The sequence below is a fragment of the Triturus cristatus genome, chromosome 7 (assembly GCF_964204655.1).
Source record: "Triturus cristatus chromosome 7, aTriCri1.1, whole genome shotgun sequence".
Taxonomy (NCBI): domain Eukaryota; kingdom Metazoa; phylum Chordata; class Amphibia; order Caudata; family Salamandridae; genus Triturus; species Triturus cristatus.
In genome coordinates this window covers 1,216,695,000-1,217,228,126 of record NC_140590.1, presented here as the reverse complement: position 1 = coordinate 1,217,228,126, position 533,127 = coordinate 1,216,695,000, and the positions used below count along the sequence as shown (strand labels likewise).

Sequence of the window (533,127 nt, the reverse complement as noted above, 5' to 3'; positions counted from 1 at the left end):
ACATAAACAGAAACCAGGACCAGCGTCCTGCCCTCCCACCTCCCCGCCACAGCCGCAAACCGCCCCCCTTCATCTACAGTAGTGGAATCAACCTCAAACAGCAGCGAGGCCCTGACAAGTATACCAGCCCCTCTGGATCCCGAGGAGAACCCCGAGTGCGCAACAAATTTGTAGCCCTTCCTATTGAGTGCGTTGCACATGTTACCTATCAAGTGCGTCTCTTGCAAGAGAACTATATCAGGAGAACATCGCTTCAGAAATTGCAGAACAATCCCTCGCTTAATGCGATCCCCTAAGCCATTAACATTCCAACTGAGTATCTTCAAGCCCCTACCCCCCATCCCGGAATGTAAAGAGACCACCACCCCCCCCCCCGAAGAACCGCACTCGAGCTACAGAAGCTTGCATCACTACGCCTCGCAAAACAAAAACCAACAACCACCATCCCAACAATCCCAATCCGCCCCCCACCCTGCACCCCTGCGTAAGCTTGAAAAGCCCCCCCAACTTGCAGTGTGCCTGTCGCCCTATTCTAAAACTAATCTACAAAAAGATCCCCAGAGGAGGAAAAGCTCCCTTCATACCCCCGCTGCCCCCCGGGTTACTACCCTCCCGGAGAAACCGAAAACTGTCAGTCACTGTCCGGGGCAAAGTCAAAATAATCTAGCACCAGAGTCCTCACTCTCGTTCAACACCGCCATCTTCTGCTCCACCAGCATGCTCCCCGCCAGTCCGTCGTTGGGGCAATGTGTCCAGCCATTCTCCGACCATGTCCGGTGATTCAAAAAAGAAGGTCAGGAAGCTCTGCCTTTGCTTCTGCACCGCCTGGGTAAAGTCTGGGTAAAAGCTCACTGTGGTGTTCTGGAAAGCCGTCGGGCCGGACACTCTTGATGCTTGTAGAATGGCGTCACGGTCCCTGAAATTGAAGATCCTGGCGACAATCGGTCTCGGAGGGGCCCCCACCTTGGGCCTCCCACCGGGGACTCTGTGGGCCCGTTCAACAGTAAAGAACTTACTGAGGCCTTTGGGCGCCAGATGGTTTACAACCAAGTCCTCCACGAACAGGTCCACCGACTGTTCCTCCGAGTTTTCCAGGACCCCAATAATGCGCACGTTATTGCGCCATGCCCGGCCTTCGAAGTCCTCCAACCGTCGGGCAAAGAGGTCGTTTGCAGACCTCAAATTGCGGACTTCCCGCTGCAGGTCAGAGACATCACCCAGGAGGCCAGAAATTTTAAGGTCCAAGGATTGAACCCGTTCATTGGTTTTCCCCAGATCTGCCCGAATCAGGTTGACATCGATCGAGATGGTGTCCACTTTGTGTGCCAGGGTCTCGAATTGCCGCCCGATAGAGGCCTGCATCCCCTCGATGGCCCCCATAACATCCTGCAGGGTTGGTTCCGTAGCGGGGGGCAAACCATCCTTCAGGGCTTCCAGTGGCCGACCCGAGCCGCTCGGTGACTCCTTCAGCTGGGCATACCGGTCCATGTTGTTAGTTTGGGTGTACCCTCCCCGCCTGGTACTCTTGGGCTTCTGCTTTTCGGCTTCCGATTTGGCTGACATCGTGATCTGCTGCCAAAAACAGTACCCTTGCCCATCCAGAGAAGACAGTGCAACAAATGGCCAGCACGGCGCACTCCCAGGCCAGGGCGCGATGTAACAGGAAAGTGAAAGCGAAAGTGGTGAGACCGTCCGTCCGATGGCTCGCCCCACACACGGCCGCTGTTGTTCAATTAGTGCTCGGGCACCGTGCCAGCGCGAGCCCCGGGCATCTTCCGGGGAGTAGGCCGCAACCTTCCATGCGGCACAACTTCGGCGTCCGGTGAGTGATTTCAGTCCGGACAGCGACAATCACCTCAGCAACGGTTTGCATCCAATATTCCGGGTGTGAAGGACAGGATTTGTCACAGGATATTTCCCGGAGGGAGCGCGGGTCTCAGGAGCTCTGGGCTCACGCGGCCATCTTGGTCACGCGCTAGGCTCCTCTATTATTGACACTTTTGATGCCCTTATAGTGAGGTGCGGGGTCAATAAATAAGGGATCATTATTAGGACAAAATGGCTCAATTGATAAGTAACCTTACATTTGAAATTGGTATTGTTTAAAATGTTATGAACATTCAAGCTCATCATATGCTCTCTTACAGTGACGTTACTTTGTGAGGTGAGAACGCACATTTGCAAGAATACTTACAGTAGGACACAATGGCCATCAGTGGTGGCTGGCAACATTTGAAAGTGGTAAGGCATAACATTTCCCGACGAGAGCCCTATGGCGAGAGAGTGTAGCGAACGAGGTTGACCGTTATAATGGGGGTTTGTGGAGTTCTTGCCCCAAAGAAAAGTTTGAAAAAAGGGTGAAGAAATGGTGCATTTTTGAGCAAATTTGGCAAAGTAAGAAGTTTAAAAGGCAATTGTGAAATCGTAGTTATGACATCAATAAAGAGATTTCATATTATAATGACCAATGTAGCTGCTTATTCAGCACAACCACAGTTCGCCTCCCTGGTTATTTGCACAAGCTCTTGTTCTACCATTCTCCACACATATAAGGCATGGCATATCATATAGAGTAAATGTGATCTTCATGTGATGGAGCCATGTTGAGCATTCATAACCCAGTGTATAGTCATTTTCCATTAGTGCACTCGACAGTGCTGGTGTGCTTCTGCCAAGCCCAAATTAGCACTCCCTGGCAATCCTTATACCACTCATCAAGTAGCAATGTAGGCCAGTGCCAGACAATGCCCAGGGGTAAAAAAAATAAGAAAGAAGAAGAGCAACAGTATTACAAAGAAAAGGGGACCTGCACGTCGTGAGCCACTGTACAAAAAATAGAGATGGGATTAGAAGGGAAAGGTAGCAGATGTGGATTGAACAGTCGTCAACACAGATTTGTAAGTTCTGTGAACGCGCTGCCTCCGTGTCTGCCACCCCAAAAACTGCATCAAACTCTCCAGGTGGAGATTGTGGTAGGTAGTGCTGAAATTGTTTTGCAGCCATGAAAGAGAAAGCCTACACTGCCAAGAAGTCATTTGTGCCCTACACTGGCAAGAACGTACTCAAGAAAGTCCTTGCATTGGTGACGGCGAGGGCACAGCATGATTTCCCAGTCACACACTTTGCACCCATGTGAATTCAGAACAAGAAACACATATGCTGTCACTACCTAGCTGTGCAAATTGTTGAACATGGGCACTGTGGTTGATCCTGAAAACGAAGCAAAGGCAGAGATAGGATTGGAAGGTGGCTTGGCTGGACAGCTTTAGAATTGAAATTATAAGGCCAAAGTGCTACAGCTGAGTTTTTGAACTGGGTTAAATTCTTCTGTGCCCACGCCATATTACAGACACAGGCGCAGAGGCAAAGAAGCTCTCCTTCTAGACGGCACACTGTGAGCATCCCTCTGGAGGGAACAAAGGGGGTCTTATGGATCCTCCAGACATCCCCTTGCAGGCGGGTGCAGTCACTGACTGCACCCACCTGCAAGGGAATCTTTAATCCTCTATTAAAAGTGCAAGCGCGTTGCTGCCTACACTGTGAAAACACGGAGCTCACTCTGTGTTGTCACATGAATGTGCTGCCACCATGGCAGCTCAAATTCGCAGCTGCCCTCGGGGCAGCGCATTCACCATAATGGGGGACGCAGCACACATTTTAAAAGGTGCTCCGGGTGCAAACAATGACAATGGGTAATACGGCCCCCGTTTACCAGACTTTTTACTAGGAATGGGAGATAAGTCACTGGTCATAAATTGTTCAGGTTTTATTGGTCAGTTCCTAGTGTTTTCAAGAATGTGGAAAACTGAGTATTATCAGACAGTTCAGAACCTTGCGGAGTTAAATCAAATCTGTACAGTAACGAGAGATGTGACTGCTGTGTTTTTTGTTTTTGTTTCCATTTAAAAAGCCCCAAAAGTGTGTTTTCGCGCCTCATGCTAGCTATTGTCTTGATAACAAGTTCACTTTTATCAACTTCTTTGAACTCGCTCTTGGTTCCATTGGCCCCTAGGGTAGGAAAGAGGGTTTGCCTGTATAAGGTACTTGGCATTTACAGCTCCGTTTTTTTCAATCTTGTCTGCAAAGAAATCCGAGAGGTGCCCAATCCTTGTGCTACATTATGTGCAAGTAAAACAAGCATTGGCATAGCCAATAGGTCTCGCCTTTGGGACCTTATAAGTACTTAGTTATGTAGCACAATATCCAAGTACATTGTCTGTTTCGTCATTCATACTACATGGGGGCCTAGGGCCCCGCAACATTACATTGATGATGAGCGGGCTGAACCCACATGTGCAGCCATCTTGCTTGGTGGTTAAAAGGGGGAAGAGTGCTGCTGGTGTCGAAGGCACCCCCTGCGAGCATGCACAGGATGGCCCGAGGGGCAGGTGAAGAGCCCCGGGGGTGAAAGAGAGGAGCGGGAGCCCACCCCGCATCAGGAGCGAATGCCCAGTCATAAGGCATATGGCGAGCCCCAGTGATGCAGAGCGACATGTAATGGGCCAGTCTGCCAAGACGCTGGCCACCACCACAGACAGCGCCTCGAGGTGAAGGCAGGCCCGATTGGCATGCGGACAGAAGGTGAGCCCTAATGGCAAGGCAGAGGGGTGCAGTGAGAAGGGACAGTATGTGGCCCACTGCCATTGATGCGGAAAAATCACGTGGCCCGTAATTAATTCAGAATGCTGATGCCTATGTGTGGGGAGAGAGAAAATACACGCAGAAAAGATTGGGACTTACCCTGGAGAGGCGCAGTGACCCACGGCATCATGAGAGCCGCAGAATTGAGAAACCAGCATCTCTACATGAGGAGAAAACCAGCATAGGGAGTAATCCTCCCCTGGGCGGGTCAGTGCAACACACCAGCCCAAGGGAGACCAATATGTGCAAAAGATGCAGGCTGAGAGAAAGATGCGGCTGCAAACCGAAATGAAAGCATGACAGTGGCATCTAGTGGCCAGTCGGCGCCAATGCACCAGCATAAATAAAACCTCTACAGGGACACAGTGAAGACTGCCATAGGCATGAAGTTAATGCCAAGAGACTGTGCAAAGGAAGCTCACAACTTCACGGAGAAAGATGCTGCACCTTAAAGTTGATGAGGAAAAGTGCAGCTGCTTACACTAAAAGAGCAGAACACCCCAAGACGCTACCTTCCTACGTGGGGAGGAAAGATCACATCATTGGTCAGCGAAGAGAGTGCTGAAAGGAACTGGGAGGGCAAAGGCTGTCAAGGCCGGCGAGGAAAATGCAGTGATGCCTAGTGGCCATAGGTTGTCACTGCAGCAGCAAGGACACAGGAAGCTATGCCACCAGGAAGGAAGAGGTGGTACAGGATAACAGCCTTAAGCAGCAAGGCCCTAGAGAACGTGAGAAAGTGTGCAGCATGCATGTCTGGTGGCGAAAGGACGCCACCGCAAGGGGAAGTAGTGAGTACGCAAGTTGCCCGACGTAGGAGTACCATCCGATGAAGAACGGAGAGCTCAAAGAGAGAAGTTGCACCGAAGATGTACCCCACACACGGACGGTGCGAGCTAGAGCCTGAGAGTGAGCGCCCTGCAAGGAAAAGGGCCCAGGTGGTCACACGACGCTACTCATCCTGTGTAGCAGGCCTGAGAGAGGCTGCAAAGAGAGAGCGCATCCTCGAGAGAGGAGATGACCTGCCAGAGGTAGGCGGAGAGGACCTGCCAGAGGTCGGCTGAGATGACCTGCCAGAGGTCGGCTGAGATGACCTGCCAGAGGTCGGCTGAGATGACCTGCAAGAGGTCGGCTGAAATGACCTGCAAGAGGTCGGCTGAAATGACCTGCAAGAGGTCGGCTGAAATGACCTGCAAGAGGTCGGCTGAAATGACCTGCAAGAGTTTGGGAAGGATAAACTGCAAGAGGTCGGCGAGGATGACCTGCAAGAGGTCAAAGAAGCAGCAACCTGAGAAGAGGTCGGAGGAGAGGTCCGTGAAGAGGACCGAGAAGAGGTCTGACAAGATTGACCTGAAGTTAGAAGTAATGAACAGAAGAAGGCCGCGACAACAGGTCTGGTCACCGAAAGATGAGAATGCATTGTCCTAGGGGTAGGACAGGACCAGGGAGAGCAGTGTGAAGTGCACATCACACGTAGAGGCCTGGTCAGAGAAGAAGTGCAAAACCTGATGGGACTAGACCGTGTCACGAAGCAAAAGAACAAGGAGCAAATTGTGTGGCATGATGCCACTGTGAAGAAACTTCAAGAAGAGAGAAGTGTGCGATCTGACAACTCTCACACCAGAAGGTAAAGGTGACCGAGTGTAAGAACACCTGGCATGGAAAACGGTACCTGAAGAATATCAGGGGCACTTGGAGAAACTAGCTATCCATGAGTCTTCAGAACACCGAGCAAACCTGGTGATGGCAGAAGCGAGCAGGTTGGACCATTTGTGACATCCACCTTTGTGGTCGCAAGGGAGACTGGACAGTGAGGCTGCTCGGACATCCTGCAGAAGAGGATCCAACCACTCCACACCAGACCGTGGTGACCCAGGGGCAAAGGCCTCAGGGGCGCCGGTGAGAGCAGGTCCTGACACGAGAGAGGAGTTTACAGCCACTCTTCCGCAGGTCCCAGGAAGAAGATGATCTTGTGCTTAGTGGCAGGAGTAAACAACTACCCTTCAGGTGGGGCTAGGAACTTGAGGGTGGAACTCGTAGCGCTTCCTCCACACACCTAGAAGGTGGCGTTGGAGCGACACGGCGAAGTACACCCAGCCCAGTGAAATCCTGGTGAAGAGGGCCTATGGAACAGCCAGTGAGAGGGGAACACCTGCGAGAGGGGCATCTTAGTGAGACGGAGTTTGCAACTACTCCACCATTCTTTAGAGAGAAGCATTGCAGTATTTAAGTGGATGCCACAACAATCAGGACTGATAAGTGATTCACCATCAATCCGCCTGCACCGTCACAGAGAACAGTACAGAAAGAGAATCTTTGATGTCTACTTCCACATCATGAGTCCAAGGAGGACCAGTTCCACAGGCAACACTGAACTGTGCCAAGCAGAACTGGTGATCCTAGCTGCATTCGAACCATTGTTTTGTTTCTGTAAGCAGCTGAACAGACTCAGTGGAATTTCCTATTTATTGTTTTATTTTCTCCCACAGGTTGGACTCGGTTGTTCCATTTTGAATAAAGTTTTGGAGGGATGTAGTGACCTGCTGGTCACTGTCCTAGTTTGATGTACCAGCCACTCCCTGTGGGCTGGCTTACACCCTACCCCACGCCCATCCAGCACAGGTGTCACAGGACATGTGACCCCGAGAATAAAAGGGGCCTGGCGGATGTGCCCTGGGCCAGTTCTAGCACCCAAGTCCATTGCCGGTGTCGCCACTCATACTGTATTGGGGCCTAGGGGCCCGCAATGTTACACCCAGCACAGCTTGTCTGCCACTTTTCATACAGGTGTTCATGCATTTGGCATATACATTATTGGAATCGCGTATAGTCTAGACACCTGGATGCTACTCGATTTTTTTTAGTTGACTCAATGCCATTTAAGTTTTTTTTAATATTGTATTACATGGGTGAGGTAAAAATCAAACGCGTTGCCTGGCTGGATGTGGAACGAATGGTCCAACCTCCGCCGTTTCTCCAAATTTCAGTACAACCCTCTAATTAGTTATGAAACCCATTTCTGTAGTGGAGTTTAAAATCTATCATGGAGATGTCAACATTGGTGTATGTGCCCTTTTATAGTACTGCTGCTTTAATTCCTGGACCACAACAGTATTCGGGGAGAGACATCTAATGATTATTACTCCATTGTACATACTCCAATTCATCAGTTTCGGCTATCAACTCACTATCTTCTATTATAAGGTTTACATATATTTTATTATTCAAAATATTTTCAATCGTAGAGGTGCAGTCCACTAATCAAGAATGTCACTATAATGAATTTACAACTAAATTGACATGTATAGCCTAGAGACAGCAGAGAGAGAGAGAGAGACAGCAGAGAGAGAGACAGCAGAGAGAGAGAGACAGCAGAGAGAGAGCAGAGAGACAGCAGAGACAGCAGAGAGAGAGAGAGAGAGAGAGAGACAGCAGAGAGAGAGACTCACTAACTAGTCTGTCCGGGTGTCATTCATACTTCGCTTCCACTCACCACAGCATATGCAATGGGTGAGTCCACTTCAGTCATTGACCCTCTTCACCGTGAGTGATGGCATATTGTTTGCTCACATCCATCAAAAAGTAGCCAACTTAAGTTCTAGGGTTGCTGCACCAACTACTGCTTTTACTTGTGCTTGCCGAGCATATTTTTTAAAATGTACTTTTCTTTCTAAAATGTGGGTGCCACCCTCTAATGAAACATTATTTCCTTGCATTACATTTAATACCTGTTGCATAGGTGTTTTTTAATAAGGATTAAAAAAAAAAGCATTGAGAGTTTACCAAGGCCAGACCTATTGGCTTTGCCAATGCTTGTTCTGACGAAGTTTTAAAATAGCAAGCCTCTCTAGTGTGCCATGAATTTTATCATATTTGTGACGGGAACAACAATAAATAAATACCATACCAATCACTCCAAATGCAAAGAGCTACAATATTGCGATGACACATACTTTATAAAACAAAAAACTTTAAAAAGGGAACAGAAAATAAAATAACCCAAACTGAAAACAAAATAAATTGCAGTTATTTGCAGGTAAAAAATTTAACAAAAAAAAAAGCACAGTTTTGCCAGGTTTGACACTGAACAGAAAGGAGTTAACTTTATGCTAATTCGAACAATGTGTCTAAACTGGTTCAGGAATTCATAGTGAAAAATGCCAGTGGGTATTGAGGTCTGACCCATTCGCCCCATATTCTATGCTATGGTGGGAGAAGCAAAATGAGAATGGCAATTTAAAAGAGAGATAGATGATGCTCGCTCCTCAAAATCCCATCTTTCTATGTGTCATATATAAGCATTTTTGGGAATAGTAATAGGCTGCGAGTCAGCTAAAGGCATCTCAAAGGCCTGAAAAAGAGGAGGCCGAAGATTGCCAAGAAGCATCAAGGTACTGCTTCCAGAAAGAGCTGTTCTTTCTGGTTTCTGCTGGAAAAGTGTGTTTAAAGTCTGTCTTCATATTCTGTCTTAATGTTTGGCCTTTAACCTCCCACACCCACTTTGAGTGAGCCTGAAATTCCATTCACGTTTAATAGCATTTGTGTTGAGGAGTTTAGCAGAGTTGAAAGGTAGCATCATTGGAGATATTTGAAGCAAAACCACATTATGGATTTTAGAGAGCAACTCTAATTGGAAACCAGCTGGTATATCACTGGATTTTCAGAATCTACAACAGAAGGGATTTCTGCAATCGAAGAAAGAAGGTGGCGATAATCCCAACGAATGAGAAATGCTGTTTGAGCGTCTGAAAAATAGTGATGCTTTAAGGCAGGAGAAGATTACTCTGCTCCGACTACCCAAACCAGACGAACTGGCCAACCCCCTCCCCCCAATCACAGTGGAACTTACCCGTAACCGGAGAGTGTTCTTTATGATCAATCATTTACTCCTCAGATCAAGGCAATTCCCAAATGTGCAAGTGACCACTTACTACTAAAAGCATCCTGCCTGCATTTCATTCCACTTAAAAGATCTCCCTGCTGGACTATTACAAGAACCTTTACATTGGCCTCTTGAAAAGAACAATCCCAAAACTCTCTACAGTCCAAAAGTATGTAGCCCATCTACTCCATGAACTGAAACACAATCATATCACACTGGCCCCAAAAGGCGTCCAGTAAAGAAAAGTGGCCATCAGCACACTGCCTCATGCACAAGGCGCTTTATGGTCTCTCTCTCTCTCTCTCAACTATTGCACTTGTTTGTAAAATACTATGCGACTAGAAGCATCAGGTCTGCGACCTTGAACAGATTCTACCTTTTAGGCAACAGATACGGTGGTTGATCGCTTCATAGCCACATCTCTTCCCTGTGAAATTCATTCATTGCAAACGGAGAATGGAAAATGACAGTATCAAATTCAGCAAACCCCCGAAGATCCAACACTGGTCAACCATATAGCCGACTGCTGTCCACAGTTTGGTCCCAAATACTGCCTGGGCAGGAAGATGCTTCCTTTAGCTTGGCTTTCATGGCTTTGGTTCCCTACTAGTCTTGGTCATCTTTTTCGGGGCGTGTTTGATTGTGGGTCTCAAGAGATACTCTCCTCTCGCCAGATGATTATTTGCAAAAGTGCTACCTTGAACTCTACCACTCCCACCACGGCCAGCACTCAAAGGTGATCTGAGGACACCGCAAGCTAGATTGTTGCTCGTTACAAAAAAGACGAAATTGGTAAAAAGTAATTTCAGGGTTTATGTACAAGAAGACTCATTGGATACATGTAATTCACAGTCATAATATATATAAAATAAACAGATAGTAGTCATGGTAGGGTCACAACTAAAAATGAGAAGGTAGAAAGATGGCTTGTGAAATGGTGAGAACAATGGGATAAAAATCCTCCGATTCATTCAGTTTCGTTGCTTGCTGTGTCCATTGCACACCTGGTACCAGTATGTTCTTGCCAATGGGCCTCTCCATGTATATATAATTGGGCAAAGTCTCTGGTACTTTGTCGCGAGTCGGTATTGCTTCACCCCTACCATGGTACAGTCTCAGGGGTGGCGGCATGCTGGTCGACACAGTCCTTCGCTGATACGGTAAATGTTTTGTTTCTTTTCCTACTCTTCCGACGCTTGCAACCTTTTGTGCTGTGGAATGGGCCGACGTGCCAATAAGTACTGAATGTTTTCCTTATAATCATGAACGTTGGCGGCATGCATGATTCCACTCAGCCTTTTCTTGCAAGAAACCTGCAATTTTCTGCAAAGGAAAGAAAAATTGGTGTTATAAATCATCAGTTCCCTCTAGGTCTGTGCCCATACAAAAAAACAAGTATCCCTCCAATACCCCATATGTGGCCACGGTGGCCGGGCACCTGCAAGGTGGGGAAATGTTCAAGGCAACATATGGTGTGTATGGCCCGTCCAAACAGTCCAGCTCTGCTCCAGACGCATAACCACCACAGAACCCCAAGTTGCAGATTTCAAAGAAAAAAGAAAATGTTCCTAACTCAAGGCCATCAAGTTAAAGTGCCACCTCCTTTGAAAAGGTTAACATATCACCTTTAAGTTACTCATTGCTATATACACAAGAGGTACCAATGTGGTTTGCCCAGACAGTTTTAATGTGCGTTAAAATAAAGTAGCAAAATAAACTCCCTGGGAATGCGCCACATTGGGCTGCATAATCGAGGTCAAAAGGTTACCGACACCCTCTTGGGTATAGTAAGAATGGTGACTACCAGAGGTAGAGGCAAGGCACAGGAGAAGTGAGCAGTACTGCACCACTCACATCCCAACTTTATGCCAAAGAGCAAGAGATCATCGTGCAAAGGGACATTTGTTACTGAAGCTGGTTGGGGATTTAACGTGCAAGCAGGCAGTTAGTGTGAGTTAGTGTGGTGTATAAATGCACACTTGCTATGGTATTAGCAGCCTCAAGGCACTATATGTGTGTGTTGAGAAATGATGGAAAAGACCAGTCATGGGGTGCATTGAATAAACCTGCGCTCAGTCTGATGTGCAGCACAAAAGACTGCATGTCCATTCCACAGTAGCAGACATGTGTGGTCATCCTTCTATTACACAACTATTGTCATACCAAGTACTCCCCCCAGCCCTGTGCTTCTAGCTGCCCACGCGGAGCATGCCACTCTCACTGGTAGTCCCTCGCGCAGAACATATCTGGTCAAACCGGTTCAGCAGATGAACAAACTGTGTTATCACTTCAGAACATAAATGAGCCAGTCCCCATGGTAGCCCTTAAAGTTCCTGGTAAGGCAAGGTGGAACAATGCACTTGTTAGAATTTCCACCCTACTCAACAACATGTCAGGTGACTTAGGACAATGGAAAGAGTTATGTGCTACGGTTTCCTGAAGCCTCGAAATTAGATATTTCTGTTGGGCAGAGTGTACTCCCAATCGGGTCAGAACAGTGATGTGTTCCATCCCATCCCCACAACCCTGCAAATCATCACGGTGTATCTGAGAGCCTTACCTGTAGGTAGCAAGTGGTGTTTTTGCTGATCCTTTAGGTAGACCCTTGCCTCTCTTTTGGTGTCCTGCCCTTTCTTGGCTGTGGCGGTGAGGTGGTTGTGCCTTCGAGTAATGTGTGGTGGTGCTTCCTCCTCCTGAAATTTTTGATCATCAAGGATTGGGAGGATTGGAAATGGATCTGCACGTTTCTTGAAGCAGTCAACAGCATGAAGTGCGGGTGAGGGTGTCTGTTGAACTTTCAAAGCACAAAATTCCAGGGTGCAAACATGCCTGCGGGTGGTAATCCCATGTTGACTAAGAACCACGTTGACTAAGAAGGTTTCAAGCAGCTGTAGCTGGCCAAAGTCTCCTATTGTGATGGGAATGGTCATCCTGTTGTCTTATACTGAACACAGTATGGCAGTTTTTGTGCCTGTTGACACATCCCCTGTACTTTGGGATCATGCTAGGAAGCCCCAGTATGCAATGCATGCATTACATACTAGCTGAATGTTGCCTTTCTGGTTGTAGAGCGAAAATGCAAAAAAACTGCATGTTCTCTTCATGGTCATGTACACGTATATGAGCCCAAAGCAGATGAGCCGCACAATATTCTAACGCCGTTTTAGGTCAGCTCCTGGACCATAAATCCATTTATTTAGTAATCTGGACGTTGTAGGAAAGCGAGATGGAGACAAGCGTTAGTATGCACCAGATCCTCCCACGCTGCAGGGCTGGAAAAATGGAATGGATCTATATATGGCGGCTGAAAAAGTCACATATAAAGCCAGAGAGCGCCAGAGGAAGTTTACCAAAATATGAGGTCCCTGGTTAAGCGAATACGTTATTGACATGGGAGACAGCGAAGAGCAGCCCTGACCCTCACAGACCCTGTAATGGGTGACAGATCACGTACCAACATACCATCCGATAGTTGTCTGTTCATTGCATATCTATGGATACGGAAATGTGTTGATGCAAAATATGATCGACTGTGCTTTTACTCCTACATACCTATTGTTTTTGGGCATGTTTACATGCTTGAAGTGTTGATCACAGAAAGTTCCAATAAAAATATTTTTTTTAAAGAAAGACAAAAAAAAAAGCTGCAAGTTACCTGTGTGCACACTAAATAAACAAACTTATTTCTGGTCAGACTAAACAAACTGGATTTCCAGAAAACTATGAATTACGGTTGCCATGTGGATACCACAGCATTTCTCAGACCACAGCTTTCTCGCATTAGTGGGTGTGGTCATATCCTTTTGAAGTTTCGCTTGCGAGATTATATAAAGGGACTGCTTCAGTAATAGATATCTGCATGTTTCTCGCCATCTATTACATCCCTCTTGCATTAGAGGCCATTTTGTATTGTCCTCTAGCCCCTACTGGCATGTGCTCTCCATTGATTATCTCAGATTTCCCTCTAAAAGGAAGGTTAGGTACAAGCCGACACCTTTGTAAACATGGACACTCTCCATCCATCAGAGCAAAACATAAGTTCGGTAACTATTTTGCTCAGAGCAGTCTTTCTGTCTTCATCAGCATGAACTGGCTCAGACTTGAATCTAGGAAATCCTTGCATTTTTGGCAAAAATGCTGCCCCATACCAGCTTGATTGCCTCTTAAGCACTTCATACCGCCTGACCTCACCCCCCAGCTTCTGAAACATACATTGCTTATTGAGTGCAGTCCTGTAGGTCAGTTGTGTAATGATAGCCAGGTCAAGGAATGCAAATTTCAGATTCCATGTATATAATGGTGGACTCTACATTGGATGTTACACCCCTTCAGGGACTCTGAGGTTCTGGCTTTGACCGGTCACATTGAGGTGCTGCCAAGATGTCAACTCGTATCATTTCCAGGCGTAAGACTTTCTCTTTCTAGTCCCTTGAAATCCCCTCAAACTAGGGAAATTCCAGTAGAGTAGATCTTGTCATTAGGAAAAGGTGAAGCTAAAGGGGTTTGAGTTACTTGTTTCATCAGCAAGGAATAGTGGACGAGAAGAGCTCGATGAAGTTTCACTGATGCAACTGCTGGTGTCTGCGCAATCACTGTATGAGGACATAGCACCTTCACTAAGAGACTCATAGCTTGGCTTCTTCAGAGCGGCTTGGGTTCCATTCAAATCACAGTCCGTGTGATTGTCCGCCTTCCAAGGAAAGTCTACAAATTGCATGATTTCCAGAGCATTGCTCCTTTCATTGGGATCGAGAGCCAAGAGCCGTCTAAACATATTAAGGGCTTCTGCAGTGAACCCTTCCCACAGAGGAGGGGGTTCTGCAGCACAGTTGTCCATCCAGTTGACAAATGCATTGTAGGTGCTGTCTTCTGGTACAGCCTCCTCCCAAGGGAAGTATCCAGAGAGCACACAGAACAGGAGCACTCCAAAGGCCCACGCATCCAGGCTCGAGGCAGCATGCAAGGTGTCGCCCTCCCTGGGGCGGCAGAGTTCAGGGGACATGTACGATGAGGTGCCAGACCTGGCTCGAATAGGTGTCCCGATCAAGCAAGTAAGACCAAAGTCATTCACTTTGACACAGCAGCAGTCTTCATCGAACAGGAGGATGTTTTCAGGTTTCACGTCACAGTGCACCAGTCCCTTGCTACCAATGAAGTCCAATGCACTGGCAATCTGCACAGCACAACGTTTGGCCATCGCTTCTGGAATTCCAACCTAAAGATCAGAATTATAAAACAAGTTTAGTAAAGTTTGACATAATGCATAATTCACTCCCAGAGTTCCTTTCCAGAGCCCACATTACATTGTCACTGCATTTGTCAGTGCACATTTTGCACAAGACTAGTTGACGCTCATCGGGCATGGTGCTGCTGTTCCAATTAAAGGTACACACTCTTCCCTCCATGAACACCAGGGGGCACATTTACATGGGTATTGCACCACCAGAGCATACCTTTTTCCGCCGCTTCGGTGGCGTGATGCCCTGCTCCATATTTGCAAGGCGGTGCTAAGCCACTTTTTGTGGCGTAATGCCATCTTGAAAATATGAGCCTCCTCGCCTCAGTTTTCACCAGCAAAGGGATGTGCACTGGGTGTTGCTGTGGGTGTACCCACGCAGCTCCCCTTGTTTTTTTTACACTACCCCAGCTTTACAAGGATCTGTAAATCTGAGGCAGCAACAAAAACTAATGCCTTTGAAAAGGAGACAGAGTGGCACAACAAGGAGAAATACTTTTATTTCTCCTAGTTTTTACCTGCCAACCACCCTTACAGGCACACTGGGTGCAAGCTAGCATAGGCTCGGGGGAGGGGGGGGGGGGGGGTAGGGGGTGCGCTCGAAGTAGGTATCCTAGCGGGCAGAAAGGCACCTTGCACAGGAGTATACCAGAAGGGGCGGTCCTATCCATAGGAGGGACACACCAATGTCCGATTTTATTTGACATAAGGTGTTAAGAGGAAGGGACACTGGCACCCGTCATAATTTCACTCGCAAAAAAGTATTTTGAAGGATTCACAGGAACAATATTGGTTAGGTAAATACAGTGTATTAGCGCCTATGTTAAGACTAGGTAATCCCCCCCTCCCCTTTTAAAATTAAACTGTACAATTGTGGGCTACTGTGCAGAAAGAAAATGTGTTTTAGTGTATATATGAGAATAAATATGGCATGGGGTCTTACGACCCCTAACCCAAAGAAAGAACTTGTTTTGGTTTCTTCTCTGTGACATGGGTTTGTTGGGACGGGAGAGTTTGGGGGTGTTAACCAAGGGACATTGGCCATACCTGGCCATATAGAATTAGGTTATGGTTCTCATGATGGATTCTTGAAATCAGCCAGAAAACTCAGTCTTATTCATAGTCCCGTGCTGGCTGATGCTGATATGTCAATATACGTGACACCTTCTTATTTTTGGTTGACGGTTGAATTTCTCAGAATTGCGAAGCTCACCAGTGGCAGAAGTGGTACACTTCAACCTCAGCATTTTTGGCAGGCACAGAAACGCAAGGGTTTGGACGCCAAAAAGAAGTTCTAGCATAAAAAGCCACCCATCAGGGCTCCGCATCTCATGGTTTCAATTGCTGCACAAGTTACGTAGGTCTATTGTCCCTACCGAGGTGACACCATTGTACAATTCTTCTCATACAGCCATAGCCAACAGCACACATACCCGATCCTCGATCATGTTGAACAGATCCCCAACAGGAGACCACTCCTGGACAAAAACGTAGTGGTCGATAGTCTGGAAAGCCACTCCATAGGAGCCGATGATGTTGGGGTGTGACGAGAGGAAGAAAGATGTGTAGTGCTCCATCAGAAATCTGTCCAACGTTGTATGGCTCTTTTTTAGAAGTTTCAATGCTGTGGTCTTGTCTGCAAGAAATATGGTTGTTAAAATCACACAATTTCTCTTCTTGCATTTCTCATGTAACCCTCTTTGAAGGCCATCAGAGTTTAATATGAGGGATTTGTGCAACACCTACATGGGTTTAAGCAAGAATCGCGTGGTAAACAGTTGTGACCGGAGTCAGTGGAACACATCAGAGGCATCTGCATAGCAAATAACTCAAAATAATTCCACTAAGGCGCTTCCATTTTATATACTATGGCAATTTAACAAGACTGACATTTTCTTCAAACAAGGTCTGTGTTTTTGTCCAACTAAATATGTATCCAAGCTTGATTGACCCTTTCCAACAAGAAATGTGATTTGTTAACAATAAGTTTAATAATTAATCAAGGGAATCAGAGGGTCTACCTGCAGACACAGGAAAACCCAGATGAAGAAGGTTCCGTTACATTATCTTTGAGGGAGCGAAGAAAGACACAGCTGAAGACTGTATGAAGCTACTTTGTTGGAGGTTGTTCAGGAATGGGTGTTTTAGGAGACTACTTTCCACTGTTTGGTGTTTGCTGCCCGCTTTACCTGTTGTCTTGTCTTTCGCCATCAACACAGACCCGAAGCTACCAGACCCAAGCTCTTCGACAACTTGATAATAATCTTCGAGATGAACCTCCTGCAGCCTAGAAGACATCATGGACACCAGCCCTTCTAGGATACACTGTGTTTCAATCACCGTTGGGCTCATGGCTTAATTTACTGGGGTACCTGCAGGCGAACACAATGAAAAAACAAAAGTTACCACAGAGAACAATAGTCAAGTACAAATACATTGAAAACTGGCAGAAACCAAGAAATCACTTGCATCATGGTGACTAGGTGACAGAATGTTACTCTAGTATATACTCATTAGGACATCATGTAGCTTCCTAAAATTTGATTTCCTCTAGACAATCTTCTGGGGTAGAAGCTTAAAACGCATATACATGATGAAAGCTACCTTGTCAATTCCACAACAAAATAACTATTGCTGTGATCGACCTATATTTCAATTAGTATAAAATATTTAGAACAAAAATAAAGACGTGTGTAATACTGTAATCATGAAAAATACTTATACTACTGACAAAAGTTATGTTTGGCACTATCTAGGTTCATAGTGCCAGGGTAGGGTAGCCTTTGGATAGGCTGACCCGGTTTCCAAGGACTGCCTAGTTCTGGGAAAAGGTTTTTATAAGAATATCCGTGAATCACCCAAATATTAATCTTGTGATTTCTTAGATACATATATTACGTAGTTCGATAGCAACTGCTTTTATATGCATTATAATGTTGGTTGGCAGATGGAAGTTTAGTGAATATTGGATTTAGCTGGTGGGCATTTCCTCCAGGAACTGCAGTATTCTCATATTAGGAGAACGGAACCTAAAATGAGTATTAGGATAAAGCAATGCATATGCGGTTGAATTTCAGATGAACAACAAGCAGTTTATCCAGTTGCACTGGAACGTCCTTAAGTAAATAAGATGATGTATTCCTCCCCTCTTTCAAGACCAGCTTTACACGCATGCAGTTGGACATTGAAGGGTGGCTAGTAGGACAGTGGGATGGGTGCATAACACGGAGGACTCCATTGCGAGTCTGGCGGTCCGTGGACCGACAAACTCGCGGGGCGGTCTTCCGACCACCCTATTACAATTAGGGTAGTTAGACCGCCATTGCCCAACCACAGCTGCCAGGGTACCCCCTTTCCCAGAACGTGTTGTGGCGGCCTTGAGGCCACACTATGCTTGGCAGGAACGCAGCGGTCCTGCCAAGCATATTATGAGTTTCCTCTATGCTGCAGTTTTCATGGCGGTTCCTCCTCCATAACCAGCATTTGCAATGCAATAGGTCTCACAGTTACGGGAGTTACAGCTATTGGCATTGTAAATAACAATGCCTTGTATTTATGTTTTTAAAGCAAAAATAAAAGGCATTATTATTTGCAATGTCAATAGCTCAAACAAGCGTAAATGCGAGACCTATTGCATTGCAAATGCTTGTTGTTCAAAAGCCGTCCCTCCAGAGTCTGCATGGTAGTGGTATAGCCAGCAACCATTAATTCGATGTGCTGGTGATCGAAGTGCATGCCCCAAAGTATGTCAGTGTGTGTCTGTTTAAGATTAGGGCTTGCCTTTTACGTGACATGGTGAGACCAGTGCTACTTCGGGTGTACAGTGGAGTGCATGCAGTCATGAAATCTTAGCTGGACCTGCAGAAATGTAAGAGTGGCACCTTCCTCCATATGTACAGGGTGGTGTAGATGTCACTGGATCTCAGAGAGGCCAGTCATTGTGAGTTGTGCAGGCATGTGTTGCAGCGAGTGCAGTGCTGTCATCCTATGGCTATGAGAACAGTGCCTCACGTGTGGTGTGCACGGCAGCCAGGCGGCACAGAACAGTGGTAAAAAACATCTATTGGAAACGTGCTGCTTGAAAAAATGAAAGGCAAAGGAGACACGCTGTGTTACGTTATTATATCTCCTTTGAAAGCACCATGGGGGAATACTTGTGAAATCACGTATGGCTCATGTTAGAGGGCAAAAGTATAATGTGCTCATTTGCACTGTCGGGATTAGCAACATGCCTTGAACAGCAAACAAGACTAATTGCGCGCCGCATTTGAGCTGCAGCAAATAAACGTGACAGGGCTCGCATAGTGTGGAAAGCATGGAGTACAGCGAGACCTCACAGAGGCAGCATACATTGCCAAAATCATATTTTTTTTAAAGCGTTTTTTTGGTGTCAGAAGTTAACTTTAAACTACTCGCTCAATTACAGATCTGCAAGTGGCCCAAAGACAAGCAGTGGAAAGAAAAAAAACAAGACAAGCAGGAAGTGGGATAAGGGAGGGGGTGGCAAATGGCGTGTACATTTGGCGGGCGCTTTGATGTTCGCAGTGGCCGCCCTGCTCACTGAGAACATCAAAGCGCCCGCGAAATGTACACGCAGGCTGCCAAATGGTGCGCGCGCCCGGCGCACATGCACTGTGTGAAAGTGATCACGATCACACATCAAAGCGGCCGTGCGGCCGCGAAAGCGAAAGCAAACGGTGTGCAGGCTGCCAAATGGTGCGCGCGCACGGCACACATGCACTGTATTTGGAGGCCTGAAAGCACTCGTTTGCACTTCCAGATCCCCCATTTACAAAAGCTCTCGCGAGAGCAGCGCTAAAGCGCTGTCTCAGGCGAGACCTAAAAACCGTGGTGGAGAGGAAACAAAGACCTTGTGCCTCTGGACCATGGGGTGCATGCAAAACAGGAGCGCCCCTGTGTTCATGAACCAGTTACGGCGCAGCAAAGACTTTACAGTCCATGCCGTGCAGATCTGTTTTTGGTGTTCCCATTGCAGTGCCCATTGTCTGAGGCACTACCATGGGAACGTCAAAAAATTACCACCAGACATGAGAAACTCTTAATCCGGCAGGCGGCCCTACCACGGGCTAGGCAGTGCGGCGGTAGGGCAGACCTGGTGCCACACCACCAAACTCGTAATCAGGCCCTAAGTGGGAAAAGTACATGAAGGCGACAGCTGAAAAACAACCACTCTTGTATAGTACCTAAACACAAAGAAAAAAGTAGTGCCTACAAAAAAGACAAGCACTGGCAAAGCCAATAGGTCTCGCCTACGGAAGAGTTATAGACCTTGCCAATATGTTTTAGCCATGTTGTGCACTAGCGTGGCAGCTGTTCAGCATGGCTAATAGTCAAGAGTAGGGTGGAATAGAGTGTTGTAGTGTGCTGTAGAGTATCATAGAGTTGGGTGATGTAGGGCATCGGAAAGTGGAATGGCAGACAGCATCGTAGAGTGGAATGGCACATAGCATCGTAGAGTGGAATGGCACAGAGCATCGTAGAGTGGAATGGCACAGAGCATCGTAGAGTGGAATGGCACAGAGCATCGTAGAGTGGAATGGCACAGAGCATCGTAGAGTGGAATGGCACAGAGCATCGTAGAGTGGAATGGCACAGAGCATCGTAGAGTGGAATGGCACAGAGCATTGTAGAGTGGAATGGCACAGAGCATCGTAGAGTGGAATGGCACAGAGCATCGTAGAGTGGAATGGCACAGAGCATCGTAGAGTGGAATGGCGTATTCTGTGTTGTGCATAGCGGAGTAGATTGTCATAGAGTAGAGTGGTGTAAGGCAGAGCAGATAATGTCGTAGAGTGAAGTGGCGTGGAGTAGTGTAGTAAAGTGGAACGGCAGAGTGGTGTAGAGTATTGTAGAATGGAGTGGCATGGAGTAGAGTATCGTAGAGTGGCATAGAGTGCCACAGTAGAGTTGAGCGGAGTAGTGTGTCATAGAATAGAGTGGAGTAAAGTGGCATGGAGTGGTGTAGAGGGAGTTGCAGAGAGAGTCAGAGTGGAGTAGTGTCGTAGAGTATAATGGAGTGGAGTAGAGTTTAATGGAGTCGAGTATCATAAAGGGTAGTGATGTAGAGTAGAGTGGCCTAAAGTAGATTGGCACAAAGTGCGGCAGCATAGAGTGCATTGGTTTTGAGTAAAGTGGAGTAGAGTGCAGAGGTGTGGAGTGGCATGGAGTGCATCAGCATTGAGTGCAGTGGTGCAGGGTGGAGAAGAGTGGCGTAGAGTGCAGAGGCATAGAGTAGATTGTTTGAGTGCAGATGTGTAGAGTGACGTAGGGTGCAGTGTAGGTTAGAGTGACAGAGTGCAGTGTTTAGAGTGGAGTGCTGTAGAGTGCAGTTGCATAGAGTTCAGAAAAAGTGGTGTAGAGTTGAGTGGTGAAGAGTAGAGTGCAGTGTTGCAGAGTAGCGTGGCGTAGAGGTCGGTGGCAGATAAGGCAGTCCCGTAGAATGTAGTGGTGTGGTGAAGAGTACATTGGCATAGTGTCAAGTGGTGTAGAGAGCAATGGCGTAGAGTACAGAGGCGCAGAGTAGAATAAAGTGACGAAGTGCAATGGTGTAGCGTGGGATAGGGTGAAGTAGCGTAGAGTGCAGTGGCAGAGTGCACAGCATGTGACAAGATAAAAACAAGACTTAAGGGCTTGTTAACAGAAATTGAGCGCTGGTGGAAGGATATCATAAGTAGAGTATGGGCCACAGAAGGGACGAACTCAAGCTGACCAGCCTAAAACAAATAAATGCAGCAAACAACGGCTAGCAAATGCGAGTTATAAGCCACAAAGCCAACAGTAAGCAGTGGGCAGAATGCATTACATGGGACGCTTTCCAAATGCCCCCAGAATGTTGTTGGCAAACCAGGCTTCAACTCAATGAGCAGTGGAAGGACACATGTAATGTGTCCTTACTCCAGGGGAGAGAAACACATGAAAAGGAAGGAAGCCTACAGCAGCTGACCAATAAGAAGAAAGCAAGTGAGAATAACTAGGAAGCCAACCAAATGGAAAGCAATGGGCTGCCTCTAGCTCACTGTTAGTCTAGAAAACAATAGGGGCCTGATTCACAATGGTAAGCTTACACAAAAGTGTAAGTTTAAGCTTGTTTTGGAATTTACAAACTCCTATTTAATAGTAAGTTTCCAACTGCAGAGACTGCACAGTCGGGACAGAGAACTCCGCACATAAAAAGATACATTACTCTTTCTAGGTGCGGAGAAGCAGACACTTTGCCTCTCAAAAGACTGTCTTAGGCAAGACGTAAAAAAACAAGCATTTGCAATACAATAAGTCTCGCATTTGCTGGAGTTGCGAGATCTGCTGCATAGTTATCCACGGGACACTTATGAACACATGTTGAGAATACAGCCACCATGCACATGGAGCCAAGGCAGGATTTTTTTTTTAATAAAATAAGCGGTTGCCAGACTAAAAATATAAAGCACGGTGCCCATGCGTATTTAAGTTATGTGCATGACAGCCCGTGAAGCGGGCGCCATGGTACAAAATGAAAGTAGTAGTCCAGAACGCAGGAGTCAACGGATAGAGCGTTGCTGATGCGAAATTTGTAGGGGTGCACCATATTCATTGTTAGTCAGCACCCGCATATAATATAAGAATGTTTAAAGAGTAATAGAAATATATTCGTTGAAATAGAAAAGTAGAAATGTGAACAGGCCTCGAGAGAAGAGAAAAGGCCACCAGTTATTAAGAAATGCATTTGTGTATGTGTAATGTTTAGTTGTAGTAATGTCATGCATTAAGAGACATTAAGTCATGTTAGAAGAATGAAGAAGGTAGTTCTCTTAAGAATGAGACGAATAAATTGAATTAGTAATTGTAGTATGTTTAGTTTGAGGCCTAACCATGTATGTAAAGTGAAGGCCTTCGTTTTATTTTAGCCATGTTATATTAGGACGACAGGATTTTAGCAGAGCTTAAAATTGCAGTGAATTGTGAAACCTCATGATGTTAGGGGGATTTTTCTGTTCATCATTTGGCTGCAGGTACAAGGCCATGTAGCTCGTTAGTTAGAATAAGTCTTTGTTCAAATGGAATGGAGACAGAAGGAGTAGATAGGAAGGGAGTGAATTGGAATGTGAAGTTGCAACTCCTGGTACAGAAAAGGCCTGGGACCCAAGGTTGAATTTATGAAAAGGAAGATGAAAGGATCTTAATGGAAACCTACTGGAGGAAGAATCTGCCCGAAGGGGTGAGCTGAAGGGCGTGTACAGCTTTTTGAGGTTTTGTATTAGGGACAGAGCCCCGTGGGTTGGGCTGACGAGACTTAGGAGAGGGACTGAAAGGAGCACTATAGAACTAGCTCTCATATGGTGAAGACTTCTTAGGAAGTTTCACTGCTGACACCTTTTATGCGATCCTCACCTGGAAGGGAATGTTGAGTAGGGATGTCACCTTAGAGTAGAGTAGGGACAGAAATGATTTGATTCATGACTTTAAATTTTGATATCATGATTGCCATAGGGTACTTGATGCTTTTGGAAGCTGTAATCCTGTTTATCTTTAGCCGTATGCGGATACTTCGTAGACTAGCATTTGTGTTAGTCCCCATTTATCTTTTGTGCCTTGTATTGAGGTGCCTATATATTCAGATGTTTTTGCTGATAATAAAAGGTCAACCTCCCAGATTATGAGTCTTTCTTTCTGAAATGTCAAATTGCGGTAAATACGATTTGATAAATGTGTTTCTTCCCTCTACGCTATTTGGCAAATAAAAAGATCCTGGCGACCTGAGTGGGTTCTTGTAGATAATTGGATAAGAACAAGAATCCGGCGTTCCCACAACCTATGGTAAGCAGCCGACGGGATAACACGCCGGATACCGACTACAGCAGGTATTGCAGACAGTGCATGCGCGTGGACGCTAAAAATGGGTGCTCTACAATTGCAGTTTTGGGTGGCCTGAATCCAAGATGGCCAGAAAATCTCCAAGAATCTTGGACAAGCTGTTTTGGGCATTTAGATTGCAGCTGGTCGACCCGGTAGGCTTCAGTGGTGAGCGTAGCTTAATTTTGAATGACGACCTGAAAGTAATTTCTTTATTCCAAAGGAAGGTGCTACTATTTACCCGTTTCAAGCAGTCTAAACAATTTTGGGCACTAGTGCCATTTTAAGATTTATTTATTTTTAATCTGACCTGAAAAATAGCGTTGCAGTTGCATAGCATGCACATAGAACACTGAATAAATATTTCGGTTAAACAAATGAAGGTAAGTCGGTGTATTGAAGTATCTGGCATTACAATGATCTACTTTGAAATTATTATAAACTCTTAATTAAATAGGTTAAATTCACGTTTGTCCCCGGGTGGCCTGTGATGTAATGTAAAATGTTGCCCTGAAGAGGGGCCTCTGAATCTCCATTGTTATACACGGCATTGGGCTCGATGTGGGTGCACGGGGGAGGGGGGGCGAAGACATGCGCACACCACCTGTTGATGGAGGGGTGGGGTATCATGGCTGATGAGACTAGTTTCCACGTAACTCCAAACACACCTCTTCGGCCAACCTCCAATAACGGTCATAAAACAGGTGGCCCATCCACCCGCCGAGAAGAGAGACCTAGAAACGAATGTTTGACTCATTTTTTTAACAACGTGTTTATCTGTTCGTCTTCTAATACCAAACTAATATAACTTTGCAACTTTTCTTAAAGCAAGCATTAACATTAGCGTATAGCAGTGCAATAGAATATAGTTGCATACAATACACTGTTAAAAAAAAAAAGATTGGAAAAAAATCTACATTGGAACTAACTGGGATTGTGGGAAAGACGCCTATGCCGAAAAGCCTCGGTACACTCACGTGAATCCTCTGACCGCTTAACCGAGTGGAAGTATGAAATGTTAGCAATTGCCTGCTGTCTCCACCCAGTGGATCAAAATGATATTTCAATTTTAAATTACCAGAAATATCACGGTCCAGAATATATATATATATATATATATATATATATATATATATATATATATATATATATATATATATATATATTCACTGAAAAAACCATAGGTTTCAGGGGTGTTCTAGTTAGCTGGACTTTTCACTTCTACAAAACCATTGAAATTCCCCCGTTATAGTTAGTTCAGCTAACTATAACTCGCGCGCCCGCAATGCACTGCTGATGATGTCACATATTACATCACTCATGACATGGTCAGTGACATCACTCATGACACCTATGGTTTTTTCAGTGAATTTGAGGTTTTTTAATTGCTAATTCCTAACTATAACGTGCCTGAAACCTATGGTTTTTTCTGTGAATTTCAAAGGTTTTTTAAATGCTAATTTCTAACTATGCCTACAGAGATAGGACATGTGAAGAAAGAAGAAAAAATGCACAGAAAGAAAAAAAAGAAGAAGTGCAGAAAGAAGCAACAGAAGTCCTCAAAGACGAAGAAAAGTGCAGGAAGAAGGATAACGTGCAGAAAGAACAAAAAGAAGAGCAGAAAGAAGCCTTGTTGCAAAATCATCCTGTACCCTCAACTTTTTCAGACGGATACTGGTGGTAACCGAGTCTGACTAACCAGTCCTAGAGCCAGTGCTATGTTAAAAGACACTTAGAATACAGTGAAAACACCTACATACACTAGGGAACATTATGTGTTGGGGTCCCCCTGTGATTAGCATGACCTCCTCTGTAAGCCCCTAGTATATAATAGGGCAGGGGGATTAAAACTACCTCTTAAAACAGGCCACAGGGCGTTTTTGCACACGTTAACTCAGGCCCCGTCCCCTCCCTTCACCACTGTGTAAACACGCCCTGTGTCCGTTTTTAGTTGGGAGATTAAGTTCATTTGAATCCTGAGGGTCCCTAGGGTCCAACTAGCCCACTAGGTACCTCCAGTAAGTGCCACAGAGCTGCGTTGCAGAGAGGTGTAAAAAGTGGCTCGGCCTGGACCACCTCTCTGCAATGCAGCTCAGTGGCGCTTACTGGAAGCACTTGGTGGGTTAGTTAGCCCCCAGGGGCCCTCAGTATTGAAGGAAAATTATATCCCCAATTTAAAACGTGCCATAGTGCGTGTTTGCACACGTCACCTCAGGCCCCGTCCCCTCCCTTCACCACTGTGTAAACGCGCCCTGTGGCTGTTCTAAGTTGAGAGATTAAGTCCCCTTGAATCCTAAGGGTCCCTAGAGTCAAACTAGATCACTAGGTACCTCCAGTAAGCGCCACAGAGCTGCGTTGCAGAGAGGTGTAAAAAGGGGCTTGGCCTCAGAACACCTGTCTGCAGCGCAGCTCCCTGGTGCATACTGGAGATGCCTGTTGGGCTAGTTGGCCCTCAGGGACCCTCAGTATTGAAGAGGAATTAATTCCCCAACTTAAAACTCGCCAGGGGGCGCGTTTGCAGAGTGCTGCAAGGAGGGGGCGTGGCCTCCGGCACGATGCCAGTCTTTTATTTATTTTAATTTTTTAAGAAGGGGGGCTGTGTGGTTCCCCTTCTTATTCTAATTTATTGGCCCTGATGACCCCATCCCCCAGGGCCTGTCTACTAATTATATTTTTTTGACCCCAATCCCCAGGGCCGGCCACTGTTTTTTATTATTTTTAAAAAAATATATATTTATAGACACACCTAGGACATGCTGGACAAACCATACGTACCTATCACCATGACGATTTGCGTGATATTCATTAAAAGGCGACTATGCATACAATGAATCCACGTGGAATGTATTTACACCACTAGTGAAGCTCTGACATGTCTGATGCCCTACCGTGCCTAATCCCGGTAGACACCCTTGTCGTTTATTTATACAAACATGGGTAGCTATTGACGGGCACATTTAATACACATGCACACCAAGCCATTCAAAGGGGATTCGACAAAAATTCGACCAAAACTATGCAAGAAACCCCCCTCACGGTTAATAAAACACACATCCACTGCCGGATGTGTAATACTTTTTATTTTACTCTCTGGAAAGGGGACGAACATCACTTGAGAGTCACAGCGCGCTCCTGGCAGAGCCCAATGCTGTGTTACACCCACCATTGCCTGCTGAGTGCCACACACCTGTGTGTTGTATTCCACTAGCTAGTGCATATGCTATGACACTCTAGCCCATGTGCACTGTAACACCACCCCGTGAATATGTCATGCCACACTTTTCTTCGCACGGGTTATATTGCCCCATCTAACGTGCCTTCCTCGATGCCTATGTTATAACGCACAGTGCTATGCCATACATATTACAATCTGGGATCCATATCTTTGTCACAGTGCATATGCAACGTTACACTCCCCAGCACATATTTTATATTACAACTTTAGAGACTAGTTAGGTTACACAACACTGCCCTGTGCATATTACACTCCAAGGCGCATATCGCATAGCACGCGCTAGTGCCTGTGCTATCTCGCGCTCTCCAATGAATCTGTCATTGCGCACAATGTATTGCATATTATATTTCACACCCGGTTCATCTTATATCACACTTTTTGGTGCATAGTTTATACCATACACTATATCTAGTTTTCATTTTCAATCGTGCTCTCAGGACTATGTTCTATATAACAATGTGTTCACCTACCCTTTTCACGGGCATTACATTTTGCGATAGGGGGTGGAGGGTCAGGGGGTGTTTCTGCCAAGTTAGCCCCGAGTCACAGTCACAAACGTCCTCTTCTTCCTGAATAAAAGTGAGATTATGCTGCATACTTGTTCATATTTTAAGTAGTTAGCACAGACACACGTTTTAAAAACAATAAAGTTCCCAATACCCGCCTTCTCTGAACAGTTAGCTTGCTGCCCCATCCCCCTCCTCCCTATCCTCTGTTGTGTGAATCCATGGACTAGCCTCCTCCCTCCTGCCATGCATGGTCTGATGTGCTGCCACTGCCCTCAATTTAGTATGATGTACCAGTCCACTCCTCCTGCCCTCCATTGCCCAATTCTATGCCCCATCATTGACCGCCTGCTTAAACTCTGTGCTTAGCTTGCTGCCCCTATTCTCCTTCCCCCTGCCCTCCGATGTCTTTGTGCATGCCCCTGCTCCATCCTTTTTGCCCACCATGTTCCATGGACCTGCCACTCCTATCTACTCTGAGTGTTCTGTTGAGCTGCCACTCCCCTCCCACCTGCCTAGCATGGTCAGATGACTGTAACCTGTCCCTGCCACCTCCACCCTGCCTGTCCACATGCCATGCCCCTATCCTCTTCCTCCTGTCCTACATGGTCCATTGTACTGCCACACCCTTCTGCCCTCCCTGGTCTGTTGTGCTGCAACTGCTCCTCCTGCCTGCCCCGTGCGGTCTGTTGTGAGGCCCCTTCCCCTGAACTTTCTTGTCTGTGCACAGGTCCTGACCCTCCCTTCTATCCTCCATCGTCCTTTGTGCATGCCCCTGCACCCTCCTTCTTGCCCATCATAGCCATTGTGCTACCACTAACCCTCCCACTTGCCATGCATGGTCTTCTGTGCTGCCATGGCCCCTCCCACCTTCCCTGTGTGGTCAGTTAGCTGCCCCTGAACCCCTCCCACCTTCCTCCATGGTCTGTGTGTATGCCATCACAGTCTCAGTGTTGCTCTTCATGGTGTGTCTTGCTTCTAGTGCCCATCCCGCCTGACCTCCATGGCTATCTTGCTGCTCCTGCCCCCTTGCCCCCAGCCCTCTGTTTACATGTGCAGACCCCTACTCCCTCCCTCCCTCCTGGCTTGTATGTTCCATTGTAATGCCCCTGATCCATCCTTCCTGCCCTTTATGGTCTGTTATGCTGCAGCTTTCTCTCCTGTCTGTCCCTTATGGTCTTGCCTCTTGCCCCTCTGTTCTCTGTTGTCCATGTGCATGGTCCTGTCCCCTCCCTCTTGCTTTCTATGGATTGTTGTGCTGCACTCCCGTCCCGCATGCCCTGTGTGGTGTATTGTGCTGCTGCAAACCCTGATGCCTGCCCTGCAGGGTCAGTTTGGTGCACCTCTCCATGTCCCTCCTGTCCTCTGTTATCCAAGTCCATGTCCCTACCCCATTTCCTTCCATGATCCAATGTAGCATACTTGCGACCATTTTGAACTTGGTAAGAGGGAGATTTTGAAAAAAAACTGGGTTATTGATTTTCCCCTTTGAGTTACATTGAAAAAGAGGAGATTGTAGACAGGAGACAGATAGAATAAAGCCCATTTGAGCTTAAAAACATTGGACGTTTCCTGGCTGAATCGGGTCTGTTGCATGTATGGTTGTACTATAATTGCCTCTTCCTTCTGCCCACAATGGTCTATTACATTGCCACAGCCTCTCTTGCAAGTCCTGTATTGTTGGTTTGTTGCCCCTGCCCCCCTTTCCACTGCCCTTCATAGTCTGTTGTGCTGCCACGGCCCTTCCTGCCTGCTCAGTGTGGTTAAATTGTTGCCTTTGCACCCTCCTACCTGCCTTCAATTTTCAGAGTCCGTGCCCCTGGCCTCTGCCTCCCAACAGTATCCTAATGCACAACTAGATTGCTAACATTCTATATTTATTACAAAAGTGTGGAACGCCTGACGTCATCTTGATGTAATCAAAACTGTAATACCTAGAGCATTTCCTTTAGAAATTACATATATGAGAGGGTCTTATTGGCATCAAAATTATGGTTAGTGCTCTAAAAGACTAAAATAAGGACATATTTTCTGAGTTTTCAAATAGCGACAAAGCACTTTTAAATTATTTGTTACCTTTATGTTTTTTTATCCAGTTGACCACTTGATTAAATGTTACACTTAGGGGAGAGGATGTGGTGTTACTTCCAGAACTGCAGACTTTGCAACTGGGGAACCAGGTTGGAGTTTCTGCTTCAGCTCGACATTCTGTGATTCTGGTCAAATCACTTAGTCTCCCCATGTCTACAACCAAAATGAATTTGTTCTTGTGTGATGTAACCAATGCTCATGTAAAGCACTTCAATACCTGACAAGTCTGCACTATATAACACTGCAAAAACACAAAATAATAAGTGTTTTGCACACTTCTGTCATTGGGCTATATTTGGGCTACATCTGGGTGATTTTGGGCTACATTTGGGCTCTTTTGTCTCCGGTGGCCATCTTGGGAGATTTATTTGTTATGAAGTTTCCTAATTTCCTCAGTAGGAAATGCTTTCAGTTTTTTACTTTGATTCCATCATGAAGGTATTCAGATATGTCACACATTTGCCGTAAATTCTGAATGTTAGCACTCTAGTTGCTCATTAGATCACTGTAGTAAAACTACTGTTCACCATGGAAGTCTGCTCCTGGTATTAAAAGTGCATGTTTCAGTCTGCATGTCAGAATTTTTTTAGGAAATAGAAGAGGATTTGAGAAGTCACTCAAAATGTGCCCTCATTTGCTTTCTTCCGCATTAATCATAATTTCTATGGCAAAATGAACCCCCTCATTGTGTTCCTTTTTAAATTAAATGTTTTAAGTGTTACCAGTTTATTCCAATCAAGATGGCTTCAGGTGTGCCATACTTTTGTCATAATGAAGACAGTAAGCGCTCTAGTTGTTTTTAATAACACTCTGGGACATTCTGTCATTGGGCTATACTTGGGCTACATCTGGGTGATATTTGGGCTACATTTGGGCTCTTTTGTCTCTGGTGGCCATCTTGGCAGACTTATTTGTTATGAAGTTTCCTAATTTCCTCATTTACTGCAGTCTCCTCAGTAGGAAATACTTTCAGTTTTTTACTTTGATTCCAAAGGCATTCAGATGTGTCACACATTTGCCATAAATTCAGAATGTTAGCACTCTTTTTGCTCATTAGATCACTGTAGTAAAGCTACTGCTCACCAGGGAAGTCTGCTGCTGGTATTCAAGGTGCATGTTTCAGTCTGCATGTCAGAATTTTTTAATGAAATAGAAGAGGATTTGAGAAGGCACTCAAAATGTGCCCTCATTTTTCTTTCTGCAGCACTAATCATACATTTTATGGAAAAATGAACCCCCTCATTTTGTTCCTTTTTAAATTAAATGTTTTAAGAGTTACCACTTTAATCCAAGCAAGATGGCTTCAGGTGTGCCATACGTTTATCATAAGTAGGACTGTTAGCGCTCTAGTTGTTCTTTGGAACACTCTGGGAAGCTGCAGTAGAACACAAAGGAATCAACTGACAGTCTCTGCCCTTGTTGGATGTACATGTTTTACTGAGAATGTCAGACTTCATTCTCACATGACTGAGAAAGATAATGTGAATTTACAGAAAATAAGCTCTCAGTTTAGCTTATAGATCACCTTCCAAACCTCTGTGGGAGAAGCATGAGAAAATATTTTTCTCTCAATCATGATATCCCAGCAGAAGGCTTTTTCACATGGTGAAATCACCTTAGAACATACCACAATTCCTAAAATGAGTATGGTACCATCAACAAATGATTTATAATGTAACTAAAGTCTTAAAACCTTCTATTAACTGCAATGCTTTTTAATGAGGTGCTATCATGTATATTGGTCCCAAGATGGCTGCCAACACTTCTTGGATGAAGTGCTGACAGCCAATCAGATCTCAGGATGAGATGTGTGGTTAGGCTCCGCCCACATATATATATGATTTTACTTTTGATTTTCTAAGGAACTACTGAACAGATTGACACCAGACCTGCAAAAGGCACATCCCTGACCTGAGGACTACCTCTCTGCCAAATTTCAAATAATTCTGTTCAGCCGTTCGGGCTGTACCTTGGACTAAAGGTCCCTATGGGAAATTGCATGGGGAAAACGTGTTTTGGGACCCCCCTTTTTTCTCAGCCCCCGCTTGACGAATCCCCCCGAGACTTTCAGGGTAGGAGCGGAGCGCCCCACCTATTTTGAAAATTTCGCGAGGATTCGTCAACCGGCGCCAAAGTTATTCCAAATAGAATGTTGGGGATTTCCTATGGAAACACGGTCCTAACTATAACTATCTACTGGCGACCGCCAGTAGATAATATATATATATATATATATTCACTTAAAAAACCATAGGTTTCACACATGTTATAGTTAGCTGGACATTTCACTGGACATTTCACTCGTAAAAAACCATTGAAATTCCCCTGTTATAGTTAGTTCAGATAACTATAACTCACGCGACCGCAATCCACTGCTGATGACGTCACATATTACATCACTCATGACATGGTCAGTGACATCACTCATGACATCACTGATGACATCATCCTTGTGATAGAGTGGCGGTCGCGCGAGTTATAGTTATCTGAACTAACTATAACGGGGGAATATCAATGGTTTTTTACGAGTGAAATGTCCAGCTAACTATAACATGTGTGAAACCTATGGTTTTTTAAGTGAATTTGCAAGGTTTTTTAAATGCTAATTCCTAACTATAACGTGTGTGAAACCTATGGATTTTTAAGTGAATTTGTAAGGTTTTTTAAATGCTAATTTATGTATGTATTATATTTTTTATATATTTATTTTACAATAAACTACCTATGTATATAGTTATAGATTGACTGTATCCTGTAAAATGGAATAGCTCAGCTCTTTTTTTTTTTAATTTGGATGAAGTTGAACAGCATACTTAATATCTTCTATAAACTTATAAACAGTTTAAAATGTTTTTTTTAAGGTTTTTTCATGGTGCGCCCACCGTGCGCGCAAGGTGCGCGCACCCCGCGATTTAAAAAAAAAACAAAAGGCTAGGGACAAAGGCTAGGGGGTCAGGAACTCTCTACCCTGCCCCCTTTTCACGTTCTCCACCTTTCTTTTTCACTGTCACACACAAAATGGTGGCCGACACTTCCTGATTTTGCCCGATTCGAATGTTGACTGACATGTAACCACCAATCAGAATTACGCTCGCGCAAGTTAAGGTGTGCGCACCGTGCGCGCTTATAGATAGTTATGTACTTTTAACTGCAATTTTCTCAGGAACTACTGAACAGATCGACACCATATATCCAAAAGGCACATGCCTGACCTGAGGACTACCTCTTTGCCAAATTTCAATTAATTCTGTTCAGCCGTTCGGGCTGTACCTTCGACTAAAGGTCCTATGGGAAAATGCTATGGGAAAGCGCGTTTTGGGACCCCCCTTTTTTCTCAGCCCCCGCTTGACAAATCACCCTGAGACTTTCAGGGTAGGAGCTGAGCGGAGCGCCCCATTAGTTTTGAAAATTTCGCGAGGATTCGTCAACCGGCGCCAAAATTATTAAAAATAGAATTTTCAGATTTCCTGTGGAAACTCGGTCCCAACTATAACTATCTACTGGCGACCGCCAGTAGATAATATGCATACATATACATGGTATGTACATGAAAGTTTGAAAAAATCTAATACAAGCAAAGCTAAAAAGCCACCTAATTACAAACAGAATTGCTTTTACTTAAACGAGGGCGCGACCTATTGCATTTTCAATGTTCAGATGTGTCACACATTTTCCATAAATTCTGAATGGTAGCACTCTAGTTGCTCATTAGATCACTGTAGTAAAGCTACTGCTCACCAGGGAAGTCTGCTGCTGGTATTGAAAGTGCATGTTTCAGTCTGCATGTCAGAAATTTTTAATGAAATAGAAGAGGATTTGAGAAGTCACTCAAAATGTGCCCTAATTTTTCTTTTTTCCTCACTAATCATAATTTCTATGGCAAAATGAACCTCCTCATTGTGTTCCTTTTAAATTAAACTACTCACTCTCTACTACTCACTCGCTACTACTTTCTACTACTCACTCTCTGCTACTCACTCTCTGCTACTCACTCTCTGCTACTCCACTAATCACTCTCTACTAATCACTCTACTACTCTCTACTACTCCCTCTCTACTACTCCCTCTCTGCTACTCCCTCTCTGCTACTCCCTCTCTGCTACTCCCTCTCTGCTACTCCCTCTCTGCTACTCACTCTCTGCTACTCACTCTCTGCTACTCCACTAATCACTCTCTACTAATCACTCTCTACTAATCACTCTACTACTCTCTACTACTCCCTCTCTGCTACTCCCTCTCTGCTACTCCCTCTCTGCTACTCCCTCTCTGCTACTCACTCTCTGCTACTCACTCTCTGCTACTCACTCTCTGCTACTCACTCTCTGCTACTCACTCTCTGCTACTCACTCTCCGCTACTCACTCTCCGCTACTCACTCTCTAATACTCACTCTCTAATACTCACTCTCTAATACTCACTCTCTAATACTCACTCTCTAATACTCACTCTCTAATACTCTCTAATACTCCCTCTCTACTACTCTCTACTACTCCCTCTCTACTACTGTCTACCACTCTCTACTTCTCACTCTACTACTCACTCTCTGCTACTCTCTCTACTACTCTCTATTACTCATCCTCTACTCTCTACCTCTCTACCTTTCTCTACCTCTCTCTCTCTACTATTCTCTACCTCTACCTCTCTCTACACGCACACATATGCACATATATGCATTTAAATATATGTATGTGTATATATTCAGTGAAAAAACCATAGGTTTCACACATGCTATAGTTAGCTGGAGAATTTACTCATAAAAAACCAATGAAATTCCCCCGTTATAGTTAGTGCAGGCAACTATAACTCACGCGACCGCAATCCTCTGCCGATGCCAATACTGTATTTAGACACTTATTTGCCCATGTCTTCTTCCATTAAATTTTAGCTATACATATATTACAAATATTTTTTTTCATAAAGACACATATGTCATCAGCAGAGGATTGCGGTCGCGTGAGTTATAGTTGCCTGCAATAACTATAACGGGGGAATTTCATTGGTTTTTTTATGAGTAAAATCTCCAGATAACTATAGAATGTGTGAAACCTATGGTTTATTCAGTGAATTTGTACGGTTTTTTAAATGCTATGTTACTTTACGCCGTTCGTGGAGTGCGCGCCCACTTAACGCAGTTCGTTCCGTGCGCGCACGGTGCGCTTCGCGCACCGTGCGTGCACAGTGAGCATGCGGTGCGCTTCGCGCACCCACTTTACACAGTTAGTGCCGTGCACGCATGAGGGCGAGACCTATTGCATTTTCAATGCTTGTTTACTTTGGTTCCATCAAGAAGGCATTCAGATGTGACACATTTGCCATAAATTCTGAATGGTAGCACTCTAGTTCCTCATTAGATCACTGCAGTAAAGCTACTGCTCACCAGGGAATTCTGCTGCTGGTATTCAAAGTGCATGTTTCAGTCTGCATGTCAGAACTTTTTAATGAAATAGAAGAGGATTTGAGAAGTCAAAATGTGCCCTAATTTTTCTTTCTGCAGCACTAATCATAATTTCTATGGCAAAATGAACCCCCTCATTTTGTTCCTTTGCAAATTAAATGTTTTAAGTGTTACCACTTTATTCCAATCAAGATGGCTTCAGGTGTGCCATACTTTTGTCATAAGTAAGACTGTTCGCGCTCTAGTTGTTCTTTAAAACACTCTGGGATTTCTGTCATTGGGCTATACTTGGGCTACATCTCGGTGATATTTGTGCTACATTTGGGCTCTTTTGTCTCAGGTGGCCATCTTGGGAGACTTGTTATGAAGTTTCCTAATTTCCTCATTTACTACAGTCTCCTCAGTAGGCATACTGTCAGTTTTTTACTTTGATTCAATGAAGAAGGCATTCAGATGTGTCATACATTTGCCATAAATTCAGAATGTTAGCACTCTAGTTGCTCATTAGATCACTGTAGTAAAGCTACTGCTCACCTGGGAAGTCTGCTGCTGGTATTGAAAGTGCATGTTTCAGTCTGCATGTCAGAATTCTTTAATGAAATAGAAGAGGATTTGAGAAGTCACTCAAAATGTGTCCTAATTTTTCTTTCTGCAGCACTGATCATACATTCTATGGCAAAATGAACCCTCTCATTTTGTTCCTTTTTAAATTAAATGTTTTAAGAGTTACCACTTTATTCCAATCAAGATGGCTTGAGGTGTGCCATACGTTTATCATAAGTAGGAGTGGTAGCACTCTAGTTGTTCTTTGGAACACTCTGGGAAGCTGCAGTAGAACACAAAGGAATCAACTGACAGTCTCTGCCCTTGTTGGATGTACATGTTTTACTGAGAATGTCAGACTTCATTCTCACATGACTGAGAAAGATAATGTGAATTTACAGAAAATATGCTCTCAGTTTAGCTTATAGATCACCTTCCAAACCTCTGTGGGAAAAGCATGTGAAAATAGTTCTCTCTCAAACATGATTCATGATATCCCAGCAGAAGGCTTTTTCACATGGTAAAATCACCTTAGAACACACCACAATTCCTAAAATGAGTATGCTACCATCAACAAATGATTTATAATGTAACTAAAGTCTTAAAACCTTCTATTAACTGCAATGCTTTTTAATGAGGTGCTATCATGTATATTAGTCCCAAGATGGCTGCCAACACTTCTTGGATGAAGTGCTGACAGCCAATCAGATCTCACAATGAGATGTGTGGTTAGGCTCCGCCCAGATATATATATGATTTTACTTTTGATCTTCTCAGGAACTACTGAACGGATTTACACCATATATGCAAAAGGCACATGCCTGACCTGAGGACTACCTCTTTGCTAAATTTCAAGTAATTCTGTTCAGCCGTTCGGGCTGTACCTTCGACTAAAGGTCCTATGGGAAAATGCATGGGGAAAACGCGTTTTGGGACCCCCCTTTTTTCTCAGCCCCCGCTTGACGAATCACCCCGAGACTTTCAGGGTAGGAGCGGAGCGCCCCATTAGTTTTGAAAATTTCACGAAGATAAGTCAACCGGCGCTAAAGTTATTCAAAATAGAATTTTCAGATTTCCTATGGGAACTCGGTCCTAACTATAACTATCTACTGGCGACCGCCAGTAGATATATATATATATATGCACTGGCCTGCGAAGCCAAAAGGCCTGACTTTAAAACGTTATCGCGTGGAGAGATCATTTTCGCTTGCAGCCAGACACAGGGGCTTATTTACAAGCCAGCTGCGCAGCCGGTGTGTCACTTTTAATATGGGGAAAAGTGACAAACTGACAGCGCAAGGGGCTTGTAAATAAGGCCCTATGGGGCAGATTTACAAGCCCTTTGCGCAACATTTGCGTCACTTTTCCCATGTTAAAAGTGATGCAAGGGGGCTTGTAAATCTGCCCCTAAGTGTAGGTATTTTGGTGGCACACTCCAAAACGCCCAATGGAACTTAGGGGCTTATTTAGAAGCCCCTTGCGCCACTTTTGCGTCATTTTTTAATATGGGAATAGTCAAGTATGGGTGGCGCAAGGGGCTTGTAAATAAGCCCTTTAATGTGGAGAACAGCAGATATCGCACAGTCCACTACCTAAATGCCATGCACGGGATATCCCAACCCACAATGCCCAATGTGCACGTCCCGAACCTGCATCTAGAATTCCAAACTAAAGCATTAGTGCCTGGTTATGCAGAGGTCACCACCCTGGCAGCAGGGCTTGGTATCAAATGATGTTACCAAAAGGTCCCCAGTGTTTCCTTCTCACACACGCTCGAATTTACTGGAAATTACCTTCTCGGTGCCCAGTTCAGGATTTTTTAAAAGATGTTTGTTTAAAGTGTGCACCACATATCCCCACAGACTCATTACCCAACCCTCGGCAATCAGCTCTGGAACCAGACATGCAACGAACACTTCCAATAATTTCTTAATTTGTGCCGGTGGTTGTAGAGCCGGGCCTTAATTTACATCGTCAAGCTTTTCCCCCAGAGAAAGAGATGGAAAGTCAAAAAGGAGAAATAACGAGGTAGAGAAAAAAAAGATAGGAAACGGTGACTGGCACCCCGGTGTCGGGCAAACACCGGCGCTGGGCTCCTTCGAGAAACGTTAGGCCCCTGGGATGATGTATTTATTTGCACAACATTGAGCCCTTGGCCCCACTGCTTGCACGCCAGCTTTTATCGTTTTTCCCATATTAAAAGTGACGCATGGCAGCGCAAGTGGCTTGTACATATGCCCATGAATGTTTTTGAATGGCCTAGTATGATAGTTTATTTTGTTCTCATGGATAGAAAACGACAGTAAAATGTACGCAGCAAAAAAAAATAGATGACTAAAGATGTAAAATAAATACAGTTTCTTTTTATTCTTGTACTCGAGCCCTGCTACTCCATTTTGTTTAAGGGACTACGCACACCAGAATGCGATGGGAAAAAACTGTACTAATGACCTACTTACGCCTGGGTTGGTGAAAATCGAGAACTCAGTTGCTTCATTCAGATACGGTACGAACCCGTGCAGGCGCTGCTGAAGCTTGGGGTGATCCCGTAGACGATGGTGCCCGTTGCTGGAAGTAGCGACAACGTAGAGGCGTCTCTACACTTCCTGCCAAGCACGGCCAGGGGGAGGCATTACATGCTCAAGTTTCCTGGGTCCACACCGGAGGGTCTCATCCAGTCCGTATGTTTTTCTTTACGCTTGTTTTCCCTATAGTGTTATTACATCAGTACTACAAGTTCCAGAATGCAAAGCAAATTTAAGTACACGCGGCGAGTGACTCGTAACTCGCTTTCTCAGCGGAAATGAATTCACCTGGGAAAACAGCCTGAAAAGTAGGGGAACTCTACTAGGGACCAAGGTGGCTTTGGCTCTGCACGCAATACCTATATCGACCTCAGGAGGGCGAACATATTAATTCGAGAACCGCCGAAATTGCTGAACGGACGATACTGAGGTGAAAGCTCCGGTTCACAGCGGTTTTATCGGATGACCGCTTCATAAAATGTAGCATCACATGGGGCATGTCAACTTGGCATCACGAGCCAACATGGCGTGATTAGGCAGTATCGAACAGCTGATGTCCCCTTACAAGACACTGAGACATTCTCAGCAAGCTACTGTAAAGGTTCGGGGGAAAATGCTAGAACTGCGTACACTATATCAGTTTTTATTAGCACACTAGTTTACCCGCAAAAAAAGTTAAAATTAAGAAGTCGGAGGTTTCGGAAACTTTTTCAAGAATTTTAAGAAACAGCACTGTTACAGCAAAACCTTTTAAAGCAGAACTTTTTTGGGGGAAAAAAATCTATAAGTGACATAGTCCAGAGAGCAAACTCACCTGGTGGAGAATCTTCTAGAAGGGAAAACAAATCCGAACGAGCGCCTTCCAGAATGGGCCCCCGCCGGATAGGAGAGCGGCTAGAAAGAGCTCCTTCCGGCGGAGAAGGTAAGCGCACCTAGCTGCGCAGTGAGTAGGGCGGCTTTATGCCTGTAGCACAGGGGCCTGCAGTCTATGCGTCGCCTGTCTCCGCAGGGTGCATGGGACGGGTTGCATAACATACGGGAGAGGGCTGCCCCCTTCAGCGGCGCTGAACCGAACCATTGCGTGAGGGGTTAATGGTGATGAGGCGCTAAAGAGCATCTTTCAGCAATCTCCGATCATTAGCTATCAGCAGGTGGTGAAACCGGTCGACGCCCCCCTTCTCACTGGGGCCGTCCACACCTTTAAAAAGTTTAGCGACTACACATAACTTCGACTAGTTATTGTGTTTATTGTACGCTTTTTGACTTGCCACTACCCCGAAATAGTTAGCTTGTGTTCAGGCTGAGTTTAAACCACGCACGCGATAAAGTCGTCAACCTTTTACCGCAACCCAGTGGTGATTCAGCTCTTTACATGATGTGTCGTCCCCGTTGTCGCCAGGCAGGTCTGCGACCACCACTGCGCAAAATGGTATCGCTAAAAAGCTGGGACTGTCTCTATGCATCGTTACATTCAATACGAAGCTGCAGTGCTGCTCCCAGTGGACTGCAGAGAAGCACACTGACTGGCACGCAGTCATCGAACCCGCGCTTAATTTCAGCCGGTGGGGGGCGGCACTTATTTTACACATCAGACACTTGCATAAGGGGATAACTGCCACAAAGTGAGAATGGTGGAACCTAAAATAGTTAGATGAAGGGTACGTGAGTGTCAGGTAATGGATTCATGACAGATTAAGTGGGCTACAACAGGGGCGTAACAAAGGCAGACTGTCGTCGGGTAATGGTTTAGAGGCGTTAATATTCGGGGCGCCGACGTTCAATTGAGTTGGCTATGGGCATCTGAGCAGAGCTTTGAGCACCTCACAAATTAAGCACAACTTCTAACCATAAACTGTATCCCTGCACTCAATAAAGATGGAGTCGGGAGTTTTTGGTAAATTCTTCCTGTTTGTCTTTGCAAACGATATAGAACACATACACCACAGCGGCCTCACCCTGTCGTGCTTCAGTCGCGGTGCTAGCCTTGAGTCGGGGTGAAGCGCAGCTGCCGCGATCTTTCATAAGTGTGACGCCTTCAGTCCGTGCTGGCGTTTTACCCAACAGCTGCTTGCATTCTGGGACTTGGAGTTTCTATTCTATTGTTGCAAGTAGAGGCCCAAAAATGGCAGCATGCAAAGTGCTGTTGTGTTAAAAACCAGAAGTGCCTGAAGTTAAACGCTCGGTCGAGGCAGGGAGAAACTTTCAGAAGTCGGTGAGGGATCATGGGAGCCGAATTCATAAATGTTTTGGTGGGGTCTGGGTCACGTGACTCAAATCTGAATATACATTGGGATGAATTGCCGGTAGGGCCTAAGTGTGTGGCAGGCTCACCCACTTGTGAACTGTAAGGAATTGACAAAGCTGCTCATTTTAGTGACTGATATCTGCTTCTACCCCCCTCTGCCCACAGAACTCACATACACTGCCCTCCACGTCACTTCCGTTAATCAGTGGTGGAAGGAAATTCTGATCCTGCTCAGTCGCTCTGTCAGGCTATTGTCCAGGCCTCTGAGGTGGGTTGAAGGTAGAGACAGATGGTCTTACTGAATCTAAAGGCCCACATAAGCGCTGCTGACCCCTAGAGCATGTAGTGGCCCCTCACACTGCCATCTAGCGGCAGCGACAGTGTTGTTCAGTGTCATTCCTAGGCGACGCACCTGCACTACAGGACTGAAATGTTCAAGAGTCCCGACACCTAGGGCCTCATGTAGGTAGCCAAATACCGGTCGGTAACGGCCGATTTTCGGTAATTTTACCGTTACCGACCGGTATTTAGGCCATTGGTATGTAGGGGGACAAATTTTGCTTTCGGAATTTACCGAATCGGTAAAATTACCGAATCGGTAAAAATACCGAATCGGTAATGTTACCGACTCGGTAACTTTTCCGAATCGGTAATTTTACCGATTCGGTAAATTCCGAAAGCAAAATCGAGATGTAGGGGGAGTGTGTGTGTGTGTTTAAGAGTCGGTATTTACCACCAACTTATAGTTGGTGGTAAATAATGAATGTATGTGTAAATGCATTTTTACGCACGTAGCAGTGTGCAATGTGGCATACATACATGCCCTTAGGGCATGTATGTGTGCCACATGTGCACACATGGCCGAATCAGGGGTGCAACAGGGTGTCAATGTGACACCCTGCCACCCTTGTATGTGTTCCCCCCATTACCGAATCGGTATTTACCGATTCGGTAATGAGGCATACCTTCCCATCAATGGGAAGGTATGCCTCATTACCGAATCGGTAAATACCGATTCGGTAATTACCGACTAGTAACGATTCGGTAAAAAATACCGACTCATTACCTACATACAAGTTACCACTTCTAAAATACCGATTCGGTATCGTTCGGTATTTTAGAAGTGGTAACTGGTATGCTACCTACATGAGGCCCCTAGTGCTTTAAGTGGGCCAGGTCTCACCGGTGCTGAGCACCGGCAGGTTTTTAAAGGGGACCTCGAAACGTGTCTCTATCGGACTCTGTTTTGTGCCCTGGCACAGGCGGCCCGTTTTTCCCCCCGACTGCCGTGACAGCAGGCACATCGATGTGCGTGTACTCACACTGCTCACTTCTCACTAGTGGAGAAGTTATGGCATGACGTCATGCCAGGTGAGCCTTGTAGGGGAAGGAAAATCCTTTTAAGAGAGTCATTTTCTTTCTGGATTTCCCTTCTCCGTTTGACACTCAAGAGCAGTCACATTGTGTTGATGTCTCCAGGGCTTTACATCTTTACATGGAAGCTTTTTCAATATTATATACAAGCCATAGTTTCTGCTTATTTATCTTATGCAACTAACTACCATTGACAAAGCCAATAATCCTGGCTTGTAGGTATGGTGATACTTGTTGTATCATATATCTGGATGGAATGACAGAAACAGCAAAATACAAGTCGGGCGGCACACTATGGTAAGCACAGATTTTAGGCTTACGTGTTTGTAAGCCACGCCCTTACTTAAATTGGCCACGCCCCTTTGCGAGACCCCCTCGTTTTTTCATCTCCCTTAAAGCCCTGAGCGTGACCCCCTGTACTGACTTGTCCTATCTCTCGTTGTTGCCACTCGACGGATTGCTCTGGCTTCTATAGCCCCTTACAGTGGGATCCCTGAGGGGAGCTGGCGCCATGAACAGCGAGGAAGGGTCCAACCTTCACAAGGGCCACAGGAATACACCCTGGAAGTCCTAGACTGCTGGAACCCAGTCCCTGTGGGAAAGGAGGGAGTTGAGCTTCAGCGTGAATAAACACACACAAGGCCATCTGTGTCTCCCTGGAGCTGCACTGACTCAGGGGAAATTCCACATCCCAGTCTGTCTTGAAACAAGCAACCTCTCTGACATCAACCAACTCAACTCCTTGTCTATAAGGAATCCATGTAGCTCCACGTAGGAGTCAAGTGTTCCCAGGCCTTCCTGGGGACAGGACATGAAACCTCGAGAGTTAAGGTCAGAAAAAATAGTGCACGCCCAGGAGTGAATGAAAACCACCACCGGTACCAGCATTTTGGTGAATGCGTGAGTTGCTGAGTAAAGACCAAACAGTAGGACTCAGTGCTGATGATGATACTTTGGAAGAGCAAAGCAGAGAAATCTCTGATGTTGGGCTCTCACCAGGATGTGAAAGAATGCACAAAGAAGGTTAGGCAGGCCCACAAAGTATTCTGCTCTTCCCAGTAGAGTGTTGTAATGCAAAGCCTCCATTGTGAGCTAGAATGCATCTACCTATTGACCCTCTTCAGCTCTATGGGGGCCCTGAACCCCTACGAACAAGGAGTATGATGGAATGTAAACCTGAAAGATACTCGTAAGCAAGGCATGTCATTTGTAATAATCTGGTGTCTGCTGGCAACAAGCGGAGCGTGCCTATCCAGAGATATGCTGTCAAACTTTCAGAAATTTAGGATAAGAAAAGCAGCTCCATTCTGCATTGACTGCACCTGACCCATCTTGCATCTGGGTAGTTCCACTGTCCACCACCTGAATATCATCAAAAGTGATCTCCGCACTGTTTCGATCCAGCGGACTATTCAGTCGCGCCTGGCTGCAAGTCGAGATACTTTGAGATTCCTGCATCTAAAACTCGAAGTAGAATATTATATAACAGCTTGCTGAGTACAACTGCCTGTAAAGACACTAAGTTAGTTCTACTCTGCACACCACCTCAAGCCATGCAACTCAACCACAGCAGAGAATGCGTCCTGAGAAGCTTCTTCAGGGCAGATGCAGCTGTTGCAGGTAAAGTGCGTTCTCGGAGGAAGGCAATGAGGTCACTTATAGATACAAAGTGAGAGGTCACCAGGAGGGCTGCTCAGAGGGGATATGTGGCGTTACATCAGTCTTCACACCGCAATACCTTTACAACGCAGACATTACAATGCAAGTCATTACAATTACTTGCATTGAACTTAGGAATAGTCTGATATACTATTCCAACTCCAGCCTACGTAACAGTAGGGAAGGTGTTGGAATAGTAAATAATTATTCCTTAGTGTATGGCGCCATCCAGCGCAAGTCGTTGTAACGCCTGCATTGTAAAGTTATTGCGGTGTGAAGACCGCAATGTACCGGCTGTCTCCCGCTCAGAGGTACAGCTGACAAAGTTCTGTGGATTCAGAAAAGCAATCTGCTAGAGCCTCGGAAAACTAGTCAAAAGAAAATAGCATGGCAATCTTGTCATTTAATAATAAACATCGAGAAATTCGTAAAATAGCACAAGACATCGGCATCTAACTAGAAGTACAGTGATTGAGTGCTTGGGAATACCCCTGTGATGAGTGACAGTAAACGACCTCATACAGGGACAAAAAGACACGGAGTAGGTAAAACCCTTTGATACATCAGGTCACTAAAAGCCATCTGGAAATGGTAAAGTGTTTGAAGAAAAGAGCTGGCATCAGGGCAGTGTGGGGCACTCAGTTTAGAAATAAGTTATGATTTTGAAAACGCCTGCTGCAGAGTTACTTGTGTGCCCACCAGTTTTCAGGCTGCAATAAAAATGTCAAGGTAACTCTGGTGATTAATGTTCCTGCTGGAGAGAGATGTAGTTTTGACGAAGTGGCAGTTTTGACTCTTCATAAGGCAGCATAAAGGGTTAATATGCCTGCTGCCACAGAACTGTATTTTATGTAGATTGCTTATAGGTTACTGCTTTGATCCTTTTGCTTGTTGCAGTTCAACACTATTATATCACAGTGGCGTATGAACTGTAATCCAAGAGCTGAATGCAAACTGCATAGTATCAGTTAAAACATTGTTTTATTTCCAGTCTTTCATTATTCTAAAGTTGCTAAAATGGGCTCGTTTGGGTATAAATATTATCTCATTAGTAAAGTCAACCACTGTGGTGCGTTTTAAATCATGTCTCTGCTTTTCTAGACCACACAACTGCCTACTAGTGTGGATGACATGTGACTCCTACATTTTGTAATCTTCATTCTATGTAAAATTTCCTATAGGCTGATTTACACATGTATGATTCGTTGTCTCTGTATAGTGTGTGTGTGAGAGTGATGTAAAGTGCTCCAACACCCTACTCTGGTATGAGTAGCACTATAAATCAAATTAAATGAATGTGATAGAGGAGCTATGGAGAGATGAGGGGCACTGTTGGAGGGTGGTAGTGAGGGAATCCATGGAGAATGTCGTCATGGGGGGGCCACCAAAAAAGATTTTCGCACCGGGCGCCACCAGCGCTAAAGCCGACCCTGTTGAAGAACACATGGTTATAACCTTTACACAATGGCTACTATTGCTGTGGCACCAAAAGGCTTGCACATTTGCTTCTGTTAAAATAACAGAATTTGACAACCAAAAGAAAATTTGCAAATACTTAAAAATTGCATATGTAAATTCTTTGTCAATTTTTCGTTATTGACCTTCAATTGGTCACTTATGTACTACTCTACATAGGGAGTACTGTCTAAACTCCATAAGTAACCATATTAGATCATTTCACCCCAATTAAAAAATCTGATGTACACAGTGATGCATTTTCTTTCTCACGAAGTATGGTCATGTAATCAAAAAGATCTGCTAGTTAAATATCATTGGGGGTGGAGGTGTACATTAAAAGAATCCGCAAAATGAATCTACGTACTTAATTCACAATTTTCAAGGGGCGAAATTCTGGATCAGTTTTAAGATACATTTTGGAAATCCTATAAAATGCCAGAATTCTGGCATTAGTTATCATAATCTGTACTGCATTTACTAATAAGGACCACTGGAGGGAGCCAGATGCCGTTTTTAACCCCATTAGTGTGCACTACCTCTGCAGTGTTCCTGTCGGCCATTGACCAACACTGGGGGTGCATTAAAAGGAACATTTGGTGCTTGCACAAGAGGATTCCCTCCCCCCCCCCCCTTTTTAGGTCGGGCATTAGCGATGACCTGTTGTATCTCTCTGTGGGGCTTTGGCAAACCCACCCATTGCCATTGGCTGTTAACTGCGGCATTCAGAAATGCTGGTTTCTGTTTGGTCTATAACTGCAATTGTCCCTCCTTTGTGTGGCTCCTTCCTCCCATGGCGATTTCACTAATGGTTCCTTTTGGTTGTCCTACAGGAGGAGGCAGTGCCTGTTTTTGTTCATTTAGCTACTTCAGTATCCTCTTTTTCATTATCATTTATTGTAGGTTTTTTAACTTCAGTGAAGTCACAGCCAGTAATTCCAGCATGGTTAAATACCATGTGACATTTCCTGTGATGCCACCAGGGTTAATGGTGAAATTATGTCACTTCCTTTGAAGTCACTGAGGGTCAAGGAGCATGTGCTATCTCTTCCACTGCCCCTCGCATTTTAGTAACTCAATGTATACATTAGATAGAATAACACGGTCATGGATCTTATATGTGCATAGCTTATGTTTTTATTTTTAGATTGCTTTCTTTCAGTTATAATAAAAGAGCAAATTAAAACCATCATGTCAGAAGGCTTTTCTCAGAGAATTGTGATCAAAGTATTAAATACATTTTCCCGGGATTTTTTTACTTTGACTCTTCTTCCACGGTGATGTGTACCCGCAAAAAATGCTACAGCAGCATCAAATTGAGTAGTGTTAGTTCCCTCTAGTGGGCAGAATATGAATCGCTTCTAAAGTGTAGCACAACTATTTGTTGTACAGCACGGTTACTCATAGTACGGCCCGGCAAGCCTTCCTTGGCGGCCCGCGGACCTTGCAGACATCCTACCTGTGTTTTAAAAAAAAATAATTAAATAGCGTTAGCAAACACTGCCGGTTGCAGCAGCCCAGACTCTGCTCTGTGGGGGCCGGGGGATTCCAGTGATTGTCAAAGTGGAGATGCAGGGGCCTAAGAGGTGAAATACAACAAAGCTTTATTAACATGTAAATGGTCTTTTAAAGACCTTTGAAGTATTCGGGTGCAGCTGTGTGTGAGCGCTGGGAAGCTGTCTCAGTGCGGCTGTGTGTGCGCGCTGGGAAGCTGTCTCAGCCCGGGCTGACACACACACGGGGTGAGATAACAGAGGGTGACGGAGGGAGGGAGAGGGAGGGAGACAGAGGTTGACAGTGGGTGACAGAGAGAGGGAGACAGAGTGGCGCAGTCTGGGGAAGACAGAGGGAGGGAGAGGGATGGAGGCAGAGGGAGGGAGAGGAAGGGATACAGAGAGAGACGCAGAGAGGGAGGCAGAGAGGGAGACAGAGGGAGGGAGACAGAGGGTGACAGAGGGCGAGAGACAGAGGGAGGGAGGGAGAGAGACAGAGGGAGAGGGAGGGAGACCGAGAGAGACAGGGAGAGATGGAGGGAGGGAGACGGAGGGAAATGGAGGGAGATGGAGGGAGGGAGACGGAGGGAGAGGGAGGGAGGGAGACAGCGGGAGGGAGACGGAGGGAGGGAGGGACATGGAGATGGAGACGGAGGGAGAGAGAGACAAAGGGGGAGAGGGAGGGGGAGGGAGACATAGGGAGAGAGACAGAGGGAGGAAGAAAGACAGGGAGGGAGATGGAGGGAGGGAGACAGAGGGAGGGAGACGGAGGGAAAGGAGACGGAGGGAAAGGAGACGGAGACAGGGAGGGAGATGGAGACAGGGAGGGAGACGGATGGAGGGAGAGGGAGGGAGACAGAGGGAGAGGGAGGGAGACAGAGGGAGAGGGAGGGAGATGGAGGGAGGGAGACAGATGGAGGGAGATGGAGGGAAAGGAGACGGAGACAGGGAGGGAGATGGAAACAGGGAGGGAGAGAGATGGAGGGAGAGGGAGGGAGACAGAGGGAGAGGGAGGGAGACAGAGGGAGAGGGAGGGAGACAGAGGGAGAGGGAGGGAGACCGAGGGAGAGAGAGAGAGACAGGGAGGGAGACGGGAGGGCGATGGAGGAAGACAGAGGGCGACAGAGGGAGGAGGGCGACAGAGGGAGGGCGACAGAGGGAGGGCGACAGAGGGAGGGGGGAGACAGAGAGGGAGGAGGGAGGAGGGAGACAGAGGGAGGAAGGAGACAGAGGGAGGAAGGAGACAGAGGGAGGAAGGAGACAGAGGGAGGAAGGAGACGGAGGAGGGCGACAGAGGGAGGGCGATGGAGGGAAGGCAACGGAGGGAGAGAGACAGGGGGAGAGAGACAGGGGGAGAGAGAGACAGAGGGAGAGGGCGGGAGAGGGAGGGAGAGGGAGGGGAGGGAGGGAGGGGGGGAGAGCTGAGAGGGAGGGGGAGGTAGGGGGAGGGGGGGAAGGCGAGGGAGGGGGAAAGGGAGAGAGAGAGAGAGAGGTGTGTATGCCGGGTCTGGTGGCTCAATGGACGAAGGCGTCTGCTGCAGGGACATGTGTTCAACCTCATGGTCACAATTATTTTTGCTTTAGCCCTGCCCCTCCCCCTCTGACCCCGCCCCCACCGGTGCGGCTCTCAGCCACAAACCACACTGTAAATTTGGCCCCCGAAAGAAAGTTTGTGAGTACCCATGCTGTACAGGATGAAAAGAAATGGAGACAACTCTGCGTGCTGCTGGCACTAATGCGATAATGAGAACTTTGGGGAAGGAATTTCTATAAAAACATAGCGGCCCAGAACAGGACGCACATCATAGGAAGACGATGCTGTCCTCAGAGGTGAGCAAATTAAAAAATTCATAGAGAACCGAGCCATAGGTTTGTTAGAGCTGTCACCTTTCTCAAAGAAAAATAGCCATTTAATTAAAAAAAATTGCGATTGTGAAAGAGCCAAAAGCTAGTAGGTGAAAAACAATGCGCTTTCTCTTCGAGACATGATGCTGGTTCTACTCTGGGCTTATAGTTGCCCATGGTTTTTCGGTCTCGCTAGAGCCAGCGCATGCACTGCTCTATGCGAGACATTTAGTAGCTGGCTTTTGAAATTGCTGCCAAAGGCCACCAGCGTGCGGTTACGCGCGCGTGCACGCGCCGCCATCTGTCTTTCCTCCGTCGTCACGGGTCATTAAAACGCGGTGCTCTCACTTTCGCCGCGGCGCTCTCACTTTCGCCGCGGCGGGCGCTCGCGCGTGCATGACTTTTGAGGCCGGGCTTGTTTAAATTGTAATAATGAGTTACTCATAGTGTACCAATGTGAGGCTTTAAGCATTGCAATTTGCTTGTAAGAAAATTAATAAAAGTCTTTAAACTTTAATAGCTACCAGTCATGTTCCAAGGAAAGCAGAAAATAAGCATCCATAAAGGCAAGTAACGTATTTCCCGATTCGACTTACTCAGCCGGCAACTGTCACCATTGCAAATGCGACATTTCAGTGTGTCACTTGCTATATAAATATCGGCCACTCCGCCCTGTGAGACCGCAGATCCCCTGCAGTGACACACGTGGCGCCTCCTCCCGTAAATAAATGATGCGTCACGTTATGAGAGCAGCCGCCCGCAGCCCGTCTGCACGCGCACAGCATTGTTTTGGTTCCTAACAGGCGCACGCTCCGCACAGTCAAATATCTCGTGACCTTGGAAGGCATGTGACCTGGACATGATCCTAATCTGCGCCTTTGCCGCCTTGTGGTATTAGATAAAATAATGTCATCGTAATGCACGAAGGAGGTGGGTGTGAGGGGCACAGAGAGCTGATATAGGCACTTACCTGAAGCGTGAAATATAAGAGTTTGCGTCGGTTTACTCCTCTACACTGAAACTGTACATCTTAAAGGGGGACATCTGGTTTTCGAGGTCTACAAAATGGAACAAACTAATGTGTTTCATCTGCTTTGACATTTAATAAACACCTGAGTTTGGCATAATCCCAGCACGCTGCCACTCATTCTAGTCCCAAATAGGCATATTTTACATCTATTGCTGGCAGAGGTGGCTACTGGGAAAGCCCTGTTTACTCATCAAGTGAACTGAAAGTGTTAAACCTCATCATTCGTTGGCAATCAAGCTCGAACCAACCATAATATGTCATTACAAGTTCATGACCGATGAAACATGAGCTCAGCACACACAGCAGAGGGTGTTCTGTGGTGATATAGTGGTGACATTCGCATCACTTAGCAATGAAAACAGGAAGTGGACTATCACGGAACAACACACTCCGTGGTGTGTCTATCTTCACTGCTACAGTTTCCTGCACTCACTGGTCTTTGCTGTGCCGAGGTCACTAAATATGTATTGCTGCATGAGGGTGAAAACACCAGTGTGGTACAGGATTATTTCTAAGACATGCATACAGCTCAGGCAGAGCACCTCAGCCTAATTTTGAGCACCTCCTGGTGTCCCCTCTATTTTTCTTTCTTTACTCACCCTCCTCACCTCCCACTAGACATACGTGGTCTGGAACCATTGGAAGATCTTGACTGTAGAGAGCGTCATCAGACACCTAACTGACACAATGGACAACCCAGGTCTCAGTTTTGATGACGATATGGTAGCAGAGATTTTGAGAGCTCCTTCATTACTAGCAGAAGATGGCAGTGCACCATCAGGGAGCGGAAATGATGACTGGAGGTCGCTCCAAACCCTATGAAAATTACAGATAAAAACAGCCCTACACGGAACCATTATGACAGAATATTTGAGAGCCAACATCGCTCCCAATGGCCTGCTGATAAGTCTGGCACCAAGGATATTCTTGGAAGATATGACGTTCCGTCGCGAATGGTCAAAAATATCCTGGAAATGTACACGTGATTGGCTGATACTGATTATAAATACAGCAAAACGTTTATCAGATGACCTACTTATCCAAATCAATCTGTCTGACAATAGACTGAAGACTGGGATTTCCATTACAGCATTTAAATCAAAACTTTCAGAAATTAATCTGGAAATGAATGAACATAAAGAATATCTAACTAAACAAAAGATTAGTCAGTTGCAAAAAGACGTCAAGCGGTTCGATACCCGTATACCAAAGACGATTATGTGTTCTCCAACATAGACACCTCCTCTGACGACGTAAGCAGACGCAGTTCCGGAAGGTCAGATTCCACTGGGAGTGAATCCAACTATGATACCAGACAACCAAGACCAAGAGGTGGATATAGGCACCAACCACCTCCACCACCCTTGTTCCATGGGTTCCTTATCCACCCTTTCCAGACACCCATGTATCAGGGACCATGGATGGGCCCCCAACCTATATGGAATGGTCCTATGGGACAAAACCCGATACCAATCTACCACCAATATCAGACCCCACCTTTTCTCAACAGAGGGAGGGGCAGAGGAAGAGGCAAAAGAAGAGGAACAACCAAGACCGTCCACTGGCAGGACCCAGAACCAATGGTCCTACGAAGCAAGACCTTAGTGGTTAACCTATCCTCTAGGCCTATAACTGAAGGTGAGAACAGACTGTTGGAAAAAGGTCTAGGATTTGTTCCCACACCTAAGGGAGATGACTTCATTTTGCACCAAGAACTCCACCAGTTTTTCAGAAAAATCCGCCTAAGAGCATTCTTCCAAGACAAACCTCAGGCCCCACCTAGCGGTTCAGGCCTCAAGAACAAATCAAAATTTACCCCCACCTCAGCCATGACCTTAAACGAGGTACTGACATTCGAACAAGCTGTCTTGAAGGAGGTAAACAACATCACCACCAATCGCCCGTTTGACAATCTTTCTAAAGAAGAAAGGTCACTCCTCAGACACTTGACAGAGGATGGAACCATCATATTAAAACCTGCGGACAAAGGAGGGGCCATTGTCATCCAAGATAAGAATGTCTATGATGATGAATGCACACGACAACTATCCAACATCAGGTATTACGAACCCATCGATGAAGACCCTACCATGCGCCTTTCAACCATGATACAACACTTGACATCGGAAGCAGAGGCAGAGGGATGGATCACCAAGGAAGAGGCCCTATTCCTTCTAATCAAGAAGCCACGCACACCGTACTTCTACTGCCTCCCGAAAATTCATAAGGGGATCAACCCCCCACCAGGCAGACCCATCGTGTCCGGGATGGATTCCCTTCTGGAACCCTTGAGTAAATTTTGTGATGTGTTCCTACGCCCCCTGGTGATGAAGACCCCGACGTACCTGAGAGACACCACAGAAGTGCTCAACCTCATAGAACGATTTGACGCACCTTAGTCTATTACCCTGTTGGTCACCTTAGACGTAGAATCACTATATACTAACATTCCCCAAGATGCCACACTGGCTGTCCTTGACAAGGCCCTTCGCAACATCAATCCTTGGCCGTCAGCAACTCCAATCACTTTCATCTGTGATTGTGCGACGATAGCACTAAAAGAAAACTATTTCGCTTTTGAGAACAACCTTTACCATCAAATACAGGGCACCAGCATGGGGAGCACCTTTGCGCAGAGTCTGGCCTGCCTATACATGGCAAACTTTGAAGAAGAGCACATCCTGACGGATACCAACCCATATACCAATAACATCTTATTATGGCGTAGGTACATCGATGACATAATCATCTTCTGGATAGGGGATGAAGAGACATGCCGGACATTCTTTACGTGGATCAATACCTTGAATCCATACCTACAATTTGTGGGCACTTTGTCATCTGAATCCATACCATTCCTTGACCTTCTGATATCCCTGAAAGAAGGTTGCCTGATGACCACCAACTACAAAAAGCTCACAGATAGGAATAGTCTTCTCCTATTCCAAAGTCACCATCCAAAGTCCTTAAGAAACAACTTACCGGTTGGGCAATTCCTCCGCCTACGCCGTAACTGCAACACCATCATGGAAGTCGAGAAAGAGGCGGACACTTTAACAGAGAACTTGATAAAAAGAGAGTATCCAAAAAGAATCGTGAAGCAGGCCCGCAAAAGAGCCAGGAATAATCACAGAGAAGCTCTACTAGAAATCAAAGAAAAAAACACCTCAGATATACTAACATGTGTGACATCCTTCACCCCGAACTCCAATAAGATCCAGAGAATAATCAAGAAACACTGGAAGATCCTTGAGATGGGGGAGTTCCAACCAGGACCGAAACCTCTCTTTGCCTTCAAGAGAACACAGAACCTGAGGGACATGTTAGTTCACACATGCCCCAAGAACATTATCAAAACGCAACCAACACTATGGAATCTACCCCCGGTAGTTGGTCATTACCCATGTGGTTCGTGCACAGTATGTCCACTGACAAGCATCACCAAGGAACTTGATCTAGGACTCTCAAGACCCTGGAAGCAGTTACATCATACCAACTGTAACACAAAAAATTGCGTTTACATGATCACCTGTCCCTGTGGGTCACGATACATTGGCATGACAATGAGACCAGTCAAAACCCGAATTAGGGAACATAAGAGCACGATCCGGTGCAAACGCACAGCCACGAGATTACAAAGTAATTTCTTGGAAATGAATCATTCCCCCGAAAGCTTACGATGGACTATCATCGAATCAAATCCATATTGGTCAGCATCCACATTGTTCAGGCAGGAACAACGATGGGTGTTCAAATTGAGAAGCAATAAAGGGGGACTCAACGAAGATATCCCCTGGGTTGATCTATCCCGATATCTGCATATCATGAGATCACCTTACAGCAGTATTCCACACTAAGCGCAACCAGTTAACTGCATGTACAACCACCTTTATATCTGGTACACTAGCTACATGAAACACCTTTATATCTGGGACACGAGTTACATGAACCATCAGTTCCAAGGCAGGTTTCTCTCGATACGATGCTAGGTGGTTAACTTTACACCTGCGTACTCGGGTACCTAGGTGTCTAGGTACCCTAAGACACCAGTTACATGAACCATTAGTCCCTTTGTAGTCCTCTCTGTATATGAAGCTAGTTGTTTAACTCTTCACCTGCGTCCCCGTGTACCAAGGAGTCCAGGTTACCACCCATACCCCTCTCCTCCTGGTACTCGTTATCAGCATCTCTCCTTTTCTCATTGCGCCCCCGCGTTTTTATTCAGCAGTGAACAAACGTGTATAATTATTGGTTCAGCAATCACTACAATGCCATAGTCGCATTAAGGTACTGGTGACTCTGGGCTGATGGCACATAGGACAGATCCCCAGTAATAGATATCTAGCACACAAGAGTTCGGGATATTGTCCGAACAGCAAGCGTCATTACGTCCACCTCGGACCATGACGCACTTGCATTTCTTTTTCAAGTCACATCGTATATCGATGACGCAGAGTAAATATTAGTTATGACAATAATCACATTATAATATAGGGAAAACCTTATGTTATACTCCACTTCACCACCATGTCTCAGAGGGTATGAAGTTTACCTTTATACCATGCCCCTGTTGTACCTCCCGATACAGCACCTTCTGCCCCCCATCCCGATATTGCTACGTGGTCCGCACACCATTCCAATATGGCCGCGGCAGCCAACAGCCCAGTCTCCTTCTGTCCCACTTTCCGGTCCCCGGGCGCCATTAGAGGACGTCATTGCCCGGAGCCTTTTTCCATCCCGGCAGCACTACTTAACCAGACCGGTGCCTCATAACCAATGTTACCGGCAGTACAGCTGCACGGGTAGGTTACCCCGCGACGTAAGGCAACTTTTCAAGTAAGTACCTTTACCACTGGCTCGGGACGCTCGAGCTATAACCTCGAATCAGGGATCATTTATCGTAGCCCTGTTTCTTACTCTGTTTTTTCGTAGCCTTACTCCGCGGTACTTGCTGACGGAGCCCATCGTCTATTAGGAGAGGGTAGGCATGCGATCTCGTTATCTTTGTTTCACACTTGTTGTATTGCATACCTTTCTGCTCGTCCCGCTACACTTGAACAAGGCACGATAATTATACCATGGCAATTCACTTATCCTCGGTTGCGCAATAGTCACTATAGACCATCGGTCCTTACACCGCCCAGGCACTTTATAGTGATTCGTCCCGCTACACTTTGACGAGGCACGATAGTTATACCATGGCAAGTCTCTAATCCCCGGTTGCGCAGCAGTCACTATAGACCACCGGTCCTTACATCGCCCAGGCACTTTATAGTGACTCAGAACCGCGCTACTCCTCACAGTGGGCACATCCTATGACACCCTACGAATTTGTGCCCACCATGACACCCCCACCTGCACCATTGAACCGTTAGTTTTCAGTGAGTTACGACCACATTTTTTTTATCACATATATTTCTTTTTCTTAAGATGACTGAGGCTGGAACCGACCACTACCACCGTGGGTATCTCCTTTACGCTGGGCAGATTCCTAGCACTATGCTTTTAATACTCCGCATGAACACAATGACACTATCTTGGTTGTTGTTTGTCTCATGCACAAGGCACCTGAGCATACACTGTGCACTAGTGTCTCCCTCTAAGCTACATCTGTACCATATACCTTTGATATGTTACTGTTTTTTTCCCCTTTTCGCCCCCCCCCCCTCCCCGCCCCTCCCACCCCCTTCTTTTTCTCCCCCCTTGTTTTATGTCTCCTTCTAGGCTGTGAACAGGATTGACGTATAAGAACGGATTCTGGACACTAATTGTCAAGCAAACCTGACCTAGGTAACAAATGGGATTACGGGTCGTCTTTTCCCGAATCCCGTTTCTCATCATTTGTTTCTTGGTCCTGACGAAGCGCTCCTGGATCCAATAGGGACCGTCCTATAGTGCGAAACATGTTGACCTTGCTTTAAATCACTTTTGTTATACTACACTACACGGGTTGAGAGAAGTGGGATTCTATTTGGTCTTGTTTCCCCTCTCCAAGCAGCACTACCGTGCATCTCCATCCCCGTGAATTTTTTAGTTTGAACCAGGGACACCTTGATTAAAACATTTAAGGTCCCTGTCTCATTTTAAACCTGCACTCACTAGCACACCCCAACCCACACACCCTCACTCACAAATTCGGCAACTCCTAAAAAGAACTCCGCCAGAGAGCCCCTAACCAAGGGCCCGTGAGGGACTGCAGCGCCACCCCCACGAGGAGCAACTCTGCCCAATGATGATGCTATACATCCGCAAGGGTGTGTGAGGGCACTACGTACCACAAAAAGGAGTATTCTCTCCTCACTCTGCACACTCACTCTACCCTTGGAGACATTCTCCACTATTTACAGCTTACCTGCTTGCTGTAACTCCCCCTCCACTTTGAAGGAACTGAAACCATCCGTTGGAATAAAGTTCTGATATTAAGGCCTGTAAAGAATCCTACTGATGCACCTCACCTCTGACCTTAATGTACTGTTGTACCAGTACTGATGATGTATCTCGGCCTTGGCCTGCAGGACCTAGGGGTATTCACAAAATACGGCCCACCCACTGCTCTACTGGTGGCCTCAACCCTGCTCCTCACAGCCATTCATTTTTCCAGTACTACCATCCTCCCCCAGCATTGCCAATCAACCTCCATTTAACGTGTAGAACAGTATGCTACTCACATAAGACAACTGAAAAAGCAGTGTGGTGCTGAAGCAGTGTGGTGCTGGTGTATGTAACACTACACAGAACGCTGAATTGGTGTTTTTATGTGGGCCGGCCTGCACCACGATACCTGTGGGTGGGGGCTAGGAGCGCAGTGCACCCTAGAAATGTGTCTTCATTCATTCGTTCATTCTAAATAAGATGAGCTCAAAATGGCCCTGATGAAGACCAATAGGAAGGGATTTGTTATAATATAAACACCAGGACCCACCAATACAAAGGGAACAAAATAAATTGCATATTTCACTATTTATTTAGTAATTTATTTATAAAGTGCTAATTTCCCAACCTAGGCATGTAAGCGCTGTGGACCAATAAAGCATAAAAGAGTATAGGAAGGAGGCATTTAAGGAGGCAGTTTGTAAAGGAGCAGTGATTTTCAAGCTTTCCTAAACAAGCATTGGCATAGCCAATAGGTCTCGCTATTGGGACCTTATAAGTGTTTAGTTATGCAGCACAATATCCTTTGTAAAACAACATCAACTGTTGCATGGCTAAGTACTTATAAGGCCCCAAAGGCGACACCTATTGGCTATGCCAATGCTTGTTTAATTTGTTAGTTTGCGTCTCCGTTGCAAAAGCTTCCTTGTATCTGGGTCATCTGTGTTTTTTGTCCCTCTTTTTGGTGTCTTGCTCCTTCCCACGGAGCAGTGGTCTATCACTTGTATCTTTTCACTTTAGTCAATTTCTGTTTGTGTATGCACACTCTTTTTAGGTTGAGCATTAGCGCTGACTGGTTGACTCTCTCTGTCGGGCTTTGGCAAACCCACCCATTGCCAATAGCTGTTAGCTGCGGCATTCTGATCGATTACTGCAATTGTCCCTCCTTTGTGTGGCTCCTTCCTCCCATGGCGATTTCACTAATGGTTCCTTTTGGTTGTCCTGCAGGAGCAGACAGTGCCTGTTTTTGTTCATTTAGCTACTTCATTATCCTCTTTGTCATTATCATTTATTGTAGGTTTTTTTTAACTTCAGTGAAGTCACGGCCAGGAATTCCACTTAAAGACGATGTGAAATTTCTTATGATGCCACCAGGGTTAATAGTGAAATTATGTCACTTCCTGTGATGTCACTGAGGGTCAAGGAGCATGTGGTATCTCTTCCACTGCCCCTCCCCTTTTAGTAACTCAATGTATATATTAGATAAACTATACTGTCCTGGATCTTACATGTGCATAGCTTATGTTTTTATTTTTAGATTGCTTTCTTTCAGTTATAATAAAAGAGCAAATTAAAACCATCACGGTCAGAAGGCTTTTCTCAAAGAATTGTGAACGAAGTATTAAATACATTTCCTGGGGATGTTTTTTACTTTGACTCTTCTTCCACGGTGATGTGTAGAGAAGACAATGCTACAGCAGCATCAAATTAAGTAGCGTTAGTGCCCTCTAGTGGGCAGAATATGAATCGCTTCTAATGTGTAGCACAACTATTTGCTTGTACAGGATGAAAAGAAATGGATACAACTCTGCGTGCTGGCACTAATGCGATAATGAGAACTTGGGGGGGAAGGAATTCGTATGAAAACATAGGGGCCCAGAACAGGACGCACATCATAGGAAGACGATGCTGTCCTCAGAGGTGAGCAAATTAAAAAATTCATAGAGAACCGAGCCATAGGTTTGTTAGAATTGTCCCCTTTCTCAAAGAAAAATATCAGCCATTTGATTACATTTTTTTGCTGTTGTGAAAGCGCCAAAAGCTAGTAGGTGAAAAACAATGAGTCTAAAATCCCCAGAATTATTTTTAGATCCGGTCTAGGCATTGCATGCGCTGTCTCTTCGAGACGTGATGCTGGATCTATTCTGTGGGCTTATAGTTGCCCATAGTTTTTAATTCGTTTGTTCGCGTATCCGTTCCAAAAGCTTGCTTGTATCTGGGTCATCTGTATTTTTTGTCCCTCTTTTTGATGTCTTGCTCCCTCCCACGAAGCAGTGTTCTATTACTTGTATCCTTTCACTTTTGTCAATTTCTGTTTGTGTATGCACACTCTTTTTAGGTCGAGCATTAGCGCTGACCGGTTGTATCTCTCTGCCGGCCAATGGCTGTTAGCTGCGACATTCTGATCGATTACTGAAATTGTCCCTCCTTTGTGTGGCTCCTTTCTACCATGACGATTTCATTAATGTTTTTTTGGTTGTCTCGCAGGAGGAGGCCGTGCCTGTTTAGGTCTCGCCTGAGACAGCGCTTTAGCGCTGCTCTGGCGAGACTTATAGTAAGCACTTTTGGAAGTGCAAACGAGTGCTTTCAGGCCGCCAACTACAGTGCATGTGCTCCGGGCGCGCGCACCATTTGGCAGCCTGAAAGCACTCGTTGTCTTTCACTTTCGCGGCCGCTTTGATGTTTGATCACTTTCACTTTCGCGGCCGCACTTTAACAAGCTCTAAAAGCGTATTTCTTTGGCTACGTTTTAGAGAAGAAAATGTTCTTAAGATTAATTTGTAAAGCCTCAAAATAGTTACATCCCACAAAGAAGTAACTTCTTACACGCAGAATTGTAAATTGTGTTTCTGTTGCTGGTTAGTTGTTCATGAACATGCCTCCGGAAACAAATAGCAAACAATCAAGGGAGTATGTTTGGGAAATATCATTTGTAAGTAATACATGCTTTATAAACACATGAACATGTTTTGTTGGCTGCCATAGCATAGCAGATCTGGCCTGGTCAGAAGTGAGTTTTGATGCATTTAAGGAAGTCCCATTACTTCAAGAGTATTCTTACTGTGTTTCACTTCGGATACCAGGCGCCGCCTGTAGTGTGGAAACGCCTCTATCGCGCCGGTAAAACTTATCCAGAAAGAGCGGTCGTGCTTTTTCACACGAAGAGTGAATATTGACGGACGTGTGTAGAGCTAGGTGGCCCCGCCGTGGGAGCGGGTGCACGTCACGGCGCCTGGAATCCCAGCGCTGCACCTTTCATTGCGTGAAGCCGGACAGAAGAGCTCTGTTCCTTGGCGCACATATTTTGTCTAGCTGCAGGGGAAGCTTTGTCCCGGCTGCTCTGACAATAGACTTGAAAGTAAAGCGCGGTGCCCGGGGGTGGGGGCCCGCGCCCATTGTGGCGCACAATGAGCTCGGCTGCCGCATTCCTGGCCCGCTCAGGGCCGGTGGCTTCCACTGACTGACGGCCTCCGTGGCACAGGCGCTGAGCGCGGCCACGGCTTGTGTAGCCGCAGACGAGCGCCGTTTAGAAATGTTTGTTGCATCCGGTGTTTGTCACCGGGAGGCAACAAAACATGGAAACGCACCAGTTTGGAATATGTCAGCAGCGTGCGCATAAGGCAGGCTCGGTAAAAGCGCGCGGACTGGCACAGCACAGGCGCCTTGCGTAACTTGGCTTCTGTGCTGGAAAGGCTTGCGCGAGGTGTTCACACTGGCAGGCAGTCATGCCCCACGGAGTGCTGTCGTGCTTCCCTGAGGTGACTTGTGGAGAATCCACCACTACTTCCAGGGCCCGCAGGGCCTCCCTCGGACCAGAGGGTTCCCTTCAGGTCAGGGACACCTCCGCTGGCGCGACGGCCTATGTGCGTGTCTGACACCAGTTGAGTGTGTTACTGTGGGTCCATGCACTTCAAGGCTCTCCTCGCAGCAGGGCCACTTTGGTTGCTAACCTCTCAAGCATCCTTTGCATTTTCCCTTTTAAAACACACTTGGGAGCAATTCCAAATGATGTAAACTCTCTCTCTCTCTCTCTCTCTCTCCCCCCTCTCTCTCTCTCTTTCTCTCTCCCACTCTCTTTCTTTCTCTCTCCCACTCTCTTTCTCTCTCTCTCCCCCCTCGCTTCTTCCATGATGACTTTTCTCCATCTTTCTTGCTGTCCCACTGTACTTTGTCTCTCTCCTCCCCTCTCCCTCCCTCTCTCTTTCTTTCACTCTCTCTCTTTCTCTCCCTCTCTCCCTCTCCCTCTCTTTTTCTCTTTCTCTGTCCCCCTCTCTCTTTCTCTCCCTCTGTCTCCCCTCTCTTTCATTCCCTCTCTCATTATGTTTCTCTTTCTCTCTCTCTATTTCTCTCTCCCACTCTAGCTTTCTTTCCCCCCTCTCCCTTTCCCTCTCTCTTTCCCTCTCTCTCTCCCTTTCTCTCTCCCCCTCTATCTCTCTCCCTTTCTCTTTCTCTCTCTTTCGTTCCCTCTCGCTCTACTCTCTCTCCCCCTCTCTCTTTCTTTCTTTCTTTCTCTATCTCTCTCCCCTCTTTCTTTCTCTCCATCTCTTTCTATCCCTCTCACTTTTTCTGTCCCTCTCTCTCTCCCTCTCTCTCTCCCTCCCCCTCTCTCTTTCTTTCGCCCTTTCTCTCTCTCTCACACACACACACACTCTTTTTCCCGAGATCCATATATTTATAACCACATCTTAAACTTATGGTGGTGCGATAGGTGGCACTGCCTCCTTGTGATTGCTCCCTGATGGAAAAAATGCAAAATGTAAAAAATATTCAGTCTCTAATTTGTATTCATGGCTACAAAACCAATGCTTGATTTCCAAAATGTGGTAAACCATACATTGCTAACAACCTTCCTCAAATATGCTTTTTACACAGCATAAAGTGAATATAAACTGCTTTCTTAGCACCACAAAACATATTTTTTTAGGTCTCGCCTAGGCAGCATTAGGGTTAGTAATGCTCATTAAGAAAACATTTATGGTTGTGGTTGAAGCAAAATCAGCTAATAATTTTAAGGATGTTGGATCACCAGCATGTGTCAGATAGCTAAGTTAACAGAAAATACAGAACATGAGTAGATAAACTGGTGGAATAATTTTTGGTTATAAATGGAACGTCGACAGATGAGGCAAGGATGAAAAAGCATGTACCAATGACTGGTAACAACAAGCATTTGCAATGCAATATGTCTCACATTTACGCGAGTTTAAGCTATTAGCATTGTAAATGACAATGCGTTTTATTTATATTTCAAAAACCAAAACATAAATAAAAGGCCTTTTTATTTACAATGCCAATAGCTCATGCTCAGGTAAATGCGAGACCTGTTGCATTGTAAATGCTTGTTTTGTTTTTGGTGCTTCCCCTGAGTAACTCCTCGCCACTCCCCCTCTGACCTTCAAGGTTCCTCCCAGTCGTCTCAACGTCACAGTTCCTGCTGGAAATATATCTCTTTTTGGTTTATCAGCATTCTTGCCATAATTTTAGTGATGATCGTCATGTATTTTTATTTTTAAATGCACAGTTTCACCACTGCTGAGACTCGAACCCGGTTCCCCAGGTCCGAAGCTGGCAGCTCTGGAGGTTACACCTTGGGGTGTCTGTCTCTGTCTCTCTCTCTTTCTCTCCTTCCTGCTGTTTTACTTTTGCTTGTTAATCCTTCTCATTGCCCCTCGCTGTCACTTAATATCCCCGTGCAGCCACCTCCCCCCCCCCCCCCCCCACCACCTCATAATGCAGAGCACTGGAATTTATTAAGAAAGTCGCACAGCAGGCCCGGTAAGTTCTCACCGCCTTCCCTGCACCAGAGCGGACATAGCACCAGCTAAACGATAACATAAAATGGAACAGGATTTGGTGGTAGATTTCCAAATTCCTGTTGTGTGCACAGATCGTAAACATGCAGTAAAAATGCTGCACATCATGGTTTGGTCTGAAGCCCTTAAAGAAATTACCCTGTGCCCCAACCTCCATCATTGCTTGTTATTTTTAATCTTCGGCGCCCCTCGCCGTCACTTTCAATGAGAATTTTTCTGTCTCAGCTCAGTTCCCAATTCATGGACACTGCGCTTTATCTTACACACACGGTAACTTGGTAGCCCCCTCTTCTCCCGCCCCCTTCCCTACTGCTCTCCTCTCCTTCCAGGCCACTCGTCCCTCCCTTGTTGTTCCCCTCTCCTTCAAGGCTTTTCGTCCCTTACTCGTTGCTCCTCTCCCTCCATTTGCACTCCGAATTGTTCGCTCCTCCTCTGAGAAATGCAGATGTGAGTTGGCGCAGACTAGGGTGGCAGCAGTGTTGGCATGTTCCTTGGCAGCACATGTACTGCTGGGGCACTGTGCCCACTCCACCCCTACGGCTGTCAGCCATTCTCAGAGATACGCCCGAGGCACCGCTTGCGGGGAGCTGAGCCTCACTTGGCACAGAAACTCAAGGGTTGCATAAACCCACCCCCATTTTACGTCAAACTACCTACGTTGTATTCATTTAGTTATTTGTCATGATGTGTGGTGTGAATGTTAGGGGTGGGGTTTTAAGTAAAGTCAGGAAATTCGCGCTCGGGCTATTGCGTGTACTAACTAAGGACTTGTATTGGTATGGTGCTGCCAGGTTGGAGGAGTAACCCGATAACCCCCGGGAAGTGTGTGAATCGCAGGATCCACACTGTAAAGTAGGCACAGTCCTGGTCACACGTGTTGAGGATACTTCGTAGTGTTATATTCAGTCTTAAAGCGTAATATAAATGCAATGGTCGACACCAGTGATAGTTCGAAAAAGTCTCTTTATATAGCAGCAACGGCTATGTTGTACAAAACAAACCAGCCAACACATGTTTCGTCACTAGGAGAGGCTCTGTGACTCATCAGGGCTATATTATGATGACAAAAGAGCATGCGCCGGCCCCAGAAACCGGTGATAATTCCAACCCGGTTGGGGGCAGGCAGAAGATTGGAGATACTGCGGATGTAGGCGCTGGATGGCGCGCCGCGTTGAAGATGGAGGGTGGAAATACGATGGTCCATGGGCTAGATAAAAGTTGTGCAGTTTATTCGGAAAGGAAGACTGAGGCGAGTACGCCAAGGCGCTTGCAAGGAGGATGTTGCCCCTGGAGTAAAAGTAGCAGGCGATCCAGTGTCCGGCGGCGTGGCGGGTAGTGAGGTGCCGGGTTCGGCAGTAGGTGGCGGGCGAGAATGCACAATGGTAGAAATGCTCCCTAGTTCAAAGAATGTAGGCCTTGGAAGGCATTCTTGTACACTGGCCAACTTGTATCCACAAACTGGACGGAGTTGAATTTAGCACAGTGAGTGGGGTAAAGGCACATGAAAGACCAGTCTTTCTGAGCATCAAGTGGTCAGGTCTCTTGGCCCACCCACACAAGTGGGGTACAGTTCTTATTGGGAGATGTGTGGGAACTTAGGGTGGTAGGAAATATGTGACTATGCACAGATTCCAGATATCAGATGTTTGATATTCGTCCATGAGGTGACATGGCTATCACAAAGACCAATAAACCATGTTGGCTCGGCTGAAGTCTTGACACAGTGGCCCTGATGTTATTATAAATACACACACATTTCCATGTTCAAATTAGAGGAGCACTTTGCTGTCTCTGTGAGGTCGGTGTCCCAGCTGATTCCTGTTTTCCCTCTGCGAGGAGGGATGTCCAACTTGTGACCAAGACGGAGACCTACACACCTTGTCTTCAGGTAATGAGAAGTTAGATCATCCAGTAGGGGATGTTTGACAGGACACCCACCCTAGGTAACTAGGTTAGGGAGCGCATAGCAGAAGTACACTATAGCCAGTACATATATGCCAACATATAAACACTGTCTTAGCGCAATGGTGTAATTGTTCATTCTGTTCACCGTTATTACATTGCTAATCACTTTATCTGCTTCTGCCTGTTGATCATTGCAGTGCATATATTTTATACAAGAATCACAATGGTTCAATAAATATTAAAAATGCCCCTTTGTGTACGTCTTGTGTATCTTCCTGAGTGAGTACGAGTAACTGAGTGAAAAGGTTCTAGATATGTTACCACAATTCCTGGGGGAGTCGGGGTTGTCATGTTCTGAGGTTGCCCAAGCCATTTGTTACCTACCTAGGGTTAGGGATACGTATGATGGAAGTGTGAGCTAGCAGGTCTTTAGGCCAACATATCCTGAGGGGGTGCATTGAATCAGTTTGGCACCATCCCAGCATTTATGTTGTCCAACAAACAAACAGTTCCTACTGAGAAAGTGGAAACCGTACAACATGGCGCTGCCAATGTTGGTAGATTGGGTTTTTATTTAATGGATCACCGGATTAGTTTTCTCCTGCATACCCATAGACCCCTACACAACTCCTAACTGGAGATGCCTTTGGTGGTCGGGACTATCCTCCTCAGCGGAGTAGGTCAACCCTATATATTGGCTGTAGGTTGATTAAGCTTGAACTTTTTAAATGATCTTTCCCCTTCTGTGTCCTACTCCGAATTCCACACATTATGTCTGAAACAGAAGAACCAGCAGCACTTAACATTGCTGAAAAGTACAGATATGCAGTTACGCAAAAATTACAACAACATGGTCTTGAACTCACGGGTGGAGATGTGGTCTTCGTGATTGAGGCTCACTAAGCATATAGGGCAGACAGAGGTATTCTATGCATGTGCTGCTAAAACCGCTCTTGCAGTTTTTAATAGACTGCAATATTGCTCAATCTAGCATCACAATCTAGGCAACATGTAAGGTGCACATAATAAATCACATGTCCGGTTGCTGGGGTGAGGGACAAAAACAGTTCATGTTTAGAGGCAATACCGTGAGACAACCAGGAAGGATTTTTCGCCTGGTGTATGCAGACAGCAGCCTGACCTGCTCCTCCCGCACAGCCCGATCCCTGCCGGAGGATGGATGCTGAACTTGGGCTTTCTGCAGGGGCTCTCAGATGCTGTCTGGGTCAGACACTGCCTTCCTAGATCCCTTGCAAGAGTGTGGCTTGTTGGACCCAGGGACAGGGAGACTGTGGCATCCATGTTCCTTGGAGCATGTTAAAGTAAAAATAATATAAGAGCCGGACACAGTTTCAATGACCTGAAGAGTGTGTAATAATCACTTGATGCCTGCACACGTTTGCCTGACCTGATCCACCCATGCAGCCCCATTCCTGTCTGCAGGACAGCAATCAATCCCCTTCAAATGCCCGGCCTGCAGGGCCCGAGAACCAGGAGGCTGGGAAACTGTGCGTCCATGTGTCATGGAGTGAAATAAAGTGTAAAAACAAGGTGTGCAGCCGCTGTCCCCTTGCTTCCAACCTCCAGCGGCTCGCTCTACTGGCCCGTGTCTGCAGGTCCGCAATCAAACCTGGGCTAGTTGCAGGGGCAGACAGACATTGCCCCCTCGGCCCCCTACAAGCACACTGCTTGTTGGACCTGAGGTCTGGGAGACTGTTACATGCATGTGTTTGGGAGTGTGAAAAATGTGATAACAAAAGGTGAGCCTGCCACTGCCCCTTCTCTCATACTCCCATAGCTCGCTTGCCAATCCCCGGTGCTGCCCGAATTTCGCAGGCATGAAAAGCACTGTCCCTACTGTGGCTGACCAAGGGACCACCCCCCACCCTCAAGGATGTGACTCGCCAGATGCAGGGTCAGTGAGGAGGCATCCATTTCTCTCCTTCAGCCCCCGTCTGCCCCCTTGCTCTAAGTTGCTCGGGGGCCCGCCCTGTCTGACTGGCCTCCACTGCTGCACTAATTGTAGGCGAGCAGGTCATCTTTGCGGCTGGCCGAGGCCCCTACAGGGGGCCACTAGAGAAGTCAGCACTCTTGTGTCACCTGGGCACCCCACACCCCCTGCCCCCATCAGGGGCAAGGACTGGGACTCTGGGTGGTGTCCCCCCAGCCTGTTCGCAGCGCGCTAGGGGCGTCACTTCCTGGGCGCCAGGACTTGGGGGAGGGTATATATGCCTCCCCCCATCATTTTAGCACCCTCTGTTGCGCGCCCGACATGCCGTCTGTTGTCTCGTAGGCAAACAGGTCATCTTTTACGAGTGTATTCAGAACAAGGGACCGCCGCCCTTTACATTGTATCTGGAGCTGCATCACTCATGTACTCAACGACTCAAGCTTGTGCCCACAGATCGGCTGAAAGGCCTTGAGACCTGACCCCTATGGCTACCTCCTGCCACACCCTCCTCTATTGACATGACTTGCAGGCAACAGGAATAACTGCATCTAAGCCCACTGTGTTCTGCCTCCAGCAGCTCCTCACCACCTCCGGAGCCCCCGATACAGCCAGCAGTGATCTTCAAGTGAACTGTTGCCCCTTGAACCCCCATGCTGCAAATCACATCAATTGGTTTAAAATCCCCCAATCTGAGTCCACTGCTCCACCTACAACTTCCATCCTCATGAAAATCCTCACTCCCTAAGAGCGCCGCCCTTGTTCACTAGCCAATCTCTGCCTTATGCGAGGAATGCTCAGCACAGAGCACATGGCGATCTCTCCTGCCTATGAACAGTGTACCTCCTGCACTGTGTCTCTGGTACCTCTGTTCTGGGGGTTCTCTTTGCGCTTGATATCTCCCTTGCCTCTGAGCTGGGGGCACCCTGCACTGTGTCCCGGTTGTGCCGCTGAACTGGGGATTCTGTTGCGCGTGATGATCTCTCCTGCCTCTAAACTGGGAACTTCTTGCATTGTGTCTCTTTTGTGCCTGATCTGGGATTTCCTTGCATTGTCAACCCCCCTCAAGCGATTAATAAATACTGCCCACAATACCACGATTGCCTACTACCCACACATGGAAGTGTGAGCATATCTACGCCAGAACCTGGTATTGTATGCCCATATTATCATCTTGCGCATATATTGTGTCTTTATTTCTACACTATTATTCTATGCCTACATGAGGACCTTTTTCCCATTTTACATCAATACTGGTATTTTATGTGTATACTGTTATTTTAAGATGATGCTTCCATCTTATGCTATCTATCCTACCTCGTGCATGTAGTAGTGACCCTGCTTTTCACTGTTTACTAGTCCATGCTAACTCTGATATCCTACCTGCGCTGTGGTTCTATATATTGTATATTTGCCCTAGAATACAATGGGCTCTCCTGCAGGCTGGCCTATAAACCATTTCACAACCCCCAGCTCCTAGATACTGTGACCACCAAGAACCCAGAAAGACCAATAGTTCCACCGACACTTTTCGGCATTCAAGGCCCTCATTTTCCTCATAGGGATCCCACCAGATCTTCTTGGCGGTGTCCCCCCCATCATGCCACTACTGAAACAGGCACCTGGAAGCCAACTCTTGACCACTATGCATACCTCTTATTACTTCCCCTACAACCTAACTTTGGCTAGCCCCAGAAACCGCTTCCGAGTATCACATCATGTTCAGGAGCCTACTGCTGGGTCAATGTCCTAAGCAGCACAATTTGGAAAGATACGGCCCCAACTCATACTGCATAAAAGTTCCGCCAAACCTCTTCAAACATACCGCAAAACACTTCAAACACAAAATCCTCAAAGAGCATCTAGAGACATTAATAACAGACATCTTCTACAGTCCAACACATTGAGGCCATAAAACCGACTTCATCTTCTGCACTAAGAAACCCGTCAAATGGAAAGAAAACTTCCTACAACACCTTCACGTAACTTATACTTCTAACGTCCCTTATGGATCTAAACCCTCCATATTCCCATCCCAGAACTTTAGTGGAAAACTGTCCATAACCATTTACAGAAATGGGAACATACTAATACAAGCCTCTGAACAAAACCTATCCATTTTTTATCACCACTTCCCGGCTCTGTTTGCCTCCATGCCATCTGCTCCCATCACCGCCACTCCACCCCCTTCCAGAGAACCCACCCCTGCACCACCACCTCTACTAGCTGAACCCTGTACTCCCAGTGTCCTGCACATTGTCTCCACCTCCTCACAGCCTCTTCCATTGCCAGATGCCCTGAAATTTCACTGGCGCCCCCAGGATTACTTTCTCCTTCTCCATGGCACACCTCTATTGCCCAGCTTGATTCAGCTATTGCACCTGAATCCTCCCAGTCCTCCAACCACAGCAGGCTGGATACTACCCCTAGCCTCCTCTGAGACTCCGATGAGCTCCATCATACTCCACAGACCCAACCGCCTCTCAGCTAATCCCTATAATACCCCTAAAGAACTCAAAATCAACACTATTCTGGATGAAATGTAATCACTACGTAGGTATGCAAAGATTATCCACATCCTGACCCAACCTCACGCATCCATCGCAAGCACTGATCCTGCCACAAATATGCACTCTGAGCCCCTAGCCATCACCCCTAGACAAACTGTCCCCTACACTCATCACCACCTCAAATCTAGATGGACGATGACTGGAATGTCACAGCAGGAAGCCGAAATGCTGAGCAACACATATGAAAATGCTCCAAGCTAACCCGATCACCGCAAGATTCCAGTCACCCATTACACAAGTAGGACCCTGAACACCGCTCGCCCTCCCAGGCCACCTGCTCAACTAACTACTCCTCAACCCAATCAACCTGACCAGAGGTCATCACCTACGCTTTGCTGCATGCTGCTAAACTGTCGATCAGCAGTCAAGCATGCCACTGACATAGTTGAAACTATCCTACAACACAAAATTGACATCTGCTTTCTAAACAAATCTGGCTGTCTGACCACTCTTCCCCTTTCATCGTTCTCCCCCCCCCCTCCTCCCCCCCCAATGGGCTTCTCAATTATTTGTTGCGCCTGCAAGGACCGCATTGACAGTGAATAAGCTATCCCACACAAAAAAGATCTGTGCTTAACTCCCTTTCACAACACCAAATACCCTACTTTTGAATACTTCTGAGTTCAGATCTCCTATAAAAGCTCTATCAAATTTTATGTAATCTATCATCCTCCATGTGAAAAACAACAATTCCTTGAAGACTTAACAAACCTAATAATGCTAAACTCCCTAAAAGGCAGCACAGACATAATTCTAGGAGAACGACACCTTCACCTGAATAAGGCCAAAGACCCTATAGTACAAGCCCTATCCACCCTCTTTGGGCCCTTGCCTGTCGCAGGTACTTGGGCCTCCCACACAAGTGAGGCACCATTTTTATCGGGAGACCTGGGGGAATGCTGGGTGGTGGGAAGTTTGTGAGCGCCTGGTGATGCCACAACTTTCCCACACAAAAATGTGAGAAAAAAGTGGATTTTTCAGCGAAATTTGTGGTTTGCAGGGGATTCTGGGTAGGAGAATGATGGGGGACCCACACAAGCCATACCTCACTGGAAACTGTCTAGTTTCCAGAAATGAGTGGGTTAGGTAGGTTTCCCTAGATGGCCGCCGAGCCCCTGACCAAAAACACATGGGACCCCCCCTTGCAAAACCAGGTTGGTTTGTGATAGGTAATTTTGATGTCACATCAATAGGTTTTGGGCTCTTCCCAGCCGCGGGTACTTGGCCCACCCATACAAGTGAGGTACCATTTCTATTGGGATACTTGGAGAAATGCTGGGGGGTTGGAAATTTGTTGTTACTTTCCACCGTGTGAAAATTTGGGCACAATAATGCAAGGAAAATGTCACAGTCACATTTTGAGGTTTGCAGGACATTGTGGGTAAGATAACTTGTTGGGATCCACAAGAGAGACCTCATTATGCACTCTCATGGGTGTTTAGTTTACGACAAAAACTACAGTTGTTAGGTTATTCTTAAATGAAAAGTACAGCTTGGCAGAGAGACAAAACAGACAAAGATTACTGCACAGCCATCTATTCCTCAAGCACACACACATACTGGTTGGATTTGGCACGAGGGCGAGTGATGGTTCAGTATATAAAATTGTATTAACAAGAGATTTCACAAAAATGAAATGCACTGTCAATAATTGAATGGACAAAAAAATGAACCAGTGACTCACAGCTTGTGAGCTGTAAAGCCACTTCAAGGCACCAACCACTTTACAGGCCATTCACACACCTTTCATATATGTAAATGTAAATGTTGTAGACTTGTAAAGCGCACAGCTACCCCAGCAACGGGGCGTCCCGGCGCTGTAGACCGCTGGGGAACCCTTCCTGGCTATCCCTGTGAGATGGTCCCTTTCTGGGTATCTCCAAGGTGAAACCAGGCATCCCCAGCGTCTGTGGGGGGCCGTTGTAGAGATGAGGCAAGCTTAATGCCCAGAGTTGCCGAGTGTGTTCCTGGTTAGAGTAGGTACCGAGGCGAGAATTATCAAGTCCGTTTTGACCCTGGTCCACAACCCTGCCGCGTCGGGAATTAAACCCTGGTCCCTGGCCGATTCTCTGCTTACGGGTCTGCCTCCTCTAACTAGTGAGCCACACCTCTCCAATATGATACACACAAGACCATTTACACCACCAGGCACAAAACCAACACATTACAACATTCACAAAAAAGGACAAGGTACACCCTGCTTGACAAAAACAGAAAAGACACATTTTTATGCACAACCACCAATTCCTCAAGCACACATACATACTGGTTGGATTTGGCACGAGGGTGAGTGATGGTTCAGTATATACAGCTGTATTAACCAGAGATTTCACAAAAATGAAATGCACTGTTAATTGAAAGGACGAGAAACTGAACCATTGACTCACCTTTCATACGTGTGACATACAAAACCATTCACAATTCCAGCCGCGGGCCCAGCACATAACAACACTCACACCGGAAGACCGCGCCATTCAATGGCCCATCACTTTCACACGCCCACATTCCTGACACAGCAACCACACCAGCTCATGGATTACGTTGAGTGGCGTTTGGCTAGCAGTGTGTGTAGTGTCCAGCAGCGAGTAACTACTCACACACCGGCCAGCCAAGCGCCAGTCCACGCACACCACTCCGCCAGCCAAGCGCCAGTCCATGCACACTGCCAGACAAGCGCCAGTCCACGCACACCACACCGCCAGCCAAGCGCCAGTCCACGCACACCGCCAGCAAAGCACCAGTTCAAACACACCGCCAGCCAAGCGCCAGTACAAACACACTGCCAGCCAAGCGCCAGTCCACGCACACCACACCGTCAGCCATGCACCAGTCCACGCACACCGCCAGCCAAGTGCCAGTCCATGCACACCACACCACCAGCCAAGTGCAAGTCCACACACACCGCCAGCCAAGCGCCGTCCAAACACACCGCCAGCCAAGTGCCAGTACAAACACACCACCAGCCAGGCGCCAGTCCACGCACACCACACTGTCAGCCATGCGCCAGTCCACGCACACCGCCAGCCAAGCACCAGTCCATGCACACCACACTGCCAGCCAAGCACCAGTCCACACACACCGCCAGCCAAGCGCCAGTCCACGCACACCATCAGCGCCAAGCGCCAGTACAAACACACCGCGTGCCAAGTGCCAGTCCATGCACACCGCCAGCCATGCGCCAGTCCACGCACACCACACCGTCAGCCATGCGCCAGTCCACGCACACCACACCGCCAGCCAAGCGCCAGTCCACGCACACCGCCAGCCAAGTGCCAGTACAAACACACCGCCAGCCAAGCACCAGTACAAACGCACTGCCAGCCAAGCGCCAATTCAAACACACCCCAGCCAAGTGCCAGACCACGCACACCACCAGACAAGCGCCACTCCACGCACACCGCCATCACATTTAGGAGTTTTTTTTATATAAATAAGAAAACACAAACAAATTGCAAATAAATACAAATCTACTAACACAAAAACGGAAACTAAATACACTACACAAATGCCAACCTTGAAACTGAACAAAAAATATGAAACAATAGAGGCCAGGCAGTTCACTTTACCACTCATGGATGCTCCCAAAAATAATTTTGCGTGTGGTACATTCTAAAACAAGCAGACATACACAGCCCAGGGTTAGGACACTCGGGGCAGTACATACGAGTCTCCTACCGTATACCTCTTCGTCAACAGACTCTACATCTCCTACTGGGAAAGTCTTTTGAGGGTGTGGGAAGAATGTGATCAGGAAAGTGGCGATCTTTCAATCTAGCTACATCTTCCACCACTCCAACTCTAGGAACACTTGCCTGTTCCACTAAAACAAGGCTGCCTATTACACACTCCTGAAACTTAGCAAAAGTCATATTTGACTCAGGACAAGAATCCTGGAACACAACAAAAGCATTAAAGGTTGCCAAGTGGAAAAGATGGATAGCCAACTTCTTGTACCAAATGTAAGCCTTACGAAGAGCAGCGTATGGTTCCAACCTCTGATCTACTCGGTCAACACCACTCATGTGCCTATTATAGTCCAAAATGCACACAGGTTTGCGTGCTTCAGCAACCTGACCCCAAACAGTCACAGGTGCAATGCTTTCATCATGGATGGTAGTCAGCATGTAGACATCTCTCCTGTCTGAAAACTTCACAGCTAGAAGCTCCTCGCAACGCAACGCACTGTCCCCGCACAAGCTTTTGACAAACAAGTTATTTTGGGAAACCTTTACCGTTAGAGTGGATTGTGCCACAAGCAACAGTGTCCACTTTGGCCAATTCCCTGAACAACCGCACACCAGTGTAGAAGTTATCTACATATCAATGGTGGCCTTTGTTAAAAAATCCTCTACCAAGTTCCCACACAATTTTCTCAGTCACTCCAATAGTGGACGGACAACCAGGGGGGTTAATCCTGGATTCCTTACCGGTGTACACCCTGAAGTTAGAGACATATCCAGTCCTACTGTCACACAGCATATACAGCTTAATTCCCTAGCGTGCCCTCTTACTAGGAATGTATAGCCTAAAAACCAAGCAGCCTTGAACAACACCAAAGACTCATCCACTGCAATTTCTTTCCCTGGAGCATAAATCTCAGAAAATCGATCTACAAAGTGATCAATGACAGGCTGAATCTTAAAAAGATGGTCACAATCAGGGTGATCTTGTGGCAAAGCTAAACCATTATCGGCAAAATGCATCATCCGAAGCAGAAGCAAATACCTATCCCGACTCATGACTGCCGGAAATATAGCAGTTGCCGTCAAGGGACTAGTAGACCAATATGAAGACATTGATGGCTTCCTTAGCAAGCCCATCAAAAAAGTTAAACCCAAGAACTTCTTCATCGCTTCCAGATTTGTGGGAGTCCACCGGGTAGCTCTAGAGTGGGGCTTAAGGCTGGCACTGTTGTCCCTCAAAAACTGTTCAGCATACAAATTAGTCTCCTCAACAATCTCTGCAAAAAAACACATCGTCCATAAAAACTGAACAAAAATGATCGGCAAAAACTTTTCAGTATTCACTCTACACTCTGGAACACCAGTAAAGTCTGGCAATGCCGGCTGCACCATGCCTGGGGCAACCCAAAGGTCAGCACTTTCAACGGAAAGCCTTGCAGCCCCAGGCTGCAGCCCAGATGCCTCTTGCCGCACTATCGGCACTTCAATTTCCTCCTCCAACACAGGCACTTCATCCACACTAAGAGTAGCTTCATCATCGGATGATGCCATGTGGAGAGAACTCACTACCTGAATCTTCCCCTCCCACCTCTGCCTCAGAATGAGAGTCAGTCTCTGGACCATGGTCCGAGGAATAATCAAAAAGCATACCAACAACCTGCTGAGCAGTAATCCTGCAGCTAACCATTATCCTTACTAAGAAAGGAGACTGCACAAACAAGTCAACAACCAACACTGTGCAAAATAAGTAAGTAAAAAAATGTGTGCCTTATCACAAATATCTATATACTCAAAAACTGTACGATTCACTTACAAGAGACAGCTACACTCACCAGCACCTACTCTGCAAAGACACAGCAAAAATCAACAATATCCCACTAGAAAGAAAACAAAAAACAATTACTCAAAAGACAACAAAATACACATCAAGCACAAATGCAAAATGTTTTAGACACTCAAAAAACAGAAGCCAAACATACTGGTATTATTACACAATTTGCAAAAAAAACATTCATGCAGAAAAATAAAACTCGTTTACATCGTACAAAAAAGTCTCTTACCAACCACATGCAACTACACAAACAGCAGAACCACCATTAACGAAACCGCAACCTGCAACAGTCTAAAGAGCAAAAGCCTTGAACTACAACAAAAAGGGAGAAATAAAGCATTCCAATTACAATTCACAAGAAATAAAAACAATTCACATTATAACATGCTATGTCACTACCCAAATGGGGGCAGAAAGGCCAGGGGAGGGGCAGAATACACATAAACAAATATATGTCCCATGGAAGCAACCAATTAATTTATTTTTAAATCACTAGCTCAAGAGGGCTTTTCTGCCCCCCCCCCCCCCCCAGGCCAGAGACGCCAAAAAATATAGGTAAGTCGTAAAAATTATTTAGGCCCATAAGGAAGCGGCCCTTGCCTACGGGGTCGCTTCCATTTAAAATTTAAAACACTCCCTGGTGTCTAGTGGGGTTTTCTGCAGGCCAATTAAACAAACCGATCTGCCCCCGGGGGGGCAGAATATACTTTTTTTAAAAATAGGGCCCCTGGAAGCGACCCTTGCCCAAGGGGTCGCTTCCAATTTTAAAAAAGCAAATTCCCTGGCTCTAGTGGGCTTTTCTGCCCCCCCCCCCCCCCCCGGGCCAGAAGCGCCCAAAAAATCAGGCTATCTGTCCCCAGGGGGGGAAGAATTCAATTTTTAAATAAATTTGAGCCCTGGAAGCGACCCTTGCCCAAGGGGTCGCTTCCATTTCAAAAAAAGATAAATTCCCTGGTGTCTAGTGGGGTTTTCTGCCCTCCCTGGGGGCAGAAAGGCCAAATAAAAAAAACGATCTGCCCCTAGAGGGAGCAGAATATACTTAAAAAATATTTAGGGCCCCTGGAAGCGACCCTTGCCCAAGTAGTCGCTTCTGATTTTTAAACAAAGCAATTCCCCGGCTCTAGTGGGCCTTTCTGCCCCCCCGGTCCAGAATCGGCCAAAAAACGGGGAGGGGGGCAGAAAAGTCTGACTTTGAATAGGAAGCGACCCTTGCCCAAGGGATCGCTTCCTTTGCACACAAAAAGACATCCCTGGTGTTTAGTGGGGGCATTCCTGGTCCACGATCGTGACGCTCTGCGCGATCGTGCACCAGGAATGCTCTGCATTGAGACATCAGGGAAGAGGAAACACTGTTTCCTCTCCCCCGATGCCTCAAGGCATCTAGATTTGGCCCCCCTGCCCCACCGGAGACCAAAACCTACCTGCTCCTCCGTGGACACGCTGGAAACAAATGGTTTTCTGAGCGTCCTGCGCTTCCTGATGACGTCGGCGCGCGCTGTCATGTGGAAGCGTGGGGAGGTCGGGGTGGCCCGCTGCCATCCCTCTCTATGGTGCCAATATCGATACCCCGTCTGCCTTAAGTTGCTTCCGTCGAATCAACTGGACTCACGGGTCTGATAAAGATTTGTAAAGAGATAAGACAGGATATATTGAAGAGAGATCTACATGGAACGATTCTGGCAAATCTAGACATAAACCCTCCTCCATAAGAGCCGAATGAAGGAGTCTGCACTTTGTGAATAAATCCCTCAATCATAAATTCGTTGTAAAAAGGAACCCCAGAAAATGCCGCTGACTGCGGCACCCGCCGGGGGCCAATAGAGGGGTCGGGTCTCTAGTGTCGGCTGGGCACCAGAGTCCCCTCCCCGCCCCCGTTGGGGGCAGGGACTCCGGTGAGTCCCCCCCTCTTCCTCCCTGGGCGTGACGCGAGGGGCGTCACTTCCGGGGGTGGATCGTGGCCCGAGGGGAGGCTATAAAGCCCTCCCCCACCATGAGGCTACCCTCTTCACGGCTGCTTTCTGTTTGGCTTTCTTCGGCACCTTCCGAATTAGTGAGCTGGTGGCAAGGTCCAAAACCGACAATTCAGGGGATGCCTTAGGCATGTTAGATGTGGCCATCACAGACTCCCTGTTGATCCGACTCCGGAGGTCAAAGACTGACCAGGCGGGGCAAGGGATTGACGTGGTCCTCAGGCCCCTCGGGGACCCTAGGTGTTGCCTGGTCCACTGGGTCAGGGAATATCTGGTGTGCCGTCCCCCTGCCCTGGGCTATCTACTGATGCATGTGGACCAGGCCCCCCTGACCAGATATCAAATGGAAAGAATCATCAGGGCCAGTTTGTCCATGGCAAGTTTGGCTCAGCCCGAGAAGAGATATTCCAGCCATTCATTCAGGATCGGGGCTGCCACGGCTGCTTTCAAGGCAGGCTTGGAGCCCGGGAGTGTGAAGAAGGTGGGGCGGTGGGAGTCAGACTGCTATAAACGATACGTTCGCCCGTGATGTATCTTGCCAATTCTTTGTGTGCAGTGGATTTGTAGTGGTTATTGTTTTATTGTGCGTGTATTTACAGAGTTATTAAATGATTAGGAGTGTAAACTGTGTCTCTTGGTTTACTAGGGCTACCGGTTTGGGTGATCGGGCATTCATTTATCTCCAGGGTGGCTCAATGGGCGTCGCACCAGAACTGGATGAGGTGCTTCCCACAGACATAGTTTGAGTGGATGGGTTTCCCTGGCATGAGATGGAGCTGTCTCCGGAACAGACTGGAGCAGAGACTGGTTGCGCAGGGGGCTCCCCCCAAAATCTTAGTGCTTCACCTGGGTGGGAATGACCTCATTGCTTTGGGTAGAAGGCTTCTCCTGCAGGCCATGAAAAGGGACCTATGCGATATCTGCAAGCGCGTAGGACAGTGCGATGTCCTCTGGTCGGAGATGATTCCACGCAGAACATGGCGAGGGGCCGAATCAGTTGAGGCAGTGGAGCATTCCCGGAGGCGTCTCAATGGGGCAATGCGCAAGTTTGCTGACCAGAGGGGCCTAGGTTTCATAAGACATGAGATGATCAAAGAGAATGAGAAAGGTTACTTTGACAAAGATGGGGTTCACTTATCGCCAGTAGGCATGAACCTTTTCCTTTTAGACCTGAGTGAGGGGCTAGAGATGAGAGGTTGCAGGTAGGCTACAGCTGTGGTGGGGGGCCCTGGCGGTGACGGGGGCCACCTCCAGAGCTGTGGCAGAGTTACAGGGCGATCTGGAAGCAGGCCGGAACAAAGGGTACCTCTGCGCGGTGCCAGATCCAAATCCGCGGAGCCTCATGGGAGGGTCCTGGATGCCGAGTCGGCGCCCCGCTAGTCCTTCGGGCGGTTGTGGGCCTGAACAACCAAGGGGGTTGCTATGCGACGCTCCGCCCTGGAAGGGGCGTGAGTAAGAAGTTACCAATGGTCACGTGATCCTGTAAGAGAATCACGGGTAGGGCAGCCGAGGCGGGGTTCGCTCCAGTGCTGCCCGGCTCTTCAGGCGGGCAGGCGGCCCAGTTGGTTGCCTGCCCTTGGATCACCCATAAGATAACCCACCATTACATAACGGTGTATGTAATAAACCTGCGGCATCTGTACCCAATCTAACAAACTGTGTTGTGTGCTTATTATTGGGAAATGTATATATAATTTGGGAGGGGCGTACAGTGGATGCCAATGACAACACTATGCCGCTGACCGCGGCACCCGCAGGGGACCAATAGAGCGGTCGGCGCTCTAGTGTCTGCTGGGCACCAGAGTCCCCTCCCCGCCCCCCCCTTGGGGGCAGGGACTCCGGTGAGTCCCCCCTCTTCCTCCGTGGGCGTGACGCGAGGGGCGTCACTTCCGGGAGTGGCCCGAAGGGAGGATATATAGCCCTCCCCCCACCAGGAGGTCGCCCTCTTTGCCACGCTCGCCGCATCCCTCCCTTCCGCTTACCCGGCATGGTGGTGGCAGGTGGGGGTGGTAGAGAATATTGTAATGTTTTCCTTTTTCGTTGCAGGCGGAGTTACAGGGCGATCTGGACGCAGGCCGGTACAAAGGGTACCTCTGCGCGGCACCATAGGAGGTGCCAGAGCCAAATCTGCGGAGCCTCATGGGAGGGTCCTGGATGCCGCGTCGGCGCCCCGCTAGTCCTTCGGGCGGTTGTGGGCCTGAACAACCGAGGGGTTGCTATGCGACGCTCCGCCCTGGAAGGGGCGTGAGTAAGAAGTTACCAACGGTCACGTGATCCTGTAAGAGAATCACGGGTAGGGCAGCAGAGGCGGGGTTCGCTCCAGTGCTGCCCGGCTCTTCAGGCGGGCAGGCGGCCCAGTTGGTTGCCTACCCTTGGATCGCCCGTAAGATAACCCACCATTACATAACGGTGTATGTAATAAACCTGCGGCATCTGTACCCAATCTAACAAACTGTGTTGTGTGCTTATTATTGGGAAATGTATATATAATTTGGGAGGGGCGTACAGTGGATGCCAATGATGACACTATGCTCTAAACCATAATGGTGGAAGTTTTGAGAAGGTATTTAGCCAATTAAGAAGGCCATGCGGATCCGAAAGGACCTGCAGCCGCTCGCCCATTCCTTGGAGTGAAGATCTTACGGAGTCACCAGGCCACCCGGTCTCACTATAAACACACTGGCGCACCACGGGGAAACACCACATACCGTGTCACCGCTCCTGTCAGGCCTGCAGCAAGTTCGGTTTGTAGGGCGGCCGCGGGAGCCTGGCGCATGTGAGAGTAAAACAGAATGACCGAAGAAGAGCATCCCCAGGCGGCGCCCGAAGGTACAGCCTTTGAGGAGCTGGGGAAAAAGATCAACAACTGCCTGACCCAACTCGAGGTACCTCTTTTCCAGGCAGACCACCGATAATCTAATTAAAAAAATAAATAACCAAGGTTGAACTCGCACCAACCACGTGACCCGAATCCTGTCCGCACTAATCCTCAATTCAGCCACCTCGTGGGAGAGTAATGCAAGATTTTTTCATAATTCCAATGACCCCTCTACTGGAAGCTTTGACTCTTGTTTCGCACACGTGTACGACTTCCACCGCATTGCAATGTTTTGTAAGTTCGTTTAATGCGCTGAAATGGAACATTAGGCTTTTGTGCGGTTGTGTCCATAGGGGAGTGTGAAGAGGCAGCAATGGACGCAAAGGCTTGACTACTACATGCTTATTAAGATTCTGTGCCTCAAAAAAGTGGTAGGTTGTTTTACAATTTAAACCCACCAATTAGCATATTGATAACTGCCACACCCTGTTCAGCGTGACTCGGGCAGATAGAGCCACAACTGGTGTCAAGTTGACCCTGCCAAGTCCATACATGATGTGCAGCTGCAATCCAGGTTTTTTCTATGAATCCTGGGACTTGAAGTCTTGATTGTTCCATTATGAAACAGGACTAAAATACCCCTAACTCAAAGAAAAAACTTGGACTGGAGCAGCACATCATACATGGACTTGGGAAACTTGACAGATATGCTGGGTGAGGTTATTTATCCACAAACAATAATTTAATGTGCAGCCCAGTGCTTGCTTTTTGTAGAAATAGATACTTTTAACACACTACAAAACGAAATACTACACAATGCAATTAGGTTAACTAATATAGTGTGGCATCCCTGGTTGCGTTTCCAATGCTCTACACCCTCACTCTCTCTCCTTGCTCAGGTGAACCTGACAATTATAGCACCTCGTATTCTGTGGCAGAAGCAGCATGAATTAGGCAGAGGTGCAGATAAGGTACAACTTTACATCAGTTCAATACATTGAAAAAACAAGGTTGTCATTAACAGATGTATAGTGTTTGGCCAATAATAAATATGTGTGGACGGTTATCTGTCTTTACTTTCTGTGGGGGGCATAGTGGGGCAGGGGCGGATTCTCCATTAGGGCTCTGGGGCTGCACGCCCCCTTAAATTCCTTCACATTCCTTTACAATTATAAAATAGATCAATTTATTTTGAGATATGATTGTATCTATAAACAAATTGATGTATTTAAGTCTGGGCTGTCTGTGCCAGGCTACCTGTCCCTCCTCGCTCTGAAGCAGGAGACGGAAGGCAGACAGTAAATCAACTTTCTGAGCTGTGACACGCGACGCAGGGCTTACTGTTCTAAAGCCCTGCATAATGAATCAATGCCATTGTAGCCTATGGCAGTATCCAATAGTATAGGCCAGTGACTCTGTCAGCGTCATGCTTTGTGGCATGAGAGTCTCGCTCGTGAGAGCAGCAATCTGCATAGATCCCACCCTTTCCCATTTGTCACACGTAGGAGTGAACGCAAGCACTGTGAAGCACATGTGTTTTGCTGCTTTGTCCCCCGTAATGGCAAGTGCTGAATGCTAATCTTCGGTTATGTATGTCGTTCTGGGACCCCTCGCCACCCTAACTTCCCCGACTGTGACACCCCAGGCCCTGGCTGCCCTTCGCTATTCCTGTTTGAAATGGAGCTGAAGCATTTGTTCCACCGCAAAATGGATCCAAAAGACGAGCAGGCCAGTCTGAGTTTAGCAAGCATTACAGGTCCGCTGCTTGGCACCGTGCTGCAAATCTCCTTTTCTGTCTGTTGCCTGAAAGCGTCTAGCTTAGAGAATCACTTGTTCAAATCAAACGAGCAGTGCTAACCCAGCAGAAAATGTCTGTCTGATTCCCAAAAATGTTTTACGCATGTGCAGAAGGGACCTACGTTTAAAGGGGCCTCCTAGTGAATGATGTCTCCATACATTTCAAAACTCCAGCAGATGTCATCAAACAGAGCAACATACTGTAGTGACTATTGTTGGTGATTGCTACACATGCTCGGCTGGTAAACAGCACTGTGCTTTTTTTCTCTACACTGCACGGCCCCCTGCATATAGCTTACAAAGGGCCTAATGTATTAACAATATTTTTAGTTTTTCACCCTCGCAAATCCTGCTTTGCCCAAAGCTCCAGGCTTTGAAGGAATTAAAAAACAAAACACATGGTTCCAAAATAGCATCGCCAGTGGTGCATTTCATTGCAACACACAATCTCAACATTACGATTTTGTGTGAGCTGCAAGGAAAAGGGGCAGCAAATGGGTTCCCCCTTTTTCTTCAAACATCGAAAGAAATTTATCAATGGTCTGCAGTTGCTCCTGTGGTCAGAAAGGACTGGTCATTTACTGACTGGCCTAATCAGTTAGTTATAACCAAAATAAAGGGAATTCCCTTGATCCAACAATTCCAATGTCCGTGTATAGTAACTAACAATATAATAAAATACTGAATGCTGTATCCAAAACCCTTGAGAGCTTTAAGGGGTCCCTCCCCTTTTTCTCTATTCTAATCAGTTAGTTAGCAACAATGAAGGTTCTTGTTCCCTCGTGAAGTTGATCCAAATATCTGAGTCAAGCGCAAAGTGAGAGATATGTGCTTACAGTAGACGTTGTCTGCTGTTTGACATAAAAATTGGCCCTATCTTAATGCCCGTAACAACATTAATGCCAAAAACATGGATTGATTCACGAACAATGTGTTGAAAAACGTTAAGGCAATGCATGTCAGTGATGTTCCGCTCTCATTTTCAAGTTATACTTAATCTTTCCTTCCTCACTAGTTAGCTATTTAATCGTGTTTCTTTCTGTATTTGTTTTCCATGTGTAGTTTGTGCCATTCCAGGTGTTTCTGATCGTCTTTGAATGAGAGCTCTGACGCTGACCCTGAAGCCAAGGCAAAGTGACTGTCAGTGGGTTAGCCTCATTGCTGAGCACACAGAACAATGGTCATGTATTTCAGTTGTAATTGCAATTTTGTGAACATGTGTGTTAAGGGGCTGCACATATGGCAAAATATTTACAGGGCAAAAGTAAATACATAGCTTAAATGTGAGTGAGTGCAGTGTACGTATGGAAGTAATGAAGTGAGGGAGATTCAAGCAAGTGCATTTGGGGAAGAGTGAAGAAGGGGTGCTAAAGTGGAAAGAGAGGTGGTTAAAGATGTGCAGATGGACGAGATGTGCAGAGAATAAGGACATAAATATCTAACATAAAGCGTACATAAGTAGGAGGCCAAAACTCCTTCCGCAGGCCTCAAAACGATTGAAACTTCAGAAATGAAACATTTTGAAGGTTAATTATTTATAACAAATCCTTGTCGTTACTCATTTATGTTAAACAGCTAACAACCATTGACAAAGCCAATCATCGTTTTAGGTGTAGGTCAGTTGTTGTATTATATATCTGGATGCAATTACATCTCAGAGAGAAACCAAAATACCGGTCGGGTAGCAACACACTATGGGAATCACAGAAATGTATTTTACTTGTTCCCTTTTAGAGAGTCCCCACATTTGTCATCCCACTTAAAGGCCTTTCTTCGTATATTTCTTTAAGACTGATTGCAATCAGCAGTTGTGGGACCTTCCCAAAACCTGGTTAGAGCAATTTCTTCCAAAGTTGATGCCGCATGCAGTGCAAGACACTGGGCAAGCACACACTTTAAAAGGCTGAAGTTGTGTTGTACAATTTGCACATTACAGTAACTGTTGAACATATTAATGCAGTAAAATATAGAGCAGTTTCTAATGTATTTAATATTTCAAAACTATACGTTCCCACTGCTTTATAAGCCTTGCTTTATCACTAAATTAATTTTCTTTAAAATGCACCATTTGCCAATCTTTTTAAAAAGAATTTTTTTGGAGGAGGGTCCAGCCTGGACACCACGTTTGTCCATTAAGCTTGCCCGCGTTGCTCACAACAAAAAAGTCATACCAAACTTTTACGCCCCACTATTTCAAATGTCACCAGCCACCACTGAAAGATAGTAAAGCATATATAGTCCTCAAGCCCACGTTGATCTAGTCTACAATCCATGTTGATTCAATTCAATATTTTATTACAAATACATACTGTTCATTTATAAAGGATTTAAGACTTATTATACACATAAATATAGAGCAATCTACCTACAGATCATAGATGCATAAACCCATTAAAAACTATTTAATACAAAGCAATCTGTATACAGGGACATTATTTCCAATAAAGAGCATTATTTTATAGGTTTGCATGTAATTTAAACCTTCTTTTAGTCAATGTAACAAAACAGCAATAATTAGTTCATTGGGATTCAACAACGTAAAATTGTTAACGACCACACTTACTATTTTTGAGCCTTGCAGCACCTGAAGGATGCGTTGCCTTACCAGATGATAACATGCAAGACATTACCACAAAAAACATGATCTAGCGTTTCTTGGGCTCCATTTGTTCGCTTTTAACTGGAAACCACAACAGATCCACCTTCATTTTCTCCACTTTCCTACTGAAAAGGATGCTAACATATACAAATATACATCCACTCTCTAGATCTGAGAGAATATTTTTCAAGTTTTATTATCATGAAAGATTATTACTAACTAGTAAGAAAGATATGTTATAAAGCATTCAGTGTATAAATACAATATGCATTACAGCAATTAAATCAGAGATGTCCAAAGGAAAGTGACAAATATATGTGGGAATCATTTATAGAGTCCAAGGTTATCCTGAAAGTCAGGCATGGCTTCAGTCATTATGGACAACGGTTGGAAAACACAGTTTGGTGTCATGAGGTGGGGAGAAGACCAGACAAAAGTACTTTTTGGGCATCACAGGGAACTTTACCATGAACTCCTTGGTGCCATGAACAACCTGTGCTACGGATTTATTTGGCAAAATTATATTTGGGAAAAATAACTGTCACATAGCGGAGGATCCGTCCAATCCAGGGGCTGTGCTGATGAACTTGGTTATCTGCAGCTGTGGACAACAATGGTGAACGTTACAAATTTTGCAAGTAGAAAATGAAAGAAGGATGAAAATGCCCCAATTTGTAGCCATATTGAAACAGGGCATCTTTCTTATGTGTACAGAATAGTGCTGAAACTACCATGAACGCTTCAAAAACTAAATACAGCCCTAAAAGGGAAAACCCTATTTTAACAAGCATTTACGCAACACCTATTGGGCGGGTGGGCGGGTGTTAGGGGTGCGAGAAGGCACGAACAACAGGAGTGGGGGGTGGGCAAGAAGGCACGGACAGCAGGACGGGGGCACGGGAGAGAAAATATTGCTAATGAACACGGAGTAAAGGGGCCAGTAGCCGTGGAAGGATACAAATGACGACATGGCCATCATAAGGAGGGACTAGCAGCCTATAAACCAATCGGAAGGCAGTATTTACAAAGGACAAAGACACAAGCCAATGAAAAAGTGGGCGGGGGAGTGGGCGGAGCTTCCCTCACTTAGTCAACTACCACAGATCAACCACAGAGCAGCGCTTGCGCGCTGGCTCAGGGCTCAACCTAAAAACTGACTTATTTAGATCCTAAATTGCCTGATTTAGGATGGCTGCTCGATTTACTTTCAGCTTTTCCGCACAATTTTGCATGACCCATCCTATGGAATAACTGGAGTGGGGGTAAAATGTCGCCTTCTTCTGTCCCTTGTAGCATTCCCCTTATAAAACATGATGACTGGTGATGAGAATAAGGGCTCTTGCCTTTGTGCGCTGAAGAGAACTGCGTTGCGTTGCTGCAGTGCATTGCAGGTGGCCCTTGTCTGATGCTTGTAGCAGAACAAATGTAGCTGGAAGCATGGATGAAAACAATATGCCTACTACCAATTCCTCTGCAAGCATAAAATAAAGCAGTTCATTCAACAGCTTTATGAAGCGCTCATGCATGAAAGGGCTTTAATGCACTTTAGAGATACCTTAGTTGATCAAATTACTCAAAAGCAGGGAACATTTTAAATAGTAGGATATCCAACAGAAGAAATATAGATATTTTTTAAGGAACCTATAAAGAACATTAATGTTCAGATTGACATTTTGGTGTATCAGTGGGGAGTTTTAGGAGAGGAGTATTAGATGAAGAAAACGTGGAAACTATGTGTAGTAAGGATTTTCTGAAAGTGAGAAGTGTGGGTTTTATTTGAATGTCAAAAGGGAAAGCATTTCAGGCGGACATTATGACTCCACTGTTGTGGTACAGTATAATCTGAAAAATGTGCATGAAACCTGGCCCTGGCTGTAGCTATGAACAAAGAGGTCACTTTGTACACAAGAAGCGTTGATATCCCCACAGTGGACACGTCTACTGCTTGCTGGAATCTCTTGGCTAGGCCAGGAGTCACTTAAACTGAGCTCAGTATGGAGACCCAAGACCACAGACCCCCACTTCCATATTCCTGTTGAAGTGCTCCGCTTTGTTGTCTAACAGGTATAGCAGACAACTGCATCAAAAATTCAATTGTAATAATTATAGCTGCTTCATTTGTGTTTATGAAAACCCACAAGGGCATATTCACAAGCCCCTTGCGCAACCGGTTAGTCACTTTTTGTGACGCACTGGCGGCGCGATTTGGTGCTCCATATTTTCAAGGACACGTAAAGCCACTCTGCGTGGCTTTTCATTTCCTTGTAAATACGTCCCCTTCTCACGCAGCACTTTGCGTATAAGGGGTGTTCCAAAGGGTGTTGCTGTGGGTGTTCCCACGCAACACCCATGGATACTGCCGCATTTCCAGATTTACAAGAAATCGTAAACCTAGAAATGCGTCAGCATGCTACGTCTTCCCAGGGGAGGCGTAGGGAGGCGGATCGAGGAGAACTATTTTCATTTCTCCTTGTTTTCTCCTCTTTCTATGAGTGCTACATTCTACAGCACACACAGAAAGAGGAAAACACCTCTTGTAATTGTTTGTGTGCAGGAAGGTGTCCCTTCCTGCACAAAAACAATTATCCTCGCAACACAGGCACCCTTGCACCATGGTGCAAGGGTACCTGCGTTGGCAGCCAATTGTGCACCAGCACAGGGGAGAGCAAAGGGATACGTCATATCGTTGTGGATATGACAAATCCCTTTGCTTCCAAAGTAATGCAGCGCGGCACAGCCAAATGGCTTGTGGCATCGCATTACGTTTGTTTGTTGTAGATAAGGCCCAGAGTCTTTAGAGCTTGAGTGTCCTCAGAGTAACAGACTCATGAGAAGGTAGCACGTTCATGGGATCAGTCATTCGCCAAACAGAAGATCTTTCCAGCCATCCGCTTCAGCTTAGGGTTCCCCCAGATCAAGAGAAAGGACTGTGAGGGGGAGAAAGAAAAAATGACAAAGTAACAGAAAATGATCCAGTAGCTTAAAGAAGAGATTTTTGTAAGAAGGTATGAAACCACTGCCAGGAAGAAGATGAGGTAGATGAAGAAGAGTGAGATGACCGTGGTGGCCACCCTGAAATGTGCCTGTACGTTGGGTTGACTGACACCTGCAGCATTTGCTTCATCCTCCACACACGGCTACCAAGGGATATCAGGATGAATGCGATGGATAGGAGTACGAGGAGAAGTGGCAGACAACACCCGAGAATTCCAGTGGCAGCAGCGTAGGAAGATGTCCACTTGATTGTGCTTTTTGCAGTGGTGGAGTTTGATGTCTGATTGGTAGGTGCAATCAGCAGGACATCTCTGTACGTATTCCAGTATGAGAGTACACTGAGGAAACACGATCTCAATGCAGACCCCAGGATCAGCCAGACTACCATTTTCGAAATCTTGGCCTTTAGACGGAGAAACAATGGGATTCAGTGTTATTGTCTTCACACAGTAGAAGAAACGCAGCCAGGTCGTCAGCCAGAAATTTAAAATGACCATGCATATTACAAAAATGTTCATAACTATATGGATGCTATTTGAGTAGTAAATATCAGTCCATATACGTGAAAGGCTGCTCGTAAGAAACTCACCACACTGAAGACAAATGTTTGAAAGTCCAAGAGTGAGCAGGAAAAGATCCGAGGACTTGAAGCGTGTGCCCTTCATCCAGTCTGAGCCATACACGGCCACAATGAATCCATTGGTGAGGATTCCAAGAAGAGTTTCAGCTGAGGCAACCATTAGGAAAACTGTATTAAGGGAAGTCACCATTGTATGCCCTTAATTTACCTTTTGATGAATTAAAATAGTAGAACTGTTTTTTAGCAGATCTTGTGGCTTAAAGAAAGGAAAACAAAAATGCTCAACTGCTGGTCCATAAATGATTCACTCTCAAATAGGAGGGGGCTTCCATTTTGAAAACACTTTGTTGTATTTCGTTGTTTTTCTGTTGTCAACATGGTAATAACAGATAACAAGTTATGAGTTTTTAGGTCTCGCTGAGACAGCGCAAGCTGTCTCTTTGAGACATTTTGTAAGTGGGTTTTCAAAAGTGCTACCCACATGGTTTTGCTGGCCTAGAGCTTGCGTGCATGATGGCGTGCACGTGCACAGCTGCTCCTCTGTTCCTTGCATTCCCCCCTCCCTTCTCACCCAGCCCTTTGATGCTCTGCTCGCATCTCCCTTCTCCTCCTCTTTTTTCGTCACTTGTATTCAGGCTCCCCGCATTCCCCCCCTCCCTTCTCGCCAAGCCCTTCTTGTTTTTACTGCACTTCAACCTCTGGGTAAACATCACAAATCATTTAACGCGGTGTGTGAGGCGGCAGGAGTGGCTCGCTGCACCGATGCGAAACACAGCTCTTCCCCTACTCTGTGGGCTTTGAATACACCCAGTGATTTTCATTAGTTGTTTTGTCTGTCTTCCAAAATGTTTCGGTGATGAATAGTTTACATATGTCCCGCTTTTTAACTGTTTTGTTCCGGCCATGGAGACTGCTCCTGCTGGATCCTTTCACTATCAGCAATATGTTTAGCTTCAGGCATACTACTTTTTCTTTCTGCTCTCTCCTTGCTGCTAACTTGTTTATATTTCTAGCTTTCCAGACAGCTAAAGCTGTTACCCAGTGATTTTTTTTAACACTGACCATTCGTTTTTGGAACACATTCCACTGCCGATATTCACCCGGCCTGCGCCTGCATCACTTTTGTCACCTCATGTGCCCATCCTTCTGTCCCGTTCCTACATAAAACTGCTGCCCCCTGCAGCAGCATCGTCCCCCCACCCTCTCATCCCTAAAGCTTAGGGCTCAGGGAAAACATTTCTCACATGCCTGGAGCAGTGTGACATCAGTAGTTGGGCAGTTTCGCATTGCTGCAGGGTGCACCAATAAGCTCGCTTTGTTTGTCTGTGTGCTCTCTTTTCTAGCAGAGGCCCTGAGTTACCCCTTTAGTTTTGTAAGCCCTATCCTCTTACGTTTGTTCAACTCAACATTATTTTGCCCCTGTTATTTGTTTGTGTTGTCTTCTATGCCCCCCAACGCCCTGTGTGCTTGCCCTCGGTCTGCTGCACCCCTCTATTTGATTTGCTTCCACTCCCCAGCTCTGATTGTTTCCAGCTGCCATCTGCTGTGCTTGCGCACCACCGCCCCGTGAATCCATAAAGAGCGCACGACCCTGCTCCGCCCCGCAGATGGTTGGTGATCTTTCACAGAAACCTTGACAGTTTCCCCAGGGGAGGTGGTGGCCAGGGGTCTTATGTGTCGCAGTCACCAAGGGAATCACTGCTTTGTGGGAATGTGTACCCCTTGTACTATATAAGGAATGAGCAGTTCCTGGGAATAACGGACTAGGAGGGGGGGAAGAACAGGTCTTTCTTCAAAATGCCCTCACACACCCCAAGGGATGTCATGCTTCATCATTTGGGCATTTGCCCCTCGTCAAGCCGGCGCTGCAATGCCCGACGTGCTCCCGAAACCGGGGCTCTTTATCGGGGATCTTTAGAAGAAGCCGTTTGGGTGCGTGTGGGTGTGAGGGCTGGGTAGTGCACAAAGTATGAAGTGATTAAAATAGGTATAGAGCCGTCCTACTTGATTCAAGTTTTAATTATTGAGGTAGCTCTAGCCTAATTTAAAACTATGTAGAAGGGGGAGGAGCCAGGATGGCGACCGGAGCAGACGCTTGAGCGCCCGGCTCCGTCGGCCCTTGGCCTCGGACTACCATCCTGATTCCTATCCTTGCCGATTTTCGAGGTGCACCGTGTGCGAAGACGTGCTGACCGCGCCGCCGCTTTCCCGGAGTCTTAGCCCGCCCGGATGCCGGAGTTCTTGGTGCCTTTGTTCTCCGCACTGGACCCCTGCTCTGTTGTGGCCTTGGCCGGCCCCCTGGAAGCTCCCCAGTCACCGGACCCGCTGGCGCAAACCTGAGCCCCGCGGTCCCGATCCCGCCTCACACCACGGACTGTCGCCAGATGAGCCGGGGGAGAAACGCCCGGACACCTCCTGCGCCCTGCACCTGACGGGCTGGAGCTATAGGGTAAGCCCCGGTGTGGCGGGTCTCCTGCCCCGCTCTGTGGACCGCGCTGTGGAAGGCTGCATACCCCCTTCTTCTAGTGCCTAGTCGGCGGCAAAGAGAGCCCGAGGGAGGGGAAGCGACTGTTGGCGTTCACCTGTTGCGGCGCAGACCTGATGGGAATTGCCTCCTTGTTACGACCCCCCCTGGCCACTGTACCGTTCAGCGGTAAAACATGGCGTTGAGTACCTGCTCGCTGCTGGGGGTTGATGCTCCGGTCTCGCCCGCTGCCCGCTTCGCCCTCCCTCTACCAGACTCTAGCTCCACAGTGCCGTCCCGGATTGCTGCCGATGTGGGGGCGCAGCTTCCGCTGACATGCGGCTCCGTTCTGGCTGCCCTGCGGGACTTTCGTCTGCAATTGTGTGTTGGCTTGCAAACGCTGAGTGAACGGTTCGACTCCATACTGTCGGCTGCGGGTCGTGAGCGCCCCGTTTGTTATCAACAAGACGTGGGGCTGTCAGTGCTTTTGTCCTCTTGCGGGGATGCAACGACTGTGAATAACCGTGCTACACTGGTGTCTGCATCTGGCTTTCCCGACACCCAGGATCAATCGCTCTGCTGCTCAATTGCGGATGCTTTGTTTTCCTGTTCATCGCTGCCTGCTTTGTTGTTGCCTGCCCCACCGCGCCCGCAAGAGTATCCAGCTGAGCGACACCCGACGTCCTCGAGGAACCGTTCACGGTGGCCTACGGCTTCTTTTATGTGGAACTCCTGTACTTCACAGGCCAGGTCTGGATTCTATATGGTGCACAAGGGGACCTCAATAGATGATCAGCGGCCATTTTGTGACTCTACCTCTCCATCTTCTCCCCAGCGGCCATATTGTCTTTGTCTGCACGGGATGCGGGGCCTTCATGTGGGGGCCGGTCTAATCTTAAGCCCGCGATCGGGCCAGGGCTAGATTGATTTTTACCATCATGGTTTCACGGATGGGCTGGACTGGGACTGGAACTGTTGACATATATGTGTACATTCGTCGCGATTTGTCTGCCTTCATTTAAATTGTGGTGACACGTTATCTTCACACGACTGCTTTTGGGTGTAGTGGGTTTTCAGAGTGTGGAGGCGTGGCTGGCCGGTGGTTCCGGGCGCTCCGAGGTTACGTGGGCTCCTCCCCGCTTTCTTTCTTCTTTGCTTTCTTATTTTCTTTATTCTATTCCTACTTTCTCTCTTGTCTATATTTCGGGTTCATTGGGCGACAGGCACTATGCTGGGGGGGGGGGGGCAGGCCGTAGCCTCCGCATTGGTGTAGGGTGGGGGGGTAATTCACTGTTTCCTTTTAGTTCTATGGGCCTTTTTCTTCTCTGTCTCTGCGCTAGACTTGTTTCGATTCGGGGTCCGGGTGTGGGGTGGATTGAGTGGGGGCGGCTTTGGAGGGGTGCGTATTTACTCCTGTGAATATCCTGTTATCTAACTGCACCGCCTCACTGTCTGAGATTTTCTATGGCTGTTTTAATGATGCTGCTGCTCTCCCGTGTGGTGAAGCCATCTTGCGGACTCGAATCTCCTTGGCTCTATCCTCTACTGACTTTTTTCTCGAAAAAATCATTTTGAAAACCTTAAAATTAACCTCCACTTCTCCTTCCCCTGGTGTCAAGGATCTCTCCAGTGTATATCTCCTGAATCGTTGCTAAGCTTGACCTTTGATGCACAAGGGATGTAATGCTTGACTCAGTGCTTAATCGTATTGTGGCCGGCCGGATGGTTGTAGGCCCGTATTTGTTCTTTTACTATGCACAAATAAAGGTTTTTAAAAAAAAAAAAAAAAAAAACTATGTAGAAGCCTTTGTGTAGGAGTAATGTTCCATAAGGGCTAATCAGAGGTGGACATGGTCAACATGTTTCGTGCCCCAGCTGCCCCATAAGGGGTCAATGGCACTTCGTCAGGACCAATGTCAAAGTGTGTGGTGAGTGCACTGCCGTCTAGCACTATAGAGTCAAATTGCTAGAGACGGTAGGGGTGGTATTAAAGAACTGGTACTGGGGTATAGAAAGACCCCTCGTAACCTAGTCCCGGCTGACGGGGATAAGACCAGAGCACCTCGGTTGCTACGGTATAAGTGTAGGCGGGCAACTTGCTGGTGTCCTACCCTCGCTCTGGGCCCCGTAAAAAAAAAAAAAAAAAAATGTGTACCCCTTGGCCACATGCCGCTCAAAGGGAATGTACTAAGGGGGCCCTTGAGGGGCAGAATGCAATACTCACATGACTGTATTTCTTCGGGGTGAAACATTCTTTTAGTGCTGTGCAGATGAAATGTGTTGTCCGTCTGGTGTCTGCTTACATCTCTGCTGCCATTCCAGGTATTCATCCTTCCGGCCTCACTTCCGATCCTCCATCGGGCATGCATGCCTCTCTCGTGACTTATCTCGGCAGTTTGATGCATGCTTGGCCCTTCACGCCAGTATGCCCTCATGGGCCTTCTATGGACCTTAAGGCAGATGGACTTACAGATCTCCACTGTCCACTTGAACCTGCAGGTCAGCATGCACTATTTAAACCTCAAAGACAGGCTGGTTGCTAGTTCACCACTGTGAGCTTTACCCTTTAAGATTCTGCTAATGGACACTGGGGGCAGGTGGGCTGCCAGCTCACCATTGAGGACTTTAAGCTGTACAACGGCAAGAAAAAATTGAAGAACCTCAAGAACAGGCGGGCTGTCAGCTCACCAGTGTGTACTTGAACTGCACAGGGGAATATAGTGAACATGGCAAAACATGGCCACCTCATGGGTAGGGTATAGGTTCAGCTCATAAAAACGTCCTCTGTAGTCTGTTTACGCTATGCATTAATACCTGGAGGTGTCAAACCTGCATACAGAGTGGATCTAGGCACTGACCACCATCTGTGAGTGGCAGTCAGCCAGGACTTCCAAATTACCAGTCTAAGAAGCACCTGGCTACAGTAAAGACTTAGGTAGCTAAATGGAATTAATAATTGTTACCGTGTTTAGGGTCAGATATGCGATCTCAGAGGGTTTTATCAGTTCCTCAAGGCTCTGAGTCAAAAGAGACCAGTAAGTCTAGTACTATAAAAGTAAATAATGTGATGTGACCATCCAGAAGGGTGAATTTCCCTGCAGTGCTGCTTCCAGTTTGTTTGGGCATTTTATGCTGGGAGTGTGCTCTGTGCCTGAGATTGGGCTGATTGTATTTGCATCAGACAATACTCATTGTTGTTTAACATGTGGAATAACAGCACGATGGGAGAGAGACACTTGTCTTCTGCTTCACCAGAGGGGAAACACCTCTAAAAAGGTGTGGGTATCTAATTATATGTATTTAGGTAACAAACTTCCAATTAGTAACAAGGCCAGGCAGGTTTTGGCCATAATCACAGGGATAGTAGCCTGCAAGGATCAGCTCAACACCACATATTCAAATAAATTTAAATAGAGTGGGGCAGGTTTACGAGCCCCCTGCGCCACCAGTACGTCACTTTTTGTGACGTACTGGAGGAGCATTTCACTTTTCCATATTTACAAGGAGAGGAAAAGCCACCCTGCGTGACTTTTCCTCTCCTTGTAAATATGGCTCCTTCACACGCAGCACTTTGCGTGGAAGGGGCTTTCCATGGGTGTTGCTGTGGGTGTTCCCACGCAACAACACCCATGGAACGAGACACATTACCAGATTTACAAGGAATCGTAAATCTGGAAATGCTTGTCAATGCTACGCCTCCCCTGCTACGCGAGGCGCAACACGGAGAAATGTTTTCATTTCTCCTCGTTTTTTCCTCTTTCAAAGCCTGCTGCATTCTACAGCACGCATTGAAAGAGGAAAATGCCTGTAGGGATTGTTTTTGTGCAGGAAGGTGCCCCTTCCTCCACAAAAACAATCTCCCCATGATGCAGGCATCCTTTCACAATGGTGATTGGGTGCCTGCGCCGGCACATGGGTGCAGTTTGTGCACTAGCGCAGGGGAGAGCACAGGAATGTGACATATTATTGTAAATATGTCACATTCCTGTGCTTCGGAAGTGCTGCAGCATGGCACAGCCAAAGGGCTTGTGTTGCCGCGCTGCGGCACTTCCTTGTAGATCTGCCCCAGTATTTCTTTTAACACAGTTAGTTTCCTTAAAGGAAACAAGTCTGCTTTAAAAAGAGTTTTGTTTTTAAAAAAGTTTATCAAACAGTTAACAGTGGTCCACTGGACCACCGCCTACTCCCCCACCAACTATTTTTCACAATTTCCAATGGAGAAGGTTTCCAAAGAGGACCCCGTCCCTTTCGCAAATGTGTTACCACCCCAACTTGGAAGCCAGTAATTTTTTAATGGTTTGCTAATGGAACTCCGGTTGCAAACTATCGATACACAATGTGGTACCAAATAAGTCAGTGGCGTAACAAAACTTGAGGGCCCCGCCTGCAAGGTACAAGGAGGCCCCTCCTTCTCCGGACTCAACAAGGAGCTCTCAGGCCAGAGCACTTTGCTGAGGGGAACCCCCCTCACGGTGGGGGCAGCGGGGGCCTATGTTACACCACTGCAATAGGCAACTTGAAATGGACGCCTACAACACGCCTCTTCCAAATTGAAAATCGCTGTCAATTTGCCATCCCTAAAAGATTTCAGACTGCTAAAGCACATTTTATACATATACATCTATAAAATCTATTTTGCATTTGAAAGAACTCCTATTTGGGAATCAAAGCATTGGCAACAGCAAAATTGGTTTGTATATCTTGCCATAAGTCTTTAAGAAATGTACTTTAAATTGGAGGTGTGAGCTGAAATTCTTTTCAAAACCCACGAAATTTGCAAAGTTTTGTATAGACCATGGAGATCTTTGCACAGTCGAAACTTTCTGCTGGATACAACTGTTCACCTGTACAGCACACTCGACATGTTAGGCTAGTTTTCACGTTAAAATGTTGTGAAAATTTAAAAATAAATACATACATACATACATAGAAAGTTCAAACACTCAATCTGCAGCGGATACAATTTTGAAACCTGAAATGTCCTGGGGGCATATGTATCAACATCTCCATTTGCGATTCTCAAATAGCGATTTTTTGAGAATCGCTATTTGAGAATTGCAAAACGGGATGTATTTAAAAAAATCGCACAAATTTTGCGATTTCTTAAAATTCCTTAATTGCGATTAGCAAATTGCGAAATCGCAATTAAGGAATACCTTCCCATTCATTCCTATGGGCCAGGAGGCCCATAGCAATGAATGGGAAGTCCTTCTCAATTTGCGAATCGCTATTTGCTAATCGCAAATTGAGAATATTTTCTAAGGTGCAAGGGTGTCATGATGACACCCTGATGCACCCCTGAAATCAGCATGTGTGCACATATGGCGCACATACATGCCCTAAGGGCATGTATGTGCACCACATGGCACTTTGAAATATGCACAAAAGTGCATATTTCAAAGAAATTGCAATTTACCACCAACTTGAAGTTGGTGGTAATTTGCGATTTCTTAAGGAGAAATCGCACAACTTGGGTGCGTGTTACATTGCATTTAAGAAATCGCAATTTGCGATTTCTTAAATGCTTACGCAAACTTAAGAAATCACAAATTTAGCGATTCCTTAAGATTGCAAGGCTGAAATGCCTCATACATCTCCTTTTGCGATTTTGTATTCGCAAACGCTGTTTTTCTGCGATTCGCAGCGTTTGCGAATACAAAATCGTTTGATACATATGCCCCCTAGTCTCTCAAAATCTGCCTCCAGATGTCTCTCTCAGAAGTCCCAAAAATCAAATGCCCTTCTAAAAACTTCAAAAGCTTTTAAAAAAGATACAAGCTAGATCAGTTTTTGTAAATGCCATCTCTCATGAGCTTTGGTTAAATAGGAACCTCTTTTATGTGGTATTTATCCCATAAACAGTGTAAATCGGGAAAATGCAGGCCCGGCCCGATTACCCGCTGGTGCCTTCCTTGTTGCAGCACAGCCTTCAACTAAAAACAAGCATTGGCATAGCCAATAGGTCTCGCCTTTGGGACCTTATAAGTGTTTAGTTATGCAGCACAATATCTTTGGTGCAACAAGATCAACTGTTGCATGGCTAAACACTTATAAGGTCCCAAAGGCGAGACCTATTGGCTATGCCAATGCTTGTTTTTCTTGTCTCTGGTATCTGAGAGATCCCTATGACCGACGTCTGTGGAGTAACTCTCCTTATATTCCATCTGGCTGATCCAGTGACCTGCAGAAGTCACTTAGCTTTGGTTAGATGCAAATCGTAGAAGTTTCTTGTTACTCGAGAGTAGGAAAAGCTTCAAGCAGATCACCTGCTTGTAGGGAAAAGAGCAGCAGGGCTTGGAAGTATAAACAGTAATGCATAATTCATTATCTCATCATTGTAGTGAGTTCATTTCCATTTACTTTCTAATCATCTGCAGTTTTCAAAATGTGAAACATTAATAACAATGCCAGAAAGCACAAATCTCAGATTAACATATTACCCACGAAAATGGGGTCCTTTGATTAATATGTGTCTCTTCGAATTATACTGATACCATGTACAGAAATATTTGAGGGATTTGGCCACATTTTGACTTTCTAGGATAAAGCAAGCAGGTATTCTACAAGTACATCTCTACAGTTTTTTGTACAAGGAGTGCTAATCTTGTTAAAGTTTAAAATACACCTTATTCGTCACATTATTTCAATACGAGTACTGTGGGGATGGGTTGGTAGTGGCTGACAGGGGCAGGACATTAAGTTCCAGGATTCTCCTTGTTCTGGAGGCGGAGCCACAATCTGCTAAGTGCCAGTTGGTTGCATAAATTCATTCCTTCACCATGGCGCGGGACACAGTGGGAGAGGCTGACAGAGGCAGAACTGCAAGCTCCAGGATTCACCATGTTCTGGAGGCGGAGCCACGATCTGCTAAGCGCCAGTCGGGTGCATACATTCACATTTCGTTCACTGCAGTGGGAAATGCATTGGTAGTGGCTGACAGGGGCAGGACTTCAAGCCCCAGGATTCCAGCCCTGCCAAGTACCACGCATTAGGTGATAGACTTCCGGATTTCAGTGTGGTGATCCGCATCAGCGCACTGAAATGCATTTTCATGCATTCATAGCATTTCAGCTGTCCACAGGAGCGCTGCTATTTAGTGCCTTCACTGACTGCCAAAGCTCTTAGCTTGCGGGCAGTCTAGGCTCGCAGCTGGATACAATGTTTTACCTGACACAGCGTCAATCACTGTCACCAGGTCACGAGTCTGGCCCATGATTTAATTAGCCCAATCATCATAGGCGCCTTGGGCGGGCACGCACGGCTGCGTGGCACAGTTTCAGTTCTTTGGCAGCCTGAGCACTTGTAGCCCGCTGCAGCAGCATGCAAAACTCAGCACGGCCGGCGTAATGATTAGGCCGTGGCTGGTGAGCGGTGGTGGTGCGTGACTGCCTCAGCAGCCGCCCTGCAGCCCAGTGCAGCCAAAGCTGAGTTTCCGATGATCTGGACTGCGATCACGGCACTGCCTGGGTCTGTACCAGTGCAGTCGTCAGCTGGCCCACACCGTCAATGGAGTTCACAGCTGTAACAGAGTAAGTGAAGTGTCACTCACTGTTTCTTCTTTGACTCCTTGGCTTCCAACAGGATCTCCGTGAACGAACTCTGTAGGTACCGTGGCAGGCTCAGCACTTAATGCTTGGTTATCACACACATCAAGCCGAGCGCCTCTCTGAGGTCTTCTAACAGTACAGGCGTTCCCATAGCTGCCACGGTTTCAGATTCTTTATGAGTTCATTTTCATAATTTCAGTGTAATTATGAGTGACATTTAGCGAATATGAGTGAAGCTTTCTCGTGAGCAAAATTAAGCAATGAAGACAAGGGAAACATAAATATCACAAATTACATTAATTTGAGCAAGAACAAACTCTGAGAAGATCTTAAAAAGGCTGCAAAGCACCAGGAATGGAAGAGCACTAGGATGTGAGAAAGGCCCTAGCGCGGAGCATGAGCCAGCCTCGCTGACGCTGAACTCAACTTTGCGCAGACAGTGACTGCAATGCAGAGCGCAGCTCAGGCACTGAAACACCTGATGCGTGGTACTTGGCAGGGCTGGTTTTACTCAGACCTCGCAATTCTGAAATTAAATTGCAAGACAATGGTGGTCGGTGGAATCAAAGTTACCAGAAGTCTCCCTAGAGATATTTCTGCTCTTTGAGGATTACAGCCCTCCATCACTCTGCAGTGAGTGTGGCTGCGAGAGACTGAGACGCTGCATGAAGCCACCAATGAATTTTATTCAAATTATCTAGCAGTGACCAGATGTTACTGGTGCAAGTGTCAAAATAGCTGTGTGTGCAAGTAAGAGTGCAGGGTTGAATGCTAGTGCTAGAGCAGATGTCAGTGCTGCTGTGAGAGAGATTAATGATGCCAGTCTAAAAGTGAGTGCATATGAGAGTTAAAGTGCCAGTACAAGTGCTGGTACAAGTGACAGTAAAGGTGTGAGTGAGGTGAGCGTGAGCTTACTGGTGGAAGTTCCAGTTGTGTGAGTGAGGTGCAAATGAGAATGCTTTGCAACTTCCATTGCAGGTACAAGGAAGGTTACTGGTGTATGTTGCAGTGAGGTATGAATGAGGTTGCTGGCATAAGTACACTAGTGGTTTAGTGCCTTCACTGACTGCCAAAGCTCTTAGCTTGTGGGCAGTCTAGGCTCGCAGCAGGATACAATGTTTTACCTGACACAGCGTCAATCACTGTCACCAGGTCACGAGTCTGGCCCATGATTTAATTAGCCCAATCCTCATAGGCGCCTTGGGCGGGCACGCACGGCTGCGTGGCACAGTTTCAGTTCTTTGGCAGCCTGAGCACTTGTAGCCCGCTGCAGCAGCATGCAAAACTCTTGCAACTATGTTGCAGTGAGGTATGAATGAGGTTGCTGGCATAAGTACACTAGTGGTTTTATGAGTGTAGGAGCGAGGGAGTTAAATACACTTACTTATGCACTCACTAACTTGTAAAAAAAAATCCATTCTCTCATCTATTTCCTCACTTATTTGTCCATCCATACATTTTCATTATCTTATTCACCCATTCAAGTGCTCATGCATAGTTATTACTGTGCATTTGCCCGTTCCATGATCCATGCATTCCTCTATTCATCCACTAATCTATCCAAGTAGCACTTATTTACATTCACTCACTTATCAATGCACTCAGCCATTGATTTGTTGATTAAAAAGGCAGACTTATGACCTTTGCAGGTGCATGAATTATTTAACTGTCATTTTGTAAATCATCTCTATCCCCCTTCTTGAGGCTTGTTTTGAAGTGCTTATTGTTCAGTCAAAGATGTGTTGCTACATCTCGCATGTCCTGTTTTGGAAGGGGCGAGCAAGCAAAATATGCAGCACTCCTCATGGTAATTATGTACCAAACTGCACAGACAGGAGAGCAGTGTGATAGATTGAAGAAAGCTGCGGGGGCTCCTGCTTACTATATCAAGCTGGGGAACAGGAGCGGCATATTTGTTATCAGTCCAGCAAAGCAGCTCAAACATTTAAATGAGATGCAATGGAAGTGTCAGTGAGCGCACATTACAGGTATCTTACCTCATCACAAAGTAGCGCTGCAACAACACCTTCCGGTGGAGTTTGGCTATCTATAAAATTGCTCAAGACGTAATGGACCAACCAACCCTCCGCAGCAGGATATTAACCGGAGGCCGGACAAATAAAGGCACCGCCCCCATGCCAAACTAACGTGGGGAGTTCCGACCGATGGAATTCACCCTGTTATGGAGGTGGTGCAACAATCTGCTAAGTGTCAGTCGGGCGCATAAATTCGTCTTTTCTTCACCGCCGCGTGAGACACTCTGAAAGGGACAGTGTAAGGTTTGAGCCTCAGGCCCACATGACGCTCAAGCACTGACACGGACACCGGGATATATGGTGTGGAAACTGGCCACGAGCACGTGCACTCGGGCCCTTTTATTGACGGGGCCACGTCACTCGTGGCACCCGTGATGGATGGGTTTGGGGTGCAGTGTGTCCAGCCCTCGGGGGAGTGGCTGGAAGTACAGCTTCCTGCGGGACACTAGAACGTGTCTCGCAGGACACTACATTCCTCCCCAACTTTATTGAAGGACAAACAAAGTGTCAGTCCAACCTGCGGGGAAGAAACAAACGGTTAATTAAATACCACAGGGTCCATCCGTCTTTCCAGTCAGGTGGCAGGACATCAGACATGGGCTGGTGAACTTGGCTGGCAGCAGGACCTACTTGGCGGACACCCGTAATTTAACCTGAGGGACTCAGGACACGACTGCTGGCTTGGAGACGTCTGCTGCATACCATCAGTTCGCTGACAATGACAAGTCTTGCATGGCTTCCACTTTGCTGACGTCGGTGATCGTCTGTGGTGAGTTCTAACAGTTCCTTTTAGTGGGCTGCGTCGTGACCATGGATGGAGTCTCAAGTGAGATTTCACAGAGGTGTTGCTGGACCGACTGTCCTTGTTGAACTACTTGGCTGTGACCGGTAACTTGTCGGTGGGGCAATGTCTCTCCTCGCTCTCCCGCCTGGGGAGGCCCGTCGTCGGGGTTGCTGCTGGACTGGAAAAAGGCTGCACTGGAGCCGCTGCTTGCGTGCCATCTGGTGGCAGCTGCAGGACCACCGAGGAGCCGTTGCTTGGTCGCACGCACAACCCTCATGGGTGGATGGGTCTTGGTCAAGACTGGCACTCGCTGCCGCGGTTCCGGTGTAGGCCAGGTTCACAGGTGGCTTCTGATCTCGTTTAGTCGGCTTGTGTGGCAACGGTTTCGGACCCCAGTCCATGGGTACTCGGGGTGTGGTGTTTGACGCAGGTGTTGATGGCTGGCGTGGTGATGGTTGCCAGCCATGTGGCGAGTCGGAATGACAGGTGGTGGTGACTTGCTGGTATGGTGCGGATGTCAGGATAGACCTGGGCAGCCATGTGCCATCGCCTTGCCGATGTTGAGTGTTTGTGGCGGCTTTACACGTAGAGTGTGTTGACCCTCTCTTGCCTGGCTTGGGGCCACTGCCGACTCCATCTTGAGGCGGTGTGAGGACGGACACTCGGAGCAGATCTTCACCCGCGGCGTCTGCGGACAGGAGCAGGGATGCCACTTGACTTGGACTGCCGACTCTTGGGGAGTGGGCGTTCACCTGGGGAAGCGTTGCGGAGAGACGCGGTTCGCGACTGCTGCAGCTTACATTCGGTTCACCTGTGAGGCTGTGTCCAGGGACAGCGGTCCGCCTTGGTGGCTGTCGAATGTGTCAGGGTGAGCTCTTGGCTTGCTGTGGGTCTCTGGTCTTCTCCTTTTGCTGGTCTGTTCAGTCTACCTGTGTCTTCCGGTTTTCCAGGGTGACAGGGCTGTCACTCTTCTTTCTTCAAGGACGTTGCGCTTGGACCTCGAGGCAGCGCTGTCAGGGCGCCGGCTTCTGCCTTCGCTCCGGCACGCTCCTTGCTTGCTGGGCGACGTGACGTCCAGTCGTGTGTCGCTGGCATTGGAGAGCCTGTTGCTGTGGTGGCCGGCCACGTGGGGTGTGCGACTCCTCTCTTGCCTGTTGTGGGTCACTGCCGACTCCATCTTGAGGCTGTGTTGAGGAGGACACTGTGTCGCGGACACTGTGTCGCTTTCTGGCCGCTGCGGGTGCGACTCCTCTCTTGCCTGTTGTGGGTCACCGCCGACTCCATCTTGAGGCTGTGTGGAGGAGGACCCTGTGTTGCTTTCGGCCCTCTGCTGGGTTCGCTGGTGCAGTGGGGACATTGTCGCTCTTTGTGCTGCGCTCAGCTGTGTTTATTTGTGGGGACATCTCGTTCTTGGACGCTGTCTTCTGGCACTTGGGGTGCCTGTGGTGTGGTTGGCGGTTGTGCCTGTTCGCAAGTGAGGGTGGGTGATGCAATCTTCTTGCTTGCAGTGGCGCCAGACAGCTATTGGGGTTTACACGCCACGTGCACGGTCTTCACCGACTCCTTGTCGTGATGGCTGCATTCCCAGGGTTCTCGGCGTGGTTGAGCAGCTTTGGCTCTGCGGTGCTCCTGTGGCTACTCTCTGTTGATGAGACAGAGCAGCACTTTGTCTCTGTACCTGTTTGCGAGCTTGGCAAGGATAGTTGCAGGAGGTAGCAAAGTGTCTTGCGGCTTTCACCAGAGGGTGCTGTGTGCGCTTGCTCCGGTTCCGGCTGTTCACTCGGTCTGGCAGGTGAATCAAACAGCAGCTGTCTCGGTGTGGCTGGATGTTTCCATTTTTCTAGTGTCCTGTACTTTCTCGGTGTACAACCGAGGCTTGGGGGTTGCACCTTGCTTTGTGGTGTTGTCACACGTGGTAGCCCCTGCTCCTTGGTGGCTACCACCTCTCCATGCACCTGGAACTGCTGGCTCCTTTCCTCCCGGCGCCTGTCCCCCCTGTCATTGAGGAACTCTACTTGTGGGTTACCTGGGAGAGTCTCTGTAAGTGGTGCGATGTTGCTCCATGACCAGCAGGTGGCAGCGCGGTTCCACCTTTGCTGCTGAGGTCGGTGCTGGGTTGCTGCCCGAACCTGCGTCAGCTTAGTAGATATGAGGCTCTGAGCGGGTGGGGCTGCTTTCCCTCCTATCGGTGTGCTGCGCGGTGCAAATCAGGGGAGCCAGGCAGGTCGCTTCTCCGTTGCGCTTCTTAGTGCTTAGGACGGCCACTGGAGGGTCTGATGCGGTGAAACGGCTTGGTTCTGGGCAAGGTCCGTGTCACTCAGCTCCCTCGCCTGGCCGGGTTGCTGATGCGGTGCGGGATCAGCAGGGGGCTCTGTGCCTGCTTTTCTAGCGCTGTTAGCGGGGAGAGTGACCTTGAGACGTTGCGTTCTGGCTGGTCGTCCACTCGTGGTGGTGGCGGCTGTCTGTGTGTGGCTCTGTGCTTCTTGCAGCTCCTTGCGGGGCTTGTCTATCTCTTCCCGTAGTTTGCAGAGGGGGCAGGCCGTGCTCCTGCCTGTAGGATGCTGGTTTGTGCTGGTGCAGTTTGGGGCACCTTGGGGCTCTTGAGTGTGGCAGCTACTTGGAGACTTTGCTGTCTTCGAGGGTGTCCTTGCTGTTCTCACCTGCAGAGTGCAGAGATCCACTCTATGAGCATTCTCCTCTACCGGCACGTCTGGCTGTGCCTGGTCCAGTCCGTCTCTGATGTCGGTCACAGTGAACAGTCAGTGTGCTGGACCACTCCTTGGATGCGCCGGTGTGGATCCTCCTGCTAGGATCAGTTGGCAATCTCCTCTTGCTGATCCTGCCACTTCCGGCAGGGCAGTGGGGCATCAGGGCCTCTCCTCCGGCCTACTTTGCTGCGTGGCCGCCTGTCGTAGTGGCAGTGCTGGCTGTCTGCTCAGGCTAGGCAGTATGTCCTTCCTTCAATGCGTTACTCGTGGGAGGCCACCAGGTGGCGCTGTGTCCGTTTTCTGAGAGTTGGCCCCTTCATCATTATCACTCTGCTGTTCAGTTGGCTTCCTGAGAGGTATGACGCCTTCCCTCATCTTGTGGGCTAGCTCGCCCACACTTCCAGGTTTCTTCAGGCAGCATGCGGCGCATATTTTGCAGGCCCGGCGAGGGTGCAGGAATTGTGTGTCTTTTTGCTAAAGCGGGCGCCGCAGGTCGAGTACAGGTCCTGGTGCAGTACTGCAGTTGGCCACTAGGTGGCGCAAATCCTTTCCGTGTGGCAGCTTTTCCAGGTTGAATGCCGAGTTGCCTGTGGCGTTATGGAGACGGGCGTGGAGACACTTCGTGTGGAATGATCTGCTGGCGGCAAGGTAGGAGGTCCTGTTCATTTCTTCATGTTTGAGGCAGGTGTGGGAAGCCTGCTGGAGGGCTGCTGATGTAAAAGGAGCTGTGGTTGGAGGCATCCGCCCGACAGTCTTGCACAGTGTGTAGCTGATGGCCCGCTATTGTGTTGCCAGCGGTTCTCGCTGGAAAGCGAAACGAGCACGGAGGGAAGTCTTTAACGCTGGGGCGGCCGGGCAACTTGTTTTCCCCTGCTGCTCACCCCAATGACGTCGCTCAGTGTCTTTCTGCCATTTCAGACCCGGGCTGCAGCCGCTTCCCCTCCATTGTTGGCCGCGCCTACCTTGTGGGCGCCTTTCTTCGCAGCTGTTGGAGTGGATGCGCAACTTCAGCTGACGGGGAGTGGCAGTCGTGCTGTGCTGGGGTTGCCTGGGGGCGACGCTACAGTCTATGTGCTTGCTTCCCCCTTCGGGAATGGCATTGCTTGCCCCGCAGCTTGTTCACAGCCCCCTCTCTCAGTGGGCGACCGGCGCAGCCTGTCCTCTGATGGGTGCCATCTCTTCACCCCCACGGGCCCCATATGCAGGAGAGGGTGCCTCATTTAATGGTGTTGCGGCGCGCCTCCAACCTCGCCGCACTCGCCCTTTCTGGACCGGTTAGCACTACCGCTGCAGGGGTCTTACCGGTGGGCGCCGTCTGGCTCGCTGGGGGGCCAGGAAAAGGGCACTGCCGACATCCGTTGCTGTCGTGTTGGCAGCAGGTGCGGGGTGGCTTATGGTCTGGCCATTACACCCCTCACAACGAGACAGGCAGACGACAGTTCACACGCTTGGTTCGTTCCCTCTCGTCGCCAATGTAAGGTTTGGGCCTCAGGCCCACATGGCGCTCAAGCACTGACACGGACACCGGGATGTATGGTGTGGAAACTGGCCACGAGCACGTGCACTCGGGCCCTTTTATTGACGGGGCCACGTCACTCGTGGCACCCGTGATGGATGGGTGTGGGGTGCAGTGTGTCCAGCCCTCGGGGGAGTGGCTGGAAGTACAGCTTCCTGCGGGACACTAGAACGTGTCTCGCAGGACACTACAGACAGGACTATAAGCCCCCAGAATTCACCCTGTTGTGAAGGCGGAGCCACGATCAGCAAAGTGCCTGTTGGGCACATAAATTAACATTTCCTTTATCGCAGCGCGAGATACGCTAGTAGTGGCTGATAAGGGCAAAACTTCAAGCCTCAGGATTCGCCTTCTTTTGGAGGCGGAGGCACGATCTCCTAAGCACCAGTTGGGTGCATAAATTCAACTTTCCTTAAGGCACAGGACGTGTGCCCGTGCTGTCTACGCCTGTTCGAACCCAGAAGGTGCTGGCTGGGCCACTCCTCTTGGTCCTTGGATTCATCTCTTCTAAGAAGGAAGAATAATTTGTATACATCAACTATGTGCAAGATTAAAGCTAGTAATGCTAAGGGAGGCTCCACGTACGCGGCTCAAACCACCCCCTCTATTACCAACTACCTTTCGTCAGTCATGAGGGCAATCAATACTGAACTGGGTTTGGTGGAAGAACGGATAAACTTAGTACAACGCCAATCGAAGGCTCTGTCACCGGCCATACCAGTTACTGCAACTGCTGGAGAATGTAGCTCCTCTCACAATGTAGTGACCCCTTCTATGAGGATATTTTGCACCTTGCAAAACCCATGTGTTACAAACGACTCCTGGCTGGAAATCATTGAGCCTATTATAGTTAATTCTAATTCCCTCCCCCTCCTTTCCCAAAAGGGAAAGAAAGGAGGCTCATATTAAAACTTCTAAGAAATCTGGCGCGTCCTTAGAGGAGGAGAAACACTGTAAATACTAATCAAGTGGCGAGGGTCCCTTATCATCAGTAATAGATGAAGTAGGCACCTCAAAGGAATCAGGTTCATCTGCTTGTTATGCCTTTCTCCATGATCATTGTACCGTCTTTCTAAATAAGTTGGAAACCTCTAGGACCACCTACCAGGACCATGAATGGAGGCTGCCACACAGCGGACGTGCGCAGCGGCTGCCACCAACACACCCCCAGTTAGACAATGCCTAGCACCAGGACGCCTCTTCCCTCCTACCACTTGACTGTACACCGCCAAGGAACTCCTGAACCCCGGATGCTGAAAAAGCTGCATCCACCAAAGGACCCTTCACCCACCGACACTGCCATTTCTCCAGTGACACAGCCTACGAATGATCCTGCACCACTCCTGCCCACAAGACCAAAAACATCCCGCAACCATTCCATTGTATCCTTCTCAACAACCGCTTACTATGCAAACATGCCACAGAAATATAAGACGCCATCACCACCCTCTCCACGGACGTTGCCTTCATCACGGAAACATTGCGCAACCCCTCCTCGAAAACCGACATCACGACTGCCACTCCCCCAAAGAGCCCTCTGCTCAGCCAAGCTTTCCCTCGCCATGGTACTGCGCATCAAGAAAAACAGAACAGGAGGTCGCTCCTTCCTCGCGGCCAAGGCATGGAACAATCTCCCGCTCCACCTCCGCCAGACACCAACTCTCTCCAAGTTCCTGAAGGGCCTCAAGACCTGGCTCTTCGACGAATCACCATAAGCGTCCGGCACCTAACGCACCCTGATGGGCTATGGTATCTGTTGATTGTCTGCAAGGGCTTAGGAGCTGGCCACTCCCCCTCCCCCCAGCGCCTTGAGACCCTTCCGGGTGAGTAGGTACGCTTTATAAAACCTGATTGATTGACTTAGAAGTCTACAAGATGATACACCGAGATTGCGCCAACAAACAAGGCGGAGGCATCGCCATCATCTTCAAGGAAACCATCAGATGCACCATCACCAATGATGACCCCACGCATCTCATGGAACACCTCAACTTCCAACTATAAACTGACGCGAAGACCATGATTTGAGGCACCTTCACCTACAGACCCCCAGGACCCCGAGCAGCGTTCTGCGACACCATCTCCAACCTTATCTCCCCCCTAGCAATTGATTTTCACCACTACGTCCTACTCAAGGACCTCAACTTCCACATCGACCACCTCAATGATGCCAACTCTATTGCCCTCCTGGAGAACCAGAACAACATCAGCTTAACCCAACTTGTCACCAAACCCACACACAAAGCCAGATACACACTCTACCTCATTTTCACCTCCAGCAACAGAATCAAATTCAGCTACACCACAGAACTGACCTGGACTGACTACACCATCGTACACTTGACCATCACCAATGCCCGGCACACCATCACCATGCGTCAGATCTCCTCCCACCACAGCTGGAGCAGGGTTACTGAAACTCAGTGGTCACAGGCCCTCACTGTGAGAAGTTGGCCTGATATATGATGTCACTAATTCTAGTGTACACCTTGTATCAGTCCAAACAACCCTTATGGTGATTGGTTGTAAAGTCAACCTTATAGACCAGCTATCCTAGTGGTAGCATGGACAAGAGCAGTCTTAGGCTAAACTCTGAATGGTATGTGAAGCCAGCTGTTATACCATATGTAATCCCTTGAATACCAAATGAAAGGACACCACAACAGATATATATAAAAATAGAATGTATTTATTCTAGTCAAACCCTCAGCACTCTTTATGAGATTCGAGGTAAGTACAACACAGTCTTATTTAAGCATACATTAAGTCACACAGGTAAGTAATACAGTTAGGCCCTAGGGGCCACGCAAACCATATACTAAGTAAGTGGTATAAGAACCACTGTCACGAACACAGGATAGGCCTAGGCCTAGGGAATCGCTGGGGCTACACTATACTACCAAAGGTTAGGAAGTGGGAGGCCCACGGGATTCAGGTGCAGAGTGGAAACACTCACGCGTAATGCGTAAAAGTCGATAGAAATGGAAGTTATTAGAAATTAACAGTTTTAGGACACTTCTGGTATAGCTAGGAAGTCGAGACTCGGAAACTAGACCCTTGGATAGTCAATACTCTTGTGAGCACCGAAATGCTCAAGTTACCTAGCCCATGGGCTGCGGGTGCATAGGTGTGAACTTGCGTCGGGTTTCGTCGTTGACTCCTATGGATGCCTGAAGGAAAGTTGCTGACAGGCAGTCAGTGAAGAGTGTCCGGTGGATCCCAAGGATGGAATCAAGAAGGAAGGATACCTGCAAGCAGAAGGGACAGAGTCTAGGTCACCAGCCAGGAGCCGGGAAGGAACCAGGAAGGAACCAGGCGATGTCGTGAAGATGCAGGTGAAGAGGTGAAGCTTGTCGCAGCAGTCACGGGTACCAGGAGGCTTCGAGGACGACCAGGACCAGGAGGTGAGCTGTCCCACGAAGGCTCTTGCTGTCGGCGGCGTCTAAGTCGAGTCAGGACCCAACAAGCCTTGGCAAGCGGAACCCACGCAGGATGGAGGACTTGCTTCTGGTGCAGACCAGGAAGGTTTGGGGTGCTTCTCTTTCACAGAGGAGTGGGTGCCAGTCTGGAGGAGCCGGACCAGCAAGATGAAAACAAAGGTTCGTCGTCGCTGAGGTTTCTAGCCAACGGGCCAGCAACCGGACAACACGTCGAGCAACTCAGGTGCAGAAGGGCCCCACACAGAACACATGAAGTGTGGGGAGCTGGTCTTCTTTGCAGATGGTGCTCGGGATGGGGGCTTCTCAATTCCCCAAGCACAGCCTCGAGGGAGCCTCGGAAGTCGCGCTAGTCAGGTACTAGCCACTTCTCCCAAGTCGCCGGTCCCACGTCCCTCGTCGCCTCCACGGGTCTCAGCTTCGCTGTAGATGTGGATCTGGGTCAGAGGTGTCTGGAAGTCTCGGCGCTGGTCAGTCTCTGCAGTCGTCCCTCGTAGGATCAGTCGCAAAGCAGCGGTCGCTGGATGGTGCCTGGTTGCCCAGGGTGGTCACTCCTTGGCCACAAGGGAGATTTCTTAAGTCTTCTTCCTGAGGTCAAATGTCGAAGGTCCAGAGTTTCTGTACAAGTTGCAGATTCAGGTTAATCTAATTTAGCAGGGCTCAGCTACCTACTGATATACTGGGCTAGTGGGCTGGGCTACCTGCAAGGTCCCTCCTATGGGTGGGACCAGGAAGGGGAATGGCTACACCCCCTTTCCTTTGTCCAGTTTCGCGCCAGAGCTGGGGCTGGAGTGCCCCAGCGCCGGTTTGAACTGGACTATGCATGGGACACCTTGTGTGCCCCAGGCATGTCTCATTCCTTTCAGCCCTCCCTGCCCCAATACACTAAAGTCTGTCTGGGGAGGTGCTAGCACCTCCCCAAGCAGGAAACCTATTGTCTAGGCCTCCCTGGCTGGGAGGGCTCCCAGCTGCAGGAGGTCAGACTCGTGTCTGTGGCAGCGGCATCCATTTTTTGATGCTGAGGCTTTGGTCAGAGTTAAACAGCAAAGTAGGATTTTAACATGTCTCTCCCTCTAGAAGGGGGGAATAATATCCTCATCACCAGAAATGGTATGGGGGTAGTTTTCCAAAGTGTTAGACACCTTACATGACATGTTTTGATAAAGCCAAACCATAGTTACCATAACCGTTTAAGATTATAAGGTACTTTAAGAGTATATGGTAGGCTATATCATAGAACGGCTATAAGGACATGGTTCCGAAAGCTGCAGACAGGGTCAGCTCATGCTAGAGCACCATCTCACATGTTACCAAGCACTCTGCCTCCAGGATTGTTAAGGCCTGCCATAGGAGTGGCTCACAGGTACACATGTGTCTATTTCAAGGGTAGATATAGGTATACTATATCTAAGCAAGGAGTGATTACACAACCTTGCCCCAGCTGAGTGATCAGCCAGTTGTGTCTGATTGGAAGGCCAGACCAGGGGTGGCATAATACATGCTGCCGCCCCTGGGAGGCCTAGGGTACACCTATGCCCTGGGTACCTAGGGTACACTGTACAGGGTCCAATAAGGTGATCCTTACCAATTGGGTATGTACCTAGGGTACATGGAGTCCATTTTAAAGAGTGAGCAGACAGCCTGAGACCCTGAATGGCAGGATCTCAGGCCAACTAAGTCGAAAAACCAGCTAGACACTAGGCAAAAAGTTGGGGGTAACCATAGTTAGATATCCACCTTCCTACACTCACCACCTCCCAACCCAAGGCCTCAACAGACCTCGACCAGGCCGTCCAGAACTTTGCCGCCTGGATCACTAACAGTGCTGAAAGTTGCCCCACTAAAACCTACAAAATCCAACAAGACCGCCAAACATGCCAGCTGGTACAACCCAGAACTCAGGACCACCAAGCGCAACTGCCACCAACTGGAGAAATTATGGCACACCAACGAGACAGAGCAGCTCACAAACCAGCCCTCAGAAACTATCACCAGCACATCAAAGAAGCCAAGAAAGCAGTCATCAATGCCTACATAGACTTCAAGGCCAACCATACAAAGGAACTCTCCAAAATAGTCAAAGAATTCTCCAACCCAACAGCCATAGAGAACACCATGCACCTTTCCCAAGAACTCTGTGACACCCTCTCAGACTACTTCCACAGCTAACATCTTCAATTTCAACATCCAACCTGCCACCCTCAAAACCAACGACCTCAAACAACCAGCGAACCACAACCAAACCATTACCACCTGTTCTCCGCTCACCGCCCTGACCACCTCACCCATCCACTCCGGGGCGCCCACCGGCCCTTGCTCCACCACCTCTACAACCTCGCAACAAATCCAATCCGCACACAACTCACCAGCAACCTCAACAACTCAATCTCCACAGCATCCTTCCCGGACAGATGGAAACACACAGACGTCAGACCCCTCCTAAAGAAAGCCTCCGCCGACCTCCAGCGATCGAAATAATTATTGTCTGCTCTGATCTCCCTGCTCCCCTACTGTCACAACACGATTCCTCAGGATCGCTTTGTAGCCAGAATGTTCCACCTCCAGGCAGCTTCAAGTCTGCATGCTATGACAGCACAGACAATTGAAGTGGCGAGGTGAGAGAAAGGGTGTTGGGGAAGGAACTGCGGGGAGGGAGACCTAAAAGGAAAAGACAACAGATTATTCTTAGTAATTCTACCTACTTCCTTTATTGTGTTATTCCTAAATCTCCTCTCAGATTTTTACCTCAACCTCCTTGGCAGGGGACACTGTGCTAAGTTATTGGTAGGAGATGTTATTGGTATATGCTAATTCCCCTCTACAAGATAATAATATATTTTTATTTATATAACCACTCTAATGACACATCCAATGTAGACATACATCTAATACTTTTCATCCTAACACCTACCACATCATATACTGATATTGGCATAGACCTTGAGGGTAGCACTGGAAAAACAGGATACAGCGATATGTAAGTCACTATCAACGTATGGTATTCCTCGATTATTTTGTTTAATTTTTTAGATTATATGGTCTTTTCTTCCAATAATGATTACAATAGTGCAGGACCTGCCTCACACTGTTAACAAGTAAGTCTTCCAAATATTACGCTCCAATAAATGTTCACCTGTGAGGTTTTTGCGCAAGCTCTCTTACCGCCCGAGATTGGGCCAATCTCAATGTTTTACATGTCACCGCAATTTCAATTTCTGAAGCTAGTCTCTCTCTATGCTGCAGCACGACACCCTTTTGAAATCCATGATAAGCGGTAACCAACGGCTGACCGTATTCGCCGCACCACACTGCTATGTTCCTTTTGTGTTTATCCGGAAGTAGTGAGATCTGGTGTGCACATACAACTCCTGCACCTGCCATTGTTAGGGTGCCAACTGCCCAGCAGATTAGAAACTGTACGAGTGTGGAGAGGTGCACTACCAACGTGTCTTTTCCAATGAGTAAAACTGTCCAATTTCTTTATGTAAGGCAATCCTTTATTTTATCAAACAACCTGAGCTCCAGCCAATGCGTTTCGTTCATTGAAGAATGAACTTCTTCAGGACATAGACACTATAACTCTAGTAGGAGAGCCGCTGTACTTGATTCTCCAACTGGTAATGACTGTGATGATGAAGAGCGCGATATGTAAAAGCATGTACATTACTACACTGACGACCCGGGAAGGAATACACTTCCTGCGCAATACTTAAGGTTCATGCAGACAGGCCCTTATGAAGGAGGCCGCCACAGGATGCACTGGTTCATATACACTCCTGTGGGTCACTAACTTCAGCTTACCAAGGGGGTGAGCAGGGGTTATTTTAGGAGTGTATCCCCCCCTTACCCTGACTAGAAGCAAGGGTCCCTATTTGGACAAAGGAACCTACCTCTGCCAAATAGAGACCCCCATTTCTAACAATGGTGGTCAGCGGTGAGGATATGGACTTGCATTTGGGACTTACATACAGTGATTGGTGTACACTACTAGTAGAGTGCAGACCATTACACAACCACTTACTGTTTTTTTCAGTTTTCTGGTGTCCTCGTGAGAGTTTCTTTTTGATACTGAGACTCTGGTTAGTTGTTGCTAAATGGAACTTGACTTCTGGCACATGTTTATCTACACAATGAAGGAGCTATGTGTGTTCTGCAAGGAAAGGGGGTTGCCTGTGAAGAGAAGGTCCAGGGAGGATCTAGAGGCATCCCTATTTCATAATGAGTTATAATATAATTGTAATATATTCTTTATTGCGATTATAACAACATCTAAGATTAGGTGAAATGTGCGAGCGTTCATTCTAAGAAAAATATATCTTCATTAATAAAATTACTTTTAAAACCAAACTAAATAATAAAACTAGTGCAAATGAGCAGGACGAAATAAATGCCTATTCAATCTGCAATGCTTGACCCCGGAGATCAGTTCCTCTTACTGGCATCCATCCCTTCACCTGATGGCACCAATTACTTTGGTGAGGAATTAAGGCTAAAATGTATCAATTGGCGCCAGTGTCATAAATCTCACGAGCTTACGGTTCAACTGTGGTTCCCCTGGGCTTAGGCTCGCAATTATTGCTTCTCTGCATGTTCGAATGCCTCTTTCCTTGAACACTCTCTTTAACATTGATGAACAAAGCTTGAGCAGTTTAGGAGAAAAGCAGACCAAGTGGATAACATTTTTTTGCTTTGCAAAGTATTCATTCTGTTGGACCGGTGAGTTTCCATGTTGGCCGGCTGTCCAGGGCTGGTGTTTTGACAAAATGCAAGGACATTAGTTGGCGCTTTATGTGTGCCGGACAAAGAATAGCTAAATATGATGCTGTTGTCATGGTGTTCTATTCTTAAATGATATTAAGACCCATTGTGACCAACAAGCACCTCATACTCAAATGAAATTCACTTCTGTTAAGAAAGAATTGTACATCCTTCCTCTTGTTGGTATACAAATGTGTTCTATCACTTGCCATTTTAGCTTCGATTCAGAGTGATTCATTGGGGAGAAATGTGACAGCAGTGGAGCATTCACTTTGTCACAACAAATCCTGCTTTCGTGCTGGATAATATGTTCCTTGATTTTTTGTGTAGTTTGACGGATATAAATCCAGTCGCATGGACACCATATGGCATATATAGCAGTTGTTGTGTTTTGCAATTGGAAAACTTTCTCAAGATATGTGTTATGTGATTGTGTCTGAATAACTTGGTATTGAATGCCTGAAGGCTTACACAGCAGTTGTGTCACCTATGCTGTCCATCAATAGCAGTTATGCCCAACATGGCAGCTGTGGATTTAGGTGTCTAATTTATTGCCTTGACCAGATGGACCCATACATCTTAGCCACTTCTGAATGGGAATAAAGTGTATTTTTTCACGTACCCAGAGATAGTGCCGGTATTCCGTGATGATTTTATAGAAGGCTGGACTGACATAATACATGTATTGGTTCTCTTCTCATGTGGGCTGAGCAATGTCTCACAGGGCCAAAACCAAACTGGTTAGAGAGCATTGGTGTCCAGATGTCTGAGGTGACCACATTCCTGTAGTTTGGTGGAGACTATGAGGGTGGTGACCTTTGGATAGCAAAAGCTTCTTACGTTCAGTCGGGTTTTCGATGAGGCTACTGCCCAGTTTGCCACCATTAGCCATAAAAGGTCGGGTGCAATAGTGGAAGAGAAGTGTTGCTATATTTAAAAGAGAATGTGAGATTGGCATGGCTATTTTTGAGCCAGGGAATGACTGCCTTAAGAACAGTCTCATTGCCTCTCCAAATCATAAAAGGTATCATCAATGCATCGCTTCCATAAGCGGATGCTATCAAATGAGGGATTTGTATTATTTTGTACCACACTGGCCTCAAAATTATCAGCAGAGAAAATGGAAAAGTTTATTGCAAAACATGCCCCCGTTGAAAGTCCTTTGTTTTGTTGATTAAATGGCACCTTATATTAGAAATTATTTTCTGAGAGGGCAACATCTAACTACAAGAACGAGAAACATATCCCGGATAATGTGATCAAATATAAACTCAACAGACAAAATATACAAAGAGATAAAGTTATCAACAGATCATGCTTATGAAACAGAGTCCAAGTTATAATCTTTTATGCTCTGTATCAGATCAAGCTTATGCAAATAGTCTCTTTGCTCCTAAAAGAGCCTAAACGTAAATTTTTGACCCCTCGTTGGATCACATTTTGCTAGTGGTAAAAAAAGTATTATAGCACACTGGCATCTTGAAGAATTTCAAATGTTTTGGAAACGGAACCAAGTATACTTTAGATGACCATCAGCCTGAAAAATGACAGGAAGAAAGAGTAAGGAGTTTCACCATGATTAAGAACTGTTACATATTTTCCACGTCAAACGGGTGGGATAAATTAGGTGGAGCTTGTATTGATTTGACACCCTTGCATGTTCTGAAGTGATTAAAAGGGAAAACACGGGCTCTGCTCTCGGACCAGGAGATGACAAGGAATATTCCACTTGTCTTTGTCTTGGACAGCCACTACTGAAATTACTGAGCTTTCCAAAATAATTGAAATGCATGTACCTAAATGAAGGATTTCCAATTGTTTGGGAATTTGTTGAAGTAGAGCTTCAACTGTGGCAACTGCTATGTTCATATTTTTCAGTGCTTCACGTTGGGGTTTAACTTTTGTAAACCGAGGACCTGTTTTAGAACGGAAATGCGTGGATACATTTCTAAAACAAATACTCAACAAGTTTCAAATCTGACTCCACTCCTTATAAACTAAAATGCACCCATGGCAGCACCAGAGTGGTTACCAATTTTTCACTTCGGGTGATTACAAGTTTCCTCTCCCATGAACTTTATTCTTAAAGTATCCTATATATCCATGATACTAAGTGATCACCATTTGCTGTAAATTGCAATAGTGTTTCAAAGGGTGTTAAAATTCAAGATGCCACTTTCTTATTTGAGGGGTCAAGGACTCAATGCTTTAGTTGAAAGTACTGGTACCCTTTGAATTCCTGAAGCCCAAAATCCTGATTCACCTATTCAAACTCTTTTATCTCCTCTTCAAGTCAAGCTTTCGAGACCTCTTGTATTTAATTTGTATATACTTCTTTGTGCGCTTACAGCCCCGCCCATTGCGTTTCATTGGGATACTTCAGTGTCCTTTAATAATCCTTGCTTGTTAGTGGTCAATCTTTCCTGTTTGTCCCTCCTTTTCATCGGTTGTTCACTCCCATGAAGCAGTGCCACAGTTCTTCTAGCATTCCACTTGTCCCTTTTTAACAACTGTAAAAGGGACTTCTTTTTCCTTTTTCCAAGAGCACTGCACACGAGCGTTTGATTTTCTGTGCTCTGAGGTCCGACTTCCGTTTCTGTTAACAGAGCTGTAATTCTTGTTATCTCCTCACATTTGCTGTGTATTCAAAGACCGAGGATCAAATGTCAGACACTGCCCCTCTTTAATTTTCTGTTTCTGACTTAAAAGTGAGAGGGTTTCCCTCGTCCCCCAAGCCCCTCCCACTATGCTCTTGTTTTCTTATTTTCGCAGACTTGAGTTCTTGTGTAAATTAAGCTATGGCTTCAGCCTATTATTTGTTTTCTCTCTCGCTCTCATTCTACTCCCCCTTTTTTAGGTCGCGCCTGAGCAGCACGTGCGCTTCTCTGCGAGGCATGCTGTATTCGAGTATGTACTTGGAACCCTGCCCACTCTCCACCCATATTTGTCATTGGCTTGTGTCATTGTCTTTCATAAATGCTGGCTTCAGATTCATTAATAGGCTTGTTTGTCTCTCCTTAGTACCGCCCTGTCTTCATTTGTAACCTCCCATGAGGGCTGGCCCTTTTACTTCAGTTGTTACACAGTACGCCTTACTTAGTCTGTAGGCACTATTTCCGGTAATGAGTTTCTCTTACTGCAGGCACAACATGCTTTCCTACAACATTCAGCGCGCCATGCGCGCTTTCACTTTCCAAGCAGCCCGGGACAATGGTGGCCGCTTCATTGAAATCAATAGGTATTGCATTTACAGGAGTTTGAGCTATTGGCATTGTAAATGACAATGCCTTTTCTTTATGTGTTAATTATTAAAACAGAAAAATAAAAGGCATTGTCATTTCCAATGCCAATAGATTAAACTCTCGCAAATGTGAGACCTATTGTATTGCAAATGCTTGTTCTCTCTTAGTGTCTCGACTGTCCCTGGCCGCTGCTCCTTCCGCTCCTGGTGCACCTGTGTGATACCAGATTACAGAACAGGTGCACATTGCTTGGAGGATGGTCTCCTCAGGAGTCAGTAATGTTTCAGCTGGCTGATACCCCGTTGTTAGGGGCCGTGTTCTGCTTGGTAAACGTAGCTCAAGCTCCTGCTACTTCACCGATGAGGGAGGCAGGCGATGGTTTATTATTATTTTACTAGGTTTGACACACATTAATGGAAAAATCATCCAGTGTCTGAATTCATGCACTTATATCTGCATTCAACACGTGCTTAGCAAAGACAACGCTGGGTTGTTTAGAGATGGCTCCATCAATGTAATTTTAACATGCTCTTGTATTGAGCTACAGGTGACAGAGGCCACGTTGTCTCTGTTGCAAAATATATATGAATATCCATATAAATTCATGTGTATGCACTTCAAAAGATATCATGCTTAGATATATCACAGTAACATGAGGCCTGGAGCTCCAAAGGGCTTCCTATCTGACCCTGACCGGACAAACTTCAACAGCTATTCTGTACCCCCTTAAAGGTCACTTTGCTTGTCCGGACTACATGATATAGGGGTCAGCAGCTGTGATGGTGGAGAGGACGGCTCTCATTGTGTTGGACTATACTTGTATTGTCTAGGTGCCACATATGGTGCAGATGCATTTGGTACGGTTGTTGTTGTCTCGATCAACACAACATTTTCTACTGGCAGGCACACAGGTTATAATGGCACCATGTTGTCTAATTGTAATGTCATAATAAGAGGCCCACCTGTTAATTTGTCAAAAGTATTACCTTCAATAGGTTATTCTGATGAGATCCATTCTCCTAGAGACAGATGAGACCCCTAAGTAAATTGGCGTTGAGATTGTAGAAAATGGCACCAAGATTAGACACCATTAGAAAAGGCAGACTATAGGATTGGTAGACTGATGGTTCCTTCAGCAGAAGGATAGACACTAATTACAGAGCAGGGTATGCCATAGCAATAGCAGAAAACAAAGTTGAAAGTGCAGCTCTGCCACTTGAAACATCTACCCAGTAAGATAAGCTGTATGTTGTAACAAAAGCATGAATACGAGTCAAGGGTAAAACTGTTAATATTTACACTGACTCACATTATGCTTTGCAGATTTTATTTGTGGCCAGCTGTGGAAGTATCACAGATTCATAACAGAAACAGGGCACCTTATTAAAAATGGTCCTTTAGTAAGGATCTTGTTTAAAGCAATACTATTATACACCAGGATAGCGGTAATAAAATGTGAAGCCTACACAGGAGCTAATACTAAGTTAGCCAAAGGTGATGCCATCACTGACACAGCATTAAATGAAATCATGTTACAGCCAGTGCAGATGGGACTAATGAATAAAGCATTCCCAAAAATACAGCTCATTCAGAGACAATTATTGCAAGCTAATGAAAAGGAAGCACATTGGTCTGCAACACCAGATGAACATAGAGGGTGGATTGATGATGGATGTGAGCCGAATAATGAAGAGAGTGTGGGGCTACCAGGATGAGATGACTGTGCCCCCACCCAGTATGTTCCTTTCCCTTACAAGACTGGAGCAGGGGCCCTCTGATATTGCACAAGGGAGGATGAATGCTCAGATGTATGTTGCTTCCCAGAGAATGGATTTAAATATTTACTGGTGTGGGTGGATAGATTTTCAAAATGAATAGAGGTGTGTCCCACAGGGAAGAATGATGCAGCAACTGGGGTGCAGTGCTTCAGGAAAGCCAGCTCTCAACGGTTAGGACCCACTAGGGCATAAATAGCGATAGAAGGAGATCACTTAGTGGCTACTTGTATGCTAAAGAGGTTGTTTTGGGGAATAAAGTATAACATGCATACCCCATACCACCCTCCAACTTGAGCCCAGGAGGAGTAAATGAGCTCAAAAATAAAAAAAACTGATTATTAGTAAAGGCAACTGATGGAACAGGCCTGAAATGGCCTGATGCTCTGACTTTAGTACTGCCTGCAATGTGGCAAAGACTTCTAAAGCGATTATGGAGACATGGCCATGGTGAGAAAAATTAAAGCTGTTTCTTTTAGTTAGGTGGACTGGACCACAGACGGTGAACCATAACCATGAATGGATTGAGGGGACAAAATGCAGGGAAGCACCCCAACGCATGAGAGGACGGTTCCAGAAATTGATGATCATCTGTCACCAGAGGACCTGCGCAACACAGGAGTCAAGAAGAGGACAGACCAGACCATTTCTACGATCCATGAGGGCCCATCATAAAGTGTCAGAGGGACGTGTCATAAACTGATGCTGTTGAGTGAAGTACACGACGCAGTCTCGAAGAAAGGTGATGGTCTGCACCTGTAGAAAAATAGACTGAAGAGGACAACGCAGGGCAGGTCTGTGAAACAGCCCCTGAACAAGACGACTGCGGACCAGGAGAAGCAGATGACCGCTCACTGCGTGCCTTTAAATTACTGACACTTGAAGAAAGTGCCCGTGCACTCAGTGACTAAGTGACAATGTAGCTCGATGCATTGCATAGAGCAAACAATATTTGTTGGACACCTAATTATGAGTATGCTGCCAGTATCACGACAGCCTGCTGATATAATAATGATCTCATCAGGATGTATCAATGTGACAATATATGCAATTTATGCAAACCCTGTGTAATACCATTCAAAGATATGTAACTAATGTTTCCTTCATATATATTTTGGCTTTACACTAATGTTGGATAGGTCTATCCAAAAGGGAGGATTGTTACAAAATGTAGATGAATATCCATATAAATTCATGTGTATGCACTTCAAAAGATATCATGCTTAGATATATCACAGTAACATGAGGCCTGGAGCTCCAAAGGGCTTCCTATCTGACCTTGACTGGACAAACTTCAACAGCTATTCTGTACCCCCTTAGAGGTCACTTTGCTTGTAGTGACTACATGATATTTCTTAATCTGGTTGTGCAAGTTGCTTACACAGTGCCGAGCCACCCTTTCTGCTCTGCCCATATAATTGGCATGGTGCAGATCTTGCACATCCATGTTAGCCATATTTGGCTTGGTGCCTTATTCTAGTTCCGCTGACATGGCATTACTAAATGTATATAGCACCCAGAAACCTGTCACTCTGGGAAGAAGCGGTCTGAGAGCCCCTAAGGCAGTAGATCGGACTTCTTCCTTGCTAATTAGCAACAATGCATGCTTTTGGTACCAATAAATACATTTCGCTCCATTTCTGAGCAAACCTGCTATGTCTGGTGAGTTTCATTCATTTGCTCCTGGGAGGGTTCTAGTATTTCCCCATCAGTTTCTCTCAGCGCTTTCGAGTGATAATGGGTCTGTCTGGAGTGTTTCTTTAACATTGCTCTGTCACATGCCACCACAGCAGACGAAGGCCTGTGATGTCAGTGGCGTCTGTCTGGGCCCTAGGGGCGACCGGAGAACACCGCACACAGCAGGCCGCTCAGCGGGTGGCAGCCCACGGCGCAGGCGATGTCCATTTGGGCCTCGGGGGCAACAAGAAACCACTTCCTCAGCAGGTCGCACAGCAGGTGAAGGCCCGCCACGCCAATTACATCTGTCTGGGCCTCCCAGCAGGCTCAGGCCGGGGCCCCGGGATCAACAGGTGATCGCCGCCCCAGCAGGCCGCGTCCCCGATGGGGCCCGCGGCACCGGTGAAATCTATCTGGGCCCGAGGGCAACAAGGGATCACCACGTCCTGCCGCACAGACCAGCAGTGGAGGCCCACGGCACAGGCAACGACGGTCCGGGCCTCAGGGCCAACAGGGGATCGTTGGTACCGGTGAGCTGCACCGTGGAGGAAGGCCCGCAGCGCTGGTCACATCAGGCCATGCCTGGGTAGCAACAAAGAAGGTCCAGGTGCCCCCGGTCCCCCCGCGGCTCCAGCAGGGTTCAGCAGGAGCGTTACAAGCGGCAAGCGGGCACAGTAGAACCCTGCGGAGCGGTGGCACAGCAAACACTATTGGTCTCACCTCGGGAGAGCTGGCAAGCCCAGGGCGACAGCGCCAGTCCTCCACCGTCTCTCTCTGGCTGTATAAAGTACCAAACTCGGGGCCGGCGGGCCCTGCAGGGGGAGTGGTAAATTAATCGTCTCGAGAGATACCTGCCACACTGAGAGCCCCACAGCACAGTCAAGCAGGGCCAGTCATGGACATGTGACCGGCGATGGGCCCAGAATCTTTACGGCAGCGGCCGCCATCTTGAGAATGCTGCACGGTGGGTCTGGGAGGCCGGGGCAGCCCGCCCAGCCCCAAACTCAATGCCCAATGACCCAAAGGAAGCTCTAGAGGCCCCCAGGCATCAAGGTATGTGACGCAAGGTGCCAGGCGGTCCCGATGGCAGTGGATGGCCGAGCGTATGACGGAGGGGTCCGGAGCACACCTAAGGTGCGACCGCCATCTTGACGCTTGTAGCCACACACCAACCTAAATTGTATTTAAGCCAATAATTGTCCTCCTTTTCAAATTACATTGTTGATATGATCTAGTTTCTTCATGGACAATCATCTAACTCTTTGTTTGTCTGCTTCTGTACCTTAATAGTGTATGTCAGTGTATGTTCAAGATGATTAAGGTTTGGTTTATTGGGTACAGTTTCATTTTTAGGGCCAGACAGCATGCTAAGGAAGTAGGTGTTGAAAATGATTGAGGTTTGAAAGGAATTAAACTAACATGGATTGGTGAAAGAGGTTTGAAATGGATGCAGATACTCTGTCTACTTTCCACTGTTAGTAAATGTGACTATCCTGACGTTCTATTTATCTACTGTGGTGGCAATGGTATAGGACACTTAACTGGAGTTAGATTGGAAATTGAGATGAAGGAGACATTTTCCATCTTAATGTCTGTGTTTACGTACATATTTTGTGTTCTCACATAGTTGTCAGAGACAAAAGTGGAAGTGGTATACTGTAAACACTGCTAAGTTTGAAAAGCCTGAAGACATGTGAACAAGGCAGTGTCAGTATTGCTTTGCAATCATAAAATGTCTTCTATTTTTAATTTAAATATAAATATGGCAACGCAGCACTGTATCATCCTGATGGAATACATTTTGCAATTTATGGAAACCATATTTTCATTTCAAACCTAGAAAAGCTGGACAAACATAAGCAATCAATAAATCAGCGTTTGTAAAGTGCGACTACTCACCCGTGCGTGTCTGAAGGTGCTTGGGGGGAGGTAAGGGGGGGCTGCTGATCCCTCTAAGCACTGGGGTTCAGTCGAAGAGCCTAGTCTTGGAATCCTTCCTGAATTGGATCAGCAATAGGGATTGTCTGAGGTGAAGGGGCAGGGTGTCCCAGGGCTTGGCAGCTAGGTGGAAGAAGGATATTCCTCCGGTTCTAGTCTTGTGGATCAGGGGATGGTGGCAAGGGCCAGTTGGGCAGAGTGGAGGTATCTGGTGGGTACGTGGCATGAGAGGCGGTGGTTCAGGCATGCTAGTACTGCGTCATGGTGGGCTTTGTAGGTGTGTGTGAGGAGCTTGAAGGTGATTCAAGGACCAATCTGGCTGTGGTATCACTGAGATGCAGGAAGAGATGCATACTTTCATATGTTTTGTATAAAAAAAAAAACCAAAGGCTCATTTAATAGCCACCCTATAGTAAGTCTAATTTTATTTTGGCATATATATAATTTTTTTTTATTTTAATAAGCACCGCAGTATTTCCTAGAAAATGTTGAAGCTGTACTATGGTACATCGTAAATTAAAAAAAATATATATAAATCACTAAAATACTTTCCCTAATTTTACAGACTTTACTGAATTGCCTCATTCCTTCCTATGCATTTCAAAAAGAGACATTAGTTATATTTCACCTTAAAACACAGAACAAAGAGAAAGTGTATTTTAAATAATATGGCTGCCTTTCTATTCTGCAAAAGCTCTGATTAACCAATAATAATGTTTTTCATCATCACCATGAACTGTGGGATCCCTCGAAGCTACTGCTGTATAAAACGGCCCAATATATCACTAGGTTTTTACCCTTATTACCTAAAAACAACTGAACAATTTCAGATCAAATAACAAAAATGGCCCTTTCCACATCATAATCTACATTCTTGCAAAATTTCATGTAAATCCGTTCAGCCATTTTGCAACAGGTGTTTAAAAAGTCGATGGAAAATGAATTGGTGGAAAAACATATTTGGGGTTCCTCTTTTTTTGTTTGCACCCTGTTAACTAATCACCACAAAATGTTGCATCATCTTACCTGAGAAGTAAAGTACAACTGGTATTCACTTTGTGAACGAGGCAGACTCCTTTCCCTCTCTCAGCAGACAGGCAGACTTCTGGGTGCTTCAGGTTAGATTCAGAGCTCCATCAATTGAAAGTACAGACATCAGCTGATGTCCCTTAACATCTAGGAGACTGGTTGTCAAGCACACGCCAGCTGCGGTTGCATAGCAGTCCCTTGAGTACTCTGTGGTGCACTCCCTTCTCTGGTCAAAAAGGATTAATAACTGGAACAATGTAGGGAGTTGAGGGTCCCACTTTTATACTCAACATCTAGAAAGCCCAATTTAGGATGATTCTTCTCTCGGGGAACTCTAAAGACTGCTCTTCAGACAAAGCTTTTACTTACAGAGATGCGTCTCACAGCAGGTAGCACATGGCCTGTCTCCAACCTAGTGCATCCACAACAGATGTGCAGAGAGGTTTGAGGTTGTCATCAGCCCATATGAAGAAGTAATCCGGGAGAGTCAAAAGGGAGTGGCCTCACCGAGAAACTACCTCCTCTTTGACAACAGACACTGCAGTCCTACCCTCCACATCTACCACCCAGCACAGAAGAGTGCACTGTGCGATTCACCAGCAGCTCCTTGCTAGCAAAATGAATGAGACTTCATTGAATTTCTAAAGGTAGGCCTTTCTCCTAATTTCAGTGTTGGGATCTCCTCCCTCCAGCTACCGGAATGCGGGCAATACACTGTTTGGAAGTACAGCCCTCCTGCTTCAGTGTGTGCTATCCCAGTCCAGGCACATCCAAATTTGAGCCCAATGGCCTAAATTACTCTGACTCACTCATTTACAGAACTTATCACTATGCATGTGTTATACACACACTACTGGTACATATACACACTTAAAGCACACACATGTTAGCACAAGGTTCAGGCATACACATAATAGTGGAAATTTAAACAAGCAGACAGTAGGTTACACTTCCAGTGACCGATAAATAGGTGTGGTCACGCTACTGATCCCTGTTAAAAGTTGTCACCACCACTTAATGCGCTGTACACAAGACTGGCACAGTAGTCACTGCCCAGAGTGAGGGCACACTTTGTGTGCCCCTCCAAGTAACAGAATAGGTCTAGATCACATAATCCGGGAAAGGCATAGGCCTCTGCGCACATGCTTAGAGGGATGCCCAGGCAGGCGTACTCACTGCCCATCATGTAAGTAACAAGGCCGAAAAAGTAGTCCATATCTAAGATTAGCACATTGGATCAGGGTGAGGAATTTTGCTCTTACTCTACTCTAGAATAGCATTCAGTACAGTGTTTGGCTTCTTCCTGAAACACAAAACATTTTGACCCAATTTTATGTCTTCAGTATGTGCTAGCTTTGCATACTAGTAGCATCAACTGGTGTCAGTGGGTTGCTGTCCTGCAGAGTGAAGAATGGGATGGGATGTCACACTACTTTTTGCCCTATATGTACAGCCCTCTCCATAGAGAATAAGTGATATAGATGACAATTAGTGGGACAGATCTAGGACCGAGTAAGCTTTAATAGGTGATACTTGCAGACATGGTTTTATTGCCCATTTATAACCCTTGCGTGTCCATTCTGGCATTACTCAAGGAGCACTGGAGGTTTCCAAAATTGGTTGGTTAAAAAATAAAGAGCTGCAAGTCTGAGGCTCTGAATCTTAAAATTGGTCCTCCACATTTAGTTCACATCAAGAGAAGTTACATAAGACCATTTAATTGGAATACCACTTTACCCCTTATTGTACAGGACTGGACACTGCAGCCCTTGTACCGCTTCCATGCAGCTTCCATGAGTGCCCCCTAGGCACCTCGTCTGGCTAAGGTGCATACCATTCTTAAATATGATAGTGTCTTCTTTCTGTCTGAATTTACATAACCCAAAAGACCCTCAATAAGATGACTGTCTTTGCATTATCTTTGCTCAAAGAGGAAAAAGATTACGCATTGTTCTCAGGTAAAGCTACTTGCATCGAAAACACAAAGGACTGAGCCTACCAAACTTCACTAAGTTCTGTATAGCAGGTTCAACTAGGGCATACGTGGGAATGGCTAAAGACAGATCGATAAAGACAGTCCTATTGTTTTTTAGACCACATGCGAATGATATACACATGATGGACAGCGCATTGGCTGCAAAAGTAGCGGTTCTAATGGAGAGATCCCCAGTGTTGAAAGTGGTAGTAAAGGAGTGGAATTTCAGGAATGGTAATTATGCAACCCTTCTTGCTTACACCCCTACTTGGTAATTAGGATTTCATGCCGAGCCTGGATACAGCACCATTTAAACAGCGGAAAGTTAATAGCTATATCATGATGGGTGACATTAAAAAGCAAGCATTGACAAAGCCAATAGGTCTCGCCCTCATGAACGTTATCTTTGCCAATGCCTTTTGGGGATGCTGTGCAGCATTGGCAAAATGCTGTGCACCATGGCCAAAAGATTTTTTTTTTAAAACTGCATGATGATATGGGCACCATTTTTTAAAATTTACCAATCTGAGGTGGATGGGTAAATAAAAAAGAAATGTAAAAGATATAGCACAAAAGCTGTTTTTTAACTTCTTTGTTTATGTGCAGGAGGGGACTCCTTCCTGTACATAAACAATCACCAAACGTTATTTCCTCTGTGCTGCAGAATTTAGCACACATAGAAAGAGGGAAAACAAGCATTGGCATAGCAATAGGTCTCGCCTTTGGGACCTTATAAGTGTTTAGCCATGCAACGGTTGCATAACTAAATACTTATAAGGGCCCAAAAGCAAGACCTATTGGCTATGCCGATGCTTGTTTAATTATGCCCATGTCCACGAGTGGGAGGCCTGACTACGCCCCTGCTGTGCCCTGCGGCCTGAGCCGTTGCTGCAGGCACCGCCGGTTGTCGTTTGGTGGGTGGAGTGCTCCTGTGAACCGGCCTGAAGGTAAGGAGTGGGGATACGGTGGCATCTGGTCCTGGGGTGTGGGTTCGGCCGTCGATCGGGCAGCAGGCGGGGTGAGGGGGGCCCCCTGGTTGGCGCAGCTCCTCTCTCACCCCTCACCTCCTCCCCCGCTCTTCGCTCCTGGCGTGCCTCCTGAGACTTGCTGTTAGGGAGAGACAACCCCTCCTGCGCGGTGGTTGTGACGGCCCACTCGCTGGGCTTCTCCTCTCTGGCCTGGGGTGTGGGCAGGGGCGCTTTGGCCACCATTTCGGGTGGTGGTGTCCCTCTGAGGGGTATATCCGAGCCAGACACGGAGATCTAATGGCTCCCTGGGGGTTACAGCTGTAGCTACATGAGGCAGGACTTGCATGGCCCTCTAATCCTCTCCTTGGGCCACCAAGACATCCCTGGGGACATCTGCCCACATCGACCCTCCAGTCCTGGACCCGCTGCTATTCTTAGACCTCTTCGTCTGCTCTGGGTTGTTGCCCCGGCGGACCGCTCTGTGGCCCTGGCGGAAGGGGACCCGCATACGGCCCTGGATCGAGACCCTTCTCCTTTCTCCCTCTCCGCCGGCCGCACCTCTCGAGAAGCAGATTGGTCCATGCCAAGTCTTCGCACCGGCTGCTTGCACCTGCCGGCCCCCTGGTCCACCTCCGTTGCTTTGTCGGCTTCCCACTGTGGAGTCCAGTTGTGGGAACTTTGGGAGCCCGCGACTCTCCGGGGCTTACCATGGGCAGAACGGACAGATCGGCCAAGGCTCCTGCCACCCAGACAAAAATGGATCGCTTCACCACCTCGGATGTGGGGGCAACCGGGGGAGTGGCTGAACAAGAGGTCCCGACGCAACAACCTCCACCTGGTGGGCTTCCCGGAGGGAGTGGAGCAGGGGCGCGTGGTGGACTTCCTAGAGAAGTGGTTGAAGTCATGGGTCCCCAGGGGCTCTCTATCTCCTTGGTTCGCGATTGAGCAGGCTCTCCGGTCCTTGGCCCCCAAACTGGCCCCGGGTGCACCCCCCTGCCCGATCATAATGCGGGTTCTTAATTTCAAAGACCGCAACGCCATCTTGTCTGAAGCCCGCAAGCAGCAGCGGCTCCACCATGAAAATTGTGCTATCATGATCTTCCCAGATTACACCCACGAGGTCCAGGGCCAGCGTCGCTTTTTTAGAGGGGTTAAGCAAAAATTGAGGGCACTTAACATTCAGTATCGGCTCCTCTTCCCAGCTCGCCTGCGAGTGGTGTTCGCAAACAAGACATTTTCCTTCGACAACCCGATGGAGTCCTGGACCTGGGCAACGGAGGAGCGCCCTCTTCGGGCTGAGAACCGAACCCTGGGCTTGGGGGGTGCGGAGGGCGGACTTGGCCATCTCACTCCCTTTGCTCCTCAGCCTCAATGTAAGCGATCCGGCAGGCGCCGTGAGCGGAGACAGGCCTGCTCGGATTCCCTGTCTGGCCACTCACAGCAGTCAATCTTGATCGTGGAGGGACCTTCGACTGGGAGGCGCTCTGGCTCCTCCGGCCGCTTGGACGACGGAGGTGCTTCGCCCTGGTCTTCCGCAATTGATCTCCCAGACACAGACCTCTCACGTAGCCCGATGCTCCTGAAGGACCCTGCTTGAGCCAGTCTCTGCCTGCCGGGCCTGGCTCTGCGGCCGGAGACAGTGCTCCAGCTCAGAACAGTTCTTACTTTCCCGATGGTCTCGTAAACATGCATCCGGACAAGAGGCGGGGTCCTCCACGCTTCCCCATTCCCAAGCCTTTTAGTTTGGTTGTTCACTCATTGAAGTTGGGTATTGTTCACATAGGGGGGTCAACAGATGCTTCCGTTCTTGAAGTGTAGGGTGGAGGGTGGGGGCGATGGGGGGGTTTGGGAATTTTTTTTCCCTATGTAGTTTCTTGATGTTTTTTGGTTCAGCTATCACGGAATGACACAAGCTACCTTTGGGAGGTCAGGTTGTGCCCTTGTAGCAAGCGAATGCTCACATCACTGCGGACTCCCACACGCTTCTGCATACCCATTTCAATATACACGTCCTAGACCAGGTAACACTCACCATGACCGATAATACTTCGCCTAGGGCGTCTCTCCACATGCTTTCGTGGAACGTCAGCGGCCTGCTGGACCGGCACAAACGCACGGCGGTCCTAAGATACGCGCAACGTCTCCACATAGATATTCTCATGCTCCAAGAAAAGCACCTCCTAGGTAACTGCTGCCGCTTTATAGCTCAATATAGGTACGATAGAGTATGGCACTCTGGCTTCTCCAGGGGCTCACGAGGGGTGGCCATCCTCCTAAGACGCACCCTGCCCTTTGTCCTCTCCCAAGTGATTCACGATCCTCAAGGTTCGTCTGTGACAGTTTGTGAGTCGCTGGCTGGCTCCCCCCTCACTCTCATGTCTGTATATGCCCCCCCTCGAAGCTCACGTCCACACTTGCACACACTGCTGCCCTGCAGAACAATACGCCCACAGGCAACACGGTTGTTGCGGGCAATTTTAATGCAGTCTTAGCCCCGGCCCTTGACACAACGGGACCTTCCTCCGCTGCCCGAACGGCGCGTGTGAAACAGCGGAAGAACTGGTCCGAATCCCTGGGACTCTGCAATGCATGGTGCACATGGCACCCCTGCAGCACTCAATTCACGCATAGTTCAGCGGCCCACCACACACAAGCGCACATAGATGCGATCTTTGTACCCGCGCCCGACTGTTCTGAGATTCTAGACGTCCGTATTCTGCCCAGAGGCATTTCCGACCACTCTCCAATACTCCTTGGCACAGGGGGCTCCCCCTCCTTTGGCCCGCCAAACATGGAGGATGAACGCTTGGTTTCTCCAAGATAAACACTTTAAAAAAGTGGTGGGGAATGAGCTTAAACAATACTTTGCTACTAAGGGTGGTTCTGTAGCTTCCCTGGGTACCCCATGGGAGGCGGGGAAGGCGACCATACGGGGCGTCGCTAAAGGGCAGCTTAAGATCCAGAGGCAAGCGCAGTTGCGCGAGATCTTGTCCAAGGAAACGCAGGCGCTCCGCTTGGAACAGCTATTATCCATATCAGATGATGCCGCCCAGGCCCGACAGCATGCCCACATTCGGGACGACATTAGACAACTATCCCTGGACGCTGCTAAGCTCCTCTGGAGGTCTTCAGTGGCAAGAGTCTATGGTTTGGGGGAAAATAATGGCACGATCCTGCACTGGTTGGCCACATACCTCAGGGTGAACTGTATTATCCCAGAGGTGGTTGATGAGGCTGGAGCGATGCAACGTGCCCCTGTGGCGATGGCCAACACCTTCGCTGCCTACTACCGGAGGCTATACAGAGCACACACCCCCGAGCTGTCAATCTCAGCTCTCCTTGACCGGGTAGGGTGCATCTCCCTAGGCTAGAAATGGCCGCTCAGAAGGACCTAGATCGCCCCATCTCAGTGAAAGAAATCGAAGAAGAACCCCAGGCCCCGATGGCCTTCCTCAGGATTTTATGCGGCATACCGAGACACCCTAACGCCCCACCTGGCCAGCTTATTTCATGAACCTGTGGAGAGAGGTTCCTTTCCGCCAGAAACGGATATCGCCACCATCATGGTTCTCCCGAAATCCCAGCCTCCCTCTCGTAGATGCGCAGACTACCGTCCCATCTCCCTCCTCAACACCGAAATTAAGCCGCACGCCACCATTCTGGCTCAACGATTGAAATCCTACTTAACCCTGCTGATCCACCCAGACCAATGTGGGTTCATGCCTCAATGTGGGACCCGCCACTGCCTCCGGAGGCTGCAGCTGGCTCTAGCCCACCGCCACTTGCTTACCCCATACTTAGCACTCTTGTCCGTAGATTTTGAAAAAGCATTTGATTCGGTGGACTGGACATATTTACAGGGTGTGCTGGCCGAGATGGGGTTCGGTCCCCAATTCAGATCTCTGGTCTGTGTCCTTTACGCTTGCCAGAGAGCACGAATGCTGGTCAACGGGGTACTATCAGAGGCCTTCCCCATTGCCAGGGGCACTAGGCAGGGTTGCCCCCTTTCCCCTTTGCTATTCGCCCTGGCGATGGAGCCCTTGGCTTCCCTAGTGCGGGCCGAGGACCGCATCCGTGGATGGGAGTGACCCAATACTAATAAGATCACATTATATGCGGATGACGTCCTGGTCTTCCTGGCTGAACCAGCCTCCTCTGGGCCATATTGCCTCTAGATCTTGCATTCTTTTGAGCAGGCCTCAGGTCTGTGGCTAAACCCCGGGAAATCAGTTCTGGTCCCCCTGTATCTCTCTAGGGATTGCTTTGATTGGCAGTCCACCATACCACGTTGGCGACAATCCTTTAAATACTTGGGGATATGGAGTACCCTCCTTCCCAAGCTGGGCTGGTCCCTCAACGTAGCCCCGTTGGTTAAGAAGGCCAAGGAAGACCTCCATAAATGGAAAGATCTACCTTTGAACCCCCTGGGGAGGGTGGCCTTGTTTAAAATGATGATCCCCCCCAGATTTCTTTACGTCCTCCAGAATACCCCCTTCTTTTCTCCCAGGACTTGGTTCCGGGAGCTAGGCAGTCTAACTACCAAGTTTCTCTGGAGCGGAGGACGGGTGCACCTGGCTCTGTCTGCATGCCGGATTCCCTCCTTTGATGGGGGTATGGGGATGACACACTTGTATCTTTATTTTTTGGCGGAACGTCTCCTGGTAGTCCACGACTGGTTCAATGGGGGCTGGTCTGAGCCGGCCTACAGGCTTGAGCTGAGCGACCTAAGTCTAACTGATGATGTATGGGGGGCCCATTCCATCCTGATTGCCTGATGTGACACGCTCCGTGTTATTGGTCTGGCGGGCCTCGTTGCGTCAAACCGGATGGACGTGTAAGCTGACCCAATGTACTCCCCAATGGCATGGGGCCTGGCTCCGGGAGGTTAGCGGACTACAGGGATTTAAAACTTGGGAACTCATTGGCATCTCACAGCTAGGGGATGTATGGGCTAGGGGCCATATGCTGTTCTTCCAGGAGCTCCAAACCCGCTACTCCTTACATTCGCCCCAATTTTATAAATATTTGCAGTTGAGACACGCCCTCCACATGCACATCATGGACGACACGAGGCTCCCCGAATATAGCCCCACTGAGGCCCAGACGATGATGGGAGATTTAGGTAAGGGGGTATCTCCCGCATTTATCGCACTTTAGTTAACAACACCCCCACCTCCTTGGATAAGTTGAGGGATCAATGGGTGGAATTGGTTGGCCCCCTCGATGACGTGGATTGGCGCGATGCCCTTATGGCCCCCAGAACAGTCACTGTCTCTGCCAAACTTAAGCTGATTCAGCTCTACTACCTGCATGCTGCGTATCTCACTCCCCTGCGTCTTTACCGAGCAGGCTTGCGCCCGGATGCGTCATGTGCGAGATGTACTTATGCCCCAGCTGACTTCCTCCACATGGTTTGGTCGTGCCCCCGCTTGGAGCAATTCTGGGGATCTATTGAGGTGGCTCTAACAGAGGTATTGGGCTGGGAGGTTCCTCATGATCCACGTCACTCACTACTGGGGATCAAGGAGGGGCTGGATGGGTCCAGAAATGAAAAGTTATTCTTTAATACAGCCATGATTGTGGCCAAGCGGGACATAGGGGCGGCTTGGAAAAGTCCTGACTCACCTGACCTGGGGAGGTGGCGTAGAGGGGTGGACTGGTGCGCGACCCAGGAGAAACCCCTTTACATGGCCGAGGGATGTGGCAAAAAGTATCGTAGAGTGCGGGAGAAGGGGTTGGGGAATGTGGAGGGTTTTGATTAACCTGGCCCATACCTCGTCGGTGTATGTCTTATGGGGTTCGTGACTGTGGGATGCTTTGCTTATAGGAACGTATTTGAATTAATGATGCCCGTGTATTTGCTGCTTTGTTTTACGTGTTTGAAAACAATAAAATTTGATTATCAAAAAAATACAATTAAGTTACTAATGCAACGCAATATTAACAAAAACCAATATGAGGTAAGAATATAAACTAGTCTGCAGCAATGACATTTAACAAGTTTTAGAAAGGCATTTGAGATACACATTTGTGGTCACATGACAATGAAAATTAATATAAAACTAGATAAGAAATAAAATTAAGACGCAAAGCCTTATGTGTTTGGTTAATAACACAATGTGAGCTATAAAAACAGCCCAATACACCTAAATCTCACCAACAACCATAGAGACTGTTGGAAAGCAACAGAGCTCTATTTCTTGTTCAAAGACATACATACAGACCCTGGTAAATTTTGAGTAGAAGGTACCAATGGTTGTGTAATACATCATAGTAAACCTACTCTTATCAATCATTGCAAACTATGTTGTGACAGGGGGCAGAGCCAGCTTTCATGGTGTAGGCATTGCCCCATACCTCCTACTCGTAAAAGATATACCTAGATGAGAAGGAAGGTTGGAAGGCGGGGAAGAAGGTCCTGTAATGTCAAAAGAAAGGAAACGTCTGTTGTGATGTGGGGGAGATAACCTAGAGGGAAAAAATAACAATATCAGTGACCTAGGATATCCATGTGACACCCCCACCCACCCTAGGTATTGTTAACTATCTGAGGTTGGTGCCGCAATAATAAAAATGGGTATCCTCTATGTGAAGTGGTAAGGAGGTGTTCACTAAGGAATAGAAAGTTAGTAGAAGTTAAAATCCCTCTTCTACATTCACACCACATACTTTCAGCACTTGCACTTAAATTTTATAAAATTAACAGCTTCTCATGGACGTTGGGGCTGGGGTCCATGATAGTTTCTGCTACACCCTAGTTGGAGCTGGGGGGGGGCTAGTTGGCTGGGGATTGCCCTGGTTGCCCATGGAGGTTTTTCAGCCTTGCTGTATCATTTTTGTAGTGGTGGGGCACTTGGTTCCCCCCTCATTTTCCTGCTGAGAGTGGCCTTGGTTCCTTCTGCCTGCATTGCACTCCCACAATACTACTACCATGGTTGTGGCAAACAGAGTTGCGTACCCTGGCATTACTGCTGCTGACTTTGCATACTGAACTTGGTGGAGCCTCACTTTCCCATTACCTGCCCTGGGCATGGGTCGCACTCAGAGATCCAAGGATGATGCCTCAATGTGGGCCCCCAGGAGGGGATCAAGCAGGGTGCTGGTGGCAGGGACACCTCCCACATGGACAACAAACACAATAAGCTCCTGGCCACGATCAATGCTCCAGGGAGCGCCTGAAGGGCAAGATTGACTCTTTTATGATTGAGCTAGGTCTCATTTGTGAGGACTCGAAGAATGAGGTGGGGAGGGTGTCTACCCTGGCGGTGTCAGTATAAGCCTTAGTGCCCAAGGCCCAAACCACAGAATTCCACCTCACGGAGTTAGAGGCACATACTCGGTGACTAACTGCGAGGCTGGACGACAGGTAGGGAGGGCCTGCCATAATCAAAATCAGGGTTGTTGGGCTACCTGAGAGAGTGGAGGGCAACTCCATGCTTAGCTTTCTTGAGGACTCGCTCCAAGAAGTTGTGGCCTCTGAGGGTCTAAGTTCTATGCCCTGGACCAGGCATACAGAGTCCCTGCTTTCCCTCTTAAGCCAGAGGTCTACCCCACCCGTTGGAGGCAGGTCTCCTCCATTTCTGCAATAGGGACCTTCTACATCAGCAGGCCCACAACCATGGCCCCTTCGTTGTGAAAAATTAAAAGGTCTCGCTCTATCCTAACTTTGCCCCCCAGGTTCAAACTCCGCACACTTCGTTCATTGCAATTAAAAGGAGGCTTCATGAGTTAGGGATGGCTTATTCCCTGCTTTACCTGCCCCATCTGAGAGTGCAGGTGGAAAACAAGTCTCACTTTTTCCTGGATCCTGCTGCGGGATGGGACTAGGTGGAAAGCTATGACAAGGGGATGTTGCACCAGAGTCTGCGGCTCCTCATCGGCCAGCAAGCCAGAGGCACAGTTGCTCTTGATGGCAGTGAGTGAATCAGCCTACCAAACAGCAGGCGGCTGATGAACGGACGAGGGCAGTGGAGACGGTGGCCTCCCTAAGATCTGGTGGGAGGCAGGGGGCCCACTTTCAGTTCGGTGAGCTTCATGGTACCAGGACTCAGTAGCAGCCTGTCCCCTGCCAAAGTGGGGGTGGGTGGGTGGGCCAGGCTGGAGGAGGGAAGTGGGACGTGGGAAGGATTCAGGGATTAAAAAAAAAAAAAACTTACCTTAACGCTGCTGCCGTCTTCCGGGTCAGCTCTTTCTGCTTCTGGCTCTGGGCACAGTCTACCAGCCTGCCCTGCGGCAAATCCTGAAGCTGCTCTTGCATGAGAACATCTTCAGGATTGGCCCGTGTGCCGGCAACTTGTGCTCCCAGGCAGACTGGTAGGCTGTGCCTGCTCTCTCCAGCCCCAGCAATGCAGCTGGGGCTGGAGAGAGCTTCACTGCGCATGAGGTGTTTGGTCGGCCTGAGATGGCCGGTCAAACACCTCATACGCAGTGAAGGGAGTGCCCACCAGTATCATCCCGTGGACCCGCCCACAAGACTCATGAGAGTCCTGGGGGCAGATTCAGGGGATTTAGATAAAACAGGTTTAAAATGTGTTTTATTTGCTGGTGGTGGCGGCGGGGCTCCCCGCCCTAATGGAGCGACCGCCACTACTAGGACTAGAGGAGACACTGTGCACATGGCCTGTCCTTGATCACTTTGTTGATCGATTTATAGCTGTGGATGAGTCTTCAGTCCTGTTCAAAAGCCGATTGGTTTTTAAGCAGTACATTCCTAGCAAGAGGGCATGTTATGGAATTAAGATACACGTGCTTTCTGAGAGTAGTACTGGATTTGTCTATAATTTCAGGGTCTACACTCGTAGGGATTCCAGTATTAACCCCTGATGGTCCTTCCACTTTCGGAGTTACAGAGAAAATTGTGTGGGAACTGGGTAGAGGACTTTTTAACAAAGGTCACCATTTATATGTAGATAATTTTTACACTGGTGTGACATTGTTCATGGAATTGTTCAAAGAGGACACTGTTGCTTGTGGCACAATCTGCTCTAACCGTAAAGGACACCCAAAAGAGCTGGTTTGTAAAACAAACTTGCGAAGGGACAGTGCAGTGCCTTGCATAGTGATGAGCTTCTAGCGCTGAAATTTCTGACAGGAGAGATGTCTATATGCTGCCATCCATTATGAAAGTAGTTCACCTGCAACTGTTTGGGTTCAGGTTGCTGAAGCGCGCAAACCTGTGTGCATTTTAGACTACAATAGGCACATGGGTGGTGTAGATCGAGTAGATCTGAGGTTGGAACTTTACACTGCTGTTCGTAAGGTGTACATTTGGTATAAGATGTTGGCTATCTATTTATTCAATTTAGCAAGCTAAAATGCATTTGTTGTATTTAATGATTGCCCTCCAGAGTCAAAGATGACATAGGCAGCCTTGATTTAGTGGAATAGGCAGGAGTACCTAGAGAAGCAGTGGTGGAGGATGTGGCTAGATTGAAAGATCACCACTTTCCTGATCACCTTCCGCCCCCAGCCAAAAAAGGCATTCCAGCTAAAAAATGTAGAGTCTGTGCCGGAGAGGTGTGCGGAAGGAGAGTCGTATGTACTGCCCATATTGTCCTTCTAATCCTGGGCTGTTTGTGCCCACATGTTTTAAATTGTACCACACACAGAGTTTTTGGTTGCAATCGTGAGCATAATAGTAAACAGACTGGTCTGTATCGTTTTATATTATTTTTTGTTCAGATTTCATGGTTAGCATAAGTGTGATGTATTTAGTTAGAGCTGTGGTGCTTGTAGTTATAGTTTTGTGTCTATTGCCAATTGGTTTGTGTTTTTTTTGTTGCATAAAATATGTGATGGCGGAGTGTGTTGACTGGCGCTTGGCTGGTGGTGTGTGTGGACTAGTGCTTGGCTGGCAGTGTGTGTGGACTGGAGCTTGGCTGGCGGTGTGCATGGACTGGCACTTGGCTGGCGGTGTGCGTGGACTGGCACTTGGCTGGTGGTGTGCGTGGACTGGTGCTTGGCTATTGGTGTGCGTGGACTGGCACTTGGCTGGCAGTGTGTGTGGACTGGCTCTTGGCTGGTGGTGTGAGTAGTGACTTGCTGCTGGTCACTACACACAGCTAGACAAACGCCAGTCCACACACTCCATCAGCCAGTGTGGTTGCTGTGTCAGTCATGTGGGCGTATGAAAGTGATGGGCCCTTGAATATAGCTGGCTGTTGATGCGAGTGTTGTAATGTGCTGGGCCCGCTGGCAGTGTAATCGGTCTTGTGTGTGTCACGAATGAAAGGTGTGTGAATGGCCTGAAAAGAAGTTGGTGCCTTGTCGTGTATTTACAGCTCACGAGCTGTGAGTAATTGGTTCAGGTTTTTAACCTTTTAACTATTAACAGTGCATTTCCTTTTTGTGAAATCTCTTAATAAAATTTTACATACTGAACCATCACTCCCCCTTGTGCCCAATCCAACCAGTATGTGTGTGTATAGTTGGTTGTGAAGTAGTAATTGCAATTTCTGGCTTTCTCTGGCAGGGTGTACATTGTCTCTACATTGTCTGTTGATGTGATTGTTGTAATGTGCAGTGCCTGCGGCTGGCAGTGTGAATGGTCTTGTATGCGTCACGTATGAAAGGTGTGTGAATGGCCTGTAAAGAGGTTGGTGCCTTGCTGTGGCTTTACAGCTCACGAGCTGTGAGTCACTGGTTCAGGTTTTTAACCTTTTAACTATTAACAGTGCATTTCCTTTTTGTGAAATCTCTTAATAAAATTTTACATACTGAACCATCACTCCCCCTTCTGCCCAATCCAACCAGTATGTGTGTGTATAGTTGGTTGTGAAGTAGTAATTGCAATTTCTGGTTTTCTCTGGCAGGGTGTACATTGTCTCTACATTGTCTGTTGATGTGATTGTTGTAATGTGCTGTGCCTGCGGCTGGCAGTGTGAATGGTCTTGTATGCGTCACGTATGAAAGGTGTGTGAATGGCCTGTAAAGAGGTTGGTGCCTTGCCGTGGCTTTACAGCTCACGAGCTGTGAGTCATTGGTTCAGGTTTTTAACCTTTAAACTATTAACAGTGTATTTCCTTTTTGTGAAATTTCTTATTAAAATGTTATATACTGAACCATCACTCACCCTCGTGCCAAATAAAACCAGTATGTGTGTGTACTTAATGAATAGTTGGTTCTGAAGTAATATTTGCATTTTCTTGCTTTCTCTGCCAGGGTGTACATTGTCTATAGGGAAAATCTACCAATTCTCAATATTTGCATTGTTTTACTGTGTCATATTCTTCCAGAATCAGAAAGAATCCCCAAATTTCCTACCGCCCAGCTTCCCCCAGGCCTCCTGATAAAATGGCACCTCACTTGTGAGGGTGGGCCAAGTGTCCGCCACCGGGAAGGGCCCAAAACGTATTGTGGAGGCATCAATAATGAGCAATCAAAAAACGCCCTGGTTTTGCAAGGGGGTCTACTGCCTTTTTGGCCAGGGCTCGGCGGCCATAAAGGGAAACCTACCAAACCCATGCATTTCTGAAAACTAAACACCTGGGGAGTACAAGGATGTGTGGTTGTGTGGATTCCCCAATGTTTCCCTACCCAGAATCCTCAGCAAACCTAAAATGTGGCTATCAAAATCACAGGGAGCCTTGCGTTGTGCAGCACACATAGAAACAGCAAAAGGCCATTGATTATTTATGTGCAGGAAGGTGTCCCTTCCAGCACATAAACAATCAACAAAAAAATGAAGTTTAGCAAATTCTATGTGTGCTGCATTAAGTAGCACACATAGAAGTTTCAAAACGCCATTTAAACATTATTTATGCGCAGGAAGGGACAACTCCCTGCACATAAACAATCTTCCCCTAAATGCAGACACCTGTTGGCGCTAGGCAACCCTGCGTTTCAAAAGTGGCGCGGCGTGGCATTAAGCCAAGGAGGCTAACGCCACCACACTCCTCCACTTCTGTAAAAAATATGCCCCTCAGAGAGCATAAAGCAATGCAACTTTATTGAAGGCACTGGACTACAGTCAGCCCATCCTTGTTTAGACATAAACCACAGATAATGAAGTTAGAGAAGTTATCATCTGGATAATAAAGTTAGAGTGTGCCTGTGGCATTTATCTGTAGCATCACACTATCTGGACAACGGAATGAGGTTGCCGTTGAGAAAGAATGCTTTGCCGATGTGTGAACTCTGCAAGGTTCCAAACTTACCAGTTAGGTACCAAGTTTGTGATCCAGACAGATCACAAGCCATTCAAGTGGGCGAGAAGGCCTATTGCGGACATGGTCTTTCTCATTAAAAGACCTTGATATCACAGCGTAGCTAAGAACCAGAGTGAAACATTGAAATGCAGATAGATTTTGTCAGCAGTTTTGATGCTCTGACGACCAGGCATCTTGAATGGAGTAAGGTTCAGCGTAGTCAGATCTGAAGGGTTAACTGATGGGACAGTAATGTCCTGTGCTTGGTGTACCGATGTGTTCCTGTGCCCTTAGTGTCTAGCTACATGTACATCAGATTTCCTGACCTTATGGCCATAACGTCACACTAATCTAAGTGTTTGTGTAGATGCCTAGACCAGTCACTGACTTTTTGAGATCCTGGACCCTTCCTGTGACTTGGAGGGACAATCCAAGCACCTCCAGTGTGGGCCACGGACAACTGTCCCGATATAACACAGAAAGTTGTGGTGACCTCACACCATATTTTTTTTTTTAGCAGAGATCAGTAGTATGACCAGATGTCCTGTGTCACTGGGAGAGGGGCTCACTTGAGTATAGATCCACTATTATGTGTATGCCCATAATCTTGCGCTCAAATCCAATGCATGTGTAGTGGTGCCAAGTTGTGTGCAAGTTGTGCTCTGAAGGCGTGCCAAAGGCAAGCCCGTCTGCACCCGTCCGCGCCTGTTCGCCGTCAGACACCATAACCCCTGTACGTTTTCGAAATATTTTGTTATATGTGATTGGTACTTAAGCCCTGCTCTGCCCAGATATGACAATACTCTGCTACTCAAGCCAGGAACTTAAACTACTAAAACCATCAACAACCTGTGCACCCGAGGGCCTCTTAAAATCCCCGCCATACACTGCTGTTTCAAACTAAGTTACACACACTACTCTTAATAGGTCTACTCCTCTCCCTACATCTCAAACAATGCTAGCAATTCCATTGATACCCTTAAGCAACTAAAAGGGCTTTATTTTAATGCCTGGTCGATTCCGAAGCACGCATTGGAAATATGGAGCCTCTTAGACCTAGAGAAATCAGACATCTGTTTTATTACTGAATCTTGGCTCCATTAACATGCTTCCCCTGATTTGGCAACCGCATTTCCTACAGAATATCATCTAAATAGATTAGATAGAGAAACAAAAAAAGGAGGCGGGATAGCGATAAGAACCAGGGAGGGATTAGGCATCACGACATTAGAAGCTTCAACCACAGAAATGTCCAAAATTGTAATTTTTAAAATCGACACGCAATCAAAAGGAACCTGGAGAGGTGCTCTAGTGTATAGGCCTCCGCACCCAAAAAATTATTTTGTAAACCACCTACTGGAGACGATTGCACCTCATGTATTAGCCTCAGATAACTTTCTCCTAATTGGTGATTTTAACGATCACGCAGAGTTGTTATCTGACCCAGACACCAGTCAACTGGTGACAAACCTGAACACACTGGGACTAGTTCAGATGGTGCTGGGAGCCACGCATTTAGCTCGCCATAATCTCGATCTTTTGTTCACCAACTCAATTAATGTAGGAGTGGAATCCCCCATCCCTCTGCTCTGGTCGCATCATAAGTTGTTAAAATTCTCTCTATCAATAGACACCAAAAAATCTTTTCCCAACAGTGAACTAACATGGAGAAGGCCGTGGCGTAAACTTACGCTAGCTGCTTTTTCAGCTCATTTTAACCCCCCACCACTAGCACACATTGAAAACATTGATCATGAGGAAATGGCAGTTGAGGATGCAATCTCATTGGCATTGAATACCGTAGCATCTTTGTCGAAGGTGAAGGTTAGGCCCAGAGACTCACCATGGTTCACAGAAGCCTTGAAAGCTGCAAAAATGTCCAGTAGGAATGCCGAGTGTAGATAGAAAAAACTAAGACCATAAAAGATCGTCAAAAATATCAGCAGATTCATCAAGGCTATTTAGACAGCATCAGATACACCAAAAAGCTGTATTTCATTGATGGAATCAATAAAGCCGCCAACTCCAACAAGGAGCTTTATAAAATATTAAACGACTTTACTACTCATGCTTCTGTTCAGAACATTAATATACCATCACAAGAATGGGTTGACACTTTATCAACATTCTTCGATGAAAATATCGAATCTATCCATAGATCCTTTCCAGTCCACGGTACAAAAAATCTTGATAATAATTCAACCACTATTCCAGATACCACTACCCCCCTTCTACTAGAATTCACTATGTTTACCTTAGATGAAGTCTAAACTGCTCTGGCAAAGGTCAAATCAGGATCTCCAGTTGATCCATTCTCGCCTCTCTTCTTTCCAACTATTGCTCCTGTGCCTACAGATAAACTAACAGACTTATTTAATATGTCACTAGCCCAAGCAAAGTTCCCGGCTGGATTGAGAGCAGCACAGGTCAAGCCCATCCTAAAAAAAAACTACTGCAGATTCAAAAGAACCTAGTAACTATCGGCCTATCTCATTGCTCCGGTATTTTGTAAAAGTACTCCTTGACCCATCACAGTCAGGGTTCAGGGCATCACACAGTACCGAAACCTCCTTGGTGGAGGTTGTAGACAACATCAGACTTGCCTTAGACAACAGGCAGTCAGCCATGCTCGTTCTGTTAGACCTGTTGGCAGCCTATGACACCATCTCCCACATCATTTTAGAACAACGGCTCTGGGAGGTGGGTGTCAGCGGTAAGGCCTTGGACTTGTTCAGAAATTATCTAATGAATCTGACGACCACAGTACGATGGCAGCCTGGCCTCTTGCTGTCGGTCTGTAAGCACAGGAGTTCCTCAGGGTTCTATCCTGAGTCCTATGCTTTTTAACCTGTATGTGACACCTTTGGCCAGGGTAATCAGGTCCTACTGTTTTGAAGTGGTGTCATACACTGATGACACGCAGCTACTGATTACCCTTGGCCCTGACCCCTCTGACACAAAGGTTTGTTTTAAAAACTGCATGACCCATATTGACAATTAGATGTGTACCAATCACCTACAACTAAACGGTAGTAAAACAGAGGTCATCCTCTTTGGTAAGGCGGAGGAACACTGGTCTAGTGACTGGTGGTCACAGAAGTTGGGCCCATGTCCATCACCCAAATCCGTGGTACGAAATCTCGGAGTGATCATTGACAATAAGCTGTCTATGAAAGGCTATACAAGTCACATAATCAACATTTGTTATAGCATTTTGTGTAACCTACACAAAAATGTTCACTGGATTCCTATCGAATCCAGGAAACTGCTGGTACAGGGACTCATCATGAGCCGTATTGACTATGGTAATGCTCTGTTAGCCTCCATAAACGAGGAGCTCTACTCCATTCTGCAAGTTTTGCAAAACACAGTGGCTAGACTGGTGTTAAACCTTCCAGCTAGGGCACCATCAGTGCCCAGTCTGAAGACCCTCTCATTGGCTCCCGATTAAAAAGCGCTGCCGCTTTAAAATCCTTTGTCTTGTTCATAGGAGTATGTATGGAACTGGGCCAAGTTATCTGGCTAAGAAACTTGGCTGGTACCAACCAAGCAGGATGCTTAGGTCCAACTCCAAATGTCTTCTTACCCCTCGCAGAATCCGCACTATCAGAAGCGGCGGTCAGTCTTTCTCCTTTCTCGCACCTGCATTCTGGAACAAACTGCCATCTCATCTCCTCTCCATCACAGATCATAGGCTTTTCTGCAAAAAAACTAAAAACCTGGTTGTTCGACCATCCATAACTAGCTAATCCGACTGTAAGTCTCCACGGAGTCTTTAGCTAGCGCCATGAGACCCTACGGTGATATGTACGCTTAACAAGTTCCTCTGACTTGACATGACTAAGTCTGAGAAATGAAGACCAATGAGATCTATTTTGGATACCACTGGCTCGGCATAGCACAAGATGGATGGTGAGGACTGTACTCTCACAGAGTGGAAGTATATTGCCTGCATTCCTACAGCTGGTGAGAGGAAATCTAGACACACAAGTGAGAACGGTGAACACAGACCTACGCTTAGAAATGCCACAAAGTCTAATGGCAGGATTAGTCTTCCTGCGCATTGCCATTTTGTGGACAGAGGGGTGGAGGACAAGACAGCAGTCTCTGTTATGAGAGGTAAGGTAGAATCCAGGTGAGGCCTGTCCCTTTTTTCCTGTTGACAATTGCTTCTTCAGGTTGGCTTTGACAGACAGGTGCAAAAACCTCAGAACTCTATCTGCTTCTGCTGTTGGTGTTCAGGTTGAAGATGACTGTAGAGCTACCAGCTGTGAAATTAAGCACGCTACACACAAGCTGATGGGGAGCAATCTAAGGAGTACAATTGAAAGAACCACCCAAACCTGTACAAAAGTTTGAGAAAATGGATTCAATTCCCATGTCTAGAAGTTGTGCTTAAAACAGAATTTTTGATCCAGGAGGAGGCATGGGAGGACCATGAAGATGAATTGCAGAAGATACATTTTTTTTAAAGAAACATTGTGGTCATCTGACACTTTAGGGGCGCATATTTGTTAATTTTTAAACACAATTACCGCCACACAACAAGCAACATACTTTGTGATCCCTGTTGCAAGAAATCCTCCACTAGGGCTTTAGTGAAGGGGAGAGAACTTTAAGATTTAGAAGTAGTAATGCATGCTCATGATCATTGTTATATTCAACAGTAGAAACGTTCCTACTGCCATACAGGACCCCTTTCCTGCTTTTGTTTTTACATTTAAACAAAAATACTTTGGCAGCTTAGCATTTTGCAAAGTCCTGAAGTAAATGTAATGCTCTAAACACTAACTATTTTGCACACCCCTATCTAAAACCATAATACACAGTCTGATATTGTTCATCTGTTTTTCCACCCAAATGTTGACTGTAAAAAATATTGGGCTCTTGCTCAAATGCAGAAGACCACTGAAATTCACCAGTTATGGTTAGTAACACACACACATTCCATAGCTTGCATCTCTCGCCATGCTCAAAATACCAGAACGAGGAAAAGAGCTATTATAACAATACACATGCCAGCACAATTGATGTGGGTTGTGGTGTTAACCATAACTGGTGAATGAATATCCGGGAGTTCTCGCATTTCATCCTGATATATAACTCGGTGCCTTTTTCACTGAATATAGGGGGGCTTTAAACTCCATTTCAGGCTACCCTTTTGAACTATCTGAATAAAGTTCTCAAAAATTTCAGATTCCATTTTGGGATGCCACAGGGTTGCATAAACTTAAGTGAACCTTGATTAAGGATTTTATAGATTACGGGATGATGAGAATTCTTTAAAATATGTGTTATTGAGTTTTTCTTTTTTTAATGTTCATTTAAACAATTGGTAACTTTTCATGACACCAGTGCAAAAGGAAATATGGAGTCTGCAAGATGTGCATATTACAGTTATGACCAAATACGTGACTAATGCATGCAAAATTGCTTGATAATCCACCTGAATGCTTAGAAGACATTTACTCTACATAATATTTGTTACAGGGTAAGTTTTGAGCTCTTGTAATGCGTAATCACTTTGTTAGTGACTCAATGGTACATTGCTACCTGTTCTCCTTGACTTGCTGTCCTCACTTAACCAAGTCCATTATGTTCCTCACAAGTCCTCCAAGTTTTTTTGATAAATGTCTTAAAACAGCCCCTCTGTTACAATCCAACCTGTCTCCTGCCATTCACCAGTCCATATTGCGGGTCCATTCCTCAGTGGCTGGTGGTAATGGGCTGCCTCATCGTAGTGATATATCTCTCCTTAGTAGGGGATCCCCATTGTCGCCGACAGCTTCCTACCAACTTACACCCAGTATTTCTCTATGAAGGGGAAACTCTACAATGTGTGGATAAAAGTACCCTCTTGGCCACAGCCTCAAACACACATTTTGGTATTAGTTCACGCAGTACTGTATAGAGAATTTTCAATTAGACCAAGCGGCACCCAAATCTTGCTGATAACTCTCGGGTGTATGCACACGATTCCTACAATAACTCATTTCGATTGAGCATATGTCTTTTCCATCTGGCTTTGATGCCATCCAGTTATTTTTGTGTGGACCATTAAGGTAGAACATTTCAGCAATACTGTTGTTTTTTGGCTATTCTAGCTTCTAATAGCCATACTTCTTGAGGTGACACGTTTAGCTTTCTCATCAGCCCCTAAATGCAAGAAGTAACAGAATGCTTGAGCTGCTAATACTTAGATGGATGGGTGCTTTGATACCTGAATATGGTTTGCAACTGTGTGAATGGTACTTAATATTTACCAACTGAACTCAGCATAAAAGATGCTCGATTCGTTCAAGAAAACAATGAAACATTACTGTGCACTCCATGGCTCTGCTTAGCCACTGAAGTAAAATACAGATTTCAACAGTATATACGGGTACAATGGGTGCACACTATGAGTTGCAAAACATATATCATAACTGTACTGAAATACATCAGTTAAGATACTTCTGAAAGAATACTGCTATCCAAAAGCTAACTGTGAATGATTATTACTATTACAGTATACACCTTCCAACATAATTTAGGAACGATTAAAGCATTTTGTATAGTGTTATAATGTATTTTCTTTTTTTTTTTAACTCAACTGATGTCTTTAGCAGTTTTTAGATTAATGTGTTGTGGCCTGCTGCGTAATTATCCTCAACATCTACTTGAACTTGTTTTTTTAAATGTTAAAATAATTATATAATCACTTGTTTTTAGGTCTCGCCTGAGACAGAGCATACGCTAGCACATTATTGCTTGCAAGATATTTTATGTACTAAATGGGGTTTGAAGCCAGCCAATTTCTTACCATTTGGCTTCATTGTCACTCTTATTTGCTTCCTTCTAATTGGCAGACACATGCTTATTTCACTTCCTTTTTTTTCGGTTAGTGCATAGACCAAGTACTTCTTCCCCCGCTTTGCTTCTTCCTGTGCTGCTTCTTCCTATCCTTCTGTTGTCTATTGCATCTTCCTTCCCAATTCTAATTTTTTTCTTTAGCCTTGTTGCTTCTCTCTTCTTCCCCGATGCTTCTTCCCTCCCACCTCCCATTGCTGCTTCGTACGTATTGTAGTTGTCCATGTTGCTTCTTCCCCATGACCCTATTGACCCCCTCCCAGGCTGCAACGTGTTTACTTGCACGATTACCTGATTCCTGCCATAAGTTTCCACCAAACAACCACAACTGGCAGAAATTGCTATTTCTTTTGGTAGTCTCAGGTGAGAGGCAAAGAGTTGGATGGGTCTCTGTCTGAATGACTCGAACCACGCGATTTAGTTTATTATGCTAAAAAGTTGGTACTGCAAGGATTTACCTGCAGTAGAAAACTGTCTTTTTGTATGGGGCAGAGCAAGACCCGAATCATTGTCACTTAGACGATAGTGTAGCTATCCAATTCAAAGGGTCTTGTTTTATCAACCTAACTAGGATGAACATCTGCCTGACTGGTATTTGAGCTTGAGAATTGGTGCAGGTTACACAAGGATTTCTGCAGCAGGCACTTAACCAAATAGGCTATTTTACACATCAATAGAGCATCAGGGCTCTACCTGTTCTTACTCACATCTGCTTCAGGTTCACAAAAAATATGTCCGAGATAAATTGATTAGTCTGTAGAGCAGGGTATACAAAACCTCTCCCTTAAATTCCTCTGCAGACTGACCCTTATAACCGTGCAAAAGTTAATGTGCCTACTTCCTACATCTAGTTAATCTTTAGTCTACATCTACGAATCTCAACTGGGCCAACTAAAACTATCATCCTTGTGAGGTTGATTACGAAAATAAGTATTGCTTAAATATTCCCATTTAAGGATCATATAGAAACCTTTTATATGACTGGCCACCTGGAAATCCCATTGGTGAGAATCCAGAAGCGGACAGGCCAAGTAGGAAATTCCATCTTGAAAGATCGGCAGGCAGTCAATGGACACTGCCCAAGCCACCCCCGGTGACATTACTGCTCCAGTCTACAATGTTAATGCTTCAAAGAAGAGCCAAGCTCCCCGCCATGTGGTCTGTGACTGTTTCCTGTAGTGATGATTGCTATCTATATAAGTACAATGCTAAGTTAGCACAACCGCGTTTGATGTTAGAAAGCCATCTTGCCGCTTTTGCTGCTTTTGCACACGACACTGTAGTTACATGTTATTAATTGGGAAATGCTTGCTCGACTGTGCTTCACATGAGAACTGTCTGTTGTTCACATCCCAAGCAGTGAGCAGCGACCTTGGTCTGAACATTGTGTAAAGAAACAGTCTGGGTCGCTAGACAGTGCATGTTGTTGGGTTCAGGTTGATCGGCCCACTATTTAGCCATAACACGCACGCAGCTGCAAATACCTGAAAGTCGGTTGCTTTTAATATTGCAGTGCTGAATGTTTTTCATGACATTTGGAAGAAGAGCTTTCCCAGGAGCAGAGTCTAGCTGATCCTGTGATGTGATCCCATTAAGCTGATCTTTACAGTATGTGGTTCCCCATTCAAGCCTAGAAACCTTTTATTAGTCTAATAATAATAATATTAGTGAAAGGAAGGTGGCTGATATCCACTGTCATTTTAGTATGATTACTCCTTTCATTTTCTATGATATTGTAACTATGCTGATGGTTTTGATCTTAATCATTTGTCTGCTTATGTTAGCCAAAGTACTGCATCTTAGGACACGAGGTTTATAAAATAAACTCTTTAAACTTTTACCGTGTCTCTGTTTATTCTGTTGTGGACTGATATGAGAATAATTACGAACAGGTATTTCTGATTCCCACCATTCCTGAGAATACCCCAACTCGCTTGTTCTGGGTTGTCTATACATTGGGACCGCCAAGCTAAAACTCGGATAATGAATGGGACACTGATGCTGGTCGGATAAGGGGTTCTGAGGTGAGTTTTTGGTACACCACAATTCACTGAGGTCCTGGTTTCCTGTGCATAGTTCTGTGCATAAGCAGAATCCCTGCAACATGGCGCACCTAACGTTTGGTCTATTGATTTGAAACGCCTTAGTAGTGCTTATATTAGTCCACAACACCCTCACTCTGGTTTCCGGTTGACGGGAGTGACGGTTTAACCTACCTGTGTTTCGACTAATAGGTTCATTCAAGCTTGATCATTAAAAAGGTTATTTTTACTGAACCCCAGTGCTACTGTTGATATCGTTGATACTCTTTAGTGTGTCCTAATGGCGGACGAGATAGCCGCGCATAGTCGTGCACCTCTACGCCATCATTTGACTACGTATGGGGTGCCAGATGATGGGATGGCTGTTATTTTTGTGGTGAGCGCTGATGCGTCTTACCCGTATGAGTTGTTTTACTCTTGGGTGACTTTTCCGGCAGTGAATGACGATGATACGTTTCATTCCTTTACTGCCACACAGCTACCTGCGGTCTATACCCCGTATAGGACACAAGAAATTCCAATCTCTGCCTGGCAGCATACCATTTGGTTTAATGGCGCCCTTCCCCATGCGGTTGCACCGGCAAGAATGGGCCCGTTGTCTATTGCAGGGGCCACATGGCCGGTGCTGGCCGGTTTTACGCCTCATCCCTGCTATCTCGCGGTGGCGGTGGCTGAGTTGCGGGTACTACACACAGCCCTGATTACAGTTCATAGGGCTTTAGTGCAGTACGTGTCACGCAACGTACAGGTGGGGGCACCTGCTGTTGCGGGACAACCAACGGACCACCACGTGGTGGTTATTAGCCCTGTTATGGTTAATTCGGTAATGGGCAAGCGCCCCCAAAGTAAGGATGATTTTCCTTATTGGCTTGCTGAGAAATTTGACCACCTGGAGGCGGTTTTTCCGCATACCACACCTGTGGAGAAACACAGGATACTCACCATTAGTTTGCCGAAAGACTTAGTCCCAGATATGGCTGATTGCACAAACTGGGGCAAAGTCTTTGCCGCGACCTACTCGAAGTGCTTCGGCACTCCGTCTATGTCTGTACTACCCTCCGTCATCAAACGTGTTCAAGAGAATCACGGTGCGGAGGCTGCTGTTGAATTAGGAATGAGGCTTGTCGGAGTGTTCGATGTGGTGGCTTCCATGGTAATGGGCAACCTCAGAGGCGATGCCATGCAGTTCCAAGTACTAAATAAGCTGGACAGCGTGGATGAACTCGACAAGCCCAAGGAGTTCGCTAAAATAATTGTGCAAGCCTATAGGCAGGTGGGCCGTAGTGCGTTGGGTGTTAAACCAGCCGTAATAATTCCTGATATAGTACAGTAAACTAAGGTGAGCTCGTCAACTAAAGACGAACGCCCAAATTTTCCTAAACCAAGTTGGCGAGCAAAGAAACAGGGGAAACATCAACAGAAACAGGGGTCTCGTGCTGCCTCGCCCGTGCAGTCGTCCAGCGAACGCACATATGATCTGCGCGATCGATCTCGTATTAAGTCACCTGATAGATTTCAGGTTTCTGAACAATGCTCTCCTCGTTCTTCACAGGAAACATCGGCTTCACAATCCGGTGGCGGAGACCGTGGGAAAGGAAGGGGTGCCCAAAGTCGTGAGCAACCCCGCCAGACTGACGGCAAAGGCAAGCAGGACGAGTCTGCACGTCAACAACCCCCGTTTCAGAAGAAGAAAGTTGCTGCGCTAACAGCGAGGTATGCCACAGATGGTGCGGACGCAGCTTCAGAACCTGAGATGGGCACTAACGCTGCTCGACAGCGCGGCGGAAGTTACAGTAGTGCGACAAGCACTGCGTCCATATCTGGTGGCGACAGCAACTGATACGTTCATAACTGTAGAAACTGCTGACACTAGAGTGGCTCCCCCTGACAGACTATATAATATAGTCCTTTTAATTGAAGGTGACATACAACGCACGATTAAAGGGATTTTTTGGGATAATCTGACCTCTTCATATGATATTCTATTAGCAGAGGCTGATTGGCCCCCGGTTTCGTTTTAGATGCTCCTAGAGGGGAGGAGGTAATCCTCCAGTCCTTCGTGCACACAGTGCCAAAGGACCAAGCTAAAAAGTTCGCCGAGGAGTGGGCTCTGGTGCTTGCACCTGCGCTGTATCGTAATCAGGTAGGCTGGGATAAATTGTCCCCCAGTCATGAAATTCCGTTGCGGTCCACGCCCCAGCCACAACCTCAATATCCCATGCGTCGCGAAGCAAGACCTCACGTCGCGGCTATCCTTGAACAATTGGAATATCAAGGTGTAATTGTAACATGTGTGTCGCCGATGAATAATCCTTTATTCAATGTGACGAAGCCTGACGGGCCCGCCTAGTTTTGGATTACCGGTATTTAAACTCTCATTGCCGGACATGCGCAGTACAGAATACCCACAGTTCGGCTCTCGTTGATAGTCTCGTGAGAAAACGGTTTAAAACCACACTTGACATTTCCAATGGCTTCTATAGCCATAACCTGTCCTCTCTTAGTAGTGAGTGGACGGCATTTACCTCGGGTGGTACACAGAAACATTTCAAAAGATTGCCGATGGGCTATAAAAACAGCCCTGGTGTCTTCGCTGCTCGCGTTGTCTCTCTGTTAGAGAGCATAGACCCTGATGCGTACTCGTATGTGGATGATATTTATCTCACAGATGACGAGTTGGGACCGCATCTCCGTCGCGTTGATCGCATTATTGTTTTTTTTGCATACTTCGTTTACAAATTCAACTTTGCGAAGTCTCACATTGCGGAATATACATTGTTGTTCTTGGGATACGAACTCAACAATGAGGGTCGAGGATTGGCTCCGCACTTCCTAGAGAAATGCGCATGCCTACGTGCCCCTACGACACTGAAGAAATTACAATCTCTGCTGGGCTTTCTGAATTTCGGTCGAACTTACATTCCAGATTATGCCCAGCGTATCAAGCCTCTTTATGCCTTGGTACAACCTACTTTTTCCAAATCATGTTGGCTGTCGGAGCATTCAGCTATATTGCAATCATTGCAAGCTGACCTTCTTGCTTCAAAATACTTACTGACGCGTGATAACCACACTAACTTGGTAATAAGAATTGTGCCAGGCGCAGTGGGTTTCACATACTTAACGTTCAATGAGGGCGACACCGTCCCCATTGCCTACAAATCACACTTGTACACTTCGGCTGAACTGCGATTTTTCGCTGTCGAGAAAGTTCTGGCGGCAGTACAGATTCTGAAAGAGCGAGCGCTATCACAAGGCAAACGCATGTTGGTGGTAACACCATATCCTGCCCTTGAGGCGGTGACGAAAGCAAGTGTACCTAATTCTAAGGCTTTGCATCCAAGGTGGATACAATGGGCCACTTCCTTGACATCGCCTGACGTCACATATATCTTTGACGCAGCACTTCAGACTCAGGAGTTTTTGCAGTATGAATTCGTTCATCCAGCTCCTCTATCTTTGCGCCCGCTCGAGGATTACCATTGTGTCATTTACACTGACGGTTCTGCGCAACCGGCTACTGGATCGAAGCATGCCTATTCAGCACCCTGCGCAATTGTGGTTGGTACTTTCGTGAATGGTGAATTCCAATCCGATGTCGTGCATACGCAGTCATTGGGTGATTGTACCGCACAGTTGGTGGAGCTTCGTGCTCTGGTGCTTGCACTAGAGTTTGCTGATCCGCGAGTCACTACTCTTATAGTAAGTGACTCATTTTATTGTGTCCAATCTTACCACGACAATCTACATTTTTGGTCTCAGAATGACTACCATGATTCCAAAGGTAGCACGATTAAGCATAAAACGCTTTGGGTTCGAGTGGCAGAACTTAAAGAACATCTGTCTCTCGTGAATGTTATTCACACTCTTGGTCACCAACGAGTTGGTGTCCATGCTGTCGGCAACAGCCTAGCTGACGAGGCAGCAAAAACAGCAGTGGCGACATACTTAGTAGAATTTTGTATTCAACAATGTTCCTATCAAATTGAACTCTTTCTCCAACTGCAATACTAGCAATGTGATTTACCTAATATCCTGTCCATGCAACAAAATCTACATCGGCCAGACTACTCAGAAGGTGAAATTGCGCATTGGCCAGCACAGGAGTAGAGTTCGTTGCCAAACTCCAAATGCTCCCTTGGTCGAACATTTCCGGGAAATGGGACACAAAGAAGATGAATTCAAATGGACAGTGATCAAAACAATCAAGCAGCCACCAAGAGGTGGGGACATTACTAAAATCCTGAACAAAGAGGAGTTGAAAATGATCATCCGCACTAATAGTATTAAGGATGGTCTCAATCGGATTGAAGACTGGACCAATCTCATTTAACCACCTCTTGTGCCTGAAATATTGACTTCTCACATTGTCCAGAAAGTTGTTGCTATGCTTTCCTGCCATTATGTATAATATTCGCCTATAAATGTTTCTTTCCCTTGTTCCTTTAATTCTTACAATTTACAATTTATGGTTTAGTCATTGTTCTTCAGAGTGAGTTTAGGCTGTTCTGCCACCATAGACAAGAATTACTACATTCCTTCTCCTTGTACCTCGGACGCCAGTCCGCATCTCAGACAAATTGTTGGTACTTATACTATTTTGCTGATACGATATCAGAGCTCCAATTGAAACAGTGTGTTGTTACTTGCATTGGCATTTGTGGATACACTTTTAGAAATGTAACCGCCCCTTTTAATTTAAATGATCATACAAGCGGTCCCTCCACTACATGGTTTTAAATATTTCGCCTGTACTTTCTTTGTATGTTGCACTCTTTATTGTTGTCCAGCTTACACTTATTTTCTTGCTTCACCGTTTACTGCCATTTCCCACCTTTCAAGACTATAGAGTCTTTTCTTTGTTTCCATATTGCCCACTCCAAGATGGCGCTGCAGTTCCACGCGTCTCTCCACTGCGCACATCCCTGTGTTAAAACCCCGGCATACCCTTGCCTCCCTGTCACCCGGAATCCCTATTTTGAAGGACCTAGGCAGCATTGAGGTAAGCGCTATCCCCGCCACACTTAGTTCGCTACCCCCTCCGTCCTGGCTTCCCACATTGTCTGATATTCCCCCTTGGTTTTTTCCCACCTAGTGCATTGCCACCCTGCCTCATTCCACTGGATATTCACTCCTCGGTCCTGAATCCCCGGCTTGTCCCCGTACAGGTAATACTCAATTCACCGCTCCTTCCATCCATCCGTCACCCCTCCCCGTAGATTTCCTTACTCCGGTTAATTATTTTTCCTTTTATTTCCTAGGTTAACATAAGCATCCCTCAAGCGTATACTATTTATTACGGTCTCACCGTACTTCCTCCTTCCGGACACCAAGTTTATCTGAGTTTATTGGGTGAGCGCGTAATTTTAACGAGTTCTCTGTCCACTAGCCCACACAGGCACGCCGCATGACTCCCGTCCCCGGCCTTCCCCTAGGCTTAAGAAGGCGGTAGATCCTATCACATTCACGGATGTCACATCCCGAGTCCACATCATTATTTTTTACTTATTCTGCACTTGGCACTTTCGGCGCCACCATAATTGTACTAGCCAGTTACGGATCCCATGCATGATTAAAGCCTAACCCATGGTTAATCTAGGCAACCACCGTGTTTGACTGTCCTCCCTGAGCCAAGCATCAAATGGTTCTCGTACGCTGCTCCGCCAACATACCTTCCTCTGCACGGACGTATTCGCTCTACCATTAGATTAAACCACTTTCCGCACATATGTACTAGCATGCAGTCGATCGTCGTACACTGCTCCGCCACCAAACCGTTGCACGGTAGCATTCGCTCCACCATTAGACTAAACCATTATCCGAAAATATGCACAAGCATGCAGTCAATTTTCTGCTATTTTACAGCCGCCTTTATCCTCTCCTGGCCATCGCACGCTCTTTTAGCCTTATATTAAGTAATTGTTCACCCTTTGACGTCCGCAGTTCCACCATTTTTCGGGCATGGAAGCACTCACCCCGGTAACTGTTGAGTTCTTGTTCTCCGACTAGCTGCATGCTCACCTTTCAGCATGCTTACTTAAATCCCAAATACCTTCCCCTTCTCTATATCAACCCTTTCTCCTTACTTTCACAGGCAATTTCTTATACTCAGGCCAGCAAATTATCTTGTCCTGATGATGATCCTAGTATTTCACGACAGGATCGAAACGTCGTCGACCTAAGCAAACAACGTGCACATTAATCCATTGTGTAAAAAAGTGCATTTGTTGTTGTATAAAAAGCTTCTAACATTGGATAATGTACATAAGCTCTGCCCTTCTTGCCTGAAATGCCTTCTTGTTCACTTGTATGTAATTGATCTTTATGTGATGTCAGTTCTCCCTGAAGGATACAGGACTGTGTCCCACAAAAAGTATGTTTTCGTATTTGTGAATATTACATTGAAGAATTAAAAAGGGTTTGTCCGGCTGGATATCCCCCTAATAAAGTAATGATTCTGGACTATATTTATTCTTTCTATATCCTCATTGTTCTAAGGACCATTGTTTCTTTAAAAATACTGTTACCCAAGGTCCTTGATTACCTCGTTTCGGTTCCCTTGTTTTTTCAAATATAATTAGTAGCAGCAGTTACAAGATCCAAAAGTAAGATCGATGATGACATCTTGGCAGCTATTGCTGCTACAGAGAAGGGAACAAAATATCCAAGAGGTTTCCCTTCTCGTTACCATTATCGCTTAAGTCCTGATAACGCCCCAGTAGTGAGGATTAACGACGTTGGTGACAGATTGATTCCCAACGCGGACTGCAGACCATCTATGATATTAGCAGCGCACGAGGGCATGGCGTCCGCGCATGCCGGCGTTGCAGCTACTGTATCTCTGTTACAACAACGTTACTGGTGGTGCGGTTTATATAAACAAGCGCGTGCTTATGTTCTTAATTGTGACATTTGCCAGCAGATAAAACCTTCAACTGCGGCGCGCCCACCACAAACTCACTTGTACATATCTAATAAACCAATGGGTTGTGTTTATTTAGATCATTGCGGTCCATTTACCTCTGATACTGCGGACAAATACATCTTGGTTGCAGTGGATTCGTGCACACGTTTTCTGTGGGTGTGGCCACAAAGGAGTGCCGATGCCCGTACTGTCATCAAGGATCTGCGGGTCTTTGTTGGAAGTTTTGCATGTGGTACCTTTTATTCTGATCAGGGCCCTGCGTTCACCTCGAAGGCGTACAAAGAAGCCATGAGAGATTTGGGGCTCCAAGTCAAATTTTCGTCTCCATACCGACCTGAGGGTAATAGTGTAGTGGAGCGAATGAACCGTGACTTAAAGCAATCTTTGACAGCCAGGGTTTTAGGTACTGGCCGGAACTGGCTAGCCCACTTATATGACGTGCAACGTGCACTTAATAATCTCCCTAGAAGGTCTCTGGGTGGGCGGACCCCATACGTGATGCTCTTTGGCATACGAATGTTTGTCCCGGACCTTGATGGTCTAGACATGGCGGCGTCGGCCACACCCTTTGATGTAGATGATTACTGTGCTGTATTGCAGAATCTTCAAGAAGCCAGAGACAGTCTAGCGAAGGAACACGTACCCTCCACATCTGATGCTGCGCTTCAGATTCCGGTAGTCGGCTGGCTACCTCGAGTTGGTGATCTGGTCCGTGAGAAGGTGGAGAACAAGGAGTTCGGCCCCTCTTATCGTGCACCAGTTCCGGTGCTTGGAATACAGGGTACACGTACAGTCATTTTACCTCCACTTCCTGGTCGTAAGGATAACAGGTACATCTCAATTGACAATGTCAAGCTACAGCGAGTGGCCGATTCTTCTTAGTATGACTTCGGCAGTTTCTTGCCCTTCGATGCTGAGAAATTCGGTTGTGGCCCCAGCTTCTGACTCCTTGCCTGATGTTTCCGTCGAGATGCATACAGTTACTGGTCCTTTATTGCCACCGACACTTGGTGGTCTACCTGAAGATATTGAGTATGCTTATCCTGCGGATGTTCCATTGCCTGTTTTACAATCCACCACAGTTACCCAGTCACAATACTCTTTTGACACCAATTCAATGACTTCCATTGCCCCGTCCAAAGTTTCAATTTTTGTGGCCTGGTTCAAAAGACATTTTTTAATTCCCCCTTGGACTTGCATTTGGCTGGTGCTCATATGTATTTTTTTGTTTATGTCCATTGGCTTTGTGGTAGTGTTTTTTAGACTTATCAATGGACACGACCTAAAAGAAAGATCTACAATTCGACTAATTGATGGAACTTTGGCCCCCCACTCCTCATCACATATCATGAAAAGGGACCAGACTGTTGTGAACATTACAGCCTGGCCTGTACGTGATGGGATCGCTTGGGATGCTGTAAAATTTCAAATTCATGGCCCCACTGAAGTAATCAATGTGCCAAATGTATTTCGTGTTTCTATGGGTGATGTAGTTAAGCAGAACATGCACTCGGATGATTGGGATGTACAAGCTATAGGAGCACTGTTTTCTGATTTGAAATATTATGCTGCATTTGATGCTGAAGATTTGTATTTAGATACTGCTAATTATGATGAGCAATTCTGCGATCAACATTATGGCACGCATTCCCTACACAAAGCAAATCCGTTTAGAAATTTTGTATATTATACACAATGGGAACACTGTCCCGCCCCTAGGCTGGGCAGGTCCACCATGTTAGTGGATAAATTCACATATTTTTCTGATTTCAGTGTGTCGAACCCAGCCTCCTTTTATTTTAAGGTTGCGGCTGAGTCTGCTTCTAAGGTTAGACTGACACACACCAAATTGTTGTATTCCAAGTCCTTTATGGACAAATTGGCAATTGGAGGATATGATCTGTGGAAAGCTACTATCGATCTTATGTCGGTTTGGCGTTCTAAACCGTGGCAGGTACAGGGAACAGAAGCTTTGCATCGTGCCTGCCTCATCCCGAACCACGTTATTTGTAAATTCGTCAATTTTTCAGACCACCTGTTTTGGATTGGCTACTTCTAAAAAATTAAATTCTCCCTCCATTCCGGGTCTAGGTGCTTATACTAATTGGGGTAATCATACGGATCTGTTTCCTTGCAACGTTGCAGTCATACATTTCCAACACATCCTTCAATATTTCTGAATTGAATCCGGAAGGGTGGTTGGTGTGGCAAACGAGCTCAGATTCCTGTCAACATCGGTTTCTGGATTTAGCACCGGGGTATACACAAGTTTGTGTAGACCCCCGTTTTGAATCTTCTCACACTGTAACTACCTACTCAGTAGGGAAGTTATGCCAATCTTGGCTGCAACATTCCACCTTAGCATCTGTTAAACTTCAGGGGGATGGGAGCACACTGCTACCTCCCAGCACAGTTCGCCCCTTTGCAACCTGGTACATGCAGTTCAATTTAAATGCTTACTTGAAATTTTGCAGAGTGTCTCACCAAAGTTGGTGCAGGTTAGTGCTGTTAATCTCTAGACACATGTGTTTCTGGATTTCACCCTTCTTCAGTAGAGATAAAACGAAATTCTCCTGGGGTTTGCTGAGAAAGCTGCCACAATCCTCTCAGGTCTCTGTACCTCTCCCTGGCGCACAGGTGCCTGCCATGAGCTCCTCACCCCAGTGGCTCAAGGGAGCCTTTTTGAAACAGAATGGGGATGGGAGCACACTGCTACCTCCCAGCACAGTTTGCCCCTTTGCATCCTGGTACATGCAGTTCAATTTAAATGCTTACTTGAAATTTTGCAGTGTCTCACCAAAGTTGGTGCAGGTTAGTGCTGTTAATCTCTAAGCACATGTGTTTCTGGATTTCATCCTTCTTCAGTAGAGATAAAACGAAATTCTTCTGGGGTTTGCTGAGAAAGCTGCCACAATCCTCGCAGGTCTCTGTACCTCTCCCTGGCACACAGGCGCCTCCCATGAGCTCCTCAGCCCAGTGGCTCAAGGGAGCCTTTTTGAAACAGAAGGGGGATGGGAGCACACTGCTACCTCCCAGCACAGTTCGCCCCTTTGCATCCTGGTACATGCAGTTCAATTTAAATGCTTACTTGAAATTTTGCAGTGTCTCACCAAAGTTGGTGCAGGTTAGTGCTGTTAATCTCTAGACACACGTGTTTCTGGATTTCATCCTTCTTCAGTAGAGATAAAACAAAATTCTTCTGGGGTTTGCTGAGAAAGCTGCCACAATCCTCTCAGGTCTCTGTACCTCTCCCTGGCGCACAGGTGCCTCCCATGAGCTCCTCAGCCCAGTGGCTCAAGGGAGCCTTTTTGAAACAGAAGGGGGATGGGAGCACACTGCTACCTCCCAGCACAGTTCGCCCCTTTGCATCCTGGTACATGCAGTTCAATTTAAATGCTTACTTGAAATTTTGCAGAGTGTCACACCAAAGTTGGTGCAGGTTAGTGCTGTTAATCTCTAGACACGTGTTTCTGGATTTCATCCTTCTTCAGTAGAGATAAAACGAAATTCTTCTGGGGTTTGCTGAGTAAGCTGCCACAATCCTCTCAGTGTGCTCCCATCCCCCATTTGTTTGAAAAGGCTCCCTTGAGCCACTGAGCTGACGAGCTCTTGGCGATGCACCTGTGCGCCAGAGAGAGGTACTGAGACCTGAGAGACTATGGCAGCCTTTCCAGCAACCGCAGAAGGAATTTCCGTTATTTATCTCTACTGAAGACGGATAATATCCAGAAACACATGTGTCTAGAGATTCACAGCACTAACCTGCACCAACTTTGGTGAACCACTACAGCTAAAATTCAAGTAAGAAATCACTGTGAACTGCATTTACCACAATGCTAAGGGGCGAACTGGGCTGGGAGGTGAGGCAGTGTGCTCCCATCCCCCATTTGTTTGAAAAGGCTCCCTTGAGCCACTGAGCTGACGAGCTCTTGGCGATGCACCTGTGCGCCAGAGAGAGGTACTGAGACCTGAGAGACTATGGCAGCCTTTCCAGCAACCCCAGAAGGAATTTTCGTTTTTTATCTCTACTGAAGACGGATAATATCCAGAAACACATGTGTCTAGAGATTCACAGCACTAACCTGCACCAACTTTGGTGAACCACTTCAGCTAAAATTCAAGTAAGAAATCACTGTGAACTGCATTTACCACAATGCTAAGGGGCGAAATGGGCTGGGAGGTGAGGCAGTGTGCTCCCATCCCCCATTTGTTTGAAAAGGCTCCCTTGAGCCACTGAGCTGACGAGCTCTTGGCGATGCACCTGTGCGCCAGAGAGAGGTACTGAGACCTGAGAGACTATGGCAGCCTTTCCAGCAACCCCAGAAGGAATTTTCGTTTTTTATCTCTACTGAAGACGGATAATATCCAGAAACACATGTGTCTAGAGATTCACAGCACTAACCTGCACCAACTTTGGTGAACCACTACAGCTAAAATTCAAGTAAGAAATCACTGTGAACTGCATTTACCACAATGCTAAGGGGCGAACTGGGCTGGGAGGTGAGGCAGTGTGCTCCCATCCCCCATTTATCTGTTAAACTTCATTTATCACAATTGAACGACAAAATAGATTTGAATGATTTTGTTAAGGGTCCTGCGGTTGGCAGGTCCAAAAGATGGGTATATGCTATTTACAACAAAGTTTGGAAGCTATCACAGATTGAAGCTGCATCCAGATTACGAGCTATTGACCAGGCATATATGGAAAAGGTATTGGCTGTAATAGATAATAGCATTAACACCCTGTCTTCCAGAATTTATACCTTAGATAATATTGTTTCATCTGTGGTTGACATTGTGCAGGATGATTTGTCTGTTTTGTATCATGGTCAGAATCAATTGCGTTCCATTATGCAGTTTGCATGGACATTACAAACGTTAAAGGCTGGGAAAGTCCCTTGGGATTACATGAATACTTCATCTTTGTTCCTCCCTTTTAATTTAACTGCGAAACAACAATTTATGTCCATGAAGGATGCGACATATTCATTGCTGCACATTGAAAAGTTAGAACCTTTACCTTTCTCTGTTGCCGAATTAAACTCCGCTGTGTGGCTTATCCACGGGTTGATAACTTTACCATTCCCCCTGTTTAAGTTCAGTTCATGCATGAAACATTATGCCCTTGGCAGATATGAAAAACTTGGTACTGCCTTCCTGCACGAAGTTTGGTCACTCCCATTCACGTATAGATGTGTGAGAGACGGAAAAGAGGTATTCTTAAAAGGTGAACAGTGCACTTCCACTCCGGATCACTCTGTAGTGTGTAGGCACATTCAATTGCATGGTGCATGTAATGTGCACGCTCCTAATTTAGCTTGCGTCCTGAAAGGGATCCCTGTGCCAGTTATAACACCGTCTTTTTACGCTGCTTGCTAACGATAGTTATTTGCGATTAAATAATGAAGCTTGCTGTGGGAATTCCCTACATAGTGACTGTATCACAGAGAGTAGTCTGCTGTAATAACGTCCTTTTCCCACCCCTGCATGGACGGCTCGATGTATCCATCTGGCCTTCCATTCCAACCTTGAAAGCAGAGTTCAACAAGATGAGCAGAATAAGGGCTCTATTGTCTCAAAAAGAAATTGCGTTGACTTCATCCTGGGAAACATTTGTCCTTCACGTAGGAAACACGCGCACAGAGGTGCAAGCGCTTTTGAATACTGATCTCCCACTTCATTTTGGGGCCCTGATTCAGACTATCTTTAATGCCTCGTCAACAAGTGGCCTGGCTCATTTTTTTTAAAATAGTGGGCTCCGGCCTCGTGACCTCCTTTCAAACTATTTTTGGTGTGATCCCGGCAATTTTCATTCAATTTTTTCCAGTGTCTTCGGAGGTCTCCCTTTGCTAATCGCCCTCGTAGCTGGAGTACTTTTGTTGATCTGCGCAATACGCTATGGATGCACAACTTGCGTCACACGACAGCAGGTCCCGGCTGCTCCATCTTCGTAACCGGATGCTTGAATACTATGGCACTTTACCACTGGTGACCTTAAGCATAGCCTATGGATTGTCCTTCCGGTTTCCCTACTTTACTTGTGTGCAGCCTGTCTTTCATTGCCTAGATTGTCCATTCCAATGGGCTCTGGATTTGTGCCTGTCGAACTCGGTGTCTCCTGCCTCGGATTATGATCGGCTGATGAGCCCCTTAGTGGCTCATGAGTTGGACTGTTCTGGCGTCAGGATTATGGCCTGTGGAGCAGCACATGGAGTCCTTGGGAATTGGGACATCGGAACGGCTGCAGCTGAATTCTTAGCGAGAAGTTGTCTTGAAGAACACACCAGTAGTCCTCGAATGGTGCTGGAGGCTCCGGTTGTCGAGGAACATGTGTGTTCCTTCCCCTTGCTGAACTGGATGGCAGATAATTTTGCAGGACGTTCCAATGATTTCCTCTTGGAAGCTGTTGTAACTTATTGTGCTTATACATTGATGGATTGACTTTTTTGCACCTTCGTTTCGTCATACGTCCTTCAATGATGTTTTTTTTTCTCCTTTAAATGGGTTTTTTCAATCGTTTTTTATTTTTTCTTTGTTTTTTTCTTCAAATTTTTTCACTTACCTTATATGGACTTACAATTTATGCCCTTGGTTCCGTTCTATTGAACTTGAACTCTGCGTTCTTGCAAGTGCGCCCCTACTGGTTAGTGGTCCGATCAAGGGGGGTGTAGGGATGATTGCTATCTATATACGTACAATGCTAAGTTAGCACAACCGCGTTAGAAGTTAGAAAGCCATCTTGCCGCTTTTGCACACGACACTGTAGTTACATGTTATTAATTGAGAAATGCTTGCTCGACTTTGCTTCACATGAGAACTGTCTGTTGTTCACATCCCAAACAGTGAGCAGCGACCTTGGTCTGAACATTGTGTAAAGAAACAGTCTGGGTCGCTAGACGGTGCATGTTGTTGGGTTCAGGTTGATCGGCCCACTATTTAGCCATAACACGCACGCAGCTGCAAATACCTGAAAGTCGGGTGCTTTTAATATTGCAGTGTTGCATGTTTTTCATTACATTTGGAAGAAGAGCTCTCCCAGGAGCAGAGTCTAGCTGATCCTGTGATGTGATCCCACTAAGCTGATCTTTACGGTATGGGGTTCCCCATTCAAGCCTAGAGACCTTTTATTAGTCTAATAATAATATTATTAGTTTATTAGCAAAAGGAAGGTGGCTGATATCCACTGTCATTTTAGTATGATTAGTCCTTTCATTTTCTATGGTATTGTAACTATGCTGATGGTTTTGATCTTAATCATTTGTCTGCTTATGTTAGCCAAAGTACTGCATCTTAGGACACAAGGTTTATAAAATAAACTCTTTAAACTTTACCGTGTCTCTGTTTATTCTGTTGTGGACGGATATGAGAATAATTACGAACAGGTATTTCTGATTCCCACCATTCCTGAAAATACCCTAAGTCGCTTGTTCTGGGTTGTCTATACATTGGGACCGCCGAGCTAAAACTCGGATAACGAATGGGATACTGATGCTGGTCGGATAAGGGGTTCTGAGGTGAGTTTTTGGTACACCACAATTCACTGAGGTCCTGGTTTCCTGTGCATAGTTCTGTGCATAAGCAGAATCCCTGCAACATGGGCATTCTCTTGTTTTCCACCACAGGCCCCCTGAAAAACAAAATTACAGCAACAAGCATTGACAACGCCAATAGGTCTCACCTTGGCTTTGACAATGTCTTTTAGCCAGATTTTATAGCAGCATGGCTAAAAGTTAAGAAGAAAAACTCAATTATGCTACAACGTTTAGCAGTGCTGCACAGCTATGCTGCTTAAAGCTTTTTTTCTAAAATGTAGCCATGCTGCACAGTCATGCTGCTGTACAACATGACATAGGCGACACCTATTGATTTAGCCAATGCTTGTTTAATGTAGAACCTGTCGCATGTTTTCCCATTTCGTAGCACTGCAAGCAACAAGTGTTTCTATTAGTTGACCAAGTGACACCAAATTGATCTGTCTCATAATGATGAAATCCTGAGATGAGCCTGCTGAGAATCAAATAGGTGTCCTGTGGGTTAAACATAGGTCTAGCAACACAGCAGCATTCTATCACTGCTAGTGCTGCAACTTAGGAATAGCCTCAAGCAGGAAATTCGAGGACAAGCAAACTCATTCGCAGAGCATTTCTGTCATAGCGCTGATTTCAACTCCTAAGAACCTTGGAGTGGGAAATGCAGCCTCTTTTGTTATAGTGGAAGTGTTCAGGAATCATTCGTGCATGATAGCAGTTCCCATCTCTACTGACTTCAAACTTGTCTGAAAAGCTGTCCCCAGACCTGAAAGCAGCTCAAGTTAATGGTGCTATTAAGTAAAATTAAACTATTAGGCAGAGCCTGTGGAGCTGCAGGCCCCTGTGAAACATAGGGAAAAATGGCTTGTTTTAAAGTCCTTAGGTGGGCCACGGCTTTTCCTTTGGGTGGGCCTGGCACACCCCTCTAGAACCTAGCCTGGCATAAAAGAGGGACCCAAACCAGCCCACTGGTTTGGGTCCCTCTGTTCCAAGTCTTTTGTGACCCGCTGTGATGACAAATTGAGAAGCCCATATCGACCTGGAAGAAGCAACTGCCAAAAGATGCCATCACAAGGGATTTGCCTGGAGGCTGCAACTGCAAATCAAAAAGGCCAGCAGGGCTGTTGCTGCTGCAAATGGACACTGCCATGCAGGACCACCACAATCACCTCTGCAGTGATTGTCCCGACCAGGCCTGCTGGCAAGCTCTACCCAGGAGAGGAGCTGGAGCTGCTGTAGTGAGGAGCTAGAGCCAATCCTCTCCTGCCGCGCAGAACTGCTGCAGAAGCGAATAGGTAAAATGTAAGACCTAGCCTGTCCCACGACTGCAAACTAAACATGCACACCAAGGCTTTGTGTCAAGAAGTGGTACAGACATTCACCTGAAATTACAAAATGTACCTGTTAAGAGACATTACACCATCTGCACCCATGCCTATTTTTTTGTCTAAAAGCTGTAATGTGTTTTAACTATAGATATGGGGCCTCAATCACAGCGGGTGGAAGGCGATCTAGCACCTTGATAGCTAACACAATGTTGTTTTCAACCTATATATATATATATATATAATGTGCCTGGAACGAGCTTCCAGTGAACATCAGACGCTCCCCCACCCTCCACACCTTCAGGAAGAACCTCAAGACCTTGCTCTTCGACTGAACCGGAGCTCCACCCCCCATGCCTTGAGACCCTCACGGGTGAGTAGCATGCTTTATAAAGCCCCGGATTGATTGATGTGCATTAATTGTGTAGTATTTAGTTCCGTTATGTGATTAAAGTAGGTTGTACATAAAAGGTAAGCACTGGGCTGGATATTATTATTGGGTCTGACATTGAGTTCTAAGCTCTTGCCCCCAACAATACCTCCCTGAGAATCCGGAGCCTACTCGCCCCACCCAACCTTGATAGTTAGGAGCAGAAAGGATTGTACTCGGCACATTTTGGAGAGCCATAGTAGGGCAGACACCAAGCAAATTACCTCAGCTAATATAATGGGGCCTAGTAGCCCAATCTGCGCTGTGGCTGGTCCGTCACCTGCATTCCCTTGTGCATGGCACTTCCAGCGATGTGCATCTCTATCATGCTTCTCACTTGATGACTTAACTCCCTTTTTAACACAAGTGGTGAGATATAGGAGTCACTGCAGTGGTCATGAACACTTCAAACAGCATATTCCCGCTATCTTATCTAAGCACAAACCATGCATGTTGCAGGATGCTAAACAGTGAAGAGCCAAGCCTTCCAGCACACCAGTCTCGCTCGTCCCAGATCAAAGTTTAATATGATTCATCAAATGACTCCACTACTTTCAGCTTAGGCAAAACTCTAAATTCACTTACTAAGGTAGTCTGAAGCATTATAAACTAGTCATACCTGTAGATTTCACATCCCTCTAATGCATTCCATCGGTGCCCTTCCTGACCCAACAGTCTAGCAGAGATGATGCTTCCCCGTGGCAGTAGTGCATATCACTTAAACTGCGTTTGTAGCTTGTCTTTTTCACTTTTTTGTCAGGGATGGCTGCTTGTGTCTTTGAGTAGGGGGATATTACTCTCCCACTTAACCGATGTTGCTGAATCCCTCTGGGTCCAACAGCAAGAACATGTATACAATGTCTCTTAATGCCCCCATAACATCTTGGAAGGTGCAGGTGTTAGCCCATATATCTCACAGTGCCACCCAAGGTGCCTACTAATACCATTTCCTACTGGCCTTTGAAACTACTGCTATTGGGCACTGCTCAGGGGCGTAACACAGGCACCTGCGGTGCGGGGAGGGGAGGGGGAAATCTCCAGGGGGCCCCCTCAGCACAGCACTCTTGCCAGAGAGCTCTTGATTGAGCTCAGAGAGGGCCCCTTCACGTTCCTTGCAGGGAGGCCCATTCAATTTTTGTTATGCCAGTGGCACTGCTGAAACAAAGAATGAGACATCTGCTGGCATGGCTGGAAAATGGACCTCATTGCATTGGCACTTAATTGCAGGCAATAGCGGCTGGCAGGGAACGAGGGTGGAGGAGCAGGGGTGACATAATAAAAAAAAAAAAAATTACCTCTTCCGTCGGCCGTCTCTCCTCGCTTCTACGGCAAGTCCGGGACCCAGGAAGCACCCAGGCTCCCCATAGCCAATCGCAACGCTGCAATGCAGCATTGTGATTGGTCTGAGCGCCATGAATCGGCGCTCACATCGGGACTGGGGGCCTGGACATGTTCTCCACCAGGCTGTGTAATGTAGCCTGATAGGGAACATGCTAAGTGCGCATGACTGTTTGGCTGGTCCCAGACGGCTGGCCAAGCAGTCATGTGCACTTCGTGTGCATAAACCACTCCTCCCCCTGTGCCTCCAGCCCCGCCACACCCTAACCCAGCACCGATCCTTTGAAAAATAAAATGATAATAACTAGTTATTATTGTTTTATTTTTCCTACTCAAAGAGCAATGGGGCGACGCTCCTCCGCCTTAGCGGAGGAGCCGCCCCGAATTGCAGGCCACACCTTTTCAAAGACCCAGTCATACATTGTAGGCACTCATATGGGTGACCCAGCACCATCTTGCCTTTGTTTATTTGTACATGTTGTTGCCTCCGTACGTCCTCCACTCAGGGCCACCCAGTACGAGCACTTCCACACACAATACCAGGCAGGATCCCATGTGTGATTAGGTCCTTCCCTGATGACCTCCGTAGCCACGCCCCCTCGGACTTAACCCGCGCTGATCACGAGCGCCGCGTTTGACTGCATTATGCACAGCTCTTGAGGCACAGCCGGGAGCAGGGCTCTGAAAGCTCATTTTAAAGCTACTTTAGTTAAAAATTGTATTGCACTGTTTTAATCTGCGCCGTATTGAATCCCCTCCTACTCAGCAGAGTGTTTGCTGACGTAGGTTCAACTTTCCTGCAGAAGCGGCGGGATTGGCCGGTTGCTAGGACACGCCCACCTCCGTAGCCACGCCCCCTCACGCCCCCCTGGACCCTCCTTTCTGCCATAAAGCATGTGTCTCCACCGGCAGCACAGCGGACGAGCGCAGCGGGCGCGACGATTGCGCGCCGAAGGCGCGCATAAGGCAAGCTCGTCTGCGCTCGTCCGCGCCGAGGACGGGCCAAGGGCTACCCCCCCTGCTGCTCCAGGCCCACGATCAGCTACCAATTCGGTGAGTCTCACCTACACCTCTGCCGAACTACTTGACCTCAGGCATGTAGCTGACTTTCCTCATGCTCTACCACATCTAAGGTATACCAATCCTACCCTAGACCCATACCAATGTCCTCTATGCAGAAAGGAAACCCTTAAACCCGTAACAATTGTCCCACTATTGGTTCAAGCAGCGCTAATAAATGCCAGATCCCTCCCCAAACATAAGCTAGAAATTGCTGACTTGATTGACACGCATAAACTGGATCTCTTATTCATTACAGAGACATGGGGGGATGAAGCCTCCGGCCCAGACTTCAGAGCTGCCACCCCTATCAACTACAATGTATGCAGACTAGACAGGACTAAAAATAAAAAAGGTGGAGGTATAGCAATAATCTATAAAAACGAGTTTAAGCTCACAACGACGCAATCTAATTGCCCTGAATACGAGGCTTTCTTTTTCACACTAGGCCTCTCGGCCAAGTCATCGTTTAAGGGCATGCTAATCTACCGCCCTCCTGGGTCAAGATCCAAGTTTCTATCCAACTTAGGCAATATGATTGAAGCAGCTGCAGGCTCCCCTCACTTCACCATACTAGGTGATTTTAACTTTCACTTAGAAGCCTTCAACGACCACGATACCACGCAGCTAACTACAGACTTAGCAGCTGCCGGCCTGCTGCAATTGATAAAATCTCCCACGCACCAAGCAGGCCACACACTAGATGGTCTATTCACCAACAGTCCCTTTATAACTGTTACCCAAGTAATCCCCCTGATCTGGACAGACCATGCAGCGATCTGTTTCTCTGTTGAAATTAATCCCACCAAACCTCCTACTACAACCTCCTCTCAATTTTCTTACAGAGATTGGAAAAACATCAATCTAGCTCACTTAACAGAGATGATGCAGGAAGGTCATATCCCCAACGAACAGGATCCCACTATAGCGTCTTTTAATTACTTGACAAACCTAAACACGGCCTGCAACAAACTAGCCCCGATTAAAATTTCCCACCGCAACAGGAAAATACCATCAGCTCAGTGGTTTACAGAGCCCCTTAGGATTCAGAGACAGTATTGCAGGAACCTTGAAAGGCAGTGGCGCCGCCACTATAGCCCTGCAGACAAAATGACCTATAAAAACGCCCTTTCCATCTACAAAAGACTTATAGTTTCTGAAAAAAGTCGCTACTATACGTCACAAATCAACCAGGCGAAAAACTCGGTAGGAGAACTATTTCAGGTGGTTACGACCTTGTCCAACCCCCCCGCTGCGCGCCTAGAAGGCTCTCAGTCTCTATCGGACGCTCTGGCCAGCTTCTTTGAGGAGAAGGTTAGTTCCATTTTCCTTACCTTCTCTCATTCCTCCCCTTCCCCCTCCCCTGTGGCATTTCCCAGCAATACTCCTCCCATCTTTTCATCTTTCGACACCATCAATTAGGAACACATTCAACATCTGGTAGCCAGCACCAAATCTGGATCCCCCCTCGACCCATGCCCCCCTGCTATCCTGAATCTTATCCCAGCAGCAATTTCTCCCGTGTTGTCTACTATCTGTAATGCCATGTTCTCAACAGGCATCTACCCATCGGTTTGGAAGGAGGCTATTATTAAGCCTCTCTTAAAAAAGCCAACTCTGGACCCTCTTCTCCCCGCCAGTTATAGACCTATCGCCTGTCTCCCCTTCCCAGCCAAGATTTTCGAAAAAACAATGAACATCCAGCTTTCGAAATTCATCAATGACAACGATCTACTTGACGACACCCAGTTTGGCTTCAGACAGGGACACGGAACGGAGACAGCACTGCTTAAGGCTGCAGACGAAATCAGAGCAACGATGGACAAGGGTGGAGCCGCGGTCCTAATACTTCTGGACCTCTCCGCTGCATTTGACACGGTCGATCATGTCACTCTGATCGACCGTGTCTCGGCTTTAGGAATAAGAGGCAAGGCCAAAGATCTCATCGCTTCATTCTTGGCCAACCGCCCTCAGACAGTCAAGATGGGTAATTTCACCTCCCAGACCTTTTCCCTCCCATGCGGAGTCCCACAGGGCTCCTCGCTAAGTCCGACGCTTTTTAATATCTATGTATCGGACTTGGCGAGGGTGATAAAATCGCATGGAATTGCCCTTACAACGTACGCCGATGATACTCAACTAGTATTATCGGTGCACAATAATGGAACATCGGTCGCAGCCAACTTCCAAGAGGGAATGAAGGCGATAAGCTCCTGGATGTCATCAAATTGCCTCAAATTAAACTCTGACAAAACTGAGGTGATGACATTCGGGAGCTTGCAGCCGGCATGGTCCCCGCAGTGGTGGCCAACTCAGCTGGGTCCCCCCCCCCAACCGGTAGTCAAGGTCCGCAATTTGGGAGTCATTTTTGACAATAAGTTGACTTTCCTCCATCACGCCAACGCTGTGGTATCAGCTGCCTTTTATACCCTAAAAATAATAAAAAAACTACTTCCTTACTTACCACAGTCCACGGCCAAAACACTTATCAGCACCTTAGTGTTCTCAAGAACCGATTATTGTAACTCCCTTTTTCTGAACGCTCAGGAAAGGGTACTCAATAAACTCCAGACGGTGCAAAACGCCGCGGCCAGAACCCTACTACACATCCCTAAATTCACCTCCACGTCTCCTTACATCAAAGAGCTACACTGGCTCCCTATTAGGAGCCGAATTAAATTTAAGGCTCTGTGTATAGCCTACAAAACTCTGAACAACCCCGGACCACAGTTCCTAAAAAAAGCCCTCTGCCCAGCGGAACAACCTCGGACCTTACGATCGTCCTCAGCCTACTTGTTGAAAGTCCCACGGACAAGAAAGGCCTGCTGGGGAGATAAATGTTTTACTACCGCTACTGCCAAGCTGTGGAATACACTACCACTTCACATCAAAATGGCCCCTACGCTGCTCAAGTTCAGAAAGAGCCTTAAAACATGGCTGTTCTCTGCCTAATTCCCTCCTCATCGCAAGAAGTGTGTTCTGTAATCGATAGCGCCGAGACACCCTTACGGGTAGTTGCGCGCTTTAAAAATTGCATAAAATAAATAAATAAATAAATGGCAAGAATTGCCAGAAGTCCTCAAGTAGGACTTTTAATAGGAAGAATTAAATGAAAAAAAGATCGACATTCTACTTAATGTCGGTCCTGGCTTTACCCCTCTGCTGATGACGGTAGTCTGTTAGTTGTTTGTAAGCAGACTACGCCAGTGAAAGATCCTTAAAACAGTTGAAAGGATCATGCAGGAGGCAGGTTGAAGTGTAGAAGTACAAGTTTATTCCAGAGTAACAAGAAACCCATCCAGGTCCCATCCAGTACAGGTAACAGCTCCAGTCATTTGAACCAATACAACTCTATCACCAGGGATACCAGGACTCAACATGGAACCTCTAGTAACCATTGCACCATGACATCAGCAGAAGGGCCTGCTTCAGCATGCCACATTGTTTCAAATATTTAAGTGGTGATGGAACAAGGACTCGTATAAAAGAAAACTTGCTCGGAAGCAACTACCTCAAATAACTCATGACTTCGTAATAATTGTGTTTGTAAGTACTAATCTGCACCAAAGTTCATACATTTGAATCTAGGGGAAGCTTACCTATGTGTTTTACTAACAAGTAATCTGTGTGTCACTAAAGATGGCCGCTAAACGCGGGATTCTGCATTGCGAATGAGTCTACTGCATCTACGTAGTTTGACGTGCTGTTGCTTGGAGGGAAATCTTTGCAGCTGCTCCTAAAATGGCCGCTTGAAACCCACATGATAATGCGCATGCTTAGCTGAAACTAAACCATGTAAGTTTACTAAGATGCTAATGCGAAAGATTATTCTAAGTAAATGGGAGTAGAATAGAGATAGGTGGTATACAGTGAAACCATTTATTTTTTATTTTAATATTTTCTTTTGACTTCTGTATTAGTTCATATTTGGGCCTCCAAGAGGGACTGAAGCTTGTGTACCATGTGACTAGTTCACATGTGCAGTAACGACAAACCAGGAACCGCAATGCAAAGCCTTGAATGCCATCCAGAAGAAAACAGCAACATGTCCTGGGAACAAGCATGATGTCCTGTGAACAGGAACCACATTTCATACAATGTTTTGTTTAAGCTGTGAATACGGGTGGGAAATAAAGCTTGGGAAGGTAAATTAAGGGGTGGAAACATTGAACAATGAGCTTTAAGAAAGTATTAAAACTTAGCATGGTGAGATGATCATTCTCCCTTGCTTGTCCAATCAGACTTGGGCGTTTCATGAACATTGAAACATTTGGGGGTGGGGGTTACCATTGGAAGAGTATAATTGAGGTAGTTTAGTGAGACACCGCTCATGCTGCAGAGATGCTGAGAGACCGAAATGCTGTCCCAGAATTGAGCAGATCCTAAAGAAGAACCGAACTACAGAACTTAGAACCAAAGCTAAATTAGAAGAACATCGCGGAAGAATCGAGGAGGGAAGTAGGTAAAGAGCTAGAAGATGATCGCGGAAGAATCGATGCGGAAGAGAGTATCAGAGAGGGGTGTGACGCAGGCGTCGGATCTGAAAGAAGTCCCCTATCCTATCCTGAATCCTGTCCTGAATCCTTTGGTCTCCTGACCTGTCCCAGGGGACCCAGTCCTGCTCCCAGGCCAAGGGGTTGGTTTCCACACCATTCTAGGTAAATATAACTCTGTATAGTATGTCATTGTACTGCTCCCTCTGTTTTTCTCCGTTTTAAGTATTTTCATTATTATAACTTAGTCTGAAATCTCTGACTTAATTTGATTTTCCTTCCTTAAAGAAAACGGTGTTCGAGCTGTACTTTGTATTCTACGGTTCACATGAAATTTACTATATAAACATTTAAAACTCTCGAGTCAATGGTTATTTAAAGTATATATTATGATGGCATTACACTTTTACTGCTAACATTTAGGTCCATTGATCAGAGGAAATTATAGACGGACGAAGGATTGGTAAGAATTGGTGAGATAAATTCACCTTGCAGATATCATCACACTAAATTGATCCGAGCGGAGCTTACTAGCATTTGCATGAATGTTTGTGGGCCCAGGTGAGTATGTGAATTGTGTGTATCTCTAGCTGGTAACCGCTCCGCTCAATCAGTTTTTCTGGTAGCAGAGAGGATGGTTAGTTTTAGTTAAGATAGGTGTAAATATTGAGATCTGAATTTTATGTATTAACACACCCGTTTTTGTATCTTGTTATATGCTGCCTGGAAATTCCCAGGAATAGTGAATAGCGGGTGGTAACTGGAAGCCACACTGCAGTGAGGTTACTTGTTTGTTTAAAGTAGCACTGAAAAGCTATGCAGGGCTGACAGTGTTGAGTTAGGGATTAATTTGTATAAAAGTGAGAGTGATTGACAGCAAAGAGTTCGCTGGTGAAACTTTGGTCTTATATCACCTAGAAAGATTAATTCCGAAGGAGTAGCAGGTTCGTCAATGCTTGAGTGAAGAGTAGGCGGAAGATTTTACTCGTAGTGTGTGAAGAGTAAGCAGAATAGTTTTACTCGCAGTAAATGTGAATCGGTTTTCTGATTTTTCAGCAGAAGCGAACAGAGTAGAAAATGTTTTATGTTGTCATTTAATGAATTTTGCATGAAAATTATAAGAAAATAAGTAATTTGTGTTACCTTGTAAAGGAAGGGTCAGTTGCGAGTACTGCACTGACATCACAGAGAGCCGCGTTTGGCTTGGTTGGAACAGCGGGCGTGCGACTGACGCAAAATTTGTAAAGGAGGGGTCAGTAGTAAGGAGTAATACTGACGTCACAGAAAAGTTGCGCTAGTATTGGCTAACGGCATAGCGCGAGACGAAACTTAATTGGTCAGACGAATAGAAGCGGCGCTGGTATTGGTCAATTATTAAAGTAAAAGCGATCATTTGATTAGTTGGAAAATAGAAGCCATAATAATAATTGATAGTGGGTTTTGCATGTGGAGACACAATCCAACTTTAATAGGGAATCGCCCAGACAGAAGGTATTTAGGATTTGCTAGAGACCAATATATAAAAGGACCGACAAAAAAAAGGAAGGAGAAAAGAAGAAAGATCGACAACAAAAATGTAGAGAGAAAAGATGACATTTATGCAGAAAATTAAAAATTATTTTAAAAAGTATAAACCCCTTAAGACTAGGGAGGGAATTCTTATTCCTCCCCCAAAAACGCTCACGTCATACATGTGCTTTATGATTACTTCTCATATCTAGTAATTCCTTTACATGATTTTCCAGTTGAGACATTGTTTTTCTGTTACTATACCTACCCGGTCTCAGCTGGGTTGTAATGACAAACCTTAGATCTCCCCTGGTCCAAGGAATGTACCGTCACTTTCCCAGGGCGAGAATATCAGTTCCAAACTTATAGAATATAACATATACACAGCACTTCCTAAGGTGGGAAAACTTTCAACACTCCCCCAAAGGCAAGGCAAGAAAACAATAATTTGCGCATCACTTGTGAGGAGTAGCGCCAACTTCCTATAACACAATTACCTGCTAGAAGGGAATTCACCCATCCTTCTACAACAGAATACTTGGCCAAGAAGAGTCCACACCTCCTGCTACAAGGAAAAGACGAATTGGTACATCTGGGATGTATTTATTAGTAAATAGCATCACACAGTAAGCCAAATGCACCTAACATAGCAGACTCTAACATATCAATAATATGATTGTACATACAATCAAGGCAAATATATATATCTATATGTAGAAATATATATGTATGGATATAAGAATCAGAAAATAAGAAGGAAAGGAAAGAATTCAGAAAAGAATCAAGAGACAGTTAGTAGCAGAGACACCTCACCTAATGCTCCATCATTTCACCCCGCTTTGCTCAAGGGGAGTCCATTGCTTGAACCGGGCGAAAGCTCAGAGGTGACACCAGCCTCTACTTTTCCATGACAGCACGTCTGCTCCACGGATGAACTTCCACCGAGCCAGTGTAGACTCCCCTTTTTAATACACATTCAAAACACAGCCAAGCTTCTAGCAAGCCACGCCCCCTAGTTCTCATGAGAGCCCGCACCAGCTTGCTTCAAGGTCACAGCAAAGGGTTGATCAGGCCCCTGTTAGGACTAAAAGTCAAACCATGTACATTCCTCTGATAAGAACCAGTTCTCTCTAGTCAGTAAAATGCGAAAAAACAGGGGGAAAGAGCAGACCATGCCCTACCCACTTTGCAGGCACAGAAAATGGCTTCAGAGTTAGTTAAGCCATGCACACAAAGGCCCAAAGCAAGATGGAATTGAAAAGCAAGATGACATGAGACCATGTCAAAGGAGCACCTATAATTCTCATCCACACAACTTACAAGCACCACTGTGCACACAGAAAAGTTTGAAGCAAGGTAAAGTCAGAAGGCAGAATGACATTAGACCACGTCAAAGCCAATAGGTCAAAGTCATAATTCACCTAACCCAAATAACATTATACACTTAATCCCTCAGTATACAATATTGAGCACATGTGTGCACCACCACCACCCACAAAACTGCACCTCAACATCCCATACCTTCTATTCTTGGAAAGACTATTCCACTAAAAGGCAGAACAAACTTAAGTCAGTACAGAATGGTGGTGATTGAGGGTCATCATAGGGTGTCAGACCACAAAAGTGGCTGATTCACTACATGGGTGAACGGGTTTACTCCGGTTTCTGTTTTTCTTCCTCCAACTAATGGAAGGGCACTTCAGGAAAAGGAAAGAACGGAGAAGAATTAATACTGAAAATAACCCAACTGAAAACCCATCCCGAAGCATTAACCATACCAGTGACTATAAGTCCGGTTGTTCCACTGTATGGGGATAAAGTGATCGGCCCCAAACCTCCAGTAATGTCCACACCTGTAATTGAACAAAGAAAGGAGAAAATAATAGTTGATGACCAAGGCAGTGAATGAGAGTCAGTGATATCATTAATGGATTTACCAATAAGAGGACAGATAAATGAAACTCCAAGAAGAATTACACTTAGTTGTTCAAAGGAAGTACAAATAGAAACAGCCACAGGAGCTAAGAGTGCCACAATAGTGTCCCCAGAAGAAATAGAAAGATGGGCACGGGGAATAGACAAGCCAAAACAGCCAATGAAAATCCTAGATATCTACAAATTGAAAGTGGAATTGGAAGAAATGATAGCTGGAAATGGGGGACTAGTCCGACTAAATACTTGCAGTGAAGAAGAATTACTGTTCATTTGCAGGAGTATCACCAGAAATACAAAAGTATTCCATGAGAAATTAACCGATTTAGCCCAAGAAATGGGAATCGAAATAGGGAAATCCAAGGTATTACAGAAACCATACAGAACAGAATTCAGTGATAAAGACTTAGAAAATATGAAAGTGTCCGGAAGAAAATTACAGGTTAAAGAATTAATGAACATCCTGCAAAAGTGGGGTGTCTAGAGCTACATGGATGAGGAAAAAGGAAGAAGCACAGGCAAATAGAACAACCTCTGAATATCTGCTGAAAGAAACAGGAAAGGTTGAAAGACTATGTCCCATGAGAGAGGTACCAGGAGGAGGATATTTACATGTTCCGTGGACAAGACAGGATATTTTGTCATTTACTAATGATTTCCCGAAGCTAAGAGAAAAACATGTTGAATGGTACAGGCAAGTTTAGAGATTTGTGAAGGTTTCAAAGGTTATGCTAAAAGATTTGGATGGTCCGTTTGACATAGTTGTACCTGCAGATTTGTGGACAGAATTTAAAATTACCATTGATTGGCCTAGTGATGAATACCCGAGAGATGAGAAAACAGGAGCTCCTTCAGAAGAGGTAATGAAGAAATATCACCAGTTGATCACTTTCTTGAAAGGGAAAATTCCTCAAAAAGAAACAGATTTGGTAAAAATAGATATAACAACCCAGAATAAAAATAAGTAGATACATACTTATTATGAACGACTGCTGCAAGTGATTAAACAATATAGCTGATTTGAGAGTATCGGAGATAAAGATATGGGACATTTTGTATATCAATTTGTGACAGGATTAAACCCAGAAATTGGAGGCATGATTTGCCAACACATGATGTGTTGGCAAGTAAGGCCAATAGATGATATACTCAAGTACGCAAAGTACAGCGGAGATGAAATTGGCAATAAATGGAAAAAGTTAGAAGAAAAAGTGATGTGGGCCCAAGTAAAACTAGCAGAACAGCAGGAACTCCAATAAAATAGTCAGACAGGTAATCAAGGAAAAGGGCAAGGTCAAGGTGAAGGTGAAAATAACAGGGGAAAACCAAAGGCAAGAATGAGTAGAAGGGAGGTAAAGAAAAAGTTTCCCCGACATGGGCACGGAAAATTGGGGCATTGGAAAAACAAGTGTAAAAATATACAGAATAATAATGGCTCAAATCAAAATTTAAATCCTCAGGCGCAGAATGAGGTGATAATGAGCCAACCGCAGCAGGTTGTTAATCTACAGAGTTAGTTGCCATTTGCCCCTATGCCATATTTTGTGAACCAAGCCAAGTACAGTGCGGACATCGGATTTCAAGGAGGAAGTGGTAAGAAAAATTCTGTAACATCACAATTTCTTTTACAGAATAATTATTTCAGTGATAGCAATCAATGACGGTGCCTGAGGGGGGAGGAAGAGGAGTGCTTACTTGGTGCATCCTTACCGGTAGATCAGTCAGGTCCATATATTGATGGTAAAGTAGAAGGAAAAGATATTACCTTTTTGTTGGACATTGGTGCTACCCGTTCTACTGTGAGAAAAGCAGACATTCCAAACCTACCCCTCTCTGGAGATTCAATCCAAGTAGTGGGCGTTTCCAATAAGCAGATTAGAACCCCTATTACAGAACCCATGGAGGTACGCATTGGCATTTTCAGGCAAATGCACACATTCGTAGTGTGTGACTCCAGTCCTGTAAACTTATTTGGAAGAGATCTACTATGCAAAATTAATTGCACAATATTTTGCACACCGGAAGGTTTAGCAATCCAAACCCCCGATGAAGATGTAGTCTACAAAATCATGTTAGATAAACAAGGCACAGAGGTAGACAAGATGTATTTTTTGATGACAAAAGATGATTTGCCAGATGAGGTCAAATTGACAGTCAATCCAGATGTGTGGGATTTTACAGGAAAAGAGTAGGAGTAATGGCAAATGTAGATCCAGTAAAAGTAACCTTGAAGGAAGGAGCAGTCTATCCTAACACTCGACAATATAAAATGAGTCCCGAAGTTAAAGCTGGTGTAGCAGCAGAAATTGATCGAATGGTGTAACAAGGCATTCTAAAAGAAATAATGAGCAGTCCATGCAATTCACCTATAATTGTCATTAACAAACCCAATGGGAAATATAGGGTGGTTCAAGATTCACGAAAAATCAACAAGATTGTTGTACCATGCTGCCCTGTAGTGCCTAACCCAGCAGTAATTCTGTACCAGATACCATGGAAGGCAGGATGGTTTACTGTAATTGATTTATGTCACGCTTTCTTTTCTATTCCATTGCATCCTGATAGCCAATATTTGTTTTCTTTTAAATTGGAGGATCGTATTTTGTTTGGAAACGTGTTCCACAAGGATATACTGAAACTCCTTCAATTTTCAATCAGATACTGAAAAAGTGCCTAAAAACCTTAGTGTTGCCCAGAGAGTCAGTATTGGTGGATTATATTGATGACTTACTAGTCGCAAGAGATGACTGTTGCTGATTCGATTGCCTTGTTGAACCATTTGGTTGAAGGTGGACATAAAGTATCCCCAGAAAAAGTACAGTTTTGACGAACCGGAGCCAAATATCTTGGACACCAAATAGAACGTGGAGTGAGGAGAGTGACTCCTGAGAGAATAGAAATAATAAGACGGATGAAATTGCCTGAAACCCAGAGAGAAATAAGAATGTTACTTGGAGTTGTGGGATATTGTAGGCAGTGGAATGTAGGGTTTTCCTTGCTAGCCAAACCTTTAATACAAATGACCAAGAAACGAGCAAAAGATCCAATAGAATGGGATGATGAAAGTATGGAAGCATTTGTAAAATTACGAAAATGACTATGTGAAGTTCCAGCCTTAGGTATGCCAGATTACTCGAAAGAATTTGCACTATTTTGTTGTGAAAGGAATAGTTGTGCACTTTCAGTTTTAACTCAGAGACATGGCTTAATGCGACAACCAGTGGCATATTTTCTGCTACTTTGGACCCTGTAGCCTCAGCTTTACCTGGTTGTTTAAAAGCAGTAGCTGCAACCTGTACAAGTCTAGAGCAAAGTGAGTCAATTGTGATGGGACATCCGGTAAAGGTGCAAGTTCCACATTCAGTTGAGATTCTTTTGACAAGAACTCATACTTAATATCTTACCCCTAGTCAGATGACTAAGTATGAAAGAATCATATTAGGTGCTGAGAATGTGACAATAGTCAGGTGTACCATTCTAAACCCAGCTACCTTGTTGCCAGATGTATATGGAGAAGAAGTGAGAGATGAGGTTAAGCACGACTGTCTGGACGTGAGTGAACTTTGCACCAAACCCGTCCAGACATACAAGAAGAAGCCCTGAAGAATGCTGAATATGAGCTGTTTGTAGACGGCTCGTGTATGCGCCATGAGGAGGGAGGACTAAGTGTTGCTTATGCTGTGTGTACATTGGCTGGAATAGTCGAAGCATCCTATTTATCAGGAGTCAAATCTGCACTAGTAGCCGAATTGGTGGCTTTGATTAAAGCATGTAAAATTGGGAAACACTGGAAAGTAACCATTTTTACTGATAGCCAGTACGGTTACGGGGTTGTGCATGATTATGGCCAGCTCGGGATGCAGAGGGATTTCTTGACTTCTTCAGGATCCCCAATCAAAAATGGTAAATTCGTAAAAGAACTGCAGGAAGCAATACAATTGCCAAAAGAAGTGGCAGTGGTCAAGTGTGCCGCATATCAGTCAGGAAATGACTATGTGACAGCTGGTAACAGATATGTTGACCAGGTTGCCCAACGTTGTGCCAAATATAAAATGGAAGTGAACAAGAAAATTGAAACAAGTGGAATCAGTTGCCAACTTATGCTACTCTAAGGATTAGAAACATGGGAAGAAGTAGGACAACTACAAGAGGAAGTAGAATTGAAAGAAAAGGAAGAATGGGTGAAAGAAGGATGCGAAAAAAGGTCAGGTCAGTAATGCCAAACTGTACGCTTTCACAATTTGCTAGAATGTACCACGGTGACACTCACGTAGGCAGGGATGCCATGATCAGACTCTTCAAACAAGATTGATATAACCCAAGGTTTAGGAGTAAAGCAGAGAGTCTATGTCAGAGATGTTTTATTGGTCAACAAATGAATCCAGGTCAAAAGACAGTGGTCAGTACAGGAAAAATTGGAAAAGCCGAAGATCCATTTATAAGGTTACAATTAGATTTCATCCAATTACCACCTTGCAGAGGCTTGAAGTATATACTTGTCATAGTTTGTTTTTTTCTCACGGTGGGTGGAGGCATACCCTACTAGAAAAAATGACAGTATAACAGTTGCCAAATTATTGAGTGAACCGATTCCTTGGTTCGGTTTTCCAGTGACCTTGGATTCAGATAGAGGGTCTCATTTTAATAGTGAAGTAATTTGGCTAATCTGTGAAGCATTTAAAATTGAACAAAAACTGCACTGTGCATACAGCCCAGAGGCTTCTGGAGTGGTAGAACAACTGAATGACACTATAAAAGCAAGACTGGGAAAGGTATGTGCATCCACCCCACTGGACTGGCCTGGTGCCTCATCTCTTGTTCTGATGGGGCTCAGAAGCATTCCTGATAGGAATACAGGATTGAGTCCCCATGAAATACTAATGGGCAGAGCAATGAGACAGGCATGTATACCAGGACACAGACTATTCAATATATCAGATGACTTGGTATTGGAATATTGCAAAGAACTGGCTCACCTAGTGCGCTTTATCTCTCCCCAGGTTGGAGAAGACGGAGTTGCCATGCAGCCAAATCAAGCACATGATCTGAATCCTGGTGATTGGATGGTGGTGAAGGAACACACTTGAGAGTCGTATCTAGCACCTAGGTGGGGAAAACCACATCAGGGTATATTGGTTACAACTACAGCAGTGAAATGTGCAGGCTTGCCTAATTGGATTCATGCAAGCCATACCAAGAGAGTACCAGCACCTGTCACGGAAGGTTCCCAACTGACCCAAGCAGTTGAAGCTGCAGAATGTTGTACAGCTGAAGGATCTAGAATAACAGATCCTGAAATAGCTGATCGAGAACAACCGAGCACAAGTCAGGATGACTGGATACCAGTGGTTGACATACCTGAAGTAATTGTGAGAACAAGAAGCCAAACAAAGTTAGAAAGGCAAGAGAAAAGTGAGGACCAGATAGGTATAGAAGAACAAGCTCAGGAAGGAGAAAATACAATTATTGGAGAACCTGAGCAGGACCAGATAAGGAAAGAACAATCTACTCAGATGGAAGTGGATGAAACAGTTCATGAGTCTGAGGAGGGACAGATAGGTCTAGAAGAACACGTTCAGGCTGCAGAAAAACAAAGTGTAGTAAGACCTGAGCAGGACCAGACAGGAGAAGAAGAAGTTCAGGTAGAAGAAGAAGAAGAGAAAACTGAAATAAAACCTGAACAGGGTCAGGTCAGGGAAGAAGAACACATCCAGGCAGAAAAAGACATTGCAGAAACAAGCCCTGGACAGGGTCAGATAGAAAGGGTTTCTGAAACCGAAAACGATCAATTTGTGCCATAACAATGAAAATAAAAGACCATCGAAATTTACAGTTTTTACGTTGTGCAAAAGCCCTCGCTCCTAGACAATTACGATGGACTCTTTTTTTTGCTGAATTTGATTTTATAATTACTTTTAGGCCTGGGAGTGCCAACAAAAAAGCAGATTCCTTATCTCGCAATGAAGAACAAACTCACTCAAATCCGCAACAGGAAATAAGATCCATATTACCAAACAATCATATAATTGGAGTAACAATGTCTGGACAGTTCTTAAACGAAATCAGAGAAAACATGCCTATGAATAAACTTACATCTTGGAAAGCCTTAGATAAACAGAGAACTATGATAGATGGGCTTCCTTTTCAGGGTCGCTTACTGTACGTACCCACAAAGAAATTACAAAAGCAAGTATTGTTATGGTGTCATGTTCATCCTCTAGCTGGTCATCCTGGCTGTACAAAGACCCTAGAATTGGTAAGCTGGAATTTCTGGTGGCCCAGCTGGAAACCTGATATAATCACCTTTGTAAAGAACTGTGAAACCTGTATAAGAGCGAAAACTGATCATTCACCTAAAAAAGGTTTGTTATTACCCTTACCTACACCAACTCATGTTTGGGAAGACATTTCATTAGACTTCATTACAAACTTACCAAAAGACCACAATAAAATGGCAATTTTAGTTGTTGTGGATCACTTGTCCAAAATGGCACATTTTGTAGCTTGTGAACAAATACCTTCAGCTGCAGGTCTTGTAGAACTGTTATTGAATCATGTTGTATGACTACATGGCTTACCACGTTCCATAACAGACCGTGGTTCACAATTTACTTCCAAATTATGGTCTGAATGGTGCAAGGCTTTACACATTCAACGAAACATGTCCACAAGTTTTCACCCGGAATCAGATGGTCAAACTGAACGGCTAAACCAAATATTAAAACAATACCTTCGTTGTTATTTAGCTCATTCTCAAGATTCCTGGGTGGACTTGTTACGGGAAGCTGAATTCACTTATAATAATGTAATGCATTCATCTACCAAGATGTCACCATTCTTTGCTACACATGGATGGAACCCACAATCCTTGCCTATCTTAGATCAGACCACAACACAAATTCCTCATATAACTACCAAATTGCAACAAATGAAAAAACTAATGTTAACTCTCCGACAAAATGTAACAAAGGCCAAGGCGAAGTACAAAAGATTCGCCGATTAAAAAAAAGACGACCTGGTCCCAATTATTGTCCAGGAGAGAAAGTATGGTTGTCTACGCGAAATTTGCAGTTTTGACAAAGGTATCCGTTTAACCCACGATTCATAGGTCCATTCAAGATTCTTAAACGCATCAACCCAGTATGTTTTAAGCTGCAACTCCCACGATCCAAGCGAATACAGCCAGTATTCCACACGTCATTATTGAAACCAGCAACGACGACTATCCATCCAAAGACCCCTCCTGTGATTATTGGAAATCAGCAGGAATACGAAATAAGGCGGATAAAAGCTTCTAAATGCAGAAAAGGTAAACTTTGGTATTTAATTTCCTGGAAAGGATATGGTCCTGAAGAGGATTCGTGGGAACCGAAGGATGCAATTCATGCCCCACGGCTACTTCGTCTCTTTTATCAATAAAACCCGACAGCACCCCGTTCATGACATGGTGAATCTATTTTTGATGGGGAGGACTGTCACGCTCCTCTAATCTGGACATCCTTTGGTCTTAGCACTTTTCTCTTAACATTGAACTCCTAAGAGTGCTTTATTTTTAAGGAGACTTTTGTGCTTACACGTACTAACATTGTACTACACACTGTATTATGTAAAGGGCTTTATTGTATCGGTTGTTGCCCTTGTTCACCTTTGCTGCCAAAGACATAATCACAAATCTTTTCCTTCCCTGGCAAACACTCTTCGGCGGATCGTTATTTTCATGGAGAAATGCCAGTTTGTATTCTTTTTATATCGTTTCACCATGCTCCATTGTTAATATGCAAATAAACCTCTTCCGATCTCAGGCGCGTTGCTGTTTCTCGCTAAATATTTTTCCTCGGTGGCCGCCATACTTGGTTTTCTCGCTATAAAAGAGGCCGCACCCAGTCGCACCCTGCAGGTTATTCTGGAGCCTTCCGGTTTAGCTATCCTGTCCACGCTGCTGCCTGGCGTCTTCAAAGAGATTCCCGGTTGGTAAGAGAAAGCTCATTTCAGTCATAATCAGTTAAGGAACTTCGCTTGCTTACTTTATAGCCACAGTTCCCGGACATATCGTTCAATATACAGAAAGCACGAACGCTAAAAGCCCAACAACTTTGAGATTGGTTTAAGAAGTGATTACTCAAGATGATGTTATTGCGTATGCAATAAGAACTTAATTTCAAGAACTTCATGGACAAATAGACTTGGTGAAGCGATACTTTCAGAAAACTCATTTGATTTGCTCGGGGCATAATTATTGTTTTACGAACACTTTGCGAGAATATGTGACTTTTGGGTTATATTGGCAACAGTATTAGAACGTGAATGTGATGTTGTGTAATGCAAAGACTATTATATTTTCTTGTTGAATCCAACAAACCGTGAGCTCAATGCAAGTGAACCTAATGCAAAAGGTCAAAGTTGAATCCAAGGTTTCTTGATATATCTCATGAACATTGACTCAAGCCTAAAGCCGCATATAAAGCAGAGACAAGATATATTTGCCTAAAGAACCCAAGATCTATCTGTGAACAACATATAAGTATAAGTACTATTCAAGAACTGAAATAATGGCAGCAGATCCATTTAACTGATTTCTTGTTTTCAGGTAATAATTAATAACTTACTTATAGATTGCATGATACGTTTGTGAGTTCGAGTAAAAATTTTGAAGAAGTACATTCAACAGACATTTTCTTCTGTTCCAGATCTCTCTCCCCGCAGTACCCTCCCTAATTCCTTCCCCCCCCCCCCGCCCCCCCCCCCCCCAATCGGGCCATCTTGATACTCTGCTAATTGTAGAATAGAGAGTCAAGGCTGCCTGGAGGTGGGCCTCTTGAGGGTACTGCTCCTGAGGAACCAGATCCCTGACAATGGAAGAAATTAACAAATAGTATTACAACCATAGGCGGCTGGTTTTCTAATTTCGGTAATAGTCTTATAGGTCAAATAATACTACCAGTATTAGGAATAACACTATTAGTTTTAGCAATAACGACATGGTTCAAGTGTTGCAAGAAAAGAAAGATATACAGTAAACGAAAAGGGAAAGAAGATAAAATTCAATGAGATACAGTTAGAGGAGATGAAAGGAGATCTATACAAAAAGATCTCGAATTTACAGATTAATAACAAAAAAGAAAGAAAAGGATTGAAAAGATTAAAGAAGGAATTGAGATGTGCTAAAGTTGGCATCTGATTTGGTGGTGGGATATTGGCGATGGCATAAAATGCCATCAAAGGGGATTGATGGAGCAAGGACTCGTATAAAAGGAGACTTGCTCGGAAGCAATTCCCTCAAATAACTCATAACACCGTATTAATTGTGTTTGTATATACTAATCTGCACCAAAGTTCGTACATTTGAATCTAGGGGAAGCTTGCCTATGTATTTTACTAACAAGTAATTCCTGTGTCACTAAAGATGGCTGCTAAACGCGGGATTCTGCATTACGCATGCGTCTACTGCATCTACGTAGTATGACGTGCTGTCGCTTGGAGGGAAATCTTTGCAGCTGCGCAGTTGCTCTAAAAATGGCATCATGAAACCCACATGATAATGCGCATGCTTTGCTGAAACTAAACCATGTAAGTTTACTAAAATGCAAATGTGAAAGATTATTACAAGCAAATGGGAGTAGACTAGAGATAGGTGGTATACAGTGAAACCATTTATTTTTGATTTTAAAATTCTTTTCTTTTGACCTATTAGTTAGTATTTGGGCCTTCAAGAGGGACTGAAGCTTGTGTACCATAAGCAAATGGGAGTAGACTAGAGATAGGTGGTATACAGTGAAACCATTTATTTTTTATTTTAAAATTCTTTTCTTTTGACCTATTAGTTCGTATTTGGGCCTTCAAGAGGGACTGAAGCTCGTGTACCATGTGACTAGTTCACATGTGCAGTAACGACAAACCAGGAACCGCGCTGCAAAGCCTTGATGTCCTGGCAACAAGCATGATGTCCTGTGAACAGGAACCAAATTGCATACAATGTATTGATTAAGATGTGACTACGGGTGGGAAATAAAGCTTGGGAAAGTAAATTAAGGGGTGGGAACATTAAACAATAAGCTTTAGAAAATATTAAAACTTAAAATGCTGTGATGATCAACTCCCCTTGCTTGTCCAATCAGAATTAAGCGTTTCATGAACTTGAAACATTTGAGGGTGGTGGTTACCATTAGAAGAGTATAACTGAGGTAGTTTAGTTAGACACCGCTCATGCTGCAGAGATGCTGAGAGACCGAGATGCTGTCCGAGAATTGAGCAGATGCTAAAGAAGAACCGAATTACAGAACTTAGAACCAAAGCTAAATTAGAAAAACATCACGGAAGAATCGAGGAGGAAGAGAGTATCAGATAGGGGTGAGAGGCAGGCGTCGGATCTAGAAGAGGTCACATATCCTGTCCTGAATCCTTTGGTCTCCTGACCTGTATCAGGGGACCCAGTCCTGCTCCTAGGCCAAGGGGTTGGTTTACACACCATTCTAGGTAAATATAACTCTGTGTAGTATATCATTGTACTGCTCCCTCTGTTTTTCTCCTTTTCAGGTACTGTCATTATTATAACTTAGTATGAAATCTCCAACTTAATTTGATTTTCCTTCCTTAAAGAAAACGGTGTTCGAGGTGCACTTTGTATCCTTTGGTTCACATGAAATTTACTATATAAACATTTAAAACTCTCGAGTCAGTGGTTATTTAAAGTATATATTATGATGGTATTACACCTATACTGCCAACAACTAGGTCCATTGATCAGAGGAAATTATATACGGACGAAGGGTTGGTAAGAATGGGTGAGGTAGATTCACCTTGCAGGTATCATCACACTAAATTGATCCGAGCGGAGCTTACAAGCATTTGTATGAATGTTTATGGGCCCAGGTGAATATGTGAATTGTGTGTATCTCTAACTGGTAACCGTTCCGCTCCATCAGTGGTATTCAAAGAATGATATATAATTGATTTTGTATGATCTCGTTGGTTTTAGTATGTATTATCTAATTTTATCTGAAATCTGCTGTATATGGTCGCAAAATGGTTATTTTGGCTGGTACATATTTGGGTACAAGCTTATCAAGACAGAACGAAATTCTCCCTCTAAGAAAACTGTCTACAAAACCATTTTCATGACTAACTTCTAGTGATGCCCATTCCAGATCATATACATGGAAACACGGTTTTCCAAGCACATCGACTCTAGCTTCAAAATTAACAACAAAAGAAAATAAATGATGAGATCAAAGACTAAATAATGTCTTGGTCCTTAGAGAGCGTCTCCTTATAGGGGTCCCCAGATCCATTAGGATGATACTTTCACTGATTATTCTACCACCCTGTTTAGATTCCCACGCACTATTCAAACATCCTTCTTTCGAGAAGTCGACTGTGCACTAAGCTGTTTCTTAAGGAAAGACAGACCGCTGACAATCTCAAGTCAGAAACTCCAATTACCAAAAACCATTAAAGGTGGAAATATCTCAGCCGAAGCATTTCTGTGACTTTTACCTCCAAAATGCCAGTTGGACAGCTTCCTGGATTATTTATGGCACATCACTTAAAAACATCATTCCATACAAATATTTTCAACATCCTTCAACAAGAAAGCAGATTCCATATTCAGTATTTTAAGACAATGGTGGCTGCCTCGAAATAGGGATGGTAGGGCGGGCAGGGGGGTGGAAATGGATTTAAAAAAATAATAATAAAAATAAACGTATCTTTTACTTCGCCATCCCCCCTCCATCCTCTTCAGGTCTGCTACAGCACCGGAAGCACTCAGGCTTCCGAGCTCTCCCAGCCAATCACAACACTGCAGAAGCAGCGTTCTGATTGGTCAAAGCGTCCTGTTTGGATGCACAGGCAGTGCCTGTGGAGGCTGTGCATGTTCTCCACTGCTGTGCGACACAGCCCAATGGAGAGCATCCCAAGTCGCATGACGATTTGGCCGGACAAACTGTCATGTGCACTTTGAGGAGTGCAAACCGCTCCTCACTGCTTGGCGTCACGGAGCACACCCCGCCCCCACCTGGCTCCAAGTGCTGCATAGAAAATTAAAATGAGTATAACGTCCTGTTATTGTCATGTTATTTTTCCGCCTTAGCGAAGGAGCCGCCACTGTTTTAAGATCACCAAAAAATTATCAATAAGTACCACAGATAACAAGTATCTTAAACAAATCTTTTTGATACACAGCAATCTTTAGACTACTACTTTGCATCCATTCTGGAACGCTTGACTGGAGAGTGGCATATACTTTGTAAAGCAGTTATATGTAAATCATTCTATCATCCAATTTAAAACCATCCAAGAATGTGTCAGAGAGAATCAGGATGAATACATTATATCACATACAGTATCTTCTAAACAGTGAGCACACTCCAATTTAAGGCAGAACCCCCCACTTCAAAATCTTCTACTATGCTGCCACATTAAACCAAGATGGCTACCATCCATAAGTACATAATGAGTAATAATAATGCTCCACCTCCCTCTAACCTGCTAGAGTCCAAAACTCACACATCTCTTCCTATCAGAACAAGCCTGAAGCTAAATTGGAGAAGAGCTAGCATCTTCTCCAATTAAGCTTTGATTAAATAATCAACCGTATTAATTTCTTCACAAAGCCCTGTGATCCTCCCAGCAAACTCTTTAAAACTGGTCTCTCAAACAAAGAGTCCTGCTGGTGTTGTTTATAAGGAAATGCCAATATCCAACACATGATCTTCTGCCCAGAACCCTCCAACTCCTGGAATATGATCTCAAGCAATATCATTTCCATCATCCTGCCAAACAGCAATCTTCCTCTCATAGATCTTTGCTTCCTAACCCTGAAATCGGAACCTCTGGCTATGAGTAAAATTAAACTACATAGTCTATTGACAGCTGCAGCACAAAATTACCCCAATCTAGAAGAATCCTGAACCTCCACCGAGACAGAAGAAAATTCTATACCATATGCTAATACCGCCCCAACGCCGTTACAGCGGGAAGAATCAGCGCCTCTACCACAGGATTTGACTTCTCCCACACGTAGGCCAGTCAACGGGAACCTCCATCCAGAAATAAGGGGCTAACTTAGACTGGGTAATTTTGAGAAGTAAAGATATTACAGTCCACTCAATTGTTCCTTGCGATTGGTTGGATCACCATGCCATAACCTTCCTGATACCCACCATAAAAAGAGCAAGACCGCGCAGCCTGTCAAACTTAAAAAGTGGACTCGGGACACCAAAGACCCTAATATTCAGCTACTAGTAGCAAGATGTGAGAAGGATCTAAATCAGTCTAACAACTTGCTGAACGTAACCGAACGCACTGAGCACTACACTAAGTCAATGACGAATATAGTCAGCTCCACCATGCCACTAAAACTGAAAAGAATACCAGAGAAAGATAAAAATCCATGGTTTAATGAGACACTGAAGATAGGCGGAAACTGAGACTTGCAGAAAGAAAATGGAGACAGCACCCATCATCCCCCCAGCTTAAAACTCTCAGAAAAATCAGAAACGAGTACAACAAAAGGGTACTCAAATCCAAAAAGAATCTTTTTTTAGATCGGAACTGGAGAACGCCAAAAACAGACCGCGGAAACTGTTCAAGATGTTAAAGCAACAATCCAATAAGGTGGCCAAATCTGCCCAAGAAACTACTAAAACTCAACTGAGCTGCGAAGAATTCTCAACATTCTTCACTGACAAGGCCAACACGCTAGAAAGAGAGCTCAGGATGGCGGCTGACAACCTCTCCAGCCAACTACCACCACAGAACAATGATACTACAACAAACGATCATGATAGATTGAAAAACAATGCACAATGGGCAACCTTCAAGATATATGAGCAGAATACCATTGACAAAACTCTCTCGGATATCAAACCTAATAATCATTACAATGACCCCCTCCCCTCTAAATGCCTAAAAAGAATCAATCATATCGTTGTCCCATTATGGACAAAAATAATAAATACCTCACTATCTCAAGGGATCCTACCAGAGTGCCTAAAAACAGGCCAAGTCCTCCCCATCATCAAAAAACCTACAGCGGACCCGGCAGAGCCAAATAACTATCGCCCAGTAACCAATATTCCATTACTTGCCAAACTAATTGAGAAATGAGTGCAAAATCAACTCGGCAATCACATTGCCAACTTCAAGCTGCTGGGTGACTGCCAATCCGGATTCAGAATAGGCCACAGTACGAAAACAGCAATCTTACATATAGTGGATGATGTGTTACAGGCCCTAGATCATAATCAAACATGCCTACTAGTCCTTCTTAACCTGTCGTCTGCTTTTGACACGGTAAATCATGAAAAATTGCTAGCTAGGCTTTAAAACAGGATGGGACTATCTGGAAAAGTTCTGAAATGGTTTGAATCCTTCCTTCAGAACAGAACACAAAGATTCCTGGTCAACCAGATATTATCCCCATCATGCCCAAATTCAATTGGAGTCCCTCAAGGATCAACACTATCTCTGTCACTATTCAACCTTTATGTCGAACCCCTTACAGAAATTCTCCGAGACGCAAACATATCTTATCACATGTACGCAGATGACACTCACATCTACATCAAGATCGCATCACTGGAAGACAAAGATAATGAATGAGGCCTTAAAAATGTCATTAAGGAGGAGCGCTAGGTGGCGCCCGACTGTCATGGACGCCTCTCCGTAAGGCCCCCGGCGCCGGTTCCCGCACATCCTTCTGGCTCCTTCCCTGAACTGCCCTGGCCGGCTCTTTCGGGGTGCGGAGACACGTGAAGCTGCCCAGCTGTCTCGAGCCTGCTCCGGGGGCGCCGCGGACATCGCGGGACCCGCCTGGACGTTGCGGGCCCCGACCGGCAGCGAATGGTGGCGGCTGTGGAGCCGCGGCCCGGGCGAGCAGTAAATTGAGCCCGTGGCGCCCACGAGGGGCGCAGGCCGGACCCTGCCAGTAACGAGGAGGCGGCGGCCGCGAGGCTGCCGAGGGCCCTGACGGCGCCGGCGAGGCGTGGCCCTCCTCCCCTAGCATACTGCGGAGACCCAGGGGGAGTATGACGGGACCCCCCCCCGAGAGGACTGCGGTGGCGGAGCGACCGGTGAGTGCGGCTGCGTGGGACTGCCTCGTCGGGGTGGCTGTGGGGCCGGGTGCAGAGAGGAGTCCCCCCCCCCTTCGGGCTGTGCGCCGGCAGCCGGGGGCCCGGGCCCCCAGCCCCCGCCCCTCTCCCTCCTCCTCCTGGCTGTGGCGCTGCATTGGCCCCATTGGCCCGAGGTTGCCGAACGGATTCCGGGTGCAGAGGGGCCCTCTTGGACTCGGGCCGCGCATCGGCGGTCGAGGGGGGGGGGTGTGTCGTCCTCCCCCCCCTCTCCCATCGCTCTGGGCCCCGGACGGCGAGCTCCGAAGTGTGGCAACGTACCTTGGGGCTGAGGGGGGCCCATACTGGTGAGGTGCCCCCTAGGAGAGGTCGCCAGTGCGCAGGAGTCGAGGCCTGGGCGGTTGCAGGCTGTGGTGCACTCGGGGGACACTCCGCGGCCCTGGGACCCTGAACTGCGGTGCTGGACCTCGCCTTGTTGGTGGGAGGCCACGGGCGCGACTGCGGCCGAGGGTCAGACTGGCTGTCCCGCTGGGGGGCCCGCCGGGGCTTGACCGCTGGGGCTGGTGGTGCCCGACCATTTCCCGGCGTGGGAACCCCCAGCTATACCTCCTTCTGCCTCCTTGTCGCCCCGGGCGTTCGTCGACGTCCTGGGGGGGTGTCTCCCACCCGTTGCCCGGCCTAGCGGACCGCCGCCCCCGACATGGGTAAGGACAAGGCCCCCAAGTCTGCGTCCGGGGCCACCCAAACCAGGATGGACAAATTTACGACCTCTGAGAGGGGGTCTGGCCCCACGGGCGAGCTGGCCCCGGCTCCCGCTGCTGACCTCACTACCATCCTGCAGGCCATCAACTCTTCCCGCGCTTCCCTAGAGGGCATGGTGGGGGAGGTCAAGGTGGATGTTGCTCTTCTCCGGCAAGATCTCCGGAACGCCACCACCCGCATCTCAGAGGCCGAATCCAGGATATCCACCGCTGAAGACGACATCCGTCATCTACAGGACCAGGTTCGGGAGCTGACCACCCACTCTAAGGAGCTACACCGCCGGGTCGAAGATGCAGAAAACCGCGCTCGGCGCAGCAACCTGCGCTTAGTGGGATTCCCGGAGGGGGTCGAATCGGGCCGGGCGGATGACTTTATGGAGCGCTGGTTCCGATCCTGGATGCCGGAGGGCAGCCTGTCTGCTTCGTTCGTGGTGGAGAGAGCCATCGCTCCCTGGCCCCCAGGTCCCCTGGTGCGCCCCCCCGGCCATTCATCCTCAAGCTCTTGAACTTCCGAGACAGGGATGCCATTCTCCGCGAGGCCCGGCGCACGGACACCCTCCACTACCAAAACCACAAAATCATGATATTCCCGGACTACACTCGTGAAGTCCAGGAGCTGCGCCGCTCCTACACTGAAGTGAAGCAGAAGATGCGTTCCCTGGGCCTCCAATACCAGCTTCAATTCCCGGCCCGCCTCTGGGTCATCTTCCAGCAAACAACACTGTTCTTCGACACTCCACGAGCGGCCTGGTCCTGGTTGGCAGAGGAGCATCCCCTGCGCCGCTCTGGGCGCGGATCGCCGGCGGGTTTGCAGGGAAGACGGGGGAGGCCTCGGACGTCGAGGACCCGCCGGCGGCATCGCACGTTACCCCGGGAGCGCACGGCGGAGGAGGTGATCACCACGCGCTCTGGGAGACGGCCGCGCCCGGGGTTGAGGGCATCCTCTGCCTCCTCAGCCGCACACGCCAGTCCCGCGGCTGACGGGCGGCGCGCCGTGTCACCCCGGCTGGCAGGCCCTGCAACCCAACCGGCCGAGTTGGTGGACACTTCGGACCTCTCTCGCAGCCCTACTATTTGACTCTCTCTGTTTCTTTGGGGGGGGGGGTGGAGGGTGCCCGGGCGGGAGTTGGAGTGCTCCGCTGTCAGTGTTGCTCTTGGCCAGGGCAGGGGAATCAGGCTTGACTTCAGTTGTATCAGGGGTCCACTAGTGCTCAAGCCCGAGCGTTTTAGCTTGGTGGTTCTTTCGTTTGGTTCGGGCGACAGATGCTTCCTTTTTCGAAGTGTAGGGTGGGGGGTGGGGGTTTGGGGTTGGTTTGGGGTTGTTTCTTCCTCATTGGGAAGGTTTTGTTGGTGAGGGGTGACTCCCTCTTATTTGTTGTGCCTAGGCATCTTGTAACCTTTGATCTGCTCTCCTGCCCGCTGTCCCGCTGTCCCTCCTTTCTAGAAGCGTGCTCAGCCGCGCCTTCACTGGCCCCCTCTTCTGTCCTAGATTATGGCTGACCCACCTGTTCCGAGGGCCGCCATGCGCGTCTTATCCTGGAACGTCAATGGTCTTCTGGACCGTTTTAAACGCATGGCGGTCCTCAAGTATGCGCAACGTGCTGAGATCGATGTGCTCCTCCTCCAGGAGACTCACCTTCTGGGCAACAATTGTCCCTTTCTTGCCCGCTATGGTTATGACAGGGTGTGGCACTCAGGGTTTGCGCGGGGATCCCGAGGGGTAGCTATCCTGCTCCGCAAGTCCTTTCCCTTTGTCCTGACCCAGGTGCACTTGGACCCCCGGGGCATGTTAGTGGCGATATGTGGTACTCTTGAGGGGCGCCCCCTCACCCTGATATCCTTCTATGCGGCTCCATCCATCCTGTCGTCTGCCCTCTCCTACACCGCGGGCCTCCTCCCGACGCTTCCCGCGGGCTCCCTCGTTCTCGGCGGAGACTTTAACGCTGTCCACGCGCCCCACCTGGACTCGACGGGTCCGATATCCCTGGCCCGCGTTGCTCGCGCCAAACAGCTCTCGACCTGGGCTGAATCTCAGGGCCTCTGCGATATTTGGAGGATCTGGCACCCGCAGGCTCGCCGATACACCCACACATCGGCGGCCCATCACTCCCATGCCCGGATCGACCTCATCTTCGTTCCGTCTACTGACTGCGCGGGGGTGCAGGATGTGCGCATTCTCCCGAGGGGCCTTTCGGACCACTCGCCGGTGCTCCTTGCTCTTAGCCCCCCCCCCTTCTCTGCCCGTCCGATGTGGCGTATGAACGCTTGGTTCCTCCACGATAAGGTTTTTCGGAAAGTGGTCGGTGGCGAAATAGTTGATTATTACTCTCACAACGTGGGCTCCGTCCCCTCTCCTGCCGTCCTGTGGGAGGCCGGCAAGGTGACTATTCGGGGGGCCGCTAAGAGCCATCTGCAGCGGCAAAGACGTGCTCAATCCCAGAAACTCGCGGAGTGCGAGTCTCAAGCCTTGGAACTGGAACGCAGCCTGGGGGAGTTGGACGACAACACGCGGTCGCGTCGCTTGGCCTTTCTGCGGGAGGAGATCCGTCTGCACTCCCTGGAGGCAGCAAAGACTTTGTGGCGCTCCTCGGTGGCCCGGGTATATGGCTGGGGCGACAAAAACGGCACCCTCCTCCACCGGCTGGCTACTTACCCCCAGGCAGGTAGGATTATTCCAGCCATCGCGGACTCTGCGGGCGGCCTCCATACAGCCTCGGCGGCGATGGCCCAAGTGTTCGCTGACTATTACTCCCGGCTGTACCGACTCCGGACATCCAGGCTCTCCCTGGAGGAGTTGCTGGAGACGAACGGAGCGGTGCTTGAGCGGCTGCGGCCTGGGGTTTCTGAGACCCTCGACTCACCCATTGAGCTGCAGGAGATTGAGGAAGCGATTGGCCGACTGGCGCCCGGGAAGACCCCGGGACCTGATGGGTTCCCTCAGGAATACTATGCCCACTATCGTGAGATTCTGGCCCCGTGGCTCCGTGACCTGTTTGCAGACGCGGTGGAGACGGGCTCGTTCGGGCCCGAAACGGACACAGCCACCATAGTTGTCCTCCCCAAGACGCAGCCCCCCTCGCATTCCTGCTCGGCCTACCGGCCGATATCCCTTATTAACACCGAACTCAAAATTTATGCCACGGTCCTCGCGCAGCGGTTGCGCCCATATCTTGCCTCCCTGGTCCACCCGGACCAATGTGGATTTATGCCAGACCGGGGGACCAGACACTGTTTGCGGCGCCTGCACCTTGCTCTGGCGCACCGCGGCCGCCTTTCCCCCTATCTGGCCCTCCTGCTGGTCGACTTTGAGAAGGCCTTCGACTCAGTGGGGTGGGCGTACTTGGGTAAGGTCCTGGAGCACATGGGCTTCGGTCCCCAGTTCCGTGCCATGGTGGCGGTCCTGTACACGAGCCCGAGGGCCCGTGTCCTAGTCAACGGGGCTCTATCCCGCCCGTTTCCCATTGGTCGAGGAACGCGCCAGGGGTGTCCGCTCTCACCCCTCCTTTTCGCGCTGGCCATGGAACCCCTGGCGGTATTGATTCGTTCGGATCCCGTTCTCCGCGGGTGGGACTGGCCAGGTATGACCCCCGATAAGATCGCCCTCTATGCGGACAACGTCCTCCTCTATCTCTCTGACCCAGCGACCTCGGAGCCCCGGGTCCGCTGGATTCTCCGTCGATTTGGCCAAGCGTCGGGTCTTCATCTTAACCCTAAGAAATCCGTTTTAGTTCCGCTGCACCCATCAAGGGATTGCTTCGATTGACAATCGGATATTCCCCTCCGGAGACTCTCATTTAAATACCTGGGGATCTGGGTCACCCTCCTTCCGGAACTCTGTTGGGCCCTAAATGTGGCTCCGGTGGTCAACCGGACCAGATCAGATTTGCTCCGGTGGCAGTCACTCCCATTGAATCCGCTGGGGAGAGTCGCCCTCTATAAGATGATGGTCCTCCCGAAGTTTCTATACATGCTACAAAACACTCCGTGCCCCTTTCCACGCCCGTGGTTTCGGGAACTGGATAAGATGGTGATTAAATTTCTCTGGGGCGGCGGCAGGCCCCGGCTGGCTCTCGACCGTTGCAGAGTCCCCTCCTATGACGGCGGCCTGGGCATGACTAACCTATATCTCTACTACCTGGCCACCCAGCTACTGGTGATCCATGACTGGTTCTCGAGTGGATGGAGCGATCCGGCCTATCGCATCGAAGTGCAATGCCTCGGGTTCTCCTCTATCCAAAACATGCTCTATGGGGCAGCGGTCCCCCGGTCGCTCCCCGGCGTCGTGCGGGCCCCTCTCATCGCGTGGCGCGCAGCTTTGAGGCACACCCGGTGGTCGGGGACGAAGACTCAGCTCACACCGCTTTGGCACGGGACATGGCTGCAGGAGGTGGTGGGACTAGCAGGTTTTCGGCAGTGGGACCTTCTAGGGATCTCTAGTCTGGGCGATATATGGCGGGGGAGCCACATGTGTTCCTTCCAGGAGCTTCAGACCCACTTCTTCCTTCAGCCGTCCCAATTCTATAGATACCTTCAGCTGCGCCATGCGGTCCAGGCCCACGTCCCTCTGGATTCCAGGTTGCCCTCTCATAGCCCGCCTGAAGCTCAGGTGATGTTGGGGTGTCTGGGGAAGGGGGGGATATCCCGCATTTACAAATCCCTGATCAACAATACCCCGGTAGACTGGAGCGGCCTAAAACAGCGATGGGAGGTTTGGGTGGGACCCCTGGATGACGCGGACTGGAGGGATGCCCTTATGGCCCCTCGGTCGCTTACCACCTCCGCTAGGCTGCGGCCCATCCAACTCTATTACCTTCACACCGTTTATCTGACTCCGGAACGTCTATATCGTGCGGGCCTCCGTGTGGACGCCTCCTGTGCTCGTTGTGGGGTGGCCCCGGTGGATTTCTTCCATATGGTGTGGTCTTGTTCCCGCCTGGAGGGCTACTGGGCAGCGATTGAGGCAGATCTCGTGGAGGTCCTGGAATGGGAGGTCCCCCACGACCCTAGACTGGCTCTGTTGGGCATCACGGACGGGGTGGATGGATCCCGTAACGATAAATACTTCCTCACTACTGCCCTAATGGTAGCTAAGAGGGATATAGCAGCCGTGTGGTCACAACCGGATCCGCCCAGTAGGGCTACCTGGAGTAGAGGGGTAGATTGGTGTGCGGCCCAAGAGCGGTCGCTATACACTGCCCGGGGCTGCCCTAAAAAATTCCGCAAAATATGGGGGAAATGGCTGGGGGGCTTGTTTTGAGGGGTGGGGCGCAGAGGGCGGGGACGGGGGATGGGGGAGGACAGGGGGGTTATGTTTACACTCGCTTACCAATTGCTTTCCTGATTGCAGTTACTGATGCCATGTTTCACACACTGTTGTATATCATTCTAGATATTGTCCTTCATGCCGAAAACACAATAAAAACTTGTTTATCAAAAAAATGTCATTAAACTGGTTAACTAGCAATCATCTGAAACTAAATGCACAAAAAACTGAATCCCTATTAATATCACCACCTACGAACTCCACAGAAGTGAAGGAATGGACCAAACTGATCACAGCGCTAAACTGCACCCCTTCTCTAGTTGAATCTACTAAATCACTGGGAATCACGCTTGATAAGAACCTAGACATGAAAGCCCACATCAAATCAATCGCAAAAAGTGCCCGGTTTAACCTGAACTATATTAGAAAAGTGAAAACTCATTTCTACGGCGGACCTCAAACTGGCAGTCTAGTCCTTAAGTTATTTCAAGGATTGAATATGGATGTACACCTCTAGCAGGTCTATCAAAAATGTCCACAACACCACTAAAAGCAAACTAAATGTGGCCGCAAGACTCATTACTGGATCTAGAAAATACGACCACATCTCCCCTCACCTGACAGCATTAAACTGGTTACCATAAAAAGCCAGAATTCAACTTAAACTGGCATGTACTAACCACAAAGTGCTCCACTACAAAACACCAAGGTACTTAGCTCAGAAAATTGAGCTTTCAGGGGGAAGCAGACCAGCTAGGAGTGCCAGAGAGCTGTTGCTGAAACCACCCATCTTTCGGAAAAAGAAAACGTATGACATAGCTTTCTCCGGAGCAGCCCCCAGAATCTGGAACTCCCTCCCTCCAAACATTAGAAAAACTCCAAACTCAGCAACATTCAAGAGGGAAGCGAAGATCTTCCTAATGAGCAAGTTCCTTCCTTAGGCTAGACTGATCATCATCAGCATAGTGATTAATACCCAAAGGTCGATCGGGAATTGTTTCTGATGTAGAACTCACGGAAAGCACATCGGAACCATTTGTGTAGAAATACTGTTACACCTTGTTCTTTAATCAGTTCCTAAAAAAACAGTTTTTGCTGAAACTGCTAAGAAAGACATGTACCGGAATATTATATATATTAATGCTGCTATAGCCGCTGTATTGCAAATGTAACTCATGTAACTGTGAAGCGCTCGGATACCCAAGGGTCACGTTCGCGCTATATAAAACTCTATAAATAGATAAATAAAAATAAATGTATATTGTAAAAGAGGAACTCAATCTGTCAGATTCACAGACTTGTAAACAAACTTGCTGAAAATGATATGCAACATGCACCTCTGAAGCCAACATTGTCCCCATTCTGTAACTTCCCAAACAAGACTCTTCTAACAAAAGTGAGAAACAGTACGTCACATCTTGCTGAAGAAATTCAAAAGAAGTCATCTGATATCCAATGAACACTTGCCAATTTAGACTACCCTGATTCCAGTTTCAAGATGTTTCCCCTGACCTATGTTTATCCTATTGGTCTCTTTCATTTTGAACAGTTTTATACACCTGTGTCCTGGTCCCGCCACGCAATTCAATTATCTCTGGACATTTCTCTATGCACATGAGATGCCCACTATTCTGTTGATTCTCTTTGTATATTTTAATAATTTAATGTTAATAGAAGCGATTTCATTTGACCAGCGGCTCCATTAGGGCGAAGGAGAGCCGCCCCCTTCTGCCGCCACCACCCGTAAATAAAACGGGTTTCTAACCCATTTTATTATTGTTTTATTTGAATCCCCCTGTACCCGCCCCCAGGACTCTGACAAGTCTTGGGGGCGGGTCTAGGGGATGATACTGTGGTGGGGAAGTGCTAGTGCACTCCCTTGTCCCTTCCCTGCGTATGAAGTGTTTGGCCGGCTGTTCAGTCCGGCTAAACATCTCATGCATGCAGAAAGCAGGCACATGCTCTCAGTCTGCCTGGGAGCGCAAAATCATAGCGCTCAAGCCAAACCTAATGCTGCTTTTCTGCAGCATCAGGATTGGTCGCAGTGCAGTCTGGGAACCTGTCCCAGAAGCAAGAAGAGCGCGATGGAGCGGACGGCGGCGGCGGCGATCAGGTAAGTTTATTTATTTATTTTTGTGTATCCCCTCCACCTCAAACTCCCTCCTCCTACCCGCCCCGCAACTTTGGCAGGGAATGGGCCGCGACTGCATTTGATGTAAACAAGAAACAAAACATGAAAACTCAAATTTGGGAAAGTGAAACTAATTACAGACTGACATATAGCAATATGCTGGTGGCATACAGGATTTATAGGAGTCCAGTTGAATTATGAAGCCTTCATTTCACTGAAGAGTTCCTCAGTGCCACCTCTACTTCTTGTACCTTTATGCACCAACATTCCAAGCCCCCTCAAAAAAATCAATGTGAACCCTTAGAATTTTCAAAGGAAACATTTTTAATTAGAAATCTATAAATAATGGCTTCCAAGTATTATAATTAATATACATAGTGCAAAAGTTAATGCTAATTAAACAGTTACAAGACACTCAAATGCGTAACTATCACCATATGACATCCCTCCAAGAAATGGAACTATAAAAGGACACATTTGATGCAGATCTCTCCATTCCAATTAAGTAAACTGAATAACTGTTTAAAAGGAATAAATGAAAAATAACATATAAAGAAAAATAGCTGCCTCTAGTCTCAAAATCATGACTCTTATTGATGAAAGCAGGAGGAGTCTAACACTTTTTACAAAGTTGCAGTGGGCATTCCAATACATTCTACAAGCTCCATACGTTTTATATAATGTTTAATCTATTCTCATCTTAAGAAGTTATCTTATCAATAAGGTACTGTCTGGTCATCATTTTTACTGGTGCTAGCAGAAGACAGATGCACCTGCTGCTGGCAAAATGACCGAGAAATTCCACACTTGCATTCTGTCACAGTGTTAACCTCGCACTTTGTAATCTGTTAAAGGGGAATCTATTACAAAAAGAATGTGGTCTATCACAACTGAAGTAAGGGTGTTCTATTATTAGTGAAACCAATTATAATTTTCCAATAAAGTACTCTGAGCATACTATTGGAAAGCATGTTGTTGATGTCTCATGTATGGGGTTACTATTCTAGGTTAAATGTTTACCCTCTACTAGGACAGCACATTATCATACCATATCCCTGTTAGAGACTTGAAAAGTAACAGTCATCATGACATTTCAGACCGAGAAGATCAAGAAAGCAGATTCAGATTAACTAAGGTTTGGCAACCCTATCTTAGTTAAAGAAAGACATTAACACGGACTGATGTATTTTTAATCTATTTACATACTCTGGGTATTATGGAACACAGCATACATTTTGAACAAAATTACGGCTCACAGCACCTCAAGCAATCTAACTGATAAAATCAATAATTTGAAATTTAAGTAGCATCACTGCTAAGAGATTTACACAAATAGTAAATGCAAACAAGACTTTTTGGAATGTATTACAAAACAAGGAATATTCCAGGAGATTAACTGTTTGGAGTGGAAAGTACAACAATTTTACTCTTTACTGGTTAAAGCCTTATTTAAATGTATCGGCTTTTCCCCCAGAGTCCATGCAATGAAATAAAAGTCTGTGTGTCTTCTTTCCAGGTGATATTCATCTAAAGTAGAGAGGACTGTCATGATACCAGGTTACAACTACCAATCCAGCAATCTCTTAGAAGAATGTAGAAGGCCAATAATGCTAGATTCCTCAGGCAACGTATACCAATTCTAATGTAAAAACAAAAATATGTTTGATCACTTGTAATATAGTAAAACAATGGCACTTTTTTCGATCTGTTGAAATTCTATATGTTAAAAAGGTTTCAGCCACATAGCCTAAAAGAACTAGTAACTTTTCTAGAATGATCCACTAAGCAAATACATACACTAAACAATGTAACTTTACTAGGGTGATTTCTTGCTTTTACTTCACACGGAAAACTTCCTTGATGCTTTTTTGTGCTTGCATAATGGTAATTTCTTCCCAGCCAGCTGGAAGATTAGCTGGGAGAGCAGAGTAGAAGTTAGCAAACTTTTTGTTGAACCTCTTAAAAACGAATTTCCAGTAATCAGAGGCTTCAATACTAGCATCAGGCTGAATGCGCCAATCTGGAAAATACACCTGGTAGTCCTTGTAGGGATGCCACTGAAATAGTGTGGTTAGATTTCTGAATGACGAGTTAGAAACCACATCAGAGGAGCATAGGGAAAACACAAGATCACGTGTAGACTCATGCTTGACACCACCTAGCCCCTGGGGGCGGTGCACTGAGGCAAAGTGCTCCTTGTGTTCCTTCCCTCCTGCTTCACAAGGGGCTTTACAAAATGGGCACTGCTTGGCACATCCAAATATTTTTCTAAACAGTTCATCCTGAGGCTTGTAAGGTAGATGGGCAAGCTTTTCCCCAATGTCTGAATTTTTCCGTTCCATGAGGATATGCTCTTGGAGCTCAGTAAGGAAATAACAAATGTCCTCAGAAAACTGATCGATGTTTGCAGTGTTTTGGAACAGAATCACTTCCAGGCTGCCCTTTGGGATTACAAGTTGATTCTGCAATGTTCTGCAAAACACTTGTAAAAATTCTGAGACAGTTTCATGCCGTTTCTCTCTCACAGACTGAATTACTTCTCGAACCCGCTTTGTTATAGTTGAAAGGATACTAGTTTCTAGCATGTTGAAACTGCCCATTTTACTGCAGTAATTTCTGATGTGTTCAAATATATACTGTTTAACAAACCCTTCATAATTACAAATGTATTCCCTGTATCTTTCAAATGAATTGTTTTCCAAAAGATTGTAGAGAAGGTCAAATTGAAAAAATGTCCGGCTGCTGTATTTAAATGAGTGTCCATGATGGAGAATGTCTTCTACAATCTCCAAGCCAAGTCTTCTTTCAATGTAGTTATTTAGAGCTGGTTTCAAGCACTGTTCACAAAAATCCTTAGCCCTCTTCCGACATTCATCCTTTCTCAGATAAAGATCTTTAAAAGTTGAGAAATACTGTGATTTAAAGTTCTCCAGACAGGACTGAGGATCATTTTCTCTGAGAAAATCTTTGTGCATCTTCTGAAAGACTTCGGCGGCACTCCCCAAAATGTGAAGCTTCAGTTCTACTTCAAAATGAGGGGTGGTGGAAAGACTTTGAAAATCGTCACTATGTAGACAGAGGTTGATCATATGCAAAAGCTCCATACAATAAGTACCATCATAGTCCACCTTAGAAATCACTTTACCTTCAACATAACTTCTACATTTGTTAATCAAAGCTTTAGAAAGGTCATCGGCTCTGCGTGAGCATTCATTAGAGAACATTTCTTTCAAACCTCTAACATGGTACCATGGTAAGTCAAAATACTCTGGTTTCATTTGAAAATTCATTTTTGCATAACTGAATAAATTTTGCGCATTCTGGAATACCCGATTTCCAAGACTACCCAGACTGCTTAAGTCCTTCATCAGATGACAATGGATGTCTTGAGAAATTTGACGTTGCTCCATTTTATTGAGCTGTAAGTCAGTTATTGTTTGTGTCCACATGCTTCCAAATTCACTTTCTAACTCCTCATTACTTAACTCACAATTTCGCTCTCGACAGTGTTCTAAAAGGCTGACAACTTTGCCTTCAATCACTTTAATATATTTGGATTGTAAAGTCTCAATCTTGTACTTACTTTTTTGAATGCGAATTGCCTCTTCAAATTTGTTAAACAAGTAACCTTCAAGTTCATTTTTTAAAGATTTAGAACTCCGGATAAAATCTTCTCTGTATTTTTCAATTAGATGGATATTCTGTACCCCACTTTCAAAATATTTCTGCACATAAGACACCAATTTCTGTTCTCCACACTCCAATTCCTGAAAGGCCTCTCTTTTCAGTTTGTTGTAGGTATTTATGTCAAGTTCACTTGATGCTTGATTGTAAATTAATGTTTCTGTCTTGGACACCCATAGATGCATTTCTTTGCGGAAGGCCCATTCCCACTCACTGTACTTAATAGACAGCTGGTTGTAAGCTTCAGCCACAAGGCTATTTCTGAAGCTAAAGATAAAGTTCTCATGTTTAACTGCATTCCACAAGCTCTTCAGCCATTCCATGAAAGCTGTGATATCTTTGTAATTTCTATTGGCTGAACGGGTTTGTATAAATTTAAACAAGTACTTCTTCAACTCAAGAACATTTTCACTGTACCCTCGGTTCACGGGGGCCATTGGTGGAACACCATGCCACAAACCAGGGATATACCAATTGTGTTTATCCGGATCATACTCCATGATATCAGAGAACGCTATCTCCCTGCTCTGTTTCTCCATCTTTGCTGCTACTTTAGTCATTTCGTTCAGCTGTTCCAACAGATGTTTCCTGTCTCTCATGTTTTGCTCATAAGCAGACACATCACTGACGTTCTGGTGCACAAACTGACAATTTGGATTTTGACCAATTTCCTCCATCCTAAGAAAAGCATGGACAACAATTTGCAAGATATCTTTCATTTCAGTGGCATTTTCCATGGCTACATTAACAATTGTAATATCGCTTAGCCCGATAACAATTGTTGCCAGTTCATTGTCATGTGCATAGCTGTCCTCTAGTGTAGCCAGCTCTGGGGCTTTCAAGCCCTCGGTGTCAATGACCAGAATAAAATCACAGCCAAGTGTCTTCTTCAGATTGTCTTTCACTTTAATAAGCAGCATGAAAGCCCCTCGTGTGCATCTCCCACTGCTCACAGAAAACTGGAGGCCAAACATTGTGTTCAGAAGAGTTGATTTGCCCGTGCTCTGCACTCCCAGCACGGTTACAACAATCATTCGACACTGTCCCTTCACTCTGGTGTTCAGCTCGGTCAGGACGTCTGTTATCCACTTTAAGGGAATGTTTGAAGCATCTCCGTCAATCAGCTCAAGGGGAAATCCTTCCAGCAGGAGATCCGCACCAATGCTTGGTAGATGAACGAACTGCCTTTTTCTGCACCTCAAATTGACATGTTTTACAATGGAACATTCGGCCTCATAAAACTGCCCCAACTCGCGCATAAAGTGCTCCAGCCCGAGTGAGCTGGCAGATATTTTTCTATCTAGTTCTGCTAACTGGGAAGGGTCATTTAGAGAACTGGACAACTCCTTATACTCTGCTCTCAGTCGAGAAAGGTTTTTTCTAGCAATGTGGTCCAGATTCAGTTTCATCCACTTCAGGAAATAGTGTTTCTCGACTTTTGAAAGCTGTCCTATTGCAGCAATGAATTTAATCATGCCATCAGTGAGGTCACATTTATTCTGTTGCCTGCGTAGCTCTAATATCTCGTTCCTTAGCTGAGATTTGTAAATCTCCGGCGGGGTGGCCCCTTGACTCCTCAGTCTGCAGCACTCTTTCTCTGCTTTTGCCAGTCTCTTCCAGAGATCCCCCTGTAATCTCATCATTTCCTTTTTGTACTCGACCACATCTTTGATCTCTGCGGTAATTTCTTTGGCATGCTTACTTGCATTCTGGCATTCCACGCGGTACTCGTCTACACAGATTCCCATTTGCCGAGCAATGACAGCCATGCTCTCCATAGTCACAGGGTAGGGGGGGTCTACAACACATCCAAGCATGGTTGACTGTAGCTTCTTTACAAACTCAGCATCGTTCGTGGATTTGCCTTTCATTAGCAGGCTGCATTTGCTAAGCTTCAGTGCAGGGGCCAGTTTATTGAGGACTATTAAGGTGTCATTAGGTCCCTCTGTCAAGTGATGTAGGATGAAGTAGTATTTTGGCTTTGGTTTCTTAAGCGAGAGCAATAATGCATGTTGTTTCTCACTTATGTCCTCAACAAATATAAATACAGCAGATGAAATCTCACATAAGAAGCTGAACTGCAACCAGTGGGATTCAATGTCTCCACGTAGATTTGTAACAGCTACAGGTTCTGGAAAGAGATCCACGTTTTCCCTTCCTCCAGGAAAGTACCATGCTATCTCCACGAGCCCACTTGATATTCTCCTTGCAACATTCCCAGATTCCATGTCTGTGTGGATAAAGTAGTCATGGTGCTGCTGCTGGGGGCTGAGCAACTCATTCAGAATTTTGGATTTTGATAGGCTGCAGCTCCCTAGACGCACAAATGACACAGTGGGCATAGGGGTGAGCACCAGGCTCTCTTCCATAAATCCTTTAATGTCTCTCAGTGAGTGGGGCCTCCATTTTCTCACAATATCCCTCATAGCCCACAACATGAATGTGCAATGGGTTTCATCACAGGGTGGCAGCAATAAGGGAAGAGCAAACTGGCACATAGACATTTTTTGCATAAGTTCCTGCTGCAAAAAGCTGTCAGAGCACAAGAAGAGGACACAGAGGGCATCCAAGGGGTTGATGGAACGGTGGGTGTCTTCAGTGTTAAAACAAAATATTTCTTCATCTGCACTCTGTCCAATGTTCTGCACACAGGCTACTTTATCACTGGTCGTAGGCTTGTAAAGACTTGTGTTTCTTGCTGTAACATTCAAAGCCATGATCCCTCTCAGTACATGCCAGGGTACATCTTCTAAAGTCTCTAGATGTGTGGTATTTAAGCTGTCCTGTCCAATTTCAAGGATATCCCTAAGCGAGAGATTGGCTGTTCTGTAGGCGTCCATTTTCATAAGGGACAGAATCTCCTCAAACGCTTTTCTTCTCCCTGTGAAATACATACAAAATAATATAGGATTATGCTTTAAAAAAATAATCAAGCAGGCATAGCAAACCGTTTACAGTAGACAGACTGTCAATAATCTCCAGTTTTGCCTTTGCAATTATCATGAAGGGAAAAACGGATACAATAAATTAAACACCATTTAGACAAGTTCAGGCGAAGCAAATTGGTCTATTTTATAAGTCAAAATGATTCTTCAATCAGCAGCGTGATTGTGTGGATGGTTGAGTGGGTGGCTGCGATACTGAATCTATGGTTGGATGGCAAGTGAGTTCATGGATAGATGAAGAACTAGAAACCGAGCATATGGATAAGTATAGGGTAAGTGATGTCCTATATGAATGAATGGCTGAATGAGTGAGTGACTCGATACAACTGCTGTTTGAACTGGCCAGTGCATGAATTGATGCAAACGGGTAAACACCAGTCTAACAGGCCTCGGCCTGGGCCAGAAATAGCAACAGTATTAAAGAAATGGCACGAATTCGGTCATGAGCTAGAATTCTATCAGGGCTTGTCAGCCAATATATGGCTATTGCATATTTATATAACATATACCAAGGTTAAGCATAATTAAGCCAAAAGTGTATATTTATTTCAAAAGTTGCTACAATATGTCAAGAATTACCAACATTATGCCATTAATAGCATTGTGCAAAGGTGGGCCCTACTGTGACCAGAATGCCCACAATGAATCCGGAATTTCAATTAATATACGTTATGCATGCTCAGAATTGCACCGGCATCCATTAATGCATGTACAGATTTGCGTCATCACTCATTAATCCTAACTGCATTTTGGTCCTGGGAAGGTGCCTTATGTCATTTACATGAACTTGTGCACGCTTTCCAGTATATACATGTACATGAACGAACACAAGCATGCATGCTGTAAATATCCCTTCGTTTTACCCAAGATGCTGTGACAAACTTGTGGCTATCTTGTTTCTAGAGAGGTGAGTGAAAGGCAGTTTGTTTTTCTAATAAGAGTAGTCTCTGATAGATTGATCATTTTTTTGCATCTAGGCTCCAATCTCAACTTTGGAATATGGCTACCTTACAACACTTTCACTTCCTTTTTTTTCTCTACACTTTCCTGAAACATTTGGGTTTCTGGCCTAGCAACTTGACCTGGAGTGCGCTTCTTGGAATATATAATTTTCGTACCAGTGCGCATAAATCCAAGATTTCTTTCTTCATCGACATTTGCTTATAACTATCATTGTGTCATTTTCATTTTTTTCTCATTGTTGGGTAGTCCAGATAATGTTGTCCCATGGGTTCGGTTCAGTTTAATGTTTCACATCTATTTCTTAGAAAGGCGTATCTGGCCAGCCATTACTTCCATGATGCCGCTCACTAGTCTGACCCGACTTACCGCCAAATCATATAGCATAGCAACATCGCTTATTTTTCCAGAAATAGGTCAAATAAAACTCACACAAAAAAAGTCAAAACTAACAAGGTGGCAATCGCATTTATTTTTAGCTGTGATCATATTTCAACGCCTTAACTAAAGTGAATGGAAATAACTAACAAATACTGGATTCAAGAAAATGTTGGAAAAAAATATTTACTACAAAAATAAGGTCTCGAATGTATATAAACCTATATTACAAACTAAGAACAAAGGATATTTCATAGATCGATAGGGAAAAACACTACAAAAATTAATAGTAATAAATCATGCGCAAGTATATTTCGACGTCAAGACTTCTTCAGAATGCGGTTAATATATTTCGCTCCTGCCACATTCCTTGTCCGAAATATTTAGCAGATGATTATTGAATAACAGATAGGGCCATAACATGTCCAAGTTTGGTACAATTGTAACAGAGAATATTCTCCCATTTGCAAGATAAATCACATTATACTTTAACTCCAGAGGAACGTATCATTTTGTCTTCGAGAGCTAATAGGATCAAGAACAAAGACGTACAGAGATGGGGATTGGGTTATGTCTCTTCTGCAATTGAAGGGCGACATTTGATTGGTCAACAGTTCTATAACTTTGCAATCTTTGCTGTCAGCCTATCACATTTAGATAAGCCCACAGAGCAGTCATTCATAACTGGAGTCCAAAAGGCAAGACAAAGACAGAGAGTGGCTACTTGTGCCACTCCTGCCAAACAATGGAGGGCGGAAGAGGCTGCTATGGGAGAAGCACACACTGGGAAAACGCCTGACGGACTAGCTTTGCTAATTAACCATTTTTGTGTGTTCAACAAGAAACCTCAAAATTTACTTGGTGCATTTTTGCAGACATTAACATGTGTGAAGCATAAAAGAAAAGAAAAAGTGTGCAGTCAACCTGGTAGCGTGTAATGAAATGAAACATTTCACTACACTAGAATGCACAATACAGCATGAAATTATGAGAGGCATTTATTGCTTGAATGTGATAATGAAACTACTTAAAAGATGCCTAATGTGGTGTGTATGTAATTGGGCTATTTTTTGAGAGGGTTAAGTACCTGTCACAAGAAATAATCACTGTAATAATCACTGTATTTGTCAGGATAACCCGCTAAAGTCATTAAACAAACCTGAGCTCAACACCCTGGTAGCTATGCGACACAGCAGACAAGCTCAACTTGGGAAACAATGTGTACAAAGTTTATGCAGTTCTAAAACAGTATTAAAGTCGAAATGGAACTCAATAAAAATCTCAGAGCGAGTTCGAAAAATAAGAGTATAATGTAATACACAACATGACACCAAAATGACAGAAATACAATAAGGGGAACCAAAGATATGAATTTTTAATGTTATAAGTAAATATAGTCTCAGAAGCAGAAAGTGAAAATGATTAAAGGCCACGGTAGCCTGGGACCTAAGGGCAATTTGAAGCTCACCCTTATGGAGCGTGGGTCGGATACACCAACAAGGATCATCCTGGTCAAAAATGTCCCCTTCTGTGTTTAGTCCTTTCAGTCCCAGTCCTGCCCAGGAGTACACTTCTGAAGCTCCCCGGGACCCCTGGAGAGGCACTTTGCCACCCTGTAAGTCTCTGACAGTGTCCATACCAGGTCCAGTTGCCACTGAGCACCTGGGCAGTTGAAGGAAAGACCTCTTGTAGCTTATGTTATCCCTGCAGCTTGAACAGGAGGTCAGCCTTATGACCCTTGGAGTTCACATATTTGTCATGGATATAAGAGGAAGAGCAGGTGTTTTCTGATGGGAACCTAGAGATGCAACATTTATGCCTGTCACAAGCTAGTTGGTGGGGATGACTCCTGCGGTCAGCCTAACGAATTAGGCTAACTTGCATTTTGAAGATGGCTGAAGTCTTCGGCCAACTAAATTTGATCTTTGAGAGGGTGGTGAGTGTACTATGTTAATCCTGATGTTCTCCCACATCTAACACTAAAATACAGTTTTAGGCAGTCCCTGTACCCCCAATAAACCCAGCGACAATGCAGTGGATACACAATTCTTTTTACCTTACTGGTTTCCTCCTTTTAAGTGCACCCTGTGAGAAATTTGGGTGTTGGTTGACTGAGGTAGGAGCCCTGGTCAAGCAACAACCACAATCCTTGTCAGGGTGCAAGCTAAGCCTAAAGTAACCTGTGCTCAACACTGTGGTAGCTTGGCACAGAGCAGTCACGTTTAACTTAGTGGCACATTTTAAAGTATTTGTGCTACACTTCAAACAGTAATAAACTAAAAACGCCACCCGAAATAGATCCCATACCAAGTTAGAAGAACAAAGCTTTCTTTAATAAATATAACAAGACCAAAACAACAAACACCCAATCAGGAAAACCGGAGATATACTATTATAGTGAAAATACCATCAAAAAAGCATAAAACGTCAACTGTGGCTGCCTGGTCTTGCCGAACTGGAACAAAGTAACAAGTTCAGGCTAACCGTGATGGAACGTGGGCCGACACCAGGGACCCAGTTAGGCCCACTGAACGAAGCACCTTAAATCCTAGTTTGCGGAGCAGTTGCGGGGGTCTGCGTCGAAAATGTGTTGCACAGTCGAAGCGATGCATCAGTTTCAAGGTGCAGCATGGCTGCGATGCGAGGGCCTCTGTCGTCATCGGGGATCCCGCTGATGGGGCTTTCGATGCAAAGTCCGGCATAGGTGATGCGGCATACAGTCAAGGTGATGAGTTGGTTCTGAAGAGCTGCGAGGCTGTGCAGAGGATGCGGTGCGCAGTCAAGCTATGTGCTGGTTCCGATGAGTTGCGAGGCTGCGATGCCGCGTCTGGTGTCGCAGTCGAGACTGTCGTTAACGAGGGATGTGAGTGCCTGCGCCGAGGAGGCGTCGCACAGTGGCTGTTCCTAATGGGCTGTGATGCAAGTCTTTGCGACGGGTCCAATCCATGCAGCAGTGGCGGCGATGCAAAATTTCTGCTTGGGTCTGCACCACGCAGCAGAGGATATGCCCTGGTTCCACTGGATCCACGAGGCTGGCAGAGTACCTTAAGCTCACTTCTGGAGGGCCAGGTCTGGGGAGACAATGCTTGGCAGGGTAGACTTATAGATGGCGGAGTCCAGGTGTAAGGTAGTTGGAAAGCTTTGTCCCTGAGGCTTCGGATCAGGAGCCCAGCCAGCTAGCCTTTGGAATCACTCTGGGTTCTGGGATCAAGAGGTGCAGGACCAGTCTTTTTCACATAAGCAAGAGTGCAGCATGTCAGCAGAACAGTCCTTCTTCCTGGCAGAGTATCCACAGGTTAGGAGTGTACTGCAGTTGTGGTCTCTGAAGTCCAGCATATATGTATATATTAAGTTGTGCCTTTGAAGTGGGGAGAAGTTTATAGAGGCTTGCCTTTAAAGTGCACAGGTGCCCTGACTTCCTGGCCCTGGCACCAGACTAACTACAGGGGATATGCATCCCTGTGTGTGGAGACAGAACATGGCCTATTTAAGTGTAAGTAGGCATGGGTCCAGCTGGTACCTCCCATCCTACCAGTAATGGCCCATCTAGTCATTCCTCAGCCCCCTATTGTGTGTGGCTGTCTAGGAGGAATCCACAAAGGCCAACTGTCAACATATGATTGTATGAACATATGATCCGGAGACAGGGTACAGGGACCAAATAGCTAAGGAAGGAAATGCCAACTTCCTAATAGATGCAAAAACAACAATTGATGGACAGAATGCAGAACAATGTCATACATTCACCCCAGTACAGAGATGAGGGCCTAAATCCATCTTTTTTTGCTCACTATGCTATTCCAGTTTGAACCCAGCCATATGCAGATCAGTCTTGACCCTTTGCCCAATGGGAACAGTCCAGCTCAAACTGCCAGGCCAGGTCCTCCCTGGACTGGAAACAAGCATCCTAGGACCGGTTTCGGGGTTTCACCCCTCATCAGCCTGGATAGCTTGACTCCAGTAGCATGGAGAGCACGGGACCCACGTCTGTGCATACCCGTCCCACTCGGGGTGACAAATGCAAAAACAACAATTAATGGACAGAATGCAGAACAATGTCATACATTCACCTCAGTACAGAGATCTGGGCCTAAATCCGTTGTTTGTTTGCTCACCATGCCATTCCAGTTTGAACCCAGCCATATGCAAATCAGTCTTAACCTTGTGCCCAATGGGAACAGTCCAGCCCGAACTGACAGGCCAGGTCCTCCCTGGACTGGAAACAAGTATCCTAGGACCGGTTTCGGGGTTTCACCCCTCATCAGCCAGGATAGTTTGACTCCAGTGGCATGGAGAGCACGAGACTCATGTCTGGGCATACCCGTCCCACCTGGCTTGGCAGTTCGGTCTGGACTGTTCCCATGAGGCACAAGGTCAAGACTGATTTGCATTTGGCTAGGTCCAAACTGGGGTGGCGTTGTGGGCAAAAGAACAATGGATTTAACCCAGATCTCTTGACTTTGGGAGAGTGTTTGAATCCTTCAGCATTCCGTCCATCATTTGTGAACAACCGTTCTGGAGCGTAGACTGTTCTATTGATATATTTAAAATGTATGAGGCGATGCCTGCCATTCAGCGATATTTGCCTAGTTACCTCGCAGCAATGTTGCCATTTCATGTCTCCGAATATTTGCCCCAAGTCCCTCTGCCAGTCCTGCCTTACATTTGAATGTAGTGTCCTCCTGTTTTCTTGTGTGATATTATAAAACCTAGAAACCAGCTTGGCGGGGGAGGAAGCTCGCATGGTGTGAGTGAGGACCCGTACCTCTGGAGGTTCCGGGAGGCTTTCCCCTAATAGTGCCTTCAAAGCATGCTGATAGCGAACCAAAGGTGAAGGAGTATGTCCCTCGGCTAATATATGCTCCCACCTATGAAATTCACCATCCTTAAACAGGTCTCCTACTTCTGTAATGTTTACCCTGTTCAGAGCCTTGGATACTTCCATTTCTTTACCTGTTGGGAGCCAAGTACACCATTCTAGAGGTATCGAAGGCAAGCACATTAACGCGCCTGTCTGTCTATTGAGCAGAGTGCGCCAGGAGTGTACGGTGGGGTTAAGTGAATCCAGTAAGCTGTGCTTTCTAGTGGGCATCTGTGAGAAGTTGGCCTGATGTATGATGTCACTAGTTCTAGTGTACACCTTATATCAGTCCAAATACCCTTATGGTGATTGGTTGTAAAGTCAACCTTATAGACCAGCTATCCTAGTGGTAGCATGGACAAGAGCAGTCTTAGGCTAAACTCTGAATGGCATGTGAAGCCAGCTGTGATACCATATATAATCCCTTGAATACCAAATGAAAGGACACCACAACAGATATATATATAAAATAAAGTGTATTTATTCTAAGAAAACCCTCAGCACTCTTTATGAGATTAGAGGTAAGTACAACACAGTCTTATTAATGCATACAGTAAGTCACACAGGTAAGTAATACAGTTAGGCCCTAGGGGCCACGCAAACCATATACTAAGTAAGTGGTATAAGAACCACTGTCACGGAAATAGAGTAGGCCTAGGCCTAGGGAATCGCTGGGGCTACACTAGACTACCACAGGATAGGAAGTGGGAGGCCCACGGGATTCGTGTGCAGAGTGGAAACACTCACGCGTAATGCGTAAAAGTCACTAGCAATAGTACAGTTTAGAAATAGACAGATTTAGGACACTTCCGGAGTAGCTAGGAAGTTGAGACTTGAAACTTAGACACTAGGATAGTCACTATCCTGATGAGCACCGGAGTACCCAAGTTACCTAGCCCACAGGCTGCGGGTGCATAGGGGTGAAGTTGCGTCGGGTTTCGTCGTCGACTCCTATGGATGCCTGAAGAAAAGATGCTGACAGGCAGTCAGTGAAGAGTGTCCGGTGGATCCCAAGCCTGGGATCAGAAGAGAAGAAACCTGCAAGCAGAAGGGACAGAGTCAAGGTCACTAGCCAGTGACCACGTGGAACCAGGAAGGAACCAGGCGATGTCGTGAAGAGTTGCAGGTGAAGGTGAAGCTTGTCGCTGCAGCCAGGAGGACCAGGAAGCGTCGAGGGCGACCAGGACCAGGAGGCGAGCTGTCCCACGAAGGCTCTTGCTGTCGGCGGCGTCGAAGTTGGACTAGGACTCACCAAGCCTTGGCAAGCGGAACCCACGAAGAACAAAGGACTTGCTTCTGGTGCAGACCAGGAGGGTCTGGGGTGCTTCTTCTTTGCAGAGAAGCGGGAGCCAGTCTGGAGGAGCCAAACCAGCGCAGAAGATTTCAGGGAGCGTCGTCACAAAGGCCACTAGCCAGCGGGCAAGCAACCGGACAACGCGGCAAGCAGGAAAATGCTGAAGGGCCCCACGCAGGACTCGTGGAGTGTGGGGGGCTGATCTTCGGTGCAGATGGTGCTTGGGGTTGGGGCTTCTCAATCCCCGGTGCACAACTTCGAGGGTGCCTCAGAAGCTGCGCTGTAAGTTACTAGCCACTTTTCCCAGGTAGCCGGTCCCACGTCGCTCGTCGCCTCCACGGATCTCAGCTCTGCTGCAGATGTGGATGAGGGTCGGAGAAGTCTGGAAATCAAGGCTCTGGTCGGGCTCTGCAATCGGTTCCTCGTCGAACGTCTCGCAAAGCAAAGGGTAGTCACTTGATGGTGCCTGTTTGCACAGGGTAGCCACTCCTTGGCCACAAGGGAGATTCTTCAGTCTTCTTCTTTCGTCGAATGTCGAAGGTCCAGAGTTTCTGTTCAGTTTTGCAGGTTCAGGATAATCTAAAGTCTTGAGGCCCAACTCCCACTCTTATACTAATCTGGGGGGCTGGGATACCTGCTAGGTCACGCCTTATGGGTGGGACCTGGGAGGGGGTGGTTACACCCACTTCCCTTTGTCCAGTTTCGCGCCAGAGCTGGGGCTGGAGTGCCCCAGCACCGGTTTGAACTGGACTATGCAAGGAACACCTTGTGTGCCCCAGGCATGTCTCATTCCTTTCAGCCCACCCTGCCCCAATACACTAAAGGCTGTCTGGAGAGGTGCTGGCACCTCCCCAAGCAGGAAACCTATTGTCCAAGCCTCCCTGGCTGGGATCACTCCCAGCTGCAGGAGGTCAGACTTGTGTCGTGGCAGCAGCATCCATTTTGTGATGCTGAGGCTTTGGTCAGAGGCTAACAGTGAAGTATGATTTTAACATGTCTTTCCCTCTAGGAGGGGGGAATAATATTCTCATGTCCAGAAATGGCATGGGGGTATTATTCCCGAGTGTTAGACACCTTACACGACATGTTTTGATAAAGCCAAACCATAGTTACCATAACCGTCTAAGATTATAAGGCACTTTAAGAGTATATGGTAGGCTATATCATAGAACAGCTATAAGGACATGGTTCCGAAAGCTGCAGACAGGCTCAGCTCATGCTAGAGCCCCATCTCACATGTTACCAAGCACTCTGCCTCCAGGATTGTCAAGGCCTGCCATAGGAGTGACTGATAGGTACACATGTGTCTATATATAGGGTAGGTATAGGAATACTACACCTAAGCAAGGGGTGCTTACACGACCTTGCCCCAGCTGAGTGATCAGCCAGTTGTGTCATAATGGAAGGCCAGACCAGGGGTGGCATAATACATGCTGCAGCCCCTGGGAGGCCTAGGGTACACCTATGCCCTGGGTACCTAGGGTACACTGTACAGGGTCCAATAAGGTGATCCTTACCAATTGGGAATGTACCTAGGGTACATGGAATCCATTTTACAGAGAGAGCAGACAGCCTGAGACCCTGAATGGCAGGATCTCAGGCCAACTAAGTCGAAAAACCAGCTAGACACTAGGCAAAAAGTTGGGGGTAACCATAGTCAGATATCCACCTTCCTACACAACCCCCCCCCCAAACGAAAGGAGATAAGGCTGGCCTTTACAAGGTAAGCCTCTATTGCCTGAGTGGCCATATAAGGAAGAACCAGCACTGGCATGGTTACCCCCTGTCTCATGGTCCACTAAGCAATCCCTCATCCTAAAGATATCATAGGGTCTCCACCATAGGGAATCTCTACCTTTGGTGTGTCTTTGCAAAGAAAAAGGCTGGTGGTGAGATGGAGTACTGAAGTGAGTGTCCTCAAAGTGAGGCCTCAGCTTCCTCCAATCATCCTCCACCATGGATGCCTTTCTTTCTCTAACTGAGTTGCACTGTGCTCTCAGGGTCAGCCTCTGGCTACCTAAAGCTGGAGGCTGGGTCCCTTTTGTGGGCTTACTGGAGGGACAGGTCAGGTTTGGGGCCCTAAGGTCCCAGGTTTGCCTGTGCCCAACAGAATCCCTCTGGGGGAGGTCCCTAACTACCTGTGAAGGGGATCCCTCAGGAATGTTTTTACCCATCACCTGGCTAGGGCAACTAACCAGGCAATCCTCATTCTTTTGAAGGGGGGGTTCTTGTGGACAGGGGCCCTCTTGGGGTCCACTGGCCTCCCTGACCTCTGCAGCCCTAGGCTGACTGAGGCAGGGTAGAGAGAGGCAGGCTACCTGCACCAGACTGGGTCCCACCTTGGAAGGGGCCACTGACATCAGAGGCTCTGCCAGGCCAGGCCTGGCTACCTCTGGGGCAGTTCCTTCACAAGGGGTGAGGTCAGATCCCTGAGGAGGCTGACCTTTTCCTAATGTCTGGGGGGAGGGAGACTTTTCTTCATCCCCACTACTCTCTGTCTGTGTGGAGTGATCCATTGTTTCAGGCTTCACTACACCTATATCAGTCTGAGTGTGAGACCATTACAGCCTTGCCAACCTTTTCAGGAAGGCACTCAGTTTGGGTTTGAGCTGTGACTGTCACAGCTCTGTCAGTCCCTACAGGGAAGTCTGTCTGTGCCTGGGCTGTGGCTACCACTGCCCTTCCAACCTTTTCAGGGAGGAAAGCTACTTGGACAGGGGCTGTGACTGGCACAACCCCACTACCCTTTTTGGAAAGGCCTACCATTTTGGAATGGGTGTCTTGTTCAACTCCAGCCCAAGCTGAGAGTTCTAAGTCATTCCCCAGCAAGCAGTCCACAGGCAAGGTTGGAGACACTGCCACCCTTTTAGGGCCAGTGACCCCTCCCCAGCTGAGACATACTTCTGCCATGGGATGACTATTTTGTTTGCCATCAATGTTAGTTACCTGGTATGAGAAACCAGGCAAAAGCTGCTCAGAGGGAACTAGCCTATGGGCCACCATAGTGATGCTAGCTCCAGTGTCTCTGTAGGCCTCAGCTTTTCTACCATTGATGTAGGGTTCCTGTCTGTACCTACCCAAAGTGTTGGGACAGGCAGTGAAGTTGGCAAACCCCATGCCACCATCACAGACAAGAGTAGCTGCTGTAGGGGAATTGGCTAAGCCAGGATCCCCCTGTGTTCCCCAAGAAAACCCAACCAAATTTTTGGGGGCACTCCCACCACCTGGGGGATTACTGCTGACAGTAATAGGTGGTGTTACAGGAGTAGTTGGAGGAACAGTTTTGTTTTTAGCCTGTGGACAACTGCTGTCAGTTTTCCAATGCCCAGGTGTTTTACACACATGGCAGTAAGGCTTTTTAACTGTGGAAGAGGAGGGAGCTTGGGACCCACCACCCTGTGTGGAGTTTTGGGGCCCTGAGGAAGATTTCTCTTTTGCTTTATCCCCACCCTTCTCTTGAGGCTTGGTGGTATCTTTCTTTTGGTCACCACCCTGATTTTTAGGCCTAATCCTGGTCCTGACCCATTTATCTGCCCTCTTTCCCAATTCTTGGGGAGAGGTCAAATCTGAGTCTACCAGGTGTTGATGGAGAAGCTGGTTCTGACAATTACTAAGGATCTGCTCCCTCATAATCAAGTTGTACAATCCTGTATAGTCCTGCACCTTGCTGCCAGTTAACCAACCTTCCAAAGCCTTAGTGGCACAATCCACAAAATCAGACCAGTCCTGTGTCTGTGTCTTCTGGGTGTCTCTGAACAACAACCTATATTGCTCAGTGGTTAAGCCAAACCCATCTATCAGAGCACTCTTCAGGACTTTGTAATTGTTTGCATCCTCATCACTGACTGTGAGGAGCTTGTCTCTACCTTTATCAGAAAAGGAGAGCCACAAGATAGCTGCCCACTGACTTTGGGGTACCTGCTGTACTTTGCAGGCCCTCTCCAAAGCAGTCATCCATTTGTGGATGTCATCCCCATTCTGATATGGGGGGACTATCTTGCTTAGGTTTCTATGGTCATAAGACCTATCCCTATCTCTAGGAATGTTGCTGCCACCAGTGGGTTCTGACCCACACAATTTTTGCTCTCTAGCCAGAGCAAGCTTCTCCTTGGCAAGGGCAATTTCTTCCCTCTGAATCCTCAGATTAGCTTCCCTCATTCTGGCTTTATGCTCCTTTCTCTCAGGTGAAGTCATTCCCCTGTGAGAGGAAGCACTAGAGATGCTAGAAACATGGGAGTGGATGGATTCCCTTGAAGGGGATCTGTCCCTCCTGCTTCTCTGTGAAAGCCTACTTGTGGGTCTGTATGGGGGGACCCCATGCAAACTCCCATGTAAACTTAGGTTTGCCTGGCTAAGTCTCCTTACTTGGCCCTGGCTGTCTACCTCCCCATCTGACTCATCTGTGGTGGGTAGACCCCCATCTGCAGCTATGGCACCATCCCTGGCAGCTCTTTCAGCATCATAGGCCTCCAGAAGCTCCACTAGCTGTCTAAGGGTAGGGTTTGCACCCTGTCTTATTCCTCTGGAGGTACACAATTGTCTCATCTCCTGGAATGTGAATGCATCATACCTAGAGGGAACCTGTCTAGGATTCTCCTCTCCTGAGGGAGCATCAGTGTGATCTCCATCCAGGGGCATGATTCTAGTGAGGGTGTGGTGTGTGCACCTACCTACACTAGTTGTATCTACTAAACCTCTCTAGTAGTTGTAGTCAGGGTGTGTTACTCCCTTCAACCTACAACTACTAAGTCCAGTAGGACTTAAGTATAATAAACTATGTTATATGTACCTACACAATATCTGTGTGATCTTTCAATTTAGTATCTCAAGATTACAATGGTATTACAACAGCAAGCTCAGATCCCAACCGCTGCTCACCAATGTGAGAAGTTGGCCTGATGTATGATGTCACTAGTTCTAGTGTACACCTTATATCAGTCCAAATACCCTTATGGTGATTGGTTGTAAAGTCAACCTTATAGACCAGCTATCCTAGTGGTAGCATGGACAAGAGCAGTCTTAGGCTAAACTCTGAATGGCATGTGAAGCCAGCTGTGATACCATATATAATCCCTTGAATACCAAATGAAAGGACACCACAACAGATATATATATAAAATAAAGTGTATTTATTCTAAGAAAACCCTCAGCACTCTTTATGAGATTAGAGGTAAGTACAACACAGTCTTATTAATGCATACAGTAAGTCACACAGGTAAGTAATACAGTTAGGCCCTAGGGGCCACGCAAACCATATACTAAGTAAGTGGTATAAGAACCACTGTCACGGAAATAGAGTAGGCCTAGGCCTAGGGAATCGCTGGGGCTACACTAGACTACCACAGGATAGGAAGTGGGAGGCCCACGGGATTCGTGTGCAGAGTGGAAACACTCACGCGTAATGCGTAAAAGTCACTAGCAATAGTACAGTTTAGAAATAGACAGATTTAGGACACTTCCGGAATAGCTAGGAAGTTGAGACTTGAAACTTAGACACTAGGATAGTCACTATCCTGATGAGCACCGGAGTACCCAAGTTACCTAGCCCACAGGCTGCGGGTGCATAGGGGTGAAGTTGCGTCGGGTTTCGTCGTCGACTCCTATGGATGCCTGAAGAAAAGATGCTGACAGGCAGTCAGTGAAGAGTGTCCGGTGGATCCCAAGCCTGGGATCAGAAGAGAAGAAACCTGCAAGCAGAAGGGACAGAGTCAAGGTCACTAGCCAGTGACCACGTGGAACCAGGAAGGAACCAGGCGATGTCGTGAAGAGTTGCAGGTGAAGGTGAAGCTTGTCGCTGCAGCCAGGAGGACCAGGAAGCGTCGAGGGCGACCAGGACCAGGAGGCGAGCTGTCCCACGAAGGCTCTTGCTGTCGGCGGCGTCGAAGTTGGACTAGGACTCACCAAGCCTTGGCAAGCGGAACCCACGAAGAACAAAGGACTTGCTTCTGGTGCAGACCAGGAGGGTCTGGGGTGCTTCTTCTTTGCAGAGAAGCGGGAGCCAGTCTGGAGGAGCCAAACCAGCGCAGAAGATTTCAGGGAGCGTCGTCACAAAGGCCACTAGCCAGCGGGCAAGCAACCGGACAACGCGGCAAGCAGGAAAATGCTGAAGGGCCCCACGCAGGACTCGTGGAGTGTGGGGGGCTGATCTTCGGTGCAGATGGTGCTTGGGGTTGGGGCTTCTCAATCCCCGGTGCACAACTTCGAGGGTGCCTCAGAAGCTGCGCTGTAAGTTACTAGCCACTTTTCCCAGGTAGCCGGTCCCACGTCGCTCGTCGCCTCCACGGATCTCAGCTCTGCTGCAGATGTGGATGAGGGTCGGAGAAGTCTGGAAATCAAGGCTCTGGTCGGGCTCTGCAATCGGTTCCTCGTCGAACGTCTCGCAAAGCAAAGGGTAGTCACTTGATGGTGCCTGTTTGCACAGGGTAGCCACTCCTTGGCCACAAGGGAGATTCTTCAGTCTTCTTCTTTCGTCGAATGTCGAAGGTCCAGAGTTTCTGTTCAGTTTTGCAGGTTCAGGATAATCTAAAGTCTTGAGGCCCAACTCCCACTCTTATACTAATCTGGGGGGCTGGGATACCTGCTAGGTCACGCCTTATGGGTGGGACCTGGGAGGGGGTGGTTACACCCACTTCCCTTTGTCCAGTTTCGCGCCAGAGCTGGGGCTGGAGTGCCCCAGCACCGGTTTGAACTGGACTATGCAAGGAACACCTTGTGTGCCCCAGGCATGTCTCATTCCTTTCAGCCCACCCTGCCCCAATACACTAAAGGCTGTCTGGAGAGGTGCTGGCACCTCCCCAAGCAGGAAACCTATTGTCCAAGCCTCCCTGGCTGGGATCACTCCCAGCTGCAGGAGGTCAGACTTGTGTCGTGGCAGCAGCATCCATTTTGTGATGCTGAGGCTTTGGTCAGAGGCTAACAGTGAAGTATGATTTTAACATGTCTTTCCCTCTAGGAGGGGGGAATAATATTCTCATGTCCAGAAATGGCATGGGGGTATTATTCCCGAGTGTTAGACACCTTACACGACATGTTTTGATAAAGCCAAACCATAGTTACCATAACCGTCTAAGATTATAAGGCACTTTAAGAGTATATGGTAGGCTATATCATAGAACAGCTATAAGGACATGGTTCCGAAAGCTGCAGACAGGCTCAGCTCATGCTAGAGCCCCATCTCACATGTTACCAAGCACTCTGCCTCCAGGATTGTCAAGGCCTGCCATAGGAGTGACTGATAGGTACACATGTGTCTATATATAGGGTAGGTATAGGAATACTACACCTAAGCAAGGGGTGCTTACACGACCTTGCCCCAGCTGAGTGATCAGCCAGTTGTGTCATAATGGAAGGCCAGACCAGGGGTGGCATAATACATGCTGCAGCCCCTGGGAGGCCTAGGGTACACCTATGCCCTGGGTACCTAGGGTACACTGTACAGGGTCCAATAAGGTGATCCTTACCAATTGGGAATGTACCCAGGGTACATGGAATCCATTTTACAGAGAGAGCAGACAGCCTGAGACCCTGAATGGCAGGATCTCAGGCCAACTAAGTCGAAAAACCAGCTAGACACTAGGCAAAAAGTTGGGGGTAACCATAGTCAGATATCCACCTTCCTACAGCATCTTAAAGAGCACCTGTGGGAGGGTGTCTGGGTCAGCTGCTATTTTCTCTATGTGAATGTGGGGAAGGGACTCTGGGCCGTTTATCCAGGCGTGAGAATGTGAGTACTGAGCTGCTCTATGATATAAATCTAGGTCTGGGGCGTTAAGCCCCCCCCCCCCCCCCCGGAATATGGCAAAGTGAGAGTTTCCCATTTTATCCACCAACTTGTACATCTCCATACACATAAATACAAGGGCTAGAGTGAGGTTCGGCCAAAGTGGAGAACTTACAAGGGAGTTACACACTGGGCGTGGAGTGCGGGAGGGATGAGTGCTTGCACGTTTGCTGTTCATCTTGTACATAAATAAACTGGGTACCCATTTAACATGTACGTCAGACATTCCCATGGTGCTCAGTACCCCATGCCCAGTATTGCTATATGCAGATGATGCAGTTTTATTGTCATGCATGCTCAGAGCTCTGCGATTGTTGGTCCACTCATTTGTAGAATTCATGGGCACCCTTGACTTGGTTACTAATTTTTCAAAATCCTTCGTCATGGTTTGCAGCTTAAAGAGTACCCCATTAACAAGCATTTCAGTAGGTACAAACTGCATCTTCAACACAAACACATTTTCCTATCTGGGGAGGTCTTTAGTTTACTGCGTCTTGGACACCTAACATAGTTGAGCGGCGAACCAAGCTATCTAGGTACGTTAAGTAACATTTTTTTTGTTTTTAACCAGAAATATTCTAAAATGCTTTTGATGCCTTTAGTTAAGTCCAAAAAACGGACACATTGCACTCAGTCATTGCTTTTCTTAAAACAACTTCATGCTTCATGAAACATCCTTTTCTGTAACTTTGTTTTTACGGGCTGCTGTACGTTCAAGACATTCAATGTACCTTGATTAAGCGGTTGATTTTCAACTTTATGAGCTTAGCCCAGAATTATGCACTGTAGTTGTGCTTTAGATGCACATAGCATTTAGGCAGGCTCTTTTTTATATGTTTTTATCTTTTATTTTGACATTTTATATGAATACTGTAATTAATCGTGCATAAGAAAATTTTATGACGGAATCTTGGTCGATATATGTATCATGGATAACCTTGTACTTTTATGGTTCCATGGCAGCTGAATAAAGCTTTGACTAAAAAGGAAGGTTTAGGCCTGCCAAACATTATTTTGACAAGTCGAATTTGCAGTTTTAAAACTGCACATCCATGCTACTGGTGGCAGGCCTACAGTCATGTTTACATTGTTACTGAAGTTGATGGCACAATGGGTGCTGCAGTCCACTTGTGACATTCAACTTACAAACCCTGGGTTTACCTTTGTACCACATACTAGGGACTTATAGGTAAGTTAAACCTGTCAATCAGGTGTATAACAATCTTACCATGTTGAAAGGAGGAGCACAGGCACCTTACCACTGGATACCATGGGTGCAATTCACAGAGTTCTTTCGCCAGCAAAAATAGGGTTCAGTAGAACTATTAAGGATGACCCTGCTGAAAGGGTAAATTTCCAATATGTGTAGTTAAGTAACTGCTTTTAAGGAGAAGTTGTTTGGATAGAAAAGTTGCAGAACTGCTGTGTTTGGGTGGCACGATGAAGGTTCAAAGTCCAAGAAAATTTGTCATTGATGTACATAATGGGGTTCTCGAGCTCTGCAACCAGAGAATTTGATCACTGACAATGGCAGACAACTCTGACATTCATTTTACCTGATGGGTGTAGCACAAGGATAAAGGAAGAGGTTTTCTTTTCAATCCATACAACTTTAAAAGGTATCCTGAATCAAATCTCATTGTAAATGAATGAAGACCATTCCCATCCTAGAGATTTGCATTGTTCCCAACCAAACAAAGTTGGCTAGTGTGAGGGGGTGCCACACCTGGCGTGCCCGATGTCTGGCTCGTCCCACACTTTTCCCCACAATGACCTACCTATCGGGATGGCCGCAACGGGGTGCCAAAGCGGGAAGACGCTGTCATCGTATGTAACTCCTCCCCCGTGTCCTCTGCCCGTACAGCGTCGTGACGCCCATCCCGCCGGAGTGAACGGAGGCGGAGTCGACCCCGGAAGTGGTTCCTCGAGGGAGGAGAAAAAGGCCAGCGAAACCAACGAGGGGCGCGAAGAAGCCGGAAGAAAGGAAGAGTGCAGAGGGAATCGAGACGAGGAAGGAGAAGTCGCCAGAGAACAGGAAGAAGACGAGACGTGGTGCGAGGACTGGTGGTCCCCATCGGAGGTGGCTGAAGAGCGGCCGCAACTCAGGAGAGTTGCGGCGGAGCCGGTGAGTGGTCCGAATCAGGGGAAAAGGGAGCGGGGAAGCGGGTGGTTTAAGGGTGTACAGGAGGGTGGTGGGAGGTTGGTATGAGAAGCAAAAGGGGGGGGGGGTTTCTTTAAACGATGTAGCGTTTTCTTTCTTCTTTCTTTCCCTTTGTCCTCACCCTCGTACTTGACAGGGAAGCGAGATTATCCTATACCCCAGGAGGGTTGTATTTAGTTTCGGCCCCTCACCCCCAGCATATGTGAAAGCGGGGAGTATCTCCGCTCCTACTAAATAGTGGCACTTGTATTCCACCTCCTCTTCTGTTCGCCTGCTACCCCGGTACACGCCCGAAGTTCCTCCTTCACTACCCTCCCTCACACAGAAACAACCCCTCTTCACGTTCACTTCAAAGACACCAACCGGGTGTGGTGACGGTATTGTCTAGAGAGTGGGAAACCAGAACCGACTGACGGCTCCTTTTTTGTTGTTGTTTCCTTTCCTCTTCTGAGCCTCCCGGCAAAGGACCATCCAGCATAAATGCGGCCCACCTGAAACCAGAGGAGATCCAAGAAGAAGATCCCGAATACTAGCCACGGCCCCCCCCAAAATTGTTACCTGGAGAGACATCTTACCTACATTGTATCGAATAAAACAGTCCAACTGGCCCACTATATACAGCCTCCTCGTCTGTTTGTCCGGCCCGCCCTCCCACAAGTGGTGTCAGAAGTGGGATCTGACGGAGACATGGAGGCTGTACTGGCACGAATGGCGGAAAACCAGGCCAGCCTAGGACAAGCCATGGAACGATTCCTCGCGTTAGTGGAAGAAGACCGGGGGAAGTTGCAAAAAGATATCGCCGAACAAGGCCAGTCCCACGATACCGCAATGGGAAGACTCATAGACGTCATAGGACAACAAAGAGGCCCCAGTACCCTGCCCTCCGTAATTCTACAGAAATATGTGGAGGGGGAAGACCCTGAATACTTCTTTAATAATTTCAAACGAATGGCCCGGGCTGCCGCATGGCCAATAGAGAAATGGGGCCAGTACCTGGGACCTTTGCTGTCGGGTGAACTGCAGGCATCATACCTGGCTGCCAATATACTTGGTACGACTCCTTATGCTGTAATAAAACACTGCATAATGGAACGGCTGGGGGTCGACGATGAAACCTATAGAATGAGGCTAAGACAACTCAAAGAGGGACCCCAGGAAACTCCCCGAGCCCTGTATTACCGCTTGAAGGACCTGGCGGACCGATGGCTGAATCCCATCACCGCCACAAAGGAAGAGATAATGTCCAAAGTATACCTGGAACAATACTTATCCTTTCTCCATCCACCTATACAGAGGTGGGTTAGGCAACATGCCCATCTCACGTTGGAGACAGCTGTGGAAATCGCTAGCGCGTATAGCAGAGCACAAGAAGTACAAAAAGGACGTGAAGAGCCCTCCTGGAAAACAAGTACGAGCGGAGGACATCGCCCTTCTCGACCCCCTCCCGTTAGAAAACCCGACCCCGTGACAGTCGTCCCGAGAACCCCGGTGTTTAGAACCCCGGGACCGCCGGGGCTGAGAACCCCCACCCCTGGACCACAATGTTATAACTGCAGGGACATCGGGCACATAGCTCGCTTTTGTCCCCAGAAAGAGGAGCCAATGGAATAGGTCTCACACGGAACTATTGTTGTCTCACTCAGTCTGCACCACGAACCCCGTATCATTGCGAAGTGTCGGTGAACGGCCGTCCCATGACCGCCCTGGCTGACTCGGGCTGCCGGCAAAGTGTGATGCGACCCCAGGATCTGGGACCTGAACCTGGGACCATTAGCGGTATCGTGAACATCCAATGCGTCCATGGAGACGCGAAGACTTATCCCACCACCCAGGTGCGCATACAACACGCCACGGACCCAGTGTCTGACTTAAAAGTTGGTCTCATTCCCCGGTTGCCAGAACAAGTCATATTAGGGAATGACTATTCGCATCTGCCAAGTCTGCTTCTAGAGGCAACCCCCAAAGAAGAGGAATGGTGGGGTAGCGCCCCCTTCGCACCAGATGAGGACCCTGACTGGCCCCCTTCGAAACCTAGAAAAACGAAAACCCAAAGAAGGGCCATCCTGCCGGGGTATACCCTGCTGTACCTGCGGAAAATCCCTGGGAGAGTGATAGACACTTTCAAACAGCCCAGAGGGAGGACCCGTTTCTGCAGGAAGGCTGGAACCAAGCCCTAAGCCAAGAAGACCCACTCCAAGTATGTCCCTATTTGTTTATCAAGAGCGGGCTCCTGTACAGGAAAGCGGAACCCGCTAGTACACCCCAGTTGTTGGTCCCTACCCCGTTTCAGGACAAAGTACTTTACATGGCCCATAGCCACCTGCTGGGTGGCCATTTCGGGAAAGAAAAAACAGAACAGCTAATAACAAGACAGTTCTATTGGCCCGGTATTTATAGGCGGGTAAAAATCTACTGTCGTGAATGCTCCGTTTGCCAAAAACATAGTGGGTATCGACCCCCTAGAGTCCCCTTACATCCCCTTCCCATCATCGAGGAGCCCTTTCATAGAATAGGGATGGATATCATAGGCCCAATGTTACCCTCACGAAGTGGGTGTCGTTATGTGTTGGTCCTCGTGGATTATGCTACCCGTTTCCCCGAGGCCATCGCTTTACGCCATCCTGACGCGTCCAGCTTAGCTAAAGCAATGATACCGATAATCTCCCGTATGGGTTTCCCAAAAGAGATCCTGACAGATCGAGGGACCCCGTTCGTATCGAGACTAATGAAGCAAGTATGCTCTCAGTTAGGTATCAAACAGATACAAACTGCGGTATACCACCCTCAGACGGATGGTCTTGTTGAGCGCTACAACGTGACTCTAAAGATCACCTTAAAAAAACTCCTGGCCCTTGAGTCCAAACGATGGGAGGATATGTTGCCCTTAGCATTATATGCCATCCGATGTCAAACCCAGAAGAGTACAGGGTATTCCCCCTTTGAGCTGCTTTATGGCCACCAACCCCGCTCTCTGCTGGACATGCTCCGTAAGACCTGGGAAGCAGAACCCCAGAGCACTACCCCGCTGACGGAGTACGTCAGCAACATAAAAACCCATTTAGGTCAAATACGAGCCGTAGTGAAGAATAACCTAGAGAAAGCACAGGAATCCCAAAAAGCTCAGTATGATAAAAAAGCCAAAAACCGGTCCTTCTCAGTGGGAGATGCCGTACTATTGATGATGACATCTTCTGACCATAAGTTACTAGGACAAGGTCAGGGTCCTTACATTGTGCTGGAAAAGGTGACGCCTGTCACCTACAGAATAGAGCTCGATAAAAAACGAGGCACCTCCCAAATCTACCACATCAATCTGCTAAAAAAATGGGAAGGACCACTCCCCTCCTTGGTTGGGAATGTAGGGAACCATAACCCCTTGTATGGTCAGTGGATTGACAGTGAATTGCCCTACCACTACAAAAGAAACTTGGTCGAGCTCTTACTACCCTTACAAAACGTGTTTTCCCTGACCCTAGGAAAAACAACAGTGGTAGAACATCCCATTAAAACCATCCCTGGGAGAAGGGTGCGACTTCGGCCCAATCGTATACCAGAGGCCCGAAGGATAACCATCCGGCAGGAAGTCCAACAGATGCTACAAATGGGGATTATAGAACCCTCAGTGAGTGAATGGAACTCCCAAATTGTGCTCGTGCCGAAGCCCGATGGCTCGGTGCGTTTTTGTATTGACTTTCGAGAGGTCAACAAAATTTCAGAGTTTGACACATATCCACTTCCCCGGGTAGACGAAATGATAGAGCGGATTGGGAGGGCCAAGTATATCAGTACACTGGACTTGTGCAAAGGGTACTGGCAGATTCCTCCGAGAGCTCAGGATAGAGAAAAAAACCGCGTTCTCTACACCGGATGGTCTATATCAATTAGTCATGCTGCCCTTTGGGTTACATGGGGCACCAGCGACATTTCAAAGAGCCATGAACCTTATACTACGCCCCCATGAAAGATACGCAGGGGCGTATATAGACGACATTGTCGTTTATAGCGAGTCCTGGGACCAGCATTTGAATCAGCTATATGAAGTGATTCAGGCCCTTGGTAGTCAGGGTCTCAAGATCAATCCAATCAAAAGCCATCTAGCCGCACACAACGTGAAATATCTGGGTTACCTGTTGGGGGAGGGGGTGATACGTCCCCAAAGTAACAAACTGACCGCCATATCACAAATCCCCTTTCCCCGTTCTGCCAAAGCCCTCCGAGCCTTCTTGGGTCTGCTCGGATATTATAGGAGGTTTATACCCCAATTCTCACAGCTAGCATCCCCTCTCACAGACCTCTTACAGAAGAGCGCGAAAACCGAGGAAAGATTAAGGAACCCTAGCCCTGAAGTAATCCAGGCGTTTGAACTACTAAAATCATCCCTAACATCCGACACGGTATTAGCCAGCCCTGATTACACTCTGCCCTTCATCCTGTAGACGGATGCCTCCGATCAAGGATAGGGGGCGGTCCTGTCCCAGAAAAGTGCACAAGGTGAGGAAAGGCCCATTCTGTATACAAGTCGAAAGCTGTTTCCCCGAGAACTAAACTATGCAGTAATAGAAAAAGAAGCCCTGGCCATAATATGGGCCATCGACTCCTTAAAATACTACCTGGAAGGACGAGAATTCACGCTCTACACTGACCATGCACCCTTGGAATGGCTAGCGTGCAACAAAGGAAAAAATGAAAGGGTGTTGCGTTGGTTCTTATCCTTGCAACCCTATAGATTCCACACCAGACATCGTAAGGGGACAGAGAAGGCGAATGCAGACTTCCTTTCCAGGTATCCCTGTGGTTACCCCCCTCTAGTAGGACAGCAAGGGAAAGGGGATGTGAGGGGGTGCCACACCTGGCGTGCCCGATGTCTGGCTCGTCCCACACTTTTCCCCACAATGACCTACCTATCGGGACGGCCGCAATGGGGTGCCAAAACAGGAAGACGCGGTCATCGTATGTAACTCCTCCCCCGTGTCCTCTGCCCGTACAGCGTCGTGACGCCCATCCCGCCGGAGTGAACGGAGGTGGAGTCGACCCCGGAAGTGGTTCCTCGGGGGAGGAGAAAAAAGGCCAGCGAAACCAACGAGGGGCGCGAAGAAGCCGGAAGAAAGGAAGAGTGCCGAGGGAATCGAGACGAGGAAGGAGAAGTCGCCAGAGAACGGGAAGAAGACGAGACGTGGTGCGAGGACTGGTGGTCCGCACCGGAGGTGGCTGAAGAGCGGCCGCAACTCAGGAGAGTTGCGGCGGAGCCGGTGAGTGGTCCGAATCAGGGGAAAAGGGAGCGGGGAAGCGGGTGGTTTAAGGGTGTACAGGAGGGTGGTGGGAGGTTGGTATGAGAAGCAAAAGGGGGGGGTTTCTTTAAACGATGTAGCGTTTTCTTTCTTCTTTCTTTCCCTTTGTCCTCACCCTCGTACTTGACAGGGAAGCAAGATTATCCTATACCCCAGGAGGGTTGTATTTAGTTTCGTCCCCTCACCCCCAGCATATGTGAAGCGGGGAGTATCTCCGCTCCTACTAAATAGTGGCACTTGTATTCCACCTCCTCTTCTGTTCGCCTGCTACCCCGGTACACGCCCGAAGTTCCTCCATCACTACCCTCCCTCACACAGAAACAACCCCTCTTCACGTTCACTTCAAAGACACCAACCAGGTGTGGTGACGGTGACGGTATTGTCTAGAGAGTGGGAAACCAGAACCGACTGACGGCTCCTTTTTTGTTGTTGTTTCCTTTCCTCTTCTGAGCCTCCCGGGAAAGGACCATCCAGCATAAAGGCGGCCCACCTGAAACCAGAGGCGATCCAAGAAGAAGATCCCGAATACTAGCCGCGGTCCCCCCAAAATTGTTACCTGGAGAGACATCTTACCTACATTGTATCGAATAAAACAGTCCAACTGGCCCACTATATACAGCCTCCTCGTCTATTTGTCCGGCCCGCCCTCCCACAGCTAGGTAAATACATCCTTCCAGGGTACGAAGACAGAATATCTGGTAACTTCAGCTTTGCAATTAGAGTAGTATTGTCTGGTGCCATTTTAACCCCTTAACTGCAGAGACCCCCCAACCCCTGAACCCATGTTGACCCGTTTTGATTTGTGAGGAACCCAAAAAGTAAGCCTTAACTTCTTTCCACAAAATGTTTCCAGGCTACGTTTGGTTCCTTTTCCTCAAATGTTGGGCAATCTAAAGGTAGCAAGGGTTTGTGGATTCCAAGATAATCTAATTTATGTTTTTGAAAAGTGGGGAAGAAATGTACTGCTGGTAAGTTTTTTTTTGGCATCAACAAATAGTTTATTTTTCTAAGATCACCCTCTTTGCAGCTTTCAGTAACAGCAGGGTTGTAAAAAAAACAAAAAGTTAGCTGGTGCCAGATGGAGAAGAGAATTTAATAATGGGGTGGGTACTTGGTGGCGTCTTGATCTCTCAATTAAGAGATCACTGCTCACTTTTACAGCATTAATCTGTGGAACTGGTTTGAATCCTGAAGAGGACTTTACTATGAGAAAGCACTGGCGAATGTGCTAAAGTAACGGATTGAAGTGCTTTTTATTTTTATATTACCAGTGGTTTTTCTATACATTACATTATCTATCATCCTCAGTTACTGAATGCTCTCCAATTCCTTCTGTTCTCTCCTGCTTTTCAACTTTTTCTACAAGGCCATTGCTTTGCTTTTTTTTTTACTGAATCCAAGTTTGATTTCTACACTCATTCAAGCGCACCTATCCATTTCAAGATGGCCACCAGCTAAAAGCTCTATTTCGTGTGAAGCACTTTAAAAATTTCTAGATGGCTGCCATTCCTGACAGCTCATCACACCTATAATCAATGCCCCCGTCCCCGGTCTTGCGACTTCCCATCCAGAAGTTTTTAAACACACTGGCTCACAGTCTCACTGTCCATTGGTTTAATTGATAACCTTCTCTCTACTCTGGCTATTTGGTACCTGCCCTCGTTGGCATTAAGACTCCATTGTCTGGTTGTCTCTGAGCCCTCACTCCGGTGATATCCTTTGAGCCTCCGTGCGGCACTGGCTCAGGTACAGACCCAGCAATTATAAGATACTCAGTTCCTTATTCCCCAAAGGTATTATTCCTACCACCCTGGGTGTCTCCAGCAGCTTTTCCATTCATCCAGTTAATCCTAGCTGGTTCGGTCTCTGGTGAGCATTCTTACTTTATAGTCTCTGTTCTTCTGAACTTGCATGCTGTTTCTTTGGGCTGATGTAAATTGTGCAGAGATTTTTTGTTTGCACACTAAAAAACGAGCAAGCAGGTTTCTTTCACTATTGTGTACACTGTCCTGTTATATTTAGGGACCAATGTGTTCATAAAAATGAGACGTACCTGAGGTATACTCCCTTGTTGAATGCCATTTCTGTGGCACTACGTAGAAGAAAAGTTTTACTTCTCTTCATTGTAGCAGTGAAATTTGTTCTTTAATGTGACAAATCCAGGTTTTGCACAGATCTCTGTGTTATGTCTGTTTGCAGGTTGTCCCGCCACCAGTCTTCCTCCTCCTAGTGTCTCAAGGTGCAATACTACTGTTCAAATCTTAAGTAAAGGGACATATTTTCAGTCATTGCCTTTAGTGTGGTGCTAGGCTAAACACCTGACTCTCAACGCTGTGGTCATGTTTGCGTCCTTGACCATTTCTAATTAGTCTATTTTATGATCATTCGCCATCCATGGCAATTATGCTGTTCTTATGATCTAAGTGCAGATTTATACATTTCACTTCCTTTTTACTATCTATCAAAATAGAAAGCTTATGCAATGTGGGTGAAGTTTGAGAGCAATACACCAAAAGTTGAGTTTTAGATATGCAAAAAAGTAATTGATCTACTGTTCAAGACTTACTTTCCATTCACTCAATGCTGTTTATTACGTGTATCGATCACTTTGCTGCTTTTGTGGTAAAAACCATAAATATCCCAAAAATATATATTGCTGTTGCAATATTTAAATGAGTGCCCTAAAGGGGACGAGGACAAGAAAATAGCCAAAATATACTTACATTTTTTGGGGGGGAGGAGGGAGGAGGGAATGCTGTGTGAGAAAGCATTTATTTTTAATCTAAAAATGGCATCAACGAAAGGTTTGTATCAGGAGCAACATTTTCCAATGAATCAGGAACAAGCACAGTTGTATCAAAAAGGAAAATATTACTTACCCTGTAAGCATGTTTGCGGCATGTAATGCTGTAGATTCACATGCCCTGCATACTTCTGCCATCTAGTGTTGTACTCTGACGTGTACAACTTGTTTTGTTAAAAAAAGTCTAGTCACGAGATGTAGTGATTCCTCCCATAGCTGGCAATGCGCATTGGCTTCGACTATTTTGTTCGATTGTTCCCACAGAGCAGGTGAGGATTGAGAAAGAGCATGAGGATGCGTAAAGATGTCCATGTAACATAAAAGATAAAGTAGAGTTAAAGAGGAAAGAGATATATGCAAAAATCGAAGGCTTCCAGTGAGGATGGTTGCACATGTGAATCTAAAGTACTACATGCCATGAACAGATGCTTACAGGGTATGATTTTCTGTGTGTGGCATATGTAACTGTAGATACAAATGCTCTGCATAGAATGTACAGCAGTTCCTCCATAAGGCAGCGCCTAGCCAAAGGACGTTGCAAAACACTGAAATAGTGTATGCAGGACAGCTTGGCCCACTTGGGCTTGCTGTCTTGTTAGGACATCCACACAATAATGTTTGGTGAATATGTGCTATGTGGACCAGATAGCAGCTTTACAAATATCATCCAATGGAATGTTGCCTAAGAAAGCCATTGAGGCTGCTTTTGTTGTGTGAGAAATGTGGCCTTATCAGAGTAGGGAGCTGCCTTTTGGCTTTGGCATAGCGGGTTTGAATACACTCGAGTAGCCAGTGGGCTATTCCTGCTTTTGGAATGGCGCCGCCTTTGTGTGGTTTTGAAAAGGCTACAAATAAATGTTTCACAAAATAGTTTTCTCTTATCAATGTAGTACATGAGGGCACTGATGTATACTGTGGGAAGTGCTCTTTCTGCTACCGAGTATGGATGCTGCAAAACACTGGTAGTTCAAACATTTGGTTAAGGTGGAAAGAAGAGATCATCTTGGGTAGAAATAATGGATTTGTTCAACAGACTGCTCTGCCAGGGTGTACATTAAAACAAGCATTGGCATAGCCAATAGGTCTCGCCTTTGGGACCTTATAAGTATGTAGTTATGCAGCACAATATCATTGGTACAACAGCATCAACTGCTGCATGGCTAAACACTTATAAGGTCCCATGCAGGATTGTTTTTGTGCAGGAAGGGGCACCATCCTGCACAAAAACAATCCCCTTAGGCATATTCCTCTATCTAGGTGTGCTGCAGAATCCATCAGAAAGAGGAAGTAAAGATGACAAATAAAGATATTTCTCCTCGGTATGCCTCACCGGAGAAGAAGTAGCATGTTGGTGCATTCCCAGGTCTGTCAGCAATGGTAAATCTGGTAATGCGCCAAAATCCATGGGAGTTGTGTGGGAACACCCACACAATACCCATATAATGCCTTCCCAGGGTAGAATAGCGCAACGCAGCGATTTGTGCTGTGTTGAGTTTCTCCTGATTTATCAAGCCAGCCAAGGCCAGGACCTTCAGTGGCTTGATAAATTACATTTTAGGGTTGCATCCTTAGTGTTGTCCTCCAATAGCACCTTATTTTGGCACCACTTTGATCCAGAACTCACTAGTTACAGCCTTTTTAAAACTACAGCCTTTTCCCCTCAGCACCGGAGCCAGGCTTCGGGAACTTCTAGTCTAGGGGTCGGTACTGCTGCAGCAGTTCACACCAAACGTTGCTGGCAAGCACCGGGACTTTCTACTAGCTAGTAGTGCAGCAGCGTTTTACATCTTGTGTGTGGAGGCAGGCTTAATGCAGCGCTAGGAGGCTGTCATACAAGCACGTGTTACACCGAGAGCTGGTTCCTTGCTCTACAGGGACCTCTAGGAGCAGCGCGTGGTGTTGGAGCCTTGTACACAGCGCTGGAGCCGGTAAAGGGACCTCTAGGAGAAGCGTGTGGCATACAACCCTGTGTTACACCGAGAGCTGGTTCCTCGCTCTGCAGGGAACTCTAGTCGCGGGCTGTGGTACTGCAGCCTTGAACACTCTGGATTGGTGCCAAACATAATTCTTTTCACCCTTCGTTTATGTCTGGAGCCAGGGCGCCTAGTGACATGATGATGCGACACTGCAGCACTTTAACAACCAGCACTGGTGTCACACTTTGATAACCACCAGTTGGTCATGGCACTCCACCTTTTAAATTCAGTACATTAATAGGCCAGAGGGCTCTGGTGACGGCATGACCACAGTCCGGCACGCCGAGCGCTGAAACCGATCACAGGGACCACTAGGAGCAGCACGTGGTGTTGCAGTCTTTTTTCTTGTCCTCATTTGCCATTACCTCCATCCAGAAAAGAGACGCCAACCGCCAAATATGTGTGCTCGAAAATATTTTAGCGATCTATCCTCCTTATTATCCTTTTCCGGGCAGAGTTTATTTAATAGGCTGGAGAAACCTCTAAAGTGGAAAATGGAGAAGCTCCATTCAATGGTATTCAACCTAACAGACCCGCGAACACGTTCGGAAAAGGCCACTTCCCAAGGTCTTCTGGAGCCTAATTAGCATAATCATAGGACCCGGGGAAAAGAAAAAAAAAAAAAAAAAAAAAAAAACCCCGGTCGTCCTATCTCCAATTTACTAATAGAAATCCCAAAAGGACAGATTTCTTTTACTACACGATTTGGCCAAGTCAGTCTTTGAGATTTCGTACAATTATGTTAACCAGGCTGCGTGTGATGGTGCTTTCGCTTCTACCCAAAATTTACATATTTGTCGTCTTGCCAAAATGATGGAGTAGAAAAGAAAAGACTTTGCGTGTCCAATTACATTTCCCTCCAGTCCAAAAATTATTAACGGAAGAGTAATGTTCAGTGATATACTTAAAATAGAATCCAAAGTAACTTTTACTTCTTCCCAAAACAGCCTGATAGCGGGGCATTCCATAGACATGTGTAAGTCTGTAGCTGCCACCAAATTACACTTATTACATTTCTTCCCTGGAAGAAACTTGGAAAGCCTTAGGGGTGAGAGGTAGGCCCGATGCAGGGTAAACAAATGATTGCGTCTTAACCAAACTGGTTTAACTATTTTATAGAGAAAGGAAAAAGATCTCATCCATAGGTCCTCACACTGAAGGCCCAACTCATTTTCCCATAGCTTGTCTGGCAAGGCAAAGTCCCCCTCTGACTCCTCCACCATACGCCAACACCAGATTGCCACTTCTTTACCCCCTTCTTGCTTTTCTACCAGTTGTTGTTCAAACTGGCTATATTTCCCCAACTGAGGTCCTTTCCTATTTACTACCCGTGCCCAACTATCCAACTGTATGTATTTAAACCTAGAGAAGGCCTTACCCACCTTTTCCCTCAGCACCTCCCAATCTTGTACCCTTCCATCCATCAATAACTCTCCCCCATCTTAGAATCCCAGCGTCTTTTAATGGGATTGATAAGCTATCCTGCATACAGGGTGGGAGCCCCGGGGAATCCCACACCGGGGCGAAATTAGAGTAGTAGTGCAACCTGACTTTTTTTTTTTAATCAAAACCCAGTTTAATATGACTGACTGTAAGGTCTTTCATCTGACTTTTTTTGAAATATTTCATGTCCCCAAACTTAAAAAGAAATCCATCCGGTGGGATATCTACTCCCCCTAACATAGCCCTGAACATGGCCCCCATAGATGATATTACGGGAGTTTTGAGAAGCATCCTAGAATAGGTTAACTGGAATGCCCAAGCATAATCTAACAAATCTGGCAAAGCCAGCCCTCCCTTTTCCCTCCTCCTTCTCAACTTCTTCCAAGCCAACCTCACCGTTTTAAAATTCCAGATGAACGAATGTATTTCTCGTTGACTTTTTTCCAATTTTTTCCGTTCAAAAGACAAGGGAATAGCATTAAAAATGAACGTAAACTTTGGAAGGATGGACATCTTAACTAGATTTGTTCTCCCAAAAATCGAGAGTGGCAGGAACGACCAACATTTCAAGAGTTTTCTACATTCCGTGGCAACTCGGTCTAAATTAGTCTGTGCCAGACTTCCTAATTCTTTGGTAATACGTATTCCCAGGTATCTCATGGATGTTACGACTTTGAACTGTACATTTGGGATATTCCAACACATGATCTCTGTTTTGCTGGCATTAATGTCGTAACCGGAAATTTGCCCAAATTCTCCTGCCTTTTTAATTACCATCGGGAAAGCTCTCTGCGGGTCTGACGTATAGACCAAGATGTCGTCCGCATAAAGCGCTATCCGCTTCTCCAAGTCCCCAAATAGAAAGGGAGGGATGTCCACTTCCTCTCTTAGAACTTGAGCAAACGGCTCTATATAGAGATTAAATAAGAGCGGGGATAGCGGACAGCCCTGTCTAGTACCTCTGGTAATTTTTATCGAAACTGTTAATGTGCCATTGATTAGCAAGCTGGCCATTGGGGCATTATACAATTTCTCAATTGCCCGGCAAAAGACCTCCCCCAACCCAAACCTTCTCATCACCTCCACCAAATAGGGCCAATTGACCCTATTGAAGGCTTTTGTGGCATCTAAGGTCAAGGTAGCCAATGGAATAGAAAATGTTGTTGCGATATCAATCGCCCCCACCAGATCTCGAGTGTGGTCGGCCAGCTGATGTCCTCTTATAAAGCCCCTTTGATCTTGGTGGATTATCGATCTGATTACCTCCCCTAATCTTGATGCCAAAATAGATGTAAATTCTTGTAATCAGTGTTTAGGAGGGAAAATCGGCCTATACGACCCACACTCCAAGAGGTTTTTTCTTGGCTTTGGAATAAGGACAATGGTGGCCTCATTCCATGAGTCAGGGGGATTCACCCCTCTCAAAAAAATGCCGTTGAAAAGGCTCGTCAGTACTGGAATAATGACAGGGCTAATCTCTCTGTATAATTCTACGGGTAGTCCATCCGGACCCGCCGCTTTCCCTTTCTTTAGATGACCTATCGCTTTTCCCACCTCCTCCTCTGAGATCTCCCTCTCTAGGTATACCCTTTGTGATATTTGCAGAGATGGTAAAGCGATATTATTTAACCACCTCTCCCTAGCTTCGGGGTCATCCTTAACCTCTTCCTTATAAATATCTTGAAAATATTCTTGAAATGCCGTCCCGATATCTCGATCCGAAGTCCTAATAGTAGTCTCTCCTCCTCGTTTAATCACTTTAATGTACTTTCTAGCCTGTTCAGCTTTAACTTTCCATGCTAAAACTTTTCCTGCTGCTTCCATAAATTCAAAATGGGAGATTTTGCTCGCCTCCCATCTTTTAGTTAACCTTTCTTGTAGTATAGCTTCAAGCTGACGTCTCAAGTTAGCCTGTGTTTCTGCCACCCCCAAGGATGCCAGGTTGGAGCCCTGCTGCTGATCTAGTTTAGCCAACTCCAACTCTATATTCTGTATTTTCTCCCGGTAAACTTTCCTTCTATAAGTGGCTCTATTAGTTATGCATCCCCTTATATAAGCCTTCATGGCATCCCAAACTATGTTAATGTCTACTGAACTCAAATTTATATCTAGGAAAGCCTTTACTTCTGATAGCAAAAATTCAATCTCCTCCTCTTCTAATAATATCGTGCGGTCAAATGACCAGGAGAATTCTTTCTTATGGGTAGCACCTTGAAGATCAAATATGATGGCCATATGATCTGACAAGTGTGAGGGAAGGTAAGTAAGCCCTTTTAGAGCGTCTTTTAAAATGTAACTAAAAAGGGCATAATCAATTCCTGATTTGTGTTTATATTTGAGGTTCTGAAAAGAAACACCCAACTTATTAGTTGACCTTTCCCTCCATACATCGGCTAAACCGAGGTTTTCCATTATATCCAACAAAGCCAACCTTGCTTTAGATGGAACGAGTGCTCTTGACTTAGACGATTTGTCTAAAAGAGGATTAAGCACAATATTGAAGTCACCGACCCAGATAACTGGGTCCTGTGAGGATATGAGATGGTTTTGAATTACTTTCAAATGGAAAGGGTCATCCTGGTTCGGGCCGTAATATCCTACCAATATTAACGGAATGCCCTCCAATACAATTTTCAAAATTAACCATCTCTCACTGCGGTCTTCCATAGAATCCAAAATTTGAACTTTAATTGCGCAGGTGAATCTCTCAAGTATTGTAAAATTTTATGTCTTCGACCTTTTACACGCAGGCCATTGACATTCCAAGATAAAAACCTAATAGAGGTCATCTGTATAGAATTTTTCATTTTCTATCTTTCTCCCACTCTTTGCCCTAACATTATTTTGCACTATCATAAAGACAGTAGTACCACTGACAAGGATAAACCTATTCTCTGCTAATACGAAAGTTACGAGGCAGACTAAATTTACATTTGTGAGGTCTGACTCCTGAGGACTTTTGTTGCTTTTCCCCTCTTCCCCCTGTACCCCCCTCCCCTACAAACCACCCCCCTCCCCTGGAAAACCCTTCCTTCCTAACTATTGCCAGATGTACGGCAAGGTTTACATCTCCCCCCCCCGTCCTTCTTCTACTCCCCCTCCCTTTTAATTGAAACAATTAAACTATTAGTGATTTGTAAAAAACAATTATTTTGCGGGTCCAGATTCTTCTTTATTCTCTTACTTCAGAGGCTTAAAAAAAACAGAAAGGACAGAGAATGGGAAATTTAACTACGAAATACCCCCACCAAAAATAAAAAAGATGAGTTGGATGGATTAATATGTGTTTATGTTGAGTTTTTTTTTCCTCTTCTTTTTTAATATCTTTTTTTTTATATCCCTTCTTCCCTTTTTTTCTTCTCTTTTTTTCCCTTCTCCCCCTTTTTTCTTTTTTTTCCTTTCCCCTTCTCTTTGTATTTTTTTATTTTTTTAATTCTTTATTGATACTTAAATTTCTTGTCTCCTTATCCAACCAGATGCTTTACCCTATTACTTTAACAGGGAGAAACAACAAAAAACAAGAACAGGAAGGCGGAAAAAAAAAACAGTAGGCTCAGACTTTGTTTTTTTCCTTTCTCCTCTTCAAGATCCCCTTTTTGAACTCTCTCCCATTTTTCCTAAAAACTCGTCTACTTCAATGGGAGATCGAAAATTGTACATCTTATTGTTGTACATAACCCGCAGAAAAGCGGGGAATCGCATTTGAACTGTAGCCCCTACTTCCCATTCTCTGGCCCAGTTCCCATTGCCTATCTAATGTTGTTTTAGAGAGATCTGACCTAATTTCACACAGAAAATCGGGGCCCTTAATAGTCTTTGATTTTAAAGCAAGATTCAGAATTTTTTCTTTCAGAGAGTATGTCAAAAAGTTTACCAGGATCTTGCGTGGTTTGGTTCTCCCAGGGTTGTGGCGAAAGGGGTCGAAATGGATCCGCTGTATATCTCTATCTAGTACCTCTGCTGCTTCGCCCACTTTAAGTGAGTCCCTCAAAAGTGACACCACGAACGCTTTTAAGTTCTCCCCCTCTCTTCCCTCAGGAACTTTCAAAATCCGCAGGTTATTCCTTCGTGAAAAATTCTCAAGTGACTCAACCCTCTCGTTCATGACTTCCCCTTCCATCCGCAATATTTGAATCTTACCCTCAGCAACCTCCAACTTTACTTTTATTGCCCCCATCTCTCCCTCCAGGGACTCCATTCTGTCACACAACGTGTCCACTTTCTTTTCCAGTGTTTCACAGGCTGCTCTTATTTCAGTTTGATTTGCCTTAGTTATAGCAAAGTCACTCCTAATCTCTTCCCTCATAGCTGTCATGGTGATCAAAATAGTTTCCATAGAGTCATTTGACTCCTTTTTCCCCCTCCTGTGGGATGGACTAAGCCACGCCCTATTTACAACACTAAGTTAGCATAATCGAGATCAAAGTTAACAAGCAAGCTTGTTGTTTCTGCTGCGCTGCACATGACACTGTTGTTATGTGTTATTCATTTTGTAAAATGCTGACTCGTCTTTGCCCTACAGAATAACAAACGGTTGTTATACATTCTTAACCGTGAAATGTGCCCTTGGTCTGTACATCATGCAAAGAACGCGTCTGGGTCACTAGAAGGTACAGAGTGTTGTGTTTAGATTGATCGTAGACACTTGTTAGACATATCATGCATACAGCTGCCAATGTTTGAAGGACGAGCGTCTTTAATATTGCAGAACAGTTTGGTTTTTATTCATTCGAACAAGAAGAGCTGATGTAGGCTGTGAGAGCTGATCCTTTGATGTGATTCTACTAAGCTGATCTATACGGTATGGGGTCCCCCCTGTTAGCCTAAGAGACCTTCTAATAGTCCAATAATAATAATGTATTAGATTATAGTGAAAGAAGTGTGGCCATATACCACTGTCATTAATAGTATGATTGCTCCTTTCATTATATATGGTATTGTAATAATGCTCATGATTCTGATCTGTATTGTTAGTCTGCTGGTGTTAGCCAAAGTACTGCATCTTAGGACGCGAGGTTTATAAAATAAACTCTTTAAACTTTACCGTGACTGTATTATTCCGTTGTGGACTAATAAATAAGTACGAACATGTATTTCAGATTCCCACCACTCCTGAGAAATATCTAAGTCGCTTGTTCTGGTTTGTCTATACATTGGGACCACCTAGCTAGATCTAGGTTAACGAATGAGATACTAAGCTAGTCGGATAAGGGGTTCTGAGGAGGATTTTCTGGTACACCACAATTTTCTGAGGTCCTGGTCTCCTGCGCATAGTTCTGTACAAAAGCAGAATCCCTGCAACACTCTCACTTCCATCCTCCGTGTTAGTTACCAACATGAGGCCGACCCCCCCCCTTGTCTTGTACCTGTGGTTGATTTATGTCAATACTATCGGTGAGAATACCGGTAGAAGTGACAATAGAGGCAGAGGTAAAGGTAGACTTGGGGGTAGGAATGGGGGTGGGAAGGACGGGAGGGGGGAGGGGGGCACTGAGCATCCTAAAGTAAGTGCCTGTGAAGCTTGTGGAGGCGAGGGCATTCCGGGGGGGAGAGGCTTATCTCTATTTCCCCCCTTATCTGGGCCACCACATAGCTCAGGCAAATTAATTTCAGCCATATTTACCCTTTTTCTTGGGTTACCAGATTCTTCGGGGTTGATAGCCAAAACCTGGGGAAGTGCTTTGAAAAAGGAGCGAAGGGAGGGAGTAACCCGCACTACACTGCTCGATCCACTCTTGTCCTTTCTTCTTTTACCAGGCTCCTTAGTCAATTGGTCCCCCTTGTCCTTATCCTTCTCACTGGAATAGTCTAAACTCCAAACTCCTTCACCTTGATTTTTAAGTGAGCCGGATATTCTGGGGGGGGTTTTCCACCCCTAATTTTCTCAAGCCTTCTTTGGGGCCCGTTTTTAAACCTCGTCTATTTTTCCCTCTCCCCTGTTCCTTCCCCTTACTTTTTACAGAGGAATCTCCGAGTGTTTTCCATGGTTAATTATCTCTAATGCCTGCTTCCACCTCCCCAGCCTCTCCCCCACCGACACTCTCTTTTTCCAAGTCCGACACCCCTTGAACAGAAGATATAGGGCCACCTACATTTCCTTGGGCATCCACCTTGGCAATCGCGCCCCCCCTTCCCACAGCCCCCACCAAACCTCACAGCAGGAGTCCGCGAGCCGCCGCCCTTCGACCTCTCCTTAGCTCCACGGCTGCTTGTCTCCACTTCGGAAGGCAGGCAGGGAAGAATCTTTCCACCGAAGCCAAACACATCAGGCTCCTGCCACAAAGTCCGCCGGGGGGAGAAACTTCATGAAAACCAATCAAAGTCCTGGCCCAAATACCGGCACCGACCTGCCAGACATCGAATGCTAAGCCCCTTAAAGGTAATTATTATTTTTTTTCCTACATCCCCGTTTATAGGAGACGTTCGAGAGACCGGGCCACTTAAGACTTCAACGCCTCCACTGGAAAAACAGCTAGAAAAACCGAAACAAAACAACTGAAAACGCGCTGTTTTAGGCTGCTTTAGTCTTTGAGGGCCAGAGATCCGGGATTTGAGGTGCAGGGCCCGTACGAAGAAGGTTAGCATACACCCAACCCGCCACTATCGCGAAAAGTACTGGAAACGGTGAGCGGGAGCAGGAGCTCTGGGAGAGGCGTGCGCACCGCGCTAGCCTGCGGCCGCCATGTTTTCCCAATCAGTGGTGTTGCAGTCTTGTACACTAAGCGCTTAAGTTGTCAAAAATGGACTTCTAGGAGCAGCGTGTGGTGTTACAGTCTTATACACTGAGCGCTAAAGCCAGTCACGCGTACCTCTATAAGCAGCGCGTGGTTTTTCAGTCTTTCACACAGTGCAGAAACCGGTGAGGGGACCTCGAGGAGCTGCGTGTGCTGTAGCAGTCTTTTACACTCAGGGCCTTAGTCCAGTATGGGGACCTCTAGGAGCAGCGTGGGGTGTAGCAGTCTTGTACACTGTGCCGAAGCCAGGTATGGGCACCTCTAGGAGCAGCATGTGGTGTAGCAGTCTTGTACACAGCGCTGAAGCCGATGGAGGGGACCTCTAGGAGCAGCGTGTGGCGTTGCAGTCTTGTACACAGCGCCGAAGTTGGGTAAAAGGGACCTCTAGGAGCAGCTTGTGCTGTTGCAGTCTTGTACACTCAGCGCTGAAGCCGGTGAGGGGACCTCTAGGCGCAGCGTGTGGTGTTGTACTCTTGTGCACAGCGCTGGTGTCGGTGAGGAGACCTCTAGGAGCAGCGTGTGGTGTAGCAGTCTTGTACACAGCACCAAAGCCAGTTATGGGGACCTCTAGGAGCAGCGTGTGGTGTAGCAGTCTTGTACACAGCACCAAAGCCAGTTATGAGGACCTCTAGGAGCAGCGTGTGGTGTAGCAGTCTTGTACACAGCGATGAAGCCGATAAGCGGACCTCTAGGCGCAGCGTGTGGTGTTGCAGTCTTGTACCCACCGCCAAAGTGAGTTATGGGGACCTGGAGGAGCAGCGTGTGGTGTTACAGTCTTGTACACTCAGCTCCGGAGATGGGTAAAAGAGACCTCTAGGAGCAGCGTCCGGTGTTACAGTTGCGATCGACACCTATATTAGCAGCGTGTTGTACTGCTGCCTCGTACACTCTTCTCTGGTGCTGGTCTGTGACCTCTAGTAACTACTGATGGAACTGTACCAAAGCGCCTAATTATTGGGCAATAAACAGAACATTAAGAGAGTACAGTCAAATAATGTTAACATGCTTTTCGCCCATCTACTGCTTTCTACAAAACATCTGACGAAAGCTCCAAAATTCATTTTCAACAACAAATTGGAGCATTAATGATCAGCATCTTTGGTGACAAAACAGACGCAAAGACTCATGTGAAAAAAAAAAACAAGATACAATACTAAGATGCAGTCATCATTTAAGACACGTGGTAGGGAAAAACGAACTATTTAAAGGAATTCAAGATTTAATTAACTAGAAGCGCTATGTCGGAAAAAACAAGGGAGAACGGAGAAAGCTATTCCAAAAGGTAAAAGTCTGGTAGAACAAGCGCTCACCAGGCATCCGCCGTTTATTTTTGCATCGCGCTTTCACTTTAAAGTGAAAGCGAGATGCAAAAATAAACACGTAGCGCCCTGTCTGCTTTTTTGTCTGGCCCAATCAAAGAGCCGGACTAGCGCATGCAAGGCAGCGTGACAAAGCTTCTGATAAGAAACTTTGTCACGACAGCCGTAATGCAGGGGAGCCAGTCCGGGTGGGCCGGTCAAAAAAGGAAAAAGGAGGCACCCTGGAAAGCTTATTCCCAATGGCGGCGCACCGTTTAACATAAACGGTGAGGCAAGCTAATGGGAATAAGGGGCGGGGCTTAACGCTTTTCACAGAAACTACTCCTATGCATTAAATCTCGCCGAGCGATCTGCGCATGTGCGCAGCAATGCTAGGCGAGACCAAAAAAGGTTTCTCCAACATGAGCACTTGAATCCTGCTTCCATGTCTAAGGGAATTGATGGCAACTAAGACGGCCACCTTCAAGGATAAAAATTGTAGAAGGCTAGAATGAAGGACTCAAAGGGGGAGGGCCCATGAGCCTGGTAAGGACTACAATGAGATTCCAGGATGGTACTGGGGATATCCTGGAAGGGATAACCTTCCTGAGCCTTTCCATGAAAGCTTTAATAAGAGGGATTCTGAACAGTGAGGAGTGCTCCCTGTTTTGTACCTAGCCACTGCAGTTAAACATAAATTAATGGATGTGTAAGCCAGGCTTGAGAGTTGCAAGGGCACAAGGTGGCAAACACTGTCCTGCACTGCTGGTTTCAATGGGTCAATGTGCACAAGTTACTTACTTGTGTAACGATATACCTGTAAGAGACATCAGTTAGTGATAGATTCCTTACCTTAGAATATCCCCAGGCATCAGACTGGATCTAGAAAGTTTTCGTCAGCAGTACCCGTGCGCGTCGGTAGGCATCGTCGTGTGGCTCCGCGTACGTAGCTGGCATCGTAGTCGCCGAGATGACGTCGTCGGAGCTACTTAGACACGCCCACGGCCGCTGACGTCAGTTCTGTACACAACTTTCCACGCCAGGAACACAGAGCCATGCCAGAGACCGACTACTGGTGCAATAGAACTAGGGCCTGAAAGGGATGACCTGAACCCTAGAGAACAGTTCGCAGAACGGGGAGGATGGGTGGGCCGTAAGGAATCTATCACTAACTAATGTCTCTTACAGATATATCGTTACACAAGTAAGTAACTTGTGCATCTGAAAGAGACACGTTAGTGATAGATTCCTTACCTTAGAATACATCTCCAAGCAATACCAACCTCGGTGGTGGGTCTGCGAAGTGAGATTATACCAGAAAGTCACGGAGAACCGAACTGCCAAAGAAGCCGTCCCTCCGCACTTGACTGTCAAGGCAATAGTGCTTAGTGAAAGTGTGCAGCGAGCCCCAAGTGGCCGCCTGACAGATGTCTTGCAGTGGGACACCGCGTCCCAATGCTGTAGTAGCCGCCGTCGCCCTAGTCAAATGGACGCGCAACCCTATCAGAGGCTCCTTTTTAGCCAAAGAGTAACAGACTTGAATACACAAGACAACCCAGCGGGAGATAGTACTCTTGTGCACAGCCCGGCCTTTCTTGGCGCCCACGTAGCCAACAATGAGCTGGTCATCCACCTGGAACTGTTGTGTGCAGGTGAGATAGAATGAAAGCGCACGTTTTGGGTCCAGATGGTGGAGCCCCTTGAAGGGTGCGGAGGCGGAAAGAAAGTGGGCAGAGTGACAGTTTACCTGAGATGAAAGGCAGCGACTACTTTTGGCAGAAAGGAGGGACGTAGCCGGAAGCACAACCTTGTCCAGATGAATCGCCAGAAAAGGAGGTTCACAGGAAAGAGCCAGGAGCTCACTCACACGCCTAGCAGAGGTGATGGCCACCAGGAAGACAGTTTTCAAAGTTAATAACCGCAAAGGACAGTTATGAAGAGGCTCAAAGGGGGCACACATTAAGTATGTGAGAACCAGGTTCAAGTCCCACAGAGGCATCACAAAAGGAATAGGAGGGAAAAGGTGAGTAATGCCTTTGAGAAATCTATTGACGATAGGGGACCTGAGAAAGGCTGAAAGAGCAGAAAGGTAGCCCTTGATAGTGCCCAGAGCAGAGCCCTGCTGGGCCAAAGAGAGAAGGAACAATATGACCTCAGAAAGAGGGGCAGAAAGGGGATCTACAGCTTTCGCTGTGCACCATGCCACAAATTTGTTCCACCAGCAGGCATATACAGTTTTAGCTGAGGGACGCCTGGCTGCCAGAATCACTTTACAGACTTCAGGAGGAAAGTCAAATGGAATCAACTGTCGCCGCTCAATCTTCACGTAAGTAGGTGGAGGCTGGACAGGTTTGGGTGGAGGACCGTCCCCTGTTGCTGCGACAGAAGATCCTCCCGAAGAAGCAGTTGGATCGGGGTAACCATGCTCATACTGAGTAGCTCGGGATACCAAACGCTTCAAACCCAGTCCGGTGCCACAAGAATGACTTGGGCCCTGTCGCGTATGATCTTCTTCAGCACTCTGGGTAAAAGTGGTATAGGGGAAAAGGCGTACAACAGACCGCAACTCCACTCGCGACGAAAAGCGTCTCCGAGTGAGTGCCGCCTTGGAAACTCCAACGCGCAGAACTGCTGACATTGCGCATTCTCTTCGGTGGCAAGTAGATCTGACCAAGGTTCTCCCCACTGCTGAAAGAGACCTGGTGCCACCTCCAAGTGAAGACGCCACTCGTGATCCAACATGCACCTGCGGCTGAGTTTGTCCGCCCTGGCGTTCAAAGAACCTGCCAAGTGTTGAACCACCAAGGAAATGCCTTGACGTTCCAGCCATGTCAAGAGACGCAGAGCCTCCTGACATAGGGTCCACAACCTCACCCCGCCTTGCTTGTTGCAGTACCACATGGCGGTGGTGTTGTCTGTGAACACCTGCACTACTCTCCCCTTGACAGAGGGAAGGAATGCTTTCAGTGCAAGTAGGATCGACCGGAGCTCCAAAAGGTTGATATGGAGCTTGGACTCCACCGGAGACCAGAGACCTCTGATCTCCGCCTCTCCCATGAGGCCACTCCATCCCAGGAGGGACGCATCCGTCACCACTGTGTGCTCCAGTTGGAGAAGGGAGAGGGATCTGCCGCTGACCCAATGCTGGTTCGTGAGCCACCACTGCAAGTCTTGTGCAGTGCCCTCCGAGATATTGACGTAGCCGGACAGGTTTCCCCGATGCTGCGTCCACTGGAACTTCAGGTTCCACTGCAGAGCCCGCATATGCCATCTGGCATGACTGATCAGCAGGATGCAGGAGGCCATGAGGCCCAGCAGTCTCAGTGTCTGCCTGGGCTGAAAGATCTGAATCATAGCCCGAATGTCCTGGACTCGCTGTTCGGGATAATAAACCCAAAACTGCGCCATGTCCAGAACCGCTCCAATGAAGAGGAGCTTCCGATACGACTTTGGCACGTTGATGGAAAACTCCCGCAAATGCAGGAGGTCGGCCGTAGTCTGGAGGTGGGAGACGACTGCCTGGGGCGAGCCTGCCTTCAACAGCCAGTTGTTGAGATAGGGGAAGACTAAGACACCTGATCTGTGTAGATGAGCTGCAAACACCGCCATCACTTTCGAGAGCGCTGGTAATGCCGAAAGGGGAGCTGGTAAGGCCGAAAGGGCGCACGGTGAACTGAAAGTGCTCGTGGCCTACCGTGAACTGCAGGTAAGGCCGGTGGGCCGGCAGGATGGGTATATGAAAATAAGCATTCTGCAAATCCAACGCTACGATCCAGTCTTGCGGGTCTAGGGCAGACAAGACCTGAGCAAGCATGAGCATCTTGAACTTCTCCTTCCGGAGATGGCGATTTGCGTTCCGGAGGCCTAAGATAGAACGCAGGCCCTTGTCCTTCTTTGGAACCAGGAAGTACTGGGAGAACCACCACAAACTACTTCTGGCGTCGGAACGTGCTCGATGGCCCCCTTGGCCAAGAGGGCCGCAACTTCCTGCTGGAGAAGTGCCAAGTGATCCCCCGACATGTGGTGGTACTGAGGCGGCATGGCTGGAGGAGTAGTCTCGAAGGGGAGGGAGTAGCCCCTTCGGACTATCTGCAGAACCCACCTGTCCGAAGTGATGGCGCGCCAGTGGGGGAGGCGATGGCGAATTCTGCCGCCCACTGGCGTTTGGTGGGCCTGAAACACCGGACTAGAAAGGTTTTGAGGCAGTGGTGGCCGTGGACTGACCTGCCCGCTGGCCCCGTGACCCACTCCGGAGGGCCCCCCGACCGCAGCTGCGCTGAGACTGTGGCTGTGCAGGCCGGCGGCTCTGAAAGGAACGTGTCTGGGTGCCTCAACCCTGACCTCGAAATGCAGACCCCGAGGGAGCGGGCGTGGTGGCAAGACCCAAGGTCTGGGCCGTAGCCCGAGTCTTAAAAGAGTCCCAAAGTGCTATCCGCTTTGTCACCAAAGAGGCGTGTGCCATCAAAGGGCATGTCCAACAAAGTGTTCTCTACATCCCCTGAGAAGGCAGTTGTTCTGAGCCAGGCGTAACGGAATAGCGCCACTGTTGTGGAAATTGCTCTGCCGAGGGAGTCGGCTGTGTCAAGGTCACAATGGATAGTGAATTTTGCAGCATCTCTCCCCTCGGTAATGGCTTGGGAGAGCACCGCCCGAGCTTCCACGGGACAATGAGGCAGCACCTGTGCTACTGTGTCCCACACAGAGTGGGAATAGTGGCTCAACAGGCATGCAGCATTCACCGGCCGCAAACCGGAACTGGGAGAGGTGAAAATCTTTTTCCCAAACTTCAAGTTTTTTAGATTCCTTGTCCGGAGGTGCGTAAGGGAATGCGCTCGGACAGGCAGAGGCCTGGACAACCAGACTCTCAGGCGTCGGGTGTTGCGTGAGAAAACTGGGGTCGCCCGGGGCCAGCCATGGCGTCATGCTACACTCCTTTCCACAGGAACCCCTGTGTTAGGCTTGGTCCAGGTGCTTAACAGAATGTCTGTAAGCGCGTCATTAGAGGGCAGTAGCGGCTCCATCGAGGAGGTCGCTGGCTACAGCTCCTCAGTGAGGACATTGGTCCCGATATGCACAGATGGGAGCTCGAGGTTAAGAGCCTCAGCCGCCCTATGCAACACCACAGAAAAGGACCTAACCTCTTCCATAGCTACGGAAGAAGGGGACAGTGTACCAGGGTGTGGAGAGAAATCAGGAACGCCCGGACCTTCCATATCACCCTCCCACTCCGGTTCATCCTCACATTGAGCTGCGAGAGGGTCCTCAGACCCCTCCCAGTACTCCCCTTCGTCCACCGGCTGTTTAAGAGGCTGGTAAGGACGGGGGGCCCGGGGAAAGAGAATAAACTCCCCACCTGGAATAGGGATCGGAGGATAATAGATCAATCCAGGCTTGACGTAGTCTGGCCCCGGAGGCAACGGCGTTGTGTCTGGCGCCAGAGACGGCGCCGAGGGCGGCGCCAACGGCGCCGCAGTGTATCGTGCCGGCGTAGCCGGGGCCAAAGGTGGCGGCACAGGGGCAGAACCACCCAACGGCTCCACGGGGCCCGAAGGCGTTCCGGAGAGACCCGATGGGGCAAATAAACAGCCATGGCAGACAGGAAAACCTTATTTCTTCCGGAGTTGCGTACGGCCCCGGGAAAGGCGGGTAGGCCGCAGGCAACAACGGAGGCTTCACCGGAGCCGCGAGGGAGTGATCACCCGCCCCCTCCACAGCGTCCTGCGACCATTGAGGGTTAGACGAAGAGCGACGTCGCTTCAACGACTTTTTATGCCGCTTTGATTTAACTGTCCCTGATTCCTGATTAACAATGGTGTTGGCCCTGCGCCCTGCCCCTTGACCTCCCACGGGAGCAGGACCTCAAGCGGCGAGGAACCGATTGCCGGGCCTCCAACAACTTTCAGGAACGCTCCGGCAAAGCCTTCGGCGCCATGGCCCGACAATTGGTGCACGCCTCGGGGTCATGGGTGTGCCCCAGGCAGAAGAGACACACGTCATGCGGGTCCGCCACTGACATGTTCCGACGGCAGCCCAAAGGACTTAAACCCGGGCATCCCTACTGCACCAGAAGTCGAGTACTCAACAAAACAAGAGAAACAAGTCTCAGAAACCAAGTTAAAATATTAACTAGGAGTACTGCTCTCTCTCAGATCTACGCTTGCTGGCACGGAAAAAGAAAGAACTGACGTCAGCGCGCATGGGCGCGTCTAAGTAGCTCCAACGACGTCATCTCGGTGACTACGACGCCAGCAACTTACGTGGAGCCGCACGATGACTCCTACCGACGTGCAGGGGTACTGCTGACGAAAACTTTCCGGATCCAGTCTGACACCAGGGGATATTCTAAGGTAAGGAATCTATCACTAACATGTCTCTTTCAGATGTTTGAGTATACAGTAGTGGACAAACCTGCTTCACTTTGTGGCAGAGTAGGCCATTGTAGTGAGTTGACTGGCCTCCCTGAGGATTACATTGCACTCACAGTGCAAATTTAGGTAACCAAACTCCAGGAACTCAGGAGCCAGATTGTCAGATGGAGTTGCTGGGTGTTGGGATGTCCAAGGCTACCCTGGTATTGTGCAAGTAGGTCTGGCATGCTGGGAAGCTTCTTGTGAGGGAATACTGACAAACTGAAGAGGGTTGTGAACCATGGATGTCTGACCCACTTGGGAGCCACTACTATTAAGGTGAGGGAGATTTGCCGAAGCTTTCGAATCATGTACCGGAGGAGTGGGAGAGGGGGTATGCCTAGGCAAACATCCCTGACCAAGTCATCCACAGTGCATTGCCCATGAACACTGGGTGTGGAAACCTGAAGGCGAAACCTGGGCATTTAGCGTTTTAGCGGCTGTGAACAGATCTATGTTGGGAAACCCACAATGCTGAAAATAAGGGACCAGGAATTCTAGGTGGACTTTCCACTTGTGGACCTGTTGCTGCATCCTGCTGAGCAGATCTGAAAAGTCGTTGTCCGCTCCCAGAAGGAACTCTGCTAGGAGGTGAACCTTGTGGTGTACACCAATCATCCAATGTCCTGCGCCAATGCAACAGCTGTGAGAAGTGCATGCCCTTCTGTTTCTGTGGGTAGTACATGGCCGTCACATTGTCTGTTTTGATCATGAATGTTTTGTGGTGAACGTGGCAGAAGAAAGCTTTGACGGTCAATTGGACTGCCAACCAGATAGTTTATGTGAAAGGTTTGTTGGAGCGGGGTCCACAAATCCTGAACAGTGATGTCCTGTAGATTTGCCCCATAGCCCAAGAGAGAAGCGTCCGTGGTGATAAGGAGAAACTGGTTTATGGCTGCCTTGAGTTCAAGAGCATCCACCTCCTTTTGGATTTGCTGGTGGTGTTTAGGGGAAAGGGAGTGATTATGTGGTGGGATGTTTGGTGGTGTGGCAGTGAGCCGCAGGCAGTAACCGTGCTCTACAATGGCCAGGACTGGATGCAGAGGTCTGTTTCAGCTTTGAGTTTGCTTTCAAAGTAAATCAGTGTTTCAGCTCGAAGGAGTCATTCACAGCTGGCGTCGATCCACCAGAGGGCACTGAGGAAGCTATTGTGTCAAGGCAGGCCGGGACTTAAAAAGCTGCCTCAGTGCCAGATACGAAGCCTTGGATTAGTGTCGGCCATGGCTGAAAGGCAGAGGCAGCCCAGTAGGTGATGCCCCCAAAATGCAGGCTGTGTGTAGTGTTGTACTCACTGCAGTCATCTGATGTTGAGCCGCAGGCGGCTGCAGATCTAATGTCTCGCAGTCCAATGAGAAATCACGCTCTGGGCTGATGTTCTCTGCCTGCTTGGCGTTGATGTCTTCCTCTGCTTCCTTGAAGATGTCAGGGGTATCATTGTTACATAGCTGTACCATGCAACGCCATCCGAGTTTAGCTTTCCGATGATTCCGAATGGTCTTTTTTGACTGGAACGCAAAGTAGGCTTAACAGGATGTCTGATTATGGTCCGGGGACTGACAAAGTTTGCAGACAGCATACTTGTATTCACAAGAGTACTTCGTATAGCACTGTGGACAGTAGCAGAAAGGAGTTCTTTTCCATTATGATTTTAACCTTCGAGTGCAATAGTCGATGAAAGCAGCCTGAGAGGGGCGATGTCCCGTACGGATGTCGACTACATGGTCAATGCGAATCGAAGGAGGAACTATGATGTTGAGAAGAAATGTAGGTGCACTGAAGGATTGTTTGAGGGCTTTAGGGAGCAGAGAACTCGAGAGGCCTAGACAAAGATTGCCACGCGATGTCAACTCAAAGCACAGCAAAGCATGTCTGACCCAGATGGCAGAAGAAAACAATCTGACAATGGAACAAATGATACGCCCATGCGCAACGCCAGCTAATGGAGGAGTCACTACACCTCATGATTTGAAAGACTTCTTTGAACAAAAACAAGTTGTACACGTCGGAGCCCACCACTAGATGGCAGGAGTATGCAATGCTTTACCTATCTACATCTACACAGTTTACAACACATTTTTACCACCGGTTTTTTTGTTCTGTTAAGAGGTAGTCCATTTTTCAAAATTTTTGTGGTTTCAACTAGCTTGCAGTTTGTGGTGGAAGTGTGAAAACTATGGCTGATCCAGAAAAGCTATACATTTCTGAAAAGTAGAGAAAATTCTAAATTCACCAAGGAATAATTTGTGCAATCTCCCAAGGTTTTCCCAACAAAACTAATAGTAGGAATAAAAAAAATAAAAAAATGAAAATGATTAGGAGAAACCAGCTATTTGTGACAACATTTTCATGTGTAGCTTCTTATCAGAATACCCGATTCACAAGAGCAATACACCGTTAGGTCTAACAGCCCATTCAGGTTATGGCAATATAGCGTTTGTAGGGTCTCCAAAGACACACAATACCCAGATTCAACAACTGAGCTGCACCTTACAATTATTCTTCATTGTGTATCAACTATACAGCAATTTATATGGCAAAATGTAAAGAATGAAAAATGTGTATCAAGGAAACATACATTTCGGAAATGTACACATGATACTGAGTTTAGGAACAGTGGTTATTTGTGCACCTCTTAATTTATGGTTACACATATGGTCATGTGATTTGGAGCACATGTTTTAAAAAAATGTCTTCTTTCTTGCACATTGGTTTACATTTGAAAGATACAAATGCAGAGTAATCCAATTGGCATTAACAAGTATTCTACAATTCTTTGTTTCCACACAGCTTCTAACAAATCATACTTTACTTGTTTAATTGGGGCTAAGACAAAAAAATCTCAAACGACACCTGAAGACATATTTCACCCAGCAGAATCCATACTTTTTTACAATGTGGGTAGCTGCGGATTTTGGGCCTTAGCTCTGCCATCACCAAGAGAAACCTACCATACTCAGACATTTCTGAAAACTAGACACTCAGTGGTGTGACTTGAATTAATGAATGAATGAAATCACTTCTAGAGCACACAGCTACTCAAGAGTTTCCTGTCGCTAAACACAGCAAATCAGATACGGAGAAGCTTCACTCGCTAAATAAGTGAGTTTTTAACATTTCCCTGAAGGCAGTCTCATTCGTTGTGTTTCATAATTGTAAGGGGAGTGGATTCCAAATTGAGGCTACTTGAAAGGAGAAACAGCCCCTTGCCTCTTTTTCTAAAGGGGCGTAACAGCCAGACTATGTGGTTCCCACAAGGATTTCCTACTCAGAAGCCTAGCAAGCCTCAAACATTGGCTAAATACACACATTTTCCTCACATTTCTGTAAAGAGAGGTTCTTGAATCTGCGGGGAGCCACAAATTTCCTACCACCCATCATCTAAAAATAGTACCTCACTTGTGCGGATTGGCCTAAGGCCTGTTACAGAATAATGGTCAGCTGACACTCAGAGAAACTTATCAGACCTGCACATTTCTGAAAACTAGACACCTGGTGGAGTCCACAGTGGCATGATTTCTGTGGATCTCATGAGGGTTTCTAACCCAAAACCTTCAAAGTTTGGCTAAAAACATACATTTTCCTCATATGTCTAGGAGGGAATGTTCTGGATTATGTGTGAAGCCACAAATGTCTTACCACCCCCATCAAAATAGCAACTCACTTGTGTGGGTGGGCCTAGCATCCACGACAGGAAAGGACCCAAAACACAATCTGGCGACATTAACATTTCTTTTAAAATGAAAAAATGGCCTGTTTGGCAATGAGGGTAGCTAAATATTTGAGTACAGGCTCGGCGGAATCCAGAGTGGTGTGCCTTGTGTGGAACTCATGACGTTTAAAAAAATATATATATTATTTTCCAACTGAACAATCAGCACAAGGCAAATCTTGTATGATACATCTGGAAAAATCAATCTTAAACAGTTGCAAATATGATCGTCATCAACCATTCCACCTCCCCCCTCCGCCCTTCAATCTGTGTGAATCGGTATATGCCACCAGTGTCTTCCTGTCATGGTTATGTGGTTTTGTTTTGATCTAGGAAACAGTCTTGTTAGAAATGGCAAATGAACTCCAGGGATAATTGCTAGGGAAGTGATGCCCACAGGCCCCCTTGACTAAGTTCCCTATACGAAGTGCGTGGCGGAGTGTTGTGTGTTGTCCCCTATATCAAGCCCGAAGTGTCGTCTCCATGGGTCCCAAATCCTATGGAATTTTTCGGACACCCTCTGCTGCGATATGTGGTCTGCTCGGCCGTCATATATATGTCTATTCCCCTCGTCCACTCCTGGATGGTCGGCCTGTCAGCCACCCCCATCTCCTAGCTAGGTCTCTTTTGTCTAATACCAGCCCCAGGAAAGCAAAAATTAACTGTGTTCTATTGATATCCACCTCACTTGGGATCCCTAGTATCGCAAATCTTGACTCCATCGGCAACGTCATCCCCTGGACCATGCCCAGAATCCGATTACTTGCATCCAATACGGCTGAAGTGTGGGACACGCCCAAACCGTGTGGAAGAAATCACTTTTAGCCATGGTGCAAGCCAGGCAAAGTGGTGATTCTGTCCTTCTCATTTTATGTAGTCTATCCCTATAGTAATATGTTCAGTGTAGTATTTTAAATTGAATGAGCCGAAGCCTTGCCTTTATGGGGACTTCCCTGGGGTGCATTAACGCCGCCTCTCAGTCAATATCTTCCATGGGTCCCACGTCCCCCTCCCATCGTGATCGGAGCCCTAATAGCCCGCACGGGATATTGTTGTTAATGGTTTTATATGTGAAAGAGATCGCCTTACTCGTTAGTTCTTTCTGTAAGAGCCTGCCCTCCAAGGGTGAGTATTCCGGGAGCCGTTTGCTGGGGATATTTTTCACCCGCCGGGCGTGACACAATTGTGCGTATTTAAGGAATTGGGAGTTTTTCAATTTGTGTTCCTGCTTGAACTTTTCCCATGTTTTAAGCTCCACTTTTTCAACTATGTCCTCTATCGTAGAGATTCCGAGGAGATCCCAGGTCTCAAACCCCGTGAGCTTGAACCATGCCCCCTCCCAGAGCGGTGTGTTCCGTGTAATCAGTCTCGTCCAACCCATGATCTTTGTCACCCTTGTCCATGCCAACAGGGTCACTTAAGTCGCCTGCAAGAGACGTGAGCCACCCTTCCCCCAGTAGATGTAATGTAAGTGTGTATGAGGAAGCATTTCCTCTCTCTCAAGGCGGTACGTGGGGTGATCTCTGTGTTTGTGCATCCACTCATTTATGGATATCAAATGGGATGCCCAGTAGTAGGCCTCCATGCCAGGGAATGCGATCCCCCCATTGTAGAGAATGTCTTGAGTGCAATTCTAGGGTGTCCCCCCAGTCACAGTAGTGTTCTAAGTTTACAGGTTATTTCCGTGAAAATGGTTCTGGGTAGGAGATGGTATGAGTTTTGGAGTGTAAAGGAGTTTGGGTAGGGTGATCATTTTAAAGATAGCCGCCCGACCTAACCGGGTGAGGGAGAGGTTTCTCCATTCCTCCACATTCTACCTAGTTGTTTAGGACTGCTCCTAGGTTTTTCTTCCTACACATGTCCGAATTGGGGGTGACGAAAATACCCAGTATTTAAAGCCCTTTTGCGCTACTCTCAATTCTCCTGGCAGGGAGTTTATTTGAGCGCTAGTTGGGCAATAGAGTGTGGATTTGTTCCAGTTAATGTTATAACCCGAGTATCTTCCGTACTCCGTAATCAAATCGCATAGGGCCGTAATGGTCGTTTCGGAGTCTATGATATACATCAAAATGTCATCAGCATAGAGAAATTTTTTCTTCCTCTGTGTCTGTAGGCATGATGTGGAAGGCCCGAATAGAGGGGTGTGTCCTAATGGCGCAGGCCAGCGACTCAAGAGTGAACGCGAAAAGGAGGGGTGAAAGGGGTCAGCCCTGCTGCGTCCCTTTCTTAATGGGGAAGGGCGCCGAGCATCTCCCATTGGAGCGCACCATGGCCATCGGTTGGTTGTACAGGAAAGCCACCCAGTTGCGGAATTTTGGCCCGGGCCCAAATTTAGCCAGAGTGGCACCGAGAAATAACCAATTGACAGCGTCAAACGCTTTTTCCGCGTCTAATGATAAGAACTCCAGCAGGCTTATCCAGTGTCTTACTTTCATAAGACAGTTGTGAGTTCGTCTAAGGTTCAGGCGAGTAGATCTGCCTGGCATAAATCCAGACTGGTCTTCATGTATCAAGTCCGTGATTACTCCCAGGAGACGTGTCGCCAGGATGGTAGCCAGGATTTTAACTTCTGAATTCAGCAGTGAGATGGGTCTATAGGACCCACATTGGTCACATTGCCCTCCTTGTGTATGACCACAATGGTGGCCATCCGCAGGTCCGGTGGGAGAACACCCTCTTTCTGGGCATCTGTGAAAAGTTGGAGGAGGTGGGGACACAGTATATCCGTATAACGCCTGTAAAATTCTGCTGGTAACCCGTTAGTGCCAGGGGTCTTCCCAGGGCGCAGCTTCGCCACTGCTTCTTGAAATTCTATTAATGACAAATCTCTTGAACTTCTGTTAATCCCAATTATGGTTTTTACCCACAATGCCCTGCAAACCTCACACATTACCAAAAAAGATGCATTTTCCTTTCATGTTTTGTGATTCTGTGATGTAAACTTCTGGAATCAACAGGGATCCACAAAATTCCTACTACTGTGGGGTACACTGGATGCAGAGACAGCCTATCTGCCCCCCCCCCCCCCCCCTTAGGGCTGGCAGAAAGACTGTTGGGGTCATTTTGGGGGGACATGGGCCGTCCCACCCCTTTAAAAATAATAATGAACTCCCTGGGTGTCTAGGGAGCCAGGTTAAATCCGCCAGCAACTGAGGAATTCACTGCCCTTGGTACTTGGGCACGACCTCAATGTCCATAATGGTTTTTGAGAACGCTGTGGAGGTCACATCCAGAGCACCCAAGAAGTTAAACTTGGTTTCTCTTTGTGTTCCTGGTTCATTGTGTATCTGCTTTATGGTTCTTCTCAATCATGGTAAGCATGCACATTAGCTTTGTGGGTGGATCGGGCTCTTGATTTGTTGAGGGTCACAAGACAGAACCGTCAGATCTCAGAGTTTTTCCAGGCCTGGTTTTCCATTCATAATAGATCGCTTATTGAAAAGTCCAATGATCTATAATATCAACTGTCGGCTCTTCTACAGTCCATTAAACAGTACTACAGAGCATGCCTTCCAAAGATTTTTAGGCCTGTCTAGCAAGACTATTGCTCTTAAGAATAATAATAAAAAACAAAAATACATACATGGGCTATTTGTCATCCGTCTCCAACCACTGTTGGATTCAACTGTCATTCACTCTTTGCTGCCACCCACCACAGCTTATCCTTCACCTTGAATGACAGCATTCTGCCCTTGAGCAATGTGAACATTTAGCAAGCAAGTACTGGAACATTTAGTAAGGAAGTATTGTACTTCAAGTTCACTTCGGCCAGCTGGGGTTGGTGTCGGACCATGCCCCTCACCTTCTTGTTATTTGGTTGCAGTGCACCTGAAGCAATTACGCATCATCATGTAAGGAAAGGATGTGCTGCCTGTGAAAGGGCAGAGTGCTGTCACTCACAGTAAAGGTACCCACTGGCTGAAGATGGCGGACTCATTGGGCCTTGCTGTATGCTGTGGAAGGAAATTGTGAATGACACAATAACAGACCGATGGATGAGGAAGGCTGGCTGAAAGCTTCTATAAATAAGTATATTACACATATAATGTTAACAAAATAATAAGGTCTTGGCTAACAGTAAAATGAAAGAAAAACTGCACCCTTGCCAAGGCCAGGCCTATTGGCTCTCCCAATGCTGGTTGTTAGACCTGTGAGCCGGAAGGTGGTTTTACCCCAAATGTATTGCCTTCACCCTTTTGGCTTCAGGAACACTGTGCTCTTTATCACTGCTAATCAGTGCTAAAATGCTTGTGCTCATTCCCTAAAAACATGGTAAAAGTGGCTTAAACCTGATTGGCATATTTAATTTACTTTTAAGTCCATAATAAAGTTGTATACCATATACTGAGGGCTTGTAAAGTAAATGTTACCAGTTGGCTTGCAGCATTTATTGTGCCACCAACTTAAGTAGCTTCGTAAAGCATGTACCAGGCTTGCCAATGCAGCTTTAAACTGCCAATTCCATTTGGCAATACAACGATCGTGCCTAGTCTTAAACTCCACTTTTATTGCATATGAGTCACTCCTAAGGTAGGTCATAGGACAGGATATACTATAATTAAAAAGCTGGGCATGTTACTTTCAAGTTTGACATGCCATGGTAGTGAAAAAATCCTAAATTCACATTTAACTGCTGTGAGGTCGACCTCTTAGACAGGCTTCCTTATTAAACTTAATAAGTGCTAACCTTCAATTGTGAGCAAGTAGCGATATCCTGCTTGGTGTCTGAGAAATTGTAATTTAAAATCCTCTTTAATGATAAAGTCTGACCTTCAGTTACAATTTTGAAAATGGCACTTTTAGAAAGCTGCCCTTTTCCTGCCCTACTGGTGCATGCAGCCTGTTCCAGGGTCAAATGACTGGCTGAGGTTGGCGTTTGTATATTCCTCCCGGTCAGCCATTCAATATAGGGATTAGGTGTGCCTGGATGGGCCATCACTCTCAGGAGGGGGAGGGGAGGTGTGCCCTGCCTTCACACAAAAAACTTGACACTAGTGCATTGTGCCAGGCTGGATCCCGGGCAGGGGAGGCAGGAAACTCAAAACACTTCAAAGAAAATTCTCTAGAAACTTCTACTTTAAAGAAGGTACAAATATAAAAACAGGACCCTCAGTCCCACACTTTAGTTCACTTTCTGGGCCTGTGAAGGACGCTCAGAGGACAGCCTCCTGCTATGGCTGGCTGTGAACTTCAGAAGACAGATTGCGGCACCTGAAATTACTGCTCTGCTGCCTGCCTTGAACCCACAGAGGTCTGCCCTGCTACTTGAGCCCTGGTCTATCTCTTGAACCCAGGGCCACCAGAGTGACTCTAAGGGTTAGTTGTCTGTCTTCTTGATCAGAGCCTCGTAGACAGATAAGGCTCCCTCCATTTTGAACCCGCACCTGGACCCAGCCTGAGTGAGTCCTGACCTACCAAATTGCTTTGGTGACTGAGATGAGACCGGGATCAAACTGCTCGTCTATCCACCCAAGTTGCATCACTAGTCACCCTGACTTCACGGCAGCTCCCACTATGTTCTCCTTAGCAGCAGCAAATCCTATTCCGCGAACTTCTACAGAAGGGGTATCCGGCCTCATGGAGCCCGCGTGGGTTACATACTCTAGCCTCGTTCCGCTGGAGATTAGTCTGTAGGAATCCAGTCATATATGTTAGGTCCACCGAAACATGGGAGGCAGTATTTCAAGAGAGAGACGTGTTGGAACACAGTGTTAAGATTTTGGCCAGTGGCTGGACATGCCAGAGGTTTTGGTCACATAAATATGACAAATAAATGGCCTTTTTAATATCACATTTTTTAAATTCATCTCAGACTCAGTATCGCATGAGCACACCACATAGGTTGAATTACCGGGTTTTTAGAACCCAGTGGTGCAGGGGAACACACCCTAAGACTTCGGATTCTTCCTGCTTCAGACCCACAGAAACACAGAGTCTTCTAGGTGAATTCAAAGAACGTCTTTATTGGCTGCAGACCAATCACAGATATCCGAGAAGTACAACACGATGTATGTTCTCAGGAGACTGCTCCCGAACCAAAACCAGTCTTTACTTATATACACAAAATTACGCTTTGGGGGCAACACCGCCCCTGTTTTACAAGTGGCCATTCACATATTTTAGTTTCAAAGGAACAGCAGAGTCATAATGACAATCCCATATTTCAGTTCATTAAGCATGCAGTTATTGCACCCAGCGAGGCTCAGAACCCTCATCAGATAACAGCAGACCCCAATAAAACGGGCACGTCCTGCTCGTAAAACAAGCCATAAAGTAGGAAACAGAGTCAGGTGTGAAATAGCTTAGTCAGAGATCGTGTGCGAACAAGGACTTTATGATGGGTCGAGCCCTGATGCTAATCACATTAGGCCGCGAGAAAAGGAACCGGCCGGACGGGATTGACCTCGGGCAGTGGAGTCAGTTTGCACAGGTCAGAAAGAAGTCAAAGAAGGTGTACGTGTCCTTTTAGGTCTAGGCAGGGCCTTAGTGCGCAGCCTATGTGAGGGCAACCACAAAATGGCTACTGTTCTAAAATGGAACCCAAAGGGTTCAATATGTCGTATCGTATGCACGGTGAATTCATCAGCGAAACATGACAAAAACACTTGTACATACCGCGTTACTCATTTGCGGTTCGCTGATATCAAAACTGGCATGGTGGGACTATGCCACCTACACGGTTCCGAATTTTACAGTACCACAAGGTAAACAACTTATCACCCCTAAGTAAGACTGCCTGACGAACGAACTGTATAACCTCTAAGTGCCACTGCTGACTCCTCTTCTCCCATTTACAGGCTGGGATCAACCTTTCAAAAATCTGAAATTGATCATTTAGGAAGGAGCCAAATTGTCTTGTTATTTCAGGAGGACCGCCCTGTATCGTGCCCAGTCAGCTCATATTTTATAATGCTTCTGTGGACATCGTCTGGCTGAATAGATGGGAATTTCTAGGCTACTGCATCTGTCTAAGCACATCTTCCCCTATCCAGGGATTGGGGATGGTAGGTCGTTTTTCTAGGCCATGGCAATGTTTTTTTTAGCTACAGCCAGACTCAACCATATCAGGGCCGCCTGGTACCTGTTACTGTCGACATCTGTGTTGACATGGAGAAGAGTGAATTTAGGGTCCATCAGTAGTCTTCACCCCAGTATCCACTGCAGGCAAGCCAACACTCCCTCCCAGAAGTATAGTAGCCCCTTACAAGTCCACACTGTGTGCAGAGAACCTCCCCTCTGTTTCACAACTCAAACATTTTGGAGAGATTATCATCACCATTCTCCATAAATCTTCCAGTGTGAAGTGCACTCTATGTAGAAATTTTAGTTGAATTAATCTGAACTGGGAGACAATTGCCACCTCTTGTGGGGAAGGCGAGAGCCTCTCTTCTGACCTCATCCTACACTGTTCGTAGCCGGTCAAAAGTATCTTTTGAAATAACCACCAGAGTCAATTCGTCCAGGAGGATCTCGGTCTCTACATAGGTGTATTGTGGTAGTACACTCAGGGGCGCTACGTAAAACGTGAGAGTGTGGCGAAGATGTAAATACATAATAAACTGACTAAGGGTTAGGTCATATTCCATGCACAGGTCAGTGAAGGATTTCATCACCAGACCTGACATAATGTCTCCCAATAACGTCCCAAGCCTTGAAGCTGCCACCTGTTGCAGTGTGGATGCAAAAACAGCGTTTTTTTTAACTAAACTTTGAGATTTATGGGGTACTCTATGTACGAAAATGTATGGAGATCCAGGCAAGCCACACCCCCTGGCTCCGAAATGCCCGGAGTTGGTAGGGTTTACTGAGGGGCAGCAACCAGATCCAGAGCCCAACTAGTGCAGCCATTTACTATAGCAAGTGAGAGAAAATTGGGATTTATTCTCTGTTGGCATATATTTCAAAGCAATCCCAAACAGAAAACACATTTAGTCTTGCTTGCTATGGTGATTGGGATGCTCTAGGCCCCAGAGAGATGGAAGGACTGCTGGTCCTAATCTCTCCGTGGCAAATCCAGTGGACATTCTACCCCCTGGGGGGTAGAATTCAGGGTAAATCCTGCAGTGTCCCTCACAGGGAAATCTTAGGATGGGCACCCTCTAGCCCTCCTCCCCCCAGACAAAATGTAGCTATGGCATGTAGTTGGCTTTCTGCCCCTACCTAGGGGGCAGATTGGGAGCAAGTACCCGAATCTGTCCCCAAGGGGGCAGAAAGACTGTTGGGGTTGTTAGTAGGTAGGTGCATGCTTCGATGCCTAGAAATATTCCATGCTATAGTGGTCTTAACGTCCTGCAGCAATCCTGTACTGGGGCATTGCTGGGTTGATTCTATCAAGGAAACAGCAAATGGACATGGAAATTACAATGGCAACAGCACTGAAAGACAAGAGGGGCTGAAGACAGCACAAATAATTCCTCTATCCTCTCTCTGTGATCCTTTTTGGGGCTCCTTAACCATAGCAAATTGGAAACACATTTAGTCTTGCTTGCTATGGTGATTGGGATGCTCTAGGCCCCAGAGAGATGGAAGGACTGCTGGTCCTAATCTCTCCGTGGCAAATCCAGTGGACATTCTACCCCCTGGGGGGTAGAATTCATGGTAAATCCTCCAGTGTCCCTCACAGGGAAATCTTAGGATGGGCACCCTCTATCCCTCCTCCCCCCAGACAAAATGTATCTATGGCATGTAGTTGGCTTTCTGCCCCTACCTAGGGGGCAGATTGGGAGCAAGTACCCGAATCTGTCCCCAAGGGGGCAGAAAGACTGTTGGGGTTGTTAGTAGGTAGGTGCATGCTTCGATGCCTAGAAATATTCCATGCTATAGTGGTCTTAACGTCCTGCAGCAAACCTGTACTGGGGCATTGCTGGGTTGATTCTATCAAGGAAACAGCAAATGGACATGGAAATTACAATGACAACAGCACTGAAAGACAAGATGGGGCTGAAGACAGCACAAATAATTCCTCTATCCTCTCTCTGTGATCCTTTTTGGGGCTTCTTAACCATAGCAAATTGGATATCAGGCACCCCAATCTAGGGCAATCCATTCAAATATCAACCTACTCATGACCAGATTTTTCCAAGAGTTTTTGCACATGGCACACACTCAAGTTATAATGCCATTAATGCATCCTCCAGATTAGTGAATACATTCAATGCATAGAGATCCCTGCCAGGAAGGTAGGGATTGATAATATGGCAGATGGTTCTCTGCAAGGGTCTCAGCCAACAGGGCAAGCTGGCGGCCTGCCTGAAAGACGCCTCTAAATAGGTATATGTTGGAATCCATTCAGGGGACACAGGACAAAAATTGGTTAATGAGTCACAACCCTGGGGGTAGGAGGTCTTTTACAACTGATATCCTGGGGCCTGAAAATGGTAGCACAAACTGGGCCCTAAGTGTACCCTTACTGTACTTGACTTTCGAGGTCGCAAAGGTGAGCAGTCACAGGCTTCTCAAGGAGACAGTGTGTGTGGACAGCAGGGACTTAGAAATGGAACAGTCAAATACCAGATACAAAAAATACTGCCCAGGTCACATGCTTTTTGTGTTTAAGAAAAAGAAAACTACTTTAATCGTATACCAAAACAGAATTGTTATTTGCTACATAGTTCTAAGACAGGTACTACAAAGTTCTAAACAGAAATTTTCAACTATAAATCTGGAACAGGTGCAAAGTCACAGTAATCTAATGCAAGCAGCCTTTCTGGTTCCACGATCCATAGGCCAGTCCTTTACATCTCACTACTCATGTTATTAACTGTGCTCCATTTCCCATTGGTTAAATACCATACTGGCGTTTTAGTAGAGGTAGAAAAAGTCAATGTTCAAATTCATGCATCTCAAGTTGCGGGTGGATAGGGTGCTTGGAACATGCAAGCGTGTGCAGTAGTTAATAACCAGAGCTTACAATACCTAATAGTGTGGGCTAGCGGCCTGCCTCATCTGACACTGAAAGTTGATACTTGAGTAGTTTGGCTCTTGGTAGAAGCATTGCAGGTTTGGAAGAACCATAAGGTCTCTCTCAAGAAGGAATTCTCCCGCCATGGTGGGCTTTGGTGTTTGAAAGAAATTCTTGATCTTGTGGCAAAGTCAGCACCAGTTCTCTGGCATCTATCACACGAGAGGTGGTCACACTGGCCCATATATACTGGGTTTCTAATTGCATTGTGAGAGTAATTAGGCTCAGTAGAAGCTATATGGAATTTCGGAGGGAAGGCTGGAAGACCCATCCAGATTTTGGTTGGCTCTGGTTACACTCCTCAGTTCAGCCTCCTTTCTCCAAGCTGCCCCACTCTCCGGGTACAGACTGGGGATCTTTTCTTTGGAAAGTCCCTTCCTTCATCCATTCATTTTTTGTGTGTAATCCTATGGAGGAAAATTAATGAAAATGGTGATCCCGGATGCTCTTTTAAAGTTAATTGCTGCCTTACATTCAGCAACGTGGTGTAGAGTCCACTTGGGGGGGTCAAGGGTTTAACCCATAAGATTCCCACTTCGAATCGCCTGAAGCAGGGTTTCTTATTAGCCCTTCTATTGTTCTACTTATTCAAGTAATCTACATGAGTGCTTCCTAAGATAAAGAATGTCCCCCATAAAATAGCTTCACACGACAAACATCTTAGGTGGATATTCACAAGGACTTATCTCCACATTAACGGATCAAAAGTGGAGATAGATTTAACACCCCATTCACAAGCCGGTGCAAACTGCAGACATCGCAAGTATTCCCACGATAACTGCTCCAAAATTTATCTCCACGGTGGACACCACCAACTTACCCTAATGAGATGCAGAGTAGGCGTTCCCGTGCAAAAACACATGAAAAAACCACAACACCACATTCACAATGAACTGCCAGATCTGCGAAGCTAACCAAAAACAGGTGAGAAGTTGCGGTAGCACCAGGGATTTAACACCTGCCTTTTGCTGGTGCTAAGCAGGACGACTACCTGCAGCATGAAAGGGAGACCAGCTAAGAGCCACACCTGAACACCCACAGATGCCATGGAGACAATGATCATGCAGCTCCGACACCCACGAGGGCCACAACACCCACCGCCACCACCCCCAGCCCCCCCCTCGGACATACACATACCGGCACTGGTTGACGCCGAAGCTAGAAAACGGACCGCCACTGAATAACATAGAAATTGAATATGCTACTTACCAGTATGCATCTGTTCTTGGCATGTAGGGCTGCTGACATTCATATCTGTGCATAGATCGCCGCCTAGTGTTGGGTCCGGATGTTTGCACGTTGTTGTCCTGGAAGAGTCTTCGAAGTATCCTGGGATAGGTGACTCCTCCCCTGGACTACAGTGCGCATGGGCATCCCCTCCATCCTCAGATTGTTTTTCGCCATTGTGGCAGTGATGGAGTAGATACAGAAAGTGATGACCATGCTTACAGTAATTCTGAGAGCTGCAGCTGCTACAGGCGCCGGGGAGGAGGGAGGGCGATATGAATGTCAGCAGCCCTACATGCCAAGAACAGATGCATACTGGTAAGTAGCATATTCAGTTCGAGGCATGTGGGCTGCTGAATTCATATCTGTGCATAGAATATATAGCAGTGCCCTCTTATTAGCGGCGGCTACCAGTGCCAGCTGCAGCGGTCTGAAAAAGAGTTTTGAGAACAGCCTGACCTACAGCTGCCTGCTGTTTTGATTGCACATCTACACAATAGTGTTTGGTAAATGTATGTGTAGTGGACCAGGTGGCTGCTCTACATATATCATGCAAAGGAATGTTTCCCAGGAAAGCCATGGAGGCCCCTAACTTACGTGTTGAGTGGGCTCGTGGGGGAATCGTTAAAGTGCGCTTAGCCTTTTGATAGCAAATTTGAATACATTTAACGATCCATCTGGCTATACCTGCTTTGGAGATAGCGTTACCTCTGTGGTGTGGGGCAAAGGCAACGAAAAGTTGTTTTGTTTTCCTAAAGGGTTTGGTCCTGTCGATATAATACATGAGGGCCCTTTTTACATCTAGTGTATGGAGTGCCCGTTCTGCGACAGTCTGTGGGTTTTGAAAGAAAACCGGCAGTTCAATAGTTTGATTCATGTGGAACTGCGATACCACCTTGCGCATGAATTTGAGGTTGGTACGTAGTACGACCCTGTTGGCGTGAACCTGTATAAATGGCTCTTGGACGGTTAGTGCCTGGAGTTCACTAACTCTTCGTAAAGAAGTTATCGCCACTAGGAAAGCTACTTTCCAGGTAAGGAATTGAATCTCGCATGAGTGTAGAGGTTCAAAGGGTGGACCCATCAGGCGTGTGAGGACCAAGTTGAGGTTCCACATTGGGGCTGGTGGGTGGCTAGGTGGAATGACTCGTTTGAGTCCTTCCAAGAATGATTTGATGGCAGGCACTCTGAATAGAGAGAGGTGCTGCCTGGTTTGTAGACAGGCTGATATTGCGGTCAAATCGACACGTATAGAGGTGTACGCCAGATTGCATCGGTATAGGTGTAATAGGTAACAAATAATGTTTTGGATGGATGCGTCTAGCGGGTTAATGTCATTATTATTGCAATAAAAGACGAACCTTGTCCATTTGGCTGCATAGCAAGCTCTGGTAGTGGGTCTCCTGGCCTCCTTAATGATGTCCATACAGTCAGGTGGCAGGTTTAGGTAGCCAAACTGTAGGACTTCAGGAGCCAGATTGCCAGGTTCAGCTGTTGCGGATCTGGGTGCTGAATCTCTCCATGGTTCTGCGTCAAATGCTCGGGTTTGATCCGCAGCCTTTGATGCGGCACCACGGAAAGTTCGAGAAAGGTGGTGTACCACGGCTGGCGTGCCCACGTTGGAGCAACCAGGACGAGTGTCAGTGAGTGTTGTCTGAGTTTGCGTGCCACCAGCGGTATCAGCGGTGCTGGTGGAAAAGCGTACGCAAATCTGCCGGACCAGTTCATCCATATCGCATTGCCCTGCGACTGCGGATGTGGGAACCTGGCGGCAAAGCTTTGGCATTTTGCGTTTTCGCTTGTGGCGAATAGGTTTATCTCTGGATGACCCCATTGCTGGAAGTACGGTTGGAGTACTGATGGGTGTAACTCCCACTCGTGCATCTGGTGGCTGTGTCTGCTGAGCAGATCCGCCATCTGGTTGTCCTTGCCGGGGAGGTGTTCCGCCATGAGGAATATGTTCCTCTGAATGGCCCACTTCCACATGCTCTGAGCCAGATGAGACAACTGTGGAGAGTGTGTTCCTCCCTGCTTTTGTATGTAGTACATGGCGGTCATGTTGTCCGTCCGGATCAACACGACTTTGTTGCACAAGTGTACTTTGAACGCTTTCATTGCGAGGAAGATTGCCATTAATTCCAGAATGTTGATGTGCATCTTCCTTTGTTGTGTAGTCCATAGTCCCTGCACTGTGTAATTGAGTACATGAGCTCCCCATCCCTGGAGAGACGCGTCCGCTGTCAGTATTATTTGTGGAACAGGCTCTTGGAACGGTCGGCCCTTGCAAAGGTTTTGTGGATTCCACCAATGCAGAGAGTTGTATGCCCGACCGCTCACCAACACTAGGTCTTTCAACTGTCCTTGAGCCTGATTCCACTGACGTGCTAAGCACTCCTGAAGCGGGCGCATAAGTAGTCTCGCATGTGGGACTATGAAAATGCAGGAGGCCATCATGCCTATCAACTGCATGAACACTCGCGCGGGAAGGGAGTGTTGTGGTTTGATCTTGGAAATCAGCATCTGCATGCTGTTGATTGTCAACAAAATTTGGCTGAGCCGTGGCCGCCAGAGTGTCTATAGTTGCACCTAGGTACTGTTGTACGTGTGCAGGTTGAAGATGGGATTTTGGGTAATTTAGTGAGAACCCCAGACTGTGAAGGAGGTGAATGGTGCGGGACATGTGGCTGGCACATTGCTGGGCTGACTTCGCTTGAACGAGCCAGTCGTCCAGGTAAGGGTAGACGTGTATGTGCTGCCTCCGTAGATGCGCCGCCACAGTAGCTAGGCACTTTGTGAACACCCTGGGTGCTGTTGTCACGCCGAAGGGAAGGACTTTGAATTGGTAGTGCTGCCCCTGAACAGTGAACCTGAGGTATTTCTTGTGTGAGGGGTGAATGGGTATGTGGAAATACGCATCTTTGAGGTCCAGTGTGGCCAGGAAGTCTCCCTGCTTGAGCAGCGGGAGGACTTGCTGTAAAGTGAGCATGTGAAAATGCTCGGAAAGAATGTACTGGTTCAGGGGTCTCAGGTCTAATATAGGTCTGAGTGACCCGTCCTTTTTCGGTATTAAAAAGTACAGGGAGTACACCCCTCTACCTTGCTCGTGGACGGGTACGACCTCTATTGCGCCTTTTAGTAGCATACTGTGCACCTCCTGCTGAAAGAGCGTTAAGTGCTCTGAGGACATAGGACGGTTTTTGGGAGGTATTGTGGGTGGCGTTGAGGTTAATTCTAGGCAGTAACCGTATTTGACAATATCTTTGACCCACCTGTCCGTGGTGATGGAGTTCCACGTGGACAGGAACCTTTGTAGCCTTCCCCCGACAGGTGTTAGGTGGTCGGGAGGAAGGGAGAAGGCGTCACTGCTTGTTCTTGGGAGAGGACCTGGTGTTGCCGTAGCCGCGTCCTCTGCCCTTTGTGCTGGAGCCACGATATCCACCCTGGGTGTTTTTATCGTAGGTGCTTTGTGTGTTTCCCTTGTTGTATGTTTGCTGTGACCCCTGTCCTCTACCTGCTCCTCTATTTCCGGGGCGACGAAAGGAGCCGCTCCGAAAGGACTGCGTTTGTAGGGCCCCCATGGACTTGCAGTGTCTGTGTCCTTTTTAATTTTCTCTAGGGTGGTGTCAACCTCCGGCCCGAATAAGTAGTCGGGGTTGACAGGTTGGTTGAGGATGTTATTTTGTACCTCAGGTTTGAATCCGGAGATTCGCAACCAGGCGTGTCTTCGCAACATGACGCTAGTGTTTATGGCTCTGGCAGCTGTATCTGCGGCATCCAGTGCACACTTAATGGATGCATTTGTGAGCAGTTGTCCCTCCCTGATGAGGATCTCTGCACCTTCTTTGAATTGGTCAGGGAGATGTTGTAGTAGTTGTTCTAATGTGTCGTAGTGCGCTCGATCGTAGCGAGCGAGGAGCGCCTGAGTATTGGCAATGCGCCATATGTTAGCTGCCTGGGCGGCAACCCGTTTGCCGGAGGTCTCTAGCACCTTGGACTCTTTGTCCGGGGAAAGAGCATCACCGGTTGTTTGCGAGTGTGCCCTCTTGCGAGCATTCGCAACCACAATGGAATCTAGAGGTAACTGTCCTCTAATGTAAGTCGGGTCCCCAGGCGCCGATCTGTATTTCTTGTCGATCCTGGGGTTTATTACTCTTGCCCTGGTGGGTTCCTTGAAGATGTCCTTTGCTGGTTTGAGGACACCTTTCAACATGGGCAGAGTCTTTATATTCCTTTCTGAGGATGCGAAAGTATCCATGAGAAAGTCGTCCTCGACGGTGTCAGAGTGAAGTTGCACCCCATGATTGGCCGCAGCACGTTCGATTAGAGCGTTGAACGCGGCAGTGTCCTCTGTGGGAGAAGTCTTTGCTCCATAGAGTTGTGGGTCCTGTGCATCCATAGGTGCACCTGAGTCTCCAGGGTCATCCCAAGCTTGATCAGGGTCCTGTTGGCCTACAGGGTCCATCTCTCCGGGGTAGGGGACGTGGTCACCTATGTAGTCCTCCAAAACATCTGTGTCGGAGTGTGTGGGAGAGAAGGACTGTGCATCCTGGTAGGGGGAATGGAGAGGTTCGTAAAGAACTGGTTCTGATGCCACTGGCAGCTTTCTCTTAAGCGGGATCCGGAAGGAGTCCAGAGCTGGCTCAGAAGTGATTCTCCTTTTGTGGAGTATCATCCTGCCGGTGTCGGCGTCGATGAGATGTAATGGAGACGTCTCCGCAGGAGAGCGTTCGGCAGGCGTGATTGTGGTGTGGGTGACCCGTGTCCTGATTTGGAACAGTTTCGGGGCCGTGGATGGCGGCAGGCCAAAAGTAATGTTGGCCGGTGCCGAAGAGGCTGTTGGAGCTTTTATCGGCTCGGAGCCCGACGTGTCCTGGAGGACTGTCTTGTTCTTGGTGCGTTGCGCAGCAACGGGTCGCACCTGGAGCGCCATCGATTCCTTTGCGCCGACCGGTTCTGTAGAGGCGGGCGTGGATTTATTCGGCGCCGATCAGTCGTCGAGTCGAGGGGCGGTAATGGCCGTCGACGTCTTCGATGAGGGCGCCTTTGATGGTGCTGTCGAAGCGATGTGAGACGCAGCAGGCAGTTTGTGTCGGTGCCGGGAGCCGAGTAGGTTTGGTGGCACCGAAGGTCTTTTTGCGTTTGTCGACTCCGACGTCGGCCGCTGCAAGCTCGGCACCGAAGTCTCGTTTGGTGCGCTCGGTGCCGACGGGTTTTGCTGGCGTCGAAGGGGTGGTAGGCCTCGATCCGACCAGCGTCACTTTTGGTTTCGGTTTCAGTTGAACCGATACAGCTTTTGGTTTCGGTTTCGAAGAAGGGAAACCAGCCGGTTTGGGTATTAATGGCTGCCGCTGAATGTCCGAAGCCGGGCCAGAGGGCGGGGCCGAAGAACTGCGGGATAGGTCTTGGGTAAGGCCCGAAGGCGATCCCGCGACCGGAGCCATAGACTGGCGCACTGGGATATCCTCAGTCTGTACGGGTAGGCCTTGCTCGTCACCGGAGCTACTCTCTTCGGCCCCTAAGGCCTCATTGTAGTCTCCTACCTCGGTGTCGTCTTCATCACTGCGAAAGAGGCTTTCCTCGACGTCTTCCGATCCTGAGTCATGTTCGGAAGCGGGACTGGAGGGTAGGTGCTCCACATCTTCGACATTTTCGGTCTCGGCGCTGAAGATGTCGTCTGGGGCCGGTGCCGCCTGCTGCGCTTCGAGTCTCGCTGCTCGACGATTCCGGAGAGTCTTCTTGGATCGGAATCGGGCACAGGCCATACATGTAGATTCGTTGTGATCCGGTGAAAGGTATTTGTTGCACACCGGATGGACGTCGATGTGGGGATATTTCGCATTACATACAGGACACCGCTTGAAAGGTGTCCTCGATTCCATCGTCGATGACGGGTCGATGGTCGGGTAAGATGCGAAAAAAGTTGGTTCTGGAAGTTAGTAAACTAACAAGATACTATCGATACCGATCGGGAACAGTACCGACGCGAACTATAGGCCTTTTGGCCTAGAAAAAGTGTTTCCTAACTTGAGTCAAGATAAGCACATACGAACCCAATGGCGGAAAAAAACAATCTGAGGATGGAGGGGATGCCCATGCGCACTGTAGTCCAGGGGAGGAGTCACCTATCCCAGGATACTTCGAAGACTCTTCCAGGACAACAACGTGCAAACATCCAGACCCAACACTAGGCGGCGATCTATGCACAGATATGAATTCAGCAGCCCACATGCCTCGAACTAGAGAATATCCTTGTGTATTGCATTTCAGGTGAAACTTAACCAGGCTGGAATTGTGGGAATAATAACGTGCCTACCATTAAAGAGCAAGCAGGCATCCCTGACCCAGAACCGGGCTTGTTTTTTGTGACAGACATTCCTACCCATTTCCTCACAGAACCTCTGTGCTGCTGTCAGGGGAAGTCCATTCCCACCAGACCCAAAGCAGAATCCTCCCCTCCTGCCATTTCCCTGCCGCCTGACTTCGAAGATCCACTCTGATGCCAACACTTGATGCAAACTGAATATGAAGTCAGATGGCGGTACGTGGAAAGGTCGCAAGCCTAGAATATTTTTGTAAATAGTGTGGGGCATGTTCTCATGGCAATATCGCCTGGAGTGAAGATGGTACTTTTCTGGCTCTGATGTGCCGATCCCCAGGTATCGCCGGCTAACGCCAGGCTTGATAATACCACGCTAACATAGCAATGAAATTCAGGGTTAGGCGGTGTTAACTTTTCTGGTAATGACTGACGTTGGTGATAGTTATCGCACAATCTTGTGAATATACCCCTTAGTGTATCTCGACGATATAGTCATTTTTGACTTAACACCGATCGGCCTACAGCGTAACTTAACTCTTTAGCTAAGAACCAGTTGAAGTGGTTCCTTTCATAGTATATATTTCCTTCCATAAAGACACTACATTCGAGGGGAACTATACAAGTGTGGCGCCCCTGGCTCCACGCTCCTCTCTAATTAGGAAAAAGGTCTCATCAATACCATAATCAGAAAAATTAGTGAACAGCCACCATTGATCAATGAATACGACCCAGAAGATGGCTTATGTCAACTAGAAAGAGCGCTTGGTGTGTCCCTCTAAAAACACAAATCAGGGGCGTGGCCAAGATGGCGGCGTGAACGGACGCTTTCCCTGTCGGCTCCCGCTCTGCTGGGCCCCAGACCCGGATCTAAAGGCAGTATCTCCCCCTCGCCGAGGTGAAAACCGGCGGAGGAGAAAGGCGGAGCCTCGGTGGGCACAGAGAGGCAGCTCGGAGCCCCCCAGAGTCCCGGGGCAGCCGGCAGGGCTCCGCCGCAGCTGAGGCGCCGGGAGAAGGCGGTGACGAGGGCCAGGTCGGGCGAGAGCGCCCACAGCCAGGAGCCAGACAAGAGCTCGAACTTGCTAACAGTGCCCCGCAAACACCGGCGGTGATAGCGGGACGATCGCAGCGGCGACCACGAGCCAGCTCCGGTGGGGGAACGGCAACCCGGCGGCAGCGAGCAGAGGCCGTCGCACCCTGCAGACCGGAGAGTCCCTGCCGGCGGTGGCGGCCACGAGGAGCTGAGGCGACACAGGCGGAGAGTCGGGCTGGAGGTTGGCGGCGATCCGGGCGGGGGTTGTCCCCTCGGCCGGTAGTCGAGCGCTGGGGGCGCTGGACTCGGGGCCGGTGGGGGCTCCCCTTCTCTCCCCCCCCTCTCTCCCCCAACGAGGCTAGGAGCGGGCCGCAGCAACGGCGACAGCGGTGCTCCCTGGGGGGGAGTGCCAAGAGCGGAAGCGCGAGGAAGCGCTGAAAGCACCCGCCGGTCAGTGCGGAGAGGACCGGCAGCTACGGCCCAGAGGCAGAGTGATTGAGCCCGGGTGTGCGCCCTTGGTGGTGCCGGCCGGGGGGGCGAGGCCCGCCGCCCGGCGTAGCCGCGACTTGGCGCTCGGCTGCAGGACCCGGTGGAGACCCTGGGAGAAAGAAGGCACAGTCAGAAGAGGGCGAGGAGGCTACGCGCCCTGCCTTTGGACGGTCCCTGGGGAGCGCACGTGGCGCTGGAGCAGCGGCGGTGACCGGAGCTCAGATCCAGAGCAGAGGGGTGAAGCTAGGACCGGCTCCCTGAGTCGGCGGACACGCAGGAACAGAGCTACGCACCCAGCGGGCAACGGACAGCGGTAAGGAGGAAGCGGCTGAAGGGCGGTGCGTGGGGAGCGGCAGCGGCAGCTCGCAGCGGAGAGCGGGAATGCCATACCGGGACCGGAGGAGGCGACCAGCCCGGGCCCAATACGCGAGGGGCGGAGGGCCCCGGGATACGCAGAGAGCAGTGAAGCTCATACAGGCAAGGAGCAGGCGGGGCGCGGAGCTTTGGACGGCGGAAGGGGCAGGGGCCCGGCCCCGAGGACCGGAAGATCACCGGAGCAAAGCGCAGCGGCCGCGGAGTGGACTGGTGGGGATAAGCCCTAGGGGACCTTGCAGAACCGCGGATTACAAGAGGTCATCACAGGTGACGGCGGGCCCGCGCGGCCCGGGGGATTCACCTTCCTCTCGGAATGGCGGGCAGTAGAGGAGGACGGAAGGGGGAGCGTACACTCCCCGAACTCCTGGGCAGAACACAGCAAAGAACCGACAGGGGTCTGCCGTCGCCTGGATCCTCAGGTGGCACAGGAGGTGCGGCTGACGGAGAACCCCCAGTCACCAGGTCCTTTATGGAGTCCCTCTTCAGCTCCCTACGGGAGGACTTCCAAACCCTAAAGACAGAAGTGGCAGGGGAGGTGCAAGAGCTGCGTCGGGAGATGGATGGCTTGGGAGAAAGAGTGGCCACGGCGGAAGACGCGGGCCAAAGACGGGACGAAGAGATTGCATCCCTGCAGCAGGAAGTGTTACGCCTCCGGGACCAGCAAATTGACCTCCAGGCACATGCGGAGGATCTCGAAAACAGGTCACGAAGGAACAACGTCCGGGTCCGAGGAGTGCCATCCAAAGAAGAAGGGGCAGACGTAGCGGGATATTTACAGGACCTGTTCCGGGAGGTTCTGGGCGAAGAGGAGACCTTTCCCATCCGCATCGACAGGGCGCACAGGGTGGGGCTCCCACGGAGGGCATCGGCGCCGCCCCCGGACATTCTCGCTTTCCTCCCGGACTTCCCACTCAAGGAGCGCATTCTGGCAGAGGCGCGAAAGCGACAGCCGCTGACCTTCAGAGGACACCCGGTGGCCCTCTACCAAGACCTATCGGCCATCACCCTTCAAAAACAGAAATCCTTTAAAATGGTTACGGACTTTCTCAGAGAGCACGGAACGCAGTACGCTTGGGGGCATCCCTTTCGAATAATCTTCCGCTGGAATGGCACTATGCATCACCTCCGCTCCTTGCAGGAAACGTGCGGAGTCCTGGGCATCACCGCAACGGACGGAGATGACGCGACGCCTCGGCGAAGGGGGCGCCCCGGGGAGGATGGCTGGCAACGGGTGTCAAGGAGGCGGACCCGTGAACGCCTCGAGAGACCGGACTCGCCCACCATCAGAGCTAGCATGGACAGCGCGGTGCTGGAGGTGGCGGAGAGCACCGGCGCCACCGACGTGGCACTAACTGCCTGAAACACTCCGGGGGGAGAGACTTTTGCCATCTCCCATTTGCAGGTTTGGGGCCCGGGGAGGGGGGGCGGACGGGGAGGGGCGGGTGGCTGGACGTCCACTAGAATACCTTACTGAAGTTTGGTACCCACGGGGACCGGACTCGGACTATGAGGAGCTGGAGTTGGGGGACGGGCAGGGGGAATATGGGGAGGGGCGGCCCTAAGTTAATGGCCTGTTGCCAGGGGACAGGGCTAGAGGGTGGGTGGGGGGTAGTTGGGGAGGGAGAAGCAGAGCGGGGGGGGGGACCGGGGGGTTGGTGGGGCGAGAGGGAGGGTGAGGCTAACCGGGGGGGGGGGGGATTCGTCCGGTGCGCGCGATCAGTCCCGCGGCGGGCGACAGCGGCCGAGGCCTGAGTCCAGGAACCACAGCAGGGAGGCATGGCCACATAGCGACAGCGGTTTCGTCCACAGATGGCCACGACTCTTAACATTGTGACGCTTAACGTTAGGGGCCTCAATAACCCAGTCAAGCGGAGGGCGGTTCTGTCCCTCTTGGAGAACACCCAGGCGGATATATGTCTGCTCCAGGAGACACATCTCCTGCCCCGCGACTGCCTCAGAATCTGGTCTCGGGCATTCCCTACACAATTCTTCTCATCAAACGGCACGAAGACGGCGGGGGTGGCGATTCTGGTGGCCCGACGCTTTAGGGGAGAGGTTCTCAATAAACAGGCGGAACACAAGGGCAGGCTATTGGCCTATAGGTTCAGAATAGCGGGCCTCTCCGTCACGATAGGATCCCTCTACAGCCCGAATGACCGGCAGGAGCCCTTTTTAAGAGCAGCCTTGGAGGAGGTCATGGCGACGCCTGACAGGCATATCATTGTCGGAGGGGATTACAATATGGTCTTCGACACGACCCTTGACAGGTCGGCACACCGCTCCCCACAGACGGGGGAGTTTTCGGCTGGCTTCAAGGCCCAGTTGGCGGAGATGGATCTGCACGACCTGTGGCGTCGATTGCACCCCACCGCTAGGGACCACTCCTACTATTCCCATGCTCACAAAACGTACGCACGGCTTGACCACTTTCTGGTCACAGGCCCAATGTGCTCCTTAGCCACATCGGCGGAGATAGAGGTGATATCAATGTCGGATCACGCTCCGGTCACGGCGACGTTCACCTTACCACCGGTATTCCGCACACCGCGGATCTGGCGGCTCCGAGACTCCTTACTCTATAGGAAGGAGGTGGTCTCGCAGGTCACAGCGGCGATCCGGGACTACCTCTCACACAACGGGGGTTCCGACACATCTAGCGCGACCCAATGGGCCGCTTTGAAAGCGGTCCTGCGGGGGGAACTCATCGCGATCTCCGCGGCGGAAAATAAGGCCAGGCAGCAGAAACGGGAGGAACTTACTCAGAGGGTCCGCGAGCTGGAGCAAATGCACTGCAGGACGGGGGCCCCCCGGGTTTGGCGGCAGCTCAAAGAGGCGAGAAAGACACTGACAGCGCTTGACATGGACCGCGCGGAGTACGCGGCGCTTCGTTTAAAGCATGCCTACTACACGGGGGAGACAAAGGCGGTAGGCTACTAGCGAGTAAAATCCGGGAGGTGCGACAGAGGCAGATGGTGAGAGAGGTCACTAGCACGACAGGCTCACCTGTCACGGAGGAGGCCGAAATAGCGGAACTCTTTCGCCGGTACTATGCCGACCTTTACGCCGGGGAGGCCCCAGACGCTCGCGCGACACGCGAATATCTGGACTCGGTCTCTTTGACGTCCCTGACACCCACTCAGGCGGAGTCCCTAGACAAAGAAATTAGGATAGAGGAGGTGGTTTCGGCCATCGCTCGTCTCAAGCATGGTAAGTCCCCCGGACCGGATGGCTATTCGTCCCTATTCTACAAAACGTTTTGCACAGAGCTAGCACCGGTCCTAACGCGTCTTTTTAACTCCTTCGCGGAACCGGGGGCCATCCCGACGGAATTGCTACAGGCGTCTCTGTTAGTCCTCCCCATGCCGGGGAAAGATAGAACCCAGTGCGGGTCATACAGGCCAATATCTCTCTTAAACATTGACCTCAAGTTGTACACAGGCATACTGGCGGCGCGCCTGGCTCCCCATCTACCGGGCCTCCTCGACCCGGATCAGGCGGGTTTCGTTCCCGGGAGGCAGACGGTAGATAATACCAAGAGAATCACCCACCTCATTGAAAAGGCGTCTCGGATCCCGGGTGAGAGGATGTTATTGGCGGTGGACGCTGAGAAAGCGTTCGACCGCGTTCACTGGCCTTATCTAGAGCAGGTACTGGTGAGATTCGGGATGGGGGACAGGTTTCGCCGCATGATCCTCAACTGCTACCGATCCCCGACGGCCGTGGTGCGGGTAAACGGGCATAGCTCCAAGAGCTTTGCCATCGAGAGAGGCACGAGGCAGGGATGCCCACTGTCACCCCTGCTCTTTGCTCTCTACATGGAGCCCTTTGCGCAGCGGATCCGGGATAATGCGGCAGTGAGAGGGGTGAAATTTGGCGGCTTTTGCCACACCGTTAGTCTATACGCAGATGACGTCATACTGTCCCTAGAGGACCCGCTGCGGGCCTTACCGGAGTGCATAACTGAGCTTAATGTCTTTGCGCGGATCGCGGGATTCAAAATGAATATGGGGAAATCGCTGGCCCTAGACCTTTCCCTCTCGCGGACGACCAGGACGCTCTTACAGCAACGGGTGCCGATAGTTTGGTCGTCGGACACTGTACCCTATCTGGGAATTTTGTTGGCCCCCACGTTACCAACGATGGTCACGGCGAACTATGCCGCCCTGGGCAAGAAGATTCAGGGGGAATTAACCCGATGGGACCGCGGCTCCCTCTCGCTACTGGGCAGGGTGGCAGCGGTCAAGATGACGATCTTGCCTCAGATTTTGTATCTGTTCAGAGCGCTGCCGCTCCAACCCCCGGCTGGGTGGATACAGAAGATGCAGGCCGACCTCAGCCGCTTTATATGGCAGGGCAAGAAACCGCGACTGAGGAGAGCGCTCTCGATGCTGGCGCCGGAGGCGGGAGGTCTCGGTATTCCGGACATCCGAAAATATTTTCAAGCGACGCAGCTGCGCTATTTGGTAGAGTAGAGTAAGTGGGAGTCCGACAAACATTGGCTCTTCCAAGACCAGGCGGTGGCCGGCAGGCCATTACAGGAGGTGCCGTTCCTGCGCAGGGCGCACCGCCCCGCTAACCTCTACGCCTCCTTCATCACCCGAGTCCCGCTGCGGACCTGGGACGCCACCAACGTCATACACGGCCTCACGACCTTTCCCTCGCCGTTGACCCCCCTGGTGGATAATCCTGATTTTACCCCGGGGATGGAACGGGGAGGCATTCGCTCATTGGCGTGGGGCGGGCTGCAGGGCTCTATGCCATTTGTATGACGCGGAAGGGGTGATCCCCTTTCGGAGCTTCCGACAAACTTATGCATTCCAAGAGACCGAGCGGATGCGCTACAAGCAGGCGCGTCACTGGGCGTTGCACCCCCGGGTCCGAGAGTCGGCGGACAGACGACTCCTTCCTTATGAGCGCTGGCTCCTGTCGCGGACCTCGGATTCGAAGCTCATAAGCGACCTTTACCGGTTTCTTCAACCACCCCCATCACATTTTTACAGCCCAGGGAGGTAGCGGTGGGAAAAAGAACTGGGCAGAGCTCTGAGCCACGAGGAGTGGGGACATATAGCCTACAGGGCTCGGCACTCGGCGTACCACACAGGCCTCACGGAGACCCTCACCAAGGTCTCGATTTACTGGTATTATACCCCGGAGCGCATACATGCTATGGATCATAGCAAAGAGGATAAGTGCTGGCGGGGATGTGGACAGGTGGGTACGCTTACGCATATCCTCTGGGATTGCCCGCGCTTGGGCTCCTACTGGCAGGAAGTCCTGGACGACGTGGACTCCCACTTCGACGTCGAGTTGCCGCGCCTGCCGGTCTATGTCTTACTAGGCCTCCCGAATCAGCTGATGTATCCCCTGAAATCCCGCAGAGGGAGGCAGATGGCCATCGCATTGGGGTCGGCGGTTCAGAATATCCTGATACATTGGTGCACGGCTACGCCGCCCACGATCACGGGCTGGCTCCACAGACTGTGGTATGTATTGGGCATGGAGAAGCTGTCGCTGGCGGCAGCGGGCGAGGCGGAGCGTTTTGCGGACATATGGCAGCCGTTCCAGTCGTTGTTGGTCACGGAATTTAGAGAGTTGACCTGCCCACGTTATCTTCGGCTCCTGCGGCTCGCCGGGCCGGAGGAGACGGCCGCTTGACGTTGACTGACATGGCCCCCTGAGAGAGACGGCGAGCGGTTTCGCGGTGGGCCTGGTGGCGCGCACTGGACGACGAACATAGGGGGGGGAGGGCAGGGGGAGGGAGCAGTGCGGGGTGGGGGAGCGGCGCGCACTGGACGACGAACATAGGGGGGGGAGGGCAGGGGGAGGGAGCAGTGCGGGGTGGGGGAGCGGGACGGGGGGGTGGTGTTTGGGGAAATGTTTCTTAGTTTTTCAGTTGTTTTGGGTCAGGAAGTATCGAAGCGGAGGTTCCTCCTTAGGATGGTTCAGGGTCACGAGGCCTACGCCCGGGACCGCGGGTTCGTCAGCGTGGGGCCCACCCATCCCGGGCAAGCGCATGGCGGGGAGGTTCCCCACGGGTGGGCTCCATTGGATGGTACAGGGGGGGGTATAGTCAGAGTTGCCCTGCAGAGGATCCGGGGTCCCGCTTGAACAGTGCAGTTGAGACGCGGCCGGCCCCACGGGGTTGTAGGCGACATGCTGTGTTTAGAAGGGATCTGCCTAGGGGGCTCGGATGGGGTTCTGGGGGGTTAACTTACAGGAGCTGTGACCCGCCGGCCCGCAGGGTTGTAGGCGCCAGCTGCTGCTGCCATTCCGATACTGTGTTTTCTTGAATAAAACAGATTTAATCCTAAAAACACAAATCACTAGGCTCTAGGTATCTGAACCATGATAAAAAGCCTAGGTTACAGCATATACGAATGACTGTGTCGGTCAAAAAAACAGGATAGCATGCAACCTACATCTGGGATCACTGAGGGTATGGGTGAAAGCCTATCATGCATCGAGGGGATACTTGTGTCCAAACGGGGCCTGTGTTACTAAACGTTGTCTTGCGATTCAGATAGAATCCTTGTTTCTAGTACATATTGATAAGCTGGCGAAATCAACGGTGGCAAGTAAAAATCTGGTTGTCAGTATGTACCGTGTAATTTAAGAAAATCTATTGCGTCACACATACTTGAAGATGGGTCATGTATCAGAGATGTAAGCTGTATAACAATGTATTAAAAAATATAGGAACAGGCTGAGCCGGTATCTGCAATATTTGTTTCCGAGGAGTGGAAATCCTCCTTTTAGCACTTTTGGAAGAAAATAAAAGGGGGCCAGTGTTGGGTATTCAACAAACCCAGTGATTACCAAAAATGTAGTTTAGTTTGTAATATAGTAAGTGTTTTGAATGTAGGGTCTTTATCCAGACACTAATAACAATCAGAATCAGATAGTGATCTAATAGTCACAGATAATCTCCAGTGTTCATAATCTCAATACTCCTTCCCTTGTCTGTCTCTTAAATGCTGAAATCTGAGTTTTGTTTAAAATGCTGCAATGCCTATTTATCATATATGGTCAAGTTTAAGTCATGCGTTTGTGTCAGTATTGTAAAGATATTCCAACTCAATAGTAGGTTACTTGTGAACGAGATCACCAGGGTTGCCCGCAGAAGAATCGGTATACGTTTGGATTTGAGCATAGTTTGCTTTGAAAATAATAGATCTATGCCCATGTCAGATGAGAGATTTTGCAGAAAGGGAGGATAGTCCATAGGTTCCACATCTTAGAGTGAAAGCACAAAGTAGTTTTCCAAATTTTAACCAGTTAGATTAGTCAAAAATCCTTTTTTGGTACAAAATCTTTTTTCATTGGTTTCAAAAGAATGCCTATGCTCTGAGAATCCTAGTGACCTAAAAAGGCCAACTGTAATTTGAACAGAGTCTTAATTGGCAGTTAAGCAAAAAGAGTGGACGTTATTCAGGAGCTATTCTTCAATTGCCTATTAAAATGAATCACTGTTTATTTCGACAGGGCAAGATTTTGTTGCCCTTTGAGCTAGTTATCACTCTTAGTGAAGTACTCACTCCTCTTTTACGAGTAATAGGTTTTGATTCTTCTGATTTTTTTATGCTTCTCCCCTTTACTTATGATGAGTGATTTATTGCCTAATCAATATCTTCCTACTTCTACTAAAATAAATAAACTTTATTTGATGTGGGTGGAATGTCAGTATCCTCTACCAGAGTCCATGGAACCTTATAGAATTGGCAGACTGGGAACACCACCACAAATGCAGAAGTGTACCTAAACCGCTAAACCTGTGGCGTGCCAATTCTGCTTACTCAGGTCTACCAAGTTTCCTCCAACTAAGCCCTTACTGGCTACACTCGCAGAAACCTTTGACCTCAATAATCAAGAGGAAGTAGTTGAAAGTTTTTTTCTAACGGCTACACTTCTCATTCTAACTAATCAATATATATCCTCAAAGAGCGAGGCATCACTTAAGCTCTACAGCCTTGGTTGGCTCCTAATTACTGCCTAACAAAGTAGATCTATTTATTTTTAAAAGGTCTTTCACTGACTAGGGTTGCCACTGGCATTCTTCAACAATATCTTAGTGGGCTCAACTTTGGTGCTCAAGGGAGCTCTCTGTGTCTTCTTGTAGAGGAATCTAAATATAAACTTGCATAGAGGTATCCCTAAGTTACTAGAGTTTATTACCAGAAACCTTTGGCAAGGTTAAAAATAAGGGGTGATGTTGTAGAGCATGCATGTACTCAGGACCAGATCTAAAATCCCTAATCTGATCCGCAGCCTGGGTCGCTGTATGTGAGATTGTGTACTATTCTGAGCTCACTTAATTTCACTCCTTTAGCCACTGCCATTGTTACAAACCGTTCTGAGAAATGTCCTCAGTCACATATCTGTAAGTTAAAGTAGAAATATTAATAAGCAAAGTCGTTATGGCATGTGCCTTTAGTGATGACAGGTCACCTTAAGCACTGTTGCACACATATTCTTTTGGTGAGCACACAACTACACATGCAACTCCCTCCCCTTCTTATCAGACTGTACGGATAGTATCGGAAGGCTATTGTGAAGCGTTGATTTAGCATGGTCTTGTATTCCTATAGATATTATCATGCATGCACCATCTCCAAAAAACCCATGATACATGCTCATCCAATAATGTTATCCGGTCAAATTTCTACTGACAGACAGCTACTGTGTCGTCTTGTGACTTAAGTGTAATGTCTTTCAGTGCCAAGGTTGTCATGCATACAGTCTCAGCATGTAACTCATACATACACATTACATGGATTTTTAAAGGCCCATAGGGCATTAGAGGTGGGTGAACCTTGTAGACACACTCCAGAAATCAAGAAGGTATAGACTTTTAGGACATAGCTATGCAATAGTCAAAAAAAAAAGAAAAGTTCATCAAAACCCCAAGGACAACTCTAAGGGCTGCAGCATCTATGTGCCACCCTTAGATACCCTGCACCTTAACACCCACACACTGCCATTGCAGGCTGCGTGTTTTGGTGCAGAGAAAAGTGAAGAGTCGACATGGCACACATCCCTGTGTGCCATGCCTGCAATTCACAGCCTGTGGCCTAGGCAAGTCACTCCTCTAGCAGGGTGCACTAGACCATAGGTGAGGGTACAGTTGCATGAGCACAGTACCTCTACAGTGTCCTAGTCCATTCTTAGACATTGTTAGTGCAGTAAAGCCATAAAGTGTATGGTACAGGAGTTGGTTACTACGAACTCCACAGCTCCAGAATGGCTTTACTGAAACCTGGGAAGTTTGGTAGCAAAAGTCTTAGCACAATAAACCCACACTGATGCCAGTGTAGAATGTAATGTAAAATGCACTCAGATGACATCTTAGAGATGCCCCCTGAAAAACAACCAGCCCTGGTGTGGTTCCTGAATAGCTGCCTACCATTTGCCATTACAAGACAGATTTCTGGACCCCTGGGTAGAGGGCCTCCGCTACCTGGGTCCAGAAACAAAGCCCATCGTAAGCAGAGATGTCATCCCACCTCCCCCAGGACAGGCCGAGTCCATGAAGGGGAAGCCTTTGTGAGCTGACCTTGCCTTTTTCTGTCCCGGGCAACTGGTTCCCACCGGTTCTGACCCCCACTTTGGGTGAAAGAATCATCAGGAAAACCAAGTGAGGAAGAGAGGTGTGCCCACATTTGCCAATTCCACCCTTCAGGTGGGGGAAGCGGGGTGAAGCACACATCTCAGTACCCTCCATCATGAAGATGAGGGGACACAGCCAAACAGAGAGGCTAATGCCCCCCTCCCACTGGAGGGTGGCATAATAAAGGGGTGTACTCACCCAAAGGAAGAGACATATTGGTCTCAACCTGCACAACCCCGTTACGCCCCTAAATTTTGTATTTAAGGGACGACCCTGAACCTGGCCTCCTCAGATTCGAGAAAGAAAGAAAGAAGGACCGAAGAGCCATGCTGACCCAGGAAGAAGAGGTCAACAACTGCTTTGGTCCCAGTCCTACCGGCCTGTCCCAAATCTAACATGTCCAGCAGACCCCCAGAAACCAGAGGAACTTCCCTGACTTCATCTGAGAGACACTGTCTCCCGGTAGCACTGGATTTGCTCAACCCAAGACTTCAACACAGAACCTGGATCCAGGCGACTCTGCGGTTCTGCACCTGAGGCCTATAGCCCGAGTATGAGTGGCCCAACACCACGATGAGGTCTCCCCAGCGATCCTGAACTGGAATCTGGTGATCTCTGACCTACCTCAAGCTTCAGACCGATGCCTGCAGTCTCAACCTGAGGTGTCCCCACGACCGCAACCCAAGCTGGTAAAAAGGTCTGATGCCTAAAGACACTCTTGCACCAGACATCCCACAGCCTCGAGTGGCCCAACCAACGGTGTCCAGGCATCCCCCAAGAACCCAACTTACCTTGCGAAAACCTCATTGCCCGGGGCTGCAGGTTTTTCTTCAAGCCGGAGATCTCCATTGAAAACCACAGGGCACCCAATGTCTTTTTTACACCCTGCATCCGGCTGCCTCCATGCCGCTGGTAGTGCCGCTCCTGTGCTGATTGTTGGCCCCTGCAATGCTGATCTTATCCTCAGGATCTTTGCTCCCACAACCGAGTGGCCTGCCCATAAGCAGCCCCTGACCGAAGGTTCCCTAGCCCCATTGGCTAACATTGGGCCCCTACTCTCAGCACCGGCCGTCCTAGTCACACTGCTGGTGGTGCCATTTGAATGCCTAACTAAACCTTGGTTCTAAAACCCCAAAGTTATTCTTGCTATTCGCCTACTTACACAAACCGATAACCTTCGTTTCTCCCATAGGAACCAATGTTATGATTTTTGTTCCAAAAATGTTCTGTGTTGAACTAACTTTTGTATTGAAAACAAAGTAACTTTGCTTTAAAGCCAAAACTGTTGAACCTACCTGCATTTTGTAAGACCTATTGTGTGATATCTAAGCATATCACCCCAAGTAGTCAAAGTGACTGAAAAGTAATCTACAAGTAATCAAAAGTAATTTTTATGTATGCTAAACTGTTGTGAAGCAAACACAAACCTGTAACAATTCCAATTCCAACTACAAAAGGTATTCCTGTGTACAGCCTTGCATTTGAAAGCATACTACCTGTGCCAAGTTCTGCTTGGTTCTAAAAATAAAACATAAATATACCTTTTTATACTTCGCTAATTGGTCTGGATTCTGGTTCTGAGTGTGTGCCATCAGTCTTGATTGATGGATACAATAAATGCTTAACACATCCTCCTGAAAAGCCTAACTGCTCAACCACACTACAACAAATAGAGCTGTTAGTGTTGTCTAATTTAGCTTCATTTATACCGCTGAGGATCCATTGGACTCTGTGCACACTATGCCTTACTTTGGTATAGTATATACATAGCTAACTTCCTACAACAAGCCTAAAACTCTTCCAGTAACAATATGTGTTCACCCTTCTTCACTTCTGAGGTTAGGGGGCCGTCTGGCTCAATTTCTCCACATGTAGTTGTCTCTCATCTCGGCTGCATGGGTCCTTGTCAGGAACCCATTATCCTGTCCCGCGACAACATTGAAAAGGAGAAAGAGAAGGGTCAAGTACCTTAGGAGCAGGCAGTACCTAATGTGGAGGAAATTCCACCTGCACTGAAGATTGATTTGCCATGTGCTTCTGAAGGCTTTACAGGCTCGAAGTAGCCCGAAATCCAAGATGGCCGCCAACATCCTCAAGCAGGAGGGTACGTGGCCTAGTGGTTTAAACTTGAGAAGGGGTGGGCGGAGCCTAGATGGCGGAGTGAGCAGTCGTCCTGCTCCGGAGCTCCAGCCGAGGACCAGATTAAGCACCGGCCGTCAGGTCGCCAATAGCACAGACGGTACCTGATGTGCATCCACCAGAGTCCTGGGAACCGGAACACCCGAAGTGGTGAAGAGAGCGGCGACTGTGGGCTGTTTCCGGCGCGGGAGACAGGAGGCGGCACACGGCGGTGCTGGGACCGCGCAAGCGAGGCCGGAGCCGGCGGTAACAGCGGAGATCTGAGGGGCCGCGGCTGGGACCTCGCGCATCTAGAGCCAGAGGCAACCGGAGGAGACCCCCAGAAGTGGCTGCTGTGCAGGAGGTGAGGGTCAACGAGCACGCATAACGCGGGCCGCGGCTGCGTCCAGGTCCGACCTGCCATTTTGGAAGGAAGAGAGTGGAGCGGGAGCCGAGGCGGCATACCCTGGGGGTCCGCTGTACACTGCGAGGCCTAGTCCTGGGCCTATCGCACCAGCAAGGACCTGCGGGGCTGGAAGTTGCCCGCCCCCTCCACGTGGAGGCGTTGGTCAAGGCAGAGAGGAGCACGGAAAGGCGCAGGGACGGGCAGTGCCGGGGAACGACCCATCAACTGTGAGTGCCGGGCGGGGACGGGGGTAGTGGAGACCGGGGGCTCGTCGAGTGTTTCCCGACCCCCCCACCGGCAGCAGCACCATCGTCTGGAGCCCGATTGTGGCTGTTGTGGGGACTTTGAGCGTCTGGGGCCCTGGGACTGGAGATTGGAGTGCTGCGTCTGGCCTCACCGCACAGCGAAGAACGCGGCCTGAGGCACTGGGCACGTCAGTGATGAGTACAGCGGGGCGTGACGGTGGGCAGCGCCAGGGAGGGACCCATTGTCTGGCAGAACTGAGCTGAGGTAGGGGCTGCGGAGGCCGAAGGCTGGTCGTGTGCTTCCCCTCCCCGGTAGTGGAGTCATCGTCTGGGGCCTATTCATGGCCGGTGCAGGGTCATTAGACGTCTGGGACCTACAGACCGGTGACCCCTGGGATTGAAGCGCCCGCTTGGCTCTCATCGCATGGGAGTGTGGCCCGGGGTGCCAGTGGCATGAGGGGCGGGCAGCGACCCTGTCCTTGATAAAAGTGCAGACACCGAATCGCCGGACGAGATGAGGAGACCGATGCTCTAATCAGCGCCTCGGAGGCAACTAGAGGGACGCTGGGTTGCTCGCATGGGTGTGCGGTGCACTCAAGAAATACAACACGCCTACAGGGCCCACGGGCAGCTGCGCCACAGGTGTACTGAGTGCACTGGAGACGCTCGGTGCAGAGGAAGAAACTTTGGGTCTTGTGCCACCGTTCCAGGATTCACCTGGATTCTGCCCCCCGACGGAGGCCTGGAGGACAGGGGGATAGGATCACTGGGCAACGCTTTTCTGGCACCTTGAGAAGAGTTATGTCCACCTCCAGGAAGCGACAGGACAAAACTCTTAAAGATCTATTTTCCAAGACCCCGGTCGGACAGATGGCTGCTGCTGCGGACACCGGGAGCTCGGGACAGGGGGTGGCAGGGGCTGGAGGATCGGAGCACATCACCAAGGCCTTTCTAGAATCGATGTTTGCCGCGTTGCGGGATGATATCCAAACCTTCAAGCAAGAGTTTACATGTGAGCTCAAAGAAGTCCGTCGCGGCATGGATGGCATCGGAGAGAGGGTTGCGGATCTGGAGGGCAAGAGCGATGGAAAGGACGAGGAGATAGCAGCCTTACAACAAGAGATCATTCGATTGCACGATCAACAGGTGGACCTTCAGGTTCACCTTGAGGACCTTGAAAACCGCTCCCGTCGTCATAACATCCGGATCCGGGGAGTGAAGGTGGATGACACTGCGAAGGATCTCTTCACTTACGCGAGGGAGCTCTTCAATCACATCCTGGATCGACCGCTGGACACGGACTTATGTATAGATCGGGCGCATAGGGTGGGTCCCCCTAGGGCGCCATCGGCTCCCCCGCTGGACATTCGAGTGTGTGTGCGGGCCTCGATGGTGGCAGCAGGGCTGTAGACGCCGCCTTAAGAAACCACCAGCTGCGGAGATTACGAGGGGCCGACAGTCGGTGCTGGAAGCGGTGTCTACGGACCTTTCTGGTTCTAATCTTGGCTGACCCGATGGACGCACGGTACCCGAGGGACTTACTCTCTCATATCCAGGTCTTTGACGGGAGGGGGGCTTCCCTACACTGTTGGTGGATATAACCCAATGACTTTTCACCAATCACAGACGAGTGATGGACTATATGTTCCCAGTTATAATGGTAGTTTGTTTTTTTGTGGTTTTGTTTTGTGGGGGGATGAGGGAGGGAAGTTAGTGCTCCGCGTCCACCTTTCCTTTAGGGTCAGCGCGACACCCTGCGCCTCCGCGTCCTTGACTAGTTTGCACCCCGGATGCTCCGGGGCCACATCCCACGGCGCCTCACAGCTGCAATGTCTTTCACACGACACATAACATGCCACCCACCACACTTAAGATACTAACTCTGAATGTCCGGGGTCTTAACAATCCCGTTAAACTTAGGGCTGTCCCGTCATGTTTAGAGAACTCTCAAGCAGATCTCTGCCTGCTGCAGGAAACCCACCTTTTGTCGCGGGATTGTCACCGTCTTAAATCCCGGAAATTTCCCACCCAGTTCTTTTCCTTCGGGCTTACTAAAACGGCGGGGGTGGCGATTCTAGTGGCACAGGGGTTTCGGGGTAAGTTCTGCATAAGGTGGCGGAGATCAAAGGGCGCTTATTGACATACCGCTTTGCACTCGGAGGTCTGTCGTTCACAATTCGCTCCTTGTACGCTCCGAACGAGGGAGCAGAGTGGTTCTTACATTCCGCTCTCACAGAGGCTACGGCTACACCTGATCGCAATGTCATCCTTGGGGGAGACCTTAACCTAGTTTTCGATAATGTTCAGGACAGATCCAGCCAGCGCTCTCATCAGGCCGGGGCAATTTCTGCAGAGGGGCTTGCGCGGCTGCAGGACTTGATGCTATGTGATCTCTGGCGCAGCTTGCATCCTCGAGACAGGGAATACTCCTTTCATTCCAATGCGCATAAGACCTATGCCAGACTAGACCATTTCTTAGTGTCCGCTTCGGTGCGGGCGCTCACGACAACAGTCGACATAGGAGTGGCCTCGTTATCCGATCGTGCTCCGTTGATTGATACCCTCCTCCTCCCGCCCACGACGGTGACAGGGTGTGGCGTCTTAGAGACGCCCTCCTGCATCGGGAAGATGTGGTTAAACGCATCCAGCGCTCCATTCATGATATAACACAATGATAATCCAGACACTACACTGGCTACGTAGTGGGCAGCACTGAAGGCGGTTCTTAGAGGGGAGTTTATCTCAAACTCGGCGGCGGACAACAGGGAACAGGGGTGCAAAAGGGAAGAGCTCACACACCAGGTCCGGGAGCTTGAGCGGATGCACCAGCGGACGGGAGCTCCGAGTATATGGCGGCAACTTAAAGCTGTTCGCCAACAACTAACAGCACTTGACCAAGACAGGGCAGAGTTTGCAGCACTGAGGCTGCGGCATGCCTATTACGCGGGTGGGGACAGATGTGGGCACCTCCTGGCGCATAAACTTAGAGAGGTTCGCCAGAGACACGGAGTTAAACTGATTTCTAGGGATGACGGCACAGGAGCCACGGAGGATGGCGATATTGCAGAGGCGTTTCGAAATCTCTACGCGGCTCTTTATGCAGAGGCCCCCTTGGAGCGTTCTGCTGGGATGGCTCTCTTAGACTCAGTCACATTGCCTGTCCTGTCCACGGCACAGGCCGCACATCTAGATAGAAGCATTCAACCGGAGGAGGTAGTGTCCGCCATTTCTCGTCTCAAACTGGGGAAGGCCCCGGGCCCAGATCGCTTCCCGGCGATCTTCTGTAAGAAGTTTTGCTCCTTGCTCGCTCCGACTCTTACCCTGTTGTTTAACTCCTTTGCTAATCAGGGAGCTATTCCGAGTGACCTCCTGGAGGCCTCGATAGCAGTAATTCCCAAGCCCGGGAAAGACTGTTCGCAATGCGGATCTTATCGCCCAATATCCCTCCTCAACATAGATTTTAAACTATACAAAGGGGTACTGGCCGCCCGCCTTAGCCCCCATATGCCGTGCCTTACGGCCCCGGATCAGGCGGGTTTCATCCCCGAACGCCAAGCAGCAGATAACACGAAGCGGATTCTGCATCTTATCGAGAAGGCTACTCTGGTCCCGGGGGAATTTATGATGCTGGCCATCGATGCCGAAAAGGCGTTTGACCGCGTACACTGGCCCTTTTTGGAACAGGTATTGGAGAGGGCAGGAATAGGTGACCGGTTCCGCACACACTTCCTTAATTGTTACAAGTTCCCCACAGCTGCGGTCAGAGTGAACGGCTACACATCCTCTCGTTTCCACATCGAGAGGGGCACGAGACGGGGTGCCCACTGTCGCCCCTCCTCTTTGCCCTTTATATGGAACCCCTGGCACAGAGGATGCGACAAAACCCGGTGATCACAGGGATAAAGTCCGGGGGCTTCGTCCACACAATCAGACTATACGCAGAGGACGTGTTACTATCGTTATCTGATCCGAGGTCCGCGCTTCCGGCGTGCTGGGCGGAATTGGCTACTTTTGCTCGGGCTGCCGGATTCAAGGTGAATGCAGGGAAATCCCTAGCCCTGGATTTATCGTTGTCACGTCCCACTCGAGAATATTTGCAAACCCGACTTCCTATCCGGTGGACGACAGACACGCTTCCGTATCTGGGGATCCAGTTGGCCCCATCTCTTCCTAGAGTGGTTCACATGAACTATACACTGCTGCGCGATAGAATCCGACGTGAGCTCGACAGGTGGCGGCACTATCCCCTCTCCTGGTTAGGTAGGGTTGCTGCGGTCAAGATGACCATTCTCCTACAGATTCTCTATCTCTTTCGCACTATACCTCTTCGTCTGCCTGTGGGATGGATTCGAACGGTGCAGTCTGACCTGGCCCGGTTTATTTGGAACGGGCGGAAGCCACAAATGCGTCGAACACTGGTGTCATTAGCACCGGAAGATGGGGGACTTGGGGTCCCGGATCTGGGACTCTACTTCCAGGCAGCTCAACTGAGGTATCTAGTGGAATGGAGCAGTTGGGAATCGGAGAAACACTGGCTGTTTCAAGACCAAGCGGTGACGGCGCGGCCTCTGCAGGAAGTTCCTTCCTTACGCAAACCCCATAGGCCTCCTAACCTGTATGCCTCGTATATTACGCGGGTCCCTCTGGAGGTGTGGGACGCCACTAACCTCACTCACGAGCTCACATCTTTCCTGCCTCCGCTCACCCCGTTGATAGCTAATCCTGACTTCACTCCCGGAATGGAGGATGCCGCCTTCGCGGGCTGGAGAGCTGCGGGTTGTCGGTTCCTGTATCATGTTTATGGGGAGGGGGGGGATGCACTCGTTCGCTCAGATGAGGATAGACTACGGGTTGCCAGAGACAGAGAGGTAGCGGTATCTGCAGGTGAGGCATTGGGCGCTCCAACTACAGGTCCGCACCGGGCGGATAGACACTTCTCCCCCTATGAACGATGGCTCATCACAAGCACCTCAGACAAACACCTCATTTCCGATCTCTATAAACAACTGCAAATTAAACACAAACACTCATATAATCCTAGCAGGGACCGGTGGGAACGGGAACTGGGAAGAACACTGAGTCACAAGGAATGGGAAGACATCTATTACAGGGCTCGGCATTCTGCATACCACATGGGGCTTACAGAGACTTTTACGAAAATGGTAACGTACTGGTACTACACCCTAGAGCGCCTACATGCGATGGATCGATCCCGGGAGGGGGCATGCTGGAGGGGGTGCGGCCAGGCGGGCAGTCTGGTCCATGTGCTGTGGGAATGCCCAGATCTCCAATCCTATTGGACTCAGGTGTTGGATGAAGTGGACAAACATTTTGAGACGGAGATACCGCGTTTCCCGGCCTATGTAATCTTAGGGCTGCCTAATCCACTGACCTACCCATTGCGATCGCGGAGGGGCAGGCTGATGGCCATCGCACTAGGGTCAGCTATACAAAACATACTCACCCACTGGCGTACACGCCAAGTACCGACCATCATAGGCTGGTTGCATCGTATTTGGTATGTCCTGGGTATGGAAAAGTTAGCACTAACCTTGGCAGGAGAGGGGGACAGATATGGGGAGTTGTGGCAGCCCTTTTTGTCGCTTTTGGCCCCTGAATTTAGGGAACTCATGTGCCCCCGATACCTCAGACTGTTGCGTATCACAGAGGTTCCGGAGGGAGGTGGGCATTAAAGGTTTAGCGGGGCTTTGGAGAGGACGCGGAGCGCGGGAGGGAGAGGGATGGAGGCAGTGGACGAGGAGTATTTTGGGGTTTGGGGTTTTCTTTTCTTTTTTTGTTCATTCAGCTATGCATACACTGTTCATATGAAACATGACAATGACCCGATTCGTGGTTATATCTTTGCAATGTATGCTACCGGTTATGTGTACGTAATTTTGTTAGATAATTGCAAATTAATAAAAACATTTAAACCATAAAACTGAGAAGAGGCAAATGTGCACGTGTGACTAGCGCACGCCGCACTTCAACTGGAATCCCTGAGGAAGCTGTAGTGTTTCATCAGCCCGTCTGTTGCCGAGGAGAATTTTGTGAGAAGAAACTAGCGTACTTCACATCAGGACCTTAACGCTAGTGTCTCGAGAGAAGTACTGTCAAATCCTATTAGTGCTCTGTATTTTGATGAAAAGGTTCAGAGAGCAGTGTTTCGTGGTGAGGAGATGAGGAGACTTCGTCAGGCAGATTCCCAGTTGAGAAAAACTCCCCCAAAAACATAAACGAAGGTCTTGAGTCTCAGAGTGAGACACATTGTAAGTCTTGAACTAAACAATCTAGCACTCAGTGAACTATAAACATTTGAAATGAGCTTTACAAGGAGCTCCCAGAAATCAGAATCTCAGTCAGCCTAAGACTACGAGGGAGTAGTGTTCTATAGAGGACAGCTCAGAATTACCAAGTCGCTTTTGAACTCTATTAGAATGTTACACCCATCTTAACTAAGGAGTCCAGTTAAACAAGGATTTAACCCCAACCTAAATATATAAATATATCTAGCGACACAATTTACAAACTGAGATTAAGCAACACCAAGCAACAGAGATTCTCTACAGAGAAAATAAGAACAGTCAAGTTATTCTAAATGCTAAAATATTTACCACAATAAAAATACTATTGTCATCTAATACAATTCACCCAGAGAGAAGTTATCCTCCGTGAGTAAACAGGTAAACAGCATTTAGAGTCAAGTATTTAGAGGCATTCTTGTGTGAAGTGTGTTCAATGTTTTGTCTTCCCGTTGCCCCCCGCTGCCACTTCCTGTCAAGAACTGCTTTGGATACTATACGTTGTCCCCCGCCCTGGGAAGCGCACGCTGCTATTTCGGACTCTCATTGCCTTGAGTGTGTTTTGCATTTAATAGAAAATGAAACTGTTTTTTCCGATTGCTCTTGGCCTATGGCCACGGCCGGTTGCATGTGCTCACGAACTGCCGGGAGCTTCGCTTCTGGTTCATTTGAATGTGTGGCGTTGCATTGCGGGCCCTCGGGCTCTGTAGCGGCCAGCCTTGGTGGTTGTAGGCCCTTGTATGTATTTTATTGTGTAATAAAGGTTTCTAAAAAAAAAAAAAAAAGTATTTAGAGGCATTCTTAATGAAAGGTGGGAAGTGTGTCCCTAATAAGGAGTAGTTTCTTACCTGTAACTTCAGTTTGCTTGTAGGGGTATTTCCGTGATAGTCATAATCATGTGAAAAGTCCCGCCCATGTGCGTGGACCCCGGAGCACTTCATTAGTTATATTTTCTTAAGTTATCATCTTCTGCCTTTCTTCAGGAAGGCCTGTATGGTCACTTAAGAGATAAAAAGACAATAATGCAGCCTAAGAAACTAGGCTACACTGGCCATTACTTCATCTTGAAGTGAAAAAGATAGCCAGTTTAACTTTAAGTTTAGTAATTTACTGAGTTTTACACATAGAAAACTCTCCTTCACAAAACTCCTTTTTCACGATACAGATGAAAGGAATGGATAGAGAAGCCCCCATAGGCTGTCATTATGTGTCTGAAAATGGGTACCGTGCCTTTAAGAGTCTCCAGAGACCCTCGGTATCCCATGAGGCACAGCCAGAGGCATTTACTTTCAGTTCTTTTTGAATACGTAAATAAGCAGAGCCTGCTGAGTCTTGGGGACATCTGTATGTGCCACCGGGGAGGAGGGCGGGTTTCTTATGACTATCACGGAAATACCCCTAAAAGAGAACTGGAGTTACAGGTAAGAAACTACTCCTTCTCTTGTATGGGATTTCCGTGTATAGTCATAATCATGTGAATAGACTAGCAAGCCCATTCCCAAAACAACTCACCAGCGGTGGCAGAACAGAGGACAACCGCACTATTGTGCAAATAGATTTCGAAGTGAAGCCTGTCCAACCTGAGCATCTGCCCTAGCATCAGTAGTGCTTTGGAAATGTGTGGACTGACTTCCAAGTGGCCGCCTTACAGATTTCTGAAATAGGTACATTACGAAGTAAAGCTGCAGTAGCTGCTTTACCTCTAGTAGAGTGAGCCCTAGGCTTACTAATCAAAGGTTTGTTTGCTTTTTGATAACACAGCTGAATACATGAAACAATCCACCTAGAAATGGATTGTTTAGAGGTAGCTAGCCAGTTCGAACTGAGCAATAGTTTACAAATAGCTGGTCTGTTCTACGGATAGCCTTAGTCTTGTCTAAATAGAAATTTCAAGACTCTCCTAACGTCAAGAGAATGCAGTGACCTCTCCGCAGGAGAAGATGGATTTTGAAAAAATGTAGGTAATATAATAGTCTGATTTACATGAAACTCCAACACATCTTTAGGAAGGAACTTAGGTTGCGTCCTCATAACTACCTTAGAGGAATGAAAGACTGTATAAGGTTCTTTGCAACATAAAGCCTGAAGTTCGCTAACCCTGCGGGCAGACGTAATGGCCACAAGGAAAGTCGTCTTCCAGGACAGGACAGGACAGATGCTGAAGAGAAGCCTTATGAGTGGGTTCAAACGGTTCCTTCATCAGTCGTGAAAGGACTACATTCAACTACCAGGGAGGCGAAGGACGCCTGATGGGAGGAAACACTTTCTTCAATCCTTCAAGAAAATCTCTGATGACTGGGATTTAAAAAAAGGAAGTGTGTGAAGGACATTTCCTATACGCAGTCAAAGCTGCCAGATGAACTTTGATCGAATGGAACTGAAGGCCAGATTGCGCCAAGTGTAACAAGTAAGGAAGGATGACGACATCTTTACAGGAGGTAGGATCGAAGTCCTTAGAAGCACACCAGATGCAAAATCTCTTCCATTTATACGCATAGGACGTGCATGTAGATGGTCTCTTGGCCTCTTTCAGTATCTCCATACAGTCCTGAGGGAGATTCAAATGTCCGTACTGTACTAGCTCAGGGGCCATGCCGCCAAATTCAACAACAAGAGGTTGGGGTGGACCATCTGCCGAACTTCGTCAGGAGGTCCGGCCTGCACGGCAGCCGGAGATGTGGCAGGAGAGACCGGTGGAGTAGGTCTGTGAACCACCACTGCCGGGGCCACTCCGGAGCAATGAGGATCATCTTGACCCGTGATTGGGAGTGCTTGATCAGCACTGTCGGAATCAGGGGAATTGGCGGAAAAGAGTAGAGAAAGCCGCCTGACCAATTGATCCATAAGGCATTCCCCGGAGTCCCAGGTTGGTAAAACCTGGAGACTAAGTCGCGGCATTTGCTGTTTTCTGCGGTAGCGAACAGATAGACTTCTGGAGAACCCCATCTGTCGAAAATGTCTTCGTCCTTCAAGACCCATTCGTGGTTTTCGTGAATGAGTCTGCTGAGCACGTCTGCCTGAACATTCTGAACACCTGGAAGGTGCTGTGATGGTCAGTGCCAGATGGCCTGGGCTTCCTGAGACAGCACGCGAGATCTGGAGCCCCCATGCTTGTTGAGGTAGAACATTGTTGTCGTATTGTTCGTCTGAACAAGCAGGGAGCTGGAGTGAAAAGACGGCTGGAATGCTTTCAGCGCCAAATGGACTGCTCGAAGTTCCAGGAAGTTGATGTGGTACTTGGTTTCTTTCAGAGTCCATGCGCCCTGTATCTGTAGGTGGTCAAAATGCGCACCCCATCCGTGGAGAGAAGTATCCATTACTATTGTTTTTGTGGGTATCTCCTTGTGGAAGGGAATCCCCCGGAGGAGATTGCGTGGAGAACACCACCATCGGATGGACTGACGAGCCTGTTGCGACAGTTGAATCCGGTCTTCCCAGTCCCCCAGTGTCTGGTCCCACTGATCCTCCAGACATTCCTGCAGGGGTCTCATATGGAGGCGTGCATTCGGAGTGAGGAAGATGCATGACGCCATCGAACCCAGGAGAGACGATACTTTCCTCACCGTTGGTGCGGGCATGATCATAAGAGCTAGTGCCTTCCGAAAGATCGATAAGCGTCTCTCCTCCGAAGGACACAAGCTTGTTGTGCATGTGTCGTTAGTAGCTCCTAGGTACTGAAGACACTGAACAGGAGTTGAGACAGACTTCGTGAGGTTGATGTGAAGTCCCAAACGAAGTAAGAGATTGGAAGTCCGATTGAAATGCAGTTGAAATGCAGTTGCGCTTCCTGAAACGTAGCTGCCTTGATCAACCAATCGCCCAGGTAAGGATAGACACATTTTTTGTTCCTCCTCAGATGGGCAGCCACCACTGCCATGCATTTGGAAAAAGTCAGAGGTGCTGACTTCGGGCCGAAGGGCAGCACGGAGTATTGATAATGGTTGTTGCCCACTGTGAACTTGCGATGTTTCCTTGCTATGGGCACATGAAAGTACGCGTCCTGCAGATCTATTGCGCATAGCCAGTCTCCCTGATGAAGTTGAGGGTAGGTCTGATGCAAGGACAACATCCAAAATGTTTCTCTTCAAACCCATTTGTTGGCTTGTCGTAAGTCGAGAATGGGTCTGAACTCGTTCTGGTCTTTCTTGCGGACTAGAAAGAACTGTGAATACAGCCCTGTTCCGTTCTGATTTAGAGGGACAGGTTCTACTGCCCTTTTCACTAGGAGGGTGTTGGCCTCCTTCTGCAACTCGCGCAGCATGTATCTTGATCGAGTTGGAGGGATTGACGGAGGAGGGCTTATAAAACGTATCGAGTATCGACTGCGAACAATATTCAGAACCCAATTGTCCTGAGTTATTTTCTGCCACTCTGCCAGATGATCTTGAATACTTCCCCCCCCCCCCCCCCCCCCCACCACCGGAGTGGACAACGGACGAGGAGGAAGAAACCCTTAAGGGCTTCGGACCAGCAGGAGCCTTGTTCCCCTGTCCAGACTGCTGGTTAGATCTTCCTTGCTGTTGTTTTTGAAACATCTGAAAGGAGCGCTGGAACTGCTGCTGTTGGTTGGGCTGACGACCCGGAAACGTTGGAACCTCTGAGAGGAATAACACCTCTGGAAAGGACGGAAGGTCTTACGTTGCTCTTTAGGTTTCTCCAAACCTACAGCGTTCAACGTCTCCATTTTGGTCTTCATTCGGGCCATCTCGTCGTCCGCATGGGAACCAAAGAGCGTTGTGCCAGAGAACGGGAGATTCGAGATTCGCTGTTTCACCTCAGGCTTCAGTGATGAGACAAAGCCAAGCATGACGTCGTAGAGCGATACCATGGCAATACCTGTGGGCTGCCAGAAGTGAAGTATCCGCTGCCACGCTGATGACTTGGTTAGAGACCATCAGGCCCTCATTCACAATCTCCTGGAAGTCTTCCCTCTTATCCCTGGGTATGAGATCCACAAATTGCTGAAGGGGTTCCCACAATGATCTATCGTAACGGCCCAGCAAGCCGGTAGAGCTCGCCGCCTATATGGAAGTCGCCGCAGTGTTACAAGCCTTTCTGCCCACTGAATCCAGCTTACGGCGCTCTTTATCCAGTGGCACCGTGGAAGTCGGAGCCGTAGCATGCTGTTCCCGTGCAGCCACCACTATCACAGAGTCCGGAGTGGGATCCAGCCGGAGGAAGGCAGGATCCGAATCAGGCGGACAATACTTCTGCAACCTCGAGGGTGCAGACTTTATATAAGACGGCATTAGAACAGTTCCATAGCTGGTTCCTCCAGACCCAGCAGCAACGGACGCGATGTATGTCTCTTCTGCAGGGTCTCAAATATCACAGAGGTCGGCTGCACAGGGGTAGACAGGGGAATGCTGTGTTTCGTTGCCCCTCTGACCAGAACCTTCTAGAAGGTAGAAATGTAATCAACCGGTGACACCCTTTGCGGGGAAGAGTCTGTGAGAGTAGGAGAATACCTCCCTGTACTCGTGGAAGATGTATCCCTTGTATGCCGGGGCCGAGACCTCTCATAATGTCGACGACGTGATCTTGTGGAAGACCAGTGGCCTTCTATGTGACCGATGTCTCAAACGAGACCGTATTCTTGGCCGTCGAGGTTCCACAGGGAGAGTGGGCTGAGGAGCCACGGGCCCAGGCTGAGGTGGAGGAGGAGGCGGTGGTGGTGGAGGAATCGCTGGTGGAAGCGGAGGAGTAGCTGGAGGCGGAGGTGGAGGACTTGGTGGTGGCTGTGGTATTCCTGGTGGTACCACCGGTGAAAGCGGAGCAGGTGGAGACCTAGTTGGTGAGCAGGTACGTGAATACTCCGAACTGGGAGACGAGACCAACCTCCTTCTTTTACGAGCGGGCCGTGAGGAAGGGACCCTGGATGCTCCATCAGTCCCCCTCGACGTTGAGCGTCGACGTCGTCTGGAACGCGAAGTCCTTGTCGACGACGATAGGCTCACCACTGAGCAAGGGCCGGAACGGGACCTCGAACGCTGGTATCGACGTCTCGACGTCGACCTTCTCCTTGATTCTCTCCTCGACGTCGACTTTCTGGTAGAAGATTGCCTCCTCGACGTCAATCTTCGCGTTGACGTCGATGGTGATCGGCGACGACTCTTCGGCGGCTACCGACGCTTGCGAGACCCAGATCGACGCAGATGATGTCTCGATGGCGATGTTTGTTGTGTCGACGTCGAACGCGGAGAACCCCTCGACGGCGATCTCGCCGTTCTTCTCCTCGATGTTGATCGCCCACGTCGCTTCGACCCAGAGCCCTGGGTCGACGGAGAGCATATCTTAGTCATACCTGCTCTCGACTTCGTCACCGTCCTCGACGTTGTTTTTCTGCCGTTTTTCCACTGGGGAGCCCCCCAGAGGTCGAAGCATGGGACTTGGTAGAGGACTTACACTCTCCTTTCCCAGAGGCTGAAGAAGCTGCCTTCTGTCTCCTCTGTTCCATACCCTGGAGCCGAATCTTCTACCTGTCACACAGGGTGCGCCTGGAAAAGGTCTTGCAAATGGCACAGGTGTTAGGTACATGGGACACAGGCAAACACAGGATACAAACCCTGTGGGAATCCGACCTGGCCTTCTTCCTACCGCATTCAGGGCACTTGTCAAATAGAGATGTCATTTTGACAAGAAAACAGCAGAAATACTGTAAAAAAACTACAGCAGTAGTTACCTAAAGGCTAAAGACGTCGAATGAAACTGCTAAAGTCAAGAAATAATCACTGAGGCGAGGCACATGGCACGCGGTATCTCTGACCACTCGCCAGTGTGGATCCGGCTGGATCTAGGTCGGGAGGGAGGAGGGAGGGTGGCCCCCATCAACCCATGGTATTTCCGAGACCCCAAGATGCGCAGCGCCCTGGTAAAGAAGGTAGATAATTACTTCAAGGACAATCTGGGAACCGTGGACTCGGCGGTGTCGCTGTGGGAAGCTTTTAAGACCGTGCTTCGGGGGGAAGCCCTCTCCCTGGTGGTGGCTGCCAAGAGTCGGAGGGATGGCGAGGTACGGCAGGTAGAGGAGGAGATCGCGGCCCTTGAGGGGGCTATGGAGGAGGGGGTTACAGAGTCCTCACTGCATGAGCTTTGCTTGAAGCAGACGGAGTATAGGGACCTGGTGACGAACGCCGCTAAGACCCTCAGTAGGGAACAACAGGGCCGCCTGTATGATGTTGGTGATAAGGCAGGGAAACTCCTGGCGTGGTTGGACAGGAAAGAACGGGTCAATAGAGTGGTGCCAGAGTTGACGGGAGAGAGGGGAGAGGCGATTGTGGAGCCTGAGGGGATTGTGAAGTGTTTCGCGGAGTATTTTCGTGGGGTTTATTCCACTGTGTCGGACAGGCCGCCCGAGGACTCGTCTGATCTCCTCCGTGATATCGAGTTGCCCTGCCTCTCTGACATAGATAGGGACGATTTGGATGGTGACATAACGGTCGACGAGGTGGCGGGGGCTATCCGCGCGTTAAACTCGGGTAAGGCCTCTGGACCGAACGGATTACCGATCGATCTGTACAAGCTGTTCCCGGATAGGGTCGCCCCTCACCTGCGCGCCATGTTTTTGGAGGCGCGGGGGGATGGGATCCTTCCGTTGGATCAGCGGCTGGCGTCGATCGTGGTCATACATAAAGAGGGTAAACCCCGAGATAGGTGCGCCTCCTATCGGCCCATTTCACTCCTCAACGCTGAGCCGAAAATTCTGGCTAAACTCCTGGCGACCCGTTTGATTAGGGTACTTGGCGACTTGGTCCACCCGGATCAATCCGGCTTCATCCCGCACCGAAACACAGCATTGAACCTTATGCGTCTTCATGGCGTCATCGCCAGGGCGGGCACGCTGCGTGAACCTGCTATTGTGGCGTCTCTTGATGCCACGATGGCCTTTGACACGGTGGAGTGGGCATACTTATGGGCCGTGCTGGCCAAGTTTGGTTTTGGTCGCGGTTTTGTGAGTTGGGTTAGGTTGCAGTACGAGGGGCCGCTAGCGAATGTTGTGGTGAATGGTCGGGCATCTACTCCGTTTCAGCTTGGTAGGGGTACTCGGCAGGGTTGCCCCCTGTCGCCTCTGTTGTTCGCCCTCGCCCTTGAGCCGTTGGCTGCGTGGATACGTTGGCACCCGGAGATACGGGGCCTTCGGTGGTCGCCTGATCACGAGGACCGTATCTCGCTTTATGCCGATGATATCCTGTTGTACCTTGCCTCACCTAAGAAGTCACTTATAGTGGTCTGTGACGTACTCGCATCGTTCGGTAGGAACTCGGGGCTCGTTATTAATTGGGGCAAATCGTACTTGTACGTTCTTAGTGGCGAGGTCCCACCGATCCCTAGAACATGTTCGATACAGGTCGCCCAGCAGGGTTTCGTGTATTTGGGGATCTTTATATCCATGGACCCTGCTGTGCGCTACGAGAGGAATCTGCTCCCCCCCCCCTGGCACGCTTGAGGCGAGATGTTGAAGGTTGGCGGAGGCTGCCGCTCTCCCTTGTTGGGCGTGCGGCCCTGTTCAAAATGATGTCTCTTCCCCGCTTCCTCTACGCCCTCCAGAACACTTTGGACTGGGTACCGGCCAAATACTTTCGGGAGGTCGAAGGCCTCCAACGGACGTTGCTGTGGGATGGGAGGCCGCGAATAGCTATTACAAAGCTGACGCTCCCATGGTACGATGGGGGCATTGCGCTCCCGGACATCCGACGGTACTATTGGGCCACGCAGCTGAGTGCGATCAACCATGGGTTTTATGGCCCCGCCCTCAGCCCTGGGTATGCCATGGACAGGTGGTTGCTGCGTGGTGGCAACTACTACAGGGCGTTGTATTAGCGGTCCCTAGACTCGTCCCTCACGGGGCCCACAGGTGTGGCGGTGCGTGTGTGGAAGATGGCGACTGACTCGCTGGGCTGGAAGGATAGGCTCACCCTCGCTACCCCATTGTTTGAATCGGAGAGATTGGGAAGGCTCTGGCATACGAAGGGCTTTGATAAGTGGGACCTGATAGGTATATTTAAGGTGGGAGATGTGCTGCATAAGGGGAGGGTGAAGTCCTTCGAGGAGTTGCAGACTGAGTATGAGCTGGGGCCCTCCGAGTATTTCAGGTATATCCAGATGCGCCACGCCCTCCGATCAGTCCTCGTTGAGGGTGAGAAGGTGCCGGAGTCCTCTCCCCTTGAGGACCGGGTCCTTGATGGTCATATGCCCGAGAGCACGATCTCGCTCATATATAAGAAATTGATTAACGTCCGGGCAGACATGCTTTTGGGGCTGAGAGAACAGTGGACTAGGGATGGCCTTGAGTTGGATAATGAGGACTGGCAGTCAGCGGTTTCTTCTCCTAAGGAGGTTGCGATCCCATCGCGTCTGAGGCTGGTGCAGCTTAAAATACTGCACCGGGTGTATGTGACGGGGCCAAGGCTGGTCCACATGGGATTCTCGGAGGACGGCCTGTGCAGGAGGGGATGTGGTATGGTGGGTACTTTCCTGCATATCATTTGGGAATGTGGTGTCATTGTGGAGTTCTGGAGGAGAGTCCATGCAGTTATGGGGGAGGTGACGGGCATTGCTGTGCAGCCGGAGGCGCGGTGTTGCCTCCTGAACGTCTGGGGGCCCACTGACCTCGATGAGGCGCAGACCCAATGGGTGACTCTGGGTAACATGGTCGCTAAAAGGGATATCGCGCGATTGTGGGGCTCCTCGGGACCCCCTACACTGACCGCGTGGAAAGAGAACATGGGCTGGAGCATGTTTGGGGAGAAGACGGTCTATTGCTCCAGAGGTCGCCCCCGGAAGTGGCATGCCATCTGGGGGAGGTGGAACCAATACAGGGGGGGAATATGTCTTGCCCCGGATCTGGAACCTCCCGAGGAACAGCTTTCCCCCCGACCTTCTTTCCAGCACAGTTTGGTTTTAGGAACCGTTTTGGGCCTCTGCTGTCCCCCTTCTTCCTCCGTACACTGACTTGAAACTAGTAGATGAGTGGGGTCCGGCCTCCCCTGGGGGCTTCCACCATGGGCTTTCAATGTTCTTGCCTTGCTGGGGGTTGTTGTGAGTTTTTTCTGTGTTTACTTAAAATTGGACCTTTGCACTTCTCTTTGTACTGTACTGGGGACACATCACTGTATCTAACTCTCAATGCTGCCGAACCTTCGGGCTGTCGGCTGAATAGCTGTGTCCAGATTTTTGAAATAAAGGTTTTTCAAAAAAAAAAAAAAAAAAAAAAAAAAGAAATAATCACTAATTTTTATGAAATACCAAAAAAGGTAGAGCTCAATGCTCCAGGGTCCTGTTAGCAGGAGCCGGAAAAAAGAACTGAAAGTAAATGCCTCTGGCTGTGCCTCATGGGATACCGGGGGTCTCTGGAGACTCTTAAAGGCACGGTACCCATTTTAAAACACATAATGGCAGCCTACGGGGGGTTTCTCTATCCATTCCTTTCATCTCGATCATGAAAAAGGAGTTTTGTGAAGGACAGTTTTCTATGTGTAAAACTCAGTAAATTACTAAACTTAAAGTTAAACTGGCTATCTTTTTCACTTCAAGATGAAGTAATGGCCAGTGTAGCCTAGTTTCTTAGGCTGCATTATTGTCTTTTTATTGCTTAAGTGTTCATACAGCCCTTCCTGAAGAAAGGCAGAAGATGATAACTTAAGAAGATATATCTAATGAAGTGCTCCGGGGTCCACGCACATGGGTGGGACTATTCACATGATTATGACTATACACGGAAATCCCCTACAAGAGAATCTTTGTGCTAATTTGTTGTAGATGCGCTCCTAATATTCCTGAAGTGAGAGTAGAAGAGATAGCAAGGAAGCGCCAAGATGTGAGGAGTCTCTCTGTTTGTCCCATTCCCCCTTCCCCCGAGTTAATGCTCGAGACTGAAATATTTAAGTGAATCGGTCGCAAGTAGTGGCTGTGGGGATTGAGGAACTATCTTCTGCTCCTAAGGAAGTCAAACCCAGGTACACCCTGACAGTCCTTGAGACAGTTCAAGGTATCCAAATAGAGTTCTATAGATTTCCAAGAAAGGAAACTCTCCTGCATCTGATAAGTTTCGCCATGTCGAAGAATGCTCTCATAGAGGCAGAGGTCAAGGCTGTTCTCGACAAAGGGGCCATATGCCATATTACTCCTCATCCTTCTGGCTTCATAAGCAACATCTTCTTGAAGATGATTACTCTCCTTTTTCTGTGTGTGATGTAACCTTTCCTGATATACGAATCCTAGATCGTAAAGGAGGGAATGCAAAGGTCCTCTGGACCACTGCTCTGCTCTCCTACCTACAGACCACCCTTCCCCCACACATTTCACCGCCCACACCAATGTCACTCACCACAATTCAGAAGGTGGAAGGCATCACAACATTGGTACATTGGTATAGAGCATTCTGAATCGCAAATAGAAGAGGGACGCCCTTGTCAGGAACTCTTCTATCTGTGATTTTGACTGTGAGTCTAACACTTCTTTGACTTACAAAGTACCTACGATACATTGCGACACCCTATTGTGGTTGCAAATGATGGAGCATGATTTTTGTAAATAAAATCTGCTAAATGAAATCCACCTGAAAGAGTGAATTAAACTAATAAAATGGATTATTAGTAACATATGAAAACAGTGTATAATGTGAAAATGTGTAAAGGAAAATCGACAAATGTTCTCCTGAGTATTGAGATTAACTAAATGACATCTATATAAATGTTAGTTGAGAAACGTAGGTGATTAGTATTTAATGAATAAATGACGAGTAATCCTTTCTGTTTAATTGAATGTGATTTAGGTCTCCTAAAATACAGAGACACGACAAACACAGAAGAAAATATTTTACTCTTCTTGAAAGACTTCGTAAATCGTTCAGAAATAATTATCTTTTGCTAAAATAATGTAGGCATTAAAAAATGTTAGAGGATGTGCTTCCATGCTCCTGTCCTTCAAAAGTTTCAAATGTTTCCTTAGAATGCAGATATTAGTTTATTTGTGAGTGAACATTTACATACTTATGTATCAAGAAGGACTTCCTTTTCTTTCCTGAGGATTACGTACAGAAAACAGACAATAGATGTTTACAAATACGGGTAAAGTAGAACTCGGATGATTGTCACCATCTAGACATTTCCAATAGAAACGCAAGAAGAAGAGAAGAAAAAAACATTTATTGATAAGAATGTGATGTACTATAAGAACTACTGTGAGAAAATGTTCATCCGCTCGCTCACAAGATTGGTGACCTGTCCTTGCATTCGTGGTATACTGAATGCAGTGCTGATTCTGTTTCTCTGGCTGGCGTGAATCCTGCAATCCTAAAGACTTTCCGGTTGACTTTGCACATCATCGGCTGGTGATGCTGCTTGTGCTATACCCTTTCGACCGACGAGTTAGCTTATCAAACTAAATGCATGCTGTGCATTTGTATTTCTAGGTTTGTATAAGAAACTGATATTCTTGCATATTTGTCTTTGCAATGATTTTTCTCTCTCCCTCTCACTCCTCTATACCTTTATGTTCATGTATTTTGAAACAAGTGGTTTCTTATTGTGAATTTACCCTGTAACATTGAATCTGAGAGATTACATTCTAATCTATGTACTTGTGTTTGACCATTCATATTATGAAATAACAATTAATAAGATACGAATTAGTGTCTGTTTTTATTCATGAGTTATTGAGTTATTTGACATGGTATTGATGTTTGCTGAGGATGAACCTATTTCTTCATTGTAGGTCCTCGTGAGGTAATAGAATTCCGCCTTTCATTGCTTAGTCCCTTTTAGCTCTACCAAAGATCCATCGGAGGATCTTAGTTACTGCTAACTGTGTGATAATGACTTATGGACCCATCATTAGAGTTACGTTTCCAATAGTTTTATAAAGATTGATGTGGGGCGTAAGATGATAAACACCACTTCCGCTGCATCATAATCCTGTGTATTCTTAATCTAAGGGTTTGCAACCACAAAAGGGTGTCGTACTCGGCCCCTTTGTTTTTATATCACTTTAGAAAAGACAGAGTTTGGCAAAATGTAATTAAAACCAAACTGCTGCACACTTAAATGCTAAAAGGAAGAAAATGACAGGACAGGACTGACAAAAGCACAGGCATTATGTATAAAATTTGACAAAGAAATGATCGGGCAAAGGCATTCATGGAATCCACAAAAGAGGAATACAGATGCACAAATCAAGGAAAAACTGTAACAAAACATAACATTTGTTTTCTTAACTACAGATGTCCATAAACCAAAACACTTGATGGCAATGGTGAAGATTGTAATACCATTAAGAAGTTCTTCATTTTCGTCAACACCCATTTCCACACTTTCCTCAACAATGGAACCTGTAAAGAAAAGACAGACGAAAAACCTAAATAATTAGTATTTAATTATCTGCCCTGCTAATAATTACCCCAAATATGTCTTTCTTCTTTCCTATATGATGTAAACTTGTCTATTTGAACATTATGCTGCAAATCAATAAGCTTTTCGCTCAACAACTCGTTTGTGACCTGTGTTTTCTTTGGCAGTGTGACTGTTAAACTACTTAATCACATTTCAAAATATACAAATGGAGTAGGTCACAAAACGAATACGTAAGGCAAGAGGTATTTTTGTATTTTGCAACCCCCAGCAAATGCTAATATATGAAGGGATGGGGGCTAGAGAGGGACAAGAGACTTCCAACCCTGCTGTACCAGTTTTTGGAGTTCAATTTTTGTGGTGCAATTTAGATGATAGTCAACACTGTTCTGTACCAAAAGAGGTTTGCCATTGGAGTAAAATAGAAATATACCTAGGAACAGCAGCATAAAACGTTTTAGACTGCACAGCCCACCTTAATAAACAGAAATAAATGAGCTCAGCTTGTCTTAAGGAGGATTGCATAATGATTTGAACTACTTCTAGGCCTTGAGCCCTAATTTAAACTGTATTTACTAAATGAGTTAGATACAAGATGTAATTTCGGGCACATTGACAAAAATTAAAAAATCAGGTTGATACATAATCTATGAAAACACTGAACAATCAAGGGAGGAGGGTGCTATACCATGTATTAGAATTCAAAGTAAATAAGCATGATGGAGAAGGAATATGCTACTTACCAGTATGCATCTGTTCTTGGCATGTAGAGCTGCAGAGTTGTACACTTAGCATAGATCGCCATCTGGTGTTGGGCCCGGATGTTTGCAGTTTGTTTTTCTTCTTGGACAGTCTTTGGAAGTCACGAGTTTGGTGACTCCTCCTTCGGTCCGTACTGCGCATGGGCTTCGGCTCCATCCTCAGATTGTTTTTCGCCAACAGGGAAATGATGGAGCGTAGTAATAACAGTGAGAAACCCATGTGTTGTATCTAAATAAGATGTACTGGAACGGATACAGGTAGCCGGGGAGGCGGGTGGGCGTGTACAACTCTGCAGCTCTACATGCCAAGAACAGATGCATACTGGTAAGTAGCATATTCCGTCGAGGCATATGAGCTGCAGATTGTACACTTAGCATAGATTATATAGCAGTACCCAACCTTAGCGGCGACCACCGGTATCCGTTGCAGCTGTTTGAAAAAGTGTCTTTAGTACAGCCTGGCCCACCCTAGCTTGCTGCTTGGAATGCACATCTACACAGTAGTGTTTTGTGAAGGTGTGCGGTGTAGACTATGTGGCTGCCTTGCAGATGTCATCTAAGGGTATATTCCCTAGAAAAGCCATAGAAGCCCCTAACTTTCTTGTAGAGTGGGCTTTAGGGGGAACAGATAATGTTCTCTTTGCCTTTTGATAGCAAATTTGTATGCATTTTACAATCCACCTAGCTATCCCTGATTTTGAAATGGGGTTGCCTTTATGTGGTGGAGAGAAGGAAACGAACAATTGTTTAGTCTTCCTGAAGGGTTGCGTTCTTTGTATGTAGTATAGCAACGCCCTTTTTACATCAAGTGTGTGTAAGGCCCTTTCTGCAACAGATTGGGGTTGCGAAAAGAAGACAGGTAATTCCACTGATTGATTGAGGTGGAAGGGGGAAATGACTTTGGGCAGAAACTTCGGATTTGTGCGAAGTATGACCTTGCTGTGATGCATTTGTATGTAGGGTTCCTGTATGGTGAACGCTTGTATTTCACCAACCCTTCTAAGGGAAGTGATAGCTACAAGGAAAGCTGTTTTCCAGGTGAGAAACTGTAGCTCACATTTGTGCATTGGTTCGAAGGGCGGACCCATTAGTCGTGTAAGAACTAAATTTAGATTCCATACAGGGGAAGGTGGTGCCCTGGGAGGAATTACTCGTTTAAGGCCTTCCATGAAGGCTTTAATAGCGGGCACTCTGAAGAGTGATAAATGCTGCCTGTTTTGTAGATAAGCAGCGATCGCTGCTAGGTGTAGGCGTATGGATGAATATGCCAGGTTACACCTGTGAAGATGGAGCAGATAGCATATTATGTGCTGTATGGATGCATCTAGGGGGTTGATTGTATTGTTACGGCAGTAAATTACAAATCTTTTCCACTTTGCGGCATAGCATGCTCTAGTGGTAGGACGTCTGGCTTCCATGATGATGTTCATGCAATCAGGGGGAAGGTTAAGGTATCCGAATTCTAAGATTTCAGGAGCCAGATCGCCAGGTTGAGCTGAGCTGGGTCCGGGTGCCTGATTTCTCCATGGTTCTGGGTTAGGAGGCATGGGGAAAGGTGCAGTTTTTGATGTGGTACCACTGATAGTTGTAGTAGCGTGGTGTACCACGGCTGCCTGGCCCACGTCGGAGCTACCAGAATGAGTGTGAGGGAGTGCTGTTGTAGCTTCCTGACCACTAATGGAATTAGTGGGAGAGGTGGAAAGGCGTATGCAAATCTGCCTGACCAGTTCATCCATATCGCATTGCCCTTGGACAATGGGTGTGGGTATCTGGCGGCGAAGCTTGGGCATTTTTTGTTTTCGTGGGTGGCGAAGAGGTCTATCTGAGGATGCCCCCACTGTTGGAAGAATGGGTGAAGAACTTGTGGATGCAGTTCCCATTCGTGTAGTTGTTGCATTTGTCTGCTGAGCAGATCTGCCATGGTGTTTTGTACGCCTGGAACGTGCTGTGCCAGGAGAAAGATGTTTTGGGGAATTGCCCATCTCCATATGCTCTGGGCTAAGCGGGAGAGCTGGGGAGAGTGTGTCCCCCCCTGTTTTTGTATATAATACATCGCAGTCATGTTGTCTGTGCGAATGAGGACTGCTTTGCCCGAAATCTGTTTTTGGAAAGATTTTAGGGCTAGAAAGATCGCTAAGAGCTCCAGATGGTTGATGTGGAGCGATTTTTGCTGTGGCGTCCATAGACCTTGCATGGTGAGGTGTAGGAGGTGCGCTCCCCAGCCGGAGAGCGATGCGTCCGCTGTTAGAATCACCTGAGGAACCGGGTCCAGGAACGGCCGCCCTTTGGAAAGGTTTGTGGTGTTCCACCACTGCAGAGAGTGATGTGTGCGGCCGTCCACCAACACCAGATCCGTCAGCTGACCCTGAGCCTGGTTCCACTGTTGTGCTAGGCACTCCTGAAGTGGACGCATGTGGAGTCTTGCATGGGGCACTATGAAGATGCAAGACGCCATCATTCCTATGAGCTTCATAAACACTCTTGCTGGAAGAGAGTGTTGAGGAAGGAATGTTTTGCGTAAGGCTTGAATGCTTGTGATTCTGGCTGAGTTTGGATAGGCAATACCTTTGGAGGTGTCTATAGTGGCCCCGAGATATTGCTTTGTGTGAGATGGTATGAGGTGGGACTTTTGGTAGTTCACCGTGAAGCCTAGCTGATGAAGCAGTTGGATGGTGCTGTTTGTATGTTGCACGCATCGGTGGTAGGACGCGGCTTTTATCAGCCAGTCGTCTAAGTAAGGGAAGACGTGAATGTGTTGACGTCTGAGGTGTGCTGCTACTACTGCTAGGCATTTGGTAAACACCCGTGGTGCAGTGGTGACCCCGAAGGGGAGAACCGTGAATTGGTAATGTTGCCCGTCCACCACGAACCTGAGGTATTTCCTGTGAGAGGGGTGTATTGGAATGTGAAAGTATGCGTCTTTCAGATCCAAGGTTGTGAGAAAGTCTCCCTGGCAGAGGAGTGGGAGGACTTGTTGTAGGGTGACCATGTGAAAATGGTCTGAATGTATGTAGGCATTTAGAGGCCGGAGGTCCAGAATGGGTCTGAGGGTCTCGTCTTTCTTTGGTATTAAGAAATATAGGGAGTAGACCCCTAGATTTCGTTGATTGACGGGGACCTGCTCTATAGCGTGTTTTTGGAGGAGTGAGAGTACCTCTTGTTTGAGCAGTGTGGAATGTTCTTGAGACATTGGACGGTGCCTTGGTGGGATATTGGGTGGGGTAGATGTTAGCTCTAGACAGTACCCTGACCGAATGATTTGGGTCACCCATTTGTCCGATGTTATGGACTCCCATACGTGGATAAAGTTTTGTAGTCTGCCCCCGACCGGAGTGGAATGGTCTGGGGGGAGCGGAGGGGAGTCATTGTGCGGGTGGGGTGGCAGAACGGGTGTTGTTGGTTTTGCCCCTGCCCTTATTGTTGTTGCCTCTGTAACCACCTCTTTGATTGCCCTTTGAAAAGGTATTTTGAGGAGGGGACTTGTAGGAGGTAGAGGCGTTATCGGTGGAGGAGCCTCTGCCTGTGCCACGAAAGGACGAGCGTCGAAAGGAACGTTTAGAGGCTTGTGTTTGGAGTGCCCCCATAGACTTTGCTGTGTCTGTGTCTTTCTTCATCTTTTCCAGCGCTTCGTCTACCTTTGGCCCAAAGAGTGTTTGCTGGTCAAAGGGGTGATTGAGTATGGATGCCTGGACTTCAGGCTTGAACCCTGAGATCCTGAGCCAGGCGTGGCGACGAAGCAGGACACTGGTATTTATGGCTCTAGAAGCAGTGTCGGCTGCATCGAGGGCACACTTAATGGAGGTGTTTGTAATTAGTTTACCCTCCTGTATCAGGTCATGAGCCTTGTGCTTGTATTTTTCTGGAAGGTGCTGCATAAGAGCCTCTAGTTCGTCATAGTGTGCTCTATCATATCGCGCAAGCAGTGCTTGTGTGTTTGCAATGCGCCACATGTTTGCAGCTTGGGAGGCGGTGCGTTTACCAGACGCGTCCAGAAGTTTAGATTCCTTGTCTGGCGGTGGGGCATCTCCTGAGGATTGGGAGTTAGCCCGCTTTCTAGCTGTGGAGACAACTAGGGAATCTAGGGGAGCAGGGCCCTTGATGTATGCAGGGTCTGTGGGTGCCGCCTTGTACTTCTTCTCTATTCTAGGGTTCAGTACTCTGGCCCTGACAGGGTCTTTGAACACCTCTGTAGCGTGCTTGGTGACACCCTTAAGCATGGGTAAAATAGAAGTGGATTTGTCTTGTATATCAAATGTATCCAGTAGGAAGTCTTCTTCCACTGGTTCACTGTGCATGTCCACCCCATGGTAGTGTGCTGCTCTCTGCACTAAATGATGAAACCCTAAGGAGTCCTCTGGAGGAGACGGCCTTGATGGGTATAGGTCGTCCTGAGGTACATTGGGTATATCAGGGTTATTGTAATCCTCCCATGGATCTGGGGTCCCTGGTGGAGTGGGATCCATTGGGGCGTCCGCCGGGTAATTGTCCGGGTCCCCGTCATCCGGATCTGGGGATGGGGCCGGATCGTAGTAAGGTAAAGGTGGCGGAGACCTGTGAGGTGGAGGAGGTGGAGGAGGTGGAGGAGGTGGAGGAGGTAGGGGAGGCGGTGGTGGGGAGGGCACTCTGAGGGGAGAAGTAGCAGAGTCCTTCCTTTTGGGTGGAGGAGGAGGAGCCGGAGTATCAAGGCGTCTTTTCTTGGTAATTAAAGTCAAAAGCCCAGTCTTTGGATCTTCGGACAAAGTCTTTTGTAAAGGGTCTGGTGTAAACAGAGCCAATGGTGCCGAGTCGTCTGTCGGCACCGGTGATTTCGGAACCGGGGGTTTCGATGGTTTGTGTGCGCCATGCTTTCTTGAGGTCTCCGGGTGTTTCGGCGTCGAATGAGGTTTCGGCGCCGGAGCGTCGGTGCCGACAGATTTGTGTTTGTGTTTGGTCGGCACCGAGTGTCCAGGCTTCGGCACCGGTGGTTTCGGAGTCGAGCTGGATTTTGCAGTCTTCGGTGCCGGATGCTGTTTTTCGGCACCGGGCGTCGGCTGGCTCGATCCCGAGCTGCCATGAGACTTTGGGGGCTTCGACACCGGGCCCGAAGGTGGGGTGATAGAAGCTTTGGTTTTGGTTTTGCCCAGGCCGGCAGGCGAGGGAGTAACCTGAGTCTCTTTGGTTTTCGGCGCGGGGGTGGGAGGGGGCATAGTACTCACAGCCCGCTGCGCTGGTGTAACGTCCTCCACGTCGGAGTCGTCGGCCTCGGAAGCGCTGACGACGTCTTCCTCCTGCTCGGTGTGTGTTTGCCCCGAAGCTTCGGCGCCGTCTCCGAAGATGTCCGGTGGAGCTGCAGAGGATGAGTGCGCCATGGTGCGTCGAGCTCTTCGATCTCGGATGGTCTTCTTCGATCGAAAAGACTTGCAGGCGGGGCAGTCTCTAGCCTCGTGTTCTGGAGAGAGGCAAAGGTTACACACCTGATGGAGGTCGGTGTGGGGAAATTTAGACCCACATTTTGGGCACTTTTTGAACGGAGTCCTTTCCATCGGCCGGGACCGGAGTCGCGGAGGGCCCGAAGGCCGGTGTCGATGTACGGGATGGAGAAAGTGCCGCTTCGAGAGATGAAGATGATGAAGGAACTCGAAGAATCGAGGATTTTCCGTCGAGGCTGGAACCGTAGAAGTTCGAAGCCGGAGCACGAAGTATCACATCCGAGCCCGATGGCGGAAAAAAACAATCTGAGGATGGAGCCGAAGCCCATGCGCAGTACCGACCGAAGGAGGAGTCACCAAACTCGTGACTTCCAAAGACTGTCCAAGAAGAAAAACAAACTGCAAACATCCGGGCCCAACACCAGATGGCGATCTATGCTAAGTGTACAATCTGCAGCTCATATGCCTCGAACCTTCAGTTACAGAGAAGTTATATTTTCCCTTCTCCCTCAGCTTCTGATCTAGGTAAACAAGAGAATAGAATGCCAATCCTTTATGTATGTGGCATTTCAGTAGTGCGAAAATGGATAAAAGGAGAGCTGTAAAAGCTCAAAGACAAATATAAGGTTAACGAGTGATTGGAGATGCATCTGAGTTTGTATATGGTTAATGCATTGTGATGTAGTGTTAAGGTGCATATTCCACTCTTTCCTATATTGAAACAGCGTTGGGACCTTCCCGGCGGACAGTGGCGTAGCAAAAGGAGTGCGGGCCGCTGGGGGTGGCATGAGTTTTCAGGGCATCGGCCTTCACCCGCTCTTACCTGCGGCTGTCGTGGGGGAATCAGCAGCACCCCCCTTACATTCGTCCACCGCAGCTAAAGGCCTAGCTATGCCACTTCTGGTTGATAAAGCGATGTTGTTCCAAATCCTAAATTCCTCCGACCTCGTTTTCTCTGTTTTTACTCTTCTTATACTGATGGTGTGTCGAAAACAACCTCAGATGGTGAGCGTGTCTGGAGGAAAAGCAGGTTGTCTGCAAGTTAAGGGAGTTCTGAACATTATGGCTTTATAAATGTTACCGCTGGTTCGGAAGAAGGTGTGGGCTGGCAAGCGGAGCCAATGGGATGGAGGTGAGCATATTTCTTCAGGGCCTGGATGAGACATGCTACGGCATGTGGGATGCCTTTAAGAGATGCCAGTGTAGAGTCGGGGAGGTTGTGAAGCAGGGTGTTACCTTTATCTAAATGCGAAACTACGACACTCTACCAGCAGTTCTAAAGGTGCTTTTCAGATGAAATTGTTTCACTTTCTTTAGAAGAGAGAGCTGGTACTAGGCTGTCTTCGTGTTTGTTGCCATGTGTATCTTGAGGGTGAGACTGGTGTCCACAGGGAATCCAAGTGATGAGTTGAAAGTTGGGGTTGGGAGCGGTTAAGGTTCAGGTCATTGAGCCAGGTTTATACGGTTTGTTTATTGCTCTGGGCAAATAACAGACATTCTGTCTTGTTTGAGTTGAACATCAGGTAGGCACTGGACATCCTGGTGTGAGTGATGTACAGGCAGTGCTTGAGGCATTGGATGTATGAGGAGACCTTCAAGTAGAGTTGAGTATTGGTGAATCTTAAGGCTGTTATCTAGGATACAGCACCGAGCAACTCCAAGTAGCGGATGAAGAAAACAGGGGACATCATTGAGTCCTGGGAGACTCTGGAGGTGGTAGAGATCACCTGTGGATGTACAACAATGAAGAGAGACACCTCTTGAAAAGATGCTTGGCAATAAAGACTACCCTATCACAGCATCAGCTCTAAAAGTCAGAAAAACCATGCAAAAGCATTAACTGTTCTTGAACTGTTATCCTAGTAAATTTATCCAATAGAAAATGTCCTAGTCCGCCAACTGAATGAGGTCTGTGCAGTGATGGATTTTGAGCTTTTTGGTAACATGTTCAAGTGCAAGAGACGCCCTTTCGGACTATGGTCAGTTGCAGTGATGGAAGTCTATTCATGCATCACCATGGTGAAGGAGTAGTTTCTTTTCTGTAACTCCAGTTCTGTAGTAGGGGTATCTCTGTTATAGTCATAATCTAGTGAATAGTCCCGCCCATGTGCGTGGACCCCGGAGCAATAAAAAATAATCTCTAAAGGTGACAAATCATGCAGACCTGCATACACCTTTAAGAGAGAATTTAATTTAAAGACAGATAATGCAGCCTATACCCACAGGCTACACTGTCCAGTACTTCAACTAGAATTCCACCAAAATCCACAACAGCACTGCCTGTCTAGTTTTTCTCCCCAAGGGAAAAAACCCTGCCTCTACCAGCAAAAGCCTCTGGAATGATAGAGAGGAAGGAAAGGACAGACAAGCCCCATAGGCTGCCATTATGTGGCTTCAAACAGGATACTGTGCCTTTAAGAAAACTTTCCAGATTTCCAGAACTTTCCCCAGTATCCCAGAATGCCCAGCAGGTCCCATTTACTTTCAGTTCTTTTTGAAGGCGTAGCACGCCAGACCTGTAGCATTCTATCTATAAAGAAGTATCTCTCCACCGGGGAGGAGGGTGGGCGCTTATGACTATAACAGAGATACCCCTACTACAGAACTGGAGTTACAGAAAAGAAACTACTCCTTCTGTAGTAGGGGATCTCTGTGTATAGTCATAATCTAGTGAATAGAATGGCAAGCCCATCCCCACACAACAAAAGCGGTGGAGAACATACAAGACACAACCACTATTGTGCGAACAAATTTCGCAGCGAAGCCTGCCCAACCTGAGCATCTGCCCTGGCATCCGTGTCCAGACAGTAATGCGCAGCAAAAGTATGGACCGACTTCCAAGTGGCCGCCTTGCAGATTTCCGCAATCGGAACATTACGCAGCAAAGCCGTCGTGGCAGCTTTGCCCCTGGTGGAATGAGCCTTAGGCTTACCCCCTAAGGTCTTATTAGCTTTTTGATAACACAACTGTATGCAGGACACAATCCACCGAGAGATGGACTGCTTCGAGGTCGCAAGACCAGTCCTGACTGAGCCATAATTAACAAACAATTGGTCAGACCTACGAATATCCTTGGTCTTATCCAGATAAAATTTCAACACCCTTCGAACATCCAGGGAATGGAGAGCCCTTTCCGCTGGCGAAGAGGGATTCTGAAAGAACGTAGGTAAAGTTATAGTCTGGTTGACATGAAAATCAGAGATAACTTTAGGAAGAAACTTAGGGTGAGTACGCATCACAACCTTAGCAGCATGAAATACAGTATAAGGTTCTTGACAACATAATGCCTGAAGTTCACTCACCCTGCGGGCCGATGTAATGGCCACTAGGAATGCCGCCTTCCAGGATAGGTGCTGCAACGAAGCCTTGTGAATGGGTTCAAAAGGCTCCCTCATCAGTCTGGACAGCACCACATTCAAGTCCCAGGAAGGCGAGGGAAGTCTGACGGGAGGAAACACTTTCTTCAAGCCTTCCAAAAAATCCTTGACCACAGGGATCTGAAAGAAGGAAGTCTGTGAAGGGCATTTCCTGTAAGCAGTCAAAGCAGCCAGATGAACCTTAATGGAATGGAAATTAAGGCCAGACTGCGCCAAATGTAAAAGGTATGGAAGGATGACATCTTCCTTGCATGTCGTCGGATCAAAGTTCTTGAACTTACACCAGATACAGAACCTCTTCCACTTGTAAGCATAGGATGTCCTAGTGGAAGGTCGTTTAGACTCCTTCAGAATGTCCATACAATCGTCTGGTAGATTCAGATGACCATATTGCACTATTTCAGGAGCCATGCCGCCAAACTCAAAGACGAGAGGTTGGGGTGCACCATCCGCCCCCCGAACTTCGTGAGAAGGTCCGGCCTGCACGGCAACCGCATGTGAGGAAGGAGAGACCGGTGAAGAAGGTCCGTGAACCACCACTGCCTGGGCCACTCCGGGGCGATCAGGATCATCCGCGCCCTGGACCGGGACAGCTTGATGAGCACCGCCGGAATCAGGGGAATGGGTGGAAAAACGTACAGAAAGCTGTTCGACCAGTCGATCCATAGCGCATTCCCCAGCGTCCCCCGCTGGTAGTATCTGGATGCGAAGTCTCGGCATTTGCTGTTTTCGGCGGTGGCGAACAGATCTACGTCTGGCGTCCCCCACCTTGCGAAGACTTCTCCTAGTACTTCGTCGTTTATGAGCCATTCGTGGTTTTCCTGAATCAGCCTGCTCAAGGCGTCCGCCTGAGCATTCTGCACCCCCGGCAGATGTGTGGCCGTAATCGTCAGTCCTCTGGCCAGCAGCCAGCGCCAGATCGCCTGCGCCTCCTGCGACAGAGTGCGCGATCTCGATCCCCCCTGCTTGTTGAGGTAATACATCGTGGTTGTATTGTCCGTCTGTATCAGGAGCGAGTTGGTCTGGAAGGACGGAAGGAAGGCCTTCAGTGCCAGGAAGACAGCTCTGAGTTCCAGGAAATTGATGTGGTACGTCGATTCCAAAGGAGACCACTGCCCTTGAATCTGCAGGTCCCCGGAGTGCGCCCCCCAGCCCTGGAGAGAAGCATCCGTCACCACCTTCGTTGTGGGAATGTCCTTGTGGAAAGGAACCCCCTTGAGGAGGTTTTCCGCCGAACACCACCACTTCAGAGACTGAAGAGCATGCAGAGACAGTCGGATCTTGTCGTCCCAAGAGCCTGTCCTCTGATCCCACTGGTCCTCCAAGCACTCCTGCAGAGGTCGCATGTGTAGCCGTGCGTGCGGAGTGAGGAAGATACAGGAGGCCATCGATCCCAGTAGAGACGACACCTTCCTCACAGTCGTTGATGGAGCAGTCCTGAGGTCCTGAGCCTTCCGAAGGAGTGATAACCGTCTCTCCTCCGAAGGAGACACGCTTGCTGACCGTGTATCGATGGAGGCCCCCAGGTATTGTATGCACTGTACCGGAGTCGGGACCGATTTGGACATGTTGACGTGTAACCCCAGCTTGTTCAAGAGCTCGCACGTCCATCGGAAGTGTTCTTGCGCTTCCTCGAAGGATGATGCCTTGATCAGCCAATCGTCCAGATACGGGTAGACAAACACCTTGTTCTTCCTCAGGTGTGCCGCCACCACCGCCATGCACTTCGAAAAGGTCCTGGGCGCAGACTTCAGCCCGAATGGCAGTACTGTGTATTGATAGTGATTGGCGCCGACTTGGAATCGTAGGAACTTCCTGTGCTTCCGCGCTATGGGCACATGGAAGTACGCATCCTGTAGATCTATGGCACAGAGCCAGTCTCCCCGTTGCAGCTGAGGGTAAATCTGGTGCAACGATAGCATGCGAAACTTCTCTCTGCGAATCCACTTGTTTGCTTGTCGCAAATCCAGAATGGGCCTGAACTCGTTCTTGTCCTTCTTGCGAACGAGGAAGAACCGAGAGTACAGACCTCTTCCCCTTTGAGACAAAGGTACGTCTTCTACCGCCTTTTTTCTCAACAAGATGTCTGCCTCCGCCTGGAGCTCCCTCAGCTGGAAGCGAGAGCTGACCGGCGGGATCGCTGGAGGCGGGCTGATAAACCGAAGACTGTATCCATTGCAAACAATATTCAGCACCCACTTGTCCTGAGTAATTTTTCTCCACTCTGCCGGAAAAAATTGAATGCTTCCCCCCACTGGAGTGGGTAACGGTTGAGGGGGAAGTAGCAGCTCAGGGCCGAGACCCGGCCGGACCCTTGCTTGCGGTAGTAGCCTGCTGGCCTCCTCTACCCCTCTGGCGCTTCTGGAAGGGCTTGCGGAACTGCTGCTGTTGTTGCTGCTGCTGTCCCGAGCCCTGCCCACGCCCTCGGCCGGACGACCCGAACCTCCTCTGGAACGGGCGTTTCTTTTTCTCGGTCTTCTCCAACCCGACGGCCGTCAGGGTTTCCGCCTCGGCCTTCATGCGGGCCATCTCATCGTCCGCGTGCTTCCCGAACAGGGTTTCCCCCGAGAAGGGCAGGTTGGCCACTCTCTGCTGCGCCTCCGGTTTCAAGGATGTCAGGCGCAACCAGGAATGGCGCCGTTGGTGGACGCCATGACAGTAGGCGTGAGCGGCCAATAGTGATACATCCGCCGCCGCGCTGATCGTTTGGTTCGAAACCAGCATGCCCTCGCGCACCGTCTCCAAGAAGTCCTCCTTCTTGTCTCGTGGCAGGAGGTCCGCATATTGCTGCAGGGATTCCCACAGGGCCCGGTCGTACCGGCCCAACAACGCCCCTGCACTCGCCGCCTTCATCGTTGTGGCAGCGGTACCACACACCTTCCTGCCAGCCGAGTCCAGCCAGCGGCTTTCCTTGTCCGGTGGAACCGTGGAGGCCGGTGCGGTCGCATGTTGCTTTCTCGCCGCCGTTACTATCACCGAATCCGGTTTTGGGTCCATCCTCAAAAAGGACGGATCCGACTCCGGGGCCCTGTACTTCTTCATGAGCCTGGACGGAGCGGCCTTCGCCGTTGCGGGGGTGAGGAACAGTTCCAAGGCTGGTTCCACCAGGCCAGGCACGAGAGGCAGGAGGGGTCGAGACAAATGTCGTTGATGAAGCGTCTCAAATATCACGGACGTCGTAGGTGTTGGCACCGTCACCGTGATATTCAGTTTCGCCGCCCCTCGTAGCAGCACCTCCTGGAACAAGACCAGGTCGTCCACCGGAGACACCCTAGTCCCCGGGGAGTCCGACAACGTCGGTGAAAGATCCCTGTCCGAGGAGCGCGTGCGCGACCTGGATCTATACCTCCTGCGGTGCCGTCTAGAGTCCGACGAGGACCGCCCTCGGCTCCGCGATCGTCGCCTCCTATGAGAACGGGAGCGCGACCTCTTCGGCTTAGGCCTCTCCGCCGGTCTCGCTGGTCCAGGCGACCGTGGACGGCGTGGTTTCGGGGTCCCCTGCGGTGGAGTCGGGTACCGCGGAAGGGAAACCGACCTCGGGGGAACCGGCGGCGGTCCCGCCGGAGTGCTTGGCAGCAACAGCGGCTGGGGCGGAGGAGACAGCGTCCGCGGCCTCGGTGGTGGAGGAGGCGGTGGCGGAGGTGGAGGCGGTGGTGGAGGCGGTGGTGGAGGCGGTGGTGGAGGCGGTGGTGGAGGCGGTGGAGGAGGCGGTGGAGGCGAAGGAGACCTCCGAGGTGGGGTATACACCTCCGAGTACACCGATTCTGGCGACTCTCCCTTCCTCGACGTCGACCTGTGCCTCGACGTCGATCTCCTCGGCGTCGACTTCCGTCTCGACGTCGATCTCCTCGGCGTCGACTTCCGTCTCGACGTCGACCTCCTCGGCGTCGACTTCCTTCTCCTCGACGTCGACCTTCGCCTCGACGGCGGCCTTCGCCTCGACGGCGACCTTCGCCTCGACGGCGACCTTCGCCTCGACGGCGACCTTCGCCTCGACGGCGATCTCCTTCTCGACGGCGATCTCCTTCTCGACGGCGATCTCCTTCTCGACGGCGATCTCCTTCTCTTCATCGACGGCAAGCTGTGACCTCTCGACGCCGAACGCCGACGCCGAGTCTTCACTCGACGGCGACCGCCGGACGAGGCCGACGACGGCGTCGTCGCCGACGACGCCGATGTAGTCGACGGCGGTCTATTCAGGTCCCTCGACGGCGATCGTCGACGCCGCTTCTCCACAGAGCCCTGGGGAGACGGCGAGCAGACCGTGGTCATCCTCCTCGACGCCGTCGTCGACGCCCTCGACGTCGACGGGGAGTGGGAGCGTTTACTGGTCTTCCTGCCCCTGGGGAGCCCCCCAGAGGCCTCAGTATGGGCCAAATCAGCCCCTCCAGACCCACCTGGTGCCTTCAGTCTTCGCTCCTCCAGAGCTTGAAGCCTGCTCTTCATCCTGTCCCTCAGGGTCCTCGCTGAAAACGAGTGGCAGATGGTACAGCTTTCAGGCACGTGGGACTGGGGAAGGCAACCTACACACACCTCATGTGGGTCAGTTTTAGCCTTCTTCCGACCACATTCAGGGCACTTGACGAACAAGCCAGGCATGTCGACAGTACCAGCTATTAAACACAAGCAAAAGTGACAAAAATTGCCAAATCTCACTGAAAAAACCTTTGAAAAAGGAAGAGCTCAATGCTCCAGGGTCCTGCTAGCAGGAGCCGGAAAAAAGAACTGAAAGTAAATGGGACCTGCTGGGCATTCTGGGATACTGGGGAAAGTTCTGGAAATCTGGAAAGTTTTCTTAAAGGCACAGTATCCTGTTTGAAGCCACATAATGGCAGCCTATGGGGCTTGTCTGTCCTTTCCTTCCTCTCTATCATTCCAGAGGCTTTTGCTGGTAGAGGCAGGGTTTTTTCCCTTGGGGAGAAAAACTAGACAGGCAGTGCTGTTGTGGATTTTGGTGGAATTCTAGTTGAAGTACTGGACAGTGTAGCCTGTGGGTATAGGCTGCATTATCTGTCTTTAAATTAAATTCTCTCTTAAAGGTGTATGCAGGTCTGCATGATTTGTCACCTTTAGAGATTATTTTTTATTGCTCCGGGGTCCACGCACATGGGCGGGACTATTCACTAGATTATGACTATACACAGAGATCCCCTACTACAGAACCAAGAATTGCTACTCCATAATGGCAGAGGAGCCTCGCCCCACAGCACGTGCCAGCAGAGGGTAAATAAAATGACAACAACATGGTTATTGTCATTTTATTTATGCAGTCTGTCCAAGCCCCGCAATGACTATAGGGCAGGGCGGGGCGGGACCAGGCATGTCAGGGAGGATTAGAGTGCATTCATAAGTGCACGTGTGCTTGCCCGGCCGTCCTAACTGGCCAAGCACACATGCTCACTTATGTTTCTCCAAACCGGCTGTGTTACACAGCAGGGTTGGAGAAAAGGCACAGGCTACAATGCACAGTCTGAGCGGCAAACGAAGCAGCTCATACCAATCCTGGCACTGTCTGGATTGGTTGTGGAGCCTGTACCCTGAGGGCTCATCCTCTTTCGGCCCGACGGCAACAAGAGTAGTGAAGGAGCTGTCAGCAAAGCGGCAGGTATGTCTTTTATTTTTTATTATTTGAACCCCCTCCCCAAATCCCTGCCCTTCTCCCGTAGCCGCCGAACTACTCAAGATAAGCGTCCGCCTCCTCTGCGGTTAACGCAACAGATGTTGTCTTTTGGTTTTAAGTAATAATTCAAACCCCTTTTAACATTCAACATTCTAAGGGTCTTTCTGCCAGCGAGGAAGCATTTAGGTTAAAAGCCAAGAAGGGATATTATTAGACTCAAATGGAACTCAAGCCATCTTGGACATAAAAATAGAAATACTCCAAAGGAATGTCACATGGGGATAGGTCTGGTTTGAAACACCACTATTTACATGCTCACGTTTCTGAAGTTGCCTTCTCTGTCAAACACAGTGACTTTTGACATACATTAGCATGCGTGACCATGCAGGATAACATTCTCTGAATCTGCATTACTTCCAGTACCCCTTCCTAGGTACACTATCACAAAACCTTGAACATTTAGCACAAGTTCACTGTACAAGTTTCATTATTTTTATTGTCCAGTAGGCAATGAAGCTATTGAACTAGAATAAACAATTTCAGTCTAACTGGGAATTTGATATGGCCACATGGGTGCTGTTTTATTATATATACAGAACCACTTCCTTGTTTAGGCCAGAGGAGCACTCAGCTGACACTGCGGGGTCTCTGCATGCCGGAATTCCAGCTCAGCTGACTCCTCTTGATATACACGGGGGATGTCCAGCTCTACACCAAGACAGGCAGACTGATGACACTTACCCACAGGTAATGGTGAGTTAGACTGCCCGACAGGGATTTGGCAGATCACCCACCCTAGACAAAACTAGGTTAGGGAGCACTAGGTACGAGTACACTATACACAGTACTTCTAAGCCAGCATGTATTCACTGTTTTAGCACACTGGTCAAAATGTTAATCTTTTTCACTATTCTCATAATGCTAATTACATTATTCTGTTTCCTCATTGCAGCACCAGTATTTTACTCATGAATAACAATGCCTCAATACATATTGAAACTGCAGGTTGTGTATTTCTTTGGGATTGCATGAGAGTCCAAAGTAAAGGGTTCTAGATCTGTTACCACAATTTTATTGGGAAGTCAGGGTTGCCATGTTCTGAGGTTGCATAATCTATATGCTACCTGATTAGGTTTGCGGTACAGATAGTGCACTGTGAGCTAGCAGGACTACAGGCCAAAGTATCCTGAGGGTGTGCATATAATCAGTCTAGAACAATCCTGACGTTTATGGTGTCCAACAAGGAAAATGCTACTTACCAGTATGCATCTGTTCTTGGCATGTAGAGCTGCAGAATATCACACTTTTGCATAGACTGCCATCTGGTGTTGGGCACCTTGTTGTTGTCTTGGAAGAAGTCTTTTGTAGACACAAGATAGGTGTCTCCTCCCCTGGACAATAGTGCACATGGGCATCGACTCAATCCTCAGATTGTTTTTCGCCATGATGGGAAATTATGGAGTTTTTAAGAAACAGAAAAGGTGTCCATGTGAATGTATCCAAGTAAGATAATACTGGACAGGTACAGATTCCGGGGAGTAGGGTGGGCGTGTGATATTCTGCAGCTCTACATGACAAGAACAGATGCATACTAGTAAGTAACATTTTCCGTTCGAGGCATATGAGCTGCAGAATTCACACTTTTGCATAGACTGTACAGCAGTGTCTCCCCTAGCGGTGGTCACCTGTATCTGTTGCAGTGGTTTGGAAAAGTGTCTTTAAGAACAGCCTGGCCTACAGAAGCCTGTTGCTTCGCCTGCATGTCTACACAATAGTGTTTGGTGAAAGTGTATGTAGCAGACCATGTGGCTGCTTTACAAATGTCTTCTAGGGGAATGTTCCCTAAGAAGGCCATGAAAGCCCCTAGTTTGCGTGTTTAGTACTCTCTAGGGGGAATTGTTAATGTGCGTTTTGCCTTCTGGTAGCATATTTGGAAGCATTTGACTATCCACCTGGCAATTCCAGCTTTGGAGATGGGGTTTCCTTTATGAGGTGTCAATGTAATAAAGTAAAGCTCTTTTGACGGCAAGTGTGTGAAAAGCTCTCTCTACTACGGAATCTGGGTTTTGGAAAAACACTGGTAACTCTACAGATTGATTAAGATTGAAAGCAGATATTACTTTGGGAAGGAATTTAGGATTTGTTCTAAGAACCACCTTGTTACCATGTATTTGTAAGAATGGTTCTTGTATGGTTGAAGCCTGGATCTCACTTACTCTCCTGAGAGAGGTGATTGCGACAAGGAAAGCTACTTTCCATGTAAGGAACTACAGTTCACATTTGTGTAAAGGCTTAAATGAGGGACCCATGAGCCTAGTGAGGACAATGTTTAGGTTCCACACCGGTGCGTGTGGCAGTGTGGGAGGAATTATCCTTTTAAGGCCTTCCATAAAGGCTTTGGTAGCGGGTACTCTAAACAATGACAAATGTTGTCTGTTTTGCAGGTAGGCGGCAAGGGCAGCCAGATGTAATCTTATTGAGGAGTATGCTAGATTAAATCTTTGTAGATGCAGCAGATAGCAAATGATGTTCTGAATTGAAGCATCTAGCGGGTCAATTTCGTTGTTATTGCAGTAAATGACAAATCTTTTCCATTTGGCTGCATAGCAAGCTCTAGTAGTAGGGCGTCTGGCTTCTTTGATAATGTGCATACAGTCCGGTGGGAGGTTAAGGTAACCGAACTCTAGGACTTCAGGAGCCAGATTGATAGATTCAGTTGTGCTGGATCTGGGTGCCTTATCTCTCCAAGGTTCTATGTCAGCAGCTTTGGGGAGAGACATCGTTTTTGGTGTTGAACTACTGAGAGTTCGAGGAGTGTAGTGAACCATGGTTGCCTTGCCCATGTGGGAGCAACTAGGATCATCTTGAGAGACTGTTGTTTGAGCTTGCGTACTACTAGCGGAATGCGTGGGAGTGGCGGAAAAGCGTATGTAAATCTGCCTGACCAGATCATTCATATCGCATTGCCTTTGGACAACGGGTGTGGAAACCTGGCGGCGAAGTTGGGCATTTTGTGCTTGCGTGTGTGGCGAACAGATCTATGTCTGGTTGGCCCCACATTTGGAAAAATGGTTTAAGAACTTGAGGATGAAGTTTCCATTCGTGTATCTGCTGTGTCTGATGACTTAGCAGATCCGCAATCTGAACTCCTGGAAGGTGTTCTGCCAGCAGATATATGTTTTGCGGAATGGCCCATTTCCATATGCTTTGCGCTAGATTAGACAGCTGCAAATAATGTGTTCCTCCTTGTTTCTGTATGTAATAAATTGCTGTCATGTTGTCCGTGCAGACCAGGACAGTCTTGTTGAGGAGATGTGCTTGGAATGATTTTAACGCTAGAAATATTGCCAGTAATTCTAGGTGATTGATGTGGAGCACTTTTTGTTGAGTGGTACACCTGCCCTGGATTGTGTGGTTTAGGAGATGTGCTCCCCGGCCAAAGAGTAATGCGTCCGCTGTTAGCACTATCTGTGGAACTGGCTCTAGGAACGGCCGCCCTCTGGAAAGGTTTTGTGTGTTCCACCACTGCAGAGAGCGATGTGTGCTGCTGTCCACCAACACCAGATCTGTATTTTGACCTTGAGCCTGGGACCACTGACGTGCTAAGCATTCTTGTAAGGGGCGTATCTGTAGTCTTGCATGAGGTACTATGAAAATGCAGGATGCCATCATTCCTATGAGCTGCATAAACACTGGAAGGGAGTGTTGTGGATGAAATTTTGTGATGTGGTTTTGCATACTGGCTATCCTGGCTGGATTTGGGGGATGCTAGAGCTTTGGAAGTGTCTATTGTGGCCCCTAGATACTGATATATGTAGGAGGGCTGTAGATGTGACTTGGTGTGGTTTATTGTGAAGCCCAAGTCATGTAGCAGCTGAATTGTTTGATGAGTTTGGTGAACACACTGACTGTGACCTGGCTTTTATGAGCCAGTCGTCCAGATATGGAAATACATGAATCTGCTGACTTTGTAAGTGTGTGGGTACTACCGCAAGACACTTCGTGAAGACCTTGGGTGCTGTGGTCACTCCGAATGGGAGAACCTTGAACTGATAGTGTTGGCCGTCCACTGTGAACCTTAGATATTTCCTGTGAGCAGTGTGTATGGGAATATGGAAGTAGGCGTCCTTGAGATCTAATGTGACGAGGAAGTCGCCTTATTGCAACAGTGGAAGGACCTGTTGGAGTGTGATCATGTGAAAGTGATCTGACTATGTAGAAATTGAGAGGTTTGAGGTCCACTATTGGTCTGAGAGTACCATCCTTCTTGGGGATTAGAAAGTACAGGGAGTAAACCCCTGTCCCCTGATGTTCTAGAGGAACTGGTTCTATTGCGTGCTTTTGAAGCAGTGAAAGAACTTCCTGTTTGAGATGCGTTAGATGTTCTGTGGACATTGGACGCTGTTTGGGCGGTATGTTGGGGGGAGTTGCAGTAAGTTCCAGGCAGTAACCATACTGGATAATTTGTCTTACCCACCTGTCTGTAGTGATGGAATTCCAGACAGGTAGGAACTGTGAGTCTCCCTCCGACCGGAGTGGAATGGTCTGGAGGGAAGTCATTGTTTGTTAGTCGGGGAAGTTCGAGTGTTGTTACCCCAGCCTCTCCCTTTGTTGTTGTTTCCCCTGTACTCACCTCTGAAATATCCCTTGTTGGGGGATGTTTGTGTGGGACTTTTATAGGAGGAGGAAGCAGTGTCTGTGCTGAAGCTCTTGGATGCGCCCCTATAAAAGGAGCGATGAACGGAGCCTCATGTAGACGGAGACTGTAATGCTCCCATAGATTTCGCAGTCTTAGTGTCTTTTCTCATTTTCTCTAAGGCAGTGTCTACAGCTGGACCAAAACGTTGTTCCTGAACGGCCGATTCAGAATTCTAGTCTGCACTTCCGGTTTGAAAACAGAAATGCGCAACCATGCGTGTCTTCGTAATAACACACTAGTGGTAATTAATCTAGATGCAGTGTCTGCTGCATCGAGGGCACATTTAATGGATGCGTTTGTGATTAACTTGCCCTCCTGATTCAAATCATTGGCTTCGGCCTTGTATCAGTCAGGCAAAAGCTGCATTAGGCCCTCAAGCTTGTAGTAGTGAGCCCTATCATATCTGGCAAGTAATGCTTGTGCATTAGCAATCCTCCAGTGATTAGCTGCCTGGAAGGCAACTCGTTTGCTTGAAGCGTCTAGTAATTTAGACTCTTCGTCTGGAGGTGGAGCATCACCGGAGTTCTGAGAGTTGGCACGCTTCCTAGCATTGGTCACTACCAGGGAATCTAAGGGGAGTTGGCCTTTAATGTAGGCGGGATCATTAGGGGTGGGTTTATATTTTTATCAATCTGTGGATTGAGAATCCTGGTCCTGACAGGGTCTTTGAAGACGTCTGGAGCATGTTTGATGACACCTTTCAGCATGGGTAAAGTTTGCACTCTCTTTTGTGAGAGTGCAAAAGTGTCTACCAAGAGGTCTTCCTCTGTGGGGTCTGAGTGCATTTGAACGCCATGATATTGATGGCCTTGTTGGATATGCATCTGGATCAGGAAGGTCTGTTAGTGTCATCATCAGGATCAGTGAAAGGTTCATTATGTCCACCCCCACCCCCTAGGTCATTATCATCCTGTGGTGGTGGTGAGTATGGAGGAAGTATGGGAGACTTTAGAGAGAAAGGCTTAGTAGGAAGAATAGGAGAAGAGGGTCTTAATGGTAAAGTTGCACAGTCTCTTTTCTTTACAGGCACCTCAGGGGTGTGTGGGGTGTCCCATTTCCTCTTCTTGTTTGGGATACTGACAATATGGCCTGTTTTAGGGTCCACATGCAGTGTTTTCTGTTTCGGATCGATAGGATCTGGTAGAAACAGTTAATCCTCATTGGCGTCTCCTTTCGGCGCCGATTTTTTCGGTTCCGAACGTGGTTTAGATTTCTGCTCTGGAGCCTTAGAAGGGGCTTTGGCGTCCTTCGGCTTTGATGTTAAGTCCGAAATCTTTTTCGGATCCGAAGGTTGTTGAGGTTTGTTCGGATCCGAGGTCTTTTCTTTCGGTGCCGAAGGGCTCGGTGTCGAGGCCTTTTTTGAAATAGCGATAGTAGGATGGTTCCCGATTTCGGCACCGACGGTGTTTTTGGGGCACCGACGTGAGGCTTGCCTGGTCCCGAGCCGCCAGAAGGCTTCTCCTTCGTCTTCGGAGCCGGGCCCAGAGGCAGAGCTTCTGAAGTTTTCTTTCGGTTGCGATTAGGGCCTTCAGGCGAAGTCTTGACCGGAGCCTTCTTTTTTTGGGGTGGGGTCGGGGAAGGGGCAGTTGTACTCACTCGTTGACCTGGAGTTAATTGGTCGTTGGAGTCATCTTGTTCGCATACGATGTGGAGATCCTCCGAATCCTCTGCCTCTGGAACGTCGGGTCTTCATCGAAGATGTCTTCTGGCACCGGTGCAGCCTGTTAAACCATAACATTTCGTCGAGCCCGGTGATCACGGATAGTTTTCTTGGACCGGAAGGAGGTGCAGGCTTGGCAATCTTTTTCTTCGTGTTCGGGCGAGTGACAAAGGTTGCAGACCTTCTGCTGGTCGCTGTGTGGGAATTTAGCTCCACACCGGGGGCATTTTTTTAAGGGAGTCCTTTCCATTAGCTGTAGGCCTGGATGGCGTCGATAGGCCCAGCAGCCTGCGTCGACGACTGGAATCGAGTATTTGAGTTGGCGCGTCGAAAGGCACGCGAACGAAAACAATACCGTCGAGTTTGTCAAAAAAGTTTGGAAAACACGGTACCGAACCGGAGCGCTGAAGTTACATCCGAAACCGATGGCAGTAAAAAATAATCTGAGAATGGAGTCGATACCCATGTGCACTATCGTCCAGAGGAGGAGTCACTTATCTCGTGACTACAAAAGACTTCTTCCAAGACAACAACAAGGTGCAAGCATCCGATCACACCACCAGATGGCGATCTATGCAAAAGTGTGAATTCTGCAGCTCATATGCCTCGAACATACAGTTTTTACTAGGAAGTATAAAGCCGTAAGACATGGGGCCACCAACGTTCTAACATAGGTTCTTATTTAATGGATCGCCTGCGTAGTTTTCTTTTGTATACTCAAAGACGAACTCTACTCACCGATTAACCAGAGACGTCCGAGGTGTTGGGGAAAAATCCCCCTCAGCTGAATAGGTATCCCCTATGTATTGGCTGTAAGTTGTTCAAGCTTGAACCCTGCAAAAGATCACCCCATAGTGGTACCCTCTCTGAATCCCACATATTCTTATGGCTAACCCAGCATTAAGTTACATACCTGAGAACTGTAGAGATGCGGTTACTCAGAAGCTGTAACAGATCTTGCACTTATGGGTGGGCACGTTACCTAGGTCATTGAGGCTCAAGAAGAATTTAGGACAGGAGGTATTCTATTCATGGGTTACATTTCCAGCAGTAGACGACCGAACAAAGCTTTTTTCAGACTTACACTGCAGCTGACGTTCCAAATAACTATACAGCTTACACACTACAGAAGATGTTAGACTAGGTCCCATTAGCAACGAGAGAGCAACATGGCCAGTCTTAGCCGGTTACACACCACACCCAAACATACCTAATATGTCAGCAGCACCATTACGACTACATGCGGGTCTAGTTGTCATATAGAGTTGCCAACCCAATTCATCATACAAACAATGTCAGTCAATCCTGTGAGGGCTACTCAAGCTGTACAACCACAATTGGCTACACCAGGCATTAGTCCACAGACTATCAATGCAGTTATGAGTAAAATTCTCACCAGACGTTCTGTATTGCACACAAAACAAGAAAGCTTGAAGCAATGTTTCCCCATACGGGACCCTAAGAAAAACAAAATTCTTACAATATGCATACCACTTGGGATGGCTCCCCCTGTGAAAGAGTATGCCACTTTGGCAACAGTGCTTGCTGCATATATACCAAAATTCATGGTACCCCTCATTAGCCGTTTTGCCAGAGGTGCATAAAAAAATCCCAAACTAGTTTGGGACAGCCCCTGCCCTGAATTTGGGGATGGAAATGATGGGCAATTGTGCAGCAGTATCCGCCACTATGTTAAGTAACATTAAAGGGGAGGCAGCAGTTTTGGCTATATGCCAGTAACTCAAATTTGGCTCCGGGACAGCAGGAGCACAAATGACCGAACATTATCAAAAAAACATACGCAACAGTGGGTAGAGATAATTTGGGAGCCAGACCTAGTAAACCACAAATTAAGAGTAATTCTGAAAAGGATAACTCAAAACAAACACTGATTCTTCTACGAAGAAGAAGTGGAATTATAAGAAAAATCAAGAAAAGACTAAATGAAGGGATGGGCCTCCTAAACAGGAAGCCACTGAAAAGCGATATATTTTGCACATTTGTGGAAATATTAAAATTCATGACCGGTATTAGTAGTCCAAAACAACGCTGATCTCGTTCCTTTCAGGAGTCATCCGAAAAACAATCTGAGAGAGGTAGACAGTCAGAGAGCATATCAGAGGAGCATGTGAAATCGAAGGAGGACTTGCAACGCTCATCTGACAACATAGTATAGAAGATAAACCTAAACAGTCAAAAGCTCAATTCAAAAAGAAAAAAATAGCTGGACTCAAAGCATGCTGTGCATATTGAGGATGTTGCTTCCGAGGGGAAAGCGGGCTCTGACCATGTTGGACAGCGCGGCAGGTGTCACAATAGTTTACCAGAGCCTGATGGATTGTCTGCCGACAGTAGCATTGAGTGACTGTATCCAGGTGGAAACTAAGGATACGAGAGTAAGTGTCCCGCATCCTTTAGACGAGATGGAACTCCAGATAGAAAGGGATATACAATGCCTAATTAATGTTCTCTATTGGGAGAACTTGTCATTCGGCTAAGACATTCTCTTGGCCGTAAAGGATTGGCCACCACAGTTTGTTATGGACTGGCTAAAGGGAGAAACTGCAATTTGACATGCTTTTTCCGACCTCGTTCCAGAATCAGTAAAACATTTATATGTCAAGGAGTGGAATTTAGCGCTAGTTCCTGCGTTATAGTGCAACCATGTAGGGTGGGATGACGGTTCCCCTTATCATGTAATATCAGTGACGTCAGCCCCACAACCTCAAAGACAATACCCCATTAACAATGATGCTAAAATTCAAGTTAGAGAGATTCTCTCAACTTGAATACCAAGGCGTAATAGAAAGTTGCACCTCTCCTATGAATGATCCCTTGTTTCCAGTGATATAACCATACCACACATCGTCTAGTATAAGAACAGACATCAAAACACAGCTACATATACATTTGCAGAACAAATCGTGCACAGTGCAGCACAAATGAACATATAATGTGTACAACATCCAAAACACTATTTATCCCAAGTGGATTTTTTTGACAAAATATAGCACCTGAAGAAGGTACTTGACCACATTTACAACACTGGGTTTTCAAAAAGAGTTCTATCATTAGCCCCAGTGGTATAAGAACAGGCCAGGGTTGTTTTCTGCCCGGGTTACAGAACTTTTACAACATTTAGATGGTCAGGCATTGTCCTATATTGAAGACATTTACCTAACAGATGATGACCCTTCTACGCCCTTGACGGGAGTGGATCATATGGTTTTGTGATTCGCTCACGAGCTACAGATTTATTTTACAAAAAATCTAAAATTGCCCACCACAATGGCTTGTTTTTAGGATACGATCTGTCAAGCTACAGTAAAAGCCTTGCGACACATTTCTTCAAGAAATTAGCGCTCTTACAACTACTAACACATTGAAGAGACTTCAATCCATATTTTGTTTCCTAAATTTTGGCAGATCTTAAATTCCAGATTATGCAGATCAGGTTAAATCGTTCTACAACTTGATTCGTCCAGATTGTTCAAGTACACATTAGACAGCTGAACACACACACATTTTACATTCAGAAAAATCTGCCATGCTAGCTTCAAAACACTTACATACATGTATAAACACAACAAACCTGAACGGAATCAGTCTGGAACAATCGTGACATTTATGTTGTCCAATAAAGCCCATAGGATTTACTAGGAAGTATAAAGCATACAACAGGAAATGAATATGCTACTTACCAGTATGCATCTGTTCTTGGCATGTAGGGCTGCTGACATTCATATCTGTGCATAGATCGCCGCCTAGTGTTGGGTCCGGATGTTTGCACGTTGTTGTCCTGGAAGAGTCTTCGAAGTATCCTGAGATAGGTGACTCCTCCCCTGGACCACAGTGCGCATGGGCATCCTCTCCATCCTCAAATAGTTTTTCGCCATTGTGGCAGTGATGGAGTAGATACAGAAAGTGATGACCATGCTTACAGTAATTCTGAGAGCTGCAGCTGCTACAGGCGCCGGGTGGGCGATATGAATGTCAGCAGCCCTACATGCCAAAAACAGATGCATACTGGTAAGTAGCATATTCAGTTCGAGGCATGTGGGCTGCTGAATTCATATCTGTGCATAGAATATATAGCAGTACCCTCTATTAGCGGCGGCTACCAGTGCCAGCTGCAGCGGTCTGAAAAAGAGTTTTGAGAACAGCCTGTCCTACAGCTGCCTGCTGTTTTGATTGCATATCTACACAATAGTGTTTGGTAAATGTATGTGTAGTGGACCAGGTGGCTGCTCTACATATATCATGCAAAGGAATGTTTCCCAGGAAAGCCATGGAGGCCCCTAACTTACGTGTTGAGTGGGCTCGTGGGGGAATCGTTAATGTGCGTTTAGCTTTTTGATAGCAAATTTGAATACATTTAACGATCCATCTGGCTATACCTGCTTTGGAGATGGCGTTACCTTTGTGGTGTGGGGCAAAGGCAACGAAAAGTTGTTTTGTTTTCCTAAAGACTTTAGTCCTGTCTATATAGTACATGAGGGCTCTCTTTACATCCAGTGTATGGAGTGCTCTTTCTGCGACAGTTTGTGGGTTTTGAAAGAAAACAGGCAGTTCAATAGTTTGATTTATGTGGAACTGCGATATCACCTTGGGCATGAATTTGGGGTTGGTACGTAGTACGACCCTGTTGGCGTGAACCTGTATGAATGGCTCTGGAACGGTTAGTGCCTGGAGTTCACTAACTCTCCTCAACGAAGTGATCGCTACTAGAAATGCTACTTTCCAGGTGAGGAATTGAATCTCGCATGAGTGTAGAGGTTCGAAGGGTGGACCCATCAGGCGTGTGAGGACCAAGTTGAGGTTCCACATTGGAGCTGGTGGGTGGCTTGGAGGAATTACTCGTTTGAGTCCTTCCAAGAATGCTTTGATGGCAGGCACTCTGAATAAAGAGAGGTGCTGCCTGTTCTGGAGATAGGCTGATATTGCGGTCAAATGGACACGTATTGAGGTGTATGCCAGATTGCATCGGTATAGGTGTAAGAGGTAACAAATTATGTTTTGGATGGATGCGTCTAGCGGGTTAATGTCATTGTTATTGCAATAAATTACGAACCTTTTCCATTTGGCTGCATAGCAAGCTCTGGTAGTGGGTCTTCTAGCTTCCTTAATGATGTCCATACAGTCAGGTGGCAGGTTTAGGTAGCCAAACTCTAGGACTTCAGGAGCCAGATTGCCAGGTTCAGCTGTTGCGGATCTGGGTGCTGAATCTCTCCATGGTTCTGCGTCAAATGCGCGGGTTTGATCCGCAGCCTTTGATGCGCACCACGGAAAGTTCGAGAAAGGTGGTGTACCATGGTTGGCGTGCCCATGTTGGAGCAACCAGGACGAGTGTTAGTGAGTGTTGTCTGAGTTTGCGTGCCACCAGCGGTATCAATGGTGCTGGGGGAAAAGCGTACGCAAATCTGCCGGACCAGTTCATCCATATCGCATTGCCCTGCGACTGCGGATGTGGGAACCTGGCGGCAAAGCTTTGGCATTTTGCGTTTTCGTTTGTGGCGAATAGGTCTATCTTTGGATGACCCCACTGTTGGAAGTACGGTTGGAGTACTGACGGGTGTAGCTCCCACTCGTGCATCTGGTGGCTGTGTCTGCTGAGCAGATCCGCCATCTGGTTGTCCTTGCCGGGGAGGTGTTCCGCCATGAGGAATATGTTCCTCTGAATGGCCCACTTCCACATGCTCTGAACCAGATGAGACAACTGTGGAGAGTGTGTTCCTCCCTGCTTCTGTATGTAGTACATGGCAGTCATGTTGTCCGTCCGGATCAACACGACTTTGTTGCACAAGTGTACCTTGAATGCTTTCATTGCCAGGAAGATTGCCATCAGTTCTAGAAGGTTGATGTGCATCTTCTTTTGTTGTATTGTCCATAGTCCCTGCACTGTGTAGTTGAGTACATGAGCTCCCCATCCCTGGAGAGACGCGTCCGCCGTCAGTATTATTTGTGGAACAGGCTCTTGGAACGGTCGGCCCTTGCAAAGGTTTTGTGGATTCCACCAATGCAGAGAGTTGTATGCCCGACCGCTCACCAACACTAGGTCGTTTAGTTGCCCGTGAGCCTGATTCCATTGACGTGCTAAGCACTCCTGAAGCGGGCGCATATGTAGTCTCGCGTGTGAACCTATGAAAATGCAGGAGGCCATCATGCCTATCAACTGCATGAACACTCGCGCAGGAAGGGAGTGTTGGGGTGTGAACTTTGAAATCAGCATTTGCATGCTGTTGATCCTCACTAAATTTGGCTGAGCTGTGGCTGCCAGAGTGTCTATGGTCGCACCGAGGTACTGTTGTACGTGTGCTGGTTGGAGATGTGATTTTGGGTAATTTAGTGAGAATCCCAGATTGTGAAGGAGGTGAATGGTGCGGGATATGTGGCCGGCACATTGCTGGGCTGACTGTGCCTGAACAAGCCAGTCGTCCAGGTAAGGGTAGACGTGAATATGTTGCCTCCGTAGATGTGCAGCCACTGTAGCTAGGCACTTTGTGAAAACTCTGGGTGCTGTTGTCACGCCGAAGGGAAGAACCTTGAATTGGTAGTGCTGCCCTTGAATAGTGAACCTGAGATATTTTCTGTGTGAGGGGTGAATGGGTATGTGGAAATACGCATCTTTGAGGTCTAGCGTGGCTAGGAAGTCTCCCTGTTTGAGCAGCGGGAGGACTTGTTGTAGGGTGAGCATGTGGAAATGCTCTGAGAGAATGTAGCGGTTGAGGGGTCTCAGGTCTAGTATAGGTCTGAGTGACCCGTCCTTTTTTGGTATTAAGAAGTACAGGGAGTACACCCCCGTACCTTGCTCGTGGACGGGTACGACCTCTATTGCGCCTTTTTTCAGCATACTTAGCACTTCCTGCTGTAATAGCGCTAAGTGCTCCGAGGATATAGGACGGTGTTTTGGCGGTATTGTGGGTGGAGTGGAGGTTAATTCTAGGCAGTAACCGTGTTTGATAATATCTTTGACCCACCTGTCCGTGGTGATGGTGTTCCACGTGGACAGGAACCTTTGTAGCCTTCCCCCGACAGGTGTTATGTGGTCGGGAGGAAGGGAGAGGGTGTCACTGTTTGTTCTTGGGGGAGGACCTGGTATTGCCGTATCCGCGTCCTCTGCCCTTTGTGCTGGAGCCACGATATCCACCCCGGGTGTTTTTATCGTAGGTACCTTGTGTGTTGCCCTTGTTGTAGGTTTGCTGTGACCCCTGTCCTCTACCTGCTCCTCTATTTCCGGGGCGACGAAAGGAGCCACTCCGAAAGGTCTGCGTTTAGAGAGCCCCCATGGACTTTGCAGTGTCTGTGTCCTTTTTTATTTTTTCTAGGGTGGTGTCAACTTCTGGTCCGAATAAGTAGTCGGGGTTGACCGGCTGATTGAGGATGTTATTTTGAACCTCAGGTTTGAATCCGGAGATTCGTAACCAGGCGTGTCGTCGTAGCATGACGCTGGTGTTTATTGCTCTGGCAGCTGTATCTGCGGCATCCAGTGCACACTTAATGGATGCGTTCGTGAGGAGTTGTCCCTCCCTGATGAGGAGCTCTGCTCCCTCTTTGTATTGGTCAGGGAGATAATGGAGTAGGGTTTCTAATGTGTCATAGTGTGCGCGATCGTAGCGAGCTAGGAGCGCCTGGGTATTGGCAATACGCCATATGTTAGCTGCCTGGGCTGCAACCCGTTTGCCGGAGGTCTCTAGCACCTTGGACTCTTTGTCCGGGGGAGGAGCATCACCAGTTGTCTGAGAGTGTGCCCGTTTGCGAGCATTAGCGACTACGATGGAATCCAGAGGCAACTGGCCTCTAATGTACGTAGGGTCCCCAGGCGTCGACTTATATTTCTTGTCGATCCTGGGGTTTATTACTCTTGCCCTGGTGGGTTCTTTGAAAATGTCCTTTGCTGGTTTGAGGACACCCTTCAACATGGGCAGAGTTTTGATATTCCTTTCTGAGGATGCGAAAGTATCCATTAGAAAATCGTCCTCGATTGTGTCAGAGTGGAGTTGCACACCATGATTGGCCGCAGCACGTTCAATGAGGGCGTTGAATGCGGCAGTGTCCTCTGTGGGAGACGTTTTCGCGCCATATAGCTGCGTGTCCTGTGTATCCATAGCTGCACCCGGGTCTACAGGGTCATCCCAAGCCTGATCAGGGTCCTGTTGGCCTTTAGGGTCCATCTCCCTGGGGTAGGGGACGTCGTCACCCATGTAGTCCTCCAAAACGTCGGTTTCGGAAGGTTTCGGAGAGAAGGACTGTGGATCTGGGTAAGAGGTATGGAGACGTTCGTAAAGAACTGGTTCCGAATCCGCTGGCAGCTTTTTCTTTAGCGGGATCCGGTAGGAGTCCAAAGCTTGCTCGGAAGATATTCTCCGCTTGTGGAGCATAATTCTGCCGGTGTCGGCATCGATGATGTGGGACGGTGATGTCTCCGTAGGAGAGCGTTCGGCAGGTGTGATCCTAGTTTGGGTGACACGTGTTCTGATTTCAAACAGTTTGGGCGCCGTGGATGGCGGCAGGCCAAAAGTGATGTTGGGTGTTGCTGGAGAAGCTTTTTGAGCTTTTTTCGGCTCGGAGCCCGACGTGTCCTGGAGGGCTGCCTTTTCTTTGATGCGTTGCAAGGACGCTGCAACTTGTCGCACCTGGAACGCCGACGGTTCTTTGGCGCCGAGCGATTCTGTAGAGGCAGGCGTGGACTTCTTCGGGGCCACGGGGTCATCGAGTCGAGGAGAGGTAGTAGCTGTCGACGGCGTCGATGATTGGGCCTTAGGTGCTGCTTTCGAAGTGGTGTGCGACGCAGCGGCCATTTTGACCTTTGTGGCCGGAGCCGATTGTTTCGGTGCCGGGTGCCGAGGCGGTTTGGCGGTACCGATGGCCTTTTTCGTGTGTCGGCGCCGACGTCGGCTGCTGCGAGTTCGGCACCGAAGTCCCGTTTGGTGCGGTCGGTGCCGACGGGTTTGGCTGGCGTCGAAGGTGTAGTGGGCTTCGATCCGACCAGTTTCAGTTTTGGTTTCTGTGGAACCGATACGACTATTGGTTTCGGTTTCGAGGAAGGGAAACCAGTCGTTTTGGGTACTAATGGCTTTCGCTGGATGTCCGAGGCCGGGCCCGAGGGCGGGGCGAAGAACTGCGGGCTAGGTCTTGGGTAAGGCCCGAAGGCGATCCTTCGACCGGAGCCATAGACTGACGCACTGGGATATCCTCCGTCTGTACGGGTAGGCCTTGCTCGTCACCGGAGCTACTTTCTTCGGCCCCTAAGGCCTCATCGTAGTCTCCTACCTCGGTGTTGGCTTCTTCCCTGTGAAAGAGGTGTTCTTCGATGTCTTCCGATCCAGAATCGTGTTCGTAAGCGGGGCTGGAGGGTAGGTTCTTCACGCCTTCCACATCTTCGTCCTCAGCGCTGAAGATGTTGGTTGGGGCCGGTGCCGCTTGCTGCGCTTCAAGTCTCGCTGCTCGTCGATTCCGGAGTCTTTTTGGATCGGAATCGGGCACAGGCCATACATGTGGATTCGTCGTGATCCGGTGAAAGGCATTTGTTGCACACCGGGTGGACGTCGACATGGGGATATTTCGCATTGCAAACAGGACACCGCTTGAATGGGGTCCTCGATTCCATCGTCGATGTGGGGTCGATGGTCGGATATGATGCGAAAAAGTTGTTTTTGAAGTCAGTAAACTAACAAGTAACTGTCGATACCGATCGGGAACAGTACCGACGCGAACTAAAGGCCTTTTGGCCTGAAAAAAAAGTTTTCCCTAACTTGAGTCAAGATAAGCACATCCGAACCCAATGGCGGAAAAAAACAATCTGAGGATGGAGAGGATGCCCATGCGCACTGTGGTCCAGGGGAGGAGTCACCTATCTCAGGATACTTCGAAGACTCTTCCAGGACAACAACGTGCAAACATCCGGACCCAACACTAGGTGGCGATCTATGCACAGATATGAATTCAGCAGCCCACATGCCTCGAACACCTTGTTACCATGAAATATCGTTTGAGGCCCTGAGTACATAGAGTTTAAAACTCATGTGTGATTCTAGCTGAGGTATCCGCCACCAAGAAGGCAACCTTCCTAGTGAGATGTTGGCGATCCACTTTTAGCACAGGCACAAAAGGGGGTCTTAAACGGACAACCCCTATAGTCTCAGATCTCATCAACCATTCTTTGTTGATCAGTGATAAGCTAGCATGGATTAAGTAAACCATGGATTGCTCCCTCACTGAAGTAACCATCCATGAAAGTGTTATATTTTGATATCACTTTACTGGTGGTGCACCTTTCCTTGTAGTAACTACCTGTCATGCAAAACAACTAAACAAACATTTCTATGCTTATGGATGCATAAGGTGGCCTGTGTCCCTGCTAGATGGCCCTTATACATATGAGGACAAAAGCTACAGTGGTTGGCTGAAAGGGGGGCTGCAATTGACTTGCAGGAATTTTTTTAGCACCTGTGCTACCACTGACCAGGGCAGGCTTCTTCAACGGGTGAGTAACTCTTCTCTGTGCAGCACAGCCTACTATGTTGGACACTATTTGTTGATTGAATATAGGTATACTAAAATTTAGAGTGTATATTTGAGATGAAAATGTTTGTATTTTCCGGACTCATTAGCCGATGTTTTGAGAAAAATGGCTTAATATTCAAAACATATTTCAAGCTGATATTTGGATGATAAATCATGTGGCATAGGGCTGACATATAACTAATATAATAACCTTGGTGTCAGGGCCGTTGCAGCACTCACTGCTATGTAATACCCATGTTGAGGCATTCATTACTGTTTTTACATTACTGCTGGCAATCCCGCCTGATGTACTGAGGGGATCACTGCTAGTAATCTTATGTATGGTGGCCACTAATGTAAGCTTGTCTACTGCAGTCACTTTTATAATATTAATAGCTCAGGATGAATTTCATAGAACATTATTAGCTCTTGTTGCAGAAAAGGTTGGAGACCCCTGGACCAGAGTATATTGTTGCATCGATCTCTGATTTAAGGACTTTGAGGCAAGAGAACCACGCGGCCTCACTGGGGTGAACACCTACCCTCTTGCACTCCTGTATCATTTGGCATCACTTAGGGATCTACAAGGTCTGCGATCTTATTTAACCTCTACCTATAGCTCTAACACTTTTTATGGTCAGAACTAGGTAATAAAGGAGATTTCCGTATCTAGAACTGTAGCAGCGAGCCATCCATCCCCGTGAGGAACTTCAAGAACTTTAAGGGAATATAAAAGGAAGGCCAAAGCTAGATAAAGAATAATAACCTGGCCCTACTTGCAAGTAAACCAGAAGTCATGGTGATAGTCTTATCACATGCTTCAAAAGTTCAACGTGAGTTATATGTCTTTTATTAATGGAGTGAAGATCCCACATTAGTTCAGCCAAAACCCTGTACTTTTCCCTTCAGCTGTACTATGTCTTTCAAAAAAAGATTTGAGCACCGAGTAGGAGCAGTACTATATATTTGTCCAGCTGTAAAACGCTGCCATTTGGGGAGCAAAACTAAAAGCCACAATATGCCAGGAAATTGTTGGATTGAAGAATGACTACTTTTGTACCTATTTTTGCTACAACCCAAGGAAAGTTAATCAACAGACGGCAAAAAGACTGGATGAAGTGGTTTCTGAGACAGCCACATTTTATCACATCTTTCCTCTTTTTGACTGTCTTCCGGTAAAATGTATAATTCTATTTCATAGCATCATATGTGCTCACAAATTGTACATCTGAAAAAAGCCTGAACATTGTAATTCTGCTGTGTTGCTATGTTTCCATTAGAGATATGAGATCATCCTCTATTAGCCAAGCTCGTAGGAAAACCCTATGGATGTGGGAAGACCTATTTTCTTCCTAGGGACTGACCATTAGAATACATGTCCACTCTCCTCAAGATAAAATATAGACATAGTAGGTAAAGAGGAGTCCTAAGGTTAATCTTGTTCTAACATTCTTCAATTTGCTTTGATCATTCTACTTCGATGAATGGTGCAGCACATCCAGAAACCTTCGCACTTGAGTGCAATACAAATGCTTATGATTGAAATCTGACAACTCAATATTGAATACCCATAGGAGTAAATGGTGAAGAAGATCTACTTGGCGGTCGGGGAAACTTTTCTAAAGCCTTCTAGGAAATCTTTAATCCAATGAATTATGAAGATGTATGCATCAAATGGACATACTTATGATAAGTGGTGCTTGCAACCAAAAGTATCCTTAATAACAGACAATCAAAACCCTGATTTACCCACGTAGGGGTGGAAGGACCATTTCTTCCTGACCAGATTCAGGGTCCATCTTCTCCTCTATGCATCATTATAGAAACTCTACCACTTGAAGGTGCAAGTGATCTGGTAGTAGAACATTTGACTTCTTTCACAATTTTGATGCAGTCATCTGTAGGATTCAGGTATGGTGCATACTTAGGAAGTTGGCTTACACTATGAGATGGGGGTGTGGTGTAGATTTTTGCCGGATATCCTGGAGGCAAATACAGACTCGTATGTGGAAGTATGAACATGTAGTAGGTACCACCAATTACTGAGCCATTAAAGACCAACAAGATTTATCTTTGCACAACTTAAATTTGGAAATCAGGGGGAAGGAACTTAAAATTGCTTTGCAATTGCTGCTAATCTTGCATGAGGTTGAGATGCTCCGTTTCTAGGGTTGCATCAATTTGACAAGGAATGGAGAGGGTCTGCTTAAGGAGTGCCTGGAGACTGGGCATTGTGTTTTGCCTTTTGATCAGTTTCCCAAATTGGAAGACTGGTGCTTGGTCTAGAAATGTGGCAGTTTCCACATCCTCCCCTGCTGCTATGAGGAAGTCAAGATGGAGGTGGTGCTGCTTTGAGATGCTGCAGTGAACTGTGCAATGGCCAGTGACTGAAATAGAGGTGGTGGTGAAAGGCCCTCCATTGTAACACGCTCTGTGAAGGACTCCCCATGGCTGTTGCAGCTGTGGTAGGAGAAAACAGTGGGGAAGTGTCCAATACAAAGGATTCAGGATGGTCTGCACTTCAATGCGAAGAAAGCTGAGCTACTAGCCAGATGGCAGCAAATACCTGATTTGGGGATTTCTTATGTGCTGCTTTTGAGCTGGTTCGGAAGTCACTGTGCCTGATCCATTGTGCTTCTGTCTCCTCCTACTAATGATTAATGATTAATTTGCACAATCCAGGTTTCCCCAAAAATCAAAAGGGGCCCTCAGACAAGGGGTATTTCATTTTGTCCAAATCCCACAGTGCCAGAGAAGCAAAACATGCCCAGCCAGGGAGTTTGGAAGCCGCTGACCCAGTTCTGCCTGAGAGGAGACACTAATGACTGTGCTGAGCTATCTCTAACAGACCATCTAGCAAATAGTTGCTAAGATCAACTTGATACAGGAAGAGGTCGAAGGGCATTCTGCATCGAATGAGCAGGATATGGGCCATTTGGAGTCATGCGTTACTACCCTGGGAGCCAGAAGGGAGGATACCAAGGCTAAATCAAAGTGCTGTGACTCAAATCACACAGTAAATCCAACATGAAGTTTCTTGAAAAAGAGGTGAGAGGTCAGATTGCTGGGCACATACTCCCAAGAAGACTAAGATGCAAAAGCAGGGGTAAACTGATTTTTAGAATAGCTTCAGGAGGCTGGTTCAGCCCTACATTTTGCAGTGGTAAACAGTGGATCTGGTAAGGGTCAAAATATATAGTTTTCCAGCACTGGGTCCCACCACCACATTTAGGAGTAGGAGGTTTCAATGGCTGAACAAAGAATTAACATCACAAGGTTACAAGGAGACTTAGCGGTCTTCTGCCACCGTGAGGGTCCATCACAAGGGCAATCTATTCAATTTCACTCTACCCGAGAATTGTTAGAAAGGCAAGGAGAAATGTTCTCAACCAGTTTATTTAAAGATCATTCTGTTGGATTTAGGTTCTGGGAACCTGGAGGCATAGTTTGGCAGGTCACATCTTCTTCTGTAAAGGTAGATTGATGTATGGAGATCCCTACATAGCAAAGATGTCTAAGAACACTTTATTTGCATCCATGTGTGCTGTTCCAGAATGTGTCTGCTGAATGTGCCTGCCTTAGAGTTCAGTAGTCATGCGAGATGAACTCCCATGATGCAGATGTGGCTGGTCAACAGCTAGTGCCTGATACACAGAGCTTCCGTCGAGAGTACCACAGACTTCGTACTTCCCTTTTTTTTTCCGGTAGCATTTTGTGCACCTACTGTTGGTTTAGAAAGTCTGATCATACCTTATCACTGAAGGAAAATGTTTAAGACTAGATGGATTATCTCCACTAGGGGATGTTGTCCTGTTATGGCAATTCCTTTGTAGGATGCTTCACTTGAGTCATCAGATCTTACACATATACTCCTTACCTTTCAGCAATAAATCCGTGACAATAGTTTAAGCTTTCAGCATGGTATAAAAGGAACTTCTTGCAAAGTCTTTCCTGTTGCACCAACCTAAAATGGATTGGATTGCAGAGCTGCATAATGAGACAAATAATTCCAAGATCCAGCACTCCGACGCGGTCATTCATCCAGGCTTGCTCAAAGGCCTCTTGGACTGCTCAGTGTTTGGGACTAGAAAGATGTATAAAGCCATAGAACCCCAAAAAGAGTACACTTGCTCCATTGTGGGGCCAAGGAGTGGATTTTAAGCAACAACCATTGATCTGAATAGGCCACAGTCTGTACACAATTGGGTCACCATCCACTCTCAAGTACTGGATAGCAAATTGCGGAAAGTTTTTGTCCTGGCTACTTTTAAATGAGAATTCGAATCAGCAGCCCATCAAGAAAAGGACAGACACAGGTTACCTTCTGAAAATAAAAGCAGAAAATTTGTTATTTGGATCACTCAAAATAGCATTTGGTGTGATCAAAAAGAGTCCACAAGGTAATGTTCATTCATTGAATGTTTAACGCTGATCATTATTAAGAAGATAGATGAAAACTTGTGTATCCCACAGCCAATATGTGTTTCATCCCTAGAAAATACAGGTGCAGGCTGTTTATGCCAAAAGCTGCGTATTTACCCTTCGTTAGCAGGGTTATGTTTTTTCATGGAACCCCAGATTACATTATTATGCTTTGTTGTAACTACTAATCGGATACTGTGATAAGAGGATGTGCAGTGCTCATTGCGTCACACTACCATAATCTATATGCTAAAGTACAAAGCAGCCAATACTGCAATGAGGTTGAAAAACATGTGGGAGTGGTTTTCAAGCCAAACAGAAAGACTTGGCTTTGGTAATGTTTTTTGTCAATGTTGAAATCTTGGAAAATATCTGTCTTGCGCAGATTAGAATGCAAACATTTGAATCCAGCTAAACAATGGCACATGTTCGGAAGGAAAAAGAATCGGGGCAATATGTGATGAAGCGCCAACTTCCTGACACTGCGTCTTTAGAACCACGACCGCAACACCTGTTCTGGGCACTTGTTTTTTATAGGACATTGGGTAAGTTTACATTCTTGTTACTTTGGACAGATTACATATAGAAGGAGAAAAGATTTTAGCACCCGTGGAAGAATATGGGGTGGGTAACGATATCTAGAACCAGGGGGCGCTAGAGGGCGCACAGCGGAATGGCTGTTTGGTGAGACAGCTCCGCCGGACGGACAAGAACAGCGGCGTAAAAGAGCATGTAAGGGGCCAGGAGATCGCTAAAAACTGCCGCACGGACTGTCGGACATGGGCGTCCACGCATGGATGCGGTGTGGAGCGAATTCCAGGTGATGTGAGAGCGGGGGCGAGCTGCGGAACTCTGGGCCCTGGACGCGACTCGCAGAGCACAAGATGGCGCCGCTCAGAGTCTCCGGGAACCGAGGTGACGAAGCACTGGCGAGATCGGCGGTCCGGCATGCCTTGGAGTGTGGAAACATATGTGCGGGCCGTGGACTCTGAGGGCGGAGGCTGCGCTGCTGTCTCTGGCTGCCGACAGGAGAGGCTGGCGTGCATCGGAGGAGAGACGCGAAATGGCGGCGGAGACTACTCTCGGATCCCGCTATGGCGGACAATAACGTGCGACGAGGACAGATGAGCGGAAACCCGGTGAGCACTACCTGGTCTGCGCATGGGGTCCTGCCTGAGTGCGCCGAATCACTGCGCTGTCGGGGACCGGAGGGCTGCCTGGAAAGACTGCGACGGTCGAGAGGGCGACCCATGGGCGGCTAGCTTCGGCGGCCGCTGAAGCCGAGGCGCCGAGGAGGGTGCAGGTCTGTTGCACGGCGCCTGTCACGCTACCGTCTGGGGACCGGGCCTGCGCTGAGGAGGTTGCTGTGCTGGGTAGCCGGCCCTGGAGCGAGTGTGGCGCTGGAGGACATTAACGCTTGTGGTGGGCCCCCTGGGATCGTGGCTGTGACTGAAGAGAGCTGGGTGCCTGTCCTGGCCCCGGGGCACGAAGGGCAAGTGGAGGTGGAAGGTGCGTGAACTGGGCGAGGGGCGCTGCGGCTGAGTGCCCACCCATACCTCCAGTGCGGACTGCTTCAGGACATATAGTGACTGTGAGACGCCGCTTGTGGCCCCTTCACTGGGGGTATCTGCCGCTTGTCGATCACGTCTCTGGTGGCCGCTGTGTGCAGACAAGACCATGGGGAAACCTGACAAGAATCAACCTAAACTCCAGTTCGAGTCCAAAAGGCAGACGAAGGGCGCCACGTCGCAAACGGAAACTGCCCTAGGCGCGGGAGAGGCGCTGCACACGGGTATGGAGGGGGTGTTGCAGGCTATCCAACAGAGCCTGCAGGACATCAACGGCAAGCTGGACACCATTACAATCCGAGTGGATAACATGGCGGCGAAGCTGGATGGTCATGGGGAGCGACTGACGGAGGCGGAAACTCGCATTGGGGTAGTGGAGGATGCCACCCAGGCTACGACCAAAAAATGTGCGGAAGTGGAACAGCTGCTGGAGGTGTTAAGAAACAAGGCGGAGGATTTGGAAGCGCGGTCCCGGCGCAACAATGTACGGATCACGGGGGTTCCGGAGTCCACCAACGTTGGGCGTATGGAAACATATGTGGAGGAGCTGATCCGTAATGTCATTGGTGCCGACCACCTCTCCCCAATGTTCCTAATTGAGCGAGCGCACCGATCGCTGGCGCCTAGACCGAAGCCTGGGGCCCCTCCACGCCCCATAGTTGCACGGGTCCTAAATTACAGAGACCGGGATGTCATCTTGAGGCTGGCGAGAGAGAAACGGCAAATAACGAATCAGGGCAACACGCTGGAGTTTTACCCGGACTTCACCATCGCAGTCCAACTGGCGCGGAGGGAATTCAACCCCGTTAAGAAAAAGTTGCGCGACTTTGGGATTGACTATGCGATGCTCTACCCAGCCAGGCTCCGAGTGACGCACGAGGGCCGAGCGACGATTTGTCATACACCTAAGGCGGCGCAGGATCTGGTCAAGCGCATTGGCATTCAGCGTAAGGAGCGACAGCGAACGGATCAGGATCCGGATGCGGACTAGAGGGCAGCTGATGTGCAGACTTCGGAGAGCGGCAAGGCGGGTGGTGTACAGCTGCCGCGCCTTCAGCATGTGGTAAGGTGGTGGAACTGCGCCGGGTCCCTGGGCCTCGAGGGGAGTCCATCGTTGACTTACATTGCCAGTGGGACTCTTCTGAACTGCTGTGAGTACAAGTGGGGCGAACTAGGTTTTCTTCACGAACATCCCACACGCTTTATCTGGCCCTACTGCCTCATGCTCAGGTGGAGGATTGATCAGGGGGCGCTGCACCACACACACGAGACTGATGTTCTGATGGGCGCTGCTGACTGGCATGTGGATCTACGTGCCTGAGGGAATGGGAAATGTTGGCCCTAATTTGGGAGGTCCTGAGTGGCTCATTGGTTGAGGACCGATGTCATCTGTGGGGTCCTGGAATTGACTGTGGGAAAGTCAGTGGGATGCTGCCCACCGCCGGGCGGATTTTGTATTGTTCTGGAGAGACTGACCACATTCGGTTCCCCGATAATTGTGCGCTTTGTCCGGCGACGGTCAGGTGCCTGTGTAGACATGCTGTGTTTTGGTGCCAACTCCTAATGTAATCCCGTCCACATCCATTTAGTTGGATGGAGATGTGTGCTCTGGGCGATCCCCCAAAGCGGGTGATCCCCAATCCTAGTCATTCTATGTTGATTTATTGTAAGGGGGTATGTCTTTGGCATGGTTGGGGTGCTGAAGTGGGTGGGGGGAGGGGGAATGGAGTTGCAAAGTTGGTTTGTTGGTCACTGTGCATAAGACGCATCGCTGAAATCCGGAAAATTGCGCTAGGGAAACACGAGGTCTGTGGGTGCCCGGATCCCCTTAGTCTCGCACTACCTGACTGCTGGTGTTTGACCGGCCTGCACAATGCTGTTGATAAATGGGGGGCGATAGGGTAGAGGCTGGATGCCTCAAATTACTGACCTGGAATATACGGGGCCTTAATAACCCCCAAAAAATAAGACAGACACTTGCGTACTTGGATAGACTGCACATCGATATTGCACTCATACAGGAGACACACTGTGCGCCAACGCGTGGGCTTGGCGTGGGGCGGCGGTGTGCTGAGTCAGTACATCACTCTGTGTACTCCTCCTATGCTAGAGGGGTGCTCATATTGGTTAGACGGGGACTGCATCTCAAGGTAGACACCACGGTGACAGATGACATGGGGCGTTTTGTTATTGTTACTGGATTACTGCGTGGACAGCGACTGGCAATTGTGAGCACATATGGGCCGAATGTAGACGACCCGCAATTTTACAACTCGCTGTGGGGTAAGCTGAGGGATCTGCAGGCTGAACATGTGATATGGGGTGGAGACTTCAATGTAGCACTCTCTGACGACCTGGATAGATCGGGGGCGACGATTGAGCCTCATAGACGAGCGCTACATGTCCTACAGGATCTGATGATGGACAGGGGACTTATTGATATCTGGAGGTGTAGGAATCCTGAGGGGAGGGAGGCCACACACGCATCGCCAGCACACAACAGCTGGGCCCGCATCGACTACTGGTTAGTGTCTAGTGACGTTGCCTTATGGACTAGGGAAGTTAAACACTTACCGCGGACACTGTCGGATCACAATCCAGTGCTCCTGTCCCTGGAATTTCCATGCTACACTCCTCCTCCTTTCAGCTGGAGGTTTAACGCGAAAGCCCTTTTAGATCGACTATACGAAGACACAATTGGACAGGCGATAAAGGACTATTTTGACCACAATGCCCCCACTATGAAAGATACCGGTATACTGTGGGATGCTTTTAAGGCGACGATACGCGGCATCTGTATTAGCACGAATGCTGGTATCCTAAAAGACATACGTCAGCAGTTGACGATGAGAGAAAACAAAATGCGACTGCTAGAAGGGGAATATGTGAGAACGGGCGATGCTAAACTATTGGGTGAGATCAGACTACTTTTGTCTGAGTACCAAAACTATGCGGAAGACGAACTTAAATACACTTCGAAGAGACAGATAGCGAGAGCATATGGTGAGGGGGGTAGGTCGGGAAGGCACCTGGCAGCTAAAATATGTGAGGGCCGTGCACCGCAGACCATCCATGTGATACGCAATACGCGGGGGGAGCAAAAATTTGGCGCGCAAGAAATTTTGAGCGAGTTTGTGACTGCGTATAGTGCAACGTACGCCTCTAGGCCGACGGCGGGGCCAGCCGCAATAATGGAGTATCTGGAAGACGTGGCGATAGCGTGGCTGTCAGACACACATAGGGAATATCTGTCTCTGCCAATCACGGTAGAGGAGGTCACGGAAGTGATCAAAACACTGCCCAATGGTAAGGCGCCAGGCCCCGATGGGTTTACCTGTGAATTTTACAAGACTTTTGTGGAGCAGCTGGCACCCCGTTTGATGGAAATGTATGGGAATGCCCATGAACAACAGAGCCTGCCTCCGACTTTACGTGAGGCGATCTTGCTGGCACTGCTCAAGCCGCAGAAGGACCCAGAGCTATGTGACTCATACAGGCCTTTGTCTCTAATAAATGTTGACAATAAGATACTGGCCAAATTGCTCGCTGCCCGACTTAACCCTTTAATGTCTAAGCTAATATTACCCGACCAATCAGGGTTCATCCCCTCGCGTTCCACCGCACACAATACACGGACTCTCTTTGCGCTGTCACACTACCTGACACCTACGACTAAGGCCGCGGCGGTCTTCCTGGACGCAGCCAAGGCTTTTGATTCGCTGGAATGGCCATATTTAAATACTATGCTACGGAGGATGGGCTTCCCGCCCATGTTTCTCCGGTGGATACAGCTGCTGTATGACGCGCCGGTGGCGCGAGTCCGGGTGAATAAATACATTTCAGAGCCCATCGATATCCGCAGGGGCACTAGACAGGGGTGCCCGCTGTCCCCATTGCTGTTTGCTCTAGCGCTGGAGCCGCTAGCATGCAAAATTAGACAGGGGCATCACTACTCAGCTTTGCAGTTTCCACAACGGCCTTTGCACATATCACTGTATGCGGACGATATGTTATTGTATGTGAGGGATCCAGGGGACAATCTGAATTCTTTGTTGAGGGAATATATTAAGTTCGCTCATCACTCGGGTGTAACTATAAACTGGGATAAATCTCTGATTATCCCTTTGACGGACAGCACACAACCGCACCCCATGGAGTACCCCTTGGAGAGGCAGACCGAGCCGGTGAAGTGGCACTTGATGGCTAGGAAGGCAAATAAACTGCCATTATACGCCCCGGCGCTCCGGCTCCACTGGCACCCTGAGATCTCGGAAACCCAAGAAGAGGTGGGGGTGGGATTGCTGAGTCAGGTCGGTATAGATACCTTGGGAGACCTCTATGAGGACGGTACATTCAAAACGCTTGACAGGCTGACATTCATTAGTAATAAAACACTACTGTTTCAATTTAACTACCACAGACTACAGAATGCTATTAAAACTCTGTTCCCGACGTACCCGGAAGAGCCCCCGGCGATGTCCGCCCTGCAGTGGATAATCACCACACCGAAGGCCAAAAGCCTGGTGTCCACGCTCTATGCCAAACTACAAAGTGACATTGCGGCACACACACACAAGGCCATGGAGAGGTGGAATAGCTGCCTCGATGTTCCGCTGACAGAGGAGGACTGGACGGTTGCTTGCACACTGACTGGTATGCTGACGCCTAATGGCAACCTACGCATACTCCACTTCAAGTACCTGCATCAGACCTATTACACACCCGCCAGATTGCACAGATATGGGTTACGCTTGGATTCTAGGTGTGGGCGATGTAATCAAGAAGGGGCGGACTTTCTTCATTTGGCATGGTCTTGTGGGGTGATAATGGAGTACTGGGTGCAGGTGATGCAATTGCTGGGAGAAATGGTGGGAGGGGAGTTGGGCTGCACGGCTAGTATATGTTTGCTGGGTCTGCTGCCTGGGGTAAAAGCTCAAAAGCGCAAATTCTGTATGATTTCCCTACTGATGGCAAAGCGGAGAATATCGCTCAGCTGGAATGGCAGGAGTGCGCCAAAAGTCAAAGACTGGCTCGCTGATTTAACGTATTGTAAGGATACACTAAAAACGTACGAAGAGGAACTGCCTACCGGGTCGAAACCTCGAGATTACTGGCAGTACCTAACCCAATACCTGTTGCAGGCTCAGATGAAATGAAATGTGTTTTGTTAATGGAGTGCTTTGCGGAGGGTGCGAAGGGCCTTAGATCATAAATGCACACCGGATGATGGATGTTGTTGCACTGTGACCACAATGTTCTGGTTGTATTCCTTGTAAAAACTAATAAACATTTTTTTTTTTTTTAAACGATATCTAGAACCAGGGTGTACTATTATTCTGTTCCATAAAAGAAAATAGTTTGAGATTCTACCTTCCTCCAGGGAGCGGGACATTAGAGACAGAAAAACAGAATTGTCTTTTTTAAGGAGGGCACAGCCTCGCCCATGGAGGTTGAAGGCTACTGGGTTCCTCAACTGACTACAGGGCGTCTGTTTCGGTTGTTGCTGAAAGTGATTATTCTGTAGAAAGTAGGACCCCGCAGGTGCTTGTCATACACTTTGACCTGCCCTTTGGTAAAGCCCCTTTTATTTACATTCCTACAGGGTTGAGCATCTAGGTGCCATTCTTCTTCTACATAGCATCTGAGGGCAGGTCACAAAATGTTGTTTGGGCCTGCAGAGTAAGTGAAACACGACCAGAGGTGTCTCTATAGTTGAAGTAATGGCAGCAATGCATGCGGTTCTATCTGTGGTGTCTTTAAATGCATTAGTAATATGTCTGAGTTATACATTACCTCTTTAATATTTTCTCTCTGGGTAGGGGGAAGTTCCACAAGAGTACTAGGTCATCACACTGCAATGCAGCAGGGCGAAGGAATACAGCTCTCAGAATGACTGAAAACTTCAGACACATGTTCATGCAAAGGGCATCAATTTGTTTATTTTATTTTTCAAAAGCAAGATGTTAACCCTTGTTTATTCCATTTAGTTCTTGCTGTTATCACCACCAGATTGTTTATTATGAGATTCTTTCTAAACACCTTGGATCAAACTCAGCAACACACAACGTATTTTCTAGACTTCTACTCATTGAACATGTAGGAATGAGAGAAAAGTGTAAAAGATTGGTTCGATAAATCCCAGAACCAATGGGGCAAATTGGTTTAGCAGTTTTTTTAGGGTAAAAAGTTTTAAACATAATGGTGGTGCAAACAGCCACTATGAGGATTTCGACATTCCCGCCTCCCTATCAGTAATATTAGGAAAGCCTATTGTGCTGTCTACAGACACCCGTGTCGATATGCAGTCTGGAGATTAAAGGCAACAAAGCCATGGACATTAGCTGGTGAAGGCAGGGGTGTATTAGTCCTGAACGGCATTGGAAAGATGAAAACTGGCAACAGATCGTATCGGCGGGGTATACCCTGCAGGGCCACAATTTCACACATCTTACAACAATTTTTGTATATAAAGTGTTCAGATTTGTTTTTCCCCCAAATATTACCAACAGAATCCCATTAGGGGCATTCAAATACACGGTAACAGGTTTCTTGAGATAGATATTGTGATTCACTAATGTGTTTGGCATTGCCCTTGCTATGGTTTTGTATCTATGTTTTTTACAATAAATGCATAAGCCGAATGCAGGATGACTAAGTCACAAAATGCTGGTTACAACAATGCCCTTTAAAGGACTTTGAGCTTCAATAGAGAACTACTACATTTTCATCCTTGGCTTGGAAAAAGACAGCCTTTTCAGCTATGGCGAAGAAAGTTTGTAAGGCTCTGATGCACACATGGTCCTCAGAAGTGGTAAGGGATAGCACTCTTGCTACGTATATTTCCATGAGCCAGAGGTTCAAAAGAGGTTTCTAAAATGTGTCTAGGACACACAAGTCTATGTGAGAAAAACATGGTTGGATTGTTGTTTTGTTAAGGTAAAGTACCACATTTAAGATCACCCTCTGCATGTTTTCATTGCTGGGTTTTTCTAGGAAGGACTCACTAGAAAGTCCTGTGTATAGTTTAAAGCTAAATGGTTGGTCCTAGGAAATACCTCCTCTATCATAGGCACAAAAGTATTTATTTTAGCAAGCAAGTAGGAACAACATCTGTGTCAGCATTAGGAAACGAGGTAAAGGACTCGCCCGTTAATTAGCATACATTTGTCTAATATTTGGTGTGCTTTGTTTCTATTAAATAGAGGGGTATGGCAGAAAGGGACTTCCTGTGCAAATGCTTTTCTTTTACTGCACACAACAACGAACACCCACTCCCATTATTTATTGGTCAGAAAAATTAAATCATCTGACGTGACCCCAGTAAGAAGAAAGGGATAAAACTAAATATGAAAAAATTGTGTGAACTAAAAACTACATATTTGAAGACAAATGTTGATTGGTGCATGTGTGCAGGACAAAAAGTTGTTCTTAAATTCAAACAAACTTACCTTTGATTTCGGTCTTAGTTTCCATTTGACTATCTTCAACTTTCCCATCAGGTTCTGGTCCTTTAAAAAGTACAAGAGGAACATGTCAACACTAACAAAACATTTAAAGAAAATTAAAACTGAACTGGCCTGAAGTAAGTGGCAGAGCTTTCTTGATAACACAAATAAACCAGGCCAAATTGCATGTCAAATGCGAAAGGCACAAGCTTTTGTAGTACGCATGCATAAAGTTCAGGCCATATAAAACAAATAAGTGAAGATCCTAGCTAACATATGGCCTGATTACGATGTCGGTCGGAAAGCCTCCGAACGACACTCGGATTTCCCTAAACCATTTCAGAACCCATGTGTCCAAACGAATCTGAAAAGTTTCCGACCGACCGATTACGATGCAAGGAAACCGCTCAGACTGTCCAACTCTGTTCCGATCGGCACTCGGAGTCCCAAAGTCGTTCGGAGCCAAATCATACAGCTCTATGGACACGGTTTCCGACCAAGTGATTACGATGTCAAATTCTAACAGCCGTTCTAAATCAGCCTGCCCAACACAAAACAGCATTCGGAATCTGAATTTGGGGTCCTGTAGCAGGCTCCCCTTCACCCGGAGGCTTCCGTTTGGGGCCCTTGGGTGTACCCACAGGACCGCCCTGGAAAACCATGCAGTGTGGCAGGCACCAAGGGGGGCCCACCACAGGGTGCAAGGTTTTCCGCACCAAACCTTTCTTTCAATAGTAACCTGTGTTGTCGGTCGGGAGTCAATGCAAGTCCGACCGAACGATGTTCGGAAGCATCGTAATCGGTCGGTCTCATCGAACCCGATTCGGTTGGAACCAATTCCGAAACGGAGTTGATCGGAAGAGTTTCCAACCGACATCGTAATGCGGTCCAGTGTGTGCGAGAACGCAACAGATTGACAATCATGCGAACAAAAATAACAAACACAGGAAATTTTCTATTCTCTTGTCCTGGAAGTTATTAGTGAAGCAAAGCCATCAGGCCTTGTATGAAACAAACTTAGAAGCAGAAATGTTTACAGTTGCTTGCCTTTGGAAGGTGTCTGAGACAATATTCTTTCGGTACATGTGCAGATATGATAGGCTGCACAGCAGCTTCCCTTAAAGTCTCCAAAGAGAATCACAGGGAAAAGGTATAAAGAGATCAGAGATTTTGGGGGAGCAGATAAGAAGTCTGAATGCTTGAGGCAATGAACTGGAGGCCTTAAGGCTTTCCTAGGTAATCGAAAATAGTTACCTGGCTTGGCATACAATAATTGGGGAAATTACTAATTGTTTAGCCAATAAAGTAACCAATCAGACTCCTAAGCATATTTGATCCTTATAGAGGTATTAACAATTTTATTACAGGGTTCACTGACAAAATATCGCCTATGAAATATCGCCATACAAAATATTGTTGTCAAAAATATCATCATCCTATACTAATAACTGTAGCTATAAAATAATTTGGAAAATAATATCGTTGTCATTAATATTGTTGTGTTAAATATCGTTTTTTAAATATATATAAATTTAAATATTAAACAATATATCAAACAGTAACATTAATTTAATAAAAATAAAATAGATATATTTCAACAAAAACATTTTTTGAAAAGTTAGACATTTATTTATATTTACATATATCTAATTTGAAAACTATTGAACTAATAATTTTAATTTAGATTATAATTTCAGAATTTGTTTAATTGTTAAATAAGGTAATAAAACAAATTAACAGATAATATATATATATATATATATATATATATATATTCACTGAAAAAACCATAGGTTTCAAGGGCGTTATAGTTAGCTGGACATTTCCATCGTACAAAACCCTAGAAATTCCCCTGTAATAGTTAGTTCAGCTAACTATAACTCGCGCCCCCGCAATGCACTGCTGATGACGTCACATATTACATCACTCATGACATGGTCAGTGACATCACTCATGACATCACTGATGACATCTCAAATGACATCACTGACAAGTCCATAATTCAAAAATATACCTTTCCTTGAGGCCAAATGGTATTTTTGCACTCCTTTATGTAAATTGTCCAATGGTAGTCCTATTAAATTATAATAACAAAATACTCAGAGAGTGAATTATCTTCCTAAAACTTTGGCTTTAAAAATATTAGGTAGGAATTTGGTAATTCACTAGGCAAATGTTGTTTGAAAACCAACCGGGCATCATTACAAAGTGTCCAGCCTTTGTCAAATTTTAGATAGGCAGTGTAATGTCCAGATGTTGTGGAAGGACCATCATGGAAAATTATTGCAATTGCTACAAAAGTCCTTCCTGATACTGATAGTTGTGCTGCTACAAATTGCTTTATTAAAGTATCCAATTTTCTTCCGTCAGCTGTACAACGTTGCATCATTAAAATTATGTATTTTCCATATTTTGTTAAGAATAATGTGGATAACATTTCTGATTTACATTGGCTACACTCCATGTTTTGAATTGCACCTTTAACTAATTTATTGAAAGACACTGATTTACAGTTTGGTAATGTTAAATACAGAAATCTCTCAGTGTCTACATTGGTGCTACATGTATACATGCAATTTTCACAATAAAGTTCCCATTTGTAAGAAAGGCCAAAAATATTTTCTATTTCTACACCTTCATTTTCAAAAATGGTAAGCATATACATTAAAAATTCCTGAGCATCTTGTTGGATATTTTGTGTAAATTGTGTAGAACCAGAACACACATCCAAAAGACTACGAACATCTGAAACAGATTGTATTTTACTTCTACATGTTGTCAATTTTTCATAAACAGAATGCAACAGAGAACAAAATCTTTTTTGCCGATTCTGCATAATTTGTTCTCGCAAACCTTCCAGATAAAAAACAACATTGACCACTAAATTAGCATAGCAGTTGACACCAGAACTATTTTCAAACTGATAACCAACAATCTCTCCAACAGTGTCCAATTTCTTTTTACCTGTAATCACATTATCTTGTTCTTTTCCCTTCTTGAAACCTTCAGAAAAGATATTCTCTAACCTTCTTCTTCGACCAACCACACGCTTTTCAAATACAGGATATTGACCTAAATTTGGAGCATACACCCTTCTTAATCTATTATACTCTTTTACACAGTTTGCATCTGCAGTAACCTTTGTCTCATCAAAATCAATCAAAAACAAACCAGATAATGTTCTGACTCACGACAAAGCAACATATGCCATACCCTCTTTAAATACGGTAGATCCAATGTTCACCAATGCACTGTCTACACTTAATCCTTGAGATTTATGAATAGTCACTGCATATGCCAGAGAAAATGGAAATTGTTTCCTACGGACATATAAATCTTTAACAAGCAAAAAACGAACTGAACAACGACCAATTTCTTTAACTTCATCAATCTGATCAAATTTAATTTTTTTAAATTAAATTCCTTCTTTTTTCTGATAATTCACAAAATCCACCACTTTTCCCATTGCACCATTAACTAAACCTTTCTCTACATCCAAATTACGCCTTACAATTACCCAACAGTTTACACACATAGTGTCTTTTCTAAACCAGCAGTTTGATATTTTTTTTCTAAACAATCCAGTTTTGATCTCAACTTTCCCGTCAAAATAATAGTGATTCCTTCATGCAGTATTTTATCGATGACTTCCATTTTTACAATTTCTTCATTTTCCAGTTTTAATAATTCTTCGTTGAATGTTGAACACTCGCGCAGTGTTGGCATTAAGCAAATCACTGACTTATTTTTAGCAATTTCCACATACACTTTTGCAGGAACTGCATTTTCATTTGGAAAGACATTGCAAAGTAATCGACTCTCGAAAGCTTCTTTCCCTTGCTTTGAAAGAATTCCAATTCTTATATCTTGAAGAATACTTCCATATTCAGCATCATTTGCCTGTCGCAAATTTGTTGTCAGTTCTTTGTATTCAAAATTACTCCAAATGTTCACATTACCAACACTGCCAAGAGACTTTCTGGTATCTTCATGGGCAAGTGTTTTAAATACCGGTTGTCCTTTTACCGGAGTCAGTTGCAGTAGATCTCCAAAAACTATGACGTGTTTTCCTCCAAATAACACATCATACTCTGTTTTAAGAATTTGCAGCATTCTTAAATGCACAAAGGCAAGCATCAAGTTTGAGACCATGCTCACCTCATCAATAATGAGAAGTTTCATTTTCTTCAGGACTCTTGAAACTTCACAACAAGCTTCTCCAGATAGCTTGTGGTATTCCAATTTGTTCTCATGCTCTACTGGCAGCATTAGTAAACGATGTAAAGTAATTCCTTTTAATGTTATGAGCTGCCAACCCAGTTGGAGCAGTGACAACACAAGACAAAGTCGAATCAGCTGTTTTCTGCACGAGGTAGTCGATGGGGGAAATTGGAAGTGAGGAGAGGGAAGTTGGTCTGCCGCTGAGGGCCAAAAAGGGAACAATTGATGAATGAATTAGGGGAGCCTCTCGGAAGAAGGTGGCCGTGTACATGGTGTTGAGGCATCGTGATAATGTGCAAAGCTAGATGTGTAAATAAAGTGGTTTCAGAGAAACTAATCCAACATTGTCATGCATGCAAATATGTAAAAGTTCACAGCAGAAATGTTATTGAGAAAAAGAGGACAATGTAAGAAATGAGCAGCTTCGTTGCATGGGCCTAACCCGGGAACAGAACACCTTTGTAAGCTCCTCAAGAGTTCACCACCTTGACCCCAATTAACCCAGTGAGCTTGAGTCACATGCATCAAGCCCTTCTAGACTATCCCCTTCAGGTAGTCAAGGCATTGGTAGTTCCACTATTGCCTCTAGGGATTCTCTGGTTGATAGGGCCAAAATTATGATCAACTTACCTCACGAGACTACTCCTTATGGTGTAGTTTTAGGACACGTCCCCCAGTTGATAGAATTCGAATTTAGATTTTTATTTAATTTGCATAGTTACTAAAAACCATTGCAATACAAAAGCATCCAATCAAAACACTAGGATCATGATAGAATGTAAGGTACACATTTTTAGTTTCCATAAACATTAGTTTATGGAAGGTACGAGTGAAATCTTTTTGCAATCGAAAAATATGGTGACCAATTGGCATATTGCTATGGGGGTTGTTTTTTCCCAAAACATTAACATTGTTAGAAGGGTGAGTTGGATTGGGAAAGATGAAAAAAAAAAGTTTGCTGGTTATTGTGTGGTGATAAATTTTAATAGATTTGGGATGGTTAGCCGCTTGTTGGCTTTGATGTAATCGCATAAAGCTAACAGTGTCCTCAAACATGTTACCCATTGCTTTTTTTGTTTACAGATCGGAAGTAGTTCTTGCCAAAAATTCCCAGCTTATGCCTTATTTTGACCCAAAGGCCAGACAAGTTCCTTTTGATTTTTCTTTAAAGACCTTAAATAGGGTTGAGCTTCTGAACCATCTGGAGAGTTGTGATTGACTTATATCGAATCAAAACAACAATCTGTCAGAGCAGTGACAGATACACCTGATAGGCCCTCCATTTCTGATTTCAATGATTTAGGAATCATTATTTGGAATGAAGCAGGTCTTGCTGGCATGTTCACAGATGGGATATGGTGAAATTTTATTAAGTAATTTGGGGTGATTTGTCTAAAAAAACATGGTACATTATGTAACTTAGGAAACGTACAAGCCTTGAGTTGTTTTCTGAAAGGTATCAAGGAGAATTTTAGTGTGTTGCTTGTTGGCGATGTTAACATCCATTTGTATGAGGGTTCCTGTATATTTATATGGAACACACCCTTAATACTATTCTTAGTAAGTTTAATCTATTTTTTTCCTTTGATAAATTAGCTTTTTCTGTTTCTCCCTCTAGCGCCCCCACTTTCTCAGGATGAGGATGTGCATTTATAATTAATGTTGTCTTTGTTTCTGCCCCACCTTTTTAGCAATATAAATGATATTAAGATGCTGGTAAGTATCTTTAGTGAACATAATCCAATTTGTTTGTCCTTGGGGTGGCCAAAGCCAGGTTTAAGGAGCATACAAGTTATGAACAGTACATGGGTCACATCTAGCCAAGGGAGAAAATTAAGATGGTAAAAAGTGATGCCCGATTATTTTAACAAGAAGTTCTTTGTTAGTTATGTTTCAGACCTCGCCAATGATTTACATCAGGAGTCCCAGCACAAACATGTCTGTGGGAGCTATTTATTTCATTGGGAGAAGGGATCCTCAAGACGGTCAGTACAGATTCAGAAGAGATTGAATACAGTTTTCTTAAATCAAATTATAATTGCTCTCATGATATGCGCATCCTGTGGGAGATTAAAGCCCAGAAGGAGCTATTCGATGCAGCACAGAGAGAAGTGAATTTTCTTTACTGCCCAGAACTAGCAACCATATAAGCTATATTATATAATGTGTATATGGCATTGGTTCAACTATTGCATTGTTTTAAAGGCAAAGCATTTTCATGACATCTTGTGCAAGGGGTCACGGAGCCAAGCCTGGACCCTTGGTTCGGCTCTCACTGTAACATTTATATCAGTTAAATTTACAACAGAATGCAACAAATATGGTCAATGGAGGACTTTTTTCCAATTAAATAAATGTAATTTGAAGTTGAGCCATATGTTCATTTCTCTCATAATTTCTTTGAATTGCATCAGCAATTTTTGTTTTTTTTTCATAAATAAATTACCTCTTGCAAGTGGTCCCTAGGCACAAACTGAAGCCAGGAATTGGATTTTACATTTCTCCTAGTTTTTAATTAAAATGCAATGTAAACAAAGTTCCTGGCTCCAGTCTGTGCAAAGGGAAAACTTGTAAGAGGTAATTTAGTAGAAATAAAGGTCACTGAAGCACTGCTTTATTGCAATGATTAAACATAATCATTAAAATAAAGCTGCATTTTACAGGGATTTTTAAAAATAAATACCTCTGCATTTTCCAAACCAAAAACATTTCAAAGGGTGTTTTTTACCTTCAACCTGTGAGTACCTCTCGCGCAACAAGATTCCCAGGCCTTACTTTGGTTGCGGCAAGCGCAACACGTCCTTGCTGAAGTATGCAGCTGAAAGGAACCAGAGCCCCAAGCTCTGGTTTCAAGGCTGATGCTCTACTGCATGACTCATGCAGGACGGAAGCGTGGTGCCAGGCTGCAAAACGCAAGTGGCCTGGTTCCCGTTGGGCAGTACAATACTACTTGTGCTAGGATTTTGTCAGTGGCGTCACACGCTTCTGGCTACCCCACCCCAGCCAAAGCCAAAAAAGAGATGATGGGCCTCAAGCAGCTCACTGTACGTCGACGAGCTCCAAGTAGCTCACAATCGACCCTGTTGGAGACCCCTGTTATAAACTGACGGTCTTTAGACAACAGGAAAAGATACTTACCTTTGGTAATGATATTCTGGTAGGCATATAATCTTTCTGCAGATCCCTCACCTTAATTCTCTTTCCTGACTTCAGGCCTAACTGCAAAACCTCTCCCCAGCGCCACCAGGTGGTACCATGTGTCTTCAGCCCAGACTTCTCCTCTGGACAGGTCAACACTGGTGAATATTAGATGCAAAAGGGAACACTACCATCAGTGCCTGGAACTTGTTTTGCACCCCAGCAAGGCATGGATAAAGGTACTGAGAGCATGAACATGTACCTATCAACCTCTAGACTAAATAAGTGGTCTCGCCTACAGGACGCGAGCTGTTGGATTTCTCAATGTTTAGCCATGTTGTACAGTAGTGTGGTTTAGAAAGAGGATTGACAAAGCAAATATATCTTGTCTACAAGAGCTAATGGCTTTGTCTAGGTTATAGCCAATGTAAAAGGAACTCGTAAGGCATGACCATCGCTAGCAACGCCATAGCATTTTGTTTTCTTTTGTCAATGTTTTTATACCTGCTGTAGAGTAGCGCGGCTGCTGTGCAGCTTGACTAAAAGTAAAGGGAATAAAATGCCATGGCTCTGACAGTGTTGGCCTCGTCATGGTGATTTTAATTCTCTTTTTTTTCTGCGCTGCAGTATATCAAGGTTAAAAACAATGACAAAGCCAATGGATCTTGTAGGCGAGGCAGATTGGCTGTACCACTTGTTTTTCCCCTAAAAGCCACGCTGCTGTACAATATGGCTAAATGTTGACAAAGCCAATAGCTTTCGTCTCGTAGGCAAGAGCTATTGGCTTTGCCACAGCTTGTTTCTTTAGTCAATGCAGAGTTTGGTGATGCATGTAGTCTTTCACTGACATTCTCTTAGCCATTACCAAATATAACTGAAGAACGGTGGTGGGAGCTTTATGAACCTCATTAATGCTGTTGCCTCCATACATCTCGCGGATGTATGTCGTTACAACGCACACTTTTACAACGCATGCACTTACAACGCATTTTTTACAACGCACAATCCATTACAACGCATGACATTACAACGCATGACACTACAACGCATTTTTAAAAACTACCTTTACAACGCATTCCATTACAACGCATACTACCATTACAACGCATACCATTACAACGCATAATATTAAATTGCATTTAAGGTAAGTTTTAGATAGTATAGGGGTAAAAACTACTTTTCTAACTCCAGGGGGTGCAACAGTAGGGTAAGTGTTGGATAGTATAGGGGTAAAAATTACTATTCTAACTCCAGGGGGTGCAACAGTAGGGAAAGTGTTGGATAGTATAGGGGTTAAAATTACTATTCTAACTCCAGGGGGTGCAACAGTAGGGTAAGTGTTGGATAGTATAGGGGTAAAAATTACTATTCTAACTCCAGGGGGTGCAACAGTAGGGTAAGTGTTGGATAGTATAGGGGTAAAAATTACTATTCTAACTCCAGGGGGTGCAACAGTAGGGTAAGTGTTGGATAGTATAGGGGTAAAAATTAATATTCTAACTCCAGGGGGTGCAACAGTAGGGTAAGTGTTGGATAGTATAGGGGTAAAAATTACTATTCTAACTCCAGGGGGTGCAACAGTAGGGTAAGTGTTGGATAGTATAGGGGTAAAAATTACTATTCTAACTCCAGGGGGTGCAACAGTAGGGTAAGTGTTGGATAGTATAGGGGTAAAAATTACTATTCTAACTCCAGGGGGTGCAACAGTAGGGTAAGTGTTGGATAGTATAGGGGTAAACATTACTATTCTAACTCCAGGGGGTGCAACAGTAGGGTAAGTGTTGGATAGTATAGGGGTAAAAATTACTATTCTAACTCCAGGGGGTGCAACAGTAGAGTAAGTGTTGGATAGTATAGGGGTAAAAATTACTATTCTAACTCCAGGGGGTACAAAAGTAGGGTAAGTGTTGGATAGTATAGGGGTAAAAATTACTATTCTAACTCCAGGGGGTGCAACAGTAGGGTAAGTGTTGGATAGTGTAGTGTAATATTATGCGTTGTAATGGTATGCGTTGTAATGGTAGTATGCGTTGTAATGGAATGCGTTGTAAAGGTAGTTTTTAAAAATGCGTTGTAGTGTCATGCGTTGTAATGTCATGCGTTGTAATGGATTGTGCGTTGTAAAAAATGCGTTGTAAGTGTAGTGCGTTGTAAAAGTTGCGTTGTAAAGGTTGTTCCCCACATCTCGCCAGCTCCATTTTGAATATTTTCAGGCAAACGTCCTAATTGCCTATATAGGACCTTGCTGGTGACAATGGGGTTTCTAATTCTGTCTGATATCGCAATGATGCATCAAATGGCCACTAGGTATGCAGGAGCTGGTTAAATGCCCTCCAGCGACAGTATGCCACGCATACAAAGTGTCCATCAGCCAGTACTAACCCACTCCGGGAGGGTGACGATGTTATGCCACCCGACTCTCACAGTGCTAAGCTCCTGCTGTTCCTGCATCCACAAATCAAGCGGTCTCCCCATCATTCCCTAACACCAGTGGTCGAAGTGAATACAAAAAAAAAAAAGTATGGGAACTATGATGCGGCATGCAAATGGAGTCTGGGTGAGTGAGGGAGGGTCAAATGCGCAATAACGCACAGCTTAAATGAAAAAATACATGCAAGTTAAGTTAATCAGTGGAAAATACACTATCGTACATTATGAAACATCTATTAGTGTGTGCACTGCAGAGGTCTGAGTCTGTAACCAGAAAGCCACAGACCTGAACACTGGTTGGTGCAGTGAAAAATAGCGACTTGTGTATGTTTAGTTCTACGAGGTTCCAGTCTGTGACATAAAGCACTATGAATATGCAAGTTATTATTTTAACCTTGCATTAGACACAGTAGAAGAAAGGCGGCTATATAACGTGCAAAAAGGTTTAAGATAAAAAAAGGGCTTCCCAAATATAGATTATAGTAATACCCAGACTGTGCTAATGCAATTATTTTTATAACTGTTCTTTAAAAGCACACACTTCACAGCTCAGCTGGTAACTCCTTCGAAATACCACTCAAAATACTTGCAATTATGTGTTATCAGAAAGCTTCAAGTGATTCCATCAATTAAAGCAAATACCGGCTTCATAGCACCCTTTACAATTGCAGTTTACCGAGTTACACGCATTTACATTTCTTTCAGGCAAGCAGGCACCCTGGCAAGAAAGCTAATTTAGCAGTCTGCCCCTCCCACGGTTTCACAGCACCAGAGACTTCTTGCCTTAGGCTTATTTGAAGCATTTTAACTCTCATAATTAACCATCCCGGGACAGGTGTTGCGTCATAAAAAGTAGTGGAACAGTTTTTCTTAAATTAAAAAAGTATCAGCACGCCGGGCCCCTCAGACTCCGCCCACTTCAACCACTGCCTGACACACTATTTTTATTCATATGCGGAAAATTATAATTATTGTTTTCAAACCGATATGAACACACATTTCCAGTGCCGCCTTTGTTGGGGAATATCAAACGGTATCATCAATATCAAATGGTAACTGATGGTAGTAAATGTTGATACTTAAGCCTGGTATTTTCGCTAAAAGCGTTTTTATTTTATTCTACTAATGTACGAGTGACTTACCTTCGGTAACGATGTATCTGGTAGAGATGTTGTCTAGCCGCAGATTCCTTAACATAGAATATCCCCAGGCGTCAGACTGTATCCGTACATTTTTTGCAGCAGCACCTCTGCGCGCCAGGGGACGGCACCACACGACCCCACCATGACGTCGTCCACGTACGTGATGTCAGCAAGGTCATATAAGTCCCTCCCAGCGCACTGACGTCAGTTTTCTTCAGAGAAACATTTCCACGGCAAAACGCGGAGCCATCAACAAAAAACTGTGAAACTATGGGAACAGTGTGCAAGGGATAAAAATCCATGAATAAAGAAGGAGGATGGTGGAAGACACCATCGTAAAAGACAGAAATAGACTGATAGTGCCATGTAGAACTGTGCCGTCTAGTAATAACAGAACACAGAGAGAACAGTCCACTGTAGGAAGGTATGAAAAGGCTGGCCTTTTCCCTATAAGAATGGAGTTTGGAAACAGAGCACAACCGACCTTCAAAGAGGATGACCACGAGGGGATCAGGACCCCGAGTTAGTAGAGAAGACGATAGGAAGGGAAGGTAACTGGAGAGGAAAACGAATCTCCTCGCGAATCAAAAGGCACCATGTCACAGTAAAGAAGCCCCTCAGCAGAGGTTAACTGTATACGAAAACACTCAGGGGAGTGCAACAATTTGAACGCCCTTGAGAGATAACCCAATGGCAACTGAAGAGGCCAGTGGAGAACACCCCTCGACAAGGTCCTCGCAGAACGGGGAAGCTGGGTGGGCGTTAAGGAATCTGCGGCTAGACAACGTCTCTACCAGATACATCGTTACCGAAGGTAAGTAACTCGTACATCTGATAGAGGCATCTAGCCGCAGATTCCTTACCTTAGAATAGATACCACAGCCATACCCCAAAAGGGGGGTGGGTCTGCGAGAGGACAACAGAAAGCGCCAAGCATCCAATCCGGCAACAGAGTGACGGATAAAGGGGGAAAAACTGTGGCGGAACAGCCAGACAGCAACCAAGCAGATCGAAAGAGCAGAAATAACCGGATAGAAGATATCCTAAAAATTCCAGAATGGCGCCACACCATACCCGTATAAAAATGACAGGTAGAATGTGGCACCCAAGGAGTACACCGACCCAAGCTCGAAATGAACTTGAAGAGATGCAACCAGCCTAACGGACTAGCCTATAGAAGGAAGACGAAGGAGCCGGTGTCAAGAGCCCAAAGGCAAGAGCTAGAACCTGAGCAAAGCGTTTGGAATAGCCGGCGGGACAGGATACATGCCAAGCGCACACACAATCCCAAAAAGGTGTAATTAGGGGCAATTAGCATCAATTTTAAACCCGCCGAAGCAGGTAGGAATGTGCAGCAGGCAAACAGCCATAGAGACCTTAAAGTGGCCAAAGTAGGAAACAACCCACAAAAGAACTGTGTCGCAGGTGTAGCTTTAACAATAGTATGTGAAAATGAGGAAATAAGGCATATCCGAAGGAAGTGGCCAAAAAACGCCACGTTAACGAATGGTGGGAAGAGTCTCAGAATCCGAAACCAACACTCCAGAAAGACACGTACAGCTTTGAACACCAAAAAAGGGAGCATATGTCAAATTGGGAAATTACCCCAGTAAGCAGAAGCAAGGAGGAACCTATAGGCAACTTGCAACAACTTAGAAAAGCTCCCCCACACATGGAGATATTGGTCCGGACCTTGCAGCCTCTAAAGAGGTGGCGAAGTAGGAAGAGGAATACCAAGGTAACCAGCATGCATACAGAATGTATAAACATATAATTATGTAGAGACAGAGCTAGCCAGGAGCAAGAACATGTCCATACCGAATCATACCTAGCACAGTAAGGGCAGGTAGGAGCCTTTGTTGAAGAGGAGACCATGAGACCTCCCAAGGAGATGGATGACCATGGTGTAAGCAGATGGCCCCAGGAAAAGAAACGTACAACTGACCACCAGGTGACGCATGGAGTCCACAGGCTCTCCAGGCGTAGGTGAGATAGGCAAAGCTATATAATAGCATACAAGTACCCCACATGGAGTATGCATACCCCCAAACAACGGGAAACACCTCTTAGGGCAATAAGCCAAGCTAAACGCAGTAACGAGCTGAACCCGTGAACATGAGTTCCGAGCCGTATGACATTACCGAGCTGAGCCACTGGCTCAATACCACAGTCAGAGGACCAGACACAGCAACCTGTGGAACACAGGTACAGCAGTCCAATAGGCAGCTCAAAGCAAAACGCATCCAAGGGATGCCAATAAAAGGTAATCACCCTTGACCACAGAAAAAGAAGACATAAGGCTCACCGCCCATGTTAAATATAGAGCGCATCTAAAGGATACGAAATGAAAAAGTACCACCAAGGAAGATAGGCCTAAGAAGACCTAAGTGGGAGGACGAAAGCCCGCAAGGAGCTGGTGAACCGCCGACTTGGCGTGAGCATCAAACAGCAAAACCCCATCAAAGGGTAAATCAACCAGTCGCTCCTGGATATTTTCTGGGAAGACGCTATCTCACAACCAAGCGTGACGCCTTAAGGCAACAGAGCCCGTCATAACTCGGCCCAAAGAATCCGCAGTATCTACGGCTGAGTGGATTGTAAATTCGGCAAGGTCGCGGCCATCCCGGAGGAGGCGAAGGAGATCAACGCGAGCACCTTCAGAGGTGGCAGAAAGCAAAGACTGCAGAGTCCCACAGGGCAGAGGTAGCCTAAGCCAAAACACACACTGTATTTAAGGACCGTAGGGCAGCACTAGTAGATGCAAAGATGTTTCTACCCCATGACTCAAGCCATCTGGACTCCAGAGAGGGAGGAAGCGTTAGAGGGGGCAGGGAAGGAAAGGCAGTCTGCAACACAAACCCCTGCACATCAGGGTGCACAAAAAGACAAACAGGATCATTGGGAGCTGGACGGTGGTGGTGCAAAACTGAACGAGCCACCGGGTCACCTGAAGCAGGCCGGACCCATGTACCCAAAAGGGTATCATAAAGGGAAGCCTCAAAGGGCAGAAGCAGCTCCACATTCCCGGACCCACGGTGAAGGACCTCAAGCAAGGGGTCCACAGACAAGGGGGCAGAAGGGGGATGCATATTTAAAATGCAGGTGGCCAATGAGACCACTCTCAAAAAAGCCGCACCAGCCTCGGTAGCCCTCCGCGGAGGAGACAACAACTCATCAGTGGGGGAGGGTTGTAAGCTGACCCTCCCAAGACACAGGATGCGACAAATGCCGCACGTAAGGGAGCCTCATTGAAGAATGAGGATCCTGATGGGGCTCCTGGGAGGCGAAGAGTCTGCCGGATCTGGGAGCTCCCGAGAAGGCTCCACAAATTCCAAGGGGGGCACTGGCAACAATACCTCCAGCGACGCCCAGCGAGAGGGCGGCGCCAAACTCTCTCCAGAGGCCTCTAGAGCAAAGTTCACAACTCTGCGTCGACACGGCGCCAAAACGACACGCGTCAGCCCTGACCGTGCCTCGTCAGTCGCCGACTCGGCTGCATCCGGCACAGAAACTACGACAAGCTCCCCTTCCGAAGAAGGAGAAGGCGCCAGAGCCGGCGAGGCAAGCTTTCGGCGCCGCTCCGGCGCCAACCCCACCTCATGCATGACAGGCTCCTACTCTGGAGAAAGAAGCGGAGGTGGAGCCGAGGAGGCGAGCCTACAACGCCGACCGCCTGACTGGCTCCGGGCAGGCGGGGTGTGCTCAAGGCAGGGCTATGAGCACCGGCAACCACCTGCGGCTCCACAGGGAGCCCAACGGGGCTATGCGGCGCGGCTGAGGCACCGTGGGTCGTAGAGGGGGACCCAGGTGGGCCGTGCCCGAACGACTCCACATGGACCGTAGAGGGGGACCCAACCAGGCCGCGCCCTAACGACACCACATCTCCAACATATCTGGGGGGCAAAGGCTAAATTGGCGCCGGGGGCAAACCCGCCGCCGAGTCCGTCGGAGATCCCACAAGAAGCGGAGGCCCCGAGGACGCCCCAGGAACGGGAGAGGACCCAAGGGAGGCCTGCAGAGCCACGGCATATGCCTCCAACTGGGCCCCCACACCCGGAAAGGGCAGATAGAGGGGGGGCGACTGTCGGGAGAGCATGTCCGGACTATTCCGGGAACCAGTGCCCCCGACAACAGAAGAAGGGGAGGTCGAAGACCTCGGCGAGAAGCACCTCGACTTACCAAGTGGAGAACGACGGCCCCGGACACCGTTGGGCGAACGACGGCGGAACTAGACAGTAGAGGGACCTACCGTTGAAGAAGAGGCCGGGGGGTGAGACGACTCCAACCGGGATAGCTCAGCCGAGAGAAGCTTCATATGGCGCTCTCGCCGAGACTTCGGCTTCAGGTGTTGGCACGCTTTGCAGTCCGTGGAGTCATGGTGCTCGCCCAGACACCACATACAAATAAGATGCGGCTCCGTCGCGGACATCTGCCGCGAACAGAAATTACAAGTTTTAAAGCCCGAAGGCATTGCACACTGTTCCTGACGCGAAGCGTCAACAAGGAGGCCTGAAAACAGGCCAGAGGAACCGCTCACTCCGGATTGCGTTGCACGCGGATAAGAAGGAAACTGACGTCAGCGCGCCGGGAGGGACTAATATGACCTCGCTTACGTTACGTACGCCGACGACGTCAGAGCGGGGTCATGTGGCACCACCCCACGGCGCGCAGAGGTGCTGCTGCAAAACATTTCCGGAATCAGTTTGACGCCTAGGGATATTCTAAGTTAAGGAATTTGCGGCAAGATGTCTCTATCAGATACTTCCAATAAAGATATCACAATTATATTACAGGCCTTGTTTATTGATAACGCTGGCAGTTGCAGGCAATAGGTTGCATTCTTTTAGGCGCACTGAAGATTCCCTTGGTGGTGGCATTTCAATTGAAAGCACAGAAACCATAAATGTTCACAAGAGTATTGTGACTTTTTCCAATGGAGGTGCACTGGCTTTGATTCTACCAAATACCATGATTAGCGACAGAGAGAAGAGCAAACAGGCAACAAGGAGCAAGCAGCACCGTGAGAGGTGGGGAGGCACAGCAAGAAAAGATGGGGCAAGCTACAACAACAGGGCACGCAACAACAAGGACAGCCTGCAAACACATGCACTGCTGCAACTAAAAGAACAAGCATTGATTGGTAATGCATTTGTTTCGCCTGTGTAATGAATAAAGAGCTGTTTTCATCTATCATCCTCCAGGACAAGAAAAGAGCTCCCTGACTGATGACACTGGAGTGGAGAGGCTGTGGCGCAGCGGGCAGAGCTGCTGACTCAAGAATTGGGGATCTCGGTTCGAGTCTCGGCAGCGCCGCGCAACATCCTGTGATTCTATGTAAATCACTTACTCTCTCCAGGTGTTACATTGTTTTAAAAATATGCTGCAATAGTAAAAGGCAAAACTTTATGAAAATATAGTTCCACCAAAGCGGATGTTAACAGTATTTTGGCAGCGGGAAACTGAAAAAAGATGCAGATGAGGAACAAGCATAGGTAAATGCAGGAAAATATGCTACAGCCAATAGAAATGGAGAAAAAGTAAGTGGCACGCACAGGACCCAATGAGAATCCAGGAAAGAAAGGGGCGGGATTTCAGTCCCCTTTAAGTTTATATTAAAAACAATAGATTTCTCAAGCACAGGAGAAACCTAAAAGCATCTCTGAAGTCCAACTAGCAGTGGAAGGACACACACTAGGCAAGGAAGCAGTACTTGGGCCACGCACCTGGGGAGGGGACAAACACAAAAAGAGTAAGTGAAAAGCACACACTGCCCGAGGAGAAGCAAGGAAATGAGGATGAACCTAACCAATGGTAAGCAATGGGCGGGCTCCAAGTCCCCTATAAGTAAACAATACGTCTTGCAAGCTGAGCAAGTGCTCTTATTGGAGTCTATGGTGGCATATTGTTTGTCAGGAAGTGCTGGCACTTTCTGGTTGGCTAAGGCAATACCCAACCAGGCAGAACCTACCACTTCCGTAAGGGGCAAGTGACTACACACACACAATATAACCTGCGCTCACCCTTGGGTAGCTTGGCACTGAGCAGTCAAGCTTACCACAGAGGCAATGTGTAAAGCATTAGCACAGCACTCACGATAAATAAACGGAGCGTCACAAAAGAGACTTCACACGTGATGTATGAAAATAACGTTTGTATTCAACACACACAATAATAAACACAAAAGGGACATCAGGTATTTCTGTGCATAGATCACATTTGGAATCATTACTAGCAGTACTAGGCCCAACCGTGTTAAAATGACATCAGTAATATGCACACTTGGGAAAGAACCTAATCTACACCGGTCCAGCACCCTTACACACTTAAATGGACATCGAGCAGGTCCATACGGAATGCACTTGCACACATACACACTCAGCAACCTAAAACAGTGCATTGATCCCAGCTGGTCACTTGATAACACACTGCAGACCCGTGACCCCAAGCCTCCCTTCAACTCACCAGACTATCTTACACCACAGTTTGGAGATAACCCGTTCTCCCCATGGACACCAGCCGGACTAATTAGGAGTCAGCAATCAAATGGGGTGTCGCCACCACTTGGGAAGGTCACCCACAGGATGCAGAGCAGAAGGGGGGGGGGACTAGTCTGTCACACCAAAGGGTTCCACAAGGCCCTTCCAGAACCAGCCCAGCTCTGCTAAGCACAAGGCGGGTCACGCAGTCTCTTGACCCGCCTCGGATCATTCACGGAAGCGTTGCTCCAGCCCGGTCAATCACTCTCACCACCCAGGCCCAAGCCAGCAATACTATCTGGCAACACGAGGTAGTCGATGGGGGAAATTGGAAGTGAGGAGAGGGAAGTTGGTCTGCCGCTGAGGGCCAAAAAGGGAACAATTGATGAATGAATTAGGGGAGCCTCTCGGAAGAAGGTGGCAGCTCGTCAGGCACACATCAATCAAATCCACACCCAGGTAATCCGGGCACAACATGTGGTGTGCAATCATATGGGTTGCACCAGACCGTTCAGGTCACATACAACGAAGAGTTGCAAAATCTGTACCTCCCTGGAAATGAGGCACATCATCCGGTGTGCATTGATATGGTTCGAACCAGACTATTCTGGTCACTCAAAGGTGCAAGTTCAGCAATGCCTCACGAGGTAGAATAAAGTGGTGAATGGCGGGTTAGTTGCGCTGCTCCCGCCGTTGTTGGCTGATAAGCAGCAGATTTGACTCTTGATGTTGCGGGCAGAATCCCTGCACTCCGGAATCGAGGTGCGGATGACTGAGGGTGTCTTTTGATCAACAAATCGTCCCCAACAGAGTGCTCAATACTGGCTCCCTATTGGCGAGTCTGCAGGCGCCCTTCCGCAATTGAAGACCACTATACCTGAGCATTCCTGGTTCCACGCCGCTGACAGGGGAGGCCACCGAAATACAGACCCTTGCTGTATAACCGACTGGTACCAGGATTAGCCAAGTTTGGCTCCAGAGGGCAGTTCTACTGCATAAATCACTGTGTTGCCTGACCCTATCATTTCAGTCGCCACGAGGCTGCTGGCATTCTCTGTCTTTCCTGTCTCCTGCTGATTCCCAATGAGAACTCTGAACCACAGATTCTTGATACAGGGAGATGATCTTTGTCCAGAAGGCCACTTACAGAGGGCTGATATACTATTAGTTTATTGCTCTGCCTGCCCCTGTATCCACCCCTTTGGTAGCCCTTTGAGAAGGTATTTTGAGGAGGGGACTTGTAGGAGGTAGAGGCGCTATCGGTGGAGTAGCCTCTGCCTGTGCTACGAAAGGACGAACGCCGAAAGGAGCGTTTAGGGGTCTGTGATTGTAATGCCCCCATAGACTTCACTGTGTCCGTGTCCCTTTTCATTTTTTCTAATGCTTCGCCTACCTTTGGCCCAAAGAGATTTTGTTGGTCAAAGGGGTGATTTAGTATGGATGCCTGGACTTCTGGCTTGAACCCTGAGATCCTGAGCCAGGCATGACGACGAAGCAGGACACTAGTATTTATGGCTCTAGAAGCAGTGTCCGCTGCATCGAGGGCACATTTAATGGAGGGGTTAGTAATAAGCTTTCCCTCCTGTATTAGGTCATGAGCTTTACGTTTGTGTTTTTCCGGGAGGTGCTGCATAAGAGCCTCAAGCTCATCGTAGTGTGCTCTGTCATAACGCGCAAGCAGCGCTTGTGTATTCGCAATGCGCCAGATGTTCGCGGCTTGCGAGGCAGTGCGTTTACCAGACGCATCTAGGAGTTTTGATTCCTTGTCTGGCGGTGGGACCTCACCTGAGGACTGGGAGTTAGACCACTTTCTAGCTGTGGACACAACTAGGGAATCTAAGGGAGCAGGGCCCTTAATGTATGTAGGGTCTGTGGGTGCTGCTTTGTACTTTTTTTCTATTCTGGGGTTTAAGACCCTGGCCCTGACAGGGTCTTTGAACACCTCTGCAACATGTTTGGTGACACCCTTAAGCATGGGCAAGATGGCTGTGGACTTATCCTGAATATCAAATGTATCCAGTAAGAAGTCGTCTTCCACTGGTTCGCTATGTAGTTCCACCCCGTGGTAGTGTGCTGCTCTCTGCACTAAGTGGTGAAACCCTAGTGAGTCCTCTGGGGGAGATGGCCTGGATGGGTAGAGGTCATCTTGAGGCACATCTGGTATGTCAGGGTTTTGGTAATCTTCCCATGGGTCTGGGGTCCCCGGTGGTGTGGGGTCCATTGGGGCGTCCGCCGGGTCATAATCTGGATCCCCGTAATCCGGATCTGGGGACGGGGTCGGGGAATGATGAGGCAAGGGTGGTGGAGACCTGGGAGGGAGAGGAGGTGGAAGAGGTGGAGGAGGAGGAGGTGTAGGAGGTGGTGGGGAGGGCACTCTGAGAGGAGATGTGGCAGAGTCCTTCCGCTTGGGTGGTGGAGGAGGAGCTGGTGTGTCAAGACGTCTTTTCTTGACAGTCAAAGTCAATAGCCCAGTCTTTGGATCCTTTGATAAGGTTTTTTGATAAGGATCGGGTGTAAAAAGGTCCGGTGGCGCCGAATCGTCCGTCGGCGCCGATGTTTTCGAAGCCGAGGACTTGGATAGTTTCTCTGCGCCATGTCTTTTTGGAACCTCCGGTTTTTTCGGCGTCGAGGTAGGCTTCGACGCCGGAGCGTCGGTGCCGAGGGATTTGTGCTTGTGTTTCGTCGGCACCGAAAGTCCAGGCTTCGGCACCGGTGGCTTCGGAGTCGAGCTGGGTGTCACTTTCTTCGGTGCCGAACGGTGTTTATCGGCACCAGGCGTCGGCTGGCTCGAGCCCGAGCTGCCGTGAGACTTGTGAGGCTTCGACACCGGGCCCGAAGGTGGGGTGATAGAAGCTGCGTGTTTGGTTTTCCCCAGGCCCGAAGGCGAAGGTGTAACCCGAGTCTCTTTGGATTTGGGCGCGGGGGTGGGAGGGGGTAGAGTACTCACGACCCTCTGCGCTGGTGTGATGTCCTCCAGGTCGGAGTCGTCGGCCTCGGAAGCGCTGACGCCGTCTTCCTCCTGCTCGGTGTGGTGTTGCCCCGAAGCTTCGGTGTCGTCTCCGAAGATGTCCGGTGGAGCCGCGGTCGATGAGTGCGCCATGGTGCGTCAAGCTCTTCGATCCCGGATGGTCTTTTTTGATCGAAAAGACTTACAGGCGGGGCAGTCTCTAGCCTCGTGTTCTGGAGAGAGGCAAAGGTTACACACCTGATGGAGGTCGGTGTGGGGAAATTTAGACTCACATTTTGGGCACTTTTTGAACGGAGTCCTTTCCATCGGCCGGGACCGGAGTCGAGGAGGGCCCGAAGGCCGGTGCCGATGTGTGGAATCGAGAAAAGTGCCTCTTCGAGAGATGAAACTCGATGAACGAGGATTTTCCGTCGAGGCTGGAACCGTAGAAGTTCGAAGCCGGAGCACGAAGTATCACATCCGAGCCCCATGGCGGAAAAAAACAATCTGAGGATGGAGTCGAAGCCCATGCGCAGTACGGACCGAAGGAGGAGTCACCGAACTCGTGACTTCCAAAGACTGTCCAAAGAACAAAAACAAACTGCAAACATCCGGGCCCAACACCAGATGGCGATCTATGCAAAGTGTACAATCTGTGCCTCGAACATGTATTTTTCAGTTCATTTTTAGACATTTTACTTAGTTCATTGGGGTTTTCTAGGACGTTTAAATTAAATACATCCTTGAAAGTTGGTACTATATAATTGAGCCAAGGGATCTTTAAGCAATTATCTAGTTGGAAACAGTCATTAATAATTTTCCTGTTAAATGCAGTTTCTTCTTTCAACCATATAGATCTCCAGGTTAATAATGGTCTAAGCCCAATAAGGTCAGTCAGGTAGCTAATCCCCACTTCGCTATGTATTAAATCAGAGGACGCTGAAGTGGGTAGACAGAGCAACCTTTTAAGGTACAAATTTTCCTCTATTTGCAGATCACCATGGGGGTGATGGTCCCAGACCCCGGCACCATAAAGTGCAATTGAGGTACATCTTGATGCATCATATCTTTAATGCGACGGTCCCCTATTTTTGCGGCAAACCTGAAGACTCCATGTACACTTTTTGCCATCTTGGACCTAACATTCACCATTTCCTGAGACCATTTACCATTACTTGAAAAAGTTATCCCTAGATAACAAAACTTGTCTACTGTTTGTATTCTCTGCCCTTCTATAAAGAAAGATTTAGATTTCACAGGCCGTGGGCCACAGACCATGGCATATGTTTTAGTCCTATTGATCTGCAACCTTCTGCCCTTAATAAAATCAACAAACTTGTCTATTAACCTCTGTAAGCCAATTGCTGTTCTTGCTAAAAGTACTGCATCGTCTGCATACAGCAGGACAGGCACAGCTAGTCCTTCCGCCTGGGGTGCATCAGACTTTACAAGTTTGAGTGCTGCATCCACTTCGTTAATAAAAAGGGTAAAAAGTAGCGGGGCAAGGACGCATCCCTGCCGAATACCGAATTTGACCTTAAATTTAGGAGTGCACTCGCCCCTTTGGCCGTACCGTACTGATGTTACTAATTTTTCATAAAGCCTGGCCAAAAAGAAAATAATAGATTCTGGGGCACCAAGCTCTAGTAGAATCAGCCATAGCATGGCATGATCCACTAGATCAAATGCACTACTTAGGTCAGCAAAACAAAGGAAGAGGGACCCTTGCTGGGCACGTGTATATTTTCCTATTAGTATATCCAAATTTATACACTGTTCAAGGGTCCCCCGTCCCTTCCTAAAACCATACTGTGATTGGGTTAAAATCCCGTTGTCCTCCACCCATTCCTCTAATCTGACTAATAAAACCCTACTCATAATTTTGATAGATGAGTCTACGAGAGAGATCGGACGATAGTTTTTTGCCTCAGATCTGTCCCCTTTCTTAAATATGGGGATAATAATGGATTCGCCCCATGTGGGAGGTGCACCTTCAACAACAGCAGCATTGAAAACTCTATTTAATATGGGGCCCCAGAGAGCAGGTGTGGCTTTATAGACATCTATTGGGACACCATCAGGGCACGGGGCTTTCCCTCCCTTACTACTGCTAATTCCTTGATCTACCTCTGCTAATGTAATATTAAGTGGTAGAATCGGCCAAGGACTAAATTCACCAACATCCATCATGGTTACATTCCCTGGATTGAATATACTAGAGAAATGCTCAACCCATGCCTCACTGCTGACATATGATGTAATTTCGGGAACACCCTCGTTTTTTAAAAAGGGTAAATTAACTGTTTCCCAAAAAAGCTGGCTATTTGAGGTATCCGCAGCCATTGAGAGTTTATCCCAGGCCTCCTCTTGGAGCTCTCTCTTTCTGCGTTTTAGATGTAGTTTATAGGCCTGTCTTAAGGTCTTGACAAGCACCAGATCCCTACTCTTACTAGACAGTGCTTGTTAGAGCTGGTTCAGAGAGTGAGTACATATGTGATTAAACCATCCTCTATCTTGTTTAGAATTCTTATTAGATGTTGTGGTCATGATACTATTAATAGTTCCATTGATTTTACAGAAATTCATTAAGATCGGATATTGTTCGACTTTATCATCCAAATTCTCAAGTATCTCAGGATAACATGTGGTGACAATGGTTTTAATTACCTTGTCCGGATTAACCCCTTTCCATTTTATTCTGGTGCCATTAGGTCTACACGGAGTTATGTTGCCAATTGTGGTTGGTATTACCGGGCATCTATTGCCCCATACAGCAACTATCATACTAATACAATTATGATCACTTAACAATAGATCTTCTATCCCCGGAATGGTACAGAATGGGACAATATTAACAGAAACCAATACGTGATCTATAATAGTATTAGCATTTCTACCTGTGAAGGTAGGAATCAAGTTACCAGAACCATCTTTTACACACTGCAGGAGGTCCAGATCAAATTTGGCCAAAAGTAAATTTAAGATTTCACCATACGAATTATGTGGAAAATGCACGCAATCGTCTCCTGAATCATTCCTGAACCCACAGACCTTTGTCGCAGATAGGGGGCATGTTTGTACGTTGAAATCGCCCACCCAGATGACACCTATCTTTTTACCCAGGCAATCACTTGTGTTCTCCAATTCTATGACTACCTTGTGTCGAGTACAATCGAACAAATTATTATACAAATTGATTAACAAAACATCTCGTCCTGTTTTTTGATGTAGCCAAAGTACCTGTGAGTGACATCCAACATTTATAGATGTTTTAACTTCAATGGGCAGATTATTAGACATAAGTATTAACAACCCTCCCTTCGCTCTACCAGCTGTAGACCTCAGTGCGGGTAAATTAAAAGAAACAAACCCATCAAAATTAACATAGTCTTGGTACCAGGTTTCCTGGAGACATATGATATCATGTTTACCAAGGAAATCCATCCATCCTAGCATCTCTTTTCTTTATCAATCCGGCTATATTCCAGGAGACTATACTTAGACCACATACTATAGTGCTCTTGTTAGCTTCGGCTACCTTGGTAGTTGGATATTGGACAGCCAAACCCAAAAGTCCTACGTTCCTAGATGACAAAGGATCTACCTCGATGGACACAGGACCTGCTCCTGCTATTTCGCTAAGCCATGACTCAAACTACACCTGAACGCTATGCCTTATACCCTTTCTTACCTCTCCGTGAGGCATCAAATTGGTGTCTAATTAAATGTACATCTTACAGCCAGCAGATTCTGTAATCCTGTAAGAATCTATTCCTGTATCAATGTATTGGTGCAACTTATGATAACCTGAGACAATCTACAAAGCCTCTCCCCAACAAAAGTTCACTAACATCTAATGCCTGAATCCCAGAGTAACTAAGAGAACCTTAGGCACAGTTTTCTATCTCTACATCATTTCACATCATATCATACCTTAACATATATCATATCATGTATCATATCAAGTCAGAACATATATCATATCACATCCTATCAACAAATCACATCATAGCATATCACATCACAATACTACACAACGATATTTCATAACCCTACAGACCAGTAGGCTTGCTCCCCTATACTATTCGAAAATGTGATGTCTCTGCTTGATGAGCAACAGGATTATTATTGAATTGACTATGTGAGTTTTTGGCCTTACTGCCCTCAAACACTTTTGAAGCCCACTAGGCTTGTTCTCATTTTCTGTTCGCAAGTTATCATGTTCTAGTTATTCGACTGCTGCTTGTTGCTGCCAGGGATGGCAGTTTTCAGACACTCACCCCCGGTCACAGATCTGGATTAAATCCATCATCGTTCTTTAGCCCAGTTTCCCACACCAGTTCAGACCCAGCCATATGCAAATCAGTCTTGATCCTGATCCTTATCAGTTCGGCTGGACTGTTCCCATTGGTGAACAGGGTCAAGTCTGATTTGCATATGGCTGGATCTGAACTGGGATGGCGAAGTGAGCTAAAGAGTGATGATGGATTCAACCCAGATCTGTTACTGGGGTGAGTGTCTGAAAAGTTTCAGCGCTCCATCCATCATCTCCTTGTGTTTGCTTTGAATCCTTCTTACTGCTGCCTGTAAAACTATTCTAGCTAACTGGAAGAATACAGTGGTCACCTCCTTCCACCCCTGGCTAAACTTGGTCTCCTTCCGGAGAGGCGCAGATAACACTTCGCTGCAAAACTACACTTGGATTGTGGGCAATACATCCATTTGGACCTCCTTTGAAAACTATTTTGCCACCACTAAACCAATGTGAAATCCTAGTAGGAGACCAATTCTCCACATTTCTGGACACTTACCCTCTCTTAGCTATGCACAAACACAAGACGTAGCTAGAATTGCTAACACCACCTCCTAAAAGCTTCTGCCTGACTTCTGGCTAATGTGTAATATACACCATGCAACACACCTTTATCTACCTGCTCCAAGATCTCTTGCGTCCACCTATTTATGTTCCCTGAATCTATACCTACCTGTGTTCATTCCTTTCTTTATTTTACTCCTCCCAATTCATTATACCTCATACCTTATTTCTTATGGGTCTGTTAAGACACTATAAGTTATTTTATTCTCATTTGTCACCTGGTTTTTGTTCTACATATTAGACCTTCCGGTCACAATGAACCCTCCAGGGTTTTATGTATCAGATCTGTGCTTCTTAAAATGGACTTGTGTGTTATATTATTGTTCTTTTTTCCCTGTTCATTTGTTTATGAAAAATGCACAACAAAATACTCCTGAAATAAAATAAAAAAAGTCACCACTACGGTTACGCCCCCACCTCAGAGGATCGCAGCCTGTGATCAGACACCACGCGCAATGAGCATGCAGTCGGAGTGTCGCACAAGAGAGATGCGGCACGATCAACAAAGCGGGCCTTGCTGGATTCCAAAACCGGTGAATCAGCTCACCACCAACAAGACACTCATGCGTGCCGAGGTCCCCACGATGCAGGGGCAATTTCTATGGGTCCGCAACAATCTGGTCTCCAGCCACAATTCTTAGTTCCAAGCTCACGCCACACTAACAGTTGGGATCCAGCAGACAATGTGGGCCCTTAATAGGGCACTGCTCTCAAGGTGTCACAATTAGACTGTGTGGGTCACTCGTAGGAGATCTTTGATCTCCCAGAGACCTCAGAAAGAACAGGGGACAAGCCAACAAGCCTTTGGAGAGAACATTTCAGAGTGCCACTCAGCAGCAGGTAGTTAGCCCAGGTCAGCCACTATTCAGGAAGGGCATGCGGTCCCTTTTAATGGCAGTAATCATCCTTGTGCACAACAGATTCTTCTGGCAGTGTACACCACACAGATCCAGGTTCTTCAGGCCTACGTCCCTACAAGAGGATCTCTGCCCTGCTAAAGTGTAGCACCAATAGTTATACTGTAGTGTGCCTTTGAAGTTGAGGGTGGTTCGAAGGGTCTCCCTTGAAACCAAAGATGTCTCCCCTAAATTTCAGTCCTGTCTGCCATGGGCACGTGGATTGCAGATCTTAATCTTTAGTGGGGCCATGGTCTAGCACCAGAGGCCATGTGTCAAAACCTCTTCCTCCGATATATCCAGCTAGGCCAACAAATGGAAGAGGTCTGTCTTTCCGGTTGAATGTGCAATGTTTTATAGCTGTCACAGGGAAATGCCCGGATATGCTCCCCCAGCTTCCAGTGTGGACTGGAGCCAAGTACAAAGGCACACAAAGAGTTTTATGCCCTCTTTGTAGTAGTGGCATTTCTGCGTTAATCATGACAAAACCACCTTTACCACTGGAAAGGGTTTGTCACTGTGATTCCAATGATAGGAAACATCATGAGGCTTCTCCATTGCAATCCACTATTGCAGCCTGAAGTAATTTCAACCATTCCCCCATGTTAACCTATGGGAAAAGAAAGCCTAAGTAGTGAAAAAACACAAGTATTTCTCACTACCTGGGTAGGGAACACGCAGGGAACACATGGGTGCACCTGCCCTGCCTTTCACCTACCATTCGCTTACCCCTTAAGACGTACTCTCTGGGTGCTCTAGTGGCAGTGAATGGTCCTCTCACGATGGCTAGTTATTTAAGAAGGCCAGCCCGAGCCGAAGGGCAATTGCGCCCACACTGACCTGCAATGGCAGATTGGACACGTTTAGGAACATCACAGGTGCAAGTGGGCACACTGACCCGCAAAGTCAGGCTTGACACCGGTTTAAACACAGCAGGTAAACACCACTTACTAAAGTGTGTAGGAAGTGTGCACGCACTTTCACACTGCATTTACAGTGGGAAAGTGCTCAGAGCCCTAAGGCCACTACAAGAGGATCAGCAATACCCAGCAGGAAAAAGCAAAAAGTTTAGAGAAACGCTGCCTGAAGCGTATCCGGTCTAAGAGAAAGGTTCATAGGAGTGAAAAGAGGATGACACCATCTCCCATAGCATTTTAAGACAATGGCTTTGGGAGGTGGGAGTTAGGGGAAGGGCCCTGGACTGGTTCAAGAACTATCTAATGAACCGTACAACCACAGTACAAATAGGTACTCTGGCCTCATGTAGAAGGTCTGTAAGCATAGGAGTTCCTCAGGGCTCTATCCTGAGTCCTATGCTTTTCAACCTCTATGTAACACCTTTTGCCAGGGTAATCAGGTCCTATGGCTTTGAGGCAGTGTCATACGCCGATGACACTCAGCTGTTAATAACGTTTGGTCCTGACCCTATAGACACAATGACCCGTTTAAAAAATTGTATGATCCATGTTACCAACTGGATGGGTCCCCTAGAACTAGTTCATAAGTATTGGGAACACAAACATGGTCATTTACCGCAGAGGTGTACAGGGATAGAGTGAGGGACTGATTATCAATTCGCGCCCTCGCGGAAACCCACACATACAGGCGCCAGGCACTAGTCAGCCTACCATCACTTGCGCTAGTCCACTGGAGATGTAATATCCATGTAATTATGCTGTCTCGTGCTCAAGCTATATGTTATAGGATAGGATGGATGTTCCGCAATACACTGATATAGTCTGACAGCCTGTTTACTTCTGTCATCATGTATTAATGCAAATGTATAACAATGTACCATGAAAAGTAAAACTCCCAATAAAGAAATTTAAACAAAAAAAACAACTAGATGGGTAATAACAATTTACAACTCAACGGTAGCAAGACAGAGATCATCCTGTTTGGTAAGGCCGATGAGTACTGGTCCAATGACTGGTGGCTCCAAACACTAGGCTCATGCCCATCACCTAAACAAGCAGTGCGCAATCTCGGAATAAGGACTGACAATAAGTTGTCAATGAAAAATCATGTAAATCTTGTAATAGGCACTTGTTATGGGTTTTTGCGGAAATTACGCAAAATCTTTCAATGGATTACCATTGAATCCAGAAAACCATTGGTACAGGGACTTATTGTAAGTCGTTTGGACCATGGGAATGACTAATTAGCCTCCATAAATGAAGACCTACATTCAAAACTTCAGATCTTGCAGAACACGGCTGCCAGTCTTAAATCTCCCACCAAAAACCCCATCAGTTCCCAGCCTGAGGATTCTTCACTGGCTCCTGGTAAAAAAAGAGGTCGAATGTGTCGCCCATAAGAGCATACACGGAACCGGTCCTAGTTACTTACCTATAAAACTAAATTGGTATCAGCCAGGTAGACTTTTAAGATTTAGCAGAAAACATCTCCTCACCCCGCAATGAATTCGCACTGCAAGAAACGGAGGTCGATCTTTTTCCTTTCTGGCCCCTGACCTTTGGAACAAGCTCCCGTCTCATCTTCTTTCCATCTCAGACCACAAGCTTTTTCGCAGGGAACTAAAAACCTGGTTATTCGACCATCAATAATGCTGTTCAGATCTGAACTCTAGCCTATATGAAGTCTTCGCAAGCGCCATGAGACCTTTCAGGTGATTTGTGGGCTTAATAGGTTACTTTGACTTTGATACATAATGGAGGCAAATATCTCAAACAATATGATGAAAATAATGTACAACTATCTATCTAGTTGGTTGGAAGACCTGTTGCTAAAATGCAATTGTTAGTACAGAAAGTATTGGGGTTTGTTTATTCTCCATAATGCATGATGCATTGTAAATAGCAGCTGAGATGGGAGCATTGAGGAGTTCATACCAAATTGAACTCAATGTTAAAATAGGACCAAATAGATAACAGATTTAGGAATGTTTAGTAGATTGACTAACTATGGTAGGTAGAGAGAATGATTAGTGTGTTTGACCACTAATAGCAAGCGTATATCAGGTCCCAGAGGTACTCACACTGAGCTTGGTGTGCATAGAGGCAAAACAGTTGTAAGTCTGAAATAGTTTATAGATACAACCCAGCAGATAAAGGAAGTTATATATCACCAAAAAATCAAAATATGCTCTTACCTAACAGGGCTTTATGTACACTGGACGGTGTCTCCAAATGGTTGGTAAGCCACAGCACATTTACCGGAGCTTATGTAAGCAGACTACTGGGCAGCAAGGTCATCATATTGGAAAGGGTAACCGAGTGGGCTGGGGGGCTGGCATGATGGAGAAAGTTTTGTGTTCTGCACGTGACACAGAACAGGTGTGGATTTGTGAGTGAAAACAGAGCTTCCATCCTTACAATGATGGAGCCTACGAGATGAACTATTACCAGGAAAATTTCCAATGACTGCGTTTGTCTTAGAAGGTCAACTTCCCACAAAGGGATGACAAGACAAATTCACACTCTGATAATATAATAGACAGCTGTAAGGTTGTCGGCCTGGATGTGAATGTTACTCTATTAGATGGACTGGAGAAATCTAATCACAGAATCAGACTGCCTCCAGCTCTAGCATTATTATGTGCAGATGCTGCTCCAGTGCAAACTAAAGACTTCATGCTGTCATTATCACATTGTTAGGTGCCTCTGCCTCATGACAAGGTGACTAAAACCATGGCAGCATGAGCCTGCAGTGCCTAGAATAAGCTAACCAAAAAAATGGGTGTCCAGACTGAGAAATCTGCACCAGAGATTAATGGTTCTCCTTGGTGCTGGAGCTACTGTGACCACAGGCTCTCATCAGTCATCTAGTGAGCAGCACCAACACGGTGCACAAGACCATGAGGTCAAACCTAGGTAAGACCTGCAGAAGAGTGATCAGAGTCTGAATGGGAAATTTCAGAATGGTCTTTGTGCAGGTTATCTCTGATACGGACCCAACCCTATGAATGTCAGCCTCTGCGTAGGAGAGAGGTGAGGCTTTTCTGTTTTGATGGTAAAGCTCAAGTCCAGCAGCAGAGTCATCATCTGCTCAAGGTGTTCCTTGACCGGCACCAGGCACCACACTTTCATTAGCCCGTCAGACAAGGATGTAAATACTTGGACTCCTTATTATCACAGTAAAACCGCCGCAGCACTTCAAAAAGACACACTGAGTGGTCATCAGTCTGAACGGTAGAACTGTAAACTGACAGTGCTGGGCTCCCACCTTGAATCTCAGGTAGCATTTGTGGACAGGGAGAATTTAAGAAGGAATTGCATGCCTTGGAGGTCCAGGGATGCAAACCAATCTCCCACCTAGAAGGCCAGTAAAACTTGGTTCAGAGGCATGACTCTCTCTTCCACAGACACCACTTCATTAGCACCTTTGTTCACCAGGGCAAGGTCTTCTGCCTCCAAGGATGAAGTATGTGCATTCTCTGGTGGAAGGAGGCGAGTCCAGCAACAGGGGCAGAGAATTAGGACAAAGCTATTGCGGATTAAAAGGTTGACCCAACAATCCGTCCTGCTCAGACACCAATACGCAGAAGAATTGGAGGACCCAACTCTACAGAAGATGCTGTCTCAGACATCCCTCCCCTGCCACACCTTTTCAGGCAGCAAAACGGCATCCACCCTTGCCCTCAAAGGGAGCAATAAAGTTCTTGTAGTGTCTGCAGGAGTTGAGAAGGTTTCCTCTGCAGAACATGGACAGCCTCGGAGTAGTGTGGATTATTTTTATATTGTTGGTGAAATGGCTCACCGAGGAGATTAAGCCCCACACATAAGCCAAACCTCTGCTGTGTTTGAAGGATTCCAGGGATAAGTTAGCCTTCTCACTGTACAGCCACTTGATGTCGAAGGACATGGCCACAAGTATGGCTTGGACATTTCAGGAAACACCTGTGGAACACATCCAAGTGTGCTCTTGCATCAGGAGAGTACTGCCTATAGACTGAGCTATGCCATCTGCGTAATCCAGTTCACACTTCAAGATCTGTTTGAACACATTCAGATTTTCATTTATCAAATCAGTAAATATTTTTCTCCATGTGGTTTGTCAAGCTGATCAATAAGCTTTGCCAATTCCCATAAGGTATGAACAGATCGGCTGATAAAACAGGGAAAACTAGCAGTACAGAGGAAAAGGCTATCAGAAGTGAAAAGGTTTCACTCTTAGAGTCAAGTTAGTTCAAATTTCTATTAGGAGATTCCCATAGGGAAGGTGTTAGATCTGGGGGTCTCTAGTTGGCAGGGTAGTTACCTCTGTCCAAGTAGGGACCCTTGCTTCTAGTCAGGGAAAGGGGGGATACACTGTTAAGATAACCCATGCTCACCCTCTAGGTAGCTTGGCCTGAGCAGTCTAGGCTATCAAAGGCAATGTGTAAAGTATTTGTACCAACACTCACAGTAACACAGTGAAAACACCACAGATTTACTCCACACCAGTTTTAGAAAAATAAGGTATCTTTACTAAAAACTTCACAAGACCAAATACTACAGACAAACCAACATATAATTAAAAAAGGTTACTTTAAAGATAGTTCAAGAGTTTGCAGAAAGTACTCCAGGATGTAAAAGTCAGTGTCCTGCACAATGCGACTCTCAAAGCACAAAATGCGACACTCTCGTGCCCAACAGTACCTGTAGTTGCGATAAGGTTCCCAAAAGCTATCACAAGGAAGATGGCAAAGGCGATGCGATACTCCTGAGATCCTGGGGAGGCTTTGCAGCAGCCCTGCTTCGCGCAGCAGAGGTGGATGCGCCGGCTCCGATCTGTAGGGGGAGGATGCGATGACTTTGGCTTTCGTTGCGTAGGTTTCTTAGGGGGAAGCTTCACGCACAGGTTCGATGCGACACTCTTCGATGTGGCACGATGCGCGGCGCAGCGTTGACTTCCGGCGCCGCAACTCTCGATGCGCCACGGAACGGGACTCTGCGTCGACGCACGCAGCGACTGGATACTTTCACGCACCGGCAGTGGTGCGGCCCGCAACCTAGTTCTGCGACGACCCTCGCAGCGTCAGGAATCTTCTCGCACCGGGACGATGCTCGACGCACTCGGCGATGCGGGGACTCCGGCTGCTGCGATGACGCCGCAATGAAATTCTCCTCGCACTCTCGTTCTTGCGACACGCAATCGGATGATGCGTTGGGTACCAGTTACTCTTTTTCACGCTTCTGCTTCCCAGCTCCCAAAACACAGCAAAACGACCTCCTGAGGCCCCAAGACTGGGCAAGCACTCCAAGGCAGGTCAGAACTCCTTCAGCAGAGTTCCAGGGGAGCTGGTGGTGAAGTCCTTTTGTTCCTGGGACTTCTTAACAGGGAGCCAGCTCTTCTCAGGCCCTTGGAGATCAGAATCAAAAGAAGGGGACACAGCAAAGTCCTTCCCCTCTCCTTGGCAGCAAAGCAAAACAGCAAGCAGGCAGTCTTCTCCTCTTCAGTTCTTTTCAGCTTTCTCCTTGGCAGAGGTTTCTTCTTAGTTCCAAAGTGATCTACAGTTTAGGTGTCTGGGGTCCTCTTCTTATACCCCTCCAAGTCTTTGTCTCTCTTTGTTCCAGTGGGGGGATTCCCCTGCTCAAAACGGTTCCTGGGTGTGCTCTGCTCTGGAGCACCTGGTTCCTTTCAGAGTGAGGGGCAGGGTCGTTAGACGCTCAGCAGGAGGTGGAGCCTTCTTTGTGCCAGCAGAGGCAGAGTCCTCAGCCTGGCCAGCAGGGGGTGGAGCCAGCATTGTGTTTGGAAGGGGCAGCCCTATTCAAACCCAGGGACTACTCCTCCCACCCATCTAAAGCAGATCTCCCTATTCACCCTGCTGCTGACTCATCCAGGCTCCTGGAGCCACCTAGCCCATCACATGACACCAGTCAGCCAACCAGCACACAGGCACACAGGAAGGTTAAACAGGAGAATAGCTACTTTCTAAAAAGTGCTATTCTCACACAGTGAATTTAAAAACCATCTTGCTAAAAAGATGTATAATTAAATTCTGAACACAGAGATACCAAACTTGGATTTTCTATCTTGCCCTTATGGGAAGATAGGCATGTAAACAGCCTTCCCCATTCTATCCTATGGCCAAGATAGCCTCTCAGCAGTGAAAAACGAAAATGGCTGTAATTCACTACCAGGGCATGTTACACACCTCAGTACATGCCCTACCTTTCAGATACACTGCACCCAGCCCAGGGGGGTACCTAGGGCCACCATAGGGATGTCTGACATGTACAGAAAGGGAAGGATAAGGCCTGGTCAGTGGGTGCACTGGCCAGGTCGACATGGCAGTCCTGGACTGCACATAGGCACTGCAAGCAGGCCTAAGACATCATTTTAGCGCTACTCCTGTGGGTGGCACAATCAGTGCTGCAGCCCACTAGTAGCATTTGAATCACCAGCCCTGGCACACGCAGTGCACTTTACTAGGGGCTAACAGGTGAAACAAATATACCAATCATGGATAACCAATCAATATAACAATTTACCAATGGGAGCACTTGCACTTTGACACTGATCAGCAGTGGCAAAGTGCCCAAAGCATCTAAACCAGCAAAAACGAAATCCAGCATAGCATCAAAAATACAGGAGGTAGACGCAAAAAGTCAGGGGTAACCACGCCAAAGATGCCAGGTCTAACAGATGGCATTTAGATTCTGACTGAACTTTGACTTACCACACTTTCTAGAGTTGAGAGAAATTAGAGATAACCAGATGCCATAAGCCTGCTTCTGGTAATCAGTCTATGGACTGCTCGACCCGGAAAGGGATTTTCCATATAGCTGTGCAGGTTTCAAGGGGGCCTCAATGTATGGAAGCAAAAATTCTGCCGATGAGGAGGGAGGTTGCAAGATCTCAGTTGCAATGTTAAACTTCACCTCAACAACGGGCAGGGTCAACTCCAAAGCCTCCGCTCTTGTAAGAAAATAGACTTCTAGGGTTAATCTGAAGGGGTAGGGGATGTCCCCTTTTGTTCAAGGGTCCAGATCAATGTGTAGGAAGGTGGGTTTCTGTTGCAGTAACCCCCCCCACACACTTTTTGCCAGATTTCTGATGCACTTTGATTTGATGTGCCCTGGGTCCTTGCTAATCAGGTTCCCAGGGACTGTGTTCTTTCCCAAAGTGTACCTTGTAGCCCAAATCGGCAATATCTAGCCACATGTCAGTCCCTTGTAAAAGGTACCATGGGCACTGTGACCAGGGAAGGCCTCTAGGGGCTGCAGCACATACTGTGCCACCCTTAGAGGTCCTGTACACTAACTAACTTAATTAACTAGCTAGCTAACTAGCTAACTAACTAACTAACTAATACACACAATAACACACACACACACTTTTAGTACAGAGAAAAGTGAAGTCAACATGGGACACATACCTGTGTGCCATGCCTGCAACCCACTGCCTAATATATAGGTAAGACACCCCTCTAGCTGTGTGCACTATACCACTGGTGAGGATACAGTTGCATTAGCACTGTACCCCTAAAGTATCTATGTCCATTCTTAGATATTGTAAGTGCAGTAAAGCCATAAAGAGTATAAGGTCTGGAAATTTGTCATTACGAACTCCACAGCACCATAATGGCTTTACTAAATTATGGGAAGTTTAGTATCAAACTTCTCAGCATAATAAACCCTCACTGATGCCAGTTTAGGATTTATTATACAATGCACTCGGAAAAATGACCAGCCTCTGGTGGGTTCCCTGACTGGTAAACACGAGCCTGCCACCACAAGACATGTTTCTGGACGCCTGGAGTGGGAGCCTTTGCTCCCTGAGTCCAGAAACAAAGCCTTTCCTGGGCGGAGGTGTTCACACCTCTCCTAGGTCAGGAAGAGCCATCCGTGGCAGGGTAGCTTCAAAGGCCTTGCCGCCTATATAACGCGACCCCCAGCCTCCCCTGCTATCAGGAGCAGGCCCCCTTCCTGTCCTGTCTCCCCTCCTTTTTGGCGGGAAGACAGATGGGAAAAAGTAGAACAGCCCAGAAGGTGTACCCACCTCTGCCAACCCCACCCCTCAGGTGGGGGAGGCGAGGTGAAGCCCACTCTTCAGGATTAGGGATTGTGTCCACTCCCGCACGTGGGGTGAGCACACCAAGGGTGTAGTCACCCTAAGGTTAGTAGGGCACTTGCTACTTACTTCGAGACCCCTAAAAACACCCTCTAAATACAGTATTTAGGGGCAGCCCTGAACCAAGAACGCAGAGTCCCGTAACCTAAGAAGGATGAAAGAAGACACCCAGCAGAGGAGACTGCAGAGAAGAACTGACTTGGCCTCAGCCCTACCGGCCCGTCTGCAGTTTCCAGAGATCCTGTGCCAAAAGTCACCTTGTCCTGCAGCCAGCGACCTCTAGAACCTCTGGGAGGATCTCCTGAGAACAGCAGCTCCATACAAAAGAATCACCAAAGAAAGACTCTGAGTATGCTGAGGACCAAGGAACCCAAAGCCTGGAACCACCACTGCACCCGACATCTATGACCAGAATCCGCATGGCCCACTGGTTCCAGCGAGGTCCCCCAGCGCTCCAGAGTCAGAGTCCATCGTGTGTTGACCTCACCAAGACTCCCCTACGTCATCTGCAGCCTCTGCACGGAGACCCCCCCCAACCGCGAGTGGCCCGGTAAGGTGAAATCCAACGTCAAAATATAGCCCTGCATCCAGCCGCCCTGCGCCCTGGAGAAGAGGACCTGAGGTGCACCTATGGCCGGAGCCCTCCAACTTACCTTCCCAGCTATTGGTTGCTCCCGGAAGACTTCCTGGACAGAGCCTGCAGCCAAAGTCTCAAACCGGCAACTACCATTGAAAACAGGGCACCTGACGCCAAAACAGCACCCCGCAACCAGCCGCATCAGTACCGCAGTGGGTGCACATTGGATGCTAACTCGATCCCCCTTTGCCCTGTACCAAACAACCTTGTGGCCTGCTCGTGAGCAGCCACCAACCAGAGGCCCCCTATCCCCCTTTGGATAACATCGAGCCCCAGCACTCTGCACCCGGGCCGCCCTAGTGCCGCTGAGGGTGTTTTGAGAGTGCATCCTCGACCCTAGGGGAACACTGGTTCTAACCCAGAACCCAACTCCCACAACCAAGTATTTACCTGTAAACTGATAACTTCATTTCCTCCCATAGAATTGCATTGACTGATTTTCTTTGAAAATTCTTCTGTGTGTGGAATTGGTTTGCATGAAACCTTGAAAAACTGCAAATGTACAAAAACTGAGTTACCTACCTTTTCTCTAGGTAATGAGCCAGTGTAATATCTAGGCATATCACACGGAGTAGAAAAAGTAACTTAAAAAGTAATCTGAAAAGTAACGTACAAAGTAATCTCAAAAGTAACTGTAAAGTACTTTTGACTGTTGACTGATCGGTAAACAAACCAATTGAATCCAACTGCATTTCAATTGTATTTCAACTGCCATATACCTGCAAAGTATTATTTCACTTACCTGCACCAGGCCTGGATTGGTTCTAGAAATAAAATAACTATTTTATTCAAACAAATTGGTCTGAGTTCAGTTTTTGAGTGTGTGACATCATTTCTTGAAGGAGTGTGTACAACAAATGCTTAACACTACCCTCTGATAAAGCCTTACTGCACGCCCACTCTACCACAAATAGAGAGTAAGCTATTATCTACCTTTACCTCTGCCTACTTTTGGGGCTCTACTGGACTCTGTGCACACTATACCTTATTTGGCATAGTATATACAGAGCCAACTTCCTACACACTTCCATATTGTAAATCAAGACATAAGCCAGCATCTGCATTATAGTGGGGGAGGAAGTTATCAGCCTCTGAATCCTCATCCTCTGTGCAGCCACAGTCCTCATCAGGCATTCCAGGGCATCTGAGTTATAACCAAATTCCTTCACCATCCGAGCGAATCTCTGAGCCCTTGAAAGGTGTTGTGCCAAAGGCACTACATTGAAGTTTGTCACATCATACTCTGTTGCAAAAGGGAACATTTCCTTCAATGTCAATGGCTTTGCCAGCAGTGTCAATTTCAACTCGATGGGCAGCAGGTATGACGAAAGAGGCCTTGGCAGTGTTAGACTTCTCCACTCTCGCCAGGTACAGAGCCTGTTGAAGCAAAATGTTGTTGTCGGAGTCACCGAAGTTGCTAAGCCCACAGGAATATACTCACGCTTGTGGAGCAGTTTAAAGAACACAGGACTTGTCCTGAACAGTTCCAGCATTGCCACCCAGAATCCCTCGACCTGTGTGGGGTCCACCAATTGATCTGGGAACTTCAGCCTCATACATTTAAGTGTCAGGATCTTATCTGATGATGATGGGGAGCCAGGAACCTGTGAACAGTGCTGAGACTCCAAAGCATTTTTTTTGTTTTTAAGGGAACAGCTCTATGGAGATTTTTCCCTGTTAGGAGAAATACCTGGATGTTAGGGAGCTTCCTTTGGACTTTTCCTGCAGGCATTAAAATAACAGTGTTGTGTTCCTTGATGGCCTTTGGGTGCATAGAGGCACAGGATTGACAGGCCGTGGAATCTAGTTTCGATCCCAGGTACCACATACACAAGCCACGAGGGTCCGACAAGGTAATCTTTTGTTTGGAACATATGACTTAGTCGCTGTTAAAATGCTGAGGAATGTTGTCAGTGAGACCCCCCAATAGAGCTCACGATGGACACATGTGGCTGAAGCTGCATGACATCAACTGCAAAAACAACAAGGTGATAGATGGATTGCTTGAATGAGTCTCAGTCATTGGCAATCGACTGAGCCGCACCACAGTCCATCATTTTTCCCCACCATGCCACCTCAGTTTGGGCACACCCATATGCAACTCAGTCTTGACCCCACTCCAATGGAAACAGCCCAGCCTGAACTGCATGGCTAGGTCCTCCCTGAACTCAAACACAGGCATCCCAGGACTGGTTTTGTGATGTTTAGGCCTCATCAGCCAAGTATAGCTTGGTTCCAGTGGCACAGTGAGCAACGGACCCAAATCTGAGAATACCCGTCACATTTAGGGCATCAACTGCAACAACGCTCAGGGGTTGGTCCCATCCCCACTATGCCACTGGAAGCAAACAACACCCTGTTGAAGAGCCCAAATCAGTGTGAAACCGGTCTTGGGTTGCTTGTGTTCTGGATCAGGGAGGACCTGGCCTGGCAGTTGGGGCTTCAAGACTGATTTGCCTATGACTGGATGCAACAGTGGTGGCAGAGTGGGCAAACAATGATGGACTTGGGTACTGCCTGTATGATTGCCAGTGGCTGAGTTTAGTTCAATCAATCACCTTGTTGTTGCTGAAGCTGGATGGCACCATGTCGCAGCAGTGGAGAGAGATTGCTACAGAAAAGTTATCTGGATAAGTCCGATGCCAGGGTGCTGCTTAGGGAGAGGAATCTTTGGAAAGATGTGTCAATCAGAACACCCGAGCCAGATAACTTTGGCACGGAATTACGTAAAACCTATACTGCCATGCTTGGTCCTAAGTTGCCGAGGGTGTTTAAGGACTTCTATGAACAAGGCTCACTGTGATCTATGCTTCTGGAGGCACTATTCTACGTAAGCTGGGGAGAGACCCCAAAGTGTGATCATTCCACCACCAAATAGCCCCCTCTACAATGGCACCAAAACCTTGGCTGCAGTTTTCGCTAATCTCTTGTCCTGTGTACTGTCCACAGCATTGTTATCTGGATGGGTTTTTGGAAGGATGGCTGACCACAACTTTTTAGCAAGCTTTTCAGTGCAATTACTGGATACAGTGTGGAGGGTGACTGCCTAGTTGACACACTGAATTCAGAGAAAGTATTTCACTCTCTTCGGAATCTTTTGAGGAGAGCTCATAGGTCGATTTGGCTTTGGCACTAGGGTGGGTATAAGGTAGGGCTACCCATATTTCGATTCTTTCCTCTGTATGTGCAGAACCTCTCTCTATGAAGTATAGGCAGCAAATGATGAGTTCAGAAATTGAAGCATTTTGGGCGGAGTAACAAACCTTACAATGTCACTGCACAGAGGTCTGGACATTCTTGCTCAATTTGGGGATGCGTCACATTTGTAAGTTAATTGAAATAAATCAGAGGTATGCTTTAATCTGCCACTCATCCTCAAGGCTATACTCCACTGCTGTGTGTGGCAAAGGTTTGGCAGTAGACTACAAAATATTGACTTGTCATTGGGCTTCTGGAAAGGCTAAGGTCTGAACTTATAATATACTTCTTGGCAGTCCATTTACAGCACATTATGTATTTGTTTGATGATGATTGTACAATGCCACATATTAAAGGAAAGACAACTACTTAGGGAGATAATATATGTTGTATGTTTCTACTCTCATCAACCGTTAAGTCCTGGTAAGTCTCCAAAGTTAAGCTCTTTTGGCATGTGTTGGGAGGCGATGCAATGTCTTAAAATCACTGCTTCTGTCAGCCCTGCTGTGCAACAAGTGAATCTCTTATGGTGCCATTTCATTCGGAAATAATCAGAATGTGGTAATGGAAAAAATCATAAGCACAGCAGTAAGATTTACTTTCTATTTTCCAATTTTCAGTCCTGTAGCTAAAATTAGATTAGAAATTATTCTATTAAAAGTGGGTTATACTCTAAAGATGCAGCTAATTAATTGCGGCTACCGTTTGCTGTCTTCCCAAGAAGGTTCCTTAAAATCTATAATATGGAAAAATATCAGCAATAAAGCTCCAACCAATCTTTCATAGGAATTCAGGAATCTCAACAAAAATCGCATTTAACCTAGAAATTGCAACAGACAATCCTTCAGTATATAATTTATTTAAAACAAGAGCAAGAAAAAAAACACAAACTTGAGCAACTTACGAATATGAAGAGAGGTAATGATTTGATGACTTCTTTCTCTAGTTTGAAACCCCAGCCCCATCACTCAAATCATCCAACACTAAGCAAACAAAATAAATGCGGTTTTGTATCAACTTCTCCCAAAAGAAGAATTTGGGGCTGAATGGGAAAACCCTAAGATATGCAATGCATTTAGTTTGTACTTGCACTAAATTAATCATCAAAAGAAACATTCTGTGTGTCAAGACAATCAAGCGGGTTGGTAGGTGGGAAAGATCTGCAACAACTGGTGTGATGATTGGTTAAGCCATTTATTTGGCAGCCTAATAACTTATTGTAGTCAAATAGGTATCATCCTTACTGTAGAATAAGTAATGCGGTTTACTTTATTTATCTGTGTAGTTCCTAAGTTATGATAATTCAGGTTTTGCAGTTTAACAAATTTAATGTAATTTGTGCATACTGCAGTTGTTTTAATTAACTTTAAATAAAAAAATATTTGATTTTAGTAGATATCCTGTGGAGTAATTGGATACAGCAGTATGGTAAAACTGAGCTGCTAAAGCGTAAGCATAATGTAAGATAAGACTCCCTTCTAAGAATCAGCAAAAATCTTGACTCAACTCTCCATCATGCCATTACCATCATAATAGTCTATGTTTGAACAAAAGTCTGAGTGAACGCCTTATAGGGCAGTATTCCTTCAAAACTTCAATGTATCCACTCCTCCAACTGTTGTTTGCATATGTTGCTGTCCGATACCAGATGGTGCATATTTTTCCATCTTTCGAGAATCAGGAGCCTGCCTCTCTATTTGGATTGAGAGTATACCAACTCATAAAGAAGTGATATTTGAGAGCACTTAGGACTGCCTTGAATAAATGCTTCAAAGTGATACAACATATGTCCCATACCGAGAGCCACCTCATTCCGCCATTGTAAATAAATTTCAGCTGCAAATTGCTCATTTTTATATAAGATTTAGAGAACCCAATGCTGACAGATCATACAGTCAGGGCTTTACCGCATTAGATCTATGTTGGTCCAAGGTGTTGAGTAACATAACAAATCATAGGAGCCCAGGTTGCCACAGTCTCCAAAGTGCTAATTTTGGGACTACTGTTGTAAAGATTTAGGGCCCGATTCCGATCTTGCTCAGAAAGCCCTATGGCCGACTCTGTCCCGTAGAGCTTCCCGACCGACTCGTGCTCCAGGGCTCCGAGCGCCCGAGTACGATGCAATTTGCAGTGACGGACTCGGGTCGCCCGGAGCCCCATTGAAGTCAACAGGAGCCAGTTGTACGTCGCATACATAGGCTTCCATTGTGAAGAAAGGACGTCGCGGAAAAGGGTGGCCCCTGTCGTGGGGACGTGTTGGTGCCCCCAGCACCGTACATGCATGTGTAGGGGGGACCCTTGGGTCCCTACAGTGACAGTCGTATGACTACGGGTGAAGGGGGTCCCACTACGGCCCTCCGAAGGCCGCTTCCAGGAGCTTTTTTGCGGAGGTTCCGAGTCGCTCCGGCTGCTCGATGTGCGCATCGTACTTGGTCACTCCGAAATCGGACCCATTGCACTGCACAAGTCAGCCATGTTGTAGTCGTCCGGAAAGGTTCGCTGATGGGTACAAGCCGCTCGGAGCGCAAGGCGATATTCACATCGTACTTGCTTACTCGTACAACGGGACGAGTTGGTCGGAAATCGCACACGCGACTTGGATTCGCACCTGACGGATGCCGTTAGGAGCCCTTCCGAGCGAGATCGGAATCGGGCCCTTAGTAAGATAAATGTGTTTCACAGTATTTGTACACATAGTGGAGAAGCAATGCATCACCCGGCAATTGATAAATAGGTTTCCTCAGAGTTACCCCTCCAAAGTTTTAGGATTCAGCTCATTCTGATGATCAGGATAACTGCTGCTGTGGTCTAGAGCATCAAATGCAATGATTTACGGACATCTTGGAAAACTACTCTAGTTACTCGGCACAGATAGAAACAGCTTCAGACATTTCTTGAGATAATAATATTGTTGCTTCATTATGCGGGAGGTTGAATTTGCTTCAGGAAGAAGGGAAGACTTTAGTACTTCTAGTATGTTAATATACCTTGCGAGACTAAGGCCCTCATGTATCAACTCAATGATGCAGAATAGGTAAATGCTTTTGTCACAGGAGACTGCAGGCAGATGCAACTCTCTAAATAAGGCCTCCGCCAGCTTAGTGGCAGCTAGAGTGTCCACTCACTGAATCGACTGGCTGGCGGCTCCTCAGTGAATTTAAAAAGGTGGCCTTAGAAGTCACTAACATTCCTCCTATGGAGCACAATCAGGGAACTACTTTTTTGTCATAGGAGTGCATATGTTTTCTTGCCGTCTCTCTCCTTCTCCCCTAAGTTTTGCTTCTGCCTTCTCTTTCACGTCGCCCTGTGCTGTTCCTCTTGCTTTCCCACCTGCAGCTTATCCTCTACACCACCCCTGGAGGGCCTGTCAGCAGCAATCTGCTACTGGGCTGTTCCAAGACAGACTGCTGCCATCTTGGAAGAGTACATTATAAGAATAAAATAGCAGCTGTGTCACGACGTATGTATGCAAATACATCTTCATGCTGGTGTCAAGTTTAGACTTTTTTGTCAATGCAATTCAGTAGCAGCAACAAGAATTGGCAAAGCCAAAAGGTAAGCTAACATCTTTCAAAGCCAAGTCCTATTGGCTATGCCAATTTTTATAAGAATTGCTACCATGAACACAAACCTTTCAGTCTGTATTTGTGGGTTGAAAAGAAAATGATTAATCACTATATTGTTTTATCAAAGGAGTCCCACCCTACAGACCCAGCAGTTCACTTCTAATTTATCAATATATATCATTATTAGACAATGTACATAATTAATCAAATAAATGATGAATACATGAATAATTGTTACTTAACTCCCCACCCTCTACGTCTACAAAATCAGCAGCACGCACCCAATATATACCTTTAAAATATAGTTATTACAGAATTTACATAATTACTAATCAAAAATATTAATGAATTAATATTAATTATACTCCATCAACTTCCCACCTTACACCTCTACAAGTCTAGCACCCACTATGACACTAATAATTAATATTTTCAATTAAATAAAAAATTATAAAGCACATAAAATTACTAAGTATATTAAAAAAATATTAACTATACAAAAATAATAATTCATAAAATTAATATACGAGCTAAAACAAGATAATTAAAAAACAATATTTTTTAAAACCACATTATTGAAAACTATATTAACAACAACAATATTGTTGATGATATTACTTGGGTGGGGGTATGAAATCGATATTCTATCGAACAATATTTTGCATCACAATATTTTTATATATTTTCCTAGATACTTCTGAAGCCTGTTACTTAAAACTTGATATTTTGTCAAAATACCCAATCTAATAATGTGAATCTATACTATGGCGGGACTGGCCACTTGGGCACTCTACCATTTGCCCGATGGGCTACAAGGTTGGGAGCTACTTTCAGGGCAAAATGGGCTGCCACGAGTCAGCACTGAAAGTTCTCAGCTAATATACATTTTAAAAATTATGCTTTAAGTTTTTACAGTTTGGACACATTATTGTAAAACACTAATTCCATGAGGAAGACCGCTCACTAAACACACAACTTAAATAGACAGACTTGCTGGCTACTGTCACTCCTAAAAACCACTCTGGGGCGGTTTGACCATTTCTCCTGGCTCTGATGCATATAAAAGTAATACCTACCCAATGTTACCAAAAAACGCAAAAAATTAGGTCTGTAATTATAAATGAGTCTTTTAGAGCTAAATCCGGGACAAAATTTGATAAGCACTCAAATAATATCCGTAAATCAATATGAGGACAGACAAGGACTTCGCCGTCAACCAAACCAAATATCTTGGCATGAAAGAACACATTTCGTGAGACCTATGGAAGTTAAAAGCCTTGTTGAAGACAATGTTCCTACCCCAGCCGTAGATAGAGAAAAGTGAGGCTAATAAAAATGTTGTAGCTAAGAGATAGTAAATGTGCGTGACACAATAATTGCATTCTTACTGCCATATAAAATATATTGGAAGGAGGACACTGCTGAGAGCATCCAGGGAGTTTAATGAGTGCTTGGCCACAATAACCCATATCAAGAAACAATTCTTCATATCTGAAGTTCTGAATTTTAATTTCTCTGAAAGTTATAAAAAGGAGCCCCTAAACCCTTCCGGATGCCACAAATGTCACATTAGTATACAAGCTAAAGGTTTTCTTACAGTAGAAGTTATGTTCCACTGATGTGGAGCATTACCCTTCCTATGGGGTTGTATGCATTCCCTTAAACAACAAGCAGTAAAGACTTTTGGGGCGGGGGTTGCAAGGTGATAAAACAAACTATAGCTAAGCCAAATGTATGAATATAAACACAGGAGGATTTAACCACAAAATACTACTTAAACAATACCACTAAAGGTCTGAGAACTTCAACAAAGCACTGTAGAAAGTGTCTTCTCGGCTGTGGTTTGGAAAAACTGCCTGGTCAGCTGCTTCACAGAAATGTTGTGAGGTTCCAGTGCAAGGTCACTCAATGAAACCACACTGTACTGGTCACCCACTATCCCCAGAAGTAGTAAGAAATAGCATGCCACTTCTAAGGAGCATGTCTTTAAAAGAGGTAACTCAAATGTGTCCAAGTCATATAATCTTATGTAAGAATGGGCTGCACTCATTACTCTCAAATTTATTGTTGAATGGTTGTTCTAGAAACAATCTTTCCTACGCTAGGGCCAATTTATAGATTTAAACATCTTGATCAGTATTTAGAGACCACTCACAAGCCTCTCCAACTAGTTACCTTCAAATACCCTGATATTTTGTTGCATACACTGATATAATAGAAAGGCATTGAATATTTTGCAATAAATGCAGCTGCACCACCTGTACTTTGATCCAATGAAAGAGAGGGTTATGGCAGAAGGAGATTCCATTGTCTGAATGCTTTCCTTCAACTGCACAAAACAGTGAACAACCACTCCTGTTATTAATTGGCTAGAAAATTTAATTATTTGATTTGACCCCCACTGAAGAAATAAGCAAGGGGCAGCAAAGAGAAAAGAAGCATGGTTGGGTTTTGGGGAAAGGGAGGGAGAATATGTAAAATGAGAATAACTATATATAAAAGTGAAGCCAAATTTTGGCGAAATATGGATGGGCCAGATGCTGTTATGAACATTAAACCGTAAATTATCTTCAACCTCTTCCGGCTTTATTTCCATTTGACTCTCTTCTATATTCCCAACAGCTTCTGATCCTTTAAAAGGTACAAGAGGTACGTGTTAATATTAACATAGAAGTGGCCAAAAATTTAAGAACTCTCTTTATTTACTGCTGCTTCAGTTCCATATTTTCCAAGATTTTGTAGTCTGTGGAAAAAAACTGAACAGCAGCATACAGCCCAATATTAAGGGGAAAAAAACAAGCAGAGTCCTCAAATGAGAAGGCTATCATTCTGACAGAAAGGAGAAAAGGAATGTAGCAAGAAAGAGGTGGGATTAAGCAGAGTGAAAGGAAAAATAGTCGGGGATAGGAGAAGCGAGAAAGGAACGAGAGGGTTCAGAAGAAGAAAAGGGTGTGCCAGTGCAATGCCTCTCACCTACTTATCAGAAGAAATTATAGGGTACTCAAGACATGAATGTAAAATGGCCACCGTAAACACTTCAATTATTGCAGTTCAGTAGAGTTCAAAGGTGTCTCAAAAAACGGCTTTATGTGTAGGGCAGGAAGGTCTGTGCTCGGGAAAATTCACTGCTTGCCCCTGTTAATAGCGAGATCTGAACGTTTCCCCTCACCCTGGGGGCAACACCTAGTAGCGTTACCATTTTCCAAGAATCTGGACATTTTTGTTTGAGCGCCATCTCTTCCTCTCACCACCACTAGAAGCAGCCCACGGCTAACAGACCCCAAAAATGTGTCAGTCAGGATTAAAAAGTAGGAGCAGGAGGCCAACAAAATGCTACAATTGCCCTCGCAGCCGGTCTCAACCCCTGCTCAAAACATTGATCGGTTTTAGTTGGACAAGGACAATGGATTTGAAGAAGGGTGGAGAGCATACATAGTAGTTTTCTTTTGTTGGTTCTGTGCCTGAAGTATAACCAGTATTTTTGTCCTCTATGATTTCCTCTCTCTCTAATGTCATTCTTTCTTCATGTAACTCATGTGAGGTTAACAGCTGTGCTACGGGTTTCTGGAAGCTGATTGACAAAGGTGAGGCAATGGCACACAATGCATTTTATCTGGATTGAAGTATTGTTTTAGAAATGACCATACTTTCTTATGGGTTTAATCTGACCAAGGGTCTGTGTTGTTTTTATGTGTGAATGTAGTCTGGATATGCAGGGAAGGGTTTAGAGCCAGTCAGAGGGTCTTTGATATCACAGAACTTTTGGCTAATGGGGACTGAAAAGCATGCGTTTGACAGGATGCATACTAAGACTGTGAAGGACAGGTCTCCTGAAGACAGTTCATGTACATGACGCAAAGGGTAGGCTGTTGTTTAAAAATCTACCCAGTGCCTCTCTTACGCTTATTATGAGAGGCTCACGAGTTCCTAAAACAGTGGCTTGTTCCAGTGGTTACAACTCATTACTCCACTGTGGAATATAATTTAAAGTGTAAATTAAAGCGGAGTACCTTACTTACGGTCAGACAGGATTACCTTGGGACGCACTAGCTAGAATCTTGCCGCGGTGGAGCATTACTGATGTAAGGAGAAATGTATTCATTCAGATGTGTGACAACTAGCTGTAAAATGTTATGACTCTTTCAAAATGTCAACAAGCAGTAGCCATTTTGGAAAGTACAGCAAAAATACATAGAAGAAGATTCTGAATTGTTTTTCACAACGATAGCAATATGGTATTCTTGCTAGAGCACCCAACTATTACAGACTGTAACATGAATGATTACCTCTTCTTTAGATTCACCTATATATATGACCTGGGGAAGGAGGTATAATGGTTATATGTCAAAATACTGAAAACACCAAGATTGACCTGCAATAGTTTCAGCAATTAAACAGTTAACAAGATTAAACAATTTAATAATGAGCAATTAAAAAACATTGTCATTTAATACTTAATTATACCGCCACAATCCTAGCAGCCCACACTTACAATGTAACTAAAATAATAAGCCTAACACAATTTACATAATTGATCATTAACCATTAAAATTATTTGTAAATTACTTAACGTTGCACCCTTTACATCTACAAACCTAGCAACCTGCAAATAAAATCAATATTACATCATTATCATTTAAATAATTAATAAATAATTGATTATTAATTACTCAACTTCCCAACCTATATCCCAACAAACCCAAAATCCACACTTAAAATACAACTAATATATAAATTTATTAGACAATTTACATTACTAAGAATCAATAAACAAGCTAATAATTGTTAATTATTACTTAACTTCCCACCCTATACCCCAACAAACTCAGGAGCCCGCACCCAATATAGAACCTAAAATATAGTTTTTACACAATTTACATTATATCAATTAGCTACTACAATTAATTGTTAATTATACTTAATTAACCTCCCTAACTATACCCCTACAAACCTTGCAACCCGCTATGACACTAATAATTAGGTAAGCAATTGAATTAAAAAATTATAAACCACGTAAAATTATGAACTATATTTAAAAATATTATTTATACAAACAATAATAACGCATACAATTGATATAAGATCTTAAACACAAAGATAAGTAAAAAAGATTTGTTAAAACTATATTATTGAAAACAATATTTAGAACAATATTCTTGACAACGATATTACTTATGTGGAAAAAAAAAATCAATATTCTTGACATTTCTGCATAACAATATTTTTTATTACAAATTTATTTTCATATATTTCTGTGCCCCGCTTTTTAAAACGTGATATTGTGTCCAAGTACCCACTCTAATAATGTAAATCAAAACTATGGCTGAACTCGCCAGGTCAGCATTTTAGCATTTGCCCAATGGGCTAAAAGGTTGGGACCTGATTTCAGGGCAGAAGGGGATCCCACAAGTCAGAGCTAATATATTTTTTTTTAATGTGCTTTTAGTTTTTAGTTTGGACACATTTAAAAAAAAAAAAAACTTAGAGGAAGATCGCTCTCTAAACACACAACTCAAATAGACAGGTTTGCTTGCTACGGTCACTCTTAATAAGGATTGTGGGGCGATTTAAAAATTTCGCCTAGCCCTGATGCATACAAAAGTAATACGTACCCAATGCTAAACGTAAAAATAATGAAGTCTGCAATTATAAATGGATCTTTTAGCGCTAAATCTGGAACAAAATGTGATAAGCAGTCAAATAGGACTAGTACATGTTAAAAGCAACATGAGGACAGACAGGGACATCGCAGTCAACCAAACCAAATGACATGGCATAAAACACTTTTCTTGCTAGAAACCTTGTTGAAAACAGTGTTCCTACCCTAGCCGCAGACAGAGAAAAGCGAGGCTAATACAGATGATGTGGCCAAGAGATAGTAAATGCACGTGAGCCAGTAAGTCGATTCTTACTGCCAGATATAATGTCTTGGAAAGAAGACACAGTGGAGAGCATCCAGGGAGTTTAATGTGTTCGTGGCCACAATAATCCAAATCATGAAACAATCCTTTATATCTGAAAGTTATGAAAAGGAGCCCCTACCACTCTCCAGATGGCACAAATGTCACATTAAAATAGAAGCTAAGAGGTTTCTTGAAGTAAAAGTTGTGTTCCACTGATGTGCAGAGCATTATCCTTCTCATGGTTTTGTATGCATTTCCCTTAAACAAGCAGTAAAGTTTGTTTTTAAGGCGCAGGGTGAAAAAAACAACTATAACTAAGCCAAATTTATGAATCTAAAAAAAGGACTATTTACTAACGAAATACTACTTAAACAATCCCATCGAAGGGCGGTGAGCTCAACAAAGCACTGCTGAGAGTTTTTTCTTGGCTGGGGCTTGGAAAAACTGCCTGGTCAGCTGCTTCACAGAAATGTTGTGAGGTTCCGGTGCAAGGTCACTCAACGAAACCACAGTGTACTTGTCACCCACTGTCTCCAGAAGTAGTCAGAAATAGCATGTCACTTCTGAGGAGAAGGCCTTCAAAAGAGGTAACTAAAATGTGTCCAGGTCACATAATCTTATTAAGAATGGCAGAGCTGCACTGCTGACTCATTACTCTCAAGTTTTTTGTTGAATGGTTGTTCTAGAAAAGATCTTTCCTACGCTAGTGCAAATTTATAGATTCTAACATCTTGGTCAGCATTTGGAGATCATTCACAGGCCTCTCCAACTAGTTGCCTTCAAATACCCTGATATTTTGTTTCATACACTGATATAATAGAAAAAGCACTGAATAATTTGGAAAAAATGCAGCTGTACCATATGTACTTTGAACCTTTGAAATAGAGGGTTATGACAGAAGGGGATTCCATTGTCTAAATGCTTTCCTTCTACCGTACATAACAGTGAACACTCCCTCCCCGTTATTTATTGGACAGAAAAAATAAATTATTTGATTTGACCCCCACTGAAGAAATAAGCAAGGGGCAGCAAGAAGAAAAGGAGGGTGGGGGGGGGGGGGCGGGGGTGGCAAGAGAAAAGAATATGTGAATTAAAAATAACGATATATAGACGTGCAGCCAAATTATGGCGAAATGGGTGGGAAAAGATGCTGTTATGAACATCAAGCCATAAATTACCTTCAACTTCTTCTGTCTTTATTTCCATTTTTGTCTCGTCTACATTCCCATCAGCTTCTGATCCTTTAAAAGGTACAAGAGAAACTTGTTAATATTAACAGATGAGTAGTCAAAATTGTATGATCGTCTGCAACTTTCTTTATTTGCTGCTGCTTTATATTTTCCAAAATCTTGGAGCCTTTAGAAAAAAAGGAACAGTAGCATGCAGCCCAATTATAGGAGACAAATGAGAAGGAGATAATGCAGAGAGAAGGAAAGGAGAAAAAGAATGTAGCAAGAAAGAGGTGGGATTATAAAGAGTAAAAGGAAAAACAGTCGGGGATAGGAGAAGGGCGGAAAAGGAGGGAGAGGGTTCCTAAGTACTTTGTTGGTGCAACGCCTCTGAGTACTCCAAGAAATTAGTGTAAATGGCCACCTCAAACTCTCCAGTTATTGCAGTGCAGCAGAAGCAGCTCAGTGGGGTCCAAAGGTGTCTCAAAGAGCGGCACTATGTGCAATGCAGGAAGGTCTGTACTCAGGAAGAGTCGCAGCCCGCTCCCGTCAATGGAGGGCCAGTGATCTGAGTGTTTCCCCTCACCCCAAGGCAACACGTAGTAGCATCACCCTCTATTCAAGAACCTAGACTTTTTTGTTCGAGCACCATCTCTTCCTCTCACCACCGCCAGTAGCAGCAGCCTACGGCTAACAGACCCCAAAAATGCGTTGGTCTGTATATAAGGTAGGAGCCCAACAAAATGCCCTTGCTGCCAGTCAACCCCTGCTCAAAATATTGACAGTTTTAGTTGGATAATGGATTTGAAGAAGGGTGGTGAGCATAAATAACAGATTTTAGGTTGAGCTGTAAGGCATGCTGTATTCGGAATATGGGCTATCGGGGACCTTCAACACGACCACAGCTTTTGATTGGTTTGGTGGCCTGCTTTTTAAATATCTTTTCTCTGGTTGGATAATCATATGCTTATTAGGAGAGGCTCATGAGTCCTAAAATAGTGACTTGTTCCAGTGGTATCAACCCATAACTCCAGAGTGGCATATGATATAGAATGTCAGTTAAAGCTGAGCACTTTAGTGTTAAATAGGATTAACTTGAGTAGCACTTGCTAGAATCTTGCCCTGGGGGAGCATTACTTATGTAAGAAGAAATTCATGCCTTCAAATGTGTGACAACAACTAGCTGTAAAATTATATGGCTCTTTCAAAATGTCAACAAGCAGTAGGCCTTTTGGATTTGAAACACTGTAAAGAAAAATTAATCACAACGTTTCTGAGTTGCCTCTTTTATAAAGATAGCAATATGGTATTCTTGCTAGAGCACCTAAGTGTTATAGTTTGTAACGTGAATAATTACCTCCTCTTTAGATTCACCTATATATAAGACTTGGGGGAAGGAGGCATAATGGTTATATGCCAAAATACTGAATACATCTCGTTTGACCTGCAATGGTATCAGCTTCAAGATACCTACATACAGACCGTTGTCAAGGTAAGCATACAAAGGGGAGGGGAATATAGATTTACTATTCCAACTCATCTATATCTTGACAACATTGTGTAAGTTGATATCTTGTAGAGAACATTGTTGCAAGTTAATATTTACGTTGATACTGTGGTACCACAGGGTCCTAATACCTACAGTCTCCTCAGACCTTACTAATTACCTCAGACTGAAAAGACCTTTTACAGGCGTAGTCAGACTGATATCTTAGGTAGCATGTATTAAAAAGTGTATATAGGTATGTGTGAATATTTCATTCATTCAATCAATCAACAAAGCTTTATTCGATTTGTATCTTAGACAATCATAAAAGCACATGAAATCACAATACATTACTCAGTAAAAATAGAAATATCAAGTATAAAATTAGTTCATTTTAATCCGCCACCTAACTCCTCTAAGAAATACATTAATTGTTGTCCTCTTTTCCATGGTAGGTCAGGCAATTCATATTACGATACTTTTCCTGCATTTAAATACCATTTTTATAAACATTGCTACCCTCCATACTACGTGTTCGTTTTCCAAAAGCTGTAATACTGTAAAAGCAGGACAACATTGTCTAAGACCCAAAGATTTTAAAATTGGTACAATCCATATTTTCCTATGTCCATCATAAAACGTACAGAATAAAACAAACAGAGTGCAGTGTTCATTCTTCTGAATGGTCATCGCAGGGATACAAGTGCATAACTCTTGACCAGTCATTCATTCTTGGGAAACTTATAATTCTATGTAAAATCCCAAGTCTGAATCTGGTCAATAAAAATCTGTTATAACTACCAGAGATAATATATAGGTTTGGTTTGATGCTAAAAGTTCTTATAAACATTTGATTAGGCAATTTAGTGGGCTTTATTATTTCTGCCGATAGCCTAAGTGTTTCTAGTAAAATTAGTCCCCCTTTTTTAAAAATCTTTTCTTGTGATGGTGGACCTGATGCTGGGCTTGGTGTAATACTCAGTTTGGCCCAGATCAGACATAAAATCCCGGACATACCTTAGCCATGGGCTAGTTAAAATCACATTCAATTTGAAACTATCATTTCAGATATCCTGGTTAAGTGTGGTTTTTATTGATTACCATATCCTGTGCCATAAAAGAATGTGTTCCATTTTCATAAAGTCTGCAATATATGGCACACCCAATTCGGAATGGCAAACATATGAGGATGTGCTATCCGGACTGCCAGTATATATCTTAGGAACAGATTTTCCACTATTTGTAATGGGTGCAAATCAACATAGCCCCAAACCCCCACACCGTACAATGCAGTCTAAACACATTTGGCTTTGTAGCTCTGTAAAAGCTCCGTCAACGGCCTCCTACCCACTTTTCTTGAGAAGTTAACAAGGGCAGCTGTGGCCTTCATAAAGGACAATTTAATAGCTTGCACCGCTAGAGTCCAGAAATCATTTCGATCAAAAAGAATGCCAAGATATGATAATCTTTTAGTTAACTCTATCTTCTGCTTATCTATATACATATCTCTGCACTTTTGGCTACCATTTCCACATCTCATAAAGAAGGTTTTTGATGTATTTACCCTAAGACCCAGGTTGTGCTTAAAAAGTGAGAAACTAATTATAACCCTTTGCAATCCCACTTTGGTGCGCGACATCAAGACTGCTTTGTCCGCATAGATTTAATTCAAAACAGGGCTGATTGTATGCTAACATGGTTACTGTTTCAGCATGTAAAATGCTGATAATTGCGGTGCTAGTGAAGGCTCTAGAGAGCAGGCTATTTAGTTTGAATGCAGCAACTAATAAACACGCACTAGATTGCCATGTTTCTCTCAGACTTTACATTTTGTTTTCTTAAATGCATGCTAACAAGGAAAAGAAAGGGAATTTTTCCCTCCTTGGCGCAAGCACTGTACATAAACTTAATGACTGAAGTGCAGCAACAAGGAGAGATTACTTTGCAGGGTTCAGTCTGCAAGAAAGCAGGAAACAGTAGCCTTACCTTTCTGTATAGACCTTTTGTATTTCAAACAATAAGTATTGTCTCTTGTTTTTTGCAGCAAATATAAATACTAGTCATGAGCTGACCTCTCCTCGCTCCATAGTACCACACAGAAAAGATATACCAGGTGCCAGGTTTAGGGTGGGATTATACACTTGGACTGCCTGCTGGCGAGAATGCTGAAATACAGAGTGCAGATTTCAGGCATGATGGCACAATAATGCACGCAGGAAGGCTTTACATGGCTTGGTGCATTGTTACAAATTAATAAAGCCATTCTGTTAGACAAGTGGTTCCCAACCTGCGGTTCGGGGACCCCTGGAGGTCTGCAAAGACTCAGGGGGTCCGCGACTACGAAGAAAATTAAATAATATTACCAAAATAATAAAGTGCATATAAATAAAAAAGCTGCACGCAGAACAGAAAAATGTTTATTTGTTTGATAAATGTTTGTTTCTGCATTTTTGGGGAATTATTTTGCGGTTCAAATTATCAACAATGCTTTGTCGATTGGTAGCACCTGCGCAACCGCATCCCACAGGGGGTGGGAACAAAGGTCCAAAAGGCACGATGTGTTCACAGACTGCAGTGTCGGGCTGGCAGAAGAAAACATATTCTGTCCAAGATTGTCCACCTTCTTGGATTCACTGTCCGTGGTGCTGCAGTGAATGCGCCAGGATTTACATGGGACATTGAGTCTTGGACCACCAACTTCTCAGGGGTAGGGTGTTGGGTGAGGAAATTTGGGTCCCCTGGATTGGGGTGGTGGCAGTGGATAATTGCCCTGTTCACAGGAGCCCCGGTTGGGCTTGCACCAAGTCCCAAGCAGGATGTCAGTAAGTGCCTCATTGAAAGGTAGAAACAGTTCTGATAGGGACACTCCCGGCTGAAGCACTTCTGTCAAGACATTAGTCTTGACTGCCACCAAGGGAAAGCTAAGTCTTGACTACCACCAAGGGCAAGCTAAGGTCCAGGATCTCAGCTGCCCTGCCCTTCACTTAACCATCTGTAGCCACGTTAGGGGGAGAAAGCATGCCAGTACCTGGAGAAGTGTCCAGTCACCTGGCTTCACCCAGATCCTCACACCAGTACATCTGTTCCTCAGACGGCTAGTATTCCTCAGAGTTCAGGGATCCCTCCCATTCCTCCCAGAGTTCTAGCCCATAAGAAAAGAACTTAGACTCCAGGAAGGCATAGCTCCAGTCAGGGATGGAGCCAGAAGACTTCCCTCCAGCTTTGTGTCTGATTAAGGGATGGGGATGTCGGTGGGTGCCGGGAGTGTTGGCCTCGGGGTCAGCGTCGGGAAGGGTCAAGGCAGTATGACCGGAGTCGATACGGATTCATCTATGGATCAATGGGGCCCAACTGTCACCTGAGCCGTTGACATGGATTAAGAAAGGGGCTCATCCCAAAACCGCGGGTCCCAAAGGCGTGCCAGAGGGAAGTGCTCGCACAAAGATGAGGTGCATGGCCTCAAACTCAGTCAAGTGGGCTGGGGTGCAAAGCCAACACAAGCACTGGTTCAACCACGGAGCCAGGCCTCAAACGCCGATACTCCCTCATCTCGTTGGCTAATGGATGAGGTGAAGTTGAAGCACGATTCAACTTCTTTTTCTTTTTGTGAAACTCAGACTTACCTGAATAGCCTGACGACTTGAAGTGCAACGACGACCTCCGGTTCCGCAACCCCTCCCGGGACTTTCCTCTTGAACGGGGCCTCAATCGCTGCAGCTTTGCACATCGAGCACCCATAAGCTTGAGAGATTACTCCCTCAAGGCTTTCAGGTCCATGACAAGGAAGCTGGGGCAGGCCTTTGGGTCGTGATCCTGCTCAAGACACCAGAGGCATACAAGGTGCAGGTCCGTTCCTGGCATCTGTCGGTGACAGGCGCCGCAGGGCTTGAAGCTGGCCTTCTTGGATGACCACACAGGTAAACCTCAAAAAAAGGCTTCAACAAAACATTGAAAAAACCTAGTAAAAAATGACTAAGGGGTAGCTCTTCAGAGATCTGCGCTGCCTGGTGCAGAAAGAAAAGAATGGACCTCAGCTCGCCTGGGTGGCGCCTATATAGGCACTACAAACATCACTTCTGGTGTAAATGATGCCAACGACACCCTGTGGTGCTGAACGATGCCAGGTACCAGCGCACAGGGGTACTGCTCACGAAAACTTCAGGATCCCTTTTGAGGCCTGGGGGAAATTTTAGGATGAGGAACCTGCGGGTAGAATTCTCTATTTGTCACTGCTGTTATGCCATCTCTCCCACACTCTGGGTTATCTTATTACATCTAATAAGTGCTAACTTCAGTATGGGACCAGATACAGAGACACGGTTTACATTCAAATGAATTGCAATTTAAAATCTTCTTTAATGAGAAAGTCGGGTTTTAAGTGAATATTCTAAAAATACCACTTTTAGAAAGTTGACACTTTTCTGCAACAACAAAATGTACCTTTCTGCCAGCATCCAGGGTGACATGACTCTGAATGGCTTTCATGTGGTGTTCTGGGTATTCCTTCCAGACATAGTAACAAAAGGTCCTTGGGTGTGGAGCAGGGTGTTGCTTTCCTGAACAGGAAGTCTTGAGGAGGTTGTACTCAGGCTTCCTGAGCTTCAAATGGGTATCCTAAAGGCCAACCCTTCCCGATGTCTTAGGCCTGCCTCCCCTTTGTTACCCAAGAGAGTTTTGAGCCAAACCTAGAAAAGGAGTGAATGTTAGACAAAAAGCTATCCCCACACACAAGCAGGCACTGAGGATAAAAGTTGCACCTTCAGAACCTCTCATCAGAACACTCATGAACCTGTGGAAGGTTTCAGAAGAAGGACTGCCTTGCTGCCTGAAGAAGGAAGACTGGATCAGCTTGTTTTGAACCCAGGTTACTCAGAAGTGACTCCAAGAGTCAGCTGACTGATCTCCTGTGTGGGCTACAGGGAAACAACAAGCGCCCATACAAACAACAAGCTTCCAAAAGATTTTCCTGCATCTGACCAGCGCCAACTGGACCTGCCTGAGCTCTGCTGCTGGCCTCTGCTGGAGTGAGTTCAGATCGCCAAGAGGTGCCCCCAGGTCCTGGACACTTGGTTGTCATCAGGATGAACTCTTCCTTAAGAAAAGTAGAAGATACAGACGTTTTGGACTACTCACGACCGCAAAGTGACCTCTTTGTGCCGAGAATCGACTGCCAGCGATGACTGTCAACACAAAGCTCCAGCAGGACCTGCTCTTTGCACTGATGGTGACCAGCTGCGACGAACGACAACGCAAGACTTGCACTTCAAGCCGACAGCCTGCTATGATTGCCAACGCGAACCTCGAACAACCACCAGCTGTTCGTGCTACAGCAATGACCATCCGCAACGCTTAACATGCTCCTTGTGGCTAAAACTACGTCCTCGCAGCTCCTCGTGCAGACTTGAGAAGGTTAACACTTCAGTAGGCAAGCCTGTCAATGTATATGACTCTCGCTTAATTACAGACAGCGCAAAGTTATCACTGCACCCCAGTCCAGCGCGACCAGATTACCACAAGTGACGTGCTGTGCTTTTTGGTGCTACTTTCACTGAAGACTTCAAAAACTCATTTCTATGGTTCAAATGATTGTATTTTTGCCAATTTGGTGTCATATTCATTATTTTTTATTCTACTTTAAATTAGTTTGGGAGTTTCCTGATGTTGTTCTTTCACTTTATTACTGATTGAGTGCTGCATACATACTTTACTCATTGTCTTTAAGTGATGACAGACTGCTTTATGCCAAGCTACCAGAGCGTTAATCATAGGCTTATTTAGTGACTTTTGTGGTTCACTTTGACAAGGATTGTGCTTATTATCGGAGTTGGCCTTCCACCCCTTTCAACTAATAACCCAATTTCTTATAACAGTTCTGTGGCTCTGATAAAACATCTGCGACAACCTTGCAAACTTCTTCCACGGCAAGATTGGCTACATCAACAGAAACTTCAAAACCCCAGCCCAAGACCACCGGCTTCTTCAAGCAACACAACGACCCTGCTACCACCACAGATATCCGACTAACCAAATGGAGCATGCTCGCCCAAAAGGACACCACCTCCTTCATGTCTAGAATTTTTCACTTAGTGGAAGTCGGAAAGTGACGGTCGGAGGCGGAGCATCGATCACAGAGCTGCGTGAGCCGCGAGCTTTGTTTCCCAGCGGCGTTTTTTCAGGCAACTGCCGCCCAGGCTGAAAATCATGAGCTGGGGAGGCCACGGAGGCTTGGAGGAGCTGCCGGTTCGACCAGCACCTGAATAGAGGCCTGGGCCGCCCGCACCATACCACACCACACCACCCCGGACTGCATTGGGACTGCAGCAGGCAAGGCTGAAAACGCCGTGATCACGTGGAAGTGCTTTGAGGTGCGGTGAGGCAAGGAGCAGGCAAGCGGAAGGCTCGCAGGTTTCGTGGGAGTGTCGCGGAGCCAGTCGAGGTGAGGAGGTGAGCGTGGAGAGGCGGAGGTGGGCGCAGGGAGCGAGGAACGAGAGCGCGGTCACCTTTAGCAGTGGACGCTGAGTGAAGAGCCCAGGTAAGCCCGCGGAAGCGGCTCAACTAGGTTTGGTGCTGCTTGCGGTACTTCCAGCGTGCCGTCCTCTCTGTTCCTCTTCCACCTCTCCCCCTTCTGTCTGCTGTCGCCTACAGCCCGCCGGCCCCAGGATACCAGGCCTCCACCCCCACTTTCCTCACTAATCTCTGGGTGGGGTGGGGCCATTGACGTTACACCGGGCGCGGGCATATTGTGGTCATACTGCGGCAAAGATCACTGCTAATTGGGCGTCCAACACATTGCTCTTGCGGTCCTCTGTCGTTCTCTGCCGTCACCCGGTTATCACCTCATTACTTCTTCCATGATGCCTCAATACTGGAGGTCGGTTAAACGACAGACCTCGCATTCCTTGCAGAACAATATATAGACATGGCTCTTACCACGCGATATTCTAGTATCCATACAGCAGAATATACAGCAGGAACAGCAGCCCACACCCGCCACCCACACGCAGGCCTAGTCAAGATCACACTTCAGTGATACACTACATACTAGCTGCATGTATTTTCAAACGTTTGATAACTCTTATTTGGATTGTTTTCCTTTTTTTGTGGTTTTTATTAGATGTGGTTAAAGTGTTATATATAAAAAAAAAGGAAAACAGCTATCTGATATGCGGAACTATATGTGGTAATTTCAAAGTTCAGCTGTGTATTAACACTGCGCTTCTGTATACGCTGACATTCTTACGCATAAACGATCACAGTTATGTAGAGGCGCATTCAGTAGACACATTCCGCCCCTCGATTGGAGATGACAGCATGCGCAGGCTCTCGATACCCATGATACTCTATAAATGTACAAATAATTCTGCACTGTAGATGCAAACTATATCGGAAATAGTGAGTAAGAAATGTGCAGATCTATGTTCACAGTGGCAAAAATGGATAATATTGTTAAATATGCAATATGTATGGACAATTGAAATGTATGTAATAATAAAGATAAAATGCAATAAAGATATTTAAAAAAATAAAAAATCACCTCATTACTTCTTTTCCTTCATTATCCTGCCACCGCCCCACGACAGCGGACCTCTTCTGGGTGCCTCCCAGTGGCCCAACCTCACCAGGTGAGTGGGTAATAACTTGGTATAAGGTCAGGAAAAACGAGAGGAGGGGAGAAAAAAGAAAAAACCTCCAGTCATTCCAAAAAAGAGATGGTAAAGGAGGGCCCCACGGTTAAGGAACATACTTGTAACCTATCCAGTCTTACGCCGGAGAGTAAGGACCACTCTGTATCAAGGCTAGCAAACAAAGAAGTGTGGCATGAGCTGGAAGCCTTAACTGCAGCTACCGCAGTAACTACAGTAAAGGCAAGTGCTAACTCAACTATTACAAAAAGACTTACAGACTCCGCCCCACACGCCAGTCGTGAAGGAAATAAGAGAGCCATCTCCCTAGCACCAACCAGGCACAACTCATGCCCAAACAGCAGTAAACGGGCACTGATTACTGATTTCCTAAAAGTAGTCATCAAAACCACCGAGAAAAATTAGGTCCACAACAATTCCAAGCTCCCTAAAGAAAGTAATCCAAGTAACAACACCATAGATTCTCAAAGCAAAGCAGAAATGAATCCTTCTTATGATAGAAGTAACAGTCGTGAGAACGAAACGGAAGTACTGCAGGAAATGGAATTAGACTCCCAGGATGCCATAAACAAAGAAGTCCCAGGTTCGCAACCTTTAACAATTAAAGTTCTCCATCCTTCGGAAAGCGCAAAAAGTCAAAATCTCCCAGTAATCGAGGAGCAAATTCACAGCCATACGCCCTCTCTAGACATACAATCGCAGCAGCAACAACAAACCCCACCAGGATATAATGTGGTCGACTCAACACATCAGATGAATACAAATATTCTTAATCCCTTCAGAAATGTACTCAGGTCATCGGAAGCCCCCCTTCCAGAAGACCAGGGGTCTGCCACACCACACACCTCTAAGTCAGATAAGTTTGTGTCACCACTTATTTCACTAGAAACGGCACATCAACTTGAACAGGAATTTGCACATTTTATCTAATATGACTATATGCAATTCAAATATAAAAAAAAAGCTGAAACAACTCCTATAACGTCGCGTTCACAAAACAAGGAACAACCATGCAAGATTTTGAGCTCCATGGACAATCCATCTCCGGATCGCCAATTCCACCGGGAACAACACGTTAGCTCACCCTTAATAGAACCTAGCATCCGACCATCATCCTAGGTCTGGCCATATTTGCTAAATACCATGGACACTATTGGTAAAGCCATGATCTATCATGCAGATAAGTTAGACACCCACTTCTAAATATCCTAGCAAATCACGTCCAGGGGGTTGAACAAAAGTTGCAAAGTTTCAATGAGATGATTATGAAGGGGCAGCGAGATCGGGAAACAACTTATCAAATGGGTCATTGCCATTGTACCCAAATCATCGACAAACTAGCTGCAGTTCCAACAGTAATGGCTGAATTATTAGGGGCCACTAGGGACGTGCTACCTAAGGTGGCAACCTCAGCCGACAAGGCTAAGGGAACATCAAGGGAAGATGACCAGGTATGCCATAGCCCTCCTAGGGAGCAAAACGCAATAGCGACGAGGACAAACTTAGTTCGAACACTGGCAAGCACATCCAAATAAAAGCGTCAAGTACACCTGACAATACAGGCGTCCTGGACACTCCACCCATCGATCAATGCAATCAGTCACCATTAAGGCAATCAAAAGTAACTATTAACCAAACGGGAGAGAAAACGTCTGAGAAAGGCCAGAAAAAGTAAACAAACCAGACAGGCATCTAATGTAACCAGTGTTGCGACCGTGCACGATAGAAACCAAAGCAAAGACAACGCTACTCCAAATACTACGGACGCAGCAAACAAGGAGGGGCACAGGATCCCACCCACCAATATGCCCTTTTCTCTAAGCAGTCAAAATCAAGATACAAGGGTGCAACCTCCACTAGCAAATATATATAGTATCTTTAAGCCTCTTAGAAAGAGAAACAGGCTACTCAAACTACATCCAAATTAGGGCGTAATTCTATAGAAACCTGTACAACAAGACCGCGGGGGCCACCCTGCTTAAGGCAAACAATAGAGAAGAGCGGTGTAACCCCGAAACAATATCCAGTCACCGTCCGGGAAGCAGCGCAGGTATCCTGGCAATGAGTAATGAAACACACCCACAAACCAACTTGTGAAGTCGCCTCTGACTCACCCGGTGCGACTCAAGGTTGACAAAAACTGAAACGAACCAGGGCTCGACGTTGTTAATAATAGCCACAAGCTGGATTTTATCCCCCACTATGTCTCGAGGGGAACTCATGACATCCTCAATAGAAGTGCACTACTTAAACTATTTAAAGCTCTTCCCTCCTTGAGCCATATAAATACCTGTGACTTAGAATGCATAGAGTTTAGACAAAATGCTAACCCGTCAGGCCAAGAAATCACTACAGTAACATTTTTTGATTACTCTCTGTCGGCGGGACGGTCGGAAGCAGAAGCGAGGAGGCCGTATGTGGTCAATAGTGAGATTTTATTAAGGAAAGGACCACAAAGTTGGGGTAAAAAGAATCAATAGTCTGGACAAACAAAGTAGGCGGTTGGAAAAATAAAAGGATAGTGTAGTCAAGAAACCTATTACGGGTCTCAGATGGTCTGTTGGGATCCTGGAGCAGGCTCAAAAGACAAAAGAAAGTAGCAGTCAGAATTGAGTCCTATAAACTACAGGGTACCGTCACCGAACCATGTGAGGATGGGGTTACTAGGAAAGGAGGAGCAACGTGAGGGCAGTTCTTTCATGTTGGAGGTACTTCACAAGGGGGCGCGAGGGTATCAGGGAAGGGTCAAGGCTTGTGGGTGTTATAGGCGGGAGTGCACAGGAAGATTAGAAGGGCGGGAGTGCACAGAAAAATTAAAAACAAAAAGAAGGCGGGCACAGGAGTAGTGATGTCCCCAGGCTAACAGCTGAGACTACCCGTTTACCCCTGCCTCATTCCCCACTACCCTTATACCTTCCCTCCCCAAGTACCTTTGTCCGCTACGTACCGCTGAGAGCCACAACTCTCCTGAGTTGTGGCGGCTCGTACGTCCTCTGGGATCCACCAGTCTTCGGTCCACGTCTCTGGTCCCTCGTCTTCGTTCTCTCCTGTTCCGGCGTCTGCGTTGCTCCTCAGTTATTCTCGGCAATCTTCTTCTGGGTTCTTGCTTGCTGACATGCTTGATGTTGTGCCTCCTTCCCTTTTCTGCCAATCATGACCTTCCGCTATGGCTCCTGATTGGTCGGTGAAGATTCCCGTCCCGCCCTCCATGTGACAGTCCACATCCGGGTGACATCCGAGACTCTGAGTCCGGAGCAGTATTTGTTTACATAATGGTAAGGAGTCCACGTCGTCTCCTGCGGAACTCCGCCCTTGATGGTGGGAACGCGCCCGGAGACCCCCTCACATTCCCCTTCCCAAACTGCCTTGTTTACAAGGAACAGTTCGGAGGGGTATCTGGACAACAACAAAAATAAATAAATAAGTAAATTTAAAAAAAAAAAAAAAAAAAAAAGGCGTTGGTATGCTCTTTCCCTTTTCGGTGATGTACAGTGAATCTAAAAGGTTAAAGGGCAAGGAACCATCTCAGGATTCTTTGATTCTATCCTTTGTTCCGAGACAGCCACTCAAGGGGAGCATAGTCAGTATACAGTAGGAACTCCCTTCCGTCTAGATAATATCGGAGGGTCTCTACAGCCCATTTAATGGCCAAGGCTTCTTTCTCAATAACTGCATATCGGGTTTCCCTTGGAAACAGCTTTCTGCTAATAAAAAGAATGGGGTGTTCTCGTCCTGCCTCATGTACTTGGGACAACACTGCACCGATACCACGATCAGAGGCGTCTGTTTGTAGCAGAAACAGTTTTTCATAATTGGGATTGATAAGAAAAGGTTTGGAAGTGATGACGTGTTTTAATTGTTGGAACGCTGCTACCTCTACAGGGGAGGGGTGTGTTAAACATCTCTCCGTTTGTCTGGTTTTCTTTAAGAGGTTTGTTAAGGGAGTGGCGATTTCAGAAAAGCAAGGGATGAATCGCCTGTAATAACCTAGGAGGCCCAAAAATGCCCGAGGTCTTTCTTGGGAAAGGGAAACTGGGCAATCGCTGCGACTTTTTCTTCCTGTGGTCTCATACACCCTCCTCCCAGGAGGAATCCTAGATATTTAACCGATTTGGCAGCCAAGTGACTTTTGGCAGGGTTGATGGTCAACCCTGCATTCCTCAAGGATTGGATAACCTGGGTTAGGTGATGGAGATGTTCTTCCCAGGAATTACTGTAGATGATGATATCATCCAAGTAAGCAGCAGCGTAATTTTGGTGGGGTTGTAGAATTTTATTCATAAGCCGCTGGAAGGTTGCGGGGGCGCCATGTAATTCAAAGGGCAAAATCTTAAAATGGTACAGTCCTTTGGGAGTGCAAAAAGCGTTTTTTTCCTTATTCTGACACCTCAATGGTACTTGCCAGTAACCCTTACATAGGTCCAGGGTGCTAACATATTGGGCTTTTCCGAGTCTTTCTACCATTTCGTCGACTCTAGGGAGGGGATAAGCATCAAATTGTGATATTTTATTTACCTCCCTGAAGTCGATACAAAAACGTATGGACCCATCTGGTTTGGGTACTAATACCACCGGCGAACACCACTTGCTTTTGGAGGGTTCTATGATGCCCATATCTAACATCTGATACATTTCGTGGTCTATGGCTTCTCTTCTGACTTCAGGGATACGGTAGGGTTTTAACCGTATAGTTTTCCCAGGCTGTGTGTGGATCTCATGTCACTAAGGTGGTTTTGCCAGGTGTCAGAGAGAATACTTCTTGCAACGGAACTAAGGTTTTTCTTAATTCTTGCTTTAGTCGTTCAGACAGGTCAGGGTTTATGCTTTGTTCTGTTAGGGGTTTCTGTGGATGTGCCATCAACACAGGGACAGGTCCTTCCCATTTTATAAACAAATTTATATGAAAAATCTGAGTGGCGTTGTTCGAAGGATCCATTTCTAGCTTATAAGTAACCGGAGTAATCTTTTCTAATACCTTAAAGGGGCCTTGCCAATGAATGAGTAATTTATGTTCAGATGTAGGACGTAACAACAGGACCTGATTCCCGACTTCTAAAGTTCTCTCCTTAGTGGACTTGTCATATTGTTTCTTCTGAACTCTTTGTGCCTCCTCTAGGTTAGTGTGTACGATCTCTCATACCCGATTCAACTGTGACTTTAGACCAACCACATATTCCAATAAGGGTTTAAAGGCATCAGTTTCCTCTTCCCACTCTTCCCTGGCCATATCCAGAAGGGTACGTGGAGGTCTTCCATATACCAATTCAAAAGGGGAATATCCTAAGCTTTTTTGTTGGCTACACGGGATAGCAAATAGAGCTAGAGGAAGCATGTCTTCCCACTTGCGGGCTTCGAGATTCAACAACTTCCTTAGGGTGGTTTTTAGGGTGAAGTTGTAACGTTACACCAACCCATCAGTTTGAGGGTGGTAGGCCCCAGTACGAATCTGTTTAATGTGTAACTGTTGACATACCTGTCTCATGAGTCTTGAAGTAAAGGGAGTGCCTTGATCGGTCAATATTTCTTTTGGAAAGCCTACCCGGGCAGATATTGATCATGGCTTTGGCGATCTGAGTAGTATTAGGTTGTCTCAAGGCCACGGCCTCTGGAAATCTTGTAGCATAATCTACTAGTACAAGCACGTAGCGACACCCGCTACGGGAGGGTAGAAGGGGGCCTATAATATCCATTCCCACCCGTGAGAAAGGAACATCAATTACCGGTAGCGGTCGTAAAGGTACACGGGGTGGGATAGAGTGACTGTTTTTTTGGCACACTACACACTCTCTGCAGTATTTCCTAACTTGTTGATAGATCCCTGGCCAATAAAACCTCTCTAGTATGGCTTTCTCGGTTTTCTCCCCCCCCCCAAAATGACCTCACTTGAATTTCAAGTCCGTGGGGACCACGGTTCACTCCAAATAGATTCGGTAAGAGTCATTGTACCATATAAATAAAAAGGCCCAAGGTGTAGGGCCACTTATATTTGACATTGTGTTTCCTCAAACATGGTCCCTCCTAGAAGCATGGAGAGGGGGATATCCTTGTAGACATTTATCTTTTGGCCTCAGAAAATGTTTGGAGATCCATTCTTGCTAGCTAGAGTCTCCGCTCTAACCTGAGACATCAATTCACCTTCCAGTTCCTCTGTTGCCATACCTGTATCATAAATGTCCAATTGCTTTTCTGATGTAATATGGTTTTCAAGGTCACAGTTCCAGGCTAGTCGCAGACACAGAAGTCCTTGCAGGTAGTTCACTCATAAGGGAGACCCTCACAGTCGAGAATCATTTCCACATCTCACGAGTCATCATCAGGACCACTCACTCTGCCAGCAGCCCTCTCATTTGTGATCCTTGGGAGTGGCAAAAGGCAGAGGCAAGACTGGTTCTCAGCTCCAGAGCTTGAAAGCAACCTGTCTCTTTGTCGGTAGAGTGTCGGGAATTCCTGAACAACTTTTTTGATAACATTTCTGCAAATTATGCGATTGTTTTGAAATTATCATAACCATCTTTTCTCTCAAACTCTCTATTTTCTGAACACATAAGCCTAATCAAGTGCCCCACTGAAATATAAGCAAAGTAAGACATCAATCAGAGTAAACATCAAAGAGCCGGACTATTGGACACCACAGTGTAAAAACAAGCATGCCAAAGCATAAATGCAACATATGGAACGGCAATGCACACAAGAGGTTGCGATAAATAGGTTGATGCTGCTTAAGTGAGTCAAACAATAGCAGTACAGCCAACACAGATTCCAGTATAGTACACAAATAAAATTCCCTACCCGCACACCCTCAACATCAACTCCCCAGTACCTTAAAAATACACCATACCACCTGCATTCATATTTTGCAAGTCTGACAATGTTTACTAGATAACCTTTAAAAATATCTTTTGTAATTAACAACTGTGAGTTCACGAATAGAAAGGTCTATTCATGATCCTCAGATGCCATTTAACTACTGCCCTATTTCATTCCTCAACCTCCATAAAAAGTATGGAAAAGCACATTACAAAATGTGAAACCATCTTTCCTTTAGAGGAATCAAGTTGTTACTTACGTCAGATCACTCAAGAACTAGACTGGATTTTGGTTAAGGTCACCTGCTTAGTCCCTTTGGACATCTTGGCATTCATTTACACAGAATACCACTAGATACGGTTGATGAGATGACAGAATATAGAAACTGAAGGAGTAAGTCACCAATGGATAGCCTCCTTTCTGACAGCACAGTTGCAAGCTGTTTTAATGCATTCCTTCAATGGCACTCCCAAAACTCTACAAAGTCTTAAGGACTCCCCCCTCCACTCCATTACCTTTCGCCATGTAAGTCATCATTAGTTCACTCACAAGACTTTACCTTTAGACCTCTGCTAATTCCCAAAACTCCGGAATGATTTTAGAAAAACACTGCCAGCCATACAATTCCATTTATAGAGTTCTTTCTTGACATTGGTAATTGAATAGCAAACAACTCAGTAAAACTTAATGAGCTTAATAATGCCGGCGTCATGATTGTATATCACCATCCTAATGAATTAATTTCTTGTTTCTGGACTTTCATTATGTGTTCTCTCTGTACAATGTCTTGTAAAGGTTAACTAAGGATTACTATGCTTAGTAAATTGTGCATTAACAAATGTATGTAACTCCCAGTCTGGCTCAAGGATGTTCGGGAATAGACATTAGCAGAGGAGGCACACATGAAGCTCACACGCGGAGATGAAAAATTCCACTCAGATCTGAAGGAATAGCGGGAATTGTGCAATACTGGGCTAACAATGGGGAGTGAGTCCAAACACAGTGCTTCAGAAATTGGGGAGGGCGGGACAGATGAGAAAGACCGACGAGGAAGCGAAGGCAAAGGAGAATAAATGCTCTACGTGTTTGCCCTATGCTTATATGGCATGTACAATGCTCAGTTCCATAATGTACCCTATGTAAGAATGATTCTGTACCCCTGCTGTTCTAGTTTGACCTTCAATGCCACAATCTTAGCCAAAAAAGGAAGATGATACACTGTATGCTGTGCTCATGAGGTTTTGTCTTTTCTGTAAAACGCAAAATAAAGTTATAAAAAAAAAATGTATGTAACTATACATCATTACAAATGGGTCAACGTGATTAAAATAAAACAAGAAAAATTGGTTTACAAATATGTTCTCCCTGTTAAAATAGTACACTACCTTGCTTTCCATTTGATTGCAATTTGTCCTAACTCTGTAGTGTGTACTGAGAGACTGCAGTCCAACTATGCTTATATCATGCCCCTCTAACTGATGCACAGTGGCAGATTAGCTGCGAACAAACGCGTAAAGTCTCATTCAACCACAAACACAAGATATTGCATTTTAAATTTCTGTGGCATGCATATGTGTCACCAGCTAAGTTCCATCGTATGGACCCGTTGCGCCCACACAGATGCACTGGATGTAACACCCCGGTGGCCGATTTTGCACATATGGCTTGGAACTGTGCCAAGGTAGCGTGATTCTGGTCTCAAGTGTTTAGTAATTTGTCAAAAATGACTGGGCTGGGCCTATTGCCATCGCATTTATTGGCGCTATTGGGGTGTATACAAGAGATCGCTAAGCCATATAAAAGTATTCTTGCAATTGCATTATTGTTAGCAAAATGTGAGGTGGCGATTCATTGGGGAAGTATATTCTCACCAACATTGAAAAGATAGTTGTTCAGTATGTCATATTGTAATACTACCAGTGATATATTCTCAGTTGCAACACCCGGTGTCGAGACCCCTTGATATTTGGCAGCCTTACAGGGCCTACCTGCTGGAACACACATCTGTCGGCTCGCAAACCGAGAAAGATCCTAGCGTACAAAGTGATATGAGTAACTGAGAGACCTTCTTGCAAAGGGGTACGAAATGTGGGGGAATCTGTTACTGTTTTATCAAGCATTGAACGCGAAATTGTGTATGCAGGATTACTATGTACCAGATGAATCACTGATAGTCAGTCATGAGCATGTGTTTTTGTATTGCAAACTGTACTTTACGAAACTTATAAATAAAGTTGTTTTTTTTTTAAACTATGCTTATATCACAGCTGAATGGCGCAAACAAAAGCAGAACGTGTATGGTGTTGGATGATCTGGCTGTGAGGGAAGTTCGACAGACTCACCATAAATCTGCAACAAGCATTGGCATAGCCAATAGATCTCGCTTTTGGGACCTTATAAGTGATTAGCCATGCAACAGTTGCATAACTAACTATAAGATCCCAAAAACGAGACCTATTGGCTATGCCAATGCTTGTTTCTGTTTATTACTGCTCTGTAGTAATGGCGGTGCACGGGTGCCGCCATTACTACATAGAAGTAATAAACAGGGGGAAAAAAACGGGCTCATGGAGAACATCAAAGCGGCCGTGTGGCTGCGAAAGTGAAAGTGATCGCGATCAAACATCAAAGCGGCCATGCGGCCGCGAAAGTGAGGCGCGCGCGCCTGCGCACATGCACTGTAGCTCTAGGCTACAGTGGTAGCACCTTTTTGAGCACTCACAAAAAGTCTCGCCAGACCAGTGCATGCGCTGGGTCAGGCGAGACCTAAAAAAGGACATCCTATGCCAGTATGGCTCCTTTTTGTTAACTTTAGCACGTAGACTGTCTACGACAAACTTGGGCAAGACGACTCTCTAATTTCCCATGGCCAGTCCATGAAGCCTTTGGACATGATGGAATGTGCAAAACAGGATGAATATTCCGCTGGTAGTCGCGTGTACTAGGGGCCTTGTCATGACAGTACATCACTGGATGCATAACAAGACTCAAGCGAAAAACACTGTAAGAACTACCTTGTGCCACATGTAACAGGCTTGTGAACACAGTGCAACTCCACCTACTGATGCTGCCTCTTGGGAGAATCTGATGATTTCCATTATGTGAGATGTTGGACACTAATCCATATAAACTGGGCAGCAAGCCATGTTTTCCCCCAAACATAACTTTTGCCTTCCTGATGACTTCACAATAAAGAAAACATTGCATGAAAGGCTATGCAGCACTAGTTGCACATCAAGACACAAGGCATAACAAATATTCTTTATTGCCTTGGGCAGAACTTAAGGGCGCAGGGTTGGAGGGGGTGGGGGGGGTCGGCATAGAAGGGGTCCACACCCAATGTAGCTGGGGACCGATAATGTTGCTCATTTGATGATTGAAATAGAACTGTTCCCTCTGTCCACTATCGCCAGACTCCGCCATATATCTGTGGTATTTGTAATGGTGTAAAGATTATTGTCTGGGGAGTAATGGAATAGGTTTGTGCATACTGAGCACTTCCGCCTTCTGAATCTGCCTTGTCACAACAGATCATCTAAGGACTTCCTGTAAAGACAATATGCAGAATACTACTCATACACAATAGGACTGATGCCTATGACAGGTGGGGTTCTGGACAGTATTAGTGATGGGCTGTGGTTTGGTACACTGTGGAGCTTACAATTCCATCAATGAGGAGGGATTTGTGATCTTCATCTTCAAGCTTATTTCATCACAGAACTTTTCATTTTTACATCGACTTTAGCAAGCCCTATTTATTTTTACTTAGAAAAGTGATTTTTTAAATATCTTTCTTATGAGGCAGATGCAGAACTTGCAGTTAAAAGCTCTCCAATGGAACTGCAGCCTGCTTCGTACAGAGAAAGGAACTGCGGCCTTTCTCCCTTGAGAGCCTGATGAATTATACCCTAGTAATTGGACTCGCCAACAAGGTAGGGAGTGGTATAAAGCAATTACATAATAACTGTTTAAATAAAACTTTGTATTGGTAAAAGGTGGTAAGAGTCTCTGAAATGGAGGTAAAAATAAAGGATCAACATCAGGATTCCCCACACAGGAGCAGTTTTGGAAAAAAACAACTTCAGGTCTGTAAATGTAAATGCAAGCTTCCAGTAAACGCCCTCGTTAAATAAAATGTATCGCCATTTAGAGTTGAATAACCGGTGCACTCATCTGCAGTACTGTGAACATCTGCAGAAAACGTTAAACTAGCATAGCCAGGATGAAAAAATACAAAAACACACAACATGCAGTAAAGAATCTTAAGATGGCTCCCGCAAAGGGAGACTAATTCTTTAAATCTCATGGGTCAAAGACCCAAACAATTAAATGGATTGGCTGCATAGAATAATGTATTATATGTTTGCCTTGAATACCGCTTTGTTAATGATACTGTCATTTCTAAAGTTGACTGCAGAAAATAATAACAAGCATTGTCAAAGTCAACAGCTCTCGCCTTCTGGACAAAGTAACTTTGCTTATGCTGATTGTCGATTAAATAGAAGCAGGTTAAATACAAAAGCATGGCCCGTCAAAGCTCAGATACATTTCGGAAAACTACGACTTGCTTGAAACTAGCAAATTCCTGGAGTTGAGACTGCGTAGAGTTTTGCAAATGCAACCGCTTTTGGAAGAAGAATTGTGGCTGGGTCAAACCTGGTTTTTGTTTCAGATTGTTTCATCTTCCATGTGCTGCTCTATGGTGTTACTGTTTTTATAATGCCATCACTCACCTTTTCCAGAACCCTCTAGCAGTTGAACGAGGCAAGGAAAGGTTCTGCCCATGGTTTTTAAGCTCTCCAGAAATGTATGACATGCTGCTTCGCCTTTCTGCAGCACTGAGTTCAGCACTGCTCGAACTCTTTTCTCTGGATCAGATATTTCCCGCAGTCTGAAATATTCTTCCTGTGTGATGAGTAGCAGGCAGTCGAGCTCGTCCAGGACTACGTCAGTGTCACTCTTCAAGATTTCGGTGAGCTTTCGGCGCAACCTTCGAATAACTTCTGAGCGCATTCCAGTAGACGCCATTGAGGACCTATTGTTGAAGAAATCTAACAATTAGAATATTTTGAGGTTCACCTAAAAGTATGACAAAGTCAGTGACAGAAACAGCAGACATCATTCATTCACTTATATAGATAGTGTGTGTGTGCTCTCGCCTCAACAGGTAACCAGTGATTGATAACACTTATGTTCAAAGCATGACGTAAACAACAACAGTCAAGAGAACTTTTGAAGAGTCAGGACACATACATTTGTATTAGAGCAGATTTATTAAGTTGACAGGAACAGACCACTGGGACATAAACGCACTCCAGTCCAACAGCAAACCCTCTGCCTGCTACATTCCACTCAACTCTCAGAGCAGATAGGTTGCTAAGGAGCAGCAGTGTTCCAGAGCATCTTACAAAAGAAATGAGCAGAAATAAATGATGAACAGTAAAGAATACAACACATCTGCCCCCCTTAAGAAAAAAAAATTAAAAAAACAAGATCAAATTATGTACATATATAATCTACGTACTTTTTAGGCATAGCACATGATCGTCCCAAGTTAGTTCTGATAATAGGAGTAGATACCCTAACAGCACAAGGACCTGCTTTACACGTATTGGTGTCTCGTTGAGATTTAGGAAACATAGCAACTTCAGTGTCAGAATATGGTGACACTTTTCTGGAAAGCTTTGCACTGTTACCTTTAACAAGAACAACCTTTGGGGGGGGGGGGGGAGACCATTTTGAACAACCTCTTCTTGATATGTCTCCCACGTACACTCTTACAAACATTCCCTGCAGGAAGCAATGTTTAGACTTCACAATGTTCTTGTTATGACGATGACAATAAGCTGTTTGGTACTTTTCCACTCTGTCCTGTACCTTATTTAAATTGCCATTATATTTACCAGCTCTGTTCATCCAAGCTGGTACAGCCACAGAACATGGTACTCTCCCCTTAAGTAAGGAGAAGGGCGTTTCTTTTGTCACCGAGTGGGGAGTGGTACGATATGACCATAACATGTCTTTGACTTGTTGCCTCCAAGTTTCACCATTCATGCATGCTAATTGGATACACTCAACCAATACTCTGTTGAAGTGTTCTACGAGGCCATTACCCCATGGATGATAAACTGGCATCGTAGTGTGCTTAATGCCCCTCCTTATAAGAAAAGTTTCAAATTCTTCAGATATGAATTGAGGTCCATTGTCTGTGACAATCTCGGCGGGGCAACCCTCCCTTCTAAAAATGTCTTCACAGAATGAAATGACGCTAATGGACTTGACTTCCTTAACAAAAGCAACTTCCGACCATTTAGAGAAATAGTCAACCATAACTATAGCAAATCTCTCAGACACATTCAAAGTGTCAAAGGGTCCAAAAATATCGATGGCCAGTTTATCCCAAGGACCCTTAGGCATTGGTGAGTAAATAATGGTGGTTTCCTGGGAAGAATGGGTCTTGTCACTACACGCACACGCTATGCAATCACAAACATAACGCTCAATTTGAATGTCCATTCCAGGCCACCAAAAATCCTCTCCAATTCTTCTTTTCATGGCCGACATTTTTGATCTTGTTCAATACTACATCTTCTTCAACAGCTTTCCTCCAATCATCCTCACTAATCGCAGTGCAGACATCTTTCACTTCAGCAACCATCCATTCATCATTCTCATCATCCTGAATCCTATCTAATGGTAACCTTGCTATGCAATCAGTATTTACGTTTTTTGCACCTGGAATGTATTTCATCCCAAATACATATTCTTGAAGACGATATAACCATTTGGCGATCCTAGGGGTGGCTTTACTCGCACCTCTTGTGGAAAACAGATCTACCAATGGCTTGTGGTCAGTATGTAATTGGAATTTGGTTCCCCACACAGATGTTCTAAAATACTGTATACCCCACCAGCATGCTAGAGCTTCCTTTTCAATGGTGGAGTAAGTGTGTTCTGCACCTCTTAACGTGCGGGAAGTGAAAGCTACCACCCTTTTGTTTCCTTTGTGCACCTGGATTAGTACTGCACCTATCCCATTATTACTGGCATCATATTACTGGCATCAGTGGAAATGATGGTCTGATCTGCAGGATCAAACGGCTTCAATGAGACAGCATTCGCAATGTTTTTCTTTATAGAATCTAAATTTTGTTGACACAAATCAGACCATTCGAATCTGGTACCTTTTTTCATCAATTTTCTTAGTTCATGTACTTTGTCTGAAAAATGGTGTACAAATTTAGAGTAATACTCTGCGAGACCTAGAAATGATCTGAGTTGGTCTCTATCTCTTGGGGCAGCTGCCTTTTCAATGGCTTCAACTACATTTTGTTTTGGTCTCACCCCATCACAGGATAAGGTGTGGCCTAAATACTCAACTTCGCTCACCCCAAATTTACATTATTCCAAGGCTATTGTGAGTCCAGCATCAGAAAGTCTATTCAGAACTTCTTCTAGAATCACATCATGTTTGATTTCATCACACACCCACACCATTACATTGTGTTGGAATACAACCTCATTTTTTAAACCCGCTAAACCAGATTGCATCACCCTTTGAAATACAGCTGAAGCTGACGCCAAACCAAAGGGCATGCGTATAAATTGGAAGGCTCCTTCTGGAGTGATGAAGGATGTGATGTGCCTAGATTCTTCATGCAGTAATATTTGGTGGTACGCGTTGGATAAATCCAAGGTGGTGAAATGTGTACCCCCTTTAACAGTAGCTAACATCTCATTTATGCGGGGAAGAGGATGTCGGTCTATCCAAATGTTGTCGCTGACGTCCCTCAAATCAATGCACATCCTAATATTTCCGTTTTCTGGCCAAAACTATTGGACTTAACCACTCAGATGCCTCAATGGGCTCAATTACTCCTTCATTACAAAGCCTAAGCAATTCATCGCTAAGTTTTTCTCTTAAAACAAAAGGGACATTTCTTACTTTATGTACCTTAGGAACAGCATCCACTTTTAAATGTTCGAATTTTTTTAAACATCCTAACTTTTTGCTAAATAAGTTTGGAAATTTAGTAACCCATTTGGAAGTGTTTCCTGGTGATGTTAATAACACTTGTTGAGGATGATTTTGATTTAATACTATATTGAGAGCTCTTTTCTCTTTCCAACCTAAAAGAGATCTACCCTTGTGCACAATGTATAATTTAGCTGCGGTTTTTCTATCCAAAAAGCACATTTCAGATTCCATATACCCCAACACAGGTAGTTTTTCACCACAATACCCTTCAGGAATAACATCAGTGGATTGTAACTCCTCTAACTTACCGCCTAAACCTACCCAAATGATGGTAAATGGGGAACAAGAGTCTGCCCATACATGTACATCCTTGTTCATGATCTTAATTGTACATTTGGGAGGGCGATAGCTGTCCTGTTTGTCTGCTTCACATTTGAGGACCTGACTGGATTCTATGACCATTACTTCAATATCGTCATTCTCACAATCATCGTCGTATAATATGTCCTCCTTGCGAGGCAAATCAGTTTGATCTACTAGATTAACAGGTTTGGAGATTACAGAAGGTCCAGAACTCTTACACCATCTTGCAAAATGCCCAAACCTTTTGCATTTGTGACACCTGCTTTTAACAGCAGGACAATAACTGGCATCAGCTGTGTGTTTTGGGCTGCCACACCTAAAGCAAAATGTAGGTTTAAATTTAGTATTTTCTTGTCTGTTCTCTGAAATAGGCTTATCCCCTGTTTTTTAGCACACTTTTTTATGTTGTGTACAGTTTCATCCTCTTGGAGAATTTGTTTTGATACTGTATTAAGTTCCTTTACGTATCTGGAGGTGGGCTCCATCCTTTTAGCTACAGACAAGGTTTTGTCTAAAGAAGGATCCTTTAGACCAAGAAGTTTTTCTTGAATTTTGAGATTAGACATTCTATTAATTAATTGACCTCTAATTAGATCATCCCTCATGTCATTAAATTTACAAGTGACAGCCAACATTCTTAAATTTGCCACATACTGCTCAATGGTTTCTCCCAGTGACTGCACACGTCAAAAAAAATTGTGTCTTTCCACAACAACACTGACTTTCTTCCCAAAACGTTCCTCTAAAGCTTTTAAAGCAATTTCATATATATCGATATTGCTATCCCCAGCAGATTCACTGTCTGTACTAGCATCAATAATTGTAGCTTCCATCAAAGGTAACGTTTTTAAAACATTTCTACCTTCCAATCCCAAAAATTGTTTTAAGATTGCTAATTTCCTTTTAGAAACAATCATCACCCCCAATGGTTTCTAAATATGTTTCAATAGTTTCCTTCCAGTGTTCCCACAACATACATGGTTCACCAGGACTCTGTAAAAAGAATGGTGGTGCGGGAATGACTTGCGAAGTCATTTCTTAATAAGGGAATCTGCAAGGGAATACAATGAATGATTTAAAGATTGAATATTATTGTATACTTGGTGGAAACACAATCTTCCTGTAATAGTGTAGTACTTGTGCATAAAAAAAAGAAAAAGAAATTCTTATACACAGTGTAGAATTGTCATATAGAAAGTACCTCCTTGAATAAAAGGCTAAGAAAATGTCATTGAACTTTGACTTTTCCTTCAAAATCGTGCCGTTTGTGATGCTGTGCGTGTGATTTATAATTCATGATATTGAATTACACGCAAATGATGGTGTGCGTGTCGCCGATGAAGAAATGCAGCTCGTGGTCGTCTGAAACGAATCCGGGGAAAAAGTAGAAAAAGAAATTGTAATTTTGCTTCCCACAAGATGGCGGCACGTTTCTCACGTACGTAGAGCGTACAGCATGAGCGTCGAGACGTTTAGTCCATGTTGTTGCCAAGGAAGAAGTTTGTTGCACAGACGAGAACTCCCAGAGCGCGGAAGAAGGTATGGAGGCAGCAGTTCTCATAGATTCTTCGCGCACGGACCACGGAATGCAGCGCACGATGACTCGAACGAAAACAATGCACGAGAACGTACAGGTACATGTAACGCCAACTTGCCACGATTTGAAAATAAGCAATTTTTTGGGGGGTTGACTCCTTATCAAATGTCGCCAGTTTTGAAGAGTCAGGACACATACATTTGTATTAGAGCAGATTTATTAAGTTGACAGGAACAGACCCCTGGGATATAACCGCTCTCCAGTCCAACAGCAAACCCTCTGCCTGCTACATTCCACTCAACTCTCAGAGCAAATAGGTTGCTAAGGAGCAGCAGTGTTCCAGAGCATCTTACAAAAGAAATGAGCAGAAATAAATGATGAACAGTAGAGGATGCAACAACAACTACACAATTTTGTGCACAAACATTTAGAGATAAGTGCATCCACTGAATCACCTCATGTGGGTGGAACTGAAATCCAGCCCCAGCCTTTCTGGGTCTCACCTTTAAAGTTCTACGTCTCAAAAAGTGGCACATGTCAGTCTACGAGTTCCCCCAGGGACACACCACTTAACTAGAGTTTCAAATTATGTACTTCACAATTTGTCATACCCCAACTCTACCATTTGTCGTCTTATTTGTAGTAACTATATTCAGATTTTGGGTAGGGTGCCTGGTGCCAGAATGTTGAGCGTAAGCAGTTCTTTCCTAATCCATACTAGTGTTCAATCAAGGATATGATATAATGTACTTGTCAGAACCCCTTTCAGACGGGCACGGGGCACGCAGGAGTTACTGGGTCCAACTGCAGTGGTGGTTGAAGCCTTTTACTCCTGATGTTCCGGGCCCCAACCTACTATGGATTCTGACCCCTTTTGCACTTGGCTGTGGTAGCTGTGGACAAGCAGTCAAAGGCTGCCTCGAAATGGGATGGTTGGAGTTGGATACAGGTTAGTAAACACAACTCAAAGCACAAAATGTTCACAGCAGCATCAAATGTCCAGTCAAATGCTTATTTACATAATAAAAAATAAGTATTTAATTTCTAACTGTACACATTCAAAGACAAGCTCCGACATTTATAGACAATACCTTTCCCCTTTGAGGTCGGGGCTCTAGTGTTTTACTGAAGAATCCCAGTCCTACCCGATCCTCCCAATGTGGCTGGGGTTATTCCCCATTCACTGATGGCAGAACCCAGGGAATGCTCCCTAGTAGGTCTTAACTCAAGAGTCCACTCAGACTCTTAGGAAATAGTCAAAAGTGTCTTGGCCCAGCAGCACTCTTAGCGATGTGTCCCCCAGGGCCTGGTAGGCCCATTACCATTCTTACCCACACCAGCAGAGATGAAGCGTGCATTGTCTCAGCAGGTGCTCTGCTGCGGACATTTGAAAGGTCCGGCCCTGCTCAGTGATTAGACTGCACAAGGGAGGAGAGGCAGAACTCAGCAAGCACAAGCTCTCCTCTGAGCCTAAACGGTCATCTCATCTTCCTCAGCGATCGGAGGTGTTCTGCGCTACTCCTGCATGGTAAGTTCTGCACTCCCAAACTAGGGGGGGGTTGATTCTGATGCTCCTGATCTGGGTCCCATTGATGTGGCTATGCGTCCTCGTGGTAAAGTCAGGTGCATTCCGCGATGCTCCTAATGACCTACAGGTCATCACGGTTTCACAGTTCTACGGTTTTGGCCCGATCCCCACAGCACAATAATTTCTGGCAGCTCAGCCTGGCATATGGGGTGGCCGGACCACTTCCACCCTTGGCGCTGGCCCTCACCGCAGGGCAGAATGTTCAACAACTGCCCCTCCTGGCATACAGGGTCAGCGCTAAGATCCCACACAGGCTTCTGCCTTGTTTATCAGGCAGTAACTTCCAAGGGGACACCTCCTGGCATATGTGGGACACCACCATGGTGCCGCACCGGCTTTGCTTTCACAGCGCAGCACACTTTAGACAGCTACCTTCACAGAGGCCCCTCCTGACATACGGGGTATCCCCTAAGATACCGTGCAAGAATTGCAGGAGGCAGTCCATGCCATGGCATGCTGTAAGGCCTGGGGCCTGGATATGCTTCCAGTAGAGTATTAACCAATGTTTTCTGGACTGTTGCTGCCCCACCTCCTGGGGACTCTTGAAGAGTTCAGGCACAACAGGTTGCTCCTGCACTCCATGCGGAAGTCCCAGATTGTCATGCTCCCGAAATCTGGTAAGAAGCGGCAGACTCAAGTTCAGATCAGCCCATGTTCATGCTGGGAGTCGACACTAAGGTCCTGACAAAAGCCCTGGCAATGAGATTAGGTAGGGTGGTGCCCCATTTGGTGCATGAGGACCAGTGCAGTTTTATGCCTGGTTGAAGAACGTAGATGAACCTGCGGAAGCGGTCCCATGTGCTACACTTGGTGGCAGACAAGGATCAGAAGGCTTTGGTGGTGGCGTTAGATATTGAAAAAGCCTTTAATAGTTTCAGCTGGTACTATCTTTGGTAGGTACTGCGGAGGATGGGGCTGGGTCCAGCATTTCTGTTGTGGGTGTGGTTTCTCTATACCAAACCTGTGGTACGTGTACGGACCAGGAATGTGGTATCAGAGTGTTTGTTCATTGAACAGGGTAAGAGACATGGGTGTCCCCTATTGCCGTTAATCTTCGCCTTGGCAATGGAAACCCTTGGCGGTTCAGTTGCGCCGTGACATGGCTCTAAAGGGTGTTGTAGTGGAAGGGCGCACCCAGGTATTATCCCTATACGCAGATGATGTGTTGATTTATGTTCTTCACCCGGAGCAATCGGTGAGTGCGTTGTTAGAGATCATTGTCAACTGTCAGAAATTGTGCTTTTCCTTCTAGCCGGGCTGGCAGGATTGGACAGTGCTGTTTTCCCAGTGACCGGGCTTCAGTGGGAGCGCGATCATTTCCGGTACCTGGGCATATAGGTGGCCTATACCTCGGAGGCCAATTACGGCCTAAACATGGGTAGGGTTCTCGAGAACCTGGAGGCATCGATCAGTTTGTAGAACCGCCTGCCTTTATCTGTGATGGGTAGGGTAGTCATGAACAAAATGGTATTGCTACCGCGCTGCCTGTATGTCCTACAGAACTCTCTACGGTATATGACGAGAACCACCTTCACCCGGCTAAACAGCCTTCTGGTGTGGGCCAGTAAAAGGAGTAGATTTAAGTTGGAAGTGCTTAAGTTGGACACTGATCTCAGGGGACTGGGTCTGCCAGACCTGCGGAGGTATTATTTTGGTGGACTATTACAATACACAGCGCAGTGGTGCACGGAAGACCAGAATGGGGGAGAGGTACTGCTGGCAGTCAGGGGTACCATGGAGGGCCTCCCTGTGTCCCTGATTCGGGGGGCAAGAGTCTCAGAAGATTGCCCTTTTGTTGTCAGACCGGTGCCGGTGTCTGAGAAAAGGCAGTCACACACTTTTTATGTAGAGCCCCATGTGCCAAGTTATTGCCTCTTAAGTGGTTGACATGCTTCCAACAGATAGAGTCCATGAGAACCTTATGCAGTGGTACGACAGGGACTGCACCACAGCTGGTGATCTGTACCTCAATTGGGCCTTCTTCACACTGGAGGAGGTGCAGGAATTCTTTCAATTGCCCCAAGCCCTAGTTTCTGCAGTACACCAAGGTGTCTTGCACAGCGCACGAGAATTTGATTGATTTCCCTGCGGAGCCAATGGATTTGCAGACAATGAGGCTGTTGCTGGACCTGGGTTCCTCCTAGAGCCTGATTTCCCATGTCTGTAAGGCATTTAAGATTGACAGCAGGATTGAATTGGCGGGAGCCCATGACAATGACAGGTGGCTGTATGACTTGCATGCACCGGGGTCAGAGAGGTGGACAGCAACGTCCGGTTCCATTTTATTATTTACACCGCACCTATTTGACACCTCAGCGCTTGCATAGGTTTATTGCAGCTCAGTTATATCGAAAACGTGCTCATTGTTTGGCATGGTAATGAAGTAACAGCAACAGCTTTTGTCCAATGGATTAACACGAAAGACTAACATTTGAGGTTTACCCATACCATCAATAAGAACCATGCTACCTTCTTGGACCTAGAGATTACCATGACCACCGAGGGCATCAGTACTAGGGTACATCACCAAAACACGGATAAAAACAGTCTGTCACTCTAGGAGAGTTACCACCCAAGATCATTACGGCAGAACCTTCCGGTAGGGCAATTCCATAGAGTACTCAGGAATTGTTCCGAAATAGAGACATACAATGAACAAGCTGAACATCTTGAAAAAAAGCTTCTGGATCACCATTATCCAAAAAAGATGTTCAGGAAAGCAAAGAAAAGGGCCAGAAATAACAACAGAGAGGCACTTTTGGAAAACAATCCAAAAGAAAAGACCAACAGATTGGTAGGAGTTACAACGTACACACCAGCCTCCAACAGTATACAGAATACCATCAGAAACAACTGGCACATCTTAAATGGTGCCAAAAAACAATGGGAACTCCCTCTCTTTGCATTTAAGAGAAACAAGAGCCTTCAGGCTAAGCTTGTACATGCTAAAATACCCACTCAAGAAAGGGAGGTACAACCAACATTGTGGAACACACAGAGACTCACAGGACATTTTCGGTGTGGAGGCTGTGTCGCCTGCTCTCTGACCACCTCGACAAAAGAAGTGAACATAGGAAACACGGACTCCTGGAGACTCACAAATTTCAGCAACTGTAATACAGAAAATGTGGTATACCTTCTGACCTGTCCATGCAATCTCATTTATATAGGAATGACCACTCGCAAAATAAAGATCCGCATTAATAAGCATTGAAGCACAATCAGATGCAAGAAGACAAACACCAAGCTCACAAAACATTTCCTAGAGCAAAATCACAGGGACACCGACCTAAAATGGGTAGTCCTTGAGGTAATGAAAAAAGGAAGAACATATCTGACTAAACCTCTCCATATCAGAGAACAACGGTGGGTCTACCGCTAACGAACCTGGGAGAATGGTCTCAATATGAGATCCCATGTTTACATCTGGATCGATAAAACTCGTTCATCAACATGGACATGATCATGTACTAATCATCATGCAATTTGCACACAGGCCAGGCGTACCCCTACGACAACTATATCGCACCCTGACTGCCTGCGCATGAGTATACACATTTTCCATAGTACATGAATATGCACGATATAATATTGTGACACTAGACTGAACTGTGTGTGCACTTTTGCACACTCCTACGCTCGTACACAACTGCGCACCTCAGCTTCTTTGCTATTTAAATTGCTATCAATACATGCGTAGTGTTACACCCTCGCTCTACGTGTTTTTTTTTTTTTTTTAAACTTGCACGTTTGATGCTGAGCAAGGAGGCAGTGATTATACGACGCTCCCTTCTTCCACCTCCTCACTCTTCCAGTTTAAGCAATGGTATTTAAAGTGATGACTATTTAAGCCCACCCACTGATTCTTACCGCACGAACATCAAGGTACGCTCACCTGCCTTCATTTAGCAGTACATGGCCCTTTTATGCTATCACTATTTAGAATGCTGCACGCCAACAATGAGCCCTATTTACATGCGCCAAGTGAGCCAGGCAATACGGAGTTGCGCTCTATTGGGACACCGGAACATCTCACTGCTATTAAGCGACGCCGCGTAGCAGGTCAGGCGGCGCTTACACAAATTTACCACGGCGCGCTGGGACACCGGAAACCACGACCTGTTACCCAATTACCTTAATTAAGGCTCCTAATTCACACCACCTCTCCATAACGATGCCTATAAATACTGTGAACAGTTCTTTCCTCATTTACCGGCGAGGAGAAGGAGAGGCTACATCTTGGTGCTATCACGGGAGACGTACCCTGAGACCGTAAGAGTGTGGCTGGGTGTTTGAAACACCATGGGTGCATGTATATTGATGGGTGTGTGCATTTACGAGCCTTTAACTCTGCATTGAGTTTGCATAAACTTGCTTAACTCGCCTTTTTGTTTCCTCCTTTTTTACAGCTTAGGAACAAGGGTCTTCCCTTCACTTTCTCCTATGGGGCTCATTTTTCACGGCCCCAGGGTCAGAGTCCTGAACGAATCAAAAGTGTGCACAGATTTTCACACGTGTCACACCCTTAGCCACTCATTTAATGTTGAGCATGTGGTTTTGTTAAGAAACATATTGTTTGAATGACCCAGGTTTTTGCTTTCTTTAAAATTTTCTCTTTCAGACTTAGAAGAGCCAGAATACGGATTTTTGTGTGTGGGAAGTGACAATGATCTCCCCACGAAGCGGTACTTACTCTTTTACTATTGGGTAAGAACGGAGCCCTTACATATTAGGTCCTGATGAATGCCAGGGACCCTACCGGGCGACAAGGCAGAAACATTTCGACCATCACATATATAATGGTGTAGGGACAATTACATCTCTATCACACCGTCCATTTGTTTTTAAATACCATATGGCTGCCACCCATATTAAAACATAATAGGCAACTGTAATGGCTTTTTAAATTCACTCACAAAACCCACTAACTCTTGCACGGGCCCTCACTTAGTTTAGAAGTGCATCCCTGTTGTCAGGTGTATGCCCGCCCTCCACCAACCAAGTTTTTGGAGGGCGAGGACTAGGCAATGATGAAGCATGTCCGTAACTTTTTATGGGATGTCCCCATTCACCCACTTAACACTGTAAAAACATTGGCTAAACAACGCCTCGCCATCCACTGGACGTGACCTAGTCCACCTGTGACACACAGGTGGTTGACGGGTCTACGCAAGTGAGGGGTGGGCAGAGGAGATGAGTTTACAATTGGTACGCACAGACGAGACTGCGGAGAGAGACCTGGAAATGTGGGGTGATATGTTGGAACAATTGGTGGCTAAGGGGCTGGCACCCGCAGCCTCTCCTAAGAACACACCGGGGATGGGCTCAATGGAACCCGCAGTAGAAACACAGGAATAGTCACCCAGAGTCCTGGACTGTGTGTCTGCGCATGTGTATGCTCTGGGTGGATTGAGCAACAGGCAAGGCGGTTCGGACCCCTGGCATTCCTTGCATCAGTCTTCTCCCTCTCCTTCTTTCACGCTTGTGCTTATCCCTCTATTTGTTCCCCCTTCTCCCTCTAGGAGACTGTTTGGGGGTCCTGAGTGTGGGTACCACTATGGGAGTATGCTGCTGTTGATTTAGTAATGTTGGATTTTTATTTATTTAATAATTTTGATCAGGTGGAAAATGCAGGCATGATCTAGCTTGTTGCTAAGCTGATATAGACTAGGAAATGTGCAGTTATGCGTCGGACCCGATGAGGTTACTGTGCTGGGACCTCAGCCCTAACTAAAGGAAGATTGCTTCAAATTGTTCATTTTGAATGGGGGCATTGCTGGACTGAGATGTATTACTGTTTACGACACCGACATGTGTACAGCAATGTCATGATATGTGATATACCACAATAAAAACAAGTTAAAATTTGTTTTTTAAATAGATCACAACCAGACTTCCATGCTGGCCCTTGCTGGCATATGGGATCGCCGCAACAGTGCCACAACGGCTTTGCTATCACCACATGGCACACCTTCCATAGATATCACGGCAGCCCTCTCCTGGCACACGGGGGTCGCAAACTGGAATCTGCATATGGCCAACGACCCAATTGGTGCAACAGCTGTCTCCTCACACCTCGCATTAGGGGTCCACTCAACAGGGCTACCCACTGGACCTCACTCCCTCGAAAGCTATCCTCTTCCTTGAAGGGCACACTGGTCTTTGTAAGCAGGTAGGCTTTCACTGCCTTGCGTGACGCAAGCCCTTAGTATAGCTGTGCCCAAGTCTACAACTCACAGAATTCGCTATTCTGTTAAAAATGCCTGTTGTTGTTGCTGTGAGAAGGGGGGGGACTTCAAACCCCAGCATTCCTTGCAGCCAGAGTGCCGCCAACGTGACCTACAGCCCATGACCGGAGGCGCTCAAAAGGAGCCAGGGCCTCCCACAGCACTGGAGCCCGTTGCTGTTGCCGTGAGAATGGGGGACTTCAAACCCCAGCATTCCGTCCACGCCTGTCTGAGCAACGAAGAGGCTGGGCTGGGCCACCCATCTAACCTTTGTGCCCAGAGGACTTAATGGTGGTAGGGACCCCTTTGGACGCCATCCTGCGGAGCCCTTCATTGAACGATTGGTGAAAGACTATGGGTAAGAGAAAGCAAACTATGCCTGGGTCAGGTGGAGGGGCTGCCGTAACGACTCTTGACACATTTCTGGCAAGGCGGGAAAATGTCTTGTCGAATTAAATCTCCTTGACGGAAAGGAGACTTTCATTGGAATTAATTAATCTTCCACTGAGCCCAGCATCCCTTAGTGGTACCTTGCCAACAGATGACCAAAGCGAGATTGCGCCTATTCTGACAGTAGCTACAGATTTGTCAGAGGGTCCGGGGGTCAACCAAGTGGGGGGTACCGTTATGCTGGAACCCCCAGTTAAAAAGAAAAGAGGTGGGGGGGGAGGAGCCACGCAAGACTTAAAAAAGCAGGCAGAATCAGTCATCTGGGATCTAGACTATGTGGCCCTGAGCCAGACTCCGATTAAACTTTTCCAAAAAATGGAAAACGTGCTAAAGTTACATCTAGCCCCTATTATCGCACGGTTGGGAAAGATAGAAACCTTGCTTTGTCAGTCTAATGAGCTTCACTCCTGCCGGATAACCAGGGGACAGAGCATGTGGGGATGAAGGAAGGGCTGGGACATGCTCAGCCGGGTGGATTAGGACCCGCAGTTCCCGCAACCAGAAATAGTCTGCTAGTCAGTAGTGGCCAGAAATTAGCGCATAGGGGGCATTTCCAGTCAAACTCAGGGCATAACAAGCAACCCTTTGATACTACAAGTCCACGAGGAGTCCGAGATCCTCAAAAAATAGCAGGGAGGAGGGAGATGGCCTAGGTGTAGCCTCGCAAAGACCATTAGTGGCCGACCAAACAGACCCCTGAGCAAAACAGGGGACTGATTCACAGGGTATAAAATCTTCTAACCTCCCTCTACTGCTGGAAGAGAGAACTGTTGTTTTAAATCTACCCCCTGAGTCAGCCCCTTTAGGTCCGTTTTGGCGGGTGTGCCACCAGTTAAGCGGGGCTCTAAGGAGACTACAACAGACCTGGTACACTAGGTGACCCATTGGTTGGACAGATCGCTGGTAAATGTGGGTCTCATAGACCTCATGTCATAATGGCCAGAAGAGTGGGGTGGGTAGGGCAAGCCACAAAAAAAGATAGGGGGGGTGATTGTATTGTATTGACTCACCCGTCGCACACAAGAGCTATGATCTGGAGTCAGCTTAGGCAACGTGCAAATACAGGAATTTAGGTCACCCAGCTCTCCTTTTTCTAGCCCGACGGGGTCCAACACCAAAGATTCTGGGGTAATGCTTCTAGTCTGACTCAGAGAAAGTGGTTACAAGGCCCAAAAACTTGTCCAAATATGAATAGGACCATTTCCCTCTCAAACAGATTTGCCCCACTGAGGGACCTAGATAATATGGACTGACTATTAGCCCCAAGTGGCATCATGGCCAACACAGGGTGCCCTCTGTCATCTAGTATGGCAAATGAGACTCTGCCACATTCTGTTGTTGCTGAGATAGGTGCCGCTATCTGTAAATTCTTGTCCTGGAATATCGCATGGCTGAGGGCAAAAAAGAATGACGAGCAGTGGTTAGAAATAAAAATCGGGCCATGTCTCACTGCAAGAAACCTGGGACCCATCAGATACTTTTGTTCTGGATGGCTTTGCTGCTTTTTCTAAGGCTGCATCGCCTTACGTGCATGCCAGAAGCATAATGTGCGCGTTTAATGCATTGGCGCAAGCCTGTGTGCATGTACACTTAGTAATCAGCTCACTACAATGCCCAAAAAGCCAACCGGACGAGCAAAGGGAGGTCTGCTTATTTTAATATTGCTTAAACTGTCATGCACTATTAGGAGTGTGTTTAGCCCATCCCCTCATCTGTAAGCAGTTGAACTAACTTTCCCCAAGAGCCCCACTTTGGTGGTCATTAATTTCTATGACTCCAATTGCAGGACTGTCGATAGTGAGCATACAGCTGCACTTGAAAACTTGTTAAGAGCACGTAGCACAGGATAGTCGCACCCATTGTGAAATTATAATAATGGGGGACTTTAATGTACATCGTTACTCTTCCAACTGTATACTGGGCAGGTGGGCACTGAATAGTTCCACACCCCTGGTTCACTTTGAACATTCGGACCAAGGTATTTTTCTAGCGAGCCTATTTGCAGCCAATAACTTACATTGTTTAGAACACATGAACAAATCAGAGCCGGTACCTTCCTTTTCAGGGAGGGGGTGCTGTACAACTGTAGATTATATTGTGGTATCCGCTCCTTTGCTTCAAAATATAATGAAAGTGAGCTCATTGTGCACCGGTTACAGTGACCATAACCCACTTATTGTTGAATCTAAGGTACTGATGGTATTCCGGGGAGCTGAACCAAAGAGCCTCGCAAATAAGTAATTTTACCCAACAGATCAGGCTCGTAAAGTCAGGTGGGGGAACATCATTCCGGAGGATTTTTTTAAACCAGTTGTATTCGCAGGGGAAAGAAGACATTAACAAGTGTCTTGATACTCACACTGAGCCCGATGTGGTAACAGAAGCTTTCGATAAGCTGTCAAAGGGGATTGCAAAAACTCTCACTGGGCAAGGAAGATCAGGAGCCATTAAGGGGGAAAATGGTTTAATGCAGATTTCTCTAAAACCCATAAAGCACTCATAGTTGCACTAACTTTCACTATGAGCCGCCTTGAGGTATTATATTGTGGTCTGGATACATTGGTCTGTGATATTTGAGAGTACGTTTGTGGTCATCCACTAGAGCCTAAATCGCCACATCCACACATTGAGCGTTGTATATATATCTGTATATCGATGATGCAAGCAAGAGTTAATTTACTTTATATTATTTGTTACTTGCTTTTTGCAATTGTTCAGCAATAACTGAATCGAATCATTTCTGTAACGGAAGACTTATTGTATTGTCTTTACTTTTGTTTTTCTACTTCAATAAAAACGACTTGAATTAAAAAAAAAAAATACACGAGGGATTAAAGAATTTATTAATGCTTGTAGGAAAGCGTATAATTTGACCTTAAAATCAAGGAAAGAGATCATACGGGAACAGGCATGGGAGGATCTAAATCAGGTCAGTGTCTTGGCAAATAGCTAAAAATTCTGTAAGATTGTAAATAGCCCCTTTTTAGGTCGAGCCTAGTGCAACCACATGCGCTACACTAGGAGATGACCTTTTGGAATCGGTCTGCACTTTTCAAGCACTCGTGCTTGTGGCGGTATCCACCTTGCGGGAGTGAGCAGCGGCACGCAGGGGCCATCTGTTTCCAATTAGCGTGGCCGAGCGCGTCTGCACTTTTCAAGCACTCGTGCTTCTGTTAGCTGATGATTTCCTGTGATCATTACTTCAATAACCTTGGCTTGGAAGCAAAAGCGCTCCTCAGACAGCATTATTTTTTTTTTTAAAACACATACGGCAATCACGTTTTATTTTTTGGGTGAGAAACATACTGGTTACTTTTCCTTGGCTCTGAAACAAATGTGCTCCGCTGACAGAATTATTTATTCATTTTTAAAGGAAATAACAAAAACTCATGACATTCCCAGGGATGCTGGTAAAGCTGTGACTGCTGAAGCTTACTGCAGGGAATGTTTGCGCCTTTCCAAAAGTCGTACACTGGCGCTTGTGCGTAAGAGTAAGTGTACATGTGTGAATGTGCATGTGAATCGGGCCCTCTGCAAATGTCACTGTGTGGTCCATAGCACAGGCCTTCCTTTTATCCAGTTTCTGATTAATTAATACATTGCACCTGGATAGCGCCTCGTGAACTTCTACAGCTTTGCTTTTTTTGCTTATGAGTGGGCTTGGTTCACACTCGCCGCTCACATCTGCTGTGATCTACAAGCGGATGCGCTAGTACAGCTGGCACAGCATCCGTCCTTTAAAGTTTGGTAAAATCTGTACGATCAAGTTAAGAAATAGCAGTGCCAGCTACTTACCGTGCTTAGAACCAGCAGAAATGAACTGTGAAGCGCTATTTAAAAAATTAAATATTGTATATATGGAATGCTTTCCAAGCAGGAATGAGGAATCCATGTACGGGCAGAGTTTTCCACAGCCCAGCGCCCCAGCCTCCTAGCTGTTTAAACATTTAAACGTCGCGCCTGAGACAACGCTTGCGAGGCATTTTATTTACATGAAGGCGATTAGAGGCGTCCATGGCGTGGCTTCATCGTCACTGCCATTTGCTGACCTCATTTGTTGGCGCGAGGGTTCACGTGCTCTTCTGTGTTAGCTGCGCCCCTGGAGCAGGGCCAAACCGCGCCCTACAGCTGTGTGTTTGTTAACCTCTTGTCATCGGCTTTAGTGCCTCTACGCTTCGCCTGCACCGCTGTGCTTCTAGCCCCCCTCACATGAGGACATCCCTCGCTCTCATGCATCTGTTCCCCTCACAGCATGGTTTGTAATTGGTGCTTTTGTACAATAACAAGCCTTGGCATAGCCAATAGGTCTCGCCTTTGGAACCTTATAAGTGTTTAGCCATGCAACAGTTGATGTTGTTGCACCAATGATATTGTGCTGTATAACTAAATACTTACAAGGTCCCAGAAGTGAGACCTATTGGCTATGCCAATGCTGGTTTAAGAATAGTAATCTGTCTAGAAAAGAGTGTGTGATTACCGCCGACAGATGGGTCAGCCATTTAGAGCAGATATACACTGAGGTGGTTACAGTACAAACTTACACACCCTGGAAACACAGCATTGAGTCGCTCTCTCTATATTTTTGGGAGGACGAAGTCCAGAAAGCGATTGTGGCCGCCTCAGCCCAGAAAGCCCCGGGGCCCGATGGGCTAGTAGCAGATCTTTGTAAGTCGGACCCTGGGACTTGGAAAAAGATCCCAACAAGGGTTTTTAATGCTGCTACAAGGGTTGGCCCACCTCACTCTTGGTCCATGGCGGTGATTTGACCTATTTACAAAAAGGGTGCCAGGGATGATCTTGCATGCTAACGTCCAATCTCGCTATTAGACTCGGCAGCCAATATAATGGGAAAGGTAATTTTAGACTGCCTAAGCAATTGGTTAGAAGCAAGCAAAGTGTTGTCGGATTTGCAATTTGGTTTTTAGAAAAGGCATGGGAACAGTGGACACATGCATGACTTTACTTAGGATGATCAGCAAATACACTCCTGCCAAAAAAGGTCATATGTTTATGGCATTCATGGACCTAATGTCCGCTTTCGATAGAGTAAACAGGTCCAAATTATGGCCTTTATTGTTAGAAATAGGCATGGATGCTGACTTGGTCGCCTTCCTGCATTGGTGTCACCTTGATTAAACTACCTCTGCTAGATATAATGAAAATGGCTCTTTAACTAAATCATGGAAGGTCAAGAGGGGAGTGAGGCAGGGATGTATTTTGGCTCAGGTTTTATTCACCCTCTATATTGCTAATCTGGGGGCTATCCTATCCAACGCCTGCAAGGATACTCCTAGAATAGGCGTGAAATCCATCCCTGCCCTCTTATATGCGGACGATGCAGTTTTAACTTGCCAGAATACCAATAGGGCTGAAACATCTAGTAAATACTTGTATTGATGTAATGGTCACTCTCGACCTTTCTATCAATTTTTCAAATTCCCATATAAATGTCATCAGGTAATATAAAGCGTGAAAAACGATCACTTATATGTAAAGGTGGGGATTTGGCTAATGTTGCAACCTTTCCATACCTGGGTGTTCTTTTTGACGAAAAGGGGTCTTGGGTGGCCCAGTGAACACTCAAGAAAAATGCCATAACAAGAGCAGCGGGAGCAACACTGGATTTTGCAAAGAGACTAGGGAGCAAACCCTTAATACCATTATTGAAGGTTTACAACGAGAAATGCGTCCCTATGACAACGTATGGTAGTAAGGTCTGGGGCTACAAGGAGGTAAATGAGTTGCAAGGGGCCGAAAATAAATATCTACGGAAACTTCTAGCTGTCCCTCCGAGTACCCCTGCCTTTAAGGTGAATGAAGAAGTAAGGCAGGGCGACATCTCAGATTGCATAGCAGTGGCCCCCATAAAATGGTGGCTAAAAATATGGTCTAGACCCATACCCTGACTAAATCAAATTATATTAGAAGACTATGAAATTAGACAGGGCTGCAAACATTCCCTGGTTAGGTTACGTCTCACAACAGATCACGGAATTAGGGCGCCCTGAGCTTTTTAATCACCCTAGACAGCTGCACCTTCGAGAGGTGAAAGACATTAAAAGCCAATTTTTAACCAGGAGAAGGCTGGAAAGGGAAAATAGTGAACTTATCAAACCCACGGCTAGACATTATTTGTTAATAAGCCCTGGGATTTTAGATCAACTCTTTTGGTTTTTTATTAATAATTTGCATCATCGCTTTCCTTTTAAACAGATTTAGGTTTAATTGTATTAATTGGTGTCTCTCGGTTCCCAAGGGTTTCTCCAAGTCAGGGACCCGAAAGCCTTGTTCCTGTGATGATTTTTCAGACCAAGGTTTAAAGTGATTTACGGTCAAGATATCTCTTACCTCTTTTAAAAAATTGCTATTTTGCACCAGTAAGACCTGCCTCGATATATCTGCAAATGCTGTCATCGCCCCTGATATGTGATAGGGTTGCGGGATTTCTAGCAGGGGCTGCACACAGAGGAAAAACACTTAGATCAGCCAGAGAAATGGGCTGGGTTTTGCAGTCCTGAAGGAAGAAATGCTTCTAAACTTATATGATGATCCTTTTTATTAACCTAGTATTGATTTTGTATAATATTCACTTTTCCTGATTAGGGGACGTCCCCCTCAGCACAGCGTATATCCCGCAAAGCGGGTTTTCAAATTGGGAAAGAATCAGTTAACTGGGTAAATTAAATCTTCGATGAAATGTTTGAAACATTTAATCAACGTTTGATACTATGATCTTCATACCAAAAAATCACGTCACTTTAACTGCGACTATCCATGTGCTTTTACTTATTTCTCCCGATGCATTTCAAGCTATTAGAGACCTTCGTCAGGGGATATTATAAGAAGCAAGACGCTGCGCGTTGCATGTGGTAGTTCAGAACTCCAATTGCCCAAAATGCATCGTCGCAGTTAAAGTGACATGTGATTTTTTTATATGAAGATCACAATTTCAAACATTTCATTGTTTCATTGAAGATTTAATTTACCCAGTTAACTGATTCTTTCGCAATTTGAACACCTGCTTCGCGGGATCTACGCTGTGCTCAGGGGGGACATCCCCTAATCAGGAGACGCTACTTGTTTTTGTCTAAATTTACACACTCCTTGACCAGAGAGTGAGACCCCAGATGCACGCAACAATTGGTTCACCCAGGTTGTGCGTGTTCTAAAAAATTTTTTTTTAATATTCACTTTTATCAAGGTATCTGCTGATAATAGGTTTTATCATGATGCACTAAATACACATAAGGGCTAGGTAACCGTTTTTTAAACTGAATATGTAAAGTAGCCCTGCTCTTTTTATTACTATGTACTCGTACTGTATTTCTGTGTGACCTTTTGTGTAAATGCACTTTCAAGGAAGTAATGCGGCCGAACAAAGGGCCATATCAGCAACGTACAGCGATAATTATCGCTGGCCGTGCTTAGCGATAATTTTCTTATCGCTGGCTATCTCTGCTTTTTATCGCCCTGGTAGCGCATTATCATCAACACGCTGCTCCAGGGCGATAAGAATTCCAGAGATAGCGATGTTATCGCCGTTTTTCAGAGGGAACATCGCTGGTTTTCCAACGATGTTCCCTGCAAAAGGGAGATAACCTTGCTGATACGACCCTGTGGTCGTATCAGCATAATCCACCCCCAATGATAGGGGTGGCTTAGTCAGGATTTTAGCAGACGTTAGTTTTTGGAGAAAACAGCAGTTTTCTCCATAAACTAACGTCTGCTAAAATGCAATGGCATCCTTGCTGATAGTGCAAAGACGCGTTATTGCTCTCCTGACATGTAGTGTACGTCAGAAACGCCAACTTTGCATCTCATTAGAGATACAAAGGTAGGCGTAGTGTAAAAGGGTGCTAACATGCGAATACGCATGTTAGTACCCTCTTGCTGATAGGGCTTTGGTTTTATCTCCGCTTTTCTGGCTTTTAAAGCCAGAAAGCGGAGATAAAGCCCTTGATGATATGCCCCAAAGTTTTATTGATGATGATGTTAAAAATGAAATCTAGAAGTGGAATATGTGGTCCTTCGCGTCACAAAGCTTCTAGTAACTCAACAATTTCACTTCCATTTGATAACGAAATGCTTTCTGCTCCTTAGTCTTTTTGCGCTCACTGTTATTAAACATAATTACAACACAGGAAGTATGAATGAGCCATAACAACAGCAGGATTGTGGAAAGTTACAAATATGTATAAGAATTATAAAACTGCCACATACACCCCAGGGAAATAAACATAATTTAACTAAAAAGAAACGAGTAAATTGTTCATATTATTATGCAGCAATAAGGGGCCATAAGTCCTTTCGAAACAAAATATTTGTAATGGGACCCGGCCTGCGTGGGGACTCATCCTGCATAATGTACTCAATCCGCGGCTGTTTTAAGTTGCTTCCGTCGAATCAACTGGACTCGCGGGCCTGATAATGATTTGTAAAGAGAAAAGACTGGATATATGGATATATATATATATATATATATATATCTCGAAGACCGATCTACATGGGGCGAATCTGGCAACCCTAGACATAAACCCTCCTCCACAAGAGCCGAACGAAGGAATCGGCACTTTGTGAATAAATCCCTCAATCATAAATTCGTTTTACAAAGGAACAACCCGAAAAAATGTTCTAAACCATAACCGTGGAAGTTTCGAGAAGGTATTTAGCCAATTAAGAAGGCCACGCGGGTCCGAAAGGACCTGCAGCTGCTCGCCCATTCCCTGGAGTGAAGAATTTGATGGAGTCGCCAGCTCACCCGGTCTTCGTCGAAATTTACAATTAAAAAAACACACAGGGCCACCACAGGGAAACACCACCTACCGTGTCGCCGCTCCTGTCGGGCCTGCAGCAAGTTCGGTTTGTAGGGCGGCCGCAGGAGCCTTGCGGATGAGAAAGTAAAACAGAATGACCGAAGAAGAGCATCCCCCGGCGGCGCCCGAGGGTACAGCCTTTGAAGGGCTGGGGAAAAAAAGATCAACAACTGCCCCACCCAACTCAGCGTAGATCCTCTCCACGCACACCACTGATAATCTAGTTTTAATAAAAACTACAAAGGCTGAACCCTCCCCAACCACGTTTTCCCGAATCCCGTCCGCACTAATCCTCAATTCAGCCACCTCGTGGGAGAGTAATGCAAGATTTTTTTAATATTTCCAATCACCCCTCTACTGGAAACTTTGACTCTCGTTTCGCACACGTGCACGACTTACACCGCATCGTAGTGTGTTTTTTAAAGTACTTTTAATACCTGAAATGGAACATTAAGCTTTTACGCGGTTGTGTCCGTAGGGGAGTGTGAAGATGCAGCAATGGCCGCAAAGGTGACTACTACATGCTTATTAAGATTCTGTGCCCAAAAAGAGGTAAGCTATTTTAAAATGTAAACCCACTAATTAGCATATTGATAACTGTCACACCCTGCTCAGCGTGACATAGGCAGACAGAGCTACAACTGGTGTCAAGTCGACCCTGCCAAGTTTCTCAGGTCCATACATGATGTGCGGCTCCAATCCAGGTTTTTTTCTTTGAATCCTGGGACTTGCAGCATAGCTGCCAAGGTTTCGGATTGCTTGTGTGTGACATTTTCATAATTTCAGTCTAATTATGACTGACATTCAACTACTATGAGTGACACTTCATCACGAGAAAAATCAAGCAATCAAGACAAAGGGAACATATTAATATCCGAACTTACACCCATTTGAGCAACCGAAAACTGTAAGAAGTGCCAAATGTATGCCACTTAAAACGACACTTTCTCACAAGGAAAACCAAGCAATGAAGTGCTTTGAAAAGAGCTAAATAGCAGAAATTACAAACTTTTGAGCAATGGGAATCTCTAAAATCTCTTGAAACTAAAGCAATACCCCTGTAATGGAAGGTCACTGACTTACAATCTCTTTCTAAGATGACTCTACCGCAGAAAACAATTACAGCGCCATCATTCATCAGAATTCAGACGCACCATGAGGACGTTTGCAGAGGGCCTATGCTTAGCCTGACAAATAATCTATTGTGAATCGATACTGTGCTACAGGAACTGAGTAAATGTTAGAAAACAGCTGTTAGAAATGGGATCTCTGGTTGTACACGCCAAAGATAACCCCTGCTCACCCCCTTGGTAGCTTGGCACGAGCAGTCAGGCTTATCCCGGAGGCAATGTGTAAAGCATTTGCGCACGCACCCAGCAACAACATCCCAGGCCCACCACAAAAGAAACTCCACACAAGGTTATATAAAAATAGTCTTTGTATTATCATAACACAGAATAGTAAGCACATATTATACACTGTGCCAACTGGCACTGGGCAATATTTACAAGGGATTATTTACACCTGACAGGGCCAACTGGACCACTGTCAGTACCATCAAAAGTGAACTTATTAAATGTAGAACTTATAAACAGAGAACACAACCAGTAACTACTGGTAACCACTGTACTTAGCATCAGCCTGTAACATAAACCACATTATGCACAGTATCACATTAGGCGCCAAACGCATGGTACGCCAACCTCATCAGCATAAACACATTATGCAATTCTCTCACAAGTCTAAACACATTAGACCCTAACCTCCTAAGCATAACTACATTCGGGAATAACTCTCACTAGCATAAACCATTATATGCGAACCAACCTCATAATCATAACGCACATTTAGAGGTATCAACACAGGTGCGTAAATCATTCTACATGCATTACATTTCCTAGCACCCAAGAATCACAGTAGGGCCTGGCGCCCTATAAATCTAACAATCCCCCCCATGCCAACTGGCCATCTCTGAAAGTGGGCTCAAATGCCCTGTGTCCCCAAAGTCAAGGCGCACTGCAAAGGCAGCGAAAGTCAAGGGTGCGCAATCTGCGCAGACCTAAACGTTGCAGCTTCCCACTACTTGCTGGGCAGCTGGGAAAGTATGGGGCAAAGGAGTGCATCTCACTCCTAACTCAACAACATGCCCCCCAAAGAATTGCGGCCTAAACGATGCAGCTGCCCACTACTTGTTGGGCAGCTGTAAATACTCAAATGCGGCATGGGCTTTCAGTAGCTCTTAAAACAAATGTGCCTAATGTTGGAGCCCCCTAGGCTCTAAAAATGATGGGGTAAAAATGATGGGGGCAAACGTGGGAAAGAACACGGGCTCCTCTGGCCCTTTTTACAGTTGTAGCCCTTTAAAGTAAATATGCCCCCAACGTTGGAGCGTACTGGCGCTCAAAAACATATCTGCCCCCAAGTTGGAGCGGCCCGCAACGGCGGGACCGCTCAGGCACCAACACTGTGCCTCCCGCCTCACTACTTAAGCCCCACTCACCGGACTGTGGGACTCGCCTGGGTTTCCTCCCTTTAGCGGTGCGGGGCTCTCCTTTCCACCCGGGAGCCTCGCATGGACGATCTCTGGGTCGCGGCCTACTCTGGCCGCCTCTCTTCACCCGGGCCCCTTCCTGGGACCTGGAACTTTACTGCGAAGCCAGCGAGGCTCCAGACGCCTTTCTTTTCTCCCTGGCGGCGCTGCTCGATGCGGGGCTCCCTCAGCTCACGGGAGCCCCGGACACTTCCGGACGCATTACCAGGCCCGCCCCTGTCCCAGGCAAGGTTTGCCTGACTTCCGGGTCGCGCCGGGGGCGGCCCGGAGAAGGCTGCGAGAACGGCTCGGGCTGCGGCGGTGAAACGCGGGGTGGGCTCCCGCTTCATTAATAAAATATTGGGGGACAATGAGGGGTAGGCTCCCTCCTGATTTGGGATATAAAGCAGGGTGGGCTCCTGCTATTGAAAATAACACATGACGCGGGGTGGGCACCCGCGAAAGGCACCACGATGCGGGTGGGCACCAGCCTGCATGTTATAACGAAGATCTCGGTAGGAACGCGGGGTGGGCACCCGCTAGCTCACGAAGCACGGGGGAATCCCTACACCGGGGATTCCCTCTCCTTGAAGGGCAGCTCAGCGCTGCGGAGCCCTCGTGCTCCTCTGGGGGATAATTGAAATAAATCGTAGCGCTCACGAGGCGCCAGGCGCTAGCTGGAGAAAGACAGTCCTTCCTAAAAAGAAAAGAGCACGTCCAGCAAGAGTTCCTTTAGGGATCAAGGGGCAATGCAGGGCAGAAGGGTCCCCCAAAAAGAAGTCCTCCAGGCATCCAGGGGCAGGGCAGGGCCCAGGGAGGCAAGCTTTCCCCTGAGCCCCAGCAGCAGCACGCCCCTGGTAGATTCAAGTCCACAAACAAGAAAATTTTCATGGGGTCACAGCCCCTTCTTTTATACAGCATTTTCCTTTGTTCTGCAACTGTAGGGCAAGGGGAGCACCAGATACAACTGGTCCAGGAGCAATTTGTTTTGCCCAGCTCCCCTCTCTATTCACAGGACAGGCCAGGGACATCAGACGCACCACAGGAGGTGGAGCCAGCATTGTGAAGGGAAGGCCCAGCCCCATTCAGGTCCCAGGTGCAACTCCTCCCTCCCATCTACATGCAGATCTCTCAATTCACCACCGGGCAGATTCACCCTGGCTCCTGGAATTCCCCAGCCCTCTCAGCTCCTGTCAATCACAAGCCAGACAGGCAATTCACATCACACAGCACACAGACATGCCAACTTCTAGAAGTGGCACTTCTCCACCAGTCACAATAAATCTGCCCACACCATTGCGCAGCATTTATTCTCAGGAGTTCGCACATACCAAACTCGCCCCTGCACTCCTCTCACATCAGGAACTACCATGGACACACATATCCCCCATACATTCCTATGGGAGGGCAGGCCAGTCTCAATACATGTAACACAAAGCGCATGCACTTTACACTGGGATACAGTGCTAAAGTGCCTAGAGGCCTAAAACTACTAACACTACATAGGGAAAAAGGCCAGGATAAATGCAAAAAGTTTAGGGGTGAACCTGCCAAAAGGGCCAGGTCCAACAACAGCGCACCTGAAGTTATAATGAAATTAAGAAAAAACATAATTGGCTGTCATATAACTAAAATTGTTAGGGCAGCCAAAAAATCAACCCACACACCATTTAAAGGAGCAACTAACATCTGTGGACATAAGTGGCATCCTAGTAGCAGTGAGGTCCTAATCCAAACAGCTGAGCATGAATTATACGAGGAAGTGAGAAAGACATGCTAGCAACAGAGACCTGGGGCAGAACCAAGGCAGCACCGCCGACCGGGCTACACCTCACATGATCATACCAGGGCTTGAACATGTTGGCACCAGTGTGACTCTTTCTGCTGTGCCCCCTCTGGAAAACCTAGATGTAAATTGTATTGATAATGGTTTACATTTGGGTTTTCCGTTTTAAATCATTACATTTTAGATTTCTTTTTTACGAGCCTTAGGAGACCGAGAGCAGCAAGCTATACAGGCTCAGTCAGGGCTGTAAAATAAATTATATTTTCAAGTATCTAGTGCCATTTAAATGGCAGAGCTCGTCCCGCCGCGGCACCAACCTGACGAGAGCAGCCAGTGGGCAGAGCTACAGGCTCAGTCAGGATGAACATTTAAATGCTATTTTCAAAAAGTAATTCAGACCTGAGTGGGCCAAGGCTATGATGAGTCTCCGGCAGTCTCTTTGTAATGAAGATTCTATGTCAGGACCGGAGGCTTCTGATTATGCTGTCTCAATTTCTTTACTGAACTCACAGCAGCCAATTAAAAGTAAACTACACAAATAAAAAACATTATATCCCTTGAGGCTTTGAACCACGCCTCCTCCTAACAGCCAATGGCAACATATCAAAGTATACAAAGTAGAGAGACACCATCCTAGCTTCCTCTTTCTTTGCTGCTCCCGCAGTCAAGATAAGTGTCTCTCTACTTTGTCTACTTTCACTTTGTTTTATGGCTACTTCATTTGTCAATGCCTTATTTACATTCTATGTCTATTTATGGTGAAGTTCTATTGTGACTTGCAGTATTTACTTCCTGTGCCTCGCAGCGCGCTTACTGATTGTGAATCGGAGCAGTGAAACGCTCCTTTGCCGGCGCGCGCTTGCCCCACGACTTTTGCCTGTGAGTCGGAGCTCTGTTACGTTCCTTTTTATTGCACACGTTATAGCGCGCTCACTTGCTTTGTTTGTCGGAGCAGGGAAACGCTCCATTTCAGCTTGCGCTCCGTTTATTTAGTCCCCGAATTGTAAGGGCGTGTTGCGCTTTAGGTTGTTCCCCGCTCTCTGCCCCTTGCTGCCGCCAGCACTGCTGGCTTTCTCCGCTCATTGACAGTGTGCGGAGGGGATGGCCCCCCCGCTGGGAGCGAGACACATGCTGGAACCCGGCTGGGCTACCAGCGTGCGTCTCGGGAGCTCGCACGCACCTGTGTGCGCGTGCAGCCCCCTCTCCTCATTGCCGGACCGACGCCCTGCCCCAGGCTGAACAGGGGAGCTGCGCAGCAGGCTTTGGAGCCATAACGGGCCATTTCTCTCCAGTTAAGGCAGCGCTTATGCTCTTCACAGACTGAATATTAACTCTTTGGCTTCCAGGGCATCTGGAAATTATTTTTGGCACTTCTACTCTGCACAGGCAGGTGGGGTTTTTTAATCCCTCCATTAGTCCTGAGCTATACTTACTACTTGTGACTGTATAAATATTTCTTGTCTCCATTGCCCCGGCATTGCTCCCTACCGACGCCCTACTCTACTGGTGTGGGCTGATAATTGTGCTTCCCTCTGGGGATTGTGACTGAATATTTTCAATATTCACCTTGAGGATGGCAGATTGTGAATTCTACCAAGAGGAGGTAGCTGCGTGTGAGGACCAGTGTGATGGTGATTACTATTATGACGAGTCAGTGGACAATATGATTGATAAAAAGCTAGACGCAAAGCATGATAAGGCGCTCTCCTCCGCCTTGCTTCCTATTGCGCAGAAGCTAGAACTTCTTGTTCCCTCCCCCTCAGGACTTTCCTCTGTCCCAGCGCCACTTCCCACTCCAGAACCTCCTGGTCTTCCCTGGCCACATGTGCACACGTATTCGAAGCTCTACAAATCTAAAGAGCAGGCCCAGGATGGCGCCCCGACCCTCCCCCTCCGTCTTCTTCCCCTATCCATATTCCTGATACCACTACAGACACAGGCACTGACACAGACTCCTCTCATGAGTCCAGACCTCGTAAATGTGCTAAGAAGCGCAAGCACTCATCTTTCCCCGTTCAACCCTCTCCCTTTATGTTTGACCCCTCGGACATTGTCCACCCACGTTCAGCTGATTGGGTCCCCCCCCTGCAGTTGCTGACTACATGCAAACTCACTTACGTAGGAGTTTGGATAAGGACGTGAGGGCTCGCTTGAAAACTGAATGTCCCCGTCCAGATTTGGCTCATAAGGTAGCGCTTACTCCAGACATAGACTCTTCTATGACTACCTTCTTAAAAAAGTACAAGAAGGATCCAAAGAAAGGGATTGACCGCGCCCTTCGGGCGTGCCAGGACAAGGTGTTAGACCTTTCAGGTCCTCTGGCCAAGATTCTTGAGTTAGCCCTCCAGGCACAGGAGACGGGTGCAGCTATCCACCCCGAGGTCCTGGCTGGTTGGGCACAAAGAGCGATCTGTATGCTGGGTAACGCTAACTGCGCCTTGGCTTCCGAACGGCGCAAGTCTGTCCTGCTTAGAATTGACCCTCAGTTGGTGGAGTTGGGCTCGTCTGAACCAGCCTTCTGGCGGAAGGACAGCTTTTTGGCGAAAAGTTTGTAAAGGACATTGCCAAATTCGCCTCTCTGGATAAGTCGCAATCCTCATTGAAGAGAGTGTTTCATCAGGTCTCTGGTAGGGCCGGGCATGGCAGAGGACGCTCGACCGGCCGCTACACGAACCCCAGGCCTCAGAGAGGTTTCACGCCCAACGCAGGGGTTACACCCAAGAGCCAGAACATCTGACGTACGCTAAGGCAGCCAGTTTCAGCGCTGTCAGGTCAGTGGCAAAAATGCGTGACAATGCATTTCAGTGCGGTGATGCGGTAACACCACACTGAAATGCGTTAGCGTCACGCCTGATGCGTGATACCTTGTAGGACTGCTTGTAGTCATGATTATTCCATTATGAAACAGGACTAAAAGTCCCATAAGTCAAAGAAAAAGCTTGGACTGGAGCAGCACATCATACAGAGACCCAGGGCAGGTTCTAGGATTTTTGGGGCCCTGGGTCGAAAGGGAATGTGCGAGGACCCTCTAATTTGCATACGTGCCATATTCAGGGCTCCAGAAGCTGCTTTGTTGAAACTTCTCCTGGGCCACAGCACCTCCTCTAAGGCTCCTAGAAGCACCTCTTTTACAGCCCATTCAGGTCTGAAGTTGTGAGAATTGCTTGGCGGCTGAGATTTAAACCTATGGGGTGCTAAAGTGCTGACAATGGGTGTCCCAAAGTGTTTCTGGATGGGCAGCTGGGCAGGAGGCCTAATTGCAGGACAAACCAGCAAAATGCGTCTCCTTGCAACTGGGATGCTGGAGCAGAGTTTTCTGTTGAAAATTTATCGAGTTTTAAGCTCCAGTTTCGTCTATATGTTATGATTTAAAAACTACTAATTTGTAACGACTAATTAATAGTTTGCTTTTGTTTGGATTAACCAACATTACTAATGAGAGAAATTACACGTGGGATGCATATATGTTGCTTAATAATGTGCGGTTCTATTAAATATGTGTTGTAAAGTGCTATTTGTTTTGTGTTTGTGCGTTTAAAATAACGTGTACTAATGCTTTATTGCGTTGCAGAAGGCTAGATAAGTACATACACATAAGGGTATTAGTGGGGTTTAACACTGTACAATCATTATGATGTGGTAACGTTGTTTGTGTTTCTTTTAATTAAGATGGTCCGTTTTGGCCTAAAACAAGATGGCTGCCATTTACAGCCTGCGCTCGAGTGATTGAATTTTGACGAGAGGCCTTGCTGAACATGGTCGAGAGTCACCTGACCACAGCCTTTGCCTGGTTAGAAAGTTTTCCGTGAGGACAGCAGCTCCGGGATCGATTCCAGCTGCCCTTGGACAAGGATAAAGCCACAATGAACAATGACCAGTCTGCGGTGGCTCTGCTAAGATATCGAGGAAGAGCATTTACGAAAGAAACATTTGCAAACTTTTCCTATAAATATGTTAGACTAGAGAGGGTCCACGTTCGTTCGTTGGTTCGTTCTTTCCTTGCGGTCATCGCGTTTGGACGTTTCCTATGCTGAGGACGGCGGCTCGAGAGACTTTACCGAGAGACCTGTCCTGACCCATTTAGCTAGAATAGGTAACTATGAGAATAACGATTTTGCTAATGATTGACTTTCCATTTGAATTAATTTAGATAAACAAGCATTTGTTTGAATTCCAGTGTCGGGTGTTTATTCCTTGTCATTTATTGAGTTTCAAATGTATTTCTTATGTTCAAAATCATGACTCAAGGCAATGTCATTAAGGTCGCATTGACCTCATTGTAGATGCAGATTGGTCTAGGTTTTCTCTCCTATATTCAGTGTGGATAGAGTAATAGAGTGAGTTTAGTGTTATGGGCCCTAGCGTATGATGTGTGATTGCGTGTGTGACTGTAGATTTACTCTGTCCGTGGAAGCAGGGAGAATTTATATGCGCCGATCTGCAGCAGGGACACCATCCCTAAGAGGCCCTGGGAGGGCGCCCCTCCCCACCCTCTCCGGCTCAATTGCAAAGAGACGCCTTTCTTTCAATTGAATCGGCTGGAGTACAAGAGGGCTGGTGGTGTGTTGAACTGGTGCGGGGCCCCATGCTGGTGGGCTGAGTACGAGGCCCTGGGCAGCTGCCCATACTACCCATTTCTAGCGCCGGCCCTGCATAGACCTGGGAAACTTGGCAGCTATGCTGGGTGAGGTTGTTTATCCACAGACAATAATTTACGTGCAGCCCAGGGCTTGTCTTTTTGTAAAAACGAAAACTTTAAACACACTACAAAACGAAATACTACACAATGCAATTAGGTTAGCTTATATAGATTTTACTTTTGCAGGTGACTACCCTCGCTCTCCACCATCTGAAGCCTACGCGCCCAATTTTCCATCCAGCCCTCAGTGAAGGGCTTTTCATGGTAATTATGGAGCTCAGGCCCTTCATTCAGTCTATGACTCATGGTGACATTTACAGTTCTAAGGTTCTTTATGCTCCATCCCTAGGTACCCCTTCCCTTTCACTCCTGTCCTGAGGTAGACCCCGGCGTAAGGGACACAATAACCTGCTACTTTCTAGGGGTCGAAACGTCGACATCTGTAATACTAGCCAGCCTGACCAACAGCGATTAATCACTGTGTTACTGTTTCAAACCATGGCTATTTACTGTTTGGATAAATTGTGAAGCTTTTGGCTTAAATATGATCCTTATGTTTTTTAAGTAATTGACTTTGTGATTTGCACTCCATTTTCTATTCACCCTTTCATCCTCACTTCAATCGCAATACCCTCACCTTCCCCCTTTTCCCTCCTAGGGGCACTGCATTTTACATGTTTGGTATTGTTCAAACAAATGCTATAAACCATTGTATGTTCAGTGTGATTAAATAACACTGAGTACTAACTTTACCACATTTTCTTCTATTTTGTGTGATTGTTATATTCTGTGTGGTGATATACTGATTACTGGGACCACTGTTCCAATGTACGGTCCTATACCCAGGTCCCAGTGACATAATTTGGGTTTACCCTTTTAGGTAACTCCCTATGTGAGAGCAGCAGTCCCTCATTTCCAGGCATAGATCCCACCCTTTCCCATTCATCACACGTAGGAACGGATGCAAGCACTGTGAAGCACCTTTGTTTTGCTGCTTTGTCCTCGGTAATGGTAAGTGTTGAATGCTAATCTTCGGTTATGTATGTTGTTCGGAGACTCCTCATCACCCTAACCTCCCCCACTGTGACACCCCAGGCCCTGGATGCACATTTTGCTAGCCCTGTTTGAAGTGGAGCTGCAGCATTTCTTCCACCGCAAAATGGATCCAAAATACGAGCCGGCCAGTCTGAGTTTAGCAAACATTACAGCTCTGCAGCTTGACACTGTGCTGCAAATCTCCTTTTCTGTCTGTTGCCTGAAAGCGTCTAGCCTAGAGAATCACCTGTTCAAATCAAACCAGCAGTGCAAACCCAGCACAAAATGTTTGTCTGATCCTAAATACTTTTTTACTCATGGCCCCCGTACTTACTAAAGTAATAAAGGCTGCCACGGTTTCGGGATGCCCGAAGACATGGGGGCACTCGACAATAGTCCCCGTGTTTAAAAAGGGTGACCGCAGCAACCCATCATGCTACAGACCAATCTCATTGATAAATTCAGTAGCAAAGGTAGTGGGGGGTGTAATCCTAACTAGATTAACAACATGGGCCCAAGAGAATAAAATTTTGTCTCCAATACAATATGGATTCAGACCTGGCCACTCAACAGTGACCCAATGCCTGAATCTATATTTGATTATAGGTAAATATACTTTGGCCCGGAAGGGAACTATTCATATGGCTTTCATGGACCTATCGTCCGCTTTTGATTGCGTGGATAGGGGTAAACTATGGGATATCATGTTAAAGATGGGTGTTGAGCAAAACCTAATCCATCTTTTGGCTGATTTGCATTCTGACACAAGAGCAAACGTCCGTTACACCCAAGATTTGAAAGTGACTGGGGACATAAGAATGAATCGGGGTGTTAGACAAGGGTGTATCATGGCCCCATTCCTCTTTAACCTGTATATCAACGAGTTAGAGGATTATTTGTTGAGATCAGGTACGGATTATCCTCATGTAGGTCTAAGAGGAGTTCCGGTTCTGCTTTATGCAGATGATGCCGTCCTGATTTCAAGGACAGCGAATGGTCTCCAGACACTTCTAAATTCATTTAATTTTTTTATGGAGTCTCGAGGCCTCAGTATTAATAACTCTAAGTCGTTTGTCATGAAAATTGGCCATGGCTCGCGAAAACCAAATTCCTTTACTATAAATGGGGAAAAAATTCCAACATCTAAAACTTTCTCATATCTTGGAATTCTTCTCGATGACCAATTATCTTGGGGCCCAGCAGTCCACAAAAAAAAGGACGAAATGACTTGTGTCAATGCAGCCATACTAGGATTTGCGAGAAAAATGGGCAACAGCCCGGTGGCGGCCTTGCTTAAATTATACCAAGCAAAGAGCATCGCAGTTGCCTGCTATGGCAGTGAACTCTGGGGCTATAGCCAGACGCGAGACCTAGAGGTCACAGAAAATAATTTCTTAAAGAAGATCCTAAGGCTGCCTAGGGGCACCGGAAACTTCTCGGTTCACGAGGAGCTAGGTGTGCCCTTTCTAAGCGATAGACTAGCCGCAAATCCCATACTTTGTTGGTTGAATTCTTGGTTGAATAATGACATACCCCTCACCCACGATATATTAAGAGAAGCCTTAACCTGGGATGGTAGATTCAAGGTCCCATGGCTGAAATATATAAAAGATCGCCTTACTGAACTTGGACGGCCAGCCCTGTTTTTAACCCCTTCCATTATAACAAAAGCTGATGTCACATTCGTGAAAAAAGCATTTTTTACAACCAGGTGCTTTGCCCGGGAGGAGGCCGAGTTTGTGAAATGCAGTGTCAGGAAACACGCCCTACTTAAAACATGTTTACATTTGGAACCTTATCTCTCATGGCCTATATCTGGCTATGACCGATTTTTGCTGACCAGGTTCCGATTCGACCTGTTCCACCTCCTACTGGCAGTACCAAGAGGGTCCCATCGTGGACAAGTGCTACCCGCTTGCGGCTGCGACGGAAAGTCTCCGCAAGATTTGGAGCACTTTTTATTTTTTTGTCCTTATTATTCAGTACCTCGAAGGCTATATCTAAAGCCCTGTTTAAAGAAACTAAAATTTACACAGATTAAACCAGCACTTTATTTCCTTCAACTTTTGAACTGTGATTGTACTTTATATGTAAGCAGTTTTTTAAAACTAGCTATTACTTTCAGGAAAAGTATGGAGGAATAATTATGCTGCTATTATTGTCCTATTCCCTAATGATTTTTAACCTTGTATAAATTATTTATATTCTTAACCTGATTATCCTGCCTGATGCCTTTACTCATATTGTTTACATAGTTTGCCTATCATACATAAGTATTGGACAGCCTTTTTAAACAATTTATCTGTGAAATGTTTATTCATGTATTGTGCTTTTATGATTGTTAAATTTTACAATCGAATAAAGTTATTTGAAGAAGTACTCATGGCAGAAGGGACCTATGTTTAAAAGGGCCTTCCAGTGAATGATGTCTCCATACATTTCAAAACCCCAGCAGATGTCATCAAACAGAGCAACACTCTGTGGTGACTATTGTTGGTGATTGCTACACATGCTAGGCTGGTAAAGAGCACTGTGCTTTTTTTCTCTACACTGCACGGCCCCTTCTCGAGTCCATGCATATAGCTTACGAAGAGCCTAATGTATAGACAATGTTTTTAGTTTTTCTCCCTCGCAAATCTTGCTTTGTCCAAAGTTCCAGGCTTTGGAGAAATGAAAAGCAAAAACACAGGTGTGGTATCCTGCTCTCTTCTCTGTCTAGTCCTTTCTCTGTGTTCTGTACTCTGCTGCTCAGCCACTGTAAGTGATGTCACAGAATGTTCCCTGTGTGTATGTTTGAGTGGAATTTATGCAGGATAGACCAGCATTACTTTACCTGCAGTTATTAGGTTCACCATGGGATATTTTGAATATTGCCAGTTTTCTGGTCGCAGCCACGCGTTCTAAAAAGGTGAGAAACAGACTCCCGTCATCGGACTGTGTAGATCTTTAAATGTTATAATGCAAACTTAGCTGCGTGCTTTTGTATGCTTGGTATATTGCACTTAGCACTTTTTTGGTTGTACTTTTGCCGGAAGTGTTGCCTCCAGTATATTTTATGACTGTACTGACCGATATGTTTGCACTTTATACCGTATGCGTCTTTTGCACCATGCATTAAGCACTTTACGTATCTTGTGATAGGTAATGTGTATACTTGCTTTTAGAATTCATTTGTATTTTCTATTTTTTATTTATGCCCAGAAACGCACTGTTTTTATCTATGAAATCCTGTTTTAATTTGTTTAATAATTCACCATGAGTTGGTAGATGACACCTTGCACTTCTAATTTGTAATATTTGATTGATCGAATTGTTCACTTTTATGACATTAATTTGTCGAATAAAGTATTTGACTGACTGAGTGGAATTGTCAGTTGCTGTATGTGGGCTGAGCAGCAGGGATGCTGCTCCCTGTGGGGCTGATTTTCCTGATACTACTTTCAATACTACTACAACCATCCTATCCTCAAATGTTCCTGTCCTGATTAATCTTAAGGATAAATCTACCATTTGGATAAAACAACATCCCAGTCTACATCTTTTCTTGAATTCCACACTGGCTACGAGTGGAAAAGGACTCACTTGGGACAAAAGGACATTACTGAAATTAAAAGAGGAGTCATCATTACTACAAAGAGAAGAAGAGACATTAAGTGTACTTTTAAAAGAGCCTATTTGAAGCCTGCTAAATGGAAATGTCCCTGGGAGCCCCACCGGTGTCTGTTTCCATCAGGCAGCCTCAGCCCAGGGCATGGTGCCAGGCCCTGCTCATGTAATGTCACTCTGTGCCATCAAGCTTGATGTAAGAAGAACGTTTTGTACCTGCGTTTGTTTTTTGCTTGGATTACAACTGTATGGGAACACTGCAAATCTTAATGGCATTTGAACAAGCAGGCAGCTGATGGATTTTCAAAAATTACAAGCATTTCAGGAGAACAAATGTGAGCCATAATTACACTGGAACTTACTGTAACGGGCACTGGCATTCGTGATAATTAATGGAATCTGGAAATTGAAACTGCATTTATTTCTGGGATTGACTTTCAATTTCCGTGGTGCGAGTGTACATTTAAAGTGGGCTGTGGACCTTTTGACCTACTTTTAGTCTTATGTCCTAACGCAGACTCTGCTCAAAGGTGCACCTGTGTATGATTATATGGATTCAGGACTCAGCTTTTCAGTTAATTATCTGCCTCGCCTTGCTTTACTTTAGCTGGCATGCGATGGATAGTACCTGTGTAGGTGATTTTTTAAATGCTAGAACATTGTGACGTCTCGTAAGTAAACAATTGAAGACCCGCAAGCTTTGGAATGCGCGAGAACTGTTAAGCGCTTACCTCTTGTCAAGTTCGGTGGAGCAGTCCTGATGTGACGGTGTCTGCAAAGAGAACGTCTGGTATGTATTCGATACCTGTGCACTGAAGCTGATGTCAATTAAGACAGAATCAAGATTGCAACTACTTCTGTCCCCCATAGAAATGTACGCATTTCGGTGCACTGGCAGCCATTTTAGTGACTTGAGAGCTGCTGTGTTGAGTTCCACTGTAAGCACGACGTTACGGCGCGATGTAAACCTGCTTCAGTGCTGGCACGCATATACACATGTAAATAGCATGTGGAAGTGCAGCGTTTGTGGGGTTCTGTGATACTTCTGATGTCTGCTACATGGTGAGTCAAACGTGCAAGAGACATTAAGTGTTCATGGAGATGTGTGGGGCCTGCATAACGGTGGATGATTGCTGGGACCATTTACAGTTCTTGCGATTCGTCTTCTCTGCGGTCATCACGTTGAGTTCCTCAAAAATTCCTGTCATTATTGCTGCTAAGATCAAATTTCAATTTGCAAGAAGGAAAGAAAAACTGATGGGCGAATTCATCCAGCTAAGCCAGTTACAACTTTAAGTTCAGGACTGTGCAGTTTCCTTCGGGTGAGTAGTCGCTCACCGGCGGTATGGATGTCCTGTGGGATGTTGTGCTTTACAGCACCATGACTATCATTTTTTACTTTGGCTTATTTTGATAGTTAACATACATTTTACCTCGTTTTTGCTTTCACAGGTATTAAGAGCGCCGAGTAATTATTTAAACTCTATGGTGCGAGTCAAGATGAATTTTCTCTTGCATGTAATTGATTACTTTTCAACTATGATGTCGTGCTGCATTGTGACTTAGTCTTTCTTACTTGAAGTATTGCTTTCGTTGCATTGCTAGTTTCTTTACAAGTTTCTACTTACTTATACGATTACTGCACCTTGCTGCATGGATAGGTGTTTTTTCGAGAGGTTGGGTCAAAAGTATCTGTTCCTTGTGCAATTACTTGTGGTATAGATTTTTAATGCAGGGAATTCTATTTTTTCTTTCTAAAATCTAATTTTGCTAGTGCTAGCATACCCGCTTGCTTATTTTGGCCATGATTTTTAATCATGCTGCTTTTGCGCTGTCATCCACTCTTTACGTACTTTTGTACTGCTAATCCTAAATTTTTCACATTGTTGCTGGTGATGGGGCAGTGTTCTTGTTACTCAATCCTGATTTATGTTGTACTCTGATGGGATTGAGAGATTACTGGTCCTTATTCTCTTGAATTTTTAGGGTGGTGAGGATATTTTGAGCTCAAACCCTTTATGATGGGGCACATTGCGTCCCTGCTTTGTGTGTATTTGTCTGGTGGTGAGCTAGTTATTTGGCTCAAACTTTTTTGATGGTACATTTTGGCTATTATTGTGCTCAAATCTTTTTACACTTACTAGTGCTAGGAGTTGCTGTTTGCTTGCATCCTAAACTATTGTTGTCCTGAAACTATACTTGGGTTCACTGGTGGTGAGCATAATCTTTAAGCTCATACTACTTATGATGGGGCACACTACGTTCCCAATTTTGCTTGTGTTTTCAGGTGGTGGACTTAATTGCTACGTCCAAACCTTTTCTGTGTGGTGGTGGGTTCTTCTGTCGATGGATTCCCAAATCACTTTTACAGGGCACTTACCCTCCATTTTTTGCATTTACTGTTGTCTGGTGGTGGACATTTACTGTTTTCAAATTTCAAATTTCTTCTGTGTGGTGATGGGTACTTCTGATGCGGTTACTCAATCTGCGTTTTGTGGGTACTTTCGCCCCTTGCTTGGAAGATTGTTGTGCAATTCTGAGTGGTGGTGGGTTTTTCTTATACTTACACTTAAACCACATTATGTGAGCATTTTCGCTCCATGTTTGCTTTTGCTGTTGTGCGTATTGCATTTTGTTGTTCTGGGTGTTGGGACGCTTCTGAGGGCTAAAATCTGTTTTACTTTTATGTTCATTGTGTTGCTTTCTTTTATGCACACATATCTGTTCTGTTGAAAGGGTGTCTGTGTGTGTGTGTGTTTTTGTTTTTGTGATATTCAACCTGTTTTTCCTTTCTCTTTACTTATTTGTTTTCACTTCCATACCTCTTGCTTCTTTATGTGTCACTGTCGCTGTTAGGGATGGAGGTGTGTGGTATCCTGCACTCTTCTCTGTCTAGTCCTTTCTCTGTGTTCTGTACTATGCTGCTTAGCCAGTGTAAGTGATGTCACAGAATGTTCCCTGTGTGTATGTTTGAGTGGAATTGTCAGTTGCTGTATGTGGGTGCTCCCGGTGGGGCTGATTTTCCTGATACTACTTTCAGTACTACTACAACCATCCTATCCTCAAATGTTCCTGTCCTGATTGATCTTAAGAATAAATCTACCATTTGGATAAAACTACATCCCAGTCTACATAATTTCTTGAATTACACAACAGGGTTCAAAAGTAGCATTTCAATATAACACACAATATCAACATTACGATTTTGTGGTAGCTGCAAGGAAATGGGGCAGCAAATGGGTTTCCCTTTTTTCTTCAAACATCGAAGGACATTTATCAAAGGTCTGCAGTTGCTCCTGTAGGCAAGAAGCGGTGGTTATTTACTGACTGGCCTAATCAGTTAGTTAGGAACAATGAGGGTTCCCTTGAGAAGTTGATCCAAATATCAGAGTCAAGCGCAAAGCGAGAGATATGTGCTTATAGTAGACAGTTATCTGCTGTATGACATTACAACTGGCCCTATCTTCATGCCCTTAACAACATTACTGTCAAAAACATTGATTGATTTAGGAACAATGTGTTAAAAAACGTTAAGGCAATGCATGTCAGTGATGTAGTTCTCTCTTATTTTCAAGTTTTACTTAATCTTGCCTTCCTCAATAGTTAGCTATTTAATCATGTGTTTCTTTCTGTATTTTTTTCCATGCATACTTTGAGCCATGCCAGGTGTTTGAGGGGCTTTAAATGAGAGCTCTGATCCTGAAGCCAAAGCAAAGTGCCTGTCAGGGGGCTAATCTCACTGCAGAGCACACAGAACAATGGTCATATATTCCAGTTGTAAATGCAATTTTGTGAAAATGTGTGTCAACGGGGTGCACAGATGGCAAAATATTTACAGGGCAAAAGTAAATACATTGCTTAAATGTGAGTGAGTATGGTGTATGTTTGGAAGTAATGAAGTGAGGGAGATGCAAGGAAGTACATTCGAGGAAGAGTAAAAAAGGGGTGCTGAAGAGGAATGCAGATGGACGAGATGTGCAGAGAATAAGGACATAAATATCTAACATAACTAAAGGCCAAAACTCCTTCTGCAGGCCTCAATACTATTGACATTTCAGATTTGAAACATTTTGAAGGTAAATTATTTATAATGAGTCAAAATGAGTCATTGAGTCAATGAGTTAAACAGCTAATAACCATAGACAAAGCCAATCGTCATTTTAGGTGTAGGTCAGTTGTTGTGTTACATATCTGAATGCAATTACATCTCAGAGCAGCACACTATGAGAATCACAGAAATTTATTTTACGTGTTCCCTTTTAGAGAATCCCCACATTTTTCATCCCACTTAAAGACCTGTCTTTACATACTTCTATATGACTGATTGCAATCAGCAGCTGTGGATCCTTCCCGAAGTCTGGTGTCAGACTAAGATGGGCGATCTCCTCAGAAGCAGATGACCTTACCCCAAACCCCTCCAGCCGCTTCCAGCGACAGATGGAGAACAACTGTCTCTGACTTCAGCCCGGGGGGAAGGGGAAGTGGAAGACAAAACAAGAGAGACTGCCTCAGGACTCAGGTGCTTCTTCTGGAAATCTCTTGTGAACCTGAAACAGTAAACATAAACAATTACTTCTCCCTGCCTAAACTCTGAATACTAGATTTCCCTATTTTTATTATTTTTCCTTTTATAAACCTGAGATCTAGCCCCTCTCTATTAATTTTTGTCCATTTATTATTTGATCAATTGTTAGAATTATCTGTGACTCCCATGAAGAATTGATGAATGAGAGTTTGTTTTTTTAATCAGTTTGACAAATGAATGAATGAATGTTTTTAAATCTATTAGTAGATTAAATCATGCAGTCTTAGTAACAACTTCTTGTAAATATTAAATGATTAGCAGTTCGTAAAATCTGTTGGGCTGAAGACGTGCACAGCACCCTTTTTACTAGTTCAATAATACTGTCTTTTAGTTGAAATTAATCTTGCAGATTAGTTTGCACACAAACTGCTATTAGCAATGTTCTCATTAATGTGGAAAAGTTCAGCCAAGGTTACGAGGTTTTCAGCTGCTGTTATCCGTGCAGTTCTCAGCTGTTGCCTCAGTTAGTAAGTCTGTAATAAAAAATAACACGTTTACTTGTGAATTGAGGAGAAAACTTCTCTTCACTGAAGCTGTCTCCAGTGACCCTAATCTCACTGTTCTCTCTCCGTGAAGCAGTGATTACTCAGACTGGTGACTAGAAGCTCTGAAGACAGGAGTCGTGCGCTGTGAAATAAATGTCAGGCACGTCAGGAATTTTCCACCACAACATTAAACAAATAGTTTCCAAAACTTCCCTGAAGGAAAGTAGACTGCTACTCAGATTACGGCGCTTGAGAAATTCTCCTCAGCGGCAAGCGCTCAGAGAAACGTCCGTTCCGATAATTATCTCAGTTGAAATGCGCTGCGCGAAACTCGCGTAGGTGCATTGTGCACACTGGTGGGTCTCGAGTCAAAACAACTAGACCGAGAACTCCTACAGGAAGTGTGAAAGCGGGACTAACACCTAAGAAGAGGAGCGTCTTAATCCATATAAAATGGATCATAGGGAAGCCTTCCAAGTAGGGCCAAGTCTTCTCCATCGAGGATATTTCATGAAAGACATCCTTTGAGGGTGTGCCATTGTTCCTTTTGAAACGAGGCTGGAACAAGATAGAGGGGTCCTGACAGTACCCCCCACCAAAAGGCGTCCCTTCAATCTTGGCTTGGCAGGGTTGGCTTTCTGAAAGTCTTGAATGAGTTTTGGGGCGTGAACATTAGAATGCGGCTCCCAAGATCTTTCTTCTGGACCAAAATTCTTCCAATCGATCAAATAATACAATTTACTTTTTCTAATGATTGAATCTCAAATCTTGTGAACTTCAAACTCCTCTTCAGAATCTATCAAAACTGGTCTTGGAGGTGAATGGGCTCTCAAATTAAGTGGGCTTTTTTTAACTAATGAAATGTGAAATACTGGGTGTACGTTGAGATAGGATCGCAAGTGAATTTTAACTGTCACTGGGTTTAACATTCTGTCTACCTTAAAAGGACCAATGAATCGAGGTTGGAACTTACGGTTCTCTTTTAGCCTGAGATTTTTAGTGGAAAACCAGATCTTGTCTCCTGATTTAAAAACTGAACTCTCTCTCCTTCTCTTATCTGCCTGGGCTTTATAAGAATGCTTAGCCTTAACAATATTCTCTTCAGCACGTATTAAAGAACTTTGAACTTCTTTTATAAATTCTTCCACTGCAGGAACTGGTCCTTCCTCTTTTTCACATATCAAACTTGGGTGCCTACCATAGTTTAAATAGAAAGGAGAGTAACTAGTAGAGGAATGTTTGGCATTATTATAGGCAACAACTCAGCTGCCCACACCAAGTCTGACCAACCAGATTTCTGATCCATCAAATAGAGTCGGAGGTATTGATCAAGATCTTGATTGACTCTCTCTGTTTGTCCATAAGTTTCCGGATGAGAACTGGTGGAGTAACGAGCGTCAATACCTAACCTCTTAGTGAAAGCCTTCCAAAATTGAGAAACAAACTGTGAATCACGATCCGAGACTAACACTTTTGGAATTCCATGCAATCTTACTATGTGGTGAGTAAACAATTGCGCCAATTGGGATGCTTGGGGAATACTTTTTAGTGGAACGAAATGTGCCATTTTAGAAAATGTGTCAACCATAACTAGGATAGTGTTGTACCCTTGGCTAGGAGGAAGATCTACGATCAGATCCATTGAACCCGTACGCCAAGGATGTGGTTGAGTAGGCATAGGCATCAATAGCCCTTGAGGAGCCATACAATCCGATTTTCCTTTCAAACATCTCTCGCAAGTGGACACATACTGTTGTATATGTGGCTTCATCTTAGGCCACCAACAATTCCTCTCCACCAATTCCATGGTTTTTTGAATTCCTTTATGCCCTGCAAGCAATTCATCATGACAGGACTTCAATGCTTTTTCTTGAAGCTCCTTGGTTGGAAGATATAGTCGATTTATTTTGATATGGAAGATCACTCCTAATCTCTCTCTCTGACTGTTCTTCGACCCAACGAGACATTTCTTCTTTAGACATTGCTTCTTGGATTTCAGTTGAAAAATCTGTACTGAGAGTAGCTAATACAATCTTCTCTTTCGGAATTATGGTCTGCTTTTCCTGATTTGATTCCAAGAAGTCAGAATTTATTCTGGAGAGTGCATCTGCTTTAGCATTACTTGTACCTGGTCTAAAGGTGATTACAAAATCAAAATCCGCAAAAAACAATGACCAAAGTAACTGTCTGGCTGTTAATGTGCGAGCAGACTTAAGGAATTGTAGATTTCGATGATCCGTGTACACGGTGACCTTGTGCTTAGCCCCAAGCAAATAATGTGTTAATTCTAAAAAGTCACTTTTAACAGCCAACAATTCCTTGTCTGCGATGGGATAATTGCATTCTGGAGGGGATAACTTTCTGGAGTAATAGGCCACTGCGTGAAACTGGCCTGTATCCTTGTGGCGTTGGGACAAAATTTCTCCTATGGCTACATCAGAGGCGTCAGCTTCAACATAAAATGGCTCTTCCGTTCTTGGATGCAACAGGATGGGAGCCTGAGTAAAGGACCTCTTCAGAAATTGGAATGCTTCTTCGGCTTCAGTATCCCAAACAAACTTTACTCCTTTCCTTAATAGACGAGTGATTGGGCTTACTTTGTGGGAAAAATCCAAAATGAACCTTCTGTAAAAATTTGAAAATCCGATGAAACTTTGGATCTCTTTTACACTTTTGGAAGAAGGCCATTCTTGTACTGCCTTAACGTTCACAGAATCCATACTCACTCCTTCCGGGGATAACACAAATCCTAGAAATTCTACCTTTTCAACGTGGAAGGCACACTTCTCCAGTTTGACATAAAGGTGGTTCTCCAGTAACTTTGTTAAGATAGATCTCACATGTGTAACATGCTCTTCCATGTTGTTAGAGAAGATCAAAATGTCGTCTATATAGACCACAGCCATTCTATCCCAAAAATTATTTAAGGACGGTCTGCATCCTTCTTTGGAATGAAAAATAAAGGGGAGGAGACCGTGGACTGGGAGGGGCGTATAAATCCATTTGCCAAGTATTGATCCAAATAGGTCTTTAGATATTGATTTTCAGTTTTGGTTAATGCATATATTCGGCTGCAAGGCAGAACTGCTCCTGGTTTAATGTCAATCTTGCAGTTGTAGGGGCGATGGGGGGGGAGTTTTTCTGCCTCCCTCTTATCAAACACTGAAGACAAATCTTTGTATTCCAAAGGTATTTCCTTAGTTTCCAACGATTTGGGTTGCTCACAAAAGCAGTTCTCCTTACAATAAGAAGAATCCATTGAAACAGTTCTCTTCTCCCAATCTATGCGCGGATTATATTCAGTTAGCCAGGGAAGGCCGAGGATTAACTGAAACTGTGGCGCATCAATTAAGTTAAACGTTAAAATTTCCGAGTGACCATTTAATCCAGATAATTGAATCAATTCGGTTTCATGAGTGATGGGCCCAGAGGATAGGTTTGTTCCATTCTCTGCTCTGACCGCCTCGAAAACCTTTTTCTCAACAAACTTCATTCCAATTCGCTGGGCATATTTGATGTCACAAAAGTTTCCAGTCGCCCCTGAATCAATCATCACAGAAACTCCACTTACTTCCTGGTCTCGAAATTTTACGGTAAACGAAACCACCAAATGGGGCTCAGAAGACTGCAAAGTATTTGCTACTTGCTGTGAAATGGGAGCGGACTTTAATTTCGCTTCCACCTGAGCAACTCCTTTTACAGGTGAAGCCGATCTTTTCCCTGCTGCGAAGATTTTGGCTTTTTGGGGCAATCCTTCACAAAATGGCCAGTGAACCCACAATATAAACATAGATGCCCAGATCTTCGCCTTTCCTTTTCTTTTTTGGACAACGGACCTCTAATTGATCCAATCTGCATGGGCTTTTCAGAGGATAAACTTTCTGTGGTCTTATGGCTTTTAACTTTTACACGATCAAAACGAGGAGGCAGCGGACGAACATCTCTTCTCTTTTCATTTCGTCTCTCACTCAATCGGTGATCAAGTTGCAGAACCAGATCAATGAACTCAGAGACTTCTGTGGGTCTCCTTGGGATTTGAGCCAAGGCGTCTTTAAGCTCATCTTTTAATTCTCTATAAAAAATGGCTGCTCTCTCACCCTCCGGCCAATTTGTCTCCACAATCAATTTATTAAAGTGGGCCAGATAAGCGACCAAATCCCTGTTACTTTGCTTGAGCTCCAATAGCTTGTTGTCTGTAGCTTGTGAGGCTGACCGTCGATCAAATATTTGTAAGAATCCGATTTTAAAATTGTTAAAATTGTATAACACTGGATCATTTTGTGTGACCAACGACATCGACCAAGCTACTGCATCGCCATTCAGATGCGGCAGTATGAATGCCACTTTTGATTGATCTTTGGCAAATATTACTGGCCGGCACAAAAAATGCAGAGAACACTGTGTTACAAATATATGCGCCTTCTGAGGCTCTCCACCAAATCTCTCTGGGGGCGCCAAAGGAATGATGGGTGAGATTGCGTGAATAACCTGAGTTGAAATATCTCAGGAGGATAAATTACTAGGCAGAGTACTCTTAAAACTCGGACCTGATGCTACATACTCATCCAGCTTCTGTCTAGTCTGAATGGATTCCTGACTCAACCTCCTGACTTCCTCCCTCAAAGACTTATTTTCTTCCAAATCACTATTTAATTGTTTTTGCATTCCCTCTAATATGGAGGCTAAGGACTTTAAATCTATTCCTTCCGCCATACTGCTCAGGAGGAGATCTGTATTCCTCAATAAAGAGGATGGCACTGCAATCTGTCAGACTAAGATGGGCGATCTACTCAGAAGCAGATGACCTTACCCCAAATTCCTCCAGTCACTTCCAGCGACAGATGGAGAACAACTGTCTCTGACTTTAGCCTAGGGGAAAGGGGAAGTGGAAGACAAAACAAGAGAGACTGCCTCAGGACTCAGGTGCTTCTTCTGGAAATCTCTTGTGAACCTGAAACAGTAAGCACAAACAATAACTTCTCCATGCCTAAACTCTGAATACAACCTGACGCGGCCCCGATCTCCAGACCCGGTTGCGGGCGCGGAAGGGCCACCTAGTGGAGTCCCTGTTCGGGCACCAAATGAAGGAAGTGACCCGATTAGGGTCACCCGGGTCACTCACGACCACCTCTCCGCCTTCCCAATAAATGAAGAGTCGGTCAGACAGTAGAGAATACAAACCAATTAGTTTATTAATAATGCGCTGCAGCAGAGACCAGTCTGACCAGTCTCCTGAGATGACTGCCGAGGGACTGCCTCTCCCCAGCATGGAGCTGGATATTGTACATTCCCAATACCCCAAGAACACGCCCAGACTGGAAAATTCCAGTCCAGGCAACAGTGAACAAAGGTAGCAAACAGGGATGAGCCACAGTCCTGGTGTTGGGTACATGGTATCTGAGCCCCAAGGCCGCTCAGCCTGTGCCTACCATTCTGAGATGTGGGAACGGGCCTATCTAACTTGAAAGGTACGCAACAATAGATAGTACTTTCATTAGTGCAGTGAAGCTTCAACCTTTAGAAGTACAGGCTGGAGGCGCAGAGGCAGCCTTTCTGCTGAGGCAAGCATTATAAGACAGGAGCTTGATCACTTAACACGGAATAGAGTATAAGCATTGTAAAGGGAACACTTCAAGTCTATGCGTTACAGGAATAACATTTCAAATCCACCAGCTCACTACATAAAAGTCATACCAAACATTTACACCTCACCACTTTCAAATGTCACCAGCCGCCACTGAAAGATGGTAAAGTACATGTAGTCCTCAAGCCCACGTCGATTCTAGTCTACAATCCACATTGATTCAATTCAATATTTTATTACAATTACAAACTGTTTATTCATATAAGGATTGAATTCTTACTCTACACAAAAATATAGAGCAATCTACATACAGATTATAGATGCATAAATCCATTAAAAACTATTTGATACAAAGCAATCGGTATATAGGGGCATTAATCCAATAAATAGCATTATTTTATAGGTTTGCGTGTAATTTATGCCTTCTTTTATTCAGTGTAACAAAACTTCAATAATTCGTTCCTTTGGATTGAACAACATAAAATTGTTTACCACCGCAATTATTATTTTTGAGCCTTGCAGCACCAGAAGGATGGATTGCCTTACCAGAGGATCGCATGCAAGACATTACCACAAAAAAACATGGTTTATAATTTCTTGGGCTCCATTTGCTCGTTTTTAATTGGAAACCACAACAGATCCACCTTAATTTCCTCCACTTCCCTACTGAATTCACTCTGTTTAATGAGAGTTATATTAAATATCCACACGTCTAGTTTAAGCATGACACAGTCCTTATCAAGAGTCAAAAAGGATGCTAACATATACAAATATCCGTCCACTCTCTATATCTGAGAGAATTCATTTCAAGTAGTATTTACATGAAAGACTATTACTAACTAGAAAGAAAGATTTGTTATAAATCATTCAGTGTATAAATACAATATGCAATACAGCAATTAAATCAGAGGTGTCCAAAGGAACGTGACATATATGTGGGAATCATTTATAGAGTCAGAGGTTATCCTGAAAGTCAGGCATAGCTTCAGTCATTATGGACAATGGTCGGACAACCAAAATAAGATTTAACACAGTTTGGTGTGAGGGGGGGAAGGGGGACAATAATACTATTTCGGCATCCCAGGGAACTTTATCATGAACCCCTTGGGACCGTGAACAAACTGTGTTTTCCCAGACTTTTATAACCGGTAAGAGGATCTTATACTTTCCTTCCTTGTAGAATTTGCCTTTTTCTCAATTACTCTTCTTGCTGCATGGCTTCCTTTAGCAAATAGATCTCTAGTTTCAAAGTGAAACCCTCTTTTAAAAATGTCTTATTTAGATCTTTATAATCCATGCAAAAACCTATGCCTTTGGGTACTACATCTCACCAGCAGTGATTCAGTAGTCCACGGTGAGGCTCCATGTAGTAATTAATAGCAGTGATTAATTTGTAAATAAATAAATGACAGGGGTCTCATCAGGAGGCCACTGCTTCTTGTGCCACATATTGGCCCTGCCACGCTGCCACTGATAGTAACAACTACCTACCATCGCACTCCTACAAATGCGACAATTCTGACTATTCCCCTCTCCCAAATCAATAAGAATGGTTTGGGCGGCAGGTAATAGTCATTTTTAATGTGTATTGATATAATAATTGTCTGTCATGGTAGTCTCTCAATCAGACAAAACAACGCCACTATCTGGCAGACTGTCACAAGTGCCCGTGTTGACAATTAAGTGCCAGTGCCGAGCACCGGAAACCACTGTCTCAAATTAAGCACTGATTAATATTTTTCTATCTTACACTCATCATTGAGCTCTCTTCCCTACTACAGCCACTGCACAAGGTATTTTCACTCAATGAGTAATGTTTATCCCGGAGTTAGATCTACCTTGTAAAGCAATGTCAAATGTATTTTTTGGTAGAAATGGCTGTTATGTACACACACACACAACCCTGACGTGTAGGTTGGCTTTTTATGTATTAGTAAACGTTATCTACAACACAGGCCTTGCTGTGTGTTAACTCGCGCAATAATCAGTCCACGCAAGGTATTTTAGCGTAAAAGGCCATTTTATTAGGACAGGGTTGGACAACCATAACCAGAAACATAACACAAATCCCCAACAATCCCCAACCACAACATTCCTCACTACCCATACTCTCCAAGACTCCAACTACTCCATCCCCACTTCACACCGCAACCTTCTCACTTCCATTCGCTTCCTCACTTCTCTTCCAAAACTCCACCATCATCTCCATTCGTCGTCCACTGCTCTGACGCACCCCCACGTTTCCCCAGTATCCCCCTCCCCGGAAGGGTGAGTATGCCCGTCATGGACTCCTCCCCCCTCCCCAATCCGCCCCACACACACACAACCCGTCCTAAACTGGCACGCTGAAAAAACATGACCTCCCCAACTAGTCATGTAATTGCCGGGTGGGCGGGTGGCCAACGATCCACTAACTATCCCTCCCTGAGGCGCTGGGGAATGGAAGAGGAAGGACTTCCTCTTCCTCCCCCTTTTAATCCCTACCTGCGACCCCACCCCTTATCCCACCCCTTCCTCCCCTGTCCTTCCCTTGCGCGAACTCCCCGGGGGAAGACTAGACCGCTGGTCTTACTTCCCCCGGGGGCCTCCTCGCGCAATAATCAGTCCACGCAAGGTATTTTAGCGTAAAAGGCCATTTTATTAGGACAGGGTTGGACAACCATAACCAGAAACATAACACAAATCCCCAACAATCCCCAACCACAACATTCCTCACTACCCATACTCTCCAAGACTCCAACTACTCCATCCCCACTTCACACCGCAACCTTCTCACTTCCATTCGCTTCCTCACTTCTCTTCCAAAACTCCACCATCATCTCCATTCGTCGTCCACTGCTCTGACGCACCCCCACGTTTCCCCAGTATCCCCCTCCCCGGAAGGGTGAGTATGCCCGTCATGGACTCCTCCCCCCTCCCCAATCCGCCAACCAGGGAACCCCCGGAGGGCGGTTACCTGCCCCACCCCACACAAGTGCACCTTTCGCCCTCACCTCCTCATACACCAGATCGACTCATTCCACAGCCCACTGATAAAATCCCTCATCTCCATCATATAGTAAGCGTTTCCCATGTGCGAAAGGTGCACGCCATCGGCCCTAAAAAGCAAGGGCTCTTCGAGCCGCAGACCAGGATGCGCCAGCACCTTGATCCCACAGTCCTCACAAAAAACTCTCATCGCCCTATTTAATTTTCTGCGGGCGCGTTCCACCGCAGCGGGCTTCAACGCCCCCCTCCAAAACTTTCTGGGAATGAACTCTGTCCACACAATACAAGCGCCAGCCAGATTGCGTTTGATCGCTGCCAAGTCCCGCTGCATCAAATAGATCAAGGACACCGCTGATTGCCGCACCAGATCGTTCTCCCCCAGGTGAATGACAAGCAGATCCGGACATCCTTGCTGCGAGACCTTCTTCGTGAGCCAAGGCAAAAGTTCCCCCCAGCGCATTCCACTCCTACCCCACCAGAAAACCTCATGACTGCAGCTTCTCAGGCCCAGGCTACGCCCGTACACCTGCCTGTCAGAAAACTTGGCAGCCCAATGCACAAATGAATGTCCCACTATCCAGGTAACCGTCTTGGCTCCAGGACCCCCAACACAACCTACGAAGAAAAAAGAGCATTAGAAACGAGAAAGGCCGCGCAAAACGCTCACACAGCCGCCGCGCACCCCTCCGCCCTACTTCCTAACGTACCGCTCGCAGCAGCGCGAACGCCATCTACCAATCTTCCTGATCTTATCCCAGGACCAACCCAACCGTGCCGCCGCCGTCACCGCGCCGATCCGGAAGGAATGAGTCCCATACCCCGCCGGGTCCCTACCTAAGCGCCGCAACGCCATGCGCATTACCACCAATAGTTGGTAAGCCGTGACCCTTTTCCCAGAAGCATGACAGAAAATCTCCCCCGCCAAACGGCCGCACTGCCCGTAAAAACTGCTCCACTCCCGCACCGGGCACACTGCCAACTCCCCAGACTCATTCAGCCACACCCACGTGCCTCTGCCAACCTGATCCGTCTTGGAACGCCCCAGCCATATCCCCAGGCGCCCCCCATCCAAACGTACATCCTCGAACCTCATCCCCATCCCCCCCTACCCCCCAGCAACTCCGAAACCCGAAAAGCCCCAAAGAACATCCACGTCATACATAGGCGGAACAACGCCAACTCATACCGATCGTAACACAAAAAACCCAACTCCCCCAACACATCCACCAACAGGTCGAAAGTGATCGCCTGGCGCAACGGCGCTCCCCCCCGCCCTCCCCGCTCCCTGGTCCAGCCCTTCAGCATCCTGCTCAGCAACTCACCCTTGGCCGGATCAAAACCCAGATAGAGCTTCCCATAGAAAGAAATCCCCGCCAATTTCCCTGCAATCGTCACTGACGACAATCCCTTGTCCATGCAGTGCAAAACATAGCGCACGACACCCGCCTCACACTCACCCTGAGACATCCGCCACTCATCCCGCGACCAACCCAAGAACACCCCCAACTCCACCCATGCCATACGATACGTCCGCCGCGTGGACTCGGCAACAGACTGCTCCACCAGATTCACCACTCTCACTCCCCCCAGCTCCAGATACCCTCCGGCACCTTGGTCTTGGCAAAGTCCGCTCCGGGCGCCAACCTTCGGAAACGCTGCCACTGCGAACGAGACAATGCATCCGCGATGTCATTGCTAACGCCCGGCACATGTTTCGCGCGAAACAGCACATTCAAGCGCAAGCACAGCAGCATGAAACTTCGCAGCAAGCGCAGCACCCGCAGGTCCCTCGCCCTCTGATGGTTCACCAAATCCACCACCGTCCTGCTGTCCACATGAAAAAGCACCGATCGGTTCCGGAATTCCTGCCCCCACACCTGCAGCGCCACCAGCAGCGGAAAGAACTCCAGAAACGCAATGCTCCTGCCCTGTGCCAACCAGTGCGCCGGCCACTGCTCCGCACACCACCGACCATCCCAGAAAACACCAAAGCCGCGGGCCCCAGCCGCATCCGAAAAAATCTGCACCTGCCACACCATGTTGTCATCTGCAAAGTCCAAGGAGACCCCATTGAAATCACTCAAGAACCCCTGCCACACTCGCAGATCCGCCCGGACACCCACCGAAATCCGCACCCTGTGATGGGGCAACACTGCCCCTGACGTGGCCAGCCCCAGCCGCCTGCAAAACGTCCTGCCCGCCCGCACCACTCGGCACGCAAAGTTCAGCAAGCCCAACAAACGCTGGACGGACCTCAAATCGATCTTCCGTTGCACCACCACTTGGCTCAGACAGTCCTGCATCTCCAATACCTTCTGCTGGGGGAGGCGCGCCATCCATTCCACCGAATCCAATTCAATCCCCAGAAACGCCAGACAACAACTGGACCCAGCCGTCTTCTCCGGCGCCAACGGCACACCAAACTCCCCCGCCATCCTCTGAAAGTGGCCCAAAGCCGCCCCACACTCCCCCGACTGACCGCGGCCTACAAACAAGAAATCATCCAAGTAGTGGGACACCAGCCGGTGCCCCGCCCTGTCAGTGAAGGCCCATTGCAAAAAGGAACTGAAAGTCTCGAACAGAGCGCAGGAGATCGCGCACCCCATGGGCAAAACCTTGTCCACAAAGATGGCCCCCCCGAACTGCATGCCCAGCAACGAGAAATCCTCCGGGTGAATCGGCAGAAGGCGAAACGCCGACTTGATGTCACACTTGGCCAATTCCGCCCCCCGCCCACACAGTCGCACCAACCCGATCGCATCATCCACCGACGCATACAACACCCGGGAATCCTCCTCCGCGATGAAATCATTCACTGACCGTCCCTCAGGCCATGACAAATGGTGAATCAAACGAAACTCGCCAGGTTCCTTTTTTGGAACCACCCCCAAAGGGGATATGATGAGTTCGGGCAGCGGCCACGTGTCAAACGGGCCGGCCACGCGACCTTCCAACACCTCCTTGTGCAATTTAGCCTCCACCACTCCCGGCAACTCCTTCGCCGACCGCAAATTCTCAGCCCACCTGCACTCCCGCGGCCCCTGGTACCCCACTCGAAACCCTTCTGTGAATCCCCAAAACAGCCGCAGCGCCGCCGCCCGATCAGGGTAACGGGAGAGCCACGGACCCATGGCCCCCACACTAACTGGTGTAGGAGCCCTTTGGCCCAGCCTGCCCCCTTCCCTTCGTGACCCGCCATTGCTCGGACGGGGTGGCCAAGGTGAAACACTGCGTGACCGGGTGCTTGTCTCCACACTTCGAACACTCATGTTTAAATCTGCAGGGGTGGCGGGTGCAGAATCCCTTGTTGAAATTCCAACAAGCCCCAGTGGTGGCTCCCCCACTCTTAGCAGGCTGTCCGGTTGCGCCGGCAGCGGCAGCCTGCCCACCCGCACCCCCAGCTCCACTTGCGCCCCCTCCCGCCCCCCCCGAGGCGGGACGGGACTGAAAAGACCGATAAGCCACCGGAAGGCCACTCGCAGTGTGGGTAGCCGCAGAGGACTGCGTGGAGGCCATCCATTGCACCCACAGCTCCTGATCCACCTCTCCCCAGGGCTTGTCAGGGTTGACGCTGACCCTCGCCCGAAATTCCTCATCGTAACTGAGCCAGGCAAAACCCCTAAAGTGCATCTGCGCTTTTCTGATGATATCCATGTATTTGAACAACGCAATCGCCCTATCCGGATGCTTCTCGCAATAAATACTGGCATAAATCAAGAAGGCCGACGTCCAATTTTCCATAGTTATCGGCACCCGTGGCCGCCTTGTCAACTCCCACTCCTCCTCTTTAGACCCCTCCTTCGCCTGAATCTCCCGATGCAACAATTTAAAGACATCCACATATTCGTGTTTCCAAATCCTGCCCCTCGTCTTTTCAGACAGATGGGACCCCAGGGGCATCGCCAACCCCATATAAGGCAGCTTCTTCTTATGTTTCTCACCCCCTTCCTCCTTCCCATCTGTCACCTTCTCCGTCTGAACACCAGCTCCCACCATTCGCCTCTCATCCCCCTCTGGGGCCGCCGCCTTAGCCGGCACCTTCGGCTGCGCCGTCTCTCCCACCGCCCTCACCGACCCATTCCCCACCCCCACAGACCTACAAGACTTCTTACGCCCCCGCCCGAACCCCTCGTCCCACGCCCCCCACCATGTGCTCTCACCTGTCAAAGTGCGTGGCACCTCCTGCGCCCGTCCGCCGGGACCCGGGGCTGACACCCTCGCCGCTGGCGCCTTGCTGCAGCTGGCTTTGCTGTCCTGGAAAACACCAAACTTCCGCGTTGCCACCGGCCCCATCACCTCACGCACTTCGCCTTCTTCCAACTCCTCACTTTCCGACTCGTAATCCAGCTCTTCGACCACCACAGGCTCACTGGGCTCCATGCGCACCTCACGCACTACACGCTTCATTCCTTTTCCTTTCTCTCCTAGGACAAACTCATACTCCGGCGCCGATGATGCGCGCTCCCTCGATGGAGGGCAGGCCGCCGCGGACCCCCCTACTGCTTCGTCCCGGCGTCTGGAGGCCGTCGTGCGCCCCTCCGGCCCACCCCGGCCTCTACCAGCAATCAGCGCTGGCGTGGATCCCACCCCCCCCTCGTGACCGGCATAGTCCGAGGGGGCCCCAGCGCCACCAGGTCTCTGCGACGTCAAGTACGTCCCTGCCTCATCCAGCCACACCCAGCGACCGCGCCCCCGCCCCGCCCCTCCCCCGCGCGCCACAACCCGGTCCGCCGCCCGCTCCCCCTCCCTGGCCGCGCACATCTCCTCCCAACGCCGCTCCGTATCTTCGATCAGCCGCCGCTGTTCCCGGATACGCTCCTCCAAAGACATCTCCGCCCAACGGTCGTCCCACCGCCCCTCCCCCGCGGCCCGTGCCCCACGACCGCGGCCTGCGCCCCCAGAGGGGCCAGGCGTCCCAGGCCCCGTCCCCCGGCCACCCGCCGCCTTCGCCGGGCCCTTGCCCTTACCTCCCCGCCCCCCACCCTTCCCCTTGCCCCCACCCACCAAGTCCGGCCCCCGGTCCCCCACCCACCGCCCTCGCCCCCCGCGGACTCACTCCCCGAAAGATACAGGGCAAAATCATCCCCCACCCGCTCCTCTGGGTCCTCAGCCAAGTCGCTGTCCTCACTATATTCCACCAGAAACGAGGCCCCCCGCTGCCCCCAGCCCCAGCCCCCCCCGATCCAGCCGCGACTCCCCAGCCCCCCCCCTTGTCCTCACCAGCCCGCCCGCCCATCCCCGCAGGCACCTCAGCCGACGAACCCATTGCCGGGAGGCTCAGACGCCTATCTCCAGGCTTCAGGCTTCCCCCCAGGCCCCGCCTTCCTGCCCCCCCCACGCGCACCCACCGGCGGTTCCTCCATGCAGGCCACAACGGCCGCTGCAACCCCCGCGGACGCCGAACGCGGAGTCCTGGACATCCCCACCCACGCCTGCTCTAAAACACCCGGCCGCAGAAGGTCCGCCCTCCCCGCACGCCCCAACAACTGTAGCGCCGCCCGCAACGCCGCCTCATCCGGCGCCTGACCCCCTCCCGATTCCATCGTAATCGCGCTCCGCGCTAACCGCCGCTCCGCCCCCGCCGACTCCACCCGACACCCACAGGCCGCCAAACGTTGCCAAACGAGGCCGCCCTGACACCCGCTCGTAACCTCACCAACACACTCCGCTCCCGACGCTAGAACACGCCCCGCCGATCCTCCGACTCTCCACAGGCCCCGCTCCGCGCACCCAACGATCCACTAACTATCCGTCCCTGAGGCGCTGGGGAATGGAAGAGGAAGGACTTCCTCTTCCTCCCCCTTTTAATCCCTACCTGCGACCCCACCCCTTATCCCACCCCTTCCTCCCCTGTCCTTCCCTTGCTCGAACTCCCCGGGGGAAGACTAGACCGCTGGTCTTACTTCCCCCGGGGGCCTCCTTGGCCACTGCAGATTTAAGCTAATCCAATTCCATTACTTGCATCGTACATACGTAACACCACAGCATCGAGCACGATTTACACCGGGAGCCACGTCGTCCTGCCGACGATGTGGCACCGACCCCGACACTTTTCTACACATGACCTGAAGCTGCATACGTTTGCAAAAATACTGGAGCCAGATGGTACAGACCCTCCGCGCGGCAACAGCAGTGCATATAGACGTCTCTATAAAACAGTGCTTACTGGGTATCCTCCCAACCCCAAAAAAGGGGCCACGGATATGACACAAGTTCTTGATGATGCGGCTGGTTCTGGCAAAAAGAAGGATCGCGATTCACTGGATTCTTTCCACACCACCCATGTTAACCAAATGGAAAGCAGATGTGCGTGATTGGGGCGTGGCGGAAGAATGCCGCCTTAGGGTAGTACGTATAGACGAAAGCACTGAGAGCGATTTGATGGATTGGGGACAAATGTTAACGGAAGTGACTGTAGCAGCAACCCAGGGCACTGAGGACATTACACACACGCAACCACATGCGCACGATTTACAGGTATCCAGCACGGAAATTAACACTGGCCCTCTCCCATATACATCAAATTAAAATTGTTATGTCATTTGACCTGATCACATGCATAATAATTGAAGAGTGAGGCTGATAGCTGCCAGGGAGGGGGGAGGGGTTGAGGGGGCGGAAAAGAGGGTGGGAACTTCCATGTTTGTTTTTTCCAGTTTTATTCTGTGTTCCTTGGAATTTGGCTACGATTAAGGTTAACCGAAAGTTCATTGCAAGTATATTGTGATCTGATATGTCTTAAAGAACACAGCACATCAATGTATAGTACCAAAATGTAAGGAGATACATGATAAAGCTATATGATGTAACGTGAAACAAGGCTATCAATAAAAAGCAGTAAAAAAAAAATGTGCCCACTGCTTGTGCATTAAACACAATGTGCACTGTAAGTAGAGGGCCTAAAAAGTGTGCCTACCCATTTGTAGCAAGAGTTTCACCCTCTGATGCCTTTTCGTAAACATGGCAGTTGAAATACAGCTACAAGGAGAGACATTAACCTCTTCTGTTTTGAACAAGAAATATTGGTCAGTATCCCGTGTAACAAAACGCGAGTTGATTATGAGTTAGCTCCTTCTCGCTTATAGATTACCAACTATAAGGATGGTAGATAAGATACCGATGTTGGGGCGAGGCATCATACGCAAACCAGCTGCTAGAGTAATGCTGTAATACAAGGTTCAGACTTTAGACCTGGTGGCACAATCAGATAGGTACACGGGGAAGCTGTACACGTCTTGATATTATTCAGACTAATAAAACTATGCCGCTGAGTTGCTTATAATATGTACATTCATTATAATTCAGACAAGTGTAGACAAATAGTGTATAATAGATAATCATAATGTGTAAAATACAATATTTTGTGTGTGCATACTGATTTCAGGGATCAAAGCAGATCTCTATATGTTACCTGCAGATAAGAGAATCTCTGACAGGTTTTGCCTGACTCCTAATGCTTTTCTAATTGAACATAACTCGTGGGGAAAAAAATGAGGGGCAACTGCCGATTTTCCATTTATCCAAAAAGGGCCAGTTTCCTTTCAGGGCTTGGGAAATCTACCAAGCATGACTCCAATAATTTGGAGTAACACAGCAATCCAATCAAATTAAACTGTCCCATCAGCTTGTGATGCCCAATAAGAAAACAAACAAATTAAAATGCAATGCAAATTAAATAAAGTCCACCCGGATTCTGCAATATAAGGTGTCTGGAGCTTATCAGTGGTACAGTGAATCAGGACCACATAACTGTAAGATAATTGAGAGATTTTGGGCATAATATACTACTGCTTTCTCAGAGACTGGAGATTCAAGGGCAGTATGGCTGTGCAGCTATTTACAGAGTTAGCTCAATTTCCCCTTTCCATTCCCTGTGCACTGATATGATACAGAAAAAGGGCTTTGCTTAAAAGACAGACAGTTAACACACATTGGGGGATGGATCTCCACTGTACGCCATGTAAGGAACCGCAGTAATCATGGGCTGAGGCAACCTGTATCACTCAGGAAGGGTGAGTCGCAAAAAGAGGGTTAGACACATTTCCTGTGGAGGTTCAAGTGAGGCAGAAGAGGCACTGTGTTGACGAGGGTTGTTTGTTTCCTTTAAAGACCTCTTGCAGTTGTTCAATCCCACTTTGACAGCTAATGAGAAAATGAGCACAAGCTAATCGTCAACAGTTTCCCCCTCCTCCCGGCTGGAGCATTGGTGTCAAGAATTGCGTAAGATGATGCACACTGTCTTGTAAAGCTTGACCACTCTTCACCTTGCCTTTGTTTTCACAGTGGCTGGATCCCGAGTGGACTTAGGCCACCCTGTTCCTTCCATGGCAAAATCCTGGGCCTCAGAAACAAGATACCTGGTGGAACTTAGTCGCCCGATAGCATCTGCTACAGATTTCTTTCGTAAAATTATATTTGGGAGACATAACCGTCACATGGTGGAGGATCCGTCCAATCCATGGGCAGGGTTGAAGAACATGGTTATCTGCAGCTGTGGACAACAATGGTGAACGTTACAAATGTTGCAAGCGGAAAGTGGAAGAAGGATGAAAATGCCCCAATTTGTGGATTTTTAGCCAAGTTGAAACAGGGCATCTTTCTTACATGCCCAGAACAGTGCTGAAACCACCATGAAAACTTCAAAAACTAAATACAGCCCTAAAAAGAGAAACCCTATTTAAAAATGTCTTATTTAGATCCTTGTGAGCGTGGGGGGTAGTGCGGGCCGGAAACACAGACGCGGAGGCTGGATGTAGTATGCAATCTTAGCGGCTTTATTAACAGGCTGTCTTGATGGTTTAGACGAAAAAGAGTCCTCTTTTCTCTTCGGTGTTTCCTCCTCTCCTTGTGCTCCTGTGGTCTCTTCAGTGGGTTGATCTTCTCCCGAGGTAGCTCCGGACAACGGGGTGGGCTTGCAGAGGCTCATATAGAGGGGAGAAACAAGAATGAGCCGTCAGTTGCTGCGTCTTATCTGATTCAGTGACTAACGATATCCGTCACCACACCCAGTCGGTGATATGAGGGTGAAGACAATGGGGAATGGAGGAATGTGCAAAAAAGTGGGAAGGCGTAATTCAGAAATTATAAGGTATAGGGGACGCAACGCTAAGGAAAGGGGGTGTCTCTATTGCCTATGAGGGGACGTGAGGTTTAGGGTATTTCAGGGTTTGTGTATCCTGCGTGCTATACACCCAGACCCTCCCTATCCCACCCCCGGTTTTCGTTCGCCACCCACCTCCCGGTTCCCGCTTCCCCTTTCTCTCCCGCTCGAGGACTCACCGGCTCCACCGCAACTCTTCAGATTTGCAGCTGCTCTCCAGCATCCTCCGGTGGGCTCCACCACTCCTCGCTCCACTCTTCTTCTCCTTCTGGGGCGTCAGCTTCGTCCACTCGACTCGGGGTCTTCTCGGTTTCTTTTCCTTTCTGGCTCTCCTGCTCGTCCTCCTAGTTCCCTGCAGATGCGCCGCCTTCCCTTTGCATCCGTGTTCTATTTACCGGCCTTGGGTTTCTAGTTCCGGGGTCAGTTCCGCCCCCTCCCGCCGGCTCTCACCTCGGGGTTGGTTCCTACGAAGACACATGATAAGGGGGCGTAGTTACCCTAGACGGCGTCAGACGATACTCCTCTGGGTTTCGTAGGGATTGTGGAATGTTTTTACCGTGGCGTTCGGGATGAAGAGATACAACACCGTCCCTAATATGAGCTGCCACACAATCCTAAATTGGCTATTTTAGGATGGCTGCTCGATGTACTTTCAGCTTTTCCTCACAATTGCGCATGACCCATCCTACGAAATAACTGGAGCGGGGGCAAAGTGTCGGCTTCTTCTGTCCCTAGTAGCATTCCTCTCATAAAACATGATGACTGGTGGCGAGAATAAGGCCACTTGCTGTTGTTCTCTGAAGAGAACTAGTGCGTTGCAGGTGGCCTTGGTATTCATAGCATTTCAGCTGTCCACAGGAGCGCTGCAATTTAGCACCTTCACTGACTGCCAAAGCTTTTAGCTTGCGGGCAGTCTCAGCTCGCAGCAAGATACAATGTTTTACCCGACACCGCGTCAATCACTGTCACCAGGTCACAAGTCTGGCCCATGATTTAATTAGCCCAATGATCATAGGCGCCGTGGGCGGGCACGGCTGCGTGGCATAGTTTCAGTTCTTTGGCAGCCTGAGCACTTAGCCCGCTGCAGCAGCACGCAAAACGCAGCACGGCCGGCGTAATGATTCGGCCATGGCCGGAGAGCAGTGGTGGTGCGTGACCGCATCAGCAGCGGTCCTGCAGGCCAGTGCAGCCAATGTTGAGTGTCCGATGATCTAGACCCCAATCACAGCACTGCCTGGGACTGTGCCAGTGCAGTCGTCAGCTGGCCCATACGGTCAATGGAGTTCACATCTGTAACAGAGTAAGTGAAGTGTCACTCACTGTTTCTTCTCTTACTCCTTGGCTTCCAACAGGATCTCTGTGAATGAACTCTGTAGGTACTCTGGCAGGCCCAGCACTTAATGCTTAGTTATCACACACATCAAGCCGAACGTCTCTCTAAGTGAGTGTACCTTTAAGGTCTTCTAACAGTACAGGCGTTGCCATAGCTGCCACGGTTTCAGATTCTTTATGAGTCAATTTTCATAATTTTAGTGTAATTATGAGTGACATTTAGCGAATTTGACTGACACTTTCTCATGAGCAAAATCAAGCTATGAAGACAAGGGAAACATAAATATCACAAATTACATCCATTTGAGCAAGAAGAAACTCTGAAAAGATCTTAAAAAGGCTGAAAAGCACCAGAAATGGAAGGGCACTAGGATGTGAGAAAGGCCCCAGCGCGGAGCATGAGCCAGCCTCATTTATGCTGAACTCAACTTTGCGCAGACCGCAGACAGTGACTGCAATGCAGAGCGCATCTCAGGCATTGTAACACCTGATGCGTGGTACTTGGCAGGGCTGGTTTTACTCAGACCTTGCAATTCTGAAATTAAATTGCAAGACAATGGTAGTCGGTGGAATCAAAGTTACCAGAAGTCTCCCTAAAGATATTTCTGCTCTTTGAGGATTACTGCCCTCCATCACTCTGCCGGAAGTGTGGCTGCGAGAGACTGAGACGCTGAATGAAGCCACCAATGAATTTTATTTAAATTATCTAGCAGTGACCAGATGTTACTGTTGCAAGTGTCAAAATAGCTGTGTGTGCAAGTAGGAGTGCAGGGGTGAATGCTAGTGCTGGAGCAGATGTCAGTGCTGCTGTGAGAGAGATTAATGATGCCAGTCTAAGTGTGAATGCATATGAGAGTTAAAGTACCAGTACAAGTGCTGGTACAGGGGGCGTGGCTTGGCGCCCGAGATGCATAGCGGCGTCCGGGTGAGGCTCTCGGTGCGACCTGGCGGCACCGCTTTACCTGATCTCCTACTGCGGGCAGAATGAAGTTTACGAACGTCGGAACACCAGCTGGTTGCCGCGCGGCCCTCTTCATTCCCGTTTCATAGCGGAGCGTGATTAATTTCAATGAAGTGAGTCCCTGTGTGGCGGCGACGCGTTTTCGCGGCCGCCATTTTGTTTTTTCCGAACTTGTGCTGAGGAACTTTTTAAGAGGTGGGCTTTATTTTTGAGCTGCTAATTATGCCTGAAGCGCTCAAATAAATGTGCTTTCACTCTCTTTCCCATAACTTTCATCACCAGAGGCTGTTATTTTTTATTTACAGCCATTTCCAAGTTACCTGAGGAGAGGCACTCATGGCAGCCATTTTGTAGCCTACCCCTCGTCTCTATGCCTGCAGTGTAATTTTCCCTCTTTCCATTCGGCACTTCATCTGTGCATTTGGCTATCATTTGCTTAATATCGACCTGATTCTTGCTGGATATGTCGTTGTTGTGGGTTGTTTGACCAGAGTTGTTATCTTTCTGGTTAGTGCCTGCTGTGGCTTTCTCTCCTTGCCAGTGGCTCTTATTTTTAATGTGGCCACGTTATACCCCTTTTTGAATAGATCTTGTGCTTGGATTGAACTCTATGGGTAGAATAAAAGGCACTCTCTCTAAGCAACCCACGTCTAAGCATATCTTCATCAAAAACTCAAATATTTTCACTGCATTTTCTAAATTAGAGGATTCTTTGTTGTCTCCATCTTAAAACTTTACGACAAATATGGATCCCTCTCCCCCACCAGCACCCTCTGGAAAATCCGTCACCAAACGTCTAAAACAAAACCCCCCTTCTCCACCTAAAACAATCTCACCTGTTTCCATGGAGACGCTGTTGGAGGAGATTCGGGCCCTTCGTTCCTTTATGGAGGAAACGAACAACAAATTACAAATTCTCACTGATACTTGGTCTCAACTTGACACAAGAATTAAAGCAGTCGAGTATAACATGTCTTCCCTTAAAGATACCGCTACCAATGTGTCTCAACTTCAATCTCAAGTATCCGTGCTCCAGCGCCAAGTTGAGGACCTTGAAAATCGAAATAGACGGAATAATCTGCGCATTTATGGTCTGGTGTAAGGGTCGGAGGGATCAGATCCTCCTGCCTTCTTTAAAACTTTCCTACCCAAGATTCTTCATATGCCAGAAGGCACCGCTCTTAACATTCAACGAGCCCACAGATTAGGACGTCCTCCCTCGACTACTTCATCTTCACAGAGACCGATAGGTGTTATCTTGTATTTCTTGGAATACACGGACTTACTGAAGGTTTTGTCAGCGGTTAAATCTTCTCAGCGCGTCACTTGGTCTGGTTCAACTCTGTTTTTTGCGCAAGATTATGCCAAGTCTACTGCTAACAGACGTAAGGCCTTTCTTGGCATGAGGCCTACTCTCCGTTCCATGGGAGCGCGCTATGGGCTCTTTCACCCCTGCTTATTTAAGGTCACGTTCAATAACAAGACGACAACCTATGAGGATCCGCTGCAACTACAGAGTTTTATAAACTTTAGCAAGACGGATGCTATGGATGCTTCTGGATCTTCGTCCTCAAATATTACTTGACTTTATGTTTTTTCTTACAGATTCTTCATTTAATACTTTTTCTCTTTATCATCTATGTGTTATCTGTTATTTCTCTTGGCTTTGATAGTTTTGTAATTTTCACTCGGTACTTCATTGTATTAATCGCTCTGTTTTACCTTATATTCAATGTTTTTCATTATTTATTATATTAATCGTTCTATTGTTTTTGTCCTATTTCACTTCCGCAGATATCTTATCTTTTTGGTTTGTTGCCCCTCGTCCTCCGTTTGGTCAATCCTGGACATGCCGTCTGTGTCATGTGGCCTCACCCCTCCCCCTTGCTTCCTTGAATCATCTTCATGTAAGTATGTTCCCTGTTCATATGTCCTTTTTGTGTCTTTCTTATTGCCTTTTATCACTGTTTCTCTCTTCCTCTTTGTTCTTTTCCCTTTTTTTCTTTTCTCTTGCACTTCCCATATTCTATTCTCTATTTTCTCTTTCCTTCCTGTCTGATTACTCGCAAATTCATACTTTTTGTTCCCTGCTCTTTTCCCTTATTGAGTTTATCAATATTATTGTTGTTAATTTTTTCCTCTCCTACCTTCTTGTTGGTATGTTCCTGAGTTCTCATTCATCTACTGATTTTATTCTTATAACTGTTTATCGCATTGTATGTTCATGGTTTAATGATTTGACTCATATCCAGTTATGTTCAGAGTTACCACATGGAATATTAAGGGATTGAATCATCCTATTAAAAGACAACGAGTATTATCCCATTTAGCTAGATTAAAAACTGATGTTGCTTTTCTTCAAGAAACCCACCTATCTGATGCTGAAGCTTCTAAATTAAAGAAATGTTGGGTTGGTAATGTGTTTTCTTCCCCAGCTTTGGGTAAGAAGACCTGTTTTCTCATTCTATCTCATAAAAAGTTTAATGTTTCTGTTATTTCTCAAGAAATTGACTCTGAAGGTCGTTGGGTTATTGTTAAGTTACTTATTGATAAAATACCGTTGGTTTTCTTTAATGTCTATGCTCCAGTTTCCGTTGACAATACTTTTTGGTTGCAAATCTCTGATAAATTACTTTCATTTGATGATGATTATATCATTCTTGGCGGTGATTGTAATCAAATTTGTGATCCCATTTTGGATAGGAATTCCCAAGTCAGATTTGTAAATAATAAAATGCACTCACAATTTACTTCTACCATTCATCAAAAATCTTTAGTTGATATCTGGAAACTGTGTCATCCTGATTTACGAGAATACAGCTTCTTCTCCCCCCCACACAAATCACAATCTCGTATTGACTACCTCTTTTTAAGTAAATCTTTAACGCAACATGTACTCCACTCTGAAATAGGGTCCATTTTAATTTCAGATCATGCCCCGGTTTCTGTTGATTTTGACCTAATCCCTTACAGCCCGTCTGCTGGACGTTGGCGATTTAATAATTCATTGCTCATGGATCCTAATTTTTCTTGCCAATTCAGTTCTTTCGTTTCAGAATTCTTCATCATAAATACAACTCATGATTCCTCTCCTGCTATGATTTGGGATTCCTTCAAGGCAGCTGCAAGAGGCTTCATTATCAATTTTGTCTCTCAGAAGAATTTTTTTTTTGAGAAACACTCGGCTCAATTGCTTGCCCAAATTAAAAAACTAGAATATGCTTATTATCATTCTTATTCTGAAACTTCTTTGAAAGAACTTATTACTGCTAAGATCACTTTTAATAAATTATCCACGGAAGCGGCTTCTTCTTATCTTCTGAAGAGTAGTGCTCGTTACTACGGGGGTGTCATGGTTCCGCCAACCGCTACTCAAAAAGGAGGGTCAGCGGTCTAGCTCTTGCGGGTCGACAACGGAAGGCCGAAAGACTCACTTCCGGTTGACCGCGCACAAAAGCCGGGAACTCCGGCAACTGATCGCTTTGAATTCAAGTCATCGCCCTGAAAGGAGAGACGCCACTCCGGAGAAGACGAGTACCAGCCGACGGAAGGACGCGGCAGCAGACAACGACGGTTCAGGTACTGTCTTTCACAAACGGCGCTTCGCCTACAGAAGAACGGCGGTCCTTGCCGTTTCTACTAGTAACCTTGCTTCCACGGCACACAGACGGAGTGCAGTGGAACGGGGGTTTTCACCCTCATTATAATTTGCGCAGGAGCGCTGGTTTTGTTTATATAATTTTGGTTCACCCGTGCCCCAGTTGGATTGGGCTCTTTATTATTTGCGCAGGAGCGCTGGTTTTGTTTATATCATTTTTTGTCCAAAAGCACTGGAACAGACTAAGGCGGCCAGCTGCTCGCATACCCTCGGCACTGGAACAGACTAAGGAGGCCAGCTGCTCGCATACCCTCGTACCAGGTAAACCAGGGCCTCATTCGCACGACACAGGACAGAGGAAGGTGAAGGAACGAGCAGAACGCTAACGGTGTTCCATTCTTTCCCTCACAGTGTGTGTCCAGCGCCTTCTAGACCGTGCATCTATCTGGCTTCCACCCCGGGTACCCCCTTATCCTAGACGGAGCTACACCCCGACTAGGGCAAGGCGGGGAACGGGGTGGTGGTTCTTATCGCCTCTGCAGGAACATCCCACCCAGCTGACGGTAAGTCGTAGGGGGGAACTCTGACAGAATTCAAAGCCCACGCAATACCTCCTGCCCGGGCGACCCTGAGATCACGCTCCAAGACATCGCAGCCATCCTGACGAATATGCAAGCGGAAAACCGCAGTCTACGACAGGACATCACAGCCTTGCAGACGCAGGTGGCGGCGGATCCCGGTACCGGACCATGGGGTCAGTACCCCACGTCCAGAGTAATGCGGGAAGGCCTGTTACGACCCGCCATGTTTCAACCCGGTGGGTCTCCCTCTGCTCTGTCGCAGGACACCTCCATCCAGGTGATAGCCCCGCATACCGTACAACTGGCCCCTCCTGAACGCTTTTCTGGTGATTGCACAAAGTACAGCGTTTTCATGCACCAGTGCCAGTTGCATTTCATGGCCCGTGCCACTGCTTTCCCTGATGATGCTTCTAAGGTTGCGTTTATCCTCTCTTACATGGGAGGCGATGCATCGCTGTGGTCCATACCCTTGGTCGAGAACGACGACCCGGTGTTATATAATTTGCCAGCCTTTAGAGCCACTATGTGTCGGATGTTCGGCCGCCACACCTTCGTACAAGCGGCGGATAACGAACTCCTCGGACTGAAACAGGGGACCACGGACCTGCTCCACTACGTCACCACCTTCAACAGGCTGGTGATAGACGCCCAATGGCCGGAGTCCAAGAAAGTATCGGTGTTCTATAGGGGGTTGCGGGACGACATGAAGAATCTCGTGTACCAGATCCCGGACCCGCCGGACGACATCGGTTCGTTTATCGATCTGGTGGTGAAACTAAACTTTCGGTTACAAGAACGAAAGACGGATCGACTCAGAGGAGGGGACCCCCGGGTACTGCAGCAAAAGGAGAAGACCACCAACGAGGCAGTATGCAACCCTGGTAGTAACCCTGATACACCTGAACCGATGCAGATTGGAGGGATTCGGGGGGCCCTGACCAAGGAGGAACGAGAGAAGAGACGACGTCTGAACCAATGCCTGTATTGTGGCAAAAGCGGTCACTTCGTACGGGAGTGCCCCGTGAAACCCTCAAAACCAAGGCCCAAGCGACCCTTTGCGCTTCCGATAGTTAGAGGAGACTGGTCGGGAAACTAAGAAACCCAGTAAACGGAGGGGTCCGGCTACTGGGTTCATCATCCGTCAGGATACCAACCCCAGGCAACGGCGCCAGTTGCCGTCATTTCGGAGTTGAGGTCACCCTATTAACCCGATCGGGCCACGGATGGCAGGTGACAGCCCTTATCGATTCTGGAGCTACAGGCAATTTTATCGATAACCAGTACATGGCTAGTCTAGGGATGACAGGGGTACCTAAGAAGACGCCGGAGGCGGTGAAGGCTGTGGATGGGACAGACCTTACCTCCGGGCTCATCCGGTTCCAAACCGAACTCCTCGAGATGTCGTTCCAGAACAGCCACACAGAATCCATTACCTTCGATGCCATCGACGCACCGCAATTCCGCCTGATACTGGGGCTTCCATGGTTGACAGCCCATAACCCACGGATTGACTGGGTGTCCAGGGTGGTGCACCTGGATTCGGAGAGTTGTTTGTCTTATTGTTACCCCCGGTCGTGCACTTCCGGCACATCAGGCATACAGGCTCATGTATTGCCCCTTACCAATACGGTCCTATCCGTACATGAAGCGATACCTGAGGAGTATGTGGACCTAGCCGCGGTGTTCGACAAGAAAGGGGCAAACACCTTACCCCCGCATCGCAGCTTCGATTGCAGAATAGACTTGATTCCGGGCTCGAAGCTGCCCTGTAGCCGCATCTACTCGCTCACGGAAAAGGAGAATGAACACCTCCGTATGTATCTGGACGAGTACCTACGCAATGGATTCATCCGCCATTCAAGATCGCCGGTGTCGTCTCCCCTCTTTTTTGTGGCGAAGAAGGAAGGAGACTTAAGAACATGCATCGATTTTAGAGCGATGAATGCCATCACGGTAAAAAACAGGTACCCGTTGCCACTGATCACGAATCTGTTAGAGCAAGTAAAAAACGCCAGCATTTACACCAAGCTGGACCTCCGGGGGGCATACCATCTTGTCAGAGTCCGAAAGGGGGACGAATGGAAGACCGCATTTCGGACCAAATACGGCTTATACGAATACCAGGTCATGCCTTTCGGACTCTGCAACGCCCCGGCGGCATTCCAGTACTTTATTGACGAGGTACTGAGGGACTTCGTCGACCGGTTCTGTGTCGTCTACATCGACGACATTCTGATATTTTCCGCTACCCGAGATGAACACAGCCAACACGTACGCTCCGTTTTGCAACGACTGCTACACCATGGGTTGTACGTTAAGTTGGAGAAGAGCGTCTTCCACACCACAACCGTCGAGTTTCTAGGACATGTCATCACCCCAGAAGGGGTTACCATGGATACGAAGAAGACGGCAGCGATTCAACAGTGGCCATCCCCGACGTCCGTGAAACAGGTACAACGGTTCCTAGGGTTCGCGAACTATTATCGTCGCTTCATCGAGGGGTTTTCTAGAATCGTCACTCCCATCACTCGTCTCCTGGGCAAAGGTGTCCGCTTCAACTGGACCCACGACGCAGAACAAGCCTTCCGAGCCTTGAAGACTCGGTTCTCTACGGCCCCCATCCTGATACATCCGAACCCGGAACGGCCGTTTATAGTGGAGACCGACGCCTCCCAAGACGCCATGGGCGGGGTGCTGTCCCAAAGAGATACCAAGACGGGCCTGCTACATCCTGTGGCGTTCTACTCAAGGAAACTCCAGCCGGCTGAGCGGAACTACACCGTTTCCGACCGTGAATTACTAGCCATAAAGGCCGCCTTTGAGGAATGGCGCCACCACCTCAAGGACGCGAGACACCCCATAACCATATTCACCGACCACAGGAACCTCCAGTTCCTCCGTTCAGCAAGGGCCCTGACCGCCCGACAGCTACGGTGGACCTTGTTCTTCAACGAGTATGAGTTTCACATCAGCTACCGTCCTGGTAAAAACAACGCCAAAGCGGATGCCCTGTCGCGGCTCACGGAAACCGAAGAAACCACGTCTGTTGACATTCCTACCCCGATCATCCCGAACCGTTGTTTTCTGGGACTGGTCCTGTCTTCGGGTTTCTTATCCCAGCTGCACGACGACCTACAACAGAAGGCCGCCTCGTCATGGATAGAGGAGCATGAAGGGCTCACCGCTGCGGATGGGTTTCTCTACCAGGGGGACCGGTACTTCCTGCCTCTACCGAACCTCCAACAAAAGGCCCTGTACATGGGTCATGACCACCCTCTGGCCATTCATCCTGGCCGTCAGAAGACGAAAGACTTGTTGTCCCGACATTTCTGGTGGCCCACTCTCGACGCCGATGTACACGCCTACATCGCGCGATGTGCAGTCTGCGCTCAGGGAAAAGGATCATCACAACCCTCGGTGGGGTTGTTGCAACCTATTCCGGTACCGCCGTACCCTTGGCATACCATATCCATGGACTTTGTGGTGGAACTACCCAGAACGAAATCTGGATACACCACCATCCTCACCATCGTGGACCATCTCTCCAAGATGGCCCATTTTGTCCCGTTGGAGAAGCTACCCTCGGCGGCTACCTTAGCTGGGATTGTCCTGCGCAACGTGATACGTCTGCATGGCGTTCCATCGGTGGTGATTACAGATAGGGGCTCCCAGTTCGTGTCTAAATTCTGGAATGAGGTGTGCCGCATCCTGCACATGGAAGTGCGCTTATCCACGGCGTACCACCCGCAAACCGACGGACAGGCCGAGAGGACCAACCAGACCATGGAACAGTACCTCCGCTGTTTGCTCCTGTCCGTGGAGAACGACTGGTCTGAAGTCCTTTGGCTGGTGGAATTCGCCTATAATAACAGCAGACATTCCGCAATCGGCATGTCCCCGTTCTTTTGTCTCCAGGGTCGGCATCCCAGAACGGCCCCTTGGGAGGACCCGTTCGCCAGCCCGTTGCCCACTGTTCAGGCGTATCATGGATTCCTTCGCGACCTGTGACAACGGGCCAGGTTTGAGCTGGCTAAAGCTAAAGAATCCTACAAACTGTTCGCGGACCGGCACAGACGAGCCGAGCCCCAGTTCAAGGAGGGTGACAGGGTGTGGGTTTCCCTACAACACATCAATACTCATGGTTCCAAGAAACTGTTGCCCCGGTTTATGGGGCCCTATGTCATTGCCAAGGTGATCAACCGGGTTGCCATGAAGGTGTCACTGCCACCTCACTTGAAGTGCCATCCGGTTTTTCACGTTTCTCACCTGCGGGCTGCTCACCCGGATTGTGTTACCTCCGCTCCTCCTCCTCCTGTTCTTCGTGGTGACCACATCGAGTTCGAGGTCCGGGCCATTCTTATGTCCCGTAGAACCCGGGGCCGGCTTTTCTACCTGGTGGACTGGAGGGGTTATGGTCCGGAGGAAAGGTCGTGGGAGCCTCTGTCGCATGTCCGCCACGCCTCCCGGCTGGTTCGGGCCTTTCACTTGGGTCATCCTAGCTGTCCTCGGCCGGCCACCCCGGTGTGATCTGCCGGCTGCCGGGTGGGGGTCCTGTTTGGTGGTGGGTGCTGTCATGGTTCCGCCACCCGCTACTCAAAAAGGAGGGTCAGCGGTTTAGCTCTTGCGGGTCGACAACGGAAGGCCGAAAGACTCACTTCCGGTTGACCGCGCACAAAAGCCAGGAACTCCGGCAACTGATCGCTTTGAATTCAAGTCATCGCCCTGAAAGGAGAGACGCCACTCCGGAGAAGACGAGTACCAGCCGACGGAAGGACGCGGCAGCAGACAACGACGGTTCAGGTACTGTCTTTCACAAACGGCGCTTCGCCTACAGAAGAACGGCGGTCCTTGCCGTTTCTACTAGTAACCTTGCTTCCACGGCACACAGACGGAGTGCAGTGGAACGGGGGTTTTCACCCTCATTATAATTTGCGCAGGAGCGCTGGTTTTGTTTATATAATTTTGGTTCACCCGTGCCCCAGTTGGATTGGGCTCTTTATTATTTGCGCAGGAGCGCTGGTTTTGTTTATATCATTTTTTGTCCAAAAGCACTGGAACAGACTAAGGAGGCCAGCTGCTCGCATACCCTCGGCACTGGAACAGACTAAGGAGGCCAGCTGCTCGCATACCCTTGTACCAGGTAAACCAGGGCCTCATTCGCACGACACAGGACAGAGGAAGGTGAAGGAACGAGCAGAACGCTAACGGTGTTCCATTCTTTCCCTCACAGCGTGTGTCCAGCGCCTTCTAGACCGTGCATCTATCTGGCTACACCCCGACTAGGGCAAGGCGGGGAACGGGGTGGTGGTTCTTATCGCCTCTGCAGGAACATCCCACCCAGCTGACGGTAAGTCGTAGGGGGGAACTCTGACAGGGGGTCAGAATAAAATGGGGAAATTATTGGCTAATTATCTAAAAGCGCGTCAGAATAGAGTTAGGATAGATTCTCTGACTAATTCTAATGGCGACACTCTTCTCAAAGATGAAGATATCTTAACTGAGTTTGTTTCCTTTTATAAAAATCTTTACACTCCCGAGAGCCAACCACTTTACTCGGACCTGTCTTCCTATTTTAATCCATTAGTCCCCCCCCCTTCTCAACACATTGATTTTGATTCGCTACAGATAGATATTACATTGGCAGAAATTGCCCATGCTGTATCGGTTTTAAGACGAGGTAAGACCCCTGACCCCGACGGATTTGCCATTGAATTTTATGAACATTTTTCGAAGCTTCTTCTCCCACAACTTCTTCTTTTTTTTACCTTCTTTATTGAGAATGGATCGTCTCAAAGCACTTTTCAAGATGCTATGATTTGCTTAATTCCTAAGGAAGGCAAAGACCCTTCTTTTTGTAAAAACCACCGCCCTATATCTTTAGTTAATACAGATTACAACATTTTTGCTAAAATTCTTGCCTTACGTATTGACCCTGTTTTGCCTGAGCTTCTTGGACCGGAGCAGTCGGGCTTTGTAAAAGGTTGTTTATCTTCTGATAATTCTAGAGTCTTTTTCAATATTCTTAGCAAGGCCTCTTCCATAGATTACCCGCTTGCAGCCATCGCTTTAGACGCTGAATAGGCCTTTGATAGGATTGGCTGGGACTTTATGTTCCATGCTCTCAAATGGATAGGGTTCCCTCCTAAATTAATTTCCTTGATTTCTTTATTGTATTCTGGTCCCAAAGCATCTATATTTGCTAACGGTAAGGTTTCCAACTATTTTTCTCTTTCTAGAGGTGTACGTCAGGGCTGTCCCCTATCCCTCCTGTTATTCGTAGAAGCGTTAGAACCATTCCTCACTAAAATTAGGCAGGATACTCAAATTACAGGTTTCCAACTGGGCTCCCATCAAGTCAAAATGTCTGTTTACGCAGATGATATTCTTTTATATTGTTCCAATCCAGACACTTCTCTTCCCCCTTTCCTATCTCAGGTAGATGCGTTTTCGAAACTATCGGGGTACCGCCTAAATCGAGATAAGTGTGAAGTTCTGCCCCTTAATGTCTTGTGTCTCAAAGACTATTTTACTCAAACTGGTTTTTCCTGGCAATCCTCAAAATATTTAGGTTTATGGTTTTCCCCAACTATTTCAGAAACTTTAAAACAGAATTTTGATTGTATCACTAAGAAACTAAATGATTAAATTACTAAATGGCACCCTCTTTTTCTCTCTTGGTGGGGTAGATTAGACTCTATTAAGATGATGCTTGCTCCCATTATTTTATACTCTCTTTCAATGATCCCTGTACATATCCCAGGCTATTATTTTAAGAGATTTTATTAAAATTTCTCTGGAAAGGCAAATCCCCTTGAATAGCTTTATCTACTCTTAAAAAAGATAAATCAAATGGTGAGCTTAAGTTTCCTGACTTTAAATCTTATCATTATGCGTTTTCTCTAAAACAAGCCTCTTGCTGGCTTTCTTCTGACTCTCCTACCTATCCTACGATTTGGCTACGCATAGAGAAATTCTTCACTTCCTCCTTTGGCTTTCCAGAATCCCTTGCTTTCTCTGCTAACACCTCCTCTTTACGTCATTCTGTCATTTCTTATACACATAAACTCTTAACTCCTCTTCTGCCATCTTCCTATCCTTCGCTTAATTCACTTTCTCAACAACCTATCTTGCACAATAAATTACTACGCATTAAAAATCGTGCTTTCTATTGGAAAGCATGGCATTCCAAGGGGCTGGTATGGATTTCTCAACTCTTGTCTGATAATAAACCTTTATCTTTTTCAGATCTTAAATCTAACTTTGCTCTTCCTAACTCTTTCAAGAAACAATATGATCTTTTACTCCCCTCTCTCCACCAATATCTTTCATTACTTCCACCTTTTCGTGATCTCCCTATAACATGTTCTACATTATTTCCGTTATTAAACACCTCCCCTTCTGCATCTTCCCTTTACAAATGGGTATTATCTTCTTCGGCAAGGTGCAAAACGAAGACTGAATTGGCATGGGAAAAGGACCTAACGCAATGCTGGTCTGTCTCTGTATGGGATAAATTATGGTTAAAGATTCACAAAACCTCACGGGTGGCCAACACCACTCAAACTCTCTATTTTGTGTATCAACGTTTATTATATTCACCTGCAAATTTAGCTTCCTTTTCCTCTAACACCCCATCATCATGCTGGTCCTGTCCATGCTTAAGGGCTGATTTAAAACACATGTTATTTGAATGCCCCAATATTGACAAATTTTGGCATTTAGTTTGGTCTCAAATTAACAAAATATTTAACACTAAGGTTTCCTTTTCCCTACCAAATATTTTTCTAGGTTCTTTATCCCCTTCTTGGCCTCAATCCCCATCACATTTTCAGCTAATTGATTTGTTACTCGCTATAGCCTTACATTTAATCACCTCCAATTGGAAACATGCAGATAAGGTTACTTATAGAGCCTGGTGGAACGCCCTCTGTTTCCATCATAGAGTTGATACTAATTATGTTACCCCTGTGTCATTAGCAATTAAAAGAGATTTGCTTTGGCTCCCTCTCACTACTTATTTATCTGCTTCCGCCTCTTCAAATACTTCAATTGCTACTATTGTGAGAACATCAGATGATGTCCGTAAACCGCCATGATTTTGTTTTGTTGTCTTTTTATCGAGCAATCTAATGTTTTTTTACATATTATATTTACACAATTATATAATTATATCCTTTTTAAAGTTTTAATTACATACAATGCTCCACTTTACTGTTACATTTTGCTTTGAACTTTTTTCAAATGACATTTATATTGTTTCCAACCCCCCCCCTTTTTTCCTCTTTTCTTTTTCTTTATTCTAGGATGCAGTGTTTATTGTAACCAGTATATTTTTTATCCCTTATTATGTATATTATGGTTACTTATGTTCTCTTAATAGTTTTTTGATTGCGTATTGTAATATCTTTGTGGTTTCAATAAACTCAAACTTAAAAAAAAAAAACAAGTGCTGGTACAAGTGACAGTAAAGGTGTGAGTGTGGTGAGCGTGAGCTTACTGGTGGAAGTTACAGTTGCGTGAGTTAAGTGCAAATGAGAATGCTTTGCAACTTCCATTGCATGTACGAGGAAGGTTACTGGTGCATGTTGCAGTGAGGTATGAATGAGGTTGCTGGCGTAAATACACTAGTGGTTTTATGGGTGAAGGAGCGAGGGAGTTAAATACACTGACTTATATAGTCATGCACTCACTAACTTGTATACAAACATCCATTCTCTCATCTACTTCCTCACTTATTTGTCCATCCATGCATTCTCATTTTCTTATTCACCCATTAAACTGCTCATGCATAGTTATTGCATTTGCCCGTTCCATGATCCATGCATTCTTCTATTCATCCACTAATCTATCCAAGTTGCACTTATTTACATTCACTCACTTATCCATGCACTCAGCCATTGAGTTGTTGATTGAAAAGGCAGACTTATGTACGCTCAAGGGGGGCAAGATGGCGGCCGCTTGAGACCGTAGTGCAGTGAGCTCCGGCCGGTGCTCGTAGCTAAGCTTCACAGCCTGCTATGTGAAGATTTAAATACAGGCTTCAATTACGCTAAGGATCAGAGGAATGCTGCTCGAGGAATCAACCGATAGGTTTGAAATATTGAGTAAGAGCCGGGTCTCGATTTTGGCCTCAGTAATCGGCCTATCTAAAGTCCGGTATTCATGCAGCATCAGTAAAAACTTTAAAAGCCATCGCCAATCTTACCTGAGTGACACGGAAATCCAGCAGTGTAGCAGCATGGCTCCGAAAAATGCCTCAAAGAACACAGTCACTGCGACCACGAAGCAGAAAGAGACGAGAGTGACCAGATTGGCCGCCCGAGATACAGTGGAGGCACCAGCTGCAGGAGCATCAGAGAGGATTCCATCTAAGGGCTTGAGTGTGAGCGGCTCAACCCGGAAGAGTGGACAGACTGTCCCCTCCGTGATTGAGCTCCTACGCGGGATCCCGGCTCGTTCTCTTCCGGGTCGAGGTGAGCAGTGCAAGCCTCACACTCGAGACGCGCTGGATGCTGCTGCAGCGAGCACTGCTCACACGGAAACTGACAATAACACCAATGGAGTCTCTTCTGCCGAAATTAGACGGAGCCACATACATAAACAGACGGTGAGAGGGGGGGAAGATCCCAGGGGTCCTTTGGGGGGGGGCAATGGCGAGATACAAGCTTCTAGTAAGACTGTAATGAATGGGAAAACTGACGACAGTCCTCACTCAGTACTTACTTCTGAGACCGGAAGCGATGCTTGTCTAGTACCCCTCCTCACTCAAACAAATGGCCCGGGAAGCCGGCAATTGAATCAGGCTCTAGTGTCCTTATCGAGAGATCGGCAATCTGTGCAACTCGGATCTGAAAATCCGAGTGAAAATCCGAGTGAGGCTGACACAGATAAAGATAGAGATAAGGATAAGGAACCCAGCGATTTTGATTCCTTCTCTGATGAGTTGGGATGGTCAACCGATACTGCTTCTAATCTATCTGAGTCCAGCGACGAAGAGACTAACATTAGTAAGGTTAGAACTGCTCAGAAACTGGGACCTAAACACAGGAAAAGCCGTCACGACTCAATAGACTTGGCTTGGGATTATACTCCTATTAGTGATCTCCCCCCCCCCAGGGACAACCTTGATACAATCGCAGCGACCTATCTCTGATTCCAATCAACATCAAGAGCAAGGCACCACTCAAGACACGATTGCGCCAACGTTAGAAACGATTTTGTTAGCTATAGCTGCGCATAGGGAAGAGACTTCTCATGATGGTCGTAGGGCCCAAGCAGAGCTACGTAAGGTGCAGGGCGTGGTCCGTAAGCTTTAGAAGAAAATTGATTCCTTCAACGATCGTATGAATGAGATGGAGTCAAGATTATTGCTCAACGAAACGGAAACTGCGCTAAATCACGAGAAGATTGAGGCGCACGATAAAGAACTCTCAGACATGATGTGGAAACTCGAGGACATGGAAAATCACCAACGGCGAAGTAACCTACGAGTCCTGGGAATTCCCGAGGGAGTTGAAGGGGGGGACATCCGCTCTTTTATGGTTAAACTGTTTCAGGATTCCCTCCCAGAGTTGTCAACGTGGAAGTGGGATATTGAGATACAACGTGCCCATTGGGTACCCCTTAATATGAGAAGCACCCCCAAACCTGGGGCGTATCCAAGAGCAGTATTGGTATACTTTGGCAATTTCCTGCTGAGACAGGCGATATGGGAAAAAGCTAGACCTGAGGCAAAAAAAACTAGTGGCAACATAACTTATTTTGTACGCCCCGATTTTTGTCACGGAACGGTTGAGCGGAGGTGGCGTCTCCGCCAACTTATTAGACCATTTCAAGACAAAAAACTTCAGGCATTCCTGAATAATCCGGCCTGTTTGAAAGTTATTAATGGTAATCAGACCAAGTTTTTCACCTCTGAGATAAAAGCTAAGGAATATCTGGACACTCTCTAGGGCTGAAATTTAGTTTCCTCGCTCTTGGTTAATTAATGCTATCCCTCTGATATTTTTCAAAATTCTCTCCCCACCTCTATTATTTTGACATTAGTCTCTACTAAAACTTCTCTCGGTGGCTCCAAGCTCTGGAATATGGCGGGGGGGATAAGTTTGTCTAAAATATTTTATTAAGGAGGGATATAGATCTAATAGAGAGCACTGGCCTTTCACTGCACGTCCATCATTACAGACTCTCATGGAGTCTATTTGCCCTAGCAATGGGGGAGTGGGGGGGGGGTGGGTGAGGGGTTAGGGAATGGTTTGGGATTCAGGGGGGTGAAAATATATAAAAAAATGCAACTGCAGGTATGGAAATAAAAATGGAAGCAGAGATAGAAATGGATTTCATGAAATTATTATTGCCAAATCTGGTCTTACAGTAAAATCTGATTGGTTAATAGATATAATGAAGTATGGCTAGCTTAAAATTATGCTCATGGAACATAGCGGGCATCAATGATAAGGGGAAAAGGGATCGAATGTGGGGAGTGATCTCCCAAAATACGTTTGATATAATTTGTCTTCAAGAGACACACATCCCCTGGGCAGAAAGAAATATATTGAGGGTCCCGGGGTTTGACTTAAAGGCAAGCACAACCCATACTACTAGAACAAGAGGAGTAGCTATCTTGGCAAAATCTTTTTTAGGACCGCCTACACGTAAGACAGCTGACCCTCTGGGCCGGTGGGTGATTGTCGAGCTCAAAGTAGGTATCACTATATGCTCTATTTATGCACCTAACCAGGATGATCCATCTTTTTTTTTCAATCTAGAATTGGAATTAGCATCCTGGCCTTCCACATTAATTTTTTGTGGAGATTTCAACATCTCTCTGATTCAACGGGACCTGATATGTAATCATGAGCAATTTAAATATGTGGGATACAAACCGAAGGTATACAGAGCCATATTACAATTAAAGGAAAGTCTAGGCTTAGTCGATGTGTGGGACATGAAACAACATCAAGATCCGGGATATACTTATTTTTCATATCCACATAATAAATATGTCCGCATTGATTATATCTGGATGACAAGTAGTTGGCTTAATGAGGTACAAATAAATAAACTTCCAAAAATCATCTCGGATCACAATCCCTTAGTGCTCATACTAAGGACTAATAATATTCTAAGACCTCGGTCAAGCTGGTCCTTCGATAGAAAATTATTAGTTGATAATGACTATATAGAATATATTAAAATATGGGCACAAAGATTTATAGACGCTAATCGATATAGTGCCCCACGGGATGTGGTCTGGGATTGTTTTAAAGCCTCAATTCGTGGTGAAACAATAAGCTATGTGGCCAGAAAGAGGAAGGAGCTGGTTAGAGCCAACGAGTTATCTCTCCTAGAACTAGCTGGGAAGGAGGAGAAACACACCGCTATAATAATGCAAGGTGGTGATGGAGGGCAGATTCTAAATGAAATGATGATTCTTAAAATGGAAATTAATAGTAGGCTAACCAAGAGAGCAGCAGAGATCTATCAATCCCATCGCAACGACATATATGAGGCGGGTGAGATGGTCGGCAAGCAATTAGCTCTCCGTACTAGACAAAAACAATCCCTAAACCTAATTATCAGTATTAAGGCAGACGGTCAAGACCACACAACATCTGAGGCCATTCTAGAAGCTTTTAAAAAATACTATCAGAAACTTTACCAAAACGAGGATACGCTGGACCCTTTAATAATCAAGGATGAACTTGCTGGGTGGGCAACTGAGCAGGCGGGTAACCCAGGACTAGAGGATGCTACCAGACAAGATCTAGAAAGAGACATAACCCTACTAGAGCTACAAACGGCCCTTGCAGAGCTTGCTCCAGGCAAGGCCGCAGGCCCAGATAAAATACCCCTGGAGATATATAAAATTCTTGGTAATACTATAACACCGCTCCTTCTAGATTTATTTATAAGTATCCAGGTATGCGCCACCTCTCCTAGTTCTTGGAGGGAAACGAATATAGTTGTCTTTCCCAAAAAAGACAAACCGCCCAATCTAGCTACATCGTACCGCCCAATTTCTCTCATAAATACTGACTCGAAGCTCTATTCTAAGATTCTAGCTAATCGCCTCGGAGGGATCGTTGAGCGTCTGGTCTCCCCGTGGCAGCATGGCTTCATTCCGGGCAGGGGCACTACGGATCATATCCGCCGGGCTATCGCCTTGTTTGAGGCCATGGGTGTCTCGGGCGGCCGGATGTCGATGATCCTTCTGGATGCAGAGAAAGCCTTTGATAGGGTTTCATGGGCATTCCTATGGGCGGTACTCGAGCAAAACAAAATTGGGCCTTGTCTCATGAAATCCATCAAGGCTATGTATTTTATGCCAAAAGCTAGGGTTCTGGCAATGGGTCTTGAGTCTGGGTACTTTGATATATCTCGAGGCACTCGCCAGGGCTGCCCACGTTCTCCGATTCTCTTTGCCCTTTATATAAACCCCCTAATCTTGAAACTGTTAAAAACAGAGTCCATTAAACCTGTTACAATAGGCCCATTTGATACCAAAATCCTCGCTTATGCCGACGATGTGGCTATAATAACATCTCACCCTGCCGAGGCTTTATCGACAATTGAACAGATTACCCAGGGTTATGGTCGCCTCTCTGGATACTCTCTAAATACAGATAAAACAATGGTTATCTGCACTCAAAATACCCAATTTGTTGACTCAAGTAGAGTTGATAGTGCAATATATTTAGGAGTTCGGATATCCTCAAAAATAGAGGAAATAATTAAAATTAATTATGATCCTCTCCTCCAAAAGATTAAGAACGATTTAAAAAGGATAGATGGCCTGCATCTATCAATTATTGGAAGAGGGAATTTCCTCAAAATGAATATATTACCCAGGGTCTTATATTTATTTCGTGCAATCCCGTTACTAGTTGACGATAAAATTATTAAAGCCATGGAATCCCAGATGGTCAGATTCATTTGGGGGTACGGGAAAATAAGGAGATCAATTCGCTTTCTCTCTCTACCAACTATGAGAGGCGGCCTCTCTGTTCCGAATTTGGGATTCTATTTGTGGGCCACCTTGATCCAACAGATGACCATGCTACTCTTCGTTAAAACACCAGAAGAAGAAATAGGGGGTAAATGTATACCATCAATCTATGAGCTCCTTATAGGAGATAAGGCTAACGGTCTCCTAGTAAAACAGTTGGAACCCTCCTACTACAAGAAAACTAAGTTTAAGATCATAACTAGTGCCTGGGGTACCTGGAGGAAAATAGTGTGTCACCTTAATATACCTAAATATAACAAGTATATTTCTTTGTGGCATTCTACAGCTCTACCATCACATATATATGATAGTATGGATAGAAGATGGGAATACTTGGGAGTTCTAACGTTAGGGTTTTTTTTGCTACCAGGTAACACTAATAGATTTCAAGTGCTGCAAAGTAAATTTTCCATTCCGGATAATAATATATTTAAATTCATTCAGATTAATACAATCTTAAAACTAAGGAGTTTCGATTTCTCTCTGAGTAATATTCCCATATTTGAATGCATGGCCAAATCTACAACCAAGATCGGCACTGTTTATACAATTCTAATCGAAAACCAGCAGGATGATCTGGAAAATACGGAAAGGAGATGGTCATGCAATTTAAATAACTCCAATGTGGACATTGATATGTCCCTATACCTCTCAATGAAATTATTCATCTCATCCAATCTGAAAGCTCAGTTATACAAAACCATATATGATCTCTACTTTACACCATCTAAGCTTTACTCTTGGGGGAAAAGGGTGAATTCAGAATGCCCGAGGTGTGGGAAAAGTGGGGCACATTTACTCCACATGCTCTATGAGTGTAGTAAACTTGCTCCTCTAAGAGATCTGATAGCTGGCTTTTGGCAGGACGTATTCGGGCACTCAATACCTGAATCCCCCACCCTATATATGCTGGGCTACGATAATACACTCGGTCATACAAAGAGAGAGGAAATCTGTCTCTTCCTAGGGACAGCGATCTATAGGATAATTTTAACAGCCCGCTGGAAGGACACAGATCCCCCCAACTTCCAGGTTTGGCTAGCTAGGCTACTGGCTATGTATAACCAGGAGAAAGCTATCTTTGCATGTAAAGGTAAAAAGGCGAGAGCCCTAGGTAATATGATCTAGGAACCGATAGAAACCTGGAAGAATAATAATACAAATGTATGATTGTAATATGCTTAAGTTATATTTACATTAGTCCTATGGGTTATCTGCTTGTTTTTCTCCTTAACTGTAGTTCTTATGCATATATTTTACTTTATATGTCCAATGTTTAACTCAAATTTCTCTCTCTGCAATTAACTATGGAAAGTAATTTTTGTAACACCTGCAATAAAAAATAACTTAAAAATGAAAAGGCAGACTTATGGCCTTTGCAGGTGCGTGCATGCATTGTTTTAATTGTCATTTTGTTAATAATCTCTATCCCCCTTCTTGAGGCTTGTTTTGCAGTGCTTATTGTTCAGTCGAAGATGTGTTGCTTCATCTCGCATGTCGTGTTTTGGAAGGGGTGAGCAAGCAAAATATGCAGCACTCCTCACGGTAATTATGTACCAAACTGCACAGAAAGGAGAGCAGTGTGACAGATTGAAGAAAGCTACGGGGACTCTCTTACTATAACAAACTGGGGAACAGGAGCAGCTTATTTGTTATGATTCCAGCACAGCAGCTCAAACATTTAAATGAGATGCAATGGAAGTGTTAGTGAGGGCACATTACACGTGCCTTACCTCATCACAAAGTAGCGCTGCAACAACACCTTCCGGCGGAGTTTGGCTATCTATAAAATTGCTCAAGACGTAATGGACCAACCAACACAGCTCTGCAGGATATTAACCGGAGGCCAGACAAATAAAGGCACCGCCCCATGTCAAACTAACACGGGGAGCCCGCCTGATGGAATTCACCCTGTTATGGAGGTGGTGCAACCAGTGGTCGAAGTGGGGGGGATCGACAGAGCACGGTGTGCCTCAACTTCTTCAATTCCAAATATTCCGTTCCCCTACTTTTTTATTTTGAAAATGCGTCCCAGGACGCAAGAAATCACCATCACCTATAAATAAAGCTCGGTGTTTCCTGGCGTTCGAGGACGGGCGGCAGAGAAGTAACAGGACTCTGTCTTTTCCTTCTCGCTCAGAGAAGAAAAATACAGTGTCCACTTCTGCTCTGCCGCTTCGGCTGCCCCCCCACTCTTTCCTTCTTCCCTCTCTTTCTGTCTAGCAGTTCTTCTCTTACTGAAAACCGTGACTTCAAGATGAGGTTCTCACTCTCTTTCCTCTCCTTTCTTTTATTTGCTCCCCTGTGAAATGGATCCAAAAAGAAAAACATTTTAGCTGAAAATGTCGTATTTTAATTCCAAAGAGCAGCATCTGGAATAAAAGGTTAAAAAAAGGAAAAATAACTAAATAAAGTAAGATAGGGTGGTAGCAAACTTACCAGATTGATTTTTATTCACACCCAAACACATTAGCGCCACTTTTGCAGAGTTTGCCAGTGAAGCGCTATTTTTGTTTTCTTGTCTTTGTTTTCCCTGGGCTTGCAACTAGTGCACCAATCCTGGAGGGACTGCAAAGTGTGGATTGGAAAACAAAATGTGTACTGCGGCTCTGCGTCCAGGGATGTGGTCTTTTTACCATGCTGCTTACGTTTTGTAGGGATATAAGAAATGGACATTGAAATGGGTCCATTCAGGACCCTGTAGTCATGTTCTTAACTTTTCAGGCGAAAGCACTCACTGATTTCTGAATAGTGAGTGTAAACGCGTTAAGGTAACCATGTTGTTCCTGCTTACATTTCACATGGTTTGCAAAATTTTGCATTCCCTATGAGGGTTTGATTTTTCCAGGATGTTGTTACTTTTTTTTGTAGGCCACATATTGCTCTTGTCTAGTGCATCATTTAAATTGAGCCGCATCCAGGTGTTTATAGCCGGCAGCAATTGGGTTGTAGTTGAAGGCAGTCTGAGTTCTTCCTCATTGGTATGGTGTTCAGTGGGGGAGAGGATGTGGCAATATGGCCAGAGCTATTGAATTTGGAACTGGGGAACCAGGTTCAGCCTTACTAACAAGTCCACCTGACCACTTTCCTGAGGGAGCACATTCCTATGCTCGACCTTAGAAGGCTTCGCAAGACCCTAGAAGCGCTGGTGTCTTAGCACCAGCATGTGGACCCTAGCAGGGCAAGTGAGGGTTAACCTTCAAGGTTTGTCCACCTAAATCCATACTGAAGTTCACCTCCAGTCTTGCTAGCAGGCCTATGAAGCAGCATAGCCAAGAACAACAGTGACTCTGTCACTGAGGTCACAGGACCCTTGAGAAGGGCCAGCTCTAGGGCAGTGCAACCGGGGTGACCGGGCGCTGACTTTGGATGGAGACATTATGTTTGCAAGTCAATTAAGGTTTTAAAAGTGCTTGCTGCCTCCTTCCTGGCCTCCAGCAATTTTCGGCAACAATAAAAATGTCATATTGACTCTGGTGTTTAATGTTCTTCCTAGAGAGAGATCATTTTGTCTAGTGGAAGTTTTGATTCATGGAAAGGTAGCTCAGAGGGTTAATGTGCCCGCTGCAAAGAACATGTACCATGCAGATTGTGAGAAGTTGGCCTGGTATATGCTGTCCACTAGTTATAGTGGGCACCTTGTACCAGTCCAAACAACCCTTATTGATGATATTTTTAAAGACAACCTTTATTGAAAGCTGTCCTAGTGGTAGCTATGGAGAGCAGCCTTCAGGCTAAGTCTTGAAGGAGTGTAAAGCAGCTTGGGTTACCAGATTATTAACCTTTTGAATTACTAAATGAAAGGAGATCCACACAAGGTATATATAAAATATATGTATTTATTTCTAAACACTCACTACTGAGATTAGAGTCCAAGATACACAATAATATAGTTCTAAAACAACAGTAAATAGCACAATATGCAATGGGCCCTAGGGGCGGACCAAACCATATATTAAGAAAGTGGTATAGGAACCACGACTTGACTAGACACAGTGCCTAGAGCATGTAGAATCGCTGGGACCCCAAGGTAGTGGCACAGGAGACCCACGGGGGACGCATGCAGTGTGAGAACACAGGCGCGAGCCCCGTACTATTCTATGGGAAAGTCCCTGTTGGAATTTTAGAAGTTAAGGACACTTAGGAGAGGACTTTGAGCAAACCCTTTAGACTTAGGGGGTTCAGGGGCCAGCACCCATGGGAGCACCGGAGTACTGGAGTTACCTCACCCAGGGAAGCCGGGTGCATAGTTGTCAAATGGTGTCAGGAATCGTCGTTGATTTCAATGGCGATCTGCTGCAAAGTGCTGCTGCCAGGAAGGAGAAAAGTGTCCGGTGTGATGCAAGCCTGGATCGAAGATCAGAAGAACCTGAAAGCAGAGGGGACAGAGTCTGGGTCACTTGCCAGTGACCAGGGGCACGATAGACGAATGCCCAACGATGTTGGGTGATTCAGTTGCGAAAAGGCGAAGTTTGACTCTGCAGCCCCGAGGACCTGGAGGCGTCAACGACAACCAGGAACTGGATTCGAGCTGTCCCACAAAGGATGTCGAGTGCTGCGGTGTTGGTGCTCGGATTGAACACAACAAGCCTTAACAACAGCAACCCACGCAGGAAGAAAAAAGATGCTTCGGTTCTGGGGACTCCCCAAGCAACAGCAACCAGGTAAGCCCAATTAGAAGTAAAGTTGCCTTCACAGGGACCCACCAGTCGATGGACTAGGGATCGCGAAGGGACCTAGAGAGAAAACACAAAGGACCAGCTAACGGAACACTCGTGGATTGTAGGTGAGCAATCTTTGGTGCAAATGCTGCTCGGGGTCAGGGCTACAAGTAACCCAAAGCTCAGCTGCAGGAGTCGTTGGAAAGCTGATGCTTCTGCAAAGTGACGCGGTGTCCAGGGGTTCGTGTTGCACGGTCGCCACGAGGGATCCCGGCCTCAAACTTGCTGTGCGCACTGATCAACCTCTACAACCACGGAAACCCACCTCCTGTGTTGCAAAATTCTTCGGAGTCCGGCGGGAGCTTTGGAGATGCAAACCGGTCAGATGTGTCTTTGGTGCCTGCCTTGCAGGGGAGTAACTCCTTTACTCCAAGGGAGATTCTTCACTCATTTAGTTCAATGTAGATCGTCGAAGTTCCAGGATTCAGTATCAGAGTTTCGTCCAGGTGTAATCTAAAGTCCTTTAGCGAGGGGTTCCTTTCTTATACCCTAGGAAGGGGTGGGACAAACTCTAGGGAGCCACCTATGGGAGGGTAAGGAAAGAGGGGTGGCTACACCCATTTCATTTGTCCAGTTTTGTGCCAGAGCAGGGGCTGGTAGCCCCTGCAACCGGTTTGAGCGGGACTATGCACAGGAACACCAAATGTGCCCCCAGTGCTGAACTTCAAAGCACTCTTGGAGTGCACCCACCCAGCCCCAATACATTAAAGCCTGTCTGGGAGGTGGTCACACCTCCCTGTGACAGGAAACCTATTGTCCAGCCATCCCCTGCTGGAGTTTCGTCCAGCAGCAGGAGGGCAGACTCGTGTCTGTGGCTGGCAGCATCCATTTTGTGATGCCAGGGCTCTGTTAGCTGGTACAGGGTATACCGGTGCTGTCATGTCTTTCCCTCTAGAATGGTGGGATCATACTCCCACACCAGTTATTGGTGTGGGGGGTATGATTCCAAGGTGTTTTACACCAAACACGACATGTTTCCGTGTAGCCATCCCAAAGTTAGCATTTACCGTTTGGTTATAATGCACTTAAGAGTGTATGGTTTGGCTGCATCACAAACAACTCTGGAATAGAGGTTCCGAAAGATACAGAGGGGCTCTGCTCATGCATGGGCACCCTCTCACATGAAACCCAGCACCCTGCCTTCAGGATTGTTAAGGCCTGTCATAGGGGTGACTGATAGGTTTATATGTGCAGTGATATGGAGAGATATAGTGAACCTATGTCTCAGTAAGGGGTGCATGCACCACCTTACCCAGGCTGCAGTAGCAGACCTGTGGTGTAGGTTTGGAAGGCTTCCCAGGGGTGGCACAATACATGCTGCAGCCCTTGGTAGGCCTCTGGGGTACCTATGCCCTTGGTACATAGTATACCATATACTAGGGACTTATAAGGGTACCCCAGAATCCAATCTGGAGGGTACCCTTTAGTACTTGTAATCAATTTAAGGGAGAAAGCAGATAGGCTGGGGTCCTGAATAGCAGGATCCCAGCCAGACTAAGTCGAAAACCAGCAAAATACCAGGAAAAAAGTGGGGGGCAACCATGCAGTCAGATTCCACCTTCCTACACAGATAACAAAATGCACATAATGTAAATAGGTCAGTGGGCTACTGCTTTTGTCAGAGAGATCCTTTTGTTACTGGCAGTTTATAAGTTAAAATCCTAACATACAACAGTGTGCTATTAACTTTCATCTAAGAGCTGCAGACAAACTGCAAGGTATAAATTTGAGAGTTATATTTTTTCCCCCAGTCTTTGATTATCCTAATGTTGCAAAAAGTGTTCTTTTGGACAGAAATCAATTCTGATTATTAAAGAGAACCCCCAACCATGGTATTACGTTTTAAAATTCTGAGTTGATGTTTCTCCACACCAATCACTATTAAACTATACGGCCTAGTAGTATGGTTGTCATGTGACTCCTACACCTGGTAGTCCTTAGACTTATGTAACATTTTCTATACAGTGATTTACACAGATATTCATTGTCTCTGAGTAATGTGTGTGATGTAACGTGCTCTGACGCCCCACGCTGGTATGAGTGGTGCTGTAAATCAAATTAAATGCATCTGAGAGAGAGTGTGGTTATGGATACTTGAGGCGCACAGTTAAAGGGTGGTAGTGAGGAAATCCATGGCAGAGGTGGTCATTGGGGGACACTAACAAACATTAATGCACAAGGCACCACCAGTGCTAAGGCTGGCCCTGCCCTTGAGGCCAGTCTGCCTCACCCATAGGTAGCTCCATTGGCCTTGTTTTAGAAGTAGTGGCTGCAACTCACCAGGGATTGGCAATGCAGGAATGGCACGCACACCAAACTAAGCTTGCAACTTCACAGTCTCTCTGCTTCATTCACAGGCACTTTTATCATGTGCTGCTTGCTGTGGGGTCACTGGAATTAAATATGCAGCAAAGGAGGATAAAATTATGCTGCATTGTTGACTAAATTATGCATTAAAAAAAGGCTGCGGCGTAATGCAGTATATTTTCTGATATTTTAATATTTTGACATGTGTACAGGCTACCAGTCTCTGGAAAGATTTTGCGTTATTAGTACCAGTGGAACATACAAATTCAGCCATGAGAAAGATGATCAGTCAACCTTTGCAGTAAGCCATCCACTCCGCAGCAACACAAGTCACATTTTTTATTATCTTTTGATACATTTGAGCTATAAACAATTTATTCATTTAAATGGTTAGATTATGCAACAGATCTCGCATTAGGAGGCAAATATGGAGGAGCCATAATTATATAGAAAACATTTGCAAACTAGGATATTTTGCCATTCATGTTTGAACTGCTGTTGCGCAAAAAAGGGAGAAGTGCTGATGACAAACTCCATGGCTCGGCGACAAATGGCTCATGCTTCCACATTTTATTGTATTTGGGACATTCTGTGATGAGAAGCATATCCCACTTTGTGAATGTGTTTTAATGTCAATAACTCATTATAACCTTATATATATAATCATGTGTATCCATTGGTTGATTAAACTAGGCAGTGAAATGCCAAACAAATACTAAAAATTGGGATGTTTGCACATTCTGGCAACACCTCTGGCTCCGCCCACTGAGCCAGTCCTTGGGTTATTCCCGCCCTCTGATTCTCCGCCCACAGTTCCCCTACTTTTTTTCCCCCACTTCGACCACTGGGTGCAACAATCTGCTAAATGCCAGTCGGGCGTATGAATTTGTTTTTTCTTAACTGTGGCGTGAGACACGCTGAAAGGGACAGGACTATAAGCCCCCAGAATTCACCCTGTTGTGAAGGTGGAGACACGATCTGCAAAGTGCCTGTTGGGCGCATAAATTCACATTTCCTTTACCGCAGCGCGAGATGCGCTAGTAGTGGCTGATATGGGCAAAACTTCAAGCCTCAGGACTCACCCTCTTTTGGAGGCGGAGGCACGAACTGCTAAGTACCAGTTGGGCGCATAAATTCAACTTTCCTTTAGGCTCAGGACGCGTGCAGACATGTGCCTGGGCCATCTGCGCCTGTTCGAACCCAGAAGGGGCTGGGCTGCGGCACTCCTCTTGGTCCTTGGATTCATCTCTTCTAAGAAGGAAGAATAATTTGTGTACATCAACTATGTGCAAGAGTAAAGCTAGTAATGCTAAGGGAGGATCCACTCACGCTGCTCAAACCACCCCCTCTATTACCAACTACTTTTCGTTAGTCATGAGGGCAATCAGTACTGAACTGGGTTTGGTGGAGGAACGTATAAACTTAGTACAACGCCAATCCAAGGCTCTGTCACCGGCCATACCAGTTACTGCAACTGCTGGAGAATGTAGTTCCTCTCACAATGGAGTCACCCCTTCTACGAGTATATTTTGCACCTTGCAAAACCCATGTGTCACAAACAACTCCTGGCTGGAAATCATTGAGCCTATTATAGTTAATTTTAATACCCTCCCCCTTCTTTCCCAAGAGGATAAGAAAAGAGGCTCATATTAAAACTTCCAAGACATCTTGTGGGTCCCTAGAGGAGGAGAAACACTCTAAATACAAATCAAGTGGCGAGGGTCCCTTATCTTCAGTAATAGATGAAGTAGGCACCTCAAAGGAATCAGGTTCATCTGCTTCTTATGCCTCTCTCCATGATCGTTGTACCGTCTTTCTAAATAAGTTGGAAACCACTAGGACCACCTACCCCTGGATGCTGAAATAGCTGCATCCACCAAAGGACCCTTCACCTACTGACACTGCCACTTCTCCTGCGAGATAGCCTACAAAAGATCTTGCACCACTCCTGCCCACAAGACCAAAAACATCGCGCAACCGTTCCATTGTATCCTGCTCAACAACCACTTACTATGCAAACATGCCACAGAAATATAAGACGCCATCACCACCCTCTCCACGGACGTTGCCTTCATCACAGAAACGTTGCTCAACCGCTCCTCAAAAACCGACATCACGACTGCCACTCCCCCAAAGATCCCTCCGCTCAGCCCAGCTCTCCCTCGCCATGGTACCGCGCATCAAGAAAAACAGAACAGGAGGTCGCACTTTCTCCTTCTTCGCGGCCAAGGCATGGAACACTCTCCCACTCCACCTCTGCCAGACACCAACTCTCTCCAAATTCCTGAAGGACCTCAAGACCTGGCTCCACGACGAATCACCATGAGCAGCCGGCACCTAATGCACCCTGATGGGCTATGGTATCTGTTGATTTTCTGCAAGGGCTTAGGAGCCATTCCACTCACCCTCCCCCCAGTACCTTGAGACCCTTCCGGGTGAGTAGCTACGCTTTATAAAACCTGATTGAGTGATTGACTCCGAAGTCTACAAGATGATACACCGAGAACGCACCAACAAACAAGGCGGAGGCATCGCCATCATCTTCAAGGAAACCATCAGCTGCACGATCACTAATGATGACCCCGCGCATCTCATGGAGTACCTCAACTTCCTACTATAAACTGATGCGAAGACCACAATTTGAGGCACCGTCACCTACAGACCCCTGGGACCCCGAGCAACGTTCTGCGACACCACCCCAATGACGCCAGCTTCATCACCCTCCTGGAGAACCTGAACAACATCGGCTTAACTCAACTTGTCACTAAACCCACACAAAGCTAGACACACACTCTACCCCATTTTCACTTCCAGCAACAGAATCAAATTCAGCCACACCACAGAACTCACCTGGACCGACCACACCATCGTACACTTGACCATCACTAATGCCCAGCACACCATCACCATGCATCAGATCTCCTCCCACCACAGCTGGAGCGGGGTCACCGAAACTCAGTGGGCACAGGCCCTCACCACCTCCCAACCCAAGGCCTCAACAGACCTCGACCAGGCTGTCCAGAACTTTGCCGCCTGGATCACTAACAGCGCTGACAGTCGCCCCACTAAAACCTATAGAATCCAACAAGACCTCCAAACATGCCAGCTGGTACAACCCAGAACTCAGGACCACCAAGCACAATTGCCACCAACTGGAGAAATGATGGCGCACCAACGAGAACCCCGCAGACAGAGCAGCTCACAAAACAGCCCTCAGAAACTATCACCGGCACATCAAAGAAGCCAAGAAAGCAGTCATCAAATGCCTGCATAGACTTCATGGCCAACCACACAGAGGAACTCTCCAAAATAGTCAAAGAATTCTCCAACCCAACAGCCATAGAGAACACCATGCACCCTTCCCAAGAACTCTGCGACACCCTCTCAGACTACTTCCACAGCAAGATCACTAACATCTTCAATTTCAACATCCACCCTGCCACCCTCAAAACCAACGACCTCAAACAACCAGCGAACCTCAACCAAAACATTACCACCTGTTCTCAGCTGACCACCCTGCCCATGTCTTCCATCCACTCCGGGGCGCCCACCGGCCCCTGCCACACCACCTCTACAACCTCGCAAAATATCCAATCTGCACCCAATTTACCAGCAACCTCAACAACTCCATCTCCACAGCAACCTTCCTGGACAAATGGAAACACACAGACGTCAGACCCCCTCCTAAAGAAAGCCTCTGCCAACCTCCAGCGTTCTAAAAAATGATTGTCCGATCTGATCTCCCTGCTCCCCTATTGTCACAACACGATTCCTCAGGATCACTTTGTTGCCAGAATGGTCCACCTCCAGGCATCTTCAAGTCCGCATGCTATGATAGCACGGACAATTGAAGTGGCTAGGTGAAAGAAAGGGTGTTAAGGAAGGAACTGCAGAGAGGGAGACCTAAAAGGAAAAGACAACAGATAACACTTAGTAATGCTACCTACTTCCTTTATTGTGTTATTCCTAAAGCTCCCCTCAGATTTTTACCTGAACCTCCTTAGCAGTGGATACTGTGCCAAGTTATTGGTAGGAGATGTTATTGGTAGATGCTAATTCTCCCCTACAAGATAATATATTTTTATTTATATAAACCACTCTAATGACACATCCAATGTAGACATACATCTAATACTTTTCATCCTAACACCTACCACGTCATATACTGATATTGGCATAGACCTTGAGGGTAGCACTGGAAAAACAGGATACAGCGATAGGTAAGTCACTATCAACGTATGGTATTCCTCGATTATTTTGTTTCATTTTTAGGTTATATGGTCTTTTCTTCCAATAATGATTACAATAGTGCAGGATCTGCCTCGCACTGTTAACAAGTAAGTCTTCCAAACATTGCGCTTCAATAAACGTTCACCTGTGAGGTTTTTGCGCAAGCTCTCTAACCGCTTGAGATTGGGCCACTCTCAAAGTTTTTACATGTCACCGGAATTTTAATTTCTGAAGCTAGTCTCTCTCTATGCTGCAGCGCGACACCCTTTTGAAATCCATGATAAGCAGTAACCAACGACGGACCGTATTTGGCGCACCTCACTGCTGTGTTCCTTTTGTGTTTATCCGGAAGTAGTGAGATCTGGTGTGCACATATAACTCCTGTATATGCCGTTGTTAGGTGCCAACTGCCAAGCAGATTAGAAACTGTACGAGTGTGGAGAGGTGCACTTCCAAAGTGTCTTTCAAAATGAGTAAAACTGTCCAATTTCTTTATGTAAGGCAATCCTTTATTTTGTCAAATAACATGAGCTCCAGCCAACGCGTTCGTTTCGTTCATTGAAGAATGAATTTCTTCAGGGCATAGATACTATGACTCTAGTAGGAGAGCCGTTGTACTTGATTCCCCAACTGGTAATGACGGTGATGATGAAGAGCACGATGTGTAAAAGCATGTACACTTCATGTGCAACACTTAAGGTTCACGCAGACAAACCCTTGTAAATGTAAATGTGCAGATATTTATATAGCGCAAATCACCAACCGGTCTCTAAGCGCTTGCTTAGGGAACCCGTCCTGGTATTCCCCTGTGAGATAACCCAGCAGGACATCCACAAGGTGAAAGCCAGGCATCCCGCCGCAAGGGGCCATTGTGGAGATTAAGCAAGCTATTGCCCAGAGTTGCAGAGTGTGAACCCATGAATCGAGTATGCACTGGAGCGAGAATTATCGAGTCCATGGACAATTTATGGACTCAAGACCCAGCCGAGCCGGGAATTGAACCCTGGTCCCGGGCTGACCTCTGCTTCCAGGTCTGCCTACTCTAACCAGTGAGCCACACTTCTCCACCTTTATCAAGGAGGCCGCCACAGGACCCAGCAACATGTGCCTGGTTCATATACACTTCCGTGGGTCACTAACTTCAGCTTACCAAGGGGGTCAACAGGGGTTATTTAGGAGTTATATCCCCCCTTACCCTGACTAGAAGCAAGGGTCCCTATTTGGACAAAGGTACCTACCTCTGCCAAATAGAGACCCCCATTTCTAACATTGGTGGTCAGCGGTGAGGATCTGGACTTGCATTTGGGACTTACATACAGCGATGGGTGTACACTACTAGTATAATGCAGACCATTGCACAACCACAAAAAATCACTGTGATCCAGCACTCCACAAAGTTATTTTATGATCATAAAATATGTCTGTCCATTCAGCAGGTGTTGTTTCAAAATTCTTTCTTTATTGGGTTCTTCTTCTCTTTACATATATAAAAGACACATACAGCGTAGCCGACGCGTTTCGTCCTGGAGGACTTCTTCAGGGTAAAATTCTGAAGTATAAAAAGGGCTTCGTCTTATTCCCCTCCAACACCGCGAAATGTAGCTAAGCCTTCCTCTAATTGGCCAGACTAAGTAAGTTACCTTTTTTATTTTACTTGATTGTTCATAGTCCTTCAATTTGTTTTTCACCCTTATGTAGTTTATAATAATATCAATGTATCGGAGCAGATTCCCTCCATCAAATGGTCCAGCACGGAATTGCTTGATGGAGGGAATCTGCTCCGAAGGTCCAGGGAGGATCTAGAGGCATCCCTATTTTATTATGAGTTATAATATAATTGTAATATATTCTTTATTGCGAGTATAACATCTAATATTAGGTGAAATGTGCGAGCGTCCATTCTGAAAAAAATATATCTTCATTAATAAAAACTAAATAATAAAACTAGTGCAAATGAGCAGGATCAAATAAATGCCTATTCAATCTGCAGTCCTTGACCCCAGAGATCAGTTCCTCTTACTGGCATCCTTCCCTTCACCTGATGGCACTAATTACTTTGGTGAGGAATTAAGGCTAAAATGTATCAATGGGCGCCAGTGTCAAAAATCTCACGAGCTTACAGTTCAACTGCGGTTCCCCTGGGCTTAGGCTCGCAATTATTGCTTCCCTGCATGTTCGAATGCCTCTGTTGTTGAAGCCTCCCTTTAACATTGATGAACAAAGCTTGAGCAGTTTAGGACAAATGCAGACTAAGTAGCTAACATTTTTTTGCTTTGCAAAGTCTTCATTCTGTCGGACTGGTGAGTTTCCATGTTGGTCGGCTGGTCAGGTCTGGTGTTTTGCCAAAATGCAAGGACATAAGTTGGCGCTTTATGTGTGCCGGACAAAGAATAGCTAAATATGATGCTGGAGTCATAGTGTTCTATTCTGAAATTATATTAAGCCCCATTGTGACCAATGAGTACCTCATAATCAAATGTAATTCACTTCTTTTTTTTTTGTTTGAAAAGCTTTATTAAATAAATTGGTAATACACAAAGATATCAGCAGAAACCGAAGATATAATCAAAAATAAAAGAAAATACAAAAACAATAATCAAGCCAATATCATATGCAAAGAACAAAAGCAATTTGTAGAATTTTATGGGAGAAGGGACAAGGGGAGGAGGAGGGAAAGGGGGCAAATAAAGGAATAAAAGGGGAGAAAAGGGAAAAATTTAACAGGGCAATGTAAAAATGTAGACTATGGCAGTAGATGAAATGCTGTATATAAGGCAATAAACAATGTTCAGTTCAAAAGGAAAATTATGATAACATAGAAGCCCTGTAAAAGAAAATGAAAGAAAAGATACAAAAATGAAAGAAAAGATAGAATCTCCCTCAAGGAGGTTTAAAATTTTCCGAGTTGATGTGTGATAAATTCTTCAGGGCCAGCTGGTCCAAATATGAGGTAAGAGGTAACCAGAAGAGATCCCTATTATGAGTGGGATTGCAAGAGGAAGCAAAAGCAACATCAAGTCTGTGAAAGTGACAAAGTATTCCACCTGCAACGTATGGAAAGCTTTGTAAGGGATTTCCAATTAGAAGTGATGTGTTGAAATGCAAGAGCGAGCATGAGGTCAAAGAGACCTTGAGAGTGTGGAGGGAGGTCTAAAGAATCAGATAGACTACCAAGAAAAAGGAGAGGTATAGAATACGGAACTGAGAAAGAAAATATACGGGAAATATACAACCAAACAGTACGCCAGAATTGAGAAACTACTGGACATAAAAAAAAGAGGTGAAGAAGATCAGCGTTAGGAGAGCCACATGTCCAACAGTTAGAATCAGTAGAGGCAGAGAAACGCACTAGAGAAAGCGGGGAAAGATAAAGTCTGTGATACAGATAGAATAAAGACTGAGTAAGAGAAGCAGAGCGAGAGATTTTCAAAGACCTGGACCAAAGTTTATCCCAAAGACCAACGGAAAAAACACATCCCAGTTCGGCCTCCCAAGAGAGTTCCATTTTAGATTTAGCACGATCTGGATTAGGAGAAAGAAAGAATTTGTAAATGAGAGAGGCTTTAGAGAGGGTAGAAAGAATTTTGAGAAGAGGATGTTGGGAAATAGAAGAAGGGGAAGGAGGAAGAGAATAAAAAAGGTTGAGAATAACTGTCATCAGTGTAACAAACTTCTGCAAATAGGAGCGAGGGCAATGAAAGGATAGTTGAAATTGAGGAAAGGAGCAAGGTGAAATACCATCGAAGAGCTGATTACCCATATGATACCCTTTAACCTCCAAGATTTCCAAAAGATGGGCTTGTTATTTAGAAGGATAAGCGAATTGTACCAGATAGAGGAGTTCAAGAAGGACTCACGAGTAATAGAGTGCTGGACCTGTCAGCCCTAGGGTGGTCTCCCCTTCTATTTTAGTATCGTGCCTCATTTTTTCCACCCTCATTTTTATGTTGGACTAGGTCTCCGGGCGCCTTTTCATTGCCAATCAGTGTTAAGGTGCAGGTGCTCCCTTCTCCCAAGATGGCTGCCACAGACCCTGCTACTGCAGGGTGGTCGTTTTTCATAGTAGCACCCTAGCTGCCAGGAGCTGGCTGGGACCCACAACAATGTTGTAGAGTGGGGAAGCTCCTGGAAGATGCTGGAACCTTCTAGAAGGGAGGTGGGGTTTTACTTTTGCCGCCTTGGCTAGAGGTCACCTGACCTAGGGCTACTTAAGAGTGGGAGGGAAACTTTTGTGGTGAGTTGGCCATTGGGGTGAAGCAGAGCTGGAAGAATCCACCAGGAGTGTAGGCGGTAGGGCCTAGCCAGGGACTTATGCCTCTGAGAGTGACAGGATTTAGGTACTGCCTCTTAAGTGAGTGAGGTGCCCTGTGAATCCCACTGATCTTGCCCAGTAGTAGGAGGACCCAGAGACTCTCTGCCAGCCTGACTAGGAAGGATCTAGTCGCCCTCTTCATTCCTACCCCCTGTAACAGAACCCCTTAAGGGCGCCAGATACATCTGCGCCACAAGACTTCATCTGTCCACTGAGAACTGAAACCTAACTGTAAGAACTGAGACTGCATGACAAGAGCGAGCTGTAAGCCTTGAATGCCAGAGCTGAGACTGCGTGTCCAAGCTGACCCATCAAACTAAATGCTAAGCCGATTGCCAAGCCACCGGGGATCGACCAGGTACTAGCGCTGTGACCCCCGCGCTCCCTGCCCTGGTCTGGGACCCCCGGCAGCGTGCTCCGCTGAGCACCATATCCCCATCCTTAACTTGAGCCCCCCCCCTGCGACGACGAAGCCAGCGCACTCACCGCCGCGGCCTGGAGGCCTGGAGAAGTGCCCTGCTGTGTCGTGAGGCCCTGGAGAAGTGCCCTGCTGTGTCGCGAGGCCCAGGAGAAACCTGGGGCCCCGTCGCTGCCGTCACAGCCGTGTGAGGAGGTGCGCAAGGTCGGGGCCGAGTTCCCCCATCGTCGTGAGGACGGACGCCTGCTGACGCCGAGACGGAGGTAAGCCCGGAGGCCGAGATCCCCCCTGGTGCGCCCCCTGCTGGTCTGGGAACCACACCGCACTTGGCCCGGGTTGTCCCCTCCGTGGGAGTCCCCTACCCTGCCTGCGCGATGGAGAGACCCCGCTGAGGGATCCTGTCCGTGCCCCCCTTCCACGATACGGAGCGTGGTGCTCTGTGAACTGCACCGGAGCATAAGGACCCGCTCCTCAAGTCCGGTAACCCTCCCCGCTGGAAGCCGTCCCAAGTACGGACTGACATTACCCTCGTGTGGCGCTTCACACCACCGACTCCGCTTCCCCAGCCGGAGAGACCGGGACTGCGAGTAGCGTGTTAGGTTATATGCTCTGCTCGAAAGTATTTACATGCCGATGACTGCGAGTAGCGTGTTAGGTTATATGCTCTGCTCGAAAGTATTTACATGCCGATGATCACGAGTAGCGTGTTATGTTGTATGCTCTGCTCGAAAGTATTTACATGCCGATGACTACGAGTAGCGCCTTGTGTTATATGCTCTACTCGAAAGTAATTACATGCCAAAGAGTGCACGTAGCGCATTGTGTTATATGTTCTGCTCGAAGGTAATTCCATACCAGGGATCACGAGTAACGTGTTGTATTATATGCTCTGCTCAAACGTAATTACCTGCAAATGGTTGCGCGTAGCGCTTTGTTTTATATGCTTTACTTCACAGGATTAGGGGCCATTGATTACGAGGAGCGCTCAGTTCTACAGGCTCCATGTTAATGAACCCAATGTCACCTGTTACGAGTATCGTGCTGTGTTAGACGGCCTGTTCAGGGAAAGACCTCTCTTAGCGCGCACAGCGCTATAATCACCCGCACTTAGCCAACTGGCGTGGGTATATGAATAAGGTTAGGCACTGCATATGTATCGCCAAGATTGCTGTATCTACTGATTGATGGTATTATGATGCATGTATCGCCTTGTTCTTTCCTGAACTGTAACTGACCAGCTATACTTGGATAAACTTGAAGTATTTGCATAATTTAAACGGTGTGGCGTCACTTATTGTGTGTGTCCCTAGTCCATGAGGAGTGTGTGGTGTATGGTTGCTTAACACATAGCCCTCTGGTTGCCCGACTGGCTCGCGCCACGCTACCGCCTATAGGGCCTGGTGACCCCAGGTTCCTACATTGGTGGCAGCGGTGGGATCCTTGGGACCTGTGACCATACAGCACCCTTCCGTGAGGGGAAGGGCGCCACAATTAAACACCTATCCTACATTTTTTTTGTTCCAGAGCTCAGAAACCATTGTTTGCTGAATTATTGGTTCCACTGTCCAGGTAGAGAGTGCAAGAAGCCTAGGAATTTTCTCCTTAGTGTCTAGGTCCCCACCTGCCAGAATGGAATCCCGGCTAGTGGACCTCGAGGGGTACACCGTGAGGCAACTGAGGGAGTTCGCGCAGGAGATGGGGGTGCCTGGGATGCGGAAGGCCAAAGGGCCGGAACTCCGTACCGCCATTAGGGCATGGGTAGAAGCCCACCCAGAAGGGAGAGGGGATGAGGGACAGGAGGCGCCATATGCACCTCAGGAGGAGAGCGCCCAGGAAGTCCTAGACATCGTAAACATAGAGGAGTCTGAAAATGTGCCCCCAGGGAGACGTTCTGGGGCCAGTAGTAGGACAGGGTCTAGTAGGAGCGCGTCTCCAAAGGAGTATGAGGACAGAAGGGAAGAGAGGCAATTAAGATGGGAACTAGCCAAGTTGGAGCAGGAAAGAGAAAGGGAAAGGGAGAATAAGAAATGGGCAATGGAGCAGAAGAAGCTGGCGCACGAGCTTCAGTTAAAAGAGCTGGAGCTACGCGCCCTCCAATTGAACGCGTCTAACAAAGACAATGGTGGCAGCATACCCAGGGAACCTCAAGAACCAAAATTCTACCTACCCAAAGAAGTCATAGCCAATTATACATTAGGGGATGACATCATGAAGTGGTTGGAGGCATACAAGGTAGCCTTAACGGCCCATGGGGTACCCGAGAGTAACTGTGGAGGTGGTCTCTACCGGTATATACCTCCCACTGTTAGGGACACCCTGTTATATTTGGCCAAGGTGGATCAGGTTAAGTACGCCCCCATGAAAGAGGCCTTGTTAAAGAAGTTTGGCCTGAACCCCGAGAAGTATAGGCAGAAGTTTCGTGGCAGCCATAAGCTTTCCACCCAGACATGGGTAGATTTTTTTGATTATGCAAGGAAGGCACTAGATGGTTGGGTGCGTGGCAGCGAGGTGCAGGACTACCAAGGGTTGTACGATCTTTTTTTAAGGGAGCACCTCTTGGATAAGAGCTTTCCGGAGCTGCGCCAACATCTGGTGGACCGCAAGCTGAAGGATCCTCTAGAGCTTGCGGAGGAGACAGATATTTGGGTGAGCACCCGGGTGTCTCACAAGGGCCCCGGGGGAGATGGCTCGAAAGGCGGACAGGGTTTCCCCCAGAAGAAAGAGGGGGGAGATAAAAAGGTGGAGTTCTCGAAAGGTCCCCAAAATAAGTTTGGGAAGGGAGTAGGAACCCCACCCCCGTCCAATTCCACAAGACCCACTTACCCTGACAGGACTCAGCAGCCAAGGATTGTGCGGTGCTACGAGTGTGGGGAGATTGGACACTACAGAGGAGATCCCAAGTGTCGCAAGCGACCACCAGCCCCATTGGGCTGGAAAAGTCCCGGGGTGAGTAGTATAGCGCTTGGGGTGGAGCTGCCCTTAGATAGGGAAGGGGAGTGGACAGGCCTGACGCTGGTTTCACTCGGGGATAGAGAAGTGGTCCCCGTAGTGTCCCTGCCCCCGAACACTGCTAAATATCAGCAGAGGGTGAGAATGAATGGGGAGGAGGTGGAAGCTCTGAGAGACACAGGGGCCAGCATGACCACTGTCGTGCGGCGGCTGGTGTCCCCAGACCAAGTAGTCCCCGAGGAGTTCCATCCGGCCGTATTGGCTGACGGCAGTTTGAGTCACTATCCAGTGGCTCGTGTTCCATTCGAGTGGGGAGGAGTCAAAGGCCTACTGCGAGTTGCTGTGAGCCCTGCCTTGCCTGTAGGGTGTTTGCTAGGGAACGACTTGGAGCACACCAAATGGAAGGGCATCGAGTTTCACGCTCACACTGAGATGCTGGGATTACCAGGGTGGACTTGCGTGAGCACGCGGTCCATGGCTGCCCGGCATGGAACTCACCCGGAGTTGGAGCCTGGAATCATGGCCCAACCCAAACCCAAACGTGGGAAGAAGGAGGTGGTAGAGGACATGCCCCGTGAGTCAGATGGGGAGGCCACAGAGGGGCCCCCGGAGTCCGCGGAGGTAGATGTCGTTCCTGTGGAGGACTTGCCGACCCTTGCTGACTGGCAAGTGGAAGGAGGGCCTACCCGGGAGGAATTTTGTCAAGCACAAAGGACGTGCCCCACTCTTGAGGGTATGCGGCGGCAGGCCGAAGCTCAAGTGGCCAGTCAGGAACTGGGAGGTTATCATGTGTATTGGGAGGATGGTCTCCTATACAGTGAGCCCAGGGTGCCGGTACATGGGTCTTCGAGGGCCATAGTGGTCCCCCAATGTTACCGGGCCTTCCTGCTGGAGTTAGCGCACGAGATACCCTTAGCTGGACACCTGGGCCAGGACAAAACCTTTGCACGGTTAGTCCCCCATTTTTATCGGCCCAGGATGAGGATTGCCTCAGACACCTTTTGCAAGACCTGCAAGTCTTGTCAGGCTAGTGGCAAGACTGGGACAAAGTTGAAGGTCCCGTTGGAACCGCTCCCCGTGGTCGGGACCCCTTTTGAGAGGGTCGGTATCGATATTGTTGGGCCATTGGACCCTCCGACCGCAGCGGGACACCGGTTCATCTTGGTTTTGGTGGACCACGCCACAAGTTACCCAGAGGCTATTCCTCTGAGGACCATCACTGCACCGGTGGTGGCGCGGGCACTGTTGGGAATTTTTACCCGAGTGGGATTCCCGAAGGTCGTGGTGTCGGACAGGGGCACAAATTTCATGTCGGCCTACATGCAGGCCATGTGGAAGGAGTGTGGAGTGACCTACCAGTTCTCCACTCCTTACCACCCCCAGACTAACGGACTTGTAGAGCGCTTCAATAAGACATTGAAGGGGATGATCCGAAGCCTTCCAGAGGGCTTGAGGCGTAAGTGGGACGTCCTCCTCCCCTGCTTGTTATTCTCCTATCGGGAGGTACCGCGGAAGGGAGTCGGGTTCAGCCCGTTTGAATTGCTCTATGGCCATCCCGTTAGGGGTCCCCTCAGTTTAGTGAAAGAGGGGTGGGAGAAGACTTCGCAGAAGCTTCCCCGTGACATTGTCAGCTACATGCTGGCATTCCGCAGCCAGATGGCCAAGCTGTGGAAGGCAGCCACAGAGAACCTGGAGGCTAGCCAGACCGTGATGAAGGAGTGGTATGACCGCAACGCTCGGACGGTCGAGTTAGACGTTGGACAGAAGGTGTGGGTTATGGAACCTGGGGAGCTTTGTGCCCTCCAGGACCGGTGGACTGGCCCGTTCGACATTGTGGAGAGGCGAGGCCAGACCACATACGTTGTGGATGTAAAAACCCCCCGTCAGCCCCTCAGGGTGCTCCACGTCAACCGCCTGAAGCCGCACCATGAGCGATCGGAGCTTGCTCTCCTTATGGTGACGGATGGGAGCGAAGAGGAAGAGAGTGAAGCTCTTCCTGACCTTCTTGCGGTACAAGAGAAGGATGGTTCGGTGGAAGGTGTAGTCCTCTCCCCATCCTTGACCCCAGAGCAGCAGAGGGACTGTCGCCATGTCCTGGGACAGTTCGCCTCGTTGTTCTCACTCACGCCTGGAATCACTCATTGGTGTACCCATGATGTGGACACAGGGAATAGCCCCCCGGTAAAGAACAAGTCTTACCGGCTTTCTGACCGAGTGAAAGATAGCATCCAGCGTGAGGTGGCAAAGATGCTGGAGCTGGGGGTGATAGAACCTTCCAGCAGCCCGTGGGCTAGTCCAGTGGTGTTGGTGCTGAAAGCGGCCCCACCGGGTACGACGCCAGAACTTCGGTTCTGTGTGGACTACCGGGGGTTGAACTCTGTCACGAAGACAGATGCTCACCCCATCCCCCGTGCAGATGAGCTGGTGGACCGGCTGGGAGCAGCCTGGTACCTCAGCACCATTGACCTGACATCCGGATATTGGCAGATTGCCATGGCCGACGGAGCACGGGAGAAGACAGCGTTCTCCACCCCAGAGGGCCACTACCAATTTCGGGTGATGCCCTTTAGGCTCAAAAATGCTCCGGCCACATTCCAGCGGTTAGTGAATCAGGTACTATCTGGCCTGGAGTCCTTCTCAGCAGCCTACTTGGATGACATAGCTGTCTTCAGTAGCAGCTGGGAGGACCATCTGCAACACCTCCAGGAGGTATTGCCGGCGCTGCAACGCGCTGGCTTAACCATTAAAGCCAGCAAGTGCCAGATTGGACAGGGATCTGTCGTGTACCTGGGACACCTGGTGGGCGGAGGTAAGGTGCAACCACTCCAGGCCAAAATTGAAACCATCTTGGCTTGGGAGCCCCCCAAGACCCAAACAGAGGTCCGAGCTTTCCTCGGCCTCACTGGGTATTACCGCCGGTTCGTCAAGGGATATGGTACCATCGTAACCCCCTTGACGGAGTTGACCTCAAAGAAACAACCTCGCAAGGTCATATGGACAGCTGCATGCCAAGAAGCCTTTGATACGCTGAAAAATGCGATGTGTACAGCTCCAGTACTAGCAACACCCGATTTCAGCAAGGAATTTATTGTACAGACAGACGCCTCAGAGCACGGCATAGGTGCGGTGCTCTCGCAACTCAACACCGAGGGCCAGGACTAACCTGTGGCCTTCATATCTCGAAGACTCCTCCCTCGGGAACGGCGATGGAGCACCATTGAGAGAGAAGCCTTAGCGGTGGTATGGGCTCTGAAGAAGTTGAGGCCATACCTCTTTGGCACTCACTTCCTTATCCAGACCGACCACCGCCCCCTTCGCTGGCTCATGCAGATGAGAGGCGAAAACCCCAAGTTGTTGAGGTGGTCCATTTCCCTACAGGGGATGGGCTTTCGGGTGGAACATCGGCCCGGAGTTGACCACGCCAATGCTGACGGTCTCTCCAGGTTTTTCCGCCTTAGTGAAGAGAACTCCCTAGAGGTTGGGTAGCTCTCCCCTCTTTCGGCTGGGGGGGACGCATGTTGGACCTGTCAGCCCTAGGGTGGTCTCCCCTTCTATTTTTGTATCGTGCCTCATTTTTTCCACCCTCATTTTTATGTTGGACTAGGTCTCCGGGCGCCTTTTCATTGCCAATCAGTGTTAAGGTGCAGGTGCTCCCTTCTCCCAAGATGGCTGCCACAGACCCTGCTACTGCAGGGTGGTCGTTTTTCATAGTAGCACCCTAGCTGCCAGGAGCTGGCTGGGACCCACAACAATGTTGCGACACCAGCCCGCCTTTTTGTCCCATAGGTAGAGTGGGGAAGCTCCTGGAAGATGCTGGAACCTTCTAGAAGGGAGGTGGGGTTTTACTTTTGCCGCCTTGGCTAGAGGTCACCTGACCTAGGGCTACTTAAGAGTGGGAGGGAAACTTTTGTGGTGAGTTGGCCATTGGGGTGAAGCAGAGCTGGAAGAATCCACCAGGAGTGTAGGCGGTAGGGCCTAGCCAGGGACTTATGCCTCTGAGAGTGACAGGATTTAGGTACTGCCTCTTAAGTGAGTGAGGTGCCCTGTGAATCCCACTGATCTTGCCCTGTAGTAGGAGGACCCAGAGACTCTCTGCCAGCCTGACTAGGAAGGATCTAGTCGCCCTCTTCATTCCTACCCCCTGTAACAGAACCCCTTAAGGGCGCCAGATACATCTGCGCCACAAGACTTCATCTGTCCACTGAGAACTGAAACCTAACTGTAAGAACTGAGACTGCATGACAAGAGCGAGCTGTAAGCCTTGAATGCCAGAGCTGAGACTGCGTGTCCAAGCTGACCCATCAAACTAAATGCTAAGCCGATTGCCAAGCCACCGGGGATCGACCAGGTACTAGCGCTGTGACCCCCGCGCTCCCTGCCCTGGTCTGGGACCCCCGGCAGCGTGCTCCGCTGAGCACCATATCCCCATCCTTAACTTGAGCCCCCCCCCTGCGACGACGAAGCCAGCGCACTCACCGCCGCGGCCTGGAGGCCTGGAAAAGTGCCCTGCTGTGTCGTGAGGCCCTGGAGAAGTGCCCTGCTGTGTCGCGAGGCCCAGGAGAAGCCTGGGGCCCCGTCGCTGCCGTCGCAGCCGTGTGAGGAGGTGCGCAAGGTCGGGGCCGAGTTCCCCCATCGTCGTGAGGACGGACGCCTGCTGACCCGAGACGGAGGTAATCCCGGAGGCCGAGATCCCCCCTGGTGCGCCCCCTGCTGGTCTGGGAACCACACCGCACTTGGCCCGGGTTGTCCCCTCCGTGGGAGTCCCCTACCCTGCCTGCGCGACGGAGAGACCCCGCGGAGGGATCCTGTCCGTGCCCCCCTTCCACGATACGGAGCGTGGTGCTCTGTGAACTGCACCGGAGCATAAGGACCCGCTCCTCAAGTCCGGTAACCCTCCCCGCTGGAAGCCGTCCCAAGTACAGACTGACATTACCCTCGTGTGGCGCTACACACCACCGACTCCGCTTCCCCAGCCGGAGAGACCGGGACTGCGAGTAGCGTGTTAGGTTATATGCTCTGCTCGAAAGTATTTACATGCCGATGATCACGAGTAGCGTGTTATGTCATATGCTCTGCTCGAAAGTATTTACATGCCGATGACTGCGAGTAGCGTGTTAGGTTATATGCTCTGCTCGAAAGTATTTACATGCCGATGATCACGAGTAGCGTGTTATGTTGTATGCTCTGCTCGAAAGTATTTACATGCCGATGACTACGAGTAGCGCCTTGTGTTATATGCTCTACTCGAAAGTAATTACATGCCAAAGAGTGCGCGTAGCGCATTGTGTTATATGTTCTGCTCGAAGGTAATTCCATACCAGGGATCACGAGTAACGTGTTGTATTATATGCTCTGCTCAAACGTAATTACCTGCAAATGGTTGCGCGTAGCGCTTTGTTTTATATGCTTTACTTCACAGGATTAGGGGCCATTGATTACGAGGAGCGCTCAGTTCTACAGGCTCCATGTTAATGTACCCAATGTCACCCGTTACGAGTATCGTGCTGTGTTAGACGGCCTGTTCAGGGAAAGACCTCTCTTAGCGCGCACAGCTAATCGCTATAATCACCCGCACTTAGCCAACTGGCGTGGGTATATGAATAAGGTTAGGCACTGCATATGTATCGCCAAGATTGCTGTATCTACTGATTGATGGTATTATGATGCATGTATCGCCTTGTTCTTTCCTGAACTGTAACTGACCAGCTATACTTGGATAAACTTGAAGTATTTGCATAATTTAAACGGTGTGGCGTCACTTATTGTGTGGTGTATGGTTGATTAACACATAGCCCTCTGGTTGCCCGACCGGCTCGCGCCACGCTACCGCCTATAGGGCCTGGTGACCCCAGGTTCCTACATAGAGGCAGGGCCAACCAGAGGTTTTAATAGAGAGGAGGTATATCTAAATAAGGGAAATGAAGTGTGAGGAGCCTTAGCAGAGAAGCGTATGATTTCACTAAAGGAGAAAGGTAACAGCAATGTTTGTTCGATGAGAAGCCAGAGAGGAGTGAAAGGAGAAGAATCTGATGCAAGCCATCGAGACGCCTGACGTAAAGAAAAGGATTCATGATAGAGGCAAAAGTCTGGGAAGTTGACACCACCATTAGCTTTGGGTTTTCGAAGAGATACTAAAGAAATTCTAGACTTCTTGTTGTTCCAAAGGAATTTTGACAGACATGAATCAATTCGTTTGAAGTAGATTGCGGGGACATGAACGGGCAACATGGAAAAGATATATATTAAGATAGGGGCTTTCATCATTTTAATCGAGTCCAGTCGCCCCCACCAAGAAAGAAAAAGAGGGTTCCAGGAGGAGGATAATTGTTCAATTTGAGACAAGACCGCGGACATGTTCAGGTGGATAGAAGAGGAAATAGAGTTAGAGAACCAGATACCTAAGTATTTAATCTTCTAGCTATTCCAAGCAAACCCAGTAGATGAGAAGAGGTGGGGGAGGCAAAACTTAGTAAGAGGAAGAATTTCAGTCTTATCTGAATTAATTTTGTAACCTGAGACCTGTGAAAATGAATCGAATTCAGATAGTAAAGGGGGAATAGACGTTTCTGGAGCAGAAATGAATAAAAGAATGTCATCTGCATACGCCGAGAGTTTCAATTGATTATTACCATAAGGAAAGCCAGAAATAGAATCGTTGTTACGGATAGAGGACAGAAAGGGCTCAAGAGCTAGGACAAAAAGAAGTGGAGATAAGGGGCAACCTTGACGAACGCCCCGTTGAAGAGGAAAATATGAGGAAACCTGACCATTAACCAATACCGAAGCTTTGGGTGCATAGTACAGAAGGGAGATAAGAGAGATGAACTGAAAAGACCAATAAACTCTGTCAAAGGCCTTCTCTGCATTGACAGAGATAGCTGCTAACGGAATAGAAAGGGATGAAACCTTATTTAAAACATTAAGGAAAAGACGAGAATTATCAGAGGTAAGCCGACCTTTAACAAAGCCACATTGCTCTTTACCAATAAGATGGGGCATGAAGGGATCTAAGCGTAGAGTGAGTAATTCGGCAAATAATTTATAGTCTACGTTAACTTAAGAAATCGGGCGATAATTCTTACAAAATTGGGGGTCACGGCCATCTTTAGGGATGAGGCATATGGTAGCTTCTTGAAATGTACCCTCCGCCTTACCAGGCAAGTGAAACGATTGGAAAAGAGTTAAATGTTTGGGAAGTAAAAGATCAGAAAAATGTAAATAAAATTCAACTGAAAAACCATCTGGGCCAGGTGATTTACCTGTGGTGAGGGTATTCAGAGCCACAGAAAGTTCATGCAATGAAAGGTCAACTTCAAGATCTGAGAAGTTAAGAGGTGGAGTCGAGGGGTTAGGGAGTTTCTCAAAATTAGGCTTGAATAAGAGATGGAGTGGGAGGCGATACTGGCGTATAAAGAGCACAATAAAATAACTGAAATTGGTCAAGTATGTCTTGATCCTTATGAAATAGAATATTGTCAGAAGAGTAAATGGAATCAATAAAGGAGCGTTCTTTGCATGATTTAAGGTAGTTAGCTAAAAGCTTCCCTGCTTTATTGCGTCCCCCATAATAACGAGCACTACTACGAAGAAGTATCGATGAAGCATTATCAGTAGAGGTTTTATTAAATTCCATCTTAGTGCGGATAAGATCTAGAGAATGGAGTTAGTAGAGGAAGTATAGAATTCGTGTCCCAGAGATTTAATACGAGCCAGTAAGGCCTTACTCCTCTGAAGAAAATTTTTCTTCTTCTTAGAAACAAAGTCAATAATAAACCCTCGTGCTGTGGCTTCAAAAGAGTCCCAGAGAAGATGGGATGGGGTGTTGGGATCACCATTGAACAAAAAGAAATCGTTAGTAAAAGAGCAAAAAGAAGAGGAGAAAAGAGGATCAGTAAGTAGAGAATTGTTAAAGCGCAAACGGGAAAACTTGGAATGCGGGGGAAGTAACAAGGTCCATCACAATAGGGGCGTGGTCCGAAATGAGCATGGGTTCGATAGAAGAAGATAGTAAATTTTGAGATAAGGATTGAGAGAGAAAGATGTAATCAAGACGAGAGAAAGATGCATGAGGAGGAGAGAAAAAGGAGTATGCTAAAGTGTCAGGGTGAGAAAGTCTCCAAGAATCAATGAGATGCGATTGAGAGATAGTGTCAAGAAATTGTTTGTGAGGTTTGTGAGGTATGTATCGAACAGCTGACTTACGATCAAGAAACTGGTCTACAATCTGGTTACAATCACCACCGAGAATGAAGAGGTCATCTTTATATTTGTTCATAATTAAGGGCCAGAAAGACAAATCGAGTTGTGTAGGACCATAAACATTAAATACAGTAAGGGGTATAGAATTGATTAGTAACTTAACTATTATCCATCTACCATCAGTATCTATTTCTTGTAGCAGGACTTTACATTTTGATATCTTGTGACATAAAATGGCCACACCATTCTTTTTATTGGTGGGGGGAGAAAATAAGACCGTGCCCACCCAGCCTCGTTTTAACTTAAGAGACTCAGCTTCAGTGAGATGAGTCTCTTGTAAGAGAGCTATATCGGGATTATACGAAGCTAGGTGGGAAAGGACTCTCTGCCGTTTAATGGGACTAATAAAACCCTTTACATTCCAGAGATTACTCTGAATTTAGAAACAACAGAACATTAATAGAAGCAAAAACTACAGCAACAAATAGAGAGAAGAAAATGTCAAAAAGTGAAAGAAAAAAAGAATGGAGATAGGAGAAGGAATCAGGGGAGAAGCTAAAGAAATATAAAGAAAAAGCAAAGGAAACTATACGAATAAAGACATAGGGTAATAGCACCAGCGAAGGGAGAGTGAGTGCAGATAACAGGTAAGAGGGAAAGGAAAGGAAAAGAGGGGAAGGATAAAGAGAAAAAGGTACAAGAAGAGACAGTACATATCCAGAAAGGATGACTGAGAGTAACATACCTGAGGGGGACATAAAGAGGACAACGGGGCTATAGCAACACTCAACAAGATGGGCCTCCCAGAATCAGGAGACCAGACCACACCAGGACGGAGGATGAAGGGGAAAGACCATTTGAGATGAAGGGAAACACACCAATCGATCTAAATGAATAAATAAATATAAGAAATGATTAGGATGAGAGAAACACATAGGAAAATATATAAGCATGATATATAATCTAACAACAACCAAGAGTAATGTGAAAACTGGAGCAAAAAGAGACATTTAAGAAGAACAACCAGAAGAAGAAGTAAGCATTGAAAGAAACCATACTAAAACTCTTCGAAGGTCAACAAAAAGCGAATCTGCCTATAACAGGCGCAGGTATATACAAAAACATTATCTGAATAAAAAACCTGTAAGAAAAAGGAGAATTAATCAGTCAACCACAAGGAGAAGCGGAGGTATCCATGCCACTGTTGGTCTGAATATGAATAAAGTTTTTAAGTTCAGCAGGATCTTGAAAAGTCCAAGTTTGATTTTGGTGAGTAACTTTGAAGATACAAGGGTGAAATAATCTGTATCTGGCACCAAGAGAACGAGGAGTACGAAGGCTCAAAAACTCTTTCTTCTTGACGCAGTGGCATTAGAAACATCTTGAGAAAGGAACACCCTCTGACCCAACCAGGAAACATGGCGTTTAGATCTAGCTGCAGAGAGAACTAGAAGAAGATCCGTGAATTTCAAAAAGAGAATGATGACTCCACGTGGTTTAGTTGAGGCAGATGAACAAGGACCAAGCCTGTGAGCCCTCTGGATACTGAGAGAAGTGGTAGTAGGCATTTCTAAAAGTTTCGGGAGGATAGAGGAGAAGAATGAGACAGGGTCATCCCCTTCCAGAGATTCCGGCAGACCATAAATGCGTAGATTATTCCTCCTATTCCTATTTTCTAAATCCTCAGTATGCTGCTGGAGGGCAAGAACAGACTTTTCCAGTGAAGAAATGCATTGAGAATTGACTTGAATCTCTGAAATCTGCTGCTCCGCGAAGACATTCTATTTTCCATAGTTGACCATTTCTCCTCAAGAAACTGCATTTTATTATTGGTTTCCTCTACAAACGAACGCAAAGTGCGTATCTCCTCTAAAAGTAACTCCATGGATATGAAAGAAGACGATTTATCTGGAGGAGGAGAGTCCTGCTTCAAGCGTTTAGTTGATGAAGTAGGGGGAGAAGATTTGTTCGAGATTGGTTGCGACGAAGAAGGACGATTGGGGGCAGCTCCCGCCATTTGGTCTGCAGTAGAAGGAGAGTCTATGATTGGAGAAGAGGAAGATAATGTCGCAGGAGAACTCTTCGAAGGCACAAAAACGAACTTCGGGTTACGTAATTTGCCCATAGAGAGCTCAGGTAGTGAACTGAGCGAGGTCCGTTGAGTCAGAGGAGACCAATTGAATAGAAAATACAGTGGAAAGTAACCAGTATAGAGCGAGCAAATCCTTGGTAGAAGCGTTGAAACACTCAGGACAAAGTGAGCATGTAAAAGCAGTAATGCAAAAATTTTGACTCTGTGCGGTTGACAGAAAATTAACAGAGCAGGCTTTCTTTTAAGTAACAGGAAAGATGGTGTCATGAAAAATATAAAGGCATCCAGAAGACTACACAAGACCGGAGTATAATTCAATGCTGAAGGTCCAGACGTGGAAGGATGTCAGAAATATCCGAGCTGACTAAGAAAAGCCTGACAGAGCAGCATGACCAATGCTGTGAGTTGATATCCAGGGCTAAGTTAGCAAGGAGGCAGCAGATGGAATGAACAGGGGGCACATTGATGATGCAAAGGAGGCCATTAGGACTTACAGACCTTCATTGGAAAAACAGGAAAAGGCAGTCCCAGACGCGCGCTGACATCGTACTAGCGCCGCGTTATGCACAAAATGGCGGACACTCTGAGGTGATTAAAGGTGCAATGAAAACAATAGAAATTGGGCAGCATAAAAGTTTGTTTAACTCTCACCGGGTGCACATTATATTCCGATTCCGGGAACTGCCAAGGAATTAAAGAAGGAAGCTCAGAAATCGGTGTCAGCGTTGAAAATCCGTCCCGGCACAGCGGAGCTCCGGACTTAGGCGGCCATCTTAGTCGGCATCAAAGCCACGCCCCCCCAAATATAATTCACTTCTATCAAGAAAGATTTGTACATCCTTCCTCTTGTTGGTATACACATGGGTTCTATCACTTGCCATTTTAGCTTCAATTCTGAGTGATTCATTGGGGTAAAGTGTGACAGCAGTGGAGCATTCACATTGTCACAACGAATCCTGCTTTTGTGCTGGATAATATGTTCCTTGATTTTCTGTGTAGTTTGAATGGTATAAATCCAGTTGCATGGACACCATATGGCACATATAGCAGTTGTTGCGTTTTACAATTAGAAAACTTTCTCAAGATATGTGTTATGTGATTGTGTCTGAATACCTTGGTATTGAATGCCTGAAGGCTTACACAGCAGTTGTGTCACCTATGGTGTCCATCAATAACAGTTATGCCCAACATGGCAGCTATGGATTTAGGTGTCTAATTTATTGCCTTGAGCAGATGGACCCATGCATCTTAGCCACTTCTGAATTAAAATAAAGTGAGTTTGTTCACGTACCCAGAGATAGTGCAGGTATTGGGTGATGATTTTATAGAAGGCTGGAGTGTGGACTGACATAATACATGTATTGGTTCTCTTCTCATGTGGGCTCAGCAATGTCTCACAGGGCTAAAACCAAACTGGTTTGAGAGTATTGGTGGCCAGACATCTGAGGTAACCACATTCCTGTAATTTGGTGGAGACTACGAGGGTGGTGACCTTTGTATAGCAGAAGCTTGTTACGTTCAGTCGGGTTTTCTATTGAGGCTACTACCCAGTGTGCCACCATTAGCCATGAAAGGTCGGGTCCAATAGTGGAAGAGAAGTGTTGCTATATTTAAAAGTGAATGTGAGATGGACATGGCTATTTTTGAGCCAGGGAATGACTGCCTTAAGATCAGTCTCATTGCCTCTCCAAATCATAAAAGGTATCATCAATGCATTGCTTCCATAAGCGGATGTTTTCAAATGAGGGATTTGTATCATTTTGTACCACACTGGCCTCAAAATTATCAGCAGAGAAAATGGGAAAGTTTATTGCAAAACAAGCCCCCTTTGAAAGTCCTTTGTTTTGTTGATTGAATGGCACCTTATATTAGAAATAATTTTCTGAGAGAGCAACATCTAACAACAAGAACGAGAAATATATATCCCGGGTACGGTGATCAAATATAAAGTCAACAGGCAAAATATACATAGAGATAAAAAGTTATCAACAGATCATGCTTATGAAACCGAGTCCAAGTTATAATCTTTTATGCTCTGTATCTGATCAAGCTTATGCAAATAGTCTCTTTGCTCTAAAAGAGCCTTAAAGTTAATTTTTGACGCCTCGTTGGATCACATTTTGCTAGTGGTAAAAAAACACACACTGTCTGACTGAGTTTTAAAGTATTAAAGCACACTGGCAAGGGCCTGTATGTATGTAGGGATGGGAGAGTTATTGACATTTAAGGAGTGCAGACAGGCACGCAGTGGTTCCTCAAAATCAAATCTTGAAGAATCTCAAATCATTTGGAAACTGAACCAAGTATAACTTTAGATGACCATCCGCCTGAAAAATGACAGGAAGAAAGAGTAAGGAGTTTCTCCATGATTACAAACTGTTACATATTTTTCACATCAAACGGGTGGGATAAATTAGGTGGAGCTTGTATTGATTTGACACCCTTGCATGTTCTGAAGTGATTAAAAGTGTAAACACGGGTTCTGGTCTTGGACCAGGGGATGACAAGGAATATTCCACTTGTCTTTGCCTTGGACAGCCACTACTGAAGTTACCGAGCTCTGCAAAATATTTGAAATGCATGTACCTAAGTGAAGGAGTTCCAATTGTTTGTGAGTTTGTTGAAGTAGAGCTTCAAGGGGCCTATCAACAACAACCGGCGATAATTATCGCTCAGCGCTCTTAGCGTGAGGATAATTATCGCCGGCTAGCGTGAATTTTTATCGCTGAGATAGCGTGCTATTAGCAACGCTTATCTCAATAGCGATAAAAATCTACACGCTAACAGGCTAACGTGAGATTATCGCTGGAAACCCAGCGATAATCACACATTACCTTGTTGATAGGGACAGGCAAACTTAGCCATGATATCCTCCTTCCATAGGATATCATGGCTAAGTCTGAAAATTAGCAGACGTAAAAAAGCAGCGTTAACCGCGGTTAGCGCCTACTTTTTTTGTCTCTAACAGGGTTAGCGACATTCTTGATAATAGGAGAAATGTCGCTTAGCGACATTTCTCCTATTATTTTACTCTGGAACGCCTCCTTTGCATCTCATTAGAGATGCAAGGGGAAGCGTAGAGTAAAAGGGTGCTAACATGCAAATTTGCGTGTTAGCACCCTGTTGTTGATAGGGCGCTAGTTTTATTTCTGCTTTTTTGGCTTTTAAAGCCAAAAAAGCAGAGATAAAGCCCTTGTTGATATGCCCCCAACTGTGGCAACTGCTATGTTCATATTTCCCAGTGATTCACGTTGAGATTTAACTTTTGTTAACTGAGGACCTGTTTTAGAATGGAAATGCATGGATATATTTCTAAAACAAATACTTAACAAGTTTCACATTTGACTCCACTCCTTAAAAACTAAAATGCACCCATTGCGGCACCAGAGTGGTTACCATTGTTTCACTCTGGGTGATTACAAGTTTCCTCTCCCATTAACTTTATTCTTAAAGTATCCAATATATCCATGATACTAAGTGATCACCATTAGCTGTAAATTGCAATAGTGTTTCAAAGGGTGTTAAAATTCAAGATGCCACTTTCTTATTTGAGGGGTCAAGGACTCAATGCTTTAGTTGAAAGTACTGGTACCTTTTGAATTCCTGAAGCCCAAAATCTTGTTTCACCTATTCAAACACTTTTATCTCCTCTTTAGGTCACGCTTTCGAGACCTCTTGTATATAATTTGTTTATACTGCTTTGTGCGCTTACAGCCCCGCCCATTGCTTTTCATTTGGTTATTTAAGTGTCCTTTAAAAATCCTTGCTTGCTAGTGGTCAATCTTTCCTGTTTGTCCCTCCTTTTCATCGGTTGTTCACTCCCATGGAGCAGTGCAGCAGTTCTTCTAGCCTTCCACTTGTCTCATTTTAACAACTGTAAAAAGGACTACTTTTTCCAAGAGCACTGCACACGAGCGTTTGATTTTCTGTGCTCCGAGGTCCGACTTCCGTTTCTGTTAACAGAGCTGTAATTCTTGTTTTCTCCTCACATTTGCTGTGTATTCAAAGACCGAGGATCAAATATCAGTCACTGCCTCTCTTTAATTTTCTGTCTCTGACTTAAAAGTGAGAGGGTTTCCCTTGCCCACCAAGCCCCTCCCATCTTGCTTTTGTTTTCTTATTCCCGCAGACTTGAGTTCTTGTGTAATTGAAGCTATGGCTTCCGCCTAATATTTGTTTTCTCTCTCGCTGTCATTCTACTCCTCCTTTTTTAGGTCGAGCCTGGGTAGCGATTCTCTGCGAGGCATGCTGTATTAGAGTATGTACTTGGAACCCCGCCCACTCTCCACCCATATTTGTCAGTGGCTTGTGTCATTGTCCTTCATAAATGCTGGCTTCAAATTCCTTAATAGGCTTGTTGGTCCCTCCTTAGTACCGCCCTGTCTTCATTTGTAACCTCCCATGAGGACTGGCCCTTTTACTTCAGTTGTTACACAGTACGTATTATTTAGTCTGTAAGCACTATTTTCTTTAATGAGTTTCTCTTACTGCAGGCACAACATGCTTTCCTACAACATTCAGAGTGCCATGCACGCTTTCTCTTTCTAAACAGCCCAGGACAATGGCGGCCACTTTTTTAAAATGCAATAGGTCTCGCATTTACAGGAGTTTGAGCTATTGGCATTGTAAATGACAATGCCTTTTATTTATGTGTTAATTATCAAAACAGAAAAATAAAAGGCATTGTCATTTCCAATGCCAATGGCTTAAACTCTTGCAAATGTGAGACCTATTGTATTGCAAACGCTTGTTCTCTCTTAGTGTCTCGACTGTCCCTGGTCGCTGCCCCTTCCGCTCCTGATGCACCTGTGTGATACCAGATTACAGAACAGGTGCAAAACTAATTTGGAGATGCACCACTTTACAGCAATATAAAAAATAGTCCTTTGAACAATAATTCTCTAACAATCCACCAATTCGTTGGACCCTGGTCAAGTTTTTTCTTTTCCTTCATTAATTCTTGCTTTAAAAGACAGACAGCCAACGCGTTTCGTCCTAACAAAACAGGACTTCTTCAGGGCTGTAGATTCAAAACATATAAAAAGCTACATTAACAATACAATACAGATCTTTAGTCCAAATGTATATAACATTTAAAATAACATGAAAATACATTGAGTCAAATAACAACATTCAAAAAGAGTCACATAACTAATTTCACAGAAGAAGAGACCAAAGAAAAAAAAAATTAAAAAAATAAAAAGAGAGAGAGACAATCGGAAATTATCAAAGCCTACAATATAATTAGACATTTTGTTAAACAACCCACAATTTGTTATAAGATTTGCAACACATTTATTAAACCAAAAATACACCGAAGTATCATATACAAAGCATTTAAATGTGCACACATTAATAGGCAAAAACACACTGAAAAAAGGGGGGGAAGGAAGGCAAGGGGGCGGAGAGGAGAAAGGGCGTTAACCCTGAAACCTTTTTTCCTCATAATATCCGTGAACAACATCGGAAAAGAATAAATCAATCTATTTTTGGCACCAAGTTTACGCCACGTTTCTAAAGCCCATCATTATCGGGTCTATTTATCACAAGGTAATCCTCAAACAATGCATAATCTATCCCAAAAGTATGTATGAGATAGTAGCAAATGCCATAAACTGTACTGTGCATTAAGTATCATGAAAATATAAATCACTGCCAATACATGAGGTCCTATCAACCCAGGACATAAAACCTCTAACAGAGAAATGTATATGTAAAGAAACAAAAATAATATTGTGATGATAATTTTATCTACCAAATGTAGAGATATGTACGGCAAATTTGGAGTCGTGGTCCAGTAACAATATGATATTACGACAGAGGTAATATTAAACCCTTGTCTTCCGCTAGTCATTTTGTCCAACCCATTGGAAAGAAGAAAAGAGAAAGAAAAAAGAAAAAACAGAAGAAGAAAAAAGGGGGGAGAGCGGGTGTCAATCAGGTTTCTAGAAACAGAATGTCACATATCCCAAAAACATTTACTATTTAACTGGTTGATTATGGACGGTTTGTATATGCAAACCTACCTTATCAATTTGAGCCGATACAAAATCCAAAAGAAACCAAACAAAGGCAAAACGAAGATAGATATTCTTCCAAATTATCTTAATATTGTTTGATAATTTCAAGACCATATGCAGGGCCTGTGTGGTATGATAGCCACAACAAGATGCAAAAAGGTAATTATTGCTCCCTAGGCCATATCCAAGGTGTGGCCAATATCCCTGTAAAGGAAACGAAAACCTTATGATAAAAGTTGCACCAAAAAGAAAAAAACACACAAATACTCAGTTCGATAATTAAATCCATGCGGTCCATATTAACCTCAAAATAAGTATGCAAAAAGCACAAATGCATGTTCAAAGTGGCAAAAAAAGCACAATAAGAAAGTCCTCTTACCCATGATAAGGTGCCCAAATAAATGAATTAACCAACATTTTTGCCCTCATCATGGCACACTCAAACTCCCTACAGCAGTGAAAGCATGAGCCATGTTATGCACAGAATAAGTAGAATCCAAACTCCTTTCCCTGACATTTGTTTACCTGAGCCAGAAGAAACAATCGGGCAGCAATATCCATGCGAACAATTACAACCTCGAACAAAGTGTCCAAAAAGCATAGATACATGTACAAAGGGACAAAAACCAATAACGAAGTTCCCCCACCCATGATAAGGTACCCACATATGCAGACTAACCAACACTTTCCCTCATTCATATACACTCGCATATGCGTGAGAGCATAAACCAAATTATACACGAAAAAATTATAATCAAGACCCCTTCCCCCGAGTAGTCAATCCGCATTAATGGTGGTTCGAGCTCTACAAGAGCTCCCTGCGTATGCAAAAAGCCAAACTTACTCGTAATCGTATCCTCCAGCGCCACATTGTAAGTGGCGTTCTCCTGCCAACCAACCATTCAAATTGCAGAGGGAGAACTTAAATACACGTGGTCCGATCACACGACTCGTGTATACGTCATGATCGGCAACCAAAGAGCTTATTTGGATGCCGCAACTCCCCGCCATATTCGAGTGGTAAAAAATAAACATCAAAACAGGTTAAACAATTAGTGCATCTAATCCAAAATAAGAAATTAATGACATTTCAAAAGATACAAACAAAAACAAAGAAAAATCAATCTGAGTGCCCAGCATTTCAAGACTACAGTAAAAGCAATTTACCGCTCACGGTCCAAGCACGTGACCCGCATTCTTTATTGTCACTGTGGCTATAGCCGGCAATTTTGCCACCAAAAAAGGGGGGGCGGAGTGTGCCATTCAAGTTATTAGAAGCGTTTGTCGGCCACACGGACAAAAAATGACACAAATTCTAAAAAATCTCTTCATTCCACGGAAACAGAAAAAGCCGTGTCACCAAATACTCAAAACATCGGCTCAAAGAACCCGACGTACTAAGCGACGCCACATGATGCCCACATGCAGGACCACCATAGATATAACCGGCAGTTCCAAGCACATCACCAGCAGTCCTTGACATCGCCATGTGCATCGCTGGCAATTTTTGCCACCAAAAAGGGAGTGTGTACCACTCAAGTCAACGCAGGCCCCCATTGGCCACACGGGCAAAAGATCACACAAACTCAATATTGTTACTGGAACACGACTCCAAATTTGCCGTACATATCTCTACATTTGGTAGGTACCATTATTATCATCACATTATTATTTTTGTTTCTTTACATATACATTTCTCTGTTAGAGGTTTTATGTCCTGGGTTGATGGGACCTCATGTATTGGCAGTGATTTATATTTTCATGATACTTAATGCACAGTACAGTTTATGGCAGTTGCTACTATCTCATAGATACTTTTGGGATAAATTATGCATTGTTTGAGGATTACCTCGTGATAAATAGACCCAATAATGATGGGTTTTAGAAACGTGGCGTAAACTTGGTGCCAAAAATAGATTGATTTATTATTTTATGATTATGTTCACGGATATTATGAGGAAAAAAGGTTTCAGGGTTAACGCCCTTTCTCCTCTCTGCCCCCCTTGCCTTCCTTCCCCCCCTTTTTTCGGTGCGTTTTTGCCTATTAATGTGTGCACATATAAATGCTTTGTATATGATGCTTCGGTGTTTTTTTGGTTTAATAAATGTGTTGCAAATCTTATAACAAATTGTGGGTTGTTTAACAAAATGTCTAATTATATTGTAGGCTTTGATCATTTCCGATTGTCTCTCTCTTTTTTTTTTCATTTTTTCTTTGGTCTCTTCTCCTGTGAAATTAGTTATGTGACTCTTTTTGAATGTTATTATTTGACTCTATGTATTTTCATGTTATTTTAAATGTTATATACATTTGGACTAAAGATCTGTATTGTATTGTTAAAGTAGCTTTTTATATGTTTTTCATCTATTGCCCTGAAGAAGTCCTGTTTTGTTAGGACGAAACGTGTTGGCTGTCTGTCTTTTAAAGCAAGAATTAATAAAGGAAAAAGAAAAAACATGACCAGTGTCAAAAGAATTGGTGGATTGTTAGAGAATTATTGTTCAAAGGACTATTTTTTATATTGGTGTAAAGTGGTGCATCTCCAAATTTGTTTTGCAGTTTGTTGCCCCTAGTACTAGGCGAGGGCTCTTGGACAGGGGGCTCTGTTGGAGTTTTTGCACACAAGAATTGATATCATTTGTGGAATAATTTCAATTGGTGATTGTATTGGATTGGTGCCGGATTGGTTGCTTCTTGGTCCACTGTCCGCCCCCTTTTTGCATGTACAGAACAGGTGCACATTGCTTGGAGGATGGTCTCCTCAGGAGTCAGTATTGTTTCAGCTGGCTGATACCCCGTTGTTAGGGGCCGTGTTCTACTTGGTAAACGTTGCTCAAGTTCCTGCTACTTCACCGATGAGGGAGGCGGGGGATGGTTTATTATTATTTTACTAGGTTTGACGCAGAATTATGGAAAAATCATCCAGTGTCTGAATTCATGCACTTATGTCTGCATTCAACACGTGCTTAGCAAAGACGACGCTTGGTTTCGCTTTCCCCTCCTCATTTAGAGATGGCTCCATCAATGTAATTTTAACGTGGTCTTGCATTGAGCTACAGGTCACAGAGGCCACGTTGTCTCTCTCACAGCTTCTGAGTGATAATGTGTCTGTCTGGAGTGTTTCTTTAACATTGCTCGGTCACATGCCACTTCCGAAATTGGCTTTAGAAACGTGGCGTAAACTTGGTGCCAAAAATAGATTGACTTATTCTTATCTGATGTTATTCATGGATATTATGAGGAAAAAAGGTTTCAGGGTTAACACCCTTTCTCCTCTCCGCCCCCCTTGCCTTCCTTCCCCCCCTTTTTTCGGTGCGTTTTTGCCTATTAATGTGTGCACGTATAAATGCTTTGTATATGATGCTTCGGTGTATTTTTGGTTTAATAAATGTGTTGCAAATCTTATAACAA

The 533,127-nt window shown here is 46.7% G+C and overlaps 2 protein-coding genes across 6 annotated transcripts; both read right to left on the bottom strand.

Annotated features, from left to right (window-relative positions):
• Positions 1-10,313: 10,313 nt before the first annotated feature.
• LOC146811649 (serine/threonine-protein kinase SBK1-like) lies at positions 10,314-39,985 on the bottom strand. 4 transcript variants are annotated; one of them, XM_085618620.1, is made up of 6 exons: positions 38,714-39,332; positions 27,312-27,410; positions 16,946-17,128; positions 16,190-16,392; positions 12,081-14,735; positions 10,314-10,843 (listed from the first exon to the last, which is right to left on the bottom strand). In XM_085618620.1, the coding sequence occupies exons 3-5, from the start codon at positions 17,106-17,108 to the stop codon at positions 13,998-14,000; spliced, it is 1,104 nt and encodes a 367-aa protein (XP_085474746.1). In that variant the 5' UTR covers positions 17,109-17,128; positions 27,312-27,410; positions 38,714-39,332; the 3' UTR covers positions 10,314-10,843; positions 12,081-13,997. The 4 variants fall into 4 exon arrangements, with proteins under 4 accessions (XP_085474746.1, XP_085474747.1, XP_085474744.1 ...); XM_085618621.1 differs by lacking the exons at positions 27,312-27,410; positions 38,714-39,332 and adding an exon at positions 39,855-39,985; XM_085618618.1 differs by lacking the exon at positions 27,312-27,410 and having other exon boundaries at positions 38,714-39,329.
• Positions 39,986-195,755: 155,770 nt separating this feature from the next.
• On the bottom strand, positions 195,756-437,773 carry LOC146811648 (interferon-induced very large GTPase 1-like). 2 transcript variants are annotated; one of them, XM_085618616.1, is made up of 6 exons: positions 437,660-437,773; positions 415,427-415,728; positions 394,767-394,829; positions 345,144-345,203; positions 299,599-299,658; positions 195,756-201,099 (listed from the first exon to the last, which is right to left on the bottom strand). In XM_085618616.1, the coding sequence occupies exons 2-6, from the start codon at positions 415,719-415,721 to the stop codon at positions 196,370-196,372; spliced, it is 5,208 nt and encodes a 1,735-aa protein (XP_085474742.1). In that variant the 5' UTR covers positions 415,722-415,728; positions 437,660-437,773; the 3' UTR covers positions 195,756-196,369. The 2 variants fall into 2 exon arrangements, with proteins under 2 accessions (XP_085474742.1, XP_085474743.1); XM_085618617.1 differs by lacking the exon at positions 345,144-345,203.
• Positions 437,774-533,127: the final 95,354 nt, after the last annotated feature.

Coding starts and splice junctions, on each gene's coding strand:
- LOC146811649 (XM_085618621.1), bottom strand. CDS start 17,108: ATGAGCCCAACGGTGATTGAAACACAGTGTATCCTAGAAGGGCTGGTG. Junction 16,393..16,945: donor GGCGAAAGACAAGACAACAG/GTAAAGCGGGCA, acceptor TATTTCTTGCAG/ACAAGACCACAGCATTGAAA. Junction 14,736..16,189: donor TCAACATGATCGAGGATCGG/GTATGTGTGCTG, acceptor TCTGATCTTTAG/GTTGGAATTCCAGAAGCGAT.
- LOC146811648 (XM_085618616.1), bottom strand. CDS start 415,721: ATGGCGTCTACTGGAATGCGCTCAGAAGTTATTCGAAGGTTGCGCCGA. Junction 394,830..415,426: donor GCTAGAGGGTTCTGGAAAAG/GTGAGTGATGGC, acceptor TACCTTTTAAAG/GATCAGAAGCTGATGGGAAT. Junction 299,659..345,143: donor AACTAAGACCGAAATCAAAG/GTAAGTTTGTTT, acceptor TTTTCTTTACAG/GTTCCATTGTTGAGGAAAGT.